Source organism: Scyliorhinus torazame, chromosome 28, assembly GCF_047496885.1.
Source record: "Scyliorhinus torazame isolate Kashiwa2021f chromosome 28, sScyTor2.1, whole genome shotgun sequence".
Classification (NCBI taxonomy): Eukaryota; Metazoa; Chordata; class Chondrichthyes; order Carcharhiniformes; family Scyliorhinidae; genus Scyliorhinus; species Scyliorhinus torazame.
This window is the reverse complement of record NC_092734.1, coordinates 31,178,908-31,727,412: the sequence shown is the minus strand read 5'-3', so window position 1 is coordinate 31,727,412 and position 548,505 is coordinate 31,178,908. Positions and strand designations below refer to the sequence as shown.

Genomic DNA, 548,505 nt, shown 5'->3' with positions numbered 1-548,505 from the left:
TGGAGCAAGATCCTAATACACAATTGTACAGCACAATTGTATGTTTATCTGGCACCTGCTTCTGGTTGCTCGTGTAATATGTCTGTCTTGATAAATATAATCATAAATGCACACTCATCCGCCCTTTTTCTATCTCCGCCTAGTAACGTTGCAAGCTTAAGTTGCAACATGTTTGGGTAATTAATAGCACCAGTCGCCTTTTTAAAAAAAATATTTTTTATTCTCTTTCACATTTTCTCCTAAATTTACACCCAACAATAATCAGTAACAAATGTAATGTCAATCCCCATATCAATAACAACAATTCCATCCTCCCACCAAACCCCAGACATTGGCCCGCATGTTAACATAAACAAATGACAAAAAGGAATCTGGAATCACCCATCGTCACCATTAACACATACAGTCCCCCCTCCCCCCAATCCTCCCACCCCCCCACTAATGTTCGATGTGATCCAATTCTCGAAAGTGCATAATGAATAATGCCCATGAATTGTAGAACCCCTCTATCCTTCCCCTCCGTTCAAATTTGACCTTTTCAAGCATTCCCCCCCCCCCCAAACCACGCCAGGGCACAGGGTGGAGAGGGTGATCTCCACCCTAACAGGATCCGCCTTCGAGCGATCAACGAGGCGAAGGCTACAACACCTGCCTCCGCGCCAGTTTCCAACCCCGGCTGTTCCGACACCCGAACATGGCCTCCCGAGGGCCGGGTCCAGTTTCACGTGCACCACTTTAGAGATTATCCTAAACACCTCCTTCCAGAAATCCTCCAGCTTTGGACAAGACCAAAACATATGAACGTGGTTTGCGGGACCGCCCCCCCCCCCCCCCCCCCCCCCCCCCCCAACCAGTCGCCTATCTGAACTTTTTTTAAAATTGCTATTTGTACAGCATTTTAACTTCCATGGGATGTCCCAAGTATTACACGGCTGTTGAATTAATTGCTTCTGCCATGTACTGCAGCAAAGCCCCACAGAGATAACTGCATCTAATGTTTGTTAAAAGAGGAATGTTGGCCAAGACGGGGAAAGACCTCTTCCAGTCATGCTATGGGGTCTCTAATGTCCGCTTAACCAACCAGTGACAGGCAATCTTGTCCTCTGTTTAACATCTCAATGGAAAAGATTATATCTTTGGCAATGTAGCACACACTCGCTACTGAACTCTGTTTAACCCGCAGCCTTCTGACTCCAGGGCCTGTGTGTAATTGCAACAGATTTTCTCGTATTTAATCACATCCCGTGAACGATTTTCTTTTACAAACAGTTTCTTGTTCCTCCAGTTGTTTTTGCTAACCCCTATTACCTGAGCCAAGCTATCCCCGCTTTTACATTTTAAAATAACTTGGTGTTTCCTGTTTTTTTCCCAGGTTGTGTAAGACAGTAATTGAGCCTTTGTTTTAGTGCTTCAGCTTCTGTCTATTCCGAGTGAAGACGGAACTTGTACTCTTGTGGCTGAGACTCAAACTAGGAAAGCAACTTTGAGGAAGGAGCAAATGAATTTTGAGAACCCTAAACCGCAAGGAAATTGTGGCAGGCCTGGATTTTACCCCTTCTCGTGTACTTGCGGTGTTGTTGACTTGTCAGTTGGGTCTACATCTGATCACCGACAGGATTAGTGCATTGTTTGATTGTTTTATTTAAATTTAGAGTACCCAATTCATTTTTTCCAATTAAGGGGTAATTTAGCGTGGCCAATCCACCTAACCTGCTCATCTTTGGGTTGTGGGGGTGAGGCCCACCAGACACGGGGAGAATGTGCAAACTCTACACTGTGACCCGGCCCCGGGTCCTCAGCACCATGAGGCTGCAGTGCTAACCACTGCGGCACCGTGCCGCCCCTTAGTGCATTATGTTTAAATCGTCCTTTTAGATTTAAAAATAAATTACATTAATTTTGATGATTCCAAATACTGGGACATGGAGAAGATGCTATTCCTGACGGATTTATGACAGCGGGAGCATGTCCCATCTTTTAAAGTCCCCTTCCATTTGTTCCACCAGCCGAGTCAGATCGAGCTTGTGCAACAAATCCCACTTCCGGGCCACCTGTATACCCAGGTAGCGAAAGCTCTTCTCTACCCTCCTCAGCGGCAACTCCCTCAGTCTCTTCTCCTGTCTTTTAGCCTGGATCACAAACAACCCGCTCTTCCCCACGTTCAATTTATACCCCGAGAAACTGCCAAATTCCCTTAAGATCCGCATGACCTCCCCCATCCCCTCCAATGGGTCCGAAATATACAGGAGGAGATCATCCGTATAGAGCGAGAACCAATGCTCCACTCCTCCTCCCCTCTCTCTCTCTCTCTTCTTCCCCCCCCCCCCCCCCCCCCCCCCCCCCCCCCCCCCCCCCCCCCCGGGGCATCATAGCAATATTTAAAAGCCTCCGCACATTAGCATTAAGTTGCCTGCCCTTAACAAATTCCGTCTGGTCTTCCCCTATCACCCCCGGGACACTATCCTCATGGCCAAGATCTTAGCCAATAGCTTGCCATCCACATTTAGCAACGAGATTGGCCTGTAAGACCCACACTGATCAGGGTCCTTATCCCGTTTCAGAATGAGTGTGATCGAGGCCTGTGACATTGTAGGGGGGGAGGATTCCCTTCTCTCTCGCCTCATTAAAGGACCTCATCAATAGTGGGCTCAACACCTCTGAAAATGCTTTTTTAAATTCCACCGGGAAGCCATCCGGCCCGGAGCTTTGCCCGACTGCATGCCCTCCAGCCCCTTAATAATTTCTTCTATCTCGATCAGTGCCCCCAGACCCTCCTCCACCCTCGGGAACTTCAACTGGTCCAGAAATTGCCTCATCCTTTCCGCACCCGCCAGGGGTTCCGACTCATATAGTTTGCTGTAGAATTCCTTAAAAACTTCATTCACCCCCTCCGGGTCTGAGACCAAGTTGCCCTCCTTATTCTTTACTCCCGCAATCTCCCTGGCCGCCTCTCTCTTCCTAAGCTAGTGCGCCAACATCCTGCTCGCCTTCTCACCATATTCATACACCGCACCCCTAGCCTTCCTCAACTGTTCTACCGCTTTCCCCTGTGGTCAACAATTCGAACTCCGCCTGAAGCTCAGGAGTCCCGTGTCCGGGGCCTCCGCATATTTCCTATCCACCCGGAGTAACTCCTCCACCAATCTCTCCCTCTCCGCCCTTTCCCTCTTTTCTCTATGGGACTGGATCGATATAAGTTCCCCTCTAATAACTGCCTTCAGGGCTTCCCAGACTGTCGCTGCCGAAACCTCTCCCGTGAAAGGTTGGAAGAAGCAGACTCAATTGCAACAGGGAATCTGGTCACTTGAAAAGGAGACATGGCACAGACAACACAGAAGGTCCATTGTGTATGGTTGTGATTCATTGGGGAATAAAGAGGAGGATGTGCTGCTGCACTGCCTCGCTTCTGCTACTGATAGCCTAATTTAGCACACGGACTGTATCACCTTGATGTAGATTTTACGTGTCCTGTCTAAATAATTTTGTACTTTGGATCCTGACCTGGGGAGTCTATAAAAAGCCTTGACATTTCTAACCAGTCTGGAAATGCTAATTTTCCAATGCTAGAGAATGTTAATGGGCTGCCATGTACCTAGAACACCACAGAATGCTAAACTCCAATAACCTCTCTGCACAGCAGCTCTTCATTGTGTATTTTAATGTTCAACATCTATTTTTCCTGCCTAATTTGACAGACTTAGTAGCACACATTTCAAATCCAATTTTTCTATATCCTTCATAATGTACTAAAAACATTGTTCTGAACTGCACTGGTCTAACTCCTCACTGTTGATGTCCCAATTTTCTTTTTGGCTTGAAGTGCAATGTTTAGGACCAATGGGTGGATTGAGTGCCAATGTACACTCTACTCCTCTAATCCCATACAACAAGGGGTGTTCAGGAGATGAACAATTAATTCCCTTGTGACTTGCTGTGTGGTGTTCTGTCCATCCGTCCTCCCCAGTTGTCCCCTGATCTGCTGTGCCTGAAGTAAGATTCCTGCCACTTTCCATATTCTCTGTTCTATTACTTGGTCTGGAAACTTTACCGCCCCCCCCCCCCCCCCCCCCCCCATGAAGACTGTCCCATCGGAGCAGCTCAGTGCTGGCGCCAATGTCCCATGACTTCAAACTTATTTCTCCGACACCAACTTTTGAGAAACACATTTACCTCTTTAATCGTATTGACTCTGTGCCAATTTGCTCATGGCTCTGGTAGTAATCCAGACATTATTACCTTTTTAGTTCTGTTTTAATTTAGCCCCTAGCTGCTCATATTCCTTCAGCCGAACCTCGATCCTTGTTCTACCTATGTCCTTGGTACCTATGTGGACCACGACAACTGGATCTTTACCCTCCCACTCCAAAGTTCCTCTGCAGTCCAGATAAGATATCCCGAGCCTGAGCACCATGGCATGATAGCACAGTGGTTAGCACTGTTGATTCACAGCGCCAGGGACCCGGGTTCGATTCCCGGCTTGGGTCACTGTGTGTGCAGAGTCTGCATGTTCTCCCCATGTCCGTGTGGGTTTCCTCCGGGTGCTCCGGCTTCCTCCCGCAAGCCTCCAAAGACGTGCTTGTTAGGTGAATTGGACATTCTGAATTCTCCCTCTGTCTACCCAAACAGGCGCGGAATGTGGCGACTAGGGGATTTTCACAGTAACTTCATTGCAGTGTTAATGTAAGCCTACTTGTGACACTAATAAAGATTATTACCAGGTAGGCAACAAAATCTTCGGGATTCTCGATCCTGGTTACAGAGAACAGCGTCTATGCCCCCAGCTGTACTATCCCTGATTATGGCTACATTTCTTTTCTCTCTCCTCCCCCCACCCCACTTCAATGGCTCCCGGTACCATGTTGCAGTGGTCAGTATTCTCATCCTCCCCATCGTCCCAGCTCTCATCCACACAGGGAGCAAGAATCTCAAACCATTGGGCAAGGACTGAGGCTCCTGCAACCCTACCTCCTGGATCCCTTTACCTACCTCATGCCTTAATTGGGCAGCACGGTAGCACACGTGGCTAGCACTGTGGTTTCACAGCGCCAGGGTCCCAGGTTCGATTCCCCGTTGGGTCACTGTCTGTGCGGAGTCTGCACGTTCTTCCCGTATCTGTGTGGGTTTCCTCCGGGTGCTCCGGTTTCCTCCCACAGTCCAAAGACGTGCAGGTTAAGTGGATTGGCCATGTAAATTGCCCTTAGTGACCAAAATGTTTAGGAGGGGTTATGGGGATAGAGTGGAAGTGAGGGCTTAAGTGGGTCGGTGCAGACTCGATGGCCCAAGTGGCCTCCTTCTACACTGTATGTTCTATGTATGTAGTCACATCCTCCTGTGCCTGACCACTGGCCGAATTCAAGATAGGTAGTCTAAGGGGTGTGCTTGCCTCTTGAAGCACTGTGTCCAGGTAACTCCTCCCCCTCCCTGATGTGTCGCCGCGTCCGAAGCTCAGACTCCAGCTCATCAACTCTGAGCCAGAGTTCCTCGAGCAACCAACACTTACCACATTGTGTTCACTGGGAACCACAATAAGGTCCACCGGCTCCACATCGATGATCCAAACTGAATTAATTGAGATTGTTATAGTTAGCCTCAGGCTAATGAGGGGAGGACTTGGGGATGATTCTGTCTCTTTTCAGCAATTCCAATTGGAAAGAATGTGGATTAAGGACAGGATTAAGCTCTGCTTAATTTATTATTTTTTCACCTCCTGGGGGAGATACGGTGTCTATCATGGTACAGTTGTAGGTGTTAGTTTCTTAGAGTCACCACCTTCATTTTGGAGTTTGGGAACGCGCTGCCTTTGGAACGGAGTTATTCACCTATGAAAACAATGTTCACAACTATAGTTTCATGAATTCTTAGCAATTAGAAGGCAATGTCATTTTCCTTTAGTTGTCAAACCTTGTGTGAGATTTTATTGGTCTTTGGGAAGCTGCTTCAGGCTACGTAGTGAGTTTGTTTCCCTGCCCTTTCCATCAAAATAACACTTGCAGGATCACTTCATAATCCCCTTCCTGATCATATCTTGTGTCTATGCTGTATGTTCCATGTGATGTCTCCTTGTCACAGGAGATCTGTTGTTGGTCAATTACAAATCTTGTGCACAGCACACGGTTGCTGTCGCATTTCAATGTTCTATCAGATGCTCCATTAACCGGCCTTTGGAGATCTGGTATTCTATCAACACTTGTTTCAAAAACTGCTATTGTCCCAAAAAATCACCCATTTTCTCAATGAAGTGAAGAATTACGGGCCTATATTCTTAAGGTGTGTGTTAACACCATTAATAATAAAATGCGGTAATCATTCCCCACCCCATAACTTTAAAATTGGACACTTGCTCAAAGCTAAAGAATGTCAATGTTTCCCACGACAGTGCTTTGTAAAATGGGTTCTGATGGTAAATGTTGATACCTATAGTTCAATTTGTGTTCAATTCCTAGAATTTCTAAAACTGAAAATCAGGCAGAATTGTAGTTTTCCAAAGGTCAGAGGGTTATCAGTATCGGAGGGTTATCAGACTGGGGTTATCAACGTTTGTGCAGTTGTTCCAATAAGTGTTGCATTACGCATGATCAATCTGTGGTGTATGGACCCATGGGTTTCTGGTTTATTATTTGATTGTGTTTGCCCTCATGCCAACACTGCCTCCATGCTACGCTGCGCCCCCTGACTCATGCCCGTCATAAGGCCAGTGAGATAACACTGAAAATCCATACACAGCTGTGTCTACCTTTGATCGGAGCATATTCGGGGGAAGAGAGAGACTTTCGATCACCATCGCTGATGAAACTGATCCCGAGCTGTGCACATCCAGGGCTGCTGTTGACTTAACAGAAATCTCCAACTCTAGACAAAAGATTCTTAACCAACCCCAGCCTAGAGTTTTGATGTTTAAAAAACCTCTGACTATTTCCCATTGATTGTGCTTCAGGTCTCTGGCACTGGTGCAACTGGGCTTTTGGTAATGCTGAAAGAGCAAATCACTGTGCATTAAATGTTCTCTTTTAAGGAAGTACAAATGGATGCTGAGAGAACTGCTTGTTCTGCCCGACATAAAAAGACCTCCCTGAGCGCCTTTGAAGTTAATGCTAATTCTAAGTAGCAACGGGAGTAGTGAGCGATCGGCCTCCTGCTTATAGAGTCTGATGGTGAGCTGGCGGGGCTCCGCACGTGAAGTGCCTGCCAAACGTTGACTCAACAAATGTGCAGCAGTTTCCTGATCTTTAAAAGTCATGTCAGCACCCTGCCTTCGTTTACAAGGTCTTATTTAACTAGTGGAATGAGTCTTTGTTGATTGTAGCTACTGATTTTTAATTTGGTTTAATAAATTATCAAGTCCAGTCTCTTGCTATCAAATGCTCTTTATGTGAACAAAAAAAGTGACCAATCTGTTTCAGCATTTCTGATCGCACGTTTAGCTATCACTTTGAATTATGCAACTGTTGATGGGGATCTGCTGTTAGTGAAAAATATTATGGTTCAGTGAGTTTACTTGGTTTGGAGAATGTACTTGTCATGGGCTGGGGTGTCCTTGTGGCCTATTGAGCTGCGTGGTTCCTGAAACCTTGCAGTTATTTGATACAGAAGTCCGAGAACACGCACAAACAGACTCAAAAACAGCTTCCCCGCTGTTACCAGACTCCTAAATGACCCTCTTATGGACTGAGCTCATTAACACTAACCCCTGTATGCGTCATCCGATGCCGGTGCTTATGTAGTTACATTGTATACCTTGTGTCGCCCTATTATGTATTTTCTTTTATTTCCTTTTCATTTCATGTACTTAATGATCTATCGAGCTGCTCGCAGAAAAATACTTTTTACTGTATCTTGGTACACGTGACAATAAACAAATCCAGTCCAATCCAACTGAAATTGATCCCAATCAGCCTGTCCCTTTTGTGGTTGAAGTAACTGTTCATGGAACCTGACCATACACGCTTGGCTTGACCTTTTATGGACTTCAGCGGCATTACATTATTTTCAATGAACTGTGCTGCCCTGCTCCAACCCCTCGCTAAGCTCTGCCTGGTGTCCACTGTCACCTCATGACCCATGGAATTTGGTTTGAAAATCAACCCCCTTGTTTAAGCCCCCCTCATCGACCTACTCTGGCAGCCATTTCGCCATCAATTCCTGGAATTTTCTTCCCAAACCCCTGCCACATATTCAAATCATACTAAAACCAACTTGGCCGCACCTCCAGTTGTGTCCCCCAGCTACTCTGCCCAGCTGGGCCGGATCTCTATTTTTCCAAGGGCTTTGAAAGGCCTTGCTGAGTTGAAGAATGCGTTTTGAAGTATACTTCAAAAAAGTCTAAATTTGCACATCATGCAAGCTTGTTTGAATGTTCGGCCTCAATCTAGAATGTCTTGTTTTGCAGAATCCTGAATATGGTCACGAGGCAGGGAGCTCTTTGGGCCAACACTCTTGGTTCCTTAGGTAAGAGGTTGCATTTGTTTTTATTGATTAGAATGATTCACCATGTCTGAAATGACTAAAAATTGCTTTGTAATTTTTTGATAATTCTGTACTGTAAGGATGCAAATAGAATTCAATCTGGAGAAGTGTGAGGTAATATATTGGAGAGGGTAAGCCAGGGCAAGAGAGTACCCAATGAATGGTAGGATACTGAGTTGTGTAGAGGAAGATGGACCTTGGAGCGCATACCGATCCCTGAAGGTAGCCGGACAGGTAGATCAAGTGTTTACCGTGGCATGCAGGGTACCTCATTAGCCTAGGCATGGAATGTAAGAGTGGGGTGGTTATGCTAAAGCTGTATAGATCACTATAGACTGAAGCTGGACTACTGCATGCAGTCAGGTTGGTCACTGCATTACAGAATAAGATGTGATTGCACTAAAGTAGGAGGAGCTTTATGAGGATGTTACCATGAATGGAGCATTCTAGCTCATGGAAGACTGGATAAGATTGGGTGTGTTTTCTTTGAAACCAAGGAGATTTTGGGGAGTGAGAGGAGATTTAAATGATGCGTATACAGTTCAGGGGCCTAGATTAGAGTGGTTAGGAAGTTTCCATTTCCCTTGGTCGAAAGATCAACAAGAACCAGAGGGCATAGGTTTAAAGTCGTTGCTAGAAGGGTGAGAGGGTAGTTGAGAAATGTTTTCACCCAGAGGGTAGTGGGAGTCTGGAATTCACTGCCTAAATGGGAGAGGCAGAAATAATCGCTTTTAAGAAAATACTTGGCTATGTACTTGAAAGCCTGTGGATTAGAAACCAAGAGCTAGAAAATGGAGTTTGGTTGGATAACCTCTTGGCCGGCACAGACACTGTTGGCTAAATGCCTCCTCTGTCATAGATTTTCTGTTTTCTTGCCTCAGCTTAGATTAGGTAGGGTGCTCTTTCAAAAGAGCCGGTGCAGACTCGATGGGCCGAATGGCCTCCTTCTGCACTGTAAATTCTATGATATGATTAGCTAACAGTGTGGGAGGTTGAATCTGGGACCTTCCCGGTGAGCATGACTGACGGCTGGTATCTACCTCCAAGCAATCGGTGTAGTTCTTCATCTTTTCTCCTGTACCTATTTTGACATTGACCTCACCGTTTTTTTTTTCAATTTCTTATCCTTTCCTTCCTCTACTGCTGACCTGTAATTCAGTTTTGCTGGCAGCCTATAGGGCACATCGCGCAAATCGATATTCTTAAGTGTTGACCTGGGAGGTTTTCCCAGCTTGACCTGATCCATCCCTCGCGCAATGTCTACCAGGCAGTTTTCAGTGGGTTTACTGGATTGTAATCTGGTGCAAGAGCTGTGACTTTCCCTTCACAGTCACACAAGGGCAAATGTAACACCTCAACTCTCCAAATAGGCACATGTCAGGAAATAAATGTATGACCTGGAGTATGTGGTTCTTTACCTCCTGAGATATTTAGGGGAACAAATTCTGATCTCCTTATGTAGGCATACCGTGGTCTTCCTCTTCGCGGCCACAAAGCAGAACAGCTGAGATTGGGAAGGTTTGTGAATCTATAGTTTTGAAGCTACATGCTATCAATCATTGCTCTGGCAGATCAGTACAACACTCTGCTGCTGCATTTGTGTTTCTCGATCTGATTGTCTGCCTGCCTTTCTACTGTAAATGTTTGACTCGAGATTTTCAAATCCATTCTCAGGATGTGGGCAACATTGACCAGGCCAATATCCTCAAAGCGGAGTGCGGTGCTGGAGCATTTCAGAGGCCATGTTAATAGTCAACAAATGCAGTGGGACTGAAGTCACATATAGGCCAGTTTAGGCCAGCATGTTTCCTTTCCGAAAGGACACTAAATCATAGAATTCCTAGAGTGCAGAAGGAGGCCATTCAGTCGATCAAGTCTGTACCATCCCTCTGAAAGAGCACCGTACCACTCCCCCCACTCTAGCAGCACGGTAGCATTGTGGATAGCACAATTGCTTCACAGCTCCAGGGTCCCAGGTTCGATTCCGGCTTGGGTCACTGTCTGTGCGGAGTCTGCACATCCTCCCTGTGTGTGCGTGGGTTTCCTCCGGGTGCTCCGGTTTCCTCCCACAGTCCAAAGATGTGCAGGTTAGGTGGATTGGCCATGATAAATTGCCCTTAGTGTCCAAAATTGCCCTTAGTGTTGGGTGGGGTTACTGGGTTATGGGGATAGGGTGGAGGTGTTGACCTTGGGTAGGATGCTCTTTCCAAGAGCCGGTGCAGACTCGATGGGCCGAATGGCCTCCTTCTGCACTGTAAATCCTATGATAGGTCGCGCATTCGGCAGCTCCCGTCTGGAGCCGACTCTCAGACCTTTTTCAGGAGTTTTCATAGACTTTTTGGGGCAGACTGGTGAAGCAAACACTGCCAACTTCTATGAAACGGACCAGAAGTGTAACGGCCAAAGGAGCGGCACTGGAGCAACGGAAGAAGCGAGGGAAAGAAAACAAAATGGCGGCGGCCAGGGACAAAGGGGAGCTGCAGGAGTTCATCAAGCACTGCTTCGAGGAGCAGCGCGAGGAGATGCGCAAAGAGATGTTGGCGCCTATGCTTTCGGCAATTGAAGGACTCGGGATCACGCAGAAGGCCCACGAAGCTAAGATCCAGGAGGTACAGAAAAGAGTCCGTCAGAACGAGGACGAGCTTGTGGGCCTGGCGGTGAGAGTGGAGCAGAACGAGGCGCAACACGAGGTGGGCGGGAAGACTCGAAGACCTGGAGAACAGGTCGAGGAGAAAGAATCTGCGAATCCTGGGTCTCCCTGAGGGAGTGGAGGGGGCTGATGCCGGGGCATACGCGAGCACGATGCTCGAGGCGATGATGGGCACGAAGGCCCCTTCGAGGCCGCTGGAGTTGCATGGGGCACATCGGGTGCTGGCGAAGAAGCCCCAGGCAAATGAGTCGCCAAGGGCGATGGTGGTGAGGTTCCACCGGTTCACGGACAGAGAGTGGGTCCTGAGATGGGCCAAGAAGGAGCGGAGCAGTCAGTGGGACAATGCAGAGATCCGATTATACCCGGACTGGAGCACGGAGGTTGCAAAGCGGAGAGCGAGCTTCAACCGGGCCAAAGCGGCGTTGTACCGGAAAGAAGTGAAATTCGGAATGCTGCAGCCAGCGCGACTGTGGGTCACATACAAGGGCCAACACTATTACTTCGAAACGCCCGAAGAGGCATGGACCTTTGTACAAGCCGAAAAGTTGGACTCTAACTGAGGGTTTGTGAGGGTGGGGGGGATGTTTTGGGGTTTGATGTGTGATGGTTGTTGTATATAGGGGGTCAATCTCGCGCAGGAAATGTTACATGGGCTGGGGGAGAGAGACAAGGCCGAGACAGGAGCTGCGCCAGAGGGGGCGGAGCGGGCTTTGGAAAGCGCGGGGTTTTTTCCCCGCACGCGGGAAGAAAGGCGGAAAGGGGAACGAAGGAATGCATATGGATTGGGAGACTCCCACGCGGGGAGGTCAATGGGACGGCGGGGGAAGCCGGGGTCAGCAGGCGTCAGCTGACTTACGGGAGTGACATGGGGGGAGCAAAAAAGCTAGACGGGTCTAGTGGGGGGGGGGGGGTTGCTGCTGCACTGGCCGAAAGGGAATGGGACACAGAAGAGGTGGTCGGGACGGGGGTCCCCCCCTCTGGGGGACTGGAGGGTGAGGTAGGTGTGGACACGGGACTGGCTCAGAAAAGGAGATGGCTAGTCGGTGGGGCTTGGGGGTGTTGAGAGCCCCTCCAATCCGGCTGATAACGTGGAATATGAGGGGCCTGAATGGGCCGGTGAAGAGGGCTCGAGTGTTCGCGCACTTAAAAAATAAAAAAAGGAATTGAACCTGGGTCCCTGGCGCTGTGAGGCAGCAGTGCTAACCACTGTCCCACATGCCGCCCGAAGAATTGAGTTTGACTGTTAAGGGCAATCTGGTCACTTTTTCTAATCTGCTTTCTCATCCCAAATTCTTATTTATTTTATTTTTTTTGAGCTGCATTTGAATTCTTAAATTGACATGGGATATAGTGCTTTGCCTGAGAATTCTCATTCTTTTTTAATTTATTAGCCCAGGCCTCTGTTTATGTCAGCACCATAATTACTGCAGTGCTGTATCTATGTGTAGTGCATATACTGCTTCATATTTTCATTGTCTGTGTGTTCATACGTGAAGAATAAACCATGTACTGTTTTGAAGGGAACAGTACTGTCTGGCTGTAACACTCCTCTGTCTTTACGCAGCTCTCCTGTACAGCACGTTCGGTGTTGTCATCGAAAAGGTTCGAGGTGCCGAGGATGACCTCAACACAGTGGCAGCGGGGTCCTTGACTGGCCTCCTCTACAAATCCACAGGTAAACCTGCGTTGGCATCCGCAGTCTCAATCTGGGGCTCCGCTTGCTCACTCTCTGCTGGTTAGCGTCCCAATTCTGTATGTTGGAATAAAGGTGATATCTGCCAGTTTGTGGCAAAGGAGTACTCCTCAAATCTGCAAATTGTTGCAGTATTTTTGGTTTGGAAAATAACTCCACCAACACAAATCAGAATTCCGAAATGGTGTAAAAAGAAACAATTTGAGATCCTTCATAGTGTTGACTGTCAGGGGCTCCAAAATCTCATTGTTCATTGATTCCAGCTATCAAGAGTGTTTTCAAACATGCCTCATGTGTTGTGTAATATTTATTTGGTAATGTTTAGCTATTGTCATTATGCTGCTGTTTAAAAAGAGGTAATAAAAAATTGAACACAATCGGTAGCTGATCAAGGCCTAATCTCAAACTGAAATGAAGTTTTTTGTAATCCAGGAAATGTATTAGCTTGGCAAAATCCCTTCTCTTGGGTGCAGTCTGATAATTGTGTACTTATTGAGTCTTTAAAGGGGCCTGCAGACATTAGGGGCTGTTCAGCACGGGGCTAAATCGCTGGCTTTGAAAGCAGACCAAGGCAGGCCAGCAGCACGGTTCAATTCCCGTACCAACCTCCCCGAACAGGAATGTGGTGACTAGGGGCTTTTCACAGTAACTTCATTTGAAGCCTACTTGTGACAATAAGCGATTTTCATTTTCATTTCAAATTGAGCTGATAACCCATATTGGCGGCATTTACATGGATATTCTTTTTTTTTTAACATTCAGAGTACCCAATTCTTTCTCTTCCCCCCCCCCAATTAAGGGGCAATTTAGCGTGGCCAATCCACCTACCCTGCACTTCTTTGGGTTGTGGAGGTGAGACCCACGCAGACACTGGAGGAATTTGCAAACTCCGCACGGATAGTGACCAGGTGCCGGGATCAACCCGGGTCATCGGTGCCGTGAGGCAGCAGTGCTAACCACTGCACCACCGTGCTGCCCTATTTATATGGATATCCAGCCAGTGTGTATATTGGATCATCTTTGAGGTTTTCGGCTGCAGAATTTGAAACTGGCGCACGCTTCAAAATTTATGCACCGCTTTTGTACGTCAAAAAAGGCTAATGGATAAGTGATATCACCGGACAATGATAAATGTGTTTTTTATCATCGATATTACAGCCTTGGTGGCACAGTGATTAGCACCAGGGACCCGGGTTCAGTTCTGACCTTTGGGTGACACTGTGTATGGAGTTTGCACGTTCTCCCCGTGACTGCGTGGGTTTCCTCCGGGTGCTCCGGTTTCTACTGGGATGGGGCAGTGGATTGGGCGTACGTAGAGTGCTCTTTCAGAGGCTCAGTGCTGACTCTATGGGCTGGATGGCCTCGTTTTGCACTAGGAATTCTGTGAATACAGTGCCCAGTGCTGGTGCTAGCTGCCACCTGTCCTAGTCCAAATGTTTGTTCAGGGAACTTTCTCAAATGAACTTGAGTGTTTACTTCTCCTTCTCTTGTGAAATAATCAAATACTGTGTCATGTGAGGAACTGATGAAAAGCCGCTTGTGATATTAAAACCAAAGAAAGCTGCTCACTTTTTGATCAATATTTTGCTCACAGGACAATTTACTGTAGGTTAGGGATAGTCTAGATGGCTGCAAAATTGTTTTATCTGCTGGTTGGGGTGTGGGGTCGGGGATGTGGCTGGTGGTGGTGGAATGGAATACAGCCCGTAAAGGGTGACTCTTGTACGTGGCTCAAGATAGCTGGTCTGTTTGGGCTCTGACATGAGAATAATGATTCATTGCTGTTTCTGTCCTTGTGTCACTATCAGCCCCTCACGCCAGCTCCCCCATTCACTTTACATCTTGACTGATTTGTTTTTTGATAACCATCTGCCTGCCTTGATTCCATAATGATTAACGTGGCATTGCAGTAATGTCAGTGGAGCGGTAATCCCGAGGCCCAGGCTCATGCTCTGCGGTTCAAATCTCACCACAGCAGATGATGGAATATAAATTAAATTAATAATCAATAAAGCTGGTCTAGGTAATGGGGACCATGAAATTGGTGTTGATTGTCCATAAAAACTCATCTGGTTCATTAATGCCCTTGAAACCTGCTGTCCTTATCTAGTCTCCGCCTTTTTGTGACCCACAGAAATGTGGTTAAATCTTAAACAGCCTCTGAAATGGTGTGACAGGCTCACTGGGGAGGAGGCTCCACAAATATCCCCATTCTCAATGATGGGAGAGCCAAGCACATCACTGCAAAAATGAGGTGGAGGCATTTGCTGCCATTTTCGGCGAAGATGTGCCAAGTGGATGATCCATCTTGGAGGTCCCCAGCATCCCAGTTGCCAGTCTTCAGCCAATTCGATTCACTCCACGTGATATCACTGGATACTGTGGGCCCTGACAATATTCCAGCAATAGAACTGAAGACTTGTGCTCTGGACCTTGCTGTGCCCCTAGCAAAGCTGTTGCAATACAGCTACAACATTGGCATTTATCCAGCAATGTACACAAAAAGAAAGGACAAATCCAACCCGGCCAATTAGCGCCCCATCAGCCTACTCTCTATCAATAGAGTGGTGGAAGGGGTCGTCAACTGTGCAATCAAGCAGCACTTACTCAGCAATAACCTGCTCACTAACACTTTGTATGGGCTTCACCAGGCCACTCTGCTCCTAACTTCATTACAACATTGGTTAAACATGGACAAAAGAGCTGAACTCCAGTGGTGAGGTGAGAGTGACTGCCCTTTATATCAAGGCAGAATTTAACTGAGTGTGGCATCAAGGAGTCTGAGCAAAACTGGGTCAGTGGGAATCGGGGGTAAATCTAGGACAAAGCAGCTCACTTTTTTTTTAATTTAGAGTACCCAATTAATTTTTTCCAATTAAGGGGCAATTTAGTATGGCCAATCCACCTAGCCTGCACTTCTTTTGGGTTGTGTGATGAAACCCACGTAAACACGGGGAGAATGTGCAAACTCTACACGGACAGTGACCCAGAGCCAGGATCAAACCTGGGACCTCGGTACCATGAGGCAGCAGGGCTAACCACTGTGCCACTGTGCTACCCTCAAAGCAGCTCACTTGATTGGCACCCCCTCCGCAAACATTCGCTCCGTCCACCAAGAACACACAATGGCAACAGGTATAAGAACTACAAGATGCACTACAGTAACTCACCAAGGCTCCTGAGACAGCACCGTCCAAACCCACAATCACTAGCATCTAGAAGGACACGGGCAGCAGACACATGAGAACACCACCTGCAAGTTCCCCTGCAAGTCACTCACCATCCTGACTTGGAAATATATTGGTGTGCCCTCACTGTCACTGAGTCAAAATCCTGGAACTCCCTCCCTAACAGCACTGGGGATGTACCTACACCACATGGACTCAGCAGTTGAAGGCAGCTCACCACCACCTTCCCAGGCAATTAGGGATAGGCAATGAATGGTGGCCTAGCCAGCGACATCCACATTACATGAAAGAATAAATAAAAAGGAATTCTCAAGCCATTTTCGGACTTTAGCCCAATTTTGAGTATTATTTTGAGTTGGGACTAACCTTTTCTAAATCGGATAGCTCTCAACCAGGTTCCCTGCCTTTCAGCAGATTGTTGTGAGGAAGCCTTTTGATGCATTGAGGATCAACAATGAAATTCACATTGAGGATCAACAATGAAATTCACATTGAGGATCAACAATGAAATAAATCTCTTATCGGATGAGATAATGAGTACTTTCATATTGCATAGATCCACAATACTTTGAGCGTTTCCCTATAATAATAATAACCATTTATTGTCACAAGTGTTAAGTTACTGTGAAAAGCCCCTAGTCGCCACATTCCGGCGCCTGTTCGAGTAAGCTGGTACGGGAAATGAACCCGTGTTGTTGGTCTTGTTCTACCTCCCAAGCTGCATGTGGAACCGCGTCTTGGCCATGTTACAGTAGAGCAGTTTGTCAACACGTTCGGGGTTCTTTCTGCTGGGCTAGCGGATCTCAGTCAGTGCGGCAAAGCGGTTGCTACAATTTATTTTCAGACTTTAGGGATAGGCGAGGGGGTTTCTGCTCCTGATTACTATCCTGCTGTGGATTGTTTGTGTGGCTATCTGAGTCGGGAAGGCACCCCCATTGAGGTGTGCTGCATCCGTGCCCTTGCCTGCCGCTGCTCGCAATGTCACCATCAGATAAACTGCAACATTTTGTATGGTGCCAGGATAACTGTTGTGAAACTCATGGACCAACAGCTGTGTGTACGATCTATCAACACTGCACACCAAGCTGCTGACCTTGCTGACTGAGCTCTTGACAGGCTGACTACGTGCACAACACAGAGGCTTGTTTTGTGCCTGATTACATATCAGTAATGGACACAGAGAGAGGGGCCAAGGGTGAAGAAGATGTGTTCTTTTACATTGACATTTTAAACTTGTTTCTACCTTTTTTGCTCCTGGAAGTGTACATCACCATAAAAGTACAAATTTAGAGGTCGTGAATGGATTGCACTCTGTGGTCATGTTCAGAATTTACCAGTTACCCTGAATGTTTCTGTGGCAAAGCTTTTTTTTTCCATTTGAAAATTATTGTGTGTATGTCCCCCCCCCCCTTCCTGTTTTCAGTCGACGTCCCATTGCTGAGAGGGCTTCCAGTCTGCACCTAAATAGTCTGAGATGGAACTACATCATACGTGACCCATCCCCATTTTTCCACCCCTCTCTTTGAAGCTAGGGAGGGAGGGAAGTGATCAACCTCCCAAGTAGGGTCTTTCTGTATGATGTAACTAGAACCAGGGCACCACTTGGCACTACTGTGCGTATCTTCTAGGAGACTACGGTAGATTTAGGTGGGGGGGAGTTGAAGGAAACGCAGACATGGTGGGAAAGTGGAATTCCTGTAAATGGTCAGCATGATTGTGTTCAATGGCTGAGCCTGTTTGATTTGTCTTTCTCACCGATTCCTGTTTCTGTTCTTAGTGCACAGTGGTTAGCACTGCTTCCTCCCAGGGACCTGGGTTCAATTCTAGCCTTGGGCGGCTATCTGTGTGGAGTTTGCACGTTCTCCCCGTGTCTGTGTGGGTTTCCTTGTGCAGGTTAGGGGGATTGGCCATGCTAAAATTGTGCCCAGTGTCCAAAGATGTGCAGGTTAGGAGAGGTTACGGGGATAGGCAGGGGCAGTGGACTTAGGTAGGGTCCTTTTTCAAAGGTTCGACTCAATGGACCGAATGGCGGCCTCCTGCACTATAGGGTTCTATGATTTACTTTCATCTTGGCAGTGCCCTGAAAACATGTTTGTTTGGCTGATGTCTCCTGATCTGAAACTTGCTGTTGCACAATCCACTCTCGCCCTCCAGTACTGTACATGGTATTTTATATGTATGTCACTAGGCTAGAAATTTTAAAAATTCATTTACAAGATGTGTGTCGCTCGTTCGGCTTGCATTTATTGCCCATCCCTAGGTGCCATTCAGAAGGTGGTGGTGAGCTGCTGCCTTGAACTGCTGCAGTCCCCGAGGTGTAGGTACACCCATGGTGCTGTTAGGGAGGGAGTTCCAGGATTTTAACCCAGTTGACCGTGACGGAACAGTGATGTATTGCCAAGTCACGGTGTTAAGTGACTTGGAGGGGAGCATCACAGCTGGCCCTGTCCTCCTGCCACTCATGGCTGCCAATCTCACAGAGATTGCCGGCCGGTGGTGGGAAGCAGGATTCCTGGTTGTACTTTGCCGTCTACGAATGATGAATGGTATGATCAGAGGATACCAGACCAAATTGCCAGTCACTCCTGGGCCCTGAGCCCAAGAGAGGGGTAGGGAGAGTTTGCTCCAGCAGACTGGAGATATTAATGCCATGTGGGGCGTGAGGAACATGATACTGGCTGCAACCTTCATACCAGCAAACCCAATGACAAAGGGTCCCACACACCAAGCCTAAGCTACACCTAATTTTGAAGGATGAAAATCAAATCTTCACCCTGTATGGTAGAGTGTGGAAAAATGACCATATTTATGTGCGTGGGATAGACAGAGGCTTGGGTGCACGGCACGAAAAACTGGTTGAATACTTGATACTGCTCTGATAATAGGGAGTTGGATTGGATTTATTTATTGTCACGTGTACCGAGGTACAGTGAAAAGTATTGTTCTGCGAGCAGCTCAACAGATCATTAAGTACATGGGAAGAAAAGAAAATACATAATAGGGCAACACAAGGTATACAATGTAACTACATAAGCATCGGATGAAGCATAAAGTGTGTAATCTTAATGAGGTCAGTCCATAAGAGGGTCATTTAGGAGTCTGGTTACTGCGGGGAAGAGTCTGTTCGTGCGTGTTCTCAGACTTCTGTATATCCTGCCCGATGGAAGAAGTTGGAAGAGTGAGTAAGCCGGGTGGGAGGGGTCTTTGATCATGCTGCCCGTTTTTCCCAGGCATCGGGAGGTGTAAATGGAGTCAGTGGATGGGAGGCAGGTTCGTGTGATGGACTGGGCGGTGTTAACGACTCTCTGAAGTTTCTTGCAGTCCTGGGCCGAGCAGTTGCCATACCAGGCTGTGATGCAGCCCGATAGGATGCTTTCTATGGTGCATCTGTAAAAGTTGGTAAGGGTTAATGTGGACATGCCGAATTTCCTTCGTTTCCTGAGGAAGTATAGGCGCTGTTGTGCTTTCTTGGTGGTAGCGTCGATGTGGGTGGACCAGGACAGATTTTTGGAGATGTGCACCCCTAGGAATTTGAAACTGCTAACCATCTCCACCTCGGCCCCGTTGATGCTGACAGGGGTGTGTACAGTACTTTGCTTCCGGAAGTCAATGACCAGCTCTTTAGTTTTGCTGGCATTGAGGGAGAGATTGTTGTCGCTGCACCACTCCACTAGGTTCTCAATCTCCCTCCTGTATTCGGACTCGTCGTTATTCGAGATCCGGCCCACTATGGTCGTATCGTCAGCAAACTTGTTTGCCTTGTCTGCTGCTATCAGCTGTTTGACAGATGGAAGTGAAACTACTGGAAGTGCAGACACTGGAGCTGTGCTTGCAGGGTCACTACAGTTTGTTCCTGTTTCTTTTTGCCCCTGTGCTTTGGGAGATCAGTGAAGTGACTGTCCATGGATTGTGCTGGAATGCTGTTTAAACAGAAAGTGAGAAGTATACTCATTCCACAGTGATAATCTCTTGTGTTTTGACCTGGTATGTGGGGCCAACATTACTGTCTGGCAGACTGAAGAAAGATGGAATGTAGAATGGAAAAAAAGGTTCACAGCTTGGGAAAAAGCCAGTCAGCCCATTGTAACTCTGCTGGCTCTCTGCAACAGCAACGTAGCAAGAGGAAGTGACATAGGTTTGAGTTCCTGTGCCATCCGTACACTTTCCAGTACTTGCAAACAAAATGCTTTTGCACTGGGACACAAACTTGTGGTCATTCGTGATCCTCTTCCCGACCAACTAATTTTGTGGTTGTATAAAAATGCCAAAAATACAAAGATTGGAGGGATCCCCGCCTAATGTAGTAACGGGGACTGTCATTTACAAGGTAGCGCACTCTTGCCTCAATTAGTGCTGGGTTAGAAGGCAACATGGGAGTGACTCCAGTATATGCTAAATAACTGCACAAGCAGGCACCTGGAGTCCAGGGTTGATGATGGGGGCACAAAATTGGGCACTTTCTAGTTGTACCCAAAGATGGGTTACTACCGGCAAAAGACAATTCACCAGACAGTGGGATTGCACCTGGGACAGTGCTTCCAACTGCAGCTCATTGCGTGCTGTTTGAGGCCTAGCCAATTCAGCTTATAGGGGCTGGTTTAGCACAGTGGGCTAAATAGCTGGCTTGTAATGTAGAACAGGGCAGCAGCGCGGGTTCAATTCCCGTACCAGCCTCCCCGAACAGGGGCCGGAATGTGGAGCCTAGGGGCTTTTCACAGTAACGTCATTGAAGCTTACTTGTGACAATAAGCGAGTATTATTATTATTACATTAACTCCACGGGGGACCACAGACCTACCTTGCTGGAGTTGTGTTGAAGAAGGGTGCATCTGAAAGCAATGCAATGGCCGCGCGCTCACATCCAGTGAAACTTTCTGTTTTCCTTTACCTCAGCTGGACTTCGTGGAGCGGCACGGGGAGGATTCGCTGGCTTTGTACTGACTGGACTCTACGCTCTCTACAACAACTGGGACCACATAAAGGGTGTGTCGGTGCGTCATTCCCTCTGACGCTGCAGTGTGGGAAGAAGCATCGGGAACATTTTGAATAGGTGTGTTGTACAGTGAATGAGACCTAAACCCAGAGTCGCATCTGAATTTTTAAAAATAATCTTTACTACCACTTTATCCCTAAATTTGGTGATGATTTGCCAATGTCGCAGTGCTGGTTGACATTAGACGCAGCTGAGCAGAGGTTGGAGATGCCATTAGTTGCACGTGTGAGGTCAGCAGCAATTCTATGTCTAGTGCAGAATAAACCAGAGATTGTGCTGGAGCAGTTGGTAACTAGCCACAACCTCCATTAGCAGAACTGAATTGCAGTAACATTGAATGGAGCAGTGCAGTCAGATTTTAGATTGGATTCCACAGGCTGTTTCCACAAAACCATATGGGTTAAAGTCCTCGATTAAATATTTTAAGTGGCTAATATTGTTCTCAATTCTTAAATTCTGTAAGTCTGAACTGGTGGTAACACACCATGAGCTGCCATTGCCATCTATTGTATATTAAATTCTGATGGGGCAATATCTCCACCTCCGTTAGGGCCTACACTGCGTTCTCCCCTCTCCACCCCGAGACGGGTGTCCCTGATTTGTCCATCCGTGTGCAACAACCTTGTGAATCGGACTGGTTGCGCATGCTCTGCTGGTCTCTAATACGGAAAGCTATATTTTCATTTAACTGATCTGGCAAGTGATTAGGAGCTGATCAGATGTACTGAATGGTTTCCTCTCATTCCCTGATACACTTGCTGAGAATTAAATGGCTAACCTCATGAGTTGTGCAATAAAATCCAGCACTTCCCCAGCCAGTGAGTGGATTGTTTGATGCCGTGATCGGTGTCTGTAATTGTATCCTTGAGGGTTGGCGGGGCGTGGGGGAGGTTGCTGGTCCCGACCTGCTTGTTTAATTTGTGATCATCACTCATCTCCTCCAAGATCATCAAATTCTTTCCAGTAAAGGTGAGAAAGGCCGCCTTGCCACCTGTTTTACTGATGTACTTCCCTTTTATGACGATAGAGCTGTTATGAACACTGAAACATAGCTATGTACATGTCGTCTTGCATTGAAGAAAGGAATGAAACCGCGATCTGAGGTGCGAGGAGCGAGCTTGAGAGCTGAACTCGGAAAGATGTTGAGATTGGGGCGCTGGGCAGATTCCCCCAGTGCAGACCCCACAGCTGACCTGAGCTGAGAGTGCTTAATATTGCAGGAGTGCCCGGAAAAGGCATACAAACCATGGGTACAGAAAAGAACATGTTAACTGGCGCTCTGAATGCGACCGGATTATTTAGACCGAAACGCACGGTCCTTTAACCATGTCATGTTTTTATGAAGTTTTGTCTTTTTTCCCCAAGTTATCTTGTTACAAGAATCTGGTCACAAACTGTATGGACAAGCACAGCACAAAATAAAGAAATGCTATTTATTGTTTAATAAACTGATGTTCTAAATTTTCTGAACAGACTGTTGCATGTGTTCGGAGCTTAATAAAGGCCACTTCATACTTACAGGGTTCGAAGAATTATTCATTTTAGCATCCGGTTTAGCCGTCCCCCAGTACATCTTTATTGGGGATGATGACTATTGTATCGGCAAGGTTCCACTAACAGCAATGAAATGAATGAGTTATTAGGTGTTAATTTTGGTGAGGATACTGGGAGAATGCCCTGCCACCGTCATCTACATATTTTGATGGGCTATTTAACATTGACTTGCCTCCTGCTGCCTAGACTCTAAACTATAACAGCGGCTTATAATCTTGAAGTGAGCTACCATCTTGGCAGGAGCCGCAAGAAAATAAAGAAATGGGGAATGTTTCTGTTACATCTGAGTTTGCCGCAAAGAGAAACGGTATGGAGGAGCCCACACTCTGGATTCTTACAAACACAGAGGTTTTATGAAGAGGTGTTGCTGATATAATCTGAGGTGGAGAACTGAAGCCCACGCAAACACACATGCTCCTGATGTCACTACATATAATGTGACACTTCACCAGCAGGGATGTATTCTCTGATACATAACACCCCCTTCTTTAGTACAACGACTTAACATTTATACAACAGACCCACTTATCCATTATCTCTAATACACAACAAATCTCTCAGATGGACATCTATTCCATTTGGGTTGTACTCGACGTTCTGAAACCTGGCTAGTTGAGACCTTTGGTCGTGTCTGCTTTTACTTCAGTAGATGGTACTTCCTGGGGATTACTCTAGTGTCTATCTCTATCTAAATTGGAAAGTCTTCAGAATCTGAGCTTGTCTGAATTTGGTCTCTGTTCTGAAGTATCGCTGTCTAAATTTTCTAATCAGAGAGGTGGAACGCCACAACATCGGTCTTCTCCTCTCCATGAGCTCCGGCTTCTCTGAAACCCTAGATATCGCCACCAAAGGGTCCGGGTCTTCCGCCTCCACTATCCTGGCTAAGACCGCAAACAGTCCTGCCCAGAATGTTCCCAATTTTTCACAACCCCAAAATACGTGCGCGTGCGCCTCCATCTCTCACACTCATCTGCTACCCCCTGAAAGAACCTACTCATTCTCGCCTGAATCATATGCACCCTGTGCACCAGCTTAAACTGACAGGCTCATCCTTGCACAGGAGGAGGTCCCGTGTACCCTACGCAGTCCCTCACCCCGCTTCCAATGTTCTAAGTGTCATTTAAATAACTCAGAATTTGAGCCATGGACCTCTCAAAAGGAAGTCTTCTGTACTGAAACAGACCTGTGTTTGTCACACTACTGAGCAGCGGCTGTGATTCTGCAGTCACAATCATTTGTAAATACGCCTGGGAAAGATCAATTATACAGAATTTCTATCCTCCAGAAAGTTCAGCAAACAAGTCTTCAGAAGCAGTGGATAGTGATCTGTGCACAATACCAGGTTAATAGTTTTAAAATCTCCACATATTCTCACTGAGTCTTCGTTTCACTATAAGGACTATAGTGCTGCCCAACCACTTGTAGCAACTGGTTCGATAAGACCTGTTTGGGCTAGCTGTTCTAGTTCTTCGACTTTTGGCTTGATGATGTCTGGTACATTTCTAGCTTTGAGACATTTGGGTGTACTATTTGGCTTGATTTTAGCTGCACTTCAACTCCAGTCACTTGAGCCATGTGAATCTTCGAATACCTTACCGGAAGTTGTTGTAAGTTGCTCTTTGAATCCACTAGTTGATTCACTGCTCCCCAGTTGAGTTTAATCTTTGCCAACCATGTTCTACCAAATGAAGCAGGAAAGGTTCCATGGACAACATGAAGAGGCATCTCTGCCGTCTGTCCATTTTCTTCAACTTTCACCAAAATGCATCCTTTTAATGGTACAATCTCTTCTGTGTACATCCTTAGGATCATGTTTGACTATTCTAAAGGCAGATGTTTCAACTGTTGATTATAAATTGTGTCTGGTATTAAAGCTATGCCTGTATCCACTTCTATTTTGATTTGGTGACCCTTTAGTTTTAGATTGCCATGTACCGACAAGACAGCTAGTTTCACCTGAAGTTGCTCGGGTACACTGCCTTCTGCGTGATCTTGAACTTTGTCTACTAATTTATAGACACGGCTAGTCTGCTTAATGTTTTTTTTTCTTGCACATCCTTGGTGTTGCGGAGATGTCTTCTGAGCCCAACACATGACCCTTTTTGCCAGAATTCTTCCACTTATTTATCTACTCCAGCAATTGCCCTGCTGAGTATCCAACCTGTGTACATCAATTACATAGTTGTCCCCTTACAGCCTCGTTTCTAACGGTCTCTGTTTTGTGGCTCTCACTCCAGTCCCTATCTGTGAAGCTTCTTTTGTTGCTAGCTCCATACGCGTGGCAGATTAGAGAGTTAAATCGCTTACAGTAAGCAGCTTCCTCTAAATAGCTTCACTGTGGAGACCACGAACTAGCCTATCATGAAGAGTTTCATCAATGTTGCACCTAACTTTCTTAGTCGCTACAAAATTTAAAATGCTGGCACCTTCTTCCTGATTACAGTGGTGTATCAGAAACCTTTCTGCAATTAACAATGGTCTTGAGTGAGAAATGACCTTCTAAAATCTTCAATCTTCTTCTAAAAGTTCAATTATAGGTCATCCGTGTCCCCCCCCCCCCCCCCCCCCCCCCGGTTTTGCTGGATAAACTACATTTTTCAGCCGCATAAATGTTTTGCCCATGTCCCTGAAAAGATAGGTTGGTAGATGTGAGATTGACACCATGGTCACAAAATGTGGTGCCACACACGCAATCTAGTAATATATGATGTATCCTAATGCTGGTGTGAAGGGGCGTTTGTTTCTAGAGGGTGAAAGTGCCCATTCAACGATGGCTGGAGTGTCATGGCACTAAAGTGTGTTATTAATTAATAATGTAAATGCCAATCGGTCAATAATCTAATCAAGCCAAGGATGGAACAGCCAAACCCTTATACAACCAGAGTAATGACCAGTGTGAATAGGGAGAGCAGGACTCAGCTGTCCTGGAAACCTATCAGTTCAATGGCAGCAAAACAATACAGAGGCAGTTGGAGGCCATAATTTGCAGATCAGCATGAACTTGCAAGGAAACAGTTACATGGTTGAAGTAATACGGATTCATCAGCTTGGGCAGCAGACTTTGTTTAAAAACTTATTGCACATAGGATAGTTCTTTAGTCTTGAAAGAATTTGCAGATAACAAAGCTGGGTGCGAGGATGCAGAGATCCTTCAATGAGATTTGGCCACGTTGAGTGACTGGGCAAGTGACAGCTGCAGTATAATGTGGATAAAGGGGAGGTTATCCCTTTGGCAGCAAAAACGGGAAGGCAGATTATGATCTGAATGGCCATAAATTGGGAGAGGGGAATGTGTAACGAGACCCAGGCATCTTCGTACACCAGTCTCTGAAGCATGCAGGTGCAAGTGTTAAAGAAAGCAAATGGCATGTTGGCTTTCATAGTGAGGATTAGAGTGCAGGAGCAGGAATGTCGCTGCAATTATACAGAGCCTTAGTAAGGCCACACCTGGAATATTGTGTGCAGTTTTGGTCTCATTCTTGCTCCAGAGGGAGTGCAGAGGTTTACAGACTGATTCCTGGGATGACAGGACTGACGTGAGAGGGGGAGAACTCTCATAAAACCCTATAAAATTCTAACACGACCAGGCATGGTAGATGCAGGGAAATGTTCCCGATCGTGGGTGTGTCTAGAACCGGGGTCACAGTCTGAGAATATGGGTAGACCATTTAGGACTGAGATGAGAAGACATTTCTTCACCCTGTAAGGTTTTCGGGCAATTCGGCCCTTTTTGGACTGTTCAAGAGTAAAACCCAGAGACTGGAACATAACCAAATTTCCCAGCAGGCTTGGCCTGCTGAGCTGGGTAGGTGTATGGATACTTCCAACCCCCCCCCCCCTCCCCCCCCCAGGAGCTACAAGGAAGAAGGAGCCAGACAACTAGATAAGATTATAACACAGACAAAGGGGCCTGCCTGCAAGCAGGACAATGGGATGGTCATAGCCCCATGCAGATGTCAATGATGTTGCCTCCACCAGAGCAGAATCCAATCAACATAGCGAGGTGAGAATAGCAGCGATCTCCAGACCAGATGGAAGACATTGAAAATCTTCACAAGGGAGCTCAACTTCGTTATCTCAAAGAGCAGACTGTCTGGGCTTAGTATATTGCGCTGGAAAAGCCCCTTGAAGATAAACTGTAGAAAAAAACAAGTTGGAGGCGGACCTGGGGGAGGTACTCCAATCTTGACAGAAGCCACCGGCAGAAACTCACTGGGTGGAGGGGGCGGAGTCGGCGCCAAATTCAAATCGGGACAGGTCTGCCTGGCTGGAAGGAGCGGACCTGCGAGGAGAACCCGGAAGTCAACAGGTCTGACCGGCTCAAAGGGGGCGGGACCAGCGGGAACTTTAAACTTGGACCGATACAACGCAAAGGGGAGGAAAACCCGGAAGTCGACAGGTCTGACTGGCTCAAAGGGGGTGGGACCAGCGGGAACTTTAAAACCTTACCAATTCAATGCAAAAGGGGCTGGCCGAACACAGGAAAAAGCCAGGTAAAACAATATAAAAGGGGCTGTGTTTCGATTGAGGGTCTGTTGGCTTGACCTCTCCACCTTCGACTTGACCTCCCGCTCGAGCCGCAGCCTGTGACCATAAGTACCCTGCAGCAGCTTGCGAAACTCCCTTGACTTTGATAGTGGTTGAGGCTTTGGGGCAGGGGGCTTGATTTGTGTTTTGTGCCATTGCTAAAATTGTGTAACAATAAGATTTTACGTTGTGTCCGTTATAGTACTTCCTGAATCGACTTAGTTCGTGTTAGAGCTTACGATTTTATTATAATTTCTTCTGTTTGATGATTTTGACCTGGGTTTTGCAATAAACCTCGATTTGCTGATAATTGGAGTCGTTTAAATTCTTCAATCTCTCACCAGCGATCTCTGACCAAGTCATTGTTAAGATATTCCTCACCTTAATTCCGGGGTCGAGAATCTAGGGTCATCTTGAACGATTCGAACCCGTTCACTCAGGACAGGCTGCTGGTTAGGTAATAAACAGCAGTGTCCTATTCTCTCTCTTGGGAAAGCTACTCCAGCGAAGTAGGAACCGGGTGGGTGTTGTACCACCGGCAAGAGAGAATCACCTGGGCATTGGTGGGGGTCTGGATATCTGTGTGATATAAGCCTCAGGCTTCCAGTTAGGGATAAACGGCAGGCTTGATTCAGTGCTCTCTCCCGTGGAGGTGTCCCAGTGCGGCATCCCCTGGCCTCTGAAGTTTCAGTGCCAGCTGGAGAGAGACACACACAGATACTCAAACCCCAGATATCGGCCCAGTAGTGGAGTAGCAGAGATGGAACCCTCTACAACCCAGAGTGGTCGGCCTGTGGAATTCACTACCAGAGAAAGCAGTTAAGGCCAGAACATAGCATGTTTTCAAGAAGCAGTTACATATATAACTTGGGGAAAAGATGATCAAAGGATACGGGGCGGGGGGGGGAGGAAAGAGAGAGATCAGGCTATTGAGTTGGATGATCAACCAAGATGATAATGAATGGCAGAGTAGACTTGAAGGGACAAATAGCCTCCTCTTATTTTGTGTTTCTAAGCACCTTTTTATTTGTTCAAGCAATGTTGGCAAACCAACATTTATTGCCCATCCCCAAATGCTTTTGAAATAGTGGTGGTGTGTTGACTTGACAATGCAGGCCATGTGCACCCACAGTATGGTTAGGGAATTCCATGTACCTGCTGCCCTTTTCCACCTAGACAGTAACAGGCACAGATTTGGAAGGTGCCAAGGAGTCTTGGTCAGTTCCTGCAATTCATCTTGTAGATGGTACACATTGCTGCTGTGTGTTGGTGGTGGAGGGAGTGAATGAGGTGCCGATCAAGGGGGCTGCTTTGTCCTGGATGGTGTTTGCTTTGTTGGAGCTGCACTCATCCAAGTATTCCATCACACAGACTGTGGACAGGCTTGAGGAAACGAGTTACTCACGGCATGCTTCCCAGCCTTTGACCTGCTCTTGTAGCCACAGTATCTAAACTGCTAGTCCAATTCTGCTTCTAACCACCAGTAACCCCCAGGCTGTCAAATAGGGATTCAGCGATGGTAATGCCATTGACTGTCAAAGGGTGATGGTTGAATTCTCTCATCGGGAGATGGTACAAACATTACTCCCACTTGTCAGTCTAAACCTAGCTATTGCCCAGGTCTTACTACATTTCGACATGAACTATTCCAGTATCTGAGGAATCGTGCTGCATGTTTTGCAATCATCAGCGAACATCCCCACTTCTAAACCTTACAATGGAAGGTCGTTGAAGCAGCTGGAGATGGTTGGGCCTGAGGAACTCCTGCAGTGATATTTTTGGGGTTGAGGGGACTGACCTCCAACAGCAACCACCTTCCTTTGTGCCAAGGAGGATTCCAACCAGCAGTTTCCCAGATCCCCATTTGACTGGTTTTGCTTGGGCTGTTTGATGACACACTCAGGGTCAAACGCAGCCTTGATGTCAATGGCTGTCACTCTCATTGTGCCCAGAGCCCCGTGAAGTTACAAAGCAGGTTGGAGGGATAAAAGATTTAAAATATACCTGGGAATTTGAAGTTTAGCTGGTAAAAGCATAGAGCTCTGAACTACAGCTTTTAACTTTCTGGTGAAAACTCACAAGACTGCCCTCCGTGCCCAATTAGTCAGTTATTTGCACGTCTGGTGTGAATGTCATGACCATCATTTTTTTGGGGGGGAAATTATACACCCAAAACAGATGCATCGTTGAAGGTGAGGGGGTATGAATAGGTTATTGTGGAAGGTGAGAGACAAGACTAGGTCGTTGCTAGGGGAAAGGAATCAAAATTGAGAGATGGAAATACTATTTTAACCCTAACCCTTATTTTTTTTCCCATTAACATCCCATCCAACGTATACTCGGGTCATGATGAGGTGCAACTTTGAATGAGCTGCTTTGTAGAAAATTAGCTTGTATAATATATTCACCAACAGTAGAAGAGAATTTTGCTGCAATTTATTGAGACGATTACATGTTTTTAAGGTCACCATCAAAAACAATATCCATAAATAAAGGATAATTAAAGGAAGCAATGTCCTGGTAGATTTTTAATTCACGATAGCTTCCATTTACTTTTGATTACAAAATAGAAGCAGTAGTGGCTACATCAATGAAACAGATTAGAGCCAAGAGCTTATATAGGTTCATGTTGCACCAGAAGGACTTGTGTAACACCACCATAAAGTCCTCAAAACACAATTTGATCAACGAAGAACAGATGTGGGAAGGGTAAAAGAAAGAAGTCTTCACCTCTATATTGAAATTGGCAAAAGAAAAATCATATTGGTCAATATCTGGAGGGTAAGAAGCTGCTGCAACCTGTACAAAGTAACAGTACGGTGACTCCCGTCATCTTTGGTCACTGCCAGGCTTAGCGGTCCTTGGGATCTACAGGATATCGAGACAGTCCCAGAACTGAAGAGCTCAGGTCAAGAGGAGAATGAAAAAGGTCACACTTGAGCTGGTGTTAACTACTGTTGCAGCATGACCCAACATGTAGAGAGCTATAGCTCAGTATCATCTTCCACATTCAGCAAAAGTGACGGAAGAGACTGACACAAACTGGCAGGTTTCCAACATGGAGATTCTTCCTCCCATGGTCAATTACATATTTAGAATCACATCACTGATAACAAGCTTCTTCTACTCAAAATAAAGCCCAGGATGTGATACTATGGGAATTGCTAGATAAAATGTTTTTGCTGTAATTGTTACATTCCAATTACTGTATCGAAACAAAATTGACCTCAAAACATCATCCCCTGGCTCAAGGATCAACTGATGCACTTTCAAATGGATCATCCCATTAGGGTCAATAGTTATCAAGATAGGACTAAAACAAAGCTTCAGTTAAGGATTAAACTGAAAGGTTAACAATAAAGTTGGGTTGTCAATCCATCCCAAAGAAACTGCTCTGGTTAACCACCCTGGATTCTTCTCTTGCACACACACTATTTGCTGGTGACTGGTTTGGATGGGTAAGTAGCTTCCTTCAGGGAGAAAAAAAAATGATTTTTGGTTTGTAAGGAAATCAAATCCTGAAGCACTGGAATTTCAGCAATCCAAAATTAAAATGTTCTGTTCCAAAACCCAACATTGGCACACAAACTGCATGAAGATAACCGGCAAGGTGCGTGGTGTTATATTGGAAGGTAAACAACTCCACCCCCTCCCCAACCCGGGAATACTGGAAGCTTCACAAGAAGCACACCAAGATTAGAACAGAGTTGCTCATTTGCTCTGGCTTCTATTGCAGCAGTTTTCAGGGTTCAGTCACTGGACTGGATTATCTCTCGTGGGTGAGGCATGGCTATATTGCACACCAAGGGACATTTTGTTGGCATTCTGCTGAGCCACCTCAGCAAGTATTTTGTACTTGGGCCCATCAATACAAAGGCTGGTACACACCCATGTTCTTCCACAAACTGTTTATTCATATGCCTAGTACCCCAGGAGGCAACTGGAGACACGTACACTGTTCCATAGCAGCAAATACCACCGAAGAAGCAGCTCATTAATGAGCCAGTCTCATCCTCTTGCATTTTGGACCTCCCTGTTCTAACAGTGTAATTAACATGGGGGGGGGGAAAACAGTGGCTAGCGCTGCTGTCTTACATCAACCGGGACCCTGTTCAATTCTGGCCTTGGGTGCCTGGAGTTTGCACGTTCTCCCCATCTGCGTGGGTTTCTTCCGGGTGCTCCGGTTTCCTCCCAGAGTCGTGCAGGTTAGGTGGATTGGCCACGATAACTGCACATTTGAGAGGCAATTTAAGTGAGTTTACAGGGATAGGGTTGGGGAGTGGGCCTAGGTAGGGTGCTCTTTCAGGAGGGTCGCTGCACACTCAATGGGCCGAATGGCCTCCTTCTGTTCTGTAGGGATTCTATGATTACGGTGAATAAAAGTCAACTAACAGTAGGTTTGACCACATAACCCAACTCAATTTCACACATCCTACCCTGGAGAGAGTTAGCTGTGGGATAAGCTACATATAACACAAGATGAAAATGATTGTTTTTAGAGGGAGGAGGAAAGGCTGTTCTGATTACATAGATTTCCCTATTGTGATGACCCTACCCAGTTTCACAGGACAATTCACACACACACAAAAGAATTTGAACACCGTAGTCTTCAAGGCAGAAGCAAGAAATTGATTCAACAGAATCGCAGAGGGGATGAGTGTGTGTTTAATGCAGTTCCAGGATAAAGGCAAGTCAGCCAATTCATAGTCAGCGCTGGTGGTTCAAAGCTGCAAAGAGAAAAAAAAATGTTGAACATCATTCATCAGATGCAAGATTCTCTTCTATTTCCAGGGTGAGGGTCCAGTATCCTTCCCTTCACAAGAACTGATCTCAACCCCAATGTAGTTACCTTCACAATGCGTCAACAGCTCCACAATGGGACATTTGTTCAGAACTAAGTGGCAATTTTACAGTAACTGATATTAAAAGCAGGTTGAGGCAAGACAGTTGCAACCAGAGACTGCTGTGTACAACGTTTGCCCAAGCACAATGTGTTTGCATGAATATTAGACCCTACACCGGTTTAGAAAATGGCAGGCGCCATTGTTCAGCAATGGAACCAAGTCAAGCAAATTTGGGGACTGTCAATAAACTCTGGAATGCCAGATAATTCTTCTAGGCAAACACAAGATCTGGTGCTCAGCAGATTACAGAACCACAAGACAGAAATTGAGATAGGCATGTACAAAGAAAGATTCTGCAAATCAGATTAAAATCGATAAATCCGATGCAGGATATGACCTGCAAACGATATGGAACACAAACAACTAAGTGAAAATATTTAAAAGGAAGATGGAGAATTTGACGATTTCTTACTTCAGCTGAAAAGAAAGATATTTTGTACAAAGATATTTAAGTAACATGCAAGCCCTCCCCCAGGTGTTCAGTCATTCAAATTCTTCACCTTCCCCCTTCAGATATGGACAAATAGGAAGCATGAGCGAATAACACCATAGTCTCCCTCCATCCCTCAACTGCGTGAAAGCAACCTCACAGTAGGGGAGGTTACTGGTCTCAGTCACAATACGGTGTCTGTGTCGCAACACAGGTGCATTTTGCCACAAAAATATAAAGTACAACAAAAAAAGGTATAAATGGTCACGGTTCCAATTCCTATCTTTTGCTCTAATACCAGGAATACTAATGCACAAGACTCCCATTGCAACGCTGCAAATGGCCAAAACCTTCTGCTTCACCAACTTTTATTATAGAGAAATAGTGTCCGTGTTACTAACCTAATTTGAGGGTTCTTGCCCAATCGCTTCTGATCAACAGACTCCACTGATCTTTGGGATATAGGCTCCTCGTGGACCTTGTTCAATCTACATGAAAAGACACAGGTTATTGGGGCAGGATTAAGTCAGACGGGTTACCAGAGACACAGCTATGTCAGGCAGCCCTCAAGCCTTCCCACAGTTCATGTCGATCATGGCTGTTCCATACTCACATTTATCCAGCCAGGCTCTACATACCCTTGACCATCAAAAATCTTAAACCCAAATGTTTAAATGGCTCAGTTGGGATATTTCCTCAACATGCCAGAAATTTCCCCAATATGTCTTAATTTTGGCTATACTGAATCATGCTCTTCACATAGAGGTTACACGTGGTCACTGCACAAACTCCTCCGCTGTGCCTGGACAGATCAGTTTCCATTTCCACCTCAGACAAAGCAGCAGAATACGGACACCTGTGTGATGTCGATAATCCTGTATGCGTGGGAAATGCTTTCATGTGCACGTCACCCCATTTCACCCTCCCCAAGTCGGTTTAAATTACAACACTGACCCGACGAGGTCCTTTGTACAGCCACTTCTCTGGGTCAAAGGGCTCCTTAAAGTGAGCAAACAGATTGCCAAACGATACGGATTGCTCCTACAGTGGGAAAAGGAAATAATTAATGGATCAGTGATTTGACAGCAGTCCAAAAGTGCTGCAAATATTTATGCATCAAGTGCCCAATTCTCCCCCCACTCCCCCAGTTAAGGGACAATTTAGCGTGCCCAATCCACCTACCCTGCACATCTTTGGGTTGTGGGGGTGAGATCCACGTAGACACCGGGAATGTGCAAACTCCACACGGACAGTGATCCGGGGCCAAGATCGAACCCGGGTGCTCAGTGCAGTGAGGCAGCAGTGCTAACCACTGTGCTGCACAGCATCACAGCCAATCTTAACACGACACAAAAAAAAAATCAGGAGTGGGGAACAGCTCAACAACCTTTGACCTCCCTCCGTCAAGATCAATTTCTGGTGGTCCACCAGTTGAACTCCCACCGGAATCAACCTGCTTCTTCCCTACTCAGTACAGCTCCATCCCATATCAACCTTGCTTTCACTTGAAAATGTAACAAACTGATCTCCCCGATTAGTCTAATCTTTTGACTCTCCAAGTAAAATAATTTACAGTCAAAACAGAGATGGGTGGGAGGTTGTGGAATTGGCATGACACAGAATCAGCCCAGTCCAGGCTGGTATCAAATCCAAACAATAATATTCTCATGTACTTTTTCCACTGCCCTCAGTAAATGTTTGGTCATGTGAATGTCAATGAAGCCATCCCACTCAAATCTAATGCATCTATACCACTGCATAAATTAATAAAAATGCCAGTGATCCCTGCTGCGAGTAGATTTGTGGACAAGGCAGATTTGGAACCAAACATGTTGGAAAAGGCTTTCAGTGACAGATTAGCTGCACAGCAAACATCTTACCCATACAGTACAGTCAGATAGCCTGTTTATACTGGCAAAGCCACACTGCACAGATACTGACCTTTGCAGGAAGCTGCTCTCGATCAACCGCGAGGTTCAGGTTAGAGAACAGACTGGACACTTCGGGTATACCACTCAATTCCTAAGCACAAACACAGACACTTAAATGCTTTGGGAAACAAAGATTGCAGATGTTGAAATTTGTAAGTAATTCCCACTTTGTCACTAAGACTGCACTGCACTAGCCTCAGCGGAGTTCAGAGAAATCGGCAATGCTCTACAATAAAGGTTTTTGCCCATAAGCGACCATGTGGAATTGTGAAAACATCTGCTGCTGCAAAACAAAGGCACAACAATTGGCGACACCTAAATAGATGTCTTCTGTATTTTAAGAGCTGGGAAATGAGTCAGTCATAGCCAAGACCAACTCTCAATTACTGAGCAATTAACTGATACGTGCCAGAAAACCCAGGGCTCAAAGTCAGAGTAAGCTTCCATCGCCACATTCAATTTTCAAGGCTCCCAATACTAGATTCAAGGAATCCAAGTGAACAGTTGAGTTAACCTTGTATTGGATAAGTTAACAAAAATGCATACACGCCATGGCGACCTGCAAGCCCCTTCAGCATATCCGATTCAACTCTCCATGTGACCGTTGCCCTAGGTCCTATTCTTTGGCACAGTGAATGTGTTCAAGAGAAAACTCTTAAACTATTCTAAGCCTCCCAGAGAAAAACAAACAGACGTACACAAATAGCTCTTTTAAAAACAAAACCTACTCTACGATCAATGCCATCTGCTAACAACCATCTGGGGTTCGCGGAATGCTCTTTTTGGGATGTGCATAATGTGTCTTGAGAACGTCAATATTTAAATGCACATCCTCAAAATGTTGTGCGAGTGGGATGTAAAGTGATTAACCAGATGCTCAAAACTTCTGTGCAGTAATAGATTTCATGGGTTAAATGTAGATCAAAGTCGGAGGTAAATTCTATCCAATAACAAATGGGCAAGAACAGAATAATTTGTAACCATGGCTTTTGGAAAAGGTTAACATTAAGCAACTGGAAAGGAGAGGGGTTAAATCTGAAGAGCATGACCTTGAATATCTGGTTGTTTGCTTAGAACCAGGTGAAAGCACTACTTTCTAAATCGCTGACCTAATAAAACCTTTGGACTCGTTACTAAAGGGACTTTTACCAATTTAAATGATTTTGAAGCAATCTCCACATGGCTAATGAGCTATAAAGCCTTCCTACTGCTCACAAATGAAAGATTAAGCTGTATATTAACAGTGCATAGATAACACACAAAACAGGGGTAAAACTGTAAACCAGTGAATCACTGCTGGGAATTGTCTCAGACACATTATTTCAGTGGCTTAGAAAGCAGAGTGTAGTAGGGCCTGACCAAAAACAAAAATAAGTATTTGTGCCCCTTTAACTCCCCAGCAAGGATGTTTATAGCCACAAGTGTTTTGAAATTTGTCTCTCTCCAGTTGGGAATGCTCAACGGGTGAAAGAAACATCTGCACCCTGGGAAGCGAAGCAAATATTCCTTCTGAGAAATTGGGGGAATGGAGTTTGTTCATTATTTGACATTAATCAATGACAAAAATATGAACCAATGCACCTTGTTTTTTTAAGATTTAGAGTACCCGATTATTTTTTTTCCCAATTAAGGGACAATTTAGCGTAGCCAATCCACCTACCCTGCATATCTTTGGGTTGTGGGGGTGAAACCCACGCAGGCACGGGGAGAATGTGCAAACTCCATACAGACCGTGACCCGGGGCTGGGATCAAACCGGTGTCCTCAGTGCTGTAGGCAGCAGTGCTAACCACCATGCCAAAATGCACCTTAATATGCCAAGCAACAGAATTAAAAGTACAGTTTTGGGGGGGGAAGAGGTGCAGATTCTTACATGTGCTTTCTTGCGCAACAAAATTTTATTCTCAATTTCGTGCTCTGCTCCTTTCTCGTTGCCCTCAGGTGTGGTGTCGACTGCAATTTTTAACTTCAGGCATTCATGCGACTTTACAGGATTGTCGAGGGAGAATTCTGCCTCTTTTATGAGCTTTGATCGGGGATGTAGGTACTGGTCTAAATCGGATTTCTGCTGCTCCGCACTGCGTTTGCTGGGCTGGCCTGTCTGCACACCATTCTTGTCTCTCCCTGCATGCTTGAGTAGCCACTCGTTGACTGCCTCCTTTTCACAACTCCGGCCGCACACGCACTCCGAGAAGCTGCTGCACTGCTCGTTGGCTTTACACACGTCCGCCACCCGGATTGGCAATGGCGGTGGAAGGCAGCGGGAGCTGTTTGTCGAAGCAGGCAACGGCTTCTTGGCACTATGGTGCTCGTTCAGGCACTTCAGCTTGCCAAGGTTTTCGATCTCTATGGCTTTTGTCTGCACGCCACGGCAACTACTACAGGATTCAGACTTGCTTGGCTTCAAAAGCCACTCACTGGTGCTATACTTCTCTTTGAAAGGTTGAGTTATGGATTTCCATTTGTCTTCATTGACGTCACCACCACTTGATTTTTCAGAAAGGGTGTTCTTCACATCAGTGAAGCTGATTTTTCCAGATGGGCTAACTTCACCCACTTCTTGGTCCACTACCTCCATGTCAAATTCATCTATTAGCTCAAAGGTGGAAGAACTATCAGATGACTCACTCCGCTGGCGTGGAGGAGTATCCTTGGTGGGACTGGTTTTCTGCTTCTCGGAAAGCAGCCAGTGCTCAAGACCCTGACGCTGACCCCAGGCTTGCAATTTGTAGTAATTCAGGTCAGTTGGATCCTCCTTAGTGGCTCTAGGGCTTTGCTGTAAAGCGGCCTTCTCAGTTACGTCAACATCCGGTTTGCTGGTAAGCAGCCAGTGCTCAAGGCCCTGTCGATGACCCCAGGCCTGCATTCTGTAGTAGTCTGGCTCTTTTGGGTTCAGGTTACAGCTAGTGATGGTTTGGGTGTATTGTTGAACAGCAGTGTTCTCAGCTGGGTAATTACTTCGCTTGTTGGGAAGCAGCCAGTTCTCAAGGCCCTGTTGATGCCCCCAGGCCGACAATTTGTAGGGATCCAAATCCTTTGCACTGGCAGTTGGTGGTGATCCCTGTGGAAAAATTCAATATTGCGGTTAGTTTCAGTTATCTCCGGTTAGTTTGTTATCTCCATTGCAGAATACCATCCAGACCTCAGCACTGAATCCCAACATTAATCTACTCCAGAGAACCATGCACATGAAGCAAGCATAGAACTCACTACCGTTATATTACCCATGACCCATTTCCGATGTATCCCAGGGGTTGCCTCCTTAAACAGGCTTATAGCCCCAGTTAGGCAGAGCTCATTACAGGTCTATATGAACATCTACTCAGCTTCAAGGAAGAGGCACAACATGGATCAATAGAAACCTGCATAACTAGCTAATAACATGCAGTTATTCTGGTGTTACAGTAGCCATTCTGCAGTAAAATCAGGGACAATTCACCTCCCAGAACATTCAACAGAGGATGAGTATTAATACTCAGTTACATAGACCCACCTCCCAAACCCCCAATTTATCAGAGAGTGAAATATTGTCGCCCAATTGTAGAATCAACAGTAGCTTAATCATGGTTTTATGCCATTTATCAGCACTGTATTTAGTTTTTAACACTACCATTAACACCCTTTGTTGTGTGTCCATGACATCTTCATCAAATCTCTTCTGCCCCGATATCCAACCGCTCTCTGACCGTCTATTTTGCTCCACCTCTCCAACTACATAATCCATCACATTTCTACCGCTCTTCAACTCTGAAGTCATACAGACTCCAATGTTAACTCTGTTCCTCTCCACAGATGCCGTCAGACCCAAAGTTTTTATCCCAGCAGTGTTTAAATACACATTTTGTAATTAGTTTATAACGATTTAATGGCTTGATAAATTGCCACTAATTAATGATTAGATGGATCAAGAGTTCAAAACTGTATCACTTATCAGCACTTAATTAAAACCTCGAGTAAGCAAAAACAGTTGCATAATAATGTACTTTAACATCTGCAGCTCTAGCCTCAACAGTACATGCACGAAGGACATTAACTGATGGTTCTCAGCACTTCTACTTTAATCACTAGTTACATCTGATCTCAAACGAGTCAGCTTTTTAGGTTAACCCCTGGATTTGAAGCAATATAAAAACTTCCTTGTGCCTTCAAACATTCTTTCACCCTCTTAACTTTATAGTCTTAATGTGGGAGAGTGGGAGAAGCACTGAACTGCAGTCATTAAGCACATCCAATCAAATTTGGCCTTCAGCAAACCTTTGGGTAATTGGTGACAGTGGTTAGCACTGCAGCCTCATGCCACCAAGGACCCAGGTTCGATCCCGGCCCTGGGTCACTGTCCATGTGGAGCTTGCACATCCTCCAGTGTTTGTGTGAGTCACATCTCCACAATCCAAAGATGTGCAGGGCAGGCAAGTTGGCCACGTTAAATTGCCCCTTAATTGGGTACTTTAACTTTAAAAAATTTTGGGCAATTGATCAAGAGCTACACATTACATTTTCACTGATGCTGTGAAACAGCTCTGCATTGCCCCCCCCCCCCCCCCCCCACTGAAAATGTACACTCTAGGACAGAAATGCAAATGGAGTCTTTCACACAACCTTGAAGTAAGAAATGAGCCATCTGTAACACAATTGCTCGAGAGTGTGGATTATGTAGAATTTGAGGGAAAAAAGGAAAGCATGCAAATACCACCCTTCACAGACCTCTTAATACAAACAGTTTGACAAATGTCACATCATACAAGGTTCAGGATGCTGCCTGCACATACCGCTAAATCAATCTTTATCTGCGACAGGAGGGGGAGGCAAACTCATTTCAATACTACACAAAGCTCTTAATTTATCATCTCAACTTTTTCCTAGCAATGACTGACAGGTGATAAGCAGTAGTAGCGAGCTATTTAGTAATGGGAGAACATTAATCCACCTCCTCATGCCAAGTGGGGAACCTCCCCCTAAATGGGGAACTATAATCATCCGTACCCATAATTGACAGTTACAGTTAGTCTACCGATACCCACCTGGCTGGACTGTTTCAGCAGACACTCTTGCAAGTTCACGATTGGCATTCGTGCAGGAGGAGGACTACGCAGCCAGTCAGCAAGTGGGCATTCCTTCCCATTAGAGAATGGTTTCTGAAAGAATAAATGCTACTGCATTAAGGATACAAAGTTAGACGGCAGCAGAGCACAACATAGTTTGTGGATGGCCCACCGCCCCTGGTTGACACATCTGCAGCATGCTGTACAAATGCAGAGGGAGAAAAAAAGCTCAAGGCCCAACACAACAGTGGACGGGACATCAAGATCTCTGGTCATTTACCACGAGCAGAATAGAAGCTCACTACTTCTCTCAAGCAGAGACCCACAACCAAGTGATTGAAATGTACAATATACCTACCCATTATGAAACAAGCCCCACAATATACTCAAATGTGCCCAAGAACTCATTATAGTCCTACGGTTAAAGCGGAATATTACTGCTGCATAGTTCTATAATGCCACAAATCTTCCATGCATGCTTGAATGTACAACGCCATAATTCAATTGTGAAAGCGCTCACACATTCTGCTTTGTGCAACATCAGCTGAAATACAAAGCAGTAATACTGTACACATCATTAAGGCCAATGAGCTTCAAAGAGCTGACACTTTGGTATTTCAAAGATCAAAATCACAACTAAAAAAAGAAAGGGGCTTTTGACATGAAAGCAAGCAAATAAATTCATAGTTCAGATAATGAACATGCTTGCTATGAACTATTATAAAGCAGCTGAAACTTCAAAAAAATCTGCTAGACCTGGATTTAAACTGGCACATTGAACCTTCCACACATCCAGCAACAGGACAGGTAATGAAAGCTTAAAGTGTGGCCCTTTGGGAGCTACAGATTGCAGGAAGATTGAAACGTCCTTTCAATTGTTGAAACCACAAACCAGCATTGCTTGATTTTATACTCATATCCTGCTGGAACTTCTCTACAATTCATATTATTTCTCTCAATGCTGTGTGTGGTCTTCATGCAACAATTGGCACCATTACTAGCTTGTACGCATATTCCAGGGAGTGGTGAATAACAGTACATCAGGTTGAACAAAACCAGACATTTTGAACTGCAAGGGACGTTTTAAAAGTCTCACCTTTGTCAGCAGTGGTACCAAGCAATAATCCAAATTAGCTGCCATAGTGCAAGGGCTCTTGTACTCGGTCTCCAAAACCTACACAAACCAGAAATAACTTTATTCCTGTAGACATGCAGTCAACATACACAAAGAGTCCTAAGCATTTACCAAACGACATAATCACACTGTGAAACTCATCTGTAGTCTCAGTTTACTACATTAGTCATCTTGTCCCTTTATTTAAAAAAGCAGGAGCTCAAATTTAGCCCAGAAACAAGAGGACGACTTTTCCAGGGGAGAAGCAGTTATTTCTAATTAGATTTAGAATCTGATGCAATTTCCAACCCCCCCCCCACCCAATCAATCATAGAATCCCTACACTCTACAGTGCAGAAGGAGGCCATTCGGTCCATCGAGTCTGAATCTACTCACCGAAAGAGCACCCTACCTAGGCCTGCTCCCCAGTAATCCCATCAGCCTTTTGGACAGTAAGGGACAATTTAGCATGGCCAATCTTTGGACTGGGAGGAAACCAGAGCACCTGGAGAAGACCCACGCAAACACTGGGAAAGTGCAAACTCCACACAGACAGTCACCAAAGGCCGGAATTGAACCCAGGTCCCTGGCGCTGTGATGCAGCAGTGCTAAGCACCATGCCGCCCCAAACCCCGCACCTCCCTAGGCAATAAGGGAAATGGTGACTCTGCTAAACAAGCTTTCCTGGAACATCGAAGAACCCATTCAGTTAGCTGCTTTACTGAAGGAGCACAGTTAGGAATAATCACTTATTGAAACAATAAGAGCAATGGAGAGCAGAGTCTTTGAAGGAATATCAGAACAGAACTGCACGATCTGAAGCTGCAAAGTTAAACCATTGATTACTCAAGATTGTTAGATTAAATCTAAGGCCCCACCTGGACAGTTACACCAGCTATCAATAGTGAATCAACCTTCATAAAAAGGCCACAAGGGAAACTGGTCAATGCAGAGAATTACCATGTTCTAAATTAAATATCTTACTCATTCAGCATATTAAAAAAAAAAAATGCATTTTCTCAATGCAATATAAGCCTTCCGCTGATTAAACAACTTCAATTGCCACAAATTCTTATGAAAGATAAACCCCCGTTGAACTAAAAGATTAGCGAAGATTCTTACCGGCGAATTGATGGTCCCAAAGCTTGTAATGGCTTGGCGGAGTGTTGGGACATCGGCCTCGAAGTTCAGGGACGGCGATTCTTCTGGTTTCAGAGTCAGGCTCTTCAATCTGGAATGGGACATGTGCTTAATCAATAATAAGTGGTGTTGCTTTCCTATTTTAAGTGTTGGGGAAAGCGGTGTAAACATCATTTGACAAGGCAGCTATTCTATATGAAAGAAAAACCCACTGTGGATGCTGGAAATCTAAAACAAGTATAGAAAATGCTGGAAATACTCAAGTCAGGCAGCGGAGGAGAAACACGAGTTAACTTTTCAAGTCGACCCTTCATCAGAACTAGAAACAGTAAAGATGTAGCTGGTGTTAAGCAAGTACATACAAAGGTAGGGGGGAAAAAAAGTATGTGACACCAGGAAAAAAAGATGGCAAGAGGCAAGAGATTAAAATGATTTGCAAAAAGGTGATGGTGCAAGGCAAAAGGAGATGGTATAGGACAACCCAAGATACTAGATCTTGAGGCAGTCTAACTGGCAATAGCAGAGTCGTTACCAACTAAGGGAAAGAATGAGAGAGGGCGAGGGAGATGTTGCTGGAGGTTTATCGTCTTTCCCTCAGGACAAAGTTGCAAATATACCAAATCTCAGAACCTGGCCTGATGAGTGTAAGACCAAAAACTTCGACAGCATGTCTTTTTGCAGCAATACTCAAGTTCTGTACTAGCAAGTGGCCATTTTGTGCTCTCTTCAATGGGAAAGGCTTTTGTTTACATGAGGATCATTACAGGTTGGGATACTGGCAGCTATCCCAATTTCCCTATAACGCGATTTTGGTAACACTGCTCTTCTTTCTTTCTATCAGAATCCCAATCATAACTCCAAGTATCTTTAATAGGGGTGGGGCATTATTTAATGCTGAAGCAGACATTCCCACACAGCTATGCACGGAACAAAGCGGGTCTACTAATTACAACCCAAGAGCCGTATATTACAGATAGAGTACCCTTTATCCACAAAGCCGCACTCAATCTTGTGTGGCAACTCTCACCTCTCCAGACAAGTGATGATCTGGTCAGTTGGAAGATTACTCTGGGGATGTTCCAATTGATGAATAAGGCAGTTGAACTGACTGAGCAGCTGAGGGAAAATAAAAATTGCATTAATACTTTTATCAGGGCACGCCTCAATTTTTGTACAATTCAATTATCCTAGTGGCCAAAAATGGCAGCCATTCTGCACGAGCACATCCTACATACAACAATATCAAAAAAAAGGTGCTGCACAGTCAAAGACTGAAAAACCTATTTAGTTGCCAAGTGTTTGCAGATATTAGACCATGGGAGGATCTGAAAATGAGAATAAGGATCCAAAGTTATGCACTTTTAAAAAAAAATGTAAAGTATCCAATTAAGGGGCAATTTAGCCTACCCTGCACATCTTTTTGGGTTGTGGGGGGTAAGACCCACGCAAACACAGGAAGATTGTGCAAACTCCACACAGGCAGTGACCCGGGGCCAGGATAGAACCCGGGTCCTCAGCGCCATGAGGCAGCAGTGCTAATCCCTGCACCACCTTGCTGCCCTCAAAGTTACGCATTTGAGGGTGAGGAATTGGGACTTGGTGTAGGTCAAGGATGATGAGAAAATAGGACCTACTACAGGACAGGAAATGCACAGCAGTTTTGGGCGGCAGTGGCATAAGGGATGATAATAAAAAATCAAGTCTGGACATCTATGAAAGCAAATATGAAGAATTTTAGCATCAGAGGTAGGTTGACAGCAGACAATGCTGGGCAAATAGAATAGGCAATGAAGCCAAAATGCTGGTTGTTTAAGTCCAGAGTTACATTAGCTCAAAAGGCATTATTTTATACATTGGGAAGGTGCACTTGCAAGCAGGGATCTTCCAAAACCTATTCACAAAAATCTCACCACAAACAAATGTTGCAGTTTTTTTTTTTTTTTTTTTATAAATGAAACGCACAGCCAAAGATCTTAACATGTTGCTCTTCTATTTTAAGACCAACCTCTAGAATTGTTACTCTACAACCATTCCCTTACCCAGTAGAGTTGCTGAATCTGCTGCTGCAGGGCTTCTTCCTTCAGCTGTTGCACAAGGTCGATCTGCTCCAAGAGGTAAACCTCCCTACTCCGCAGGCACTCCAAGTGACGGCTGATGCAGCTGTGAATTTGAAATTTTACCTAAAAAAAGACCAAAGAAACTAATCAATGGCATTCCTGATGCAGGAAGCTTTATGCAGCGAATAAAATCCACAGGCCGCAGTATTAACAATCTTAGTTGTACTGCAAATCGGCCCGAGTGTTTTCACCAGACACGCAATATGGTCCAAGCAAAGCTCACCTCTTTACTATTTGCTTTGATCTCCTGTTCGGCTTTCATGATGCTGCTAATGGCGGTCTCCAACTCTCGTTTGGCCTGCGTACAATTAGTTATCAAATCCTTTGGTTGGCAGTTTGCACTTCCCCCACCCTGGGTGTGTGTTGGATTCATCTTGGTCTCTGTTGAAAAAGTTTTAAGATAAGCACAACCATGGACTGTCAATGCAAGATTAGCAATAATCGCAAAAGCCCAATAAATGCCAACAATTTAAAAAGCAGCTCAATGTAAAGAACACCAAATACTGACCATTCAAACTCTGACCAATTTTACATTAGTCCATTTAGCAACCTGACCTCTCACCAGCATATCAGAGCAAAAAGCACATGGCTCTTCCACCACCTATGCCAGGAGATTTTATTTTTAAACTATAGCAGAACTCCTGTGGCGTTGCGCATGTTGACTCAGAGGTTGTGTATTTGCAGAGGAGGGAGAACTGAAGTTGGGGCTGGGGAAGGAAGGAAAGTAGAATAGAAACAAACTATATATTTAAGCAAAACATACTGGCAATCAAGTATGGTTAAAATTTTCCTCCAAAACTTGAATTCCAGGTTTTTGATGGCTCATTTTCCGGCCGATGCAGACACGATGGGTCAAGTGGCCTCTGCGGGGTAAACTTTATGATTCCATGAATAAAACACAGACATAGAATTTTACAGTGCAAGAGGCCTTTCGGCTCATCGAGTCTGCACCGGCACTTGTAAAGAGCCCCTTACTCGTAATCCAGCAACCCCCCCACCCCCCCCAACCCTTTTGGACATGAAGGACAATTTAGCATGGCCAATCACCTAACCTGCACATCTTTGGACTGTGGGAGGAAACCGGAGCACCCGGAGGAAAACCACGCACACACGGGGAGGATGTGCAGACTCTGCACAAACAGTGACACAAGCCAGGAATCAAACCAGAGACCCTGGAACTGTGATGTGACAGTGCTAACCACTGTGCTACCGTGCCACCCAGGAATGTTCCAACTATTTTAGCTTCACTTATTGCAAATCCTTCATTGTTTTCAGGAAAATGAGCAGTTGAGCTTGATGTTTGCAAGATCAATCATTTTAAAACGGATATTATGCAAACAATGATCAGTTTAGCAGAGGAACGAAAAATGGCAGTTAAAAGAATTTTGCTTCTTTGGTCAATTTCTCTTCCCCCCCCCCCCCCTGTACCGGTCATGATACCAACCTTTGCCAAAACCCTCAGCACTTCCTTGTCCCTCTATACCCATCTTATCCCAGTTTTTGTCAAGATGCCTTTTAAGTGTCATTAATGTATCTGCTTCCACAACCTCCCCTGGCAACATGTTCCAGGCACTCGCCACCCTCTGCCCTGCCGTGTACATCTCCTCTAAACTTTGCCCCGCAGACCTGAAACCTATGCACTCTGGTGACTGACCCCTCCACAATGGGAAAGAGTGCCTGCTCATCCACTATCCATGCCCCTCATAATCCTGTAGACCTCAGGTCATTCCTCAACCTCAGTCTTTCTGATGAAAACAGTCAGAGCCTATTCAGCCTCTCCACATAGCTACTGCCCTGGCAACAGGTAGCTTTACAATTTTTATTTTGGTATTCCTTTTCTTTTGAGGCGAACACCAATTTAGATCTCACGCAAAAACAATTGGAGCATTTCCCCGAGAAATGGAACTCAAATCTTAGGGCAGTCATTGAGATGGAGGTGGACTTACAGCTGCAGGAAGGGAAAAAGTGGGCCACAGTACCAGACATTTAATAAACAGCTGAATTTACACTGGGAAGATGATGTGGCTATTATTCTGAAAGACAAGAGCTAAAGCACCGAAGCAGGTTTTTCACAGCCATTTAGCAGTGTCATTTTATGTGACGTGTTTTTCTAAATAATGGAAAGTCAGAAATTGTGTCCGCAGGAAAAGCTGTGATTTACCATTCCAAACAAATACCTTAAATTTTGCCCATGTGTATGTCTGGAATGAAGTACATAAAAAACAGCCACATAAACTTAAATAATCAGATCACTGTAGGTAAAGTCTTCCTCGTTTAGAATGAGGCTAAAGTTAAACATGTAAATTACAAGGTTAATGCGAGGTGAGCACTATTGCTCCAGCAAGTAAAATAAAATGAATTCAAGCATTTCCTGGTTTAGCCAGTTCATCTCAAAATGGTAGATGACTTACTGTAAGCAAAGTCTTCCTTATTATGTGAACAGTATTTAAACAGGGTATACAAATTTCAAGTTTTAAATCTTAATGCATAAAGTCCTGTATAAGTGGAGGATAAATTAATAGGTTTAGATACAGGTATATTCTTTTTAAAAATCTATATGTTGGTTTAAGTTTCGACTCTAAAGATTAATATATTGAGAGGAATTACAATTGTGTATTCAAGATTAAAACCTCTCTAGGGTTCACAGCGAATAAAACTTGAAGCATAAAAGCTACTCCTATTAGAGGGGTAAGCACACAACACAGATTGACTGGTTAACAGTGCAATGTGGCCTAATGTCTACAATTCACCCAACTGGTCCTTTTGTGATATGATCATCCACAGGTTAGCAGTATGAAGACAAACATCATAGTACTGAAACTAAAGGTCTTTTCCATAGAATGTGTAAACCAGCTGTTGGAGGGGGGGTGGATTGGCCACTCTTTGGAGGTCAACCAAAGTAAAAAGGAAAACAGAGGGACAAAGCAAAAAGGATCACTCCGGTTAGGGAAATGTAACAAAAGATCAACAGAAACCTAAAGACATTAAAGGAGAGCGCAACTAAAGAAGCCAATAAGGCACTTCAACCCCTGCTAGCCTCCACTAGGCAAATTGCCCCTCAATCAGGAAGGGGCAGCCCGGTGGTTCAATGCCAGCCCCGGGTCATCGCCCGTGTGAAGTTTGCACATTCTCCCAGTGTCTGAACAAACAATACAGGCCATTCGGCCCTCCAAACCTGTACCAGTCATGATGCCAACCTTGGCCGAAACCCTCAGCACTTCCTTGCCGCCGTGTCCCTCTACACCCATCCTAGCCATGGCTCTCACCCCCATGACACAAAAGGATGTGCTGGGTAGGTGGATCGGCCGTGTTAGAGAGAGAGAGAGAGAGAGAGAATTTGGTACTGTACAATTCATTTTAATTGGAGAATCTGGCAGCCACTTTCTCAGGATGGGCTGGCTGGGCCCCGTCATCGTTAATTCGATAAAGGGGGAGGGGGCTCGTCCAGTGAGCGGGGGATGCCAGCGGGTCACCAAAGCAAACATCTGGGCAGTGGCGCTCTCACACCACCCCCCCCCCGGGGTGAATCCACACCGCCCCCGCTGCCATTTTGTACCGAATCCACCCTCCCCAAGGTGCCTCCTCAGGCCTGTGCGCAGCAATGGCGGCCGGGCCGCCGCCATCATCATCCCCTGCGCGTCGGCGCCTCCCCTCACACACTCGATCGGACAACCGCCGCAGTCACTAAGCGCGCCCCCACTCACACGCCGAGAATTGTACCTCTTGTGGCGGATGTTGGTTATTTTCCCCCTTTTCCTACCCACCTCCTCCTCGCCACAACACCACTCCGGCTTCCTCCGACTGCCCCGCCGCTCTCCGCCTCGCTCCTTTATATAGCCCCCGGCCACGTCACCGCCTCCACCATCCTGCGCGCTGACGTCTCCCGCGCACCGGAACTGACGTTACGTCAACAGTCCGCCACGAGCACCTTGTCCGGCCGCACGTACACCTGGAGGGGGGCCGTCTGGGAGGGAGGGGGTTTGAGACAGGTAACAGCTGCAGGCATTCATTACCCAGCTAGGGCTCTGCCAGGGGGCTTTGCAACAGGCAACTGCTGCAGGCATTCATTACCCTGCTGGGGGGGGGGGGGGGGGATGCAACAGGCAATTGCTGCAAGCACAGATTCATGAAGCACAGTGGTTAGCACTGCTGCCTCACAACGCCAGGGACCCGGGTTCAATTCCGACCTTGGGTGACTGTCCGGAGTTTGCATGTTCGCCCCGTGTCTGCGTGGGTTTCCTCCGGGTGCTCCGGTTTCCTCCCACAGTCCAAAGATGTGCAGGTTAGGTGGATTGGCCACGCTAAATTGCCCCTTAGTGTCCAAAGGTGAGGTGGGGTTATTGGATTACGGGTTTAGGGTGGGGATGGGACTAGGTAGGGTGCGCTTTCAGATGGTCGATGGGCCGAATGGCCTCCTTCTGCACTGCAGGGATTCTGATTACCCAACTAGGGGGTCTGCCAGCAAGGAACAGCCATTTGCTCCAGCATTCATTACCCAGGTGGGGGTATCCCCAAATAGGGATATTCCAGGCGGGGGCGGGGGAGAGTGAGGCAAGGGCACAACTCAAGTGGGACAGCATTAAGGCCAAAGCTGACAAATTTCCCAAAGTATGAAAAACCTGTCAAACTCCGTAACTCCATTTTGAAGCATGCATGATTTAAACCCAGCCATTAGCCAAAAAACTACTTGATTAAATTCCCATCTCCTACATCACCTTTACCAGCATAATCTGGTAAAACAGCCATCCAATTTTGTTTCTCTCCAAAAAAAAATCAAATGAATAATTTGCTGAGTAGATGGCATTCTTTCCTGAGTCAGAAGGTTCCGATTTTCCCCCACCCCCAGGACTTGACCCCTTGATCTAGGCTGGCAATTAAATACAATGTCGCATTGTCAGTGATGCCAAGCCAATGACTTTGTTACCTGTTACCTGTAAATCAAATATGGAATGAACGGAATGGGCGTGATTACTATTAGCCATTAACAATTTCAGAAAGTAATGCAGAGTCGTGAACACCGCCCAGTCCATCACACAAACCTGCCTCCCATCCATTGACTCCATCTACACCCCCCGCTGCCTGGGGAAAGCGGGCAGTATAATCAAAGATCCCTCCCACCCGGCTTACTCACTCTTCCAACTTCTTCCATCGGGCAGGAGCTACAGATGTCGGAGAACACGCACGAACAGACTCAAAAACAGCTTCTTCCCCACTGTCACCAGACTCCTAAATGACCCTCTTATGGACTGACCTCATTAACACTACACCCTGTATGCTTCATCCGATGCCAGTGCTTATGTAGTTACATTGTATATGTTGTGTTGCCCTATTATGTATTTTCTTTTATTCCCTTTTATTCCCTTTTCTTCTCTTGTACTTAATGATCAGTTGAGCTGCTCACAGAAAAATACTTTTCACTGTACCTCGGTACACGTGACAATAAACCAATCCAGTCCAATCCAATCCAATCCAATCACGTCATCTTTCACTAGGTCAAACTAGGTCAGAAGTGCCTTAAGGTAACAACCCCCCCCCCTTGAGTATTTACTGATAACAAGGCAAAAATTAATAAGGATCATCACAAGGTATTAAAATAGTCTTTCAACGTCACAATTGATTCTGAGCAGGATGGAGATATTCTTCTGCAATGTAGCTCCCAGGCCCAGCTGTAGCAACATAAGATGCTCTGCTAACAGGAATTAAAACCTGTGCAGCAAAACTCAAATGCTTAGCCATCGGCCAAACCAGCTATGCTGCCTTCTGCGAGCATCTTTACTGTAATGCTGGCAAAATCGTTCACGCACACATACATACTCTCAGAATATTAATTAGGAGGCAAATCAAACAATTTCATTACCAGAGGGATTAAAATTAATGTCATTGCTAAAAGAACCAGAGAACTGGTTAATAGTATCATCATTGTGTAATAATGCTCTCATAGTGCTGAAACCAGAATCCATAAACAGGGGATTGGATAATAAAGAATTGAAAAAGAAAAAAATTGAGGGGGCTTGGGGAAAGGGCAGGAAGATTGAGAATTGTAGCATAGTTCCTCCTGGACAATATTCATCCCTCAATATCAAACAACAGATTACTCAGTCACGATAGCATTGCTGTTTACGGGTCTGTCATGCAAAAAATGGCCTGCCGCATTTCCTACTTTCCAATAGAGACAGTAGTTCAAATGTACTTCAGCCAGTGCTTTGGGATGTCCAGAAAGGTGCTATATAAATGCAATTCTTCCTTTCTCCTTTTGTGCTGCAAGGTTCCATAAAAACAATTTGCATTTATAATGCACCTTTAAAGTAGTAAAACAAAGTAGTAAAACATAGGGGCTGGTTTAGCACACTGGGCTAAATCGCTGGCTTTGAAAGCAGACCAAGGCAGGTCAGCAGCACGGTTCAATTCCCGTACCAGCCTCCCCGAACAGGCGCCGGAATGTGGCGACTAGGGGCTTCATTTGAAACCTACTTGTGACAATAAGCGATTTTCATTTCATCCTAAGGTGCTCCACAGTAGCATTATCAAACTAAAGCTTTATCACATGGGTAGATGGTCCACTAGTTTTGGGCCTGTCCGAAGCTGGAGGCATTCTGGCGGGGGGTTCGTTGACATGCTGAGGGTGAAGGTGGCCCCGAGTTCAGAAGTGGCAATTTGTGGAGTGTCGGAAGACCCAGGAGTCCAGGGGGTGAGAGAGGCCGACATTTCGGCCTTTGCCTCCCTAATAGCCCGGAGACGGGATCTTGTAGAGATGGAGGAATCGGGCCTCCGAACCGGATTCCCCAGGTTGGGAAAAATCAAGTTCGCCTTGAGAGGGTCTGTGCAGCCATTTGCCCGGAGATGGAAACCGTTTATCGATTTCCTCCAGGATAGTTAAGAAAGCAGAGGGAAGGGGGGACTTTGGGGTTAAAAAAGGAGGGTAACAGCACCACAGAAAAAACAACTGCTGGGCAGCTTTAACATTGCACTTAAATTGCATCACAGGATAGGTCTCAACAAACAGGTTTGTACAAAACCCAACTATGTGGGGAATATAATACCCAAGCTGTACCCAACATCTTTCTGCCCTGGAGATCCGAGTTTGTGGGAGTCAACCCAGCCACCGCCATGTGCAGTAACTGATATTTCCAGCGCGCAAATAAAGCTTTCCCTCAATATGAAAGCAGCGTTGAGTTTGTACTAATATACTGCTGCTCAACTCACTGTCAAATATGAGCAATGCGAGTGTACATAAGGCTGTCCTTAATGAACATCGCTCCAAAGTATTATTCCATGTCCTTCCATCTAAAATTCCATTCCCAATCTACTTGGCTCCTCTGAAGTAACACTAGGCATTAAAGTGAATCCCAGCAGGCTGTTTCAGGCCTACCAGTAGTCTGTGCAAGGGTTTCCCTTACACTATTCTGCACAACTACAGGATAATATGCAACGCTCTCTGAAGTCATGGTGGGAACTGTTGGGCTAAACTTGGCACTCCCAGTCATGATGTCACATAAGGAAATGATTCGAACTAATGTTTCTTTAAAACTCATTTACGGGATGTGGACGTCGCTGGTTAGGCCAGCATTTAATTGCCCATCCCTAGTTGCCCTTCAGAAGGTGGTGGCAAGTTGCCTTCTTGAACCGCTGCAGTACTTGAGGTGGAGGTACACCCACTGTGCTGTTAAGGTGTTCCAGGATATTGTCCTAGCGACAGTGTAGGAGGGCTGATATATTTCCAAGTCAGGGTGGTGAGGGATTTGGAGGGGAACCTCCAGATGGTGGGTTCCCAGGTATCTGCTGCTCTTGTCCTTCTAGATGGTAGTGGTCGTGGGTTTGGAAGGTGTTGTCTAAGGAACTTTGGTGAGTTCCTGCTGTGCATCTGGTAGACGGTACACACAACTACGGAAGGAGGAGCAATCAAGCGAGGCTGCTTTGTCCTGGATGGTGTTGAGCTTCTCGAGTGTTGTTGGAGCTGCACTCATCCAGGCAAGTGGAGAGCATTCTATTACACTCCTGACTTGTGCCTTGTAGATGGTGGACAGACTTTTTTTGGGGGGTACAGGAGAGGCTTTGAGGAGTCAGGGGTCAAGCCACTCCACATTTATTACGAGCAATCTTGTCATTTCAAAGCAGGATATCTTCCGGATCCGTCGGAACACAATGCCAAATGCATCTTTCTCCCAAAAAAAGCCTTTGCCTCTCCAAGGCTCGAACCTCCTGCAAACTGCTGCATTAATCACATCAATGACTGCGTCCTGGAGAGGACACTCTAGCTTTGTGACTTACATTGGGCCAACACCATTCAACTGTGTCATCTATGGAAAGGGCCGCCATGCATAAATCATTCTCGAGAGCCGCAACAGACGACGTCCAATCCCAGGCGCAGTACGTCATCTCCCGAGATGGATGGATATCACTGAATGGACAGCAAACAGGCCATTCGGCCCAACCATTCTCAGCTCGTGTTTGATGGGTGGCATTGGAGCACAATGGTTAGCACCGTTGCTTCACAGCGCCAGCCAGGGACCCGGGTTCCATTCCCGGCTTGGGTCACTGTCTGTGCGGAGTCTGCACGTTCTCCCCGTGTCTGCGTGGGTTTCCTCCGGGCGCTCCGGTTTCCTCCCACAAGTCCAGAAAGACGTGCCTGTTAGGTGAATTGGATATTCTGAATTCTCCCTCAGTGTACCCGAACAGGCGCTGGAATGTGGCGACTAGGGGCTTTTCACAGTAACTTCATTTCAGTGTTAATTTAAGCCTACTTGTGACACTAATAAAGATTATGATCCACATGGGCCTCCTTCTTCTCTGCATCATTACACACTATCAGTATGTCCTTCTGTTCTTTTCGCATTCATGTTCTTATCTGGCTTTCCCTTAAATGCATCTGTGCTAGTCACTGCAACCACACCAAATAGCAGCATGTTCCACATTCTACACTAAAGTCCTTATTGGATCTATTAGTGACTTATCTCATAATTGACTAATAAACCCCTTGAGAGTTCTAAAGACCAGCAATAGGTCACACCTCAGTCTACTTGGAACAGCACACCAGTCTCTCCTGAATACAACTGTATTGCGTTCTTGCATTCTCATGTTTTACAAGATGCAAGTAAATGTTGACCACCCAACGGGTAATCCCTCTCCTCTTTAGCTACCAAGTTCTTCCTTTTTTTGGGCAGGCGCATCATCAATCCTTCTCAGTTCCTGCACCCTTCCACCATTATCTGTAACTTTGCTCTTGAATACGATCAAATATTCATCCCCTGCCCTGACCCTTTACCTCGGTTTCCCAACAGAAGCAGGTTACGTGACTTTAATTCAGTGACTATCACAAGGTACACAATACTTTACACCCACCTCCTAAGAGGTAAAGGTTTCTTTCCTTTTTATTAAAAAAAAGCACAGCTCAGCAAACTGCTTGGATTTTGGCCTCATGTCATTAAATAATTAGGTTTACAAGTTAATATTCTACAAAGCAAGCACTGTTGTTGGTGACATATTTTAACCTTTGCGAAGAAGGGCACCAACACAAGCTCCAAAAAGACATGGAGGCGATCGCTTCTCGGTCTTTTGGCAAAGATGAGCGTGAGATCAGGTGTAACGCCTGGATCTGGTACGTCTCTCTTGTGAGGACCATGAATTGGATTCAATTTGAATTGTTTTTTGGAGCAGGCGAGGAGCTGGATTAGGGGTTTGCCCCGTCCACACTCTGAGCTCTGGCTTTGTAACTCTGATAAAGTAATTTTCAAAAAAGACATGGGGCGAAATTCTCCCGAAACGGCGCGATGTCCGCCGACTGGCGCCCAAAACGGCATCGCGCCGCCCCAAAGGTGCGGAATGCTCCGCATCTTTGGGAGCCGAGCCCCAACATTGAGGGGCTAGGCCGACGCCGGACGAATTTCCACCCCGCCAGCTGGCGGAAACGGCCTTTGTTGCCCCGCCAGCTGGCGCGGAAATGACATGTCGGGGAGCGTTAGCGGCCGCTGACAGTTTCCCACGCATGCGCAGTGGAGGGAGTCTCTTCCGCCTCCGCCATAGTGGAGACCGTGGCGGAGGCGGAAGGGAAAGAGTGCCCCCACGGCACAGGCCCGCCCGCGGATCGGTGGGCCCCGATCGCAGGCCAGGCCACCGTGGGGGCACCCCCCGGGTTCAGATCGCCCCGCGCCCCATCCAGGACCCCGGAGCCCGCCCGCGCCGCCTTGTCCCGCCGGTAAATAGGTGCTTTAATTTACGCCGGCGGGACAGGCAATTTATCGGCGGGACTTCGGCCCATCTGGGCCGGAGAATCGAGCGGGGGGGCCCGCCAACCGGCGCGGCCCGATTCCCGCCCCCGCCGAATCTCCGGTGCCGGAAACTTCGGCAACCGGCGGGGGCGGTATTCACGCCAGCCCCCGGCGATTCTCCGACCCGGCAGGGGGGGGGGTCGGAGAATGATGCCCCTGGAGAGAAAAAAAGATACAAATAACTTTGCTATAAAAACTGAATTATCAGGAAATTTAAACAAAACAAGTTTAAATTAAGGCTAGATAAATACAAGAATATTCTTGCAGATGAAGTACCAAAGGGTTAAATACCATCGCTCAGCACACATCGAGTGCATCAGAGGTTTTGGATTGTGGTTCAGATAATGGTAAAAGCTCAATGTACAACTCAGATAGAAGGCTGTGGAAACAATGTCACATATTTTCTTTAGACAGAAATCTAATGCAATCGAGCCAGGTGAGCTACCAAGCTCTTTCCCTTACTCAAATTGCCCCTTCATTGTGGGAAAAATTGGGTATTCTTAAATTAAAAAGAGTGAATATTTCAGGTGCATAATCTTTGTCAGAAGAGATTCGGATGAAGTGCACCTGAAGGGGCTGAAGGCGGATGTGGTCATGCTCCAGGAGACACACCTGAAGGTGGCAGACCAGGTAAGATTGAGGAAAGGGTGGGTAGGTCAGGTGTTTCATTCGGGGCTGGATGCCAAAAATCGAGGGGTGGCGATCTTGGTGGGAAAGAAGGTGTCGTTTGAGGCGTCGAGCATTGTGGCAGACAATGGCGGTAGGTACGTAATGGTAAGTGGTAAGCTGCAGGGAGAGAGGGTGGAACTGGTCAATATGTATGCCCCGAACTGGGACGATGCGGGTTTTATGCGGCGCATGTTGGGTCAGGTCCCAGATTTGGAAGTGGGGGGGGGCTGATAATGGGGGGAGACTTTAGCACGGTGTTGGATCCGGCACTGGATCGCTCCAGGTCTAGGACGGGTAGGAAGCCGGCGGCAGCTAAGGTGCTGAGGGGGTTTATGGACTAGATGGGAGGGGTGGACCCTTGGTGATTTGCAAGGCTGGGGGCTAGGGAATTTTCATTCTTCTCGCATGTCCACAGCAACTCGGGGGGGGGGGGGTTATTTTATTTTGTTTATTTACACTGGGGGATCTGAGGGGGTGTATATATTTGTTCTGTTTGCTTTGTGTTAAGTCGGGGTGTTAATTTATTATTTATGTACAGGGGGGAGGGGGGTATGAAGGTTTTTTTTTACTGTGTTTTGTATTTAACCCTGTTGGGTTCATTTTTCATTTTTGTTATTGATATTCTGCGAAAACCTGAATAAAAGTTTTTTATTTTTTTAAAAAGCACGCTTGTATCAGGGTGAAAACTGCACGATGTGAGCAAGTGTGCGGAGCACGGCAGCCACTTCAAACCGAAGTATCGCCTGTATTATCCTGGTCTTCCCCCTCCTCAGCAGGGAAACCAGTATCCTTTTACCAAGCAAAATGTAAAAGGAGACGATTAGAGAACCAGAATTTAACATGCTTTTATCTTGGTGTAAGTGCACTGTTTGAGCTGCTGTTCTTAGACAGCTAGCAAGAAACTCCGGGATAAAGTTACCCCATTTGCTGAACTTGCCAACTGGGAAGACCTTCTTCGTCACTATCCTGCAGCTAAATTTATTATTTTGTGCCAACCTTACCTCAGGTTTGACACTGGTTGCTTTCAGAACTGACAGCAAAACAATGGCAGCATAAAGCCTATCTTCCTCTGTCCTGCACAAAAAACAAACCTCGCTCCCCCAGGCCAGGGTGCATCAGCTAATGTAAATATTCTACTGTGCTGATTTTCAATCACACCTATCACCAGAGCAGCCCCAGATCCAGTATGAGAAAAGCTATCCACAGTGCAGTCATTTTCAAAGTCAGGGTCGCGACCTGCGGGGTCATCAGTCGCGGCATTCCCGATCGCGGGACAAAGTGTCCAAAGGCCGTGACCGGCTATCAGAAAGCTGGACTTCCCATGGATTAATTGTGCTAATGCAAATCAGGATGCAAAGCACATGTGTGTTATATGAAGGGAAGTACTGTCAAATTAAAGTTTAAAACCCTTAAAACTTCAAAGACATGGTGAGTTCAAGAACAAACCTCTTGATCTTTTCCAACAGATGCAGTGAGATCTGAAGTCCTTAGCTGAAATGTAACATTGAATAACAAAGCAAGTGGGATCGTGAGGACCAAGCAGGCTCATCTGTCACATTGAACGCAAGCAGAAATGGTGGGTGGCGACGGTCGGCCGACGTGTGACCCCAGGGTTCGCCGACCTGGGTCCTGAAATTCAGCTGGCGTGGGTCGCAACGGTCGGCCGGCATGGGTCCCGAGTTTCGGCCGGCGTGGGTCCCGAGGGTCGGCCGGCGTGGGTCCCGAAGGACGGCCGATTGGTAAGAATGGGTCCAGGGCAAAAATGTTCAAAAAACACTGCCGTAGTCGGTGCTCATAACCTGTGAACTACCCTGATATGCTCCTGTTGGTAAGACGCACATGTTAACCTTGCCAAACCAGCTTCTCCCAATAGTCGACACACACATCATCGCAAGTGGATATCTGTGGTGCTGCTCAAAGGGTGGTTGTGCTTGCAGTCAACCTTGGGTCAGGGCTGGAAGGTGGCATTAAACCCGTGGTGGAGTTAGTCAGCTGCAAAGCAATAATGTGCTGTAATAACAGCTCTTTATTACGTGTACCAAATATCAGGCACAAAGGTGGAGGCAAAGGCCTCTCGCTCCAGAAGAGAACAGGTTTCAAGCTCAGAGATGGCAGGAAAGAGGGGGCTATACCTGGCACAAGGATGATTGCGATTGCTGGAGGAAAGTCATCTAAACCCCACTCACTTCAAAGTCTTCCACCTAAATGGCCATGACTGGAGTGGAAGTATGAACAAGTTAAATATCAGTGAGCAGTATAGAGGCCACATCTCGATTGTCCTTCTGCGGCATCCTTGCTTAAATGTAAATTCACAGCGGCACGTGGCGCAGTGGTTAGCACCGGGACTGCGGCGCTGAGGACCCGGGTTCGAATCCCGGCCCTGGGTCACTGTCCGTGTGGAGTTTGCACATTCTCCTCGTGTCTGCGTGAGTTTCACCCCCACAACCCAAAGATGTGCTGGTTAGGTCAGGTTAGGATTGGCCAGGCTAAATTGCCCCGTAATTGGAAAAAAAAAAAATTGGGTACTCTAATGACACACAATCTGATGACGCCAATAAGCGAGTTAATCTTGCTTGTCCGGGTAGTCATTTTAGAAATGCATAATCATTTTGGAAATCTAGAATTCACCCAAGATCAGGACGTTAGTTCGTCAAAAACATGGGACTCCCTAGACTGTGTTTGAAGAGGTTAATGATCTTATTAATTTTCGATATCTGCAGGTGCGGGACTTTCTGCGTAGACAGGTACCAACCTTCCCACTCCTGCTGCTAAGGGGGATTCAGGATAGGGTGGTTTCTAGAGGATGGATAGGGGAGGGGAGCGTTTCTGACATTTATAAGGAGCTTATGGGATCAGAGGAGACGCAGACCGAGGAGCTGAAGCGAAAGTGGGAGGAGGAGCTGGGGGACGAGATAGAGGAGGGGCTTGGGGCGGACGGGTTGAGTAGAGGCAATGCGACCGCAACATGTGCCAGACTCAGCCTGATTCAATTCAAGGTCGTGCACCAGGCTCACATGACAGTGGCCCGGATGAGCAGATTCTTTGGGGTGGAGGATAGGTGCGCAAAATGTGCGGGAGGACCAGCGAACCATGTCCACATGTTCTGGGCATGTCCAAAGCTGAGGGGATTTTGGCAGGGGTTTGCTGACGTCAAGTCCAAGGTATTAAATACAAGGGTGGCGCCGAGTCCAGAGGTGGCGATTTTCGGGGTGTCGCAGGATCCGGGAATCCAGGGGAAGAGGCAGATGTTCTGGCCTTTGCTTCCCTCGTAGCCTGGAGGCGGATATTATTAGCATGGAGGGACTCAAGGCCCCCGAAGTCGGAGACCTGGCTATCGGACATGGCTGGCTTTCTCTGCCTGGAGAAAATTAAGTTGGCCATGAGAGGGTCACTGTTAGGGTTCGCCTGGAGGTGACAACCATTGATCGACTTTGTCGCAGAGAATTAATCGTCAGCAGAAAGGGGGGGGGGGGTTAGGTTAGCTTTAATTAGGGGGTTAATTAATGGTGGGACCTGTGGGGGAGGGAGGTGGTATTTGCACTATGTTTATATTTTTATGTACATTGTTTATTTTGCTGCTGTTACAATGCCAAAAAAAACCTCAATAAAATGTTTATTAAAAAAAAAAGATCTTATTAATAATCTCAATAAGAATGGCAGCTTCTAGTTTTCACTCAGTAAGTCTCAAGACAAATCCTCTGGCAGCTAACGGTGCTGCTAACTGTGCAGCTAGGGCAGAATCATTTTACAGTTAGACCACAATCGCTGGACAGCCTCCAACTTGTTTGTCCAATTCTCAGGAGCCAGAATGACCAGTGCATGAAAGTCAAACAAGATGTTTAGATAGTTATTAGAGGCACGGAAACCTTTCACTGGACTAAATGGCCCATGAAGGAAAAACTCCACTAGTGACGCCACAACTGCAATTGTTGAAACGCTGTAATTCCACAGAGGTTCACTCCAGCTTATAGTCAAACACTCAACAGAGGCTGAAATTCACAAACTGTTCACTGCAAACTCTCACCCAAATAATTTCCAGTAGTTCTATATTCCAATGGATTAAAAGCATTAAAGGTTTAACTAGCAACCAGGCTGTACAAAGTGTTGGTGGCTGCCAGACTGATTTCATTTCGCTTTTAAGATAATTTGGCCAGCTAACGTTTCACTTACTCCCATTATAAATTTTTAATAGACGGGAAATGGGGATTATAAAAACTGGTCAGAAAAGTGAGATCTCATGGGATACAGGGGAAGATGTCACGTTGGATTCAAAATCGACTCAGTAACAGGAAACAAAGGATAATGGTCGATGGATGTTTTGCGAATGGAAAATAATTTCCAGTGGTGTTCCACAGAGCTCACTTACTGATGTTCCACAGATCTCACTCACTGATGTTCCACAGATCTCACTCACTGATGTGCCAGAGATCTCACTCACTGATGTTCCACAGATCTCACTCACTGATGTGCCACAGAGCTCACTCACTGATGTTCCACAGATCTCACTCACTGATGTTCCACAGATCTCACTCACTGATGTGCCACAGATCTCACTCACTGATGTTCCACAGGGCTCACTCAGTGCAGGGCTCACTCGCTGGTGTTCCCCAGGGCTCATTTAGCATTGGGGCCCTTGCAGTTTGTTGCGTATGTTAATGATTTAGAATTAAATGTGGGTGACATGATTGAGAAATGTGTGGGTGACATGATTGAGAAATGTGCAGATGACACAAACATTGGCCATAGTGAAGAGGGAAGCTGTCAACTCCAAAATGATACAAATGGTTTGGTCAATTTGGCAAAGAAATGGCAAATGAAATTCAATCTGGAAAAATGTGAGGAAATGCATTTGAGGAGGGCAAGCAAACAGAGGGAACACTCAATAAACAGGAAGATATTGAGAGGGGCTGAGGAAGTGAGACACATTGGAGTGCATGTTCACAGGGGCAGGACAGGTGGACAAGGTGACTAAGAAAGCATTTGGAATGATTTCCTTTATTGGGCAAGGAATTGGAATACTAAAGCAGGTATGTACCGATGGAACTGGATAAAATGCTGGTAAGGCCACAACTGCAATTGTGTGTACTGTTCTGGTCACCACTTCACAGGAAAGGCATCATTGCTCTGGAGAGAGTGCAGCGGAGATTTACAAGAATGTTCCGTGGGCTTGAGATTTACAGCTACGAGGACAGATTGGATAGACTAGTGTTGTTTTCCTTAGAACAGGGGAGGCTAAGGGGTGGCCTAATTGAAGGCCAAAAAATTATGAGGAGCCTAGACCAGGTAGAGCGTAAAAAACTTGTTTTCTGAGCTGAAGGAATCAATTACTAGAGGGCACAGATTTAAGGTGATTGGTAGAAGGATTAGAGGGGACATGAGGAAAACTTTTCTCCCAGAGGGTAGGTGGACATTTAGGATTTGCAGTCTAACTTGGTGTTTGAGGCGGAAACACTCAACTCATTTAAAAGGTACCTGGACCTGCATCTGAAGTGCTGGAACCTGCAAGGCCAAGGACCAGGTGCTGGAAATGGGATTAAAATGAGCGACTGGTTTCTTTTTCCTCTTTTATGGCCTGCACAGACACGATGGGCTGAATGGCCTCTGACTGATTCAATGGAAGTAGCTGCCACTTGGTACTATTGCCCAATTCAAACAATGAGTTATACTAGATTATAAGGGAACATTGTTACACATGGAATACAGACAATATTCCTGCAAAAAGACAACTTTAATTTGCATTTTGTTCTAAATTTTGAGTAGGATTGTCTTCAAGACACAGACTTCCACTGATTGACAGCAGCACATAGGGCCTGAAGCAGATAGCTTCAATGCGTGATTGTAGCCCCTCAGCCAAGTTCCAAAGTAAGTTAAACCCAAGCCACAATATAAAAACTGCATTGTAGCAAGTGTAAACATCTCCAACTCCAATGCCGAGGCCTTGGAGAGATGTTGATCTCCCTTATCGGGGTCAGTGACATGACCTGAGTTACGGCCCATGGTGTCTACAAATTGTCTTGGAGATAGAAGAGTCTAGACTATAAACAGACTCTGATCCCCATGAAACTAATATTAGCCTGGATCGGCAGACCTCAATATTTCACGTCACCACAGGAATGAGGAAAAGCACTCCTTGATTCAATTACCAGCTGGGAACTCCAGGGTGAGTTGACGAGGGTTCAGGTTATTACATCAAATGCGCAATACACGAATAGTTCATTCAGGACAACCAGCTCACATCGGCTTTTATGCTCCACCCGAGCCTCCTCGCTTCCCACATAATGGTGGTAAATGACACGCCAGACATAAAAGCAGATTTTACACTGGGATTTGTGGGGTCTTAAAAATTTAGGCCCCTGAAAGGTGATGCTGATGGAGCATCACTCCACCTCCAGATTAAGTAAGGTCAATGGTTGGCAACACCTACCTGTTGAATACCATTTATTTTGTGTGTATGTGTAAATACGACAGCGGTGTGTACATTTGAAGGCATTCACAGGGCCTAGACCAATCTTTCCTTCTCCTTAATGAACATCTATGGGACGTTGCTGTGCCTAAATTGACTGCCATGTTTCCCTACATCAGCGAGTACACTTCAAAAGTCATTGGTTCTAAGGTGCGACATAAGTGCAAGTTATTTCTTTCTATCTACATCTCTAGCAATGGCCCAAAGACTGACGCAATTGAAATGTCTTTCCATCTGAGGTTGCTGGGTGTGGCGGTGCCAGTTTTTCTAATTGTCAAAAATTAACATCAATAAATTCACACGCAATAGTCAGTCCCCTGGCGATTGTCACATACAAATTAGGCTGGCTGGCTGGCTGAATTCTCCAATAATGGTTTGCAGTCTAAACAAGTTGAAACACTTACGTGACATGCAAAGTGCTTAACCCGGACGTAGAAACTAAAAATGAAACGGTCAACTCTAAAGATAGAGAGACTCCTGGCAATATCTTTCAATTAAACAGAATCGCGCTCAATCCTTCAGAAAGATTTAGCTTAGTGACAAAGAAGTTATTCTAGAAATCGAATATTCCAAATAATTCCAATTTCTTGGGACTGGTGTGTTTACATTAGATTTAATGGGATGCTCACGACATCACTGTGACACACGAGAATATGCGTTGTATCATTCTGTTATTCTAGAAGAATTCTAACCACACTGGGAAAAGCAGTCTCTCACAAATTCTGCATTGCATTTGTTAGTGATTGTAGCCACCTGGGTTGGCCACTTCCCGACTTAAAATGGAGATCCGCAAAGACTACAGGGAAATTCAGCCAACACAGGCAAGTGCAAAAATCCTGTGTATTAGAACTTGCAAAAGCCCAGACAGCACTGAAACTCACAGCCATCTGCATACTAATGAGCGATCCCCGGGAACAATGGAAACATTTAAGGTGAATAAGGCCAAGCCAGACTCCTCGGCGCCAGCAGGAGCCAAGACAAAGGAAGGCCAACGGACACTCAGGAACCGCCCAGCGATCAGGGAACAGCTCCAGTATTGGAGAAATCGATCCAAGTGATCGGAACGCAGTCCAAAAGGGGCGGGAAGCCCCTGGGGACTATAAAATAGAGTCCCCAAGTTCAAATCGGTCTTCTTGGCAGGGTCACTCAGCAACTCGAATCAACCCTTGAGTGTGAACTGTCTAAGCTGCCGCATCAACCAAGTAAGTCTCCAGTCAACGCACGCTACGAGGTAGGCGCTCCTAGCTACCAGTCCATGCCAGCTTTTGAATCCTGCAGACTCAGATAGAACGAAAGGCCATTTGTTCCCCTGACCTGGTGGGCCAATTCCGAAGCTAAGTATAGGCCTTTTAATGTTAGAGAATAGTCTATAAAGTAGAGTTTATGCATGAGTAGTGATTTACTGTGTATAATAAATGTGTTTTGATTTGAATCTTACTAATTGGTGTGTTAAGTTATTGATCAGCACTTGAACCTGAACCTCGTGGCGGTATCATAAAGATACCTGGCGACTCTAGAGCAAAGGTTATAGAAACAGAGCAAATTCAGTAAAGACCCAACGGGCAATGAATTAAGAGCCAACCAAAGTTAGCAACATGATTATCTTATATGCATCTCTCTCAAGTTTATTTTTGGCTTCTAAGACTCAGGACAAACCAGAAATACAGGAGCGAAGGAAAATCAAGCCTCTGCAGTCAGTGACCAAGGTTCAGAGATTGAGATTATCGGGGGTGCGGGTGTGTGGAAAAGAGACCATATTCCAAGCTTGACCCAGCCCAGTCAACATATAAGAATTAGGATCAGGCCATTCAGCCCCTCAAGCCCGTTCTTGCCGTTGGATAAGGTCATGGAGTTGCCAGTTTTCGACAAGGTCTCACATAGCAGATCAATTTGTAAAGTTAAAGCGTGTGGGATTACGGGTAGTGTCTTGAGATGGATAGAAATCTGTTTAGCAGACAGGAAGCAAAAAGTTGGAATAAATTGACTTTTTTCTGATTGGCAGGCAGTGACTAGCGGGGTACCGCAGGGATCTGTGCTCGGACCCCAACTGTTCACATTATATATTAATGATTTAGACGAGGGAACTAAATGTATTATCTCCAAATTTGTAGATGATACAAAGTTGGGTGGGAGGGCAAGACATGAGGAGGGCACAGAGATGCTTCAGCGAGATTTGGACAGGCTGAGTGAGTGGGCACATGCATGGCAAATGCAGTATAATGTGGGTAAATCTCAGGTTATCCGCATCGGTAGCAAAAAATTGGAAGGTAGATTATTATTTGAATGGGTGTAAATTGAGAGAGGTGAATACCCAGCGAGACCTTGGTGACTTCGTGTATCAGTCGGTGAAAGTAAGCAGGTACAGCAGGCGGTAAAGGCAAATGGTATGTTAGCCTTCATAGCGAGAGGATTTGAGTATCGGAACAGAGATATTTTACTGCAATTGTATCGGGCATTGGTGAGGCCACACCTGGAGTATTGTGGGCAGTTTTGGTGTCCTTATCCAAGGAAGGATGTTCTTGCGATGGAGGGAGAGCAGCGAAGGTTTACCAGGTTTACCATCCTGGGATGCCGGGACTGTCGTAGGAGAGACTAAATCAGTTAGGATTATGTTCATTGGAGTTTAGAAGGGGAAGGGGAGGGGAGGGAGGGGGGAAGGGGGGAGGGGGAGGGAGGGGGGAGGGGGAGGGAGGGGGGAGGGAGGGGGGGGAGAGGGATGGAGGGGGAGGGGGAGGGGGGAGGAGAGGGGAGGGGGGAGGGGAGGGGAGAGGGGGAGAGGGGAGGGGGGTGGAGGGGGGAGAGGGGGAGGGGGGTGGGAGGGGGAGGGGGAGGGAGAGGGCAGAGGGGGAGGGAGGGGGAAGGAGGGGGACGGGGAGGGGAGGGGGAGGAGAGGGGGGAGGGGGGAAGGGGGGAGAGGGGGGAGGGGGAGGGAGGGGGGATGGGGAGGGGCGGGTGGAGGGTGGAGGGTGGAGGGGAGGGGGAGGGGAGGGGGGAGAGGGGGAGGGGAGGGGGGAGAGGGGGAGGGGAGGGGGGAGAGGGGAGGGGGGAGAGGGGAGGGGGAGGGGCAGGGTAGGGGGAGGGGAGGGGCAGGGGAGGGGAGGGGAGGGGAGGGGAGGGGAGGGGGGAGGGGAGGGGAGGGGGAGGGGGAGGGGAGGGGGAGGGGGAGGGAGGGGGAGGGGGAGGGAGGGGGAGGGGAGGGGGAGGGAGGGAGGGAGGGGGGGGAGGAAGGAGTGAGGGAGGGGGAGGAAGGAGTGAGGGAGCGGGGAGGAAGGAGTGAGGGAGGGGGGAGGAAGGAGTGAGGGAGGGGGGAGGAAGGAGTGAGGTAGGGGAGGAGGGAGGGGGAGGAAGGAGGGGGAGGGGGAGGAAGGAGTGAGGGAGGGGGAGGAAGGAATGAGGGAGGGGGAGGAAGGAGTGAGGGAAGAGGGGTGGAAGGAGTGAGGGAGGGGGAGGAAGGAGTGAGGGAGAGAGGGGGGGTTGGGGGGAGGGGAGGGGGAGGGGGAGGAAGGAGTGAGGGGGGAGGAAGGAGTGAGGGAGGGGGAGGAAGGAGTGAGGGAGGGGGGATGAAGGTGTGAGGCAGGGGGAGGAGAGAGGGGGAAGAAGGAGTGAGGGAGGGGGAGGAAGGAGTGAGGAAGGGGGAGGAAGGAGTGAGGGAGGGGGAGGAAGGAGTGAGGGAGGGGGAGGAGGGAGGGGGAAGAAGGAGTGAGGGAGGGGGAGGAAGGAGTGAGGGAGGGGAGGGGGAGGGGAGGGGGGAGGGGGAGGTAGGGGGAGGCGGGAGGGTGGAGGGGGAGGGGGAGGGGGGAGGGAGGCAGGGGAGGGGGAGGGGAGGCGGGGGAGGGAAGGGGAGGGAGGGGAGGCGGAGGGAGAGTGAGGGAGGGGGAGGGGAGGGAGAGGAGGGAGGGAGAGGAAGGAGTGAGGGAGGGAGAAGAAGGAGGGAGGGAGAGGAGGGAGGGAGAGGAAGGAGTGAGGGAGGGAGAAGAAGGAGGGAGAGAGGAAGGAGTGAGGGAGGGAGGGAGAGGAAGGATTGAGGGAGGGAGAGGAAGGAGGGAGGGAGAGGAGGGAGGGAGAGGAAGGAGTGAGGGAGTGAGAAGAAGGAGTGAGAGAGGTAGGAGGGAGGGAGTGAGAGGAAGGAGTGAGGGAGGGAGGGAGAGGAAGGATTGAGGGAGGGAGAGGAAGGAGGGAATGAGGGAGGGGAAGGAGTGAGGAAGAGGAAGGAGTGAGGGAGAGGAGTGAGGGAGAGTGAGGATGCAGTGAAGGAGGGAGAGGAAGGAATGAGGGAGAGAGAAAGGAGTGTGGAAGGAGTGAGGGAAGGTGAGAATGGAGGGAAGAAGGAATGAGGAAGAGGAAGGAGTGACGGAGGGAGAGGACTGAGTGAAGAAGAGGAAGGAGTGAGAGAGAGGAAGGAGTGAGGGATGGAGAGGAAGGAGTGAGGGAGGGAGAGGACTGAGTGAAGAAGAGGAAGGAGTGAGGGAGAGGAAGGAGTGAGGGATGGAGAGGAAGGAGTGAGGGAGGGGGAGGAAGGAGTGAGGGAGGGAGAGGAAGGAGTGAGGGAGGGAGAGGAAGGAGTAAGGGAATGGATGAAGCGAGGAAGAAGGTAGGATGTGATGGAGGAGAAAAAGTGAGAGATGAGAGGGAGGGAGGGAGTGAAGGAATGGGATGAAGTGAGATTGGGAAGGGAAGGATTAATGGGGAGGAATGATTGAGGGAGGGGATGAAGCGAGGGAGTGAGTGATGGAGGAGGGATGATTGTGGAGCGGGTGTGGTCATGGAAGCGGGGCTGTTTCGCACACGGCTAAATCGCTGGCTTTGAAAGCAGACCAAGGCAGGCCAGCAGCACGGTTCAATTCCCGTACCAGCCTCCCCGAACAGGCGCCGGAATGTGGCGACTAGGGGCTTTTCACAATAACTTCATTGAAGCCGACTTGTGACAATAAGCGATTTTCATTTCAAGAGGGAGTGAAAGAAGGGACTGTTGAAGTTCAGGAAGAAGGCCTACCACCACCACTCTCAGGGGCAACTAATGATGGCCAATAAATCTTGGCTTTGCCAATGCTGCCCATATCCCAAGAATGTATAAAAATGGGAAGTGAGTTACTAAGAAAGGAGATTCAAGGAACTGTAAAATTGTAATATTGTGAGGTGAAATCTCAACCTTGTTTTTTTGTGTGTGCAATAAACCGGGCCGACGGGGTGGGAATGCTTGCGGAGTACGAGCTCCCCCACTAGAGGTGGGGTATCTTGATTAGCCCGAATATATAAGGTCTAAGTACCCGGTAGGGGTCTACCAGGGAGTGTAAATATACTATTTGTAAATAAAATTTTGTTCTTACTTTCACTTGGTTTGGACTCCCACGACCTTATCAAAGTGTGTACCTTCATTTAGCTGAACAGGGGGCTTTGGAAGGAAGAAGGGGTTCTACTTCTGGACTGAAAGATCCCTGGACATTCCACAAGGATTGAAAGTTATACTGTAAATTGAAACAATTAGCCACCAGGTGACAGAACAGATCCCAATTTGTCCAGCACTCTTCTTTTAATAAATTTAGAGTACCCAATTAATTTTTTCCAATTAAGGGGCAATTTAATCGACCTAGCCTGCACATCTTTGGGTTGTGGGGGTGAAACCCACACAAACACAGGGAGAATGTGCAAACTCCACACAGACAGCGACCCAGAGCCGGGATTGAACCTGGGACCTCGGCGCCGTGAGACTGCAGTGCTAACCACTGCGCCACCGTGCTGCCATCCAGGCACTCTTTTTAATTTTGTTCTTGCAGAGTAGGTAGGGAAAACTCTGTTCCCACTGGTGGAAGAATCCAGAAACAAACTGTCACAGCTTTAAGGTCATTGATGAAAGAAGTCTTGGAGACGTGAGAAACCTTTTCATGGAGCGATCCCTTAAAATATGGAACGTGCTGCCTGAGAGTGTGGTGGAGGCAGGTTTAATCGAGGCATTCAAGAGGGAATTGGATTATTATCTGAAAAGGAAGAACGTGGAGGGCTACGGGGAGAAAGATTCTTGTAAAATCTGTTATAGATTTCAGTTCCACCATGTCCTGGTAAGGCGTTCCATGTCTTAGAATCAGAGATTCCCGACAGTGCAGAAGGAGGCCATTCGGCCCATCGAGTCTGCACTGACACTCTGAAAGAGCACCCTACTTAGACCCACGCCCCCATCCTAACCCTATGACCCCACCTAACCTTTTAGATTCTAAGGGGCATGGTCAATCTACCTCACCCGCACATCTTTGGACTGTGGGAGGAAACCGGAGCACCCGGAGGAAATCCACGCAGACACGTGGAGAACGTACAAATTCTACACAGAGAGTCACCCAAGGCTGGAATTGAACCCGGGTCCCTGACGCTGTGAGGCAACAGTGCTGACCATTATGCCACCATGCCTCCCTACAAGCCTTTGGGTAAATAAATTTCTTCCACCATATCCATGAATTCAACTCCCACCAGTATAGGCTGCAACACTGAATCTGATCATCTGCTTTGCGGGTTGACAGACAACTGACCATGGAAACGGCCGGATTGGATGAGATGTTACACTGAGTCCCCGTCTACCCTCTCGGGTGGAAGCAGAGTCTTTCAAGGCAGAGCGAGATAGATTATTGATCAACAAGGGTGTGGAAGGTTATCGGAGGGGAGTTCTCCCTTTTGCTCTGAACAATATTTAGCCTTCAACCGACACTTAAAACTAGATTATGTGGTCATTATCATGCTGGTTGTGGGAGCCTCCTGTGCTCAAAATGGCTGTCACATTACAGTAGTGACTACGGGCAGCACGGTGGCGCTGTGGGTTAGCCCTGCTGCCTCACAGCGCCGAGGTCCCAGGTTCGATTTTGGGTCACTGTCCGTGTGGAGTTTGCACATTCTCCCCGTGTTTGGGTGGGTTTCACTCCCACACCCCAAAGATGTGCAGGGTGGGTGGATTGGCCACGCTAAATTGCCCCTTAATTGGAAAAAATTAATTGGGTGCTCTAAATTTTTTTTTTTTTTAAAACAGTGACTACACTCCAAAATTATTTTACTGGCCATCAGTCGCTCTTGGACATCTTGAACGTGTGAAAGGCGCTATATCAATGCAAGAATTCCTTTAATGTTCTTCAGGGAACCCCTGAAATCCCGGCCTTGTCCAGTCGTCATGTGACTCAATGGGTGTGAAGTTCATCTCAACAAGATTTACACACGGTCCGATTCTGTTCTCCAAACAAGTCTGGACAGGGTGCGAAGTAGACTGCTGATGTGCCTGTCTTGCGTTGCCGCCTAGTGGAATTTCACGCTAAATTTCTCCTGCTATTACTGCAACTCGGGATGGGCCTTGTCAGCGTTAAACATATGCTGAGAATAGATTTAAAGCAATGACGGCCTGTATTTATCTGTGAAGTAACACCTAAAAAACACTGATTAATCTGGCCACTTACCTCATTGCTGTCTCTGGGGCTTGGTTAAGTACAAATGCGTTTGGTTTTCAAAACATTATGATGCTGACTGTATTTCACAGGAAATATTTTATTGTCTGTAAACCACTTTGGAACTCCTTGCGGTTGATCATCGAATCCCTACAGTGCAGAAGGAGGCCATTCAGCCCATTGAGTCTGCACTGGCCCTCCGAAAGAGCACCCTTTCATGGGGCCGGTACGGACTCGATGGGCCAAATGGCGTCCTTCTGCACTGTAGATTCTATGATTCTACCTAGACCCACTCTCCCACCCTATCCCTGCAACCTTTTTTTTTTTAAATTTAGAGTACCCAATTCTTTTTTCAAATTAAGGGGAAATTACCGTGGCCAATTCATTCTCCCTGCACATCTTTTTGGGCCCCACGCAGACATGGGAAGCATATGCAAACGCCACACGGACAGTGACCAAGGGCCGGGATCGAACCCAGGCCCTCTGCGCCGTCAGGCAGCAGTGTTAACCACTGCACCACCGTGCCGCCCTCCTTGCCCCGTAACCCCACCTGACCCGCACATCTTTGGACCGCGTGAGGAAACCGGAGCACCCGGAGAAAAACCCACGCAGACACGGGGAGGATGTCCGCATAGACAGACAGGAATTGAACCCAGGATCCTGGCACGTGAGGCAGCAGTGCTAACCACTGTGCCACCATTGTCAGAGCTGCTTTTTGTTCCGCCCTCTGCTATTTCAATTGAAGGGAAGACTCTCCCTCGTCTGATGGAGACATGCGCCTGCTGCACCTGACCTCCATGTTGCCATTCTATCCATGAAAAGGCTTGCCAGCTGTTTCGTTGTCAGCCTTTCATTGGAATTGAGTAAATCTGGCTGGGTTGAGACGACAGCTGTTTTCTCCAATGTGCGGGCATCTGCACGCATAGTTTTAATTATAAACATTTTCGAAGATTCCTTCATGTCTCAAATGGGGAGTTGTGAAGGTAAGATTTGACTCACATTTCCTCATCTCTTGTTCCTATTTTTAGAAATCTTGTTAAACCGTGTTTGGTGCGATGGGTTTAACCACAAAGGGAATTGGCTGAAGAACTCCCAAGTTGGTGCGACTTAGGAACTTTACAGTCCGAGGAGAAAGCAGACTTTCACCACTGCAGGCCGGACTCCGTTCAAAGCCACATTGCTGAAGTCATGTTTTTACCGAGGCTACTTCGGTCAAATTTTGGGAGACAGGCATCCATTTGCTGGGTCCCAATGCTGATACAACTAAATCCAGCTCCATTCGCCTGATGGGGAGGAAAGAAAGTTGGGTCTGGGTTTCATCTGCTGGGGCAAGGGAGCGGGATCCACTAAACAAAAAAAAAACTTACGCTCGTATAATGTCTTCTACACCCTCAGGACACCCAAAAGCACTTCACAGATAACGAATAAATAAAAGCAAAATACTGCAGCTGTTGGAAATCTGAAATAAAAACAGAAAATGCTGGATAAACTCAGCAGGGTCTGGCAGCATCTGTGGAGAGAGAAACAGAGTTAATGTTTCGAGTCCGTAAGACCTTTCTACCGATAATTAAGTTTGACGTGTAGTCAGCTTCGTAAGGTGGAAGGCACGGCAGCTGATTTATGCACAGCAAGACCCCACAAACGGCAATAAGCTAAATGACCAAGTAGTCTGTGTTTTTTTTAAAATGATATTGGTTGAGGGATATATGTTGACCGGGATGGTAGGGAGACCGCCCCCCGTCGCATTCGAAGAGTGCTAAGGTATCTTTCATATCCACCCAAGAGAGCGGACAGGGCCTCGCTTCAAAGTCACATCTGAAGGACGGTGCATCGCTCCTACAGTCAGCCTAGATTTTGTGCTCAGGTTCCTGGAGTGGATCTTGGATCCTGAGCCCTCCGCTCCCAGAGGCAAGAGTGCTGCTGGGCTGGGGCTAAGGCCACACCTGTAGGACAATCACTGGGAGCCAATTTATTGTCCAACTAAACCCAAATGTCGCATATGGACCAGATGTATGTGACTGTGATGCCTTCACAGATGAATAGCATCCACATTCGCTGCCTGAGCAAACAAGTAAGGGCTGGACCACGTGTTGGAAAATGAGGATTAGGATTAGAGAGAGGGAGGGTCACGTGATGTGAGTGTGGGAGCAGTCGTATTGGATTGCGGAGGAGGTGTAATGGGCTGAATGGCTTACTTCGGTCCCTATGTATCGGATGATGGTGTTCTTCGACTTTACACATTATGATTTTAACATCAGTGACTTGATCTCTAATTTCTCTTGCACGTCGAACATTATGCTAAGGACAATACAGGCTCGGCACAAGGCTCTACATATAACTATCTCTCTCCATCCTCTGTTGCATGTCTTTAGGATTGGTGGCTAGAAACTGGCCTGCCACTTCTGAGACTGCTAGATGGTAATTGCGTTTCCTGGCTTCTCTGGGTCTGGGCAATTATACGTTTGTCGTGCTTTGATTGTGCTTTCTGTGTATTTGGCTGAATGCCCCCATCACCTACCTTGGCCCTATATTAACCTATGATACCTCAGCGAACTTCCCAATTGTCTATGATTTATCTCTTCTCCGTAAACATTCACACTTGATTATTATCAAAACTGCTTTTCTTATTTGCCAAAGAGTCATCGGACTCGAAACGTTAGCTCTTTTCTCTCCCTACAGATGCTGCCAGACTTGCTGAGATTTTTCAGCATTTTCTCTTTCGTTTCAGATTCCAGCATCCGCAGTAATTTGCTTTTACGCCTTTCTTATTTGTTGCCGGGAGTGACGCATACCAATTGAGACCTTTTGAATACTGTCTACTACTGCCTCCAGGCAGATTCATGACATGTAAACATATTAGGTTCAGGATGGATCTCAAGTAGAGGTGACAGCTTCCAATAACTCTGTCTTGAAGAATCTAACAATTTAAATTATGTTGAGATACATAGAAGCATACACAGAAAATAGAAGCAGGAGGAGGCAATTAGGCCTTTGAGCCTGTTCTGCCAGTCATTGGCTGATTATCAAGTTCAATACTCTGATCCTGCCTCCCCCCCCATATCCCTTGATCCCTTTAGCCCCAGGAGCTGTATCTAATTCCTTTTTGAAACTGTACCGCTACATACTACCACAGAAACTACACAACGTTTTGGCCTCAACTACTTTCTGTGGTAGTGAATTCCACAGATTCCCCACTCTCTGGGTGAAGAAATTTCTCCTCACCTCAGTCCTAAAAGGTTTACCCCTTATCCTCAAACTCTCACCCCCTACTTCTGGGCTCCCCCACCATCGGGAACATTCTTTCTGAATCTACCCCGTGTAATCCTGTTAGAATTTTGTAAGTTTCTATGAGATCCCCTCTCACTCTTCTAAACTCCAATGAATATAATCCTAACTGATTTAGTCTCTCCTCATATGACAGTCCCGCCATCCCAGGAATCAGTCTGGTAAACCTTCGCTGGACTCCCTCCATAGCAAGAACATCCTTCCTCAGATAAAGACACCAAAACTGCTCGCAATACTCCAGATGTAGCCTCACCAATGCCCTATACAATTACAGTAAAATATCCCAATTCCTATACTCAAACGCTCTCACTATGAAGGCCAACGTACCATCTGCCTTCTTTACTACCTGCTGTATCTGCGAGCTTACTTTCAGCAACTGATGCATGAGGACAAAGGTCTAGCTGAGTATCCACCTCTCTCAATTTACATCAAATAATAATCTGCCTTCCTATTTTTGCTACCGAAGCGGATAACTTCACATTTATCCACATTATACTGCATCTGCCATGCATGTGCCCACTCCCACAGCCTGTCCAAATCCCTCTGAAGCATCTCTGCATCCTCCTCACAGCTCACCCTCCCACCCAACTTTGTATCTGCAAATTTGGAGAAAATGCCCTCATTTAGTTCCCTTGTCCAAATCTTTAATGTATAATGTGAACAGTTGGGGTCCTGGCACAGACCCCTGCGGTACCCCACTAGTCACTACCTGCCAATCGGAAAAAAGCCCATTTATTCTAACTTTTTGCTTTCTGTCTGCTAACCAGCTTTCTACCCAAAACCACTAGCTGCAACTAAAGATATTTATAATGCATTTTTTGGTGTTGTATAATTTAAAGGTGGAAGATGGTCATTTGTTTGATAATAGACCACCCCTAAATATTATCCCATATACGGTGTGAAAACCCTATTGTAATTGGGTTGCGCACTCAAATTTAAAAAAATTTACAGTACCCAATTATTTTTTTCCAATTAAGGAGCAATTTAGTGTGGTCAATCCACCTACTCTGCACATCTTTGGGTTGTGGGGGTGAGACCTGTTGTGTTTGCTGTTCGATATCTAGCAAGGAATCTACCAAACGACTTGTGATTTGTCCTAACCATGATCTTTATTAAATCACATGTGGTAAGTGAACGATCTGTTACAGAGCACGTTATCATGGAGTTTCTTTGTACTCCCCTGGAACTACATCTAACATGACTGTCCACTTGTACGTCTTATAACCATTTCCCGATCACCGGATGTGCCTGCTCTTATAGCTGAGTGCTTTGTCACATGACCCCCGTCTGGAGACCGCATGGTGGGTCTCTACCGTCACCTGCTGGTTGGAGGTTGCACCACCAGCTATCTACAATATTGCTAACAGGCCTATCACCACATTCCCCTCCCTTAGAAAACATTAATGTTTGTTTACAACTATTATTAGTATTTGAACTTTATACATTTGTGATATGTTTAAACAATGTGAACAAGTTTAACTAGGGTGTCCATAAACTTGATATGCCTGGTCAGTGTCTGTCTCTTTCACTCAGGTCATTGTTCCTCCCTCACGGGATAACCCCTGTGATAATGTGGGCTGTTGCCAGCCTTTTCGAAGACTGGGTTACATACCGGCCACTTACTTCGTCTCCTCTTTACTCTGTGCCTTTCAAAGGTCTTTGTCGTGTTATTCACCCTGGGGTAACACGGACTGCAAACTTGGATGCAGTTGTACTGGAAAGCAGACACCAAACTTAGACGTTGGTTCAATACGATTTATTGAACTTCTGTAACAGTGCACACAGCTGGCTGTGGGTTGACACTCTACGACTCTAAGTGTGCTAACTCTAACTAACTAGACCAGACTAGCTCTGAGCCACGTGTAGAAGGTGCTAACTGATATATACACCCTGACTGTCACTACAGTTGTCACCAGTGGAAAGAGGCGGAGTGCTGATGCCTCGTGTGTTTTATAGTGGGAAACCCCCCTCTAGTGTTTTGTCTGGTGATTGGTTGTGTTCTGTCCTGTGTGTTGATTGGCTATGTGCATGAGTGCATATCATGACAGTCTACATCCGCGATTGCCAGGCGTGCGTCACCAGCCTCTTTCTTTTCCGTTTCTTGCCACGGCGCCTGTTTGCTGCTTCTCTGTCTGTTTTCTATCCCTTCTGTCTCTGGCTTGTCAGTCACAACCTCGCCTTCTTCTTTTTGACTTTTGTCAGTGGGATGAGCTAGCTCTCCTAGTCTTCTCCTCTTCCTCCTTCTTGTTTTGACAATTGGTTTGCGAATTCTTTTGTGTTTAAGTTGAGGTTTGGCAGCCCCTGGTGTGGTGCTGGCCTGCACCCTGTGCTCAGAAGCCTGTGGATTTTCAGGTGGATCCATAGGCGCTGGGTTGTGTGACCACGCCCACTTCTGTGGTATCAATGGAACGTTGGGGCATCTTGCTTTCTGGTGCCTGGGTGGAGGTTCGATCCAAGGCATCAGATGCCGCCTCTTCTTAGCTCACCGGAGCATCGCACAATGGCTCCTCTTCACTCGAAATAACAATGCTGACACGCTTTTTGACAGTGAAAGAACAGTGATATATTTGCAAGTCAGAATCGTAAGTCATTTGGAAGGTGTTTTGGAGGTGATGGTGTTCCCAAGCTCAGAACTGATGAATTACGGGCAGCACGGTGGCGGAGTGGTTAGCACTGCTGCCTCACGGCACTGAGGTCCCAGGTTTGATCCCGGCTTTGGGTCACTGTCCATGTGGAGTTTGACCATTCTCCCATGTTTGCGTGGGTTTCACCCACACAACCCAAAGATGTGCAGGGTAGGTGGTTTAGCACAGTGGGCTAAACAGCAGGCTTGTAATGCAGAACAAGACCAGCAGCGCGGGTTCAATTCCCGTACCGGCCTCCCCGAACAGGCGCTGGAATGTGGCAACGAGGGGCTTTTCACAGTAACATCATTGAAGCCTACTTGTGACAATAAGCGATTCTTATTATTATTATTAGGTGGATTGGCCACGCTAAATTGCCCCTTAATTGGAAAAAAAATGATTGGGTACTCTAAATTGATTTAAAAAAACAACCTCCCTCATCTATGGACGGCACAGTGGTTAGCACTGCTGCCTCACAGTGACAGGGACCCGGATTCAATTCCAGCCTTGGGTGACTGTGAGGAATTTGTTCGTTCCCCCCCGTGTACGTTCACCCCGTGTCTGTGTGGGTTTTCTCCGGTTTTCCTCCCACAGTCCACAGATATGCGGGTTAGGTGGATTGGCCATGGTAAATTGCCCCTGAGTGTCAGAGAAGCTGTAGCCACCTAAAATGGCTGATTCCCGATTAATTTGGCCAAAACCCGATTTAAAATGGCTAACCGAAAAGACTGATGGGAAAAGCAGCCAACAGGTCACAAACGGACAGCTGCAGACAGAATAGCGTATTCGGCTCTGGGGAAGTCGGCCCAGATCGATACTCAAGACTATTAGCAGCACATCAACCCAGACATCTGCAGTTTAATTGTCCATCCCCGGGAACAATTGCAACATATTAGCAATTGAATGCCGGGCCAGACCTGTCGGCGCCTGCAGTGGCCGAAACAAAGACAGGTGAACGACCACCCCCTGATCGAGGAATCGCCCCATTATTGGACATATCGAACCCAGTGATTGGGAACAAGTCCAATCACTTGGGACTCAGGGTCAAGGGCCGCCCCGAGAGGCGGGAAGCCCCTGGGCCCTATAAATTGAGGGGCCAAGTTCAGATCGCACTCTCTCCCTTCTTCTCCTGCTCGCAACCTTCGCAAGAACATCGACCAGAAACAGTAAGTCTGACTCCAGCAATCGCTACCCGATAAAGACTCCTAGCCATCGATCCATATCAGCCTTTTGAATCCCGCGGGCCAGATCCAATTCGATAAACCATTTGTTTCCCTGACCTGGTGGGCCATCTCCTAAAGTTAAGTATTGGCCAGTAGTGGTAGGTTTTGATATAGATAGTAGGATTATTGTGTAAGTATTGATTGCTGTACATAATAAATGACCGTTGATTTCAATCTTACTAAGCGGTGTATTGACTTATCAATCATAATTCGAGCTTGAACCATGTGGCGGTATCAGAAAGATACCTGGCGACTCGTGAGCAAAGGTGACATAATCAGAGCAAATAAAACTAAGGCTAAAAAGAGCAACAAAGCGCTGGTTAGGGTATGAGGTTACGGAGACAGGGCAGGGCGGATGGGAGACTGGACAGGTGCAGAGTGCGCACTCAAAAGGTCAGTGCAGTCCCGAATGGCCTCCTTCCGCACTGCAGGGATTCTATGTTTCTATAATTTGCTTGTGATCCACTGGCCAGGAATAATGATTTTGTAAAATGTCCTTTGTTAATATCCTTGAATATCTCCTGAGTCAACTGCAAGCCAAGTGTAAAGAAATTACACTCAAGTTATCTTGGCAAGGAAGGCACGGTGGCGCAGTGGTTAGCACTGCTGCCTCACTTCGCTGAGGACCTAGGTTCAATCCTGGCCCCGGGCCACTCACTGTCCACATGGAGTTTGCACATTCTCCCCATGTTTGCGTGGGTCTCACCCCCACAACTCAAAGATTATCATAGATTATCATAGAATTTACAGTGCAGAAGGAGGCCATTCGGCCCATCGAGTCTGCACCGGCTCTTGGAAAGAGCACCCTACCCAAGGTCAACACCGCCACCCTATCCCCATAACCCAGTAACCCCACCCAACACTAAGGGCAATTTTGGACACTAAGGGTAATTTATCATGGCCAATCCACCTAACCTGCACATCTTTGGACTGTGGGAGGAAACTGGAGCACCCGGAGGAAACCCACGCACACACGGGGAGGATGTGCAGACTCCGCACAGACAGTGACCCAAGCTGGAATCGAACCTGGGACCCTGGAGCTGTGAAGCAATTGTGCTATCCACAAGGCTACCGTGCTGCCCACAAATGATATAACAGATATGCAGGTTAGGTGGATTGGCCATGCTAAATTGCCCCTTAATTGTAAAAAAAAATAATTGGGTACTCTAAATTTAATTGTTTTCAAAAAAAGGAAGAAAAAAAATGATCTTGGCAAAAATATTTCTGATGCTGATTAGCAAGGAGTTCCATTTGGCCTGAGCATTGGTTTTTTCCAATTCCACGCATGTTGTACTCCAGTGCCCCGAGTTTTCAGCTTCCTGTGCCTCAGAGGAATGAACTTCAGAGGCTGCAAGTTGCATTTTAGTTTCAGAGCACAACCGTGTGAAATAACGCAAGGGGACAATAGAGAGAAGTAAACTTCACAGCTGGAGAGCCCAGAACCAATGCAGATCATTTACTCCTTTTCTATCCAGAAGGGACTTCCTCTTACTGGGAGAGGACTCGAGGGATCCTGCCTACCCCCTGCTCCCTCGTCCAACTGATTGGCCTTCATATGGTGAACCCTGACCTTTAGCGACAGCATAAAATGGGAAACAAAGCACCAATCGCCATTGTTTTCTGTTAGGCGATGCTGATCCAGGACGCGCCGAACTACGGCGAAGCCATTGCGCTACTTAAAAAAGATTACGCCCAGCGGACGAACACGCTCTTCGCCAGGCACGCACTCGCCACTCGCTCTCAGCTCCCTGGTGAGTTCATAGAAGGCTTCTGGCGGGCCCTAATCCCACTAGTCCGGGACTGTGACTGTCAGGCTGTTACGGCCACTGAACATTCTAACCTTATGCGGGACGCTTTTGCTACGGGGATTGGGTCGGACCTCATACGCCAGCGACTTTTAGAAGGGGCCACGCTCGATCTCGCAGAGACAAAGAAGCTAGCGCTCTCTATGACGGTCGCCTCGCGCAATATCCAGGCCTACGCCCCCAGCCGTGTGGCCCACCCCTCCTACGCATCGTGGACCCCACAGACGGCCGCCCCAGCGGGGGCCATACCCAGCCAATACGCCTGCGCCACACGCCAGCCAGCTAACCCCGGGGGTCCTCGATGTTACTTTTGCGGCCAGCAAAAAACCCCCCCGCCAACGTTGCCCGGCCCGCGCTGCCCTTTGTAAGGCTTGCGGTAAGAAGGGGCACTTCGCCGCGGTGTGCCAGCCCGCGCAGTCGCAGTCGCCGCTATCGCCCCCCTCGAATACGCACAATGGGCGCCGCCATCTTCTCCCCCTCAGATCACACGCGGCCAGTGGGCGCTTGCCATCTTCTTCCCCTCATACCAAGCGTGGCCAGTGGGCGCCGCCATCTTGTTCAACCCCTGCCACGTGCGGCCCATGGGCATTTTGTCCTCTCCAAGATCTCCCCCATGGCACATGGGCACCACCAGCGTTCCAGGACCCGTGCCCCCCGGGCACCCCATCATCCGACACCAGCGACGACCAACCACGACTCGCCTCAGTGACCATCGACCAGTCTCGTCCGCACAACCTGACCACCGCATTGACCAGCGTTAAAATCAACGGACACGTGAACTCTTGCCTGCTGGACTCCGGGAGCACCGAAAGCTTCATCCACCTGGATACGGTAAGGCGCTGCTCCCTCGCGGTACACCCCGCCAATCAAACAATCTCCCTGGCCTCCAGATCCCATTCCGTGGTGATCCGGGGGTACTGTACGGTCACACTCACGGTCCAGGGCGTAGAATTCAACGGTTACCGCCTCTGCGTCCTCCCTAACCTCTGCGTTGCCCCTACTCGGCCTGGACTTCCAGTGTAACCTCCAGAGCCTAACCCTGAATTTTGGCGGGCCCCTACCACCCCTTACTGTGTGTGGCCTCGCGACCCTAAAGGTCGATCCACCTTCCCTCTTCGCAAATCTAACCCCGGATTGCAAACCCGTCGCCACCAGGAGCAGACGGTACAGCACCCAGGACAGGACCTTTATCAGGTTTGAAGTCCAGCGGCTGCTTTGGGAAGGCATCATCGAGGCCAGCAACAGCCCCTGGAGAGCCCAAGTGGAGAAGTTAAAACTGGGGAGAAACACAGAATGGTCGTGGACTACAGCCAGACCATCAATCGGTACACGCAGCTCGACGCGTACCCACTCCCGCGCATATCTGATATGGTCAATCAGATTGCACAGTACCGGGTCTATAACCCCCGGGGACGCGGACAGGTAGAGAGGGAGAACTGGACAGTCTGGAGGGCCGTCCAACTGGCCCTATGGTCCAGGAACCTCCTGCTGGCAGGAGGTCCTCCCTGATGCACTACACTCCATTCAGTCACTACTGTGCACCGCCACTAACAACACACCCCATGAGCATCTCTTTGCCTTCCCCAGCAAGTCCACATCTGGGGTGTTGCTCCTGACTTGGCTCGCAGCTCCAGGACTCGTCCTTCTCCGTAGGCACATCCGACTCCACAAGGCGGACCCGTTGGTGGAGAGGGTGCAGTTGCTCCATGCGAACCCCCAGTATGCCTACGTGGCGTACCCCGACCCTGACAGGATACTGTCTCCCTCAGGGACCTGGCACCAGCTGGTTCCCCACACACCCCTCCGCCCCGGCGCCACCCACCCCTCCCCTGGTGCACCCAGCCGCAACCCCCGCTCCAGGACAATCCGTCCTCCCCCTGCCCACGCCCAAGGATGAAGAGGATTTTGACACGCTCCCGGAGTCACCAAAGACCAGACCAGCATCAGCATTGCCGCCACCACTGCGTCGCGCCCAGCAGCACATCAAGGCCCCGGACCAGTTAAACCTCTAACTGGTTCACTGGACTTCAAAATAATTTTTTTTTCCCCCGCAAATATTGTGTATGTAAATTCAATTGCTGTATATAGTTCTTTACCACCCCTGCCAGACTCAATTTTAACAGGGGGTGAATGTGGTAAACCACTGTTGCGCCTATATTAGGTGATATACGGTAGGACCTGTATTACAAGTACGGCGGTAGTCCCTGCCTGCTGGCCCCGCCCAGTAGGCGGAGTATAAATATGTGTGTCCTCCGTGCAGCAGCCATTTTGCCAGCTGCTGTGGGAGGCCACACATCTTAGAGCAATAAAGCCTCAGTTGGATTCAACTCTCGGCTTTGTCCAAGTGATCGTGCATCACGTTACAATAAATCTATTTGGAGAAAATGAAGAAGAAGAAAAATTCACAATCGAAGGGGCCATTGATTTTCTTCTCCCAATGCCCTGGAAATTCATCTTAAATTCCTGGAGATTCCAGGACAGTTTTGGAAGGTTGGTAACGCTATCGTTCATATCAACACTGACTTTTCTTTTACCGTCTCCAACTAAATAATACATTGCCGCCATTATTCTATCCAAGATATCCACAGGGGAAGATTGATTAGGCTGAACCGCTTTTCTGTGGGGAAAAAAACCAGGGGCGCTATTATCCCCCCCCACGCCAGGTGGGAGAATCACCGGGGCACCGCGCGAGTCACGCCCCGACCCCCACACACGATTCTCCCACCCCCCAGAAACCAGAGGCGTGCGATTCGACCGGGCCATTCGGAGAACCGGCGAGCGGCGATTCTCCGGCCCGAATGGGCCGAGCGGCCGCTACGACACGACAGGTTCCCGCCGGTGCCGTCCACCCCTGGTCGCTGCCGGCGGGAACCCTGCTGGGGGGGGGGGGCGGCCTGTGGGGGAGGGAGGGGGGCTCCTTCATCGGGGTGGCCTCCGATGGGGTCTGGCCCGCGATCGGGGCCCACCGATCGGAGGGCCGGCCTCTTTCCCCCCCCCCCCCCCCCCCTGGGCCTACTTCCTTCCGCGCGCGGCCCCAGAACACCGGCCCCATGTTGGTGAGAGGCCGGCGTGCGTAAGACGTTCCCCGCGCATGCGCAGGATGGCGTGGCCCAACTGCGCATGCACAGGATTGGACTGCCCCAACTGCGCATGCGCGGGTTGGCGCGGCATGAAACGCGACGGCGTTCACAACGGCGCGAACACTTGGCCTCCATATCGGAGAATCACCCCCTAGGAGTCTAAGGGATGACCTGATCGTGGGTCTTCAAGATTACGAAAGGGACTTTTTACAGGGCAGGCATCAAGGTGGTCCCATCTTCGGGCAAGACCAGAACGAGTGGCCGTAAAGATAATGTCGTCATCAATTGAACCAATAGGGAATGCGAGAGACACTTCTTCGCCAGAATGTGGATCTCACTATTACAACAACAACTAGCATTTATACAACGTTTTTAATATAGTTGAAAGGTTCCAGCATGTTTCGCAAGAGCACGTCTCAAAAGAAAATTTAACATTCGACCACAAGACGTGGGAACAGAAGTAGACCATTCGGCGCATTGAGTCTGTTCAATATGGAGCCGCATGAGGCGGTATTAGGACAGTCACCCAACACTTTTTGGTTAAAAGGGCAGGGTTTGAGTAGAGTCCCGAAGGAGGAAACAGAGGCTTAGTGTGGTAATTTCAGAACTTAAGGCCTCGGCAACTCAAAGCACGGCCGCCAATGCTAGAGTGCTTAAAATTGGGGTCGCTCAAAAGTCCAGAGTTGGAGGAGCACAGATATCCCTGGGGGCTCTGAGGCTGGAGGAGATTGAAGAGATTGGAAGGGTCAAGGACATGGATGGATTTGAAAACAAACAAGGGATGAGAATTTTAAAATCAAGGTGTTGTTTGACCGGGGGGGGGGGGAAACTAGATAAGAACATGAGGGCGAGCAAGGAATAGGAGGATATATTGATGAGGTTTGCTGAAAAGGAGTGAGGAGACCCACTTGGAACATAAGCACCAATGTTAATCTGTTGCACCTAATGATTTGTTACTGTTCTGTAAATAATTTGTAATATCTTGTATTCCTACATCAGATCGCAATGTATCCCCCAGTAACAGACTTCCCATTCCCAGAAATTGTTCACATGAGAGCGACGGGGTGATCTGTCTGGTGTTGACCGGGGATGCGGTACTAACAAAACTATCCAGTATCAAATTGATCGAGTGCAACAGAAACTCATCTAAGTCATTACTTTTTAAAAGAAATTCCTTGATATAACAATGGTTTTCAAAAGGAGAGAATAAATCAAACTAGGATAAGGAAAACTGCCGAACCTAACCTAGGCCCAGTTAGGGCTGCAATGTTCAGAGGCGCCCATATTACCGTGGTAACATATGCCCCAAGTCTGTTCAATATAACCCCATGCAAAGAACTTGACACGGTGTTCATTAATACAGGAAATAGCTGTTACAATCAATAACACAAGCATTTTTTTAATGTCATTTTGCTGATGGGTTGCCTTGATACACGCATTGTTCTGTGGCTGCCTTTCAGAATGGAGACTGGCATCGTGACGCTCAGTACAAATCTGGAGAATGTGAAAATAATGGGAGTTAGACAGATGTCAACAACTGATTTGTAGTCAAGTTTTTTCCCCTCTCCCCTCCTATCTTCAAAGCACTGACCGATGTCGGCGTCCAAAATGCCCTCTGCTACCTCATCCTAAAATGTGACCGCACTGAGAATTGGCAGGCTGATTAACTATGAGCGCCTCACAGTTGGGCTTGATCCTGTTAATATATTCCAACCTGATCTTGCCCTTGTCCAATATCCATTCAGATGTTGCATGCACATACCACCATCCAAAAAACTAACATGCATATACCGGTACACACACGTGTGAATGCACATATACATTCATATATCTGTATATCTATGCATGCACACGCACACACTTATATTGGCATGTACGTGCTCACACAAATGTACTTACGGAAGAATACACACAGACATGTCTATACACGTGCACACATGTACAAATGTGTATCCCTGTGTGTGCACACAAATGTACCTACACAACCTACAGAGGTTATTCATGAAGGCCCCACCTTCTCAACCTCGCCCTCGCCTGAGGTGTGGTGACCCTCAGGCTAAATCACCACCAGTCAGCTCTCCCCCCTCAAAGGGGGAAGCAGCCTATAGTTATCTGGGACTATGGCGACTTTACCTTACCTTTTACCTACACATGCGCACACAAACATACATACATATACCTGTGCTTGTACATATACACATAAATATATCTGCGTGTGTGCACAGGTTCATACCTGTGTGGCAGGAGTTGCTGCTGTCAATGGCCAGCCAACTCAGCCCAAATTGGGGATGGAGTTTTTGGCACTTCAGGTGTCGAACCAGAAATTTCAATGCTGCTCAGGGATCAGGGCAAATGAAGGGTCGCGCCTTTGGAAAATGTCACACTGACGGCTCCAAGCCCAGCCTTGGTGCAGGAGGATTGCATTGAATCAGCATTTGCGAAGGGAGATTGTAGCATAGTGATAATGTCACTCGACCAATAATCCAGAGTTCCTGGGCCAGGCTAATACCTGGAGACATTTGTTTTTTTCCAATTAATGGGCAATTTAGCATGGCCAATCCACCAAACCTGCACATCTTTGGGTTGTAGGGGTGAAACCCACGCAGACATGGGAAGAATGTGCAAACTCCACACGGCCAGTGACCCAGGGCCGGGATTCGAACCCAGGTCCTCAGCGCCGCAGTCCCAGTGCTAAGCACTGTGCCGCATGCCACCCCAATACCTGGAGACATGAGGACAATTCCCACTGTAAGAGTCCTTCCTATTTATTCCCTAATTTCCCCTTTCTTTTATTTTGCTGCTCTTATTTTGATCCATGGATGATTAATGGACATGCCTCTTTAAGGCAAGCAACCAGTATCTTTAATTCAAGTGGAAGAATCCAGGGGTTACAGGAGAGATCACTTTGCTAGTCTGTGCTGGTCTAAACAGAAGCTGCAGACTTGTCGGCATGAGAGAGAGCGATGGCGTGGGACTTGGTTTGACGGATTGACTGGTGGCCAATGAATTGGCCCAAAAGGCCGTACTCTGCTTGGTGACAGGATCCTATCCCAGTGGAATGCTTTTCAGAGTCATAAGGAGCTTCAGCTTTGATTCTGGCATCCCAGGGGCAAGAGTGCCTCCTCTCTCTCCATAAAATCTGCTGTGAGTGCTGTATCTCTGAACTTGCAGAGAGACCATCACTGCAAAATTTAAGACTCGAGACCTGCTATCCCTCTCCAGAAAGTCCATGAGTGTTGTACTGCTATCTTTCTCCAGACAAGCTGTGAATACTGCATTTCTAAACCACAGGAGAACCTGAATGAATGAATCTACAGAGAAGGCCAGTAGAGATTGCACACAGAGACTTTAACCTACAAACCTGCTGCGAAGGAAGCGGTGCTAAAAATAATCATCTGAAACATTACTTATGATTTTTACCCCTTTCCGCCCCTTTGTGTTTGTATGACCTGTGTGTGTGTGTGTGCGTGCGCACATAGAGGGTGAGGGCAAGTTAAAGTGGGGAGTTAGGTATTAGTTAACAGTTAACAAGTTGTATTTGCTGCATATTTCATAAATAAACAGTAATTGTGTTTACATTTACAAATCTGGTGACTGTAATTATTGGGCAGCCAAGGGCCAAAGACTTCGCGTATTTTTCTAAGAATTATTGGTTAATTCACTTGTGTTGTGACTCTGGGTCAAATGGGGCTGGAATTGACCGTGCGCAGGCCCAGGGGGTTCATAACACCATCACGGCAGCTGGTGGAACTTAAATTAAATTGATAAAATCTGTAATTGAAAGCTAGTCTCGGTAATGGTGACCATGGAACTACCATTGATTGTCTTTTTAAAAATCCATCTGGTTCACTAATGCTCTTTAGGGAAGGAAATCTGCCGTCCTTGCCTGGTCTGGCCTACATGTGACTCCAGACCTTCAGCAAGCAATGTGGTTGACCATCTGAAATAGCCCAGCGAGCCACTCAGTTCAAGGGCAATTAGGGATGGGCAACAAATGTTGGCTTTGTCAGCAACGCCCCCCATCTCAAAAAAAAGAATACATTTTAAAAATGAATGAAATGAAATGAAAATCGCTTATTGTCACGAGTAGACTTCAATGAAGTTACTGTGAAAAGCCTCTAGTCGCCACATTCCGGCGCCTGTTTCAACAAAGAGGTATATGAAAAAAAAGGGGGTTTTTTGGCCAAAAGCTCAGATGTTGACATTTGCACAAGACTATTACTTGAATATATAAAAAAGGCATATAAATACGAATTTGGATTCAAACGGCCCCTAGTGGACACGGGGCCCAAAATACAAACCAAATAAGGGTAACCAATAAGTCTGATGAGTGAAAGGGAAAAGTGTGACTCTTCGGAAATTTGGGGGCAAAACTAATTCATCAAGACTGAGTGGCGGGCAGATGATTCTGGCTAACCAATGTAGCGCCTGACCTGCCAGTGCTTTGATACTGATCCTTGGGCGCCTGAAATGGGAACGTCTCCCAGCGCTAACGGCCCTCGGCTCCACGGGAGCAAAGTTCACTCATATCAAAGGAAAGGGAGTTACTCCACAAACTGCATTCACCATTCTCGAAGATGTCCATAGTCGGAGCACCCAGCTGAAGGGGGGGGTTTGATGCCTCGATAAATCTGAGCAGGGCAGATACTTCGGCGTCCAAGTGGTTGACCGTTCGTTCTATATTCTGAAGTAAGCAAGAGAGGGAGAGGAAGAAAGAAATCAAATTAAACATCATCTGCGATAGATAAACAAGAGAAAAGATCCTGCATTTATAACAGTGCTTTTCACAATCTCAGGATGCCCCAAAGTGCTTTCTGGCCAATGAAGTAATTCTGGAATGTAGGGAACAAGACAGCCAATTTGTGCACAGCAAGATTCCACAACACAGCAATGAAATAATAACTAGATTTAAAAAAAAAAATTTAGAGTATCCAATTCTTTCCGCCCCCCCCCCCCCACAATTTAGGGGCAATTTTGCATGGCCAATCTACCTACCCTGCACATCTTTGGGTTATGGGGGTGAGACCCACACAGACATGGGGAGAATGTGCAAACTCCACACGGACAGTGACCTGGGGTCGGGATTGAACCCGGGCCCTCGGCGGTGTGGGGCAGCAGTGCTAACCACTGCGCCACGTGCCGCCCGAAATAATAACTAGGTGTAATTCCCATTGCCATTTGCCTTGACATTTAATTAGTCCTGCCTTCCATCATGCCACAGATCTTCACTTTTGTTCTTTACTCTCCTCTCATGTCCTCTGTACTTTCCCCAAACCTCTAACTGTTTCTAATTCTGACAAAAGGCCATCAACCTGAAATATATAACTTTTTTAAAAGGGTCAATTTAGCATGGCCATTCCACCAACCAATCTGGGTTGTGGGGGTGAGACGCTGAGTCAAACGAGACACTTGGTGGCACGGTAGCGCAGTGCTTCACGGCTCCAGGTTCGATTCCCGGCTTGGGTCACTGTCTGTGCAGAGTCTGCACGTTCTCCCTGTGTCTGCGTGGGTTTCCTCCGGGTGCTCCGGTTTCCTCCCACTGTCCAAAGATGTGCAGCTAAGGTGGATTGGCCATGCTAAATTGCCCTTAATGTCCAAAAACTTAGGTGGGGTTACTAGGTTACAGGGATAGGGTGGAGGTGTGGGCTTAAGTGGGGTGCTCTTTCCAAGAGCTGGTAAAGACTCGATGGGCTGAATGGCCTCCTTCTGCACTGTAAAGCCTATGATTCTATGAATTCTATACGTAAAACATTAACTTGGTTTCTCTCCCAACAGATGCAACCAGAGCCGCTGGGTTTTTCTAGCATTTTCTGGTTTTATTTCAAACTTCCAGCAGCACTTTGCTGGTATATTAGGCAAAAAGGGTTGGATGGAGGCTCTTGTGGAACATGAAATTCCAGCGTAGACCAACTGGGCTGAATATTTACCACAAATGTAAATTCTCTGCAATCATCCATTGTAGCATCTCTTATGCATACCGTAACCTCGCATTGCTACACTCAAAAACAGGGAATGGGCTTTTGTTACCTTTTCTACAATATCCAACCGTTTGTGGAGCGTCTTATCATGTTCGCACCAGTGTGTGTCATCCCTCTGTTGGACTGTTTCTGAAATGAGTAGGTCATCAGTCAATCAATACATTCTCTCTCTCTGTCCGCACTCTACCTGACTCACTCATTCTCCCTCTTTCCCGCAGTTCAGGTAGTAAACAGTAGCAGAATTAACTAAAGATCACATCACTATATGTGAAAATGGCCCATCGGGTCTGTACCGGCCACCCTACCTAGGCCTAATCCCCCACCCTATTCCTGCAACTCCAACCTCAGGGGCAACTTAGCTTGGCCAATCCACCTAACCTGCACATCTTGGAGTATGTATTAAAGACTAAAGCAGATGTTAATAGCGGAATAAAGATCAGTGCTGTCGGAAAGCAAAATTTGTGCATAAGATACAGCTTGGGGGGGGGGGGGGGGGGGGGAAACAAAATGGAGGCCAGAGTTCATAGTTTGAAGTTATTGAACTCTAAAGTTGAGTCCAAAAGACTTTAAAGTCTATCAGAAGATGAGGTGCTTTTCCTCCAGCTTTCGTTGGGTTTTACTGGAACATTATTTTCATAGAATTTACAGTGCAGAGGGAGGCCATTCGGCCCATCGAGTCTGCACCGGCTCTTGGAAAGAGCACCCTACCCAAGGTCAACATCTCCACCCTATCCCCATAACCCAGTAACCCCACCCAACACTAAGGGCAATTTTGGACACTAAGGGCAATTTATCATGGCCAATCCACCTAACCTGCACATCTTTGGACTGTGGGATGAAACCGGAGCACCCGGAGGAAACCCGCGCACACACGGGGAGAACGTGCAGACTCCGCACAGACAGTGACCCAAGCCGGAATCGAACCTGGGACCCTGGAGCTGTGAAGCAATTGTGCTATCCACAAGGCTACCGTGCTGCCCATTATATAGGCCAAGGACAGAAATGTGAGCATGAGAGCAAGATGTTGAATTGAAATGGTAAAGCGACAGGAAGGTTGGGGTCATGATTGCGGATTGAGCGAAGGTGTTCCCCAAAGCGATCACCCAATTTGATAATGCGGTCAAGCAACCTGAAAAATCCTTCCAATACGCCAGTGGCAGGCGGTAAAAGGAGGAGAGACACTGGTCAGTTATGCTTGGTGTGGAGTGGCCCCCCTCAAGCTATAAGCCTCTGGCAACAGACTAGCGACCTGTCCTAGGAATAACTAGCTATGGGAACAGACAGAAAGTCTGCCTTAGTGCATCAGTAGGTGTGGGAAGAGAACTAAGATGCTGTCTTTTAACCTCCAATTACCAGTGCTGGCACTAATACATATTGTTACAGCAGGAACATTTTTTGGTATATTGTTTTATTTCATAGTTATCTTACCAATAATTCTCCACATTAATGCCAATAGGAGCTCATCCAGTTGGGACAGTACCCCAATCCTATCTCCTTATAAGGGATCCAAGTGCACAAACCTTTTACATAATTTCCATAGCAACAGAAACAACATGTTGTATGGTTAACATACCAACAGAGGTCATCAAAAAGGCCAGTCAACTAATGTCAGTGATGGAGAAATTTTTCAATAAACCACAGAAACATTGATTGGCACTTGGGAAAAAAAATGGGTTAATAAACAAAGTTGTTAAAGGCAAATTGTGTTCGGCTAACTTGATTCAGTAACAGAGGAGTTGCCGAGGGCAGTTTGACGGATGTGCCTTGGGCTTTCCAAAGCCACAACCTCTACCATCTCGAAGGACAAGGGCAGCAGGCTCGAGGGAACACCATCACCTGCTTGCTCACCTCCGAGCCACACAGCATTCTGACTTAGACCTAATTTTTTAAATATAAATTTAGAGTACCCAATTCAATTTTTCCAATTAAGGGGCAATTTAACGTGGCCAATCCACCTACCCTGCGCATCTTTGGGTTGTGGGGTGAAACCCACGCAAACACGGGGAGAATGTGCAAACTCAACACAGACAGTGACCCAGAGCCGGGACCGAACCTGGGACCTCGGCGCCGTGAGGCTGCAGGGCTAACTCACTGCGCCACTGCTGCCCTTGACTTGGAACTATAATCGCTGTTCCTTCACTGCCAATGTGTCAAAATCTTGGATCCCACAATGAGATCTCCTACATCTGCCTGAGAGGCAGGGGCCTTGGTTTAATATCTTATCCAATTGATAACACCGCCTTGATACCGTACTGGAACATCAGTATTGTTTGATTTGCTCAGGTCCTTGAGTGGGACTCGAACCCACAACTTCTATGGTTCAAAGGCAAAATGGCCACCAGCTGCAGCTTTATCATAGAATCCGTAAGGTGCAGAAGGTCATTTGGCCCATCGAGTCTGCATTGAGCCTCTTAAAGAGCATCCAACTAGGCCCACTCCCACACAAACCCATAACCCCATCTAACCTTTGGACACGAAGGGGCAATTTAGCATGGCCAATCATAATAATAATAATCTTTATTATCACAAGTAGGCTTACATTAACATTGCAATGAAGTTACTGGGAAAAGCCCCTAGTTGCCACATTCCGACACCTGTTCGGGTACACAGAGGGAGAATTCAGAATGTCCAATTCACCAAACAAGTCATTCAGGGCTTGTGGGAGGAAAACGGAGCACCCGGAGGAAACCCACACAGACACGGGGAGAACGTGCAGACTCCACACAGACAGTGACCCAAGCGGGAGTTGAACCTGGCACCCAGGTGCCGTGAAACAACAGTGCTAACTACTGTGCTGCCCACCTAACCTGCACATCTTTGGACTATGGGAGGAAACCGGAGCACCCGGAGGAAACCCACGCAGACACGGGGAGAACGTGCAAACCCCACATTGACAGTCACCCGAGGCCGGAATCGAACCCGGGGCCCTGGCGCTGTGAAGCAGCAGTGCTAAACATTGTGCTACCGTGATCTTGGTTTAGGCATACGGGGACTAATTTCAAAGTTTGCAGATGATACAGTAGACAAAGAATAACAACAGATTTAAGGTGAAATCGACAGACAGGTGGTAGACTAAATTTAATATGGAGAAGTGTGAAGTAATTCACTTTGACAGGAAGAATGAGATGAAGCAATAATATTAAATGGTAAGGGACACAAGGGCAGAGGGAGCGGGAATGTATGCACACAAAACTGTTTGCAAAAAGACGTAAAAACAGAAAATGCTGGTTAAACTCAATAGGACTGGCAGCATCTGGGAGGAGAGAAACAGAGTTCACGTTTCGAGCCCGCATGACTCTACTTCAGAGCTGAAGACGGGTAAATATGTGATGGATTATAGGGGAAGTGGGGTGTGGAGGAGCTGGGGCAGAATAGAAGGTCAGGGCAACCTCGGAGCTAAGGACAGATCGACAAAGATGTCAGGGACACAAGACAAATGGAGTGTTGATGGCGACATTCAGGGAAACGCCAAGAGGAAAATGGAAAGCAACAAAGGTGAACATGGTGAAAGAGACAAAAGGAAATCCCGTCGGAGAGGAGTGCAGCACTTCCTCAAGGAAGCCATTCCTGGAAGAGAAGCGGCAGTGAAAGAGACACTGGGAACCCTTGACTTTATAGATAGAGGAATATTGTTCAAAAGGAAGAAAGCTATGCTCAACTTTTATGCAGCATTGGTCAGGCCAGAGGTGGAGTATTGTGGCTAGTTCTGGGCACCACATTCTCGGACGAATGTCAAGGCCATGGAGAGGGTGCAAAGAAAACTAGTTTCTCAGTGGGTTAATTCACCGGGTGGTATGGTATTGCCAAGCAAATCCCAACGTAGATCCAATCTAGGCAGAACAATGATGTCCAATTAGGCTTTTAAATCTAAATTAATTTTAAAAACTTTTTTTTAATGTGTATATTAATATCAACTGCAAGATGGTCTGAAATAGGATTACTCTTAAAAGACCTTTGGACAAAGCAAAGGATGTTCGCAAGTTTAGTGCTATGCACTGGTCCTAACATCAGAGGGCTCCCTCCACCAAAGGAAGTAAGACCAGAGACACGGACCAGCCCGAAGTACGAGAGCTGAGATTAGGGCAGGCCATGGGGTAATTAACAGAAATGCTTAAAATGCAAACAAGAGACATTTTGGCACAGATTCAGACTCTTTCCGAGTTATCATAAAAAATTAGGCTAGTGTCAGTAAAGCAATGTAACCAGAAAGACTTTGCAATGAGAAGCAAGCTGAAAATGGGCAAGTTAGAATGGTGGAATGCAACAAGGGCGAAATAATAAAAGCATCTACTAATTTGTTTATTGCAATGCTGATTATAGGTTTGAATTCATTATTAATTGGTGTAAGAAAAACAGGTTACAATGAGGGGGTGTGCCCATTGCAATGAGGTGACATTATAATTAAGGTGCTGTAGCGGGCTCCACCTTATAATTAATGTGGATTGTAATAAAGGTTCGAGACTCGGAAACTGGCTTTGCAGTCCTGGGCTGCACTAAGAGTTTAGAATTCTTTGTTTATTCCCTAAGTTCCGAGGCACTTAGAGACTTGCTTTGCTGCATCCCACTAAGCTGAACTGACACATATTGGTCACTGAGACCACTGTCTCTCATAGTCACCCCTGGAGTAAACAGAGGAACTGGGGTCAGACTGTTCCCTATAGTCACCCCTGGAACTGGGGTCAGACTGTTCCCTATAGTCACCCCTGGAACTGGGGCCAGGCTGTTCCCTATAGTGACCCCGGGGGTACATTGAGGACTGAGATCACTATCTCCCATTGTCACCACTGAAAGTCTGGGGATACTATTTCCCATACTCATTCTTGGGGTGCATTGAGAAATTGGGCATACTTGTCTCCCATAACTTTGGGCAGCAAGGTGGCACAGTGGTTAACACGGCTGCCTCACAGCACCACGGACCCTGGTTTGATTCCAGTTTTGGGTGATTGTGCGGAGTTTGCACGTTCTCCCCATGTCTGCGTGGGTTTCCTCCGAGTGCTCCGGTTTCCTCCCACAGTTCAAAGATTTAAAAAAAAAAAAATTTTTTAGAGTATCCAATTCATTTTTTCCAAGTAAGGGGCAATTTAGCGTGGCCAATCCACCTACCCTGCACATCTTTGGGTTGTGGGGGCAAAATCCAAGCAAACACGGGGAGAGTGTGCAAACTCCACATAGACAGTGGCCCAGAGCCGGGATCGAACCTGGGACCTCGGCGCCGTGAGGCAGCAGGGCTAACCCACTACGCCACCGTGCTGCCCTCTCAGTTCAAAGATATGCAGGTGAAGTGGATTGACCATGATCAATGCCCAGGGTTACAGGATAGGGTGGGGGAGCGGGCTTAGGTGGAGTGCTCTTTCGGCGGGTCGGTACATACTCGATGGGCCAAATGCCCTCCTTCTGAACTGTAGGGATTCTATATTGGGTAGGGTGCTCTTTCCAGGAGCCGGTGCAGACTCAATGGGCCGAATGGCCTCCTTCTGCACTGTAAATTCAATGATAATCTATGATTAATCTAGGACAAAGGTTCAGCACAACATCGTGGGCCGAAGGGCCTGTTCTGTGCTGTATTTTTCTATGTTCTATGGGTTCATAGTCATACTTAGCATACACTGAGGAACTGGGGCACTTAATAATAATAATCTTTATTGTCACAAGTAGGCTTACATTAACACTGTAATGAAGTTACTGTGAAAAGCCCCTAATCGCCACATTCTGCCGCCTGTTCGGGTACACAGAGGGAGAATTCAGAATGTCCAATTCACCTAACAGCACTCATCTCCCACAGTCACTCCTGAGGTCTCCAAAGCAGCTGTTTGGCACATTGGGACCCCTTGGGATAATGGATTAGGGAGGTGGTGGCATAGTGGTATTGTCACTGGGCTAGCAACCAAAGACACAGAGTAATGCTCTGGGGGCCCAGGTTCAAATCCCGGCACTGCAGATGCTGAAACTTGAATTCAGTAAAGAAAATCTGGAATTAAAAGTCTAACGGTGACCATGACACCATTGTCGATTGTCGTAAAAACCCATCTGGTTCACCAACATCCTTTAGGGAAGGAAATCTGCCGTCCTTACCCGGTCTGACCGACACGCGACTCCAGACCCACAGCAATGACACAGTGTGACTCTTAACTGCCCTCAGAAGGGCAATTAGGGATGGTCAATAAATGCTGGCACAGGGCAGCACAGTGGGTTAGCCCTGCGGCCTCACGGCGCCGAGGTCCCAGGTTCGATCCCGGCTCTGGGTCACTGTCCGTGTGGAGTTTGCACATTCTCCCCGCGTCTGCGTGGGTTTCGCCCCCACAACCCAAAGATGTGCAGAGTAGGTGGATTGGCCACGCTAAATCGCCCCTTAACTGGAAAAAATTAATTGGGCACTCTAAATTTAAAAAATAAATAAATGCTGGCACAGCTTGAGACGCCCGCGTCCCATAAACAAATAAAAAAGAGTCGAGAAAACACTCCTACCAAATCTATTTTCTCCCTCTTACCTCCCTTAACTTAAAGTTGCATTCTCTCTCAACCAAACACGTTTATCTTTCAATGTTCTGAACCTTTCTGCGCCTTCAAATTCCCAACACTCTGCCTTATTTCATTCTCAAACAATTTAGTATATTGAAACTTTTCTCTGTTCATCATTAGACCCCAACTGTAAATCCAACAATAAAAATGAATTAAGTTCACCCCCCACCCATATTAAAAAAAAATAGGAACGCAAGTAGAAAATAACAATAGGGGCGGGGATAATGTTTATTTCATCACCGGGCTGGTTAAATAGATACACCCCAAACTGCGAGAGACGCTTTACAGAGCCGAGCTACCCACAGAGTGACTCGTGAGTGTCACCTACCAGTCGCGGCCAGTCCCAAGAGCAGCAGGGTGGCAGATAGAGCCCACACTTCCCGCATGGTGAGGACTCAGCCTCTTTCAATCCCCCCCTCTCCTGTCTTCAGAACCTGGCAGGGACAGAGAGAGAGAGAAAAATACTTGTGCGGGATATCTTCCAGGTTCCAGCTCCAAACTGCGCCCTTCCCGTTTGTATAGCTTGGCTGTGGCGATTGAAATCATTGACCACTCCCACCCTGGGAGTGCTCTGTGACTTCCTCACAGCCTCTTGTTTAAATTGCAGCTGTTCTGGAAACTATTGCTAAGAGCTCCAGTGAGATTGAAGTGTTTATATTTTGATCAGCCAAGAATCCCATTGATAAGAGTTTCTAGCGGGGGAGAGAGAGGAGGGGGTTCATGCTGGGGCAACACAGCCCTCTTTTTGCCCACACGGGTAAAATGTGAAAGATCCCATGGCACTGTTCGAAGAAAAACAGGGGGGGGGGGTGTTCTCCCCAGCGCCAGGGCGGCACAGTGGCAAGTACTGCCACCTCTCGGCGCCGAGGACCCGGGTTCGATCCCGGCCCCGGGTCACTGTCCGCATGGGGTTTGCACATTCTCCCCGTGTCTGCGTGGGTTTCACTCCCACAACTCAAAGATGTGCAGGTTAGGTGAGTTGGCCATGCTAAATTGCCCCTTAATTGGGAGAAGAAAAAATTGGGTACTCTAAATTTATAAAAAGAAACAGAGTTTTTTAAATTATGAAGCGTTTCGACAGGTTTCATAGGGAAAGACCGATTGGGAAGTCAGTGATGAGGCATCATCAGTTAAAATTCCAATAAAGAATGGACTGTGAATGGGCGTTACGGTGGCGCAGAGGTTAGTACTGCTGCCTCACAATGCCGAGGTCCCAGGTTCGATCCCGGCCCCGGGTCGCTGTCCGTGTGGAGTTTGCACATTCTCCCCGTGTCTGCGTCGGTTTCACCCCCACAATTCCAAAAAGAGATTTATCGGGTAGGTGAATTGACCAAGTTAAATTGCCCCTTAATAGGAAAATAAATTGGGTACTCTACATTTTTTTAAAAATGAGTTCTCCCCCATGTCCATGGACAATTTGTACCCTTCAACCAATGCCCGAAAAAGGTTCAAATGATCATTATCTCATGGATGTTTGTGGGATCTTGCTCTGCGCAAATTAGCTGCTACGTGACAACAGCACTCTGAATGTATGACTCTGCCCATCAGGGCAGTCACAGCTGAGCCCTAATGCTTCCACCAGAGGTAGGTCATAGATCATAGAATTTACATTGCAGAAGGAGCCCATTCAGGCCAGTGGGTCTGCACCAGTCCTTGGAAAGAGCACCTTACGCCTTCACCCTATCCCCATAACCCAGTAAGCACACCTAACCTTTTGGACACAAAGGGGCAATTTAACATGGCCAATCCACCTAACTTGCACATCTTTGGACCTAGTGTCCAGGAATGCGCAGGATAGGGTGGGGGAATGGGCCTCGGTAGGGTGCTCTTTCAGAGGGTCGGTGCAGACTCAATGGGCCAAATGGCCTCCTTCTGCGCTGTAGGAGTTCTATGATTTGGAGAGGACTCCAATGACATGTCCTTACCTGTTGCTGCTAACTCTACACTGCTGACCTGAGCTCGAGGTCAGGTGCTTTCTTACATCACTGGTGGGCGGTACTGTACTCAGCCCCAAGTTAACCCTTAATGTATCAGGTCCTTCTCTACTACAATCCCGAGGAGCATGAAGGTGCTATATAAATGCAAGTCTTTATTTCTGCCATTAATCAGAAGTAAACATTCAGTTTGGTTTTGAATCAGAACTAGCGATTTTCATCTCACAGAATGCATTTGGGGTATATTTTGGAATTTGTGGACTATTTTGGACAGAGTCTCTTCACCCTGATGCAATGAAGAGTGATTGGAGAAGGGTAACAATAATCTTTAAAAAAAAAAAATGTTTTATTGAAATTTTTTCCCCAAACAACAATTTTTCCCCTCTTACAAAGCAAACGCAACAATAACAATACAGAAATTTTTAACAATACTCAAGTAACAAAACCCCTTTATCTTTGACCTAAACTAAACTAAACCCCCCCCCCCCCTTCCCCCTGGGTTGCTGCTGCTGGTCATCTGTCTTCCCTCTAACGTTCCCCTAGGTAGTCGAGAAATGGCTGCCACCGCCTGGTGAACCCTTGAGCCGATCCTCTCAGGGTAAACTTTATCTGCTCCAGTTTAATGAACCCCGCCATATCATTTACCCAGGCCTCCAGTCCGGGGGGTTTCGCCTCCTTCCACATGAGTAGGATCCTGCGCCGGGCTACTAGGGACGCAAAGGCCACAACGTCGGCCTCTTTCGCCTCCTGCACTCCCGGCTCTTCCGCAACTCCAAATAGAGCTAACCCCCAGCCTGGTTTGACCCGGGCCTTCACCACCCGCGAAATCACTCCCGTCACTCCCTTCCAATACCCTTCCAGTGCCGGGCACGCCCAAAACATATGTGCGTGGTTTGCCGGGCTCCCGCCACACCTCCCACATTTGTCCTCCACTCCAAAGAACCTGCTCAATCTTGCTCCCGTTATGTGTGCTCTCTGTAGCACCTTAAATTGAATCAGGCTAAGCCTGGCGCATGAGGAAGAGGAATTTACCCTGCTTAGGGCATCAGCCCACATACCCTCCTCTATTTCCTCCCCTAGTTCTTCTTCCCACTTTCCTTTTAGTTCGCCCAACGACTCCTCCCCCTCTTCCCTCATCTCTCGGTAAATCTCTGACACCTTGCCCTCTCCGACCCACACCCCTGAAAGCACCCTGTCCTGTATCCCCTGTGTCGGGAGCAACGGAAATTCCCTCACCTGTTGTCTAGTAAACGCCCTCACCTGCATATATCTCAAGAAATTTCCCCGGGGCAACTTATACTTTTCCTCCAATGCTCCCAAGCTCGCAAAAGTCCCATCTATAAATAAATCTCCCACCCTCCTAATTCCCAACTGGTACCAGCTCTGAAATCCTCCATCCATTCTTCCTGGGGCGAACCTATGGTTGTTCCTGATTGGGGACCCCACCAGGGCTCCCCGCACCCCTCTCTGTCGCCTCCACTGTCCCCAGATATTCAATGTTGCCGCCACCACCGGGTTCGTGGTAAACTTTTTAGGTGAGATCGGTAGCGGCGCCGTCACCAGCGCCTCTAAACTCGTCCCTTTACAGGACTTTCTCTCCAGTCTTTTCCACGCCGCTCCCTCACCCTCCATCATCCATTTACGTATCATTGCCACATTGGCGGCCCAATAGTAATCGCCCAGGTTCGGTAGTGCCAATCCTCCTCTGTCCCTACTACGCTGAAGGAACCCCCTCCTTACTCTCGGAACTTTCCCTGCCCACACGAAGCTCGTGATGCTCCTGTCTATTTTATTAAAAAAGGTCTTGGTGATTAGTATAGGGAGGCAATGACATACAAATAAGAACCTCGGGAGGACCATCATCTTAATTGCTTGCACCCTGCCCGCCAGCGATAGAGGCTGCATGTCCCACCTCTTGAAGTCCTCCTCCATTTGTTCTACCAACCGTGTCAGATTAAGTCTGTGCAAGGTTCCCCAGCTCCTAGCGATCTGAATCCCCAGGTATCGGAAGTTTCTTTCCACTTTCCTTAGAGGCAAGCCTTCTATCTCTCTACTCTGGTCCCCTGGATGTATCACAAATAATTCACTCTTCCCCATGTTTAGCCTATACCCCGAGAAATCCCCGAACCCCCTCAAAATTTGCATAACCTCTATCATCCCCCCTGCTGGGTCCGACACATATAACAATAGGTCATCCGCGTATAACGAGACTCGGTGTTCTTCTCCCCCTCTAATCACCCCTCTCCATTTCCTGGAGTCTCTCAACGCCATGGCCAGAGGTTCAATTGCCAACGCGAACAACAATGGAGACAGCGGGCATCCCTGTCTTGTTCCCCTATATAGTCGGAAATACTCCGATCTATGTCGACCTGTAACTATGCTTGCCGTTGGAGCCCCATAAAACAATAATCTTTTGATACCCAAAGATCTGAGCCTCAAGTGCCTTGGGGCACTCACAAGGTGTTAAATAAATGCAGTTGTTGTTGCTGTTGTTGAACTGATCGGAAAGGTCAGAGAGCTGAAATTCTCCCCTAACTGTAATGAATTTGACGATTTCACCATAAAGGCCATTAAAATGATGAGCAGAGTGAGTTAACACGGTAGCACAGTGGTTAGCACTGCTGCTTCACAGCGCCTGGGTCCCCGGTTCGATTCCCGGCTTGGGTCACTGTCTGTGTGGAGTCTGCACGTTCTGCCCGTGTCTGCGTGGGTTTCCTCCGCGTGCTCCGGTTTCCTCCCAGAAGTCCCGAAAGACGTACTTTAGGTGAATTGGACATTCTGAATTCTCCCTCTGTGTACCCGAACAGGCGCCGGAGTGTGGCGACTATGGGCTTTTCACAGTAACTTCATTGCAGTGTTAATGTAAGCCTACCTTGTGACAATAATAAAGATTATTATTAATATAGCTGTAAACGTCCTGTTAACAACGGAACCAAAGGAGTAATTAGTACGCAGCATTCCTTCAGCAAGACTACAAATTGGTTAATCCTTTTAAAAAGGAACATGGTTTAAAAATTGGGATTCGAGGTTTGTCAATCCGGTCCTTTGTTTATTTCTGTGCATTCCATGGAGAAACAAAGAGTAATTAATATTCAAGACGCAAAACACTGTTGTTTCATTCAGCAACTGAACAACTGGCTATTCATTAGCGATAGTTGGTCATTGAAGTGTTGTGGGAAAAATCAACCACTTCAAGAGTCAGACTTGCTCTGATCAGATAAATGCAGTTTTATTGTTACACAAAGCTTCGGGAGAAAGCGTACGTACCCCGCGGTACAGTCGCCAGCCTTTCTCCCGGTTTGAATGGCAGTCATTCATTTTATACTTTGGGTTCACAATGAGCCCAGATACAAAACAATTATCATCTTGTTATCTTTAAACATTTTATAGATTGTACATCGCTATTTGTAAGCGTTTTGCCATTTACACATGGCCACAGTCAAAGAGGTTGAGCAGGTTACAGGCAGTAGCAGGAAGGTAGTATTGATTGTCCCTTTGTTTTAGGAAATGGCCCAAGACATTCGTATTAGCATATCATTGTGTACACCTTGGCTGAAGTCAGCTTTATTCAAGTGGTGTCCCGCATTTATGTATTTCTTAATCTTCCTGTCTGGCTCCCTTTGTCCTGGATCTGTTCCTATCTGTCCCACTGGCACCCCGCTGGGCTCCAGGCATCAGTTATGGCTGCTTTATTCTCTGTGTCTCCATCTTGTGTGTCAGGCAGCCATCTTCTGTGCCAAGTGCCCTTTTGAACCATTTCCCACTTCAGAAGAATATGACAAGTGTAGTGGTTATGTTACTGTACCAGTAATCCCAGATATTCAAACCCCACTCCAGAGAGTCGAGTACATCTCCAGGCCGACAGTTAAAGCAGTACTGAGGCAGTTCTGCGCTGTTTGAAAATTAAAATCGTGAAAATGAAAATCGCTTATTGTCACAAGTAGGCTTCAAATGAAGTTACTGTGAAAAGCCCCTAGTCGCCACATTCTGGCGCCTGTTGGGGGAGGCTGTTACGGGAATTGAACCGTGCTGCTGGCCTGCCTTGGTCTGCTTTCAAAGCCAGCGATTTAGCCCTGTGCTAAACAGCCCCTTTTGGAAGGTGGTGGGTGGGCCGGTCGGAGGTAGCGGTGGCTTGCGTACGACTGGGCGAGCAGGGGTCTGGGAGGCGGCGGAGTGATCCCAACATGGCAGCCCCCATGGGTCATGCGTGGCGGGTGGCATCGAAGGCAGCGTCAACGATGGTGGCCCCCATGGGGCGCGCGTGGCGGGTGAAATCAAAGATGGCGGCCCGCACATGGCAGGTGGCAGTGAAGATGGCGGCTCCCACAGGTCGCACATGGCGTGTGGCAGCGAAGATGGCGGTGCCTGCGGGTCGCACATAGACATAGAACAGTACAGCACAGAACAGGCCCTTCGGCCCTCGATGTTGTGCCGAGCCTTGTCCGAAACCAAGATCAAGCTATCCCACTCCCTGTCATTCTGGTGTGCTCCATGTGCCTATCCAATAATCGCTTGAAAGTTCCGAAAGTGTCCGACTCCACTATCAGAGCAGGCAGTCCATTCCACACCCTAACCACCCTCTGAGCAAAGAACCTACCTCGGACATCCCTCCTATATCTTCCACCATGAACCTTATAGTTATGCCCCCTTGTAACAGCTACATCCACCCGAGGAAATAGTCTCTGAACGTCCACTCTATCTATCCCCCTCATCATCTTATAAACCTCTGTTAAGTCGCCTCTCATCCTCCTCCGCTCAAAGAGAAAAGCCCTAGTTCCCTCAACCTTTCCTCAAACCAGGCAGCATCCTGGTAAATCTCCTCTGCACCCTTTCCAATGCTTCCACATCCTTCCTATAATGAGGTGACCAGAACTGCACACAATACTCCAAATGTGGTCTCACCAACATGGCGGGTGGCAGTGAAGATGGCGGCAGCTGGGGGCGGCCCCGACAGGCGCTGCTGGGCCTAGGAACTTTAGGGGCAGGTTGGGCCTGGCAGACTTTGGTGAAGTGGCCCTTCCTCCCACACCCGTTGCAAATCGCGTTCCGTGCAGGGCAGCGTGCCTGGGCTCCTTAATCTGGCCGCAAAAGTAGCACTTCGGGCTTCCGGCGTTGGCGGGCTGCTGCGCGGCACAGGCTTGCGCTGCACTCAAGTCGGATGATGGCGGCGCCCACGAGATCCACGAGGGTGCCGCGCGGTCGGAGGTGTAGGCCTCCATGTTCTGGAAGGCCACCTCCAGCGAGCTTGAGAGCTGCACTGTCTCTGGGAGGCCGAGTGTACCCCCTTCTAGCAAGCCTTGGTGGATGTAATTGGATTTAATGCCCCCGACATAGGCGTCCCTGATCAGCTGCTCCATGTGCTGGACAGCCGATACCGCCTGGCACACACAGTTCCGGCCGAATACCCGCAATGCATGCAGGAATTCGGCTTGTGATTCTCCGGGGCGTTGTCGCCTCGTGGCAAGGAGGTGCCTGGCGTACACCTCGTTTACTGCCTTTACGTACTGTCCCTTCAGCAGCATTACCGCCTCCAGCTGCTGATCCCGGCGGCCGCTGGGCACCACGGGATCCGCGCAGTGGCACCAGTGCCAACGCGCACATGCGCAGTGGCTTCCTTCAACGCGCCGGCCCCCGACGCAACATGGCGCAGGGCTGCAGGGGCCGGCGTGGAGGAGAGGAGGCCCCCAGCCAGAGAGGCCGGCCCGCCAATCGGTGGGCCCCGATTGCGGGCCAGGCCATATCGGAGGCCCCCCCTCGGGGTCGGACCGGACATGGTTAGCAATGTCCTCACAGGGCACGATGCCTACAGAGCGAGTGAGAGTATTCGTACGTGGCAAAGCAGCGTGTGGATATAAACAGAGACTTTAGCACTGCTTCTTCGAGGAGCTCTTCCTACAGAGTGATCGTAAATCTCTGCAGCTTTAACTGTAGTGCACAGTAAGGAGGTCAATAATAACTAATCTTAGCATTGCCTAAATTGACAGAGACAGCTTGACAGGTGGACTAATCCCTTTAAACAGCAGCTGCAGTAGTCCCACTCTCACTCGCTGCTGAGTGAGCGAGGAGAGCCGTTCACCTCAGCAACAGTTGATGGTGCTGAACACAGAACTCGATTCATGCGCGGCTCTTTGTCATTTCACAAACCGCTTCGAGGGAACAACAATATTCTGGAGTCGGGCCCTTCTGCTGTGCGATATCACCAGTGGCCTCATCACCCTGGGGCAACATGCATCTTGCAGCCCAGTTTCTGTTCTCGAAGTCCAGGAGCAACAAGTCTCCCAAGAAGATCTCCTCAGAAGATGAAGAATATGATCCCTTCTGGAGAAGGTTGGGTTGAACTTGTTTTTTTTTAGGAATAGCCGACCTTTCAAAGTCCTTCTCTGCCCCTCAGAACTTGTGGTTTGTGTGGAGAAGCGACATGTTAGGGTCAAAGGTTCATGGCCTGTGCCAGGTTGAATCCGTCTTGGGGCCTTCGCCTCTTTCTCCTTCCTCCCCTCCTCACTATGGTCTTGTTGGAATTCTGCTTCGCCTCTTTACTTTTGCAGTTGGCCTTTTAATTAGGTAATGATTCTAGTTGCTTGGCATGATTTGGCAGCAATTGTAGGGTCCAGAACAAAAGGAGACAGATAAAAGATGAAATGAAAGTGATTTAACGCAGAGAGATGGAGAACTTTCTTACGCAAAGAGATGAGATGTTGTGGAGTGCACCACTGGAGTTAACACCTTAATTCATGGATTATATAGGTGTGTTAAAAGGAACGGGGATAAAGGGATAAGGGAGCAGGATAAAAACATGGGATTAGGATATTGCTCATGTCGAAGATAAACTGCAACACCCACTGTTTGAGTTGAATGACCTTTCTGCCTTGGCTATAATGCCTATGTATTTCTAGTGGCTTTCAAATTAACTTCATGGGACCAACACCTTCCTTTGGACCATCAGTAGTTTTAAACAGGGCCTGATTGGGCCTTACAGATTGTAACAGACCTTCTCATTGGAGCTTGCAAGTGTTTGTTGGAGCTTAGGAAGCCACAAAAGTTTTCGTAATAAATGGCACGCGCTACAGAGGGATTGCAGTGTGGAGAGGATTATTTTTGTGAAGGAATTCTGGCAGGATTGTCAGAAAGTGAAAATAAAGCACAAATACTGATTTTCAATTCGGACCTCCTGGGGGCGATTCTCCAATATGGAGACCAAGCGTTCGCGGCGTCGTGATCGCCGTCGCGTTTCACGACGGCGCGAACCGGGCCCGGGTACGACCGATTCTGGCCCCTACAGAGGGCCAGTACGGCGCTGGAGCGTTTCACGCCGCTCCAGCCTCCTTTCGCGGTGCCAAATAGACGCCGCGCCAACCCGCGCATGCGCGGGGGACTGCTTTAGCGCGCCGGCCCCGACTCAACATGGCCTCGGTGTTCAGGGTTCAGCCGTGCTGGAAAGTAGGCCCGGGTGGGGGGTGAGGCCGGCCTGCTGATCGGTGGGCCCCAATCGTGGGCCAGACCCCATCGGAGGCCCCCTCCGGTGAAGGAGCCCCCCTGCCACCCCCTCCCCCCCAAGGCCGCCCCCCCGACCGTTCACGCAGCGTTCCCGTCGGCAGCGACCAGGGGTGAACGGCGCCGGCGGGACTCTGTCGTATCGGAGCGGCCTCTTGGCCCATTCGGGCCGGAGAATCAGCGGCCACGCCGATTCCAGCAGCCCGTGGCTGGCGCCAAACGCGCCGGCGCAAATGGCGCCGATTCTCTGCACCACGGAGAATCGCGCGCCGACGTCGGGGCGCGGTTGCGGCGATTCTCCGGTCCGCTGCGGGGCTCGGTGAATGGCCCCCCCTGTATTTGCAGTTTTCATTTATTCTACTCCCACTTCCTCACCTTTCGCTTTTTTTGTCTATCTTGCCAATGTCGTTTCACTCTCTTAAATATTTGCATCACCTGCTCTTCTTTCAATATCTTTCCATTGCTTCATCGAAATAACCTTTTACCTCACCTGAAGGTTTATGATTAAGCAATTTTGACCCATTAATTCTCTATTACTGCAGTCTCTCTTACTTCCTGCACTCTACATTGCTAAAATCTTTGCTGACCTCTCAGTTTACGATTCTGATGAAAGATTTATTTACACCTGAAAGACTGACCTGTCCTTTTACCCAGCAACAGACCTGCTCCATAGTTCCAGCAGAATGTGCTTATCATAACCCAAGTTTTGTAATAGAGTTTTAGCAGGTGGTGGACAGATAGGCCGTGACAGGCCTTTTGCCAAATTTCTCCGTGAACCCCGTTGAATTCTCACCCGCGTTCTGGCTGGAGATTGAATTACCCCCAGGAATTCAAATCCATATGGGCGGCACGGTGGTTAGCACTGCTGTCTCACGGTGCCGAGGCCCCGGGTTCGATCCCGGCTCTGGGTCACTGTCAGTGTGGAGTTTGCACATTCTCCCCGCGTCTGCGTGGGTCTCACCCCCATAACCCAAAGATGTGCAGGGTGGGTGGATTGGCCAGGCTAAATTGCCCCTTAATTGGAAAAAAATAATTGGGTACGCTAAATTTATAACAAAACAAAAGGATTGAAAGCTGGAGACCTTTGTAATAGTAAAGCGCGATAAAGACAGCATCGTAACGGGAGCCATCAATGACAGGATTTATACTGGCGGACTCTGACGAAAGGTCATCGACCTGAAATAGTGGAGGCTCAATTTTAACTCAGGACCAATACAAAATAAGCCACAGTAACTTTCTTTCTTGAGTGAAGTGTTTAAGACCCTGAACAGTCTTGACAAGGTGGATGTGGAAAGGATGTTACCTCTTGTGGACGAGTCCAGAACTAGGGGCCTTGTTTTATAAATTAAGTGGTCGCCGTTTTAGCACAGAGACGAGGGAGAAAGTGCAACTTTAGAATTCTCTGCTTCAGAAGGCGGTGGAGGAGGAGTCACTGAATACTTTTAAGGCGGGGGTAGAGAGATTCTTATCAGGCAAGGCAATCAAAGGTTATCGGCGACAAATGAGAATGCAGAACTTGAAACACAGACAGGTCAGCCGTGATCTTTTTGAATGGTGGAGCAGGCTCGAGGGGCTGAATGGCCTATTTGTATGTTAATATGTCCACATGCACTGCCAGCATTGAGTACTTCCAGCATCTTCTGTTTAAATTTAGATATCCAGTACCTGCAGCATTTACCTTTAATACCAATAGGATTGGGCAGCCAGCTGGCACAGTGGTTAGCACTGCTGCCTCACAGCTCCAGAGTTCCAGGTTCAGTTCCAGCCTCGGGTGACTCTCTGTGAGGGGTTTGCACTTTCTCCCCGTGTCTGTTTGGGTTTCCTCCGGGTGCTCCGGTTTCCTCCCACAGTCCAAAGATGTGCAGGTTAGGTGGATTGGTCATGATAAATTGCCCCTCAGTCTCCAAAAGGTTAGGTGGGGTTACTGGGTTACAGGGATAGGGTGCTCTTTCCAAGGGCCGGTGCAGACTCGATGGGTTGAATGGCCTCCTTCTGCACTGTAAATTCTATGATTCTATAATTGACTGAAATTGGATTGTCAAATGATACTGAGTGAGGTATTTTCCAACCAATGCTGTTTGTTAGGTCGGGGGAACCAGGAAGACGGTATAGGGTGAAGGGGAGGACGAGGCCTAGTCTCTCCTCAAATTACCCTTTAACTTAATAAAGACTGATTTCTATCGAATCTCACAGCACAGACAACCTAGCTCCCTTTTTGAAAGGGAGCCTCCACCTCCCTTTCAGATCGATGATTCCATGGTAGAGCAGCTCTGTGTAAAATTAATCTCTGAAAGCTCTCACCTCTGAAACAATGTTTTAACGATCCACAAATCAATTCTAATGGAGAAAGACTTCTATTATAATAGCACCTTTCACATCCAGACATGTATATGCTACAGCTAATGAAGTGCTTAGAAGTCACTGTTGGAAAAACAGCAGCCAACTTTTGCACAGCGGGGCAGCACGGTGACGCAGTGGGTTAGCACTGCGGCCTCACGGCGCCAAGGTCCCAGGTTCGATCCCGGCTCTGGGTCACTGTCAGTGTGGAGTTTGCACATTCCCCCCGTGTTCGCATGGGTTTCGCCCCCACAACCCAAAAATGTGCAAGCTAGATAGATTGAACATGCTAAATTGCCCCTGAATTGGAAAGATTAATTGGGTACTCTAAATTTACAAAAAAACAAAGAAAAACTTTTGCACAGTGAACAGTTGTGACGGCAACCAGATTGGATTGGATTTGTTTATTGTCACGTGTACCGAGGTACAGTGAAAAGTATTTATCTGCGAGCAGCTCAACAGATCATTAAGTACATGAAAAGAAAAGGGAATAAAAGAAAATACATAATAGGGCAACACAACGTATGCAATGTAACTACATAAGCACCGGCATCGGATGAAGCATACAGGGTGTAGTGTTAATGAGGTCAGTCCATAAGAGGGTCATTTCGGAGTCTGGTGACAGTGGGGAAGAAGCTGTTTTTGAGTCTGTTCGTGCGTGTTCTCAGACTTCTGTATCTCCTGCCCGATGGAAGAAGTTGGAAGAGTGAGTAAGCCGGGTGGGAGGGATCTTTGATTATGCTGCCCGCTTTCCCCAGGCAACGGGAGGCGTAGATGGAGTCAATGGATGGGAGGCAGGTTCATGAGATGGACTGGGCGGTGTTCATGACTCTCTGAAGTTTCTTGCGGTCCTGGGCTGAGCAGTTGCCATACCAGGCTGTGATGCAGCCAGATAGGATGCTTTCGATGGTGCATCTGTAAAAGTTGGTAAGATAACCTGTTTTTGCGATGTTGGATGCTAATTTTTCTTTCTTTCTGTTCCAATTCCTGCCCTAAATCTCTCTCTGCTGCGCTCCCTCCATTACACACTCCACTAACAAGCATCTGGTCACCTGTCCTAATCTCTCTTTATGTGGCTAGGTGCCCAATCTTGTTTAGAAATGCCCCTATGACGCACCTGGGGAAGCTTTAGGTGCTATAAAAATGCAAGCTGCTGTTACGAACTGCAATTTATGAGGACGTCCTCGTGTCATTTCTCCTCAGAGTTAAGACAGTCCCAGTTTTGGGACTGTCTTCCAGGGCTTTGGTCAAGGGCCTGCTCTTCGTTGTGAGAGCAGGGCCTGCCTGTAGTTGGGCCTGTAGCTACTCCTCATGACTTCAGATGTGGGAACGTCTGAGCCAGTGGTCACTCTGTCCGGATGTGAGCCCCTCGCTGGCTGTCAACCTAATATTTAGAGACCAGGGGCTGGAATTTCCCCTCTGGAAGCGGGAAACAGGGGTCGGGACTGTTTCCAGATCATGGCCCCGTCCCGCAGAGAAAAACAATCACTCATTGTGTTCTTCCCCACGGTAACCAATTAATGGCTGGATGTGGGGAGGCAGGTTCGGCATCCAATTAAAGACAGTGGGCGGGCTCTTTTGCTGCTGGAGGACAAATCTGAGGCCTTCCAGTTTGAAAAGAGTAGCAGCCTGCATTGGACGGTAAGTAAGAGAGAGGTTACTTCAAGATGGAGGTCCTCTCTCTCCAACTTTTTTCAAATCTTCAATAGAGAAATAGATTCAGCAGCCAAACTGTACGGGGTGGGGGTGGAATGAACCCCGATTTAGGGGTGAGCTAAGATTACACCCACAGCCAGACATGCTGGAAGAGTCTCTCGGCTTTCCTGAAATACTCCCCCTCTCCCCAATCCTGATGCAGTATGCCCAACCCCAGGCACCTAAAGTAGGCCCTGCCGCCCGTGTCGGAACCTGGAAGCTGATTTGAAAATTCTATTTGGCCTCTTATTGAGCTACTCTCTATGGGGCTATTTTTAGTACTTCTCCGCCTCCAATCCTGGCCCCGGTGGGGACTGACAATCATACCCCATATTCAAGGCATGGTAGCACAGTGGTTAGCACTGTTGCTCCACAGTGCCAGGGTCCCAGGATCGATTCCCGTTTGGGTCACTGTCTGTGCGGAGTCTGCACGTTCTCCCCGTGTCTGCGTGGGTTTCCTCCGGGTGCTCCGGTTTCCTCCCACAAGTCCTGAAAGACGTGCTTGTTAGGTAATTTGGACATTCTGAATTCTCCCTCTGTGTACCCGACCAGGCGACGGGGTGTGGCGACTAGTGGATTTTCACAGTAACTTAATTGCAGAGTTAATGTAAGCCTACTTGTGACAATAAAGATTATTATTATTATTAGTCTCTACTTTTCCTGGTGCTGTCTAGAACACTGCTTAATACCTTCTCCATCTCACTCAAAGGCGGGAATACAATAAATCTAATAACTTAGAATCTCTGCAGTGCAGAAGGAGTCCATTCAGCCCATCAAGTCTGCACCAATCCTCCGAAAGAGCACAATGCCTCGGCCTATACACCCACTCTCTCCCTGTAACCCCAACTAACCTACACATCCCTGGACACTAAGGGAAATTCTTCAGCATGACTAATCCACCTAACCGGCACTACTTTGGACTGTGGGAGTAAACCGGAGCACCCGGAGGAAACCCACGCAGACACGGGGAGAAAGTGCAAACTCCACACAGGCAGTGACCCAAGGCCGGAATTGAACTCGGGTTCCTGGTGGTGTGAGGCAGCAGTGCTAACCACTGAGCCAAACTTCCTACACTCTGTATGAACATTTCTATAGAGCACATTCTATCTGTTTGCGATCTGATTATGGCTGACGTAGATGGAACTGGGTGGTTGGAGGATAATTTGCTCATGCACAAGATCAGGTTAGCTCATAAGCTCCTTCTACCTTGTGAATAGTTAAATGTGTCTCTAATTATTCTGTACTGTCTTATGTTCAACTGCTCCTAATTGGCTTTATTTTATTGCAGCTTTGTTGAGCGCGTATGTGGAGACAAGTAGGTTCAAAGAGAGATTAATCTACTTATTGTATTCAAACAGATTAAAGGTCAAGTGACAAGGTTGGTAGTTTTCATTGACGTAACTTGACCTCCCACCCTCCCCAGTACTCTCTCCTAGTCCTGGTGACCACTCCTTAGGTTTGAGGAGGCTCGGACAATGGAGACGTTAGAACAAAACCAAACCCGGCCCTTACCTGATGTTTGGGTGCACGCTCACGCCATCAAAGCAAAGACCAGCAACAAGAATTGCATCTACATGGCGCCTTTAATGTCGGAAAAAGTCCCAAGGCGGCTTCACAGGGGTGTGATCAAACAAAAATTGACTCCGATCCAATGAGGATCGTTGATTGAAAGCTTCGTCGAAGAGGAGACACTTAATGATAGTAATAATAATCTTTATTAGTGTCACAAGTAGGCTTACATTAACACTGCAATGAAGTTACTGTGAAAATCCCCTAATCGCCACATTCCGGCACCTGTTTGGGTACACTGAGGGAGAACTCAGAATGTCCTAACTACCGGTTGGAAGTTCAATGTTTTCTGTTCAAGAATATGAGATATCCGGGAACCACGCGGTGAGCTCATACTCTCCAACCGGAGTTAGAGTGTGGGATCCTCGTTAAATGCCAACCGTGCGTAAAGAGCTTCTTTATTCTATTGGTGCGCTCAGGGATCTGTTAGTTCCTCATCACTCCTCTTCACAGTGCCCTCTCAGCCTGCTTCCTGCAGATCCTTCTCCCAGCCTCAAGAACCATTCCCAGAAGGAGGAGCGCCAGGAAAGTGGTAAATGGCAGGTGGGAGGGAAGGGAGAATCTGACAACGTATTAAGCAATTTTTCAACGTGACACATGTCGAGATAGAGAACGCCGGGATTTTCTGCTCCCGCCAGCAGGGGGCATCGCCGCGGGCAGGATGGGAGAATTTGGACAGCAGCCAAAAGTCAGTTGATGACTCCCACCGCTGGCGGGGACAGGAATATCCCACGGGACAGGAATATCCCACCCTAAAAGAAGGAAAAAGAGATGGAGAGGCAGCCGGGGATTGAATCTGGAATCTTCCTGTCTGCGTGACTAGGTTCAAAGCTTGCACTGGGCGAACCCCACTTAGTTCTATTGTGATTTAACTCAACGTTCCCATCGGAGTTGACATAGGAGTGGTAAATATGAACAAGAAAACAGGATGTTATGTTTATATATTGTACCCAGCATGGCTTCCAGATACCCCAAAGTGTTTCAAAGTTAACACTTTTCAAGGGTGGGAGCTGTTTTGTAAGCAAATGTGACAACCAAATTATGCACGGTAAGATCCCATGCTCCAAGATGTTGTTTGAGGAATAAATATTGGCCAGGTCAATGGGAGAACTCCTCATTGGGAATGGTAATGAAAGAAATGGCCTGTAGAAACTTAACAAAAACAGGGCGTAGTGACAGGCCAACACACGTTGGAAAATTTAAAGCAATTACGTAGAACATACAGTGCAGAAGGAGGCCATTCGGCCCATTGAGTCTGCACCGACCCACTTAAGTCCTCACTTCCACCCTATCCCCTTAATCCAATAACCCCATCTAATTGATGATTACTATTTCTTTTAAAAAGCCAAGAACAGTGTCAGCCAGAATATTGACAAGTACCGAGCTTTATTTATCAGGCCAGTGTCAGGACTCCTACATGTTGGCTTCCAAGCATCATAGAGGATGAATTGCCCAAGTCACTACATGCGGCGATATTGGTAGTATGTTGGAATAAATTTCCTCGGCCCATGTTCCTAGAAAAATCGAATCAGATGTTTGTAGATTTAAGACCTGCTCAGGTGACTCGAGCTCTTATTCCAGGCTGTCAGTGCAGCGCTAAGGGAGTGTAGCACTGCTGGAGGAACCACCTTTTCGAGATGAAGACCTTTTAAAGCAAGCCTGCTCGGATTGACATGAGCCCATGTCACCATTTAAAGAACGGAAAATTAATAACACCCAAATGAATGCTACAAGTTAAAGCACCATTCAATTCCAACATACCTCAGGGTGTCCTTAGATCGAACCATGACCTTCCCGGGACATGTCCAGAAACAACACCCAGCTGAATGCGACCGTGTGTCTTATTACTGGAACACTACACTCACAACACCACTCCCGTGGCTCCCTGTCCTGGTAAACATCACTCCTTCACATATCTGCCGATTTGCAACAGCCCACAAAATGATTGAAAAAGTTTGCAATGCACCCCCCCACCACTTCATGCTGATCTATTCAGCCCAGCCAAGGTACCTCTTCCATTTCGTAGGCCGATCTGGAAAAGCCCTCCCACTCAGGGCTTTAACGCAAATTCCACCTGGACCAACGAATGGGAATCGTTTGACACGACAAACAAGTAACTTGGTCTCAAACCCAACCCAGCAGCCTCCTGGTTTCAACCGACCCAGGAAAGAGATGTGCGCCCTTAACAGGTCACGGTCCCCGCATAGCCAACCTTCACAAGTGCCAGCCCCCCGAGGGGCCTGTGGGAAAGAGCAAACTCTGCATCACATCACAGGAGAATGTCCAAAGCACAGACTGAGTGGAGGCCGACCCACATTCAACACAGCAAGACTGAATGAAAGAAGGGCAAGGGGGTTCTCTCAGAGACCTGACCAATATTTATTCCTCTACCAAAGTCAATGAAACAGATTGCCTAGTCATCACCACATGGCTGTTTTGTGGATCTTGCTGTGCATGACTTGGTTATTGCATTTGCCTACAAAACAGCACCTAACTTTCAAAAGTGCTTAATTTTGAAACATCCAAAGGATGTGATGGTAAGTGCCGCAGTGGTTAGCACTGTTGCTTCACAGCGCCAGGGTCCCAGGTTCGATTCCCGGCTTGGGTCACTGTCCGTGCGGAGTCTGCACGTTCTCCCCGTGTCTGCCTGGGTTTCCTCCGGGTGCTCCCGTTTCCTCCCACAAGTCCCGAAAGACGTGCTTGTTAGTGAATTGGAGATTCTGAATTCTCCCTCCGTGTACCCGAACGGGCGCCGGAATGTGACAACTAGGGGATTTTCACAGTAACTTCATTGCAATGTTAATATAAGCCTACTTGTGACATTAATAAAGATTATTATTACCATCGCAATTCGGAGACCCAGGCTACTGCTCTAGATGGGTTCAAATCTCACCATGGCTGCTGATGAAATTTAAATTCAATTCATAAATCTGGAATAGAAAGCTAGACGCAGTGACCATAAGACATAGGAGCAGAATTAGGCCATTCGGCCCATTGAGTCTGCTCCGCCATTCAATGATGGCTGATATGATATGTTTCTCATCACCATTCTCCTGCCTTCTCCCCATAACCCCTGATTCCCCTATTAATCAAGAACCAATCTTCCCCATAACCCCTGATTCCCCTATTAATCAAGAACCAATCTATCTCTGTCTTAAAGCCACTCAGTGATTTGGCCGCCACAGCCTTCTGCGGCAATGAGTTCCACAGATTCAGTGGTGACCATGAAACTATTGTTGATTGGCGTAAAAATCTACTTGGTTCATTAACGTCCTTTAGGGAAGGAAATCCACCATCCTTACCCAGTCTGGCCTACATGTGACTCCAGACACACAGCAATGTGGTTGACTCTTAACTGCCCTTGAAATGGCTGAGCAAGACACTCAGTTCAAGGGTTATTGGGCGTCACGGTAGCACAGTGGTTAGCACTGTTGCTTCACAGCTCCAGGGTCCCAGGTTCGATTCCTGGCTTGGGTCACTGTCTGTGCCGAGTCTGCACATTCTCCCCATGTCTAGGATTCATAGAATTTACAGTGCAGAAGGAGGTCATTCGGCCCATCAAGTCTGCACCGGCTCTTGGAAAGAGCACCCTTCCCAACTGCACACCTCCACCCTATCCCCATAACCCAGTTACCCCACCTAACACGAAGGGCAATTTTGGACACTAAGGGCAATTTAACATGGCCAGTCCCCCTAACCTGCACATCTTTGGACTGTGGGAGGAAACCGGAGCACCGGGAGGAAACCCACGCACACACGGGGAGAACGTGCAGACTCCGCACAGACAGTGACCCAAGCCGGGAACCGAACCTGGAACCCTGGAGCTGCGAAGCAATTGTGCTAATCACTATGCTACCGTGCTGCCCACTAATTCTATGATTAGAGATGGGTATCAAATGCTGGGCCTTGCCAACGACACCCACATCCCGTGAAAGAGTAAAGGAAAAAAACCCCACAAAATCACAGAGAAAAGTATTATTTTAAGAATGGAAAACCTTGTGACTTGACAATGATTGCAGCGAAGAATAACATTATTAGTTATAACAAGGTGACAATATTTTAGGAATGTGTGCATGATGTGACAGGACCCAGAGCATGAATGTGGTGGATATTAACTGTACAGTAGAGAATGAATATGCATGCTTTATTTCAGTTGGTTCAAATTGTGATCAAGTACATTCAGGGAAGAGTTACCCACTCAGAGTTTAGTCAGCGTTGAATCCGGAATAATCCTTTCTGGGACTATTCCGGATTTGGCGTACTCCTCGGATAATCATTCTCACTTATGGTTGAGAAAGACAAGCCCCCATGGGTCTGAAGAACTGATAAAAAACACAGAAAATAGAAGCAGGAAGAGGCCATTCGGCCCTTCGAACCTGCCCCTCCATTCATTATGATCATGGCTGATCATCAAGTTCAATACCCTGGTTCTGCCTTCCCCCTCCCCCCCCCATATTCCCTGATCCATTTAGCCCCAAGAGCTAAATTAATTCCTTCTTGAAATGACGCAACGTTTTGCCATCAACTACTTTCCGTGGTAGCGAATTCCACAGGTTCACCACTCTCTGGGTGAAGAAATTTCTCCTCACCTCAGTCCTAAAAGGTTTACCCCTTATCCTCAAACTATGACCCCTAGTTTCGGACTCCCCCACCATCGGGAACATTCTTTCTGAATCTAACTCTCCCCAAAGGAAAGAACGATCAGAGAATATTGGCATCCTGCAGAGAGCCATTTTAACATGTTTTTAGCCAGACTGTAACAACCCGGATATTATAAGGGGTATCCTCAACAATGTACCACTCCACTGAAGAGTGTGTGGAGATGGGTTTTTGAGTTTGGATACAGAAGACTATATGAGACAATATAACATTTAACTCTTAACCAAACTTTACTCCTATCTCTTTAAGATGTTCACTGTCAAATTTTGTTTGAAAACAGCTACACACTAAGAGTACAATATAAGTTGTTGCATGGTTAACCTCATTGAGATGTGGAGCTTGCTGCCTGTCTTTCTGCGTGGGGTAGGTTTTATCGTCTAACTTCCACTTTGGAACCTCGAAGGGAAGTAAAACCCTGCACTTCTGCCCCTCACCAACATGTCTTCATTTGTTGTTCTGCACAGTGGCGAGGAAGGAGGTCAACAGGTTCGCCAGGGTCCATCCGTGAACCATGATGCCTGTCACCGCAGGGATGGAGCCATCGGGAACAGATGCCCCGTGCTTCCGCCCAGGGCGATAACCCCGGAGAGGCTCCAGGATTTTGGGGAGGATGAGTACCTGGAAAAAGACGTCAAGACTTGGGAAGTGACGGTGACGGGTCACCCGGACACAGTGCTGAGCAATGCCTCGAATGTGACAGAGCACAAGATAAACAGGACCCTTGAATCCAGCAGCGGACAAGTGCGATTTGAGGACATCAGTGCAGCTGCCTTTAAAATACAGAATGGAGTCCAAAAGACCCCCTGTACGGTATGTTGATAGCTTAATTTTTCAGTGCGTGTTCTTTCTGTGAATGTTGGGCCTACACCGATAGAGGCTGCAATAGAAGGCTAGGAATTGACATCTCCATACCCCAGCAATATTTCCAGCTTTATTGGGTGGCATGGTGGTTAGCACTGCTGCCTCACAGTGCCAGGGTCCAGGGTTCAATTCCAGCCTTGGGTGACTATCTGTGTGGAGTTTGCACATTCTCCCCTTGTCTGCGTGGGTTTCCTCCGGGTGCCCCGGTTTCCTCCCACAGTCCAAAGATGTGCAGGTTAGGTGGATTGACTATGCTAAGTTACCCCTTAGTATCCAAAAATGTACAGGTTAGGTGGGATTACGGGGATAGGACGGGGAAGTGGACACAGGTAGGGATGCTCTATCAGAAGGTCAATGCAGACTCGATGGGCCAAATGGTAGCATCCTCCTGCACGTTAGGGTCCTATGGATTCAATGCAGTCCAATTGGATGTGGTGGGAGTCCCTCAAAGCAAAAATAGGAAGACTTGCATTCACATAGTGCCTTTCACAACCATAGGACATTCCAAAGTGCATTACAACCAACGAAGTGTAGTCACCATTGTTGTAATGTGGGAACTCCAGCAGCCAATTTGTGCATAGCAAGCTCCCACCATCCCCACCATACAGAAATGTGACAACAACCAGATAGTCTGTTTGTTTTGTGATGTTGATTGAAGGGTAAGTATTGGCCAGGGCACCAGGGATAACTCGCCTTCGATTCTTCAAAATAGCACCACGGTACATTCACCTGAGAGGGCAGACGAGGCTTCAGTTTAACATCGCATCCAAATGAAGGCACCTCCGACAGTGTAGCATCCCCCAACGCTACACTGGAACATCCGCGTGGATTGGAGTGGTACTTGAATATGTTGGGATGGTTTTGGTTACAGAATGATTACAGCTAACCACTGTGCCACCGTGCGGTCCTAAGAGGTTGTCCATTTTGGTAGGAATAACAGCAAAAGGGATTATTATCTAAATGATAAAATATTAAAACATGCTGCTGTGCAGAGGGTGTCCTAGTGCGCAAGTCGTAAAAAGTTGGTTTACAGGTACAACAGGTGATTAAGAAGGCAAATAGAGTTTTGTCCTTCATTGCTAGAAGGGTGTAATTTAAGACTAGGGAGGTTATGCTGCAATTGTATAAGGTGTTAGTAAGGCCACACCTGGAGTATTGTGTTCAGTTTTGGTCTCCTTACCTGAGAAAGGATGTACTGGCACTGGAGGGTGCGCAGAGGAGATTCACTAGGTTAATCCCAGAGTTGAGGGGGTTGGATTACGAGGAGGGGTTGAGTAGATTGGGACTGTACTCGGAATTTAGAAGGATGCAGGGGTGGGATCTTATAGAAACATAAAAAATTATGAAGGGAATAGATAGGATAGATGCAGGGAGGTTGTTTCCACTGGCGGGTGAAAGCAGAACTAGGGGGCATAGCCTCAAAATAAGGGAAAGTAGATTTAGGACTGATTTTAGGAGGAACTTCTTCTCCCAAAGGGCTGTGAATCTATGGAATTCCCTGCTCAGTGAAGCAGTTGAGCCTCCTTCATTAGTTTTTCGAAGAATAAAGGAATAAAGGGTTATGGTGTTCAGGTGGGAAAGTGGAGCTGAGTCCACAAAAGATCAGCCATGATCTCATTGAATGGCGGAGCAGGCTTGAAGGGCCAGATGGCCTACTCCTGCTCAGAGTTCTTATGTTCTAGGACCTCAGACGCAACACCAAGCTCATGGCCTACAGAGCAGTACGCCCTCCTATATGGCTCAGAGACGTGGACTATGTACAGCAGGCACCTCAAAACCCTGGTGAAGTACCACCAGCGCTGCCTCCGTAAGATCCTGCAAATCCATTGGCAGGAGAGGCGACCAACATCAGTGTTCTCACTCAGACCAACATCCCAGCGTCGAATCATTGAGCACGCTCGGTCAGCTCCACGACATCGTCCACACGCCTGACAGGGGAGCTGCGAAACGAGCACTCCACTCGGAGCTTTGGCACGGCCAGCTAGCCCCAGGAGGGCAGAGGAAACACTTCAAGGACATTCTCAAAGCCTCCTTGTAAGAGAGCAACACCTGGGAATGCCTGGCCCAAGACTGCTCGAATTGGCGGAAAAGCATTTGGGAAGGAGCTGAACGCCTTGAGTTTCAATGCCAGGAGCAAGCTGAAGATAAGTGTGAATAGTGAAAGGATATCTTGGCAATCCGGGAACCCCAGGCACCGACTGCCCCATTTGTGACAAAGACGCAGTGGGCTGAGAACTCATTTTTAGTATGGAAGCAAGTCATCCTCGACAGTAAAGGGTTGCCTAAGATGAAAGGCAGGACTCGGGGAGCCCAACAAATCACGCCCACATGTTCTGGACATGCCCGGCGCTGGAGGGGCTTTGCGAGGACTATGTCTAAAGTGGTGAACACCCGGGTCAAGCCGAGCTGGGGGATAGATTTATATGGGGTATCGGACGAGCCGGGAGTGCAGGAGCCGAAAGAGGCCGGAGTTCTGGCCTTTGCGTCCCTGGTAGCCCGGCGAAGGATCCTATTAATTTGGAGGGATGCGAAGCCCCCAAGCGTGGAAGATTGGATTAACGATATGGCAGGGTTCATCAAGCTGGAAAGGATAAAGTTTGCCTTGCGAGGGTCTGTGCAGGGGTTCTCCAGGCGGTGGCAACCGTTCCTAGACTTTCTCGCGGAACGTTAGGTGGAGGTCAACAGCAGCAGCAGCAACCCGGGGGGGAGGTTTGGTTTTTCTGTTTTGTTTAGGTTAGAGTGGGGTGTTTTTCCTTACCGGCGTGTTTATTTGTTAAATGGGGGTTATGGTATTTTGTTGGAAATCTCATGTATAATTTTTGCTTGTTTTGTGCTTTATCCTTTTTTTTTCTGGTTGGAATGTTTTGATGGAAATCGTTGAAAATTCGAATAAATATATTTTTTAAAGAAAGATGAAAGGCAGGAGATGAAAAGTTGCGCAAAGAAGTTGATCTTAAGGACTGACCCTCCGACAGTGTAGTATTCCCTCAGTACTGACCCTCCGACAGTGCGGCACTCCCTCAGTACTGACCCTCCGACAGTGCGGCACTCCCTCAGTACTGACCCTCCGACAGTGCGGCACTCCCTCAGTACTGACCCTCCGACAGTGCGGCACTCCCTCAGTACTGACCCTCCGACAGTGCGGCACTCCCTCAGTACTGACCCTCCGACAGTGCGGCACTCCCTCAGTGCTGACCCTCCGACAGTGCGGCACTCCCTCAGTACTGACCCTCTGACAGTGCGGCACTCCCTCAGTGCTGACCCTCTGACAGTGCAGCACTCCCTCAGAGATGTTGGGGATGGAAATTCTAGCGTTTCGGGCCTGGGCAACTGAAGGTGTGCCCATCAATAGTGGGGTAATTAAAATGGAGGATGTGTAAGAAACCAGACTTGGGAGAAACTCAAATATCTCATCGAGTTGTCGGGCTGAGGAGATTACAGAAATGGGGAAGGAAGGGCTAAAGCATCGAGGAATTTCAAAATAGGGGTGAGAATTTTAAAATCAAGGAGTTGCTTAATCGGGAGCCAATGTAGATCAGCAAACACAGGGGTGCTGAGTGAATGGGACATGGGTGTTGAGTTAGGATATAGGCATGCAGCTTTAGCCGTCCTCAAACTCAGTGCCAATCCGTGTCCATATGCAGCAAGTCCTGGACATCATTCAGGTTTAGACTGCTAAGTGGCGTGTAACATTCGTGCCACACCAGTGCCAGATAATGACCATCTCCAGCGAGAGAGATTTCAAGCACATTCTCTTGACACTCAATGATACCGCCAGCGCAGAACCCCTCGCTATCAACATCTAGAGGGTTACCAATGGCCAGAAACGGAACTGGACCAGCCATATAAATCCTGTGGCTTTCAGAGCAGGTCAGAGTCATTAATCTTTTCCATTATATCCTTTTCACAGAAATAAATCATACGGCAGATTTCCTGGACATTCCCATGGCAACAAAGTACTTTTGAATTGTAGTCACTGATGTGATGCAACAATATTTGCCTCGAACAAGATCCTGTAGACAGCAATGAGTGAATGGCCAGTTAATCTGATTTAGGAGGATAAATATTGGCCAGGACGACAAGGGAACACACCCGCTCTCTTTTGAATAATATGCCAAGGGAATCTTTTTACAACACCTGAGAGGGCAGGTGGAGCTGCAGTTCACCATGGGCCGGCACCGTAGCCCAGTGATTAGCACTGTTGCCTCACAGCGCTGGGGACTCCGGTTCAATTCCCGCCTTGGGTCACTGTCTGTGTGGAGCTTGCACGTTCTCCCCGTGTCTGCGTGGGTTTCCTCCAGGTGCTCCGGTTTCTTCCCACAGTCCAAAGGTTAGGTGGGGCTATTGGGGTTATGGGGATAGGGCGGGTTGTGGGCCTAGGTAGGGGGTTCTTTGAGAGGGTCGGTGCAGACACGATGGGCTGAATGGCCTCCTTCTGCACTGTAGTAATTCTGTGATTCTATTCTATGGACATCCAAAAGATGGTAGATGGGATTTTTAGGTCCCATTCTAAAGTGTTTTCTTTCCCCAGAGGCGGCACGCCATTGGCTGGTTACGCCGATACCTTTGGAGTTTTGCGTGCCCCATAACCTCCACCGCCGAGGGGGGGTGGGGGGGTCACCATTAGCGGGACCAGAAGATCCGGCTGGCGGGAAACCGCTGGCCGGTAATTCCGTCCGTCAGTGCAGCACTTCTTTCTCACTGCCCAGATGTGTAACGCCAGATTATGTGACAAAAACCTCTGGAATGGGACTTACGCACATGCTCTTCTGACGCAGAGGCAAACACGATACCTGTTGATTCAGGTGACTGACACCAAATAATCAGACATTTTTCTACTGCTTTGTGACTCATGGTCAGAGGTGCGTCTCTCATTCTCCCAGAAATGCTTGCTAAAATGTCTTTTTATATTTAGTTATTCTCTCAGGGGATGTGGGTGTCGCTGGCAATGACGCCATTTGTTACCCATCTCTAATTGCCCCTTGAACTGACTGCTCGGGCCATTTCAGAGGGCAGTTAAGGGTCGACCACATTGCTGTGGGTCTGGAGTCACATGTAGGCTAGACCGGGGCAAGGGTGGCAGGTGGCTGGTTTAGCTCAGTGGGCTAGACAGCTGGTTTGTGATGCAGAACAAGGCCAGCAGCGCGGGTTCAATTCCCGTACCAGCTTACCCAAACAGGCGCCAGAATGTGGCGACGAGGGACTTTTCACAGTAACTTCATACTTGTGACAATGAAAGGTTATTATTATTATTATTAGATTCCCTTCCCAAAAGGGCATTAGTGGACCAGGTGGGTTTTTAACAACGATCGATGACTAGTGTTATGGTCACTTTGGAGACTAGCTTTCGATTCCAGATTTTATTAATGGAATTTCAAATTCCATCAACTGGTGTGGCGGGATTTGCTCCCATGTCCCCAGAGCATTAGCCTGGGCCCTCTGGTTTACTAGTCCCAGTGACAATGATGGGTGTGTGCAGCTTGTCGGCAGCTTGAGCAAAGCCAACAACCTTCAACCTCGCTTACGTAGCAAGTATGCTTTATTCCCAGTATTCCAGGCTCTCGAAGCAATACGGGATGGACCTTTACTTGAAGAAGGAGTATCTGCACTACACTGGCAGTGTGAAAGAGCGAGGAGTGTGGTACTTGTTGACATCACTATCGCAGGTACGGAAAGTAAAAGCCACCATTTCAGCTCACTTGTCCGTCCTCCCCAATAGGAAGGGAACACAGCACTGCAAATCTCAAATGGAAACCCCAAAAAGTTGAGAATGGGCAGTGACCATCCAGCTTCGATGAAGAAAAAAAAATGGCCAATTAATGCTATGGGTGTAGTAGACCTTCCATCAGAAGGTCATTTTATCAAAGTTGGAACAGTAGAATGACAGTGGAGAGGGGGAAAACAACAAATACTAGAGTCACATCGGTGGGGTTAATGGGTTGAACCTTTTTGCCCACGAACCATGTTTCTGTGGCAAAGGGCCGTCTACCAGTTGTACCCTACCTGCTCTCACTTACCACCACATTAAAACATCAGAATTAACGGAAACTAAAAATATTTCACTTCTTTTCCGCTACAAAATGTAATAAATGTGGACTATTTTTTATTAAATATCATATGTAAATTATTCATTTATACCAGAAATAAAGTATCGACATTTTGATATTAGGAACATATAGAATTGCAGAATTGTTACAGTGCAGAAGGAGGCTGTTTGGCTCATCATGGCTTAGTACCATTCACTTGCATTTTCCCCGTATCCCTGCACATTGTTTCTATTCAAATGGTGGGGGGGGGGGTTCTCCACCGACCACCTTTGGTAGTGGAGTTCCTGATGCTGTGGAAAATCTTGTGAATGGAAAAACGGGATCATGGTCAGGCATTGGTCCCTTTGTGATGCTCCCATATCAGAGAACCCCCATATTGGAGAACCCCCCATAGCAGATAACTCTTCTCCCCATATCAAAGACGCCTCATAACAGAGGCCTCCCCCCATAACAGAGACCCATCCAAACCACACCAACAGTCACCTCTACCTCCAAGCTAAGGATCAGTTCAGGTAGAAACAGTGAAAAGAATCACTACTTTTTCACTCATCTGACCTTTACACCCGCTACCTCAGATGGCTAGAAAGCAGTAGCTATTACTTCATTGAAAGCCAAAATCACATCACAAGGCTTTAAACCCCCTCAGATCCGTTGATCTACAAGACATTGATTCACTTTCAAAGAGAAAAGGCTTTTAGTAGGCTGTAATTGACAGCTTCCAGACAGCCAGGTGTCTGGATTGTTTATTTTAATTTCCCTTCACGCTTGAATGCATCTCAAGTAACCTGCTTTGAATCTATCCACAATGTTTCTAAACATCTAGGAGTTAAGTGCTTTCACTTTGTTCTCTGCAGAAACCCACCACTGCCGAGGTGGGTTTTGAACCCAAGTCCCCTGGCCTTTACATTACTTATGCAGTGATATTATCACCACAACACTGACTCCCCAGCCTACACTGACTATCTAGCATTCCTTTGAAAATGGGACTTACTGGATCGTTCTTTCAAAGTCACTTTAAATGCCGTCTGCAGCCCTTTAACAACTGCTGGTCCAGACACTCTCCTCCCATTGGTGACCTCCCAGCAGGTGGTCCAACCCAGCACATTTATTAAATGAGGACCAACCCCAAAGGTTCTTGTAAATTGGTCATTTGTAATAGAATCACATGTTATCGGGGGGTGAATGGGAATGTAGAACTTGAAACACAAACAGATCAGGCTTCAGGTTGCAGTGACTATTTCCAATGGAATCAGCAAAAAAGGAAATGTGGTGGTGTATTTAGTCTAGTGCCCACTCTACTTCCCTATCAGGAAGGATTCATCCCAACCCTGTTTAGGCAGGGTTTGAAAACAGAGGTCGGAGGCGCTGCATTTAGGTAATTACTAATGCTATGGGGGGTGAGAGTGTGGAAAACGGGACAAATTGGATCTTTCAAAGTGCCATCGCAAACATGATGGACTGAATGGCCTCTGTCTGCGCTGTATGATTCTACGAGCTGACCTGTTCCATTTTTGCAGGAACAGCAGAGAAAGGGCGTGATCTTGGCGTCGGACAACAACTTTTCCAAGGCTGTGGCCTACCACGCCACGGAGCTCCACATCCCTGTCTTCATTATCGTGCCTAGCAACACTTCGCCGACCAAGGTGAAAACATGCCGCGAGTACGGCGCCATGGTGATTACCTACGGAAGTAGTGCGCAGGATTCGCAGAGCCACGCAAGAAAACTGGCCAGTGAGAACGGTTACCTCTATCTGCAGGAGTGAGTTACTAAATTCTCCTTCCTTCCTCTCAGTAACAAGGTTCAAGCCCCATTACCCAGGATCTGAGCTCAAAAAACAAAATCAAGGCTGACACCCCGGTACAGTACTGGGAGAGTGCGACACTGTCAAAGGTGCCATCTTTCGGAGGATATATTCACCCGAGGTCCTATCTGCCTGGTTGGGGGGACTGTAAAAGATCCTGTGGCACCATTTCAAAGAAGTCCATGGGAGTTCTCTTGGAGTCTTGGCCAATATTCTTCCCTCAATCAATGTCCCAAAAACAGATCAGGTCATTATCACATTGCTGTGTGCGGGAGCATGCTGTCCGCAAATTGGCTGCCACATTTTGTACATTACAACAATGACTACACTTAGGGCAGCATGGTGGCGCAGTGGGTTAGCCCTGCTACTTCACGGCACCGAGGTCCCAGGTTCAATCCCGGCTCTGGGTCACCGTCCGTGTGGAGTTTGCACATTCTCCCCGTGTTTACGTGGGTTTCTCCCCCACAACCCAAAGATGTGCAGAGTAGGTGGATTAGCCATGCTAAATTGCCCCTTAATTGGAAAAAATGAATTGGGTACTCTAAATTTATTTTTAAAAAACAATGACTACACTTCAAATGTACTTTCTTGACTGTAAAGCACTTTAATTTTGTGAAAAAAAGTGCTACACAATGCAGAAATGGGCCATTCATACTAGTCATACTTCCCCTTAAACCTTCTTTACCCAAGTCTTTCCTTCTTATTGACAGACCTGAGGAAAGAGCACAGTTACCAAAGTCAGGCTGTCTCACCGTCCCATTGGAAAGGGGAAAATCAATCATTTGACAAGAGAACACTCTACAAAATATTATCACAGTGATTCCTGCCAATGCAAGATGGCCACTGCCACCTGTCTGCACATATGAACTTGTCCACGTATGCGCACAAAACCATTGGCATCATTGGGCAGGTTTAAGCTTAAGTCTGGTGTTCTTTCCAAGGGCCGGTGCAGACTCGATGGGCCGAATGGCCTCCTTCTGCACTGTAAGTTCTATTATTCTGTGAACTTAGAAGAAAGTCCCTTACACAAAGGATGGAGCAAAGATGGAACGACGGACAGGTTAAAGCAGAGAGCGTAAACAAGTTTAAGGCAAATATGAGGGAGAAGGGAACTGGGAGATATGAGGGAAGAAGGAATTAGATTGGAAGGAGGCTCCCATCTAGCTTAACGTCAGCATGGACCAGTTGGGCAGAATGGCCCGTTTCTGCATTGTGGATTGCTGGCGCTCTTGTGACACATGTTGTGCAGTATTGGTTAGCAAATCTTCCAGTGGGTGTGGTTACTGGCCCTCACCAAACAGGAATTTTAGAGACTAAATGCTTTGAGTCTTGATCAATGGGTCAAATGCTGCTTCCAGGATCTCAAGGTAAATCACAGAGCATATCATTTTCCCCAGGGTGGGAGTGGGGAGGAGGGGGGTGGGGGGTTTACACAGTGCGACCAGGAACTTCTCCCTGACATGGAATAAACATCCAGGTATAAAATTATTCGCAAACCCTCTTTACCCGAAGAGAAAAGATTGCAGAAATAGCCACGATATGGAGCAATTGAAGCAAATGCATACACGCATTTAAGGGAAAGCTGGACAAACCTATGAGGGAGAAGGCAATAGTGGGTTATGATTGTAGATTTAGAAGAGGAAAGATAGCGAAAGCTGGAGTGGGACACAATCCTTGGCATGGCCGGAAGGTCCTGTTTATGTACTCAATATCGTGGAGTCATAGCATTTTACAGCCCATCGTGCCTGCGCCATACTTTAGTTATATTGCAAGAGGGAAGGTAAGTGTGAGGATAACACAAAGAGTCTACAGGGTGATATAGGCAGGTTAGGTGAGTGGGCAAAAACTTGGCAGATGGAATATAATGCAGGAAATTGTGAAGTTATGCACTTTGGTAGGAACAATAAAGAAGCTGGATAATGTTTACATGGAGAAAGACTGCAGAAAGCTGCAGCACAGAGGGATCTGGGGGTCCTCGTGCATAAATCACAAACAGCGAGCGTGCAAGTTCAGCAGGTAATTGGGAAGGCAAATGGAATGTTGGCCTTTATTTCAAAGGGAATGGAGTGTAAAATTGGGAAGTCTTGCTGAAACTATACAAGGCACGAGTTAGGCCACAACTGGAATACTGTGAACAGTTTTGGTCTCCTTATCTAAGCATAGGTAAAATGGCACTCGGTTGATCCCGGGTATGGAGGGATTTTATCTGAGGAGAGGTTGAGTAGGTTGGGCCTGTGCTCACTGGAGTTTAGAAGAATGAGAGGCGACCTTATTGAGACATATCGGATTCTCAGGGGGTTTGACAGGGTCGATGCTGAGAGGTTGTTTCCTCTTGTGGGAGAGTCTAGGACCAGAGGGCAGCATCTCAGAGTAAGGGGGTCACCCATTTAAGACAGAGATGAGGAGGAATTTCTTCTCTCAGAGGGGAGTGAATCTGTGGAATTCTTTACCGCTGCGAGCTGCAGAGGCTGGGCCGTTAAGTATGTTCAAGGCTGAGATAGACAGGTTTTTAATCAGTAAGCGAATGGAGGATTATGGGGATAAGGCAGGAAAGTGGAGTTGAGAGTAATCACATCAGATCAGTCACGATTTTATTGAATGGCGGAGCAGACTCGATGAACTGCGTGGCCTTCTTCTTCTCCTACGTCTTATCCGGAAGAAAGAATGTTGACTGTATGGCAGCTCTGGTTGACGTGACCATGTTGTGTGTCTTTCTGACAGGGAGGACAGTGCGCCTTACCTGGCAGGACTGGGGACCATGGGACTCGAGCTTTACGAGCAGGTAGCCAAGCTGGATGCCGTGATCCTGCCCGCGGGAGGAGAATGTAACCTCTTGGCGGGAGCTGCCGCCCCCATCAAACATCTCAATCCGGGAATTACTGTGATCGTAAGTTCAAGCAGACTGGCACCCTTCCATTCAATTCAAGAGGAGAGTTTGGGAGGAACTTAACATAACCTAGGGTGTGGTGAGAGGAAGTGATAGATGAATTTGAAGATAATTGATTCAAAGAGTTTGAGAGTTGCAGGGGTTGGAATCAGAAATGGGCATTGATGCAACAAAGGGGGATTTCATATTGTGTTTTATCATATTTTAACTCTTTCCTGAAAATGAAATGAAATGAAAATCGCTTATTGTCACGAGTAGGCTTCAATGAAGTTACTGTGAAAAGCCCCTAGTCGCCACATTCCGGCGCCTGTTTGGGGAGGCTGGTACGGGAATTCAACCGTGCTGCTGGCCTGCCTTGGTCTGCTTTCAAAGCCAGCGATTTAGCCCAGTGAGCTAAACCAGCCCCTTCCTGGTGAAGTTGGGAGATATCAGGGTGTCCCTCCCAGCTCCGAATTAAATCCACAGGCTATTGCCAATCACCATTGTCTAGCAGATCCCCCCTCCCCCTTCCCCAACTCTTGACCATCGAGTTCCCAACTTTAGACTGAAGATAGATTTATAATCTAGACTCGTACTCCCCGGGATAGGGGAGGTTCACGGGAGATTTGATTCAGGATTTTAGAATTTCGAAAGGATAGATGGGAACATTTTTCGCTGCTGGGGTGTTTGGGACAAAGGGCAGATAGCCAACGCCAAGATATTCAGATGGGACGTTAGAGAACAGTCCTTTACACAGAAGGTGGTAGTGGTGTGGAACACTCTCTGATGAAATGCCGTTGAAGCTAATCTAAAACAATTTCAAATCTGACAGTGTTGGACGTTTGCTAGCAAAGGATACTAAGAGACAATATAAAATTGTCAAGGACTCGGATTTGATTCCCACCTCGGGTGGCTGTGTGTGTGGAGTTTGCATATTCTCCCCGTGTCTGCGTGGATTTCCTCCAGGTGCTCGGTTTCCTCCCACAGTCCAAAGATGTGCAAGTTAGGTGGATTGGCCGTGCTAAATTGCCCCTTAGTGTCCAAAGGTTAGGTGGGGTTACAGGTACAGGAGAGGGGATTGGGCCTAGGCAAGGTGCTCGGAGGATCGGTGCAGACGTGATGGACCGAATGGCCTCTTCTGCACTGCAGGAATTCTATGATTCTATTGTCATCGGAGAAGAACTAACCACACAAGAGGGTCTAATCCTGTCTGGTAAACGATTTGTTATTCCACCTGCCCTCCAGTGATACTACAGTCAACAGTTGCACCAAGAGCACCCTGGGTTGGAAGCAATTAAAGCCAGGGCGAAAGAATCACTGTATTGGCCCTCTATGTACACTGGTATAGAGTGGGAAGTCTCAAGATGCTCACCTTGCAATGTGCTAAAGCCGCACACAAATCATGACGAACAATGCTCGACAATGCGACTCTGCGGAGTTTCGGAATTTTGCACTCTCCTGGGACTTGGAGCACGTCACAAGCAGCCACATCCACTCAGAGTCAAACGGGATGGCAGAACGAGCGGTACACTCAGCTAAACACCTCTTGGAAAAATATGCACAGGATCACACTGATTACTATGCTGAACTACGTAGTCAGTGGAATCTTCCATGACAGAGTCTGCCCTGGTCAGCACAACGACATTTCTCCAGGCACATTAGGACCATGATTCCCATGGCCAAAGCTCTGTTGCAGCCCCAAGCTTGGATGTAATGTACAAGGTACACTGTTGCAATGCAGACTGAGCAACAAGGCACATTATGGTGAACATGCTCACAGCCTCAGCCCCCTAGCGCCAGGCTAACTGATCTGGATCCAGATCACATGTGGCCATGACAGTGGTCAACAGCAAGGCCCTGCAACCCAAAAGCCACGTATGCCGTTGCCGTCACCTCTCCCGAGTATCAGAGCTATCACGGACAGCGGACCCTGCAACTGAACCGTCTTGCCTTGACCGCAGGCCCTCCACACCCACGTTCATGCAGACCCCATCGGAGTTTGATGCAGCAGGTTCAACATCTGTACAACACACACACACGCACGTGTCTCGTGAGTCCCATAAAATGGACACAAGCCATTGAACAATCTCCCCTCCACCTGTTAGCGTTATCAGACGCTCTAGATGTCTGACCAGACCCAACACAAGATATCGAGACTTTGTCACCATGTAGACTGTTTGGATTGAGGAACATTGTTTTGGTTTGTCTTCTCTGTTGTTCCCCGCACCACATGCTGAAAGAAGGGGAGACAAAGGGCTATGCACCAAGTTGCAAGAGTCCAATATGTGTTCCATTGTTCACACAAACCATTGTACAATAGGGGCTGGTTTAGCACACTGGGCTAAATAGCTGGCTTGTAATGCAGGACACGGCAGCAGCGCAGGTTCAATTCCCGTACCAGCCTCCCTGAACAGGCGCAGGAATGTGGCGACTAGGGGCTTTTCACAGTAACTTCATTAAAGCCTACTTGTGACAATAAGTGATTATTATTATTATTACTGTTGTATAACTAATTGCGTTTGTACACACATGTCTGTATATATTTTCTATGGCGTACACTGTTACACCTCACTGTTACACTGGGAGCCCAAACTAATCAGGGCGGATGTTGACCAGGTGGTCACGTGACTATGTGATGCCGTGGTCACGTCGAGCGTCACGTGGCGAGATTTCCCCCAGGACCTCGGGCAGAGCGCAGGTGTTTCTTACAGCTGCAGAGCTGGTTAAATAAACTTATTGTTATTACAGTCCTTGTAGCAGTCAGCGTTACAACTAACCACAGAAAATTGCAGTGGTTAATGGATGTTTTTCGGGCTGGAGGCAGGTTTGTAGTGGAGTTTCCCAGGGGTCTGTGATTGGGACCCTTGCTTTTCCTGATATATATTAATGACCTTGGTGTGCGGGACACAATTTCAAAACTTGCAACTGATACGAAACTTGGAAACATTGTGAACCTGCGAGGAGAGCATAGAACTTCAAAAGGACATGGCATTTTGGAGGAATGGACAGACAGGTAACAGATGACGTTCAATGCAGAGAAGAGTGGGGTGATTCATTTTGGTAGAAAGGGCTTGGAGAGACAATATAAAACAAAGAGTAAACTCAAAAGGGGGGGCGGGATCAGAGAGTCCTGGGTGTATATGTGTATTGAGGTTGGCAGGATAGTTTGAGAGAGCAGTTAAAAAACCTTACAGTACCCTGCGCTTTACTAATAGGGGCATTGAGTGCAAGAACAATGAGGCTATGTTGAATTTATTTACACAAGACACTAGCTCAACCTCAGCTGGGGTATTATGTCCAGTTCTGGGAAAGATGTGAAGGCATTGAAGAGAATGCGAAAAAGATTCATGAGCATGGTTCCAGTTCCAAGGATAAGGATCTTCAGTTACGAAGGTAGATTGGAGGAGTTGTGACTGTTCATTCGAGAAAAGAAGGCTGAGAGGAGGTTTGATAGAAGTGTTCCAAATCATGAGGGATCTGGGTAGAGTAGACAAGGAGAAAGTGTTCCCACTTGTGAAAGATCGAGAACGAGGGGGCACAAATTTCAGTTCAATTGCAAAAGCGATATGAGGAAAAACGTTTTCACACAGCGAGTGGTTAAGGTCTGGAATGCACTGCCTGAACGTGTGGTGGAGGCAGGTTCAATTGAAGCTTGCCAAAGGGAATTACACTGTTACTTGAAAAGGAGAACATGCGGGGTTATGGGTGTGGTGATGTGCATATGCATAACAATGTATATAGTTGGATGTACAACCTCCGACCAGCAGGTGGGGACGGTGATCCACCACATGACTCCACAGATCGGCCAGTTGGTAGTAAGCTGTACTAGAGGACAGTCGCATTAGAAGTAGCTCCAGGAGAATTCACTAATTTGTTACCGTTTGTGTTATAGATCATTAGTTATCTCTCCACATGTTAATAAACTATCTTACTAGTCAAAGAACTAGATGTGCATCTTTACCACGACCACAGAACATAACAATGGGGAGAAGGCAGGAGAATGGCACCAAGTAAATTGCTCATTCAGAGGGCAGGTGCATATATGATGGGCCGAATGGCTTCCTTCTATGAAGTCTTTGTAACCAGAGCAGTGAAAGTAATTAGAAGGGAAATAATTGACAGGTAGACAGACTGTTCATATCTATAAAGGTTGTAACTGATAGGGACAGCACAGTGGTTAGCATTGCTGCCAACAGCGCGGAGGACCTGGGTTCGAATCCCGGCCCGGGGTCATTGGCGGTGTGGAGTTTGCACGTTTTCCTCGTGTCTGCGTGGGTCTCACCCCCACAACCCAAAGATGTGCAGGGTAGGTGGATTGGCCACGCTGAATTGCCCCTTAATTGGAAAAAAATAATCGGGTACTCTAAATTAATTTTTTTAAAAGGTTGTAACTGATATCGATTTGTTCCAATGTGTGTGTGTTTCTGGGGTCTAATCTCTGTCAGTGACTGCTGGTTCTGTCTCCTTTACCCACAGGGTGTGGAGCCCGAGAGTCATCCAGCACTTCATCAATCCCTCAAGATGGGCCAGCCTCCAGTAGCCTCAGCCCACACCAACCACAGATTATACAGAGGTAAATTATTGGAGAGCTTGACTGAGAGCCAGACTGCATGATGGATCGATCCTTCCCCTCAATTAGTCAGAAATTGGATTATGTAGCGGTCACAATATTTGGAATGAAAGGACTCACCACCCTGACTGGGAAATATATCGGCCGTTCCTTCACTGTCGCTGGGTCAAAATCCTGGAACTCCCTCCCTAAAAAGCTGAGGGTGTACCTGGACCACATGGACTGCAGCGGTTCAAGAAGGCAGGTCATCAGCACTTTCTCAAGGCCAGTTAGGAAATAGATGTTGGCCTAGGCAGTGACGCCCACATCCCATAAATTTTGAAAGTCTGCATCACCTTCACAACGAAGCTTGGCAGTTAGGCACTTGGGCCTATGATAAAGAGCTTCAGTGTTCTGGGATGAACTGGGAGAGCCTGTGACTTTGCTGACCCGGAAATAAACCTTTTACAAGGTACAGGCTAGCTTCAGATTCTTTCTCTGCAATTATTAGAATCAACATAAATTGATGATGATTAAAGGAATCGATTGTGTTTAAGTAGATTGTTTATAGGACTCAGTGGGCCAAATGCCCTCTGAGGCACTGTGTTAGATAGTTAGGTATCAAATCTCCAGTTGTGTAAAGGCAAAACTTAATGGATCAGGAGGGTGTTTCTATTCCCAGAAGATAGTGAACCTGCCGATTTGTGTGGTAAACCCTAATTATTTTAAAAAAAAATTTAGAATACCCAATAATTTTTTCCAATTATGGGGCAATTTAACGTGGCCAATCCACCTACCCTGCACATCTTTGGGTTGTGGGGTGAAACCCACGCAAACACGGGGAGAACGTGCAAACTCCACACGGACAGTGACCCAGGGCCGGTATTCAAACCCGGGTCCTCAGCGCCGTAGGCAGCAATGCTAACCACTGCGCCACCGTGCTACCCTTGATAAACCCTAATATGCCGAATCCCTTCGAGTAAGGACAGGGCCTGATCAGGCTGAGCTGGGAACCAGTTCATACAAGTGTTATGGCATTAATCGAGACCAGAGTGCTCCCCCAGACTAGTTTTGATTGCCAGGAGAGAGTGGAGAGGAATTTAGGCCTAGTTTTTAATGTTTTGCTGTCCCATCGAACATGGGACCCTGGCGCTGTGAAGCAACAGTGCTAACCACTGCCGCCCATCGCTCCACCACAGGCAGTGTCTTCAGTGTCCCTGTCATGCTGGGTAGGGAGTGTATATAATGTTTATAATCAGCTTGAAAAATAAACCGTTACCCTTATACCAGTTTACGAATTTAAGATTCTCATCCTTGTTTTCCAATCTCTATGGTCCTGCCTTCCCACTCTCTCTCTCTATAACTCGCTACAACCCTCCAAAATCTGTGTTTCTCCAACTCTTTTTTTGAATAAATTTAAAGTACCCAAGTAATTTTTTCCAATAAAGGGGCAATTTAGCCTGGCCAATCCACCTACCCTGCACATCTTTGGGTTGTGGGGGCGAGACTCTCGCAAACACGGGGAGAAAGTGCAAACTCCACACGGACAGTGACCCAGAGCCGGGATCGAACCGGGGACCCGCTAACCACTGTGCCACCGTGCTGCCCTTGTTTCTCCAACTCTGACCTCTTGTGCATCTCTGACTTATAATAATAATAATCTTTGTCGCAAGTAGGCTTACATTAACACTGCAATGAAGTCACTGAGAAAATCCCCTAGTCACCACACTCCGGCGCCTGTTCAGGTACACAGAGGGAGAATTCAGAATGTCCAATTCGCCTAACAGCGCGTCTTTCGGGACTTGTGGGAGGAAACCCACGCAGAAACCGGGAGAACGTGCAGATTCCACACAGACAGTGACCCAAGCCGGGTATCGAACCTGGGATCCTGGCGCTGTGAAGCAACAGTGCTAACCACTGCGCTACCGTGCCGGCAATCGCTCCACCATAGGCACAGTGTCTTCAGCTGCCTGGCCCCAAGGAATTCCCTCCCTAAATCTCTTTGCTGTGCTCTCTCCTCCTTTAAGATGCTCGTTAAACCCTATTTCTTTGATCAGGTTTATAGCCGACTGGCAAAATGTTGGCTTAGTTAGAGTTGCCAACCTTCAGGGTTGGCCTGAAGTCCCCAGGAATTGAAGATCAATCTCCAGGACACTGCTGTGTGCGACCGCGGAGAAAAATCGGCAGGACATTAAAAACATTTTTTTTGTTTCTATGAACATTTCTCTTTACCAGTTATGAAAATAGGGCTGACAGTCGCGTATACCCAATTGGTTAATGAGTCTTTTTGCTTTCCGATTGGTCTAGGAAGGCAGAGGGTCGCAATGATGGGTGCTAAGGCCGACTAATGGCTGGAATGTGGGGACAAATCACGTGATGAAATCTCCAGGAATACAACTAATCACAGTTAGCAACTTTAGGCTTGTGCTGAATTTGATTGAGAACAATCCTGTGAAGTACTTAGGAATGGTTTACAATGTTAAAGGCCTATTTTTATTCAATCAAGGTGTGTCTCCTTTTATTGGCTAGGCCCAGCATTTTTTTGTCATACCTAATTGCCCTTGAAAAGGTGGTGAGCTGCCTTCTTGAACCACTGCAAATCATGTGGTGTGGTATACCCACAGTGCTGTGAGGGAGAGAGTTCAGGTGATCCAGCGATAGTGGAGGAACGGTGGTATATTTTCAAGTCAGGATGGTGGGTGACTTGGAGGGAAACTTCCAGGTGGTGGTGTTCCCATGTATCTGCTGCCCTTGTCCTTTTAGATGGTTAGCGGTCGTGGAATGTGCTGTCGAAGGAGCCTTTGTGAGTTCCTGCAGTGCGTCCTGTAGATGGTACACACGGTTGCCAGTGTGTGTCGGTGATGGAGGAAGTAATATTTATGGGTGGGATGCCAATTGGGGTTGCTATATCCTGGATGGTGTCCAGCTTCTTGAGTGTTGTTGGAGCTGCACTCATCCAGGCAAGGGGAGAGCATTCCATCACACTCCTAACTTGTGCTTTGTAGATTGTGGACAGGATTTTGGGGAGTTAGTAGCTGAGTTATTTGCCACAGGATTCCTAGCCTCTGACCTGCTCTTGTAGATAGTGTTTATATAGCTCGTCCAGTTGAACATCTGGTCAATGGTAACCCCCCAAAATGTTTTTTAAAAAATTTTGAGTACCCAATTTTTTCCCAATTAAGGGGCAATTTGGCGTGGCCAATCCACCTTCCCTGCACATATTTGGATTGTGGGGGTGAAACCCGTGCAAACACGGGGAGAATGTGCAAACTCCACACAGAAAGTGACCCAGAGCCGAGATCAAACCTGGGACCTCGGCGGCGTGAGGCAGCAGTGCTAACCACTACGCCACTGTGCTGCCTCAACCCCCCCCAGAATGTTGATAATGGAAGATTCACCAAGAGTAAATCTATTGAATGTCAAAGGGCAATGGACAGCTTTTCTCCTGTTGGAGATGGTGCTACCCAAATGCAAATTCTTGTTGCTGCGATAGACAACATTTAGCTGTTACCAAACCTGGGATTTGTATATCAAAAGTTCAAAACTGTCTCTTTATTTCACAGAATTGATGAGCTCTTCTTTTGGCAGCAATGCTTTTCAGATGACTAAGAAACTAATCGATAAAGTCGTTACTGTTAAGTAAGTAGCATTTATTTCTTAGGAATAGTCTTTATAATGGTTTAGGTCCAGAGTACCCAAAATGCCATCTCATTGGGTGTTGTAATGTACCCCCATAATGCCATTCCAATTACACCCACTAATTGGCACACTGTGACTATGCTCATCTTATTGGTACAACGAATCATAGAATCCTTACAGTGCAGAAGGAGGCCATTCGGCTCACCGAGTCTGCACCGAACCTCTGAAAGGGCAGCCGAACCCTAACCCTAATTAGGGTCAGGCCCCACCCTATCCCCGTAACCCCACCTAACCTTTTGGGTGCTGCGGGGCAATTTAGCATGGCCAATAACGGAACCTGCATATCTTTGGACTGTGGGAGGAAACCGGAGCACCCGGAGGAAACCCACGCAGACACGGGGAGAATGTGCAGACTCCTCAGTCACCCGAGGCCGGAATCGAACCCGGGTCCCTGGGGCTGTGAGGCAGCAGTGCTAACCACTGTGCCACCGTGCCGCCCCCTTAGTTTTGCAGTTCTACAGCATCTTTCATGAACTTAGGATGTCCCAAAGCACTTTGCAACCAATGAAGCACTTCCACAATCACTATAATAATGTTGGAAACACAGCAGCCAATTTGCGCACAGCAAGCTCCCACACACAGCAATGAAATAAATTACTAAGTAATCTTCTTTGGTGATGTTGGTTTGATGATAAATATTGACGAGGGCACAGGGACAATTCTATTGTGCTTCGAAATAGTGCCACAGGATCTTTTACACCTGAAGGGGCAGATGGGGAGCGGTGGTCTCAGTTTAGCGTTGCACGAGTGACCACTTTCCCAAAGTGCCAGGGGGCTGCTGCACCTGTGGGACTTTGCTGGGAAAGGCGTCAAGAGCTTCTGGGAGAGCAGAGAAGAAAATGAAGGAGTGAGAACTTTAAAAAAAATTGCTCGAGAGTTTGTCTCCTCCTCGTTCTATGAGAAGCTGGTGTCTATTGTAAGATGTCTCTGTGATTCAGGGAGGAGGACATCCTACTCGCCATCCTTCGCCTCATGGAGTACGAGAGGGCTATAGTGGACGCCGAGGGAGCTCTGGGCCTTGCTGCTGTGGTTGCCGGGAAACTACCGGAACTCAAAGGCAAACGGTAGGAGTTTCCTCAACACCATGGCATCGTTTCAGCCGGTGCCCTGTATTACACATTGTTCTTGAAGGTTTTTTCAGAAAGCAGGTACAATTTCAGAATTGCTGTTGGAAAATTCGATCCAAATCTCCTGCATAATCTTGCCCAATGCAATCAGAGCACAGAACGAAGCTATTGCCCCCATTGAACCGCTACCACTCTTTGAAAGAGCTCTTCAAATAGTTCCAGCCCCAGTGTCTTTCCCTGGCACCATTTTTGCCTTTATTATAATAATAATAATACTCGCTTATTGTCACAAGTAGGCTTCAATGAAGTTACTGTGAAAAGCCCCTAGTCGCCACATTCCGTCGCCTGTTCGGGGAGGCCGGTACGGGAATTGAACCCGCGCTGCTGGCATTGTTCTGCATTACAAGCCAGCTGTTTAGCCCACTGTGCTAAACCAGCCCCTAGGTACCTTCAAGTGAAAGTTGCCAAAGTCCCAGAAGGCCTCAGGCTGCTCTCCCCCATTTGAAGGATCTGGAGGTGATTTGACCTGAGGGTCACCACACCTCCGGCGAGGGGCAAGGTTGAGAAGGTGGGGCCTTCATGAATAATCTCAGCCGGTACGGGGAATTGAACCTGGGCCATTGACACCGCTTCGCATCACAAACCAGCTGTCCGGCCAACAGAGCTATCCGACCACCAACCCCACCCCCTGTGACATTGCTGAGTGCAAGTTCCTTTTGGAAGAGAGGGGTCCTGCTCCCTTGATGATTCTGTTGTTAAAATTGGCTCATTATTGAGACACTAGACTGACGATCATCGCTACCATTCCAATTTCAGTTCATTTGCTGTCATAGGTTTTCAAAACGTTTTTTTTAACACTTCATTTTCTCGAATGGCATCTCATACTCGAGAGAGTGCTCTGAATATGGAAATCACTGCCGCAAATAGTTTTTAAAAAAATGTTTATTAAACGTTTTTAAACAAAATTTTCAACCATACAAACAAACCCCCCCCCCCCCCCCCCCGCCCCCCGTAACAACAAAGAAAGAATGCTCGCATAGCCAGACATGAACATGGCAAATCAACGATACAGAACTTTGTACATTGGATTCCTCCCGTACATGTCAGTTTTCCGGATCGTTCATGTGGTTTCTTGCTCAAATGCCCCCCAGAAACCGCCCCCCCCCCCACGGTTGCTGCTGCTGCTGTCCGACCTTCATCTAACGCTCCGCGAGACGGTCTAGGAACGGTTGCCACCGCCTGTAGAACCCCTGCGCAGATCCTCTCAAGGCAAACTTTATCCTCTCCAACTTGATAAACCCTGCCATATCATTTATCCAGGCTTGCACACTGGGGGGCTTCGCCTCTTTCCACATCAACAAGATCCTTCGCCGGGCTACTTGGGACGCAAAGGCCAGAATGCCGGCCTCTTTCGCCTCCTGCACTCCTGGCTCGTCCACTACTCCAAATAGTGCTAGCCCCCAGCTTGGCTTGACCCGGACTATCACCACCTTAGAAACTATTCCCGCAACGCCCCTCCAGTGCCGGGCATGACCAAAACATATGGACATGGTTCGCCGGACTTCCTGAACACCTCCCACATCTGTCCTCCACTCCAAAGAACCTACTCAGCCTCGCCCCCATCATATGCGCTCTGTGCACTACCTTAAACTGTATCAGGCTGAGCCTGGCATACGAGGAAGAGGAATTAACCCTACTTAGGGCATCAGCCCACAGCTCCTCCTCAATCTCCTCCCCCAGCTCCTCTACCAAAGCCTCCTCCTCTTCTTTCATCTCCTGGTAGATCGCCGACACCTTGCCCTCCCCGACCCATACGCCCGCAATCACCCTGTCTTGAATCCAATGTGCCGGGAGCAGCGGGAATTCCCTCACCTGCCGCCTCACAAACGTCCTCACTTGCATGTACCTGAAGGCATTTCCCGGGGGTAGACCAAATTTCTCCTCCAGCGCCCCTAAGCTCGCAAACGTCCCATCGATGAACAGGTCCCCCATTCTTCTAATCCCTGCCCCATGCCAGCTCTGGAACCCCCCCCGTCCATCCTTCGTGGGACAAACCGATGGTTATTCCTAATCGGGGACCACAACGAGGCTCCCAGCGCTCCCCTGTGGCGTCTCCACTGCCCCCAGATCTTTAGCGTTGCCGCCACCACCGGGCCCGTGGTGTACCTTGTCGGCGAGAGTAGCAGTGGTGCCGTCACCAGCGCCCCCAGGCTCGTTCCTTTGCAGGACGCCATCCCCAACCTCTTCCACGCCGCCCTCTCTCCCTCCATCACCCACTTACGGATCATCGCCACGTCGGCTGCCCAGTAGTAGCCACCCAAATTCGGCAACGCCAACCCTCCTCTATCCCTGCTACGCTCCAGGAACCCCCTCCTTACCCTCGGGGTCTTGCTCGCCCACACAAAACTCATAATGCTCCTGCCTACCCTCTTAAAAAAGGCCTTGGTGATCATGATTGGAAGGCACTGGAACACAAAAAGAAACTTTGGGAGGACCACCATTTTAATTGACTGTACCCTACCCGCCAGCGAGAGTGGCAACATGTCCCACCTTTTAAAATCCTCCTCCATCTGTTCTACCAGCTGCGTCAAATTAAGTTTGTGCAGTGTCCCCCAGCTCCTAGCTACCTGAATCCCCAAGTATCGAAAGCTCCTTTCCGCCCTCCTCAACGGTAGGTCATCTATCCCTCTTCCCTGATCCCCCGGATGCACCACAAAGAGCTCACTCTTTCCCACGTTGAGCTTATAGCCCGAAAAATCTCCAAACTCCCTTAAGATCTGCATGACATCAACCATCCCCTCCACTGGATCCGCCACATACAGCAACAGGTCGTCTGCGTACATCGACAATCGATGTTCCTCTCCCCCTCGGACCACCCCCTTCCATTTCCCCGACTCCCTAAACGCCATGGTCAAAGGTTCAATTGCCAATGCAAACAGCAGAGGGGACAGGGGGCACCCCTGCCTTGTCCCGCGATACAGCCGGAAATACTCCGACCTCCGCCGGTTCGTGACCACACTCGCCACCGGGGCTCTATACAGGAGCTTGATCCAACTAATAAACCCTCCCCTGAACCCAAACCTCCTCAACACTTCCCAGAGATACTCCCACTCTACTCGGTCAAAGGCCTTCTCCGCGCCTATGGCTGCCACTATCTTCGCCTCTCCCTCCACCGATGGCATCATTATCACATTTAGGAGCCTTCGCACATTGGTGTTTAGCTGCCTACCCTTTACGAATTCCGTCTGGTCCTCGTGAATCACCCCCGGGACACAGTCCTCAATCCTCAGCCAACATTTTTGCCAGCAACTTAGCATCTACGTTAAGGAGTGAGATCGGTCTATGTGACCCACATTGCAATGGGTCCTTATCCCGCTTCAAGATCAAAGAGATCGTCGCCTCCGACATTGTCGGGGGCAGGGATCCCCCTCCCTGCTTCATTGAAGGTCCTTACCAGCAACGGGGCTAACAGGTCTACAAACTTCCTATAAAACGCCATCGGGAACGCATCCGGCCCCGAGGCCTTCCCTGCCTGCATGCTCCCCAGTCCTTTAACCAGCTCCTCCACCTCAATTGGCGCCCCCAAACCAGCCACCTCCTGCTTCTCCGCCCTCGGGAACCTCAGTTGGTCCAAGAATCGTCGCATCCCCTCTTTTCCCCCTGGGGGCTGGGACCTATACAGCTCCTCGTAAAAGGCCTTGAATGCCTCATTCACTTTCACCGCACTCCGCACCGTAGTTCCCCTGCCATCCTTGATTCCACCCATTTCCCTCGCTGCCATCCTCTTACGGAGCTGATGTGCCACCATCCGACTCGCCTTCTCCCCCCATTCATATATCGCCCCCTGTGCCTTCCTCCACTGTGCCTCTGCCTTCCTTGTGGTCAACAGGTCGAACTCCGTCTGGAGACGTCGTCTCTCCCTGAGTAGTCCCTCATCAGAAGCCTCTGCATATCTCCTGTCCACCCTTAAAATCTTCCCCACTAACCTCTCCCTTTCCCTGCCCTCTCTCTTCACCCTGTGAGCCCTGATGGAGATTAACTCTCCCCTGACCACCGCCTTCAGCGCCTCCCATACTACTCCCACCTGCACCTCCCCGTTGTCGTTGGCCTCCAGATACCTTTCGATGCACTCTCGCACCCTCCACCACACTTCCTCGTCTGCCAGCAGTCCCGCATCCAACTGCCACAGCGGGCATTGGTCCCTCTCCTCCCCCAGCTCTAGCTCCACCCAATGCAGGGTATGGTCTGAAATGGCTATGGCCGAATACTCCGTTCCCTCCACTTTCGGGATCAATGCCCTGCCCAGAACAAAAAAATCTATCTGGGAGTAGGCCTTATGCACGTGGGAGAAAAAAGAAAATTCTCTGGCCAAAGGCCTGGCAAATCTCCACGGATCTACTCCCTCCATCTGATCCATAAACCCTCTAAGCACCTTGGCCGCAGCCGGCCTCTTCCCCGTCCTCGACCTGGAGCGATCTAATGCTGGGTCCAGCACCGTGTGAAAATCCCCACCCATTATCAAGCTCCCTACCTCCAAGTCTGAAATACGCCCCAACATCCGTTTCATGAATCCAGCATCGTCCCAGTTCGGGGCATATACATTCACCAGTACCACCTCCGCTCCCTGCAACCTACCGCTAACCATCACGAATCGGCCTCCATTGTCCGATACTATGTTCTTGGCCTCAAACGACACCTGCTTCCCCACCAATATTGCCACCCCTCTATTCTTCGCATCCAGCCCTGAATGGAACACCTGTCCTACCCATCCCTTCCTTAACCTAGCACTCTTGCTCCCCCCATATTACTTCCGTGAGTCAGCTGACTTCTGCTGACCCCGGCTTCCCCCGCCTTCCTGTTGATCTCCCCGTGTGGGAGTCCCTCTTCCTCCTCACCTTCCTCCTTCCCCCCCCCAGCGCGGGAAAAAGCCCGCGCTTTCCTGAGCCAGCCCAGCCCCCTGTGGCGCAGCTCCTGTTGCGGCCATTTTCCCAGTTCCCCCATCCCCGAGTCTCACCTCCCTCCAGCACCGACGCCCACATTCCCCACCATCTCGTCTACAGAGAAAGAAAGAGAAAAAAAAAAAGAATTTTAACCAGAACTCTACCCACATCCCCATCCATCATCCCACCCATGAAATATTCTTTACCCATATTTACAACCCCGTATACAACCAACATCCGCCCCCCACGACCACAGCCCCTCAGTTCGAGTCCAATTTTTCCGTTTGGATAAAGGTCCAAGCCTCTTCTGGCGTTTCAAAATAATGGTGTCGGTCCTGATAAGTGACCCACAGTCGCGCAGGCTGCAGCATGCCGAACCTGACTCTTTTTTTATGCAGCACCGCCTTGGCCCGGTTGAAGCCAGCTCTCCGCCTTGCCACCTCCGCGCTCCAATCCTGGTAGACTCGGATCACTGCAGTCTCCCATCTACTGCTCCGCACCTTCTTGGCCCATCTCAGAACACTTTCTTTGTCCGCGAAGCGATGGAACCTTGCCACTATCGCCCTTGGCGGCTCATCAGCCTTGGGTCTTCTCGCCAGGACCCGGTGAGCCCCTTCCAGCTCCAGGGGGGTCGGAGAGGCCTCCGCACCCATCAGCGACTGGAGCATCGTACTCACATACGCCCCGGCATCTGCTCCCTCCACTCCTTCGGGGAGACCCAGAATCCAGAGATTCTTCCTCCTCGACCTGTTCTCCAGGACCTCGAGTCTCTCGGCCCAGCTCCTGTGCACCGCCTCGTGCGCCTCCATTTTTACCGCCAGGCCCAGGATCTCGTCCTCGTTCTCATCCGTTTTATCCCTCACCTCACGAAGCTCCACCGCCTGGGCCTTCTGGGTCTCCTTCAGCCCCTCGATCGCCAACAGCATTGGCGCCAGCACCTCCTTTTTAAGCTCCTCCACGCAGCGCCTGAGGAATTCCTGCTCGTCCGGCCCCCATGCTGCTCGATCTCCGCCGTCCGCCATCTTGTTTTTTCCCCCTCGTTTTTGCTGCTGCTCCAGAGCCTCTTTCTCCAACGCTCCACCGCCAATTTCCGCCATACAGCGTAAGGGGGGGGACCTTACTTCACCTTCCCACACGGGATTAAATCAAAAAAATTCAGTTGGGGCTCCTCTGGAGAGCCCAAAAGTCCGTGATAGCGGGAGCTGCCGAAATGTGCGGCTTAGCTCCGCATCGCCGCAACCGGAAGTCGCCGCAAATAGTTGAGTGAAGAGCGTGGATGTATTTAAAGAGAGGCTAGGAAGCATGTGAGGGAGAAGGGAATACAATAGATTATGTGCTGATAGGGTTAGATGAAGAAGCGGTGGGGGGAGGTTTGTGCAGGGCCACCTTTTGCTTTCTCTGTGGCGAGTTTAGAGGTGGGTAGGGCATTTGTTTGGACGGGAAGGTGGGGAGCCAGAAGCTGCCACCTTTCCTCCTTCACCAGAATAACGTTTTGGGTGAGAAGGCCCACGGTCAAACTTCGCACCCCGCTGACAGACTGCGGCACTTAAGTGGCAAATTAATGACCAGTGCCTGATCGAGGGACTTGACCATGGCAGCTGAATTTAAATTCAATTAATAAAATCTGTGATTTGAAATTTGACCACCGCCATCAGTCGTTGTTTAAAATCACTGATGCCCCTGCAGGGGAGGAAATCTGCTGTCCTTACCCGGTCTGGCCTACATGGGACTCCAGACCACAGCGATGTGTGCGACTTTTAACGGCCCTCTGAAATGGTTGAGCGAATCATTCCGTTCAAGGGCAATTAGGGTTGGCAACAAGTGCTGGCCTTTCCCGCGTGCCTTGAAAGAATAGTAAAAGAAAGACTCGGGTCTCGATCTGAGTTTTGCTCTTATAGTTTAATAGACTCTCAGTTTGATTTCCACCCTGTTTATGCAGCACAGGATCAGGCCTTTCTACCCATCAGATCTATGCCAGCCGTAACAGCCTCCCCAAACAGGCGCCGGAATGTGGCGACTAGGGGCTTTTCACAGTAACTTCATTGAAGCCTACTCGTGACAATAAGCGATTTTCATTTCATTTAAGCCTCCTCCCTTACCTCTTTACCTAACCCCGTCAGTGTATCCTTCCGTTCCTTTATCCCTCATGTGCTTCGTGATCTTCCCCTTGAATGTATCCGTGCTGGGCGGCATGTGGCGCAGTGATTAGCACTGGGACTGCGGCGCTGAGGTCCCCGGTTCGAATCCCGGCCCTGGGTCACTGTCCGTGTGGAGTTTGCACGCTCTCCTCGTGTTTGCGTGGGTTTCACCCCCCAATCCAAAGATGTGCCGGTTAGGTGGATTGGCCACGCTAAATGACCCCTAAAATTGGAAATAAATAAATAAATAATTGGGTAGTTAAAATTTTTTTACAAATGCATCCGTGCTGTTCTACGCCAAATCTCATGAACGAATTAAAAGGCAATTTTCCTTAACCAGTCCCTGTGGTAGCGAATTTCACATTCTAACCAATCCCTGGGCGCTTCTCCCGAATTCTCAATTGGACTTATCTGTGACTGTCTGGTTTTTACGGTCCCTAGGGTTGAATTTCACATCTGGCGGGTCGCAGGTATCCCGACGCCATCGTGCACTCACGCGATATTTCGGTTGGCCAGCACAGATCAGCAGCGCCAACAATTATGCTCCTTATTGAGGGAATTACGTCCCAATTGACCAAGATTTACCCTGCTCCCTGCACGCCGCCTTTTGAGCTTCAAGGTGGGCCGTCATTGGACACGGCACACACACTGTGCACCCACCCCCTCTGACCTAATGTGACCACGATTTACGTTGGTTGGTGATTGTAGTATCCTCAATAACGTCACAAGAGTGTGGAATGGTAAATGAGGGCTTTAATAAGCAGAGAACTAGCCAGCTACAGAGACGTGTGCTTACTGAGTGCCGCCTACAGGACGTCACCTTATATACGGCTCCCTGGTGGGCGGAGCCGGAGGCGGAGTCCCCCAGGGTTCCAAACCCGGTCTTAAAGGGGCATCACCTACATGGTGTTAAGGGTACAGTAACCATTCATCACAGTGATATAGAATTTGGAGTGCAGAAGGAGGCCATTCGACCCATCGAGTCTGCACAGGCCCCTGGAAACAGCACCCCACTTAACCCCACACCTCCACCCTATCCCCGTAACCCAACCTAACCTTTTCCTTTGGACATCCTAACCACATCCGGAGCACCCGGAGGAAACCCACGCAGACACGGGTAGAGCGTGCAGACTCCGCACGTGACCCAAGCCGGGAATTGAACTTGGGATCCTGGAGCTGTGAAGCAACAGTGCTCGACACTGTGCTACCGTGCTGACCACGAATATCACTATTCTCAACTGATCTCGGCCGGGATTGGGAATCGCAGCCGCCTCTGATTCTGCCCACATAACATGCATGCCGTGCAGGAAATTCTGTCCCTGTTATCAGCAAGTATAAATCTCCTCTGCACTTCTGCCCTATCAAACTCCCCTATAATCAGAATGACATCACTCCCTCAGCCTCCTATTTTCTAGAGAAAACAGCCGAGCCTGTTCAATCTTTTCTGATGCGTACGATCTCTCAGTTCTGACATTGTTCCAGTAAATCATTCTTTGCACCTTCCCCAGTGCCTCTTTTCATAATACGGACACCAGAACAGTCCACAGTACTCTCAAGAGTGGTCGAAGCAAGGATTTATCGACCCAAGTTTCGTTTCACTTCGACAAATGAATCTCAGCGCTTGTTTGCTTTTCCTAATGGCCTTTTTAGCTTTCGTAATCTGTGTATCTGCACCTCTCTATGCCTCTCTCTTCCAACCCCTTTTAGGCACTTATTTTTCGCACACTGTCTCCTTATTCTTCTCCATGTGTACTCCCTGAGGTTTATCTATAATGAGGCTCATTTGGCATTTAAACGGCCATTCTGCAAGTTTATTGATGTCTTCCTGTGTTTTATCACAATTCCTCGCTGTATTAACTGCAACATGACCTCCTTTTTGGAATCCGAGGGCAGTGAAATTCACTACACTGTCTATAATTTCAAGGTCTGGAGAGTTTTGAGATTTGCATTAACCCTTCGTAGAATTTGTACCTAAATGTTTGTGTCTTCTTTGCCAATTTCTGCTCCTCCAGGGGTGGTGTTAGTTTCTCCAGTCTTGCCAGGGTCAGAGTTGGGATTGCCAACAGTGATTAAATGTACTCCTGGGAGGTTCCATCGTATGACTTGCCCTCCAGCCATCAGTTGGCCAACGCACCCAGCCTTGTGACGCTCGGCCTTCCGACTCCAACTGGAAAGCAGTTCTCTTCTTTACTGTCCCAGTGATTTTTCTCCAGAGTTGCACACAGCAGAATCCTGGAGATTGTTTTTCAATTCCTGGAGACTCCAGGCCAATTCTGGAGGGTTGGTAACCCGGCCTACCTCTTGTGGTGATGTACATCAATGTAAATGCATGTAGGCTAGCTAGACAATAGATGGAGCACCAGAAACATCACACACACACACACACTCAACCAATAGATCAAGTAGATAGGACACGACCAATAGACATTCACGATACACAAGGAGGTGACACGACCACAGGGGGGCATTACACCAACCCATATATAAAGGACATCACACACATGATCTGCCTCTTTCCAGTGGAGACAGTCCTGCCTCTTTCCAGTGGAGACAGTCAGTGAGAACAGACACAGGGTTGATTCAATATTACACCCACCACGTGGATTGCAGCAACTGGTTAGTCAGTCTGGGTAGCTATAGTAGGATTAGCAGTAGTGTCGAACCCGAGTAATAGAAGTGTAAATAGTTTAATAAACGTGTCGAAGTTATCTCCACGTCAGAACCTTCCTTTGTCAAGTGCACCACAAGGAAGCCACTTATGTTACACCTACAACATAACAAATCATGGTACCAGGACTGAACAGTTTCAATCCATATAGCCATACCTCAGCGTACAGTGACAACCAGCAACGATACCCAGGCAAGATGTTCGAGATCCAGGTTCCGCAGCAGCTCCAGTGCTATGGCGATCTCCGCGAAAACTGGCGGGTATTCTGGCAAAGGTTTGAAATCTTCCCGGTGGCAGCCGAACTAGAAGAAGTGGCCGATCCTGAAATAACAGAGCTTCTCCTCACCATCACCGGTGCCAGAGCAGAAGAAACCTTTAAAAAATTCAAGTTCTCCAAGGGGCAAAACAGGAGCGACTTCCAGGCAGCCCTGGACAAATTTGGCAAATACTGTGAGGAAAACAAACTCCAACCAGCAAGAAAAGGTAAGAGAAGAGCTAGTACTCACCACGATGCTGAGATCCCGGAGCAGAGAACAGTTTTGATCGGCGGCCATCTTTCTAAAAGGTCTGCACTTGCACAGTTGCGCGAGAAGTGTGCAGAACGGGAAGGTCTGTTTGCGTATGTGCAAGACGCCGCACATGCGCAGTCACTAAAATGGCCATCAGTAAAGGAACAGCGATCTGCGCGTGCGCAATCGCTTCCTACGCACTACGTCACATGCGTCATGACGTGAGAGGCCCCGTACCACGCCCATTTAAAGGGGAAATGTCCCAAATCAAACAAAAAATGTTTTAAAGCCGTAAAACCTTCCTTCACCTGGAATGACAGCACAATGCCTCAAATTGAACCAGAAAATGAAATTAACCTCCGAAGAACCCTGCAACAAGCAGTTACCTACGCCCAAACTGATGATTCCGACCTTGAATACTTCGATACCAACCTTTACATTTTCTCTGGACCTCGCGAGCCCAATGCCTGCTCCGACGCAAACAGTGATGACATGGTCCTAGAAGACTTCGACTCGGACGAACCTTTCACCTTGGGAGGCTACCCCAGTACCAAATCCGAACCGCAACTAGACGTGTTGCACATTGGCGACCCCCGTATTGAATCCAACGCAGACGCGGATTCGTTCTTCGGATTTGAGGATCTTCAACCCAGCAGATATAACATCCCAACTCGTGAGTGCAGGATGATGCTGCAGCCGGAAACCAAGAGGCAGAGAGTGGTACAAGCCCACAGAGAGCGGCCTGCTGTCACACAGAGCGTGTTCCATGCACCACTCAGGGATCCCGACTCTACGAAAGAAGACATGCAAGACTCCACACCGCAGTCCTTGCATGAACAAGAAGTGACTCCAGTGTCACAAGCCTCTGCAGCGACGCAAGACTCCGACGTGCAGTCCTTGCAGGAACAAGACCACGAGGGTCTAGCAACCTCCTCTGACCAACTAGCGGCAGACGATGCAAATCTGCCATGCTCAAGTAAACAGCAAGAAGACTATGAAAGTCTACCACGCTCCAGTGCACAGCAGGATGACCATGACGGTCTATCATGCTACAGTGAAGAACAAAGCGATGATGACAGTCCAAGCCCAAATGAAGGACAACAGCAAGACAATGACAGTTGACCCACATTGTTTGCACCACCAGATGAAGACTCTGACAGTTTACCCAACCCAAGTGAACAGCAAACAGCTACTGAGGATCTACCCACGGTATGTGAAACAAGTGACGACAGCATCCCACTTCCCATGCAAGATGTGCAAAGTGACAGACCTCAGCTAGTGTGTACAGAGGCACTCGACGATCACTGTGAGACCACTGGTGACTCCGGTGACACCACGATACTTCCACCCTCATTCGCTCGAACCTCTCCACAAGTCAATGCATTCCTGCACGTTCCAACTCCAGACGTGCAGCTTCAAGAAATCTCAGCTGACTCCAGTGAACCTGCTAAGATTCCAGACGGGGAGCATCAACAAACCAACACTGACTCAGTTAAAACAGACCAGACTCCAGATGGGGAGCAACCAAACGCCGACTCTGATTCACATAAGCCGGACTTTACTCCACACAGGGAGTGCCGCACCCTCAGTGATGGCACGCTCAGGGTGACAGCAGATGCCACAATGACAGGAGATGGATCACTTAACAATTACACTGGGTCAGTAATAACAAGCAGTGGCTACAGTCCAGGAGGAATACACCAATATTCACCACAGCTCTATCCACACATTTTTTCCACACCAGCAGTGCAGCCAAGGACAGCTCATGCTGGACAAACCCAGTATTCAGGCATGCAGCAGCCAGCAGTCTATGCCGCATATTCTCAAACAAGCCAGCACTACGGATTGCCCACTAATGGAATCAAGACCGAAGGAGGACTACCGCCAGCGCAATCTGCACTACAGACTGGATGCCTTAGTTACTGCCCAGGATTTGCTGCAACCCAGCCTGGCCTGACGGCATATTCCTATCAGATGCAAGGTTCTAGTTTCACACCATCAACAGGTATTTATGCGAGCAGCAATTCTGTTCCCACTTCGACAAGCTTCAACGGTTCTCAGCAGGATCACCCTTCCCGCACAGCATGTGGCCAGAACCAGTATGCACAGTCTTATCCAACTTCAACATATGGCACATCCATGACCTTGAATGATACTGTTGATGGTACCTCTTCAACGTCAACACATCAACAGCTACAAGATGCCATCCGACAGCACCATCACAAACATCGAAAAAAGAAAGGGACTCCAAATCAGACAGCAAAGTGATTTGACCACTTCTTGGTTCCTGTGGCACAGGGACGTTGATGGCGTTCATAACCAAGAGAGACATTTGACCATGATGATTGATGGTTTATGGACTCGCACGAATGATTTGGCCTTACTGTTTAATCACTGTTCCCATGACTTGTATATACCTTACCTTATCTACCTGTTCTTTATTCAATTTTCTCAAGTGTACAGAAAATATGTAACATAAAAAAGGGGGGATGTGGGTGCATCAATGTAAATGCACGTAGGCTAGCTAGACACTAGATGGAGCACTAGAAACATCACACACACACACTCAACCAATAGGTCAAGTAGATAGGACACGACCAATAGACATTCACGATACACAAGGAGGTGACACGACCACAGGGGCATTACACCAACCCATATATAAAGGACACCACACACATGATCTGCCTCTTTCCAGTGGAGACAGTCAGTGAGAACAGACACAGGGTTGATACAATATTGCACCCACCACGTGGATTGCAGCAACTGGTTAGTCAGTCTGGGTAGCTATAGTAGGATTAGCAGTAGTGTCGAACCCGAGTAATAGAAGTGTAAATAGTTTAATAAACGTGTTGAAGTTATCTCCACGTCAGAACCTTCCTTTGTGCACCACAAGGAAGCCGCTTATGTTACACCTACAACATAACAAATCACCTCTGTGCTTGCGTCCACGCTGTGATCTTCAGAACGTTATATTCTTTTCAGTGCCAGAGTCCTTGATGTGACCAGTATGGGCGGCACAATAGCACAGTGGGGTTAGCACTGTTGCTTCACAGCGCCAGGGTCCCAGGTTGATTCCCGGCTTGTGTGACTGTCTGTGCGGAGTCTGCACGTTCTCCCCGTGTCTGCGTGGGTTTCCTCCGGGCGCTCTGGTTTCCTCCCACAAGTCCCGAAAGACGTGCTTGTTAGGTGAATTGGACATTCTGAATTCTCCCCCACTGTACCCGAACAGGCGCCGGAGTGTGGTGACTAGGGGATTTTCACAGTAACTTCATGGCAAATGAAAATTTTATTTTCTCAAGTCTGAGGAACCCAGTGTTGCTAATTGTGTTCTCTCTTAATTTGGCTCTGTTTAATTACGTTTGCGCAAGAGTCGCCAGCTATCTTTCGATACCGCCACAAGGTTCAGAACCGAATACTGATCAAAGACTTGATACACCAGTTAGTAAGTTCAAAATCAATGCTCATTTACTTACACACACAGTCAAATATACTGATGCATAAAACTCTACAACCTAATCTATCAGTACTACTAAAAGCCAATACTTGGTGCCCACTCAGTCAGAGGAACAATGGCCGTTGCTCGGTTCTGAGGCTTCTGAGTTGAGCTGTTTGCAGGATAGCAACTAGGAGCATCTATCTCGTAGCGTGCGTTGACTTGGAACTTACTTGGTCTGGAGCAGCTTTGGCGGGTCTCTCCTCGCCAAGGCCAAGAGAGCGATTCTCTCTTGGGGTCCTTTTTATACTCTAAAGGACTTTGCGCGCTTTTGGGCGGGCCTTGAACTTGGCCCCAATTAATTGGGCCGTTTCCCAATCGTTCTTATCGATTTTCCTCCAATAGAGGGGTGGGTTCCCTGCTTGCTGGGCGTGTCCTAGGTGGCCGTTGGTCTGCTTTGTTTTAGTCTCCTCTGGCGCCGGGGTGTCTGTCTTAGCATTGTTTACCTAAATGTTACCCTTTAGTCCCCGGAGATGGCTCATTAGTATGTAGATGGTTCTGCAGTCTCGGTCTTATCTGGAAGGTATAGCTCCAATCAACAGACAAACCTTGCATCTGCTTGTTTTCTCAGTATTGTCCAATTTTCCCTGCATTCTTTGCAAAGTGTCCATTTTGTAATCGGGATGTGGCCATCCCAGATGGCTACACCAGCCATGGCACTAACCCAAACCCCTGATTTTGGGGGCTTCGATTCCCTCTGTGGTGATATGCATCACTGTAAATACACAAGGGGTTAACATAAAGACACTACACCTAGATAGACACTAGAGGGAGCACCAGAGACACCATGACACACAGACATTCAACCAATAGGACAGGAACAATGGGCAGTCACGACACTCCCAGACGTGACACTACCACAGGGGGGCAGTACACTAACCCATATAAAAGGACACAGCACACATGCTCAGTCTCTTTCCAGTGGAGACACTTAGTGAGTAAAGACAGGGTTGATTGAAACACATCGCACCCACCACGTGGATTGTAGCAGACTGGTTAGTTAGTCTGAGTAGCTATAGCAGGATTAACAGGAGAGTCAAATCCAAGTAGGAGAATTGTTAAACATTTAATAAATCTGTTAAAGCTATCTCCAAGTCTGAACCTTCCTTTGTCAGAGTGTACAACAAAGAAGCAGCTTATGCGACATGAAGAGCATAACAAAACACCCTCCACGCTAATAAGATCCATCTCCGGGCTACCAAGGAGGCAAAGGCCAAAACGTCAGCCTCTCTCGCCCCCTGGACTCCCGGATCTTCCGACACTCCGAAAATCGCCACCTCTGGACTCCGCGCCACCCTTGTTTTTAGAACCGTGGACATGACATCCACAAATCGCTGCCAGTATCTCCTCAGCTTCGGGCATGCCCAAACCATATGGTCATTGTTTGCTGGCCCTCCCGCACACCTCACACACTTGTCCTCTATCCCAAAGAATTTGCTCATCAGGGCCACCGTCATGTGTGCCTGGTGAACCATAACATGAGCCTGGCACATGTTGAGGACGTGTTGCCTCTGCTCAGAGCATCCTCCCACAGACCCGCCTCTACCTCCGCCCCCAGCTCATCTTCCCATTTCCGCTTCACCTCACCTATCTGAGTTTCCTCCCACTCCATGAGTTTGTTTGAACTTATTAACCGTCTCACTTTTGCCATCTCTTCGCCTCAAAGAATGGAATGATTGTTTGGATTTGTGGTAGAATTCCTGTCTAGAAGAAGGCTCGTTTCAGGGTGGAGACCTGAACTCCAGCTCGCCTGGATTGACAGGCAAGAGAGCAATCACATCAGGAAGGGTGTAGGTGCGTCCGACTTCCCCTCATCATCAGAGTGTGTGTGCACATGAAACCCTCCTGCCATACAGGCCTAACCAGTTCACTGTAGTTTTATCCATCCCATTCCTATCTCTAATCATCCATGGCAGATTTCTCCATTACTTGAATGATTCTTAATTGACCGTAAGGTGATATATTGCCAGCTCATTGCAGGATGCTTTGCCTGTTCTCGGGGTTCCTTGAAGGGACGAGGGCAGCTGCTGGGAGACCACCTGCAGGACTAGTCTTCCTCTGGCTGAGTGTTCCGACACCTCAAGCTGCTGCAGGGGAAGCACGTTTGGCCCAGATGTTTGCTAACAGGTCTCCGGCTATCTATTTCAGAGTGGCCATCGTTTTGTGCAGCGGAAATATGGAGGTCTCCCTGATGCGCCAGTGTCTGGACAGGGCCTTGGTGCTGGACAGCAAGCTGTGCAAGTTCTCCCTCCAACTGGCCGACTGCGCGGCAGATGTCGCGAAACTACTCGAGATATTTGCCCGTGAAGAAGCACGGTGAGTGCGGAGAGACCATCGGCTCTTTATGTTTTATCGTTCCTGGAAATCCAGAAATTGGGACTAAAAATCCAGTGAATCCGAGTTCCGATCCGACTGTATCTAGAAATAACAAGCTGGTATCAGTAACTGTGACTATAGAGTTGTCAGATTGTCACACAAACCCATTCACTCTGTCCTTCAGGGAGGGAAGGCAGTCACCCTCACCCGGTTTGGCTTAACTTTGACGCCAGTCCTTCAACCATCTCTTCACCGTCTACCATCCAAGTCACCCGGCTCACTGCACCCAGCACGATCTGGATCTCACCCTCACTGGGCAACATCCAGAACCGCATATTTAAATGAGCTGTATGGCCTCACCAGGGCGCCGTTTAGTACAAACGTGGACCAGTCATAACGGTACCTGGAAGGGCCTCCCAGGCCATTGGAGCCCCCTGGGTTGTCAGGGGCACCCTTGCACTCCACCTGGCACCTTGGCATTGCCAGACTGGCACCCTGTCAGGGGAGCATAGGGACGGCGCAGCCAGTCAAAATGGCTCCCCGATCTGCGAGGAACCTCCTTCTAAGTGTGGCCTCAGCAGAGAGAATCTCCCCGAGGTTAAAAAAAAACCCAGCAAAGTGCCATTGAGCACCCCTTTAAATGTGCCGTTCAGGGGACTTTAACTTGAGTCTGTATCACCGTTCCTTCACTGTCGTTGGGTCAAAATCCTGGAACTCCCTCCCTAACAGCACTGTGGGTGTACCTACACCACGGGGACTGCAGCGGTTTAAGACGGCAGCTCACCACTCCGTTCTCATGGGCAATTAGGGATGGGCAATAAATGCTGCCCCAGCCAGCAACACCCACATCCCATAAATGAATTCTAAAAAAATGTCTAATCATTGGCGAACATCCCCACATCTGACCTTATGACGGAAGGAAGGTCACTGATGAAGCAGCTGAAGATGGTTGTGCCTAGGAGACAACAGGCATCGTCCCCAATGGTTTAAAATGGGGGATGCGTAAGATGCCTAAATTGGAGGGGTGCAAATATCTCCGTCTTATAAAGCTGGGAGGAGCCATGGAAGGATTTGAGAATTTTAAAATTCGGACATTGTTTGACCAGGAGCCAAAGCAGTTCGGGGATCAGAGCAATGACGGGCGGAGAAAGAGGTATGGTGACCCTAACCGACTGACCTTTAACACACCACCACATTGCCACATTGTTGCCCATTCAAGCTCCCTTCATTCAGCAACGATTACCAAGCGTGAAGCTGGAGTCACTCGTAGGCCAGACCAGGTAAGTATGGCAGATTTCCTCCCCTAAAGGGTATGGGCGAACCAGATGGGTTTGTGCAACAATCAATGATAGTTTCATGGTTACCATCAATGATTGCGAACTTTTAATTCCAGATTTCTGAATTGAATTAAAATTCTACCAGCAAGGGGCAGCACGGTGGCGCAGTGGTTGGCACTGCTGCCTCACGGAGCCAAGGACCCGGGTTCGATCCCGGCCCCGGATCACTGTCCGTGTGGCGTTTGCACATTCTCCCAGTGTCTGCGTGGGTTTCACCCCCACAACCCAAAGATGCGCAGGGTAGGTGGATTGGCAACGCTAAATTGCCCCTTAATTGGAACAAAAGAGAATTGGGTACTCTAAATTTATAAAAGAACGTTTTTTTTAAAAATCCCACCAGCAGCCATGGTGAGATTTGAAACCATGACCCCAGGACATTAGAAAAGACCGCTGGATTACCTGTCAAATTGTAGGAGTTATAGAATCCCTACTGTGCAGAAAGAAGCCATTCGGCCCATTGAGTCTGCACCGACCCTGCGGAAGAGCACCCTACCTGAGCCCAATGCCCCGCCCTTTTCCCCGTAACCCCATCTAACCTTTTGGACACCAAGGGGTAATTTAGCGCGGCCAATTCACCTAACCTGCACACCTTTGGACTGTGGGAGGAAAACGGAGCACCCGGAGGAAACCCATGCAAGACAGGGGGAGAACGTGCAGACTCCACACAGTCACCCGAGGCTGGAATTGAACCCGGGTCCCTGGCGCTGTGAGGCAGCAGTGCTAATCATTGTGCCACCGTGCCAAATGAAATGACAATGTCACCATCTCCCTCTAAATATCTACCAGCAAATAATTTTTTAATATGTTAGATGTCCTTAGTGTTGGGTGGGGTTACTGGGTTATGGGGATAGGGTGGCGGTGTTGACCTTGGGTAGGGTGCTCTTTCCAAGAGCCGGTGCAGACTCGATGGGCTGAATGGCCTCCTTCTGCTCTGTAAATTCTATGAAATCTATGTAGGAATGTATGCATTCTGTTTTGTGTTTTGTTTCCTTATATATAAAAAATCTTATTTTGTTAACAGCCACCTCCTGGACTATTTTAGGCAAGAATAATTCTTGTTGTCAACACTGGGCCAATGATTTTTTTATAAATAAATTAAGAGTACCCAGGGGCGACCTGATCGAGGTGTATAAGATTATGAGGGGCGTGATAGGGAGCGGCTGTTCCCCTTCGTTTTTTTTAAATTTAGAGTACCCAATTTATTTTTTCCAATTAAGGGACAATTTAGCGTGGCCAATCCACCTACCCTGCACATCTTTGTGTTGTGGGGGCGAAACCCGCGCAGACACAGGGAGAATGTGCAAACTCCACACGGACAGTGACCCGGGGCCGGGATCGAACTTGGGACCCTCGGCGCCGTGAGACTTCAGTGCTAACCACTGTGCCACCGTGCTGCCCACACTGGGCCAATGGTGACTATCTCTGAACATGGCTAAAATGACATCCTGTACAATGAACACATGCAAAAAGCTGATGTCTGATGCCAGTTCCCGAAGCACCCATAATTCCCAAATTTCATTGTACCTGGTCTAACCCCTGCTTTCTGCCAATACTTCGTAACAATCCTTTATTTTCAACAACTTATTTCCTTTCAAGAACATAATTAAACTCTGACTCTCTTTCTGTCGCTGCCTTCAGTTCACTCCATCTTCTCTCACTCCTTCTTGCCTTAGGGTGTTGGATATCTCTCAGGAACGAGCATTTGTCACCTCCGATATCTTCAGTGTTAAGGTAAGAGAGCATTGGAAGTTGAGGTCGACTGAGTTTGGTGTTGCTATTTTGTTGTCAAACATACTGTCATTTGTTGTTCCAACCGGGAGGATGGGCTGCACAATGGAGTTAAGATTCAAATTCAGCAGCGATTGGACAGAATGAATGGTGATTCTCCCGTTGTGCAATGGGTAATGTGCAGGTACCACCTACGAACAGTGTTTGCAGTGTACCATCTATAAGATGCTCTGCAGGAACTCACCAAGGCTCCTTAGCAGCACCTTCCAAACCTGCGTCCACTACCATCTAGAAGGACAAGGGCAGCAGATACATGGAAACCCCACCACCTGGAGGTTCCCCTCCAAACCATTCACCACCCTGACTTGGAAATAGATTGGCCGTTCCTTCACTGTCGCTGGGTCAAAATCCTAGAACTCCCTTCCCTAACAGCACCATGGGTGCACCTACACCTTGGGGACTGCAGCAGTTCATAAAGGCAGCTCACCGCCACCTTCTCAAGGGCAACTAAGGATGGGCAATAAATGCTGGACTAGCCAGCAATGCCCACATCCCATAAATGAATTTTTAAAAATTCCATTCTTCCCCAGGACCAAATGAACTCAAACCGGAGGAGATTTCTCTGGGGTAGAATCTCGGTCAAGGTTGTTGGGGATTCAGAAACTTATTTGGAATCTAGGACTATTGGATTGTCGGTAAACCCTTCATTTTTATCATCCAGAACATCCCAATAAATTAAGTGTGGACAGAGGTAGTTTTATATGATTATATGCGGGCAGTGGTTCAGTGTTTGTTGGGTGAGGGTATGAGGGGATTTGTATCTTTGTTGGGTAGATGGATGTGAAATACAGATTAACCTTGATCAAGTAGAGTGGCAAAGCAAATTCAAGGGGCACAGTTGTGCCCTGTTGAATTCAGGGTGGACACCAAGAAAACCAGGACAATTTGAAAGCTCGGTCAACATGAATCTAGCTCAGATATTGTTTCTACAAGGACTGTTTCTACAAAGAGCTCAGGTAATTGATTCCCAGCAGTTCTGGGTAATATATTCTCAGATACTAGAACAAAGAACAAAGAAAAGTACAGCACAGGAACAGGTCCTTCGGCCCGCTGTTTAGCACAGGGCTAAATCGCTGGCTTTGAAAGCAGACCAAGGCAGGCCAGCAGCTCGGTTCAATTCCCGTACTAGTCTCCCCGAACAGGCACTGGGTCAGCAGGGGGTGCTTTTGGGGGGGGGCAGTGCACTCTCTTGTTCATCTCTGCACCACACCATTGAACACTCTGCCTGGGCTCCTCACACTGAGATTTCCTTCTTTAACCTTTCTGCCTCTCTGTCTGCCTCTCCTCCGTTAAAATCCCCTTGAAACAACCCCTTTGACTAAGCTTTCAGTCACCCCCTCCTAGCATCGCCTTCAGCGAAGGTGTTTTGCTAATCTAATAGATGTTTGGGCTCTCAGCCAAGCATAGATAATGAGGTTTGGTTGAGGGGCCAGACATCAGTATGTTTATTGAAACAGCTGCTCCACAGAGAAAACATTGTTTGATTGACAGCTCAGGCTTTCTGGTCTCTGCTGTCAATTTCACAATATTTTTTACACCAGTTTAGTGGTTTTCAGTTTTTGTTATTGATAGTTCAAAGCATTTGAATGATTGACACATTTACTGGCTTATAGTGAACTTTTTGTAAGGAGAAAGTTATGAATGAATTACTATTTTTAAAGCTTTTTTTTACACATTCCACTATACACTTTAGGATTAATTGGTTTAAAGTAGTATATAGTGGTTAAATGGGCATGGAATTGTCATAGACATGCTTAGAGGGCAAAAGGGAGGATAGATGGAAATGTCACAGGTTGGCACGGGGTGTTAGGGGCTGTAGGAGGTATGTGAAAGGGCAGAATGAGGGGTGTTGTATTGTGAGGCCAGCAACAAGGCAGTGTTTAATCACAACAGTACAGAACTGTACAACTACTACATGGGTCTTGTTCCCACAACAGCCAGACTAACTCTGACCAAACTCCAACAGCCAGATCTGCACCTAAACAAGCGATAGGCATACGTTCGCTTGCTCTGTCCCCCATGGCTCAGGGCCTGTCACATGGCCTGCAAAATATTGCCTCTTAAAGGGACCACACTACCACAATGGGCCATAAGGGATGGATTGAAGGGTGGAGTTTGGCCCAGGGAGCATAAGAGGCCATAGGGATGGATGGGGTTTGAAACCTGCATAGAGGCCATGAGCCACGACTCTTCAAAAACCTGAGCTGATTCCATGAAAATTGCAGAGTAGGAGATGCCCATCTCCACAGTGGTGTCAGCCAGGTTCGGGACTGCCGGACGAAGGCCTTTGACAGGAACCAGCCCGCACCATTAAAAAAGGCACTTCCAAAATTCAACAGCTTGGCTATGGGGGTCAGGAATCCTGGAATCAGGAACCGCCCGTCATCTTGAAAGCGATCCTGAGAAATTCACTGAAAACCGAGGCCACAGTGGCTGCACTGACCGCCTACATATTGACCTATCGCAACTCACACTCACCACACCCCAGTCACCACTCTCTGGTAAACTGTTCACAGGACTGTCGCCATCATTGCTGGATTAAACCCCAAGTCAGAACACCATGATAACTGTTCGAATCAGCAGCTGAGACCTCGATCAATGGCAACGAGGATTTAAACTTTACGATCTCCTCTCGATAATGTAAGGTGCACGCCAACAGAGATACCGCTGCCATTGTACACCTTGGGGGACTGGCGGTAGAGACCTATTATCCAATGGGTGGTCATGTTCTGTGGGGCCTCTCAGTTAGGAGTATTGTTTGGAATATTAGGCCCGAGAAAAATAAAGGAAAAATACTCTGCGCATTGATCCCAAAAGGAAAATGGACACTCATCACAGTCAGGGAGATAATCAAAATCCAGGATCATTTCGACGGTTCTCCCGTGGTTCATCCATTCGACTCAGTGACGCTACCATTCTGGTCATCCAAGCTGAATGTGGCCTGCTTAGAGGTTTATGTGAGGGCCGACTAACGATGTAGCTGTTTGAGATACAAGCACAGCTGATGTTTAAAGGAAATGGCGGAAATATGAGCTATACTGAAAGGATCTATTCCAGGGTTGATGAACAAACACTTCCCGACCCCCATATCGGGCAGTCTCAGGGGCAAAATCTCCTAGACTGGTCTGCATCTGGTCTGTTCAGTCTAGTTCCTTCAAACGATTTTACATCTACCCTGCCAGATCTGTGTGTAGTCTGACGTAGTGCAATGGGCCCTCTGGCCCTCATTCAGTGGACACACTAAATTTACTGATCTGTGATTTCACATAAACATGAGGAAGCCTGAGGCCTACAGCCAAAGCAAACATTCCCATCTCTCCCCAGAGCTTAATGCTGTTTTTCTGACAGGCCTTTCTGCTGCACAAGCCGAGTGTTCCTAAACTCTTCAATCTCATGTACCATATGTTCAGAATCAAAAGAGAGAGAATTGTCAGTGGAAATATACCAGAAATGCGCAGCTTTTCAAGTTAATCCCGGCTAGTATTTGGGTTGTGAACCTTCAAGTGAGGCTGGTTTATTGTTTGGGACTCGGTCTCCCCTGAATGACATGGACAATAACCACCTCCAGCCAAATCCTAAAGGGACACATTGGATCATGTCATGAAAGGCGGTTCTGATTACAAACTGCCTTTGTATTCCCACCATCTGGGGGGAGCAGAGTTAGGCTTCTTTAGATCAGATCTCCATTCCACGTGGACAATGAAATCACAGCAGATGGACATGGGATGATAGATAACAGATGCTGTCCATGGTGGTTTTCAGCTCTGCCAGAGCAATGGGTAACGAATGATGATCATTTGCTGCAGACAGGGCAGAGTGGCATTTATGGGGAGCCACGTTCGTCAAACGAATGTGAGAATGCAGAGCTAATGGATTAGATCCATGTTCCAGATTATTGACAGTGTGTGACTGACTGCCACACTCACAGGGTCAGTCATGGACTAATGTACTCACCGAGCTACAGACAGGGATAGTCATAAACTAAGACGTTCACTGAGACACTAATGCACTTAGTTTCATTGTGGGGTTCGTAACAGGACGAACAGGGCCCGGATAGCTCAGTCGAGGGCCCGGATAGCTCAGTCGGTAGAGCGTAAGACTTTTAATCTGAGGGTCCAGGGTTCAAGTCCCTGTTCAGGCGATGCATTTTGGGACAGCACGGTAGCACAAGGGGCTAGCACTGTGGCTTCACAGCGCCAGGATCCCAGGTTCGATTCCCCGCTGGGTCACTGTCTGCGCGGAGTCTGCACGTTCTCCCCGTGTCTGCGTGGGTTTCCTCCGGGTGCTCCGGTTTCCTCCCACAGTCCAAAGACGTGCAGGTTAGGTGGATTGGCCATGATAAATTGCCCTTAGTGACCAAAAAGGTTAGTGAGGGGTTATTAGGTTACGGGGATAGAGTGGAAGTGAGGGTTTAAGTGGGTCGGTGCAGACTCGATGGGCCAAATGGCCTCCTTCTGCACTGTATGTTCTATGTAACACGCTTTGAAGGGGCTGTTTAGCACAGGGCTAAATCGCTGGCTTTGAAAGCAGACCAAGGCAGGCCAGCAGCACGGTTCAATTCCCGTACCAGCCTCCCCGAACAGGCGCCGGAATGTGGCGACTAGGGGCTTTTCACAGTAACTTCATTTGAAGCCAACTTGTGACAATAAGCGATTTTCATTTCATTTCATTTTTTTCATTTCGTACATCAGTCAAATCGCGAGGCGTAACTTTTGCGCGAGTTTTGCTAAAGATCAGACAGGCAGAACCCGATGATCTTGGGAACCACAATTTGAAAAACTATGATGTGGAGGCAGACACATTTCCCAGCGGGATTTTATTATCTGCTCACTTGTGGAACCTTGCACTCTAACGACATTCCTTTTGCTTTTGGCACGTTACTGTTCTCCCCAGTTCTATTTTTGGTGTTTTTGAACGTTGGATTGCTGCAGTTTTGCGATACCCAGAGGGTTCAATGTGGAGTGGCCCAGGCTTATGTTTCCCATCTGGCTGACCCGAATTTGGCCGTCACTCACTCACTTTCCAACGACGCACAACACTGGCGCGTTCTCGCATTGTTATTGGTCACAGACAGGATTATAATGTTAGTATCTGAAGTTGGAATGATCCACAGCTTCAGTGCCAATATTCCACCGGTAGCTGGCCACCATTTTATGAAACCTTTCTGAGAAAAGTGAACCACCGCTCTGATGCTTTGCTTCCACCATTTTGAGACTCCTGCAGGTTCTTTAAACTACTTCATCAAACTATGTACCAGGAACCTGTTAACCACATTCAACCTAATGTTATTCCTGATGAGGGAATTGTGAGCCTATATGTGGCAATCTATATTACTGATATGTTGTAGCAGGGACCTTGTGTACCGTAGCACAGTGAATAGCATTGTTGCTTCACAGCGCCAGGGTCAAAGGTTCGATTCCCGGCTTGGGTGACTGTCTGTGCGGAGTCTGCACGTTCTCCCCGTGTCTGCGTGGGTTTCCTCCGGGTGCTCCGGTTTCCTCCCACACGTCCCGAAAGACGTGCTTGTTAGGTAGATTGGACATTCTGAATTCTCCCTCGCTGTACCTGAACAGGCACCGGAATGTGGCGACTAGGGGCTTTTCACAGTAACTTCATTTGCAGTGTTAATCTAAGCCTACTTGTGACAATAAAGATTATTAAATTAAATTAATTTGCAAGTGGTGTAGCTGTGTGCTCTGAATAGTCCCCTTGTATTGTCAAATTATGTAATTGAAGAATTGAACAGGTCAGAGTCCAGAAATCCTGTGGTGAGTAACTTACTTCCTGACTTCCCAAAGCCTGTCCACCAAAGGCACAAGTCAGGAGTGTGATGGAATACTTTCCACTTGCCTGGATGAGTGCAGCTTCAGCAACATTCAAGAAGCTCGACGCCAATCAGGACAAAGTAGCCTGCTTATTGGCACCCCATCCACAAACATTCACCCCGTCCACCACTGGTGTACAGTGGTAGCCATGAGTATTATCTGGAAGATGCATTTCAGGAACTCCCCAAGACTCCCAATGATAGCACCTTCCAAACCCTCAACCTCTACCATCTAAAGAAAGACAAAGGCAGCAGATGCATGGGAACACCATCACCTGCAAGTTCGTCTCCAAGTCACTCACCATCCTGACTTGTAATATTACCATTCCTTCACTGTCGCTGGGCCCCTCCCTAACAGCACTGTGGGTGTACCTACACAACATGGACTGCAGCAATTTTAGAGTACCGGCAATTTAGTGTGGCCAATCTACCTAACCTGCACATCTTTAGATTGTGCGGGTGAAACCCACGCAGACATGGGGAGAATGTGCAAACTCCACACGGACAGTGACCCAGAGCAGGGATTCGAACTCGGGTCCTCAGTGCTGCAGTCCCAGTGCTATCCACTGCGCCGCATGCCGCCCTCTTGAAACTTTTTTAATGTTAATAATTAACAGTAGCTTAAACAATTCAATTAGACCACTCTTTAATCTTCTATACTCCTAGAAATACAAATTAGACCACGACGGCAGTTCACCGCCATGTTTGAAGAGTAATTAGGGTTGTACAATAAATGCTGGCCTAGCTAGTAACACCCACATCCTATAAGTGAACAAATAAGAAACAAATCTCAGTAAGAGTATTGGAGAGTGACGGTATTCCACTCTGAATTCTCTAAAAGGTCAGATTTTGTTCCAAAAGGCGACAAGCTTACGTTATGTGTTACTCTGGAGAAGTAGAGCGATCTCTATACAGAAATCAATAAAATGTCCGGGTACATGGGTTAATTAAAGAGGCAAAAGGAATAATGACCTTTATATCACAAAAGCTGGTGGAAGTTAGTCGACAGTTAGATAAAGCTCTGTTTAGACCCCCTCTGGAGTACAAGCTCTGGGCACTGCACCCCAGGAAGAGCAAACACTCCTTGGAGATGCATTGGAATTATTTACCAGCTATAAGGGTTCAATTATGTTGCGTTTGCACAGACTAAGTTTGTATTTCTAGGCGTATAGAAGATTAAAGAGTGGTCTAATTGAGTTGTTTAAGCTACTGTTAATTATTAACATTAAAAGAGTTTCAAGAGGGCAGCATGTGGCGCAGTGGATAGCACTGGGACTGCGGCGCTGAGAACCTGGGTTCAAACCCCGGCCCTGGGTCACTGTCCGTGTGGAGTTTGCACATTCTCCCAATGTCTGCGTGGGTTTCACCCCCACAACCCAAAGATGTGCAGGTTAGGTAGATTGGCCACGCTAAATTGCCCCTTAATTGGGAAAAAAAAATAATTGGGGACTCTAAAATTTAAAAAAAAAGTTTCAAATGATAATTAAAAATCACAAATGTAAGATGAACAAAAAAGTTAACAAGCTATTTGGCAGCAAGTTTCCCAGGTTATCATTTATTGAAGGGGGAATTGGATGCAAAAGTAGGAAGGTTAAGTTTCAATTGTGGCATTGGTGAATCTCATTTAAGGATGTAACTTGTTAGAAACAGTTCAGAGGTTTACCAGGAATGGAATGGGCAGGTTATTTTATGAGGAAAGGATGGTCAGGCGAGGCTTGTAACCACTGGAGTTTAGGAGAGTAAGAAGCAACTTGAATAAAATGTATAAAGTCCTGAGGAGTATGGACAGGGTGGATGCTGCGTGGGTTTCCTCCGGGTGCTCCGGTTTCCTCCCATAGTCCAAAGATGTGCAGGTTAGATGAATTGGCCATGCTAAATTTCCCCTTAGTGTCTAAAAGGTGAGGTGGGGCTACTGGGTTAAGGGGATAGGGTGGAGGCATGGGTTTAAGTAGGTTGCTCTTTCCAAGGGCCGGTGCAGACTCGATGGGCAGAATGGCCTCCTTCTGCACTGTAAATTCTATGATCTATGTGGAGAGGATATTTTCTCTTCTGGGAGAATCTAGAACTTGGGTCGCTGTTTAAAAATAAGGGGTTACCCATTAAGAGATGAGAGAATTTCTTTCTCTGAAGATCGCGAGACTCTGGAACTTTCTTCTTCAAAAGGCAGTGGAAGCAGAGTTTTTGAATATTTTTAATGCGAGAGCTAAATAGTGTTGAGAAACTAATAGTCGGTTGTGGGACCACATTGAAAGTGGCACCAAGGACCTGGGTTCGATTCCCGGCTTGGGTGACTGTCTGTGCGGAGTCAGCACATTCTCCCCGTGTCTGGTGGGTTTCCTCCAGGTGCTCCGGTTTCCTCCCACAAGTCCCGAAAGGCGTGCTTGTTGGTGAATTGGACATTCTGAATTCTCCCTCAGTGTACCCGAACAGGTGCCGGGGTGTGGCGACGAGGGGATTTTCACAGTAATTTAATGGACCAGAGAGAGAAAAACTATTTCCACTGGTGGGAGAGTCTAGAACTCTTAAAATTAGACTGAGCCGGTTCAAGGTGGAGGTTAGGAAACACTTCTTCACACCAATGTTCTGGAAAATCTGGAACTTTCTCCCCCAAAATTCAAACTGAGATTGATAGGTTTTTATTTAGGTACCGATATTAAGAGATATGGAACCAAAGCAGTTCTGATGCATTTCAGCCATGATCTAAATGACCAGTGGAACAGGTTTGAGGGTCAGAATGGCCTCCTCCTGTTCCAATGCTCTCAAGGTGAGCGGGCGGAGAGATTTAGAGGGTTACAGGCATCAATATCCAGGCCAATTTAATGGCTGATGTGCTAACATTTCTGAGCAGCTCAATTCTGATCCTCCCATGTCGCACTCAAGGGGAGATGGTGGTGTAGTAGGAATGTCGCTGGACTAGCAATCCAGCTGGAGTACTGTGTGCAATTCTGGTCGCCACATTATAGGAAGGATGTGATTGCACTTGAGGGGGAGCAGAGGCGATTCACCAGGATGTTGCCTGGGATGGAACATTTTAAGTTATGAAGAGAGATTGGATTTAAGTTATGAAGACAGGCACTGAGTTGTTTTCGATGGAGCAGAGAAGATGGAGGGGAGACCTGATCGAGGTGTATATGATTATGAGGGGCATGGACAGGGTGGATAGGGAGCGGCTGTTCCCCTTCATTTTTTAAAAATTTAGAGTACCCAATTCATTTTTTCCAATTAAGGGGCAATTTAGCGTGGCCAATGCACCTAACCTGCACATCTTTGGGCTGTGGGGGCAAAACCCACACAAACACGGGGAGAATGTGCAAACTCCACACAGACAGTGACCCAGAGCCGGGGTCGAACCTGGGACCTCGGCGGCGTGAGGCTGCAGGGCGAACTGTTCCCCTTAGTTGAAGGGTCAGTTATGAGGGGGACACAAGTTCAAGGTCAGGAAGTTTAGGGGGGGATTTGAGGAAAAACATTTTTTACCCAGAGGTTTGTGACGGTCTGGAACGCACTGCCTGGGAGGGTGGTAGAGGCGGGTTGCCTCACATCCTTTAAGAAGTACCTGGATGAGCTCTTGGCATGGCGTCTGGACATTCAAGGCTATGGGCCAAGTGCTGAAAAATGGGGTTAGGCAGGTTAGGTGTTTTTCATGTGTCAGCACAGAGTCGATGGGCCAAATTACCGTACCCTGTGATTCTGATTCTGAATCAAGTCTGCTTCTATTTCACTGGGAGGCGATGGCGTAGTGGTATTGTCACTGGATTAGTAATCCAGAGACCCAGTGTGATCCTCTGGGGACTCTGGTTCAAATCCCACCACTGCAGATGGGTGAATTTCAATCCAATAAAAGGCTGGAATGGAAAATCTAATGATGACTATTATCATGTAGCAGTATGGTGGCACAGTGGTTAGCCCACAGTCCAAAGATGTGCAGGTTAGGCGGATTGGCCATGCTTAGTGTCCAAAGGTTAGATGGGGTATACAGGTTTGCGTGGGAGTGGGCACTCTTTCAGAGGGTTCGTGCAGACTCAATGGGCCGAATGGCCTCCTCTGCACTGTGGGATTCTATGGTTGTTGTAAAAATCGATCTGGTTCACTAAATGCCCTTTAGGGAAAGAAATCTGCCATTGTTACCTGGTCTGGCCTACGTGTGACTCCAGACAGCTACCCTCTGAAATGGCTGAGCAAGCCACGCAATACAAGGGCTATTGGGGATGGGCAACAAATGCTGGCCCAACCATTGACGCCCACAAAGAGAATGTTGTACGGTATTAAGTTTTATGTACAATTATGCTCCCGTGAATATATACAATATATAAATAAATGTTGCAGAATGATGTCCTTGATTGATTGATTTTTCAGGTTACCTGTATGATCGAGGTCCGAGACAGGACACAAGCTCTACAGTTGCAGAGAACTCTGAGCGAGCGCTACGCCACATTCACCTGGCTGGAACGATAAGAAGAATGGAGCAGATAAAGGGAGATGGGTTTCATTGGAAGAGCTCAACAGGGGAAGGACATCATGGAGCGCACGTTACATTTTGAAGTAGTTTAGGCAGCAGGTATATGGTTCTCCCGTGGCCAATCACCTGTGAGGAGTTGTTCAGAGTGGGCCATCAAGACAGTCATACCGGGGATCTTGCCACTCGGCCCTAGTATTCAGGCTGGTGCCTGATGAATTCACTACTGAGGGAGTGCCGCACAATCGGACATGCTGTTTTTAATTTTGAGGCATTAAACTATGACTTTGTCTACCCTCTCATTTGGATATAGTTTGAAAAATAATCAAACATCACAATTTTGGGGAAGAACAGGCAAAGTTCTGTCTGGTGGCTTGGCTAAATCCCATTATCACGTTACTGTTCTTGGGACGCCAAGCTGGAGCACATAAATCGGAATATTTGGGGTAAGAATCACTCTTTGCTTTATGTATAATGAACTGGACACAAGAACTAGTTTTAGACACCACAGTTTAGCAGTGCTACATTGACCTTGGAGAGTTTAGTGTCAATTTGCCAAAATTATATCTTGTGGAGGGGTGGGGGCCTTAGAGACAGAGGAGGGGGGGGGGGAGCCCTCAGAAGTAGAGAGTGAGAATTTCTTTTTAAAAAGTGTATCAGTTCAGCTGCCTGATTTCCAGCTTCCCTGCCTGCTTTTCCCATGGGTGGAACGCCTGCCCAGATTGCAACGCAGCCATAAGCCAAGTCAGGCCACGAAAACAGCAATTTATCAGCATTTTTTCAGCGGCGATGGCATTTTGCTGGAGACGGACCAGATCTCCGCTGTGTCTGCAGCTCGAGAGCACAGCAGGTGGTCAGAATACCGTGAGGAGACTCCACGGAGCTACCTCAAAACGAGCAAACCCCTTTCATTCAGCAAATACACAAGCAAGTACTTTCAATTGGATGCTTTTCACCTGTAGACAGATCCACCTGACAGTATTCTGGCAAGTAGTATTTGGATACCGATTCCACCAGCATACCGCCCTCTTGTGGCACTTCTCCCTCACCATATAGACACTCATACACCTATAAAGAGTTTGGTTTGACCATCAGCATCAGGAAGACAAATGGCATGCTCCAGGATGTTGCCATACCATAATCAATTGGCATTGACAATGTAATACTGGAAGTTGTTGATAGCTTCACATATCTAGGCTCCACAGTCAACAACAATCTGTCACTTGCTACAGAAATCAACATGCACATTGTAAATGCTCAGCTGTTACACACAAGCTGAGTAAGAGTGTGTGGAACAATAACAATCTGACTGAGAACATCAAACTTCAAGGCTACCAAACTGTGTCTTCAGTGCATTTCTCTACAATGTCGAGACCTGGACAACATATACTTGGCAGGAGAAAAGGCTCAACAGTTTCACCTTCACCATCTTGGATGTATTCTCTGCATCGCTTGGCAGGTCAAGGTCACCAACTCCTGGAGCAATGTCCGCGCCACATTCATTAGATGGTTGACGGCTGTGTACTCAAAGACCTTCTGTAGGGTGAACTGGCCACTGGGTTACGACCTGCTGGATGCCCATGTCTCAGCTACAACCTGCAAATGAGACATGAAGATGGCGGATATTGACACTGACAGCTGGGAATCCAATCACCAATGGCTGTGATCTCCGTATCCTGACTGGAAGGTCATCGGAAGAGGATAGGAGAAGCAAAAGTACAGCTGAATGAGGAGAGACCAGCGAAAACAGAGGCTAGAGAATCCTGTACCTTCTCAACCCACTGTACAGCAAATGTCTCAAAAGACTTGCCATGTCAGATTGGCATTCCTGAGGTACACCACACGATGTTTGACACACAGTTGGCCATTACAGCGCAAATCATCACCTCACAAGACAGAATGTTGGCTGGGTCAGTGGTGCAAGAGATGTGAACTAGCATCCCGCTGTACATCACGCTTGAATTTGCTTTCCATTGAGATAATGGATGTGTAATGTGTGACTGATGTGTAACTGTGTTACACCACTGGCCAAAGTTACAATTATCCTCAATAGCGTTATAGAGATCATTTACACATGAAGGAAGGGCAGCGAAAGGGAACATTACAGCACGGTAACACGTAACCAAATTAACATGTGTCTAAACACTGGGATTATACATAGATACGTAGAAGATAGGAGCAGGAGGAGGCCTTTTGTCCTTTCGAGCCTGCTCCGCCATTTATCACGATCATGGCTGATCATCCAACTCAATTGCCTAATCCTGCTTTCTCCCCATAGCCTTTGATCCCATTCTCCCCAAGTGTATATCCAGGCGCCTCTTGAATATATTCAATGTTTTAGCATCAACTACTTCCTGCGGTAATGAATTCCACAGGCTCACCACTCTTTGGGGGAAGAAATTAGTTTGTTGCACGGGGGGGTGGGGGAGGAAGCTTTGACGTGCAACTACTTCACATCAAGGTCACCTGTCTCTCGCTTGTGTGGGGTTTCAATGTCAAAAAGGATCTCAGTTGCAAAAACACCCCCACAATATCACAAAAGCTGGAAACGTGAACCCAAAACAGAGCATTTAATAGGTCCAACAGCTTCTGCAAAAAAGAAGAGAATCCATGAATGATTCTGGCGCCATCGGTTTCAAGAAAGAAAAGAATTTCATTTGTATAGTGACTTTCACAACCTCGGGAGGTCCAAAGGCCCATGGTACTTTTGAAGTGTAGTCCCTGTTGTAATGTAGGAACATGGCAGCCAAGGTCCCACAAGTAGCAATGAGACAATAGCCAACCTGTTTTCCGAAGCTGGGTGAAGGAGACTGTCGAACCTTCCCACTGGCCTTTCCACCGGAGAGGGCATTAGGGCCTCAGTTAGACACCCCATTTCGAAAGACAGTGGCAGGGCAGCATTCCCTCAATTCTATGCTGGAGTGTGAGCTTGGATTAATTGTCAGGAATGGGATGTGAACTCCCAACATTCACTCAAGCGACGAGCTCGATACCAATCATCCAAGACTAAAACCTCGCTGAGGAGGTTCCGCTGAAAAGGTTATTCCTTTCTCCACAGAGGCTGCCAAATGTGCTGAGCGTTTCCTGAACTTTCTGTTTCTCCTCTGCGGTCTGTTATCATAAGACTCCAGCCAGGTAGATTCTCAGGTTACTTATATTAAGTTTCAAGCTCAAGTTGATACTCCAGGGCGGCTGTAGTTGCCCCTTAATACAGTCCCATTAACTAGCAATGCTGAGCGATGATGTCACCAGTATTTCCTGTTTAAAGAACACTCTAACAGACTAATGGAAAAAGAAAATTAAAAACAGACCTTTCAAACTGAGGGAATGGTAATCAGCATGAATAAACCCTTGGCCAAGTGTGGAATTTGAAGCCAAATTGGCTCGGGATCCAGGGGCCATCTTCGGCCTCCAGAAGTTTTGGCGTTGTCACAAATACTTCTCTTGTTCTGTTGTACACAAAATAAGCCCGTAAGGTGAAAACTAAAAATATGTCCATGTACATTGCGGACAAAGATAATTGTTTGGAAATAAGGGTGACTTGGAAGGGTCTCGGAAAGTACTTTCATTAACTGAAAGGTTACTTGTTGGTAACCCTCTCTCTTCAGGCCTTCAAAGTAGCCAGAAAACTGAGCAATAAAATGGCTTTTGACTCACTGTAAAGGGTAATTGTCAACCATGCGTTGAAAACAGGCACAACACGGGCACTAGCTAGGGTGCCCCAGTATTACTTCCTGAGTTTCATGGCGTGACCTTCCACCTCCAACTACCTGCCCCTACATGGCTGCCATTGATTCACAAGATATAGGAGCAGAATTAGGCCATTCAACCCATCCAGACTGCTCCGCCTTTCTATCATGGATGATATGTTCCTCATCTGTTACCTGCAGTGCTACAGACCAAGAGCTGGATTGCAAAATCAGCCAGAGCATCTCCTCCCTAGAACACATGACCTCGGAGCGTGAGTAGGCAAGTTAGTCTCCCGAGCCTAAACACCCCCAATGTGATCATGGCTGATCCCATCGTTTTTTAAATTTTAAATTTAGAGCACCCAATTCATTTTTTCAAATCATGGGGCAATTTAGCGTGGCCAATCCACCTACCCAGCACATCTTTGGGTTGTGGGGGCGAAACCCACGTAAACACGGGGAGAATGTGCAAACTCCACACAGACAGTGACCCAGAGCCGGGATCGAACCTGGGACCTTGGTGCCGTGAGGCAGCAGGGCTAACCCACTGTGCCACCGTGCTGCCCTCGGCTGATCCCATCATGGCCTCAACTCCACCGTCCTGCCCGTTCTCCATAACCCTTCAACCCATTACCAATTAAAAATCTGACTAATTCCTTCTTAAATTTACTCACTGCACTCTGGGGTAGCGAATTCCAGATTCATAACCCTTTGGGGGAAGTGGTTTCTCAAGTCGGTTTTAAATTTGCTACCTCTTTATTCTAAGATTATGACTTCTCGGTTTAGAATGCCCCACAAGAGGAAGCATCTGCTCCACGTCTACTTTATCCATACCTTTTAGCATCTTGTATACCTTGATTTGATCTCCTCATATTCTTCTAAACTCTAGTCACGTGATAGTAAAGTCACCATAGTTCCCGAGGACCATAGGCGAGGGGCAAGGTTGAGAAGGTGGGGCCTTCATGAATAACCTCAGCCAGTACGGGAATTGAAGCCACGCTGTTGGCCTCACTTTGCTTCACGAACAATGAGTTAAACAGGCCCCCCTGGGTCACATGATATATCCTTCCCGTCAGTGCACTGTTGTTCCCGTGGTGATTGAAAACCAAGACAGACTCTTTCAATTGGATGATTCCTGACATCAGTCAAACAGCCTTTCCCTCCCTCCCATCTCCAATATTTTTACAACGAATGAGCACAAACATTCAAAGAAAATTCTTTTAAAAACGCACATCTTATTTAATGCCCGAGATTATTTTTCAATTCTAAGTCAACCCTGAAGGGTCAGGACACCAAACTGGTAATCCAGTAGCGGACAAAGATCAAATTGTAATGAAGGAGCCTATCAGTCTAACTTTATAATTGGAAGAAATAAAGTGAATCAATCTATAATCAAAACTCTATAATTTCATTTGAACTAGAATTGTGAAGTAAAATGGTTCATGATCATCACCAATTTCTATTTTGATGGGATACAGAGCTATTTTCTCCAACTTAATGATTTCTGAATGAATGAGCATGACCGCAATCTGTATAAAAGTTGTAGCACTAACAGCAGGAGGCAATCGTCATATTCTAGAACGTTCTAGGTCAAAAGCCCCTCTTATGTGGCCATCTTAGAGGGGATAATGATGAATCTTTCATGTTTTAGTTCATTGCTATCATTCGCAAAACTCCAGTAGTGTCCCCACAGATGGCTCCATACCTGTCGGGACAGGCCTGACTGTCGATCTTATCAAATTAGGCCCCTGGGTGCCTCAAGTGTATAACCTGTCACAGCAGGGAGTCTCACAGAACTGTAAGTCTTTCATCTGGATCTGTGTCGAGTAGAGAGGGGAAACATTTTTTTTTTTTAATTTAAGGAGTACCCAATTCATTTTTTCCAATTAAGGGGCAATTTAGCGTGGCCAATGCACCAACCCTGCGCATCTTTGGGTTGTGGGGCGAAACCCACGCAAACACGGGGAGAATCTTCAAACTCCACACAGACAGTGACCCAGAGCCGGGATCGAACCTGGGACCTTGACGCCGTGAGGCAGCAGTTCTAACTACTGTCCCACTGTGCTTGCCATAGAGAGGGTAAACTCAACAAAGCTTCTTAATCAGGACTGCTATTCAGTGCCCCTGGCAAATGTATATATGGGCATTGGGTGGGGACCACAACGATCGTTGAGTGGAGGCAAGAGACCCTTTCCTCTCTGGGAGACAATTAATTCCCTTAAAACATGGCTCAATGTTCTGGAGTGAGGCAAAAAAGTCTCTGTTAATGATAGTGGAAAATTGTCTTTGTGGGCCACGTATTAAGTTTAAATCCTGATCCCTATTCATTTATATCAATAGCACAACTCCTGATACCAACAAAGCTCAGTGTCCTGATTTAGGGTTCTGTACTGATGAGGCAACAGCACGAGGAACAGCCATTCCAAATCTTCAAACGCACAAAATGGGGGAAACCTAACCCCTGATATCAACGCACACAGGAATGAGTTGCCTGGGCTTCAAGAGCTGGATCAGGTTCAGGAGCAGTCCATTGGTCCAACAGCTCTGTTCAAAAGTAGCGTTTATTAGAAATTATTGCATCTATGAAGAGGTGGTTTTTATTCTAAAGGATTATCTTTCCTCATGTAAAGGCAACAAGTCTGTGTAACTCTGACAGATATTGTATTAGATAATAAATGTTCACACTGAATACATGTTAATGGTGTCCTTTTGAGGCTTGGGGTCTGGATTCTTGCGGAGACTAGACTAGCGGTCTGGGTGTCTCCTCAATGGGCTGTGGAGATTGTGTGAGGTGGTTTTCAACAGTGTCGATATGGTTCCTCATGGATTTAAGCCCACAGTGCATGAGTGCTTATTGATAATGCCTTATGAACGGGCTTCCCTCTTTCAAGGTACAAATATCACTTTTACCAAAATAATTTCACTGACATTCAATTCCATTTGACGCTTTGCCCATTTCACCATCTTATTAACGTTCCTTTGCAGTTTCCAGTGTTAATTAATTACTAGGTATCATGTTTTGGTACTACTCCCTCTAGCCCTCGATCCTGATCATTAATGCCCACTGCAAACAAAAATGGTCCCATAACAGCACCCAATGATCACTTTGGGGATCCACTGGAAGATGGCAATAGTATCCTGAGTGAGATCTTGTCAAAGGTTTTCTGAATGTCTCTGTACACCACATCCAACGCATTCCTCACCCCCACTAGGTTTCGCAGGAGTGATCTTCCTTTCTTAAATCCGTGTTGGCTGCTACTGATTGCAAACATGGATGAGAAAAATTAGTCATTCCAACTTCAAAGATTGCCACAGTTCCCAGCCGCTGTTAAACTGATTGGCCTCCGATTACCTGGATGAGTTCGGTCTCTGTTACATCGGTCATCTCTACTTTCCCGGCACACACCGATACTCACTTATACAACGCTTAGATTCCTTGTGTCTTGTTACTTTTTCATCCTTAAATATAACTTCCCCCATACTTTAATTTATAACATCTCTCACTTGCCTATACCTCTTACTCAGTCTCCTTCTCTTTAGTAAACATACCGTTAAAATAAAAAAGTATTTGGCGGTCTGAAGAAATATAAATATAAAAGGTCCAAAACTATTTTGCAGGTTGAGAACATGGCTTACCACTCTGATCTAACTAAAGTCAACCCTCCCCCTATCAGATGAGACTGTGATTCCTCTTTAAGATGATGAATGCAACATACACTGAAAGAGCTAGTCCTTGAAGAAGACATTTCTTCTGCTTGACAACGAGCTCCTAATCTTCAGATTCCCGTATCTCTGCAGAAAACCAGTGGCAAAGCTTTACATACCGGATCTTCCTCCTGAAACACTTGCCTCATCCACCCACTCCCCATCCCCAGAAAAGCCCATTGGCGAAGATTCATTCTTTACTTTGTATAAAATGCAATTAAAAGGAACATTTACTGGTTTAACCCACATTATATGGTTTATATTATATTGGGGCTGCCTCCATCAATGTCTTGGTCAAGCACTTGGCTTTGGACCTTAAGTGAGAATTGGCAGCACGGTAGCATAGTGGTTAGCACAATTGCTTCACAGCTCCAGGGTCCCAGGTTCGATTCCCGGCTTGGGTCACTGTCTGTGTGGAGTCTGCACGTTCTCCCCGTGTGTGCATGGGTTTCCTCCGGGTGCTCAGGTTTCCTCCCAGTCCAAAGATGTGCAGGTTAGGTGGATTGGCCATGCTAAATTGCGCTTAGTGTCCAAAATTGCCCTTAATGTTGGGTGGGGTTACTGGGTTATGGGGATAGGGTGGAGGTGTGGGTTTTGGTAGGGTGCTCTTTCTAAGAGCCAGAGCAGATTCGATGGGCCGAATGGCCTCCTTCTGCACTGTAAAGTCTATGAAACTATGGTTAGATTTGAATGAGTCTCTATTGAACTGAATAGCTGTTGACACAGAGACCTAGATTTTAATCCACAGTACCACCAGCATTAAAATAACACCGATTGAAAAATCTAGACTCTACTGTAGGCTCCTCCATGAATAATTCCCATTTAGTTAAGATACTGGACAATGCATGGGGCATGTACCCAAGCATTAATCACACCTTGAGGATTAGAAGGAAAAGTGGCACAAGGTTAGCACTGCTGCCTCACAGCTCCAGGGACCCGGGTTCAATTCTAGCCTCAGGTGACCGCATGGAGTTTTCACTGTCTCCCCGTGTCTGCGCGAGTTTCCTCCGGGTGTCCCGGTTTCCTCCCACAGTCGAAAGATGTGCAGGTTAGGTGTCCAAAGGTTAAGTGGGGTTACTGGGTTCGGGGATAGGGTGGAGGCGTGAGCTTAAGTAGCGTGCTCTTTCAAGGGCCGGTGTAGATTCGATATGCCGAATGGATCCTTCTGCACTGTAAATTCTGTGATTCTAAGTGGCTCTGAGTGAATGATCACGGTAAAATCGTATGTAAAGTTCAAAGACACGTTAACAATTTTAAGGAGCTCCAGCAATAATAATGACAGTGAAGAGAACTCCAAATTCAATCATCTACAAGGTTAGCCAAAATTCTACACAATCTGGCTGACTGGGTGACAGCAGTAATGTATAACTAACCTGTGCTCCATGCTTGGAGATGAAATCAGCAATGGTCCCCACCCTGACCTCTTTGCAGGGTTCTCTTTTGGGTCAGGATCAGGTTTGGATGTTGTAATGTTCCCCCAATGAGAAATGCAGCAAGGCAATGTTTGAAATCCACTCGAGTAAAATTCCCGTGTATGCATTTTGCTGATCTTTGACGCGATACAAGTTGTCACCATGAACATCAGCAACTTGTAGACAGGTGCAGATAGGATAGCAGCACAGTATAAGCACATAATTATAACTTGAAAAAGTGACAATGCTTTCATATAATATAGCACTTCTACCAGATTGGAAGAGAAATAAGCAAGACTTAGAGTACATGTGCATAAATTTTTATTTTAAGAAAGGGCTAAAGAGACACAAGAGAAGGTTCAAAGAAGATTCACAATAATGATAGTGGAACTGAGAGTTTCTAAGCAGGAATCTCTCTCACTCTTACTGAAAATGAAAATCGCTTATTGTCACAAGTAGGCTTCAATGAAGTTACTGTGAAAAGCCCCTAGTCGCCATATTCCGGCGCCTGTTCGGGGAGGCTGGTACGGGAATTGAACCCGCGCTGCTGGCCTTGGTCTGCTTTAAAAGCCAGCGATTTAGCAGAGTGTGCGCCTGCCACCGGGCATATTGGAAGGATTTAGAGGCTGATAACCAACCTGTTTGGCTATGTTAGGAACACACCTTCCCTGATCATCAAGTCGTGAAGTGGGACTTGAACTGGGAGCTTCTGGCCCAGAGGTAGGGATGCCACCATTGCTCCACAAGACCTCCCTCATTAATATAAAATAATCATCGATAAATCCAATAGGGAATTCAGGAGAAACGTGTCTACCCAGAGAGTGGGTAGAATGTCGAATATGCTGCCACATGGAGCAGTTGAGGTGATTAATATTGGTGCATTTAGTGGGAAGCGAGTGAAAACACATGAATAACCCCCATGAAGGGGTTATTCATGAAGGCCCCGCCTTCTCAACCTTGTCTCTCACCTGTGGAGTGGTGACCCTCAGGTTAAATCACCACCAGTCAGCGCTCTCCCTCAAGAACGGGGAGAGCAGCCTATGGTCTGTCCTCTGGGATTTTGGCAACTTAAAAAAAACTCAAAACACATGAGGAAGAAAGATATGCTGATGTGATCAGGTGACATGGGTGAGGTCATATGGAACAGAAAGACCAGCGTAGATGGGATGCAGTGAATAGCCCATTTCTGTGCTGGGCATTCTAAGCAATTCCTATTAAGGTTTTACATAGATGTCTCATTACTTATTGGCTTTTATATTCTGTATCTCGTGATAAAACCCATACATTCATTAGTTTTTTTAAACATATTTTATGAACCCTTTTATTAACTTCCTGTGATTCAGTAACCCAAATCCCTCTGTTCTTCCCCAGCACCAAGTCTACTTCTATTCAGATCATAATTCCGACTGTTTCTTTTTCCACCAAAATGTGTCATTTCCCAATGTTTCATGATGTTGCAGCAATCCCTTGATAGGAGGACCCACGATGCCCATGCTGAAATGGTGCCACCGTTTTAGGATGAGGAAGGTGCCTCTGTTATTTATTCACTTTTTCTTCCGCCCTGGTTCGTAGGACAACAGGTACCAGAGGGAGGTGATGCCAAACAAAAATGTCTGAAACGCCCACTTGGATTGGACGCTTACGTTTGTGATGCCTTTGTCACTGTGTAGGTTGAGACAGAAAAGGCAAAGTTAGTGACCAGCAACCCCCAATAAATGAGTCTCAGCATTACTACTTCTGACATCCTAGAAGATCTCGGTTGGAACTGCTCCGAGAGAGGCCCTGGTTACATGGTTATAATGGGGTTGCTGAGATATCTTGACTGGAAGGGAATCGGAAAGAAGTTTGTAACAGATATCCTGGGATGGAGACAATAAACTATCTATGTAGTGACCAGTTGATGCAAGGCAAAGTGTTTTACTTACCCATTGCATGTAGACAAATAAATTTGATGAGCCCACGTACCACAGTTAAATAAATAAACCCTCCCCCAACCTGTCTCCCATTTTACAGTGGGCACTGTTAACCCGCCCGCTCTTGGGCCTATTGAGGCCTTGCCATGGAGTCCGGCTCTTTCATCAGACAGAGAGTTAGGAGAAACCCACAGTATAACACTGACCATTATTACAACAAAAATGCGACTGACCACGCTGTGCCCAACTCCATTGTGGGCCCATTATCGGGAGCCAGGTTGCTGGCTGTTGTGTTTCGGGTTTAGCAATATTTAGCAGGGTATTGCAAACAGCCAGAGCAGAGATCGCGATAAAGATAATAATGCCTTCAAATATTTACTTGAACACAATTTACACTGGGAACACAGCCACTGAAATACCGGCTGGTAGTTCCTCCATGCATTATATTCATCCCATGGGGAGAGGTTAGGCCATAGCCTGCACTTGACTCCAGGCTAGATGTTATTCTTGGAGGGATTGCTATCGTAGCACTAGCCTCAGCTTATGTGACCCCCTTCAATGGAAGATTTTACACCGACTTCCTGTTCCAGTGGCCGTTACAGTGGCTCTGTTATGTTCGTACATCGCACTCTCCACCTTGGAGCAGGACCCAGTCCAGACGGGCCAAGCAGGAACACGCTCACTTGCTCCTCCAGGGGGTAGAGCCACAGATTTGCATGAAGGAATTGAGGAGGTGGACTGAGTGTTTTCCACTTTCGGAATTCTACGCATGAAAGAGGGAACACGGATATTTCTGTATAGAAGGAAACTTGTTACACACTAACCCTGTGTGTCGGCAGTAATTAAGTCAAGGTTGTAGTTATAACAATTTGCAACTTGAGTATATTGAAACTTCCCAAAGTGCTTCACGAGAGTGTTAACAAGGTTTTACACCAATTTTCCACATGAGGAGGTCAGACAATGAATGAAAGGCTTGGCCAAAGAAGAAGGTTTTCAAGGACGAAACAGAGAGAGAGAGAGAGAGAGAGAGAGAGGTGTTTGGAAGAAATCCCAGAGCAGGACTGAAGGCACAGTTGCCAATGGTACAACGATTGAAACTGAGGCTGCTCAAGAGGCCGGGATTTAATGAGTGAATGCAGGTCTCTCAGACAGTGGTGGGGGCTGGAAGAAATAGTGAGGCGGATATGGACAGAGTTGAAAACAAGGGTGAGAGTTTTAAAATTGAGGCGTTACCTGGCCGGAAGCCAATGTAGGTTAGTGAGCACAGGGTTGATTTGAAACTCTAGGGTCACACTGATAAACAAAGAACAAAAAACAAAGAAATATACAGCACAGGAACAGGCCCTTCGGCCCTCCAAGCCCGTGCCGACCTTGCTGCCTGACTAAACTACAATCTTCTACACTTCCTGGGTCCGTATCCCTCTATTCCCATCCTATTCATGTATTTGTCAAGATGCCCCTTAAATGTCACTATCGTCCCTGCTTCCACCACCTCCTCCGGTAGCGAGTTCCAGGTACCCACTACCCTCTGTGTAAAAAACTTGCCTCGTACATCTACTCTAAACCTTGCCCCTCTCACCTTAAACCTATGCCCCTAGTAATTGACCCCTCTACCCTGGGGAAAAGCCTCTGACTATCCACTCTGTCTATGCCCCTCATAATTTTGTATACCTCTATCAGGTCTCCCCTCAACCTCCTTCGTTCCAGTGAGAACAAACCGAGTTTATTCAACCGCTCCTCATAGCTAATGCCCTCCATACCAGGCAACATTCTGGTAAATCTCTTCTGCACCCTCTCTAAAGCCTCCACATCCTTATGGTAGTGTGGCGACCAGAATTGAACACTGTACTCCAAGTGTGGCCTAACTAAGATTCTATACAGCTGCAACATGACTTGCCAATTCTTATACTCAATGCCCCGGCCAATGAAGGCAAGCATGCCGTATGCCTTCTTGACTACCTTCTCCACCTGTGTTGCCCCTTTCAATGACCTGTGGACCTGTACTCCTAAATCTCTTTGACTTTCAATACTCTTGAGGGTTCTACCATTCACTGTATATTCCCTACCTGCATTAGACCTTCCAAAATGCATTACCTCACATTTGTCCGGATTAAACTCCATCTGCCATCTCTCCGCCCAAGTCTCCAAACAATCTAAATTCTGCTGTATCCTCTGACAGTCCTCATCGCTATCCGCAATTCCACCAACCTTTGTGTCGTCTGCAAACTTACTAATCAGACCAGTTACATTTTCCTCCAAATCATTTATATATACTACAAACAGCAAAGGTCCCAGCACTGATCCCTGTGGAACACCACTGGTCACAGCCCTCCAATTAGAAAAGCATCCTTCCATTGCTACTCTCTGCCTTCTATGACCTAGCCAGTTCTGTATCCACCTTGCCAGCTCACCCCTGATCCCGTGATCTCCACTACTTGAGCCTTATTCTGTCATTTTTGTCCCCCTTGGTGTTCTTTTTATGGGGTATAGTTCCAAGGGTGTGGCCTATCGTCCACTAGCTCAGAGGGCTATACTACCCTGAAAGGAGTCACGTAGCAAGTCTTATGCAATGTTCAGACATAGTCACTTCCAGCTGGACGACAGGAGCAGGAACCCACGCTGACTTCTCCTCCTTTAACCGAGGACCGGCTGGGCCCACTGTAGCACAGCTATTGCAGCCCAGGGAAAATTACCAGCACAGGACAGTTTGGGAAAGTAATTTAACTAAAATGTTCAACACACAGCTTTCTTGGAAATGGATTCCATCTGGCAGTTCATCCAAGCATTATATTCATCCCATGGGGGCAGATTAGGCCAGAGCAGAATCTTTACAAGATCATCTGGCAGCTTTACACAATCAGTTTTTTGACGCCACTAAATACCAGATCTATTCTATTCAACTGCGGAAATGAGCCAATGGTAGGATTTGAACTCCTAACCTCCAAGTCGCTCCTGGAATACCATCATCGACTTCAGAAAATCCAACACCATCAATCAGCCCAGCTCAGGAAAAGTCATTGGTGAATTGTCACAGCGTAAGATCAAATTTAATGAATGACTTTTAAAATCTCATTTGTAAATCATCTAGAGGAGCGCTGGTAAAAGTCCCTAACAAAGGGAAGGTTCGGGAAATTCTGGTCTTTGTCGATTCTGTCTCACGTTAATCATGCAGGAATCCCAGGAGAGATCCATCTGCTTCAAATCATCGGTCTCGCTGGAGTTTACAATGAGGTTAGTGGGAGGTGTAACGTTCCTGATCTTATTTTGATTTTAATGCCGCCAGGTCACATTACAGAGCCACACCACCTTTCCATTCTTGTGGGGAAACAAAATCTCTGTCACGGCAATTTGAGAAGATAAGGAACTTGCATTTGTCTAGCCTCAGAAATTCCCAAAGTACTTTCCCGCCAATAAAGTATTCTTTATGTATTGTAATAGAGGAAGCACAATAGCCAATGTTCTTGTGGGTATAGTATCCCATCTTAACCTGCGTTAGTAACAAAATATTTAGGCTGTAAAATATGTTTGACCTGGGTTTTTGTTAGGGAAGGGTCACCAACTTGATGGATAAATGGAGTTGAGATACAGATCAGCATCGATCTAACTGAAGTGTGGCCTATTTCATCAGTTATGCCAATGCCTTACTCCTGTTGCTACGGTCCCCAATCTAGATATGCACCATTTATCCAACAATGGCTTTCTCTAGAAGTAATCCTAACTTCCTATCTTTTAAACTTGAGCTCCTCCAGCACATCACCATCATGTGCAATTTCCTTAACTTACAGGGCAGCACTAATTATGGATACTCACTTGCTTGGCGGAAAGTTGCCCGAGGTGGAGTACTCCTCCAATAGTCAATGCTCAAATCCTGTGCCTGGGATAGCTGAACTCAATGCATAGCGAAGGGACATGGCTACGCACATTTCATCTTACATGTGGTAACTGACAAGGGGACACACATCCAGAGTTGCCTGTACATGCTTTCTCGTGATCATACTTTAATGGGTATCGCCACTAATCAGCAGCAAGTCCGTCTGCCCTGTTCACTGAGGCAGTGTGCAGCAAGAGGCCAGGCTCAAAAGCAAAGGGCCTCTGGGATCTTGGTCCAAATACAGCCCAGTTTAAGGATAACATGTCTCCTCCAGCCCCTCGATATTGGATTCCCATGTGAAATACTTTTGCCAGTCACAATGCAAAATTGCCCTGATGCACAAATTGGCATTCTCACTTAGAAAAGCCACAGGAGTGAGAGATGGAAAAGTTAATAGAGCAGTAACTCTCTGCTGAGAATGGGGTTGATTAAATCAAATGTGCATGCATATTTTAATTTACCTCCGGCTACTGACTATCGATATTTTGCCCCCAGAATGGGAAACGTCCCAGTCTATAGTGGTTCTCCTTCAGCTCCAGAAGTACCAAATTTACAGCTTAAATACAGAATGATAGAGTTGGGTTAATCAGGAGGTATTGTTAATTGTACATTAATTGTGTTGAATTGTACGCAGGTGGTGAGGATTCACTTGCGTATAAATAGATGCAGACTAAAACTGTGATTGATGGGTTTGGAGATGCATGCTTGTATTCTGTAAATAAAGGTGCGTGTAAAGATTGACTCCAGTTCAATGCTTCACCAATTGACTCTCTGGAATAGAACAGTTACAAATCATCCTCACCTGCAGAGTTTGATGCTGTACAGTGCCTCAGCAAGGTGAAGAGCCCATGCCATCCAGTATCTGTAAAAGATTGGAAATAAACACACCCACTCACTAACTTTATCTGAAAACACGATGAGATTAGACTAGTTCAGTGTTTCCATTCACACTCTCCTGCCTCCTGAAGATCATGAGCCAACTGCACAGGTCAGCCCACTCGTGTGGCTGAACCTCGGACCCACTTCTGGCAGCGAGGGCCTGTACAACTCTCTTCATCAGTTCAAGATGAAAAAGCCGAATTGGCTTCAACACCCACTCCGTGTCACCTGATGCACCGTGGCTACAGTGTGTGTATTATCCTACAGGATGCATTGCACCGATTCGCCAAGGCTTCATCAACAGCAACTCCCAATCTCCATGGCCTAGAAGAACCATGGGCAGCAGGCGCATGGGAACAACACCACCGAACAGCACTGTGGATGTACCCTTACCACGCAGACTGGTCACCACCATAGCCTCTCAGGGAGGTCACATGACCATGTTTCCAGGCAATGTTGTTACTCGCTTCAAACCTTTTTAATGGCACATCATTCCATGCAAGTCTCTTTGTCTACAAAGCCAGGAAAGTTCCTGGCATGTGTCCACATGTGTGGAGGATTCCAGGAATAAGGAGAAAAAAAAGCACCTGGAGTCACCGTTTGGGTTGCGTGTGCCGTACAGGCCCAAGGAGCCTGGATAGGGGCAACTGGGGCAAAACTGAAATTACAATCCTTGCTCCTGTTAATTCCCATTTAATTCAGGTTGTTGATCCCGATAGATCTCTCGGCAATCTGATTCAGGGATTTATCCACCATAAATGCAACAGCTCCAAGAGCAGCCCCTTGCCCAACCTCTAATTCCACAAGATGCACTTAGCACAGAGAGTGAGGTACAAGACATGAACACAAAGAGAACCAAGGGGGACCCAGGCTTCAAGAGCCAGCCTGTCAGAGGCTCAGGGTTTCTGGGGTGGGAAAGGGAGGGGGTGGTGGGGAGGGTTGTGGGGAGGCAGAGGGCACAGCAGCATACATCAAGGACCTACCCGATGTACAATTGGGGGTGATAGTGGTCCACCAGGTACTTGGAGAAGCTGCCCCAGGGTCCCAGACTCTTGTATGGTACACTCTGCGGCCAAAACATCAGCAACTGCGAAGAAAAACAAAATCCCATGAGGAATTACAGAAGAATGCCGTTATACAGCCAGTGCTAAGAAGATGTAACTTGTTACCACAAGGAAGAGTTGAGGCAAAGGACATAGATGCATTTAAGGTAGAGCTAGATAAGCACTTGGAGAAGATGGAGACAAAAGAATAATAAGTGTCAGAGGAGGGTCATGTGCAACACTTGCATGGACCAGTTAAGCTGAATGGCCGGTGTCTGTGATGCATAAGATTATTTGCGGTTTCACAAATACAAACAGCAATTGTGGGGGCAACTTCCTAGAGAAGGCCTCATTGTGCATGTCTATTCAGGACCTGGAGCTGCCATCTCTCTAATTCCTCTACGTTCTGACAGTGGAAGCATTTTAGGCCAAACCTCAAATTAATGATTAGTTTAAACAACCCCTGTCTGTTAGATTAAACCCCATTCCCTGGCCTTACCTTTTGAGCTCTGGGAAAGACCTGGATGTAGATTTTCTCTCAAATCTGGCTTCACATATTTGGAGTTCTCGGTGTATCAAGGCCACTTTTCTGTGCTGGTTTGGAATACATCATAAGGATGAGCTTCCGACTGCTCCTTACTCTGACAGCTGTGAAAAATACCTGGACGAAATCTAGACCTAGACCTCCTCTGAAACTTGACTTCAAATTCCTGGGCTCGAAAGGGCATGGCAGACAACTGGTTAGCCATCGAACATCAGATCTGGCTGGAAATCACAAAGTAACTTCAGGCCCTTCGCCCGTCTGTTCAAACTGCTCACATTCCAGAATCAACCCAGATTGCAAACACAGTCCCTGGCTTCTTTTAGAACTGCAAGCCCTCTTCTTAAACCCCTCTCCCGCACCCTCATCTCACCTTATTGAATGAGCAGAAATTTCCTCCAATCAAAGATTGGGAAGGCTGAAGGCGTTGTCTTCCATCCGCACTCCAAACTCCATTCCCTGGCTCCCGACTCATGCCTCTCCCTGGCAACCACCCAAGATTGTTGGAAACCTCGGTGTCATGTTTGACCTGGAAATGAGCTTCTAGCTGCATATCTGTGCCCCGACTAAAACTTCCTCCTTTCACCTTCACCACACTGACTGACTTCATCCTTGCCTTATCTTATCTGGTGATGAACAAACATGTAACCATTGTCGATTGTCGTAAAAACCCATCTGGTTGAACAACACAGCACAGGAACAGGCCCTCCAAGCTTGTACCAGTCATGATACCACCCTTGGCCAAAACTCTAAAGAACAAAGAACAATACAGCACAGGAACAAAATGATGCCTCTGTTAACTCCAGACTTGACCATTCCGACACCCTTCTGACTTGCCTCTCACTATCGACTCTGTCTTAATCGGAGGTCGACCCAAATTCTGCAGCCCCTTTTCCCTGCTCCCACAAAGTCCCGTTCACCCATCTGTGCTCGCTGACCTACACTAGCTCCTGGTTAAGCAATGCCCCGATTTTAAAATTCTCACCTTCGACTTCAATCCTTCCATGGCCTCACCTCTTCCTATCTCTGAAACTCCCTCCGAGACATCTACACGCCTCTATTTCAGGCCTCCTGCGCATCTTTGATTTTAATCGCTGAACCATTGGAGACCTAGCCTTCAACTATCTCGGCACTAAGCTCAGGGATGTCCTTCCTATGCCTCCTTTCCTACCTTGTCATTCAAGACACTCCTTAAAACGGTCCTTAGTCTTCGACTAAGCTTTGGGTCGCCAGCCCTAATATTTTTAAAATAAATTTAGAGTACCCAATTAATTTCTTCCAATTAAGGGGCAATTTAGCGTGGCCAATCTATTTACCCTGCACATCTTTGGATTGTGGAGGCAAAACCCACGCAAACACGGGGAGAATGTGCAAACTCCACACGGACAGTGACCCAGAGCTGGGATCAAACCTGGGACCACTGTGCTGCCCTCTAATTTAAAAAAAAAATGTGTTCATGGGCGTAGGTGTCGCAGGCTGTGCCAGCATTTATTGCCCATCCCTAATGGCCCTTGAGGGGCAGTTAATAGTCACCACATTGCTGTGGGTCTGGAGTCACATATCGGCCAGACCAGGTAAGCACGGCAGGTTTCCTTCCCTAAAGGGCATTAGTGAACCAGATGGGTTTTTACGTTTTTATTGAAGTCACCGTATATGCCTTAAGGGTTGTATTTTGCTATACAAGGCTTCCTCATGAAGTACCTGAAGGCATTTTTAAAATTTCAGTTGTTGTGGCGGATGAATCTTCATTTGAGCGAGGAGTAAAAATGGTGGAACCAGCAGTAGAACTAAATCCAGCAACAACATTAGAATATGGGTCTGGGGGTTGGGGCTACAGTGAAAGAACATTGAATCTTAGCCACAGCTATGCCCCCCCCCCCCCCCCCCCACCCCCATAACCTTTCCCCTCATTAATTGGCAAGGAGAGCGGGGGCATGGTCTGCCACCCGCCACCCACTCCCTTACATGCTCTGCCAACCCCAAATACATATCTTGGTCACCTCACGCTGCCTGACCCGGTCATCGGAATCCCTCCTAACTTGGAGAATGTTGCCCGTATTGCCTGCCACTTGTTTGAACAGAGCAAGAGACGATCTCGGATTAATTTATTTTCTTGTCGCCCGCAAGACCTCCCACCTCTGATTCAGGGTTGGGGTCAATGCGTGCAAAGGCATGCAAATTTTTACCCCACTTCTAACAGACCGCTGCACCTAACCCGCTGTCCCCATCAGAGAAATGCTGCAAAGCAGGGCATCAGCATTTCCAAACAGACGTACAGTGAAGTACCCAAAGGATCCAGTGATGACAGCCATCCAGAAGAGGCTGGTCCTCCGAAAGTAAGTACTCCCGGAGCCTGTATCTGGCATCTTTCCGCAGAGCTCTCACCAGCTGCTCCCCTTCCGAACAACTACTGAATGTTTCATTGTTCGAAGGGTCAAAGGTCACTTGTTCAATGGCACTTCCTGTTTGGCATCTTAAAGGCAGACTATTCCATGGAACATATAAGATCTATAGACTAAAATGGCTCTGGTGGAAGGGGACGTTAGCTCGCATGTCGTAATAAAGTTTTTCAATACAGCTGAGCCAAACCTTTTGGATTTGGCCTCATTTTGCAGGCTGGGGTGACCAACTCTCCCCCAAGTCCCTGATCGGATAGATGGGCAGCACGGTAGCATTGTGGATAGCACAATTGCTTCACAGCTCCAGGGTCCCAGGTTCGATTCCGGCCTGGGTCACTGTCTGTGCGGAGTCTGCACATCCTCCCCATGTGTGCGTGGGTTTCCTCCGGGTGCTCCGCTTTCCTCCCACAGTCCAAAGACTGTCCAAAGTTAGGTGGATTGGCCTTGATAAATTGCCCTTAGTGTACAAAATTGCCCGTAGTGTTGGGTGGGGTTACTGGGTTATGGGGATAGGGTGGAGATGTAGAACTTCGGTAGGGTGCTCTTTCCAAGAGCCAGTGCATACTCGATGGGCCGAATGGCCTCCTTCTGCACTGTACATTCTATGAAATCTATGAAAATCTATGAGAAGACATGGGATCTGCGGGGAGGTGTGTGGGGCTGGTACATGGGTAAGGCTTTTGTATTGACTGTGGCATTGCCCACATTTAGTTTACGAGCTTTTTTATATATCCGGTCTTGCTCACTCACTCAGGTCAATTTGTTGGGTCCCATTCCAATTTTCTTGCTATAAATGGGCAATACATAGATTTAGACATTTTTGAATAATAATCTATTTTAGTGTCACAAGTAGGCTTACATTAACACTACAATGAAGTTATTGCGAAAATTGTAACATCAGGGTTATTTATATAGAAGGAAGAATTGACGTTAGTCCACAATGTATATATACACTTTAAATTTAGAGTACCCAATTCTTTTTTTCCCCAATTTAGCGTGGCCATTCCACCCACCATGCACATCTTTAGGTTGTGGGGGTGAGACCCATGCAAACACTGTCCACACGGACAGCGGGTCCTCGGTGCCATGAGGCAACAGTGCTAACCACTGCACCATCCTATTACACAATATATTATATAAATATGTAATTACACAATATATTATATAAATATGTAATAATTTATAAACTTATGATAATAAAAATATTTAAGTTCCGTAGATTGGAACAGGAACCCAGATTCCCTGCTTGCTCTGTGGTAATGGAGTATCTGTAGGGTATGCCATTAGACTAGGCAAGTTCTTGAAAAATTGGGCAGAAGTGACTTTGGTTATTACCTATGACATATTTGATGAGTGATGGAGGAAGATAGGCCTGTATCAAAATAGGGGCTGGATAACAGGGAATGTGTCATTGGTCAGTGAGTGGAAAGGTACAGTCCCCTCCCTAGCCAATAGATGCTACTGAAGGATGCTGGATGAGAACCTAACTATTTTTACTTTGTAAAACTGTGGGGAAATGTTACTGTACCACAGCAGTGATAATACTGACCAATAGGTATGTTAAAACAAACTTTAATTGAAACATAGAATTAACCACATGAGCAACAAAGAATCAACTTTACAACAGTTACAAGAATAACAGTTACAACAGCTCTAAGTAAAAAGAAAATATTCAACTTACTCCCTACATCTACCACTATATATTCCAAATAAGCAAGCCGATATAGTTCAAATGCCACTTATAAATAAAGTTTAAAAAAAATTTTTTTTTTAAATTCTCCTCCTTTTTCACGTTTTCTCCCACATTTACACCCATCAACAATTTTTTTTTTTTAATAAATATTTTATTGAAAATTTTTGGTCAACCAACACATTACATTGTGCATCCTTTACACAACATTATAACAATACAGATAATAATGACCTTTTTTATTTAAACAAGAACAAAAAAAAACCAAAAAAAAAAAAACAACAACAAATAAATAAATATTAAATAACAAAAATAAAAACTAGCCCTAATTGGCAACTGCCTTGTCTCAGGCCACCCCCCCCCCCACCCCCCCCCCCACCCCCCACCCCCCCACCCCCGCCCCCCCCATCCCTCCCCCCCCCCCCCAAGTCCTGGGCTGCTGCTGCTGCCTTCTTTTTCCCCCATCTATCTTTCCGCAAGATATTCGACGAACGGTTGCCACCGCCTGGTGAACCCTTGAGCCGACCCCCTTAGGACGAACTTAATCCGCTCTAGCTTTATAAACCCCGCCATATCATTTATCCAGGTCTCCACCCCCGGGGGCTAGGCTTCTTTCCACGTTAGCAATATCCTGCGCCGGGCTACTAGGGACGCAAAGGCCAAAACATCGGCCTCTCTCGCCTCCTGCACTCCCGGCTCTTGTGCAACCCCAAATATAGCCAACCCCCAGCTTGGTTCGACCCGGACTCCTACTACTTTCGAAAGCACCTTTGTCACCCCCATCCAAAACCCCTGTAGTGCCGGGCATGACCAAAACATATGCGTATGATTCGCTGGGCTTCTCGAGCACCTCGCACACCTATCCTCCACCCCAAAAAATTTACTGAGCCGTGTTCCAGTCATATGTGCCCTGTGTAGTACCTTAAACTGAATCAGGCTTAGCCTGGCGCACGAGGACGACGAGTTTACCCTGTTTAGGGCATCTGCCCACAGCCCCTCCTCGATCTCCTCCCCTAGCTCTTCTTCCCATTTCCCTTTTAGTTCGTCCACCATAGTCTCCCCTTCGTCCCTCATTTCCCTATATATATCCGACACCTTACCATCCCCCACCCATTTCTTTGAGATGACTCTGTCCTGCATCTCTTGTGTCGGGAGCTGCGGGAATTCCCTCACCTGTTGCCTCGCAAAAGCCCTCAATTGCATGTACCTGAATGCATTCCCTTGGGGCAACCCATATTTCTCGGTCAGCGCTCCCAGACTCGCAAACTTCCCATCCACAAATAGATCTTTCAATTGCGTTATTCCTGCTCTTTGCCACATTCCATATCCCCCATCCATTCCCCCCGGGGCAAACCTGTGGTTGTTTCTTATCGGGGACCCCCCCAATACTCCGGTCTTTCCCCTATGTCGTCTCCACTGTCCCCAAATCTTCAGTGTAGCTACCACCACCGGACTCGTGGTATAGTTCCTTGGTGAGAACGGCAATGGGGCTGTCACCATAGCCTGCAGGCTGGTCCCCCTACAGGACGCCCTCTCTAATCTCTTCCACGCCGCTCCTTCCTCCTCTCCCATCCACTTACTCACCATTGAAATATTAGCGGCCCAATAATACTCACTTAGGCGCGGTAGCGCCAGCCCCCCCCTATCCCTACTACGCTGTAAGAATCCCTTCCTCACTCTCGGAGTCTTCCCGGCCCAAACAAAACCCATGATACTCTTTTCTATCCTTTTGAAAAAAGCCTTCGTGATCACCACCGGGAGGCACTGAAACACAAAGAGGAATCTCGGGAGGACCACCATCTTAACCGCCTGCACCCTCCCTGCCATTGACAATGCTACCATATCCCATCTCTTGAAATCTTCCTCCATCTGTTCCACCAACCGCGTCAAATTTAGCCTGTGCAATGTGCCCCAATTCTTAGCTATCTGAATCCCCAGGTAACGAAAGTCTCTTGTTACCTTCCTCAACGGTAGGTCTTCTATTTCTCTACTCTGCTCCCCTGGATGCACCACAAACAGCTCACTCTTCCCCATGTTCAATTTATACCCTGAAAAATCCCCAAACTCCCCAAGTATCCGCATTATTTCTGGCATCCCCTCCGCTGGATCCGCCACATATAGTAGCAGATCATCCGCATATAAAGATACCCGGTGTTCTTCTCCTCCCCTCAGTATTCCCCTCCATCTCTTGGAACCTCTCAGCGCTATCGCCAGGGGCTCAATCGCCAGTGCAAACAGTAATGGGGACAGAGGACATCCCTGCCTTGTCCCTCTATGGAGCCGAAAATATGCCGATCCCCGTCCATTTGTGACCACACTCGCCACTGGGGCCCTATACAACAGCTGCACCCATCTAACATACCCCTCTCCAAAACCAAATCTCCTCAACACCTCCCACAGATAATCCCATTCCACTCTGTCAAATGCTTTCTCGGCATCCATCGCCACTACTATCTCCGTTTCACCCTCTGGTGGGGCCATCATCATTACCCCTAACAGCCTCCGTATATTCGTGTTCAGCTGTCTCCCCTTCACAAACCCAGTTTGGTCCTCGTGGACCACCCCCGGGACACATTCCTCTATTCTCATTGCCATTACCTTGGCCAGGACCTTGGCATCCACATTTAGGAGGGAAATTGGTCTGTAGGACCCGCATTGTAGCGGATCATTTTCCTTCTTTAAGAGAAGCGATATCGTTGCTTCTGACATAGTCGGGGGCAGTTGTCCCCTTTCCTTTGCCTCGTTAAAGGTCCTCGTCAGTAGCGGGGCGAGCAAGTCCAAATATTTTCTGTAAAATTCAACTGGGAATCCGTCCGGTCCCGGGGCCTTTCCCGTCTGCATGTTCCTAATTCCTTTCACCACTTCTTCTACCGTGATCTGTGCTCCCAGTCCCACCCTTTCCTGCTCTTCCACCTTGGGAATTTCCAGCCGATCCAAAAAATCCATCATTCTCTCCCTCCCATCCGGGGGTTGAGCTTCATACAATTTTTTATAAAATGTCTTGAACACTTCATTCACTCTCTCCGCTCCCCGCTCCGTCTCTCCTTCCTCGTCCCTCACCCCCCCTATTTCCCTCGCTGCTCCCCTTTTCCTCAATTGGTGTGCCAGCAATCTGCTCGCCTTCTCTCCATATTCATACTGTACACCCTGCGCCTTCCTCCATTGTGCCTCTGCAGTGCCTGTAGTCAGCAAGTCAAATTCCACATGCAGCCTTTGCCTTTCCCTGTACAGTCCCTCCTCCGGTGCTTCCGCATATTGTCTGTCCACCCTCAAAAGTTCTTGCAGCAACCGCTCCCGTTCCTTACTCTCCTGCTTCCCTTTATGTGCCCTTATTGATATCAGCTCCCCCCTCACCACCGCCTTCAACGCCTCCCAGACCACTCCCACCTGAACCTCCCCATTGTCATTGAGTTCCAAGTACTTTTCAATGCATCCCCTCACCCTTAGGCACACCCCCTCATCTGCCATTAGTCTCATGTCCATTCTCCAGGGTGGGCGCCCTCTTGTTTCCTCCCCTATCTCCAAGTCTACCCAGTGTGGGGCATGATCCGAAATGGCTATAGCCGTATATTCCGTTCCCCTCACCCTCGGGATCAATGCCCTACCCAACACAAAAAAGTCTATGCGTGAATAGACTTTATGGACATAGGAGAAAAACGAGAACTCCTTACTCCTAGGTCTACTGAATCTCCACGGGTCCACCCCTCCCATCTGCTCCATAAAATCCTTAAGCACCTTGGCTGCTGCCGGCCTCCTACCAGTCCTGGACTTCGACCTATCCAGCCTTGGTTCCAACACCGTGTTAAAGTCTCCCCCCATTATCAGCTTTCCAGTCTCTAGGTCCGGGATGCGTCCTAGCATTCGCCTCATAAAGTTGGCATCGTCCCAGTTCGGGGCATACACGTTTACCAGAACCACCATCTCTCCCTGTAATTTGCCACTCACCATCACGTATCTGCCCCCGTTATCCACCACTATAGTCTTTGCCTCGAACATTACCCGCTTCCCCACTAATATAGCCACCCCCCTGTTTTTCGCATCCAGCCCCGAATGGAACACCTGCCCCACCCATCCTTTGCGCAGCCTAACCTGGTCTATCAGTTTCAGGTGCGTTTCCTGTAACATAACCACATCTGCTTTAAGTTTCTTAAGGTGTGCGAGTACTCGTGCCCTCTTTATCGGCCCGTTAAGCCCCCTCACGTTCCACGTGATCAGCCGAGTTGGGGGGCTTCCCACCCACCCCCCCCCCCCCCTTGCCGGTTAGCCATCATCTTTTTCCAGCTTCTCACCCAGTTCCCACGCAGCTGTATCTCTCCCAGGCGGTGCCCCCCCGCCCATCCTTTCCCGTACCCACTCCCCCCTTTCCCCAGCAGCAGCAACCCAGTAATTCCCCCCTCCCCCCCCCCCCCGCTAGACCCCCCGCTAGCGTAATTACTCCCCCCATGTTGCTCCCAGAAGTCAGCAAACTCTGGCTGACCTCGGCTTCCCCCCGTGATCACGGCTCGCACCGTGCGACGCCCCCTCCTTCCTGCTTCTCTATTCCCGCCATAATTATCATAGCGCGGGAACCAAGCCCGCGCCTCTCCCTCGGCCCCGCCTCCCATGGCCAACGCCCCATCTCCTCTCCCTCCCCACCTCCCCCCATCACCACCTGTGGGAGAAAGAAAAGTTACCATACCGCAGGATTAAAACATAAAACCCCTCTTCGCCCCCCCCCATTCGCCCCACCACTTTGTCCAAACGTTCATTTTCATAATCCACTCATTCCAATTTTTCTTCTACAATAAAAGTCCACGCTTCATCCGCCGTCTCAAAGTAGTGGTGCCTCCCTTGATATGTGACCCACAGTCTTGCCGGTTGCAGCATTCCAAATTTTATCTTCTTTTTGTGAAGTACCGCTTTGGCCCGATTAAAGCTCGCCCTCCTTCTCGCCACCTCCGCACTCCAATCTTGATAAACGCGGATCACCGCGTTCTCCCATTTACTGCACCGAGTTTTCTTCGCCCATCTAAGGACCATTTCTCTATCCTTAAAACGGAGGAATCTCACCACTATGGCTCTGGGAGTTTCTCCTGCTCTCGATCCTCGCACCATAACTCGGTATGCTCCCTCCACCTCCAACGGACCCGTCGGGGCCTCCGCTCCCATTAACGAGTGCAGCATCGTGCTCACATATGCCCCGACGTCCGCCCCCTCCACACCTTCAGGAAGGCCAAGAATCCTCAAGTTGTTCCTCCTTGCGTTGTTTTCCAGTGCCTCCATCCTCTCCACACATCGTTTCTGGTGTGCCTCCTGTATCTCCGACTTCACCACCAGGCCCTGTATATCGTTCTCATTCTCTGCTGCTTTCGCCTTCACGACCCGAAGCTCCTGCTCCTGGGTCTTCTGTTCCTCTTTCAGCCCTTCAATCGCCTGTAATATTGGGGCCAACAACTCTTTCTTCATTTCCTTTTTTATCTCCTCCACGCAGCGTTTCAAGAACTCTTGTTGTTCAGGGCCCCATGTTAAACTGCCACCTTCCGCCGCCATCTTGGTTTCTGCTTGCCTTCCTTGCCGTTGTTCCAAAGGATCCGCTGAAATCCGGCCACTTTCCTCTCCTTTTTCCATCCGTGTCCAGGGGGAACACCCTTCTGGCTTACCGCACGGTGTTTTTAGCCGTTAAAATTGCCGTTGGGGCTCCTATCAAGAGCCCAAAAGTCCGTTCCACCGGGAGCTGCCGAAACGTGCGACTTAGCTGGTCATCGCCGCACCCGGAACCACACCCATCAACAATAAACAATAATCAACAAGATATGTCAATCCCCATAATAACAACGATCCCATCCACCCACCAACCCCCAAACCTCAACCCGCCTGTTTACATAAACAAATGACAAAAAGGAATCAGGGATTACCCGTAGTCACCCTGAATCTACACGGCTCTCCACCCCCCCCAACCCCCCCCCCCCCCCAACCAATGCCATCCAGCCCCTAAGAGAGTACCGTACATGATACCCCAAAGTTGTACCCGCCCCCCCCCCCCCAAGTCTCCAGCTCCTCCCGTCCAATGCCTCTTGTAAAACTCCTCCTCCCAACCTCGGTTCCCTCCCCCAACCTCGGTTCCCTCCCCCCAACTTTCCACCCTGGCTAGACCCATCGGACCCTGTTCTGTCAGGCTCCGATGGCCGCAGCCCCTCCCCCCCACCTCACTCCCGTTCACTGGCCGGCTTAAACCGGCCAGTGTGGAGTCCCCCGCCCGGGTCCCTTTCCCCCTTGCCCGGCTCTAGGAAAGCCCAAAGATCCCCTTTTAGCACACAAACCCCGCATATCCACCTACACCCCAAAGAGCCCTCCTTTAGAGTGAAAGTCCCTTCCCCTCCCTTGTCCAAATATATGCAACATTGGCTCCTTTAGCCTCTACACCCGCGCGCAGTGATACAAAAAAAAAGAAGAAAATACAGTCGTGAGGTTACATCGGCACATGACCATTCCTCAATTTGTCAGTTCTGCCACAGTCCTTCTGCCTTCGCAAACTCCTCCGCTGCTTCTGCCATTCCAAAATAAAAGTCCCTGAGCTTGTAAGTCACCCTCAGCTTCGCTGGATATACAATGCCGCACTGCACCTTGCCAATGTACAGTGCCCTCTTAACCCGGTTGAAGGCAGCCCGGCTCCTCGCCAGCTCCACCGTAAAGTCCTGGTATACACGTATACCAGCTCCAGCCCACTGCACCACCCGCTTCTGCTTGGCCCAGCTCAGGACCTTCTCCTTCACACTGTACCTACGGAAGCACAGTCACTGCCCTTGGCGGCTCACTCGCCTTCGGTACAGGCCTCCACGACCGATGAGCCCGATCCAGTTCATATCGGGAGGGGTCCTCCCCCTCCCCCAGTAGTTTTGCCAGCATCGCGGCAAAATACTCAGTCGGCTTCGGTCCTTCAACTCCTTCAGGCAGCCCCACAACCCTCAAATTCTATCGCCTGGATCTGTTTTCCAGATCTTCCATTTTTCCTCTCAGATTCTTGTTCGTGTCCATCACCTTCCGCATCTCCTTCCCCATCGAGGCAAGTTGATCACCGTGCTGCAATACCGTCTCCTCCACTTCCTTCAGCGCCTCCCCTTGCTCTCGCACGTCCGCCACTGCGCTCGCCACCGCCGTCTTCACCGGGGAAACCGCCTCCTCCACCAGCACATTCAAAACCTCCCTCATCTCCTTCCTCACCATCTCCATACATTTCTCAATCTGCGCCAACTGCTTTTGGAATTCCGCAGCCATCACCTTAGTTAGTTCTTCAGCCGTAAGCACTGCGGCCTCCCCTGGTGCTCCAGCCTCCATTTTCTTTGTTGACCCCACGGTGACCTTTCCCCTCTCCAACGGACTTTCAGCCGCTTTTTCCCCGGCCGTTTTTTTGGTGATTTTCGACATCCTTCTTCTCCTTGCGCTATCCCCCGACTTTTACTGCCGTCGCTGGCCCTAGGACCGGGTGTTACTCCGCGAAAATGCCGTTCCCGAACGGGAGCCCTCCAATGTGCGGCTGCCTCCCGCCCGCCGTCACCGGAAGTCCTTATAAATAAAGTTAACAATCAGGTTTACTTGCTTTTGTCTGTGGAAGAGAACCTTTCAGGAGCAAACTGAAAAACACTTCTTGGCTAACTAAAATCCTATTGCAAAGAAACTACATACAGACTTGGCTCTTCCTCTTAATTGCACATTCTACACCAAAAGCATAAGGCATTCTTCTGCTTTCTCCCACAACATATCCCATGACCTGGTTACCCAGGACCAAATACAATACCTCTCATAAATTATCTACACCCAGGGACCTCCAAACCAAAACAATATTCCATTAGCCACCTATCTGTAAGCAAGTAAATGTTTCTCAAATCTATCAGCAGAACATTCTGAAAAATCAAGGATTACCTCACTTTTATGACCTCATAAGCACAGCTTTAGCAGACATACTGGCTGTGCACATCTTTAATAGCATTACTGCAACAAATATAAAATATAACAATTTCTCACATTCATCACTTACACATGATGGAAAATATGTTATTGATAAGGGACTAAAGGGATATAGTCTTATCAAGCAGTGAGTGCAGAGTAACAGACCTCTATCTGATTAAATGGACCAAAAGTCTGAAAATTTTTATAAGAATGGTTCCAGGGATGAGGGAGCTGTTACTTGGATAGTTGGAGAATCTGCATTTTTTTCTCCTTTGTGAAGAGTAGGTGGAGAGAAGGTTTGCTAGAGGTATTCAAAATCATGAGGGGTCTGGACAGAAGAGATGTAGAGAAACTATTCCCATTGATGGAATGATGGAGAGCCAGAGGACACCAATAGTTGACTGGCAAAAGAAGCAATGACAACGTGAAAAAAAATCTTACTCAGCAAGTGGTTGGGATCTGGAGTACGCAGCGTGAGAGATAGGGGACAAAAGCACCCGCTTTGACAAAGCACCTGCTTTGACAAAGGGTCATCTGGACTCGAAACGTTAGCTCTTTTCTCTCCTTACAGATGCTGCCAGACCTGCTGAGATTTTCCAGCATTTTCTCCTTTGGAGTCAATAAACTCCCTGAATAAAGAAAAGCTCTGTGTCTTGGACAACGCCCAGCTGAGAGCCTCACTCGACGGGAGTGCATGTTGGAGAATCGTGTCAGGAGATCAGTTTGCCAGATTCCCAGTGCTCTGGATTTTCAATTGATCAATTTTGTTGGCTTGAAAATCAGGAATGCTGTGAATCCCCATGTCCAATTCTGCGCAGCTGTCAAGAGACACTTTCTGCTGGAAGCAGAACCTCACAACAATTCCCAATCCTTAAATGGTCCGAAATGTAAAGTCCAGCTTTCAAGCTACTGAGCCCTTTTATTCATCCTGAATCGCTTCACTGAAAAATTGAATAATTTTAGTGCCCTCTGGTGACTGAGAGAGCAACAACCCACTGACATCCTTTCTCAACAGCTATACCTTCAGTCTTTGCGCCAGGGGACATGCTGCCAATGTAACAAGAAAGAATTAAGAAATACCATTCAGTATTATTTCTGTTGGAAGCAAAATGCCTAAACCCATGAACACAAAGCAGCACAAAGCTTTTGAGTGGGAGATATCTAAAACTTCGCATTTGCCACTCTCCAAAGACTTAAAATTCCACCGGCACTGGTATCTCTGATGTCCTAAGTGGCCACCTTTCATAATTTCAGGACATCCCACAGAAACAGAATGGTGATAGCACTGGAGGAGGCCATTCGGTCCATCTTGTCTGTGCTAGCTCTCTTTAATGAACAATCCACACAATGCCTTTCTCCTGCTTTCTCCCCGCAACCCTGCAATTCTTCCATTTTAGATAACAGTCTAATTCCCTTTCGAACACAGTGATCGAACCTGCCTCCATTACGCTCTCAGGAAGTGCCACTCACCACAGGAAAATGTTTTCCTCATGCCGCTTTACTTCAGCCTGGGCCCGAGATGGTCGGCCTGAGCCTGGGTCTCTTTGATCGCAAAGCGATTCAGAACCTATTAAGCATTTTGGAAGTGTGGTCAACATTGTAATGTAGGAGGCCCAGCAGCCACACTCCACGCAGCAAGCTTCCTCAAACAGTAACGGGGAAAGGGCCAGTTAGCGGCAATGTTGATCGAGAGAAAAATATTGGACAGGAGACCGAGGATAACTCCCCTGCTCCTCTTCAAAATAGTGGCACAGGACTTTTTAATGCCCATCTTTGAGAGGGGAAGGATTGCTTCAGCACTGGACTGAGGATCAGGCTAGATTATGGAGTTTAAGGCCGGAATTTTCCAACCTCCCCCGCGGGAAGGATCTTCCAGTCAACGGTCATTGGAGGTTCTCACAAGGGCGGCACGGGGGCGCAGTGGGTTAGCCCTGCTGCCTCACGGCGCCGAGGTCCCAGGTTCGATCCCGGCTCTGGGTCACTGACCGTGTGGAGTTTGCACATTCTCCCCGTGTCTGCGTGGGTTTCGCCCCCGCAACCCAAAGGTGTGCCGGGTAGGTGGATTGGCCACGCTAAATCGCCCCTTAATTGGAAAATGATTAAAAATAAATTGTGTGGCTGGCCGGGAGACGGCCTTTGGCGGGACTGGAAAATCTGGAGCCACAGGTCACAACTAGGAGGTTAACATCTGAAACCCCCATCCTCTCTGCACTGCTCAGCATTGCTGAGAGAGTTCCTCAGTCAGGGATTACCACTGCCTGGCAACGCCTCTAATGGCGGGGCCAGTGCTCAGTAGGCGATGGGCGGGGCGAGGGCTGTGGGCGGGGCCAGCGCGCGGTGGGCAGGGACCGTGCTCAGTAGGCGATGGGCGGGGCGAGTGCTGTGGGCGGTGCCAGCGCGTGGTGGGCGGGGTCAGCGCGCGGTGGGCAGGGACCGTGCTCAGTCGGCGATGGGCGGGGCGAGTGCTGTGGGCGGTGCCAGCGCGTGGTGGGCGGGGCCAGCGCGCGGGGGGCAGGGACAGTGCTCAGTAGGCGGGGGCCAGTGCTCAGTGGGCGAGGTCAGTGCGCGATGGGCGGGGCGAGTGCTGTGGGCTTGGCCAGTGGGCGGGGTCAGTGTGCGGTGGGCCCGAGGTCAGTGTGCGGTGCACGGGGTCAGTGCTCGCCGGGCGAGGCCAATGCGCGGTGGGCGTGGTCCGTGCTCACAGGGCGGGGCCAGTGCGTGTGGGCGGGGCCAGTGCGCGGTGGGCGGGGCCATTGTTCACTGGGCGGGACCAATGCGCCGTGGGCGGGTGTCAGTGCTCACTGGGCGGGGCCAATGCGCGATGGGCGGGTTCAGTGCTCGGTGGGCGGGTTCAGTGCTCGGTGGGCGGGGTCATGTCAGTGCCCATGCGCACAGCCCGGGACCGGTTGAAGATCAGGCGGCGGCAGCGGTGTCCTGTTCGGTTTAAGTAAGTAATGGCAATATGAGACCTCTGGGACTGCCTCTGGCACTGGTTCTTCCTCTGGCACTGATTCTTCCTCTGGCACTGGCATTGGCTCTGGTTCTGGCACTGGTCCTGCCTCTGGCACTGGCTCTTCCTCTGGCATGGGTTCTGCCTCTGGCTCTACCTCTGCCTCGGGCTCTGGGACTGGCGCTGCCTCGGGCTCTGGGACTGCCTCGGGCTCTGGGACTGGCGCTGCCTCGGGCTCTGAGACTGGCGCTGCCTCGGGCTCTGGGACTGGCGCTGCCTCGGGCTCTGAGACTGGCGCTGCCTCGGGCTCTGAGACTGGCGCTGCCTCGGGCTCTGAGACTGGCGCTGCCTTGGGCTCTGGGACTGGCGCTGCCTCGGGCTCTGGGACTGGCGCTGCCTCGGGCTCTGAGACTGGCGCTGCCTCGGGCTCTGGGACTGGCGCTGCCTCGGGCTCTGAGACTGGCGCTGCCTCGGGCTCTGGGACTGGCGCTGCCTCGGGCTCTGGGACTGGCGCTGCCTCGGGCTCTGGGACTGGCGCTGCCTCGGGCTCTGAGACTGGCGCTGCCTCGGGCTCTGGGACTGGCGCTGCCTCGGGCTCTGAGACTGGCGCTGCCTCGGGCTCTGGGACTGGCGCTGCCTCGGGCTCTGGGACTGCCTCTGCCTCGGGCTCTGGGACTGGCGCTGCCTCGGGCTCTGGGACTGCCTCTGCCTCGGGCTCTGGGACTGGCGCTGCCTCGGGCTCTGGGACTGGCGCTGCCTCGGGCTCTGGGACTGGCGCTGCCTCGGGCTCTGGGTCTGGCGCTGCCTCGGGCTCTGGGACTGGCGCTGCCTCGGGCTCTGGGACTGGCGCTGCCTCGGGCTCTGGGTCTGGCGCTGCCTCGGGCTCTGGGACTGGCGCTGCCTCGGGCTCTGGGACTGGCGCTGCCTCGGGCTCTGGGACTGGCGCTGCCTCGGGCTCTGGGTCTGGCGCTGCCTCGGGCTCTGGGACTGCCTCTGCCTCGGGCTCTGGGACTGGAGCTGCCTCGGGCTCTGGGTCTGGCGCTGCCTCGGGCTCTGGGACTGCCTCTGCCTCGGGCTCTGGGACTGGCGCTGCCTCGGGCTCTGGGACTGGCTCTGCCTCGGGCTCTGGGACTGGCGCTGCCTCGGGCTCTGGGACTGGCGCTGCCTCGGGCTCTGGGACTGGCGCTGCCTCGGGCTCTGGGACTGGCGCTGCCTCGGGCTCTGGGACTGGCTCGGCCACGGGCTCTGGGACTGGCGCTGCCTCGGGCTCTGGGACTGGCGCTGCCTCGGGCTCTGGGACTGGCGCTGCCTCGGGCTCTGGGACTGGCGCTGCCTCGGGCTCTGGGACTGGCGCTTCCTCTCTGAATGGGAGGGTGGTTTCACTGACCGACAGCGAGCTCGATACCGACGACAGTGTAAAGCCGCTGGAATATCTCTGCCCCCTCCCACCCGTCTGGCTCATTTTTGAAGAAAGACTTGCATTTCAGTAGCGTCCTTCCCATCCTGGGGAGGTCCCCAAGCACTTCACAGTCAATGGTGGTGCAGTCAGTGCTGTATTGAGGCCACTAGATGGTACATAGGAAGATCCCACAAACAGCAATGGGTTTGCGACAGCTCTTGTGATGGTAGTGGGGCAAATATTTGCCCAGATGCTGGTTAGAGCTTCGCTGCTCTTTGAAATAGAGCCATTGGATCTTTTACACACACCCTAGAAGGCAGAATGGGACTCAATTTAGTCTCTCCCCTCTTACAATGCTACACTCCCTCTGTGCTGCACTGGAGTGTCAGTTTGAATGTTTCAGTTCAGGCCTCTGGTGTGGCACTCGAACTTGCAACTGTCTGGCTCCCAAGCTGGTGGAGAGAAAGAGAGAGAACTAAGATTTTTGGGCGTGTCCTTTGGTGATGCGAATTCAGAATCAGCTTCCACACCAAAGGGTTCGCCATGAGCGAACCACCAAAGGGTGATGATAGACGTGACAGAAGAATGGCAGCCAATGCCCTGTAGGGGAGAAAGCTTGTGGAATACCAGTGCCTCACCAGCCTGATGCACACTCCTCCACGGACACTCCTGGAGATCCGCAACACTGTCATCTAGCAGTAGGGTTGGTGACCAGAGGATACAAATTTAAATAATTGCTGAAAGAACAAGAAATGCAACAGATGCAAGGGGTTCAGTGACCTCCTGGCTGTATGATTTTATGAAATGAATAAGGTAGACCTTAAGACTGCAATGATGGATGTGCAAACACAATTGATAATTTAGCGGGGCTGGGCACATCTGTCATTAAGTGGCAGTGTTTAATACACGACTGGGGTGGTTCCTCTAATGTATGCTCATTGCTCCTATATGAACTTCGACGGCTGGTTATGTTATTCATCATAGAGAAATTGGAAGCTAAACCGATCGTTACTAAACTATGCAGGATCGTCGTTCTGCGTCTCATTGCATGGAAAAGCTGGAGAATCCTCTGTAACAACGTGCATATGTTGCATTCATGTAGCACTTGGCAGCGAATGAAGTGTAGCCACTGTTGTAATGTAGCAACCCACGGGAGCCAATATAAACACAACAAAGACACCACAACGTCAGTGTGATAATGACCAGATAATCTGTTTTATTTTGTGTGATGTAGATTGAGGGATAAGTATTGGGAGAACGGCCCCCTTAGCCAGGGGACCTTCTACAAAACATCTTGGTACTGTCATGTGAGTGTCCCTTTGAGAAAGGTTTAGTCTCTTATCGTGTGACCTGTAGCACATTGGGCTGTGAGGTGAGGGGGGTTTCAGTTCAACTGCTTTGGACTGCAGAAGGAGAAAGTGTTTTCACTGTTTTTAGAGTACAGTGTGCCGGGCCACGCACTTGAAAAGGGGTTTTGGTTTAATTGGATTTTGTTATTGAATTGGAACAGCTAAGGGGGAATTCATTAAGTGTTATGTACATAGATTACTGTAGATGTGTGGTGTCGTTATGTTTAGAATTGATAATTCTTGCTGTTTATATAACTACATTCTTAGGATAAACCTTGTTTTGATTAAAATGTCAAGGAACTCTGATGAAACACACTGTAGTGAAAGCTTTTGTGCTCATCCTAGCTAAGTTCAACATAAAAAGTTATAGTACGAAGTCTTACAACACCAGGTTAAAGTCCAACAGGTTTGTTTCGATGTCACTAGCTTTCGGAGCGCTGCTCCTTCCTCAGGTGAATGAAGAGGTATGTTCCAGAAACACATATATAGACAAATTCAAAGATGCCAGACAATGCTTGGAATGCGACCATTAGCAGGTGATTCAATCTTTACAGATCCAGAGATGGGGTAACCCCAGGTTAAAGAGGTGTGAATTGTGTCAAGCCAGGACAGTTGGTAGGATTTCGCAGGCCAGATGGTGGGGGATGAATGTAATGCGACATGAATCCCAGGTCCCGGTTGAAGCCGCACTCATGTGTGCGGAACTTGGCTATAAGTTTCTGCTCGGCGATTCTGCTTTGCGCGTCCTGAAGGCCGCCTTGGAGAACGCTTACCCGGAGATCAGAGGCTGAATGCCCTTGACTGCTGAAGTGTTCCCCGACTGGAAGGGAACTGAGGCAACCTCAGTACTCAACACCGACAACTGCCAATCTCCAGACGCAATTCTGCAACTCATCCGCTTCATTCTGGATCACAACGTCTTCACCTTCGACAACAAGTTCTTCATCCAGACGCACGGAACAGCCATGGGGACCAAATTCGCACCCCAATACGCCAACATCTTCATGCACAAGTTTGAACAGGACCTACTCACCGCACAGGACCTTCAACCGACGTTATACACCAGATACATTGATGACATTTTTTTCCTTTGGACCCACGGCGAAGAATCACTGAAACGACTACACAATGACGTTAATAAGTTCCATCCAACCATCAGACTCACCATGGACTACTCTCCAAAATCAGTTGCATTCTTGGACACACTCGTCTCCATCAAGGACGGTCACCTCAGCACTTCGCTTTACCGCAAACCCACGGATAACCTCACGATGCTCCACTTCTCCAGCTTCCACCCTAAACACATTAAAGAAGCCATCCCCTATGGACAAGCTCTCCGTATACACAGGATCTGCTCAGACGAGGAGGAGCGTAACAGACATCTACAGACGCTGAAAGGTGCCCTCGTACGAACGGGATATGGCGCTCGACTCATCGATCGACAGTTCCAACGCGCCACAGCAAAAAACCGCACCGACCTCCTCAGAAGACAAACACGGGACACAACCGACAGAGTACCCTTCGTCATCCAGTACTTTCCCGGAGCGGAGAAACTACGACATCTTCTTCGCAGCCTTCAACACGTCATCGATGAAGATGAACATCTTGCCAAGGTCATCCCCACACCCCCACTACTTGCCTTCAAACAACCGCGCAACCTCAAACAAACCATTGTTTGCAGCAAACTACCCAGTCTTCAGAACAGTGACCACGACACCACACAACCCTGTCATGGCAATTTCTGCAAGATGTGCCAGATCATCGACATGGATACCACTATTACACGTGAGAACACCACCCACCAGGTCTGCGGTACATACTCGTGCGACTCGGCCAACGTTGTCTACCTCATACGCTGCAGGAAAGGATGTCCCGAAGCGTGGTACATTGGCGAGACCATGCAGACGCTGCGACAACGAATGAACGGACATTGCGCGACAATCACCAGGCAGGAATGTTCCCTTCCAGTCGGGGAACACTTCAGCAGTCGAGGGCATTCAGCCTCTGATCTCCGGGTAAGCGTTCTCCAAGGCAGCCTTCAGGACGCGCGACAACGCAGAATCGCCGAGCAGAAACTTATAGCCAAGTTCCGCACACATGAATGCCGCCTCAACCGGGACCTGGGATTCATGTCGCATTACATTCATCCCCCACCATCTGGCCTGCGAAATCCTACCAACTGTCCTGGCTTGACACAATTCGCACCCCTTTAACCTGGGGTTACCCCATCTCTGGATCTGTAAAGATTGAATCACCTGCTAATGGTCGCATTCCAAGCATTGTTTGGCATCTTTGAATTTGTCTATATATGTGTTTCTGGAACAGACCTCTTCATTCACCTGAGGAAGGAGCAGTGCTCCGAAAGCTAGTGACATCGAAACAAACCTGTTGGACTTTAACCTGGTGTTGTGAGACGACTTCCTGTGCTTGCCCCAGTTCAACGCCGGCATCTCCACATCATAAAAGTTACAGGTCAGGTGAACTTCATAATACACTTTGGAGTTTCTAAGCCCTGACCCATAACAGTACGATGACAGCACCTCCGGGGAGGGTTAACCTTGATTTTTGTACTGAAGCCCAGCCACGGGACTCAAAACGCAGAACTTTGTGATTCAGAAGCAAAAATGTTACCAACTAAGCCACCTCTGACTGAAGAAATTGAAGGAGGAATTGAAATCTTTAAAGCCTGTAGATGAGGAAGGCATCCTTATGTTTAAAAATGGCCACATAATTTACAAGTGGACAAGGCCTCAACAGCGGGGAGAAGGGGGAGGGGACAAACGTGTGGGATTGAGAGCTGTCCCATTGTTATTTCTGAGACACAGGTGCTAGCTGAATGAACCCTGGCTCTTTTCCAGCCTGACACCATCAGATGTAGCGGCAGAAGTAGGCCATTCGGCCCATCGAGTCTGCTCTGCCATTCAATGAGATCGTGACTGATCTGATGTGATAATCCTCAACTCCACTTTCCCGCCGTATCCCCATAACCCTTGATATCCTCAGATTAAAAATCTATCTCCGCCTTGAACATACTTAATGAAAAATGGACCTAATTCCAGTGACCTGCGATTGTTTGCGCATTGCAGTTATTTTTTATAAGAAGTAAATTGAGCCTGTGTCAGTCTGCTGCCAGCAATCTGATTGGTGGACCAGGTGACTTAATGTATTATCCAGCAAGTGGTTACCGGAGACCAATCAGATGTGAGTACTCTGCTGCCCGCTCATATTCCCCTGTAAGAAATCAACCGAAGTAATAAATCTGAAACAGAGTAGGAACTACTCATTGATTAACTGGAGTAGGATTGATTATCTGGGGGGGGGGGGATGGTAATGTCACTGGATCAGTCATCTGGACAAGACATATGCTTTGGAGATGTGGGCATCTGGTTGAATTTGTATTCCATAAATCTGGAATATTAGGGCGACACGGTGGCACAGTGGTTAGCACTGCTGCCTCACAGCACCAGGGACCTGGGTTCAATCCCAGACTTGGGTGGACTGTGTGGAGTTTACATGTTCTCCCCGTGTCTTTGTGGGTTTCCTCCGGGTGCTCCGATTTCTTCCCGTAGTCCAAAGATGTGCGGGTTAGGTGGATTGGCTGTGCTAAAATTGCCCCTTAGTAGCCAAAAGGTTAGGTGGATTGGTTGTGATAAATTGCCTCTTTACTGTCCAAAGGTTGGGTGGGGTTGTGGGGATAGGGCTGGGGTGCTCTTCCCATGGGCTGGTGCAGACTCTATGGGCTGAATGGCCTCCTTCTGCACTGTAGGGATTCTGTGATTCTCCAATTCTGTTAACTACCCTGGAGAGAAACCATCGGGACATTTAAAAAGTATATTTTTTTGTAATTTTATTTCAACGGTTCTCTTTACCAGACATAAAAATGTTGGAAGTGACGAAGAAAAGGCTGATTGGCTAATAGTGAAACATCATCCCATTGATTAATGAGTGTTTTTGCTTCCCATTGGCTTAGGAAGGCATGGAGATGTTGGCCAAGTAATGGCAAGAGCAAGGGGGCAAATCATGTGACAAAACCTCCAGGAATATATTTATTCACAGTTGGCAGCCTTATCAACATATATTGCCCCCACCTTGGGGTAATTGCACAACAACAACTTGTATTTATTTAGTCCTCCTTTAACATACAACATCCTGAGGCCTTTCACAAGAACATCAGAGTAGGGCACTGAGCCACATGGGAGATATTAGGTCAGAGAGAGAGAGATTTTGGGGTGCGTCTTAATGGTTTAAAGAGAGGTTGAACGGTTTAGGGAAGGGGTCTAAACCGCTCAACCTCTGTTTCATCCATTAAGACGCACCTCAAAATCTCTCTCTTTCCCACAGACCCAGCTCCTTCACCCCAACGTGGCATTGGAATCTATTTCTCGTCCTGGGTAATCTTACTCCAGGGTGCCAACCAGTCACCGCTGACAGACCCACAAGTCAGGAGTGTGATAAAATACTCTCCACTTGCCTGGGTGAGTGCAGCTCCAACAACACTCGAGAAGCTCAACACCATCCAGGACAAAGCTTGATTGCTCCCCTTCCACAAACACTCAATCCCTCGACTGACGAACAGCAGCAGCCATGTGCACCATTTACAAGATGCACTGTAGTAACTCACAAAGGTTCCTTAGGCAGCACCTTGCAGACCCACGATCATTACCATCTCGAACAAGGGCAGCATATACCTGGGAACCCCACCACCTGGAGGTTCTCCTCCAAGTCACTCATCATCCTGACTTTTATATGTCGCCGCTCCTTCACTGTCGCTGGGTCAAAATCCTGGAATCCTGCCTACACTTCAGGGACTGCAGCAGTTCATGAAGGCAGCTCACCGCCACTTTCTGAAGGGCAACTAGGGATGGGCAATAAATGCTGGGCCTAACCAGCAACACCCACATCCCGTAAATGAATTTAAAAGAGAGTGACAAGAAGAACATCACTTTAGCGATGGCGATTTGCATTAAAATGGGGGCTCCTGTGGTTTTAACCATATCATTTTCAGTGTGAAACCATTGACAGGCCTTCTTTCTGCAGGTGGGACCTTGTTACCTTTGTCAGTACCATGGCGTTGGAGAAAATTATTCAAGACTCTCTGTTCCAGTTTGTTCACTTGCACGTCCCCGACGCTGACCTCAGGTGGGTGATAAAGGAACAAACCTTCATTTATCTAGCACCTTTCACAACCTTGGGCAATGTCCTTCTGAAGTGTAGTTACGGTTGCAAATTAGGGGGACACAGAGCAGCCAATTCACACGCAGCAGGGTCCCACAAGCATCAATGAGAATGACCAGATGATGTTTTTCAAGTCATGTGAGTGAAGACGTCGGGGGGTAAGGATAACTCCTCTGCTCTTCGAAAAGTGCCATGGGCATTTTTTTGGGACAGCGATCTAACAGGGAGGACAGGGCCTGGGTTTAGCGTCTCGTGAAGGACGTCACCTGTGACAGTGCAGCACTCCATCAATACTGCACGGGTGTCAGCTTGAGCCATGTGTGCAAACCCCCAATTGGAGCTTGAACCTGTGATCTTTTGACTCGAGTCAAGTGTCGTTTAGTTTCAGTTGACGATTTGTACCTGTTGACTGGCTAATTGCTATTGTTGAACATGGTGTTTACTGTGGTTCACACTGAGTTGCTGCAACAACATGCGTGTCGCAATATGGCACTATGGATGGTGATGGTAGAGACTTCAACTATCTTCCAATCACATGGCTGACCGCTCTTTTTTTGTATTTGTTCATGGGACGTGGGCGTCGCAGGCTGTGCCCGCATTTATTGCCCATCCCTAATTGCCCCTTGAGGGGACAGTTAAGAGTCAACCACATTGCAGTGTGGATCTGGAGTCACATGTAGGCCAGACCGGGGAAGGATGGCAGATTTCCTCCCCTGAAGGACTTTAGTGAACCAGATGGGTTTTTACGACAATCGACAATGATTTCATGGTCATCATTAGATTTTAATTTGGAGACTTCAGTTCCTGGAGCGGGCCACAGACTGCAGGGTTGTTGGGAGAGGTGAGTGCATATTTAAAAGTGCTTGGTTTACAGGTCGAGTGGCAGTTGGAGACTTCAGTTCCTGGAGCGGGCCTATTGGCTCATTGGAAATCAGGCAGGGTACAAAAGGTGTGGCAGGAGTGCCTTTAGACACGAGTGCTGATTGGAACAGAGTGCATCTGAGTTTAGGTGAGTGACTGAGTGCTGATTGGAACAGAGTGCATCTGAGTTTAGGTGAGTGACTGAGTTCGGGTGAGTGGCGAGAGAGGGCTGTGTTTTTGTTGGTGTTCGGGTTTATCCTTGAGGTTCTATTAAAAAAAAAAAATTATTTAAATTAATTAACTAGTTGAATAAGGTGATGTGCTGTTGCTGTATGATGATGGAACTGGTGGATCCCATTGAGACCGTCAGTGACCACATCTGCAGCAAGTGTTGGCTGCTCGAGGAACTTCGGCTCAGAATTGATGAGCTGGAGACAGAGCTGCACACACTGCGGCACATCAGGGAGGGGGAAAATTACCTGGACGCTTTGTTTCAGGAGGCAGTCACACCCGGTAGAATAGGTACTGTTAATTCGGACAGTGGTCAGGGACAGAGTGGTTTGACTGCAAGGGAGGCAGGTAGGGGGATCCTGAGTTTAGGAGTGGAGGAGCCTCAGCCCTTGACCTTGTCCAACAGGTATGAGGTACTTGCTCCCTGTGTGGATGAGGAAGAGGACTGTAGGGAGGATGCGTTGACTGACCACTGCACCGTGGTACAGGAAGCCATTCAAGAGGGGGGAGCAAAAAGACAAGTGGTAGTTGTAGGGGATTCTATAATTAGGGGGATTGATGGCATCCTTTGTAAGCCAGATCGTGAGTCCCGCATGGTATGTTGCCTGCCCGGTGCCAGGGTGAGGGACATCTCTGATCGGCTTGAAAGGATTTTGGAGAGGGAGGGGGAGGATCCAGTTGTTGTGGTCCACGTTGGGACTAACAACATAGGTAAGACTAGGAAAGAGGACCTGTTTGGGGATTATCAAACACTAGGGACTAAATTAAAGAACAGATCCTCTAGGGTTATAATCTCTGGATTACTACCCGAGCCACGTGCCAATTGGCACAGGGTTGAGAAAATTAGGGAAGTTAACACGTGGCTAAAGGAGTAGTGCAGGAAAGAGGGATTCCATTTTCATGGGGCATTGGCATCAGTACTGGGGCAGGAGGGACCTGTACCGTTGGGACGGTCTTCACCTGAACCATTCTGGGACCAGTGTTCTAGCGAATAGGATAAATAGGTTGGTCACAAGGACTTTAAACTAGCAAGTTGGGGGGAAGGGAAGTGTAAAGCTATGGACAGTGTAATGGTTAATGGAGAGCAAGGCAGCAGGTTACGTGACAGGTTATTATGTAGAGATATGGGTTCAAAGACAAGGAAAATTAGGAGAAAGAGCAAGAGGAAAAATAATTTGCAAAAAGTTACTGATCAAGGTGTTAGGATTCATAACCAAGACATAAAAAACAGCATAAGTGTACTTTACCTGAATGCTCGTAGTATACGGATAAGGTGAATGAGTTGATGGTGCAAATCATCGTGAATGACTATGATTTAGTGGCCATTACTGAAACATGGTTAAAAGATGGTCATGACTGGGAGTTAAATATCCAAGGATATCAAACTATACGAAAGGATAGAATGGACGGTAAGGGCGGTGGTGTAGCTTTGTTGTTTAAGGATGGCATCCGGGCAATAGTAAGGGATGATATTGGTGCTATGGAGGACAAGGTTGAATCAATTTGGGTGGAAATCAGGAATAGTAAGGCGAAAAGGTCACTGATAGGAGTAGTCTATAGGCCACCAAATAGTAACAGGATGGTAGGGCAGGCAATAAGCAAAGAAATAACGGATGCATGTAGAAATGGTACAGCGGTTATCATGGGAGATTTTAATCTGCATGTCGATTGGTTTAACCAAGTTGGTAAAGGCAGCCTTGAGGAGGAGTTTATAGAATGTGTCCGGGATAATTTCCTGGAACAGTATGTAATGGAACCTACAAGGGAACAAGCGGTCCTGGATCTGGTCCTGTATAATGAGGCAGGATTGATTAATGATCTCATAGTTCGGGATCCTCTTGGAAGGAGCGACCACAATATGGTGGAATTTAAAATACAGTTGGAGGATGACAAGGTAAAATCAAACACTAGTGCTTTGTGCTTAAACAAAGGCGATTACAATGGGATGAGATAAGAACTAGCTAAGGTAGACTGGGAGCAAAGACTTCATGGTGAAGCAGTTGAGGAACAGTGGAGAACCTTCCGAGCGATCTTTCACAGTGTTCAGAAAAGGTTCATACCGACAAAAAAGAAAGACGGTAGAAAGGGGAAAAATCGACCGTGGATATCTAAGGAGGTGAGGGAGAGTATCAAATTGAAGGAAAAAACATACAAAGTGGCAAAAATTAGTGGGAGACTAGAGGACTGGGAAGTCTTTAGGGGACAACAGAAAGCTACTAAAAAAGCTATAAAGAAGAGTAAGGTAGATTATGAAAGTAAACTGGCTCAGAACATAAAAGCAGACAGTAAAAGCTTCTACAAATATATAAGACAAAAAAGAGTGGCTAAGGTAAATATTGGTCCTTTGGAAGATGAGAAGGGAGATTTAATAATAGGAGATGGGGAAATGGCTGAGGAGCTGAACAGATTTTTTGGGTCAGTCTTCACAGTGGAAGACACAAATAACATGCCAGCGACTGATGGAAATAAAGATATGATGGGTGAGGACCTTGAGATGATTGTAATCACTAAGGAGGCAAATTGGGCAAGCTAATGGGGCTAAAGGTAGACATGTCTCCTGGCCCTAATGGGATGCATCCCAGAGTGTTAAAAGAGATGGCTAGGGAAATTGTAAATGCACTAGTGATAATTTATCAAAATTCACTAGACTCTGGGGTGGTCCCAGAGGATTGGAAAGTAGCAAACGTGACACCACTGTTTAAAAAAGGAGGTCGGCAGAAAGCGGGTAATTATAGGTCGGTAAGCTTAACTTCGGTTGTAGGGAAAATGCTGGAATCTATCATTAAGGAGGAAATAGCGGGGCACCTGGAGGGAAATTGTCCCATTGGGCAGACGCAGCATGGGTTCATAAAGGGTAGGTCGTGTCTGACTAATTTGGTAGAATTTTTTGAGGACGTTACCAGTGCAGTAGATAACGGGGAGCCAATGGATGTGGTATATCTGGATTTCCAGAAAGCTTTTGACAAGGTGCCACGCAAAAGGTTGCTGCATAAACTAAAGATGCATGGCATTGAGGGTAAAGTGGTAGCATGGGTAGAGGATTGGTTAACTAACAGAAAGCAGAGAGTGGGGATAAATGGGTGTTTCTCTGGTTGGCAACCTGTACCTAGTGGGGTCCCTCAAGGATCCCTTGGGCCCGCAGTTGTTCACAATTTACATAGACGATTTGGAGTTGGGGACCAAGTGCAATGTGTCAAAGTTTGCAGACGACACCAAGATGAGTGGTAAAGCAAAAAGTGCAGAGGATACCGGAAGTCTGCAGAAGGATTTGGATAGGTTAGGTGAATGGGCTAGGGTCTGGCAGATGGAATTCAATGTTGCCAAGTGTGAGGCTATCCATTTTGGGAGGAATAACAGCAGAATGGATTATTATTTAAACGGTAAGATGTTAAAACATGCTGCTGTGCAGAGGGACCTGGGTGTGCTGGTGCACGAGTCGCAAAATGTTGGTGTGCAGGTGCAACAGGTGATTAAGAAGGCTAATCGAGTTTTGTCTTTCATTGCTAGAGGGATGGAGTTCAAGACTAGGGAGGTTATGCTGCAATTGTATAAGGTGTTGGTGAGGCCACATCTGGAGTATTGTGTTCCGTTTTGGTCTCCTTACCTGAGAAAGGACATATTGGCACTGGAGGGAGTGCAGAGGAGATTCACTAGGTTGATCCCAGAGTTGAGGGGATTGGATTATGACAAGAGGTTGAATAGACTGGGACTGTACTCATTGGAGTTTAGAAGGATGCGGGGGGATCTTATTGAAACATATAAAATTATGAAGGGAATAGATAGGATAGATGCGGGCAGGTTGTTTCCACTGGTCGGGGAAAGCAGAACTAGGGGGCATAGCCTCAAAATAAGGGGAAGTAGATTTAGGACCGAGTTTAGGAGGAACTTCTTCACCCAAAGGGTTGTGAATCTCTGGAATTCCTTGCCCAATGAAGCAGTTGAGGCTCCTTCTTTAAACGTTTTTACGAAAAAGATAGATACCTTTCTAAAGAATAAAGGGATTCGGGGATATGGTGTACGGGCCGGAGAGTGGAGCTGAGTCCACAAAGATCAGCCATGATCTCATTAAATGGCGGAGCAGGCTTGAGGGGCCAGATGGCCTACTCCTGTTCCTAGTTCTTATGTTCTTAATTCCAGATTTTTTATTGAATTCAAATTTCCATGCGTCGGTGGGGAAGGGAGTGAATGTTAAAGGTGGTGGGTGGGGTGCCGATCAAGTGGCCTGCTTGGTCCTGGAGTTTTTGATTGCAGACACTGAATGAGGGTAGGAGAATTCTTTGCTGTGATATCCTCCAGATTTGAATGGTTTTCCATTTTCCAGGGAGGTCCCGAGATCAAATCCCGGCCCTGGGTCACTGTCCGTGTAGGTTTTGCACATTCTCCCTGTGTGTCTGCGTGGGTTTCACACCCACAACCCAAAGATGTGCAGGTTAGGTGGATTGGCCACGCTAAATTGACCCTTAATTGGGGAAAAAAAATGTTTTAAAACTATAAACCTGTGTAAGAAATAATTTAGCTTCAAGTGTGAGGGAATCAATGGCTGTTGGTGAATTTTACAATCTCAGAATTAAGTTAGTGTCTGAAAGACTTTGGACATTTGTACTTTATAATCAAGGTGAGGGTATTCAAATGATCTGACAGAACAACACTGTTAAGTTACTGCAAAATAGCTTGTATATTCAATTATCCACAATGTTTTGGACTTCCCGTTGTGCCATGGTAGGACAATTCTGTCAATGTCGTGTTGCTGCCCCTACAGTGTGATGGATGAGGTGATACTTTCCTATATCACCGGTGTACTGGAGGAACTTGGATCTTCAGACTCGTCTGAGGAGAACTTCGACGTGGAAATGTTTGTGGAGATGATGGCGGCCTACATCCCAGGCTTTGCAGAGATAAGCAGGTGGGAAGTCTCTTGCACTTGCAGGTAGTTGGGTGATGTGCTAAAAATGCTGGCATTTGGGAGGAATCCTGTCGAACCTCTTTTTTTTAAAAACAAAATAATTTACGGGATGGGAGTGTCGCTGGTTTGGCCAATGTTTATTGCCCATCCATAATTGCCCTTGCGAAAAGGTGGTGATGGGCCGCCGCCTTAAATCGCTGCAGTCCCTGAGATGTAGGTACACTCACAGTGCTGTTAGGGAGGGAGTTCCAGGATTTTGACCTAGCGACAGTGAAGGATATATTTCCAAGTCAGGATGGTGAGTGACTTGGAGGGCGACCTCCAGGTGTTGGTGTTCCCAGGTATCTGCTGCCCTTTTCCTTCTCGATGGTAGTAGTATTAATGGGATGAAAAGCTGAATTGTCTAATATTTCATACCGAGAAGATCTCGGGGATGTAAAGCAACGATGTCTGTGTTAACGTTTTGACATTTGGAACAAGCGTGCTGATTCTTCATATGCTAGCAGCACGTTTTGGCAACTTATCCTCACAGCCAAAACCATTCCGTGGACAGGCATTTTCCAATGGCCGCTCTTTTAGACAGGGATGCATTTATTTTTCCCCTGCACTGTCCACTGGCTGGAATGATGAACTCGTCATGAAAAAAAGATGCAACTGTTTACCTTCTGATACGTTTACCCCCGTACCAGAAGAGATAGTGCCTTTGTCCACCAATCTGTGAGGGAAGCATTAAGAATGTACAGCACCCTTGCCTCAGAAATAGTGGATCAATATTGAAAACAGACAGCAAGTTCGTACCTGTAAATTATAAGCCCGGCAGTTTGACTTCAGTTATAGGCATGTAACTAGAATGGATCATTGGGAGATATTCCCAATGTATGACCATAAGACATAGGAGCAGAATTAGGTCACTCGGCCCATCGAGTCTGCTCCGCCATTCAATCATGGCTGATATTTTCTCATCCCCATGCTCCTGCCTTCTCCCCATAACCCCTGATCCCCTTATTAATGAAGAACCTATCTATCTCTGTCTTAAAGACACTCGGTGAATTGGCCTCCACAGCCTTCTGCGGCAAAGAGTTCCACAGATTCACCACCCTCTGGCTGAAAAAATTCCTCCTCATCTTTGTTTTAAAGGATCGTCCCTTTAATCTGAGATGGTGTCCTCTGGTTCTAGTTTTTCCTACAAGTGGAAACATCCTCTCAACTTACACTCTATCCAGGCCTCGCAGTATCTTGTGCGTTTCAATAAGATCCTCTCTCATCCTTCTAAACTCCAACGAGTACAGACCCAGAGTCCTCAAACGTTCCTCATACGACAAGTTCTTCATTCCAGGGATCATTCTTGTGAACCTCCTCTGGGCCCTTTCCAAGGCCAGCACATCCTTCCTTAGATATGGGGCCCAAAATTGCTCACAATAATCCAAATGGGGTCTGACCAGAGCCTTATACAGCCTCAGAAGTACATCCCTGCTCTTGTATTCTAGCCCTCTCGACATGAATGCTAACATTGCATTTGCCTTCTTCACTGCTGACTGAACCTGCATATTAACCTTAAGAGAATCGTGAACAAGGACTCCCAAGTCCCTTAGTGCTTCTGCTTTCTGAAGCATTTCCCCATTTAGAAAATAGTCCATGCCTAGATTCCTCCTTCCAAAGTGCATGACCTCTCATTTCCCACATTGTATTTCATTTGCCACTTCATTGCCCACTCGCCTAGCTTGTCCAAGTCCTTCTGCAGCCCCCTTGTTTCCTCAATACTACCTGTCCCTTTACAGATCTTTGAATCATCTGCAAACTTAGCAACAGTGCCTTCAGTACCTTCTTCCAGATCATTAATGTATATTGTGAAAAGTTGTGGTCCCAGCACAGACCCCTGAGGCACACCACTAGTCACCGGCTGCCATCCTGAAAAAGAGCCCTTTATCCCCACTCTTTGCCTTCTGCCTGTCAGCCAATCCTCTATCCATGCCAGGATCTTACCCTGAACACCATGGGCTTTTAACTTATTTAACAGTCTCCTATGCGGCACCTTGTCAAAGCCCTTCTGGAAATCTAAATAAATAACATCCATTGATTCTCCTTTGTCTAACTTGCTTGTTACCTCCTCAAAGAACTCTAACAGATTTATCAGAAAAGACCCCCTTTGACAAAGCCGTGCTGACTCAGTCCTATTTTATCATACACTTCCAAGTGCTTCGCGATCTCATCTTTAATAACAGACTCTAAAATCTTACCAATGACCGAAGTCAGGCTAACCGGCCTATAATTTGCTGTCTTCTGCCTCCCTCCCTTCTTAAACAGTGGTGTTACATTCGCCACCTTCCAGTCCTCTGGGACCCTTCCTGCCTCCAGTGATTCCTGAAAGATCATCACTAATGCCTCGACAATTTCCTCAGCTATCTCCTTTAGGTCCCTGGGGTGTAGTCCATCTGGTCCAGGATGGACAACCCAAACAGGGAAGGGGTTATAAAACACCCTTTAACACGGCTCCCAAAAAAGACAGCCACGTCTCTTGAACCTGGTGGACTTTTGTGAGAAAATGACTAGCTTTGTGGATAGCGTTAGTCCAGTTCCCCACACCTAATGAGAGAGAGAGAGAGGGTGCCCAGTGAAATTGAGAGAAATACCTTATGGCAAATGAAGAATGGGTGACTGCCATGCAGAAAGAAGATTGCAATTAATAATCTTTATTGTCACAAGTAGGCTTACATTAACACTGCAATGAAGTTACTGTGAAAATCCCCTAGTCGCCACCTTCTGGCGCCTGTTCGGGTACACACAGGGAGAATTCAGAATGTCCAATTCACCTGACAAGCGCGTCTTTCGGGACTTGTGGGAGGAAACCGGAGCACCCGGAAGAAACCCACGGAGACACGGGGAGAATGTGCAGACTCCGCACAGACAGTGACCCAAGCCGGGAATTGAACGTGAAACTCTGGCACTGTGAAGCAACAGTGCTAACCGCTGTGCGACGGTGCCGCCCAATTAATAGCGGTGTGGTGTCATTTAGGGATGATTGTTACTCACAATTTATTCATGATCAAATCAAAGGTATTGGTGGGAACTGTTCACATATTCAGGATGACATAAAGTCTGTGATTGGGTGAGATGAAAAGCAACTACGTCCTATCCAGACGTGATGGGGAATGGTTCCAGATCTAATAGGTCTCACCGAGAGCATGTATTCATCCTACAGAGCACCAAATTCCGCTGTCTTTGTACAAGATGTCGTCTTGGCTTCATCTGGAAGATTGATCTCAATTTTAGTCCCTTTGCCTAGCAGATGAATGAAATGAAAATCGCTTATTCTCACAAGTAGGCTTCAATGAAGTTACTGTGAAAAGCCCCTAGTCACCACATTCCGGTGCCTGTTCGGGGAGGCTGGTACGGGACGATATAGAGCAACCACTACTGTCTCCTAGCAACACCAAGTTTTTCCATTACAATTTGTCTCACTCGCCCTCCTTTTTGGCACCTGTCAGTCAGGATGCTCATCGGTTCCTGGTTTCCCAGTGGAGTTGGTTGCTACCCCACTCTGAGTTGGTACACCTGCACACCTTGTCTATACTGGCTTATTCTGTGACGTTTATTGATACCTGACTGTCATTAGGGGCTGGTTTAGCACACTGGGCTAAATCGCTGGCTTTGAAAGCAGACCAAGGCAGGCCAGCAGCACGGTTCGATTCCCGTACCAGCCTCCCGAACAGGCGGCGGAATGTGGCGACTAGGGGCTTTTCACAGTAACTTCATTTGAAGCCTACTTGTGACAATAAGCGATTTTCATTTTCATTTCATTATCTGCACAGCGATCAAACTGGGAGGCTTGCTGCTCTGTGTAGCTCAGCCACTTGGATGATAAATGTGATCACCGGGCAAGTGGTTCACAAAGAAGAATTAGTACCTTTCTGAACAGACGGCAGATTAAAAAGGACCCGTTTATTTTTCAGTGTCACTATCTGCGAGATGATGTTTGATTTGGCAGCGCGTTTGATAGAAGCTCGTAACAAAGGTAAGACAAGGGTGTCGGCTGGGGTTGCCATAGAAACGTGACAGTACAGGTTGGGATTGTTCCCTGCGGGGGGGCGGCGAGGGGGGAAGGAGTGCTGAACAGAGTGGGGGGGGGTGGGGGGGAGTGCTGAACAGAGTGGACAGGGGGAAACGGTTCCCGCCCGGAAAAGGATCAACAACGCGAGGGCGCAAAGTGAATTGCAAAAGAAGCAAATGTGACGTGAGGAAAAGGGGTTTTCACACAGCGAGTGGCTGGGGTCTGGGATGTGCGGCCTGGGAGTGTGGTGGATGCGGGTTCGATCGAGGCGTTCAGGAGCGAGCGAGGAGATTACTCGAATGTGCAGAGGTTTGAGGAAAAGGCAGGAGAATGGCAGCAAGTTGATGCTCATTTGGAGAGCTGGCGCAGACATGGTGGGCCGAATGGCCTCCTGCATCTCACAAATTCTGTGATACAGGTTAAGTTCAGCAGGCCAGAAGCTCAAAATTTCAATCCCTGGACTGGGCTGATTCAGCTCATCGTGACAAGGTGTCATTATTACACCTGTGCCTCTGCTGGAGAATGGGAGATGTTATATTCTGGATCCCATTCCTGTAAGGGCAGGTGCTTTGCGTGCGTGCAGAGAGGGTGGGGGAGGAGAAGAGAGGGTGGGGGAGGAGAAGCAGACAGAAAGGCTGTGGTAAATATGGTTTATACGCAGGGGTGTAAACACCAACAGTAATTACTCAAAGCAGTTTTACCATCAATCATGTTTATGGCCATTTTATCACATGAATGGATTTGTATGGAAGCGAGAGTATGGTGACATTTAAAATGAATGCTTTTCCTGTGACAACAAAAATGAAAGGAATGTTTATGAAGCCAAATGTGGGAGTATTCAAAAGGCTGCATTTTTGAAATCCCCGTTACTCACGACTTAACAATCTTGTAAGTTCTGGGTGACCTACATTCTGCAATGCCTACATGACCAAGTTTTACATCAACATGTGGGTTTAAACACAGAGCTAATTTGTGTGTGACAATTACATCAAATTGAGTAAAGGTGTTTTTGTATATAATGGATACTATTTAGAAAGTTGACGTCAGACTGCTCTCCACATCGGCAAAGGAACTCTCCACTAGAACCGGATGGCTGGTCAGTAACCTCATGATTGTTCATGGGACCCTCTGCACAAATTGACCAGCACAGAACCAACAAAACCACAGCTTGCTGACAGTAACGGGAATGCGTGGACAATGGGAGAGATGGTAACTACCCTCTCCCTTGGGAGCATTGGCTGTTGCTCGCCTGCCTATTGCTCAGAAGGGAATAGGAGGGCTATAATTCTCCTCTCTTCCTCCTTTATATCTTCCCCTATACCGCGTCAACCTTCAGGAGGATGGAGAAAGGGCTATTGATAGGTAATGTTCATTCACTGGACATGGGCATCACTGGCTAGGCCCAACATTTATTGCCCAGCCCTGACTGTCCTTGAGGAGGTAAGCCACGTTCTCGAACCGCTGAGGCCCATGTGGTGTAGGTACACCCATTGTGCTGTGAGGGAGAGTGTTCCAGGATTTTGACCCAGGAACAGTGAAGTAGCGGCTGATATATTTCCAAGTCTGAATGACGTGTGATTCGGAGGGGAACTTGCAGCTGTTAGCGGTGTTCCCACGCATCTGCTGCCCTTGTCCTCCTACATGATACACGTTGCGGGATTGGAAGGTGCTGTCAAAAGATCATTGGTGAATTCCTGCAGATGGTACACACGGCTGCCACTTTCCGTCGGTGGTGGAGGGAGTTGATGTTTGTGGATGGGGTGCCAATCAAGCGGGGCTGCTTTGCCCTGGATGGTGTTGAGCTTCTTGAGTGTTGTTGGAGCTGCACTCATCCAGGCAAGTGGGGAGCATTCCATCACACTCCTGACTTGTGCCTTGTAGATGGTGGGCAGGTTTTGGGGAGTCAGGAGGTGAGTTACTCACCCCAGGATTCCCAGCCTCTGCTCTTGTAGCCACAGTATTTATATGGCTGGGTCCAGCTCAGTTTCTGATCAATGGTATCCCCCAGGATGTTGACAGTGGGGCATTCAGCGATGGTCATGCCATTGACTATAAACGGGCGATGGTTAGATTCTCTCTTGAATCACAGGCGTTTAACCTACGAGAGTGAGCAACTGAAACCCAGTATTCCCACCCAGTAGCGGACCAGGCATTGTCATTTTCTACAAGAGCACGGCCGTTGTGAACTCTCCTGGGATGTCTGTCATCAATGCACAACGTTGTGTGAAGTGACCACTCACTAGCTGCCGTGAATTATGGAAGTTCTGGTCTTGATTCTAGGTTCTTTTTGAGTGATTTGAGAGGAAGCAGAGGTCAGGAAGTACAGTGACCACTCAATACGAACCCCAGCCAAGATCAAACCTGAGATTTTCACAGTAAACGTTAGTCTAGATCACAGTTCTGCCCCTCTACTTAGTGATTTATTTAAATCCAAATTATTACTGGCCGGTATTTATTCATTAACATTCTTATAGAGCTGGGAGTATCACAGATTGTCCACCTATATTGGTAGGGGTGGTGCACAGTGTGAGACCTGAAGACTAAAGGAACTGGAGCAGCCAAGTGCAGTTGAAGGCCATGTTGAAATTACTGTGTTGCTTTGGTAGCAACGGGTTGGGGTTGGAGTGGGCCAGGATGGTGTGTTGGTTCCAGTCACCCAGAATTCGAGTTCAAATCCATCTTGCTGCAGAGAAGCTTTAAAATTGGATTCTATAAAATCTGGTCAGTTGTGAAGGAGGAAATTAAATTGGCTGTGAAATCTGTCAATCTTGTCCTAATTCATCCAAGAACGCCCTTCAGGGAAGGGAGCCCTCCTGGTCTGGCCTACATGTGACTTCAGTCCCACACAACACTGTTGGCTTTAAATGTTTTGAAATTTGTTCGTGGGATATGTGGGTCGCTCGTGAGGCCAGCATTTATTGCTCATTCTTTTTTTAAAATAAATGTTTTTATTCTCCATTTACACCCCACCAACAGGCAGCAAACGGTAACAAATACAAAGTCAATACTCTTAACATCAACAATGATCCCATCCCCCCACCACCCCACCCAACTGTCAATATCTGCCTCAAATAAAACAAACCCTCCCACGGTGGAAAAAAAAAACAAAGGCGAAAAAGAGAAAGGAGTCCGGAATCGCCCAAGGCCACCATTAACCTATAGAGTCTCCCCCCCCCCCCCCCCCCCCCCCCCCCCCCCATGATGACACTCAATGCCATCCAGCCTCCAAAAGAGTACCGTAAATGACACCCAAGAGCTGTAAAACCCCCTCCCCAACTCCACCCCTCCACTTCCTCGTGCAAAACTCTTCCCCCCAACCTTGCTTCCTCCCCCCCCCCCCCCCCCCCCCCACCCAACTTTCCACCCCGGCTAGACCCCTCGGACCCTGTTCTGCCAGGCTCTGATGGCTGCAGCCCCCCCCCCCCCCCCACCTCACCCCCGTTCACTGGCCTGCTTAAACTGGCCAGTGTGGAGGCCCCTGCCCGGGTCTCTTTCCCCCTTGCCCGGCCCGGGACACAAACCCCGCACACACATACACACCCCAAAGAACCCTCATTCTGACTGAAAGTCCCATCCCTTCCCTTGTCCAAATATACACAACGTTGGCTCCTGTAACCCATACTCCAGCACGCAGTGAAACAAAAAAGAAAAAAATACAGTCATGAGGCTACATCGGTACATGACCATTTCTCAATTCTGCCACAGTCCTTCTGCCTTCGCAAACTCCTCCGCTGCTTCCGCCGTCCCAAAATAAAAGTCTTTGAACTTGTAGGTCACCCTCAATACAATGCCGCACCGCACCTTGCTAATGTACAGTGCCCTCTTCACCCGGTTGAAGGCAGCCCGCCTCCTCGCCAGCTCCACCGTAAAGTCCTGGTATACACGTATACCAGCTCCAGCCCACTGCACCACCCGCTTCTGCTTGGCCCAGCTCAGGACCACCTTCACACTGTACCTACGGAAGCACAGAGTCACTGCCCTTGGCGGCTCACTCGCCTTTGGTACAGGCCTCCACGACCGATGAGCCCGATCCAGTTCATATCGGGAGGGATCCTCCCCCAATAGTTCCGCCAGCATCGCGGCAAAATACTCAGTCGGCCTCGGTCCTTCCACGCCTTCGGGCAGCCCCACAATCCTCAAATTCTGTCGCCTGGATCTCTTTTCCAGGTCTTCTATTTTTCCTCGCAGATCCTTGTTAATGTCCATCACCTTCCGCATCTCCTTCCCCATCGAGGCAAGTTGATCACCGTGCTGCAATACCGTCTCCTCCACTTCCTTCAGCGCCTCCCCTTGCTCTCGCACCTCCGCCACTGCGCTCACCACCGCTGTCAACACCGGGGAAATCGCCTCCTCCACCAGCACACTCAAAACCTCCCTCATTGTCTCCATGTATTTTGTAAACTGCCTTTCGAATTCCGCAGCCATCACTGTAGTTATTTCTTCAGCCGTAAGCAATGCGGCCTCCCCTGGTGCTCCAGCCTCCATTTTCTTTACTGACCCCGCGGTGACCTTTCCACTCCCCGACGGGCTTTCAGCTGCTTTTTTCACGGACGTTTTTTTTTTTTTTGCTGGTCTTCGACGTTTCCCTTCTTTGTGCTGTCTCCCGACTTTCACTGCCTTCGCTGGCCCTAGGACCGGGCGTTAACCCCCGACAATGCCGTTCCCGAACGGGAGCCCTCCAACGTGCGGCTGCCTCCCGCCCGCCGTCACCGGAAGTCGTTTATTGCTCATTCTTAATTGCCCTTGAGGCAGTGGTGAGCTACTTTATTGAACCGCTGCAGTCCATCTGGTGTAGTGAGGGAGCTGCAGGGTTTTGGCCCGGGTTTGAAAGCGGCCTATTGCTACCACCCGGAACGCCTTTTCTCAGTAACTAGGATGGGCGATCAGTGTGGAACTTGACAGTGGCGTTCATATGCCGCGAAAGTTTGAAGTGGGACGCTGGAATATCCCTGCTCTTGTGGCTGAGTGGAAATGTGTCCTCAGAGAGACACTGGGACTACCTGAGGAAAAGGGGGATTGTCTGGAGTCCAGATAGCACGGGGCAAGAGGCGAAGGGGGAAAGATGTCTTTCATCGCTCAGGACAGTCTGAAGGATCAAAGGAAAGGTCAAGGCTGTTGTTTAGTTTGGTCTTAACGATAGTAAGTCACCCACATTGAATAACTATTAAAATACACACTGGCAATCTGAAATAAATCGTGTTGAAAATACCCAATACAGTCGCCATCCGGAAGAGAGAGAGAGACTGTTCAACATTTGGGCTGAGCTGGTTGCCCTCAAGTTGGTTACCGTGGAGATTCTAAATCGGGGCTGACACATTAGCTGTCTCAGTATTGTGCTGAAAAATGCTACCTTATTCCATCATGAAGACTAAACTCGCTCTGAATGTTAGAATGGTGGACTCGCGTTGAATATGCTTATTGATTCATTTTGCTTTTTGAAAAGGTTACCTGATTTGCAATCTTCAGTGTTGTCGTTTTAAAAAATATATATTTTATTCAAGATTTTTGGCCAAACATAACAGTACGTAGTGTTTCTTTTACACAACAATAAAGCAATATAAATAACAGTGGCCAGTTTTAAACAATTAAATAAATAATATATAAACAAAAACAAAACTGAATGGCAACTGCCTTGTCCAAAATAAATACTCTCCAAAAATACAATCCAACAATCCAATATACAATTACCTATAACAAATACGTATACATATACAGTAACATCCCTGAGAGTCCGTCTGATTCCTCCTCCCCCCCCCCCCACCCCCCTTCCCCCCCTCCCCCCTCCCCCCTGGGTTGCTGCTGTTGTCTACTTCTTTTCCATTCCCTCTATCTATCTGTGAGGTAATCGACGAACGGTTGCCACCGCCTGGTGTACCCTTGAGCCGAACCCCTTAACACGAACTTAATCCGTTCTAACTTTATAAACCCTGCCATGTCGTTTATCCAGGTCTCCACACCCGGAGGTTTGGCTTCCTTCCACATTAACAATATCCTGCGCCGGGCTACTAGGGACGCAAAGGCCAACACGTCAGCCTCTCTCGCCTCCTGCACTCCCGGCTCTTCTGCAACCCCAAATATAGCCAACCCGTCAGCTTGGTTCGACCCGGACCCCCACCACCTTCGAAAGCACCTTTGCCACCCCCACCCAGAACCCCTGTAGTGCCGGGCATGACCAGAACATGTGGGTGTGATTCGCTGGGCTTCTCGAGCATCTCCCACACCTATCCTCTACCCCAAAAAATTTACTGAGCCGTGCTCCAGTCATATGCGCCCTGTGTAGAACCTTGAATTGTATCAGGCTTAGCCTGGCACACGAGGATGATGAGTTTACCCTACGTAGGGCATCAGCCCACAGCCCCTCCTCAATCTCCTCCCCCAGTTCTTCTTCCCATTTCCCTTTCAGCTCATCTACCATGATCTCCCCCTCGTCCCTCATTTCCCTGTATATGTCCGACACCTTACCATCCCCCACCCATGTCTCTGAGATCACTCTATCCTGCACCTCCTGCGTCGGGAGCTGCGGGAATTCCCTCACCTGTTGCCTCGCAAAAGCCCTCAATTGCATGTACCGAAATGCATTCCCTTGGGGTAACCCATATTTTTCCGTCAGCGCTCCCAGACTCGCAAACGTCCCATCTACAAACAGATCTCTCAGTTGTACTACCCCAGCTCTTTGCCATGCTCCAAATCCCCCATCCATTCTCCCCGGAACGAACCTATGAATTGTTTCTTATCGGGGACCGCACCGAGGCTCCCGTCTTTCCCCTATGCCGTCTCCACTGCCCCCAAATTTTCAATGTGGCCACCACCACTGGGCTTGTGGTGTATTTCTTTGGTGAGAACGGCAACGGTGCCGTCACCATTGCTTGTAGGCTAGTCCCCCTGCAGGACGCCCTCTCCAATCTCTTCCACGCCGCTCCCTCCCCTTCTCCCATCCACTTACACACCATTGAAACATTGGCGGCCCAGTAGTACTCACTTAGGCTCGGTAGTGCCAGCCCCGCCCCTGTCCCTACTACGCTGCAAGAATCCCCTCCTCACTCTCGGGGTCTTCCCAGCCCACACAAAACTCATAATACTCTTCTCGATTCTTTTGAAAAAAGCCTTCGTGATCACCACCGGGAGGCACTGAAACACAAAAAGGAATCTCGGGAGGACCACCATTTTAACCGCCTGCACCCTACCTGCCAATGACAGGGACACCATGTCCCATCTCTTAAAGTCCTCCTCCATCTGTTCCACCAACCGCGTTAAATTAAGCCTGTGTAATGTACCCCAATTCTTGGCTATCTGGATCCCCAAGAACCGGAAGTCCCTTGTTACCTTCCTCAACGGTAAATCCTCTATCTCTCTGCTCTGCTCCCCTGGATGCACCACAAACAACTCACTTTTCCCCAAGTTCAGTTTATACCCTGAAAAATCCCCAAATTCCCCAAGTATCCGCATTATCTCTGGCATCCCCTCCGCCGGGTCCGCCACATATAGCAACAAATCATCCGCATACAGAGATACCCGGTGTTCCCCCCCCCCCCCCCCCCCCCCCTCCCCCGAGTACTCCCCTCCACTTCCTGGAACCCCTCAATGCTATGGCCAGGGGTTCAGTCGCCAGTGCAAACAATAACTGGGACAGAGGACATCCCTGCCTCATCCCTCTATGGAGCCGAAAATAGTCAGACCCCCGTCCATTCGTGACCACGCTCGCCATCGGGGCCCTATACAGCAACTGTACCCACCTGATACACCCATCCCCAAAGCCAAATCTCCTCAGCACCTCTCACAAATAATCCCACTCCACTCTATCAAATGCTTTCTCGGCATCCATCGCCACCACTATCTCCGCTTCCCCCTCTGGTGGGGGCATCATCATTACCCCTAGCAGCCTCCGTATATTTGATTTCAGCTGTCTCCCCTTCACAAACCCAGTTTGGTCCTCATGAACCACCCCCGGGACACAATCCTCTATCCTCATTGCCATTACCTTGGCCAGAATCTTAGCGTCCACATTCAGGAGGGAAATGGGCCTGTAGGACCCGCATTGCAGCGGGTCTTTTTCCTTCTTTAGGAGGAGCGATATCGTTGCCTCTGACATAGTCGGGGGCAGCTGCCCCCTTTCCCGCGCCTCATTAAAGGTTCTCATCAGTAGCGGGGCCAGCAAGTCCATATATTTCCTATAGAATTCAACTGGGAATCCGTCTGGTCCCGGGGCCTTCCCCGCCTGCATGCTCCCAATCCCTTTCACTACTTCCTCCGTCTCAATCTGTGCTCCCAGTCCCGCCCTCTCCTGCTCCTCCACCTTAGGAAATTCCAGCTGATCCAGAAAGCACATCATTCTCTCCTTCCCATCCGGGGGCTGAGCTTCATATAATCTTTCATAAAATGCCTTGAACACTCCATTCACTCTCTCCGCTCCCCGCTCCATCTCTCCCTCCTCATCTCTCACCCCCCCCCCCATCTCCCTCGCTGCTCTCCTTTTCCTCAGTTGGTGGGCCAGCAACCTGCTCGCCTTCTCCCCGTATTCGTACTGTACACCCTGTGCCTTCCTCCATTGTGCCTCTGCATTACCCGTAGTCAACAAGTCAAATTCTACATGTAGCCTTTGCCTTTCCCTGTACAGTCCCTCCTCCGGTGCCTCCGCATATTGTCTGTCCACCCTCAGAAGTTCTTTCAACAACCGCTCCCTTTCCCTACCCTCCTGCTTTCCTTTATGTGCCCTAATAGATATCAGCTCCCCTCTAACCACTGCCTTCAGCGCCTCCCAGACCACTCCCACCTGTACCTCCCCATTATCATTGAGTTCCAAGTTCCTTTCAATACACCCCCTCACCCTTAAACACACCCCCTCATCTGCCAATAATCCCATGTCCATTCTCCAGGGTGGACGCTGTTGTTTTTCTTCCCCTATCTCCAGGTCCACCCAATGTGGAGCATGATCCGAAATGGCTATAGCTGTGTACTCTGTCCCCATCACCTTTGGGATCAGTGCCCTTCCCAAAACAAAAAAATCTATTTGTGAATAAACTTTGTGGACATAGGAGAAAAACGAAAACTCCTTACTCCTAGGTCTACTAAATCTCCAGGGGTCTACTCCTCCCATCTGCTCCATAAAGTCCTTAAGCACCCGAGCTGCAGCCGGACTCCTTCCAGTCCTGGACCTCGATCTGTCCAGCCCTGGGTCCAGCACCGTATTAAAATCTCCACCCATTACCAACTTCCCCACTTCTAGGTCCGGGATTCGTCCTAACATACGCCTCATAAAGTTGGCATCATCCCAGTTCGGGGCATACACGTTCACTAATACCACCGCCTCCCCTTGCAATTTGCCACTCACCATCACGTATCTGCCCCCACTATCCGCCACTATAGTCTTTGCCTCAAACATTACCCGCTTCCCCACTAGTATGGCCACCCCCCTGTTTTTTGCGTCTAGCCCCGAATGAAACACCTGCCCCACCCATCCTTTGCGTAGTCTGACCTGGTCTGTCAGCTTCAGATGCGTCTCCTGAAGCATAACCATATCTGCCTTAAGTTTCTTTAGGTGTGCGAGTACCCGTGCCCTCTTAATCGGCCCGTTCAGCCCTCTCACATTCCACGTGATCAACCGGGTTGGGGGGCTCTTTACCCCCCCCTCCCCCTTGACGACTAGCCATCTCCTTTTTCAATCCAGCTCCTCACCCGGTTCCCACGTAGCTGTATCTCCCCCAAGCGGCCCCCCGCCCACCCCCCCCCCCCCATACCAGCTCCCCCTTCTCCCCAGCAGCAGCAACCCAGTTAACCCCCCCCCCCCGTTAGATCCCAAACTAGCGTAATTGCACCCCCCATGTTGCTCCCAGAAGTCAGCAAACTCTGGCCGACCTCGGCTTCCCTCCCCGTGACCTCGGCTCACACTGTGCGAGGCCCCCTCCTTCCTGCTTCCCTGTTACCATAGCGCGGGAACAAAGCCCGTGCTTCCCTTTTGGCCCTGCCCCCAATGGCCGGCGCCCCCAGCTCCTCATCCCCCCCCCCCCCCCCCACCCCCCTCCCCCACGACATGGGGAAGAGAGAAAAGTTACAGGGTCGCAGGATTAACAACTTGGGAAGTCATCTCTTCCCTCTTTTCCCCCCCTTCATCCCACATATTCACCCCCCCACTTTGTCCCAAACGTTCTTTTTCTGGCCCGCTCACTCCAGTTTCTCCTCGACAATAAATGTCCACGCCTCATCTGCCGTTTCGAAGTAGTGGTGTTTCCCTTGATGTGTGACCCACAGTCTTGCCGGTTGCAGCATTCCAAATTTAATCTTCCTTTTGTGCAGCACCGCCTTGGCCCGATTAAAGCTTGCCCTCCTTCTCGCCACCTCCGCACTCCAATCTTGATATATGCGGATCACCGCGTTCTCCCACCTACTGCTCCGAGTTTTCTTTGCCCATCTGAGGACCATCTCTCTGTCCTTATATCGGAGAAATCTCACCACTATGGCTCGAGGAATTTCTCCAGCCCTCGGTCTTCGCGCCATAACTCGATAGGCTCCCTCCACCTCCAGCGGACCCGTTGGGGCCTCCGCTCCCATTAACGAGTGCAGCATCGTGCTCACATATGCCCCGACGTCCGCCCCTTCTACACCTTCGGGAAGACCAAGAATCCTTAAATTCTTCCTCCTCGCATTATTCTCCAGCACCTCCAGCCTTTCCACACACCTTTTGTGTTGTGCCTCGTGCATCTCCGTTTTCACCACCAGGCCCTGTATGTCGTCCTCATTCTCAGCAACCTTTGCCTTCATGACCCGAAGCTCCTGTTCCTGGGTCTTTTGCTCCTCCTTTAGCCCCTCAATCGCTTGTAATATCGGGGCCAACAGCTCCTTCTTCATCTCCTTTTTGAGTTCTTCCATGCAACGCCGCAGGAACTCTTGTTGGTCAGGGCCCCATATTAAACTGCCTCCTTCCGACGCCATCTTGCTTTGTGCCTGCCTTCCTGGCCACTGCTCTAGAGGATCCACCGCAATCCGGCCACTTTCCTCTCTTTTTTCCATCCGTGTCCAGGGGGGATTCCCTTCTGGATTACCACACAGTGTTTTTTGCCGTTAAAATTGCCGTTGGGGCTCCTATTAAGAGCCCAAAAGTCCGTTCCACCGGGAGCTGCCGAAACGTGCGACTTAGCTGGTTGTCGCCGCACCCGGAAGTCGTCGTTTATAGTCTTAACATGGTATTCCCCACACAGGAATGTGGTATTCCCCACACAGGAATGTGGTATTCTCCACACAGGAACATGGTATTCCCCACGCAGGAACGTGGTATTCCCCACGCAGGAACGTGGTATTCCCCACGCAGGAACGTGGTATTCCCCACGCAAAAACAGGCCATGTCACTCAGCAAGTCTATCCCTTTTATTATTCTGTCAGGAATTGTTGGCATCGCTGGCTGTGCCAGCATTTATTGTCCATCCTTAATTTCCCTTGAGGGGGAAGTTAAGAGTCAACCACATTGCTGTGGTCTGGATTCACATATAGGCCAGACCAGGTAAGGACGGCAGATTTCCTTCCCTAAAGGACATTAGTGAACCAGGTATTTATTACGACAATCATTTTATTGTTGGACTTTTAATTCCATATTTTTAAAAATTGAATTCAAATTTCACCATCTGCTGCGGTGTGATTCGAACATGGGTCCCAGAGCATTATTCTGAGTCTCTAAATTACTAGTCCAGTGACTGTACTGGCATTTATGCTGTACACAAGCTTCCTCCCACCCTACGTCATCTCACTCTATCAATATACCCTTGTAGTGCTTTCTCTCTCGGGTATTTACCCAGCTTCTGTATCTTTGCTATTCACCTCAACTACCCCTTGTGGTATGCTGTTTGCAAATTGCTTATCGGGCGGCGCGGTAGTACAGTGGTTAGTACTGCCAGGGTCCCAGGTTCGATTCCCGGCTTGGGTCACTATCTGTGCGGAGTCTGCCCGTTCTCCGTGTGTCTGCGTGGGTTTCCTCCGGGTGCTCTGGTTTCCTCCCACAAGTCCCCGAATGACATGCTTGTTAGGTGAATTGGACATTCTGAATTCTCCCTCTTGTACCCGAACAGGCGCCGGAGTGTGGCGACAAGGGGCTTTTCACAGTAACTTCATTGCAGTGTTAATGTAAGCCTACATGTGGCACTAATATTATTATTATTATTACTACTGCGTGTCCTACATCCCATCAGTGACTCCGCTTCAAATGTAATTAAATGGCTTTCAAGGACTTTAGCAAGTCCGAGGATCGTGAAAGGCGCTATATAAATGCAAGTATTTTTACTGTCTTTAATGTTGAGATTCTGAGAGTGTCAAAGGCCAGCCCCTAGCTTCTGGTTAAATGCCGGAGTGCTTCTGTGCTAACTCCTCGGGACGATGTCAGTGTCGAGGTGGCTACTCCTACAAATAAGTTCCAACCACAGAAAGATAGAGGGAATGGAAAAGAAGAAGACAGCAGCAGCAACCCAGGGGGTGGGGGGGGGGGGGGGAACCAGAAGGACTCTCAGGGATGTTAGTGTATATGTATAATTTGCATAGGTTGTTGTTATAGGTAATTGTATATTGGACTGCTGAATTGTATTTTTGGAGAGTATTTATTTGGGACAAGGCAGTTGCCATTTAGTTTTGTTTTTTAAATTTGATGTTGTTTATATATTATTTATTTCTTGTTTAAAACTGGCCATTGTTATTTATATTGTTATATTACTGTGTAAAGGATACACAATGTACTGTCATGGTTGGCCAAAAATTTTGAATAAAATATATATTTTTAAAAATAATAAGTTCCAACGATTTTATTGGTCGGCTTTGTGATGTTTGCTGCTCAGGGATTGGTAGTTTCCCTGCCTGTTGTGTTTGTGGCATTCACTGTAGCCAATAAGATGTAGCTGTGAGGGAGTGGGCCAGTGAGGCTGATCCTAGTTCACACCCCTGATTACGTGTGGAAACGAAAGGCTTAAATAGGTGGGCGGATGGGCAGCACGGCGACCCAGTGGTTAGCACTGCAACCTCACGGCGCCGAGGTCTCCGGTTCGATCCCGGCTCTGGGTCACTGTCCGTGTGGAGTTTGCACGTTTTCCCCGTGTTTGCGTGGGTTTCACCCGCACAACCCAAACATGTGCAGGATAGGTGGATTGGCCACGCTAAATTGCCCCTTAATTGGAAAAAATAAGACCATAAGACATAGGAGCAGAATTAGGCCACTCCGCCCATCGGGTCTGCTCCACCATTCAATCATGGCTGATATTTTACTCATTCCCATTCTCCTGCCGTCTCCCCATAACCCCTGATCCCCTTATTGATCAAAAACCTATCTATCTCTGTTTTAAAGAATGAATTGGGTACTCGAAATTTAAAAAAAAAAAAAAAAAATTGGTGGACGGATGGATGATACCATCTCATTACACTTTTCTTTGCATCTTTTCAGAAAATCTTCCTTCTCTGGCCTCCTCTCAAACCAGCAAGCCGCAGTCGTCGGAGGAGGAGGAGCAGGGAAGCGACCAGGTGGAGCCGGAATCAACAGAGCAGGAAAAGAATTCGGTGGCAGGAGAGGGAGCCAGAGCAAAGGTTAGGCCGCTCTCCAGATTATGAAAGGAGCTTGTTGTATTGACCCAAGCCAATTACCACCACTGCTGAGAGATTCAAATACCGGCGAGGGGGGGCTACATTTAATATCCGCAAGACGAGAGGGTGAAGAGATACAACGGGGCATTTGTCTCCAAGGGGTAACTGCTGCAGGAGACCACCAAAGCAGATGGTGTAAAGAACGAACAAAATGGTCAGAGTCATGGGTCGGACGACAGGACTGTGTGAAGAGCTGGTGTCACCAAGGCTGAAACCTTAAAAATAGATCTGACAGAGTCACGGGGGTGGGGGGGACACGATGACGATGACGACACAGAAGATTAGCGGAGACGGGATCTGGGAAACATCTGGCCCTGGGATTGTTTGCCACTGAATTATTTCTTTTTTTCGAAGACTGTGATAAAGCAACCAATTAGAGATGCTGCTTCTGTGATTAGATGTTAGCTTCATGTCAAGAGAGCTAGGATACAAGGGCAGGGGGTGTACTTCTGAGGCTGCATAAGGCTCTGGTCAGACCCCATTTGGAGCATTGTGAGCAGTTTTGGGCCCCGTATCTAAGGAAGGATGTGCTGGCCTTGGAACGGGTCCAGAGGAGATTCACAAGAATGATCCCTGGAATGAAGAACTTGTCGTATGAGGAACGGTTGAGGTCTCTGGGTTTGTGACGATGGAGTTGAGAAGGATGAGAGAGGATCTTATTGAAACCTACAGCATACTGAGAGGCCTGGATAGAGTGGACGTGGATAGGATGTTTCCACTGATAGTCTGAGATTGGGTCCTCTGGTTCTAGTCTCTCCTAACGGGATGATCCTTTAAAACAGAGATGAGGAGGAATTTCTTCAGCCAGAGGGTGGTGAATCTGTGGAACTCTTTGCCGCAGAAGGCTGTGGAGGCCAATTCACCGAGTGTCTTTAAGACAGCGATAGATAGGTTCTTGATCAATAAGGGGATCAGGGGTTATGGGGAGAAGGCAGGAGAATGGGGATGGGAAACGTATCAGCCATAATTGAATGGCGGAGCAGACTCGATGGGCTGAGTGGCCTAATTCTGCTCCTCTGTCTTATGGTCTTGGATGAGTTGAATTGAACAAGCACTAGCTCCAGCCCGGCATTGATGTTGAACCCGAGCTTATTGCCCTTCGATGACCCTGTAGCACTAAAAATATCCAGCTTTTCACATGGCAACAGCTGCACTCCTGACTTATAAATAACCTCTGCAAAACTGTATCTGGTATGTTTGTGCCCCATGTATAACCTGAATAATACACTTAGCGAAGAGGATCAGTGGATTTTTTTTAACAGGATGTTATGATGAGATGCTTCTAGTTATTTTTTAATTCTTTTTTTTCCAACTAAGGGGCAATGTAGCGTGGCCAATCCACCTACCCTGTGCATCTTTGGGTTGTGGGGGTGAGACCCACGCAGACACTGGGAGAATGTGCAAACTCCTTATGGACAGTGACCCGGGGCGGGGATCGAACCTGGGTCCTCGGCCGTGTTAACCACTGCGCCACTGTGCTGCCCCCTCGATTCTTATTATAAGGTGGTTCAAGAAGGAGATAGTCAAAGACAGACAGTGCAAATTTTCCTCTTAAAGGGGCAGGCATCCTTATTCCTGAAAGCACTTGATGGGGATAGAGTCCCTCCGATTTTTCTGACTCCTGTATCTCTTGCCTTACCCATGCTATATATGGACTCTGCTCAAACAATGATGATTGCAGCTTGCTCTGTTGATCAGGTCTCAGCACTCCTGGTTGGAGTATTTCTGTCATTCTAAACATTATAAACGACCTGGCCTGACTATGTTGCAGTGTGATTAATGCCAGCGTTTAGAGAATGCAACCGAACCCAACTGATTCACATAGCTGGAGCTGAGTCAGGATCTTGTAACAGGCAGAATAAGCATCCCCTTCAGAGGAAGTTCCATTAGCCATTCAAATGCATTTCACGTAGCCGCCGTCTGTTGGCATTCTGGTCAACTGAGGGCATTATAGCTGAGCCCGGTCCTCCCTTTATGTTCACACATCTTCCAGCCAGAGTTACTGGTTGTTAGCAAAACCAGAAAATGCTGGAAACACTCAGCAGATCTGGCAACATCTGTGGAGAGTGGAACAGAGTTAACATTCCAGGTTGATGCAAATTCATCGACGTGAAACCCTGGGCGCGATTCTCCGAAATGGAGAAAAAGTCGCGACGCCGGAGTGAAAACCGGAGTGTTTTACTCCGGCGTTGGAGCCCCCTCCCAGCCCCCTATTTTCCCATCCCCGGGGGCTAGGAGCGGCGTCGCGTATTTTACGCGCGCTGGACCTTGGCACCGCGTAAAAAGCGCCGCCGCGTCAATGCCGTCCTCCCCGAGGCCGCCCCGCAAGAAGATGGCGGATGGATCTTGCGGGGCGGCGGAGGAAAGGAGGTCCTCCTTCAGAGAGGCCGGCCCGCCGATTGGTGGGCACCGATCGTGGGCCAGATCCCATCGGAGGCCCCCCCCCCCCGGTGCAGGAACCCCCCTTCCACAGGCCACCCCCCCTCGCGTTCGCGCGCAGTTCCCGCCGGCAGCGACCAGGTGTGGACGGCGCCGGCGGGAACCTGTCGTGTTGGGGCGGCCGCTCGGCCCATCCGGGCCGGAGAATCGCCGCCCACCTTTGCAAATGGCGATTCTCCGAGCAGCCAGGCGTGGTTCCCGCGGCGCTGGTTTGGGGGGGTGGGAGGGGGGGGGAATCGCGTGCGGGTGTCGTGGCGGTGTGGTGGGACGCCCCCGGCGATTCTCCCACCCGGCGTGGAGGGGGAGAATTCCGCCCCCTAAAGCTGTGCCACTCTCCACAGCTGCAGCCAGGTCTGCTGAGTGATTCCAGCATCTTCTATGTTTATTTCAACCGGCATCAGCAGCATTTTACTTTTGGGTCCCTGGTTCATAATCCGGAATCGGCGATCTGGCTATTGTTACCTTGGCTTTTCATGGAACTGCAAGGGAAGCAGGGAGAATGCTCTTTGGGAAAGTGTGTGCCTGTGTTTATTTATCACACACAAATGTTTTTTTTAAATGTGATGTTCCACAGAATTTCTACAGTGCAGAAGGAGGCCATTCGGCCCACCGACCCTCCGAAAGAGCACCCTACCTAGGCCCACTCCCCCCACCCTATCCCCGTAACCCCACTTAACCTGCACATCTTTGGACACTAAGGCGCAGTTTATCATGGCAAACCCATAACCTGCACATATTTAGACTGTAGGAGGAAACCGGAGCACCCGGAGGAATCCCACGCAGACACGGGGAGAAAGTTGGTGTTTTTACTTCGGCATCACTATGCCAGCAGGTGGAGCTATTGAACCACAAAACTATCTCATCACAGGTTCGCCTAGTGCGACACAGTGGTTAGCACGGCTGCCCCACAGCGTCAGAGACCCGGGTTCGATTCCATATTCCAGCATTGCTGGCCCATGACTTCAGCTGCTAGGGCCCAAAGCTCAGGAATTCTCTGCATAATTCTCTCTCCTGGGTTGGATAGGGTGGACAGTGAGAGCCTTCTCCCGCGGATGGATATGGCTGGCACGAGGGGACATAACTTTAAACTGAGGGGTAATAGATATAGGACAGAGGTCAGAGGTAGGTTCTTTACGCAAAGAGTAGTGAGGCCGTGGAATGCCCTACCTGCTACAGTAGTGAACTCGCCAACATTGAGGGCATTTAAAAGTTTATGGGATAAACATATGGATGATAATGGCATAGTGTAGGTTAGATGGCTTTTGTTTTGGTGCAACATCGTGGGCCGAAGGGCCTGTACTGCGCTGTATTGTTCTATGTTCTATGTTCTAAAGTGCAAACTCCACACAGACAGTCGCCTGAGGCTGGAATCGAACCCGGGTCTCTGACGCTGTGGGGCAGCCGTGCTAACCACTGTGTCGCACTAGGCGAACCTGTGATGAGATAGTTTTGTGGTTCAATAGCTCCACCTGCTGGCATAGTGATGCCGAAGTAAAAACACCAACTGGCTGCATTTATGGAGCACCTCTCAACATAGTAACATTCCTGGGTAGCAAAACGGGACGTTTTATCGAACGGAATTTAACATCAAGCCGCATGAGGAGATTTATGGACAAATTACTCAGGCGGGCTTTAAGAAGTTTCTTAAAGCAGGAGAGAGAATTATGCAGAGAATTCCTGAGCTTTGAGCCCTAGCAGCTGAAGTCATGGGCCAGCAATGTTGGAATATGGCAATTGGGGATGTGTAAGAAGCCAGAATTTTTGGAGCGCTTGAGATTGAAGAGAGAAGGAGGGATGGGTCAATGAGCAGATTTGAGAACAAGGAGGAGAATTTTACAATTGAGCCATTGCTTAACTGCGAGCGAATGTAGGTCAGCGAGAACTGATGGCCTGGATATGTGATTGGGACTGATTTTGAAATGAAAATGAAATGAAAATCGCTTATTGTCACAAGTAGGCTTCAAATGAAGTTACTGTGAAAAGCCCCTAGTCGCCACATTCCGGCACCGGTTCGGGGATTTTCAGGACAGGTGTGACACCAGGGTTGCAAACAGTCTTGTTCAGCCAGAGAGGGGAATGGATTTGGTGGATAAGGAGCAGAATTTGTGGCAGGGGGTCCGAGATGGTGGCTTTTATTTTCCCAATTTTTAGTTGGAGGAAATTATGTCAGTCATGCACTCTGACGATTTATAGTCCAACAAAGGAACATTTCGTAAATGTCGGCCCCATCAAAACGAGCGTGTGTTTCCTACCACCCCGGGTTACCATTAGCTGTAAGAAGCTCAAATTGAGCAAATGGCAATTACGTTGTTCTGTAAATTGGAATTGAATCTTTTGTCACTAAAGAGTTTTGAGTTGAATAATGCTTGATCTATTTTTGGTATTGTCACGAGGCTATGCCCCTTCGTCTTTGAAAAAACTGACGAGTAATTTTACAAATTGAAATGTGACCGAACAAACTAAGGCTACCTTACAAAGTGAAGGTAAAAAAACAAACTCATCACCCTCGTGGGGAGTGAAGAGAGAGCCATTTGCTATTATTCAGAGACTAGTCAGAATGTGTTACTGTCTAAAGAATGCAAAGTGCTGGATATTAAAACAATGGCTGCCCCAGACCGACGCATCCCGAACCCCCTTGGAAATACACAATAGGTGAATTACAACAGGCCAGGCAGCAGCCACTGCAGAGATATTGCAAGAAAGTTTTCGGCAGAAGCACCAGGCTGAAAGCTGGGCTCTCTCCCTCTTTTGAAATAAGTGTATTAAATCGGGTCGGAAGCAAACTTTGTGAGAAATCTGCCAGTGAACCGAGATCTCACAATAATTGCAACATCTACATACGACCACACTCCAGAATCCAGCTAATCCAAATCGGCTGCAACGTATAAAATTCTGAACCACCAGGACAATCAAAGGACACTTAACCTGTGGTATTATCATACATGAAGGTGATGCAAGGGTTAATGAAATGGCTACAGACAGCCACTAGAGGGAGCTAGTCCCATAACTATATAAGGGATGATGCTGAGCCTTGTGGGACAGAAGGTTGGAGAAGGTGGTAGCAACAGGAGTGAGGAGTTAGCTAAAGAGACTGAAGATAGAGAGAGATAGATAATAGTTTAATCTGGTAGTGAGTTAGATGTAGAGAAGAATAGTTTGTGTTATTAATCAACTGTTTGTTTCTTGGGGATAATAGTGTTACTAAAATAGTTTTGTTTGTCAACAAGCCTTGTTCTTTGGATCAACACTACGGATCAAACCATGAGGGTAAAGTAAAGCAGAGAACAATACATATATGTTCTTTTAACTTTTATTAATTTTCCCTCTGGTTTAATGATTAATAAATTTGCTCCTGAACTCAGAGCATTGTTTGATTGGTTCCTTCTTGCTGAAACACATTCTGATTTGGAAAAGGCATATTCTCTCTTAACAGATTGATACTTGGATTAGGAACCGCAGGAATTAAATTCAAATGAAGTTACATACGCTAAACAATGGAAAACTTTGTGTTGATACTGAAAATAATAATTGCCATTTATTTTGTTCTTTGCTTAACGGTTATTCTGCTTGGGCTGTGGATAAAGTTGTGCGATCCCCTCAAGATGTTCAAGGTAGATTCCTGACTGACCTAGCTATTGGACTCCAAGCTTCACCATTGGTTCAGGTGCCACGGGGTGGTGGAGTATAAAAGTAAAGAAGTATTGTTGCAATTGTACAGGGTTGTTGGTGAGACCACATCTGGAGTATTGTGTCCAGTTCTGGTCTCCTTATTTGAGGAAGGATGTGGTGGCATTGGAGGCAGTTCAGAGGAGGTTCACCAGATTGATTCTGGGGATGAAGGGATTGACGTATGAGGAGAGATTATACTCGCTGGAGCTTAGAAGGATGAGAGGGGATCTGATCGAGGTGTATAAAATACTAAAAGGGATTACTAAAGTAAATGTAGACCAAATGTTCCCCCTTGTGGGGAAATCTAGAACGAGAGGTCACAGATATAGGTTGTGAGGCGGTAGATTTAGAACTGAGATGAGGAGGAACTACTTCTCGCAGAGGGTGGTGAATTTCTGGAACTCGCTGCTCCATTGTGTGGTGGGATCTGAATCATTAAATGGTTTCAAGAGGGAGATAGATATATTTCTGATTTTTAAAAATGGGTTTAAGGGATACAGGGAACAGGTGGGGAGATGGTTTTGAGACCAGGACGAGATGCAGCCATGATCTGATTGGGCGGAGCAGGCTCGAGGGGCTGAATTGCCGACTTCTGCTCCTAATTCCTATGCCATTCGATCGTTTAGATCCCCCTCGGCAGTCGGGCAAGTTTAATTTCTCATTAGAAAGGCAGCTCTTCCCTCAGTACTACAAGTGCCAGCCTCGATTACTCGCTGAATTCTTGCAATCAGAGCCCACCACCTTCTGACCTTCCTACCTATATCGTTTAGGTAACCTAACGTTTAAGTGTGGTGACCCAGTCACTCAGTGGAGCTCACCCCTATCCAGATTCTATTATCGGGAATGATTTCTTTTTTGTTGGTATTTGATGTTTTTTTTTTGAGGAATGTCTTGGCCAATATTCCTGAGCTACATCTGTTCTGGATCTAACATTGCGGTGCTTCGCTTGGCTTTTTCTGTTGTTTTTAGGTAGGTTTTGCCACGGAGGAGGATGGAGTCCAGCTGCTTGTCGAGATGTTTCCCTCCTGCAGTCTAGTGGTGGTGCGCCAGGTTCTGTCTGTGACTAAAGGCAACTTGGATTACGCTGTGCAGTTAATAATGGAGGGGGCAGTACAACAACACGACACTGCGATTCCGGAGGTAAGTCCAGGCGTTAGAGCAAGAGATCAAAGCAATGAATAGTCTGTGCTGGTTTATTCTAATTCATGTTGAATTACCATTTTAGTCATTGTTCCCAATGTTTTTACAATGCTTTCAACTGGAAATGGTCTCACCGATCTGCATATCTGATAATGACAGTGCAGTGGTGAGGGAGCGCTGCACTGCAGCAAGGGGCAGTACTGAGGGAGCGCTGCACTGCACCAAGGGGCAGTACTGAGGGAGCTCTGCACTGCACCAAGGGGCAGTACTGAGGGAGCACTGCACTGCAGCAAGGGGCAGTACTGAGGGAGCTCTGCACTGCACCAAGGGGCAGTACTGAGGGAGCTCTGCACTGCAGCAAGGGGCAGTACTGAGGGAGCGCTGCACTGCACCAAGGGGCAGTACTGAGGGAGCTCTGCACTGCAGCAAGGGGCAGTACTGAGGGAGCTCTGCACTGCAACAAGGGGCAGTACTGAGGGAGCTCTGCACTGCAGCAAGGGGCAGTACTGAGGGAGCGCTGCACTGCATGAAGGGGCAGTACTGTGGGAGCTCTACACTGCAGCAAGGGACACTACTGAGGGAGCGCTGCACTGCAGAAAGGGGCAGTACCGAGGGAAAGCTGCACTGCACCAAGGGACACTACCGAGGGAGCGCTGCACTCCACCATGGGGCAGTACTGAGGGAGTGCTGCACACCACCATGGGGCAGTACTGAGGGAGCGCTGCACTGCATGAAGGGGCAGTACCGAGGGAAAGCTGCAATGCACCAAGGGACACTACCAAGGGAGCGCTGCACTGCACCAAGGGACACTACCAAGGGAGCGCTGCACTCCACCATGGGGCAGTACTGAGGGAGTGCTGCCATTGGGGATGTAACCTAAATGTCCATTGACTTTCAGCGGGACTGCAAGATCCCGGCTGAAGACGAGACTGGAAAATTGTGACAACCAAGTCTGCCCAAACCCCCTTGAAACGCTTTGCATCTTCCTCACAACACACATTCCCACCCAGCTTTGTGTCATCCTCGAACTTGGAAATATTATGTTTGGGCCCCACATCCAAATCATTGATGTTTATATTGTGACTGTTGGGAACTTCCAAACCACCGCCAGCTGCCCTATCAAAAGGTCATCATTGACTCGGAGATCCAACACCGGATCAGCTGCCCTATCGCCGTCTTCTGTGAACTACAGCAGCGGGCGTTTGACAACAAGGACCCACACAAGTCAACAAAAGCCTGAACGCACAGACTGCTTGTTATCACAACAATGTACTGCATTGAGACTTGGACTGAACATTAGCGACACATAAGGGCGCTAGGGCAATTCCTCGTGCCGCATCCTTTGCATTCAATGGGCGGGCCATCGAACAAAGGCTAGTGTACTTCCCGAAGCTAGTTCCACAGACAAAACTCCTGCAAGATCAACTTTGATGGACTGGACATGGTGCCCGGACGGCCGGAAGCTATCTCCCTCGCCAAGTCCCGTTTCCGGAATCTCAAATGACCACCGTTCCAGGGGAGGATGAAGGAAGCGCTTCAGAGATGCTCTGAATCTCTGTTTGAAGCACAGCAGCATTGACATTGATAACTGGGAGGAGCTTGCTGCCAATCGTTCAGACGGGTGACAACTTGTCCATCAAACCGCGTCACACCTTGAGTCACAGCGTCTTAATGCTGAGGCAGATCCGCAGCAAAGAGGAGGAAGTGAATTCTGTACTCTTGAATTCCAAGGATCTGCAGGTCGAGGATCGTCCTGCTCAGTCACCTGATCCCTCGCAGAAACCCGCAACTCTAAACGTCACCTCAAATTGAGGGACAGCCATCAACCTGAATATCCGGCCGCTATTTGTCCTACACTTGGAGTGGTGAATGACGGTTCTCCATAAGTAGGTGGGGTTACTGGGATAGGGTGGAGGTGTGGGCTTAAGTGGGATGCTCTTTCCAAGGGCTGGTGCAGACTCGATGGGCCAAATGGCCTCCGTTTGCGCTGTAAATTCTCTGATTCATAAGTTCAACTTCAGCGCTGTATTTATCAGTGACGTGGAAACTTTGACCCAATAACATAGTTGATATTTGGGTCATGTTTTGTTTGCCTGGGTGCTGTCTATATGTGTTTGCGAACGGGGGATATTTGGTTGTTTCTTTCTTGACCACCATGTTTCTTAATGCAGCGAGGCCTGTGCCGTGGTTTAAAACTGAGCCAAGTGACTGGTCCTGCTTTGTGTCCAGGTGTACGGCCGCGATCTACCCCCCCCCAAATCCCCTCCACCTCACCTGTCGCACCATGCCCACACTCACAATTCTGAGTGATGGTGCCGGGGTTTAGATATTTCAGTAAGCTCAGGGAAGGTGGTAAAAGAAGGGGAGGGGTGACATTGTTAGTCAAGGACAGTATTACGGTGGCAGAAAGGACGTTTGATGAGGACTCGTCTACTGAGGTAGTATGAGCTGAGGTTAGAAACAGGAAAGGAGAGGTAACCCTGTTAGGGGTTTTCTATAGGCCTCCGAAAAGTTCCAGAGATGTAGAGGAAAGGATTGCAAAGATGATTCTGGATAGGAGCAAAAGCAACAGGGTAGTTGTTATGGGGGACTTTAACTTTCCAAATATTGACTGGAAACGCTATAGTTCGAGTACTTTAGATGGGTCCGTTTTTGTCCAATGTGTGCAGGAGGGTTTCCTGACACAGTATGTAGATAGGCCAACGAGAGGCAAGGCCGTATTGGATTTGGTACTGGGTAATGAACCAGGACAGGTGTTAGATTTGGAGGTAGGTGAGCACTTTGGTGATAGTGACCACAATTTGATTACGTTTACTTTAGTGATGGAAAGGGATAGGTATATACCGCAGGGCAAGAGTTATATCTGGGGGAAAGGCAATTATGATGCGATGAGGCAAGACTTAGGATGCATCGGATGGAGAGGAAAACTGCAGGGCATGGGCACAATGGAAATGTGGAGCTTGTTCAAGGAACAGCTACTGCGTGTCCTTGATAAGTATGTACCTGTCAGGCAGGGAGGAAGTGGTCGAGCAAGGGAACCGTGGTTTACTAAAGCAGTCAAAACACTTGTCAAGAGGAAGAAGGAGGCTTATGTAAAGATGAGATATGAAGGTTCAGTTAGGGTGCTCGAGAGTTACAAGTTAGCTAGGAAGGACCTAAAGAGAGAGCTAAGAAGAGCCAGGAGGGGACATGAGAAGTCTTTGGCAGGTAGGATCAAGGATAACCCTAATGCTTTCTATAGATATGTCAGGAATAAAAGAATGACTAGGGTAAGAGTAGGGCCAGTCAAGGATAGTAGTGGGAAGTTGTGCTTGGAGTCCGAGGAGATAGGAGAGGTGCTAAATGAATATTTTTCGTCATATTCACACAGGAAAAAGACCATGTTGTCGAGGAGAATACTGAGATTCAGGCTACTAGACTAGAAGGGTTTGAGGTTCATAAGGAGGAGGTGTTAACAATTCTGGAAAGTGTGAAAATAGATAAGTCCCCTGGGCCGGATGGGATTTATCCTAGGATTCTCTGGGAAGCTAGGGAGGAGGTTGCTGAGCCTTTGGCTTTGATTTTTAAGTCATCTTTGTCTACAGGAATAGTGCCAGAAGACTGGAGTAGAGCAAATGTTGTCCCCTTGTTCAAGAAGGGGAGTAGAGACAACCCCGGTAACTATAGACCAGTCAGCCTTACTTCTGTTGTGGGCAAAATCTTGGAAAGGTTTATAAGAGTAGGGTGTATAATCATCTGGAAAGGAATAATTTGATTAGAAATAGTCAACACGGTATTGTGAAGGGTAGGTCGTGCCTCACAAACCTTATTGAGTTCTTTGATAAGGTGACCAAACAGGTGGATGAGGGTAAAGCAGTTGATGTGGTGTATATGGATTTCAGTAAAGCATTTGAAAAGGTTCCCCATGGTAGGCTACTGCAGAAAATACAGAAGCATTGGATTCAGGGAGAATTAGCAGTTTGGATCAGAAATTGGCTAGCTGGAAGAAGACAAAGGGTGGTGGTTGATTGGAAGTGTTCAGACTGGAGTCCAGTTACTAATGGTGTGCCACAAGGATCTGTTTTGGGGCCACTGCTGTTTGTCATTTTTATAAATGACCTGGAGGAGGGCGTAGAAGGATGGGTGAGTAAATTTGCAGATGACACTAAAGTCGGTGGCGTTGTGGACAGTGCGGAAGGATGTTACAAGTTACAGAGGGACATAGATAAGCTGCAGCGCTGGGCTGAGAGGTGGCAAATGGAGTTTAATGCAGAAAAGTGTGAGGTGATTCATTTTGGAAGGGATAACAGGAAGACTGAGTACTGGGCTAATGGTAAGATTCTTGGTAGTGTGGATGAGCAGAGAGATCTCTGTGTCCATGTACATAGATCCCTGAAAGTTGCCACTCAGGTTGAGAGGGTTGTTAAGAAGGCGTACGGTGTGTTAGCTTTTATTGGTAGGGGGATTGAGTTTCGGAGCCATGAGGTCATGTTGCAGCTGTACAAAGCTCTGGTGCGGCTGCATTTGGAGTACTGCGTGCAATTCTGGTCGCCGCATTATAGGAAGGATGTGGAAGCATTGGAAAGGGTGCAGAGGAGATTTACCAGAATGTTGCCTGGTATGGAGGAAAGATCTTAATAGGAAAGGCTGAGGGACTTGAGGGTTTTCGTTAGAGAGAAGAAGGTTAAGAGGTGACTTAATTGAGGCATACAAGATGATCAGAGGATTGGATAGGGTGGACAGTGAGAGCCTTTTTCCTCGGATGGTGATGTCTAGCACGAGGGGACATAGCTTTAAATTGAGGGGAGATAGATATAAGACAGATGTCAGAGGTAGGTTCTTTACTCAGAGAGTAGTAAGGGCGTGGAATGGCCTGCCTGCAACAGTAGTGGACTCGCCAACACTAAGGGCATTCAAATGGTCATTGGATAGACATATGGACGATAAGGGAATAGTGTAGATGGGCTTTAGAGTGGTTTCACAGGTCGGCGCAACATCGAGGGTCAAAGGGCCTGAACTGCGCTGTAATGTTCTATGTTAATGTCCCTGACTGCCTCGGTACTGAGGCAATCTAAGCAGACTAAGTAACCCACGACTCCGGAATCACTGACAACGATCCTTTAGCTGCTTCGCTCTGGCCCCAGATAAGCCATTAGTCAATGTAAACAATGGGTAGATTAAGAACAATGCTGCAAACTCCATTCACCTGTACGATGCTTTGCGTTTGCTTTTCAGGAAGCTCATCCAAAAACGGATAAGAAAATCAAAGCCAGCATCTTGGAGAAGTGAGTATTCCGACTGCGGACAGCTCACAAAGCCTTTCTTTGGCTGGGGAGGAAGGGAACATGCGACCGATCACGTTTCTGTAGCGTTTCACGTGTACAAAGCCACGTCTTGAAACCATTTATAGGTCACAGGGAAAACATTTATGCCAAGCTGGAGCGGGAAAAGCAAAGACACAGCGAGCAAGGTTTAGAAGAAATCTTTTTAGAACTAGGGAGGGAGATACTTATTTCCAGAGGACAGTGACTGACAGGTCAAACACCGTTGTTGGACTGGGGAACACGCTGTGACATGGGCCGGGGACACGCTGTAACGTGGGCCGGGGAACACGCTGTGACATGGGCCGGGGAACACGCTGTGACATGGGCCGGGGACACGCTGTCACATGGGCCGGGGAACACACTGTAACATGGGCCGGGGAACACTCTGTCACATGGTCCGGGGAACACGCTGTCACAGGGGCCGGGGAACACGCTGTCACAGGGGCCGGGGAACACGCTGTCACAGGGGCCGGGGAACACGCTGTCACAGGGGCCGGGGAACACGCTGTCACAGGGGCCGGGGAACACGCTGTCACAGGGGCCGGGGAACACGCTGTCACAGGGGCCGGGGAACACGCTGTCACAGGGGCCGGGGAACACGCTGTCACAGGGGCCGGGGAACACGCTGTCACAGGGGCCGGGGAACACGCTGTCACAGGGGCCGGGGAACACGCTGTCACAGGGGCCGGGGAACACGCTGTCACAGGGGCCGGGGAACACGCTGTCACAGGGGCCGGGGAACACGCTGTCACAGGGGCCGGGGAACACGCTGTCACAGGGGCCGGGGAACACGCTGTCACAGGGGCCGGGGAACACGCTGTCACAGGGGCCGGGGAACACGCTGTCACAGGGGCCGGGGAACACGCTGTACCATGTTACAGCAACAGAGCGGGTTAGGGTGGGATTTAAAAAAAAACACAATTATTAGTCATGAGCGACACTGGCAAAGCCAGCGTTTGTTGCCCATCCCTAATTGCCCTTTTGTAGCAATTTCTAGTTTTACGATTTCCAGTGTTAGTTTGCAAGAATAAATTAAACCCCTCCCATGCTTCTGAACTTGTTTCTCCAGGGCATGAAGAAGTGTCTCCAATTGAATTGACAGCTGCGACCCAATTTCAGGATTCTTGTCATCCCAACGTGCTCCAAGTTTACTCTTGCAGTTTAGTATCTGAGCCCAGTTGATGGAGACGGCTCGAATATCCGAGCTCTTTTCTAATTCTGTGGTTAGCACTGCTGCCTCACAGCGCCAGAGGCCTGGGTTCAATTTCAACCTTGTGTGACCGTCTGTGCGGAGTCTGCACGTTCTCCCCGTGTCTGCGTGGGTTTCCTCCGGGTGCTCCAGTTTCCTCCCACAGTCCAAAGATGTGCAGGTTAGGTGGATTGGCCATGATAAATTACCCCTTAGTTTGCAGGTTAGGTGGGGTTACGGGGTTAGGGTGGGGGAATGGGCATGGGTGGGGTGCTCTTTCAGAGGGTCGGTGCAGACCTGATGGGCCGAATGGCCTCCTTCTACACTAGAAATTCTATATTTGTTACTATTTAACCAGGCATTTGATGTGGAAAATGTTATTTTGTATTTAGTTTAGAAAATACACGCTACCAAATCAAACAAATCCTGTTTCAAATATCTTGCCTAGACTGCTGCAGACTGTGATAATCTTCCGGTTTAAAAAAATGCTTTTTACTGTGATATTCCAGATATATGATGGTGGATAATGAGGACGATGTCAAAACGCACAAGCCTATTGCACCCAAAGAGGTAAGAAGCTATCTGGAATATAAATATTGTATCGGAACTTAATTGGCAACACTGCCCACGTTGAGCTTTATTACCCCCCCCTTCGCCCACCTGATGTATCTTTCAAAATCCGTCGATGACCCCACTCCATCTTCCTAAAGTGCAGGCGGAGGCCATTCAACCCATCTTGCCCGTGTTAGCTCAACTTGTCTGGCCCTCCCACGCCCCCACAGATTTATTCTTTTCAAGTATATACTGAATTCCCTTTTTGAAGGTTGCAATTGAATGTTCCGAATGCCTTTTCAGGCAGTGTAGCTCCAATTCTCCCCCCCCCCGAAAGACGTGCTGTTAGGTGAATTGGACATTCTGAATTCTCCCTCTGTGCACCCGACGAGGGGATTTCCACAGTAACGCCATTGCAGTGTTAATGTAAGCTCTATTCAAGAACAAGGAAGTTATAATATGCCTTTAGTGTATTGAGTATACTTTTAGGCTGCACACTTTAGGTTTAATGTCGAGGCCTCGGAGAGGGTGCAGAGAAAGATTACCTGGGTTGAGGAGCTTCAGTTATGTGGAGTTTTGGGAAGCTGGGGCAATGGGCACAGGTACAATTGGCCTCCTTGGGTGCTGTTTGTTAGGAATAATCCAAATGATAATGTGTGTGAGGAGAGACAGAGAATGGGGAGCTCTCTTCAGACCCGGTTAATCTCTCTACTGTGTCAGAGTCCTTCCTATTATTTCCTTTGTTCCCATTTATTGAATTACTTTTGGTCCATGGATGCATAATTGGAGTGTGCCTTTAAGAGTGGACTTGAGCTCAGGCAGCCTGCTAGTCAGGGACAGTGTGCTCCAGGTTTTAATTTTTGGAAAGGAGAAACAGACTTGTGCAGCGCCTAGGGAATTTTTAAAACCAGCTTTGGAGGAAGTTGGTTCGATTGGCTGGCTGACAACCTGTGGGTTGGCCAGAGACCGTTTTCTAGCTGACCACAGTCCGTGATTGGTTCCTGCGTGATGCCTCTGAGTGAGCTAGGCAGAAGTGGTGGAAGGAGGAACTCTCTCTCTCTCTCTCTGCTGAAGGGGCAGCATGGTGGTTAACACTGCTTCCTCAAAAAGGGCAGCACGGTGGTGCATTGGGGTTAGCCTCACGTCGCCGAGGTCCTAGGTTCAATCCCGGCTCTGGGTCACTGTCTCTTTGGAGTTTGCATATTCTTCCCGTGTTTGCGTGGATCTCGCCCCCACAACCTAAAAAATGTGCAAGGTAAGTGAATTGGCCACGCTAAATTGCCCCTTAATTGGATAAAATGAATTGGGTAATCTAAATGTATATTTTTTAAAAAGCACTGCTGCCTCAGTGCCAGGGCCCTGGGTTCAATTTTGGCCTTGGGTAACTGTTTGTGTGGACTTTGCACATTTTCCCATGTCTGCGTCGGTTTCCTCCCACAATCCAAAGATGTGCAGGTGAGGTGGATTGGCCAGTGCTAAATTGCCCTTAGTGTCCAGGGGCATACAGGTTAGGTGGGGTTATGGGGCTCTTTCAGAGGGTCGCTGCCTTCCCAATGGGCCTCCTGCACTGTAGAGATTCTATGATTCGAAGTGCTTTATTGGCACATCTTTACTATATATTTGAAATGATCTTGAAACTACAGAGAAAGTAGACGCCTTGCCAGGGGAAACTATCTCAAGCCTAGAAGGAATAAGTATCGAAACAAAAGCATGAACTCCTGAAAGACATTAACTGGAAGCCAATCTAGTGTGATATATATTATATATTTATATATTGAGTGGGCGACTTGGAAAAGGGGTTAAGTTGGTAAAGGGGTTTTAAGTAGTTGGTTACATTTTTGTTAGTTTAATTATAATAGTTAATTAATAAAAGGTTACAAACCTGGTTACTGCAGCCAAGGTGCTCGGGTATTTTAAAATAACTTCTAATTTCACTTGCATTGCGAAACTGGATCAAGTGGGGTTGGAATTGATCGCGCACTAGCCCAGGTTGTCGTACCAACTGGCTCGCTGCTCCAAAATCAGAGCATGCCAGGGCTTCCTGCAGGGGCATTCCTCTCTGCTGTCCAACTGGGGGGGGGGTTGCTGAAGAGACGGGGTCAGCCAGTACTAGATATCAGCCGTGATCGCCCTTTCTGAAATGTCAAAGGTAGCCAGCCTTCTCACGAGAAGGTGAGGCCTGGCAAATGGCGCAGCAGGAGTCGCTCCACAATCCAGGTTCAGAGATCATGAGTGCTCCCACTGCGCTGTAACGGGTACCCTTTCACATTTGGTTAATCTGGCATGTTGGTACTTTTTCCCGTGCCTGATGTAACATGGCCAGATCTGCACAGTGTGAAATACGAAGCTCGAGTGCAGTTAACAGACCGATGCTACTTGTATCCATTAAGCATCATTAGCTTGGGGTGACATCTGTCTGATACAATATGCCTTGCTTCCTCCATGTTCAATAAGGACCCCAACCACAGTACCAGTTCTTTATTTCTCACTGAGCTTGGTCCTCTAGATAGCATTATGCGCCTTTCTGGTTTGTACCCACATGAAATGATCTGATATCACTAAGGACATCTGTAGTGGGCGGCACGGTAGCACAAGTTGTTGTGTTGCCTCATATCGCCAGGGTCCCAGGTTCAATTCCCGGCTTGGGTCACTATCTGTGCGGAGTCTGCATGTTCTCCCTGTGCCTGTGTGGGTTTACTCTGGGTGCTCCGGTTTCCTCCCACAAGTCCCGAAAGATGTGCTGTTAATTGGACATTCTGAATTCAATCTGTGTACCCGAACAGGCGCCAGAATGTGGCGACTAGGGGCTTTTCACAGTAACTTCATTGCAGCGTTAATGTAAGCCTACTTGTGACACTAATAAAGATTATTATTATAGTCCGTAACAAGACCCACATCTTAATCTGGACTGAATTCAAACTTGGACAGTGGTCCAAATTACTGAATGAGCAGTCTCTTAACGATGATGTGAAAGTTATACGAGCAGTTATCTTTGTCTGTGACTAGTAACAGTCAATAATTTCACAATCTTCCTGCTATGCTTCTTTTATTCAGCTATGCAAACCTGAGGTCTTAGCGGGCCCACCCCAGATTCTGCACTGAAGGTGGTCGGGTAACATTAACCAGCTTTATTTTTTTCCTGCTAGGTCTAGTTTGAGCAGGAAGGGTACATAGAACATACAGTGCAGAAGGAGGCCATTCGGCCCATTGAGTCTGCACCGACCTACATTAAGCCCTCACTTCCACCCTATCCCCGTAACCCAGTAACCCCTCCTAACCTTTTTTGGACACTAAGGGCAATTTAGCATGGCCAACCTGCACGTCTTTGGACTGTAGGAGGAAACCAGAGCACCCGGAGTAAACCCACGCAGACACGGGGAGAGCGTGCAGACTCCGCAGACAGTGACCCAGCGGGGAATCAAACCTGGGACCCTGGCGCTGTGAAGCCACAGTGCTATCCACTTGTGCTGCCCAAATAGACAATGGATGTGAATGGGATTTATTACCAAGCCAGCCAAGTTGAAGATTCACCTTTGCCCCACCAAGCACACACTCTAGACATGCCGGCTTACACTAAAGGTAAAATAACGCTGGCTCTCGTCTCGACCCTAGATTCAGTCTTGCTCACAGCCTCAACACCCCAAATTCACCCGTGTAAATTTCCCATCGCCGACAATTGCCCGGTGTTAGGTGGTGATAAATGGGCACAATCAGATTGACTTATGATTGATGGAACTGTGTCCTCTGCTCCCTACCAGGCTCCCAAGAAGCTTATCCGATACATAGACAACCAGGTGGTGAGCACAAAGGGCGAGCGGTACACTGAAGTGAAGAAAACGGAAAGCGATGAGATTAAGAAAACCTACATCAATCTGAAACCTTCCAGAAAATGCAGGTTCCACTGAGACACTGATTGGGCGCTTCACGGGTCAATCCATGGGCCCCGGTATCGGGGAACTTCGATTCACCCGCCACCCAACACAGCTCAAGGATAAACACGTCCCTTTCCTTCCTGAACCGGACACTCGTGCGGTCGTGAGAGTTCAAAGCACATGTTCGTACCCTATCCTGATGATGAAAGGGGTTTAGCTACCACTGTAAACCATGAATTGAATGGCCCCCCTAGCAATATTATTTTTCCATTTATGTATTGTTAGCCGGTAGCACTGAGCTGTTGCAGTCTGTAGGCACTGCATCTTGTAGCATCCACTATGCAGTAATATTGTACAGCTCAATTCACTGACGTGCTTCAGAACAACATTATCTAAATGTGGTCTTGATGTTAACCTCTCGGCCTTTTGGCTAAGATCAAGCCCAGGGTGAGGTGCGATGCCTTTTCTTGTCATTTAGATCTTGTGTGTGTCTCTTGTGGAGACCATGAATTGGATTCCATTTCAATATTTTTTTGGAGCCAGCAATGAGATGGATTAAGGGCTTTGCGCGCTGGCTTTGTGATTATAATAGAATAAAAATTCAGTAGTCTGTTTTTGATTCCCAGCTTCGTCTTTTTTTTCTATTTTTTAAACATAAATTTAGAATACCCAATTCATGTTTTCCAATTAAGGGGCAATTTAGCGTGGCCAATCCTCCTACACTGCACATCTTTGGGTTGTGGGGGCGAAACCCACGCAAACACGGGGAGAATGTGCAAACTCCACGTGGACAGTGACCCAGAGCCGGGATCGAACCTAGGACCTTGGCGCCGTGAGGCAGCAGTGCTAACCACCGCAGCGTAATCACTGTCCGTGCGGAGTCTGCACATTCTCCCCGTGTTGGCGTGGGTTTCCTCCCACAGTCCAAAGATGTGCAGGTTAGGTGGATTGGCCACGCTAATTTGTCCTTCAGTGTCTAAAAGGTGGAGTTACAGGGATAAGGTGGAGGTGGGCTTAAGTAGGGTGCTCTTTCCAAGGGCCGGATGGCCTCCTGCACTGTAAATTGTACAATTCTCCTCCCACCACTCCGAGTTCCATAAATATAAAGTGTTTTTTATTCCTCTAGCGCGAGTTTGAACTGTAAGTACTTTTTAAAATATAGATTGTCCCTCTCGAAGTCTACACGCTGGTCGAGCAGGAGACACATCGCCAGACCACTTAATGTAAATAACATTTTTCAGTGGGTCTACTGAATATAGTCTGTGCACTGACAGCGTCCTCCGATATCACAAAGGGAAATCACCGCCATTTTATAATATTGCCTCAAGTTGAAACTGTGTACATACGTGGTCACTTTGAGCTTTCTTTGAGTTGGCTCAAACAGGATTAATTATTTGCCGCATCGCGTTTAAAGACTGGATTTCTACTTTGCAATCAGGAAAAAAAATAAAAATTACCGGGTGGAATTTTCTAGCCATTTTAAATTATTTTATTTTGTATTAATAGAGCTAAAGTTTGGTTTGTTACTAGACTTGTAACGATCAAATAATGGTAGCAAGGAAGTTTGAATATATTGTTAGCCTCCCAACCGATGCACGAGCTAACAAGGATGAAAGCTTCCTCCGTAAATGTGGCTCGCCTAACTCCTGGGTTGTCCATCACCAGCTGAAATTTGGTTAATATATGCTATTAAATGACGTGGCACGTGATGATTGATAAGATCAAGTGCACAATGTTGAACTTCAGGGGGATGAGTTGAAGCCTGAAATAAGGTCTTTTTTTAAAATCACTGTACTTGTCTGTGAAATAATTTAAGCAATCTGTAATGTAAACTAACCGTCCTTGTTTTTATAATAGTCTGTTCCCTGCTGTTTGCAATGTGCGTGAGATATTGTGTCCTGTGATACTACTGTTTACATTTGGTAAATTTGCTGCGTTGCTTCTGAACAATAAAATGGGTTTTCATATTTTTGCTGTTTGTTGTTCGAAATGTTTGACGTTCATCAAGCGAAAGAGCCTTCCCAGTGTGGCGTAACATGTTTCTCCAGGCCCCGGCTCTCTGTTGACTCAGTGTCTTCCAACGTAGCCCGGTAGCAAGCCACATGAGTCTGCAAACAGTAAGCAGAAAAGACACCCAGTGGCCTTGATGCTATCACTCCATCTGAGAACACCATAACCGGTTTAAATCTGCGCCCTTGATCGGGAAAGGTGTTGGCAAGTAGTTCTAAACGCTGCTTAATTATTCAGGCACGAAAATAAAAACTTTACACCTCTTTCATTTTCCCATTATTCCAAAGCAATTCATAGCCAACTACACTTTTATTCGAATCAATCATTTATTGGCAAACAAAGCAGCCAATTTGTACACATCAGTGTTCCTTCGATGACCAGTTAACCAGCTTTGAGGAACGAAGGTGGGCCAGATCACCTGAAGACTCTTCCTACCCATATTGGTTAGGAGGCCTGGGGTAGTGTTCCTACTCTTTTGAAATAGGATCTTTTACGTCCACCAGATCACGTCTCAGGTTAACATCTCATCTGAAAGGCAGCATCACTGACCGTGTAGCACCCCTTCAATATTGCACTGAGGTTCCAGCCTCGATAGTCCTTCTAAGTACTGGAACGGCGTTTGGACCCACAACCTCCTGTGTGGAGACGGAAAACTGAGAGAAATAAAATAAATAGGTTTGTGCGCTTGAGTGTTTAAAATAACTCGGCAATACGCCTGATAAGCTGGGGGACAGGCCTAGCAAAGTCACTGCATGTACATCTGCCAGTCAGAGCTCTGTCTTCCACTGAGGGTGGGGTGGAAGGTTTGCAAGAATGATATCAGAGATGAAGGTCTTTACTGGTGTAGAGAGACTAGAGAAGCTGGGATTGTTCTCCAAGCAGATGGGATTAGGGGAGATTTCATTCAAAATTGCGAGGTCATCAAAGAGTAAATGTGAAATTATTAATAGTAACTAGAGGACACAGATTGGAGATAATTAACCTAAAGAACCAGGAAGGAGATTAAGAAGCATTTCTCTTTTTTTTTACATGATCTCGAAAACACTGCCTGAAGGGGTGCTGGGTGTAGATTCAACAGCAATTTTCAAAAGGGAATTGGATATATGTTTGTAAAAGAAGAATTCAGGACAGTGAGTTCAGGAGCATGTGAGAGTGCCACTAATTCTTTCAATTGGGCCAGTATACATACAATGAGCCGAATGGCAGCCTCCTGTATAGATTCTCGGAGGACATTCAAAGAATTGCTAACAAAAATTGATCTTGGGAGTTGCTTGGTGTTGTATCTGCATAATTCCTGAGCTAAGCCAACGTTGGGAGTGGCTGTGTATCTCGAAACGGTGACCCCAGAGAAGGTACAGTGTGGATTTAATAGATTACCCGGGATCAGTTCTTACAAACTTAAAACTAAGTTTAAATAGCAAAATATTTCTCAATTCTGGTTAATTCGGGATTAATATTCAAAGTATAAAGGGCCGGATCAAAATAATTTCTCTATGAAAAGGTATAGACAATGCTTTGTTTCAAGTGGCTGCTGAAACTCCTCTCTCTGTTCTAACCTTGACAGCAAACCTGTTGCTAAAAGGCAGGAAGACAAGCTCCCTGATTGTCACAGCTACCTGGATTATACCCTACTCTGTGAAGACGCCTCTCTGTTAGCTTCCAAACCAGAAAGACTTGGATGTATCTGAATACAGCTGTGGAACTCTTTGCCAACTCTTAAATGGAATAAACACCCGGAATTGTACAGTCCGTTGATTTACCACTAATGTTCATGCTATCACAGTTCAGTGGGTACACGATCGTAACACTGCCTCGCCCCCACCACTGCACAGCATAGCCACTCATCACCTCACAGTATCAAATACCATTTACAAAGGGACTCTGCCTGGGCTATAGGTTACTGGTCTTGATTCATTCCAATATCGCTATGAATGATTGCAAGTTTGACAAAGTATCAGCAGTTTGCTGCTGAAGTATTATACCATCTACTTTAATCTAAGTTTACATAAGCACCATAAGTGTCGTGTGCGTGTGGGGGGTTGGGGGAGAATCGGTTCACCCAAAGAGCCCTGTTCAAATCTGGAGGTTGATAAATGGAGCAAAGCCCACGACATCCTGCAGGAGGACAAGTGCTCGCTGGAGGGGCGGCTGCACGTCAATATCCACTCCCTTCTTGCGCAGAGCCTCCAAACTCCCTTCAGTGATGTTGTGACAGTGATTCACTTTCAGCGAGTGCAGCTTCGTGCAATATTCTGCCACTGTCCTGGAAAACACAAGAGAGTCGCAAGTTCTTTTTCTCGTGCACAGTCCACCGCGTCGCCGACATGAACTACAAACCGCTAATAAAAAGGCTGGCACTGAGATTCTTCTGAAACGCAGTCACTGCTGTAACAAAGAGACATAGGAAAAGTCTTTCCCATATCTAAGTGCGAGTCATTTGCAAACACTTCTGTCTTTTACTGGATCCTGAAAACATTGAATAAATGTCACGAGGAAACATCTGTCTTGTCTTCATTTATGCAGGATCAGGAGTGACATGTGATGCTACACAATTCCCATGGGACTGGAATCCCTAAACACTGCGATCGGGCCTGATACTACCCAGGAGCCATTTCCACTGGGAGTTACTGGGTAACTTTCTGCATCAATGGGACCTTTTCTCTTTTTGCTCTCCAGACCCAGGGCCAAGAACTATTTAATCACTTTAATTGTTCTTTGGGGAGAGGGGTAAGGCAAGGCAAAACACCTGGAAAAACATGCACAAGGAAGAGCCAAGGTGGTGTGGATGGATAATGGCACAACGTGGACTGGCCTCTCTATGGGAGAGGCAGTGAGGGCAACAGGGAATAGGAATCAGTGGAGAAAAATAGTTCACAGTGCAGCCCACCCTCGGAATGAGGGCGGATGAAGGACAAGACAAACAATGAATTATTTCACATACATTATAAGGAGATCTATCATTGCCCCATACAGGCTGACACCATCGGATCAAGCCTGGATTCTCCCCACTCCGAGCGCCTTAATACCACGTGACATTCATCCTGAACCTATTGTGCAGGCCGAGCTTCATTTCAAAATAAATGATGGGGTTTCCAAGCTAGCTTGACTGGGAAAGTAGTGGTTTAACACAGCCGAGTGGCTTGTTGGCCATTTTAGAGAGCAGTTGAGAGTCAACGACACTGGTGTGGGACTAGAGTGACATGGTGGCACGGTGGTTAGCACTGTTGCTTCACAGCTCCAGGGTCCCAGCTTGTGTCACTGTCTGTGTGTAGTCTGCACATTCTCCCCGTGTCTGCGTGGGTTTGCTCCGGGTGCCGGATTCCTGTTTCCTCCCGCAAGTCCCGAAAGACGTGCTTGTTAGGTGAATTGGACATTCTGAATTCTCCGTGTACCCGAACAGGTGCCGGAATGTGGCGACGAGGGGATTTTCACAGTAACTTCATTACAGTGTTAATGTAAGCCTACTTGTGACAATGAAGATTATTGGGCAGCACGGTGGTGGTGGGTTAGCACTGCTGCCTCACGGCGCCGAGGTCCCAGGTTCGATCCCGGCTCTGGGTCATTGTCTGTGTGGAGTTTGCACATTCTCCCCGTGTGGGTTTCGCCCCCACAATCCAAAGATGAGCAGGGTAGGTGGATTGGCCACACTAAATTGCCCCTTAATTGGAAAAAACGAATTGGGCACTCTAAATTATTTAAAAAAAGACAATGAAGATTATTATTATTATACATGTAGATCAGACCGGATAAAAATGGCAGATTGCCTCCCCTGAGGGACAATAGTGAACGAGTTTGATTTTTACGGCAATGTAACAGCTTCACAGGTCACTCTGTATTGACACAATTTCCAAATTGTTTTAAACTCGTTTGGGATGGCCAAAACAGGATTTGAACTAATTTCTCCTGATTATGAATCCAGTGTGCGAGATATCCATTCCAGTAACTTAACCACTACATCACCATCTCCAGCAGATGTGTCCTGCTGCCCTAAACCGTTTATAAGCGACAGGTTTTTCAAACAAAAAGGGGGCAGGAATATTTGACAGTCGAGGCCCTTTGCTCTTTACCTCATGCACTCGTTCCTGAGGCGGAGACAGCCGGTCAGATCCAAGTGTTCGAGCTCAGCGCACTGTCTCGCCACCTCCTGCACTGAGCTGTCGCTGAGGTTTGCGTTGACCGCCAGGGAAAGTGACTGGATCCTTCGGCACTTGCGGACCAGGTAACAGATGGCTTCGTCGTTCAGCTGCTTGCAGGCGGTCAGGTCGACTGACAGCAGCCGGCCACAGCGGTCCGCCAGGCTGCGCAGGGACAGGGGATCCACCCAGTCGCACTGCCTGAGGGAGAGGTGCTGCAGGTTGGCGCAGCTGAGCGACAAGGCCACCAGCGACTGTCGGCTCAGGCCTCGGCAGCCTGTGATGTCAACCTTCTCCAGGTGATGGTTTTGGCCAATCACCGGCAAGAGCTCGTTGTCCGTCAGCCAATCGGAGCAGCTCCCTACGAGCAGGTGGTGCAGCACCGTGTTCCCTCTCAGCATTCGGCAGAAGGCGTGTTGCGGGACGACAGCTCCAACCTGAAATCAAATCAGAGGAGGAAAGAAAATGAGTTCACATCTCCAATGCTTGAACTTCTCACCTCCCTGTCTCGATGGAGCATTCCATTCTTGCCCAAACCCCGCCAGTTAGCCACGGTGATGTATATGTGATCAATGCTAGCATTCAAAGACCATATGAGCCCCCTCCTCCCACACCACTAAACCTCACCCGATCGGTATATCCTGTTTACTCCCTCGTGTACGCACCCAGTTTCCCCTCGAATGGCCAAAGATTCCCTCCCCCACCTTTTGCCTCATCTGCAGTACCGGCAAAACCCAGGACCCCCCCCCGGTGCCACACAGAATCCACAATTGGCAGCCTTTTTATACAAAAGAACAAAGAAAGGTACAGCACAGGAACCGGCCCTTCGGCCCTCCAAGCCGGTGCCGAACCTGCTGCCCGTCTAAACTAAAATCTTCTACACCTCCTGGGACCGTATCCCTCTATTCCCATCCTATTCATGTATTTGTCAAGATGCCCCTTAAATGTCACTATCGTCCCTGCTTCCACCACCTCCTCCGGCAGCGAGTTCCAGGCACCCACTACCCTCTGTGTAAAAAAACTTGCCTCGTACATCTACTCTAAACCTATGCCCCCTAGTAATTGACCCCTCTACCCTGGGGAAAAGCCTCTGACTACCCACACAGCACCCTCCACCTGCTCCCATCTACAACTAGCCGTGGAAAGCAGAGACTCAGAATCATTTTTTAACAGTTAAAGCTGCAAGTTCCAAATAACATTGGTATTCACAAGGGTTAACGTGCGCTGTTTCATCTCGGTAAGATGCAAAACACTAGGCTGCCTTGGTAAGGCTGCCACCCCATCGTGCAAGAGAATTAACAGACAAGCACAGGGCGGCACAGTGATTAGCACTGCTGCCTCACATCGCCAGGGACCCGGGTTCAATTCCAGCTTTGGTTGACTGCGTGGAGTTTGCACGTTCTCCCAGTGTCTGTGTGGGTTTCCTCCGGGTGCTTCGGTTTCCTCCTACAGTCCAAAGATGTGCAGGTTAGGTGGATTTGTCATGATAAATTGTCCCTCAGTGTCCAAAGATGTGTAATAATAATAATCTTTATTATTGTCACAAGTAGGCTTACATTAACACTGCAATGAAGTTACCGTGAAAATCCCCTAGTGGGTACACGGAGGGAGAATTCAGAATGTCCAATTCACCTAACAGCACGTCTTTCGGGACTTGTGGGAGGAAATCGTGGCACCCGGAGGAAACTCACGCAGACACGGGGAGAATGTGCAGAGTCCGCACAGACAGTGACCCAAGCCGGGAATCAAACCCAGGTCCTTGGCGCTGTGAAGCAACAGTGCTAACCACTGTGCGACTGTGCTGCCTATTGATTAGGTTAAGAGGGTATTGGGATCAAACGGGGGATGGGCCTGAGTAGAGTGCTCTTTCAGAGGGTTGGTGCAGACTCGATGGACCGAATGGCCTCCTTCTGCACTGTAGTGATTTCTGTGATTCAAATGCCAGTTCTTAAGTGTATACATTTCCCTGTGTTTCTGTTATTTCTATTAATTACTTTGCAATTCTTTCAACCTCTGGACTCCGACTGTTATCATTTGCAGTTACAGTGCTCTTGGGTTGGGCAGCACAATGGTTTGGATGTTGACTGTTCCGCTCCACTCATTGCCCAGTCAGTCCCACAGGAGGGGCTGTCGTCTCTCACAATAATCCCCGGCTAGCTGAGATTGACGGAACATCCTGCGGTGTTCTCCGGAGTGGGAAAGTGTGCCTGTCAAAACATCTCTCACTATTCCCTCGCTCCAAAGGAAACCTAACAACAGAGGCGACTCTCGCCCTCACATGGACCTTGACAGAGGCAGACTCTCACCCTGTGAACTCTAACCCTTGACCCCCCCCCCCCCCCCCCCCCCCCCGACTCCAATCGACCGGAGGACTAAAATTGTCACCAGGCACCAAAGAGCTGATGACCGGGGACAAGAAAAGCCCGACTTGCCTTCAAGTGAGAATATCCCACACTTCGCAAGTAGCGCAGGCCTGGTTATGAAATCGGTGAGCCTTACAGCAACAAAAGGAGACGATTCGGCCCATTGTACCCGTGCTAGCTCTGTGAAACAGCCAACCAGACAGTCGCACACTACTCCGTGCCATGGTCCCGCCAGGTTTTTGTTCCCTTTTCAGTTCCTTTTTGAAAATTATGACTGATTTTGCTTCTGCCCACCCCTCCCCCCGAAGGAGTCATGTGTTGTGGAGGGAGGCCTGATGGCCCCCTGGCGAGTTACCTGCGAGGTGTCCAGAGTGTGGCAGTTGGCCAGGTAGAGCTGGATCAATGTGTGGAACTGTTTGCTGACCCGCTGTAGGCCGACCAGCTGGCACAGTGGGAGGTGGCATAGGATGTGGGGAACCAGAACATCCTCCCAGGGCAGCTCCAGAAGCTGGCACCTAGGGTGAAAGAAAGAGAAGCTGAAGAGCGAAAACAGGCAGAGGGTGGGAGGGGGGGGGGGGGGGGGGGGGGGGGGGCAGACTGAGGCTCGGGTTCCTGGCTGGAATCCAATCGAGGAAGCACTTACATTCATGTACAGCATGTCCATGGGACGGCTCAAAGGCCTTCACGACCGATTAATTACTGCTTCAAAAGTCCAGTCACAGCAGCCAACATTACACTCAGCAAGATCCCACAAACAACAATGAGACAATTCCCCCGGTTTATCTGCTTTATAAGTTGAGCTGATTAAGAGGGAGGAGGTTGCCCAGGACAGTAGCATGGGATGTTTGAGAAAGCTGGAAGGGCTTTAGTTTAACATCTCGATAGTTACGCTGGGACATGCTGGCGTAGTGGTAATGTCACTGGACTATAGTAATCCAGCGGCCCAGGCTAACCTCTGGGGACGCTGGTTCTTGTCCCTCCATGGCAGCTGGTGGAATTTAAATTCAGTTATTAAAATCTTGAATGTGGAGCTAGTCTCAATAATGGCGACCGTGAAACTATCATCGATTTTTGTAAAATCCATCTGGTTCACTAATGTCCCTGTAGGGAAGGAAATCTACCGTCCTTACCTGGTCTGGCCTACATGTGACTCCAGATGCACAGCAATTCCAAGACTCTGACCTGCTCTCAAGGGTAATTAGGAATGGGCGACAAAGCTCGCCTCTCCAGTAATGGCCACATACCATGAACAAATGAAAAACAAATGTTTAACTATTTGTTTAAAATAAATTTAGAGTGCCCAATTATTTATTTTTCCAATTTAGTGGTAATTTAGCCTGACCAATCCACCCAACTTAAACATCTTTGGGTTGTGGAGGTGAAACCCAGGCAGACACGGGGAAAATGTGCAAACTCCACACAGACAGTGAACCAGGGCCGGGATTTGAACCCGGGTCCTCCGCGCCTTAGTCCCAGTGCTAACCACTGCGCCGCCCTACATATGTGGAACTATGTTGAGGCAAAGGCTGGAATCTAAACAATGGTTCTACACAATCTCAGAACCTTATTTCGTCTACACACCAGCTGGGCTCCTATATCCTGCCCAAAGAATGCACGAGTGTGTCGCTAGCCTGATCAACCATGGGAGGAATCACAGCTTTTCAAGCAATTGGCCTCAGAACTGTGGGTGGGGGTGGGCAAGCTATCCACTCCTTATTAAATTAAAACTGGGCAGGTCAACTCCGATTGGTCAAGGCTAGGAAAACTCTTGCCCAATGAGAGTCCAGTTTGAATTTGAACAAAGCTGGGCAGTTAACTGTTCCATGCTGCATTCTCCACGGCAGCACCTCCACTGACCAGAGTCCACTCGACAACCATTCAGCACTCTCCTCATCCGCAGTATGTTGTTCCCACGTTACGACTGGAATATCCTTGTGAGCTGTCCTGATGAGTACAAGGTGAGAACCTTTGATAGGATGTGGATTTTCCCCCAGCAATACTAAGTTCTGTGTAACCAAACGACGATGAAGTAAATTGAGAAAAACGATTTTCGCTGGTCGGTGAGTGGGAAGCTAAAGGACATGAATCTCAGGTTAAAAGAAGAGAGAACTCAGGGAGGATTTGGTGGTGTTAGGACACGGGTTGCCCTCCTGAATAACTGTTAAACAGGAAAAGGGAGAAAGGATTTGAAAAATAAAGGATTTTAAAGAATTTGAGGTGGGGGAGGGGAGAAGGGAAATTTTTCTTTTAGTTATCATGCGCTGTGTAGCACCAGATGCATCACATCATTCCCACCATGGGATAAATGGAGACTTTCCATTGTAAAATTTCCATTACTTGGCGGAGGTCACCTGACAACAAGTGCTTAATCCCATCAGACGCAAAAACACCAGACTGCTTTCTAACACGGTTGCCACCTGGTGACGTACTGGAAGTGCAGGTTCATGATCAGTGTCTCCGGAAATCATAAAATATAGATCAGATATCAAAAGTCCAATTCTCTCCACACGATTTGCAAACATTCGTTGTTCACACGTTCGGTTTATTTTCATCGGTGACAATCTTAGTCCCCACCCCGACCACAGAATCTTCGTTTGTCTGTGGCCCAAAATCAATATCACGTTTATCTCTCTCTTCAGCTCTGAAGACGTCACGCGAGCCCGGAACCTTCACTCCTGTTTCTCTCTCCACAGACGCTGCCAGAGTTCTTTTCAGATTCCTGGCTTCCGCAGTCATTTACTTTTACCACGTTGGAGAAGGTGTTTAACCCTGGCACTCGTGCGAGGAGCCTGCTTAAAATCTTCACTTTTTAAAAATAAATTTTGAGTACCCAATTAATTTTTCCAATTAAAGGGCAATTTAGTGTGGCCAATCCACCTACCTTGCACATCTTTGGGTTGTGGGGGCGAAACCCACGGAAACACGGGCAGAATGTGCAAATTCCACATGGACAGTGACCCAGAGCCGGGATCGAACCTGGGACCTCGGCGCCGTGAGACTGCAGTGCTACCACTGCGCCACCGTGCTGCCCTCAAAATCTTCACTTTTAACATCTCTCACGCGTGAAATGCGAGGAGAGTTTTACGGAGGCGCGACGCCCCCCCACAACCTCGCCCCTTCTCCCTGTTGCTCATGTACTTACACCTTGTCCAGGCTACCTGGTTCCAGGAAGGGGGAGGTGGAGGAGGAAGGGTAGAAATGTCTGGATTACGGTACCCTGCCACCATGAGAGTAGGCAGCTCGATGAATCAATGGGTCTTTTGCCTATCCCTATTACCCACAAATAAAAAGGGCCGACATGACGGCAGGTGACCAGAGTGACACACCCCTACTGCTGATAATTAGTGAACGGAGAGAAAGTTCCGAAACTGCAGTGTGTGCATCAGGAATGAGATAGACTCACGTCTGCGCTCTTGTGTTAGAAATTGGGCCGATACCCCTTCTCTGCAGATGTTGGCCTATCTGCTGTGTCCTTTCTAGCATTTGCTGTTGGATTTCAGATGTGCAGTTCACTCCCTCCCGAACTCCACCCTTTCTGTTAATCAGTTAATCATAGCAATAGGGAGATTCCCATTTAAAGGGCGTTATCCATTCAAACGTTAGTCCTTTCCAGAAATAGACAGCGCAGGCAGAGAAACAGAAGGGCTGTGAACACGCACGAGGGAGGAGGAACAGATGGGGCACTTCCCCTCTCCGCCCTGCCCATGAGGGGCACTCTCTCCCCCTCTCAGCCCTGCCCATGAGGGGCACTCTCTCCCCCCCCCCCCCCCCCCCCCAGGGCAAAGGTGGAATGCCCCTCAGCAAGAGGAAATAATGGGGTGGGGCTCCCCATTCAAGGGGGAGGAAGGGTTGGACGTGCCCCAAAGTGGGTCAGGAATAGGGGTTGGATAGCTCATGTGGGGGTGGGGGAGGAACCCCCTTGCCCCCCCCTCCCCAGGGGGAGGGTTTAAGGGGTGTGACACCTCCCCAGGGGTAGGGTTTAGAAGGTGGGCAACTCCACCAAGGGAGGGTTTAGGGGGTGGGGCACCTCCACCAGGGGAGGGTTTAGGGGGTGGCACACCTCCTCCCACTCAAGCCCAGTCCTGTCAGCTTCTCCTCACCTGCTGCTCTCACCTGTCTCCATGACACTCACCCTCGCCACCACTTCCGCCCGGTGTCACCGCGCCCCTGCATCACTTCCGCCCGGTGTCACCGCTCCCCTCGGCACCACTTCCGCCCGGGGCACCGCGTCCCGGCATCACTTCCGCCTGGTGTAACCGCGCCCCCGGTCCCCCGGCATCACTTCCGCCCGGTACCACCGCGCCCCCGGTCCCCCGGCATCACTTCCGCCCGGTGCCACCGCGCCCCCGACATCACTTCCGCCCGGTGCCACCGCGCCCCCGGCACCACTTCCGTCCGGTGTCACCGCTCTCAGCTTCCCCCCCCCCCCCGGCTCCCCTGGAGGGTCGGCGCGCTCTCTGGTGGCGGAACAGCCGCAGCTCCGAGTCTGAGCGCCAAGGACCGCCCTGTGTGTGTGGCCCAGGTCTGAAGGGGGAAATCTGTCACCCAAATCACCTCTCACCCTGCTGCCCCACAGTGCCAGGGTCGATTCCCCGCTGGGTCACTGTCTGTGCGGAGTCTGCACGTTCTCCCCGTGTGTGCGTGGGTTTCCTCCGGGTGCTCCAGTTTCCCCCCACAGTCCAAAGATGTGCGGGTTATGTGAATTGGCCGTGATAAATTGCCCTTAGTGTCCAAACAAAACGGTTAGACAGGGTTACGGGGATAGAGCGGGGAAGTGGGCCTAGGTAGGGTGCTCTTTCAGAGGGTCAGTGCAGACTTGATGGGCTGAATGGCCTCCTTCTGCACTGTAGGGATTCTATGTTCTCTTCTCCACGGTAAACAGTCCCAACTTCTCCACTCACATACATAACCAAAGGTCTTCATCCCTGTAATCATTCCCATGAATCTTCTCTGCACTCTCTTCCAACCTGAGGAAGGAGCAGTGCTCCGAAAGCGAGTGATTCGAAACAAAACAGTTGGACTTTAACCTGGTGTTGTAAGACTTCTTACTGTGCTCTCTTCTCATGCCTTCACATCTTTGTAAAGGCATGCATGGTGCCCGGAGCTGGCATGGAATACACCAGTTAAGGCTGAACCAGTATTTTGTACCAACTTAACGTAGTCTCCTCGCTCTTGCGTTCAACCAACATTCATGCCCTTCAACCAGCACCACCAAAGTCAGATCGCTACTTGTGGAGTCTTGCTGTGCGCAGGCAGGCTGTCCCATTGCCTACGTTTCGACGGTTTCAGAAGTACCTCCTTGGCAGTACTCAAAACACACACATCGGAACTCCCCTGGCCGTCTACAGAATAGAGGGCACGGGATCTTATATGCACGCCCCAATGGACAGACGGGGCCCCGGGTTTAACATTGTTATGACCTCCCAATGGAGGTCCAAGAATCGACCATACAATTTCCCATGACCGCCCTGGAATATGAACTGGCCCTTTGGCAGGCAGGACTTCCTGTTTAGGGGGGTGGGGTTCCCCCTTTACCAGGAGAGCCCCAGTTGTATAAAAATCCCGGCCTAGCTGCAGGTCAGGGACGGAGACCCTTAGGGGAGTGGAGGAGTATTGGAATAAACCTGTTCTTTAATTTCGGCCATCGACTATGCGTTCTGCTTATTGCGGATTCAACAAACATCTTATCCAAAAAGCAGCACCTTTAGCACTCCCTCAGTACTGCGCACCTCTGCGCAAGACTCCGGAGTGGGATCTGAACTCACAACAGGGGTAGCAATGCTACCAGGTGGCATGTTGTTGGTTAGAACATTGGGATAGAGGACAAGCACAGCTAATGAGTAAAATGAATGCCAACTGACAGATTGTGCTGAGCGAGCTGCAGAGAGAAAGTCCAAGGCAGCAGTTTCTATGAACAAAGGAGCAGGAATATTCTGGGACATGCTGTGAGTTGACATCGATAGTTGATTTCAGAGACACATATGTGTACCAGAAGCAGCAAACTCAGCAGGAAACGTGTGCACGAGCTTCACAAACTATCAAATTCCAGGTTTTATTGTCCCAAACTGCAAATCCTGACTCGGGTAAGTAGAATAGCTTCCATTGGCAGAAACAGGACTGGGGGCAAACTTGCGTTTACAATGATTTTTTTTGGTTTAAACAAGATGAATTGATTCCAAAACCCATCAGCAGCTTATTGTCCACGAGGAGGTCAGTGGTTTGCCATTTCGGTGCCTTTCTCATAAGTGAAGAGGGTCTTTGTTCGTCCACAATCTTAATAGTTGACTATTGAAAATAAACTCAAAGTCACTCCCGTTTTGGAGGGTTCCCAACTCTGATTCTTTGCAGGGGATTTATTCCCGTCAATTAACTGCCTGTTGCTTCAGCCAAGTAGCCATTCCCCACTGTGAGCCATTGAATGTTTACAGGCTATTTGACCTGGAGGGGATTCAAGTCGGGCAGCAACGCCACCCTCGCATTGATGACTCTGACAACAAAGGTCATGCACCGGGTGAATGTTGACCCTTAGACATGCATCCATCAAGAACGCCGCCTTGCCAGATTTGGGTTGTGCCCTCTCTGGCTGTTGCAATGGATGGTAAAGGGTGCCGTGGCATTGTTTGAAGAAGTGCTGAGAGTTCTCTCGTCGCTGCCAACTCTTCCCCCTCGAGCAACATCAGCAAGACCGAACTGGCTTCTCTCATTCACCTTCTTGCAGATGGCGGCTGATATTGCACACAATCCGCCTGCTACAGTTACTGACATACCAGCAGTGTTTGCATTTCAAAGTAGCTCATTGGACGTGGTACAGGCTTTGGCTATTTCCAAGATGTGCTTTGGGAATGTTGTATTCATTTATGGGATGTGGGTGTCGCTGGCGAGGTCAGCATTTACTGCCCATCTCTAAATGCCCTTGAGAAGGTGGTGGTGAGCTGAATTCTTTTTTAAAATATTAATTTAGAGTAGCCAATTCATTTTTCCCAATTAGGGGGCACTTTAGCGTGGCCAATTCACCTACCCTGCTCATCTTTTGGGTTGTGGGGGCTGAAGTGTTGGGTGCTCTGCTACACAGACGAACCAACACGGTTGCGAATGGTACAACTCAGTTTTATTTCAAACATCTATTTACAGTTGTATACTGTTTACTGAAGTTCGATCATGACCCTTGAATCTGTGGACCTATTTCTAATTCTATCTTGTAGTGGCACTCAGCACATGGTGGATGTCTGAGTGGCTTGCTATGAGCTCTGTGCCCTGAGCTGTCTCATCCTCGAGTGCCCAGGAAGTGTCATGTTCCCTGTTTTGCACTGTGTATGCTCTTGCCTGTGATTGGCTGTCGTGTTGTGTGTGTGTTGATTGGTCCGTTGATCTGTCCATCAGTATGTATGTATGTATGTGCAATGATGTTCACCTGGATATCATGACATCCCTCCTTTTTTACAAGAACATGTGCCTATGTGGTCATAAATAGAGATGTGTACTGAGTGTAGCTAAATGTGTGTGTGTGCAATATCTACAGCATGTACATGGGGCTAAACTATATACAAGGGGCGATGTCGGGTGCGACATAACAACGAGATTGTACCATAAACAAAGAACGGGGAAATGTAGAACGACTTCCTGTAACGATAAGAACAGAAACATATTAACACAGTGGTAGTATGAGTTCAATGTACAAACAGTCTCATAAGTCCAGTCTAGTAGGTGGGCGACGAATTCGGGTTGATCGCCTCAAGGGTGGGTCTGGAACCACCGGCTGAGGAATGGGCCTGGCCACGGGCGACGACGGAATGGGCATGGTGGCAGGAAGCTCCACAAAGTCGATATCAGGAACAACAGGAGGGCGCGGTGTCGGTGTAAGTTCCCATAGCGAGCGTGGAAGTAGGCAAAGAGCCCGGCGATTGCGCCTACGAATGGATCCATCAGGCATGCGAACCAGGAACGAGCGGGGAGCCACGCGTCGGAGAACTTCGGCAGGTGCTGACCAGCCACCTTCTGGTAGGTGGATGCGGACTTCGTCTCCAGGGGCCAGGGCGGGAAGATCAGTTGCCTGTGTGTCATATGCCCTCTTCTGGCGAACGCGCTGCTGTTGCATTCTGTGTAGTACCGGAGCATGGTTGGTTGTGGGGACCAGAATGGATGGCACAGTGGTCCTGAGGGCGCGGCCCATTAACAGCTGGGCTGGTGAGAGGCCAGTGGCAAGTGGGGCCGAGCGATAGGCCAGCAGGGCGAGGCAGAAATCCGATCCGGCAGCAGCAGCCTTGCAGAGGAGCCGCTTGACGATGTGAACGCCCTTCTCCGCCTTTCCATTGGACTGGGGATGCAGAGGGCTGGACGTCACCTGTGTGAAACCATATGAGGCAGCAAAGGATGATCATTCCTGGCTGGCGAAACAGGGCCCATTGTCCGACATGACAGTCATCGGAATGCCATGGCGAGCAAAGGTGTCTTTGCAGGCCCTTATGATAGCGGACAATGTCAAATTGTGCAGGCGTATGATCTCTGGATAGTTGGAATAGTAGTCAATGACGATTACATAGTCCCTGCCGAGCACGTGAAAGATGTCCACACCCACCTTCGCCCAGGGGGACATCACCAGCTCATGGGGCAGAAGCGTTTCAGGAGGTTGCGCCGGTTGAAACCTTTGGCAGGTGGGGCAGTTGAGCACCATATTGGCAATGTCATCACTGATGCCCGGCCAGTACACCGCCTCTCGGGCCCTCCGTCTGCACTTCTCGACCCCCAGATGGTCTTCGTGTAGTTGGTCGAGGACCAGCTTGTGCATGCTGTGCGGAATCACAATCCGGTCCAGCTTTAGAAGGACACCATCAATAACGGCCAAGTCGTCTCGGATATTGTAGAACTGCGGGCACTGCCCTTTGAGCCACCCTCCCGTCATGTGGCGCATCACCCGTTGTAGAAGGGGGTCAGCCGCAGTCTCTCGGCGAATACGGGCCAGACTGGAGTCGTCAGCTGGCAGATTTGCCGATGTGAAAGCCACCTGCGCCTCGACCTGACAGACGAACCCCTCCGAATCTGGCGGCGTGCTCACTGCTCTAGATAGGGCATCCGCAATGATAAGGTCCTTACCCGGGGTGTAGACCAGTTGGAAGTAGGATGCGCTGGAGGCGAGGGGTCAGCTCGTTCAGGTCCTTATTTATGATGCTGACCAGGGGGCGGTGGTCAGTCTCAACGGTAAACCGGGGAAGACCATACACATAATCATGGAACTTGTCTATCCCGGTTAGCAAGCCCAGGCACTCCTTTTCGATCTGCGCGTAGCGCTGTTCTGTGGGGGGTCATGGCCCGCGAGGCATAGGCGACCGGGGCCCATGACGCAGTGTCGCCCCGCTGTAGGAGTACCGCCCCAATGCCGGACAGTCAAAATTTTGGTGTCACGCGATGTGTCGAAATACGCCAATACCAGTGCTGTGGTGAGCTTAATTTTGAGCTCCTCCCATTCTTCTGGTGTGCGGGCAGCCACTGGAACTCCGTGGACTTCTTCACTAGGTGGCGCAGAGCCGTCGTGTGGGAGGCAAGGTTGGGAATGAACTTCCCGAGGAAGTTGTCCATGCCCAGGAAGCGTAGCACTGCTTTCTTGTCTGCCGACTGCGGCATGGATGTAATGGCGCTCACCTTGTCTGCATCCGGACGGACTCCTGACCGGGAAATGTGGTCCCCCAGGAACTTCAGCTCGGTTTGGCCGAAAGAACACTTGGCTCGGTGGAGGCGCAGGCCGTTTTCCCGTATGCGCGCAAAGACACGCTGGAGATGATTGATGTGCTCCTGTGGTGTGGTGGACCAGATAATGACGTCGTCCACGTAGATGCGCACCCCTTCGATGCCCTCCATCATCTGCTCCATGATCCTGTGGAAGACCTCGGATGCTGAGATGATGCCAAATGGCATTCTGTTGTAGCAGAACCTGCCGAAAGGGGTGTTGAAGGTGCACAGCTTTCGGCTGGACTGATCCAGTTGGATCTGCCAAAAACCCTTTTAGGCATCCAGTTTTGTGAAGATTTTAGCCCAGGCCATTTCGCTCGTTATCTCTTCCTGTTTGGGTATGGGGTAGTGTTCCCTCATTATGTTGTTGTTGAGGTCTTTTGGATCAATGCAGATCCGGAGCTCGCCGGAGGGCTTCTCAACACACACCATGGAGCTGACCCATGGCGTGGGCTCCGTGACCTGGGATAGCACCCCTTGGTCCTGGAGATCCTGCAGCTGCTGCTTGAGGCGGTCTTTGAATGGCGCTGAGACCCTGCGAGGTGCGTGAATGACCGGGGTGGTGTTCGGTTTGAGCCGAATTCTGTAGGTGTATGGCAGTGTTCCAATGCCCTCGAATGCCTCCTGGTTGTGGGCGAGGAGCGATTGGAGCTGTGCCCTGAACTCTGCATCCGGGAAGTCGGATGTGCCTTCTGGAGACAGAGTGTGGACTTGTTGCACGAGGTGGAGAACCTTGCATGCTTGTGCGCCTAGCAGGGAGTCCTTCGATGATCCGACTATCTCGAATGAGAGTGTGGCCGTATGTGTGTGGTGTGTCACCTGGAGCTGGCAGGATCCCATAGCCGGGATAACGTTCCCATTGTAGTCGACCATCTTGCAACGGGATGGCCGAATTGGTGGTCTGACCTTCATGGCGTAGAAGGCTGACCATGCTATGAGATTGGCGGAGGCGCCAGTGTCCAGACGGAATGTTATCGGTGATCAGTTGACCGTTAGGGTGGCACACCATTCATCACCCGGATTGACAGTGTTGACTTGCATCGGCTGGTGGGTCCTGGCTGGAGACATTCGGTTCCCATCAATGACCGCAACACGGAAGGCGTCCCGGTCGTCTGTGTCACTGGTCTGGCTATCGTCTGGGTACGACTCGTAGTAAGGAAGCTGAATGGTTCGCACGTCCCTGCGAGGTTGTCAGAATTGGGGAGTATTGGCAGGTTGAGCTGCTCGACAGCAGGCAGCGTAGTGGCCCATCTTGCCACAGCGGAGGCATTGTCGGGTTCTTGCGGGACATTGCCGCTTTAAATGTGCGGCTCCACAGTTGCCGCACATCGTGACGTCATGGCGTTCGTTGCGCCACCGCGCATGCGTAGTTCGGTCTTGCGTCGAGCACGCCTGCGCATCACGCTCCTCAGTGTTGCCGTTGTTTTTGCCGCGCACAAGCGCGGGAGGCCCCGAAAAGCGCACGAAATGGCCGCCCTCGTCCGGGCCGCGGGCCGGGAGGAACTCGATCGCCTGGACCAGTTCGGCCTCGTAGGACCCCTGCCGCGCCGATTCGGCCGCCTGAAACTGGGTATAGCGGCTAGTCGCGTTTTCGTGCAGGACACAGGCTTCGATTGTGGAGGCTAAGGTGAGGCCTTTTATTTTTAATAGCTGCTGGCGTAGGGTGCCCGAGGTGACCCCAAAAACGATCTGGTCCCGAATCATTGAATCGGAGGTGGTGTCGTAACCGCAGGACTGCGCGAGGATACGGAGATGCATACGGAATGACTGAAAGGGCTCATCCTTACCCTGCAGGCGCTGCTGGAAGAGATACCTCTTGAAGCTCTCGTTGACCTTGACATTGAATTGTTGGTCGAGCTTGAGAAGGGCCGTCTTGTACTTGGTCTTGTCTTCACCTTCCGCGAACACCAGGGAGTTGTAGACATGGATGGCGTGTTGACCTGCCGTGGAGAGGAGGATGGCGATCTTTCTGGTGTCCGAAGCGCCCTCCTTTTTGTTGGCTTCCAGGAAGAGCTGGAAGTGCTGTTTGCACAGCTTCCAATTAACGCCGAGGTTTCCAGCGACTTGCAGCGGCTGCGGTGTGCTGACGGTGTCCATGGCACAGGATGGCAGATTCCGGAGGATTTGTAGGTAGGTACCACAGTTACTCCTGGTACTATGAAGTGTTTACTGAGGTTCGATCATGACCCTTGAATCTGTGGACCTATTCCTAATTCTATCTTGTAGTGGCACGCAGCACATGGTGGATGTCTGAGTGGCTTGTAATGAGCTCTGTGCCCTGAGCCGTCTCCTGCTCGAGTGCCCAGGAAGTGTTGTGTTCCCTGTTTTGTACTGTGTATGCTCTTGCCTGTGATTGGCTGTCGTGTTGTGTGTGTGTTGATTGGTCCGTTGATCGGCCCATCAGTATGTATGTATGTATGTGCAATGATGTTCACCTGGATATCATGACAGGGGCGAAACCCACGCAAACACGGGGAGAATGTGCACGGACAGTGACCCAGAGCCGGGATCGAACCTGGGACCTCAGCACCGTGAGGCAGCAGTGCTAACCACTGCACCACCGTGCTGCCCGAGCTGAATTCTTGAGCCGCTGCAGTCCTTGAGGTGTAGATACACCCACAGTGCTGTTAGGGAGGGAGTTCCAGGATTTTGACCCAGCGACAGTGGTAACAGACGATATATTTCCAAGACAAGGTGGTGAGTGACTTGGAGGGGAACCTCCAGGTGGTGGGATTCCCAGGTATCTGCTACCCTTGACCTTCTAGATTTTAGCGGCGGTGGGTTTGGAAGGTGCTGTCTCATGGACCTTTGTGAGTTACTGCAGTGCATCTTGTAGATGGTCCATACGGCTGCCACTGTTCTTTGGAGATGGAGGGAGTTGATGTTTGTGGAAGGGGGAGCAATCAAGCGGGGCTGCTTTGTCCTGGATGGTGTCGAGCCTCTTGAGTGTTGTTGGAGCTGCACTCACCCAGGCAAGTGGAGAGTATTCCATCACACTCCTGACTTGTGCCTTGTGGATGGTGGGCTGGCTTTGAGGAGTCAAGAGGTGAGTTACCTACCACAGGATTCCTAGCCTCTAACCTGCAAGCCCCTCACTGTGTTTTTCTTTCCCTCTCTTTGATGAATCTCTCTCTTCCCGACTCGCATAAATAGGTTTATACAAGATCCAAAGATTGTTCATTGAAGTGTACACATCTGACAGAGTGATGAGTGTGCAGGAAGCCCAGTCAATCACAACACAATAGCAGATCTATGGAGGCACTGAGGCAGAATAACCAGACGCTGGCGAAGTGGGGGATGGTGGTCCAGGAGGGGGCAGGGAACAGGAGCGGGAGGGAGAGAGAGACAGAAACGTCCGGGGAGTCATTCTTACTGCTGATGATGTCTCTGTTGGACGTTTCTCTGCCGCTTTCCGTCCAGGAAGCACCAGCTGATTCGGTGCATGATTTTACAGTGAGGACGCTGGATGGGACACCCCTGTCTCTGCGGCAGTATCGGGGGAAGATTCTGCTGGTCACCAACGTGGCCGCATTTTGAGGGTCAACGATACCGCAGGTAAGGAACATCTCCAATGGTCAGTCTTGAGGATCATTACTTCAATAGAACGTGGAGTCAGAGTTCGGGAATAAAGCTACATTCTGAGGTTTCAGAATCCATACAGCAGAAAAGGAGGCCATTCAGCCCATCATTCCTGTACTATCTCTCCAAGTGAGCATCTCTCTTAGTGAATCCAAACACCGAATGTTATTTTTGATTCTTTTATGCGAAGCCTAGCGTTTGTTACCGATCCTTTACTGCCCTTGAACTGAGAGGCTTGTTCGATCATTTAAGGGTGGCAGATTTCCTTCCCTAAATATCAGAGAACCAGGTAAGTTTTATTTTCCTGATAGTTTCATGGTCGCCATTACTGACACTAGCTTTATATTCCAGGTTTATTGAGTCAATTTAAATTCCGCCAACTGCCGTGGTGGGGTTTGACCCCATGTCCCCAGGGCGTTAGCCTGGGTCTTTGGGTCACTAGCCCAGTGACAGCGGGCGGCACGGCGGTTAACACTCACAGCGGCAGGCACTCGGGTTCAATTCCGGCCTTGGGTGTCGGTCTGTGTGGAGGTTGCACATCCTCCCCGTGTGTGCGTGGGTTTCCTCCGGGTGCTCCGGTTTCCTCCCACAGTCCAAAGATGTGCAGCTTAGTGGATTGGCCACGCTAAATTGTCCCTTAAGTGTCCAAAGGTTAGGTGGGGCAACAGAGATAGGGTGAGGGAGTGGGCCTGGGTAGGGTGCTCTTTTGGTGGGTCGCTATAGACTCGATGGGCCGAATGGCCTTCTGCACTGTAGAGATTCTATGACATTAACACTACACAACTGTCTACACTTCAAACTATTTGGCACTAAGAGAATGTCCTCACCTGCTAAGTAATGTTTGGATGAGTGATACACAGATGAGCATACAGCTAGATCTAGGACTATTATGGCATCAAGGCAATAGTTTTGGTCTATTTTATCTGGATAGGATTGGACAAGTTCTAACTCCTGATTATATTCCTCTTCCTCTTTATTCAACAGTTCCACAAACTGAATGCCCTGATGGAGAAACTCTGCCATTCTTCATTCACTGTTTTAGCTTTCCCCTGTAACCAGTTTGGACAACAGGATCCAGGTAAGAAGGAAAGCACATTCTCCAATACCACGTCGGCCCAACGTCCGTGTAATTATTTGTGAATTGCCGATGTCTCTGCCAGCAGTCGGCTCAATCTGAGGTTCAAGCTGGCGACTGAGCTGCCAGGAAGGTATCTGGCAACTTGCGCCGAAATACTACCAAAGTGGTCAGAGCCTGCGGCCATATTGTGACTGTTGACATAGGAAAGTGGAATGGTAAATTTCAGCACAGAAACACAGCTAAATATAACAGCAGGTAATAACGTTTTAGAATAGGTAGCATGCATTGGCAACTTGGTGGTTAATAAAGGTTGAGACACCTGTGCAGTACTGAGGGAGTACCGCACTGTCGGAGGGTCAGTACTGAGGGAGTGCTGCACTGTCAGAGGGTCAGTACTGAGGAAGTGCCGCACTGTCAGAGGGTCAGTACGGAGGGAGTGCCGCACTGTCAGAGGGTCAGTATTGAGGGAGTGCCGCACTGTCGGAGAGTCAGTACTGAGGGAGTGCCGCACTGTCAGACGGTCAGTACTGAGGGAGTGCCGGACTGTCGGAGGGTCAGTACTGAGGGAGTGCCGGACTGTCGGAGGGTCAGTACTGAGGGAGTGCTGCAGTGTCGGAGGGTCAGTACTGAGGGAGTGCCGCACTGTCGGAGGGTCAGTACTGAGGGAGTGCCGGACTGTCGGAGGGTCAGTACTGAGGGAGTACCGCACTGTCGGAGGGTCAGTACTGAGGGAGTGCCGCACTGTCAGAGGGTCAGTGCTGAGGGAGCGCCGCACTGTCGGAGAGTCAGTACTGAGGGAGTGCCGCACTGTCAGAGGGTCAGTACTGAGGGAGTGCCGCACTGTCAGAGGGTCAGTACTGAGGGAGTGCCGCACTGTCAGAGGGTCAGTACTGAGGGAGGGCCACACTGTCAGAGGGTCAGTACTGAGGGAGTGCCGCACTGTCAGAGGGTCAGTACTGAGGGAGTGCCGCACTGTCAGAGGGTCAGTACTGAGGGAGTGCTGCACTGTCAGAGGGTCAGTACTGAGGGAGTGCTACACTGTCAGAGGGTCAGTACTGAGGAAGTGCCGCACTGTCAGAGGGTCAGTACTGAGGGAGTGCCGCACTGTCAGAGGGTCAGTATTGAGGGAGTGCTGCACTGTCGGAGGGTCAGTACTGAGGGAGCGCCGCACTGTCGAAGGGTCAGTACGGAGGGCGTGCCACACTGTCAGAGGGTCAGTACTGAGGGAGTGCCGCACTGTCAGAGGGTCAGTACTTAGAGAGTGCCGCACTGTCAGAGGGTCAGTACTGAGGGAGTGCCGCACTGTCAGAGAGTCAGTACTGAGGGAGCGCTGCACTGTCAGAGGGTCAGTACTGAGGGAGTGCCGCACTGTCAGAGAGTCAGTACTGAGGGAGCGCTGCACTGTCAGATGGTCAGTACTGAGGGAGTGCCGCACTGTCGGAGATCAGTGCTGCGGGAGTGCCGCACTGTCAGAGGGTCAGGACTGAGGGAGTGCTGCACTGTCAGAGGGTGAGTACTGAGAGAGTGCCGCACTGTCAGAGGGTCAGTACTGATGGAGTGCCGCACTGTCAGAGGGTCAGTACTGAGGGAGGGCCGCACTGTCAGAGGGTCAGTACTGAGGGAGTGCCGCACTGTCAGAGGGTCAGTACTGAGGGAGTGCCGCACTGTCAGAGGGTCAGTACTGAGGGAGTACAGCACTGTCGGAGGGTCAGTACTGAGGGAGTACTGCACTGTCGGAGGGTCAATACTGAGGGAGTACTGCACTGTCGGAGGGTCAGTACTGAGGGAGTACTGCACTGTCGGAGGGTCAGTACTGAGGGAGTACCGCACTGTTGGAGGGTCAGTACTGAGGGAGTACTGCACTGTCGGAGGGTCAGTACTGAGGGAGTACCGCACTGTCAGAGGGTCAGTACTGTGGGAGTGCTGCAGTGTCAGAGGGTCAGTACTGAGGAAGTGCCGCACTGTCAGAGGGTCAGTACTGAGGGAGTACCGCACTGTTGGAGGGTCAGTACTGAGGGAGTACCGCACTATCGAAGGGTCAGTACTGAGGGAGTGCCGCAGTGTCGGAGGGTCAGTACTGCACTGTCAGAGGGTCAGTACTGAGGGAGTGCCGCACTGTCAGAGGGTCAATACTGAGGGAGTTCCGCACTGTCAGAGGGTCAGTACTGAGGGAGTGCTGCACTATCGGAGGGTCAGTACTGAGGGAGTACCGCACTGTCTGAGGGTCAGTACTGAGGGAGTGCCGCACTGTCAGAGGGTCAGTACTGAGGGAGTGCCGCACTGTCAGAGGGTCAGTACTGAGGGAGTGCTGCACTGTCGGAGGGTCACTACTGAGGGAGTGCCGCACTGTCAGAGGGTCAGTATTGAGGGAGTGCCGCACTGTCGGAGAGTCAGTACTGAGGGAGTGCCGCACTGTCAGAGGGTCAGTACTGAGGGAGTGCTGCACTGTCGGAGGGTCAGTACTGAGGGAGTGCCGGACTGTCGGAGGGTCAGTACTGAGGGAGTGCTGCAGTGTCGGAGGGTCAGTACTGAGGGAGTGCCGCACTGTCGGAGGGTCAGTACTGAGGGAGTGCCGGACTGTCGGAGGGTCAGTACTGAGGGAGTACCGCACTGTCGGAGGGTCAGTACTGAGGGAGTGCCGCACTGTCAGAGGGTCAGTGCTGAGGGAGCGCCGCACTGTCGGAGAGTCAGTACTGAGGGAGTGCCGCACTGTCAGAGGGTCAGTACTGAGGGAGTGCCGCACTGTCAGAGGGTCAGTACTGAGGGAGTGCCGCACTGTCAGAGGGTCAGTACTGAGGGAGGGCCGCACTGTCAGAGGGTCAGTACTGAGGGAGTGCCGCACTGTCAGAGGGTCAGTACTGAGGGAGTGCCGCACTGTCAGAGGGTCAGTACTGAGGGAGTGCTGCACTGTCAGAGGGTCAGTACTGAGGGAGTGCTACACTGTCAGAGGGTCAGTACTGAGGAAGTGCCGCACTGTCAGAGGGTCAGTACTGAGGGAGTGCCGCACTGTCAGAGGGTCAGTATTGAGGGAGTGCTGCACTGTCGGAGGGTCAGTACTGAGGGAGCGCCGCACTGTCGAAGGGTCAGTACGGAGGGCGTGCCACACTGTCAGAGGGTCAGTACTGAGGGAGTGCCGCACTGTCAGAGGGTCAGTACTTAGAGAGTGCCGCACTGTCAGAGGGTCAGTACTGAGGGAGTGCCGCACTGTCAGAGAGTCAGTACTGAGGGAGCGCTGCACTGTCAGAGGGTCAGTACTGAGGGAGTGCCGCACTGACAGAGAGTCAGTACTGAGGGAGCGCTGCACTGTCAGATGGTCAGTACTGAGGGAGTGCCGCACTGTCGGAGATCAGTGCTGAGGGAGTGCCGCACTGTCAGAGGGTCAGTACTGAGGGAGTGCTGCACTGTCAGAGGGTCAGTACTGAGAGAGTGCCGCACTGTCAGAGGGTCAGTACTGATGGAGTGCCGCACTGTCAGAGGGTCAGTACTGAGGGAGTGCCGCACTGTCAGAGGGTCAGTACTGAGGGAGTGCCGCACTGTCAGAGGGTCAGTACTGAGGGAGTACAGCACTGTCGGAGGGTCAGTACTGAGGGAGTACTGCACTGTCGGAGGGTCAATACTGAGGGAGTACTGCACTGTCGGAGGGTCAGTACTGAGGGAGTACTGCACTGTCGGAGGGTCAGTACTGAGGGAGTACCGCACTGTTGGAGGGTCAGTACTGAGGGAGTACTGCACTGTCGGAGGGTCAGTACTGAGGGAGTACCGCACTGTCAGAGGGTCAGTACTGTGGGAGTGCTGCAGTGTCAGAGGGTCAGTACTGAGGAAGTGCCGCACTGTCAGAGGGTCAGTACTGAGGGAGTACTGCACTGTTGGAGGGTCAGTACTGAGGGAGTACCGCACTATCGGAGGGTCAGTACTGAGGGAGTGCCGCAGTGTCGGAGGGTCAGTACTGAGGGAGTACTGCACTGTCAGAGGGTCAGTACTGAGGGAGTGCCGCACTGTCAGAGGGTCAATACTGAGGGAGTTCCGCACTGTCAGAGGGTCAGTACTGAGGGAGTGCTGCACTATCGGAGGGTCAGTACTGAGGGAGTACCGCACTGTCTGAGGGTCAGTACTGAGGGAGTGCCGCACTGTCAGAGGGTCAGTACTGAGGGAGTGCCGCACTGTCAGAGGGTCAGTACTGAGGGAGTGCTGCACTGTCGGAGGGTCAGTACTGAGGGAGTGCCGCACTGTCAGAGGGTCAGTACTGAGGGAGTGCCGGACTGTCGGAGGGTCAGTACATAGAACATAGAAAATACAGCACAGAACAGGCCTTTCGGCCCACGATGTTGTGCCAAACCTTTGTCCTAGATTAATCATAGATTATCATTGAATTTATAGTGCAGAAGGAGGCCATTCGGCCCTTTGAGTCTGCACCGGCTCTTGTAAAGAGCACCCTACCCAAACTCAACACCTCCACCCAACACCAAGGGCAATTTTGGACACTAAGGGCAATTTATCATGGCCAATCCACCTAACCTGCACATCTTTGGACTATGGGAGGAAACCGGAGCACCCGGAGGAAACCCACGCACACACGGGGAGGATGTGCAGACTCTGCACAGACAGTGACCCAAGCCGGAATCGAACCTGGGACCCTGGAGCTGTGAAGCAATTGTGCTATCCACAATGCTACCGTGCTGCCCTTAAGAACAAATAAATCTACACTATATCATTTTACCATAATCCATGTACCTATCCAATAGCTGCTTGAAGGTCCCTAATGTTTCCGACTCAACTACTTCCACAGGCAGTGCATTCCATGCCCCCACTACTCTCTGGGTAAAGAACTTACCTCTGACATCCCTCCTATATCTTCCACCTTTCACCTCAAATTTAAGTCCCCTTGTAATGGTTTGTTCCACCCGGGGAAAAAGTCTCTGACTGTCTACTCTATCTATTCCCCTAATCATCTTATAAACCTCTATCAAGTCACCCCTCATCATTCTCCGTTCTAATGAGAAAAGGCCGAGCACCCTCAACCTTTCTTCGTAAGACCTACTCTACATTCCAGGCAACATCCTGGTGAATCTCCTTTGCACCTTTTCCAAAGCTTCCACATCCTTCCTAAAATGAGGCGACCAGAACTGTACACAGTACTCCAAATGTGGCCTTACCAAAGTTTTGTACAGCTGCATCATCACCTCACGGCTCTTAAATTCAATCCCTCTGTTAATGAACGTGAGCACACCATAGGCCTTCTTCACAGCTCTATCCACTTGAGCGGCAACTTTCAAAGATGTATGAACATAGACCCCAAGATCTCTCTGCTCCTCCACATTGCCAAGAACTCTACCGTTAACCCGGTATTCCGCATTCATAATTGTCCTTCCAAAATGGACAACCTCACACTTTTCAGGGTTAAACTCCATCTGCCACTTCTCAGCCCAGCTCTGCATCCTATCTATGTCTCTTTGCAGCCGACAACAGCCCTCCTTACTATCCACAACTCCCACCAATCTTCATATCGTCTGCAAATTTACTGACCCACCCTTCAACTCCCTCATCCAAGCCATTAATGAAAATCACAAACAGCAGAGGACCCAGAACTGATCCCTGCGGTACGCCACTGGTAACTGGGATCCAGGCTGAATATTTGCCATCCACCACCACTCTCTGACTTCTATCGGTTAGCCAGTTCGTTATCCAACTGGCCAAATTTCCCACTATCCCATGCCTCCTTACTTTCTGCAGAAGCCTACCATGGGGAACATTATCAAATGCCTTACTAAAATCCATGTACACTACATCCACTGCTTTACCTTCATCCACATGCTTGGTCACCTCCTCAAAGAATTCAATAAGACTTGTAAGGTAAGACCTACCCCTCACAAATCCATGCTGACTATCCCTAATCAAGCAGTGTCTTTCCAGATGCTCAGAAATCCTATCCTTCAGTACCCTTTCCATTACTTTGCCTACCACCGAAGTAAGACTAACTGGTCTGTAATTCCCAGGGTTATCCCTAGTCCCTTTTTTGAACAAGGGCACGACATTCGCCACTCTCCAATCCCCTGGTACCACCCCTGTTGACAGTGAGGACGAAAAGATCATTGCCAACGGCTCTGCAATTTCATCTCTTGCTTCCCATAGCATCCTTGGATATATCCCGTCAGGCCCAGGGGACTTGTCTATCCTCAAGTTTCTCAAAATGCCCAACACATCTTCCTTCCTAACAAGTATTTCCTCGAGCTTACCAATCTGATTCACACTGTCCTCTCCAACAATATGGCCCCTCTCATTTGTAAATACACAAGAAAAGTACTCGTTCAAGACCTCTCCTATCTCTTCAGACTCAATAAACAATCTCCCGCTACTGTCCTTGATCGGACCTACACTCGCTCTAGTCATTCTCATATTTCTCACATATGTGTAAAAGGCCTTGGGGTTTTCCTTGATCCTACCCGCCAAAGATTGTTCATGCCCTCTCTTAGCTCTCCTAATCCCTTTCTTCAATTCCCTCCTGGCTATCTTGTATCCCTCCAACGCCCTGTCTGAACCTTGTTTCCTCAGCCTTACATAAGTCTCCTTTTTCCTCTTAACAAGACATTCAACCTCTCTTGTCAACCATGGTTCCCTCACTCGACCATCTCTTCCCTGCCTGACAGGGACATACATATCAAGGACACGTAGTACCTGTTCCTTGAACAAGTTCCACATTTCACTTGTGTCCTTCCCTGACAGCCTATGTTCCCAACTTATGCACTTCAATTCTTGTCTGACAACATCGTATTTACCCTTCCCCCAATTGTAAACCTTGCCCTGTTGCACGCACCTATCCTTCTCCATTACTAAAGTGAAAGTTACAGAATTGTGGTCACTATCTCCAAAATGCTCCCCCACTAACAAATCTATCACTTGCCCTGGTTCATTACCAAGTACTAAATCCAATATTGCCCCTCCTCTGGTCGGACAATCTACATACTGTGTTAGAAAAGCTTCCTGGACACACTGCACAAACACCACCCCATCCAAACTATTTGATCTAAAGAGTTTCCACTCAATATTTGGGAAGTTAAAGTCACCCATGACTACTTCCCTGTGACTTCTGCACCTTTCCAAAATCTGTTTCCCAATCTGTTCCTCCACATCTCTGATACTATTGGGGGGCCTATAGAAAACTCCTAACAAGGTGACTGCTCCTTTCCTATTTCTGACTTCAACTCATACTACCTCAGTAGGGTGATACTCCATGAACTGCCTTTCTGCAGCTGTTATACTATCTCTAATTAACAATGCCACCCCCCCCCCCACCTCTTTTACCCCCCTCCCTAATCTTATTGAAACATCTATAACCAGGGACCTCCAACAACCATTTCTGCCCCTCGTCTATCCAAGTTTCCGTGATGGCCACCACATCGTAGTCCCAAGTACCGATCCATGCCTTAAGTTCACCCACCTTATTCCTGATGCTTCTTGCGTTGAAGTATACACACTTCAACCCATCTCCGTGCCTGCAAGTACTCTCCTTTGTCAGTGTTCCCTTCCCCACTGCCTCATTACACGCTTTGGCATCCTGAATATCGGGTACCTTAGTTGCTGGACTACAAATCCGGTACCCATTCCCCTGCCAAATTAGTTTAAACCCTCCCGAAGAGGACTAGAAAACCTCCCTCCCAGGATATTGGTGCCCCTCTGGTTCAGATGCAAACCATCCTGCTTGTACAGGTCCCACCTTTCCCAGAATGCGCTCCAATTATCCAAATACCTGAAGCCCTCCCTCCTACACCATTCCTGCAGCCACGTGTTCAACTGCACTCTCTCCCTATTCCTAGCCTCGCTATCACGTGGCACCGGCAACAAACCAGAGATGACAACTCTGTCTGTCCTGGCTTTTAACTTCCAGCCTAACTCCCTAAACGTGTGTATTACCTCCACACCCCTTTTCCTACCTATGTCGTTGGTACCAATGTGCACCACGACTTCTGGCTGCTCCCCCTCCCCCTTAAGGATCCTGAAGACACGATCCGAGACATCCCTGGCCCTGGCACGCGGGAGGCAACATACCTTTCGGGAGTCTCGCTCGCGACCACAGAATCTCCTATCTACTCCCCTGACCATTGAGTCTCCTACAACTATTCCTTTTCTATTCTCCCCCCTTCCCTTCTGAGCCCCAGAGCCAGACTCAGTGCCAGAGACCTGGCCGCTAGGGCCGTCCCCCGGTACTGAGGGAGTGCCGCACTGTCAGAGGGTCAGTACTGAGGGAGTGCCGCACTGTCAGAGGGTCAGTACTGAGGGAGCGCTGCACTGTCATAGAGTCAGTACTGAGGGAGTGCCGCACTGTCAGTGGGTCAGTACTGAGGGAGTGCCGCACTGTCAGAGGGTCAGTACTGAGGGAGTGCCGCACTGTCAGAGGGTCAGTACTGAGGGAGTACTGCACTGTCAGAGGGTCAGTACTGAGGGAGTACTGCACTGCCGGAGGGTCAGTACTGAGGGAGTGCCGCACTGTCAGAGGGTCAGTACTGAGGGAGTACTGCACTGTCGGAGGGTCAGTACTGAGGGAGTGCCGCACTGTCAGAGGGTCAGTACTGAGGGAGTGCTGCACTGTCAGAGGGTCAGTACTGAGGGAGTGCCGCACTGTCAGAGAGTCAGTACTGAGGGAGTGCGGCACTGTCAGAGAGTCAGTACTGAGGGAGTGCCGCACTGTCAGAGGGTCAGTACTGAGGGAGTGCCGCACTGTCAGAGGGTCAGTACTGAGGGAGTGCCGCACTGTCAGAGAGTCAGTACTGAGGGAGTGCCGCACTGTCAGTGGGTCAGTACTGAGGGAGTGCCGCACTGTCAGAGGGTCAGTACTGAGGGAGTGCCGCACTGTCAGAGGGTCAGTACTGAGGGAGTACTGCACTGTCAGAGGGTCAGTACTGAGGGAGTACTGCACTGCCGGAGGGTCAGTACTGAGGGAGTGCCGCACTGTCAGAGGGTCAGTACTGAGGGAGTACTGCACTGTCGGAGGGTCAGTACTGAGGGAGTGCCGCACTGTCAGAGGGTCAGTACTGAGGGAGTGCTGCACTGTCAGAGGGTCAGTACTGAGGGAGTGCCGCACTGTCAGAGAGTCAGTACTGAGGGAGTGCGGCACTGTCAGAGAGTCAGTACTGAGGGAGTGCCGCACTGTCAGAGGGTCAGTACTGAGGGAGTGCCGCACTGTCAGAGGGTCAGTACTGAGGGAGTGCCGCACTGTCAGAGAGTCAGTACTGAGGGAGTGCTGCACTGTCAGAGAATCAGTACTGAGGGAGTGCCGCACTGTCAGAGGGTCAGTACTGAGGGAGTACTGCACTGTCAGAGAGTCAGTACTGAGGGAGTGCTGCAGTGTCAGAGAGTCAGTACTGAGGGAGTGCTGCACTGTCAGAGAATCAGTACTGAGGGAGTGCTGCAGTGTCAGAGGGTCAGTACTGAGGGAATGCTACACTGTCGGAGGTGCTGCCTTTTCATTGAGAAGTTAAATTGAGACCCCCATCTGCCTACCACGGGCGATGTGAAAGACCCCCTGGTACTATTTTGAAGACGAGCAGGGGAGTGGTCACTGATGTCCGGGCCAACATTCATCCCTGAGTCCACACCACAAAAGCAGATGATCTGGTCATTATCACAATTGTGATCACATCAATATCACAATTATCACAGTTGTGGGATCTCGCTGTGCGCAAATTGGCTGTCGCTTTTTTAGTATTACAACAACTACACTTGCGAAGCATCTAATTGGCTGCGATGCAGTTGGAGATGTCCAATTGTTAGGTGCTACATAAATGCAAATCTTTTTTTTAATGTTGTTGGACATGTCATACAGTGAATTAGTTCAGTCTCGTATGTGCCATTTGAGAAACTGAATTGTGTTTTGAACAAATATATTCCCAGTAAGAGCAACCATGAAGCAATCAGATTGTGGCATAAATCTAAAATCAAGCTGGAATCTGGGACAAGAACGCTGGAAAATTCCGGCATGTCCGGCTGCACCTAACCGGAGAGAAAAACCAGGGTCAAAAGATAATTTTCCTCCATCTTAAACCGCCCCCCCCCCTCTTTACTTTACTTTTTAACATTCCATCCATGTACTGGGACGTCACGGTGGCACAGTGGTTAGCACTGCTGCCTCACAGCGCCAGGGTCCCAGGTTCGATTCCGACCTCGGGTCACTGTCTGTGCGGAGTCTGCACGTTCTCCCCGTGTCTGCGTGGGTTTCCTCCGGGTGCTCCGGTTTCCTCCCGCAGTCCAAAGATGTGCGGGTGAGGCGGATTGGCCGTGTAAAAATTGCCCCTCGAGTGTCCAAAAGCTAGGTGGGGGTCACGGGGATAGGGCGGGGGAATGGGCCGGGGTAGAGCGTTCTTTCGGAAGAACCCCCCCCCACTCCCCCACCCCCTTGGCCTTACCCAGACTGGCCGATATGTGACTCCAGTCCCCCATCGACGGGGCTGACTCGTAACTGCCCTCTGAAATGGCCGATTAAGTCACTCATCTGCATCTAAGCTGTAATCGTGGGGTCTTGTGCACAATGAGACTGGACAGAGCACCGCCCCACAAAATGAGGTAAGAAAGTCATGACCCAGAGCCCAGGGGTCAGAGATGTGCAAAGACCTGGGTTGGAGTTAACCTCATGCCCTCTATCGTTTATATGTGTATAGTTATGAGTTGTTCATTAAGACTTGCTGTTAACATACTCAAGACATCATTGCCCTCCGGAAAAAGTTTGGCGCCTTCTCGGGCTACAAACTCAACATGAGCAAAAGCGAGATCTTCCCGGTACACCCACAAGTAGGGGGGCAGCACTAACGGGACTGCCGCTTAAACAAGCCCGACACAAATTCTGCTACCTGGGGATCCAAATAGCCCACACCTGGAAAGGGATCCACAAATGGAACCTCACCAGTCTGACGGAGGAAGTAAAAAAGGACCTGCAAAGATGGAACACACTCCCACTCTCCCTCGCGGGGAGAGTCCAGTCGATCAAAATGAACGTGCTGCCCAGGTACCTCTTCCTATTCAGATCCATCCCGATCTACATCCCCAAGGCCCTTTTCAAAGCATTAGACAAACTAATCATGGCGTTCGTATGGGGGGGAAGAATGCTAGGATCCCAAAGAAGGTCTTACAAAAAAACAAAATCCAGGGGGGGGGGGCTAGCCCTCCCAAATCTACAATTCTACCACTGGGCGGCGACGGCCGAGCGAATAAGGGGATGGGTCAAGGAGCCAGAAGCCGAGTGGGTGGGCGCGGAAGAGGCCTCCTGCATGGGGACCTCCCTCCGGGCCCTTGCCACGGTGGCACTCCCATCTTCACCCAAAAAACACTCCAGCAGCCCGGTGGTGATAGCCACCGTCCAGTCCTGGAACCAACTACGGCAACAATTTGGCCTGACCAGAATGTCGAATAAAGCTCCCATCTGTAACAACCATAGGTTCACACCAGCGCTGACTGACGCCACCTTCAAAAGGTGGGGACAGGACAGAGGGACTGACAGTCAGGGACCTATACACGGACGGCAGGACCGCAGGAACTGACAGAGAAATCCCAGCTAGCCAGGGGGAACGAGCTAAAGTACCTGCAACTAAAAAACTTCCTACGAAAGGAGACAGGGACATACCCACAACCACCACGACAGACACTACTGGAAGAGTTACTGGACGCAAGCATACTAGATAAAGGAAATTGTAGTGACATGTATGACCGACTGGTACAAGGGGCCGACACCGTACTGGATGCAACAAGAATGAAGTGGGAGGAGGACCTGGGGATCAAAATAGGGTGGGGACTCTGGAGCAAAGCATTGCATAGGGTCAACTCCACCTCCACGTGCGCAAGGCTCAGCCTGACGCAACTCAAAGTGGTACATAGAGCCCACTTAACAAGAACCCGTATGAGTAGGTTCTCCCCGGAGGTGGAGGACAGATGTGACCGGTGCCAAGGAGGCCCGGCCAACCACGCCCACATGGTCTGGTCCCTGGGCTGCGTGGCACCCTGTCGCGGCAGCCCCCCAGACTTTCCCGCTAACCCCGCAGGCCTGCGCCGCTAGACGGCCCGTTTTCACCGCCGGCCAACGCTGCTGCTTCTGTGGCCAAGCGAATCATCCCCGCGCACGCTGCCCGGCCCGCACCGCCACCTGCAAAGGGTGCAGCAAGAAAGGCCACTATGTCGCGGTCTGCCAGGCCCGCGCCGTGGCCGCGGTCTCCAGCGACTATCAGCAGCCTTTGTTCCAAGTCCAGGCCGTCGAAGGCCCACCGCCGCCCTCCTACCCCCAGGCAACTTGCGACCCACGTTGCCCCCCGGCCACCACGCTGGATGGGTGGGCGCCGCCATTTTGTCCCTCGCCGATGCCATCTTCTGTATCCCCGGACTCCATGTGCGATCCGTGGCTGACGCCATCTTGGATGGGGCCTCAAGCCCCCAGCGCTGTCGACTCCAGGCTGCCTGACCAGAACTCCTCCTTGCTACAGCTGGCCTCTGTTACCTGGGACCGGCCTCAGGCCCCCAGCACTGCCGACTCCACGCTGCCTGACCAGAACTCACCCTTGCTGCAGCTGGCCTCCGTTACCTGGGACCGGCCTCAGGCCCCCAGCACTGCCGACTCCACGCTGCCTGACCAGAACTCCCCCTTGCTGCAGCTGGCCTCCGTGACCCTGGACTAGAGTCGGCCCCGGACGCTAGCGAAAGCCACCACAACGATCGCCATCAACGGCCACGTGACGTCGTGCCTGATCGACTCCGGGAGCACGGAAAGCTTCGTCCACCCCAACACGGTAAGGCGCTGTTCCCTTGTCACCCATCCCGTAAACCAACGGATCTCCCTGGCCTCCGGGTCACACGCAGTGGCGATAAAGGGGTTCTGCCTAGCGAACCTCACTGTCCAAGGCAGGGAATTCCGCAATTTTCGCCTGTACATTCTGCCGCACCTCTGCGCAGCCACCCTCCTTGGGCTGGATTTCCAGTGCCACCTACAAAGCCTGACCTTTAAATTTGGCGGCCCTATACCCCCCCTTACTGTCTGCGGCCTCGCGACCGTTAAGGTCGACCCGCCTTCCCTGTTTGCGAACCTCACCCTGGATTGCAAACCCGTCGCCACCAGCAGCAGAGACGGTACAGTGCCCAGGACCGGACCTTCATCAGGTCAGAGGTCCAAAGGCTGCTGAAGGAAGGGGTCATCGAAGCAAGCAGCAGCCTCTGGAGGGCTCAAGTAGTGGTGGTAAAGACCGGGGAGAAACATAGGATGGTCATCGACTATAGCCAGACCATCAACCTGTTTACACAGCTGGATGCGTACCCCCTCCCCCGTATTGCCGACCTGGTAAACAGGATTGCGCAATACAAGGTCTTCTCCACGGTGGATCTCAAGTCTGCCTACCACCAGCTGCCCCTCCGTCATGGGGACCGCCAGTACACTGCCTTCGAAGCAGATGGGCGGCTCTATCACTTTTTAAGGGTTTCACGAACGGGGTCTCGGTCTTCCAGCGTGAGATGGACCGAATGGTTGCCCGGTACGGCTTACGCGCAACGTTCCCGTATCTGGATAACGTCACCATCGGCGGCCATGACCAGCAGGACCACGACACCAACCTCCGAAAATTTCTCCAGACCACGAACCTCCTTAATCTGACCTACAATAAGGAGAAATGCGTGTTTAGCACCGACCGTCTAGCCATCCTAGGCTACGTAGTGCGAAATGGAGTCATAGGCCCCGACCCTGAACGCATGCATCCCCTCATGGAGTTCCCCCTCCCTCCCCCAAGGCCCTAAAGCGCTGCCTCGGCTTCTTTAGCTGATTAAATTGATGCACAATCAATTACTCGTGAGACAAGGAGAGTCATAACTAATCGGCTTTAATCAGCTAGAACTGTACCCAGCAGCTTCGATACAGAAAGTGAAGGCTGCTGGGACGGCATTGGATCTTATACCCCACCTCTCAGGGTGGAGCTATGTACGTTGGCCAATGGTAGACTCCTAGGTCTAGCCAATGGGCATCCACCTCTCAGGTACTGCAATACCTGGTATTACCACAGTGCGCAGAAGCGGAACGAGCCGACAACGGCAGAGAACTCCGTCTGGGAGAAGCAAGGGACGACAACACCACAAACAGATGCCTACTTATGTGTGTAAACCATTTTGCCAAATGTACAGAGCTGCTGCTGTTGAGCGGGGGCATAATACCGTCCGATGGCTTCTCAGGGAGAATTAAAACGTCAGCAGCAGCAGAGACCCGTAGGGGAGTGGGGGTGAGGGCTCCGTTGGGAGGGTGTGGGAAGACTGAGGCGCGTGGGGTCACGTCTAGTCAATTGCTATTGTATATTCTCTTTTTGCACTATGTTAATGTTCACTCTATTTTGCTGTGTTAGGATTATTACTATTTATTATGAAAAACTTTGCAAAACTTTAATTACATTTAAAAAAAAAACACACTCCAGTCTACAAGGTGCACTAAAAATCACTTTCAGTGGTTCAAGGTGTCCCAACACCTTCCCAGGGTAACTAGGGATGGGTAATAAATGCCAGCAATGGCCTCATCCCAACAGGGAATTGAAAAGGCAGTAAATACTCCACACAACATTTTCAAATACTTGGATGTGCAGTATTGTAAAGGTTACGTGGCAGGCAAATTCATTTCAGTCCATTGCAAGACAGTCTTAAAGGCCGGAATTCTCTGTTCCCGACGGCAGTGGACCCCCGTGTGGGGTGGCTTCAAAGGGAAATCCGGGAGTAGAGAATCCCGCCTCTGGCGCTACCGAGAAATACGCGGCTGGTGTAACCGGAGAATCCAGCCCATAATTCCTGGGTGCTTCCCACCGCCAGATGAGAATATTCTAATCCGCAATGTCTATCACAATTCATCTCTGAATGACCCGAGCTCATTTAACAATTAGTCTCTTAGTCTTACAGTTCCGTTCCAGCAACGATAATGCATTGTGCTCAACATTATTGGCTTTATAATGAGCAGCTTGGTGAGGTAAGAGACTCTGAGCACTCAAAGTAAGTACTGCTTAGCCCAGCCCAGTACCGGAATCACATTTCAGCTTCTAACCAAGGTGTCTTGTACTTTGAACACATACTTTTAACACATCATCGTATCGGTCATTGAAAGCCTTTGCCTTGAGCTGTTCATGTTCGACTTAAAGCATCACCTCTGTGCTGAAATATTTCTCCTTAGAGAAAGACCATGAAACTCTGAATGTCCTCAAGTTTGTCCGTCCAGGCGGGGACTTTGTCCCTCGATTTCCTGTATTTGGCAAGATCGAAGTGAATGGGGAAACAGAGCATCCTCTCTACACATTTCTGAAGGTCAGTCTGATCGAGACTTCGCGTCGGAGTTAGGAACAGTCGGCCTTTTCTGATCGTCAGTATCATTGACCATGCACCCTGTATGTTACTGATGATCAGTGTTGCTTCCGCTCAACGTTTGGCGATCAGCCTCTCTCTGTGAGCATGTTTTCTACGTGTTAAAATGTACATTAATGACAGGCAGGAATGGGACGGCACGGTGGTGCAGTGGTTAGCACTGCTGCGTCATGGCGCTGAGGACCCGGGTTCGATTCCGACCCCAGCTCACTGTCCGTGTGGAGTTTGCACATTCTCCCCGTGTCTGTGTGGGCCTCACCCCCACAATCCAAAAAGATGTGCAGGGTGGGTGGATTGGGACGGGGGAAATGGGACGGCGTTATCGGAAGGGACTCTTGTGTTTCATCTTCTTTAATTGGGTACTCTAAATTTATTTTTTTTAAATGAGAGGCAGGAATAGACTAGTTGGCCCATCAAGCCATGACGGAACATGAGATTGAAGCACATGGACTGTACAAAACTTGGAAATGTGTTAGTTCTGTGGGTACTAAAGCCGTATCAATCCTCAAGGGAGAGTGTAACTCCAGGAAACAAACTATTTACAAAGAATATTCACTGCCAATACTGCAGACATCTCTCCTACTCGGCAGTCTTCACAACCTCCGCAACCTTGTCATCTGCCAAGGAGGGGCGGCTAACAAGGAAACAGAAGATGAAACACAGAGTCCCTTCCGATAACATTTCCCCCATCTTCACTGATATCGGCTCCCTGTCAAACAAGCTCTCGATAGGGCAGCACGGTGGCACAGTGGTTAGCATTGCTGCCTACGGTGCTGAGGACCCGGGTTCGATCCCGGCTCTGGGCCACTGTCCGTGTGGAGTTTGCACATTCTCCCCGTGTCTGCGTGGGTTTCGCCCCCACAACCCAAAATATGTGCAGGAGAGGTGGATTGGCCGCGCTAAATTGCCCCTAGACTGGACAAAAATAATAGATAAAATAATTGGCTACTCTAAATTTATTTAAAAAAAACACTCTCGATTTTTAAATTCTCATCCGTGTTATAAAATCCCTCCATGGCCTCGTCCCTCCCTATCTCTGTGATCTCCTCCAGACCCACGGACCACTGCCTCCCTCGAATTCTGGCCTTACGAGAGCCAATTTTAGTGAGACCAGAGATCAATAATCCAGAGGCCCGGGTTAAGGCTCTGGAGACATGGGCTGAAATCTCACCACAGAGGGCAGCTGGGGGAATTTAAATTAAATTAGTTAAAAAAATTAAAAAAAAATCGGGGTATGAAGCTAACCTCGCAAATCTATCATCGATTGTCAAACTCACTGGCAACAGCTGTCCCACGAGAGAGAGACAAAGACACCACGCCCCGTAAAGGAATACATTAAAAACCACCTCACTGCTGGTCACCGTTCACTTCTTGTTTTCCTGCTTTAAGATGCATCTTAAAACCTACGTCTTTGACCAAACGTTTGCGCTTACTCTCCAATATTGCCCAGTAGGGCGTCGGCGTCAGATCTTGCTCTGTAATATTCCTGTCAAAAGCCTTGGGGCCTTTAAGGGTCCATGTAAATAAAAGTTGTTGTTGCTGAGTCACACAGGGTCAGGAAATATGGAACCATTTCCTGAAGGTTACTCTCAGGGTTTTCTCAGTGATGGTCGATGCCATGTTGTGGATAATTAATGACACATCAAGAGTCATAGGATAGAATCGTGGGATCCCTACAGTGCAGAAGGAGGCCATTCAGCCCATCGAATCTCCACCAACCCTCTGAAATAGCACCCTACCTTGGTCACTCCCCTGCCCTATCCCCGTAACCCCACCTAACCTGCACATCGCTGGTCGCTCAGGGGAAATTGATCTTGGCCAATCCACCTAACCTGCATATTTTTGGACTGTGGGAGGAAACTGGAGCACCCGGAGGAAACCCACGCAGGAGAATGTGCAAACTCCACACAGACGGTCACCCAAGGCCTGAATCGACCCCGGGACCCTGGCGCTGTGAGGCAGCAGTGCTGACCACTGTGTCACCGTGACACCCCATGTTCAGGATCACTAATGATCGGGGTCTCTCTCCTTGTTGCAGTCCCGCCGTTCTGTCTGAATGGTGCTCACGTTGTGCCTCTATTCACTCCCCCATGCGTACTGTGAGGATGGCGTCAGTCAGGAGGAAAGTCTCTCCCTAAACTCACTCCACAGGCAGCCCGTGACCTGTCGGGGTCCTTGCCAAGTGTACAGAATCGTGCATGTTTGTGCTACGGCCATGCAAATGCATCCTACATTGGGATGCCAAGATAATGTGACACAAAGCCACCTTGTAGCAAAGCAGCTCACAGAGGCTCTCTTTCGGAGGTGTAGAGTGGGCCATGATTCCCTCAGTTACTTACAACATTGCACCCTTTCAAACTCTCCCCACACATGGCCAGGAAATTCCCACTCAGTCCTAATTCGCTGCCGAGAAACACTTAACTGAATGCCCCGGAAGCAAATCATGACCCCTTTCCCTCCACGGCTGAGTGGGGAACACAGGGTCAGAAGGTGGGGAGTTCAAGTCCCGGGTCCAGGGACACAGAATCTAGGCTGACACGTCAGCGTTGTACTGAGGGAGTGCTGCACGGTCAGGGGTGCCTTCTTCCGAATGAGACATTAAAACTGACTGCACTGTCTGCCCTCTCAGGAGGACTAAATGATCCCCCGGAGCTCTCCTGAAGGAGAGGAGGGGAGTTCTCCTCAGTGTCTTGTTCCTCCCTCGATCAGCATCATTAAACTGACCGTTACCTCATTGATGTTAGTGGGAGCTTGCTTTGCACAAGTTGACCCTCCTACATCACAGCAGTGACTACCTATCAGAAGTGCTCCATTGGTTGCAAAGCAAGTGGGCACATCCTGAGATTGAGAAAGATGCACACTCACACACACTCACTCACTCACTTACACTCTCACTCATTCACTCATTTACACATACACTCACTCTCTCACACACTCTCACGCACACACACACACACACACTCTCACACACAGTGTCAAAATGGAACTTCTCTCTTTTTTGTTTAAACAGGTTTCATGCCCCTTTGTGAACCCGGTGATTGGGGACGGAACGAGGTTGCACTGGTCTCCCTTGAAAGTGAGTGATGTTCGCTGGAACTTTGAGAAGTTCTTGGTTGATGTGGATGGACAACCATTGAGAAGGTAAAGCACACAAGTTAGTGTCAGTGGGAAACGGAGATATTTTACACTTAGTCTAACTGCTGGAGTAACAGAGCCAACACACCACACGGTGGCACAGTGGTTAGCACTGCTGCCTCACAGTTCCAGGGTCCCAGATTCAATTCCGGCCTTGGGTCACTGTCTGTGCGGAGTCTGCACGTTCTCCCCGTGTGTGCGTGGGTTTCCTCCGGGTGCTCCGGTTTCTTCCCACAATCCAAAGATGTGCAGATTAGGTAGATCGGTCATGCTACATTGCCCCTTAGCGTGCAAAGGTTGGGTGGGGTGGCGGGGGATTGGCCTTAATTAGGGTGCCCTTTCAGAGGGTCGGTGCAGTCGATGGGCCAAATGGCCTCCTTCTGCACTGTAGGAACTCTATGCAATTCCATGAACTCCATTTCTGTGAAAAGAAAAATCAGGGATCAAAATGTATTCCATTTTTAAAAAAAATTTAGAGTACCCAATTCTTTTTTTCCAATTAAGGGGCAATTTAGCGTGGCCAATCCACCTACCCTGCACACCTTTGGGTTGTGGGGGTGAGACCCACGCAGACATGGGGAGAATATGCAAACTCCACACGGACAGTGACCCGGGGTGGGGATCGAACCTGGGACCTCGGCGCCGTGAGGCAGCAGTGCTAACCATTGCGCCACCCGAAAAATCTGTTCAATGTACAAGTGCCTCTTAGAACTTGAAGTAGACCATTCGGTCCTCTGACCTATTCTGTCATTCAGTACGATCATGGCAGATCTCCAGCTCAACTCCACCTTCCCGCCAGATCTCCATGTTCCTTATATCCCTCATTGTCCTAAGATCCATCGATCTCGTCCTTCAACAAACTCACCGCCTGGGCTTCCATGCCCTCTTGAGGTGGAGAATTCCAAAGTTTCACAAACCCTCCACGTGACAATTTTTCTCATAAAGATGGCTGAGCCCTTCACTTGACGGATGGTCCGATGGGAACCGAGAGAGAGTGATCGCCCCAGAATGTGGAGCCCTCTCTCAGACAGAATGTGGAGCCCTCTCTCAGACAGAATACCTACCCTGCCAAGCCCTTAAGAATTTCAATATATTTCCACAAGATTGCCTCTCATTCTTCCAAACTCAAGACAAGAAGTGTACTCAATCTCTCCTCATGGGACAATTCCCTCCTCCGAGGAATCAATCCAGTGACTATTGTTGCACTCCTTCACAGACAAATATATTCCTCCTTGGAAAAGGACACTAAAACTATTGACAGTATTCCAGGTCAGGTCTCTAAATCCTTTCCTCTTATAGCCAATCCCTTTGCATTGATGCATGTAATAAGGGAATATCGGTGATCATAGGTGATTTTAATCTTCACATAGATTGGGCAAATCAAATTAGCCACAATGCCGTGGAGGAGGAATTCCTGAAGTGTATCCAGGATGGTTTTCTTAACCAATATGTGGAGGAACTAACTAGAGAGCAGGCCATCTTAGACTGGGCACTGTGTAATGAGAAGGGAATCATTGCCAATCTGGCTGCACGAGACCCCTTGGGGATGAGCGACCATAACATGATAGAATTTTTTATCAAGATGGAGAGTGAAGTATTGATTCGGAGACTTGGGTGCTGAATCTTAATGAAAGGAACTATGAGGATATGAGGTGTGAGTTGGCCTTGATAGATTGGGGAGAGTTACTTAAAGGGATGACAGTGGATAGACAATGGCAAACATTCAAGGAATGCATGGAGGAACTACAGCAACTGTTCATTCCTGTCTGGCACAAAAGCAAAGGGGGTAAGAGGGCCAATCCATGGCTTACAAAGGAAATTAGAAATAGTATCCGATACAAGGAAGAAGCATACATATTGGCCAAGAAAAATAATAGGTCTGAGGATTGGGAGCAGTTTAGAATTCAGCAAAGAAGGACGAAGGGACTGATTAAGAAGAGGAAAGTATAGTATGAAAGGAAGCTTGCAGGGAACATAAAGACTGACACTAAGAGTTTTTACAGATATGTGAAGAGAACGAGATTGGTAAAGAGAAATGTAGGCCCACTGCAGACAGAAGCAGGGGAATGCATAATAAGGGACAAAGAAATAGCTGAGCAATTGAATATATACTTTGGTTCTGTCTTCACAAATGAGGACACAAATCAGATCCCAGAAATGTTGGAGAATGAAAGGATTAGTGATCCCCAGGGCCTGAGAATCTGCATCCCAGAGAGCTTAAGGAGGTGACTCTGGAAACAGTGGATGCATTGGTGGTCATCTTCCGGGATTCTATAGACTCTGGAACTGTCCCTGCAGATTGGAGGGTAGCTCACGTCACTCCGATATTCAAAAAGGGAGATAGAGAGAAAGCAGGGAATTATAGACCAGTAAGCCTAACATCGGTAGTGGGGAAAATGCTTGAATCCCATTATCAAGGACTTTATAGCGGAACATTTAGAAAGCAGTGGCAGGATCAGTCAGAGTCAGCATGGATTTATGAAGGGAAAATCATACTTGACAAATCTGTTGGAATTCTTTGAAGAGGTAAACAGTACAGTCGACAAGGGGGAGCCAGTCGATGTGGTATATTTGGACTTTCAGGAGGCGTTTGACAAAGTCCCGCATAAGAGATTATTGTGCAAAATTAAAGCGCATGGGATTGGGGGAAATGTATTGAAGTGGATAGAAAACTGGTTGGCAGAGAGGAAACAAAGAGTAGGGATTAATGGGTCCTTTTCAAATTGGCAGGCAGTAACCAGTGGGGTACCACAGGGATCGGTGCTGGGACCCCAGCTATTCACAATGTATATTAATGATTTGGATGAGGAAACAAAACGTAACATCTCAAAGTTTGCAGATGATACCAAATTAGGTGGGAGGGTGAATTGTGACGAGGATGCAGGGATCCTACAGCAATATCTGGGCAGGTTGGGCGAGTGGGCAAACCAATGGCAGATGCAGTATAATTTGGATAAGTGTGAGGTTATTCATTTTGGAAGTAAAAACAGGAAGGCAGATTACTACCTGAATGGTTGTAAATTGGGAGAGGGGAGTGTGCAGCGGGACCTGGGTGTCCTTGTGCACCATTCGCTGAAGGTAAGCATGCAGGTGCAACAGGCAGTAAAGAAGGCTAATGGAATGTTGGCCTTCATTGCAAGAGGTTTCGAGTATAGAAGCAGGGATGTGTTGCTGCAATTGAACAGGGCCTTGGTGAGGCCACACTTGGAGTATTGTGTGCAGTTTAGGTCTCCTTCTCTGAGGAAGGATGTCCTTGCTCTCGAGGGACTGCAGCGAAGGTTTACCAGACTGATTCCTGGGATGGCGGGACTGTCATATGAGGAGAGATTGACTAGGTTAGGATTGTTCTCGCTGGAGTTCAGAAGAATGAGGAGGGAATCTCATAGAGACTTATAAAATTCTAACAGGGCTCGACAGGGTAGATGCAGGGAAGATGTTACCAATGATGGGTGTGTCCAGAACCAGTGGTCACAGCCTGAGGATTCAGGGTAAACCATTTCGGACAGAGATAAGGAGACACTTCACACAAAGAGGGTGAGCCTGTGGAATTCATTACCACAGGAAGTAGTTGATGCTAAAACTTTGAATATATTCAAGAGGCGGCTGGATATAGCACTTGGGGAGAATGGGATCAAAGGCTGTGGGGAGAAAGCAGGATTAGGTTATTGAGTTGGACGATCAGCCATGATTGTGATGAATGGCGGAGCAGGCTCGAAGGGCCAAAAGGCCTCCTCCTGCTCCTATCTTCTATGTATCCATGCATTGATAGCTGACATGTCATTTTCCTCCCTAATTGCTCGTTGTGCCTGCATGTACAAGAGGTACTCAGGGCCCGCGGAATACCAAATTCTCCACTCAGCCACCATTAGAAAATACTCTACTTGTTCGCCCAAAGTGGATCACTTCATATTTCTCCACATTAAATTCCATCTGCCATGTTCTTGGCCATTCAAACTGTCCACGTTTTCTTACGGCCTCTCTCTCTTCCTTTTCATTTTTGAGTACCCAATTCATTTTTTCCAATTAAGGGACAATTTAGCGTGGCCAATCCACCTACCCTGCACATCTTTGGGTTGTGGGAGCAAAACCCACGCAAACACGGGGAGAATGTGCAAACTCCACACGGACAGTGACCCAGAGCCGGGATCGAACCCGGGTCCTCAGCACCGTGAGGCAGCAGTGCTAACCCACTGTGCCACCGTGCTGCCCTGGCCAGCACTTTTTGCCCATCCCCAATTGCCCTTCAGAAGGTGGTGGTGAGCTGCCTTCTTGAACTGCTGCAGCCCCTGAGATGGAGGTAGACCCACGGCACTGCCATTGTTTGATGGTGGTGGAGGGATTGAATGTTTGTGGATCGGGTGACGATCAAGCGGGGCTGCTTTGCCCTGGATGATGTCGAGTTCTTGAGTGTTGTTGGAGCTGCGCTCATCCAGGCAAGTGGAGAGTATTCTATCACACTCCTGACCTGTGCCTTGTAGATGGTGGACCAGACTTTGGGGGGTCAGGAAGTGAGTTGCTCACTATAGGATTCCTAGCCTTTGACCCACCCTGGTAGCCACAGTATTAACATGGCTAGCACAGTTCAGTTTCTGATCAATGGTAACCCTCATGTTGTTGATTGTGGGGGATTCAGTGATGGTAATGCCCTTGAATGTCAAGGGGCGGTGGTTATATCCTCCCTTGTAGGAGGAGATGGTCATTGCCTGGCACTGGTGTGCCGCGAATGTAACTTGCCAACTCAGCCCCAGACTCACAGTCTCTCTGTCTCCCCCCCCCCCCCCCCTGTCTCTCTGTCTCTCCCTCACAGTCTCTCTGTCTCCCCCTCACAGTCTCTGCCTCCCCCTCTCAGTCTCCCTGTTATAACCTGCCTACTTACCATTGGCTGGGGACTAATGACTATCCCACAATGAGGGGGGCAGAGAAACCACTAGTTAACTCCTAGTATAAATAAGCTGGCCAGTTCAGGAACCAGGAGGAAGGAGTATGTAGCAAAGGAAGTTACTGCTACTGTTATGTATATATGTTATAGTAAATAAATGTTATTACTTTGTATCCTTAAAACTCGTGCTAGATTCTTCGTGGCCCTTACAAAACTGGCGACGAAGGTTAAAGTGAATAGCCGTCTACACTGCTGAAGCCACCTCCCTGGATTTTTGTTGGATACAGGTTGGAAGTTGTTTTCTATTACACCATGCCTCTGTACGGACGTTTGGATGTTTTTGATGCTGCGCTGGAAAGCTGGAACCAGTACACACAACGGATGCGTTACTATTTCCGGGCAAACAATATCACTGAAAACGAGCGCCAGGTGGTCATATTGCTCACCGCCTGTGGCCCGCATACAATTGGGGTGATTAGGAGCCTTACGTACCCAGCTGCGCCGGACACCAAAACGTTTGATGAACTTGTGAATATAGTGGGGCAACATTTTAACCCAACCCCATCCACGATAGTCCAGCGTTACCGGTTTAATACCGCTGAGAGGACCCCTGGAGAATCCCTTGCCGATTTTCTATCCAGGCTACGCAGGATTGCGGAGTACTGTGACTATGGTGAGACCTTGTCAGAAATGTTACGCGACCGTTTGGTTTACAGTATTAACAATGCGGCCACTCAGAGAAAGTTGTTAGCGGAGCCAACATTGACTTTTCAACAGGCCATTCAAATAGTATTGTCCCGAGAGAGCGCAGAGCGAGGAGTACAGGAGCTACAGGGAATGGAAGTGCATGCCTTGGGGCGCAACCCCTTCCGTCCGAAAACGTCCCCCCGCACTCCTGCGGTACCTTGGGCGAGGCAACGTCCGGACCGACGCCAGTGGCCATCGGACATTCCTCCCCGAAAGGAGCTTTCTCCAGAGCCAATGGATGAGGAGCCATGTCCGTGTCAGACTTGTAGGCGCCGACCCCGTCGCGGACGGCGGTCCTGGGGGCGCCAGAGGCGCCGTCGTTCCGACCGAAACTGGGACCAGCCCAGGGGCCGTAACTGGGACCAGCCCAGAGGCCGTACATTCCATGTGGATGAACCTGCGGCTACTGCTTCTGAGGACGTGGAGACGGAGGACGACTGCCTGCAGCTGCATTGTGTGGCAGCTCCCCGTGTGGCCCCCATTAAGGAGACAGTACGGGTCAATGGCCACCTGCTTGAGGTGGAGCTGGATACTGGTGCAGCGGTCTCCGTGGTCGCCCAGAGGACATTCGACCGCATCAAGCAGGGTATACGGACCCTTACATTAACCGACTCACAGACAGGTTGGCCACCTACACTGGGGAACCATTGGACATTGCAGGAACTACAATGACCCCTGTTGTCTATGGACGCCAGGAGGGGCGTTTCCCACTTATCGTGGTGCGCGGCCATGGGCCCAGCCTGTTGGGTCGGGACTGGTTGCGCCATTTGCGGTTGCAATGGCAGCACATCCTCCAAATAGTTTCTGAAGGGTTGACTGAGGTGCTAGGACGATACCCAGATGTATTCCAGTCTGGTTTGGGGAAAATAAAAGGGGCCATAGCCCGTATCCAAGTTGAACCAGGAGCCATGCCGCGCTATTTCCGGGCGCGCCCAGTGCCTTACGCCTTGCTCGAGAAGGTAGAAGGGGAGCTCACTCATTTGGAGAGTTTGGGTATTATCTGGCCCGTCCGTTTTGCTGACTGGGCAGCACCAATTGTACCTGTAATGAAGCCAGATGCCACAGTTCGCTTGTGTGGCGACTACAAACTTACAGTGAATACGGTTTCCCGACTCGACCGATATCCAATGCCTCGCATAGAGGATCTCTACGCGAAACATGCAGGTGGACTCTCGTTCACAAAATTAGATATGAGTCACGCCTACCTGCAGTTGGAGCTGGACCCTGCCTCCCGACCATATGTAACGATTAATACACACCGGGGTCTGTATGAATATACACGGTTGCCCTTTGGAGTATCCTCTGCCTGTGCAATTTTTCAACGTGTTATGGAGGGCATTTTGAGAGGTTTACCACGTGTGGCTGTCTACCTAGATAATGTTTTGATTACAGGGACGTCGGAGCAGGAACATTTGGAAAATCTAGAGGCTGTCCTTAGACGCCTTTCAGAGGCTGGAGTCCGTTTACGTTGCACAAAGTGCGTATTTCAGGCAAAGGAAGTAGTCTACCTAGGTTATCGAGAAGGTGTGTGCGATTCAACAGGCCCCCGCCCCGATTGACACTTCGCATCTTCATTCTTTTCTCGGTCTCGTAAACTATTACGGGAAGTTCCTCCCCAATCTGGCAACTACGCTGGCCCCTTTGCACCTTCTGCTAAAGAAAAATCACACCTGGGTTTGGGGTCAGCCGCAAGAAACCGCTTTCCGGCGGGTAAAGCAACAATTGTCGTCGTCTGGGTTACTAACCCACTATGATCCTGGAAAGCCTTTCCTCGTCACATGTGATGCATCCCCGTATGGTATTGGGGCCGTCCTGTCCCACAAGCTGGAGAACGGGGCCGAACGACCGATAGCTTTCGCCTCCCGCACATTGACTGCAGCGGAGAAAAAGTACGCACAGATCGAGAAGGAGGGCCTGGCAGTGGATTTTGCGGTGAAACGCTTCCACCAGTACGTGTACGGCCGCCATTTCACTATCGTGACTGATCATAAGCCCCTGCTGGGACTTTTCAGAGAGGATAAGCCAATACCGCCCATTGCTTCTGCACGGATCCAGCGCTGGGCTTTGTTGCTTGCTGCATACGAGTATTCTCTGGAGCACAAACCAGGTTCGCAGATAGCAAATGCCGGCGCACTGAGCCGATTGCCTTTATCGACCGGCCCCATGTCGACCCCCACGACCGGTGAGGTGGTTGCAACCCTAAATTTTATGGACACCTTGCCTGTCATGGCATCACAGATCCGTGAGTGGACCCAGACGGAGCCAGTCCTGTCAAAGGTTCGGCACATAGGTGGGCAGCATAGACAGCTCCCAGGCGAGTTGCGGGCATTTTCCTCCAAGCTGTCAGAATTCAGCGTGGAAAACGGCATCCACGCATGTGATTGTCCCGGAAAAAGGCCAGGAGCTGATACTAACAGACTTGCACAATGGGCATCCAGGCGTGACCAAAATGAAAATGTTGGCCCGGAGTTATGTCTGGTGGCCAGGCCTCGACACCGACATTGAGAAGGTGGCCTAAAACTGCTCCATTTGTCAGGAGCATCAGAAGCTTCTGCCGGCCGCGCCCCTACATCACTGGGAATGGCCAGGGCGGCCTTGGGCACGCTTACATGCAGATTTTGCAGGCCCTTTTCAAGGATCCATGTTCCTTCTACTAATTGACGCCCAGTCCAAATGGCTGGAGGTGCATAAGATGCAGGGGACAACGTCCTGCGCAACAATTGAAAAGGTGCGTTTGTCGTTTAGTACGCATGGCCTCCCCGAGGTGCTGGTCACGGATAATGGCACTCCATTCACGAGTGAGGAGTTTGCTAGGTTCACAAAGATGAACGGCATCCGCCATATCCGCACTGCCCCTTACCACTCGGCTTCAAATGGGTTGGCAGAGCGCGCAGTGCAGACATTCAAAAGAGGCCTAAAGAAGGTCTTCCGGATCAATGGACACGAGACTGGCTCACTTTATGTTTACGTACAGGACCACCCCCCATGCGGTGACTGGAGTAGCTCCCGCAGAACTCCGAATGGGCCGGAGACTTCGCACCCGCCTTAGTATGGTTTTTCCGGACATTGGCGCAAACGTACGCCGCACGCAAGAACGGCAGGGACAGGGTTTGTCTCGGCATCGTCCGATTCGGCAGTTTGCGCCCGGTGACCCAGTGTTCGTTCGGAATTTTGCTGGTGGTGCCCAATGGGTTCCTGGTGTAATCTTTCGCCAAACGGGCCCTATATCTTCCCAAGTGCAAGCCCAGGGTCGTCTCCAGCGAAAACATGTAGACCACGTTCGGTCCAGAAGATCATCCCCTCAAAAGATTCCCCACCCCGGAGCTCATTTCAACAGCCGCAGAGACCAGAGACAAGGGAAGGTAGTCCTCACAATCTTCCACTGGTGCCTCACTCGAAGCCTGCGCAGGTCGTTACGGGACCGAATGGAGATAGAGACGCTGACATGACGGAGGCAGCAGACTCTGACTCCGAGATGGAGACACAGGATGCATCAGAGGGGGAATCCTCGGGTCCACGGGCCGCGGATGTACAACCGCGCCGTTCACCACGGAAGCGCCGGTCTCCGTCTCGTTACACGCCGCCTGATCCAGCGCCGTGTGCAAATGGTGTCCGGCCTGCGGCCAAACGAGTCCGACGCCCTCCTTCGCTAGGGTCTTCGGTGGATTCCTTGGACTTTGGGGGGGGAGGAATGATATAACCTGCCTACTTACCATTGGCTGGGGACTAATGACTATCCCACAATCCTGTGGGAGTATGAGCTTCCCCAATGAGGGGGCGGAGAAACCACTAGTTAACTCCTAGTATAAATAAGCTGGCCAGTTCAGGAACCAGGAGGAAGGAGTATGTAGCAAGGGAAGTTACTGTTATGTATATATGTTATAGTAAATAAATGTTATTACTTTGTATCCTTAAAACTCGTGCTAGATTCTTCGTGGCCCTTACAAAACTCCCCCTCAGTCTCTGCCTCCCCCTCAGTCTGTCTCCCCCTCACAGCCTCTGTTCCCCCACAGCCTCTCTGTCTCCCCCAGTCTCTCTGTCTCCCCCACAGTCTTCTCTGTCTCCCCCTCACAGACTCTGTCTCCCCCTCAGTCTCTGTCTGCCCCTCACAGTCTCTCTGACTCCCCCTCGCTGTCTCTCTCTCTCCCCCTCAGCTTAGCTTTCCCACCTAACTTTGTATTGTCACCAAACCTGGATGCATTACATAAGGTCCCCTCATTGAAGTAACTAATAGAGACCGTAAATCAGTGTAGGACCGGCGTGGAGCTGGGCAGAATGCAAATTTGCACGTTGGATTTCGAGGGCTGGATTCTCCGCCCCGCCACATTCCTGTTTCACCCGGCTGGTGGGATGCTCCGTTCCGCCGGCTGGTCGATGGTGTTTCCCATTGTGAGGCAGCCCCACATCGTCGGGAGACCCCCGGGCTGCCGGCAAAACCGAGCATCCCGCCGGTGGAGAATACAGCCCCCGATCTGAGCTGACTCATCTGGTATCAGTGGACACAAATAAACTGGCCCCTGTTCCCTGAAACAGTAGAGGGAAAATTAAAATCGACCAGGTCTCTCGCTCAGGGTCACTGTGTGATACTCACTGCTGGGGGGTACAGAGACACCTCCGGTGCAGTACCGAGGCAGCGTCCCACCTGTCCTCTCAGACCCCATGGCACGAAGAGTTCGTCCTAGTGCCCAGACCAACAAACCACCCCTCAACCCAACATAATCCGAAAAATACAGCCGATCTGGACGGAATCACGTGGCTGTGTGTGGGATCCTGCTGTGTACAAATTGGCCACTGCGTTTCCTGCATCGCAACGGTGGCTAAACTTCAGAATTGGCTGGAAAATACTTAGGGGGTAACCTGTGCTCATGAACGGCGCTATATAAATGCACGTTCTTTCTCTTTAAACGGATGTTAGTTCAGAAAGGGAGGTCAATCTCAGCCCTGATGCTTACCCATCTGCAATTGAACATTGTCTCTCTATTTCCTTCTCTCACTCACTGTCCAGACTGATATCTGTGACACGGTCACTCGGTGGCGCCATTTACCAGCATGAATTGTCACAGGGTTTTCAGAAAGGAATCCTCGGTGTTGGCAAATTGTAAGAGTTCGGCTAATCTTACCTGTCTTATTGGTCATTTCATTTTCCATTACTCCTTCAGAATTCAAGCCACTTACTTATGATTATATTGTGATGCATTTCCTAGGCAGGAGGAAGCCATTCACCCCCTTGAGTCTATGTCACCATTCAATTAGATCATGGCTGGTTTGCATAATTCCTAATATTAGACCCTAATATCAACATCCTGGGGGTTGCCATTGATCAGAAACTGAAGTGGACCCAGCCCCATTAATACTGGGGCTACCAGAGCAGGTCAGAGGCTGGGAATCCTGCAGTGAATAACTCACTTCCTGACTCCCCAAAACCTGTCCACCATCTACAAAGCACAAGTCAGGAGTGTGATGGAATACTCTCCACTTGCCTGGATGAGTGCAGCTCCAACAACACTCAAAAAGCTCGACACCATCCAGGACAACCCAGCCCGCTTGATTCACGCTCCTTCCACAAACATTCAAACCCTCCATCGCCAATGCACAGTGGCAGCCGTGTGTACCATCTACAAGATGCCCTGCAGGAACTCACCAAAATTCCTCAGACAGCACCTTCTGAACCCACTGTAAATCAATCCTGGTGATTTAAAACTAATAACAGTAGTGACTTTAACCTGATGTGCTTCTGGTAAAAGGTGTTTTAAGTCTTATGGATGTTAAAAGGAAAACTTAAAGGTTTACTTAGTGTTGTATTCTTTGGGGGTTGTATTTGAATTAATGGGTGCTAGGATGTTCACTGTATGTTTTAAAAAGGTTAACTTGAGTTCATAGAATAAACATCGTTTTGCTTTAAAAAATATGTTGCCATTTCTGCTGTACCACACCTGTAGAGTGGGCCGTGTGCTCCCCATACCACAATCTATTAAAAGTTGTGGGTCAGGTGAACTCCATGATACACTTTGGGGTTCTCGAAACCCTGGCCCATATCACTATTAAGGCAAATCATTATTTTCGGAGAGTGAGATAAAGGCTCCAATCCCACGACCCAAAACTCCTAACAGTAAAACACACGCTCAGCCCCAGGATTCTCGTGCTCCGGTCACATGACCCTCGGAGACCCTGCCCCCCCCCCCCGCCCTTAAAGGGGCACGCTACCACACTTAACCCAACAACCTCAGTTTTGAACACCCATTGTCAACCAGTTTCTCTGTGGGGGTGGGTAGAGGTTCCAGATTTCCACTGAATTTTGTGCGACCAGCTTGGTTTTTAATTTTCTTGTTCTGGTCTCCCAGTTACCAATCACCCTTTCGGTCTCTTGTGTGTAGATACGACCTTGATACACCGTTCGATACGATTGAAAATGATATTTCGACGCTGCAGCGCCTCAAGGGCTGAGCTCAGCTGATGTAAAAAAAAGGAATTCTCCACTGATGGGAGCTGTTTGAGAACGTGAAACTTTATTTCCTGACGGAGACAGAATGAAGAATGTTGAGGAAATGACTGATTCAGTCGCTCAATTGTTCCGATTGCAGTGGGGGAGTGTGAAACACTCTGGATTTAGTGTCTTCGACCAGGATGTGCTCCCTCACCGGTTTCCGGGAAAGTTTCTAACACAATAAAGGCTCTTCCAAAAGACAGTCTCCAATTTCTTTAGCAAATGTGCGATACATTAGGATTGTTCCGATTTTTAAGCATCTGGTCTGTAGTACGTCCACATTCTGCGCTGACCGCAATGAAAACAGTAAATGCCGGATAAACTCAGCAGGTCTGGCAACATGTGTGGAGAGAGGAACAGAGTTAACGCTTCAAGTCGAAGATGGCTCTTCTTCCGAAGTGAAGATGGGTAGAAATATGATGGGTCTTTATGCTGTTGAAAAATGTGGAGGGGCAGGTAAGACAAAAGGGAAAGTGTTATAACCTGACTACTTACCATTGGCTGGGGACTAATGACAATCCCACAATCCTGTGGGAGTATGAGCTTCCCCAATGAGGGGGACGGAGAAACCACTAGTAAACTCCTAGTATAAATAAGCTGGCCAGTTCAGGAACCAGGAGGAAGGAGTATGTAGCAAGGGAAGTTACTGCTACTGTTATGTATATATGTTATAGTAAATAAATGTTATTACTTTGTATCCTTAAAACTCGTGCTGGATTCTTCGTGGCCCTTACAAAAGAAAGTCAGGGCGACACAGGGGTCGGTTAGCGCTGCCGCATCATGGCACCAGGGACCTGAATTCAATGCCGGCCTTGGGTGACCTGGCTGTTTGGAGTTTGTACTCTCCCCTTGTCTGCGTGGGTTTCCCCTCACAGTCCAAAGATGTGCAGGTTAAGTGGATTGGTCGTGCTAAATTGCCCCTTAATGTCCAAAGGTACAGGTTAGGTGGATTGGCCATGATCAATCCACGGGATTACGGGGAAAAGATAGGGGAGTGGCTCTTTCTGTGCAGACCCGATGGACTGAATGGCCTCCTTCTGCAGTGTCGGGATTCTACGGATAGGTTAGAGTACGAGACTTGTTAAATGGCAAAGATGCCATGGAACAAAAGTCCAATATGACTCTCCCTCAGAACTGACTGACTCGCTGCCCAATGGTTGTAGCAAAGACTAAGTGTTAATGGCAGAATAAAGGATTGTCTGGAAGAATAAACATGAAAGCCAGATGCAGACAAGCACTTGGCAAAAAAAAACCCCAATCAAACTAGTGAGAAAGCCCAGGGTTTGAGTCCGGGAGATTGTAAAATGCCTAATTGGAAGGTGATATGCCTTTATTACAGAATTACAGTGACTTATGTATCAGCTGAATTTTGCATGAAGGCCCAGCACCAGTCAGCTCTCCCCCTCAAAGTGGAAAGCAGCCAATGGTCATCTGGGACTATGGCCACTTCACTTCCTGTGCCTTTATCACAAGACTTTCCTTCCAAAACAGCCAAAAATAAATTATAGGGGGTGACTGAGAGCTTGGTTAAAGAGTTCATTTTTCTGAGTGTTTTTAAAAGGCGGAGAGGAAGAGATCTAGGGATTGCCACATATTCTGGGCTTTCCTTTCGTCGTCTAATAAAAGCAAAATATTGCAGATGCTGTAAATCAGTCATCCATTGTCCACCCAGAACTCACCCCGACTGTGGCACTACTCTCTGAACATGCTCCTCAAATCCCTCAGCCTCTTCACTTCAGGAAGATACATGGCCTCCTTCTGCACTGTATGTTCTATGTTCACTCTTCTCTGAAATTCTCCCCTGGAAAGGCCTCTTTGACCAAGTTCGCAGCCCACCTATCCCGAACATTCCCCCACTCTTGGCCTGTTGGCTGTTTCAATCTGGGAAAGGTTGGATGAAGCTTGGATGTGTTCCAGGCAGCAGGAGGTTGCCAACCCTCAGTGTATTCGGGAATGAAAGAATCTCCAGGAACGAGCAAACCCCCGAGCCAAAAACAAGGTGGACGTTAAATTGGGCCATATTTTTATTTGCATTTTGTTTGAACATTTATCAATGTTTTAAAATGTCCAGTTGGGCAAATAAAAAATGAAATGAATATTGCTTATTGTCACAAGTAGACTTCAAATGAAGTTACTGTGAAAAGCCCCTAGTCACCACATTCCGGCACCTGTTCGGGGAGGCTGTTACGGGAATCGAACCGTGCTGCTGGCCTGCTTTCAAAGCCAGCGATTTAGCCCTGTGCTAAAGAGTCTCTGCTTTCCGATTGTCTGTGGGAAGGCACTATGAAGATGGACAGATCTGGTGACCAATGGTAGAAGTGAGGAGGCAGGCTGGGAGTAAGCTCCAGGGATACATCCAATCAGAGTTGGCAACCCACCTCCAAAGTGCTATAATTCACACATGAAGGGTGACACGGTGTCTCAGTGGTTAACCCTGCTGCCTCACTGTGCGAGGTCCCAGGTTCGATCCCGGCTCTGGGTCACTGTCCGTGTGGGGTTTGCACATTCTCCCCGTGTTTGCGTGGGTTTCGCCCCTACAACCCAAAGATGTGCGGGGTAAGGTGGATTGACCATGCTAAATTGCCCCTTAATTGGAAATATTAAAACATAAATAATCCATACACACAGGCTACTTAGCAGTCACCGCTTCCCCTGGGAGCATGGATTTGAAAGTTGCAATCTGAGCTGTGAGTATAACATTCGGAGAACTGTACCTGAGCGAATTGGAAGTAAAGAGTGTGGAAGAGGCAGGTCCTTACCCCTGGATGAAGCTCCCCACTGAGAAAGTGAAGTAACGTTAGATCACAGACAGCAGGGGCAGCACGGTGGCGCAGTGGGTTAGCCCTGCTGCCTCACGGCGCCGAGGTCCCAGGTTCGATCCCGGCTCTGGGTCACTGTCCGTGGGGAGTTTGCACATTCTCCCATGTTTGCGTGGGTTTCATCCCCACAACCCAAAGGTGTGCAGGGTAGGTGGATTGGCCACGCTAAGTTGCCCTTTAATTGGAAAAAATTAATTGGGTACACAAAATTTATATAAAATAATCACAGACAGCGATGTCAAAAGAGGCGGCTTTGCACATGATTCGAAGTGTGGCCTGGTTATAAGAAACACAGCACGTACGCACATGATAGTATTGCACAGGAAAACCAGTTATGCAAATTTGCCTCAAGCTCTGATCTTGCCTATCTCTCCTCATCGCCTTTTGAACATTTCGTCCTCATTAACAATTTGTATTTGGATGGTACAACGGCTGTTAAGAGACAAAAGAATTGACGCCAAGCCAAGGTGACAGGTGAGGTTGGCCAAGGAGAATCTTAAAAAAGGGTCTGAATTCCAGAACTTAGGAGCTCGGGGGTGGGTTGCGCAATGCCCCGTCCCTTTAGGGAAGGACATTTGCCGTCCTTACCTGGACTACATGAGACTCCAAACCCACAACCTCCCCAAGATCAGTACATGGGCAATTAGGGATGGGCAACAATTCCTGGCCCGCTGGTGACGCCTACAACCCATGAAAGGATAGAACTGGAATCTGAGTGAACAGTAACACACCCACACACAGCACCATCACTGTTGTCTAACGTTAGACACTTTCAACCAATTTATACGAAAACCCGTTTACACAGGTGCACTCACTCATGAGGCAAACAAAGGACAAGAGTCGAATCGAGGGTCAACCCGATTTTAAAGAACCTTATTATCAACTCGATTAAAAAAACTCTTAACCGTTAATCAAACTTAGCAACACTGTGCTGTCTATCTGAGACTACTCGTGCAGTTAATCTTGGCCAGGCTGCCCCCCCCCCCCCCCCCCAAACAGGGTACGACTCTTTGTCTTCGCTGAGTTCTTGCCGATTACGATGATCCTGTCTCTAAACTCGGGGTCTTCTTCGCGAGAGTTGGTCTTGCAGGCCCTTTTCCATCATTGTTGTGTCTTTGCTAGGTAGTCGAGTCTTCGCTTGGGGTGGCCTCAGGTGCACAGAGTAGCCCTTTCCATATATGGCATCTGAGGTGCCAGTGAGTCTGCCCGATACTGGCAAGTAAACAAAAGAAATACACAAACTTATTTGGTCAAGGTCGAGCACCTCCGCTCCCAGCTTCCAGCGCAAGACCAGGCTTGACCTTGCTCACCCCTGACCAGCGTCTAGTGTTTAAACTCTGCCTGTCCGAATTCCCATCAGGCCTGGCTGCTCAAGCTGTTGCCCGCTGCTAAATTTAGATTGTTCAATTCTGTATCTGGCCTAGCTTATCAGGCTATTGGCCCCAACTCAACATATTCACCGACCGAGCCAAAGGGATCCCATCCCATAAAATGAAGGGACATTGTCGCAAGCACTTTAAATGAGAGGAAAGCATCTCATCACTTCTAATCTTATTGCCTTTATTGCTGACGCAGCATTTTAGCAAAGGTATATTGATGTATGTTTGATGTACATTTATTTACTGCTCCTTTGAGCTTCAACCTTAAAAATTTGCTGCATGCTGAGCTTTCACCTTTCGAGTTGTCGGTGCTGAAAGCGTATTTTCTTTTGTATGGGCTTTGCCTTTCTGAGATCAGTTTACATGTGGTAAGATGCGGTTTGTCAGCTCATTTTCAGCTCGGTTGCTGTGGAGGCCAAATCACTAAGTGTCTTTAAGACAGAGATAGACAGGTTCTTGATCAATAAGGGGGTCAGGGGTTATGGGAAGAAGGCAGGAGAATGGGGGTGAGAAACATATCAGCCATGATTGAATGGCGGAGCAGACTCGATGGGCCGAGTGGCCTAATTCTGCTCCTATATCTTATGGCCTGTCAGCCCTTCCCTTACATCGTGGCTATTCCTCCTGCCCCCTCACTCCTTTGCCGAACTCATCACCCCCCCCCCCCCCCGCCCCCGTTTAAAAAAATATAAATTTAGAGTACCCAATTATTTTTTTTCCAATTAAGGGGCAATTTAGCGCGGCCAATCCACCTACCCTGCATATCTCTCTAGGTTGTGGGGGTGAGACCCACGCAGATACGGGGAGAATGTGCAAACTACCCACGGACAGTGACCCAAGGCTGGAATCGAACCCGGGTCCTGAGCACCGTGAGGCAGCAATGCTAACCACTGCACCACCCGTGCCCCCCCCCGCCCCCCCCCCCCCCCCCCCAAGCCCCTTCATTGCAAAAAGGTTTCAAATTTGGACATCTTTTTTAAAAAAGGAAAACAAAATCACAAACTGGAATGGGGTGGATTGGAATTGTTACCTCCCAGTCTTGTCCGAGATCAGGTAGCTTAGCTTAGCACGTAGCTTAAACTTAGGGGCTGGTTTAGCACAGGGCTAAATATCTGGCTTTTAAAGCAGACCAAGGCAGGCCAGCAGCATGGTTCAATTCCCGTACCAGCCTCCCCGAACAGGCGCCGGAATGTGGCGACTAGGGGCTTTTCACAGTAACTTCATTTGAAGCCTACTTGTGACAATAAGCGATTTTCATTTCATTTTGTTTCACTTTTTTCACGGGGCTGGCATTCTGACCCAGCTGCGGGGCGGGGGGGGGCCTGAGGATTTTAACAATGAAAACATTCACCCAGATCCCATCAACAGCCAATATTGACTTTCAATGTTTTATGTTTCAGACAATTTAACAGAATTACAGCAGAACAGCAGGGTTTAAAAAAAAGAGTTGAATTAGAACAGGTATTTAAATTATACACATCAGTACATATATCAGAAGATAATTGTCATTTTTAGGCTTGTGGAATATGTTTGCGGGTGGAGGGAGAAGAGGGGAATGAACAAATTAGTTCTAAACCCTTCCGAGAGACTCCTTTAGAATCAATGCAAGTTACTGATCACAGTCAGTCTTCAATGTGAAAAATAGAAGCGCTTCAATCCGACACTTCCTCGAGCAGAAGTTTAAAGAAATAAATTCCAGAGAAGGCTTGTGATAAATGGGATGGCGAGTACATTTTGTCGTTCCAATGGCCTGTATTCGGGACACATTTCTACGGGGATACAATTCTTCGAGGACGTTTGACGGCAGCAGGAAGCCTGGGAAAGGTGCCTGAGAAAGGGATACCAGCGATGTAGAGTCCAAGGATTGATCCCATCTCCCGGAAACACCCGCCAAGTGTGCGGTTGGAGATGGAGCTCCTGAATTGCAAGGAGACACAGAGCCCGTGACCAGTAACATGGAGCTTCTTCTGGTGGACAATCTTACTCATTAGCAAGCGATCGCCATGGAGGAGTAACTAGTCCAGAAATCTAGTATCATCCTTTGTACAAAGGGAAGGGGGGGGGGGGGGGGGGGGGAGTGACTCTCACGCTATTAGGTTGTCGTGCGTACTGAGTGAGGGAGCACATGTGAGGGACGCAAGTGTGTCTGGGGCAGGGTGTGTCAGAGTCTTACGGCGAAGGGTTTGTCACCGAGGAACCTCTTCAGCTACATTTCCGATCAACGTGAAGTGCAATAGGTAGCGGCTGAAGTTAATTAGAGGTCATCATTTTAACAGTCACACTTCAGAAAATAAATCTTTTGATAAACCGTTCCTTCCTGTCCTTATCTCACTTCGAGACCCAATCCAGAGTCCATATTGTTTAAAAGAAATGTTGTGCTGAAAATGGAGAATCGCAAGTATCACCTGGGTCGAAATACGGTCCCCTGTTTATCACTTGCAGGGGTTTAAATAGTAAACACAAATAGCCATGCATGAAAATCAGGGACCAGCAAATTTCACCCACAGAAGAACATAATACAAAGCTTTACCAACTCAAAAACCTCGAGCGGGCAAACTATCCAGTCCACACCTGTTTCAGCACTGTGCCAGAGACGGTTTGAGATATTTTCTTGACCATGCTCTCTCCCTCCCCCTCAATGGCACTGCCCTGCTCTTTGACCAGGCGGCGTGCCGACATTTAATTTGCTGGTGTGGGGCGGTTAAAGGAAAAATGCTGCTGCTGGTTTCTGATGGGATGGGAAAGAAACTCCTGCCGTGTAACGCTGCGTATCGGCGCTCCGCGGAGGAAAATCCGGGGGGGGGGGGGGGGGGGGGGCAGGGAGAGAACAGGGTCTCAAACTCAGAGAGGGCCATTGCTTGGCGTATTCCTGATCACTGAATCATGTCGAATGAACAGCCAACTGGTCTAGACCTCTCTGGAGGAGCTTCCTCCCACCCTTCACGATTCTTCTATTCCTTTGTACCTCATGTACTTCTCTCTAGCTTCCCTTTAAAATGCATTCCTGCGCATTGGGTAATTTTCCCCCAAATTCCTTTTCAGATTTATTCATGATTACCTGCCCTTTATAACCTTCTAGTTTTTTTTTGTGGTCTTCCCCACAGATGGAGACATCATCTCTACGTCCACCTTTGCAAACCTTTTGGTAATTTTGAATATCTCTTTGGGGGTCACTCTTTCAGCCTTCTCCTGGCTGGAGGATACTCCCGGCTTGCTCAGCGATAGCTGCACAGGTCTGATGGCATCCTTTTGTGGATTCAGAAGTTGAAAAATTTAAAATCAATGCACGAATCGCCTCAACTACTGGTCTGGCACCCCCACCCACTGCCCGTCGCACTTGTTACAAATCCCCACCGTTCCAAGTCATATTCCAGCCTTCAGCCACTTCTGGCATGAACTTCAAAGTAAGAAGTCTTCCAACACCAGGTTAAATTCTAACAGGTTTGTTTGGAATCACTAGCTTTTGGAGCACAGCTCCTTCCTCAAGGAAGACTTCTTACTGTGCCCACCCCAGTACAACGCCGGCATCTCCACATCATGAACTTCAACGATTACTTAACAAGGCCACACGATGTTTATTTGGTTTCCGATTATACAGAATATACACACAAGAGCAGCACTTAGACCCCCTCCTACTGTGCCACCTCGAGAGGAATGTCCACATCATATATTCTGTCTTTCAGACAGTGTGGCAACGGATGAACGGACATCGTGCGACAATCGCCAGGCAGGAATGTTCCCCTCCAATCGAGGAACACTTCAGCAGTCAAGGGCATTCAGCCTCTGATCTTCGGGTAAGAGTTCGCCAAGGCAGCTTTCAGATCGCGCGACAACGCAGAATCGCCGAGCAGAAATTTATAGCCAAGTTCTGCATACACGAGTGCGGCCTCAACCGGGACCTGGGATTCATGTCGCATTACATTCACCCCCCACCATCTGGCCTGGGCTTGCGAATTCCTACCAACTGTCCTGGCTTGAGACAATTCACACCTCTTTAACCTGGGGTTACCCCACTCTCCAGTTGCTCCGCCTGGAGCTGTAAAGACTTAATTACCTGCAAAGTCACACATTCAAAGTATCGTCTTGCATCTTTGACTTTGTCTATATGTATGTTTGTGGAACCCACCTCTTCATTCACCTGAGGAAGGAGCTGTGCTCCGAAAGCTAGTGATTCGAAACAAACCTGTTGGACTTTAATCTGGTGTTGTAAGACTTCTTACTGTCTTTTAAAGAGTTAACATTCGGCCTGTGCGTATGGTTAACTTGGAGTCGGCTGGATGTTGAGGTGAGCGATCATTAATCTTTTTATTCCACGACCAATTTCTTTGGTGATAGAGAAGTAAATGGCCTCCAGCTCCCTTATTGGGGCAGTAAACATGGATAGTGAAGGCTATGCAGGCGGCACATGAGCAAAAAGATTAGGTTTCAGGCAGTCCCTCACTAATTCCACTGTGGCTAAGAGCGTGTCTTTCCTTCAGCAGACTGGATAAGTTGGGTTCGGGTGAGCAGGAAGTGCTGAATGTCTGTGGTTTGGGTGGATCGCGAGTTAGATTGTCTCCTCGTCAAAGAATAGGAGATGGGAAGGGAAGAAGGTTACTACACATACAGGTAAAAGAACAGAAGAGGTGTTTTTGGTGTATCAGAGCCAGTCTGGCCTGTTCTCTCCACAGATCTTCTCTAATCTGCTGAGTGTTTCCAGTGTTTTTTGTGTTTGGATCAGATTTCCAACATCGATCGACAGTGTTTTGCTTTTTATTTGGTTTTAAGCTAATTCAGGTGGGAACGCTAAAGCAGACGATCTAATATTTAGGTTTCACTCAGTTTACAGTCAGACTGTTTCTGGGGTGGAGCAGACATCGTGACGCACGGGGTCATATTAATTCCCCACCGGTCACTACAAGCGGCACTGAAAATAATGATTTTGTAGAAAGTCTCCGATTGAAATGGAAGATGTATTTTCACAAGCTATATCTAGAGTCAGATAGTGGAGTGGGGGAACAGAGAGAGAGCATGAATGAGGGAGAGACAGATAGAGACAGACAGGTGGAGAGGCAGATAGATAGACGGAGAAAGAGAGGCAGACAGATAGACAGAGGAAGAGAGAGAGACAGATGGAGAGAGAGACAGATGGAGAGAGAGACAGATGGAGAGAGAGACAGATGGAGAGAGACAGACAGATGAAGAGAGAGACACAGACAGAGAGATGGAGACAGACAGGTGGAGAGAGAGACAGATAGATGGAGTGAGAGACACAGAGACAGATGGGGTGAGAGAGAGATGGAGAGACAGACAGATGGAGAGAGGCAGACAGATGGAGTGAGTGACAGACAGATGGAGTGAGTGAGACACAGGCAGATAGAGAGTGACAGACAGATGGAGAGATTACAGATTGAGTGAGATAGACAGATGGAGTGAGAGATAGACAGATGGAGAGACAGATGGAGAGAGAGACAGACAGATGGAGTGAGAGACACAGAGACAGATGGAGAAACAGACAGATGGAGAGGCAGACAGATGGAGTGAGTGACAGACAGATGGAGTGAGTGAGACACAGACAGATAGAGAGTGACAGACAGATGGAGAGATTAAAGAGGCATAGAATGAGAGGTGGAGAGAGACAGACAAACAGGTTGGAGTGCTCCAAAAATTAAATAAAATAAGTGCATGCTAAAGTTCCTAAAGTGGTTCCAATCACTGTACAAACCCTCAAAATCACAATACGATTATTTTGGGTAACAGAACAATAATCAACATTGCAATATCAATATCAGGGGCTGGTTTAGCATAATGGGCTAAACAGCTGGCTTGTAATGCAGAAGACGACCAGCAGCGCGGGTTCAATTCCCGTACCAGCCTCCCCGAACAGGTGCCGGAATGTGGCGGCTAGGGGCTTTTCACAGTAACTTCATTGAAGCCTACTTGTGACAATAAGTGATTATTATTATTACATCACTAGAGCACAGACTGGCACTCTGATCACGGGGGCACAGACTGGCGCTCTGATCACGGGGCACAGACTGGCACTGAGCACAAGGGCACAGACTGGCGCTCTGAGCACGAGGGAACAGACTGGCACTCTGATCACAGGGGCACAGACTGGCACTCTGATCACGAGGGCACGAGACTGGCACTCTGAGCACGAGGGCACAGACTGGCGCTCTGAGCACGAGGGCACAGACTGGCGCTCTGAGCACGGGGGCACAGACTGGCACTCTGATCACAGGGGCACAGACTGGCACTCTGATCACGGGGGCACAGACTGGCACTCTGAGCACAGGGGCACAGACTGGCACTCTGAGCACAGGGGCACAGACTTGCACTCTGAGCACAGGGGCACAGACTGGCACTCTGAGCAGCACTGAGCACAGGGGCACAGACTGGCACTCTGATCACGAGAGCACAGACTGGCACTATGATCACGTGAGCACAGACTGGCACTCTGATCACGAGGGCATAGACTGGCACTCTGCTCACGAGGGCACAGACTGGCACTCTGATCACGAGAGCACAGACTGGCACTCTGATCACGAGAGCACAGACTGGCACTCTGATCACGAGAGCACAGACTGGCACTCTGATCACGAGGGCACAGACTGGCACTCTGATCACGAGGGCACAGACTGGCACTCTGATCACGAGAGCATAGACTGGCACTCTGATCACGAGAGCACAGACTGGCACTCTGATCACGAGATCACAGACTGGCACTCTGATCACGAGAGCACAGACTGGCACTCTGATCACGAGGGCTCAGACTGGCACTCTGCTCTGGACCAAAAGCACTTGATAAATGTCCAGCGCATAAAAAGTCTGAGACTTTCACTCTGACATTTCGGAAAGATACATCCTCAAGTCGGTTAATATTTCAAACCAAGTATTCTAAGACACGAGTGTCAGTCACAGGAATTCATCTCAAATTATAAGGTATTAAAATCAAAGATAGCCAATTATTAAGCCGAACCATGGAGGTGCCGAGTGGTAATGTTGACATTCCGTGCAAGGAACCCAAGTGTTCAGCACAATATTGCCATCCCAGCAGCATTAACACAATACTGCCATCCCAGCAGCATTAACACAATACTGCCACCCCAGCAGCATTAACACAATACTGCCACCCCAGCAGCATTAACACAATACTGCCACCCCAGCAGCATTAACACAATACTGCCACCCCAGCAGCATTAACACAATACTGCCACCCCAGCAGCATTAACACAATACTGCCACCCCAGCAGCATTCGCACAATACTGCCACCCCAGCAGCATTAACACAATACTGCCACCCCAGCAGCATTAACACAATACTGCCACCCCAGCAGCATTAACACAATACTGCCACCCCACCAGCATTCGCACAATACTGCCACCCCAGCAGCATTTAGCACAATACTGCCACCCCAGCAGCATTTAGCACAATACTGCCACCCCAGCAACATTTAGCACAATACTGCCACCCCAGCAGCATTAACACAATACTGCCACCCCAGCAGCATTCGCACAATACAGCCACCCCAGCAGCATTAACACAATACTGCCACCCCACCAGCATTTAGCACAATACAGCCACCCCAGCTGCATTAGCACAATACTGCCACCCCAGCAACATTTAGCACAATACAGCCACCCCAGCAGCATTAACACAATACTGCCACCCCAGCAGCATTAACACAATACTGCCACCCCAGCAGCATTAACACAATACTGCCACCCCAGCTGCATTAGTACAATGACTCATTTGTTTTCATTTCAAAAAGAAACATAGAGCTGCATAAGTTGGTGGAAAGTGGTCTACATACACACTCAGTGCTATAATGTTTTCAGGGCAATGTGCCAACCACTTGGTATCAGGCGTCGGGTGTCAGTCTTCTGTCTGACAGGCACACAGATGGCAGATATAAAAATTCACTTCAATGATCAACGGCAGCCAACTTTGAACAAGTGGAAGAGTTCCTGCGTTGTCGGTAAAGTCCAGGCATGTAATACTCGTCGTACATTATGCTCAGTCCGGCACCATTAACTCCAAGCACGTGTCTATGAACAGTCCGCACCGCGGCGGTTAATCGTATCGACCTTTAATCATCGTGTTTAATAATGGCCCAACCTAGCCGAGAAGGAAATAAAGAGTTAGCTTTAGTATGCTGCCCAAGTAAACAGGAAGCTGTGGATTATCCGGGAGCGGGAGGAGCAGAAGGTGCAGGTGGGGAGGGAAGTGAGTGAGGCGAGAGAAGAAACCTACGTCATCACTGTCACCAGTTAAATCGGCGTTATATTTCAATTATTCAACCTGTGTAATTAAGGTTGAGAACCGTATCCCAATCAACGACGGAACAATAAATATGCCGACCCAACACTTGACATGGCAATATAGATTTGAAAACAAACTTACCAGCAACACCGAATACATAACGTTATGCATTCGGTGTTTGTTGCTGATAAAGTTTGTTTTCAAATCTATATTGTCATGTCAAGTGTTGGGTAGGTATATTTATTGTTCCATCGTTGATTCCTGCATTTATTCTGTTCAATAGGCTAAGCACAAAAGGTGATACTTTAGCGGTTCACAGTCGCATCATTGGGACGTTAATGGTTCTCGTTTCCCAGTCGACAGTGACAGCTTTTTTCACAGCTTTCTGCTGACTGAAGATCTTGATCAGGTTTTCCATACTTATCCGTTTAGCTGGTACTGTAGAGTCGGCCAAGAAGTGTGCTAGATAAGGAATTCGGGCTTTAATGTTATGGGTGCAATGTGATGTATGATCGTTATTTTAAATCACTCTGTGATATTCCTCCTGACTTTATCTTATTCAACCATAATTCTTTCACTTGATTAGTGATTGCTCAGATTATGTTTGTTAAAGATGGAACATAACTGCAAGGCTCGACAGTTAAGTTTGGCTACAAGTTCAAAGATGCGCCGGTTAGGGGCGGCACGGTAGCACAGTGGTTAGCACTGTGGCTTCACAGCTCCAGGGTCCCAGGTTCGATTCCCCGCTGGACCACTGTCTGTGTGGAGTCTGCACGTTCTCCCCGTGTCTGCGTGGGTTTCCTCCGGGTGCTCCGGTTTCCTCCCACAGTCCTAAGATGGGCAGGTTAGGTGGACTGGCCGGGATAAATTGCCCTTAATGTCCAAAAGAATGGTTGGGTGGAGTTACTGGGTTACCAGGATAGGGTGGGGTGCTTTCCAGGGGCCGGTGCAGACTCGATGGGCCGAATGGCCTCCTTCTGCACTGTAAATTCTATGAGGTGGATCGGCCAGGCCAATAGTGCCCCTTAGGTTCCAAAAGCTAGGTGGGGTTCTGGGGGTATGGTGGGGGAGTGGGCCTGGGTTCGGGTGCTCTTTTAGTGGGTCGGTGCAGGCTCAATGGGCCGAATGGCCGCCTTCAGCGCTGTCGGGATTCTACAAAGTTAAAAGATGTGGAAAGTTGTCCTCCAAGCTGTTATTTAGCTCAGTGGGCTGGACAGCGAGATGCAGAGCGAGGCCAACAGCGCGGGTTCAATTCCCAGCTCTGACAGAGAGCCATCCACTCGGGACGTTAGCTCCCTTCTCTCTCCACAGATGCTGTTAGACCTGCTGGGATTGATCCTAGGCAGGGTGTTCTTTCGGAGGGGTCGGTGCAGACCCGATGGGCTGAAAGGCCTCCTTCTGAAATGAAATGAAAATCGCTTATTGTCACAAGTAGGCTTCAAATTAAGCTACTGTGAAAAGCCCCTAGTCGCCACATTCCGGCGCCTGTTCGGGGAGGCTGCACTGTAATATTCTTCCTGTGCTTATCTTGATGAACTGCAGGATAATAGCACCGTCTATGTTGCTTGGAAAGGCCAAGGCCATGATAGGATCATCGAACAACCCTCAGGGCCTCTCAAAGGTTCTATTCAAGGTTCCACCACACCAGTAAGTAAGCATGACGGTTAGGTTTGGCTACAAGTCAAAAGATGTGGAAAGTTGTCCTGTTATTATCAGATGTAAAATTACAAGCTGCACGAGCAAGGCCTGCCTCTACCTGTCCGCCTCACAGTCTTGCATTCCCTCTTTCACACACTCCTTAAAATCTACCTCTTCGATCAAGCTTTTGTGTCACTATCTTCTGATTTCTTCTAGCTAGAAGGGCTGTTTGCGAGTTTGGAGGAGTTGATGGAGAAGGTTGTGATTCCACGGTGGGGGTGGGGGGCCTTTAGATATATGCAGGTGCGGGACTTTGCAAAGAAGGTTTTCTGACTTTTTTTCATGGCGCCGCCTTCCTCATTGTTGGAGGAGGCGTTGACAGCCTGGGGAGAGAGAGGGGGGTGGGTGTCACCATGGCGATTTATGGGAGGATGTTGGAAGAGAATAGGGTGTTGTTGGAGGGGGTCAAGGCCAAGAGGGAGGAGGAGCTGGGGATAGCGCTGGAGGAGGGGTTGTGGTGTAAGACGCTGCGGAGGGTGAACGCCTCAACCTCGTGAGCGAGGCTGGGCTGGTCCAGCTATAGGATGCACCTGTCGAGGATGATCCGGTTGTTTGAGGGGTTGGAGGACACTTACGAGCGATGTGGGAGGAGGCCCAACTAATCACGCACATGTGTTCTGCCTCTCCTCAAAGTTGGAGAGATTTTGGAAGTCATTTTTTAAGCGCGTCAGCGGTCTTGCACGTGGATTTGGAACCCAGTCCCCTGGAGACCATATCTGGGGTGTCGGACTTGCTGGAGCTGCAGACAGGAGTGGGGGCAGATGTTTTAATCTTTGCCTCGCTGATTGCTGACAGGTGGGTCCTGTAAGGGTGGAGGTCAGCCTCTCCGCCCTGTGTCTCGGTGTGGCTGGGGGATCTGATGGGGGTTCCTGCATTTGGAGAAAGTCAAATTTATTTTGAGGGGTGTGCGTGAGGGGTTCTGCAAGAAATGGGGTTTGTGACTTCCGGGTGCGGCTATGCAGAGCTAGGTCGCATATTCGGCAGCTCCTGCTCGGAACGGACTTTTGGGCTCTTTTACAGGGCCCCCACGGCATTTGTTTGACATTTCCCGGTGTGGGAAGAAGGCTGCAATATTCCCCCGACAGTGTCCCCCAGGAAGGGTATGTCTCTTGGTTGCCAGACACACGCAGAAACAGTAAAAGATTTGGCTGCAACTGCAGGATAAACAGGGCCTCTTCCAGCATGCAGGCGGGGGAAGGGCAAGCTTAAAGCTGCAAGCTGACCTGAGGGCCTGTATCAAAAGTGAATTCTAGCAGCAGAGGGAACAACTGTGAAAAGACCTCATCAAGGCCACTGAAGGGACTTCCGGTTGCGGTGATGCCTTGCTAGCCGCACGCTTCGGCGGCTCCAGCTCCGACGGACCTTCGGGCTCTTTTAAGAGCCTCAACGGGGAATTTTTCGACGACGCAACCCGGTGTGGGGCGTGTGAGGAGGGAGTCCCCCCCAAACGAAGGAGGAAAAAACCGGCGGCGGCGGCTGCAGCGCGAGGAATCGTCGACCAAAGGGTCAGAAAGAGAGAAGTACAAGATGGCGGCGGAGAAAGCGCAGGCGACATGGGGGCCTGAGCATGAAATTGTGAGACGGTGCGTGGAGCTGCTGAAGAGGGAGGTGCTGACCCCGTTGCTACAGGCAATTGAGGGGCTCAAGGAGACATTAAAGACCCAGGAGACAGAGCTCCGTGTGGTGGAGCAGAAGGTGACAGATATTGAGGACGAGATCCTGGGCCTGGCGGTTAAGACACAGACGCACGAGGCACTTCATAAAAAGTGTACTGAAAGGATCGAAGCCCTAGAAAATGGAGCGCGAAGGAAGAACCTTCGGATACTGGGTCTCCCTGAGGGTGTGGAAGGAGTGGACTGTGGAGCGTACGCAAGTACGATGCTGAGCTCACTGATGGGTGCTGAGGCCCCTACGGGCCCCTTGGAGGTGGAGTGGGCAAATCGGATTCCGGCGAGAAGACCAAAAGCGGGAGAACCACCCAGGGCGATAATCGTGCGATTTTACCGCCTTAAGGATAGAGAAGAGGTCCTGAGATGGGCTAAAAAGGTGCGGAGTAGCAGATGGGAGAATGCAGTGGTACGGGTATACCAGGATTGGAGTGCGGAGGTGGCGAGAAGGAGGGCGAGCTTCAACCGAGCCAAAGAGGTGTTGCATAAAAGGAAGGTGAAGTTCGGGATGCTGCAGCCGGCAAGACTATGGGTCACGTATCAGGAGAGACACCATTATTTCGAGACGGCGGAGGAAGCATGGACCTTCATCAAAGAAGAGAAATTGGATCGGAACTGAGGGACTGATGCTGCAGGAAATGTTATTGTTAATGTTACGGTGGAAGTTAATTGAGAAGTAAACAGGGAAGGGGGGAGACATTGGGGAAATGTGGGCGCCGGTGAGGGGGGAAAGACGGGACATAGTTGGAGAATGGGGAAGGGGAGGGGGAGGGGAAAGGGAGCTGCGCCATAAGAGGCGGGTCAGGTAAAGGGATGTTCCCGCACCATAAAGAATAAGGCGGGAAGACAGGCGCAAGGCGGATGGGGGGGGTCGAGGAGTGAGCAGGAGTAGCCGGGGTCAGTTGAAGTCAGCTGACTTACGGAAGTAATATGGGGGGAGCAATCATGCTAGAAAGAGATCTAGCGGGGAGGGGGGGGGGAGGGAGGGGGAGGGGGGGGGGGGAACAACTGGGTTGCTGCTGCAGAAATCCAAAAGGAAATGGCTAAAGAGTGGGTGGGCGGGGATGGTGTGCGACGCTGGGGGAGCGAGCGGGAGCGCGGAGGCGGGATATGGGACTGGCCTAGAGAAGGTAATGGCTAGTCGACACGGGAGGGGGGCAGGTAGCCCCCTAGTGAGGCTGATCACGTGGAACATGAGAGGCCTGAACGGACCGATAAAAAGGGCCAGAGTGCTCGCGCATTTGAAAGGACTAAGGGCAGACGTGGTTATGCTCCAAGAGACGCACCTAAAGGTGGCGGACCAAGTTAGGCTAAGGAAAGGATGGGTGGGACAGGTGTTCCACTCAGGACTGGACGCAAAGAATAGAGGGGTGGCCATTTTGGTGGGGAAACAGGTCGCATTTGAAGCAAAGAACATCGTAGCAGATAGCGGAGGTAGATATGTAATGGTGAGTGGCAGGCTGGAGGGAATGGAGGTCGTGTTGGTTAACGTGTATGCCCCAAACTGGGACGATGCGGGATTTATGAGACGGATGCTGGGGCGTATACCGGACCTGGAGGTAGGAAACTTGATTTTAGGCGGGGACTTTAATACGGTGCTGGACCCGGGGCTAGATAGATCCAGCTCAAGGACCGGAAGAAGGCCGGCAGCGGCCAAGGTACTTAAGGGGTTTATGGACCAAATGGGGGGAGTGGATCCATGGCGATTTCTTAGACCTAGGGCTAGGGAGTTTTCCTTCTTCTCCCATGTCCATAAAGTGTACTCCCAGATAGATTTTTTTGTTTTGGGAAGGTCGTTGATCTCTAGGGTGGAAGAAGCTGAGTACTCAGCCATAGCGGTTTCGGATCATGCCCCACATTGGGTGGACCTGGAATTAGGAGAGGAAAGGGAGCAGAGAACACTCTGGCGATTAGATGTGGGACTGATGGCGGATGAGGGAGTGTGTGCAAGAGTGCGGGGGTGTATTGAGAGATATCTGGAGGTCAATGACGACGGCGAGGTCCCTGTGGGAGTGGTATGGGAAGCACTAAAAGCGGTGGTCAGAGGAGAGCTGATCTCCATTGGGGCCCACAAAAGGAAAACAGAGGCCAAGGAAAGGGAAAGATTACTGGGGGAGATTTTAAGGGTGGATAGGGAATTTGCAGAGACCCCGGAGGAGGAATTGTACAGGGAGAGGAGACGACTCCAGACGGAATTTGACCTTCTGACCACCAGAAAGGTGGAGGTACTGTGGAGGAAGGCACAGGGGAGGAGGTATGAATATGGGGAAAAGGCGAGTCGCCTGTTGGCTCATCAATTGCGAAAGAGGGCAGCAGCGAGGGAGATAGGAGGAATTAGAGACGAAAGGGGAGACACGGTGCGAAGGGCAGGAAAGATAAATGAGGTGTTCAAGACCTTCTATGAGGAACTGTATAGGTCTCAACCCCCAGAGGGAGAGGAGGGGATGCGGCAGTTCCTGGACCAATTGAGGTTCCCGAAAGTGGAGGAGCGGGGGGTGGTAGGCCTGGGGGCACCGATTGGGGTGGACGAGGTTATTAAGGGACTGGGAAGCATGCAAGCAGGGAAGGCCCCAGGACCAGACGGGTTCCCGGTGGAGTATTACAGAAAATATGTGGACTTGTTGGCCCCGTTGATGGTGAGGACGTTCAATGAGGCCAGGAAAGGGGGGACTCTACCCCCGACGATGTCGGAGGCGACGATATCATTAATTTTGAAGAGGGATAAAGATCCGTTGCAGTGCGGGTCCTATAGACCCATTTCATTGTTGAACGTGGACGCCAAATTGTTGGCAAAGGTACTGGCATCGAGGATAGAGGACTGTGTCCCGGGGGTGGTGCACGAAGACCAGACAGGGTTCGTAAAAGGGAGACAACTGAATGTTAACATGCGACGACTATTAGGGGTGATAATGATGCCCCCAGTGGAGGGGGAGGCAGAGATAGTGGCGGCAATGGACGCAGAGAAGGCATTTGATAGGGTGGAGTGGGAGTATTTATGGGAAGTGTTAAGGAGGTTTGGGTTTGGGAACGGGTTTATTAGCTGGGTTAGACTTCTTTATGGGGCTCCAACGGCAAGCGTAGTTACAGGTCGACATAGATCGGAGTATTTCCGACTATATAGGGGAACAAGACAGGGATGCCCGCTGTCTCCATTGTTGTTCGCGTTGGCAATTGAACCTCTGGCCATGGCGTTGAGAGACTCCAGGAAATGGAGAGGGGTGATTAGAGGGGGAGAAGAACACCGAGTCTCGTTATATGCGGATGACCTATTGTTATACGTGTCGGACCCAGCGGGGGGAATGATAGAGGTTATGCGAATTTTGAGGGGGTTCGGGGATTTCTCGGGGTATAGGCTAAACATGGGGAAGAGTGAATTATTTGTGATACATCCAGGGGACCAGAGTAGAGAGATAGAAGGCTTGCCTCTAAGGAAAGTGGAAAGAAACTTCCGATACCTGGGGATTCAGATCGCTAGGAGCTGGGGAACCTTGCACAGACTTAATCTGACACGGTTGGTAGAACAAATGGAGGAGGACTTCAAGAGGTGGGACATGCAGCCTCTATCGCTGGCGGGCAGGGTGCAAGCAATTAAGATGATGGTCCTCCCGAGGTTCTTATTTGTATTTCAATGTCTCCCTATACTAATCACCAAGACCTTTTTTAATAAAATAGACAGGAGCATCACGAGCTTCGTGTGGGCAGGGAAAGTTCCGAGAGTAAGGAGGGGGTTCCTTCAGCGTAGTAGGGACAGAGGAGGATTGGCACTACCGAACTTGGGAGATTATTATTGGGTCGCCAATGTGGCAATGATACGTAAATGGATGATGGAGGGTGAGGGAGCGGCGTGGGAAAGACTGGAGAGAAAGTCCTGTAAAGGGACGAGTCTAGAGGCGCTGGTGACGGCGCCGCTACCGCTCTCACCTAAAAAGTTTACCACGAACCCGGTGGTGGCGGCAACATTGAATATCTGGGGACAGTGGAGGCGACAGAGAGGGGTGCGGGGAGCCCTGGTGGGGTCCCCAATCAGGAACAACCATAGGTTCGCCCCAGGAAGAATGGATGGAGGATTTCAGAGCTGGTTCCAGTTGGGAATTAGGAGGGTGGGAGATTTATTTATAGATGGGACTTTTGCGAGCTTGGGAGCATTGGAGGAAAAGTATAAGTTGCCCCGGGGAAATTTCTTGAGATATATGCAGGTGAGGGCATTTACTAGACAACAGGTGAGGGAATTTCCGTTGCTCCCGACACAGGGGATACAGGACAGGGTGCTTTCAGGGGTGTGGGTCGGAGAGGGCAAGGTGTCAGAGATTTACCGAGAGATGAGGGAAGAGGGGGAGGAGTCGGTGGGCGAACTAAAAGGAAAGTGGGAAGAAGAACTAGGGGAGGAGATAGAGGAGGGTATGTGGGCTGATGCCCTAAGCAGGGTAAATTCCTCTTCCTCATGCGCCAGGCTTAGCCTGATTCAATTTAAGGTGCTACATAGAGCACACATAACGGGAGCAAGATTGAGCAGGTTCTTTGGAGTGGAGGACAAATGTGGGAGGTGTGGCGGGAGCCCGGCAAACCACGCACATATGTTTTGGGCATGCCCGGCACTGGAAGGGTATTGGAAGGGAGTGACGGGAGTGATTTCGCGGGTGGTGAAGGCCCGGGTCAAACCAGGCTGGGGGTTAGCTCTATTTGGAGTTGCGGAAGAGCCGGGAGTGCAGGAGGCGAAAGAGGCCGACGTTGTGGCCTTTGCGTCCCTAGTAGCCCGGCGCAGGATCCTCCTCATGTGGAAGGAGGCGAAACCCCCCGGACTGGAGGCCTGGGTAAATGATATGGCGGGGTTCATTAAACTGGAGCAGATAAAGTTTGCCCTGAGAGGATCGGCTCAAGGGTTCACCAGGCGGTGGCAGCCATTTCTCGACTACCTAGGGGAACGTTAGAGGGAAGACAGATGACCAGCAGCAGCAACCCAGGGGGAGGGGGGGGGGGGGGGTTTAGTTTAGGTCAAAGATAAAGGGGTTTTGTTACTTGTGTATTGTTTAAAATTTCTGTATTGTTATTGTTGCCTTTGCTTTGTAAGAGGGGAAAAATTGTTGTTTGGGAAAAAATTTTCAATAAAACATTTATTAAAAAAAAGAAAAAAAAAAAGAAATGGGGTTTGTTTCTGGTACATTTTATAGAGTTGGTTCCTGTCAGCTTTTGGGTGGGGGGGGGGGGGTGTTGGGGCCGGTGCATTTTTTGTGGTTTTGTTCGGTTGTATGCTTAAAACGTTAAAAATCGAATAAAACTATTTTCAAAAAAAAAAAATTCTAATTTGATATCTTCTAATGTGTCTCATTTTCTTTTGCAGTGCTCCCATGAAGCACTTTGGCATGCTTTACTCCATTAAAGGCGCTAAAAAAAAAAAATTGGGTCGCTGTTCGTAATTCAAAGGACAGGACTAATGGTCTGGAGACGTGACTTCAATTCCCACCACTTTAGCTGGGAGATGTCAGGTAAGTGAGTAAAATAAATCTGGAATGAAAGCTAGTATCTGCAGTGGCGACCCTGAACTGTAAGAAGAATCCACCTCGTGAAGGAAATCTGCCGTCCTTACCCGGTCTGACCTACATGTGACTCCAGACGCAGAGCAATGCGGTTGACACTTAACAGAAATGGCCGAGCAAGCCATTCAGGTGTATTCAACCAGGTGGGTCACCAAGTCTCAAGGGAAATTGGATATGGGCAACAAATTCTGGTCTTGTCGGTGATACTCATATATCCTGTGAGTGAGTGGCTGCTTTCTGTTAAAAACAGAACCCCACTATCTACTTCTCACAGTTACTACACACCAGGTAGATCTGCTAGGTTGTGACGCACGTCTTACGCTAACTGTGTTTAATGTTGCCTGCTGCTATTCAGCATTGAAGAATATCCGTGGAGTAACTGAGATTTGGAATGGCTTTTACCTCCTGTGGTTCCCCGAGAGCCTCTCCCAGCATTTTTTCTATATTCCTCATAATTGCGACCTTCTGATGGGATTTCAATGGGTACTCGATCCTCTTTGGAGTTGGTGCACCCTTAAGATAAACAGGAACATTATCAGCAATTGTGCAACTCCACCGCACTGCCGTTTGAAAATCTATTCAAGACATGTCTGTGAAACATTGGGAGTCTTTTGACTTCCAAATATTACAGGAACACTGCATGTGTGTGGATTTATCAGGCACATTTGAGAATAATCTAACCCATTCCACTCTGGGAAGAAACAATTTCAGTTATACATTAAGTTATGAAAAAAAACACTTTGTCCAAACAGAATTTTCAAATGGTTGACACCAACCAGCACCTAAAAAATTGCTGGTTTCAACTGGAGGCCAACTGAGGTGTTAATTGCACCCTGCTCTTCTACAACTGAAAAACCATTCGTGTCACAAATAGGCTTACATTAACACTGCAATGAAGTTACTGTGAAAAGCCTCTAGTCGCCACTCTCCGGCGCCTGTTCGGGTACATGGCGGGAGAATTCAGAATGTCCAATTCACCCAACAGCACGTCTTTCGGGACTTGTGGGAGGAAACCGGAGCACCCGGAGGAAACCCACGCAGACACGGGGAGAACGTGCAGACTCCGCACAGACAGTCGCCCAAGCCGGGGATCAAAGTTGGGACCCTGGCGCTGTGAAGCAGCAGTGCTAACCACTGTGCTACCGTGCCATCCCAATTACCAATTATTACTGGTGTTTCTCTTTGAACACTAACGGATTATATTTATATAGCACCTTCAGCACACTGGAAGCAAGTGAAAACAGTACCACCCAGCTGGACGGCAGCTTAGGAGGCGGATGCTGCGGTCAACCATGCCAAAAAGTAAAGACGAGAAGAACCAGGAAGGGAAGTTAACCTTCCTCACAATCACATTGGGCGACATTTATGACTTTGATATTGTGGCAGTATTATGTTTCGGTATTGGACAGATTGAAGGGACTGAAACATGGAGATCCTGGAAAGATGGGCATGGATTTGGGAGGTGACAACATATTCAAGGGCTTGCTGGAAACAGTTGAACGTAACAATGCGAATTGGTCTCTTGCTGCACTTACCTTGTACCAGAAGTTGACAGTAATAGTGATTCCTCCATTAAGCAATGACTCAATATGATGCCACCTGGAATTAATTTAAATTATTACTATGGGGGCACTGATGTGGAACACATTTTCAGAGACTACCAGCAGGGACATATTGTTAAAATTCTACAACCATTATTATTAGCTTCCTGTTCATCCTAACCCAATGTTGCGTGAAACCTATTTACTTGCTACTTGTGTTTGAAAAATCAGTGCGTTCTATTGCTGCAAGCCGAGATGCCAGGTAGTAACACGGTCACAGATGGACTCCAGACAAAGTCGGAATCATTATCTTGACTGACATGCAGGAGTATTGCAGCTTCACCAAACTTAACAGCGGCCGTGAGGTGGGGTCAGAGGCGGAGGGGCGTGGTGTTGCTAATGCTGGGAAGCAATTCACTTTCCTCTTGTAGTGCCTGCCATAAATGCCTGGTACAGATCCCTAGACTTTACTGCACCTCACTTTCTTGGTAAGCACGTGTAAAACAAGCAGTTCATGTCCAAATAAAACACTGGGCGGCATGGTTAGCACGGCTGCCTCACAGCACCAGGGACCCGGGTTCAATTCCGGCCTTAGGTGACTGTGGGTTTCTTCCGGGTGCTCCAGTTTCCTGCCATAGGCCAAAGATGTGCAGGTTAGGTGGATTGGCCATGCACAATTGCCCCTTAGTGTCCAAAAGGTAAGCTGGGGTTACTGGGATAGGGTGGGGGCCTATGCAGGGTGCTTTTTCAGAGGGTCGGTGTAGACTTGATGCGCTGCATGGCCTCTTTCTGCACTGTAGGGATTCTAAGACATGGACAATATCCTGGGAATTACCACTGATCAGAAACTCAGCTGGACTAGCTATGTAAATACTGTGGCTCCAAGAGCTGGGTGGAGGCTAGGGATCCTGCAGCGAGTAACTCACCTCCCGACTCCCCAAATCCTGCACACCATCGACAAGGCAGTCAGGAGTGTGATGGAATATCCTCCACTTGCCTGGATGAGTGCTGCTCCAACAATAATCAAGAAGCTCAACACAATTCAGGAATAAGCAACCCCACTCGATTGGCATTGCTTCCCTGCCTCCACCACAGTGGCAGCCGTGTGTACCGTCTACAAGATGCACTGCAGGAACTCATCAAGACTGTTTAGGCAGCAGCATTCAAACCCACAACCATTACCATCGAGAAGGACAAGGGCTGCCGATGCATGGGAACACCACCGCCTGGGAGCTCCCCTCCGAACCGGCACGGTGGCACAGTGGTTAGCACTGCTGCCTCACAGCGCCAGGGACCCGGGCTCCATTCCGGCCTTGGGTGACTGTGTGGAGTTTACACATTCTCCCTGTGTGTGCGTGGGTTTCCTCCGTTTTCCTCCCACAGTCCAAAGATGTGCAGGTTAGGTGGATCGGCCGTGCTAAATTGTCCCGAAGTGCCCAGGGATGTGCAGGTTAGGGATGGGTTACGGGTATAGGGCGAGAGAATGGGCCTGCATAAAGTGTACTTTCGGAGGGTCGGTGAAAACTCGATAGGCTGAATGGTCTCCTTCTGCATTGCAGTGATTCTATTCTAAGCCACTCATCGACCTGACTTGGAAATATATCGCCGTTCCTTCACTGTCGCTGGGTCAAAGTCCTGGAATTCCCTGCCTACATCATGGTGGGTGTACCGACACAACAGGGACTGCAGCAGTTCAAGAAAGCAGCTCAACCCCAAATTCTCGAGGGCAATTAGGGAAGGGCAATGAATGTTACTGGGCTCACTGGGCTAAAGCGCTGGCTTTTAAAGCAGACCAAGGCAGGCCAGCAGCACGGTTCAATTCCCGTACCAGCCTCCCCGAACAGGTGCCGGAATGTGGCGACTAGGGGCTTTACACAGTAACTTCATTTGAAGCCTACTCGTGACAATAAGTGATTTTCATTTCATTTTTTAATTTTCATTAGGGGCCCCGATTTGAAATGAAAATCGCTTATTGTCACAAGTCGGCTTCAAATGAAGTTACTGTGAAAAGCCCCTAGTCGCCACATTCCGGCGCCTGTTCGGGGAGGCTGTTACGGGAAGGGCTGGAGGAGCTGGCCAAAGGAATAGGGAGCATGCAGGCGGGGAAGGCACCGGGGCCGGACGGTTTCCCGGTCGAATTTTACAAGAGATATGTGGACCTGTTGCTGGTTTGGACCTTCAATGAGGCAAGGGAGGGGGTGGGGGGGGGGGGGGGGGGGGGGGGGGGGGGGGGGGGGGGGGGGGGGGGGGGGGGGGCCTTGCCCCCGACGATGTCCCGGGCACTGATCTCCTTGACCCTGAAGCGGGACAAGGACCCCCTGCAGTGTGGGTCTTACAGGCCGATTTTGTTGTTAAATGTAGATGCCAAGGTGCTGGCGAAGGTCTTAGCCACGAGAATTAGGTTAGGCAGTTGTATGAGGTCCCGATGGCGAGTGTGGCCACGAACAAAGAACAACAAAGAACAAAGAAATGTACAGCACAGGAACAGGCCCTTCGGCCCTCCAAGCCCGTGCCGACCATACTGCCCGACTAAACTACAATCTTCTACACTCCCTGGGTCCGTATCCTTCTATTCCCATCCTATTCATATATTTGTCAAGATGCCCCTTAAATGTCCCTATCGTCCCTGCTTCCACTACCTCCTAAGGTAGCGAGTTCCAGGTACCCACTACCCTCTGCGTAAAAAACTTGCCTCGTACATCTACTCTAAACCTTGCCCCTCTCACCTTAAACCTATGCCCCCTAGTAATTGACCCCTCTACCCTGGGGAAAAGCCTCTGACTATCCACTCTGTCTATGCCCCTCATAATTTTGTATACCTCTATCAGGTCGCCCCTCAACCTCCTTCGTTCCAGTCAGAACAAACCGAGTTTATTCAACCGCTCCTCATAGCTTATGCCCTCCATACCAGGCAACATTCTGGTAAATCTCTTCTGCACCCTCTCTAAAGCCTCCACATCCTTCTGGTAGTGTGGCAACCAGAATTGAACACTATACTCCAAGTGTGGCCTAACTAAGGTTCTATACGGCTGCAACATGACTTGCCAATTCTTATACTCAATGCCCCGGCCAATGAAGGCAAGCATGCCGTATGCCTTCTTGACTACCTTCTCCACCTGTGTTGCCCCTTTCAATGACCTGTGGACCTGTACTCCTAGATCTCTTTGACTTTCAATACTCTTGAGGGTTCTACCATTCACTGTATATTCCCTACCTGCATTAGACCTTCCAAAATGCATTACCTCACATTTGTCCGGATTAAACTCCATCTGCCATCTCTCCGCCCAAGTCTCCAGACAATCTAAATCCTGCTGTATCCTCCGACAGTCCTCATCGCTATCCGCAATTCCACCAACCTTTGTGTCGTCTGCAAACTTACTAATCAGACCAGTTACATTTTCCTCCAAATCATTTATATATACTACAAAGAGCAAAGGTCCCAGCACTGATCCCTGTGGAACACCACTGGTCACAGCCCTCCAATTAGAAAAGTATCCTTCCATTGCTACCCTCTGCCTTCTATGGCCTAGCCAGTTCTGTATCCACCTTGCCAGTTCACCCCTGATCCCGTGTGACTTCACCTTTTGTGCTAGTCTACCATGAGGGACCTTGTCAAAGGCCTTACTGAAGTCCATATAGACAACATCTACTGCCCTACCTGCATCAATCATCTTAGTGACCTCCTCGAAAAACTCTATCAAGTTAGTGAGACACGACCTCCCCTTCACAAAACCGTGCTGCCTCTCACTAATACGTCCATTTGCTTCCAAATGGGAGTAGATCCTGTCTCTAAGAATTCTCTCCAGTAATTTCCCTACCACTGACGTAAGGCTCACCGGCCTGTAGTTCCCGGGATTATCCTTGCTACCCATCTTAAACAGAGGAACAACATTGGCTATTCTCCAGTCCTCCGGGACATCCCCTGAAGACAGCGAGGATCCAAAGATTTCTGTCAAGGCCTCAGCAATTTCCTCTCCAGCCTCCTTCAGTATTCTGGGGTAGATCCCATCAGGCCCTGGGGACTTATCTACCTTAATATTTTTTAAGACACCCAACACCTCGTCTTTTTGGATCACAATGTGACCCAGGCTATCTACACCCCCTTCTCCAGACTCAACATCTACCAATTCCTTCTCTTTGGTGAATACTGATGCAAAGTATTCATTTAGTACCTCGCCCATTTCCTCTGGCTCCACACATAGACTCCCTTGCCTATCCTTCAGTGGGCCAACCCTTTCCCTGGCTACCCTCTTGCTTTTTATGTACGTGTAAAAAGCCTTGGGATTTTCCTTAACCCTATTTGCTAATGACTTTTCGTGACCCCTTCTAGCCCTCCTGACTCCTTGCTTAAGTTCCTTCCTACTTTCCTTATATGCCACACAGGCTTCGTCTGTTCCCAACCTTTTAGCCCTGACAAATGCCTCCTTTTTCTTTTTGACGAGGCCTACAATATCACTCGTCATCCAAGGTTCCCGAAAATTGCCGTATTTATCTTTCTTCCTCACAGGAACATGCCGGTCCTGTATTCCTTTCAACTGACACTTGAAAGCCTCCCACATGTCAGATGTTGATTTGCCCTCAAACATCCGCCCCCAATCTATGTTCTTCAGTTCCCGCCTAATATTGTTATAATTAGCCTTCCCCCAATTTAGCACATTCATCCTCGGACCACTCTTATCCTTGTCCACCAGTACTTTAAAACTTACTGAATTGTGGTCACTGTTACCGAAATGCTCCCCTACTGAAACATCTACCACCTGGCCGGGCTCATTCCCCAATACCAGGTCCAGTACCGCCCCTTCCCTAGTTGGACTGTTTACATATTGTTTTAAGAAGCCCTCCTGGATGCTCCTTACAAACTCCACCCCGTCTAAGCCCCTGGCACTAAGTGAGTCCCAGTCAATATTGGGGAAGTTGAAGTCTCCCATCACCACAACCCTGTTGTTTTTACTCTTTTCCAAAATCTGTCTACCTATCTGCTCCTCTATCTCCCGCTGGCTGTTGGGAGGCCTGTAGTATACCCCCAACATTGTGACTGCACCCTTCTTATTCCTGATCTCTACCCATATAGCCTCACTGCCCTCTGAGGTGTCCTCTCGCAGTATAGCTGTGATATTCTCCCGAACAAGTAGCGCAACTCCACCTCCCCTTTTACATCCCCCTCTATCCCGCCTGAAACATCTAAATCCTGGAACGTTTAGCTGCCAATCCTGCCCTTCCCTCAACCAGGTCTCTGTAATGGCAACAACATCATAGTTCCAAGTAGTAATCCAAGCTCTAAGTTCATCTGCCTTACCCGTAATGCTCCTTGCATTAAAACATATGCACTTCAGGCCACCAGACCCGCTGTGTTCAGCAACTTCTCCCCGTCTGCTCTGCCTCAGAGCCACACTGTCCCTATTCCCTAGTTCTCCCTCAATGCTCTCACCTTCTGACCTATTGCTCCCGTGCCCACCCCCCTGCCATACTAGTTTAAACCCTCCCGTGTGACACTAGCAAACCTCGCGGCCAGGATATTTATGCCTCTCCGGTTTAGATGCCGGAGGAGGAGGAGGAGGTCTGAGTACTTTCGGTTCCATTGAGGGACGAGGCAGGGGTGTCCCCTGTCCCCCCTGCTCTTTGCACTGGCGATTGAACCCCTGGCTATGGCACTGAGGGAGTCGAGGAACTGGAGGGGGTTGGTGCGGGGTGGGAAGGAGCATAGGGTGTTGCTCTATGCGGTCGACTTGCTGCTATATGTGGCGGAACCGGTGGGGGGAATGCCGGAGGTAATGAGGATCCTCAGGGAGTTCGGGGATTTCTCAGGGTACAAGCTCAACATGGGGAAGAGCGAGTTGTTTGTGGTTCACCCAGGGGACCAGGAGGGGGATTGGCGAGCTCCCACTAAAAAGGGCGGAGAGGAGCTTCAGGTATTTGGGGGTCCAGGTGGCCAGGAGTTGGGGGGCCAGCATAGACTTAATTTCATGAGGCTGGTGGAGCAAATGGAGGAGGAGTTCAAGAGGTGGGACGCGTTGCCGCTGTCCCTGGCGGGTAGGGTGCAGTCAGTCAAGATGACGGTGCTCCCAAGGTTTTTGTTCCTGTTCCAGTGCCTCCCCATTCTTATCCCAAAGGCCTTCTTTAGGCGGGTCAACAGGAGCATAACAGGGTTTGTGTGGGCGCGAGGGACTCCTAGAGGGTGAGAAGGGTGTTCCTGGAGCGGAGTAGGGATTGGACGGGGCTGGCGCTGCCCAACCTCTGCGGGTACTACTGGGCCGCCAATGCGGCGATGGTGCGCAAGTGGGTGATGGAGGGGGAGGGGGCGGAATGGAAGAGGCTTGAGATGGCGTCTTGTGAGGGTACGAGTCTGGAGGCGCTGGCAATGGCGCCGCTGCCGCTCCCTCCAATGAGGTATACCACGAGCCCGGTGGTGGCGGCTACCCTCAAAATCTGGGGGCAATGGAGGCGGCACAGGGGGGGAAGTGGGGGCCTCAGTGTGGACCCCGATACGGGGGAGCCACCCGTTTGTCCCAGGGAGAATAGATGGAGGGAGTTCGGGGTGGCACAGGGCAGGGATAAGAAGGTTGGGGGACCTGTTTGTGGACGGGATGTTCGCGAGCCTGGGTGAGCTGGAGAAGTACGGGCTCCCCCCAGGAAACACCTTTAGGTATCTACAGGTAAGGGCATTTGCCAGGCGGCAGGTGGTGGAATTCCCGCGGCTGCTGCCACACACAGTACAGGACAGGGTGCTCACGGGCTGTGCGTTGGAGAGGGGACGATCTCGGCAACATGCCAGGTGATGCAGGAGGAGGAGGCCTCGGTGGTGGAGTTGAAAGGTAAGTGGGAGGAGGAGTTGGGGGAAGAGTTCGAGGAGGGGACGATGGCAGATGCCCTAGGGAGGGTGAACTATTCCTCTTCGTGCGCAAGGCTCAGCCTCATCCAGTTTAAGGTTCTGCACAGGGCACACATGACCGGGCCAAGGATGAGCCGGTTATTTGGGGGCAGGTGTGTTAGGTGCTCAGGGAGCCCAGCAAATCACACCCATATGTTCTGGGCATGCCAAGCGTTGGAGGAATTTTGGAAAGGTGTAGCGAGGAGGGTGTCGAGGGTGGTAGGATCCAGGGTCAAACCGGGCTGGGGGCTCGCAATATTTGGGGTTGCAGAGGAGCCGGGAGTGCAGGAGGCGAAAGAGGCCGGTATTCTGGCCTTTGCGTCCCTGGTAGCCCGGCGAAGGATTCTTCTCCAGTGGAAAGATGCGAGGCCCCCAAGCGTGGAATCCTGGATCAATGATATGGCGGGGTTTATTAAATTGGAGAGGGTGAAATTTGCCTTAAGGGGATCGGTTCAAGGATTTTTCAGGCGGTGGCAACCGTTCTTAGACTTCTTGGCAGAACGGTAGACAATGGTCAGCAGCAGCAGCAGCCCGGGGGGGGGGGGTTCGATTTTATTTTTGTTTATTTACCCTGGGGGATCTGAGGGGGTGTATATATTTGCTATGTTTGCTATGTGTTTCGGCGGGTGTTAATTTATTATTTATGCATAGCAGGGAGGGGGGCACGGGGTTGTTTTGTTTTGTTTGGTATTAAATTCTATTGGGTTCCTTTTACATTTTGTTGTTGATATTTTGTGAAAACGTTAATAAAAATTATTAAATGAAAAAAAAGCTCAAAGTCGTGGAAAGAAAATTTCAGGTGCATTACTGCAATTCTAGTGAAACATCCCGGAAGCAGCGGGGCAATTAAAATAGCTGAACGGATGCAGTCGTTGGAAAGCCGAGTTTAAAACAGAGCTGGTCACTTCGGGGGCCTCGGAGATTGGGACACTATTTGAAATGAAAATGAAACAAAATGAAAATCGCTTATTGTCACAAGTCGGCTTCAAATGAAGTTACTGTGAAAAGCCCCTAGTCGCCACATTCCGGCGCCTGTTCGGGGAGGCTGGTACGGGAATTGAACCCGCGCTGCTGGTCTGCCTGGGTCTGCTTTAAAAGCCAGCTATTTAGCCCTGTGCTAAACCAGCCCCTATTTAAAAATGGCATCCCGACCGCTCGCTACACTGGGGAGTTATGGCGAATGGAGCTCCTCACTGTACAAAACGGGGCTATGTGCCACCAAGCCGCGCGTCCCACGGCGAGCGAGCACCGGGAATCACGTGGCTAAACGTGCCCGCTATGGGAGTTTGTTCTCTTTTGAGAGAATCGCACCCTAAATCAGAATTAGTTTTGAAACTCTAGTTATCCACCAAGTGCTGACGGGGTTAAAATTCTTCTGTATTGATCTGTACTGAAGTATCAGCTGCAGGAAACCACCAAGGACACATCTAGCTGGTGATGGGGCCCCAGGAAGGACAAGCAACGGCTGGTCATTATCAAGGATGGCAATGGACAATGTGTGAATGTTCACCATTTGCTCTGGTGCCAGGTTGTCTGGCAGGAGACCGAAAGGGAGGCATAAACACAAACAAACTGTTTATTGCCGTAACACTTTTACTTTGGGAAATGGGCATTATAAATTAAAGGAGTCACACAAGCAGGTGATTGATACCCACAGTGCTGATAATGAGGAACCGGTGATAAATATTAAGAGACAGCATGTACATGTCTTTGTACTGGTGGGATATTATAATTAAGTACACGTGCACTTGTTGTAATTGGTTAATTGTTCTCGTATACTATGCATGATGTAAACCTAATCGAGAGTCAGAATTAGACACAGATAACTAGTAACAAATGATTGGTATATGTTAATTTCTTGGAACTGAATCTGAAATATATTTGCCTGTACAATCCATGAATAGGTTTTTCTGGCATGCCGGCTTGGAATAGCCCGTGCTATACCTCGCAATTCAGGCCTCTTTTATAACTCCTATAGTCTTCACCTGGTTTCTCGTGAATGGGAGAGTAAAGTACACTAAAGCCGAATAGCTGTACTCTGCAACAAGGGTAAACCAATTGGTCTCCTTGTGTGCTGCAATAATGTTGGTCTCTTGGATTCTTTCAAATGGTGTGTTTTGTGAAGCAACTGAAACAAAATGCGGAAGTGGGTTCAATCAAGTGATCGTCCCACTCCCGTTCCTCTATTTCTCACCCTGAATATGCAGACCAGGATTGCTTCAGATAATGAGCTGTAACATGCCCTTCGCAATCCGCGCAGTTTTCTCAAAACCAGATTTACTGCAGATAATCTTGCTCCAGAATAAAGTTCTTTTCACGCCTCCACTTTTGATAAAGCTACCGCTGACAGTCAGTGAAGAGTAAATTGTCCTATTGCTCTGACAATCTTGTCCCACTTACTGTACAAGCATCATGAGCATGAAATGCTGTCCGTGTTCAGATATAGAATGAAAAGTGCATTATTCTAATGCTCCGCATGGGTTTCTCCAACCACGCCTACCCACACTATAGGTAAATGGGGAAAATGTAAACTCTTCCATATCAAACACAGCTATCCCAGTGCAATTGGTATATTACATGTTACATCAGAGAATGCCACCCCTTTGTACATGATACATGAAAATACATCCTCATTGTGTTTCGCTTTTGTTCCCAGTAATTTAATCTGCTTCCCCACACTGAATCTCTTTCATTTGCTGCTGGGAGAGTGACCAACATGCATTTTTGAACCAAAATGTGCTGCGATAGTTTGTAACAAGTGCTGTTAAGTTTGGTGTTTTATCGTGGGGGAGGGGGGGGGAGGGAGGATGGGGAGCTGGGGGCGCCGGCCATTGGGGGCGGGGCCAAATGGGAAGCGCGGGCTTTGTTCCCGCGCTATGGTAATCATGGCAGGAACAGGGAAGCAGGAAGGAGGGGGCCTCGCACAGTGGGGGCCGAGGTCACGGGGGGAAGCCGAGGTCGGCCAGAGTTTGCTGACTTCTGGGAGCAACATGGGGGGTGCAATTACGCTAGAAAGGGATCTAGCCGGGGGGGGGGGTTAACTGGGTTGCTGCTGCTGGGGAGAAGGGGGAGCTGGTATGGGGTGGGGTGGTCGGGGCGGGAGGGCGCCGTTGTGGGGAGATACGGCTACGTGGGAACCGGGAGAGGAGCTGGATTGAAAAAGGAGATGGCTAGTCGACAAGGGGGGGGGGGGTAAAGAGCCCCCCAACCCGGCTGATCACGTGGAACGTGAGAGGGCTGAACGGGCCGATTAAGAGGGCACGGGTACTCGCACACCTAAAAAAACTGAAGGCAGATGTGGTTATGCTGCAGGAGACGCATCTGAAACTGATAGACCAGGTCAGACTTCGCAAAGGTTGGGTAGGGCAGGTGTTTCATTCGGGGCTAGACGCAAAAAACAGGGGGGTGGCCATACTAGTGGGGAAGCGGGCAATGTTTGAGGCAAAGACCATAGTGGCGGATAGTGGGGGCAGATACGTGATGGTGAGTGGCAGATTGCAAGGGGAGGCGGTGGTTTTAGTGAACGTATATGCCCCGAACTGGGATGATGCCAATTTTATGAGGCGTATGTTGGGACGCATCCCGGACCGAGAGGCGGGAAAGTTGGTAATGGGTGGAGATTTTAATACGGTGCTGGACCCAGGGCTGGACAGATCGAGGTCCAGGACCGGGAGGAGGCCGGCTGCAGCTAGGGTGCTCAAGGACTTTATGGAGCAGATGGGAGGAGTAGACCCCTGGAGATTTAGTAGACCTAGGAGTAAGGAGTTTTCATTTTTCTCCTATGTCCACAAAGTCTATTCACGGATAGACTTTTTTGTTTTGGGAAGGGCACTGATCCCGAAGGTGACGGGGACGGAGTACACGGCTATAGCTATTCCGGACCACGCTCCACATTGGGTGGACCTGGAGATAGGGGAGGAAAAAGAACAGCACCCACCCTGGAGAATGGACATGGGATTATTGGCAGATGAGGGGGTGTGTTTAAGGGTGAGGGGGTGTATTGAAAGGTACTTGGAACTCAATGACAATGGGGAGGTTCAGGTGGGAGTGGTCTGGGAGGCGTTGAAGGCTGTGGTTAGAGGGGAGCTGATATCTATCAGGGCACATAAAGGAAAGCAGGAGGGTAGGGAAAGGGAGCGGTTGTTGAAAGAACTTTTGAGGGTGGACAGACAATATGCGGAGGCACCGGAGGAGGGACTGTACAGGGAAAGGCAAAGGCTACATGTAGAATTTGACTTGTTGACTACGGGTAATGCAGAGGCACAATAGAGGAAGGCACAGGGGGTACAGTACGAATATGGGGAGAAGGCGAGCAGGTTGCTGGCCCACCAACTGAGGAAAAGGAGAGCAGCGAGGGAGATAGGGGGAGGGTGAGAGATGAGGAGGGAGAGATGGAGCGGGGAGCGGAGAGAGTGAATGGAGTGTTCAAGGCATTTTATGAAAGATTATATGAAGCTCAGCCCCCGGAAGGGAAGGAGAGAATGATGTGCTTTCTGGATCAGCTGGAATTTCCTAAGGTGGAGGAGCAGGAGAGGGCGGGACTGGGAGCACAGATTGAGACGGAGGAAGTAGTGAAAGGAATTGGAAGCATGCAGGCGGGGAATGCCCCGGGACCAGACGGATTCCCAGTGAAATTCTACAGGAAATATGTGGACTTGCTGGCCCCGCTACTGATGAGAACCTTTAATGAGGCTAGGGAAAGGGGGCAGCTGCCCCTGACTATGTCAGAGGCAACGATATCGCTCCTCCTAAAGAAGGAAAAAGACCCGCTGCAATGCGGGTCCTATAGGCCCATTTCCCTCCTGAATGTGGATGCTAAGATTCTGGCTAAGGTAATGGCAACGAGGATAGAGGATTGTGTCCCGGGGGTGGTTCATGAGGACCAAACTGGGTTTGTGAAGGGGAGACAGCTGAACACAAATATACAGAGGCTGCTAAGGGTAATGATGATGCCCCCACCAGAGGGGGAAGCGGAGATAGTGGTGGCGATGGATGCCGAGAAAGCATTTGAGAGAGTGGAGTGGGATTATTTGTGGGAGGTGCTGAGGAGATTTGGCTTTGGAGATGGGTATATCAGATGGGTACAGTTGCTGTATAGGGCCCCGATGGCGAGCGTGGTCACGAATGGACGGGGGTCTGATTATTTTCGGCTCCATAGAGGGACGAGGCAGGGATGTCCTCTGTCCCTGTTATTGTTTGCATTGGCGATTGAGCCCCTGGCCATAGCATTGAGGGGTTCCAGGAAGTGGAGGGGAGTACTCAGGGGAGGAGAAGAACACCGGGTATCTCTGTATGCGGATGATTTGTTGTTCTATGTGGCGGACCCGGTGGAGGTGATGCCAGAGATAATGCGGATACTTGGGGAGTTTGGGGATTTTTCAGGGTATAAATTGAACATGGGGAAAAGTGAGTTGTTCGTGGTGCATCCAGGGTAGCAGAGCAGGGAAATAGAGGATTTACCGTTGAGGAAGGTAACAAGGGACTTCCGGTACTTGGGGATCCAGATAGCCAAGAATTGGGGTACATTACACAGGCTTAATTTAACGCGGTTGGTGGAACAGATGGAGGAGGACTTTAAGAGATGGGACATTGTGTCCCTGTCACTGGCAGGTAGGGTGCAGGCGGTTAAAATGGTGGTTCTCCCGAAGATTCCTTTTTGTGTTTCAGTGCCTCCCGGTGGTGGTCACAAAGGCTTTTTTCAAGAGAATCGAGAAGAGTATTATGAGTTTTGTGTGGGCCGGGAAGACCCCGAGAGTGAGGAGGGGATTTTTGCAGCGTAGTAGGGACAGGGGGGGGGTTGGCACTACCGAGCCTAAACGACTATTACTGGGCCGCTAATGTTTCAATGGTGTGTAAGTGGATGGGAGAAGGGGAGGGAGCGGCGTGGAAGAGATTGGAGAGGGCGACTAGCCTACAAGCAATGGTGACGGCACCGTTGCCGTTCTCACCGAAGAAATACACCAAAAGCCCGGTGGTGGTGGCTACATTGAAAATTTGGGGGAGTGGAGACGGCATAGGGGAAAGACGGGAGCCTCGGTGCGGTCCCCGATAAGAAATAACCATAGGTTTGTTCCGGGGAGAATGGATGGGGGATTTGGAGCATGGCAAAGAGCTGGGGTAGTACAATTGAGAGATCTGTTCGTGGATGGGACGTTTGCGAGTCTGGGTGCGCTGACGGAAAAATATGGGCTGCCCCAAGGGAATGCATTTCGGTAAATGCAACTGAGGGCTTTCGCGAGGCAACAGGTGAGGGAATTCCCGCAGCTCCTGACGCAGGATAGAGTGATCTCAGAGACATGGGTGGGGGATGGTAAGGTGTTGGACATATATAGGGAAATGAGGGACGAGGGGGAGATCATGGTAGATGAGCTGGAAGGGAAATGGGAAGAAGAGCTGGGGGAGGAGATTGAGGAGGGGCTGTGGGCTGACGCCCTACGTAGGGTATACTCATCGTCCTCGTGTGCCAGGCTAAGCCTGATACAATTCAAGGTTCTACACAGGGCGCATATGACTGGAGCACGGCTCAGTAAATTTTTTTGGGTAGAGGATAGGTGTGGGAGATGCTCGAGAAGCCCAGCGAATCACACCCACATGTTCTGGTCATGCCCGGCACTACAGGGGTTCTGGGTGGGGGTGGCAAAGGTGCTTTCGAAGGTGGTGGGGGTCCGGGTCGAACCAAGCTGGGGGTTGGCTATATTCGGGGTTGCAGAAGAGCCGGGAGTGCAGGAGGCGAGAGAGGCTGATGTTTTGGCCTTTGCGTCCCCAGTAGCCCGGCGCAGGATATTGTTAATGTGGAAGGAAGCCAAACCCCCGGGTGTGGAGACCTGGATAAACGACATGGCAAGGTTTATAAAGTTAGAACGGATCAAGTTCGTATTAAGGGGTTCGGCTCAAGGGTTCACCAGGCGGTGGCAACCGTTCGTCGACTACCTCACAGAAAGATAGAGGGAATGGAAAAGAAGAAGACAACAGCAGCAACCCAGGGGGGAGGGGGAAGAGAGAGAGGAACCGTACGGTCTCTCAGGGATGTCATTGTATATGTATAGACACTTGTTATAGGTAATGTATATTGGACTGTTGGATTGTATCTTTGGAGAGTAACTATTTTTGACAAGGCAGTTGCCACTCAGTTTTGTTTTTGTTTATATATTATTTATTTATTTGTTTAAAATTGGCCACGGTTATTTATATTGCTTTGTTGTTGTTCAAAAGAAAAGCTATGTACTGTTATGTTTGGCCACAAAATTTTGAATAAAATATATATTTTTAAAAAAAGTTTGGTGTTTTACCTACCAGTACATAGGGATGTACAAAACATCTCCAGGCCCAACCACTGTTTCATATCCTACAACGTTCCTGAAGTTGGGAAATCTTTCATAATCTGGGTTTTCAAAATCCACCTGGATGGATGATAGAAGAGAAAAACCGTTTCAAAAACCAAGGTTAAAATCAATCGCTTTCTCCCAAAGAGGCCTTCACCGATGGAGTTACCTACCTCGTCAGAAATTTAGGCAAGCAAACGTTCAAGGTCCACTCCCTCCTTCGGTTGGTCTCGCCCAAACCAAACACTTTTCTTTTTTCCCCCCCAGTGCCGCTTTGTTCAGGAAACGTTTTTACGTGAACGGGTTTTTGCAACTTCCCAAAACTCCTTCTCTTCTCTCGTTTCTCGCTCTATTTCTCTGCTTTTATGTCACTCTTGTTTCTTAAGCTTTCTCACTTCCAATTTGACATTTACCCTTTCGGCTTCCATTTCCTCCTGCTGCCCCAGAACCCGAATATAAAAAAATAAACGCGCGTACAAAAGACAACCCGAGACTATGGGTTTCCTCCCACAGTCTAAAGATGTGCCGGTTAGGTGAATCGGCCATGCCAAATTACCCCTTAGTGTCCAAAGATGTGAAGGTGAGGTGGGGTTATGGGGATAGAGTAGGGGGTTGGGCCTGGATAGAGTACTCTTTCCGAGGGTCGGTACAGACCCGATGGGCCGAATGGCCTCTTCCTCCACTGTAAGGATCATTGTCAGCGTTTTCCACATATTATAGCTTTCTGATAAGTGTGCAGGCAGCCAGTCCTTCCTGCATCAATAGTTGACTGCTCACCCAATCTTCTAGAATACGGGAATTGTGAGGAAGAGTTGGGCTATAGTAAACCTCAAACCTGGCCTCAGGACGGTATCACTGTGGTATTTATTGTAGCCACCTGGGTTGGCCACTTCCCAACTTAAAATGGAGATCCGCAAAGACTACAGGGAAATTCAGTCAACACAGGCAAAAACTAGCAAGTACAAAAATCCTGTGTATTAGAACTTGCAAAAGCCCAGACAGCACTGAAACTCACAGCCATCTGCATACTAATGAGCGATCCCCGGGTACAATTGAAACATGTAAGGTGAATAAGGCCAAGCCAGACTCCTCGGCGCCAGCAGGAGCCAAGACAAAGGAAGGCCAACGGACACTCGGGGACCGCCCAGCGATCAGGGAACAACTCCAGTATTGGAGAAATCGATCCAAGTGATCGGAACGTAGTCCAATCACTTGGAACCAGATACGCCGTCCACCCCGAACGGCGTGAAGCCCCTGGGGACGATAAAGTAGAGTCCCCAAGTTCAATTCGTCCTTCTTGGCAGGGTCACTCAGCAGCTCGAAACAACCCTTGACAGTGAACTGCCTAGCTGCCGCATCAACCAAGTAAGTCTCCAGTCAACGCACGCTTCGAGATAGGCCCTCCTAGCTACCAGTCTATACCAGCTTCGAATCCTGCAGACTCAGAATCGAACAAAAGGCCATTTGTTCCCCTGACCTGGTGGGCCAGTTCCAAGCTAAGTATAGGCCTTTTAGTGATAGAGATAGCCTAGTAAGTAGAGTTTTATGCATGAGTAGTGATTTACTGTGTATAATAAATGTGTTTTGATTTGAATCTTACTAATTGGTGTGTCGAGTTATTGATCAGTACTTGAACTTGAACCTCGTGGCGGTATCATAAAGATACCTGGTGACTCTAGAGCAAAGGTTATAGAAACAGAGCAAATTAAGTAAAGATACAACGGGCAACATTTAAGAGTCAACCAAAAGTTAGCAACATTATATTCCCCTATCGTTCCCATCCTTAAGCTGAGCTCTTCAAATCAGCACTGAAAAGGGCGGGTTATTGTCCTATGTTTCTGCTGATTGAGGAATGGGTCAAGGCCCCCTGAACTCTGAAGTAAAGGTGACTTTGACCTTTTTCGGAAGAGTTAGTCCCACAGAATGGTGTGATGTTGCTGAACTCCCATCGCGTCACTGCTGATGTCGGAAAGCTCAGAACGGATGGCTGCCTTCACGAACAAACAGGTCACATCAGATTAGATCAGTACTGACCACGGCCTGAGGGGTCAGTACTGACCACGGCCTGAGGGCAGGTTATCTGCATTCACAGTGGAACCAAGGAAACCAGTTTGAAAATCTTCAGAAAAAGAAAGAAATAGAGGAAAATACATGAGGTGATCTATGACCAAGTGCAAGGAGTTCAAGGTGTCCTTTTCCCAACAACTTAATCGTGCCTTCAACATGACAAAATGCCCCAAGGGGTTTTCACAGGCCTGTTAGCAAACAAAATGTGACACTGAGTCATAGGAAGGTATTAGGACATTTGACTAAAGGCATGACCAAAGAGGCAGATTTCAAGGATTACCTTAACGGAGGAAAGTTAGAGAGGCCGAAAGATTTAGGGAGGGAATTTTAGAGACTGGGGCTCAGGACGGGCACTAATGGTGGAGCGATTAAAACGGGAGATGCTCAACAGTCCAGCATTGGAGGAGTGCAGATATCTCAGAGGGGTGTGGGAGTTAACAGAGATAGAGAGGAGAGGGGTGAGGCCACGGAAGGATTTGTAGTAAACAACAGCGAGAATATTAAACTGAACTTTTACTTAACCAGAAGCCAATGTAGGGCAGTGAGACTGGGAGTGACATTGTGCTCAGCAACAGAATTTTGGATGACCTCAAGCTTACAAAGGGTAGAACATGGGAGGCTGGACCAGAGAACATAGACCAGGTCAGCACAGACCAGGCCCTTCGGCCCTCGATGTTGTGCCGAGCCTTGTCCGAAACCAAGATCAAGCTATCCCACTCCCTGTCATTCTGGTCTGCTCCATGTGCCTATCCAATAATCGCTTGAAAGTTCCGAAAGTGTCCGACTCCACTATCACAGCAGGCAGTCCATTCCACACCCTCACCACTCTCTGAGCAAAGAACCTACCTCGGACATCCCTCCTAGATCTCCCACCCTGAACCTTATAGTTATGCCCCCTTGTAACAGCTACATCCACCCGAGGAAATAGTCTCTGAACGTCCACTCTATCTATCCCCCTCATCATTTTATAAACCTCTATTAAGTCGCCTCTCGTCCTCCTCCGCTCCAAAGAGAAAAGCCCTAGCTCCCTCAACCTTTCCTCGTAAGACCTACCCTCCAAACCAGGCAGCATCCTGGTAAATCTCCTTTGCACCCTTTCCAATGCTTCACATCCTTCCTATAGTAAGGTGACCAGAACTGCACACAATACTCCAAATGTGGTCTCACCAGGGTCATGTACAGTTGCAGCATAACCCCACGGCTCTTAAACCCAAGCCCTCTGTTAATAAAATGTTGGAATAATCAGGTTAAGAGGTAACCCATGCATGAGGGAGCTGGTGGGGTGGAGGTGGGCGACGTGATGGAGGTGGAAATAGGAGATCTTCGCGATGGCACAGCTATGTGGTCAGAGCAACACCTTTGGGTCAAATATGGGCGCCAAGCTTGTGAACAGACAAGTTCAGTCTCAGGCAGTCTCCTGAGAGACGGATGGCATAGATGGTAGGCAACATGGCGGGATCTGAAAACAATTCCTTTGGCCTACCGAATATGTAGGAGAGAATTTCTGCGCCTTTCCAGGACTGGACTTTGGTGAAACGGCCAAACAATTTAGAGGTTGTTCTTTTTAATATAAATTTAGAGTACCCAATTCTTTTTTTCCAACTAAGGGGCCATTCAACGTGGCCAATCCACCTACCCTGCACATCTTTGGGTTGTGGGGGCGAGACCCACACAAACACGGGGAGAATGTGCAAACTCCACACGGACAGCGACCCAGAGCCGGGATCGAACCTGGGACCTCGGCGCCGTGAGGCAGCAGGGCTAACCCACTGCGCCACCGTGCTGGCCAAATTTAGAGGTTGTTGAGGGGTCGAGAGAGATGGTGAGGAATTGGAACTGGGGTGTCCTCAGCATTTGTGGATATGCTGCCGCCGTGCTTCAGAATGCACAGTGGTTAGCACTGTTGCTTCACAGAACCAGGGTCCCAGGTTCAATTCCCAGCTTGGATCACTTGTCTGTGCGGAGTCTGCACGTTCTTCCAGTGTCTGCGTGGGTTTCATCCGGTTTCCTCCCACAAGTCCCGAAAGACATGATTGTTGGGAATTTGGACATTCTGAATTCTTCCTCAGTGTACCAGAACAAGCGCCGGAATGTGGCGACTAGGGGCTTTTCACTGTAACTTCATTGTAATTTTAAAAAAAATTTAGAGTACCCAATTAATTTTTTTCCAATTAAGGGGCAATTTAGCGTGGCCAATCCATCTACCCTGTACATCTTTGGGTTGTGGGGGCAAGGGGAAAATGTGCAAACTCCACACGGACAGTGACCCAGAGCCGGGATCGAATCCGGGGCCTCGGCGCCATGAGGCAGCAGTGCTAACCATTGTGCCACTGCGCTGCCCCTTTATTGCAATGTTAATGTAAGCCTACTTGTGACAATAATAAAGATTATTATTAATGCGTCCCTGAGGAGCAGTATTCAGATGAGAACAGCTTACTTTGGAAAATGAATGCCACTTTCAGGCGATTATTGGAAGTCGGATTATTGATTAAAGGATGCCTTACCTGGCTCTGTCTGTCACACGGGTGATGAACTGGGTATGGATATAGACAATCAAACTGATCAGGTGGGAAGAGAATACAGCGTTTGTAACCCTTAATTTGTGCAAAGAAGTTCTGCTGTTCATCATAGTGTGCCGGTGTGACATTTCCTAGAAAAAGGCAAAGAATGCAATGCAGTAGCAATTTAAATCGATATTAGAAATTGCAACCATTTCACCAGAAAGTACACCTCACATGGACTGCAGCGGCTCAAGAAGGCAGCTCGTCACCACCTTCTCAAGGGCAATTAGGGATGGGCAATAAATGCTGGTTAGTCCCTGAATAAATGTTTTTTTTTAGTTTTAATCAAGTGAATCATCAGGAGCAGACCAATCAGCAATGGACTTTTGTTTGGATTGTCATAGCTCCTTCAGGTGAGGTAAATCTTCTCTTCAAAGATCAGGAGATACAGGTAAGCAAAGGCCATTTGAAGGTCAACCCCATTTCAACTGATCGATCCAGAAAGATCCTCCCTGCCTAGTTGCCCCTTGCAGCATCCAATTGATTCTTAAATAGTCTGAGAGTTTTCATCTCCACTGCTCCGCTTAGATGGCCATTCCATGGGTTGACCACAATGTACAAAGACCTTCCTAACATTATTGTACATCTACCTGCTTAACCCTGCATCCCCTTATTATAGCCACACAATTTAGTTTGAAGTAATATGCTGGATAATCTTTCCTATATAATTTATAATCTTACATATACAGCTACAAAGTAACTGCAGACCTTCCTGCACAGCGTTCGAATGGTTCCTTTGTGGCTTGGGTGACCAGGAATAACAGTATTGACCAGATGATTGTATAGTTTGCTCCAGAGTTCCTCGTGCATGTCTTCTACTCTTGTTGTCATATAGGATTCTAGAATATTCCAGCACAGGTGACCACTATTCAGCCCATCACCAGTTCTCCGAAAGAGCCAGCCACCTAATCGCTTGCCCTCACTCAAAAACCTTTTGAATTTTTCTTCCAAATATTTATCCACTTGCCAGTAAAAAGTCAACATGGATTCCATCACCTTCTTATAGGGGAACCAATGTCCTAAAAGTCCTCGACAAATTCTAATCTCCCACCTTGATTGTTCTTGACGACCTTACTTCTGGTTACTGACTCACTGACCGGTGGAAACAGTTTCTGCTTCTTGATCGTGATCAAAACCTCCCTCAAATATCTACGATTCTATGATCTTGGACTCTCAAATATATTTTTTGCCTCCATTATCTATTGTGGGAACTCCACCTCACTGAATGGCAAGTATAACCTGCTGCTCCCTTTGGAATTTGGCATTCTTGGGTCTGTCCTGATGAGTGCAAGGCAAAAAGCTTTGACAGTATGTGTATTTTTTTCAAGAATATGCAAATAGAGAAATATTAACATTCCCACTCCTTCTAAATTGTTAAATTATTTAATTATTGGTAAGACCTCCATCGGGACAGCTGAAATGTCAATGAATCAGCTTGAAGATTTACTTTTAGAAATCTGAAAAGTGATAGGTTAAGAATACGAGGATGAAGGACCCTAGAAAAAGAGTGACTACTGACCTTCCATCCCTACCAGCAGCAGATTGGATGTGAGCTGTCCCCAGTTTCGCTTAGTCTGTTGCTTGTTAATCCAGTTCCAGTTAAAACCCAGGAAATCCATGACAATCTTCTTCCCTACTGTATCATTCAGTGTTTGTTGTAAGTAATACCTGCAATGAAAGGGCGAAGAAACAATTTATTGTAACGTAGGACCTGCTGCAAGAACTTTGAAAGAAAATTAAGACAAGGGGATAAATGTGCATCAAATAATGGACAGCTGGGAAAGAGTTGTGTGCGGACTGTGATCTCTCCCTCGCCCATGCATGGGATGGAATTTCACGTTGGTGGGAATTTACGATCCCTCGTGTAACTTTCTGGGTTGCTGAGAGTAAAGGAGACAAGAGTTCTGCTTCTGCACGAAACACCTTTATTTCTTTGATCCAACTTCACATACAGACCTCCAACAAATAGTGTTGCCTGTATTCCCTTTATATATCAGTGACTTCTATTGGACAATTGATATCAAATTAGTACTTAATTGGAAGGTCTGTAAACCCATTCCTAACACTGCTGAAATCAATGGGCTTTTGAACGACTCGGCGCATTTTACAGCCCCTTCCCCACCGCGACGGGGGTCTAAGATTCTGCTATTTACTCTGCATCTCCCTCACGCACATAAGGCTTAGAACATAGAACATTACAGCTTGACGGAGAATTTACAGCGCTGAAACAGGCCACTTGCCCCAATCGGTCTATACTTTAAAAAAAATAAATTTAGAGTACCCAATTCATTTTGTTCCAATTAAGGGGCAATTTAGCATGGCCAATCCACCTAACCTGCATGTCACTGCAAGTATTGCAGTGTGGTCTAATCAAGCTACGGTAAACGTCAGGCATTACACTGGTGGAGGAGAATAGTACCTGGAGAAAGGTTTACCAATAACCGCTTCCATATCTAGCAAAGTAGAATTTGCCCAGGACTGTAAGGAGGTTTGTTGAAGGCCCAGAATAAGCATTGTAATTACTGCTGTGTACAGACCAGCAACATAGGGAAATCACTGCTGCCTTCTGTACCACGCACTAATGAGATACTTCTCCAGCATACAGTTAGCACTGCTGCTTCACAGTGCCAGGTTCGATTCCGACCTCGGGTGACTGTCTGTGCGGAGTCTGCACGTTCTCCCCGTGTCGGCGTGGGTTTCCTCCGGGTGCTCCAGTTTCCTCCCACAGTCCAATGATATGTAGGTTAGGTGGATTGGCTGTGCTAAATTGCCCCTTAGTGTTCCAAGGTTACGTGGGGTTACTAGGTTATGGGGATAGGTAGGGTGATCTTTCAGAGGGCTGGTGCAGACTCGATGGGCTGAACGGCCTCCTTCTACACTGCAGGGATTCTATGATTCTAATTTTTCCCGCCATTTATATAAACTTAACTCCGACACCAAGTAGGTACCTCAATGGATGTGCTTTCTGAGGCCCTGAATTCATGAAAATTTGACGCTGGTCTCCTTGCTCCTGATAGCGTTCGACGTCAGTCTAAGCTGGAAACCTCAGATGGTGCCCAACTTCAGCTAAACCAAGCATTAAATCCCATAACTGGTGCCGCTTTCTACCTCTGCAATATTGCCCATCTCGGTCTCTACTTTCATCACCCCGAGCTTTCATTTTTTGGCAGGTCTTCCCAACAACAAACAACTCCCAAACGTACACTCCAGTGCCGGGGATGGTGGTGGACCTGTCGCTTTACTGAACACAATCCAGAGAACGCGAGTGCAAATCCCACTATCGCCGTTTGCGAATTTGTATTGAAACCCTGGAAGCAAAAATGTTGGTCATCAGGCTGAGTGACCAACCCGTTCACTAGCGTGCTTTTAACGACCCACTTGCGGCTCCAGCCCCAATACCAATGTGGTGCACTATCAATTGCCCTCTGAAGAGGCCAACACTTCAAAGTTAGGGCAGGAAATAAATGTTGCTTTGCCAGTGACTCCCGCAACCCAAGAATGTGATGAAAAAGTAGAGTACTCTTTGATTAAAGCACCAGCCCAAACTCTTTTATTTGAGAAATGAACTTCGAGTGCCCCAAAGGCTCCATCAATACTTCTGGCAGGGCAGATCTTGAAACAAACTGGAGCAGATCTTGTTTGTTGCTGAGGCTTCTGGGCTGATGTGGAATGTAACGAGACATTCCTCCATTGGCTAGGGGTGAGTTCCACTCATAGATCATAGAATTTAATGTGCAGAAGGAGGCCATTCGGCCCATCGAGTCTGCACCGGCCCTTGGAAAGGGCACCCTACTTAACCCCACACTTTGGACACTAAGGGCAATTTGTCATGGCCAGTCCACCTAACCTACACATCTTTGGACTGTGGGAGGAAACCGGAGCACCCGGAGGAAATCCATGCAGACACGGGGAGGACGTGCAGACTCCGCACATGCAGTGATCCAGCCGGGAATTGAACCTGGGACCCTAGAGCTGTGAAGCAACTGTGCTAACCGCTGTGCTACCGTTCTGCCCTCCTCACCACCCCTACATTATTGGGTAGTGGAGATCACTGGCAAGGCCGACATTTATTTCCCATCCTTACTGGTCTGACTGATTGGCTTCCTCGGCCAGTTCAGAGGGCGTTTAACAGTGCGTCAGATGAGTGAGGAGCTGGAATGACAACTAGGACACCAGAAGGACATTAGCGAGCCAGCTTTGCTGTCACTTTGATTGGTAATCTTTTTGTTTTCAGATTTTTAAAAGTGAATTCGTTTCTCAAACTGAGATAGTGGGACAAGCAATCAGCGTCTCTGGATTAAGTCACGTGATCAGGCAACCATATTTTCAATATGCTTTTAAAAAATCCCAAGAAGCTGTTCTGCAGAAAGATTTCCAACAGAAAGCCATCAACTAACCAGCTGCATGTTACTCAAACAGCCAAAGTAAGAAACTGCAATACCATGAAAGTGAAAGGTCCTCAGGACTTCCTCCAACCTTTTCCAACTTTCAGTTCACTTGGGAACTAACTTTCTGGAAGGTCGAAACCTCGCAGTTTAAAAAAAAAAAATTTTAGAGTACCCAATTCATTTTTTCCAATTAAGGGCCAATTTAACGTGGCCAATCCACCTACCCTGCACATCTTTGGGTTGTGGGGGCGAAACCCACGCAAACACGGGGAGAATGTTCAAACTAAACATGGACAGCGGCCCAGAGCTGGGTTTGAACCTGGGACCTCGGCGTCGTGAGACAGTAGTGCTAACCACTCCGCCACCGTATTGCCCAGAAACCCCTCAGTTTATTGAGAATCCTATTTTACAAGATCTTTACTTCAACGAAAACCTTGAATCATCGAAGAAATTACAGGTCTGCCATGAGTAAGACTGAAATAACTACAAGTTATAATTAGATTGTTTTACTTTCATCCATATCCATTCTTTGTGTGCGATAAGTGTGTGTGAGATGGCGTATTGAAACATCCAGGGCAAGTGTATGGTAACAATTAACCTTGTTTATTTTAAAACTCACGGAGAACTTGCTGCTGAATTAATTTAATTGGGACATCGCTCTGAGCGCAAGAAAATACACACCCCTTACAGACAAACATATTGACCATAGGTAATAAAAGGGAAAACTCAAATCCTATCCGCGACAAGTTATATCATCCGAACAAAGTTACCCCAGATATGTGCACAACATCTTCAAATAAAACTCTTGCTTATGGGTAGCTCAGGATTAGGGTAATGCCAGAGCAGTTTAAAAAAACTAAACAAAGTAAACCAACATTTAGAACATAGAACATACAGTGCAGAAGGAGGCCATTCGGCCCATCGGGTCTGCACTGACCCACTTAGGCCTTCAGATCCACCCTATTCCCGTAACCCAATAACCCCTCCTAATCGTTTTGGTCACTAAGGGCAATTGATCATGGCCAATCCACCTAACCTGCACGTCTTTGGACTGTGGGAGGAAACCGGAGCACCCGGAGGAAACCCACGCAGACATGGGGGGAACGTGCAGACTCCGCACAGACAGTGACCCAGCGGGGAATCGAACCTGGGACCCTGGCGTTGTGAAGCTACAGTGCTATCCACTTGTGCTACTAATTTCTTCCAAGAAAATTTGCTGCTCTGAACTATAGTGTATGCAGCGCAGAAACTGTTGAATCGACCCAACTAGTCTGCGTTGCCCTTTATTCTCCAGACAAGTGTACTCCCAGTCCACCTACCTTGTCTCATATTTAATCATATCTTTTCAGTACATCTTTACATTCGCTTTTCTCTCATTAAGGGGCAATTTTAGCATGGCCAATCCACCTAACCGGCACGTCTTTGGACTGTGGGAGGAAAGCGGAGCACCCGGAGGAAACCCACGCACACACGGGGAGAACGTGCAGACTCCACACAGAGAGTCACCCAAGGCCGGAATTGAACCCACTTCCCTGGTGCTGCGATGCAGCAGTGCTAACCACTGTGCTACCGTGCCGCCCATTCTCTCATACTTGACAGGTCTGACGGTGTCTGTGGCAAGAGTTAAAGTTTCGGCTTAATTACTCAGTTCTGATGACAGGTTGTTAATCTGAAACATTAACTCTATTTCCCTCTCTCGGATTGCTGCCAGACCTGCTGAGTAGTTACAGCATTTTCTATTCCCGTTTCAGACGTAGTGAAGCTATATTAAACTGGTTCAGGACCCTGCTGCTGTACACAATCCTAGCCTCCATATGATAAAAAGCATATCGAAGTACTGGCAAAAGTGCAGAAACGATCAGATATGAGTGGCTACAGCTATCAGAAAAGATCGAACGGGTTGTGGGGGGTTTTTTTGGTTTCGAAATGACAGGGCCGAAAGGTGATCTGATCGAGCTCTTTGAAATTATGAATGGACAGGATAGATGTGGAAAGAATGTTTCCACGTATAGGGAGGAACCAAAGCTAGTATCAGGAATACAAGTCCATGAGTAATAAATACAATGAGGAGAAATCTATTTACTCAGTGGTTAGACTATGCAATTAGCTACCACAGGAAGAGATTGAGGCGAACGAGTAGAGGCTCTCAAAAGGAAACTAGAGAAGCATATGAGAGAAAAGCGAATGTAAAGATGTACTGAAAAGATATGATTAAATATGAGACATAGAACATTAGCGTCCGAAGATGTGCAGGTTGGGTGGGGATCCGGGGGAGTGGGCTAAGATAGGGGGCTCTTTCAGAGGGTCGGTGCAGACTTGTTGGGCTGAATAATCTCCTTCTGCACTGTAGTGATTCTATGATAAGTATTTCCAACATTTTATGCTTTTCAGGTTTACAATATTAATAGTAATAATAATCTTGATTGTCACAAGTAGGCTTACATCGCAATGAAGTTTACTGTGAAAAGCCCCTGGTCGCCACACTCCGGCGCCTGTTAGGGTACACTGAGGGAGAATTCAGAATGTTCAAATTACCTAACAAGCACGTCTTTCGAGGCTTGTGGGAGGAAACCGGAACACCCGGAAGAAACCCACGCAGACACAGGGAGAACAGACAGTGACCCAGCCGGGAATCGAACTTGGGACCCTGGCGTTGTGAAGCCACAGTGCTAACCACTGTGCTACCCGAATATCTGCAGTATTTTGCATTTTATTACTTTTGAATTAAATACGCCTGGAAACAAATCTCAATTTTGTTAACACATTTATGCATTATACTCAACTGTAATTCAGTTTGTTACTTTCCATGGCAGGGTTTTTCAAAGCGTGGGCTGCGGGTGGGTGTTGGGGAGGGTGGCGGAGTGATCGCTCGCAGCATTCCCGCACTGGCCCCGATCGCGGGAGAAGAGCCCAATGGCTGCTGCCAGCATTTTCATTGAGAATGGCGGCCACACACTGGGACGGGACTGGCCAAGCCCAGTGGGCAGGGCCCGGAGTTATGAGGATGACGGATAGGAAGGGTCGGTTGGGGCTGTGGGGTCGGCGGTATTGCTGTCTTGGGTTACACTGTTTACGGATTGATTGTGAATTTTTGTTTTTTACCTGGAATGTACGTGCAGATGTTTTGGTCTGTATATTGAGCGGGGTGCGTTTTTTTTGTCTGGGGGATTGTTATTGTATTTGTTTGTTTTTTTCTTTAGTTTACTGATGAAAACGTTGAAAATGAGGAGAATAAAAAGATTTATTTAAAAAAAAAGAGAATGGCAGCCAATGCCGCCTTTTAAATAAGAAAGAAATGAGGCTGTGTGCACTCTCCTGGCCAGAAGAGGCAGTAGTGAGCAGGCCACACTCCCTGCACTTGACGCCAAGCGCCCAGTATATACGTGCTTTTGGCCCGAAATCAGAGATGAGCTTCTTCCATTTTCTAGCTGCTGGCAAGCAAGGCAAGAGGGCTGAGAAGATGAATTATTTTCTTACAAGTAAAGAGACGGCCAGAGAAACAAATGGGCAGTGAACTTACTGGCCAGGGTCTTACATCTGAATCTGCTGCAGAGAGCTGCTCAGGAGCCCAGCACAGGTCAGAGCAGTACCAGTTTTTCTGTGCAGTCTCTGGTTAACAGCCGACAAAGAACAAACTCAACTTGCGAACAAAGCAGCATGACGATGATTTCTTGAAATATGGTTTTGTCAATTGTGCCAATGCAAATAAGGATGCAAAGCCCATGTGTGTTACATGCAGGGAAGTATTGGCAAATGATAGAAGTAGTTTCAGATTTTGAAAGTGAAATGGTGGGTGATAAATTCCCTTTGAGGTTGAGACCCCAGAGTCAGTTATTAACTTACAGCTGTCTCCAAATGAAAAGACTATGCTGCTGCTCCTGACCTCTGATACCACATTAAAAACATGCCAAAAGCCCATGAGGCTGTCATAGCATCTCCCAGAAGTATCCAGTGCTGAGTAAAACAAGCATTTTGTTGCTGTTGCCTTTCATGACAACCTATACGTGTCAGGTTGGATTTTCCGTTCTCATAAAGATGAAGATGGCACAAAGGAACTGGCTGAAGTCTGCACCTGATGTGTGCATTGCTCTCTCTTCCTGTGAACCCGATTGGAGTGAGATTGGAAGGACCAAGCAGGCTCTTTCACATTGAATGTAAGTGAACTTGCGTGTGTTGCAAAGGTCAGCCGGCATGTGTTGTGAAGGTTGGCCAGTGTGTGTCACGACGGTCATCAGGCGTGGGTCCCAAATGTTGGCTGGTTGGAAAAAGTGGGTCTCAGGGAAAAAGTTTGAAAAACATTGTTCAATGGCGTTTGATGTTTCCAATTTTCCAATCAAAGTGCATCAGCTCACATTTATCTGTATTAAAGCCACTTCGCTGCCAAATCTACAAGTTTTCTATGTTTTCTTGAACTATGCTGCATTCTTCCTCAACATTAGCTATATTATCTGTCAATTTAAATATTGAGTTACAGTGCTTGTTCTTAAGCCCAAATGTAAATTATGGGACCATTTCTCAAGAGACACCTTCGAACTGGACGGCATGAAGAGGCATCGCAGGTAAGCCCGATCCCATCACAAGCACACACATTTTCAGAAAAGGCCTTCAGATAGTAGTGATTAGGGTCTGGAACCCTCACCGACGTCTGCCTCCCTCCCCTGATCTTTTGGAGGGACACATGTCAATTGCAGCAACCGCTGTGACTACAGGAAGCCATACGCCCTTTTTACTCACTTAATGTGTTTCCAGTGTTGTTTGATGAAAAGCAACTTGAACAATAGGGCTACTATTTCACTTCAAAAAATATAGCGTGCGCACATTATGGAACATTATCCAGATTCACAGTCTGCTTTTGGGGCAGCACAGTAGCACAGTGGATAGCACAGTTGCTTCACAGCTCCAGGGTCCCAGGTTAGACTCCCAGCTTGGGTCACTGTCTGTGCGGAGTCTGCACAACTCCCCGTGTCTGCGTGGGTTTCCTCCGGGTGCTCCGGTTTCCTCCCACAGTCCAAAGACTTGCAGGTTAGGTGGATTGGCCATGCTAAATTGCCTTCAGTGTCCAAAAAAAGGTTAGGTGGGGTTACTGGGATAGGGTGGAGGCATGGCCTTTAGTAGAGTGCTCTTTCCAAGGGCTGGTGCAGACTCAATGGGCCGAATGGCCCCCTCCTGCACTGTAAATTCTATGATTCTACGCTTCACACCAAGGAGTTTCTAAATGGCTGGCTAGCATTACTGTGTCAACGCTGAAATGAAGGAAACACGTGGGTAGCCAAATGCAGAAGAGAATGTTTCTTTTTGAGTGTGGTGATACGGTCCAACGATGAGAGAGAACTGAAATCCCTTTTCCCTTCCCTTACTGTCTGTAATCAGCGGTTTTCAGAAATGAAGGTGTGTGTGTTTCTTAACCCGAGTAACAAAAATAGCAGCAAGTTTTTTGCGGGTTTAAACAAAGAGGATTGCTTATTCACGTGTTCACCCCAAAGATTTAACACACACAAATAGACTCTTGAAAAATACAGTCAATGAGAATAGTGCACTTTTCTAAGTTATAAACAAACGGGCGACATGGTAGCACAGTGGTTAGCACTGCTGCTTCACAGCGGCAGGGACCCGGATTCGCTTCCCGGCTTGAGTCACTGTCTGTGCAGAGTCGGCACGTTCTCCCCGTGTCTGCGTCGGTTTCCTCCGGGTGCTCCAGTTTCCTCCCACAGTGCAAAGATGTGCGGGATAGGAGGATTTGTCACGCTAAATTGCCCCATAGTGTCTAAGCGTTAGGTGGGGTTGCTGGGTTGGGGGATGGGGTGGAGGTGTGGGCTTGGATTGGGTGCTCTTTCTGGGGCTGGTGTAGACTCGATAGGCCGGATGGCCTCCTTCTGCACTGTAAATTCTGTGATTCAATGAATAGTTCCTAATTCACATGACTTGCTCGTCTTGGAAAACACATGGTGCAGGCTTGATCAATAACTTTTCACTCTTGAAGTGTGATTAGATGAATTCAATAGCCACAGTCGAAAATCCAGAGGATTATCTCAAAGTCATGGACTTTCTGCAGGTCATGATTTTAGTGACTTGCAGTTTTGTTACCGCGAGGTCGGTTTGCTGCACTGCTGGACTTGAAAAAGAACAGGTTTGGAGATCTTACCATGTTACATGTCTCCATTAATTAATGCTACTGTTCCTGCAGTCGTTGCCTCGCTGTGGCTTTTTGCAGACATTGTTTAAAAATAAATAGCAAGGCCAACATGGCTCCCTTACCATGTGGATTCTCTCAGTCCCCCGTCCAAATATGGTGTTGGGCTTAAGTCGATTAGTCAGAAACTGGATCATCCGTTGATGTCATTCACCCTGGGAAGGTTTGAGACAATCTTGGTTTCAAATCGATCCATTCTTGTCAGAAAATATCTTTTCGGGTGGTTTCAGGAGATGGGTAGTGACACCTAGAGTCCTTTCGCCCTTTCAAGACAGTGCGGCAGTTTTTTAATCCACAGGCCAGGTCAGATGACTCTTGGTGGCCACCAGTGGTCGGCTCAACATTGAGGGCCGAAGGGCCTGTACTGCGCTGTAATGTTCTATGTTCTATGTTCTAAAAGTTTCCACACTGGATACAGTTTATGTTTCAAAGGTATGAACGTGACATGCTTTTACAGTGCATGACAGTGGGGAGGCCATAACTTCAACTTCACTTTGTTAAATCGCAGGTTTTAATCAAGCCACTGTGTGACAACTGAAGGAACGGTTACCTTCAGCTAATTATTGATGAAATAAAACCATCCTTAATGCAGCACACAGTCACAAGTATTGCAGTAGATGGGGCGAACTAACAGTTAATTCTCTGGCAAACACATGCATGAATATTAAAGAACATTTTTCACTATAAAACTCGACACTGTTGTTTTCTGATAGGTGGGGGGGGCAGCATGTGGCGCAGTGGTTAGCTCTGGGACTGCGGCGCTGAGGACCCGGGTTCAAACCCCAGCCCTGGGTCACTGTCCGCGTGGAGTTTGCACATTCTCCCTTGTGTGTGTATGGGTTTCACCCCCACAACTCAAAGATGTGCAGGTTAGGTGGATTGGCCACACTGAATTGCCCCTTAATTGGCAAAAAAGGTAATTGGGTGCACTAAATGCATATTAAAAAAAAAAGAAACATTCTGATAGGGGACAATAAACATGCCACAGTGATTCAATAATAGCAACAACCACAAGATAATTAGATTTTTTTCCTCGCATGGCAGGGTAAGACCATACGCCATAGGTACAGGAGGCCATTCGGCCCATCGAGTTATCTCCGCCATTCAATGAGATCAGGCAATAAGCAGTTATAGATCAACGCCAAGGTCAACAATTCATTCAACAGCATCAGCTAACACAGCGAATGCTCTGATGCCATCATGTGGGTCTCTTGCAGCAGGCGTTCAGCACATGATTTGACCTGGAGCTGGGTAGTCACAATTTGAGCTGCCTGGCCTGCCCTCAAGCAGACGTGGGTTGCCCGGATTTTACGTGGAAGGTTGAAACCCGGGACTTCACCTCGGATCAGCTGTAAGATTGCAGTTGGTGATGTTTCCAGTCAAACTGGGGCCATCGAGTTCTTGTTGTCAGTTCCTGTTGGGAGTGGAGTGCGTTCCAATTGGGACAACAGGATTTCAGACAAATGGGTGGGTTTTTCATTTTGAGGAGAGCTTTGTTTGCTGTCAGCCGGTGGTGTTCGTTGAGGAGGATGTTTCTCCTGTGGATATCAGGAGGTTCAATGGGTGTGAGCGCAGGGAAGCCACTCGAATTCTGTTGGCTTCAACGTTCCAGAGACAATTCCCATGACTTCCTGGAAGCAGATATATCTGCCAGATTTGTGCGGCAGCTCCTGAATCAGGTTGAGCAACGGAACTCTGCAGTTGGATGGATCAGGACGAGAGAATCAATGCAGTGTCTTGACTCTGCTGCCCCAGGTGGTACCTGCCAGTTTCTGAATGAGATTCACTCATGTCTTGACCTTGGCTCCAGTGTTCTGGAGGTGTTGCCGCTAGCCAACAGTAATGCCAAAGTAATGCCTCACGGCACCAGAGACCCCAGGTTGAATTCCGGCCTTGGGTGTAGTGTGTGTGGAGTTTGCACATTCTATGCGTGACTGCCTGCGTTTTACAGTCCAGAAATGTGCAGGTTAGGTGGACTGGCCATGCTAAATTGTCCCTTAAGTGTCCATGGATGAGCGGGTTACGGGGATAGGGTGAGGGATTGGGCCTAGACAGGATGCTCTTTTGGAGGGTCAATGCAGGCTCGATGGACTGAATGGCCTCCTTCTGAACTTTAGGGATGCTATTCTATTTTGGCGCCTGTGTATGGGTGAATGGTTGACTCACAAGGGGTTCTTCCCTGGCCTTCGATTGGTTCAGGTGGACAGCTGAAACGACAGTCTTGACAGTGTTTATTCACAGTCTTCATTTTCGAAAGTAGATTTGCTGGCAGGGATACAGCAAGCTTCACGTGGTCCTCCTGTTAAAAGTTACTTTTCCTACATGAAAACCTGGCAACTAATGCTGTCAAGAAGGTGACTGAAAGCCAGCCAAAGGGCTCCCAGCTCAAGCAGTAAGAGCCCATGGGAAGGTGAAATTCCAGATCCAATGGTGTTGAGTGATAGAATGACCTCAGATAGGGTAGAAGGGTTTGAAAAACCCAATGAAATGTGAACTCGAGGTGTTAGTAAGGCAGTTTGACAGCAGACGAGGAAGACTAAACTCAGCTGTGATGCCTCAATTAGTCAAATAGCCTGCTGATATTCTTTATCTGGGCTCAGAGCTGAGCTTTGAGGAATGGATTAGAAAACCTGTTGCTGCCCATGGGACACACTTCATGATGGGTAAAATATTTTGAGGAGAGGGGGGAAATGTTAAAAAATAAACACATGGTACAGTAAGTATCCATCTATTTCTCAGATGAAATTTTAAACCTAATCGTCTCTCTCAAGTGGATGCAAACGAGTGTATGGCGCTATTCGAAGCACAGCAGGGGTCATGACTAAAATTTACCCTTATCCAACATCACTAAACTGGTCATCCTCACTGCTTGCTCCTCTAGCCTAGATCAGTGCCCACACTGAGGCACCCTCCAGTCCCAAATGCTGCCTCCACTGCCCCCACACCCTTAAGGCCGACACCACCACTGGGCTCACGGAATATCTGGCGCTGACTGTAAGGCCCTCAAAATCGTTCTCCTACACGATGCCGCATTCCATCCGATCTCACGCCGACCCCATCTCACCCCCTCAACCCATTTCCTAACCATGGCGATGTTCGCTGCCCAGTAGTAGTTCATCATGTTTGGCAGCGCCAGCCACCCCCCCCCCCCCCCCAAACAAACCCAGGGGGTCTTCCCCACCCACACAAACCAAAAAAGATGCTGCACTTTTACCTTATCCCTTATCATAGAATCCCTAGTGCAGAAGGCTGCCATTTGGCCCATCAAATCTGGACCGGCCCTCTGAAAGGGCACCCTACCTAGATCCACTTCCCCGCAATGCTCCCGTACATTGATCATGGCCAATCCACCTAACCTGCACATCTTTGGAATGCAGACACGGGGAGAAGGTGCAAAACTCCACACAGTCACTCGAGACCGGAATTGAACCCGGCTCCCTGGCGCTGTGAGGCAGCAGTGCTAACCACTGTGCCACCACCAGACAAGGCCCCCGAAAGTGAAACAGTAATTTCCTTGTACTTTTTTCAATTGCATTCACTGCTCACAATGTGGTTGTTTCTTCATAACGCAGACTGGGGAACCGCTTTGCCGAACATCTCTATTTAGTCCTCAATCATGACCCCAAGCTTCTAGTTGCTTGCCATTTTAATCCTCTACCTTGCTCCCACTCTCTGACCTTTCTGTCCTCAGTCTCCTGCTATGGTCCAACGAAGATCAAACCAAGCTCAAGGAACAGCACGCCAAGTTTCGAATGGCCACTTTACAGCCATCTGAATTCAACATTGAGTTCAACAATGCTCAATCTTAACCCAGGCCCCTCTTTCATTTCCCTTCCCTTTGCTGGTTTATGTTTTTCTCTCTTTTTCCCCTTTACTTTACCACAGCAGCTGTCCATGATTCTGCCATTCCCAGCCCCTCTGGGCAGATGTTTTGTTTCTTTGCTTGTCCCATTACCGTGGCCTTGCGCCATGAACTCTGTTAACAATAATAATCATTATTAGTGTCACACGTAGGCTTACATTAACACTGCAATGAAGTTACTGTGAAAATCCCCTAGTCGCCACATTCCGGCGCCTGTTCGGGTACACGGAGGGAGAATTCAGAATGTCCGATTCACCTAAGCACGTCTTTCGGGACTATTGGGAGGAAACCGGAGCACCCGGAGGAAACCCACGCAGACACAAGCAGAACGTGCAGACTGGGCAGCTCGGTAGCACAAGTGGCTAGCACTGTGGTTCACAGCGGGTCCCAGGTTCGATCCCGGCTCTGGGTCACTGTCTGTGAGGAGTCTGCACGTTGTCCCCGTGTCTGCGTGGGTTTCCTCCGGGTGCTCCGGTTTCCTCCCGCAGTCCAAAGACGTGCAGGTTAGATGGATTGGCCATGATAAATTGCCCTTAGTGACCAAAAAGGTTAGGTGGGGTTATTGGATTACGGGGATAGGGTGGAAGTGAGGGCTTGAGTGGTCAGTGCAGACTCGATGGGCCGAATGGCCTCCTTCTGCACTGTAAGTTCTATGTCTATGTCCTCACAGACAGTGACCCAAGCCGGGAATCCAACCCGGATCCTTGGGGCTGTGAAGCAACAGTGCTAAACTTTGAATCTCTCCTTTTTCTCCCTGTCCTTCCACCATCCCCTTTCACTTACTTAAAACTTAGTAAATCCCAAACTTCCGATGAAAGGTCATCAGGCTGATACATAGGGGGAACGTTCCTGAGAGTGGCCAGAAAATGAAATGAATGAAATGAAAATCGCTTATTGTCAGAAGTAGGCTTCAAATGAAGTTACTGTGAAAAGCCCCTAGTCGCCACATTCCGGCGCCTGTTCGAGGAGGCTGGTACGGGAATTGAACCGTGCTGCTGGCCTGCCTTGGTCTGCTTTAAAAGACAGCTATCTAGCCCAGTGTGCTAAACCAGCCCCAATCCCACTCTGCCTCTCTCTGAACAGATGCTGCCAGATCCGCAGAGAATTAGCGCAGCATGGTGGCGCAGTAGTAGCACTGCAGCCTCACGGCGCTGAGGTCCCAGGTTCGATCCCGGCTCTGGGTCAGTGTCCGTGTGGAGTTTGCACATTCTCCCCGTGTTTGCGTGGGTTTCACCCCCACAACCCAAAGATGTGCAGGCTAGGTGGATTGATCATGCTAAATTGCCACTTAATTGGAAAAATGAATTGGGTACTCAAAAAAAGATCTGCAGAGAATTTCCAGCATTTTCTGTCGCCGTTTACAGGACATTATTATGTGCAAATTGGTTACCAATTTTCCTACATTACTAAAGTATCTAGATTTCAAAAGTACCTCATTGGCTGCAAAGCACTTTTGAGCATCCTGAGGTTTGGGAAAGGTACTAAATAAATCCAAGTTGCTTTTTCCCTATAGTCCAGGATCAAACAGCATTTTCATGTAAGGCTAAGTGCTTTAGCTGCGTAGTACAAGGTCTGGTGTTCATGTTTTACCTGCTGTCGCCTTGCTCGATTTTACCAAGCTTTTCCGCAAACTCACTGAATTTCATCTCAGCCCGCCTAGACTTTGGCTTGAAGTTCTTGAAGTTAACCATTTTCTTTTCATCATAGTACAAGAATTTGTGTGTTTTGGCAACATAAACAGAAAAGTCCCCATCGCCAATGTTCTCCTGCAAGTACTCCAGGTCCCATTTCATGGCTGGGTACACCAGGTTGGTGTCAGTCAACACGACTGGCTCCTGGAATGCAAAAAGAGAAAACGTAACGTAGATTTCACTGAAGCGTTGTGCACAAGTGTACACTTATTAACTTTCTTCCCAATTCTGCAGCATCGCCTCATAACAGGCAGATTGAGGAAGTATTCACTGATTCCAGGGATGGCGGGACTGTCATATGAGGAGAGATTGACTAGGTTGGGATTGTTTTCGCTGGAGTTGAGAACAATGAGGAGGGATCTCATAGAGACTTATAAAATTCTAATGGGACTAAACAGGGTGGATGCAGGGGAGATGTTACTAATGATGGGTGTGTCCAGAACCAGGTGTCACAGTCTGAGGATTCAGGGTAAACCATTTCGGACAGAGATAAGGAGACATTTCTTCACCCAAAGAGTGGTGAGCCTGTGGAATTCATTATCACAGGAAGTAGTTGATGCTAAAACATTGAATATATTCAAGAGGCGGCTGGATATAGCACTTGGGGAGAGTGGGATCAAAGGCTCTGGGGAGAAGGCAGGATTAGGCTATTGAGTTGGATGATCAGCCGTGATCTTAATCAATGGTGGAGCAAAGGGCAGCACGATGGCGCAGTGGTAGCCCTGCAGCCTCACGGCGCTGAGGTCCCAGGTTCGATCCCGGCTCTGGGTCACTGTCCGTCTGGAGTTTGCCCATTCTCCCCGTGTCTGCGTGGGTTTCGCCCCCACAACCGAAAGATGTGCATGGTAGGTGGATTTAACACGCTAAATTGCCCCTTACTTGGAAAAAATGAATTGGGTACTCTAAATTTATAAAACAAAATGAATGGCGGAGCAGGCTCGAAGGGCCAAAAGGCCTCCGCCTGCTCCTATCTTTTATGTATGTATCCCTATGCTATCCCAATTGCATAGGTGTTGCCTGTTTGTAACAATCTGTGCCAATTTATTTCCCTGTATTTTCTAAAACATATCATCTTATAACACATGTCGTGACACCACAGCAAAACGGGACAAAAGTTTACATCAAGATGAATTTCCTTCAATATTACAACGAATGCCACAAGGGCAGCGAAGGTGATGTGGATGATGAAAACACGACTGAACAGCTAGCCATAACTACAGCGATATATAGGAAATGATATGTGACACACTGCATGCGCAGGCTCACAGCAAATCACCCCTCCTTCCCTGATCCTGCCATCTCTTGCTGGCACAGCTTCCAAACGTGCTGGCAGCGCCCACGGCCCTCTTCAGGTTCCAGCGGAGACTGTTAATATCGGCAAGCTAATCAGCTGTGAAGGCATCACAGGACTGCTCAATCCACAGCTATGGTGCTGGTTTAGCACAGTGGGCTAAACAGCTGGCTTGTAATGCAGAACAAAGCAGCAGCGCGGGTTCAATTCCTGTACCGGCCTCCCCGAACAGGTGCTAGAATGTGGCGACTAGGGCCTTTTCACAGTAACTTCATTGAAGCCTACTTGTGACAATAAGCGATTATTATTATCATGGTGTATGTCTGGGCAGCGAAAGAGAGCATGCTTGTGGTCGGAGCAGAAAACTGCAGTTTACATGGATAACTGGAGGGAGATATCAGAATAGGGTGATCAAAATTGTGAAAGCCTTAGGCACCCTGCTTCATTTCCAGCCTTTGTTTTTTTAATATCAATGTAGAGTACTCAATTTTTTTTTTTCCCAATTAAGGGGCAATTTAGCGTGGCCAATCCACCTAACCTGCACATCTTTGGGTTGTGGGGGTGAAACCCATGCAGACAATGGGAGAATGTGCAAACTCCACACGGACAGTGACCCAGGGCCGGGATCGAAACCAGGTCCTCAGCGCCGTGGGCAGCAGTGCTACCAACAGCTCCACCGTGCCGGCCCATGTCTGATTAGTTAGCCTGTTGGTTTACATGGACTGTGTACTCACCAAGAACAAACTTGTGTCATGTGAGAGTACCTTTAAGAAATGGGTGTTTACTACTGCAGTGATGTCAGAGAGTGGGCGGAGCTGGGCTGTCTGTCAGCTTTTTACTTTCGTTTTTGAGCAGGCTGCAGGGTGTGCTTTAGTTTTGTTTTCAGTGTTGGAGCTGAAGCCAGACTACTGCTGTTCTCTCTGCCATCAAAAGACTATCTCTCGATCATTTGGTGAATTCAGATTTATAAATGTTTTCAGTAGTGACTTTAACCTGATGTGCTTCTGATAAAGGTTTTGTTTTTAAGTCGTATGGATCTTAAAAACGGAAAGCTTAAAGGTTTACTTAGTGTTGTATTCTTTGGGGGTTGTATTTGAATTAATGGTTGCCAAGATGTTCACTGTACGTTTTAAAAAGGTTAACTTGAGTTCATAGAATAAACATTGTTTTGCTTTAAAAAATGTTTCCATTGCTGCTGTACCACACCTGTAGAGTGGGCCGTGTGCTCCCCATACCACAACCTAGTAAATGTTGTGGGTCAGGTAAACTCCATGATACACTTTGGGGTTCTCTAAACCCTGGCCCATAACACTTGTGTTATCCTTAAAAGTCTGTGAGGTTATAGAAGGGTGAAGGAGTATTGTGTCACTATCAAATCTATTCATGTTTAATAAAGGTTTCATTCTTTTGTTTAAAGTTAATTGGCAGTCCTCTGACTATTCATCTATGTCTCTAAACAAATAGTGAAAGTCATGGAGTATTGAGGCAGGTTTCCATTCTGGGACCTGACTGTCCAGGACTAACATCAGCTTGGGATCGGAACAAAAGCATGATAAAACACTCTTTTCTGTCCTCTGAATTCTTGATATCTTCATACGAGACCATGTATTCCTGGAGCGGTCATCACAAACCCCTGCCTCTAAATGTCCAGCCCTCCAATCTCCTGCCACTGGTTAACCAACATGTCAATCTTTCTGATGCTCTTTCTCAATGCAATCAGATGTGAAATAGAAGCAAACTTCTGCAGATGCCGGAAATCTGAAATAAAAAGCGAAAGTGCTGGAAACACTCAGCACCTGTGATTAGAGAAACAGAGTTTATGAAATGAAAATCGCTTATTGTCACAAGTAGGCTTCAAATGAAGTTACTGTGAAAAGCCCCTAGTAGCCACATTCCGGCGCCTGTTCGGGGAGGCTGGTACGGGAATTGAACCGTGCTGCTTTCAAAGCCAGCGATTTAGCCCTGTGCTAAACAGCCCCTGAACAGCTCTGTCCAAAAGCAAAACCGTGAAAAACAACTTTTAGATTGGCGGCAAACAAAAATAAACATGGGGGGGGGGGGGGGGAGCCTGCGGGCTGAAATTGTTGAATGCAATGTTGAGTCCGGAAGACTGTGAAGTGCCTAACTGGAAGATGAGGTGTTGCTCCTCAAGCTTGCATTGAGCTTCACCGGAACACTGAGGACATGAATGTGAGGGTGGGAGCGAGTTGGTGCATTGAAATGGCAGGCGACCGGAGGCTCGGGGTTATGCTTGCAGACTGAGTGGAGGTGTTCCACAAAGTGATCACCCAGCCTGTCTTTGGTTTTCCCAATACGCAGGAGACCACAGTGTGAGCAGCCAATATTGTGAATTTCCTCTTCCTCCCCTTCCAATGGTATGAAGTTCATCACATTTCTACCATCCTTTAGTATAAAAAATAATTTATTTATGGGATGTGGATGTCACTGGCAAGGCCAGCATTCATCTCCCATCCCTAATTGCCCTCGAAAAGGTGGTGGTGAGCTCCCTTCTTCAACCACTTGCAGCCCATGAGGTGTAGGTACATCCACAGTGCTGTGGAGTCCCAGCGGCACAGTGGTTAGCACGGCTGCCTGACAGTGCCAGGGACATAGGTTCAATTCATGAGTGTGGAGTTTGCATGTTCGCCCCGTGTCTGTCGTGGGTTTCCTCCCACAGTCCACAAATGTGGAGGTTAGGTGGATTGGGCATGCAAAATTGTCCCTTAGCGTTCCAAAGATGTGCAAGTTAGACGGGGTTACAAGGATAGGGCAGGGGAGTGGGCCTAGGTAGGCTGCTCTTTCAGAGGGTCAGTGCAGATTTTATGGATTTTAACACAGCGATAGTTACGGAAGGGTGGTATATTTCTAAGTCAGGATGGTGAGTGACTTGGAGGGGACGTCTAGGTAATGGTGTTCCCATGTGTCTGCTGCCCTTGTCCTTCGAAATGGCAGTAGACATGTGGGAACACCATTAGGGGTTGGAAGGTTCTAAAGACTCATATTCCACTCAAAACATTAAACTTCTCTCCCCACAGATGCTGCCAGGCCTGCTGAGTATTTTCAGCACTTATTACTTTATCAAAAAACGAATAAACTTTATACTTAAGTGGATTCTCAATGACTGTTCCCGCCCCATGTTTTGATATTGTTGTCACTAGCAAACTGATGTATTTTTTACAAATTCATTTTCCGGGACATGTGCGTTGGTGGTTGGACCAGCATTTATTGCCGGCCCTAAGTGCCTTCCATTTCAGAGAGCATTCCAGAGTCAACCATATTGCTGAGGGTCTGGAGTTTGGAATTCTGTGTGTGTAGGCCAGACCGGGGCAAGGACGGCAGATTTCCTATCCTTTTTTTAAAATCCCCCTCCCCCCTGAACACTGGGACCCTCTTTTCCCTCTGAACACTGGGATTCCCTCAACATTGGGATCCCATCTTTAATACTGGGAACCCCCCATAACTGGAATCCCCCATAAAACTGGACCCCCTCCCCATAGTCCCCCCCCCTCCCTCCCCCACAGCACTCGGATCCCCTCCCCCTTAACACCTAGATAAGCTCCAGTCCCTCTAACATGGATGTGGGCAATTTGCAATGTAAGGAGGTTTAAATCAAATCGAACCGATTTATGTGGGTTGGGGTGTTAGTTCCCCCCCCCCCGTACTGTTTATATCCCCCTCCCCCCCCCCGTGCTGTTAATATCCCCCTGTCTGGAGTGAGGGAGGGAGCGTGGGAGGTTTTGCATTCCTCTCAGTTTTCTCCCTCAGTCTGACTCCAGCCACTGCCCCACCCTCCCCCCTCTTTCTGCTTCAACTTTTCTAGGTCACGGCATCGGAATCTTGCAAAGAGGAACCGGCTGCGGGAGCTTTCCGCTTAACCACGTTGGTGATCGGCAGATCCCGCCAGCCGCCACCCCCTTGAATATTGCTGCTTGTGGGGAGGCGGGGGGTGGATGGGGTTCCATCCTCTGTCCTGCTCCATGTGATGTTGCTGGGCCCATGTATCGGGTGGAAGTCAGCACAGCGAGGCCACACTGAGCTAACCTGACTGCCCAGCCCAGACTGAGAGAGGAACCAGATTTCCTTTCCTAAAGGACATTACTGGAACAGATGGGTTTTTATGCCAATCGGCAATGGTTTTCATGGACATCGTTAGGCTTTTAATTCCAGACTTTTATTGAACTTGAATTGCACCATCTGCCAAGGCGCAATTCGAACCTGGATCTTGCTCTGGCTCTCTGGATTGCTAGTCCAGTGACAATACCACTGCCTCTCGCTTCTGTTAAAAAAGCAAAAGCTATTATCGCCTCTGCTAATTTCAGTGATGCCTGGAAATAAGGGGCGGCACAGTGGTTAGCACTGCTGTCTCACAGCTCCAGAGTCCCAGGTTCAATTCCGGCCTCAGGTGACTGCGTGGAGTTTGCAATTTCTCCCCGTGTCTGCGCGGGTTTCCTCCGGGTGCTCCGGTTTCCTCCCACAGTCCAAAGATGTGCGGGTTAGGTGGATTGGCCATGATAAATTACCCTTTAGTGCCAAAAGGTTTTGGTGGTGTTACTGGGTTACGGTTAGGGTGGAGGCGTGGGTGCTCTTTCAAAGGGCCGGTGCACTCGATGGGGTGAATAGCCTCTTTCTGCACTGTAAATTCTATGAGTTTGGAATTCTGTGTGTGGTGGGGGGTGAACTGGTGGTTGGCAAGTGCGAATGTGAAGCAGAGCTATTAAGTGGAGCCCAGTTTAGATGTTTTATTTGCGTTGGGACGTCTGGTTAGAGCTTAATTCTCCAGCTCACTACACACAGGGTTCAGCATTGAGTTTCCCGCTGTTATTGCAGCTCCTAAGACTGGGGTTCACAGACATAAAAACAAATGCAATGCAAAAAAAAAACAATTGCCTTGCAATTTACTGCCAGAGATCGGCAGAAGCTCAATCAGGGGGATGGGCTGCCGTTCCCCACACTCCGGCAATCACTGCCATCAAAGAGGATGCAACTGCTGAGCTGTCAATGGCATGCCTGCGCTTTCTGTTTAACACTCCGTGTGTTGCAATTGCGGCTGAGCCCAGTGAGGAAGTGGCAGCGAGAGCTTGCTGCAGCCGCGAGGTGCCGCTAGAACCGACACCGAGCAGCGCCCAGAGCCTACGTGACTGCAGCAACGTACACAGGGACATGGGGGAGGAGGCAAGCTGTGGCTGCAAGGCTAGCAAGAGGGAGGGAGGGAGAGAGAAAGACAAGGGGGGGGGGGGGGGGAGGGACAGAGAAAGACAAGGGGGGGGAGGGAGAGAGAAAGACAGGGAGAGAGAGACAGCCCAGTGTGGCACCACTTCAACACCATCCCAGTCCACAGATATACTTACACAACACTGCCAAATAGTCCAGCATCATCACCCCTCCCCAGGTACAGATATACACAAGGCAGCACCGCTAATAATCCAGCATCGCCCTGATTGCCAGGCACCACATCCGTCACCTTCAACATTCACCGCGCAATGTCAGCGGTGTGTACCGTCGACAGGACGCACTGCAAGCAACTCGCCAAGACCTCGCCAGCAGCTCCTTCCGAACCCGTGATCTCTGCCGCCCAGGCGGACAAGGGCGGCAGAGGGACGGGGAACACCGCCGCCTGCGCGTTCCGCTCCAAGTCACTCGCCATCCTGACTTGGAAATATATCGGCCGTTCCTTCACTGCCGCTGGATCAAAATCATGGGACTCCCTCCCTAACAGCATTGTGGGTGTATCTACAGATTGGAGGGAGGGGGGTGAAGGGAAAGTTCACCACCGCCTCCTTGAGGGGCAATTTAGGGATACACAGGCCAGCAACACTCGCACCCCAAAAAATAATTTTTTAAAATCTTCAGGTCCAACCCAGGGATACACCCGAAAATAAAAACAAAATACTGCGGGTGCTGGAAATCTGAAATAAAAACAGGAAATGCTGGATAAACTCAGCAGGTCCGGCAACTTCTGGAGGCAGAAACAGAGTCAACGCTTCCCGACATGTAACATTCTTTTATTAGTGTCACATGTAGGCTTACATTAACACTGCAATGATGTTACTATGAAAATCCCCTCGTCGCCACATTCCGGCACCTGTTCGGGTACACTGAATTCAGAATGTCCAATTCACCTAACAAGCACGTCTTTCGGGACTTATGGGAGGAAACCGGAGCAAACCCACGCAGACACGGGGAGAATGTGCAGACTCCGCACAGTTACTGCACCTCACCTCCAGAAAACTGCTCATAAGCGTCGAGATAATTTCCAGAACAGATGTGAAACTGTTTGACCTTCAACTCAAAGCCAAAATCACTGTAACTTCAGTCATCTGGATTTCAGTTTGTAGATGATGCTTGTGCATGTGCTCACTCAAACTGTGCTCAAGGTCACTTTTGACACCTTCTCAGCATAGGAAGAAATGGGCCTTTCATTAAACACCAGAAAACTAAGATCTTCTTCCAACCAGCTCCCACAGCACACCTCCCTCCGTCGATTTGGATCAATTGAAAGATCCAGGGAAACGTGATCATTTCCCACATCTTTGGAGCCGCCTCTCAACGAAGGCAGATATAGACGGTGAAGTTGTTTGCCACTTCCAATGTGCCACCTCAGCCTTCGGCCGACTGAGGAAGAGAGTTTTTGAGGTCCAGGATCCCATTCTATGGGATCTCAAACTCAAGACTTAAGTTTGTGGTTTGCATGGGAGCGCTGATCCCCGCGCTGCTATACACTTCGGAGACTTGGTCAGCCAATAGCAGTCACCTCAAAGCACTGGAGAAGTACCACCAGCGGTTCCTTCACAAGATCCTCCAAATCCGGTGGACCAACAGCAGCGTCCCCTCCCAAGACAATGTGCCCAGCATCAAAGTGCTAATCATTCAAAACCAGTTCCACTCGCATGCCAGATTCCCGAAAGCTACTCTCCATTTAGAACGCAATCGTGTCAGTAAACACCGAGGAGGACATCACTTTATGGATGTCCTCAAAGCACCCATGAAGCGGTCAATCCTCCCCACCGACTCATGGGGGTCCCTGCCCTGTGACTGGCCCAAATGGAGATGGTTCCTTTGGGAACATAGAGAACTTTCGCTGGGAGCATGCAGAGGTGAGGTTGAAGGTGTTGGAAAGAGCGCACAAACCTCTAAACAATTCTTTTACCCGACGGTCCAGGCACCCCCCCCGCCCCACAAATGCCAGAATCTACAGATTGCACATTGGACTCACCAGCCAGCACACAACCCATCAAACTGAAGTGGACGCAAGTCATCCACGACCCCGAGCGACTGCCAAAGAACTGAGACTTGCTTAAAAGCTGTCACATCTCTCGCGTTTCCTAGTCATGATGAAAGATTTTGAATGGGAATCATTAACACATTTTTTTCCTCTCCAGAGATGCTGCCTGACCAGCTGATCATTTTCTGTTTTTATTTTGGATTACTAGCATCTTCAGTATTTTGCTTTTATATACTCAGTGCAGCATTGTCAATAATTCAGCATTAACACCTTTAACCCAGAGATTAGACCCAATGCAGCAAAACTAATAGTTCAGCATTAGCAACCATTCCCAGCCTAGATTGAGTTACGGTGTTGCCAAAGAATTAGAGATGGATTTATGTTACTGCACTGCGGCAAACTGGTTTCACTTTTCGCCAACACTTCCAATACAGTTTAAATGCAGCTTAAATTCCCGACCTGACAGCGTACTGAGACTCCCTGGAGGAAGGAGTTTCACTCCACTTCCCACCAAGGTCAGACTCAACTTCTAAGCAAAATGCTCTTTGTACCGTCAGCTTCAGTGGTCGAGCTCCTGAAAGTAACATTGCCAAACATTTGCACATTAGCGCTACACCCTCACGAGGAGGCACTTAAAGTTGAATTGCCCAGTTATTACGTTTCAATGCAACAAGAGAGACAGATAACAATCTGGTCTCAACACAAATGCCACTGATTTAAGCCCTTCCCTATCTACAACCATCAACAGCTCTACAATCCTTCACAGGGCTACCTGATCCTTTGATTCTGAAACTTGTACACCCGCATTTTGCTTCAATCTAGATCCCATGGTCCAAACTCATCTCTCTTAAACTCTTCTGAACCTTCAGCTCGCTTTCCTTCTTTAAGATGCCACCATAAACCAACTTCTTCCATCAAGATTACAGCCTTCCCGCCTAACATCTCCCCCTTTGGCAGAATATCCATTTTTGCCTGATTACACCTCTGGGAACCTTCTTCTAAGTTAAAGGAAGTCGCTGCTATTGAGCTAGTGTCACAGTGAAAGGAAGAAAGAGAGACGATACTTTGACAGTACCATCAAAGGCTTCAGACTTAAAACAAACCTCAAAAGATAGAATGGCGAACATTTAAAAAGTAGTCCAGGTCCGTACTTCAGAGACACTGGGAATAAGCCTCAGAGACAAATCAGTAGCAAGCTGAGCCAAGCTTTTATGGCAGCTATTGAAAACAGCTCTGATTCTTCCCCTCACTTGTCTAAGGGTAGCGATAATAAAAACAGAGTGCTGCAAAATCTCAGCAGATTCGGCAGTCTCTGCGCAGGAACAAACAGCAAAGAACAATACAGCACAGGAACAGGCCCTTCGGCCCTCCAAGCCTGTACCGGTCATACCAACCTTGGCCAAAACCCTCAGCACTTCCTTGTGCCGTATCCCTCTATACCCATCCTATCCATGTATTTGTCAAGATGCCTTTTCAATGCCGTTAATTTATCTGCTTCCACAACCTCCCCTGGCAACGCGTTCCAGGCACTCACCACTCTCTGCGTAAAAAGACTTGCCTTGCGCATCTCCTCTAAACTTTGTCCCACGGACCTTAACCCTCTGCCCCCTGGTGACTGACCCCTCCACCCTGGGAAAGAGTGCCTGCCCATCCACTCTATCCATGCCCCTCATAATCTTGCAGACCTCTATCAGGTCACCCCTCAACCTCTGTTGTCCTAATGAAAACAGTCCGAGTCTATTCAGCCTCTCCGCATAGCGAACACCCTCCAGAGCAGGTAACATCCTGGTAAATCTCCTCTGCACCCTCTCCAAAACCTCCACACCCATCTGGTAGTGTGGCGACCAGAATTGTGCGCAATCCTCTCGGAGATGGATGTAAAATGTGTGGGAAGAAGGACATGGGGGGGAGGCTTGCCCTTCTAACTTGGCTAATATTGATTAAGTAACCAACAGCACGAAAATTGAGTCATCACATCGGTGATTGTGAGGCATTGCTACATAACCACTACACTTCCATAAGACGTAGGAGAAGTCGGCCATTCTGCCCATCTAGTCCGCCCCGCCATTCAATGTGATCATGACTGATCTGATGTGATAATCCTCACACCTTCCCACATTATCCACATAACCTTTGATTCACTTACTGATTAAAAATCTGTCCATTTTAAAAATAATAATACTTCTTACTGTGAAAGTCCCCTAGTCGCCACACTCCGGCGCCAGTTCGGGTACACAGAGGGAGAATTCAGAATGTCCAATTCACCTAACAAGCACGTCTTTCGGGACTTGTGGGAGGAAACCGGAGCGCCCGGAGGAAACCCACGCAGACACGGGGAGAATGTGCCGATACCACACAGTGACCCAAGCCGGGAATCGAACCTGGGACCCTCAGTACCTCATTGGCTGTAAAGCACTGTGGGATGTCTTGAGCTTGCAAAAGGCACCATGTAGATGCAGGTTCCTTTTCCACATGGTAAATAAAATTCATGAGTCAATGTTTTAGTTTAAAATGCCTGCGACCTGAAGGAACGAATACCACACTGGAAAAAGCAAACTGAAATCGATCAAAGCAAACCTAACTGTTGCCTATAATCTATAGCTGCCTGCCTGTATTGAGGTCCAAACTGAACAGCTCCGGCTAACAGATCAAACACACAAAACAAATTGTACCTTTGTTAATAATTCACGAAGCGGAGGCAAGAAGTGTAAGTTGCGCCGCAGCTGGCAACACATAAGGCATTCCTCAACAGTCAAAACTCAAACATGCATCAAAAGCTGTTATCATTCTTCAGGGGTTAGTGAGCTGAGCAACAGTGATGGCTCACGGATAACAGGAATTGGAGTTTGGGAAAAGTTTGAGGGGGCTTGGGGTGCGGTGGTGGTGGCGTTTGCTTTCTTTGGGAAAGGTTCGGAGGCGACTTAGTTAAAAATGCCAAGATTGCCAAGAGATCACCTCTCGAAATTGTTCGGCGGAGTGTTAAAAACCCCGGAGCGACAACCCAAAACTTAGGAGCAAGAAACGAAGGCGGGCAGAAAGTCAGAAGGGAGAAAACGTAAAAGTCAAAACAAGATTGTCCGAGCAAATTTCAAAGGGATGAAAAGAGGCCCGGCATAGGTAAACAACATGGGAATGTTGGGATGTAGTGTTCCAGACCAGTTGTGAGACAGGATGTACAGGTTACAGACTTCCTGACCAGGAGGAGCGAAAGGGTTGCGACGATAGCTGGAACTTTATGAGTGATTGGGGAGATTAGCAAAAAACATGATAACATTAATGCTTGCAACAAAAGTGTGTAAAACCAAAAATAATACCAAAAGCAGCCAGGAAGCAAAAATGGCACGTAGACGAGATAAGAGTATGAGAAAAGACTGATCAGCTCTGCAGGTAATAATAATAATCTCTATTGTCACAAGTAGGCTTACATTAACACTGCAATGAAGTTACTGTGAAACGCCCCTAGTCGCTACACTCCGGCGCCTGTTCGGGTACACGGAGGGAGAATTCAGAATGTCCAAATTACCTAACATCACATCTATCGGGACTTGCGGGAGGAAACCGGGGCACCCGGAGGTCTCCCCATGGTCTGCGTGGGTTTCTTCCGGGTGCTCCGGTTTCGTCCCACAAGTCCCTAAAGATGTGCTGTTAGGTAATTTGGACATTCTGAATTCTTCCTGTGTGCAATGAGTTCCACAGATCCACCACCCTCTGGCTGAAGAAATTCCTCTTCAGTTAGTAGATTCAAGCAGGACATCCGCGGCCTATTTTCATATTTAAATAAAGTTTATATCTGTTTCACACGGAATCTTTGATTTCCTGCCCGAAGCCCTATTGAAAGTATGAATGGCATGATCAGTTGGGACGGATGACTGCCAATTGTTATAATTGGTTATGCTTCGTCACCACCCCTGTCTGGGGTGTAACTGATATTATCATCCTCGTGCATTCTTTTTAACCGCAGCATTACATTTTATAGCACAGAAAGAGGCTAATTGGCCCAACCAGTCCATTGGTGACGTTTATGGTCCAGAAGAGCCTCCTTCTTCCCCTCACCCCATCAGTATATCCTTCTATTCCTTTCTCACTCATGTACTTGTCCAGCTTTCCCCTAATTGCATCTGTGCTTTTTACCTCAAATACTCCTTGTGGGAGCCACATTCTATCCCAGCGATGGGCAAACTAGGCCAGTGAGTGGGCCTCCTTTGTCTCACTGGGCCGCAAGATTGAAATTGGGCGTGTTCTCTAACTGTGATCCCATGAATAAGATTAAATATATTTACTGCACCCGAATTATTTCATAACAAGTTATGGAAAATGCTTCATCATTTGTATACAAGTGTAACTATCATCAATGTCAAATGGTGAAAGCAAACTAAGCACGGCTCTCACATTCAATGTTGTGAGCAATCATCACTTGTCCCTTGTTTTACGTGCGAATCACTTCAGTCATACCGGTAGGAAAAAAAACACGGATATCCGGACGTATATCCTACTCGTGGGCAACAGTCAACAAAATGTCCAGTGAACCCCACTCAGAACCCAGATAGGCCGCAAGTGGCCCCAGGCTGCCCACCACAGGCCTAACCCGCTCTGTGGGTAAAAAAGTCTATCTTAAATTCTTTACTGGTTTTAATAGTGACTATCTTATATCTATGGCCTCTAGATTCACTCTCCTCCCAGGGATGTGCAGGTTGGGTGGATTGGCTATGCTAAATTGCCCTTAAGTGTCCAAAAAGGTTGGGTGGGGTTACTGGGTTACAGGGATAGGGTGGGGGTGGGCTTGGGTAGAGTGCTCTTCCCAAGGGCCGGTGCAGACTCGATGGGCTGAATGGCCTCCTTCTGCACTGTAAATTCTATGATATGATATGATATTCTCTCCGTCTATCTTATCAAATCTCCTCAGGATTTCCATGGGTCGCCCCCTCAGCCGTTTTCCCAGTGAAAAGACCCCCAGCCATTTCTGATAGTTACACATTTTCTGTTCTGGTAGCATCCATATGTATTTCGTTTTATACCAGCTCCAGTTTCTCTAGAACCTTTTTAGAAGAAGAACAGTGCACAGGATCTAAGCATGCTTTATTTTTCCTTCAATTTGATAGATCTACTGTAAGGCATTGATTGAATCGTTATCTTTTGCTCAAATTATAATTCTGTTCTCTGCTGTGCACATACATCAATGGCTCCGAAGTGGAGATGGTCGATAGCTTTAAGTTCCTGGGGATCACCATCACCAACAGTCTGTCCTGGTCCACTCACGTTGATGCAACAGACAAGAAAGCCTAACACATCTCTACTTCCTACGGAAGCGAAAGAAATTTGGCATGTCTGCATCGACTCTCACAAACTTCTACAGATGTGCGATAGAGAGCATCCTATCCGGCTGCATCACAGCCTGGTATGGCAACTGCTCGGTTCAAGATCGCAAGAAGCTGCAGAGTGTGGTGAACTCAGCCCAATGCATCACACAAGCTTGCCACCCTCCCATTGATTCTGTCTACACCTCCCGCTGCCTCAGGAAGGCAGACAACATTGTCAGAGGCCCCTCCCACCCAGGCTTTGCCCTCTTCCAGACCCTTCCATTAGGCAGAAGATACAGAAGTCTGAAGACCCGCACATCCAGACAGGGGAACAGCTTTTCCCCCACAGCTACTAGACTCCTCAACGGCTCTCCCTCGGACTGATCTGTTCCCTGTAAGAACACTATTCACGACGCCCTATGCTGCTCTTGCTCATGTCGTATTTGCTTTGGCCCTTGTTCCGCACTGTAACCAATTACGTATTTGTCGATGTACTGTGTACTTCTTCTCATTCGCTGTAACTATCTATTATTCTTTTTAACTACTGTGTACGTACTGTGTACGTTCCCTTGGCTGCAGAAAAATACGTTTCACTGTACTTCGGCACATGTGACAATGAATGAATGAATCGATCAACCAATTTCACAATTCCACAAATCACTGACACCAATGGAAAGTACACCATATTAAAGTGAGTTTTGATAATTGACGTTATATCAAAGAGCAGAAAAATACATTGAGATAGATAGTGTGGACTGCAACATTGCCTTGGTGCACTGTGACCTATGTCCTTGGGAGAACAGAGCAGCATCCAAGCCTGGTGTTCACACAAGGCACACTTCGACTAAGAAACCTCTGAAAAGCGATCAGGACGGAGAAACCTGGCTGATTTGCCATAACACCCAAGCACGGAGCAGAGGATAATTGTACATTCCCGCTGCCACCACAGGCAGCTCGGAACAGAGTGGTATTATGATCCCGACCAGACCCCAACAGTGGCTAGGATACTGGACAGAAACCCCAATATCTTATTTTCATTTTGGAGGACTGTGAAGAAAGGATACCTTGCCCCAGGAGTGATTTCGCGTAAAATAGGGATCTGGTTTATTAAAACAAACTGTATTACTAACACAGTATTAAAATATCTTTAACAACACACAAGAAAATAGCTTACAATTACCCCTTAAACAATGCGAATCAATACAGTGACACACTAACCCTTAACTGCTAACTTTATTCCCACTCAAACAACAAAAAAAATCTCAGCTCTCAATCCACTTTCAAATACAGTGAGCACTCAGGAACACCTGCTCTACCGAGATGTTCTTTGACACTGTCTTAAAGGAAAGACCTGAATCCTGTCAGAACCATGCAGCAACTCTGGATGTATTCCTCCAGAAGCTGCGCCTCAGCTTGTTCATCTTACCTTCTAACCAGATTGAACTGCTTGAAAAGTAACTGCTAATCTGTCTACAGGCATAGCTTTAATTGAAGTGCAGTGAGGGCAGGTGCTTGACCTCTGCTCACATCTCAATCTAAAACCCAACTAAACTGCTTCTCTGCAAAATGCCTTAGCTCCTCCCATTAATTACATCAGCGCACCAAGGTGAACCACAAAGTATCTAACGCCACAGGGAACCCCCCTTAATCCAAACAAAACTCCATTAGACCCAAGCTTTTTCAATGCCCTAATTGCACCCCTGGCTCCCAAAATCTTTCAAACCAGGATTCTTTAAAAACACTACTGCAGCGGTCATACACACTAAACCCGGCTTTTAATTCTTACTGCGCCAGTTATGTATAACATACTTGAAATTCCTACATTCATCTGACTGGGTTAATGAACCTCGTTTGCTTAGCTGAACGAGTAAACAAACCAGTTGAGCGGCATATAATGCACCTTTCCTCGGCATTTTTATTCTGCTAATAAATCAATGTTTATGGTACAGACAGAATTTTTTTCCAGTCAAGGTTTTGATCAGGTGAGTAGTTTTTTTCTCAACATTTTCTTCTAATATATATTTGCACAGATGTGGGGACAGTTGAGGCAGAGACAGTTGCACCTGGGATAAATTTTAGAGGTGGAGGAAAACACATGGCTACAAGAGAAACTGGGAGCAGGACAATGACAGAGCGGCATGGTGGCACAGTGGTTAGCGCTGCTGCCTCACAGCGCTGGGTTCAATTCCAGCCTTGGGTGACTGTGCGGAGTTTGCACGTTCTCCCCGTCTCTGCGTGGGTTTCCTCCGGGTGCTCCGGTTTCCTCCCACAGTCCAAAGATGTACAGGTGAGGTGGATTGGCCACGCTAAATTGCCCCTTCGTGTCCAAAGGTAGATGGGGTCTCATGGATAGGGCAGGGGAGTGGGCCGATGGTCGGCAAAAATGGCCTCCGCTGCACTGTAGGGATTCTATGGATCGGGCGGCATGGCGGTGCAGTGGTTAGCACTGCTGCCTCACGCCGCCGAGGACCCGGGCTCGATCCCGGCCCCTGTCCGCATGTAGTTTGCACATTCACCCCGTGTCTGCGTGGGCCTCATCCCCCACAACCCTAAGATGTGCACGGAAGGTGGATCGGCCACGCTAAATTGCCCCTTAATTGGGAAACTTTAAAAAAAAGGGATTCTATGGATTCACTTTGGCACAGAAAGAATGGGCTGAATTGCCTCCTTCTGTGCAGTAAACCCTCTGTGGCAGGAACTGGAGGCCTGCAACCAAACCACCTCCTTCATTTCAATGTATAGGCACCACAGCCTACACTTTGATTGCGGCAATTGTGACAAATGAGGTTACCCATTTAAAATAACACCACCTGTTAAAGTGACTACCCAGGCCTCTATGTAACAATTGTTCATATTGAACAATGCAGGGTGGCTCCCCACGCACACGGTCTTATTGATGCCATTTCTATTATTGAGAGAAGCAGTTGCTGCAACAGTGATTTACAGCAGCACTTGCGCTACAGGTTTACTTTTGACCAAAAGTAGTTCCCGCTTTGCATCAATGCAAAACCTGTGCAGCATGAATCAGACGGTACGGTTAAAAACCCGACTCCATAGCAAGTGCTGAAAGGCCCATTCCTGCAGGGAGCATCAATCCCATTCGCTTTGGTGACAGATTAGGACCCGACGGTAGATTCCCGTCGAACACCTCAATTTATTATGGTCCTTTCACAGGTTCCGAGTACTTTTGAAATGTAAACTGTGACTAATCTGCACACGGCAAGGTCCACGAAACCGCAAAGTGATAAAATGACCAATGAGTCAGCTCTGCTGGTGTTGATTCAAGGGCGAATGTTGGCCGGGAAGCTGGGAAAACACGGCTATTATTCTGAAAAGTGTCAACGGATCTCGTCCGTTCACCCAAAAAAGCATATGTAGCCTTGGTTTGATGTCTGAGCTGAACAACAACAGTCGCTCGGCACTGCACTGTCTGTCCACCAAGATCCTGAGTTCAAACTCTTTGGCTCGAATGTGAGAGTCGTACCAGTAAACTAAGCAAAACCGCCTTGCACAAGTGCTGCTGTGGAGTCGCACTCTATGCTAACAGCAAGAGACAAGAACATTGTTCACCATGCAGTATTGAGCAGGGTCATAGGTTCTGATTATATCAATCCATAGAAAATTACCCAATTTTTTGAGGTTCAGTGGAAAGACTGATGAGTATTACCAGAATCACTGAAGTAACAATGTCATCATGTCACCTTAACATTCACTTCAACTAAAACAGGTGGAACTCGGAAGGTTAGCCCCTCCGGCGGACTATAAATAATACAGGCCAGGGTGAAGCATTTACAGAATACACAGCAAACTACACAAATATGAGAATCCCTGTCACTGTCTGTGGTTTCTACTTCAAGACGTATACGGTATAGCCCTGGAATAAGGGGCAAAGAGTGGCAACATGCCTCATGTTAACCAGCAACTAAGCTGTTGGTGGCGTCAGATTTGAGCCTTCTTATCTCCACAAGTCCTCAAATCAGAAATGAATAGGATCAATTGTTAGCACTTTGATCTGGAGTCAGCATCTGATTTATACGGCACAAGTTCAGCATGGACACAGAGCTCAAAGGGCTTCACGCTGACAATAAATCTGCAGTATAAACGCAGCATACATCACTGCTGCACATTACTGCTGCATGTTTCCCTCTTGCGAACTCTGGAAAAGCAAACTATTACAGAGAAATATACATAGGAAATAGAAGCAGGAGGAGGCCATTCAGCCCTTTTGAGCCTGCTCCGCCCTTCACTATGATCATGGCTGATCATCAAGTTCAATACCTTCATCCCGCCTTCCCCCCATATTCTTGATCCCTTTAGCCCCAAGAGCTATATCGATGTTAGGTGTCTATGTTAGGTAATTTTGACCTTCCGAATTCTCCCTCTGTGTACCCGAACAGGTGCCGGAATGTGGTGACTAGGAGCTTTTCACAGTAACTTCATTGCCGTGTTACTGTAAGCCTACTTGTGACAAGAAAGATTATTATATTATATCTAATTCCTTCTTGAAATTACACAACGTTTTGGTCTCTGCTACGTTCTGTGGGAGCGAATTCCACAGATTCCCCACTCTCTGGGTGAAGAAATTTCTCCTCACCTCAGTCCTAAAAGGTTTGCCCCTTATCCTCAAACTATGGCCCCTAGTTCTGGACACCCCCACCATCGGGAACATTATTTCTGAATCTACCCTGTCTAATCCTGTTAGAATTTTATAAGTTTCTATGAGATCCCCTCTCACTCTTCTAAACTCCAATGAATATAATCCTAACCGACTTAGTCTCTCCTCAAATGACAGTCCCACCATCCCAGGATTCAGCCTGGTAAACCTTCGCTGCACTCCCTCCATAGCAAGAACATCCTTCCTCAGATAAGGACACCAAAACTGCACACAATACTCCAGCTTTGGCCTCACTAATGCCCGATACAATTGCAGTAAAATATTTCTATTCCTATACTCAATTCCACTTGTTATGAAGGCCAACACACAATTTGCCTTCTTTACTACCTGCTGTACCTTCGCGCTTACTTTCAGCGACTGATGCACGAGGACACCAAGGTCTCGCTGAGTATCCGCCTCTCTGTTTACACCCTTTCAAATAATAATCTGCCTTCCTACTTCTGCTGAAGTGGATAACCTCAGATTTATCCCCATTATACTGCATTTGCCATGCATGTGCCCACTCACTCAGCCTGTCCAAATCCCTCTGAAGCATCTCTGCATCCTCCTCACAGCTCACCCTCCCACCCAACTTTGTATCATTTGCAAATTTGGAGATAGTACATTTAGTTCCCTCGCCCAAATCAAGATTGTAGTTTAGTCGGGCAGTATGGTCGGCACGGGCTTGGAGGGCCGAAGGGCCTGTTCCTGTGCTGTACATTTCTTTGTTCTTTGTTCTTTGCATAATGTGAACAGTTGGGGTCCTGGCACAGATCCCTGCGGTACCCCACTAGTCACTGCCTGCCAATCGGAAAAAGACCCATTTATTCCAACTTTTTGATTCCTGTCTGCTAACCAGCTTTCTATCCATCTCAAGACACTATCCGCAATCCCATGTGCTTTAACTTTACATAGCAATTCGCTATGTGAGAACTTGTTGAAAGCCTTGCGAAAGTCTAAATGAACCACATTCACCGGTTCCCCCTGGTGAACTCTATTAGTTACATCTTCAAAGCATTCCAGTTAATTTGCATCAAGCATGATTTCCCTTTCGTAAACCATGTTGACTTTGTCTGATTATACCACTGCTTTCCAAATACTGGGGTGGCACGGTAGCACCGTTGCTTCACAATAACTCTGCAATGAAGTTACTGTGAAAAGCCCCTAGTCGCCACACCGGCGCCTGTTCGGGTACACTGAGGGAAAATTCAGACTGTCCAATTCACCGAACAAGCACGTCTTTCGGGACTTGTGGGAGGAAACCGGAGCGCCCGGAGGAAACCCACGCAGACACGGGGAGAATGTGCAGACTCCACACAGACAGTGACCCAAGCCGGGAATCGAACCTGGGACCCTGCCGCTGTGAAGCAACATTGCTAACCACTGTGCTACCGTGCCGTCCTTTCACCCTGGGGTCACGTGAAGTCTGGGACTTTCAAAAGGAGTGACAAAAGGAATTTCATTCATTTCACTTCATTCACTATTTAACCCCTGACCAACATCACCAAAACAGATCATTTGACTGCTGCTTGTGGTACACAAGTTGACTGTCGCGTTTCCTACCTGACAACAGTGACTGCACTTCAAAAGTAATTTATTTGGTTGTAAATTTGGCTTTGAGATGGTCCTGAGGTTGCAAATGACGCTTTTGTTTAACCATAGCTCAGAGAAATCTACTTATGAAGCCAGAGTGCAAACTGAAATGGGCTCAGGTAAAGAGGTTACGAGCAAACAGAGACGGACATGTGGGGATGTTGAGGAGAGCAAGAGGTAAACATTGGGTCTATAATGCTTTTTTGCAATCAGCTCGACACCGCTCCAGAGGTAGAGAGTATATCCCTTGCTTTAGAAATGAGTAGGATTTTCCGACTCATTGGTGCTAAAATGGGTGTAAACAGAGGCAGGTTTTTCAATAACCTAAGTATTAATTGTTGCGTTAAATTACAATTCATCAGTGACTGATCACCAGGGTGGCACGATGGTTAGCACTGCTGCCTCACAGCTCTAGGGAACCGGGTTCAATTCCGGCCTCGGGTCACTGTCTGTGCAGAGTTTGCACATTCTCCCAGTGTCTGCGTGGGTTTCTTCCGGGTGCTCCGGCTTCCTCCCACAGTCCAAAGTGCAGGTTGGGTGGATTAGCCAGGCTAAATTGCCCCTTAAGTGTCCAACGGTTTAGGTGGGGTTACTGGATTAGGGTGGAGGCTTGGATGGGATGCTCTTTCCAAGGACCGGTGCAGACTCGCTTGGCCAAATGGCCTCCTTCTGCACTGTAGATTCTATGATTCTAATTGGAATGTAACTTTAATACCTTCCATTTGCTTTGTACCCCATACCCAAGTACTGAGACTGACTCGAGTGGCAGAACTTCTACATGTCGGAGCGTGGGGCTTGACTTCGCTGGCAGACCGCTCGCGTTTTAATCGAGCTGCCTCTCCATCTTCTCGGAATGATGGCCGCTGTAAATAATTCACTAATGTTACAGTCTGTTCCAATGAATTTCCTGCATTATTCTTTCTGTAGGGAGTGATACACACAGGCCTCTACCCTCAGCTCGTAAATTCACTGCGCGCACTCTCTCTCTCAATGGGGCACGACTATTTCTTCCAGTCTCTTTACATGAACGTATCAGCTTCTCCAATATTGTGTCTCCCAGGTTCCTATTTTATGGGGCTGTTGGTCTCTCTGTCCAGGGACCTTTTTGGCCTCCTCCAATATTCTCTTGCATTACCCTTCGGACGGAATGCCTGTGAGCCCGGCATTCTTTATGGGATGGTCTCTAAAAACTATTTGTATTGGAGAGGGAGCTTCAGATCGGTGCACAATCTTGCCCTTGCCACACATGCCCTCAAAAACAAATTCTGGTGGTGGTGCTGCATTTTTTGGGGGGGCAGGGATTGCAAACCAGAGCAGACACTTCAGCTGCAAGGATAACGTGGACAATTGCTCTGTCATTGATGAGAGCAGCTAACCCAACACATCCCACAAACTGGCTTGGCTTAATTCCATACAAGATATGGTGTCCTTAAAGCTGAGGAAACAGGGAAATCCAATATTTCTCTTTTACAAAATATGTAATGGGTCAGTTGTTCTCGTCCCATCTCATCATATGCTGACTGTCAAGTAAAGAGTTTCTCCAAGGTGGTCTGTACAGGGGTAATACCACGTCATCAATATTTAAGTATATATTTAAGTCTGGGGATGGGCAATAATTACTGGCCTGGGCAGTGACGGTCACATCCCGTAAATGATTTAAAAAATATATAGTTGCTTCCAGACTAAATTCTTATGCTGAGGATAACCTTAAATATAAAGTCTGATTTCTAGCACCTCACTGTATGGTATAATTCTTCTTCTGGGACTTCCGGTGGCGGCCATGGAGCGAGTCGGTGGCACACAGTGCAGCTCCGGCTCGAAGGCGTTGGTTTTGAAACGTTTTACCCCGTTAGTGGGGTCGTTTCGGCAGAAAAGCAGAGCGCAAGGTGTAGAGGAAGAGGTTGTCCCCAAGATTGGCATGTCTACTGGCTATCAGACCCGGCAGATGACAGTTAAGGACCTGGCTAAAGAGTTGGCAGAGACCTGTGGAGGGGGAAGGGTCGGAGTCAGTGGAAAAGCCCAGACCGAGCAGCTGATGAGCTTCATCCAGGAGGAAATTCGCCAGCAAAGGAAGGAGACGCAGAGCGACTGGTCGAAGGCGATTGAGGGAGGTGTGGCACCTCTGCCGGGATCGATGGATTGGGTGAAGAAGTGCCTCGAGGTGCAAGGGGCGACGATTCAAGAGGTGGAGAAGGTGTTGTCCGACCGGATTGTGTCTTTGGAGATGCAGGTGGGGATCATGGGGGATCTATGCAAGTTGCTGTGGGTGAAGGTGGAGGAGCAGGAAAACAGGTCCAGGCGGCAGAAAGTGCGGGTCTGCCAGAGGGTGTGGAAGGAATGAGCGCCACGGTAGCACAAGTGGGTAGCACTGTGGCTTCACAGCGCCAGGGTCCCGGGTTCGATTCCCCGCTGGGTTACTGTCTGTACGGAGTCTGCACGTTCTCCCCGTGTGTGCGTGGGTTTCCTCCGGGTGCTCCGGTTTCCTCCCACAGTCCAAAGATATGCAGGTTAAGTTGATTGGCCATGATCAATTGCCCTTAGTGTCCAAAAAGGTTAGGAGGGATTATTGGGTTACGGGGATAGGGTGGAAGTGAGGGCTTAAGTGGGTCGGTGCAGACTCAATGGGCCGAATGGCCTCATTCTGCACTGTATGTTCTACGTTCTAAGTACGTTTCGAAGATGCTGGCCGGGTTTGTGGAGGAGAAGGTGCTGGACAAGGACCCACAGGTACTTGAGGCAGAAGCCGAGAACGGGGGAGCCCGCCGCAGGCGGTGATTGTGCAGTTGCACAAGTTCGTGGACAAGGAGAAAATCCTGAGGTGGGCCTGGGCGAAGCGAGTCTGTGAATGGGAGGGTGATTGAGTCTGGATATACCAGGACATTGGCCCGGAGCTGGCAAAGATTCAACAAGGCCAAGGCTGTGTTGTAAAGATGGAAGATTCGTTTTGGAGTGATGTACTTTGGGTAACTTTGGACAGCCGGGAGTGCTATTTTGAGACGCCAGAGAAGGTGAATGCCTTTATAAGGGACCATAGGTTGGGGAGAACTGAGGGGTGATGTGGGATGGAGGGGTTAAGGCCACAAAAGTTGGACGTTATTGCTGTTTTGTGTTGCCGAAGGGGGAGAATTTCTGGGCAGTTGTAAGTTTGTACGGTGGGGGGCGATCACCCCGCCCCTCCCGCCTTTTGTCTTGTTTTTGGGAGGAGGTTATTTGAGAATTTGGGTGATTTCTTTTTTGTGTAAGGGGTGCATATGACAGGTACTTCGGGTGGTGTTGATGGTCTTGTTGGGACCGGTTGCGTAGGCCAAGGAGGAACTGGTGGGAGGAGGGTGTGCAAGGGGGGCCTTCAGGTGGGAGCTGCCACGCGAGCAAGCAATGCTGTGAACGGAGGGGAGGTGGGGGAGTTGGTCACGAGAGGTGGCCAGGTTGGGTGGGGGGTGGGGAGATAACGCAACGTGGCAGGATGGGAGGTTGAGCATGGTCATGGGTGGGATTAAGGGAGACAGTACTGGTGGGGGACGGTGGCGGAGGGAAATGAAGGCGTACGCCTCAGGTAAGAGTGGAACGTCCGGGGGCTGGATAGACCGGGCAAGAGGTCCCTGGTTTTTGCGCACCCGAGGGTTTGACAGCCGAGGTGATTTTTCTACAGGATACGCATCTCCGGGTGAAGGATCAAGTTAGGCTGAAGAAGGGATAGGTGGGGCAAGTATTTCATTCGGGGTTTGATTCCAAGTCAAGGAGGGTGTGGCCATTTTGTTGAACAAGAGGACGGGTTTTGGGGGGGGGGGCTGGGAAGTACGGGACGTGGGGGAAAGGTACGTGATAGGCTTAGTTCGGGGCAGGTGCTGGGATCATGGAGGAGGTTGGGTTCAGGCCTCTTGGCAGATAAGGCGTTTTGTAGCAAGGTGAGACTGCCGATTGGGAGCTGAATCAGAAATGGGCGGTGTCGGCGGCCATGTTTTGTGAAGCGTTGAAGGCGGTGGTTCGAGGAGAGATCATTTTGTTCAAGGCTCACAGGATTCTGCTGGACGAGATAGTTGAGGTGCATAGGAGATACTGGGGGAGGGGGGGCAGGAAGGAGTTGTAGAGGGAGAGGAAAAGGCTGCAGGGGCGGTTTGATAGCTTGACGATGGGCGAGGCGGTGGGGCAGCTGCGGATTCTCAAAGTTGTGGGTAACCTCCCTCACTCAATAATCACCAAAAACAGACTGATTGGCAATTTAACTCATTGCATGATCCTGCAAAATAATAATCTTTATTGTCACAAGTAGGCTTACATTAACACTGCAAAGAAGTCACTGTGAAAAGCCCCTAGTCGCCACACTCTGATAAGTTGGATGATCAGATGTTTGAATAGTTGAGCAAAATGCCACTAAGTTATTATTGGTGGCGTTAGTACGGTTATATTGAATTCCTTGCTCTCTTCGCAGCAACTTTAATGTCATATACTTGTGAAGTCTTTTGTTCCGCATGTGGTCCTTTCTAAATGTTTGGTGATTAACTTTTTCTTTGTACAGTGTTCAGCACCTGATGAATATAAACTTTGCTGGATCTCTCTCTGGGTCACACGGTGCCGGCTCTCTCTCTGGGACACACTGTGCCGGATCTCTCTCTGGGACACACTGTGCCGGATCTCTCTCTGGGACACACTGTGCCGGATCTCTCTCTGGGACACACTGTGCCGGATCTCTCTCTGGGACACACTGTGCCGGATCTCTCTCTGGGTCACACGGTGCCGGCTCTCTCTCTGGGACACATTGTGCTGGATCTCTCTCTGGGGCTCACTGAGCCGGTTCTCCCACTGGGACACACTGTGCTGGATCTCTCTCTCTGGGACACACTGTGCCGGATCTCTCTCTGGGTCACACTGTGCTGGATCTCTCTCTGGGACACACTGTGCCGGATCTCTCTTTGGGACGCACTGTGCCGGATCTCTCTCTGGGTCACACTGTGCTGGATCTCTCTCTGGGTCACACTGTGCCGGATCTCTTTGGGACACACTGTGCTGGATCTCTCTCTGGGGCTCACTGAGCCGGTTCTCCCTCTGGGACACACTGTGCTGGATCTCTCTCTGGGACACACTGTGCTGCATCTCTCTCTGGGACACACTGTGCTGGATCTCTCTCTGGGTCACACTGTGCTGCATCTCTCTCTGGGACACACTGTGCTGGATCTCTCTCTGGGTCACACTGTGCCGGATCTCTCTCTGGGTCACACTGTGCTGGATCTCTCTCTGGGACACACTGTGCTGGATCTCTCTCTGGGACACACTGTGCTGGATCTCTCTCTGGGACACACTGTGCTGGATCTCTCTCTGGGACACACTGTGCTGGATCTCTCTCTGGGACACACTGTGCCGGATCTCTCTCTGGTACACACTGTGCCGGATCGCTCTCTGGGTCACACTGTGCCGGATCTCTCTCTGGGTCGCACTGTGCTGGATCTCTCCCTGGGACGCACTGTGCTGGATCTCTCTCTGGGACACACTGTGCTGGATCTCCCTCTGGGACACACTGTGCTGGATCTCCCTCTGGGACACACTGTGCCGGATCTCCCTCTGGGACACACTGTGCCGGATCTCCCTCTGGGACACACTGTGCTGGATCTCTCTCTGGGTCGCACTGTGCTGGATCTCTTCCTGGGACGCACTGTGCTGGATCTCTCTCTGGGACACACTGTGCTGGATCTCCCTCTGGGACACACTGTGCCGGATCTCCCTCTGGGACACACTGTGCCGGATCTCTCTCTGGGACACACTGTGCTGGATCTCTCTCTTTGGGACACACTGTGCCGGATCTCTCTCTGGGACACACTGTGCCGGATCTCTCTCTGGGACACACTGTGCCGGATCTCTCAATGGGACACACTGTGCTGGATCTCTCTCTGGGACACACTGTGCTGGATCTCTCTCTGGGACACACTGTGCTGGATCTCTCTCTGGGACACACTGTGCTGGATCTCTCTCTGGGACACACTGTGCTGGATCTCTCTCTGGGACACACTGTGCTGGATCTCTCTTTGGGACGCACTGTGCCGGATCTCTCTCTGGGTCACACTGTGCTGGATCTCTCTCTGGGACACACTGTGCTGGATCTCTTTGGGACACACTGTGCTGGATCTCTCTCTGGGACACACTGTACTGGATCTCTCTCTGGGTCACACTGTGCTGCATCTCTCTCTGGGAAAAACTGTGCCGGATCTCTCTCTGGGACACACTGTGCTGGATCTCTCTCTGGGTCACACAGTGCTGCATCTCTCTCTGGGACACACTGTGCCGGATCTCTCTCTGGGTCACACTGTGCTGCATCTCTCTCTGGGTCACACTGTGCCGGATCTCTTTGGGACACACTGTGCTGGATCTCTCTCTGGGACACACTGTGCTGGATCTCTCTCTGGGTCACACTGTGCTGCATCTCTCTCTGGGTCAAACTGTGCCGGATCTCTCTCTGGAACACACTGTGCTGGATCTCTCTCTGGGTCACACAGTGCTGCATCTCTCTCTGGGACACACTGTGCCGGATCTCTCTCTGGGTCACACTGTGCTGCATCTCTCTCTGGGACACACTGTGCCGGATCTCTCTCTGGGACACACTGTGCTGGATCTCTCTCTGGGTCACACGGTGCCGGCTCTCTCTCTGGGGCTCACTGAGCCGGTTCTCCCTCTGGGACACCCTGTGCCGGATCTCTCTCTGGGACACACTGTGCTGGATCTCTCTCTTTGGGACACACTGTGCCGGATCTCTCTCTGGGACACACTGTGCCGGAACTCTCTCTGGGACACACTGTGCCGGATCTCTCAATGGGACACACTATGCTGGATCTCTCTCTGGGACACACTGTGCTGGATCTCTCTCTGGGACACACTGTGCTGGATCTCTCTCTGGGACACACTGTGCTGGATCTCTCTCTGGGACACACTGTGCTGGATCTCTCTCTGGGACACACTGTGCTGGATCTCTCTCTGGGATACACTGTGCCGGATCTCTCTCTGGGACACACTGTGCCGGATCTCTCTCTGGGACACACTGCGCTGGATCTCTCTCTGGGACACACTGTGCTGGATCTCTCTCTGGGACACACTGTGCCGGATCTCTCTCTGGGACAGTGCTGGATCTCTCTCTGGTACACACTGTGCTGGATCTCTCTCTGGGACACACTGTGCTGGATCTCTCTCTGGTACACACTGTGTTGGATCTCTCTCTGGGACACACTGTGCCGGATATCTCTCTGGGACACACTGTGCCGGATCTCTCTCTGGGACACACTGTGCTGGATCTCTCTCTGGGACACACTGTGCTGGATCTCTCTCTGGGACACACTGTGCTGGATCTCTCTTTGGGACGCACTGTGCCGGATCTCTCTCTGGGTCACACTGTGCCGGATCTCTTTGGGACACACTGTGCTGGATCTCTCTCTGGGACACACTGTACTGGATCTCTCTCTGGGTCACACTGTGCTGCATCTCTCTCTGGGAAAAACTGTGCCGGATCTCTCTCTGGGACACACTGTGCTGGATCTCTCTCTGGGTCACACAGTGCTGCATCTCTCTCTGGGACACACTGTGCCGGATCTCTCTCTGGGTCACACTGTGCTGCATCTCTCTCTGGGTCACACTGTGCCGGATCTCTTTGGGACACACTGTGCTGGATCTCTCTCTGGGACACACTGTGCTGGATCTCTCTCTGGGTCACACTGTGCTGCATCTCTCTCTGGGTCAAACTGTGCCGGATCTCTCTCTGGAACACACTGTGCTGGATCTCTCTCTGGGTCACACAGTGCTGCATCTCTCTCTGGGACACACTGTGCCGGATCTCTCTCTGGGTCACACTGTGCTGCATCTCTCTCTGGGACACACTGTGCTGGATCTCTCTCTGGGTCACAATGTGCCGGATCTCTCTCTGGGTCACACTGTGCTGGATCTCTCTCTGGGACACACTGTGCCGGATCTCTCTCTGGGACACACTGTGCCGGATCTCTCTCTGGGACACACTGTGCTGCATCTCGCTCTGGGACACACTGTGCTGGATCTCTCTCTGGGACACACTGTGCTGGATCTCTCTCTGGGTCACACTGTGCTGCATCTCTCTCTGGGTCAAACTGTGCCGGATCTCTCTCTGGAACACACTGTGCTGGATCTCTCTCTGGGTCACACAGTGCTGCATCTCTCTCTGGGACACACTGTGCCGGATCTCTCTCTGGGTCACACTGTGCTGCATCTCTCTCTGGGACACACTGTGCTGGATTTCTCTCTGGGTCACACTGTGCCGGATCTCTCTCTGGGTCACACTGTGCTGGATCTCTCTCTGGGACACACTGTGCCGGATCTCTCTCTGGGACACACTGTGCCGGATCTCTCTCTGGGACACACTGTGCTGCATCTCTCTCTGGGACACACTGTGCTGGATCTCTCTCTGGGACACACTGTGCTGGATCTCTCTCTGGGACACACTGTGCTGGATCTCTCTCTGGGACACACTGTGCTGGATCTCTCTCTGGGACACACTGTGCCGGATCTCTCTCTGGTACACACTGTGCCGGATCGCTCTCTGGGTCACACTGTGCCGGATCTCTCTCTGGGTCACACTGTGCTGGATCTCTCTCTGGGACTCACTGTGCTGGATCTCCCTCTGGGACACACTGTGCCGGATCTCTCCCTGGGACGCACTGTGCTGGATCTCTCTCTGGGACACACTGTGCTGGATCTCCCTCTGGGACACACTGTGCCGGATCTCCCTCTGGGACACACTGTGCCGGATCTCCCTCTGGGACACACTGTGCCGGATCTCTCTCTGGGACACACTGTGCTGGATCTCTCTCTGGGTCACACGGTGCCGGCTCTCTCTCTGGGGCTCACTGAGCCGGTTCTCCCTCTGGGACACCCTGTGCCGGATCTCTCTCTGGGACACACTGTGCTGGATCTCTCTCTTTGGGACACACTGTGCCGGATCTCTCTCTGGGACACACTGTGCCGGTTCTCTCTCTGGGACACACTGTGCCGGATCTCTCAATGGGACACACTGTGCTGGATCTCTCTCTGGGACACACTGTGCTGGATCTCTCTCTGGGACACACTGTGCTGGATCTCTCTCTGGGACACACTGTGCTGGATCTCTCTCTGGGACACACTGTGCTGGATCTCTCTCTGGGACACACTGTGCCGGATCTCTCTCTGGGACACACTGTGCCGGATCTCTCTCTGGGACACACTGCGCTGGATCTCTCTCTGGGACACACTGTGCTGGATATCTCTCTGGGACACACTGTGCTGGATCTCTCTCTGGGACACACTGTGCCGGATCTCTCTCTGGGACACACTGCGCTGGATCTGTCTCTGGGACACACTGCGCTGGATCTCTCTCTGGGACACACTGTGCCGGATCTCTCTCTGGGACAGTGCTGGATCTCTCTCTGGTACACACTGTGCTGATCTCTCTCTGGGACACACTGCGCCGGATCTCTCTCTGGGACACACTGTGCCGGTTCGCTCTCTGGGACACACTGTGCTGGATCTCTCTCTGGGACACGCAGTGCTGGATCTCTCTCTGGGACACACTGTGCTGGTTCTCTCTCTGGGACACACTGTGCCGGATCTCTCTCTGGGTCACACTGTGCCGGATCTCTCTCTGGGACACACTGTGCCGGATCTCTCTCTGGGACACACTGTGCTGGATCTCTCTCTGGGATTGTGCTGGATCTCTCTCTGGGACACACTGTGCTGGATCTCTCTATGGGAAACAATGTGCCGGATCTCTCTCTGGGTCACACAGTGCTGCATCTCTCTCTGGGACACACTGTGCCGGATCTCTCTCTGGGTCACACTGTGCTGCATCTCTCTCTGGGTCACACTGTGCCGGATCTCTTTGGGTCACACTGTGCCGGATCTCTCTCTGGGACACACTGTGCCGGATCTCTCTCTGGGACACACTGTGCTGGATCTCTCTCTGGGATTGTGCTGGATCTCTCTCTGGGACACACTGTGCTGGATCTCTCTATGGGAAACAATGTGCCGGATCTCTCTCTGGGACACACTGTGCTGGATCTCTCTCTGGGACACACTGTGCCGGATCTCACTCTGGGTCACACGGTGCCGGATTTCTGTCTGGGACACACTGTGCTGGATCTCTCTCTGGGATTGTGCCGGATCTCTCTCTGGGACACACTGTGCTGGATCTCTCTCTGGGACACACTGTGCGGGAACTCTCTCTGTGACACATTGTGCTGGATCTCTCTCTGGGACACACTGTGCTGGACCTCTCTCTGGGACTCACTGAGCCGGTTCTCTCTCTGGGACACACTGTGCTGGATCTCTCTCTGGGACACACTGTGCTGGATCTCTCTCTGGGTCACACTGCGCCGGATCTCTCTCTGCTACACACTGTGCTGGATCTCTCTCTGGGTCACACTGTGCTGGATCTCCCTCTGGGTCACACTGTGCTGGATCTCCCTCTGGGACACACTGTGCTGGATCTCTCTCTGGGTCACACTGTGCCGGATCTCTCTCTGGGACACACTGTGCCGGATCTCTCTCTGGGACACACTGTGCTGGATCTCTCTCTGGATCACACTGTGCCGGATCTCTGTCTGGGACACACTATGCTGGATCTCTCTCTGGGACACACTGTGCTGGATCTCTCTCTGGGACACACTGTGCGGGAACTCTCTCTGGGTCACACTGTGCTGGATCTCTCTCTGGGACACACTGTGCTGGGTCTCTCTCTGGATCACACTGTGCCGGATCTCTGTCTGGGACACACTGTGCTGGATCTCTCTCTGGGACACACTGTGCTGGATCTCTCTCTGGGACACACTGAGCTGGATCTCTCTCTGGGTCACACTGTGCCGGATCTCTGTCTGGGACACACTGTGCTGGATCTCTCTCTGGGACACACTGTGCTGGATCTCTCTCTGGGACACACTGAGCTGGATCTCTCTCTGGGACACACTGTGCTGGATCTCTCTCTGGGATTGTGCTGGATCTCTCTCTGGGACACACTGTGCTGGATCTCTCTATGGGAAACAATGTGCCGGATCTCTCTCTGGGACACACTGTGCTGGATCTCTCTCTGGGACACACTGTGCCGGATCTCACTCTGGGTCACACGGTGCCGGATTTCTGTCTGGGACACACTGTGCTGGATCTCTCTCTGGGATTGTGCCGGATCTCTCTCTGGGACACACTGTGCTGGATCTCTCTCTGGGACACACTGTGCGGGAACTCTCTCTGGGACACATTGTGCTGGATCTCTCTCTGGGACACACTGTGCTGGACCTCTCTCTGGGACTCACTGAGCCGGTTCTCTCTCTGGGACACACTGTGCTGGATCTCTCTCTGGGACACACTGTGCTGGATCTCTCTCTGGGTCACACTGCGCCGGATCTCTCTCTGCTACACACTGTGCTGGATCTCTCTCTGGGTCACACTGTGCTGGATCTCCCTCTGGGTCACACTGTGCTGGATCTCCCTCTGGGACACACTGTGCTGGATCTCTCTCTGGGTCACACTGTGCCGGATCTCTCTCTGGGACACACTGTGCCGGATCTCTCTCTGGGACACACTGTGCTGGATCTCTCTCTGGATCACACTGTGCCGGATCTCTGTCTGGGACACACTATGCTGGATCTCTCTCTGGGACACACTGTGCTGGATCTCTCTCTGGGACACACTGTGCGGGAACTCTCTCTGGGTCACACTGTGCTGGATCTCTCTCTGGGACACACTGTGCTGGGTCTCTCTCTGGATCACACTGTGCCGGATCTCTGTCTGGGACACACTGTGCTGGATCTCTCTCTGGGACACACTGTGCTGGATCTCTCTCTGGGACACACTGAGCTGGATCTCTCTCTGGGTCACACTGTGCTGGATCTCTCTCTGGGACACACTGTGCTGGATCTCTCTCTGGGGCACACTGTGCCGGATCTCTCTCTGGGAAACACTGTGGGGGAACTCTCTCTGGGACACACTGTGCTGGATCACTCTCTGGGACACACTGTGCTGGATCTCTCTCTGGGTCACACTGTGCTGGATCTCCCTCTGGGACACACTGTGCTGGATCTCTCTCTGGGATACACTGTGCCGGATCTCTCTCTGGGTCACACTGTGCTGGATCTCTCTCTGGGACACACTGTGCTGGATCTCTCTCTGGTACACACTGTGCCGGATCTCTCTCTGGGACACACTGTGCCGGATCTCTCAATGGGACACACTGTGCTGTATCTCTCTCTGGGACACACTGTGCTGGATCTCTCTCTGGGACACACTGTGCTGGATCTCTCTCTGGGACACACTGTGCTGGATCTCTCTCTGGGACACACTGTGCTGGATCTCTCTCTGGGACACACTGTGCTGGATCTCTCTCTGGGACACACTGTGCCGGATCTCTCTCTGGGACACACTGTGCCGGATCTCTCTCTGGGACACACTGCGCTGGATCTCTCTCTGGGACACACTGTGCTGGATCTCTCTCTGGGACACACTGTGCCGGATCTCTCTCTGGGACAGTGCTGGATCTCTCTCTGGTACACACTGTGCTGGATCTCTCTCTGGGACACACTGTGCTGGATCTCTCTCTGGTACACACTGTGTTGGATCTCTCTCTGGGACACACTGTGCCGGATCTCTCTCTGGGACACACTGTGCCGGATCTCTCTCTGGGACACACTGTGCCGGATCTCTCTCTGGGACACACTGTGCCGGATCTCTCTCTGGGACACACTGCGCCGGATCTCTCTCTGGGACACACTGTGCCGGTTCTCTCTCTGGGACACGCTGTGCTGGATCTCTCTCTGGGACACGCTGTGCTGGATCTCTCTCTGGGACACACTGTGCTGGATCTCTCTCTGGGACACACTGTGCCGGATCTCTCTCTGGGACACACTGTGCTGGATCTCTCTCTGGGATTGTGCTGGATCTCTCTCTGGGACACACTGTGCTGGATCTCTCTATGGGAAACACTGTGCCGGATCTCTCTCTGGGACACACTGTGCTGGATATCTCTCTGGGTCACACGGTGCCGGCTCTCTCTCTGGGACACACTGTGCTGGATCTCTCTCTTTGGGACACACTGTGCCGGATCTCTCTCTGGGACACACTGTGCCGGATCTCTCTCTGGGACACACTGTGCTGGATCTCTCAATGGGACACACTGTGCTGGATCTCTCTCTGGGACACACTGTGCTGGATCTCTCTCTGGGACACACTGTGCTGGATATCTCTCTGGGACACACTGTGCTGGATCTCTCTCTGGGACACACTGTGCCGGATCTCTCTCTGGGACACACTGCGCTGGATCTCTCTCTGGGACACACTGCGCTGGATCTCTCTCTGGGACACACTGTTCCGGATCCCTCTCTGGGACAGTGCTGGATCTCTCTCTGATACACACTGTGCTGATCTCTCTCTGGGACACACTGCGCCGGATCTCTCTCTGGGACACACTGTGCCGGTTCTCTCTCTGGGACACACTGTGCTGGATCTCTCTCTGGGACACGCAGTGCTGGATCTCTCTCTGGGACACACTGTGCTGGTTCTCTCTCTGGGACACACTGTGCCGGATCTCTCTCTGGGTCACACTGTGCCGGATCTCTCTCTGGGTCACACTGTGCCGGATCTCTCTCTGGGACACACTGTGCCGGATCTCTCTCTGGGACACACTGTGCTGGATCTCTCTCTGGGATTGTGCTGGATCTCTCTCTGGGACACACTGTGCTGGATCTCTCTATGGGAAACAATGTGCCGGATCTCTCTCTGGGACACACTGTGCTGGATCTCTCTCTGGGACACACTGTGCCGGATCTCACTCTGGGTCACACGGTGCCGGATTTCTGCCTGGGACACACTGTGCTGGATCTCTCTCTGGGATTGTGCCGGATCTCTCTCTGGGACACACTGTGCTGGATCTCTCTCTGGGACACACTGTGCGGGAACTCTCTCTGGGACACATTGTGCTGGATCTCTCTCTGGGACACACTGTGCTGGATCTCTCTCTGGGACACACTGTGCCGGATCTCTGTCTGGGACACACTGTGCTGGATCTCTCTCTGGGAAACACTGTGGGGGAACTCTCTCTGGGACACACTGTGCTGGATCACTCTCTGGGACACACTGTGCTGGATCTCTCTCTGGGTCACACTGTGCTGGATCTCCCTCTGGGATACACTGTGCTGGATCTCTCTCTGGGATACACTGTGCCGGATCTCTCTCTGGGTCACACTGTGCTGGATCTCTCTCTGGGACACACTGTGCTGGATCTCTCTCTGGGACACACTGTGCTGGATCTCTCTCTGGGTCACACTGTGCTGGATCTCTCTCTGGGACACACTGTGCCGGATCTCTCTCTGGGACTCACTGTGCTGGATCTCTCTCTGGGATTGTGCTGGATCTCTCTCTGGGTCACACTGTGCCGGATCTCTCTCTGGGACACACTGTGCTGGTTCTCTCTCTGGGACACACTGTGCTGGTTCTCTCTCTGGGACACACTGTGCTGGATCTCTCTCTGGGACACACTGTGCTGGGTCTCTCTCTGGGATTGTGCTGGATCTCTCTCTGGGTCACACTGTGCTGTATCTCTCTCTGGGACACACTGTGCTGGATCTCTCTCTGGGTCTCACACTGTGCTGGATCTCCCTCTGGGACACACTGTGCTGGGTCTCTCTCTGGATCACACTGTGCTGGATCTCTCTCTGGGACACACTGTGCTGGGTCTCTCTCTGGATCACACTGTGCCGGATCTCTGTCTGGGACACACTGTGCTGGATCTCTCTCTGGGACACACTGTGCTGGATCTCTCTCTGGGACACACTGAGCTGGATCTCTCTCTGGGTCACACTGTGCTGGATCTCTCTCTGGGACACACTGTGCTGGATCTCTCTCTGGGTCACACTGTGCTGGATCTCTCTCTGGGACACACTGAGCTGGATCTCTCTCTGGGTCACACTGTGCTGGATCTCTCTCTGGGACACACTGTGCCGGATCTCTCTCTGGGTCACACTGTGCCGGATCTCTCTCTGGGACACACTGTGCCGGATCTCTCTCTGGGACACACTGTGCTGGATCTCTCTCTGGGTAACACTGTGCTGGATCTCTCTCTGGGACACACTGTGCTGGATCTCTCTCTGGGACACACTGTGCAGGATCTCTCTGGGACACACTGTGCTGGATCTCTCTCTGGGACACACTGTGCTGGATCTCTCTCTGGGACACACTGTGCCGGATCTCTGTCTGGGACACACTGTGCTGGATCTCTCTCTGGGAAACACTGTGGGGGAACTCTCTCTGGGACACACTGTGCTGGATCACTCTCTGGGACACACTGTGCTGGATCTCTCTCTGGGTCACACTGTGCTGGATCTCCCTCTGGGACACACTGTGCTGGATCTCTCTCTGGGATACACTGTGCCGGATCTCTCTCTGGGTCACACTGTGCTGGATCTCTCTCTGGGACACACTGTGCTGGATCTCTCTCTGGTACACACTGTGCCGGATCTCTCTCTGGGACACACTGTGCCGGATCTCTCAATGGGACACACTGTGCTGTATCTCTCTCTGGGACACACTGTGCTGGATCTCTCTCTGGGACACACTGTGCTGGATCTCTCTCTGGGACACACTGTGCTGGATCTCTCTCTGGGACACACTGTGCTGGATCTCTCTCTGGGACACACTGTGCTGGATCTCTCTCTGGGACACACTGTGCCGGATCTCTCTCTGGGACACACTGTGCCGGATCTCTCTCTGGGACACACTGCGCTGGATCTCTCTCTGGGACACACTGTGCTGGATCTCTCTCTGGGACACACTGTGCCGGATCTCTCTCTGGGACAGTGCTGGATCTCTCTCTGGTACACACTGTGCTGGATCTCTCTCTGGGACACACTGTGCTGGATCTCTCTCTGGTACACACTGTGTTGGATCTCTCTCTGGGACACACTGTGCCGGATCTCTCTCTGGGACACACTGTGCCGGATCTCTCTCTGGGACACACTGTGCCGGATCTCTCTCTGGGACACACTGCGCCGGATCTCTCTCTGGGACACACTGTGCCGGTTCTCTCTCTGGGACACGCTGTGCTGGATCTCTCTCTGGGACACGCTGTGCTGGATCTCTCTCTGGGACACACTGTGCTGGATCTCTCTCTGGGACACACTGTGCCGGATCTCTCTCTGGGACACACTGTGCTGGATCTCTCTCTGGGATTGTGCTGGATCTCTCTCTGGGACACACTGTGCTGGATCTCTCTATGGGAAACACTGTGCCGGATCTCTCTCTGGGACACACTGTGCTGGATATCTCTCTGGGTCACATGGTGCCGGCTCTCTCTCTGGGACACACTGTGCTGGATCTCTCTCTTTGGGACACACTGTGCCGGATCTCTCTCTGGGACACACTGTGCCGGATCTCTCTCTGGGACACACTGTGCTGGATCTCTCAATGGGACACACTGTGCTGGATCTCTCTCTGGGACACACTGTGCTGGATCTCTCTCTGGGACACACTTTGCTGGATCTCTCTCTGGGACACACTGTGCTGGATATCTCTCTGGGACACACTGTGCTGGATCTCTCTCTGGGACACACTGTGCCGGATCTCTCTCTGGGACACACTGCGCTGGATCTCTCTCTGGGACACACTGCGCTGGATCTCTCTCTGGGACACACTGTTCCGGATCTCTCTCTGGGACAGTGCTGGATCTCTCTCTGATACACACTGTGCTGATCTCTCTCTGGGACACACTGCGCCGGATCTCTCTCTGGGACACACTGTGCCGGTTCTCTCTCTGGGACACACTGTGCTGGATCTCTCTCTGGGACACGCAGTGCTGGATCTCTCTCTGGGACACACTGTGCTGGTTCTCTCTCTGGGACACACTGTGCCGGATCTCTCTCTGGGTCACACTGTGCCGGATCTCTCTCTGGGACACACTGTGCCGGATCTCTCTCTGGGACACACTGTGCTGGATCTCTCTCTGGGATTGTGCTGGATCTCTCTCTGGGACACACTGTGCTGGATCTCTCTATGGGAAACAATGTGCCGGATCTCTCTCTGGGACACACTGTGCTGGATCTCTCTCTGGGACACACTGTGCCGGATCTCACTCTGGGTCACACGGTGCCGGATTTCTGCCTGGGACACACTGTGCTGGATCTCTCTCTGGGATTGTGCCGGATCTCTCTCTGGGACACACTGTCGTGGATCTCTCTCTGGGACACACTGTGCGGGAACTCTCTCTGGGACACATTGTGCTGGATCTCTCTCTGGGACACACTGTGCTGGACCTCTCTCTGGGACTCACTGAGCCGGTTCTCTCTCTGGGACACACTGTGCTGGATCTCTCTCTGGGACACACTGTACTGGATCTCTCTCTGGGTCACACTGCGCCGGATCTCTCTCTGCTACACACTGTGCTGGATCTCTCTCTGGGTCACACTGTGCTGGATCTCCCTCTGGGTCACACTGTGCTGGATCTCCCTCTGGGACACACTGTGCTGGATCTCTCTCTGGGTCACACTGTGCCGGATCTCTCTCTGGGACACACTGTGCCGGATCTCTCTCTGGGACACACTGTGCTGGGTCTCTCTCTGGATCACACTGTGCCGGATCTCTGTCTGGGACACACTATGCTGGATCTCTCTCTGGGACACACTGTGCTGGATCTCTCTCTGGGACACACTGTGCGGGAACTCTCTCTGGGTCACACTGTGCTGGATCTCTCTCTGGGACACACTGTGCTGGATCTCTCTCTGGATCACACTGTGCCGGATCTCTGTGTGGGACACACTGTGCTGGATCTCTCTCTGGGACACACTGTGCTGGATCTCTCTCTGGGACACACTGAGCTGGATCTCTCTCTGGGTCACACTGTGCTGGATCTCTCTCTGGGACACACTGTGCTGGATCTCTCTCTGGGGCACACTGTGCCGGATCTCTCTCTGGGTCACACTGTGCCGGATCTCTCTCTGGGACACACTGTGCCGGATCTCTCTCTGGGACACACTGTGCTGGATCTCTCTCTGGGTAACACTGTGCTGGATCTCTCTCTGGGACACACTGTGCTGGGTCTCTCTCTGGGACACACTGTGCAGGATCTCTCTGGGACACACTGTGCTGGATCTCTCTCTGGGACACACTGTGCTGGATCTCTCTCTGGGACACACTGTGCCGGATCTCTGTCTGGGACACACTGTGCTGGATCTCTCTCTGGGAAACACTGTGGGGGAACTCTCTCTGGGACACACTGTGCTGGATCACTCTCTGGGACACACTGTGCTGGATCTCTCTCTGGGTCACACTGTGCTGGATCTCCCTCTGGGATACACTGTGCTGGATCTCTCTCTGGGATACACTGTGCCGGATCTCTCTCTGGGTCACACTGTGCTGGATCTCTCTCTGGGACACACTGTGCTGGATCTCTCTCTGGGACACACTGTGCTGGATCTCTCTCTGGGTCACACTGTGCTGGATCTCTCTCTGGGACACACTGTGCCGGATCTCTCTCTGGGACTCACTGTGCTGGATCTCTCTCTGGGATTGTGCTGGATCTCTCTCTGGGTCACACTGTGCCGGATCTCTCTCTGGGACACACTGTGCTGGTTCTCTCTCTGGGACACACTGTGCTGGTTCTCTCTCTGGGACACACTGTGCTGGATCTCTCTCTGGGACACACTGTGCTGGGTCTCTCTCTGGGATTGTGCTGGATCTCTCTCTGGGTCACACTGTGCTGTATCTCTCTCTGGGACACACTGTGCTGGATCTCTCTCTGGGTCTCACACTGTGCTGGATCTCCCTCTGGGACACACTGTGCTGGATCTCTCTCTGGACACTCTGTGCTGGATCTCTCTCTGGGACTCACTGTGCTGGTTCTCTCTCTGGGACTCACTGTGCCGGATCTCTCTCTCGGACACACTGTGCTGGATCTCTCTCTGGGACACTCTGTGCTGGATCTCTCTCTGGGACTCACTGTGCCGGATCTCTCTCTGGGACACTCTGTGCTGGATCTCTCTCTGGGACACACTGTGCTGGATCTCTCACTGGGACGCACTGTGCTGGATCTCTCTCTGGGACACAGTGTGCTGGATCTCTCTCTGGGACACACTGTGCTGATCTCTCTCTGGGACACACTGCGCCGGATCTCTCTCTGGGACACACTGTGCCGGTTCTCTCTCTGGGACACACTGTGCTGGATCTCTCTCTGGGACACGCAGTGCTGGATCTCTCTCTGGGACACACTGTGCTGGTTCTCTCTCTGGGACACACTGTGCCGGATCTCTCTCTGGGTCACACTGTGCCGGATCTCTCTCTGGGACACACTGTGCCGGATCTCTCTCTGGGACACACTGTGCTGGATCTCTCTCTGGGATTGTGCTGGATCTCTCTCTGGGACACACTGTGCTGGATCTCTCTATGGGAAACAATGTGCCGGATCTCTCTCTGGGACACACTGTGCTGGATCTCTCTCTGGGACACACTGTGCCGGATCTCACTCTGGGTCACACGGTGCCGGATTTCTGTCTGGGACACACTGTGCTGGATCTCTCTCTGGGATTGTGCCGGATCTCTCTCTGGGACACACTGTGCTGGATCTCTCTCTGGGATACACTGTGCGGGAACTCTCTCTGGGACACATTGTGCTGGATCTCTCTCTGGGACACACTGTGCTGGACCTCTCTCTGGGACTCACTGAGCCGGTTCTCTCTCTGGGACACACTGTGCTGGATCTCTCTCTGGGTCACACTGTGCTGGATCTCCCTCTGGGACACACTGTGCTGGATCTCTCTCTGGGATACACTGTGCCGGATCTCTCTCTGGGTCACACTGTGCTGGATCTCTCTCTGGGACACACTGTGCTGGATCTCTCTCTGGTACACACTGTGCCGGATCTCTCTCTGGGACACACTGTGCCGGATCTCTCAATGGGACACACTGTGCTGTATCTCTCTCTGGGACACACTGTGCTGGATCTCTCTCTGGGACACACTGTGCTGGATCTCTCTCTGGGACACACTGTGCTGGATCTCTCTCTGGGACACACTGTGCTGGATCTCTCTCTGGGACACACTGTGCCGGATCTCTCTCTGGGACACACTGTGCCGGATCTCTCTCTGGGACACACTGCGCTGGATCTCTCTCTGGGACACACTGTGCTGGATCTCTCTCTGGGACACACTGTGCCGGATCTCTCTCTGGGACAGTGCTGGATCTCTCTCTGGTACACACTGTGCTGGATCTCTCTCTGGGACACACTGTGCTGGATCTCTCTCTGGTACACACTGTGTTGGATCTCTCTCTGGGACACACTGTGCCGGATCTCTCTCTGGGACACACTGTGCCGGATCTCTCTCTGGGAAACACTGTGCCGGATCTCTCTCTGGGACACACTGTGCCGGATCTCTCTCTGGGACACACTGCGCCGGATCTCTCTCTGGGACACACTGTGCCGGTTCTCTCTCTGGGACACGCTGTGCTGGATCTCTCTCTGGGACACGCTGTGCTGGATCTCTCTCTGGGACACACTGTGCTGGATCTCTCTCTGGGACACACTGTGCCGGATCTCTCTCTGGGACACACTGTGCTGGATCTCTCTCTGGGATTGTGCTGGATCTCTCTCTGGGACACACTGTGCTGGATCTCTCTATGGGAAACACTGTGCCGGATCTCTCTCTGGGACACACTGTGCTGGATATCTCTCTGGGTCACACGGTGCCGGCTCTCTCTCTGGGACACACTGTGCTGGATCTCTCTCTTTGGGACACACTGTGCCGGATCTCTCTCTGGGACACACTGTGCCGGATCTCTCTCTGGGACACACTGTGCTGGATCTCTCAATGGGACACACTGTGCTGGATCTCTCTCTGGGACACACTGTGCTGGATCTCTCTCTGGGACACACTTTGCTGGATCTCTCTCTGGGACACAGTGTGCTGGATATCTCTCTGGGACACACTGTGCTGGATCTCTCTCTGGGACACACTGTGCCGGATCTCTCTCTGGGACACACTGCGCTGGATCTCTCTCTGGGACACACTGCGCTGGATCTCTCTCTGGGACACACTGTGCCGGATCTCTCTCTGGGACAGTGCTGGATCTCTCTCTGATACACACTGTGCTGATCTCTCTCTGGGACACACTGCGCCGGATCTCTCTCTGGGACACACTGTGCCGGTTCTCTCTCTGGGACACACTGTGCTGGATCTCTCTCTGGGACACGCAGTGCTGGATCTCTCTCTGGGACACACTGTGCTGGTTCTCTCTCTGGGACACACTGTGCCGGATCTCTCTCTGGGACACACTGTGCTGGATCTCTCTCTGGGATACACTGTGCCGGATCTCTCTCTGGGTCACACTGTGCTGGATCTCTCTCTGGGACACTCTGTGCTGGATCTCTCTCTGGGACACACTGTGCTGGATCTCTCACTGGGACGCACTGTGCTGGATCTCTCTCTGGGACACACTGTGCTGGATCTCTCTCTGGGACACACTGTGCTGGATCTCTCTCTGGGACACACTGTGCTGATCTCTCTCTGGGACACACTGCGCCGGATCTCTCTCTGGGACACACTGTGCCGGTTCTCTCTCTGGGACACACTGTGCTGGATCTCTCTCTGGGACACGCAGTGCTGGATCTCTCTCTGGGACACACTGTGCTGGTTCTCTCTCTGGGACACACTGTGCCGGATCTCTCTCTGGGTCACACTGTGCCGGATCTCTCTCTGGGACACACTGTGCCGGATCTCTCTCTGGGACACACTGTGCTGGATCTCTCTCTGGGATTGTGCTGGATCTCTCTCTGGGACACACTGTGCTGGATCTCTCTATGGGAAACAATGTGCCGGATCTCTCTCTGGGACACACTGTGCTGGATCTCTCTCTGGGACACACTGTGCCGGATCTCACTCTGGGTCACACGGTGCCGGATTTCTGTCTGGGACACACTGTGCTGGATCTCTCTCTGGGATTGTGCCGGATCTCTCTCTGGGACACACTGTGCTGGATCTCTCTCTGGGACACACTGTGCGGGAACTCTCTCTGGGACACATTGTGCTGGATCTCTCTCTGGGACACACTGTGCTGGACCTCTCTCTGGGACTCACTGAGCCGGTTCTCTCTCTGGGACACACTGTGCTGGATCTCTCTCTGGGTCACACTGTGCTGGATCTCCCTCTGGGACACACTGTGCTGGATCTCTCTCTGGGATACACTGTGCCGGATCTCTCTCTGGGTCACACTGTGCTGGATCTCTCTCTGGGACACACTGTGCTGGATCTCTCTCTGGTACACACTGTGCCGGATCTCTCTCTGGGACACACTGTGCCGGATCTCTCAATGGGACACACTGTGCTGTATCTCTCTCTGGGACACACTGTGCTGGATCTCTCTCTGGGACACACTGTGCTGGATCTCTCTCTGGGACACACTGTGCTGGATCTCTCTCTGGGACACACTGTGCCGGATCTCTCTCTGGGACACACTGTGCCGGATCTCTCTCTGGGACACACTGCGCTGGATCTCTCTCTGGGACACACTGTGCTGGATCTCTCTCTGGGACACACTGTGCCGGATCTCTCTCTCTGGGACAGTGCTGGATCTCTCTCTGGTACACACTGTGCTGGATCTCTCTCTGGGACACACTGTGCTGGATCTCTCTCTGGTACACACTGTGTTGGATCTCTCTCTGGGACACACTGTGCCGGATCACTCTCTGGGACACACTGTGCCGGATCTCTCTCTGGGACACACTGTGCCGGATCTCTCTCTGGGACACACTGTGCCGGATCTCTCTCTGGGACACGCTGTGCTGGATCTCTCTCTGGGACACGCTGTGCTGGATCTCTCTCTGGGACACACTGTGCTGGATCTCTCTCTGGGACACACTGTGCCGGATCTCTCTCTGGGACACACTGTGCTGGATCTCTCTCTGGGATTGTGCTGGATATCTCTCTGGGACACACTGTGCTGGATCTCTCTATGGGAAACACTGTGCCGGATCTCTCTCTGGGACACACTGTGCTGGATATCTCTCTGGGTCACACGGTGCCGGCTCTCTCTCTGGGACACACTGTGCTGGATCTCTCTCTTTGGGACACACTGTGCCGGATCTCTCTCTGGGACACACTGTGCCGGATCTCTCTCTGGGACACACTGTGCTGGATCTCTCAATGGGACACACTGTGCTGGATCTCTCTCTGGGACACACTGTGCTGGATCTCTCTCTGGGACACACTTTGCTGGATCTCTCTCTGGGACACACTGTGCTGGATATCTCTCTGGGACACACTGTGCTGGATCTCTCTCTGGGACACACTGTGCCGGATCTCTCTCTGGGACACACTGCGCTGGATCTCTCTCTGGGACACACTGCGCTGGATCTCTCTCTGGGACACACTGTGCCGGATCTCTCTCTGGGACAGTGCTGGATCTCTCTCTGATACACACTGTGCTGATCTCTCTCTGGGACACACTGCGCCGGATCTCTCTCTGGGACACACTGTGCCGGTTCTCTCTCTGGGACACACTGTGCTGGATCTCTCTCTGGGACACGCAGTGCTGGATCTCTCTCTGGGACACACTGTGCTGGTTCTCTCTCTGGGACACACTGTGCCGGATCTCTCTCTGGGTCACACTGTGCCGGATCTCTCTCTGGGACACACTGTGCCGGATCTCTCTCTGGGACACACTGTGCTGGATCTCTCTCTGGGATTGTGCTGGATCTCTCTCTGGGACACACTGTGCTGGATCTCTCTATGGGAAACAATGTGCCGGATCTCTCTCTGGGACACACTGTGCTGGATCTCTCTCTGGGACACACTGTGCCGGATCTCACTCTGGGTCACACGGTGCCGGATTTCTGTCTGGGACACACTGTGCTGGATCTCTCTCTGGGATTGTGCCGGATCTCTCTCTGGGACACACTGTGCTGGATCTCTCTCTGGGACACACTGTGCGGGAACTCTCTCTGGGACACATTGTGCTGGATCTCTCTCTGGGACACACTGTGCTGGACCTCTCTCTGGGACTCACTGAGCCGGTTCTCTCTCTGGGACACACTGTGCTGGATCTCTCTCTGGGACACACTGTGCTGGATCTCTCTCTGGGTCACACTGCGCCGGATCTCTCTCTGCTACACACTGTGCTGGATCTCTCTCTGGGTCACACTGTGCTGGATCTCCCTCTGGGTCACACTGTGCTGGATCTCCCTCTGGGACACACTGTGCTGGAACTCTCTCTGGGTCACACTGTGCCGGATCTCTCTCTGGGACACACTGTGCCGGATCTCTCTCTGGGACACACTGTGCTGGGTCTCTCTCTGGATCACACTGTGCCGGATCTCTGTCTGGGACACACTATGCTGGATCTCTCTCTGGGACACACTGTGCTGGATCTCTCTCTGGGACACACTGTGCGGGAACTCTCTCTGGGTCACACTGTGCTGGATCTCTCTCTGGGACACACTGTGCTGGATCTCTCTCTGGATCACACTGTGCCGGATCTCTGTCTGGGACACACTGTGCTGGATCTCTCTCTGGGACACACTGTGCTGGATCTCTCTCTGGGACACACTGAGCTGGATCTCTCTCTGGGTCACACTGTGCTGGATCTCTCTCTGGGACACACTGTGCTGGATCTCTCTCTGGGGCACACTGTGCCGGTTCTCTCTCTGGGTCACACTGTGCCGGATCTCTCTCTGGGACACACTGTGCCGGATCTCTCTCTGGGACACACTGTGCTGGATCTCTCTCTGGGTAACACTGTGCTGGATCTCTCTCTGGGACACACTGTGCTGGATCTCTCTCTGGGACACACTGTGCAGGATCTCTCTGGGACACACTGTGCTGGATCTCTCTCTGGGACACACTGTGCTGGATCTCTCTCTGGGACACACTGTGCCGGATCTCTGTCTGGGACACACTGTGCTGGATCTCTCTCTGGGAAACACTGTGGGGGAACTCTCTCTGGGTCACACTGTGCTGGATCTCTCTCTGGGACACACTGTGCTGGATCTCTCTCTGGGACACACTGTGCTGGATCTCTCTCTGGGTCACACTGTGCTGGATCTCTCTCTGGGACACACTGTGCCGGATCTCTCTCTGGGACTCACTGTGCTGGCTCTCTCTCTGGGATTGTGCTGGATCTCTCTCTGGGTCACACTGTGCCAGATCTCTCTCTGGGACACACTGTGCTGGTTCTCTCTCTGGGACACACTGTGCTGGTTCTCTCTCTGGGACACACTGTGCTGGATCTCTCTCTGGGACACACTGTGCTGGGTCTCTCTCTGGGATTGTGCTGGATCTCTCTCTGGGTCACACTGTGCTGTATCTCTCTCTGGGACACACTGTGCTGGATCTCTCTCTGGGTCTCACACTGTGCTGGATCTCCCTCTGGGACACACTGTGCTGGATCTCTCTCTGGACACTCTGTGCTGGATCTCTCTCTGGGACTCACTGTGCTGGTTCTCTCTCTGGGACTCACTGTGCCGGATCTCTCTCTCGGACACACTGTGCTGGATCTCTCTCTGGGACACTCTGTGCTGGATCTCTCTCTGGGACTCACTGTGCCGGATCTCTCTCTGGGACACTCTGTGCTGGATCTCTCTCTGGGACTCACTGTGCCGGATCTCTCTCTGGGTCACACTGTGCTGGATCTCTCTCTGGGACACACTGTGCTGCATCTCTCACTGGGACGCACTGTGCTGGATCTCTCTCTGGGACACACTGTGCTGGATCTCTCTCTGGGACACACTGTGCTGGATCTCTCTCTGGGACACACTGTGCTGATCTCTCTCTGGGACACACTGCGCCGGATCTCTCTCTGGGACACACTGTGCCGGTTCTCTCTCTGGGACACACTGTGCTGGATCTCTCTCTGGGACACGCAGTGCTGGATCTCTCTCTGGGACACACTGTGCTGGTTCTCTCTCTGGGACACACTGTGCCGGATCTCTCTCTGGGTCACACTGTGCCGGATCTCTCTCTGGGACACACTGTGCCGGATCTCTCTCTGGGACACACTGTGCTGGATCTCTCTCTGGGATTGTGCTGGATCTCTCTCTGGGACACACTGTGCTGGATCTCTCTATGGGAAACAATGTGCCGGATCTCTCTCTGGGACACACTGTGCTCGATCTCTCTCTGGGACACACTGTGCCGGATCTCACTCTGGGTCACACGGTGCCGGATTTCTGTCTGGGACACACTGTGCTGGATCTCTCTCTGGGATTGTGCCGGATCTCTCTCTGGGACACACTGTGCTGGATCTCTCTCTGGGACACACTGTGCGGGAACTCTCTCTGGGACACATTGTGCTGGATCTCTCTCTGGGACACACTGTGCTGGACCTCTCTCTGGGACTCACTGAGCCGGTTCTCTCTCTGGGACACACTGTGCTGGATCTCTCTCTGGGACACACTGTGCTGGATCTCTCTCTGGGTCACACTGCGCCGGATCTCTCTCTGCTACACACTGTGCTGGATCTCTCTCTGGGTCACACTGTGCTGGATCTCCCTCTGGGTCACACTGTGCTGGATCTCCCTCTGGGACACACTGTGCTGGATCTCTCTCTGGGTCACACTGTGCCGGATCTCTCTCTGGGACACACTGTGCCGGATCTCTCTCTGGGACACACTGTGCTGGATCTCTCTCTGGATCACACTGTGCCGGATCTCTGTCTGGGACACACTATGCTGGATCTCTCTCTGGGACACACTGTGCTGGATCTCTCTCTGGGACACAATGTGCGGGAACTCTCTCTGGGTCACACTGTGCTGGATCTCTCTCTGGGACACACTGTGCTGGATCTCTCTCTGGATCACACTGTGCCGGATCTCTGTCTGGGACACACTGTGCTGGATCTCTCTCTGGGACACACTGTGCTGGATCACTCTCTGGGACACACTGAGCTGGATCTCTCTCTGGGTCACACTGTGCTGGATCTCTCTCTGGGACACACTGTGCTGGATCTCTCTCTGGGTCACACTGTGCTGGATCTCTCTCTGGGTCACACTGTGCCGGATCTCTCTCTGGGACACACTGTGCCGGATCTCTCTCTGGGACACACTGTGCTGGATCTCTCTCTGGGTAACACTGTGCTGGATCTCTCTCTGGGACACACTGTGCTGGATCTCTCTCTGGGACACACTGTGCAGGATCTCTCTGGGACACACTGTGCTGGATCTCTCTCTGGGACACACTGTGCTGGATCTCTCTCTGGGACACACTGTGCCGGATCTCTGTCTGGGACACACTGTGCTGGATCTCTCTCTGGGAAACACTGTGGGGGAACTCTCTCTGGGACACACTGTGCTGGATCACTCTCTGGGACACACTGTGCTGGATCTCTCTCTGGGTCACACTGTGCTGGATCTCCCTCTGGGACACACTGTGCTGGATCTCTCTCTGGGATACACTGTGCCGGATCTCTCTCTGGGTCACACTGTGCTGGATCTCTCTCTGGGACACACTGTGCTGGATCTCTCTCTGGGACACACTGTGCTGGATCTCTCTCTGGGTCACACTGTGCTGGATCTCTCTCTGGGACACACTGTGCCGGATCTCTCTCTGGGACTCACTGTGCTGGATCTCTCTCTGGGATTGTGCTGGATCTCTCTCTGGGTCACACTGTGCCGGATCTCTCTCTGGGACACACTGTGCTGGTTCTCTCTCTGGGACACACTGTGCTGGTTCTCTCTCTGGGACACACTGTGCTGGATCTCTCTCTGGGACACACTGTGCTGGGTCTCTCTCTGGGATTGTGCTGGATCTCTCTCTGGGTCACACTGTGCTGTATCTCTCTCTGGGACACACTGTGCTGGATCTCTCTCTGGGTCTCACACTGTGCTGGATCTCCCTCTGGGACACACTGTGCTGGTTCTCTCTCTGGACACTCTGTGCTGGATCTCTCTCTGGGACTCACTGTGCTGGTTCTCTCTCTGGGACTCACTGTGCCGGATCTCTCTCTCGGACACACTGTGCTGGATCTCTCTCTGGGACACTCTGTGCTGGATCTCTCTCTGGGACTCACTGTGCCGGATCTCTCTCTGGGACTCACTGTGCTGGATCTCTCTCTGGGATTGTGCTGGATCTCTCTCTGGGTCACACTGTGCCGGATCTCTCTCTGGGACACACTGTGCTGGTTCTCTCTCTGGGATTGTGCTGGATCTCTCTCTGGGTCACACTGTGCCGGATCTCTCTCTGGGACACACTGTGCTGGTTCTCTCTCTGGGACACACTGTGCTGGTTCTCTCTCTGGGACACACTGTGCTGGATCTCTCTCTGGGACACACTGTGCTGGGTCTCTCTCTGGGATTGTGCTGGATCTCTCTCTGGGTCACACTGTGCTGTATCTCTCTCTGGGACACACTGTGCTGGATCTCTCTCTGGGTCTCACACTGTGCTGGATCTCCCTCTGGGACACACTGTGCTGGATCTCTCTCTGGACACTCTGTGCTGGATCTCTCTCTGGGACTCACTGTGCTGGTTCTCTCTCTGGGACTCACTGTGCCGGATCTCTCTCTCGGACACACTGTGCTGGATCTCTCTCTGGGACACTCTGTGCTGGATCTCTCTCTGGGACTCACTGTGCCGGATCTCTCTCTGGGACACTCTGTGCGGGAACTCTCTCTGGGTCACACTGTGCTGGATCTCTCTCTGGGACACACTGTGCTGGATCTCTCTCTGGATCACACTGTGCCGGATCTCTGTCTGGGACACACTGTGCTGGATCTCTCTCTGGGACACACTGTGCTGGATCTCTCTCTGGGACACACTGAGCTGGATCTCTCTCTGGGTCACACTGTGCTGGATCTCTCTCTGGGACACACTGTGCTGGATCTCTCTCTGGGGCACACTGTGCCGGATCTCTCTCTGGGTCACACTGTGCCGGATCTCTCTCTGGGACACACTGTGCCGGATCTCTCTCTGGGACACACTGTGCTGGATCTCTCTCTGGGTAACACTGTGCTGGATCTCTCTCTGGGACACACTGTGCTGGATCTCTCTCTGGGACACACTGTGCAGGATCTCTCTGGGACACACTGTGCAGGATCTCTCTGGGACACACTGTGCTGGATCTCTCTCTGGGACACACTGTGCTGGATCTCTCTCTGGGACACACTGTGCCGGATCTCTGTCTGGGACACACTGTGCTGGATCTCTCTCTGGGAAACACTGTGGGGGAACTCTCTCTGGGACACACTGTGCTGGATCACTCTCTGGGACACACTGTGCTGGATCTCTCTCTGGGTCACACTGTGCTGGATCTCTCTCTGGGATACACTGTGCCGGATCTCTCTCTGGGTCACACTGTGCTGGATCTCTCTCTGGGACACACTGTGCTGGATCTCTCTCTGGGACACACTGTGCTGGATCTCTCTCTGGGTCACACTGTGCTGGATCTCTCTCTGGGACACACTGTGCCGGATCTCTCTCTGGGACTCACTGTGCTGGATCTCTCTCTGGGATTGTGCTGGATCTCTCTCTGGGTCACACTGTGCCGGATCTCTCTCTGGGACACACTGTGCTGGTTCTCTCTCTGGGACACACTGTGCTGGTTCTCTCTCTGGGACACACTGTGCTGGATCTCTCTCTGGGACACACTGTGCTGGGTCTCTCTCTGGGATTGTGCTGGATCTCTCTCTGGGTCACACTGTGCTGTATCTCTCTCTGGGACACACTGTGCTGGATCTCTCTCTGGGTCTCACACTGTGCTGGATCTCCCTCTGGGACACACTGTGCTGGATCTCTCTCTGGACACTCTGTGCTGGATCTCTCTCTGGGACTCACTGTGCCGGATCTCTCTCTCGGACACACTGTGCTGGATCTCTCTCTGGGACACTCTGTGCTGGATCTCTCTCTGGGACTCACTGTGCCGGATCTCTCTCTGGGACACTCTGTGCTGGATCTCTCTCTGGGACTCACTGTGCCGGATCTCTCTCTGGGTCACACTGTGCTGGATCTCTCTCTGGGACACACTGTGCTGGATCTCTCACTGGGACGCACTGTGCTGGATCTCTCTCTGGGACACACTGTGCTGGATCTCTCTCTGGGACACACTGTGCTGGATTTCTCTCTGGGACACACTGTGCGGATCTCTCTCTGGGACACACTGCGCCGGATCTCTCTCTGGGACACACTGTGCCGGATCTCTCTCTGGGACTCACTGTGCTGGATCTCTCTCTGGGATTGTGCTGGATCTCTCTCTGGGTCACACTGTGCCGGATCTCTCTCTGGGACACACTGTGCTGGTTCTCTCTCTGGGATTGTGCTGGATCTCTCTCTGGGTCACACTGTGCCGGATCTCTCTCTGGGACACACTGTGCTGGTTCTCTCTCTGGGACACACTGTGCTGGTTCTCTCTCTGGGACACACTGTGCTGGATCTCTCTCTGGGACACACTGTCTGGGTCTCTCTCTGGGATTGTGCTGGATCTCTCTCTGGGTCACACTGTGCTGTATTTCTCTCTGGGACACACTGTGCTGGATCTCTCTCTGGGTCTCACACTGTGCTGGATCTCCCTCTGGGACACACTGTGCTGGATCTCTCTCTGGACACTCTGTGCTGGATCTCTCTCTGGGACTCACTGTGCTGGTTCTCTCTCTGGGACTCACTGTGCCGGATCTCTCTCTCGGACACACTGTGCTGGATCTCTCTCTGGGACACTCTGTGCTGGATCTCTCTCTGGGACTCACTGTGCCGGATCTCTCTCTGGGACACTCTGTGCGGGAACTCTCTCTGGGTCACACTGTGCTGGATCTCTCTCTGGGACACACTGTGCTGGATCTCTCTCTGGATCACACTGTGCCGGATCTCTGTCTGGGACACACTGTGCTGGATCTCTGCGTGGGACACACTGTGCTGGATCTCTCTCTGGGACACACTGAGCTGGATCTCTCTCTGGGTCACACTGTGCTGGTTCTCTCTCTGGGACACACTGTGCTGGATCTCTCTCTGGGGCACACTGTGCCGGATCTCTCTCTGGGTCACACTGTGCCGGATCTCTCTCTGGGACACACTGTGCCGGATCTCTCTCTGGGACACACTGTGCTGGATCTCTCTCTGGGTAACACTGTGCTGGATCTCTCTCTGGGACACACTGTGCTGGATCTCTCTCTGGGACACACTGTGCAGGATCTCTCTGGGACACACTGTGCTGGATCTCTCTCTGGGACACACTGTGCTGGATCTCTCTCTGGGACACACTGTGCCGGATCTCTGTCTGGGACACACTGTGCTGGATCTCTCTCTGGGAAACACTGTGGGGGAACTCTCTCTGGGACACACTGTGCTGGATCACTCTCTGGGACACACTGTGCTGGATCTCTCTCTGGGTCACACTGTGCTGGATCTCCCTCTGGGACACACTGTGCTGGATCTCTCTCTGGGATACACTGTGCCGGATCTCTCTCTGGGTCACACTGTGCTGGATCTCTCTCTGGGACACACTGTGCTGGATCTCTCTCTGGGACACACTGTGCTGGATCTCTCTCTGGGTCACACTGTGCTGGATCTCTCTCTGGGACACACTGTGCCGGATCTCTCTCTGGGACTCACTGTGCTGGATCTCTCTCTGGGATTGTGCTGGATCTCTCTCTGGGTCACACTGTGCCGGATCTCTCTCTGGGACACACTGTGCTGGTTCTCTCTCTGGGACACACTGTGCTGGTTCTCTCTCTGGGACACACTGTGCTGGATCTCTCTCTGGGACACACTGTGCTGGGTCTCTCTCTGGGATTGTGCTGGATCTCTCTCTGGGTCACACTGTGCTGTATCTCTCTCTGGGACACACTGTGCTGGATCTCTCTCTGGGTCTCACACTGTGCTGGATCTCCCTCTGGGACACACTGTGCTGGATCTCTCTCTGGACACTCTGTGCTGGATCTCTCTCTGGGACTCACTGTGCTGGTTCTCTCTCTGGGACTCACTGTGCCGGATCTCTCTCTCGGACACACTGTGCTGGATCTCTCTCTGGGACACTCTGTGCTGGATCTCTCTCTGGGACTCACTGTGCCGGATCTCTCTCTGGGACTCACTGTGCTGGATCTCTCTCTGGGATTGTGCTGGATCTCTCTCTGGGTCACACTGTGCCGGATCTCTCTCTGGGACACACTGTGCTGGTTCTCTCTCTGGGATTGTGCTGGATCTCTCTCTGGGTCACACTGTGCCGGATCTCTCTCTGGGACACACTGTGCTGGTTCTCTCTCTGGGACACACTGTGCTGGTTCTCTCTCTGGGACACACTGTGCTGGATCTCTCTCTGGGACACACTGTGCTGGGTCTCTCTCTGGGATTGTGCTGGATCTCTCTCTGGGTCACACTGTGCTGTATCTCTCTCTGGGACACACTGTGCTGGATCTCTCTCTGGGTCTCACACTGTGCTGGATCTCCCTCTGGGACACACTGTGCTGGATCTCTCTCTGGACACTCTGTGCTGGATCTCTCTCTGGGACTCACTGTGCTGGTTCTCTCTCTGGGACTCACTGTGCCGGATCTCTCTCTCGGACACACTGTGCTGGATCTCTCTCTGGGACACTCTGTGCTGGATCTCTCTCTGGGACTCACTGTGCCGGATCTCTCTCTGGGACACTCTGTGCGGGAACTCTCTCTGGGTCACACTGTGCTGGATCTCTCTCTGGGACACACTGTGCTGGATCTCTCTCTGGATCACACTGTGCCGGATCTCTGTCTGGGACACACTGTGCTGGATCTCTCTCTGGGACACACTGTGCTGGATCTCTCTCTGGGACACACTGAGCTGGATCTCTCTCTGGGTCACACTGTGCTGGATCTCTCTCTGGGACACACTGTGCTGGATCTCTCTCTGGGGCACACTGTGCCGGATCTCTCTCTGGGTCACACTGTGCCGGATCTCTCTCTGGGACACCCTGTGCCGGATCTCTCTCTGGGACACACTGTGCTGGATCTCTCTCTGGGTAACACTGTGCTGGATCTCTCTCTGGGACACACTGTGCTGGATCTCTCTCTGGGACACACTGTGCAGGATCTCTCTGGGACACACTGTGCTGGATCTCTCTCTGGGACACACTGTGCTGGATCTCTCTCTGGGACACACTGTGCCGGATCTCTGTCTGGGACACACTGTGCTGGATCTCTCTCTGGGAAACACTGTGGGGGAACTCTCTCTGGGACACACTGTGCTGGATCACTCTCTGGGACACACTGTGCTGGATCTCTCTCTGGGTCACACTGTGCTGGATCTCCCTCTGGGACACACTGTGCTGGATCTCTCTCTGGGATACACTGTGCCGGATCTCTCTCTGGGTCACACTGTGCTGGATCTCTCTCTGGGACACACTGTGCTGGATCTCTCTCTGGGACACAGTGTGCTGGATCTCTCTCTGGGTCACACTGTGCTGGATCTCTCTCTGGGACACACTGTGCCGGATCTCTCTCTGGGACTCACTGTGCTGGATCTCTCTCTGGGATTGTGCTGGATCTCTCTCTGGGTCACACTGTGCCGGATCTCTCTCTGGGACACACTGTGCTGGTTCTCTCTCTGGGACACACTGTGCTGGTTCTCTCTCTGGGACACACTGTGCTGGATCTCTCTCTAGGACACACTGTGCTGGGTCTCTCTCTGGGATTGTGCTGGATCTCTCTCTGGGTCACACTGTGCTGTATCTCTCTCTGGGACACACTGTGCTGGATCTCTCTCTGGGTCTCACACTGTGCTGGATCTCCCTCTGGGACACACTGTGCTGGATCTCTCTCTGGACACTCTGTGCTGGATCTCTCTCTGGGACTCACTGTGCTGGTTCTCTCTCTGGGACTCACTGTGCTGGATCTCTCTCTGGGACTCACTGTGCCGGATCTCTCTCTGGGACACTCTGTGCTGGATCTCTCTCTGGGACTCACTGTGCCGCATCTCTCTCTGGGTCACACTGTGCTGGATCTCTCTCTGGGACACACTGTGCTGGATCTCTCACTGGGACGCACTGTGCTGGATCTCTCTCTGGGACACACTGTGCTGGATCTCTCTCTGGGACACACTGTGCTGGATCTCTCTCTGGGACACACTGTGCTGATCTCTCTCTGGGACACACTGCGCCGGATCTCTCTCTGGGACACACTGTGCCGGTTCTCTCTCTGGGACACACTGTGCTGGATCTCTCTCTGGGACACGCAGTGCTGGATCTCTCTCTGGGACACACTGTGCTGGTTCTCTCTCTGGGACACACTGTGCCGGATCTCTCTCTGGGTCACACTGTGCCGGATCTCTCTCTGGGACACACTGTGCCGGATCTCTCTCTGGGACACACTGTGCTGGATCTCTCTCTGGGATTGTGCTGGATCTCTCTCTGGGACACACTGTGCTGGATCTCTCTATGGGAAACAATGTGCCGGATCTCTCTCTGGGACACACTGTGCTGGATCTCTCTCTGGGACACACTGTGCCGGATCTCTCTCTGGGATTGTGCCGGATCTCTCTCTGGGACACACTGTGCTGGATCTCTCTCTGGATCACACTGTGCCGGATTTCTGTCTGTGACACACTGTGCTGGATCTCTCTCTGGGATTGTGCCGGATCTCTCTCTGGGACACACTGTGCTGGATCTCTCTCTGGGACACACTGTGCGGGAACTCTCTCTGGGACACATTGTGCTGGATCTCTCTCTGGGACACACTGTGCTGGATCTCTCTCTGGGTCACACTGTGCCGGATCTCTCTCTGGGACACACTGTGCCGGATCTCTCTCTGGGACACACTGTGCTGGATCTCTCTCTGGATCACACTGTGCCGGATCTCTGTCTGGGACACACTATGCTGGATCTCTCTCTGGGACACACTGTGCTGGATCTCTCTCTGGGACACACTGTGCGGGAACTCTCTCTGGGTCACACTGTGCTGGATCTCTCTCTGGGACACACTGTGCTGGATCTCTCTCTGGATCACACTGTGCCGGATCTCTGTCTGGGACACACTGTGCTGGATCTCTCTCTGGGACACACTGTGCTGGATCACTCTCTGGGACACACTGAGCTGGATCTCTCTCTGGGTCACACTGTGCTGGATCTCTCTCTGGGACACACTGTGCTGGATCTCTCTCTGGGGCACACTGTGCCGGATCTCTCTCTGGGTCACACTGTGCCGGATCTCTCTCTGGGACACACTGTGCCGGATCTCTCTCTGGGACACACTGTGCTGGATCTCTCTCTGGGTAACACTGTGCTGGATCTCTCTCTGGGACACACTGTGCTGGATCTCTCTCTGGGACACACTGTGCAGGATCTCTCTGGGACACACTGTGCTGGATCTCTCTCTGGGACACACTGTGCTGGATCTCTCTCTGGGACACACTGTGCCGGATCTCTGTCTGGGACACACTGTGCCGGATCTCTGTCTGGGACACACTGTGCTGGATCTCTCTCTGGGAAACACTGTGGGGGAACTCTCTCTGGGACACACTGTGCTGGATCACTCTCTGGGACACACTGTGCTGGATCTCTCTCTGGGTCACACTGTGCTGGATCTCCCTCTGGGACACACTGTGCTGGATCTCTCTCTGGGATACACTGTGCCGGATCTCTCTCTGGGTCACACTGTGCTGGATCTCTCTCTGGGACACACTGTGCTGGATCTCTCTCTGGGACACACTGTGCTGGATCTCTCTCTGGGTCACACTGTGCTGGATCTCTCTCTGGGACACACTGTGCCGGATCTCTCTCTGGGACTCACTGTGCTGGATCTCTCTCTGGGATTGTGCTGGATCTCTCTCTGGGTCACACTGTGCCGGATCTCTCTCTGGGACACACTGTGCTGGTTCTCTCTCTGGGACACACTGTGCTGGTTCTCTCTCTGGGACACACTGTGCTGGATCTCTCTCTGGGACACACTGTGCTGGGTCTCTCTCTGGGATTGTGCTGGATCTCTCATGGGTCACACTGTGCTGTATCTCTCTCTGGGACACACTGTGCTGGATCTCTCTCTGGGTCTCACACTGTGCTGGATCTCCCTCTGGGACACACTGTGCTGGATCTCTCTCTGGACACTCTGTGCTGGATCTCTCTCTGGGACTCACTGTGCTGGTTCTCTCTCTGGGACTCACTGTGCCGGATCTCTCTCTGGGACACACTGTGCTGGATCTCTCTCTGGGACACTCTGTGCTGGATCTCTCTCTGGGACTCACTGTGCCGGATCTCTCTCTGGGACACTCTGTGCTGGATCTCTCTCTGGGACTCACTGTGCCGGATCTCTCTCTGGGTCACACTGTGCTGGATCTCTCTCTGGGACACACTGTGCTGGATCTCTCACTGGGACGCACTGTGCTGGATCTCTCTCTGGGACACACTGTGCTGGATCTCTCTCTGGGACACACTGTGCTGGATCTCTCTCTGGGACACACTGTGCTGGATCTCTCTCTGGGACACACTGTGCCGGATCTCTCTCTGGGACACACTGTGCCGGATCTCTCTCTGGGACACACTGTGCTGGATCTCTCTCTGGGTCACACTGTGCTGGATCTCTCTCTGGGACACACTGTGCTGGATCTCTCTATGGGATTGTGCTGGATCTCTCTCTGGGTCACACTGTGCCGGATCTCTCTCTGGGACACACTGTGCTGGATCTATCTCTTGGACACACTGTGCTGGATCTATCTCTTGGACACACTGTGCCGGATCTCTCTCTGGGACACACTGTGCCGGATCTCTCTCTGGGACACACTGTGCCGGAACTCTCTCTGGGACAGTGCTGGATCTCTCTCTGGTACACACTGTGCTGGATCTCTCTCTGGGACACACTGTGCTGGATCTCTCTCTGGTACACACTGTGCCGGATCTCTCTCTGGGACACACTGTGCCGGATCTCTCTCTGGGACACACTGTGCCAGATCTCTCTCTGGGACACACTGTGCCGGATCTCTCTCTGGGACACACTGTGCCAGATCACTCTCTGGGTCACACTGTGCCGGTTCTCTCTCTGGGACACACTGTGCTGGATCTCTCTCTGGGACACACTGTGCCGGATCTCTCTCTGGGACACACTGTGCTGGATCTCTCTCTGGGACACACTGTGCTGGATCTCTCTGTGGGGCACACTGTGCTGGATCTCCCTCTGGGACACACTGTGCTGGATCTCCCTCTGGGACACACTGTGCTGGATCTCTCTCTGGGACACACTGTGCTGGATCTCTCTCTGGGTCACACTGTGCTGGATCTCTCTCTGGGTCACACTGTGCTGGATCTCTCTCTGGGACAATTGTGCTGGATCTCTCTCTGGGACACACTGTGCTGGATCTCTCTCTGGGACTCACTGTGCTGGATCTCTCTCTGGGACACACTGTGTCGGATCTCTCTCTGGGATTGTGCTGGATCTCTCTCTGGGATTGTGCTGGATCTCTCTCTGGGACACTCTGTGCTGGATCTCTCTCTGGGATTGTGCTGGATCTCTCTCTGGGACACTCTGTGCTGGATCTCTCTCTGGGACACACTGTGCTGGATCTCTCTCTGGGACACACTGTGCTGGATCTCTCTCTGGGTCACACTGTGCTGGATCTCTCTCTGGGTCACACTGTGCTGGATCTCTCTCTGGGACAACTGTGCTGGATCTCTCTCTGGGACACACTGTGCTGGATCTCTCTCTGGGTCACACTGTGCTGGATCTCTCTCTGGGACAACTGTGCTGGATCTCTCTCTGGGACACACTGTGCTGGATCTCTCTCTGGGACTCACTGTGCTGGATCTCTCTCTGGGACACACTGTGCCGGATCTCTCTCTGGGACACTCTGTGCTGGATCTCTCTCTGGGATTGTGCTGGATCTCTCTCTGGGACACTCTGTGCTGGATCTCTCTCTGGGACACACTGTGCTGGATCTCTCTCTGGGATTGTGCTGGATCTCTCTCTGGGACACTCTGTGCTGGATCTCTCTCTGGGACACTCTGTGCTGGAGCTCTCTCTGGGACACACTGTGCCGGATCTCTCTGGGACACTCTGTGCTGGATCTCTCTCTGGGACACACTGTGCTGGATCTCTCTCTGGGATTGTGCTGGATCTCTCTCTGGGACACTCTGTGCTGGATCTCTCTCTGGGACACTCTGTGCTGGAGCTCTCTCTGGGACACACTGTGCCGGATCTCTCTCTGGGACACACTGTGCTGGATCTCTCTCTGGGACTCACTGTGCTGGATCTCTCTCTGGGATTGTGCTGGATCTCTCTCTGGGACACACTGTGCTGGATCTCTCTCTGAGTCACACTGTGCTGGATCTCTCTCTGGGACTCACTGTGCTGGATCTCTCTCTGGGACACACTGTGCTGGATCTCTCTCTATGTCACACTGTGCTGCATCTCTCTCTGGGACACACTGTGCCGGATCTCTCTCTGGGACACACTGTGCCGGATCTCTCTCTGGGACACACTGTGCTGGATCTCTCTCTGGGACACACTGTGCTGGATCTCTCTCTGGGACTCACTGTGCTGGATCTCTCTCTGGGACACACTGTGCCGGATCTCTCTCTGGGACACACTGTGCTGGATCTCTCTCTGGGACACACTGTGCTGCATCTCTCTCTGGGACACACTGTGCCGGATCTCTCTGGGACACACTGTACTGGATCTCTCTCTGGGACACACTGTGCTGGATCTCTCTCTGGGACATACTGTGCTGGATCTCTCTGGGTCACACTGTGCTGTATCTCTCTCTGGGTCACACTGTGCTGGATCTCTCTCTGGGATTGTGCTGGATCTCTCTCTGGGACACTCTGTGCTGGATCTCTCTCTGGGATTGCGCTGGATCTCTCTCTGTGACACACTGTGCCGGATCTCTCTCTGGGACACACTGTGCCGGATCTCTCTCTGGGTCACACTGTGCCGGATCTCTCTCTTGGACACACTGTGCCGGATCTCTCTCTGGGACACACTGTGCCGGAACTCTCTCTGGGACAGTGCTGGATCTCTCTCTGGTACACACTTTGCTGGATCTCTCTCTGGGACACACTGTGCTGGATCTCTCTCTGGTACACACTGTGTTGGATCTCTCTCTGGGACACACTGTGCCGGATCTCTCTCTGGGACACACTGTGCCGGATCTCTCTCTGGGACACACTGTGCCGGATCTCTCTCTGGGACACACTGTGCCGGATCTCTCTCTGGGACACACTGTGCCAGATCTCTCTCTGGGTCACACTGTGCCGGTTCTCTCTCTGGGACACACTGTGCTGGATCTCTCTCTGGGACACACTGTGCTGGATCTCTCTCTGGGACACACTGTGCTGGATCTCTCTGTGGGGCACACTGTGCTGGATCTCCCTCTGGGACACACTGTGCTGGATCTCCATCTGGGACACACTGTGCTGGATCTCTCTCTGGGACACACTGTGCTGGATCTCTCTCTGGGTCACACTGTGCTGGATCTCTCTCTGGGTCACACTGTGCTGGATCTCTCTCTGGGACACACTGTGCTGGATCTCTCTCTGGGACTCACTGTGCTGGATCTCTCTCTGGGACACACTGTGCCGGATCTCTCTCTGGGACACTCTGTGCTGGATCTCTCTCTGGGATTGTGCTGGATCTCTCTCTGGGACACTCTGTGCTGGATCTCTCTCTGGGACACACTGTGCTGGATCTCTCTCTGGGATTGTGCTGGATCTCTCTCTGGGACACTCTGTGCTGGATCTCTCTCTGGGACACTCTGTGCTGGAGCTCTCTCTGGGACACACTGTGCCGGATCTCTCTGGGACACTCTGTGCTGGATCTCTCTCTGGGACACACTGTGCTGGATCTCTCTCTGGGATTGTGCTGGATCTCTCTCTGGGACACTCTGTGCTGGATCTCTCTCTGGGACATACTGTGCTGGATCTCTCTCTGGGACTCACTGTGCTGGATCTCTCTCTGGGATTGTGCTGGATCTCTCTCTGGGACACACTGTGCTGGATCTCTCTCTGAGTCACACTGTGCTGGATCTCTCTCTGGGACTCACTGTGCTGGATCTCTCTCTGGGACTCACTGTGCTGGATCTCTCTCTATGTCACACTGTGCTGCATCTCTCTCTGGGACACACTGTGCCGGATCTCTCTCTGGGACACACTGTGCCGGATCTCTCACTGGGACACACTGTGCCGGATCTCTCTCTGGGACACACTGTGCCGGATCTCTCTCTGGGTCACACTGTGCTGGATCTCTCTCTGGGACACACTGTGCTGGATCTCTCTCTGGGACTCACTGTGCTGGATCTCTCTCTGGGACACACTGTGCCGGATCTCTCTCTGGGACACACTGTGCCGGATCTCTCTCTGGGACACACTGTGCTGGATCTCTCTCTGGGACACACTGTGCTGCATCTCTCTCTGGGACACACTGTGCCGGATCTCTCTGGGACACACTGTACTGGATCTCTCTCTGGGACACACTGTGCTGGATCTCTCTCTGGGACACACTGTGCTGGATCTCTCTCTGGGTCACACTGTGCTGGATCTCTCTCTGGGTCACACTGTGCTGGATCTCTCTCTGGGATTGTGCTGGATCTCTCTCTGGGACACTCTGTGCTGGATCTCTCTCTGGGATTGCGCTGGATCTCTCTCTGTGACACACTGTGCCGGATCTCTCTCTGGGACACACTGTGCCGGATCTCTCTCTGGGTCACACTGTGCCGGATCTCTCTCTGGGACACACTGTGCCGGATCTCTCTCTGGGACACACTGTGCTGGATCTCTCTCTGGGTCACACTGTGCTGGATCTCTCTCTGGGACACACTGTGCTGCATCTCTCTCTGGGACACACTGTGCCGGATCTCTCTCTGGGACACACTGTGCCGGATCTCTCTGGGTCACACTGTGCCGGATCTCTCTCTGGGACACACTGTGCTGGTTCTCTCTCTGGGACACACTGTGCTGGTTCTCTCTCTGGGACACACTGTGCTGGATCTCTCTCTGGGACACACTGTGCTGGGTCTCTCTCTGGGATTGTGCTGGATCTCTCTCTGGGTCACACTGTGCTGTATCTCTCTCTGGGACACACTGTGCTGGATCTCTCTCTGGGTCTCACACTGTGCTGGATCTCCCTCTGGGACACACTGTGCTGGATCTCTCTCTGGACACTCTGTGCTGGATCTCTCTCTGGGACTCACTGTGCTGGTTCTCTCTCTGGGACTCACTGTGCCGGATCTCTCTCTCGGACACACTGTGCTGGATCTCTCTCTGGGACACTCTGTGCTGGATCTCTCTCTGGGACTCACTGTGCCGGATCTCTCTCTGGGACACTCTGTGCTGGATCTCTCTCTGGGACTCACTGTGCCGCATCTCTCTCTGGGTCACACTGTGCTGGATCTCTCTCTGGGACACACTGTGCTGGATCTCTCACTGGGACGCACTGTGCTGGATCTCTCTCTGGGACACACTGTGCTGGATCTCTCTCTGGGACACACTGTGCTGGATCTCTCTCTGGGACACACTGTGCTGATCTCTCTCTGGGACACACTGCGCCGGATCTCTCTCTGGGACACACTGTGCCGGTTCTCTCTCTGGGACACACTGTGCTGGATCTCTCTCTGGGACACGCAGTGCTGGATCTCTCTCTGGGACACACTGTGCTGGTTCTCTCTCTGGGACACACTGTGCCGGATCTCTCTCTGGGTCACACTGTGCCGGATCTCTCTCTGGGACACACTGTGCCGGATCTCTCTCTGGGACACACTGTGCTGGATCTCTCTCTGGGATTGTGCTGGATCTCTCTCTGGGACACACTGTGCTGGATCTCTCTATGGGAAACAATGTGCCGGATCTCTCTCTGGGACACACTGTGCTGGATCTCTCTCTGGGACACACTGTGCCGGATCTCTCTCTGGGATTGTGCCGGATCTCTCTCTGGGACACACTGTGCTGGATCTCTCTCTGGATCACACTGTGCCGGATTTCTGTCTGTGACACACTGTGCTGGATCTCTCTCTGGGATTGTGCCGGATCTCTCTCTGGGACACACTGTGCTGGATCTCTCTCTGGGACACACTGTGCGGGAACTCTCTCTGGGACACATTGTGCTGGATCTCTCTCTGGGACACACTGTGCTGGATCTCTCTCTGGGTCACACTGTGCCGGATCTCTCTCTGGGACACACTGTGCCGGATCTCTCTCTGGGACACACTGTGCTGGATCTCTCTCTGGATCACACTGTGCCGGATCTCTGTCTGGGACACACTATGCTGGATCTCTCTCTGGGACACACTGTGCTGGATCTCTCTCTGGGACACACTGTGCGGGAACTCTCTCTGGGTCACACTGTGCTGGATCTCTCTCTGGGACACACTGTGCTGGATCTCTCTCTGGATCACACTGTGCCGGATCTCTGTCTGGGACACACTGTGCTGGATCTCTCTCTGGGACACACTGTGCTGGATCACTCTCTGGGACACACTGAGCTGGATCTCTCTCTGGGTCACACTGTGCTGGATCTCTCTCTGGGACACACTGTGCTGGATCTCTCTCTGGGGCACACTGTGCCGGATCTCTCTCTGGGTCACACTGTGCCGGATCTCTCTCTGGGACACACTGTGCCGGATCTCTCTCTGGGACACACTGTGCTGGATCTCTCTCTGGGTAACACTGTGCTGGATCTCTCTCTGGGACACACTGTGCTGGATCTCTCTCTGGGACACACTGTGCAGGATCTCTCTGGGACACACTGTGCTGGATCTCTCTCTGGGACACACTGTGCTGGATCTCTCTCTGGGACACACTGTGCCGGATCTCTGTCTGGGACACACTGTGCCGGATCTCTGTCTGGGACACACTGTGCTGGATCTCTCTCTGGGAAACACTGTGGGGGAACTCTCTCTGGGACACACTGTGCTGGATCACTCTCTGGGACACACTGTGCTGGATCTCTCTCTGGGTCACACTGTGCTGGATCTCCCTCTGGGACACACTGTGCTGGATCTCTCTCTGGGATACACTGTGCCGGATCTCTCTCTGGGTCACACTGTGCTGGATCTCTCTCTGGGACACACTGTGCTGGATCTCTCTCTGGGACACACTGTGCTGGATCTCTCTCTGGGTCACACTGTGCTGGATCTCTCTCTGGGACACACTGTGCCGGATCTCTCTCTGGGACTCACTGTGCTGGATCTCTCTCTGGGATTGTGCTGGATCTCTCTCTGGGTCACACTGTGCCGGATCTCTCTCTGGGACACACTGTGCTGGTTCTCTCTCTGGGACACACTGTGCTGGTTCTCTCTCTGGGACACACTGTGCTGGATCTCTCTCTGGGACACACTGTGCTGGGTCTCTCTCTGGGATTGTGCTGGATCTCTCATGGGTCACACTGTGCTGTATCTCTCTCTGGGACACACTGTGCTGGATCTCTCTCTGGGTCTCACACTGTGCTGGATCTCCCTCTGGGACACACTGTGCTGGATCTCTCTCTGGACACTCTGTGCTGGATCTCTCTCTGGGACTCACTGTGCTGGTTCTCTCTCTGGGACTCACTGTGCCGGATCTCTCTCTGGGACACACTGTGCTGGATCTCTCTCTGGGACACTCTGTGCTGGATCTCTCTCTGGGACTCACTGTGCCGGATCTCTCTCTGGGACACTCTGTGCTGGATCTCTCTCTGGGACTCACTGTGCCGGATCTCTCTCTGGGTCACACTGTGCTGGATCTCTCTCTGGGACACACTGTGCTGGATCTCTCACTGGGACGCACTGTGCTGGATCTCTCTCTGGGACACACTGTGCTGGATCTCTCTCTGGGACACACTGTGCTGGATCTCTCTCTGGGACACACTGTGCTGGATCTCTCTCTGGGACACACTGTGCCGGATCTCTCTCTGGGACACACTGTGCCGGATCTCTCTCTGGGACACACTGTGCTGGATCTCTCTCTGGGTCACACTGTGCTGGATCTCTCTCTGGGACACACTGTGCCGGATCTCTCTCTGGGACTCACTGTGCTGGATCTCTCTATGGGATTGTGCTGGATCTCTCTCTGGGTCACACTGTGCCGGATCTCTCTCTGGGACACACTGTGCTGGATCTATCTCTTGGACACACTGTGCTGGATCTATCTCTTGGACACACTGTGCCGGATCTCTCTCTGGGACACACTGTGCCGGATCTCTCTCTGGGACACACTGTGCCGGAACTCTCTCTGGGACAGTGCTGGATCTCTCTCTGGTACACACTGTGCTGGATCTCTCTCTGGGACACACTGTGCTGGATCTCTCTCTGGTACACACTGTGCCGGATCTCTCTCTGGGACACACTGTGCCGGATCTCTCTCTGGGACACACTGTGCCAGATCTCTCTCTGGGACACACTGTGCCGGATCTCTCTCTGGGACACACTGTGCCAGATCACTCTCTGGGTCACACTGTGCCGGTTCTCTCTCTGGGACACACTGTGCTGGATCTCTCTCTGGGACACACTGTGCCGGATCTCTCTCTGGGACACACTGTGCTGGATCTCTCTCTGGGACACACTGTGCTGGATCTCTCTGTGGGGCACACTGTGCTGGATCTCCCTCTGGGACACACTGTGCTGGATCTCCCTCTGGGACACACTGTGCTGGATCTCTCTCTGGGACACACTGTGCTGGATCTCTCTCTGGGTCACACTGTGCTGGATCTCTCTCTGGGTCACACTGTGCTGGATCTCTCTCTGGGACAATTGTGCTGGATCTCTCTCTGGGACACACTGTGCTGGATCTCTCTCTGGGACTCACTGTGCTGGATCTCTCTCTGGGACACACTGTGTCGGATCTCTCTCTGGGATTGTGCTGGATCTCTCTCTGGGATTGTGCTGGATCTCTCTCTGGGACACTCTGTGCTGGATCTCTCTCTGGGATTGTGCTGGATCTCTCTCTGGGACACTCTGTGCTGGATCTCTCTCTGGGACACACTGTGCTGGATCTCTCTCTGGGACACACTGTGCTGGATCTCTCTCTGGGTCACACTGTGCTGGATCTCTCTCTGGGTCACACTGTGCTGGATCTCTCTCTGGGACAACTGTGCTGGATCTCTCTCTGGGACACACTGTGCTGGATCTCTCTCTGGGTCACACTGTGCTGGATCTCTCTCTGGGACAACTGTGCTGGATCTCTCTCTGGGACACACTGTGCTGGATCTCTCTCTGGGACTCACTGTGCTGGATCTCTCTCTGGGACACACTGTGCCGGATCTCTCTCTGGGACACACTGTGCTGGATCTATCTCTTGGACACACTGTGCTGGATCTATCTCTTGGACACACTGTGCCGGATCTCTCTCTGGGACACACTGTGCCGGATCTCTCTCTGGGACACACTGTGCCGGAACTCTCTCTGGGACAGTGCTGGATCTCTCTCTGGTACACACTGTGCTGGATCTCTCTCTGGGACACACTGTGCTGGATCTCTCTCTGGTACACACTGTGCCGGATCTCTCTCTGGGACACACTGTGCCGGATCTCTCTCTGGGACACACTGTGCCAGATCTCTCTCTGGGACACACTGTGCCGGATCTCTCTCTGGGACTCACTGTGCTGGATCTCTCTATGGGATTGTGCTGGATCTCTCTCTGGGTCACACTGTGCCGGATCTCTCTCTGGGACACACTGTGCTGGATCTATCTCTTGGACACACTGTGCTGGATCTATCTCTTGGACACACTGTGCCGGATCTCTCTCTGGGACACACTGTGCCGGATCTCTCTCTGGGACACACTGTGCCGGAACTCTCTCTGGGACAGTGCTGGATCTCTCTCTGGTACACACTGTGCTGGATCTCTCTCTGGGACACACTGTGCTGGATCTCTCTCTGGTACACACTGTGCCGGATCTCTCTCTGGGACACACTGTGCCGGATCTCTCTCTGGGACACACTGTGCCGGATCTCTCTCTGGGACTCACTGTGCTGGATCTCTCTATGGGATTGTGCTGGATCTCTCTCTGGGTCACACTGTGCCGGATCTCTCTCTGGGACACACTGTGCTGGATCTATCTCTTGGACACACTGTGCTGGATCTATCTCTTGGACACACTGTGCCGGATCTCTCTCTGGGACACACTGTGCCGGATCTCTCTCTGGGACACACTGTGCCGGAACTCTCTCTGGGACAGTGCTGGATCTCTCTCTGGTACACACTGTGCTGGATCTCTCTCTGGGACACACTGTGCTGGATCTCTCTCTGGTACACACTGTGCCGGATCTCTCTCTGGGACACACTGTGCCGGATCTCTCTCTGGGACACACTGTGCCAGATCTCTCTCTGGGACACACTGTGCCGGATCTCTCTCTGGGACACACTGTGCCAGATCACTCTCTGGGTCACACTGTGCCGGTTCTCTCTCTGGGACACACTGTGCTGGATCTCTCTCTGGGACACACTGTGCCGGATCTCTCTCTGGGACACACTGTGCTGGATCTCTCTCTGGGACACACTGTGCTGGATCTCTCTGTGGGGCACACTGTGCTGGATCTCCCTCTGGGACACACTGTGCTGGATCTCCCTCTGGGACACACTGTGCTGGATCTCTCTCTGGGACACACTGTGCTGGATCTCTCTCTGGGTCACACTGTGCTGGATCTCTCTCTGGGTCACACTGTGCTGGATCTCTCTCTGGGACAATTGTGCTGGATCTCTCTCTGGGACACACTGTGCTGGATCTCTCTCTGGGACTCACTGTGCTGGATCTCTCTCTGGGACACACTGTGTCGGATCTCTCTCTGGGATTGTGCTGGATCTCTCTCTGGGATTGTGCTGGATCTCTCTCTGGGACACTCTGTGCTGGATCTCTCTCTGGGATTGTGCTGGATCTCTCTCTGGGACACTCTGTGCTGGATCTCTCTCTGGGACACACTGTGCTGGATCTCTCTCTGGGACACACTGTGCTGGATCTCTCTCTGGGTCACACTGTGCTGGATCTCTCTCTGGGTCACACTGTGCTGGATCTCTCTCTGGGACAACTGTGCTGGATCTCTCTCTGGGACACACTGTGCTGGATCTCTCTCTGGGTCACACTGTGCTGGATCTCTCTCTGGGACAACTGTGCTGGATCTCTCTCTGGGACACACTGTGCTGGATCTCTCTCTGGGACTCACTGTGCTGGATCTCTCTCTGGGACACACTGTGCCGGATCTCTCTCTGGGACACTCTGTGCTGGATCTCTCTCTGGGATTGTGCTGGATCTCTCTCTGGGACACTCTGTGCTGGATCTCTCTCTGGGACACACTGTGCTGGATCTCTCTCTGGGATTGTGCTGGATCTCTCTCTGGGACACTCTGTGCTGGATCTCTCTCTGGGACACTCTGTGCTGGAGCTCTCTCTGGGACACACTGTGCCGGATCTCTCTGGGACACTCTGTGCTGGATCTCTCTCTGGGACACACTGTGCTGGATCTCTCTCTGGGATTGTGCTGGATCTCTCTCTGGGACACTCTGTGCTGGATCTCTCTCTGGGACACTCTGTGCTGGAGCTCTCTCTGGGACACACTGTGCCGGATCTCTCTCTGGGACACACTGTGCTGGATCTCTCTCTGGGACTCACTGTGCTGGATCTCTCTCTGGGATTGTGCTGGATCTCTCTCTGGGACACACTGTGCTGGATCTCTCTCTGAGTCACACTGTGCTGGATCTCTCTCTGGGACTCACTGTGCTGGATCTCTCTCTGGGACACACTGTGCTGGATCTCTCTCTATGTCACACTGTGCTGCATCTCTCTCTGGGACACACTGTGCCGGATCTCTCTCTGGGACACACTGTGCCGGATCTCTCTCTGGGACACACTGTGCTGGATCTCTCTCTGGGACACACTGTGCTGGATCTCTCTCTGGGACTCACTGTGCTGGATCTCTCTCTGGGACACACTGTGCCGGATCTCTCTCTGGGACACACTGTGCTGGATCTCTCTCTGGGACACACTGTGCTGCATCTCTCTCTGGGACACACTGTGCCGGATCTCTCTGGGACACACTGTACTGGATCTCTCTCTGGGACACACTGTGCTGGATCTCTCTCTGGGACATACTGTGCTGGATCTCTCTGGGTCACACTGTGCTGTATCTCTCTCTGGGTCACACTGTGCTGGATCTCTCTCTGGGATTGTGCTGGATCTCTCTCTGGGACACTCTGTGCTGGATCTCTCTCTGGGATTGCGCTGGATCTCTCTCTGTGACACACTGTGCCGGATCTCTCTCTGGGACACACTGTGCCGGATCTCTCTCTGGGTCACACTGTGCCGGATCTCTCTCTTGGACACACTGTGCCGGATCTCTCTCTGGGACACACTGTGCCGGAACTCTCTCTGGGACAGTGCTGGATCTCTCTCTGGTACACACTTTGCTGGATCTCTCTCTGGGACACACTGTGCTGGATCTCTCTCTGGTACACACTGTGTTGGATCTCTCTCTGGGACACACTGTGCCGGATCTCTCTCTGGGACACACTGTGCCGGATCTCTCTCTGGGACACACTGTGCCGGATCTCTCTCTGGGACACACTGTGCCGGATCTCTCTCTGGGACACACTGTGCCAGATCTCTCTCTGGGTCACACTGTGCCGGTTCTCTCTCTGGGACACACTGTGCTGGATCTCTCTCTGGGACACACTGTGCTGGATCTCTCTCTGGGACACACTGTGCTGGATCTCTCTGTGGGGCACACTGTGCTGGATCTCCCTCTGGGACACACTGTGCTGGATCTCCATCTGGGACACACTGTGCTGGATCTCTCTCTGGGACACACTGTGCTGGATCTCTCTCTGGGTCACACTGTGCTGGATCTCTCTCTGGGTCACACTGTGCTGGATCTCTCTCTGGGACACACTGTGCTGGATCTCTCTCTGGGACTCACTGTGCCGGATCTCTCTCTGGGACACTCTGTGCTGGATCTCTCTCTGGGATTGTGCTGGATCTCTCTCTGGGACACTCTGTGCTGGATCTCTCTCTGGGACACACTGTGCTGGATCTCTCTCTGGGATTGTGCTGGATCTCTCTCTGGGACACTCTGTGCTGGATCTCTCTCTGGGACACTCTGTGCTGGAGCTCTCTCTGGGACACACTGTGCCGGATCTCTCTGGGACACTCTGTGCTGGATCTCTCTCTGGGACACACTGTGCTGGATCTCTCTCTGGGATTGTGCTGGATCTCTCTCTGGGACACTCTGTGCTGGATCTCTCTCTGGGACATACTGTGCTGGATCTCTCTCTGGGACTCACTGTGCTGGATCTCTCTCTGGGATTGTGCTGGATCTCTCTCTGGGACACACTGTGCTGGATCTCTCTCTGAGTCACACTGTGCTGGATCTCTCTCTGGGACTCACTGTGCTGGATCTCTCTCTGGGACACACTGTGCTGGATCTCTCTCTATGTCACACTGTGCTGCATCTCTCTCTGGGACACACTGTGCCGGATCTCTCTCTGGGACACACTGTGCCGGATCTCTCACTGGGACACACTGTGCCGGATCTCTCTCTGGGACACACTGTGCCGGATCTCTCTCTGGGTCACACTGTGCTGGATCTCTCTCTGGGACACACTGTGCTGGATCTCTCTCTGGGACTCACTGTGCTGGATCTCTCTCTGGGACACACTGTGCCGGATCTCTCTCTGGGACACACTGTGCCGGATCTCTCTCTGGGACACACTGTGCTGGATCTCTCTCTGGGACACACTGTGCTGCATCTCTCTCTGGGACACACTGTGCCGGATCTCTCTGGGACACACTGTACTGGATCTCTCTCTGGGACACACTGTGCTGGATCTCTCTCTGGGACACACTGTGCTGGATCTCTCTCTGGGTCACACTGTGCTGGATCTCTCTCTGGGTCACACTGTGCTGGATCTCTCTCTGGGATTGTGCTGGATCTCTCTCTGGGACACTCTGTGCTGGATCTCTCTCTGGGATTGCGCTGGATCTCTCTCTGTGACACACTGTGCCGGATCTCTCTCTGGGACACACTGTGCCGGATCTCTCTCTGGGTCACACTGTGCCGGATCTCTCTCTGGGACACACTGTGCCGGATCTCTCTCTGGGACACACTGTGCTGGATCTCTCTCTGGGTCACACTGTGCTGGATCTCTCTCTGGGACACACTGTGCTGGATCTCTCTCTGGGACACACTGTGCAGGATCTCTCTGGGACACACTGTGCTGGATCTCTCTCTGGGACACAGTGTGCTGGATCTCTCTCTGGGACACACTGTGCCGGATCTCTGTCTGGGACACACTGTGCTGGATCTCTCTCTGGGACACACTGTGGGGGAACTCTCTCTGGGACACACTGTGCTGGATGACTCTCTGGGACACACTGTGCCGGATCTCTCTCTTGGACACACTGTGCCGGATCTCTCTCTGGGACACACTGTGCTGGATCTCCCTCTGGGACACACTGTGCCGGATCTCCCTCTGGGACACACTGTGCCGGATCTCTCTCTGGGACACACTGTGCTGGATCTCTCTCTGGGTCGCACTGTGCTGGATATCTTCCTGGGACGCACTGTGCTGCATCTCTCTCTGGGACACACTGTGCTGGATCTCCCTCTGGGACACACTGTGCCGGATCTCCCTCTGGGACACACTGTGCCGGATCTCTCTCTGGGACACACTGTGCTGGATCTCTCTCTTTGGGACACACTGTGCCGGATCTCTCTCTGGGACACACTGTGCCGGATCTCTCTCTGGGACACACTGTGCCGGATCTCTCAATGGGACACACTGTGCCGGATCTCTCAATGGGACACACTGTGCTGGATCTCTCTCTGGGACACACTGTGCTGGATCTCTCTCTGGGACACACTGTGCTGGATCTCTCTCTGGGACACACTGTGCTGGATCTCTCTGTGGGGCACACTGTGCTGGATCTCCCTCTGGGACACACTGTGCTGGATCTCCCTCTGGGACACACTGTGCTGGATCTCTCTCTGGGACACACTGTGCTGGATCTCTCTCTGGGTCACACTGTGCTGGATCTCTCTCTGGGTCACACTGTGCTGGATCTCTCTCTGGGACAATTGTGCTGGATCTCTCTCTGGGACACACTGTGCTGGATCTCTCTCTGGGACTCACTGTGCTGGATCTCTCTCTGGGACACACTGTGTCGGATCTCTCTCTGGGATTGTGCTGGATCTCTCTCTGGGATTGTGCTGGATCTCTCTCTGGGACACTCTGTGCTGGATCTCTCTCTGGGATTGTGCTGGATCTCTCTCTGGGACACTCTGTGCTGGATCTCTCTCTGGGACACACTGTGCTGGATCTCTCTCTGGGACACACTGTGCTGGATCTCTCTCTGGGTCACACTGTGCTGGATCTCTCTCTGGGTCACACTGTGCTGGATCTCTCTCTGGGACAACTGTGCTGGATCTCTCTCTGGGACACACTGTGCTGGATCTCTCTCTGGGTCACACTGTGCTGGATCTCTCTCTGGGACAACTGTGCTGGATCTCTCTCTGGGACACACTGTGCTGGATCTCTCTCTGGGACTCACTGTGCTGGATCTCTCTCTGGGACACACTGTGCCGGATCTCTCTCTGGGACACACTGTGCTGGATCTATCTCTTGGACACACTGTGCTGGATCTATCTCTTGGACACACTGTGCCGGATCTCTCTCTGGGACACACTGTGCCGGATCTCTCTCTGGGACACACTGTGCCGGAACTCTCTCTGGGACAGTGCTGGATCTCTCTCTGGTACACACTGTGCTGGATCTCTCTCTGGGACACACTGTGCTGGATCTCTCTCTGGGTCACACTGTGCTGGATCTCTCTCTGGGTCACACTGTGCTGGATCTCTCTCTGGGATTGTGCTGGATCTCTCTCTGGGACACTCTGTGCTGGATCTCTCTCTGGGATTGCGCTGGATCTCTCTCTGTGACACACTGTGCCGGATCTCTCTCTGGGACACACTGTGCCGGATCTCTCTCTGGGTCACACTGTGCCGGATCTCTCTCTGGGACACACTGTGCCGGATCTCTCTCTGGGACACACTGTGCTGGATCTCTCTCTGGGTCACACTGTGCTGGATCTCTCTCTGGGACACACTGTGCTGGATCTCTCTCTGGGACACACTGTGCAGGATCTCTCTGGGACACACTGTGCTGGATCTCTCTCTGGGACACAGTGTGCTGGATCTCTCTCTGGGACACACTGTGCCGGATCTCTGTCTGGGACACACTGTGCTGGATCTCTCTCTGGGACACACTGTGGGGGAACTCTCTCTGGGACACACTGTGCTGGATCACTCTCTGGGACACACTGTGCCGGATCTCTCTCTTGGACACACTGTGCCGGATCTCTCTCTGGGACACACTGTGCTGGATCTCCCTCTGGGACACACTGTGCCGGATCTCCCTCTGGGACACACTGTGCCGGATCTCTCTCTGGGACACACTGTGCTGGATCTCTCTCTGGGTCGCACTGTGCTGGATATCTTCCTGGGACGCACTGTGCTGCATCTCTCTCTGGGACACACTGTGCTGGATCTCCCTCTGGGACACACTGTGCCGGATCTCCCTCTGGGACACACTGTGCCGGATCTCTCTCTGGGACACACTGTGCTGGATCTCTCTCTTTGGGACACACTGTGCCGGATCTCTCTCTGGGACACACTGTGCCGGATCTCTCTCTGGGACACACTGTGCCGGATCTCTCAATGGGACACACTGTGCCGGATCTCTCAATGGGACACACTGTGCTGGATCTCTCTCTGGGACACACTGTGCTGGATCTCTCTCTGGGACACACTGTGCTGGATCTCTCTCTGGGACACACTGTGCTGGATCTCTCTGTGGGGCACACTGTGCTGGATCTCCCTCTGGGACACACTGTGCTGGATCTCCCTCTGGGACACACTGTGCTGGATCTCTCTCTGGGACACACTGTGCTGGATCTCTCTCTGGGTCACACTGTGCTGGATCTCTCTCTGGGTCACACTGTGCTGGATCTCTCTCTGGGACAATTGTGCTGGATCTCTCTCTGGGACACACTGTGCTGGATCTCTCTCTGGGACTCACTGTGCTGGATCTCTCTCTGGGACACACTGTGTCGGATCTCTCTCTGGGATTGTGCTGGATCTCTCTCTGGGATTGTGCTGGATCTCTCTCTGGGACACTCTGTGCTGGATCTCTCTCTGGGATTGTGCTGGATCTCTCTCTGGGACACTCTGTGCTGGATCTCTCTCTGGGACACACTGTGCTGGATCTCTCTCTGGGACACACTGTGCTGGATCTCTCTCTGGGTCACACTGTGCTGGATCTCTCTCTGGGTCACACTGTGCTGGATCTCTCTCTGGGACAACTGTGCTGGATCTCTCTCTGGGACACACTGTGCTGGATCTCTCTCTGGGTCACACTGTGCTGGATCTCTCTCTGGGACAACTGTGCTGGATCTCTCTCTGGGACACACTGTGCTGGATCTCTCTCTGGGACTCACTGTGCTGGATCTCTCTCTGGGACACACTGTGCCGGATCTCTCTCTGGGACACACTGTGCTGGATCTATCTCTTGGACACACTGTGCTGGATCTATCTCTTGGACACACTGTGCCGGATCTCTCTCTGGGACACACTGTGCCGGATCTCTCTCTGGGACACACTGTGCCGGAACTCTCTCTGGGACAGTGCTGGATCTCTCTCTGGTACACACTGTGCTGGATCTCTCTCTGGGACACACTGTGCTGGATCTCTCTCTGGGTCACACTGTGCTGGATCTCTCTCTGGGTCACACTGTGCTGGATCTCTCTCTGGGATTGTGCTGGATCTCTCTCTGGGACACTCTGTGCTGGATCTCTCTCTGGGATTGCGCTGGATCTCTCTCTGTGACACACTGTGCCGGATCTCTCTCTGGGACACACTGTGCCGGATCTCTCTCTGGGTCACACTGTGCCGGATCTCTCTCTGGGACACACTGTGCCGGATCTCTCTCTGGGACACACTGTGCTGGATCTCTCTCTGGGTCACACTGTGCTGGATCTCTCTCTGGGACACACTGTGCTGGATCTCTCTCTGGGACACACTGTGCAGGATCTCTCTGGGACACACTGTGCTGGATCTCTCTCTGGGACACAGTGTGCTGGATCTCTCTCTGGGACACACTGTGCCGGATCTCTGTCTGGGACACACTGTGCTGGATCTCTCTCTGGGACACACTGTGGGGGAACTCTCTCTGGGACACACTGTGCTGGATCACTCTCTGGGACACACTGTGCCGGATCTCTCTCTTGGACACACTGTGCCGGATCTCCCTCTGGGACACACTGTGCCGGATCTCCCTCTGGGACACACTGTGCCGGATCTCTCTCTGGGACACACTGTGCTGGATCTCTCTCTGGGTCACACGGTGCCGGCTCTCTCTCTGGGGCTCACTGAGCCGGTCCTCCCTCTGGGACACACTGTGCCGGATCTCTCTCTGGGACACACTGTGCTGGATCTCTCTCTTTGGGACACACTGTGCCGGATCTCTCTCTGGGACACACTGTGCCGGATCTCTCTCTGGGACACACTGTGCCGGATCTCTCAATGGGACACACTGTGCTGGATCTCTCTCTGGGACACACTGTGCTGGATCTCTCTCTGGGACACACTGTGCTGGATCTCTCTCTGGGACACACTGTGCCGGATCTCTCTCTGGGACACACTGTGTCGGATCTCTCTCTGGGACACACTGCGCTGGATCTCTCTCTGGGACACACTGTGCTGGATCTCTCTCTGGGACACACTGTGCCGGATCTCTCTCTGGGACAGTGCTGGATCTCTCTTTGGTACACACTGTGCTGGATCTCTCTCTGGGACACACTGTGCTGGATCTCTCTCTGGTACACACTGTGTTGGATCTCTCTCTGGGACACACTGTGCCGGATCTCTCTCTGGGACACACTGTGCCGGATCTCTCTCTGGGACACACTGTGCCGGATCTCTCTCTGGGACACACTGTGCCGGATCTCTCTCTGGGACACACTGCGCCGGATCTCTCTCTGGGACACACTGTGCCGGTTCTCTCTCTGGGACACGCTGTGCTGGATCTCTCTCTGGGACACGCTGTGCTGGATCTCTCTCTGGGACACACTGTGCTGGATCTCTCTCTGGGACACACTGTGCCGGATCTCTCTCTGGGTCACACTGTGCTGGATCTCTCTCTGGGACACACTGTGCCGGATCTCTCTCTGGGACACACTGTGCTGGATCTCTCTCTGGGATTGTGCTGGATCTCTCTCTGGGACACACTGTGCTGGATCTCTCTATGGGAAACACTGTGCCGGATCTCTCTCTGGGACACACTGTGCTGGATCTCTCTCTGGGTCACACGGTGCCGGCTCTCTCTCTGGGACACACTGTGCTGGATCTCTCTCTTTGGGACACACTGTGCCGGATCTCTCTCTGGGACACACTGTGCCGGATCTCTCTCTGGGACACACTGTGCTGGATCTCTCAATGGGACACACTGTGCTGGATCTCTCTCTGGGACACACTGTGCTGGATCTCTCTCTGGGACACACTTTGCTGGATCTCTCTCTGGGACACACTGTGCTGGATATCTCTCTGGGACACACTGTGCTGGATATCTCTCTGGGACACACTGTGCCGGATCTCTCTCTGGGACACACTGCGCCGGATCTCTCTCTGGGACACACTGCGCTGGATCTCTCTCTGGGACACACTGTGCCGGATCTCTCTCTGGGACAGTGCTGGATCTCTCTCTGGTACACACTGTGCTGATCTCTCTCTGGGACACACTGCGCCGGATCTCTCTCTGGGACACACTGTGCCGGTTCTCTCTCTGGGACACACTGTGCTGGATCTCTCTCTGGGACACGCAGTGCTGGATCTCTCTCTGGGACACACTGTGCTGGTTCTCTCTCTGGGACACACTGTGCCGGATCTCTCTCTGGGTCACACTGTGCCGGATCTCTCTCTGGGACACACTGTGCCGGATCTCTCTCTGGGACACACTGTGCTGGATCTCTCTCTGGGATTGTGCTGGATCTCTCTCTGGGACACACTGTGCTGGATCTCTCTATGGGAAACAATGTGCCGGATCTCTCTCTGGGACACACTGTGCTGGATCTCTCTCTGGGACACACTGTGCCGGATCTCACTCTGGGTCACACGGTGCCGGATTTCTGTCTGGGACACACTGTGCTGGATCTCTCTCTGGGATTGTGCCGGATCTCTCTCTGGGACACACTGTGCTGGATCTCTCTCTGGGACACACTGTGCGGGAACTCTCTCTGGGACACATTGTGCTGGATCTCTCTCTGGGACACACTGTGCTGGACCTCTCTCTGAGACTCACTGAGCCGGTTCTCTCTCTGGGACACACTGTGCTGGATCTCTCTCTGGGACACACTGTGCTGGATCTCTCTCTGGGTCACACTGCGCCGGATCTCTCTCTGCTACACACTGTGCTGGATCTCTCTCTGGGTCACACTGTGCTGGATCTCCCTCTGGGTCACACTGTGCTGGATCTCCCTCTGGGACACACTGTGCTGGATCTCTCTCTGGGTCACACTGTGCCGGATCTCTCTCTGGGACACACTGTGCCGGATCTCTCTCTGGGACACACTGTGCTGGATCCCTCTCTGGATCACACTGTGCCGGATCTCTGTCTGGGACACACTATGCTGGATCTCTCTCTGGGACACACTGTGCTGGATCTCTCTCTGGGACACACTGTGCGGGAACTCTCTCTGGGTCACACTGTGCTGGATCTCTCTCTGGGACACACTGTGCTGGATCTCTCTCTGGATCACACTGTGCCGGATCTCTGTCTGGGACACACTGTGCTGGATCTCTCTCTGGGACACACTGTGCTGGATCACTCTCTGGGACACACTGAGCTGGATCTCTCTCTGGGTCACACTGTGCTGGATCTCTCTCTGGGACACACTGTGATGGATATCTCTCTGGGGCACACTGTGCCGGATCTCTCTCTGGGTCACACTGTGCCGGATCTCTCTCTGGGACACACTGTGCCGGATCTCTCTCTGGGACACACTGTGCTGGATCTCTCTCTGGGTAACACTGTGCTGGATCTCTCTCTGGGACACACTGTGCTGGATCTCTCTCTGGGACACACTGTGCTGGATCTCTCTCTGGGACACACTGTGCTGGATCTCTCTCTGGGACACACTGTGCTGGATCTCTCTCTGGGACACACTGTGCCGGATCTCTGTCTGGGACACACTGTGCTGGATCTCTCTCTGGGAAACACTGTGGGGGAACTCTCTCTGGGACACACTGTGCTGGATCACTCTCTGGGACACACTGTGCTGGATCTCTCTCTGGGTCACACTGTGCTGGATCTCCCTCTGGGACACACTGTGCTGGATCTCTCTCTGGGATACACTGTGCCGGATCTCTCTCTGGGTCACACTGTGCTGGATCTCTCTCTGGGACACACTGTGCTGTATCTCTCTCTGGGACACACTGTGCTGGATCTCTCTCTGGGTCTCACACTGTGCTGGATCTCCCTCTGGGACACACTGTGCTGGATCTCTCTCTGGACACTCTGTGCTGGATCTCTCTCTGGGACTCACTGTGCTGGTTCTCTCTCTGGGACTCACTGTGCCGGATCTCTCTCTCGGACACACTGTGCTGGATCTCTCTCTGGGACACTCTGTGCTGGATCTCTCTCTGGGACTCACTGTGCCGGATCTCTCTCTGGGACACTCTGTGCTGGATCTCTCTCTGGAACTCACTGTGCCGGATCTCTCTCTGGGTCACACTGTGCTGGATCTCTCTCTGGGACACACTGTGCTGGATCTCTCACTGGGACGCACTGTGCTGGATCTCTCTCTGGGACACACTGTGCTGGATCTCTCTCTGGGACACACTGTGCTGGATCTCTCTCTGGGACACACTGTGCTGGATCTCTCTCTGGGACACACTGTGCCGGATTTCTCTCTGGGACACACTGTGCTGGATCTCTCTCTGGGTCACACTGTGCTGGATCTCTCTCTGGGACACACTGTGCCGGATCTCTCTCTGGGACTCACTGTGCTGGATCTCTCTCTGGGATTGTGCTGGATCTCTCTCTGGGTCACACTGTGCCGGATCTCTCTCTGGGACACACTGTGCTGGATCTATCTCTTGGACACACTGTGCTGGATCTCTCTCTGGGACACACTGTGCCGGATCTCTCTCTGGGACACACTGTGCCGGATCTCTCTCTGGGACACACTGTGCCGGAACTCTCTCTGGGACAGTGCTGGATCTCTCTCTGGTACACACTGTGCTGGATCTCTCTCTGGGACACACTGTGCTGGATCTCTCTCTGGTACACACTGTGCCGGATCTCTCTCTGGGACACACTGTGCCGGATCTCTCTCTGGGACACACTGTGCCAGATCTCTCTCTGGGACACACTGTGCCGGATCTCTCTCTGGGACACACTGTGCCAGATCTCTCTCTGGGTCACACTGTGCCGGTTCTCTCTCTGGGACACACTGTGCTGGATCTCTCTCTGGGACACACTGTGCCGGATCTCTCTCTGGGACACACTGTGCTGGATCTCTCTCTGGGACACACTGTGCTGGATCTCTCTGTGGGGCACACTGTGCTGGATCTCCCTCTGGGACACACTGTGCTGGATCTCCCTCTGGGACACACTGTGCTGGATCTCTCTCTGGGACACACTGTGCTGGATCTCTCTCTGGGTCACACTGTGCTGGATCTCTCTCTGGGTCACACTGTGCTGGATCTCTCTCTGGGACAACTGTGCTGGATCTCTCTCTGGGACACACTGTGCTGGATCTCTCTCTGGGACTCACTGTGCTGGATCTCTCTCTGGGACACACTGTGCCGGATCTCTCTCTGGGACACTCTGTGCTGGATCTCTCTCTGGGATTGTGCTGGATCTCTCTCTGGGACACTCTGAGCTGGATCTCTCTCTGGGATTGTGCTGGATCTCTCTCTGGGACACTCTGTGCTGGATCTCTCTCTGGGACACACTGTGCTGGATCTCTCTCTGGGACTCACTGTGCTGGATCTCTCTCTGGGACACACTGTGCCGGATCTCTCTCTGGGACACTCTGTGCTGGATCTCTCTCTGGGATTGTGCTGGATCTCTCTCTGGGACACTCTGTGCTGGATCTCTCTCTGGGACACACTGTGCTGGATCTCTCTCTGGGACACACTGTGCTGGATCTCTCTCTGGGATTGTGCTGGATCTCTCTCTGGGACACTCTGTGCTGGATCTCTCTCTGGGACACTCTGTGCTGGAGCTCTCTCTGGGACACACTGTGCCGGATCTCTCTGGGACACTCTGTGCTGGATCTCTCTCTGGGACACACTGTGCTGGATCTCTCTCTGGGATTGTGCTGGATCTCTCTCTGGGACACTCTGTGCTGGATCTCTCTCTGGGACACTCTGTGCTGGAGCTCTCTCTGGGACACACTGTGCCGGATCTCTCTCTGGGACACACTGTGCTGGATCTCTCTCTGGGACTCACTGTGCTGGATCTCTCTCTGGGATTGTGCTGGATCTCTCTCTGGGACACACTGTGCTGGATCTCTCTCTGAGTCACACTGTGCTGGATCTCTCTCTGGGACTCACTGTGCTGGATCTCTCTCTGGGACACACTGTGCTGGATCTCTCTCTATGTCACACTGTGCTGCATCTCTCTCTGGGACACACTGTGCCGGATCTCTCTCTGGGACACACTGTGCCGGATCTCTCACTGGGACACACTGTGCCGGATCTCTCTCTGGGACACACTGTGCCGGATCTCTCTCTGGGACACACTGTGCCGGATCTCTCTCTGGGACACACTGTGCCGGATCTCTCTCTGGGTCACACTGTGCTGGATCTCTCTCTGGGACACACTGTGCTGGATCTCTCTCTGGGACTCACTGTGCTGGATCTCTCTCTGGGACACACTGTGCCGGATCTCTCTCTGGGACACACTGTGCTGGATCTCTCTCTGGGACACACTGTGCTGGATCTCTCTCTGGGACACACTGTGCTGCATCTCTCTCTGGGACACACTGTGCCGGATCTCTCTGGGACACACTGTACTGGATCTCTCTCTGGGACACACTGTGCTGGATCTCTCTCTGGGACATACTGTGCTGGATCTCTCTGGGTCACACTGTGCTGGATCTCTCTCTGGGTCACACTGTGCTGGATCTCTCTCTGGGATTGTGCTGGATCTCTCTCTGGGACACTCTGTGCTGGATCTCTCTCTGGGATTGCGCTGGATCTCTCTCTGTGACACACTGTGCCGGATCTCTCTCTGAGACACACTGTGCCGGATCTCTCTCTGGGTCACACTGTGCCGGATCTCTCTCTGGGACACACTGTGCCGGATCTCTCTCTGGGACACACTGTGCTGGATCTCTCTCTGGGTCACACTGTGCTGGATCTCTCTCTGGGACACACTGTGCTGGATCTCTCTCTGGGACACACTGTGCAGGATCTCTCTGGGACACACTGTGCTGGATCTCTCTCTGGGACACACTGTGCTGGATCTCTCTCTGGGACACACTGTGCCGGATCTCTGTCTGGGACACACTGTGCTGGATCTCTCTCTGGGACACACTGTGGGGGAACTCTCTCTGGGACACACTGTGCTGGATCACTCTCTGGGACACACTGTGCCGGATCTCTCTCTTGGACACACTGTGCCGGATCTCTCTCTGGGACACACTGTGCCGGAACTCTCTCTGGGACAGTGCTGGATCTCTCTCTGGTACACACTGTGCTGGATCTCTCTCTGGGACACACTGTGCAGGATCTCTCTCTGGTACACACTGTGTTGGATCTCTCTCTGGGACACACTGTGCCGGATCTCTCTCTGGGACACACTGTGCCGGATCTCTCTCTGGGACACACTGTGCCGGATCTCTCTCTGGGACACACTGTGCCGGATCTCTCTCTGGGACACACTGTGCCGGATCTCTCTCTGGGACACACTGTGCCAGATCTCTCTCTGGGTCACACTGTGCCGGTTCTCTCTCTGGGACACACTGTGCTGGATCTCTCTCTGGGACACACTGTGCCGGATCTCTCTCTGGGACACACTGTGCTGGATCTCTCTCTGGGACACACTGTGCTGGATCTCTCTGTGGGGCACACTGTGCTGGATCTCCCTCTGGGACACACTGTGCTGGATCTCCCTCTGGGACACACTGTGCTGGATCTCTCTCTGGGACACACTGTGCTGGATCTCTCTCTGGGTCACACTGTGCTGGATCTCTCTCTGGGTCACACTGTGCTGGATCTCTCTCTGGGACAACTGTGCTGGATCTCTCTCTGGGACACACTGTGCTGGATCTCTCTCTGGGACTCACTGTGCTGGATCTCTCTCTGGGACACACTGTGCCGGATCTCTCTCTGGGACACTCTGTGCTGGATCTCTCTCTGGGATTGTGCTGGATCTCTCTCTGGGACACTCTGTGCTGGATCTCTATCTGGGATTGTGCTGGATCTCTCTCTAGGACACTCTGTGCTGGATCTCTCTCTGGGACACACTGTGCTGGATCTCTCTCTGGGACTCACTGTGCTGGATCTCTCTCTGGGACACACTGTGCTGGATCTCTCTCTGGGACACTCTGTGCTGGATCTCTCTCTGGGATTGTGCTGGATCTCTCTCTGGGACACTCTGTGCTGGAGCTCTCTCTGGGACACACTGTGCCGGATCTCTCTGGGACACTCTGTGCTGGATCTCTCTCTGGGACACACTGTGCTGGATCTCTCTCTGGGATTGTGCTGGATCTCTCTCTGGGACACTCTGTGCTGGATCTCTCTCTGGGACACTCTGTGCTGGAGCTCTCTCTGGGACACACTGTGCCGGATCTCTCTCTGGGACACACTGTGCTGGATCTCTCTCTGGGACTCACTGTGCTGGATCTCTCTCTGGGATTGTGCTGGATCTCTCTCTGGGACACACTGTGCTGGATCTCTCTCTGAGTCACACTGTGCTGGATCTCTCTCTGGGACTCACTGTGCTGGATCTCTCTCTGGGACACACTGTGCTGGATCTCTCTCTATGTCACACTGTGCTGCATCTCTCTCTGGGACACACTGTGCCGGATCTCTCTCTGGGACACACTGTGCCGGATCTCTCACTGGGACACACTGTGCCGGATCTCTCTCTGGGACACACTGTGCCGGATCTCTCTCTGGGTCACACTGTGCTGGATCTCTCTCTGGGACACACTGTGCTGGATCTCTCTCTGGGACACACTGTGCCGGATCTCTCTCTGGGACACACTGTGCCGGATCTCTCTCTGGGACACACTGTGCTGGATCTCTCTCTGGGACACACTGTGCTGCATCTCTCTCTGGGACACACTGTGCCGGATCTCTCTGGGACACACTGTACTGGATCTCTCTCTGGGACACACTGTGCTGGATCTCTCTCTGGGACACACTGTGCTGGATCTCTCTGGGTCACACTGTGCTGGATCTCTCTCTGGGTCACACTGTGCTGGATCTCTCTCTGGGATTGTGCTGGATCTCTCTCTGGGACACTCTGTGCTGGATCTCTCTCTGGGATTGCGCTGGATCTCTCTCTGTGACACAATGTGCCGGATCTCTCTCTGGGACACACTGTGCCGGATCTCTCTCTGGGTCACACTGTGCCGGATCTCTCTCTGGGACACACTGTGCCAGATCTCTCTCTGGGACACACTGTGCTGGATCTCTCTCTGGGTCACACTGTGCTGGATCTCTCTCTGGGACACACTGTGCTGGATCTCTCTCTGGGACACACTGTGCAGGATCTCTCTGGGACACACTGTGCTGGATCTCTCTCTGGGACACAGTGTGCTGTATCTCTCTCTGGGACACACTGTGCCGGATCTCTGTCTGGGACACACTGTGCTGGATCTCTCTCTGGGACACACTGTGGGGGAACTCTCTCTGGGACACACTGTGCTGGATCACTCTCTGGGACACACTGTGCTGGTTCTCTCTCTGGGACACACTGTGCTGGATCTCTCTCTGGGACACACTGTGCTGGGTCTCTCTCTGGGATTGTGCTGGATCTCTCTCTGGGTCACACTGTGCTGTATCTCTCTCTGGGACACACTGTGCTGGATCTCTCTCTGGGTCTCACACTGTGCTGGATCTCCCTCTGGGACACACTGTGCTGGATCTCTCTCTGGACACTCTGTGCTGGATCTCTCTCTGGGACTCACTGTGCTGGTTCTCTCTCTGGGACTCACTGTGCCGGATCTCACTCTGGGTCACACGGTGCCGGATTTCTGTCTGGGACACACTGTGCTGGATCTCTCTCTGGGATTGTGCCGGATCTCTCTCTGGGACACACTGTGCTGGATCTCTCTCTGGGACACACTGTGCGGGAACTCTCTCTGGGACACATTGTGCTGGATCTCTCTCTGGGACACACTGTGCTGGACCTCTCTCTGGGACTCACTGAGCCGGTTCTCTCTCTGGGACACACTGTGCTGGATCTCTCTCTGGGACACACTGTGCTGGATCTCTCTCTGGGTCACACTGCGCCGGATCTCTCTCTGCTACACACTGTGCTGGATCTCTCTCTGGGTCACACTGTGCTGGATCTCCCTCTGGGTCACACTGTGCTGGATCTCCCTCTGGGACACACTGTGCTGGATCTCTCTCTGGGTCACACTGTGCCGGATCTCTCTCTGGGACACACTGTGCCGGATCTCTCTCTGGGACACACTGTGCTGGATCCCTCTCTGGATCACACTGTGCCGGATCTCTGTCTGGGACACACTATGCTGGATCTCTCTCTGGGACACACTGTGCTGGATCTCTCTCTGGGACACACTGTGCGGGAACTCTCTCTGGGTCACACTGTGCTGGATCTCTCTCTGGGACACACTGTGCTGGATCTCTCTCTGGATCACACTGTGCCGGATCTCTGTCTGGGACACACTGTGCTGGATCTCTCTCTGGGACACACTGTGCTGGATCACTCTCTGGGACACACTGAGCTGGATCTCTCTCTGGGTCACACTGTGCTGGATCTCTCTCTGGGACACACTGTGCTGGATATCTCTCTGGGGCACACTGTGCCGGATCTCTCTCTGGGTCACACTGTGCCGGATCTCTCTCTGGGACACACTGTGCCGGATCTCTCTCTGGGACACACTGTGCTGGATCTCTCTCTGGGTAACACTGTGCTGGATCTCTCTCTGGGACACACTGTGCTGGATCTCTCTCTGGGACACACTGTGCTGGATCTCTCTCTGGGACACACTGTGCTGGATCTCTCTCTGGGACACACTGTGCTGGATCTCTCTCTGGGACACACTGTGCCGGATCTCTGTCTGGGACACACTGTGCTGGATCTCTCTCTGGGAAACACTGTGGGGGAACTCTCTCTGGGACACACTGTGCTGGATCACTCTCTGGGACACACTGTGCTGGATCTCTCTCTGGGTCACACTGTGCTGGATCTCCCTCTGGGACACACTGTGCTGGATCTCTCTCTGGGATACACTGTGCCGGATCTCTCTCTGGGTCACACTGTGCTGGATCTCTCTCTGGGACACACTGTGCTGTATCTCTCTCTGGGACACACTGTGCTGGATCTCTCTCTGGGTCTCACACTGTGCTGGATCTCCCTCTGGGACACACTGTGCTGGATCTCTCTCTGGACACTCTGTGCTGGATCTCTCTCTGGGACTCACTGTGCTGGTTCTCTCTCTGGGACTCACTGTGCCGGATCTCTCTCTCGGACACACTGTGCTGGATCTCTCTCTGGGACACTCTGTGCTGGATCTCTCTCTGGGACTCACTGTGCCGGATCTCTCTCTGGGACACTCTGTGCTGGATCTCTCTCTGGAACTCACTGTGCCGGATCTCTCTCTGGGTCACACTGTGCTGGATCTCTCTCTGGGACACACTGTGCTGGATCTCTCACTGGGACGCACTGTGCTGGATCTCTCTCTGGGACACACTGTGCTGGATCTCTCTCTGGGACACACTGTGCTGGATCTCTCTCTGGGACACACTGTGCTGGATCTCTCTCTGGGACACACTGTGCCGGATTTCTCTCTGGGACACACTGTGCTGGATCTCTCTCTGGGTCACACTGTGCTGGATCTCTCTCTGGGACACACTGTGCCGGATCTCTCTCTGGGACTCACTGTGCTGGATCTCTCTCTGGGATTGTGCTGGATCTCTCTCTGGGTCACACTGTGCCGGATCTCTCTCTGGGACACACTGTGCTGGATCTATCTCTTGGACACACTGTGCTGGATCTCTCTCTGGGACACACTGTGCCGGATCTCTCTCTGGGACACACTGTGCCGGATCTCTCTCTGGGACACACTGTGCCGGAACTCTCTCTGGGACAGTGCTGGATCTCTCTCTGGTACACACTGTGCTGGATCTCTCTCTGGGACACACTGTGCTGGATCTCTCTCTGGTACACACTGTGCCGGATCTCTCTCTGGGACACACTGTGCCGGATCTCTCTCTGGGACACACTGTGCCAGATCTCTCTCTGGGACACACTGTGCCGGATCTCTCTCTGGGACACGCTGTGCCAGATCTCTCTCTGGGTCACACTGTGCCGGTTCTCTCTCTGGGACACACTGTGCTGGATCTCTCTCTGGGACACACTGTGCCGGATCTCTCTCTGGGACACACTGTGCTGGATCTCTCTCTGGGACACACTGTGCTGGATCTCCCTCTGGGACACACTGTGCTGGATCTCCCTCTGGGACACACTGTGCTGGATCTCTCTCTGGGACACACTGTGCTGGATCTCTCTCTGGGTCACACTGTGCTGGATCTCTCTCTGGGTCACACTGTGCTGGATCTCTCTCTGGGACAACTGTGCTGGATCTCTCTCTGGGACACACTGTGCTGGATCTCTCTCTGGGACTCACTGTGCTGGATCTCTCTCTGGGACACACTGTGCCGGATCTCTCTCTGGGACACTCTGTGCTGGATCTCTCTCTGGGATTGTGCTGGATCTCTCTCTGGGACACTCTGTGCTGGATCTCTCTCTGGGATTGTGCTGGATCTCTCTCTGGGACACTCTGTGCTGGATCTCTCTCTGGGACACACTGTGCTGGATCTCTCTCTGGGACTCACTGTGCTGGATCTCTCTCTGGGACACACTGTGCCGGATCTCTCTCTGGGACACTCTGTGCTGGATCTCTCTCTGGGATTGTGCTGGATCTCTCTCTGGGACACTCTGTGCTGGATCTCTCTCTGGGACACACTGTGCTGGATCTCTCTCTGGGATTGTGCTGGATCTCTCTCTGGGACACTCTGTGCTGGATCTCTCTCTGGGACACTCTGTGCTGGATCTCTCTCTGGGACACTCTGTGCTGGAGCTCTCTCTGGGACACACTGTGCCGGATCTCTCTGGGACACTCTGTGCTGGATCTCTCTCTGGGACACACTGTGCTGGATCTCTCTCTGGGATTGTGCTGGATCTCTCTCTGGGACACTCTGTGCTGGATCTCTCTCTGGGACACTCTGTGCTGGAGCTCTCTCTGGGACACACTGTGCCGGATCTCTCTCTGGGACACACTGTGCTGGATCTCTCTCTGGGACTCACTGTGCTGGATCTCTCTCTGGGATTGTGCTGGATCTCTCTCTGGGACACACTGTGCTGGATCTCTCTCTATGTCACACTGTGCTGCATCTCTCTCTGGGACACACTGTGCCGGATCTCTCTCTGGGACACACTGTGCCGGATCTCTCACTGGGACACACTGTGCCGGATCTCTCTCTGGGACACACTGTGCCGGATCTCTCTCTGGGACACACTGTGCCGGATCTCTCTCTGGGTCACACTGTGCTGGATCTCTCTCTGGGACACACTGTGCTGGATCTCTCTCTGGGACTCACTGTGCTGGATCTCTCTCTGGGACACACTGTGCCGGATCTCTCTCTGGGACACACTGTGCTGGATCTCTCTCTGGGACACACTGCGCTGGTTCTCTCTCTGGGACACACTGTGCTGCATCTCTCTCTGAGACACACTGTGCCGGATCTCTCTGGGACACACTGTACTGGATCTCTCTCTGGGACACACTGTGCTGGATCTCTCTCTGGGACATACTGTGCTGGATCTCTCTGGGTCACACTGTGCTGGATCTCTCTCTGGGTCACACTGTGCTGGATCTCTCTCTGGGATTGTGCTGGATCTCTCTCTGGGACACTCTGTGCTGGATCTCTCTCTGGGATTGCGCTGGATCTCTCTCTGTGACACACTGTGCCGGATCTCTCTCTGAGACACACTGTGCCGGATCTCTCTCTGGGTCACACTGTGCCGGATCTCTCTCTGGGACACACTGTGCCGGATCTCTCTCTGGGACACTCTGTGCTGGATCTCTCTCTGGGTCACACTGTGCTGCATCTCTCTCTGGGACACACTGTGCTGGATCTCTCTCTGGGACACACTGTGCAGGATCTCTCTGGGACACACTGTGCTGGATCTCTCTCTGGGACACACTGTGCTGGATCTCTCTCTGGGGCTCACTGTGCTGGATCTCTCTCTGGGACACACTGTGCCGGATCTCTCTCTGGGACACTCTGTGCTGGATCTCTCTCTGGGATTGTGCTGGATCTCTCTCTGGGACACTCTGTGCTGGATCTCTCTCTGGGACACACTGTGCTGGATCTCTCTCTGGGATTGTGCTGGATCTCTCTCTGGGACACTCTGTGCTGGATCTCTCTCTGGGACACTCTGTGCTGGAGCTCTCTCTGGGACACACTGTGCCGGATCTCTCTGGGACACTCTGTGCTGGATCTCTCTCTGGGACACACTGTGCTGGATCTCTCTCTGGGATTGTGCTGGATCTCTCTCTGGGACACTCTGTGCTGGATCTCTCTCTGGGACACTCTGTGCTGGATCTCTCTCTGGGACACTCTGTGCTGGATCTCTCTCTGGGACACTCTGTGCTGGAGCTCTCTCTGGGACACACTGTGCCGGATCTCTCTCTGGGACACACTGTGCTGGATCTCTCTCTGGGACTCACTGTGCTGGATCTCTCTCTGGGATTGTGCTGGATCTCTCTCTGGGACACACTGTGCTGGATCTCTCTCTGAGTCACACTGTGCTGGATCTCTCTCTGGGACTCACTGTGCTGGATCTCTCTCTGGGACACACTGTGCTGGATCTCTCTCTATGTCACACTGTGCTGCATCTCTCTCTGGGACACACTGTGCCGGATCTCTCTCTGGGACACACTGTGCCGGATCTCTCACTGGGACACACTGTGCCGGATCTCTCTCTGGGACACACTGTGCCGGATCTCTCTCTGGGACACACTGTGCCGGATCTCTCTCTGGGTCACACTGTGCTGGATCTCTCTCTGGGACACACTGTGCTGGATCTCTCTCTGGGACTCACTGTGCTGGATCTCTCTCTGGGACACACTGTGCCGGATCTCTCTCTGGGACACACTGTGCTGGATCTCTCTCTGGGACACACTGTGCTGGATCTCTCTCTGGGACACACTGTGCTGCATCTCTCTCTGGGACACACTGTGCCGGATCTCTCTGGGACACACTGTACTGGATCTCTCTCTGGGACACACTGTGCTGGATCTCTCTCTGGGACATACTGTGCTGGATCTCTCTGGGTCACACTGTGCTGGATCTCTCTCTGGGTCACACTGTGCTGGATCTCTCTCTGGGATTGTGCTGGATCTCTCTCTGGGACACTCTGTGCTGGATCTCTCTCTGGGATTGCGCTGGATCTCTCTCTGTGACACACTGTGCCGGATCTCTCTCTGAGACACACTGTGCCGGATCTCTCTCTGGGTCACACTGTGCCGGATCTCTCTCTGGGACACACAGTGCCGGATCTCTCTCTGGGACACACTGTGCTGGATCTCTCTCTGGGTCACACTGTGCTGGATCTCTCTCTGGGACACACTGTGCTGGATCTCTCTCTGGGACACACTGTGCAGGATCTCTCTGGGACACACTGTGCTGGATCTCTCTCTGGGACACACTGTGCTGGATCTCTCTCTGGGACACACTGTGCCGGATCTCTGTCTGGGACACACTGTGCTGGATCTCTCTCTGGGACACACTGTGGGGGAACTCTCTCTGGGACACACTGTGCTGGATCACTCTCTGGGACACACTGTGCCGGATCTCTCTCTGGGACACACTGTGCCGGATCTCTCTCTGGGACACACTGTGCTGGATCTCTCTCTGGGACACACTGTGCTGCATCTCTCTCTGGGACACACTGTGCCGGATCTCTCTGGGACACACTGTACTGGATCTCTCTCTGGGACACACTGTGCTGGATCTCTCTCTGGGACACACTGTGCTGGATCTCTCTGGGTCACACTGTGCTGGATCTCTCTCTGGGTCACACTGTGCTGGATCTCTCTCTGGGATTGTGCTGGATCTCTCTCTGGGACACTCTGTGCTGGATCTCTCTCTGGGATTGCGCTGGATCTCTCTCTGTGACACAATGTGCCGGATCTCTCTCTGGGACACACTGTGCCGGATCTCTCTCTGGGTCACACTGTGCCGGATCTCTCTCTGGGACACACTGTGCCAGATCTCTCTCTGGGACACACTGTGCTGGATCTCTCTCTGGGTCACACTGTGCTGGATCTCTCTCTGGGACACACTGTGCTGGATCTCTCTCTGGGACACACTGTGCAGGATCTCTCTGGGACACACTGTGCTGGATCTCTCTCTGGGACACAGTGTGCTGTATCTCTCTCTGGGACACACTGTGCCGGATCTCTGTCTGGGACACACTGTGCTGGATCTCTCTCTGGGACACACTGTGGGGGAACTCTCTCTGGGACACACTGTGCTGGATCACTCTCTGGGACACACTGTGCTGGTTCTCTCTCTGGGACACACTGTGCTGGATCTCTCTCTGGGACACACTGTGCTGGGTCTCTCTCTGGGATTGTGCTGGATCTCTCTCTGGGTCACACTGTGCTGTATCTCTCTCTGGGACACACTGTGCTGGATCTCTCTCTGGGTCTCACACTGTGCTGGATCTCCCTCTGGGACACACTGTGCTGGATCTCTCTCTGGACACTCTGTGCTGGATCTCTCTCTGGGACTCACTGTGCTGGTTCTCTCTCTGGGACTCACTGTGCCGGATCTCTCTCTCGGACAAACTGTGCTGGATCTCTCTCTGGGACACTCTGTGCTGGATCTCTCTCTGGGACTCACTGTGCCGGATCTCTCTCTGGGACACTCTGTGCTGGATCTCTCTCTGGGACACACTGTGCTGGATCTCTCTCTGGGACACACTGTGCTGGATCTCTCTCTGGGTCACACTGTGCTGGATCTCTCTCTGGGACACACTGTGCCGGATCTCTCTCTGGGACTCACTGTGCTGGATCTCTCTCTGGGATTGTGCTGGATCTCTCTCTGGGTCACACTGTGCCGGATCTCTCTCTGGGACACACTGTGCTGGATCTATCTCTTGGACACACTGTGCTGGATCTATCTCTTGGACACACTGTGCCGGATCTCTGTCTGGGTCACACTGTGCTGGATCTCTGTCTGGGTCACACTGTGCTGGATCTCTCTCTTGGACACACTGTGCTGGATCTCTCTCTGGGACACACTGTGCCGGAACTCTCTCTGGGACAGTGCTGGATCTCTATCTGGTACACACTGTGCTGGATCTCTCTCTGGGACACACTGTGCTGGATCTCTCTCTGGTACACACTGTGTTGGATCTCTCTCTGGGACACACTGTGCCAGATCTCTCTCTGGGACACACTGTGCCGGATCTCTCTCTGGGACACACTGTGCCGGATCTCTCTCTGGGACACACTGTGCAGGATCTCTCTCTGGGACACACTGTGCCGGATCTCTCTCTGGGACACACTGTGCCAGATCTCTCTCTGGGTCACACTGTGCCGGTTCTCTCTCTGGGACACACTGTGCTGGATCTCTCTCTGGGACACACTGTGCCGGATCTCTCTCTGGGACACACTGTGCTGGATCTCTCTGTGGGGCACACTGTGCTGGATCTCCCTCTGGGACACACTGTGCTGGATCTCTCTCTGGGACACACTGTGCTGGATCTCTCTCTGGGTCACACTGTGCTGGATCTCTCTCTGGGTCACACTGTGCTGGATCTCTCTCTGGGACAACTGTGCTGGATCTCTCTCTGGGACACACTGTGCTGGATCTCTCTCTGGGACTCACTGTGCTGGATCTCTCTCTGGGACACACTGTGCCGGATCTCTCTCTGGGACACTCTGTGCTGGATCTCTCTCTGGGATTGTGCTGGATCTCTCTCTGGGACACTCTGTGCTGGATCTCTCTCTGGGATTGTGCTGGATCTCTCTCTGGGACACTCTGTGCTGGATCTCTCTCTGGGACACACTGTGCTGGATCTCTCTCTGGGACACACTGTGCTGGATCTCTCTCTGGGACACACTGTGCCGGATCTCTCTCTGGGACACACTGTGCCGGATCTCTTTCTGGGACACTCTGTGCTGGATCTCTCTCTGGGATTGTGCTGGATCTCTCTCTGGGACACTCTGTGCTGGATCTCTCTCTGGGACACACTGTGCTGGATCTCTCTCTGGGATTGTGCTGGATCTCTCTCTGGGACACTCTGTGCTGGATCTCTCTCTGGGACACTCTGTGCTGGAGCTCTCTCTGGGACACACTGTGCCGGATCTCTCTGGGACACTCTGTGCTGGATCTCTCTCTGGGACACACTGTGCTGGATCTCTCTCTGGGATTGTGCTGGATCTCTCTCTGGGACACTCTGTGCTGGATCTCTCTCTGGGACACTCTGTGCTGGAGCTCTCTCTGGGACACTCTGTGCTGGAGCTCTCTCTGGGACACTCTGTGCTGGAGCTCTCTCTGGGACACACTGTGCCGGATCTCTCTCTGGGACACACTGTGCTGGATCTCTCTCTGGGACTCACTGTGCTGGATCTCTCTCTGGGATTGTGCTGGATCTCTCTCTGGGACACGCTGTGCTGGATCTCTCTCTGAGTCACACTGTGCTGGATCTCTCTCTGGGACTCACTGTGCTGGATCTCTCTCTGGGACACACTGTGCTGGATCTCTCTCTGGGACTCACTGTGCTGGAGCTCTCTCTGGGACACACTGTGCTGGATCTCTCTCTGGGATTGTGCTGGAGCTCTCTCTGGGACACTCTGTGCTGGATCTCTCTCTGGGACACACTGTGCCGGATCTCTCTCTGGGACACACTGTGCTGGATCTCTCTCTGGGACTCACTGTGCTGGATCTCTCTCTGGGATTGTGCTGGATCTCTCTCTGGGACACACTGTGCTGGATCTCTCTCTGAGTCACACTGTGCTGGATCTCTCTCTGGGACTCACTGTGCTGGATCTCTCTCTGGGACACACTGTGCTGGATCTCTCTCTATGTCACACTGTGCTGGATCTCTCTCTGGGACACACTGTGCCGGATCTCTCTCTGGGACACACTGTGCCGGATCTCTCACTGGGACACACTGTGCCGGATCTCTCTCTGGACACTCTGTGCTGGATCTCTCTCTGGGACTCACTGTGCTGGTTCTCTCTCTGGGACTCACTGTGCCGGATCTCTCTCTCGGACACACTGTGCTGGATCTCTCTCTGGGACACTCTGTGCTGGATCTCTCTCTGGGACTCACTGTGCTGGTTCTCTCTCTGGGACTCACTGTGCCGGATCTCTCTCTCGGACACACTGTGCCGGATCTCTCTCTGGGACACTCTGTGCTGGATCTCTCTCTGGGACTCACTGTGCCGGATCTCTCTCTGGGACACTCTGTGCTGGATCTCTCTCTGGGACTCACTGTGCCGGATCTCTCTCTGGGTCACACTGTGCTGGATCTCTCTCTGGGACACACTGTGCTGGATCTCTCACTGGGACGCACTGTGCTGGATCTCTCTCTGGGACACACTGTGCTGGATCTCTCTCTGGGACACACTGTGCTGGATCTCTCTCTGGGTCACACTGTGCTGGATCTCTCTCTGGGACACACTGTGCCGGATCTCTCTCTGGGACTCACTGTGCCGGATCTCTCTCTGGGATTGTGCTGGATCTCTCTCTGGGTCACACTGTGCCGGATCTCTCTCTGGGACACACTGTGCTGGATCTATCTCTTGGACACACTGTGCTGGATCTATCTCTTGGACACACTGTGCTGGATCTATCTCTTGGACACACTGTGCCGGATCTCTGTCTGGGTCACACTGTGCTGGATCTCTGTCTGGGTCACACTGTGCTGGATCTCTCTCTGGGACACACTGTGCTGGATCTCTCTCTGGGACACACTGTGCCGGAACTCTCTCTGGGACAGTGCTGGATCTCTCTCTGGTACACACTGTGCTGGATCTCTCTCTGGGACACACTGTGCTGGATCTCTCTCTGGGACACACTGTGCTGGATCTCTCTCTGGGACTCACTGTGCTGGATCTCTCTCTGGGACACACTGTGCTGGATCTCTCTCTGGGACACTCTGTGCTGGATCTCTCTCTGGGATTGTGCTGGATCTCTCTCTGGGACACTCTGTGCTGGAGCTCTCTCTGGGACACACTGTGCCGGATCTCTCTGGGACACTCTGTGCTGGATCTCTCTCTGGGACACACTGTGCTGGATCTCTCTCTGGGATTGTGCTGGATCTCTCTCTGGGACACTCTGTGCTGGATCTCTCTCTGGGACACTCTGTGCTGGAGCTCTCTCTGGGACACACTGTGCCGGATCTCTCTCTGGGACACACTGTGCTGGATCTCTCTCTGGGACTCACTGTGCTGGATCTCTCTCTGGGATTGTGCTGGATCTCTCTCTGGGACACACTGTGCTGGATCTCTCTCTGAGTCACACTGTGCTGGATCTCTCTCTGGGACTCACTGTGCTGGATCTCTCTCTGGGACACACTGTGCTGGATCTCTCTCTATGTCACACTGTGCTGCATCTCTCTCTGGGACACACTGTGCTGGATCTCTCTCTGGGACACACTGTGCCGGATCTCTCACTGGGACACACTGTGCCGGATCTCTCTCTGGGACACACTGTGCCGGATCTCTCTCTGGGTCACACTGTGCTGGATCTCTCTCTGGGACACACTGTGCTGGATCTCTCTCTGGGACTCACTGTGCTGGATCTCTCTCTGGGACACACTGTGCCGGATCTCTCTCTGGGACACACTGTGCCGGATCTCTCTCTGGGACACACTGTGCTGGATCTCTCTCTGGGACACACTGTGCTGCATCTCTCTCTGGGACACACTGTGCCGGATCTCTCTGGGACACACTGTACTGGATCTCTCTCTGGGACACACTGTGCTGGATCTCTCTCTGGGACACACTGTGCTGGATCTCTCTGGGTCACACTGTGCTGGATCTCTCTCTGGGTCACACTGTGCTGGATCTCTCTCTGGGATTGTGCTGGATCTCTCTCTGGGACACTCTGTGCTGGATCTCTCTCTGGGATTGCGCTGGATCTCTCTCTGTGACACAATGTGCCGGATCTCTCTCTGGGACACACTGTGCCGGATCTCTCTCTGGGTCACACTGTGCCGGATCTCTCTCTGGGACACACTGTGCCAGATCTCTCTCTGGGACACACTGTGCTGGATCTCTCTCTGGGTCACACTGTGCTGGATCTCTCTCTGGGACACACTGTGCTGGATCTCTCTCTGGGACACACTGTGCAGGATCTCTCTGGGACACACTGTGCTGGATCTCTCTCTGGGACACAGTGTGCTGTATCTCTCTCTGGGACACACTGTGCCGGATCTCTGTCTGGGACACACTGTGCTGGATCTCTCTCTGGGACACACTGTGGGGGAACTCTCTCTGGGACACACTGTGCTGGATCACTCTCTGGGACACACTGTGCTGGTTCTCTCTCTGGGACACACTGTGCTGGATCTCTCTCTGGGACACACTGTGCTGGGTCTCTCTCTGGGATTGTGCTGGATCTCTCTCTGGGTCACACTGTGCTGTATCTCTCTCTGGGACACACTGTGCTGGATCTCTCTCTGGGTCTCACACTGTGCTGGATCTCCCTCTGGGACACACTGTGCTGGATCTCTCTCTGGACACTCTGTGCTGGATCTCTCTCTGGGACTCACTGTGCTGGTTCTCTCTCTGGGACTCACTGTGCCGGATCTCTCTCTCGGACAAACTGTGCGGGATCTCTCTCTGGGACACTCTGTGCTGGATCTCTCTCTGGGACTCACTGTGCCGGATCTCTCTCTGGGACACTCTGTGCTGGATCTCTCTCTGGGACACACTGTGCTGGATCTCTCTCTGGGACACACTGTGCTGGATCTCTCTCTGGGTCACACTGTGCTGGATCTCTCTCTGGGACACACTGTGCCGGATCTCTCTCTGGGACTCACTGTGCTGGATCTCTCTCTGGGATTGTGCTGGATCTCTCTCTGGGTCACACTGTGCCGGATCTCTCTCTGGGACACACTGTGCTGGATCTATCTCTTGGACACACTGTGCTGGATCTATCTCTTGGACACACTGTGCCGGATCTCTGTCTGGGTCACACTGTGCTGGATCTCTGTCTGGGTCACACTGTGCTGGATCTCTCTCTTGGACACACTGTGCTGGATCTCTCTCTGGGACACACTGTGCCGGAACTCTCTCTGGGACAGTGCTGGATCTCTATCTGGTACACACTGTGCTGGATCTCTCTCTGGGACACACTGTGCTGGATCTCTCTCTGGTACACACTGTGTTGGATCTCTCTCTGGGACACACTGTGCCAGATCTCTCTCTGGGACACACTGTGCCGGATCTCTCTCTGGGACACACTGTGCCGGATCTCTCTCTGGGACACACTGTGCAGGATCTCTCTCTGGGACACACTGTGCCGGATCTCTCTCTGGGACACACTGTGCCAGATCTCTCTCTGGGTCACACTGTGCCGGTTCTCTCTCTGGGACACACTGTGCTGGATCTCTCTCTGGGACACACTGTGCCGGATCTCTCTCTGGGACACACTGTGCCGGATCTCTCTCTGGGACACACTGTGCTGGATCTCTCTGTGGGGCACACTGTGCTGGATCTCCCTCTGGGACACACTGTGCTGGATCTCTCTCTGGGACACACTGTGCTGGATCTCTCTCTGGGTCACACTGTGCTGGATCTCTCTCTGGGTCACACTGTGCTGGATCTCTCTCTGGGACAACTGTGCTGGATCTCTCTCTGGGACACACTGTGCTGGATCTCTCTCTGGGACTCACTGTGCTGGATCTCTCTCTGGGACACACTGTGCCGGATCTCTCTCTGGGACACTCTGTGCTGGATCTCTCTCTGGGATTGTGCTGGATCTCTCTCTGGGACACTCTGTGCTGGATCTCTCTCTGGGATTGTGCTGGATCTCTCTCTGGGACACTCTGTGCTGGATCTCTCTCTGGGACACACTGTGCTGGATCTCTCTCTGGGACACACTGTGCTGGATCTCTCTCTGGGACACACTGTGCCGGATCTCTCTCTGGGACACACTGTGCCGGATCTCTCTCTGGGACACTCTGTGCTGGATCTCTCTCTGGGATTGTGCTGGATCTCTCTCTGGGACACTCTGTGCTGGATCTCTCTCTGGGACACACTGTGCTGGATCTCTCTCTGGGATTGTGCTGGATCTCTCTCTGGGACACTCTGTGCTGGATCTCTCTCTGGGACACTCTGTGCTGGAGCTCTCTCTGGGACACACTGTGCCGGATCTCTCTGGGACACTCTGTGCTGGATCTCTCTCTGGGACACACTGTGCTGGATCTCTCTCTGGGATTGTGCTGGATCTCTCTCTGGGACACTCTGTGCTGGATCTCTCTCTGGGACACTCTGTGCTGGAGCTCTCTCTGGGACACTCTGTGCTGGAGCTCTCTCTGGGACACACTGTGCCGGATCTCTCTCTGGGACACACTGTGCTGGATCTCTCTCTGGGACTCACTGTGCTGGATCTCTCTCTGGGATTGTGCTGGATCTCTCTCTGGGACACGCTGTGCTGGATCACTCTCTGAGTCACACTGTGCTGGATCTCTCTCTGGGACACACTGTGCTGGATCTCTCTCTATGTCACACTGTGCTGGATCTCTCTCTGGGACACACTGTGCCGGATCTCTCTCTGGGACACACTGTGCCGGATCTCTCACTGGGACACACTGTGCCGGATCTCTCTCTGGACACTCTGTGCTGGATCTCTCTCTGGGACTCACTGTGCTGGTTCTCTCTCTGGGACTCACTGTGCCGGATCTCTCTCTCGGACACACTGTGCTGGATCTCTCTCTGGGACACTCTGTGCTGGATCTCTCTCTGGGACTCACTGTGCTGGTTCTCTCTCTGGGACTCACTGTGCCGGATCTCTCTCTCGGACACACTGTGCCGGATCTCTCTCTGGACACTCTGTGCTGGATCTCTCTCTGGGACTCACTGTGCTGGAGCTCTCTCTGGGACACACTGTGCTGGATCTCTCTCTGGGATTGTGCTGGAGCTCTCTCTGGGACACTCTGTGCTGGATCTCTCTCTGGGACACACTGTGCCGGATCTCTCTCTGGGACACACTGTGCTGGATCTCTCTCTGGGACTCACTGTGCTGGATCTCTCTCTGGGATTGTGCTGGATCTCTCTCTGGGACACACTGTGCTGGATCTCTCTCTGAGTCACACTGTGCTGGATCTCTCTCTGGGACTCACTGTGCTGGATCTCTCTCTGGGACACACTGTGCTGGATCTCTCTCTATGTCACACTGTGCTGGATCTCTCTCTGGGACACACTGTGCCGGATCTCTCTCTGGGACACACTGTGCCGGATCTCTCACTGGGACACACTGTGCCGGATCTCTCTCTGGACACTCTGTGCTGGATCTCTCTCTGGGACTCACTGTGCTGGTTCTCTCTCTGGGACTCACTGTGCCGGATCTCTCTCTCGGACACACTGTGCTGGATCTCTCTCTGGGACACTCTGTGCTGGATCTCTCTCTGGGACTCACTGTGCTGGTTCTCTCTCTGGGACTCACTGTGCCGGATCTCTCTCTCGGACACACTGTGCCGGATCTCTCTCTGGGACACTCTGTGCTGGATCTCTCTCTGGGACTCACTGTGCCGGATCTCTCTCTGGGACACTCTGTGCTGGATCTCTCTCTGGGACTCACTGTGCCGGATCTCTCTCTGGGTCACACTGTGCTGGATCTCTCTCTGGGACACACTGTGCTGGATCTCTCACTGGGACGCACTGTGCTGGATCTCTCTCTGGGACACACTGTGCTGGATCTCTCTCTGGGACACACTGTGCTGGATCTCTCTCTGGGTCACACTGTGCTGGATCTCTCTCTGGGACACACTGTGCCGGATCTCTCTCTGGGACTCACTGTGCCGGATCTCTCTCTGGGATTGTGCTGGATCTCTCTCTGGGTCACACTGTGCCGGATCTCTCTCTGGGACACACTGTGCTGGATCTATCTCTTGGACACACTGTGCTGGATCTATCTCTTGGACACACTGTGCTGGATCTATCTCTTGGACACACTGTGCCGGATCTCTGTCTGGGTCACACTGTGCTGGATCTCTGTCTGGGTCACACTGTGCTGGATCTCTCTCTGGGACACACTGTGCTGGATCTCTCTCTGGGACACACTGTGCCGGAACTCTCTCTGGGACAGTGCTGGATCTCTCTCTGGTACACACTGTGCTGGATCTCTCTCTGGGACACACTGTGCTGGATCTCTCTCTGGTACACACTGTGTTGGATCTCTCTCTGGGACACACTGTGCCGGATCTCTCTCTGGGACAGACTGTGCCGGATCTCTCTCTGGGACACACTGTGCCGGATCTCTCTCTGGGACACACTGTGCCGGATCTCTCTCTGGGACACACTGTGCCGGATCTCTCTCTGGGACACACTGTGCCGGATCTCTCTCTGGGACACACTGTGCCAGATCTCTCTCTGGGTCACACTGTGCCGGTTCTCTCTCTGGGACACACTGTGCTGGATCTCTCTCTGGGACACACTGTGCCGGATCTCTCTCTGGGACACACTGTGCTGGATCTCTCTCTGGGACACACTGTGCTGGATCTCTCTGTGGGGCACACTGTGCTGGATCTCCCTCTGGGACACACTGTGCTGGATCTCTCTCTGGGACACACTGTGCAGCATCTCTCTCTGGGTCACACTGTGCTGGATCTCTCTCTGGGTCACACTGTGCTAGATCTCTCTCTGGGACAACTGTGCTGGATCTCTCTCTGGGACACACTGTGCTGGATCTCTCTCTGGGACTCACTGTGCTGGATCTCTCTCTGGGACACACTGTGCCGGATCTCTCTCTGGGACACTCTGTGCTGGATCTCTCTCTGGGATTGTGCTGGATCTCTCTCTGGGACACTCTGTGCTGGATCTCTCTCTGGGACACACTGTGCTGGATCTCTCTCTGGGACTCATTGTGCTGGATCTCTCTCTGGGACACACTGTGCCGGATCTCTCTCTGGGACACTCTGTGCTGGATCTCTCTCTGGGATTGTGCTGGATCTCTCTCTGGGACACTCTGTGCTGGATCTCTCTCTGGGACACACTGTGCTGGATCTCTCTCTGGGATTGTGCTGGATCTCTCTCTGGGACACTCTGTGCTGGATCTCTCTCTGGGACACTCTGTGCTGGAGCTCTCTCTGGGACACACTGTGCCGGATCTCTCTGGGACACTCTGTGCTGGATCTCTCTCTGGGACACACTGTGCTGGATCTCTCTCTGGGATTGTGCTGGATCTCTCTCTGGGACACTCTGTGCTGGATCTCTCTCTGGGACACACTGTGCCAGATCTCTCTCTGGGTCACACTGTGCCGGTTCTCTCTCTGGGACACACTGTGCTGGATCTCTCTCTGGGACACACTGTGCCGGATCTCTCTCTGGGACACACTGTGCCGGATCTCTCTCTGGGACACACTGTGCTGGATCTCTCTGTGGGGCACACTGTGCTGGATCTCCCTCTGGGACACACTGTGCTGGATCTCTCTCTGGGACACACTGTGCTGGATCTCTCTCTGGGTCACACTGTGCTGGATCTCTCTCTGGGTCACACTGTGCTGGATCTCTCTCTGGGACAACTGTGCTGGATCTCTCTCTGGGACACACTGTGCTGGATCTCTCTCTGGGACTCACTGTGCTGGATCTCTCTCTGGGACACACTGTGCCGGATCTCTCTCTGGGACACTCTGTGCTGGATCTCTCTCTGGGATTGTGCTGGATCTCTCTCTGGGACACTCTGTGCTGGATCTCTCTCTGGGATTGTGCTGGATCTCTCTCTGGGACACTCTGTGCTGGATCTCTCTCTGGGACACACTGTGCTGGATCTCTCTCTGGGACACACTGTGCTGGATCTCTCTCTGGGACACAATGTGCCGGATCTCTCTCTGGGACACACTGTGCCGGATCTCTCTCTGGGACACTCTGTGCTGGATCTCTCTCTGGGATTGTGCTGGATCTCTCTCTGGGACACTCTGTGCTGGATCTCTCTCTGGGACACACTGTGCTGGATCTCTCTCTGGGATTGTGCTGGATCTCTCTCTGGGACACTCTGTGCTGGATCTCTCTCTGGGACACTCTGTGCTGGAGCTCTCTCTGGGACACACTGTGCCGGATCTCTCTGGGACACTCTGTGCTGGTTCTCTCTCTGGGACACACTGTGCTGGATCTCTCTCTGGGATTGTGCTGGATCTCTCTCTGGGACACTCTGTGCTGGATCTCTCTCTGGGACACACTGTGCTGGATCTCTCTCTGGGACACACTGTGCTGGATCTCTCTTTGGGACGCACTGTGCCGGATCTCTCTCTGGGTCACACTGTGCTGGATCTCTCTCTGGGTCACACTGTGCCGGATCTCTTTGGGACACACTGTGCTGGATCTCTCTCTGGGACACACTGTACTGGATCTCTCTCTGGGTCACACTGTGCTGCATCTCTCTCTGGGTAAAACTGTGCCGGATCTCTCTCTGGGACACACTGTGCTGGATCTCTCTCTGGGTCACACAGTGCTGCATCTCTCTCTGGGACACACTGTGCTGGATCTCTCTCTGGGTCACACTGTGCCGGATCTCTCTCTGGGTCACACTGTGCTGCATCTCTCTCTGGGTCACACTGTGCCGGATCTCTTTGGGACACACTGTGCTGGATCTCTCTCTGGGACACACTGTGCTGGATCTCTCTCTGGGTCACACTGTGCTGCATCTCTCTCTGGGTCAAACTGTGCCGGATCTCTCTCTGGAACACACTGTGCTGGATCTCTCTCTGGGTCACACAGTGCTGCATCTCTCTCTGGGACACACTGTGCCGGATCTCTCTCTGGGTCACACTGTGCTGCATCTCTCTCTGGGACACACTGTGCTGGATCTCTCTCTGGGTCACACTGTGCCGGATCTCTCTCTGGGTCACACTGTGCTGGATCTCTCTCTGGGACACACTGTGCCGGATCTCTCTCTGGGACACACTGTGCCGGATCTCTCTCTGGGACACACTGTGCTGCATCTCTCTCTGGGACACACTGTGCTGGATCTCTCTCTGGGTCACACTGTGCTGCATCTCTCTCTGGGTCAAACTGTGCCGGATCTCTCTCTGGAACACACTGTGCTGGATCTCTCTCTGGGTCACACAGTGCTGCATCTCTCTCTGGGACACACTGTGCCGGATCTCTCTCTGGGTCACACTGTGCTGCATCTCTCTCTGGGACACACTGTGCTGGATCTCTCTCTCGGTCACACTGTGCCGGATCTCTCTCTGGGTCACACTGTGCGGGATCTCTCTCTGGGACACACTGTGCCGGATCTCTCTCTGGGACACACTGTGCCGGATCTCTCTCTGGGACACACTGTGCTGCATCTCTCTCTGGGACACACTGTGCTGGATCTCTCTCTGGGACACACTGTGCTGGATCTCTCTCTGGGACACACTGTGCTGGATCTCTCTCTGGGACACACTGTGCCGGATCTCTCTCTGGTACACACTGTGCCGGATCGCTCTCTGGGTCACACTGTGCCGGATCTCTCTCTGGGTCACACTGTGCTGGATCTCTCCCTGGGACGCACTGTGCTGGATCTCTCTCTGGGACACACTGTGCTGGATCTCCCTCTGGGACACACTGTGCCGGATCTCCCTCTGGGACACACTGTGCCGGATCTCCCTCTGGGTCACACTGTGCTGGATCTCTCCCTGGGACGCACTGTGCTGGATCTCTCTCTGGGACACACTGTGCTGGATCTCCCTCTGGGACACACTGTGCCGGATCTCCCTCTGGGACACACTGTGCCGGATCTCCCTCTGGGACACACTGTGCCGGATCTCCCTCTGGGACACACTGTGCCGGATCTCTCTCTGGGACACACTGTGCTGGATCTCTCTCTGGGTCACACGGTGCCGGCTCTCTCTCTGGGGCTCACTGAGCCGGTCCTCCCTCTGGGACACACTGTGCCGGATCTCTCTCTGGGACACACTGTGCTGGATCTCTCTCTTTGGGACACACTGTGCCGGATCTCTCTCTGGGACACACTGTGCCGGATCTCTCTCTGGGACACACTGTGCCGGATCTCTCAATGGGACACACTGTGCTGGATCTCTCTCTGGGACACACTGTGCTGGATCTCTCTCTGGGACACACTGTGCTGGATCTCTCTCTGGGACACACTGTGCCGGATCTCTCTCTGGGACACACTGTGTCGGATCTCTCTCTGGGACACACTGCGCTGGATCTCTCTCTGGGACACACTGTGCTGGATCTCTCTCTGGGACACACTGTGCCGGATCTCTCTCTGGGACAGTGCTGGATCTCTCTTTGGTACACACTGTGCTGGATCTCTCTCTGGGACACACTGTGCTGGATCTCTCTCTGGTACACACTGTGTTGGATCTCTCTCTGGGACACACTGTGCCGGATCTCTCTCTGGGACACACTGTGCCGGATCTCTCTCTGGGACACACTGTGCCGGATCTCTCTCTGGGACACACTGTGCCGGATCTCTCTCTGGGTCACACTGCGCCGGATCTCTCTCTGGGACACACTGTGCCGGTTCTCTCTCTGGGACACGCTGTGCTGGATCTCTCTCTGGGACACGCTGTGCTGGATCTCTCTCTGGGACACACTGTGCTGGATCTCTCTCTGGGACACACTGTGCCGGATCTCTCTCTGGGTCACACTGTGCTGGATCTCTCTCTGGGACACACTGTGCCGGATCTCTCTCTGGGACACACTGTGCTGGATCTCTCTCTGGGATTGTGCTGGATCTCTCTCTGGGACACACTGTGCTGGATCTCTCTATGGGAAACACTGTGCCGGATCTCTCTCTGGGACACACTGTGCTGGATCTCTCTCTGGGTCACACGGTGCCGGCTCTCTCTCTGGGACACACTGTGCTGGATCTCTCTCTTTGGGACACACTGTGCCGGATCTCTCTCTGGGACACACTGTGCCGGATCTCTCTCTGGGACACACTGTGCTGGATCTCTCAATGGGACACACTGTGCTGGATCTCTCTCTGGGACACACTGTGCTGGATCTCTCTCTGGGACACACTTTGCTGGATCTCTCTCTGGGACACACTGTGCTGGATATCTCTCTGGGACACACTGTGCTGGATATCTCTCTGGGACACACTGTGCCGGATCTCTCTCTGGGACACACTGCGCCGGATCTCTCTCTGGGACACACTGCGCTGGATCTCGCTCTGGGACACACTGTGCCGGATCTCTCTCTGGGACAGTGCTGGATCTCTCTCTGGTACACACTGTGCTGATCTCTCTCTGGGACACACTGCGCCGGATCTCTCTCTGGGACACACTGTGCCGGTTCTCTCTCTGGGACACACTGTGCTGGATCTCTCTCTGGGACACGCAGTGCTGGATCTCTCTCTGGGACACACTGTGCTGGTTCTCTCTCTGGGACACACTGTGCCGGATCTCTCTCTGGGTCACACTGTGCCGGATCTCTCTCTGGGACACACTGTGCCGGATCTCTCTCTGGGACACACTGTGCTGGATCTCTCTCTGGGATTGTGCTGGATCTCTCTCTGGGACACACTGTGCTGGATCTCTCTATGGGAAACAATGTGCCGGATCTCTCTCTGGGACACACTGTGCTGGATCTCTCTCTGGGACACACTGTGCCGGATCTCACTCTGGGTCACACGGTGCCGGATTTCTGTCTGGGACACACTGTGCTGGATCTCTCTCTGGGATTGTGCCGGATCTCTCTCTGGGACACACTGTGCTGGATCTCTCTCTGGGACACACTGTGCGGGAACTCTCTCTGGGACACATTGTGCTGGATCTCTCTCTGGGACACACTGTGCTGGACCTCTCTCTGGGACTCACTGAGCCGGTTCTCTCTCTGGGACACACTGTGCTGGATCTCTCTCTGGGACACACTGTGCTGGATCTCTCTCTGGGTCACACTGCGCCGGATCTCTCTCTGCTACACACTGTGCTGGATCTCTCTCTGGGTCACACTGTGCTGGATCTCCCTCTGGGTCACACTGTGCTGGATCTCCCTCTGGGACACACTGTGCTGGATCTCTCTCTGGGTCACACTGTGCCGGATCTCTCTCTGGGACACACTGTGCCGGATCTCTCTCTGGGACACACTGTGCTGGATCCCTCTCTGGATCACACTGTGCCGGATCTCTGTCTGGGACACACTATGCTGGATCTCTCTCTGGGACACACTGTGCTGGATCTCTCTCTGGGACACACTGTGCGGGAACTCTCTCTGGGTCACACTGTGCTGGATCTCTCTCTGGGACACACTGTGCTGGATCTCTCTCTGGATCACACTGTGCCGGATCTCTGTCTGGGACACACTGTGCTGGATCTCTCTCTGGGACACACTGTGCTGGATCACTCTCTGGGACACACTGAGCTGGATCTCTCTCTGGGTCACACTGTGCTGGATCTCTCTCTGGGACACACTGTGCTGGATATCTCTCTGGGGCACACTGTGCCGGATCTCTCTCTGGGTCACACTGTGCCGGATCTCTCTCTGGGACACACTGTGCCGGATCTCTCTCTGGGACACACTGTGCTGGATCTCTCTCTGGGTAACACTGTGCTGGATCTCTCTCTGGGACACACTGTGCTGGATCTCTCTCTGGGACACACTGTGCTGGATCTCTCTCTGGGACACACTGTGCTGGATCTCTCTCTGGGACACACTGTGCTGGATCTCTCTCTGGGACACACTGTGCCGGATCTCTGTCTGGGACACACTGTGCTGGATCTCTCTCTGGGAAACACTGTGGGGGAACTCTCTCTGGGACACACTGTGCTGGATCACTCTCTGGGACACACTGTGCTGGATCTCTCTCTGGGTCACACTGTGCTGGATCTCCCTCTGGGACACACTGTGCTGGATCTCTCTCTGGGATACACTGTGCCGGATCTCTCTCTGGGTCACACTGTGCTGGATCTCTCTCTGGGACACACTGTGCTGTATCTCTCTCTGGGACACACTGTGCTGGATCTCTCTCTGGGTCTCACACTGTGCTGGATCTCCCTCTGGGACACACTGTGCTGGATCTCTCTCTGGACACTCTGTGCTGGATCTCTCTCTGGGACTCACTGTGCTGGTTCTCTCTCTGGGACTCACTGTGCCGGATCTCTCTCTCGGACACACTGTGCTGGATCTCTCTCTGGGACACTCTGTGCTGGATCTCTCTCTGGGACTCACTGTGCCGGATCTCTCTCTGGGACACTCTGTGCTGGATCTCTCTCTGGAACTCACTGTGCCGGATCTCTCTCTGGGTCACACTGTGCTGGATCTCTCTCTGGGACACACTGTGCTGGATCTCTCACTGGGACGCACTGTGCTGGATCTCTCTCTGGGACACACTGTGCTGGATCTCTCTCTGGGACACACTGTGCTGGATCTCTCTCTGGGACACACTGTGCTGGATCTCTCTCTGGGACACACTGTGCCGGATTTCTCTCTGGGACACACTGTGCTGGATCTCTCTCTGGGTCACACTGTGCTGGATCTCTCTCTGGGACACACTGTGCCGGATCTCTCTCTGGGACTCACTGTGCTGGATCTCTCTCTGGGATTGTGCTGGATCTCTCTCTGGGTCACACTGTGCCGGATCTCTCTCTGGGACACACTGTGCTGGATCTATCTCTTGGACACACTGTGCTGGATCTCTCTCTGGGACACACTGTGCCGGATCTCTCTCTGGGACACACTGTGCCGGATCTCTCTCTGGGACACACTGTGCCGGAACTCTCTCTGGGACAGTGCTGGATCTCTCTCTGGTACACACTGTGCTGGATCTCTCTCTGGGACACACTGTGCTGGATCTCTCTCTGGTACACACTGTGCCGGATCTCTCTCTGGGACACACTGTGCCGGATCTCTCTCTGGGACACACTGTGCCAGATCTCTCTCTGGGACACACTGTGCCGGATCTCTCTCTGGGACACACTGTGCCAGATCTCTCTCTGGGTCACACTGTGCCGGTTCTCTCTCTGGGACACACTGTGCTGGATCTCTCTCTGGGACACACTGTGCCGGATCTCTCTCTGGGACACACTGTGCTGGATCTCTCTCTGGGACACACTGTGCTGGATCTCTCTGTGGGGCACACTGTGCTGGATCTCCCTCTGGGACACACTGTGCTGGATCTCCCTCTGGGACACACTGTGCTGGATCTCTCTCTGGGACACACTGTGCTGGATCTCTCTCTGGGTCACACTGTGCTGGATCTCTCTCTGGGTCACACTGTGCTGGATCTCTCTCTGGGACAACTGTGCTGGATCTCTCTCTGGGACACACTGTGCTGGATCTCTCTCTGGGACTCACTGTGCTGGATCTCTCTCTGGGACACACTGTGCCGGATCTCTCTCTGGGACACTCTGTGCTGGATCTCTCTCTGGGATTGTGCTGGATCTCTCTCTGGGACACTCTGTGCTGGATCTCTCTCTGGGATTGTGCTGGATCTCTCTCTGGGACACTCTGTGCTGGATCTCTCTCTGGGACACACTGTGCTGGATCTCTCTCTGGGACTCACTGTGCTGGATCTCTCTCTGGGACACACTGTGCCGGATCTCTCTCTGGGACACTCTGTGCTGGATCTCTCTCTGGGATTGTGCTGGATCTCTCTCTGGGACACTCTGTGCTGGATCTCTCTCTGGGACACACTGTGCTGGATCTCTCTCTGGGATTGTGCTGGATCTCTCTCTGGGACACTCTGTGCTGGATCTCTCTCTGGGACACTCTGTGCTGGATCTCTCTCAGGGACACTCTGTGCTGGAGCTCTCTCTGGGACACACTGTGCCGGATCTCTCTGGGACACTCTGTGCTGGATCTCTCTCTGGGACACACTGTGCTGGATCTCTCTCTGGGATTGTGCTGGATCTCTCTCTGGGACACTCTGTGCTGGATCTCTCTCTGGGACACTCTGTGCTGGAGCTCTCTCTGGGACACACTGTGCCGGATCTCTCTCTGGGACACACTGTGCTGGATCTCTCTCTGGGACTCACTGTGCTGGATCTCTCTCTGGGATTGTGCTGGATCTCTCTCTGGGACACACTGTGCTGGATCTCTCTCTATGTCACACTGTGCTGCATCTCTCTCTGGGACACACTGTGCCGGATCTCTCTCTGGGACACACTGTGCCGGATCTCTCACTGGGACACACTGTGCCGGATCTCTCTCTGGGACACACTGTGCCGGATCTCTCTCTGGGACACACTGTGCCGGATCTCTCTCTGGGTCACACTGTGCTGGATCTCTCTCTGGGACACACTGTGCTGGATCTCTCTCTGGGACTCACTGTGCTGGATCTCTCTCTGGGACACACTGTGCCGGATCTCTCTCTGGGACACACTGTGCTGGATCTCTCTCTGGGACACACTGTGCTGGTTCTCTCTCTGGGACACACTGTGCTGCATCTCTCTCTGGGACACACTGTGCCGGATCTCTCTGGGACACACTGTACTGGATCTCTCTCTGGGACACACTGTGCTGGATCTCTCTCTGGGACATACTGTGCTGGATCTCTCTGGGTCACACTGTGCTGGATCTCTCTCTGGGTCACACTGTGCTGGATCTCTCTCTGGGATTGTGCTGGATCTCTCTCTGGGACACTCTGTGCTGGATCTCTCTCTGGGATTGCGCTGGATCTCTCTCTGTGACACACTGTGCCGGATCTCTCTCTGAGACACACTGTGCCGGATCTCTCTCTGGGTCACACTGTGCCGGATCTCTCTCTGGGACACACTGTGCCGGATCTCTCTCTGGGACACTCTTTGCTGGATCTCTCTCTGGGTCACACTGTGCTGCATCTCTCTCTGGGACACACTGTGCTGGATCTCTCTCTGGGACACACTGTGCAGGATCTCTCTGGGACACACTGTGCTGGATCTCTCTCTGGGACACACTGTGCTGGATCTCTCTCTGGGGCTCACTGTGCTGGATCTCTCTCTGGGACACACTGTGCCGGATCTCTCTCTGGGACACTCTGTGCTGGATCTCTCTCTGGGATTGTGCTGGATCTCTCTCTGGGACACTCTGTGCTGGATCTCTCTCTGGGACACACTGTGCTGGATCTCTCTCTGGGATTGTGCTGGATCTCTCTCTGGGACACTCTGTGCTGGATCTCTCTCTGGGACACTCTGTGCTGGAGCTCTCTCTGGGACACACTGTGCCGGATCTCTCTGGGACACTCTGTGCTGGATCTCTCTCTGGGACACACTGTGCTGGATCTCTCTCTGGGATTGTGCTGGATCTCTCTCTGGGACACTCTGTGCTGGATCTCTCTCTGGGACACTCTGTGCTGGATCTCTCTCTGGGACACTCTGTGCTGGAGCTCTCTCTGGGACACACTGTGCCGGATCTCTCTCTGGGACACACTGTGCTGGATCTCTCTCTGGGACTCACTGTGCTGGATCTCTCTCTGGGATTGTGCTGGATCTCTCTCTGGGACACACTGTGCTGGATCTCTCTCTGAGTCACACTGTGCTGGATCTCTCTCTGGGACTCACTGTGCTGGATCTCTCTCTGGGACACACTGTGCTGGATCTCTCTCTATGTCACACTGTGCTGCATCTCTCTCTGGGACACACTGTGCCGGATCTCTCTCTGGGACACACTGTGCCGGATCTCTCACTGGGACACACTGTGCCGGATCTCTCTCTGGGACACACTGTGCCGGATCTCTCTCTGGGACACACTGTGCCGGATCTCTCTCTGGGTCACACTGTGCTGGATCTCTCTCTGGGACACACTGTGCTGGATCTCTCTCTGGGACTCACTGTGCTGGATCTCTCTCTGGGACACACTGTGCCGGATCTCTCTCTGGGACACACTGTGCTGGATCTCTCTCTGGGACACACTGTGCTGGATCTCTCTCTGGGACACACTGTGCTGCATCTCTCTCTGGGACACACTGTGCCGGATCTCTCTGGGACACACTGTACTGGATCTCTCTCTGGGACACACTGTGCTGGATCTCTCTCTGGGACATACTGTGCTGGATCTCTCTGGGTCACACTGTGCTGGATCTCTCTCTGGGTCACACTGTGCTGGATCTCTCTCTGGGATTGTGCTGGATCTCTCTCTGGGACACTCTGTGCTGGATCTCTCTCTGGGATTGCGCTGGATCTCTCTCTGTGACACACTGTGCCGGATCTCTCTCTGAGACACACTGTGCCGGATCTCTCTCTGGGTCACACTGTGCCGGATCTCTCTCTGGGACACACTGTGCCGGATCTCTCTCTGGGACACACTGTGCTGGATCTCTCTCTGGGTCACACTGTGCTGGATCTCTCTCTGGGACACACTGTGCTGGATCTCTCTCTGGGACACACTGTGCAGGATCTCTCTGGGACACACTGTGCTGGATCTCTCTCTGGGACACACTGTGCTGGATCTCTCTCTGGGACACACTGTGCCGGATCTCTGTCTGGGACACACTGTGCTGGATCTCTCTCTGGGACACACTGTGGGGGAACTCTCTCTGGGACACACTGTGCTGGATCACTCTCTGGGACACACTGTGCCGGATCTCTCTCTTGGACACACTGTGCCGGATCTCTCTCTGGGACAGTGCTGGATCTCTCTCTGGTACACACTGTGCTGGATCTCTCTCTGGGACACACTGTGCAGGATCTCTCTCTGGTACACACTGTGTTGGATCTCTCTCTGGGACACACTGTGCCGGATCTCTCTCTGGGACACACTGTGCCGGATCTCTCTCTGGGACACACTGTGCCGGATCTCTCTCTGGGACACACTGTGCCGGATCTCTCTCTGGGACACACTGTGCCAGATCTCTCTCTGGGTCACACTGTGCCGGTTCTCTCTCTGGGACACACTGTGCTGGATCTCTCTCTGGGACACACTGTGCCGGATCTCTCTCTGGGACACACTGTGCTGGATCTCTCTCTGGGACACACTGTGCTGGATCTCTCTGTGGGGCACACTGTGCTGGATCTCCCTCTGGGACACACTGTGCTGGATCTCCCTCTGGGACACACTGTGCTGGATCTCTCTCTGGGACACACTGTGCTGGATCTCTCTCTGGGTCACACTGTGCTGGATCTCTCTCTCGGTCACACTGTGCTGGATCTCTCTCTGGGACAACTGTGCTGGATCTCTCTCTGGGACACACTGTGCTGGATCTCTCTCTGGGACTCACTGTGCTGGATCTCTCTCTGGGACACACTGTGCCGGATCTCTCTCTGGGACACTCTGTGCTGGATCTCTCTCTGGGATTGTGCTGGATCTCTCTCTGGGACACTCTGTGCTGGATCTCTATCTGGGATTGTGCTGGATCTCTCTCTGGGACACTCTGTGCTGGATCTCTCTCTGGGACACACTGTGCTGGATCTCTCTCTGGGACTCACTGTGCTGGATCTCTCTCTGGGACACACTGTGCTGGATCTCTCTCTGGGACACTCTGTGCTGGATCTCTCTCTGGGATTGTGCTGGATCTCTCTCTGGGACACTCTGTGCTGGATCTCTCTCTGGGACACACTGTGCTGGATCTCTCTCTGGGACACACTGTGCCGGATCTCTCTCTGGGACACACTGTGTCGGATCTCTCTCTGGGACACACTGCGCTGGATCTCTCTCTGGGACACACTGTGCTGGATCTCTCTCTGGGACACACTGTGCCGGATCTCTCTCTGGGACAGTGCTGGATCTCTCTTTGGTACACACTGTGCTGGATCTCTCTCTGGGACACACTGTGCTGGATCTCTCTCTGGTACACACTGTGTTGGATCTCTCTCTGGGACACACTGTGCCGGATCTCTCTCTGGGACACACTGTGCCGGATCTCTCTCTGGGACACACTGTGCCGGATCTCTCTCTGGGACACACTGTGCCGGATCTCTCTCTGGGTCACACTGCGCCGGATCTCTCTCTGGGACACACTGTGCCGGTTCTCTCTCTGGGACACGCTGTGCTGGATCTCTCTCTGGGACACGCTGTGCTGGATCTCTCTCTGGGACACACTGTGCTGGATCTCTCTCTGGGACACACTGTGCCGGATCTCTCTCTGGGTCACACTGTGCTGGATCTCTCTCTGGGACACACTGTGCCGGATCTCTCTCTGGGACACACTGTGCTGGATCTCTCTCTGGGATTGTGCTGGATCTCTCTCTGGGACACACTGTGCTGGATCTCTCTATGGGAAACACTGTGCCGGATCTCTCTCTGGGACACACTGTGCTGGATCTCTCTCTGGGTCACACGGTGCCGGCTCTCTCTCTGGGACACACTGTGCTGGATCTCTCTCTTTGGGACACACTGTGCCGGATCTCTCTCTGGGACACACTGTGCCGGATCTCTCTCTGGGACACACTGTGCTGGATCTCTCAATGGGACACACTGTGCTGGATCTCTCTCTGGGACACACTGTGCTGGATCTCTCTCTGGGACACACTTTGCTGGATCTCTCTCTGGGACACACTGTGCTGGATATCTCTCTGGGACACACTGTGCTGGATATCTCTCTGGGACACACTGTGCCGGATCTCTCTCTGGGACACACTGCGCCGGATCTCTCTCTGGGACACACTGCGCTGGATCTCGCTCTGGGACACACTGTGCCGGATCTCTCTCTGGGACAGTGCTGGATCTCTCTCTGGTACACACTGTGCTGATCTCTCTCTGGGACACACTGCGCCGGATCTCTCTCTGGGACACACTGTGCCGGTTCTCTCTCTGGGACACACTGTGCTGGATCTCTCTCTGGGACACGCAGTGCTGGATCTCTCTCTGGGACACACTGTGCTGGTTCTCTCTCTGGGACACACTGTGCCGGATCTCTCTCTGGGTCACACTGTGCCGGATCTCTCTCTGGGACACACTGTGCCGGATCTCTCTCTGGGACACACTGTGCTGGATCTCTCTCTGGGATTGTGCTGGATCTCTCTCTGGGACACACTGTGCTGGATCTCTCTATGGGAAACAATGTGCCGGATCTCTCTCTGGGACACACTGTGCTGGATCTCTCTCTGGGACACACTGTGCCGGATCTCACTCTGGGTCACACGGTGCCGGATTTCTGTCTGGGACACACTGTGCTGGATCTCTCTCTGGGATTGTGCCGGATCTCTCTCTGGGACACACTGTGCTGGATCTCTCTCTGGGACACACTGTGCGGGAACTCTCTCTGGGACACATTGTGCTGGATCTCTCTCTGGGACACACTGTGCTGGACCTCTCTCTGGGACTCACTGAGCCGGTTCTCTCTCTGGGACACACTGTGCTGGATCTCTCTCTGGGACACACTGTGCTGGATCTCTCTCTGGGTCACACTGCGCCGGATCTCTCTCTGCTACACACTGTGCTGGATCTCTCTCTGGGTCACACTGTGCTGGATCTCCCTCTGGGTCACACTGTGCTGGATCTCCCTCTGGGACACACTGTGCTGGATCTCTCTCTGGGTCACACTGTGCCGGATCTCTCTCTGGGACACACTGTGCCGGATCTCTCTCTGGGACACACTGTGCTGGATCCCTCTCTGGATCACACTGTGCCGGATCTCTGTCTGGGACACACTATGCTGGATCTCTCTCTGGGACACACTGTGCTGGATCTCTCTCTGGGACACACTGTGCGGGAACTCTCTCTGGGTCACACTGTGCTGGATCTCTCTCTGGGACACACTGTGCTGGATCTCTCTCTGGATCACACTGTGCCGGATCTCTGTCTGGGACACACTGTGCTGGATCTCTCTCTGGGACACACTGTGCTGGATCACTCTCTGGGACACACTGAGCTGGATCTCTCTCTGGGTCACACTGTGCTGGATCTCTCTCTGGGACACACTGTGCTGGATATCTCTCTGGGGCACACTGTGCCGGATCTCTCTCTGGGTCACACTGTGCCGGATCTCTCTCTGGGACACACTGTGCCGGATCTCTCTCTGGGACACACTGTGCTGGATCTCTCTCTGGGTAACACTGTGCTGGATCTCTCTCTGGGACACACTGTGCTGGATCTCTCTCTGGGACACACTGTGCTGGATCTCTCTCTGGGACACACTGTGCTGGATCTCTCTCTGGGACACACTGTGCTGGATCTCTCTCTGGGACACACTGTGCCGGATCTCTGTCTGGGACACACTGTGCTGGATCTCTCTCTGGGAAACACTGTGGGGGAACTCTCTCTGGGACACACTGTGCTGGATCACTCTCTGGGACACACTGTGCTGGATCTCTCTCTGGGTCACACTGTGCTGGATCTCCCTCTGGGACACACTGTGCTGGATCTCTCTCTGGGATACACTGTGCCGGATCTCTCTCTGGGTCACACTGTGCTGGATCTCTCTCTGGGACACACTGTGCTGTATCTCTCTCTGGGACACACTGTGCTGGATCTCTCTCTGGGTCTCACACTGTGCTGGATCTCCCTCTGGGACACACTGTGCTGGATCTCTCTCTGGACACTCTGTGCTGGATCTCTCTCTGGGACTCACTGTGCTGGTTCTCTCTCTGGGACTCACTGTGCCGGATCTCTCTCTCGGACACACTGTGCTGGATCTCTCTCTGGGACACTCTGTGCTGGATCTCTCTCTGGGACTCACTGTGCCGGATCTCTCTCTGGGACACTCTGTGCTGGATCTCTCTCTGGAACTCACTGTGCCGGATCTCTCTCTGGGTCACACTGTGCTGGATCTCTCTCTGGGACACACTGTGCTGGATCTCTCACTGGGACGCACTGTGCTGGATCTCTCTCTGGGACACACTGTGCTGGATCTCTCTCTGGGACACACTGTGCTGGATCTCTCTCTGGGACACACTGTGCTGGATCTCTCTCTGGGACACACTGTGCCGGATTTCTCTCTGGGACACACTGTGCTGGATCTCTCTCTGGGTCACACTGTGCTGGATCTCTCTCTGGGACACACTGTGCCGGATCTCTCTCTGGGACTCACTGTGCTGGATCTCTCTCTGGGATTGTGCTGGATCTCTCTCTGGGTCACACTGTGCCGGATCTCTCTCTGGGACACACTGTGCTGGATCTATCTCTTGGACACACTGTGCTGGATCTCTCTCTGGGACACACTGTGCCGGATCTCTCTCTGGGACACACTGTGCCGGATCTCTCTCTGGGACACACTGTGCCGGAACTCTCTCTGGGACAGTGCTGGATCTCTCTCTGGTACACACTGTGCTGGATCTCTCTCTGGGACACACTGTGCTGGATCTCTCTCTGGTACACACTGTGCCGGATCTCTCTCTGGGACACACTGTGCCGGATCTCTCTCTGGGACACACTGTGCCAGATCTCTCTCTGGGACACACTGTGCCGGATCTCTCTCTGGGACACACTGTGCCAGATCTCTCTCTGGGTCACACTGTGCCGGTTCTCTCTCTGGGACACACTGTGCTGGATCTCTCTCTGGGACACACTGTGCCGGATCTCTCTCTGGGACACACTGTGCTGGATCTCTCTCTGGGACACACTGTGCTGGATCTCTCTGTGGGGCACACTGTGCTGGATCTCCCTCTGGGACACACTGTGCTGGATCTCCCTCTGGGACACACTGTGCTGGATCTCTCTCTGGGACACACTGTGCTGGATCTCTCTCTGGGTCACACTGTGCTGGATCTCTCTCTGGGTCACACTGTGCTGGATCTCTCTCTGGGACAACTGTGCTGGATCTCTCTCTGGGACACACTGTGCTGGATCTCTCTCTGGGACTCACTGTGCTGGATCTCTCTCTGGGACACACTGTGCCGGATCTCTCTCTGGGACACTCTGTGCTGGATCTCTCTCTGGGATTGTGCTGGATCTCTCTCTGGGACACTCTGTGCTGGATCTCTCTCTGGGATTGTGCTGGATCTCTCTCTGGGACACTCTGTGCTGGATCTCTCTCTGGGACACACTGTGCTGGATCTCTCTCTGGGACTCACTGTGCTGGATCTCTCTCTGGGACACACTGTGCCGGATCTCTCTCTGGGACACTCTGTGCTGGATCTCTCTCTGGGATTGTGCTGGATCTCTCTCTGGGACACTCTGTGCTGGATCTCTCTCTGGGACACACTGTGCTGGATCTCTCTCTGGGATTGTGCTGGATCTCTCTCTGGGACACTCTGTGCTGGATCTCTCTCTGGGACACTCTGTGCTGGATCTCTCTCAGGGACACTCTGTGCTGGAGCTCTCTCTGGGACACACTGTGCCGGATCTCTCTGGGACACTCTGTGCTGGATCTCTCTCTGGGACACACTGTGCTGGATCTCTCTCTGGGATTGTGCTGGATCTCTCTCTGGGACACTCTGTGCTGGATCTCTCTCTGGGACACTCTGTGCTGGAGCTCTCTCTGGGACACACTGTGCCGGATCTCTCTCTGGGACACACTGTGCTGGATCTCTCTCTGGGACTCACTGTGCTGGATCTCTCTCTGGGATTGTGCTGGATCTCTCTCTGGGACACACTGTGCTGGATCTCTCTCTATGTCACACTGTGCTGCATCTCTCTCTGGGACACACTGTGCCGGATCTCTCTCTGGGACACACTGTGCCGGATCTCTCACTGGGACACACTGTGCCGGATCTCTCTCTGGGACACACTGTGCCGGATCTCTCTCTGGGACACACTGTGCCGGATCTCTCTCTGGGTCACACTGTGCTGGATCTCTCTCTGGGACACACTGTGCTGGATCTCTCTCTGGGACTCACTGTGCTGGATCTCTCTCTGGGACACACTGTGCCGGATCTCTCTCTGGGACACACTGTGCTGGATCTCTCTCTGGGACACACTGTGCTGGTTCTCTCTCTGGGACACACTGTGCTGCATCTCTCTCTGGGACACACTGTGCCGGATCTCTCTGGGACACACTGTACTGGATCTCTCTCTGGGACACACTGTGCTGGATCTCTCTCTGGGACATACTGTGCTGGATCTCTCTGGGTCACACTGTGCTGGATCTCTCTCTGGGTCACACTGTGCTGGATCTCTCTCTGGGATTGTGCTGGATCTCTCTCTGGGACACTCTGTGCTGGATCTCTCTCTGGGATTGCGCTGGATCTCTCTCTGTGACACACTGTGCCGGATCTCTCTCTGAGACACACTGTGCCGGATCTCTCTCTGGGTCACACTGTGCCGGATCTCTCTCTGGGACACACTGTGCCGGATCTCTCTCTGGGACACTCTTTGCTGGATCTCTCTCTGGGTCACACTGTGCTGCATCTCTCTCTGGGACACACTGTGCTGGATCTCTCTCTGGGACACACTGTGCAGGATCTCTCTGGGACACACTGTGCTGGATCTCTCTCTGGGACACACTGTGCTGGATCTCTCTCTGGGGCTCACTGTGCTGGATCTCTCTCTGGGACACACTGTGCCGGATCTCTCTCTGGGACACTCTGTGCTGGATCTCTCTCTGGGATTGTGCTGGATCTCTCTCTGGGACACTCTGTGCTGGATCTCTCTCTGGGACACACTGTGCTGGATCTCTCTCTGGGATTGTGCTGGATCTCTCTCTGGGACACTCTGTGCTGGATCTCTCTCTGGGACACTCTGTGCTGGAGCTCTCTCTGGGACACACTGTGCCGGATCTCTCTGGGACACTCTGTGCTGGATCTCTCTCTGGGACACACTGTGCTGGATCTCTCTCTGGGATTGTGCTGGATCTCTCTCTGGGACACTCTGTGCTGGATCTCTCTCTGGGACACTCTGTGCTGGATCTCTCTCTGGGACACTCTGTGCTGGAGCTCTCTCTGGGACACACTGTGCCGGATCTCTCTCTGGGACACACTGTGCTGGATCTCTCTCTGGGACTCACTGTGCTGGATCTCTCTCTGGGATTGTGCTGGATCTCTCTCTGGGACACACTGTGCTGGATCTCTCTCTGAGTCACACTGTGCTGGATCTCTCTCTGGGACTCACTGTGCTGGATCTCTCTCTGGGACACACTGTGCTGGATCTCTCTCTATGTCACACTGTGCTGCATCTCTCTCTGGGACACACTGTGCCGGATCTCTCTCTGGGACACACTGTGCCGGATCTCTCACTGGGACACACTGTGCCGGATCTCTCTCTGGGACACACTGTGCCGGATCTCTCTCTGGGACACACTGTGCCGGATCTCTCTCTGGGTCACACTGTGCTGGATCTCTCTCTGGGACACACTGTGCTGGATCTCTCTCTGGGACTCACTGTGCTGGATCTCTCTCTGGGACACACTGTGCCGGATCTCTCTCTGGGACACACTGTGCTGGATCTCTCTCTGGGACACACTGTGCTGGATCTCTCTCTGGGACACACTGTGCTGCATCTCTCTCTGGGACACACTGTGCCGGATCTCTCTGGGACACACTGTACTGGATCTCTCTCTGGGACACACTGTGCTGGATCTCTCTCTGGGACATACTGTGCTGGATCTCTCTGGGTCACACTGTGCTGGATCTCTCTCTGGGTCACACTGTGCTGGATCTCTCTCTGGGATTGTGCTGGATCTCTCTCTGGGACACTCTGTGCTGGATCTCTCTCTGGGATTGCGCTGGATCTCTCTCTGTGACACACTGTGCCGGATCTCTCTCTGAGACACACTGTGCCGGATCTCTCTCTGGGTCACACTGTGCCGGATCTCTCTCTGGGACACACTGTGCCGGATCTCTCTCTGGGACACACTGTGCTGGATCTCTCTCTGGGTCACACTGTGCTGGATCTCTCTCTGGGACACACTGTGCTGGATCTCTCTCTGGGACACACTGTGCAGGATCTCTCTGGGACACACTGTGCTGGATCTCTCTCTGGGACACACTGTGCTGGATCTCTCTCTGGGACACACTGTGCCGGATCTCTGTCTGGGACACACTGTGCTGGATCTCTCTCTGGGACACACTGTGGGGGAACTCTCTCTGGGACACACTGTGCTGGATCACTCTCTGGGACACACTGTGCCGGATCTCTCTCTTGGACACACTGTGCCGGATCTCTCTCTGGGACAGTGCTGGATCTCTCTCTGGTACACACTGTGCTGGATCTCTCTCTGGGACACACTGTGCAGGATCTCTCTCTGGTACACACTGTGTTGGATCTCTCTCTGGGACACACTGTGCCGGATCTCTCTCTGGGACACACTGTGCCGGATCTCTCTCTGGGACACACTGTGCCGGATCTCTCTCTGGGACACACTGTGCCGGATCTCTCTCTGGGACACACTGTGCCAGATCTCTCTCTGGGTCACACTGTGCCGGTTCTCTCTCTGGGACACACTGTGCTGGATCTCTCTCTGGGACACACTGTGCCGGATCTCTCTCTGGGACACACTGTGCTGGATCTCTCTCTGGGACACACTGTGCTGGATCTCTCTGTGGGGCACACTGTGCTGGATCTCCCTCTGGGACACACTGTGCTGGATCTCCCTCTGGGACACACTGTGCTGGATCTCTCTCTGGGACACACTGTGCTGGATCTCTCTCTGGGTCACACTGTGCTGGATCTCTCTCTCGGTCACACTGTGCTGGATCTCTCTCTGGGACAACTGTGCTGGATCTCTCTCTGGGACACACTGTGCTGGATCTCTCTCTGGGACTCACTGTGCTGGATCTCTCTCTGGGACACACTGTGCCGGATCTCTCTCTGGGACACTCTGTGCTGGATCTCTCTCTGGGATTGTGCTGGATCTCTCTCTGGGACACTCTGTGCTGGATCTCTATCTGGGATTGTGCTGGATCTCTCTCTGGGACACTCTGTGCTGGATCTCTCTCTGGGACACACTGTGCTGGATCTCTCTCTGGGACTCACTGTGCTGGATCTCTCTCTGGGACACACTGTGCTGGATCTCTCTCTGGGACACTCTGTGCTGGATCTCTCTCTGGGATTGTGCTGGATCTCTCTCTGGGACACTCTGTGCTGGAGCTCTCTCTGGGACACTCTGTGCTGGAGCTCTCTCTGGGACACACTGTGCCGGATCTCTCTCTGGGACACACTGTGCTGGATCTCTCTCTGGGACTCACTGTGCTGGATCTCTCTCTGGGATTGTGCTGGATCTCTCTCTGGGACACACTGTGCTGGATCTCTCTCTGAGTCACACTGTGCTGGATCTCTCTCTGGGACTCACTGTGCTGGATCTCTCTCTGGGACACACTGTGCTGGATCTCTCTCTATGTCACACTGTGCTGCATCTCTCTCTGGGACACACTGTGCCGGATCTCTCTCTGGGACACACTGTGCCGGATCTCTCACTGGGACACACTGTGCCGGATCTCTCTCTGGGACACACTGTGCCGGATCTCTCTCTGGGTCACACTGTGCTGGATCTCTCTCTGGGACACACTGTGCTGGATCTCTCTCTGGGACTCACTGTGCTGGATCTCTCTCTGGGATTGTGCTGGATCTCTCTCTGGGACACACTGTGCTGGATCTCTCTCTGAGTCACACTGTGCTGGATCTCTCTCTGGGACTCACTGTGCTGGATCTCTCTCTGGGACACACTGTGCTGGATCTCTCTCTATGTCACACTGTGCTGCATCTCTCTCTGGGACACACTGTGCCGGATCTCTCTCTGGGACACACTGTGCCGGATCTCTCACTGGGACACACTGTGCCGGATCTCTCTCTGGGACACACTGTGCCGGATCTCTCTCTGGGACACACTGTGCCGGATCTCTCTCTGGGTCACACTGTGCTGGATCTCTCTCTGGGACACACTGTGCTGGATCTCTCTCTGGGACTCACTGTGCTGGATCTCTCTCTGGGACACACTGTGCCGGATCTCTCTCTGGGACACACTGTGCTGGATCTCTCTCTGGGACACACTGTGCTGGATCTCTCTCTGGGACACACTGTGCTGCATCTCTCTCTGGGACACACTGTGCCGGATCTCTCTGGGACACACTGTACTGGATCTCTCTCTGGGACACACTGTGCTGGATCTCTCTCTGGGACATACTGTGCTGGATCTCTCTGGGTCACACTGTGCTGGATCTCTCTCTGGGTCACACTGTGCTGGATCTCTCTCTGGGATTGTGCTGGATCTCTCTCTGGGACACTCTGTGCTGGATCTCTCTCTGGGATTGCGCTGGATCTCTCTCTGTGACACACTGTGCCGGATCTCTCTCTGAGACACACTGTGCCGGATCTCTCTCTGGGTCACACTGTGCCGGATCTCTCTCTGGGACACACTGTGCCGGATCTCTCTCTGGGACACACTGTGCTGGATCTCTCTCTGGGTCACACTGTGCTGGATCTCTCTCTGGGACACACTGTGCTGGATCTCTCTCTGGGACACACTGTGCAGGATCTCTCTGGGACACACTGTGCTGGATCTCTCTCTGGGACACACTGTGCTGGATCTCTCTCTGGGACACACTGTGCCGGATCTCTGTCTGGGACACACTGTGCTGGATCTCTCTCTGGGACACACTGTGGGGGAACTCTCTCTGGGACACACTGTGCTGGATCACTCTCTGGGACACACTGTGCCGGATCTCTCTCTTGGACACACTGTGCCGGATCTCTCTCTGGGACAGTGCTGGATCTCTCTCTGGTACACACTGTGCTGGATCTCTCTCTGGGACACACTGTGCAGGATCTCTCTCTGGTACACACTGTGTTGGATCTCTCTCTGGGACACACTGTGCCGGATCTCTCTCTGGGACACACTGTGCCGGATCTCTCTCTGGGACACACTGTGCCGGATCTCTCTCTGGGACACACTGTGCCGGATCTCTCTCTGGGACACACTGTGCCAGATCTCTCTCTGGGTCACACTGTGCCGGTTCTCTCTCTGGGACACACTGTGCTGGATCTCTCTCTGGGACACACTGTGCCGGATCTCTCTCTGGGACACACTGTGCTGGATCTCTCTCTGGGACACACTGTGCTGGATCTCTCTGTGGGGCACACTGTGCTGGATCTCCCTCTGGGACACACTGTGCTGGATCTCCCTCTGGGACACACTGTGCTGGATCTCTCTCTGGGACACACTGTGCTGGATCTCTCTCTGGGTCACACTGTGCTGGATCTCTCTCTGGGTCACACTGTGCTGGATCTCTCTCTGGGACAACTGTGCTGGATCTCTCTCTGGGACACACTGTGCTGGATCTCTCTCTGGGACTCACTGTGCTGGATCTCTCTCTGGGACACACTGTGCCGGATCTCTCTCTGGGACACTCTGTGCTGGATCTCTCTCTGGGATTGTGCTGGATCTCTCTCTGGGACACTCTGTGCTGGATCTCTATCTGGGATTGTGCTGGATCTCTCTCTGGGACACTCTGTGCTGGATCTCTCTCTGGGACACACTGTGCTGGATCTCTCTCTGGGACTCACTGTGCTGGATCTCTCTCTGGGACACACTGTGCTGGATCTCTCTCTGGGACACTCTGTGCTGGATCTCTCTCTGGGATTGTGCTGGATCTCTCTCTGGGACACTCTGTGCTGGAGCTCTCTCTGGGACACTCTGTGCTGGAGCTCTCTCTGGGACACACTGTGCCGGATCTCTCTCTGGGACACACTGTGCTGGATCTCTCTCTGGGACTCACTGTGCTGGATCTCTCTCTGGGATTGTGCTGGATCTCTCTCTGGGACACACTGTGCTGGATCTCTCTCTGAGTCACACTGTGCTGGATCTCTCTCTGGGACTCACTGTGCTGGATCTCTCTCTGGGACACACTGTGCTGGATCTCTCTCTATGTCACACTGTGCTGCATCTCTCTCTGGGACACACTGTGCCGGATCTCTCTCTGGGACACACTGTGCCGGATCTCTCACTGGGACACACTGTGCCGGATCTCTCTCTGGGACACACTGTGCCGGATCTCTCTCTGGGTCACACTGTGCTGGATCTCTCTCTGGGACACACTGTGCTGGATCTCTCTCTGGGACTCACTGTGCTGGATCTCTCTCTGGGACACACTGTGCCGGATCTCTCTCTGGGACACACTGTGCCGGATCTCTCTCTGGGACACACTGTGCTGGATCTCTCTCTGGGACACACTGTGCTGCATCTCTCTCTGGGACACACTGTGCCGGATCTCTCTGGGACACACTGTACTGGATCTCTCTCTGGGACACACTGTGCTGGATCTCTCTCTGGGACACACTGTGCTGGATCTCTCTGGGTCACACTGTGCTGGATCTCTCTCTGGGTCACACTGTGCTGGATCTCTCTCTGGGATTGTGCTGGATCTCTCTCTGGGACACTCTGTGCTGGATCTCTCTCTGGGATTGCGCTGGATCTCTCTCTGTGACACAATGTGCCGGATCTCTCTCTGGGACACACTGTGCCGGATCTCTCTCTGGGTCACACTGTGCCGGATCTCTCTCTGGGACACACTGTGCCAGATCTCTCTCTGGGACACACTGTGCTGGATCTCTCTCTGGGTCACACTGTGCTGGATCTCTCTCTGGGACACACTGTGCTGGATCTCTCTCTGGGACACACTGTGCAGGATCTCTCTGGGACACACTGTGCTGGATCTCTCTCTGGGACACAGTGTGCTGTATCTCTCTCTGGGACACACTGTGCCGGATCTCTGTCTGGGACACACTGTGCTGGATCTCTCTCTGGGACACACTGTGGGGGAACTCTCTCTGGGACACACTGTGCTGGATCACTCTCTGGGACACACTGTGCTGGGTCTCTCTCTGGGATTGTGCTGGATCTCTCTCTGGGTCACACTGTGCTGTATCTCTCTCTGGGACACACTGTGCTGGATCTCTCTCTGGGTCTCACACTGTGCTGGATCTCCCTCTGGGACACACTGTGCTGGATCTCTCTCTGGACACTCTGTGCTGGATCTCTCTCTGGGACACTCTGTGCTGGATCTCTCTCTGGGACTCACTGTGCCGGATCTCTCTCTGGGACACTCTGTGCTGGATCTCTCTCTGGGACACACTGTGCTGGATCTCTCTCTGGGACACACTGTGCTGGATCTCTCTCTGGGTCACACTGTGCTGGATCTCTCTCTGGGACACACTGTGCCGGATCTCTCTCTGGGACTCACTGTGCTGGATCTCTCTCTGGGATTGTGCTGGATCTCTCTCTGGGTCACACTGTGCCGGATCTCTCTCTGGGACACACTGTGCTGGATCTATCTCTTGGACACACTGTGCTGGATCTATCTCTTGGACACACTGTGCCGGATCTCTGTCTGGGTCACACTGTGCTGGATCTCTGTCTGGGTCACACTGTGCTGGATCTCTCTCTTGGACACACTGTGCTGGATCTCTCTCTGGGACACACTGTGCCGGAACTCTCTCTGGGACAGTGCTGGATCTCTATCTGGTACACACTGTGCTGGATCTCTCTCTGGGACACACTGTGCTGGATCTCTCTCTGGTACACACTGTGTTGGATCTCTCTCTGGGACACACTGTGCCAGATCTCTCTCTGGGACACACTGTGCCGGATCTCTCTCTGGGACACACTGTGCCGGATCTCTCTCTGGGACACACTGTGCAGGATCTCTCTCTGGGACACACTGTGCCGGATCTCTCTCTGGGACACACTGTGCCAGATCTCTCTCTGGGTCACACTGTGCCGGTTCTCTCTCTGGGACACACTGTGCTGGATCTCTCTCTGGGACACACTGTGCCGGATCTCTCTCTGGGACACACTGTGCCGGATCTCTCTCTGGGACACACTGTGCTGGATCTCTCTGTGGGGCACACTGTGCTGGATCTCCCTCTGGGACACACTGTGCTGGATCTCTCTCTGGGACACACTGTGCTGGATCTCTCTCTGGGTCACACTGTGCTGGATCTCTCTCTGGGTCACACTGTGCTGGATCTCTCTCTGGGACAACTGTGCTGGATCTCTCTCTGGGACACACTGTGCTGGATCTCTCTCTGGGACTCACTGTGCTGGATCTCTCTCTGGGACACACTGTGCCGGATCTCTCTCTGGGACACTCTGTGCTGGATCTCTCTCTGGGATTGTGCTGGATCTCTCTCTGGGACACTCTGTGCTGGATCTCTCTCTGGGATTGTGCTGGATCTCTCTCTGGGACACTCTGTGCTGGATCTCTCTCTGGGACACACTGTGCTGGATCTCTCTCTGGGACACACTGTGCTGGATCTCTCTCTGGGACACACTGTGCCGGATCTCTCTCTGGGACACACTGTGCCGGATCTCTCTCTGGGACACTCTGTGCTGGATCTCTCTCTGGGATTGTGCTGGATCTCTCTCTGGGACACTCTGTGCTGGATCTCTCTCTGGGACACACTGTGCTGGATCTCTCTCTGGGATTGTGCTGGATCTCTCTCTGGGACACTCTGTGCTGGATCTCTCTCTGGGACACTCTGTGCTGGAGCTCTCTCTGGGACACACTGTGCCGGATCTCTCTGGGACACTCTGTGCTGGATCTCTCTCTGGGACACACTGTGCTGGATCTCTCTCTGGGATTGTGCTGGATCTCTCTCTGGGACACTCTGTGCTGGATCTCTCTCTGGGACACTCTGTGCTGGAGCTCTCTCTGGGACACTCTGTGCTGGAGCTCTCTCTGGGACACACTGTGCCGGATCTCTCTCTGGGACACACTGTGCTGGATCTCTCTCTGGGACTCACTGTGCTGGATCTCTCTCTGGGATTGTGCTGGATCTCTCTCTGGGACACGCTGTGCTGGATCACTCTCTGAGTCACACTGTGCTGGATCTCTCTCTGGGACACACTGTGCTGGATCTCTCTCTATGTCACACTGTGCTGGATCTCTCTCTGGGACACACTGTGCCGGATCTCTCTCTGGGACACACTGTGCCGGATCTCTCACTGGGACACACTGTGCCGGATCTCTCTCTGGACACTCTGTGCTGGATCTCTCTCTGGGACTCACTGTGCTGGTTCTCTCTCTGGGACTCACTGTGCCGGATCTCTCTCTCGGACACACTGTGCTGGATCTCTCTCTGGGACACTCTGTGCTGGATCTCTCTCTGGGACTCACTGTGCTGGTTCTCTCTCTGGGACTCACTGTGCCGGATCTCTCTCTCGGACACACTGTGCCGGATCTCTCTCTGGACACTCTGTGCTGGATCTCTCTCTGGGACTCACTGTGCTGGAGCTCTCTCTGGGACACACTGTGCTGGATCTCTCTCTGGGATTGTGCTGGAGCTCTCTCTGGGACACTCTGTGCTGGATCTCTCTCTGGGACACACTGTGCCGGATCTCTCTCTGGGACACACTGTGCTGGATCTCTCTCTGGGACTCACTGTGCTGGATCTCTCTCTGGGATTGTGCTGGATCTCTCTCTGGGACACACTGTGCTGGATCTCTCTCTGAGTCACACTGTGCTGGATCTCTCTCTGGGACTCACTGTGCTGGATCTCTCTCTGGGACACACTGTGCTGGATCTCTCTCTATGTCGCACTGTGCTGGATCTCTCTCTGGGACACACTGTGCCGGATCTCTCTCTGGGACACACTGTGCCGGATCTCTCACTGGGACACACTGTGCCGGATCTCTCTCTGGACACTCTGTGCTGGATCTCTCTCTGGGACTCACTGTGCTGGTTCTCTCTCTGGGACTCACTGTGCCGGATCTCTCTCTCGGACACACTGTGCTGGATCTCTCTCTGGGACACTCTGTGCTGGATCTCTCTCTGGGACTCAATGTGCTGGTTCTCTCTCTGGGACTCACTGTGCCGGATCTCTCTCTCGGACACACTGTGCCGGATCTCTCTCTGGGACACTCTGTGCTGGATCTCTCTCTGGGACTCACTGTGCCGGATCTCTCTCTGGGACACTCTGTGCTGGATCTCTCTCTGGGACTCACTGTGCCGGATCTCTCTCTGGGTCACACTGTGCTGGATCTCTCTCTGGGACACACTGTGCTGGATCTCTCACTGGGACGCACTGTGCTGGATCTCTCTCTGGGACACACTGTGCTGGATCTCTCTCTGGGACACACTGTGCTGGATCTCTCTCTGGGTCACACTGTGCTGGATCTCTCTCTGGGACACACTGTGCCGGATCTCTCTCTGGGACTCACTGTGCCGGATCTCTCTCTGGGATTGTGCTGGATCTCTCTCTGGGTCACACTGTGCCGGATCTCTCTCTGGGACACACTGTGCTGGATCTATCTCTTGGACACACTGTGCTGGATCTATCTCTTGGACACACTGTGCTGGATCTATCTCTTGGACACACTGTGCCGGATCTCTGTCTGGGTCACACTGTGCTGGATCTCTGTCTGGGTCACACTGTGCTGGATCTCTCTCTGGGACACACTGTGCTGGATCTCTCTCTGGGACACACTGTGCCGGAACTCTCTCTGGGACAGTGCTGGATCTCTCTCTGGTACACACTGTGCTGGATCTCTCTCTGGGACACACTGTGCTGGATCTCTCTCTGGTACACACTGTGCTGGATCTCTCTCTGGTACACACTGTGTTGGATCTCTCTCTGGGACACACTGTGCCGGATCTCTCTCTGGGACAGACTGTGCCGGATCTCTCTCTGGGACACACTGTGCCGGATCTCTCTCTGGGACACACTGTGCCGGATCTCTCTCTGGGACACACTGTGCCGGATCTCTCTCTGGGACACACTGTGCCAGATCTCTCTCTGGGTCACACTGTGCCGGTTCTCTCTCTGGGACACACTGTGCTGGATCTCTCTCTGGGACACACTGTGCCGGATCTCTCTCTGGGACACACTGTGCTGGATCTCTCTCTGGGACACACTGTGCTGGATCTCTCTGTGGGGCACACTGTGCTGGATCTCCCTCTGGGACACACTGTGCTGGATCTCTCTCTGGGACACACTGTGCAGCATCTCTCTCTGGGTCACACTGTGCTGGATCTCTCTCTGGGTCACACTGTGCTAGATCTCTCTCTGGGACAACTGTGCTGGATCTCTCTCTGGGACACACTGTGCTGGATCTCTCTCTGGGACTCACTGTGCTGGATCTCTCTCTGGGACACACTGTGCCGGATCTCTCTCTGGGACACTCTGTGCTGGATCTCTCTCTGGGATTGTGCTGGATCTCTCTCTGGGACACTCTGTGCTGGATCTCTCTCTGGGACACACTGTGCTGGATCTCTCTCTGGGACTCATTGTGCTGGATCTCTCTCTGGGACACACTGTGCCGGATCTCTCTCTGGGACACTCTGTGCTGGATCTCTCTCTGGGATTGTGCTGGATCTCTCTCTGGGACACTCTGTGCTGGATCTCTCTCTGGGACACACTGTGCTGGATCTCTCTCTGGGATTGTGCTGGATCTCTCTCTGGGACACTCTGTGCTGGATCTCTCTCTGGGACACTCTGTGCTGGAGCTCTCTCTGGGACACACTGTGCCGGATCTCTCTGGGACACTCTGTGCTGGATCTCTCTCTGGGACACACTGTGCTGGATCTCTCTCTGGGATTGTGCTGGATCTCTCTCTGGGACACTCTGTGCTGGATCTCTCTCTGGGACACACTGTGCCAGATCTCTCTCTGGGTCACACTGTGCCGGTTCTCTCTCTGGGACACACTGTGCTGGATCTCTCTCTGGGACACACTGTGCCGGATCTCTCTCTGGGACACACTGTGCCGGATCTCTCTCTGGGACACACTGTGCTGGATCTCTCTGTGGGGCACACTGTGCTGGATCTCCCTCTGGGACACACTGTGCTGGATCTCTCTCTGGGACACACTGTGCTGGATCTCTCTCTGGGTCACACTGTGCTGGATCTCTCTCTGGGTCACACTGTGCTGGATCTCTCTCTGGGACAACTGTGCTGGATCTCTCTCTGGGACACACTGTGCTGGATCTCTCTCTGGGACTCACTGTGCTGGATCTCTCTCTGGGACACACTGTGCCGGATCTCTCTCTGGGACACTCTGTGCTGGATCTCTCTCTGGGATTGTGCTGGATCTCTCTCTGGGACACTCTGTGCTGGATCTCTCTCTGGGATTGTGCTGGATCTCTCTCTGGGACACTCTGTGCTGGATCTCTCTCTGGGACACACTGTGCTGGATCTCTCTCTGGGACACACTGTGCTGGATCTCTCTCTGGGACACAATGTGCCGGATCTCTCTCTGGGACACACTGTGCCGGATCTCTCTCTGGGACACTCTGTGCTGGATCTCTCTCTGGGATTGTGCTGGATCTCTCTCTGGGACACTCTGTGCTGGATCTCTCTCTGGGACACACTGTGCTGGATCTCTCTCTGGGATTGTGCTGGATCTCTCTCTGGGACACTCTGTGCTGGATCTCTCTCTGGGACACTCTGTGCTGGAGCTCTCTCTGGGACACACTGTGCCGGATCTCTCTGGGACACTCTGTGCTGGTTCTCTCTCTGGGACACACTGTGCTGGATCTCTCTCTGGGATTGTGCTGGATCTCTCTCTGGGACACTCTGTGCTGGATCTCTCTCTGGGACACTCTGTGCTGGAGCTCTCTCTGGGACACACTGTGCCGGATCTCTCTCTGGGACACACTGTGCTGGATCTCTCTCTGGGACTCACTGTGCTGGATCTCTCTCTGGGATTGTGCTGGATCTCTCTCTGGGACACACTGTGCTGGATCACTCTCGGAGTCACACTGTGCTGGATCTCTCTCTGGGACACACTGTGCTGGATCTCTCTCTATGTCACACTGTGCTGGATCTCTCTCTGGGACACACTGTGCCGGATCTCTCTCTGGGACACACTGTGCCGGATCTCTCACTGGGACACACTGTGCCGGATCTCTCTCTGGACACTCTGTGCTGGATCTCTCTCTGGGACTCACTGTGCTGGTTCTCTCTCTGGGACTCACTGTGCCGGATCTCTCTCTCGGACACACTGTGCTGGATCTCTCTCTGGGACACTCTGTGCTGGATCTCTCTCTGGGACTCACTGTGCTGGTTCTCTCTCTGGGACTCACTGTGCCGGATCTCTCTCTCGGACACACTGTGCCGGATCTCTCTCTGGACACTCTGTGCTGGATCTCTCTCTGGGACTCACTGTGCTGGAGCTCTCTCTGGGACACACTGTGCCGGATCTCTCTGGGACACTCTGTGCTGGATCTCTCTCTGGGACACACTGTGCTGGATCTCTCTCTGGGATTGTGCTGGATCTCTCTCTGGGACACTCTGTGCTGGATCTCTCTCTGGGACACTCTGTGCTGGATCTCTCTCTGGGACACTCTGTGCTGGAGCTCTCTCTGGGACACTCTGTGCTGGAGCTCTCTCTGGGACACACTGTGCCGGATCTCTCTCTGGGACACACTGTGCCGGATCTCTCTCTGGGACACACTGTGCCGGATCTCTCTCTGGGACTCACTGTGCTGGATCTCTCTCTGGGATTGTGCTGGATCTCTCTCTGGGACACACTGTGCTGGATCTCTCTCTGAGTCACACTGTGCTGGATCTCTCTCTGGGACTCACTGTGCTGGATCTCTCTCTGGGACACACTGTGCTGGATCTCTCTCTATGTCACACTGTGCTGGATCTCTCTCTGGGACACACTGTGCCGGATCTCTCTCTGGGACACACTGTGCCGGATCTCTCACTGGGACACACTGTGCCGGATCTCTCTCTGGACACTCTGTGCTGGATCTCTCTCTGGGACTCACTGTGCTGGTTCACTCTCTGGGACTCACTGTGCCGGATCTCTCTCTCGGACACACTGTGCTGGATCTCTCTCTGGGACACTCTGTGCTGGATCTCTCTCTGGGACTCACTGTGCTGGTTCTCTCTCTGGGACTCACTGTGCCGGATCTCTCTCTCGGACACACTGTGCCGGATCTCTCTCTGGGACACTCTGTGCTGGATCTCTCTCTGGGACTCACTGTGCCGGATCTCTCTCTGGGACACTCTGTGCTGGATCTCTCTCTGGGACTCACTGTGCCGGATCTCTCTCTGGGTCACACTGTGCTGGATCTCTCTCTGGGACACACTGTGCTGGATCTCTCACTGGGACGCACTGTGCTGGATCTCTCTCTGGGACACACTGTGCTGGATCTCTCTCTGGGACACACTGTGCTGGATCTCTCTCTGGGTCACACTGTGCTGGATCTCTCTCTGGGACACACTGTGCCGGATCTCTCTCTGGGACTCACTGTGCCGGATCTCTCTCTGGGATTGTGCTGGATCTCTCTCTGGGTCACACTGTGCCGGTTCTCTCTCTGGGACACACTGTGCTGGATCTCTCTCTGGGACACACTGTGCCGGATCTCTCTCTGGGACACACTGTGCTGGATCTCTCTCTGGGACACACTGTGCCGGATCTCTCTCTGGGACACACTGTGCTGGATCTCTCTGTGGGGCACACTGTGCTGGATCTCCCTCTGGGACACACTGTGCTGGATCTCTCTCTGGGACACACTGTGCTGGATCTCTCTCTGGGTCACACTGTGCTGGATCTCTCTCTGGGTCACACTGTGCTGGATCTCTCTCTGGGACAACTGTGCTGGATCTCTCTCTGGGACACACTGTGCTGGATCTCTCTCTGGGACTCACTGTGCTGGATCTCTCTCTGGGACACACTGTGCCGGATCTCTCTCTGGGACACTCTGTGCTGGATCTCTCTCTGGGATTGTGCTGGATCTCTCTCTGGGACACTCTGTGCTGGATCTCTCTCTGGGATTGTGCTGGATCTCTCTCTGGGACACTCTGTGCTGGATCTCTCTCTGGGACACACTGTGCTGGATCTCTCTCTGGGACACACTGTGCTGGATCTCTCTCTGGGACACAATGTGCCGGATCTCTCTCTGGGACACACTGTGCCGGATCTCTCTCTGGGACACTCTGTGCTGGATCTCTCTCTGGGATTGTGCTGGATCTCTCTCTGGGACACTCTGTGCTGGATCTCTCTCTGGGACACACTGTGCTGGATCTCTCTCTGGGATTGTGCTGGATCTCTCTCTGGGACACTCTGTGCTGGATCTCTCTCTGGGACACTCTGTGCTGGAGCTCTCTCTGGGACACACTGTGCCGGATCTCTCTGGGACACTCTGTGCTGGTTCTCTCTCTGGGACACACTGTGCTGGATCTCTCTCTGGGATTGTGCTGGATCTCTCTCTGGGACACTCTGTGCTGGATCTCTCTCTGGGACACTCTGTGCTGGAGCTCTCTCTGGGACACACTGTGCCGGATCTCTCTCTGGGACACACTGTGCTGGATCTCTCTCTGGGACTCACTGTGCTGGATCTCTCTCTGGGATTGTGCTGGATCTCTCTCTGGGACACACTGTGCTGGATCACTCTCGGAGTCACACTGTGCTGGATCTCTCTCTGGGACACACTGTGCTGGATCTCTCTCTATGTCACACTGTGCTGGATCTCTCTCTGGGACACACTGTGCCGGATCTCTCTCTGGGACACACTGTGCCGGATCTCTCACTGGGACACACTGTGCCGGATCTCTCTCTGGACACTCTGTGCTGGATCTCTCTCTGGGACTCACTGTGCTGGTTCTCTCTCTGGGACTCACTGTGCCGGATCTCTCTCTCGGACACACTGTGCTGGATCTCTCTCTGGGACACTCTGTGCTGGATCTCTCTCTGGGACTCACTGTGCTGGTTCTCTCTCTGGGACTCACTGTGCCGGATCTCTCTCTCGGACACACTGTGCCGGATCTCTCTCTGGACACTCTGTGCTGGATCTCTCTCTGGGACTCACTGTGCTGGAGCTCTCTCTGGGACACACTGTGCCGGATCTCTCTGGGACACTCTGTGCTGGATCTCTCTCTGGGACACACTGTGCTGGATCTCTCTCTGGGATTGTGCTGGATCTCTCTCTGGGACACTCTGTGCTGGATCTCTCTCTGGGACACTCTGTGCTGGATCTCTCTCTGGGACACTCTGTGCTGGAGCTCTCTCTGGGACACTCTGTGCTGGAGCTCTCTCTGGGACACACTGTGCCGGATCTCTCTCTGGGACACACTGTGCCGGATCTCTCTCTGGGACTCACTGTGCTGGATCTCTCTCTGGGATTGTGCTGGATCTCTCTCTGGGACACACTGTGCTGGATCTCTCTCTGAGTCACACTGTGCTGGATCTCTCTCTGGGACTCACTGTGCTGGATCTCTCTCTGGGACACACTGTGCTGGATCTCTCTCTATGTCACACTGTGCTGGATCTCTCTCTGGGACACACTGTGCCGGATCTCTCTCTGGGACACACTGTGCCGGATCTCTCACTGGGACACACTGTGCCGGATCTCTCTCTGGACACTCTGTGCTGGATCTCTCTCTGGGACTCACTGTGCTGGTTCACTCTCTGGGACTCACTGTGCCGGATCTCTCTCTCGGACACACTGTGCTGGATCTCTCTCTGGGACACTCTGTGCTGGATCTCTCTCTGGGACTCACTGTGCTGGTTCTCTCTCTGGGACTCACTGTGCCGGATCTCTCTCTCGGACACACTGTGCCGGATCTCTCTCTGGGACACTCTGTGCTGGATCTCTCTCTGGGACTCACTGTGCCGGATCTCTCTCTGGGACACTCTGTGCTGGATCTCTCTCTGGGACTCACTGTGCCGGATCTCTCTCTGGGTCACACTGTGCTGGATCTCTCTCTGGGACACACTGTGCTGGATCTCTCACTGGGACGCACTGTGCTGGATCTCTCTCTGGGACACACTGTGCTGGATCTCTCTCTGGGACACACTGTGCTGGATCTCTCTCTGGGTCACACTGTGCTGGATCTCTCTCTGGGACACACTGTGCCGGATCTCTCTCTGGGACTCACTGTGCCGGATCTCTCTCTGGGATTGTGCTGGATCTCTCTCTGGGTCACACTGTGCCGGTTCTCTCTCTGGGACACACTGTGCTGGATCTCTCTCTGGGACACACTGTGCCGGATCTCTCTCTGGGACACACTGTGCTGGATCTCTCTCTGGGACACACTGTGCTGGATCTCTCTGTGGGGCACACTGTGCTGGATCTCCCTCTGGGACACACTGTGCTGGATCTCTCTCTGGGACACACTGTGCAGCATCTCTCTCTGGGTCACACTGTGCTGGATCTCTCTCTGGGTCACACTGTGCTAGATCTCTCTCTGGGACAACTGTGCTGGATCTCTCTCTGGGACACACTGTGCTGGATCTCTCTCTGGGACTCACTGTGCTGGATCTCTCTCTGGGACACACTGTGCCGGATCTCTCTCTGGGACACTCTGTGCTGGATCTCTCTCTGGGATTGTGCTGGATCTCTCTCTGGGACACTCTGTGCTGGATCTCTCTCTGGGATTGTGCTGGATCTCTCTCTGGGACACTCTGTGCTGGATCTCTCTCTGGGAGACACTGTGCTGGATCTCTCTCTGGGACTCACTGTGCTGGATCTCTCTCTGGGACACACTGTGCCGGATCTCTCTCTGGGACACTCTGTGCTGGATCTCTCTCTGGGATTGTGCTGGATCTCTCTCTGGGACACTCTGTGCTGGATCTCTCTCTGGGACACACTGTGCTGGATCTCTCTCTGGGATTGTGCTGGATCTCTCTCTGGGACACTCTGTGCTGGATCTCTCTCTGGGACACTCTGTGCTGGAGCTCTCTCTGGGACACACTGTGCCGGATCTCTCTGGGACACACTGTGCTGGATCTCTCTCTGGGACACACTGTGCTGGATCTCTCTCTGGGATTGTGCTGGATCTCTCTCTGGGACACTCTGTGCTGGATCTCTCTCTGGGACACTCTGTGCTGGAGCTCTCTCTGGGACACACTGTGCCGGATCTCTCTCTGGGACACACTGTGCTGGATCTCTCTCTGGGACTCACTGTGCTGGATCTCTCTCTGGGATTGTGCTGGATCTCTCTCTGGGACACACTGTGCTGGATCTCTCTCTGAGTCACACTGTGCTGGATCTCTCTCTGGGACTCACTGTGCTGGATCTCTCTCTGGGACACACTGTGCTGGATCTCTCTCTATGTCACACTGTGCTGGATCTCTCTCTGGGACACACTGTGCCGGATCTCTCTCTGGGACACACTGTGCCGGATCTCTCACTGGGACACACTGTGCCGGATCTCTCTCTGGGACACACTGTGCCGGATCTCTCTCTGGGTCACACTGTGCTGGATCTCTCTCTGGGACACACTGTGCTGGATCTCTCTCTGGGACTCACTGTGCTGGATCTCTCTCTGGGACACACTGTGCCGGATCTCTCTCTGGGACACACTGTGCTGGATCTCTCTCTGGGACACACTGTGCTGCATCTCTCTCTGGGACACACTGTGCCGGATCTCTCTGGGACACACTGTGCCGGATCTCTCTGGGACACTCTGTGCTGGATCTCTCTCTGGGATTGCGCTGGGTCTCTCTCTGTGACACACTGTGCCGGATCTCTCTCTGGGTCACACTGTGCTGGATCTCTCTCTGGGACACACTGTGCTGGATCTCTCTCTGGGACTCACTGTGCTGGATCTCTCTCTGGGACACACTGTGCTGGTTCTCTCTCTGGGACACACTGTGCTGGATCTCTCTCTGGGACACACTGCTGGATCTCTCTCTGGGACACGCTGTGCTGGATCTCTCTCTGGGACACACTGTGCCGGATCTCTCTCTGGGATTGTGCTGGATCTCTCTCTGGGACACACTGTGCCGGATCTCTCTCTGGGACACACTGTGCTGGAACTCTCTCTGGGACACACTGTGCTGGATCTCTCTCTGGGACACACTGTGCTGGATCTCTCTCTGGGACACACTGTGCTGGATCTCTCTCTGGGACACACTGTGCTGCATCTCCCTCTGGGTCACACGGTGCCGGATCTCTGTCTGGGACACACTGTGCTGAATCTCTCTCTGGGACACACTGTGCTGGATCTCTCTCTGGGACACACTGTGCCGGAACTCTCTCTTGGACACACTGTGCCGGATCTCTCTCTGGGACACACTGTGCTGGTTCTCTCTCTGGGACACACTGTGCTGGATCTCTCTCTGGGACACACTGTGCTGGGTCTCTCTCTGGGATTGTGCTGGATCTCTCTCTGGGTCACACTGTGCTGTATCTCTCTCTGGGACACACTGTGCTGGATCTCTCTCTGGGTCTCACACTGTGCTGGATCTCCCTCTGGGACACACTGTGCTGGATCTCTCTCTGGACACTCTGTGCTGGATCTCTCTCTGGGACTCACTGTGCTGGTTCTCTCTCTGGGACTCACTGTGCCGGATCTCTCTCTCGGACACACTGTGCTGGATCTCTCTCTGGGACTCACTGTGCCGGATCTCTCTCTGGGACTCACTGTGCCGGATCTCTCTCTCGGACACACTGTGCTGGATCTCTCTCTGGGACACACTGTGCTGGATCTCTCTCTGGGACACTCTGTGCTGGATCTCTCTCTGGGACTCACTGTGCCGGATCTCTCTCTGGGACACTCTGTGCTGGATCTCTCTCTGGGACTCACTGTGCCGGATCTCTCTCTGGGTCACACTGTGCTGGATCTCTCTCTGGGACACACTGTGCTGGATCTCTCACTGGGACGCACTGTGCTGGATCTCTCTCTGGGACACACTGTGCTGGATCTCTCTCTGGGACATACTGTGCTGGATCTCTCTCTGGGACACTCTGTGCTGGATCTCTCTCTGGGACTCACTGTGCCGGATCTCTCTCTGGGACTGACTGTGCCGGATCTCTCTCTGGGACACACTGTGCTGGATCTCTCTCTGGGACACACTGTGCCGGATCTCTCTCTGGGACACACTGTGCCGGATCTCTCTCTGGGACACACTGTGCTGGATCTCTCTCTGGGACACACTGTGCTGGATCTCTCTCTGGGACACACTGTGCTGGATCTCTCTCTGGGACACACTGTGCTGGGTCTCTCTCTGGGTCACACTGTGCTGGGTCTCTCTCTGGGACACACTGTGCTGGATCTCTCTCTGGGACACACTGTGCTGGATCTCTCTCTGGGACACACTGTGCTGGATCTCTCTCTGGGACTCACTGTGCCGGATCTCTCTCTGGGACACACTGTGCTGGATCTCTCTCTGGGTCACACTGTGCGGGATCTCTCTCTGGGTCACACTGTGCCGGATCTCTGTCTGGGTCACACTGTGCCGGATCTCTCTCTGGGTCACACTGTGCTGGATCTCTCTCTGGGACACACTGTGCTGGATCTCTCTCTGGGTCACACTGTGCTGGATCTCTCTCTGGGATTGTGCTGGATCTCTCTCTGGGACACACTGTGCTGGATCTCTATCTGGGTCACACTGTGCTGGATCTCTCTCTGGGACACACTGTGCTGGATCTCTCTCTGGGTCACACTGTGCTGGATCTCTCTCTGGGATTGTGCTGGATCTCTCTCTGGGACACACTGTGCCGGATCTCTCTCTGGGACACACTGTGCTGGACCTCTCTCTGGGACACACTGTGCTGGACCTCTCTCTGGGACACACTGTGCTGGATCTCTCTCTGGGTCTCACACTGTGCTGGATCTCCCTCTGGGACACACTGTGCTGGATCTCTCTCTGGGACACACTGTGCTGGATCTCTCTCTGGGACACACTGTGCTGGATCTCTCTCTGGGACACACTGTGCTGGATCTCTCTCTGGGACACACTGTGCTGGATCTCTCTCTGGGACACACTGTGCTGGATCTCTCTCTGGGACACACTGTGCTGGATCTCTCTCTGGGTCACACTGTGCTGGATCTCTCTCTGGGACACACTGTGCCGGATCTCTCTCTGGGATTGGGCTGGGTCTCTCTCTGGGACACACTGTGCTGGATCTCTCTCTGGGACACACTGTGCCGGATCTCTCTGGGACACACTGTGCTGGATCTCTCTCTGGGTCACACTGTGCCAGATCTCTCTCTGGGACACACTGTGCTGGATCTCTCTCTGGGACACACTGTGCTGGATCTCTCTCTGTGACACACTGTGCTCGGCCTCTCTCTGGGACACACTGTGCTGGACTTCTCTCTGGGACACACTGTGCTGGATCTCTCTCTGGGACACACTGTGCCGGATCTCTCTCTGGGACACACTGTGCCGGATCTCTCTCTGGGACACACTGTGCTGGATCTCTCTCTGGGACACACTGTGCCGGATCTCTCTCTGGGACACACTGTGCTGGATCTCTCTCTGGGACACACTGTGCTGGATCTCTCTCTGGGACACACTGTGCTGGATCTCTCTCTGGGACACACTGTGCTGGATCTCTCTCTGGGACACACTGTGCCGGATATCTCTCTGGGACACACTGTGCTGGATCTCTCTCTGGGACACACTGTGCTGGATCTCTCTCTGGGACACACTGTGCTGGATCTCTCTCTGTGGGACACTGTGCTGGATCTCTCTCTGGGACACACTGTGCTGGATCTCTCTCTGGGTCACACTGTGCTGGATCTCTCTCTGGGACACACTGTGCCGGATCTCACTCTGGGATTGGGCTGGGTCTCTCTCTGGGACACACTGTGCTGGATCTCTCTCTGGGACACACTGTGCCGGATCTCTCTGGGACACACCGTGCCAGATCTCTCTCTGGGACACACTGTGCTGGATCTCTCTCTGGGACACACTGTGCTGGATCTCTCTCTGGGACTCACTGTGCCGGATCTCTCTCTGGGACACACTGTGCTGGATCTCTCTCTGGGTCACACTGTGCTGGATCTCTCTCTGGGTCACACTGTGCCGGATCTCTGTCTGGGTCACACTGTGCCGGATCTCTCTCTGGGACACACTGTGCTGGATATCTCTCTAGGTCACACTGTGCTGGATCTCTCTCTGGGATTGTGCTGGATCTCTCTCTGGGTCACACTGTGCCGGATCTCTCTCTATGTCACACTGTGCTGGATCTCTCTCTGGGACACACTGTGCCGGATCTCTCTCTGGGACACACTGTGCCGGATCTCTCACTGGGACACACTGTGCCGGATCTCTCTCTGGACACTCTGTGCTGGATCTCTCTCTGGGACTCACTGTGCTGGTTCACTCTCTGGGACTCACTGTGCCGGATCTCTCTCTCGGACACACTGTGCTGGATCTCTCTCTGGGACACTCTGTGCTGGATCTCTCTCTGGGACTCACTGTGCTGGTTCTCTCTCTGGGACTCACTGTGCCGGATCTCTCTCTCGGACACACTGTGCCGGATCTCTCTCTGGGACACTCTGTGCTGGATCTCTCTCTGGGACTCACTGTGCCGGATCTCTCTCTGGGACACTCTGTGCTGGATCTCTCTCTGGGACTCACTGTGCCGGATCTCTCTCTGGGTCACACTGTGCTGGATCTCTCTCTGGGACACACTGTGCTGGATCTCTCACTGGGACGCACTGTGCTGGATCTCTCTCTGGGACACACTGTGCTGGATCTCTCTCTGGGACACACTGTGCTGGATCTCTCTCTGGGTCACACTGTGCTGGATCTCTCTCTGGGACACACTGTGCCGGATCTCTCTCTGGGACTCACTGTGCCGGATCTCTCTCTGGGATTGTGCTGGATCTCTCTCTGGGTCACACTGTGCCGGTTCTCTCTCTGGGACACACTGTGCTGGATCTCTCTCTGGGACACACTGTGCCGGATCTCTCTCTGGGACACACTGTGCTGGATCTCTCTCTGGGACACACTGTGCTGGATCTCTCTGTGGGGCACACTGTGCTGGATCTCCCTCTGGGACACACTGTGCTGGATCTCTCTCTGGGACACACTGTGCAGCATCTCTCTCTGGGTCACACTGTGCTGGATCTCTCTCTGGGTCACACTGTGCTAGATCTCTCTCTGGGACAACTGTGCTGGATCTCTCTCTGGGACACACTGTGCTGGATCTCTCTCTGGGACTCACTGTGCTGGATCTCTCTCTGGGACACACTGTGCCGGATCTCTCTCTGGGACACTCTGTGCTGGATCTCTCTCTGGGATTGTGCTGGATCTCTCTCTGGGACACTCTGTGCTGGATCTCTCTCTGGGATTGTGCTGGATCTCTCTCTGGGACACTCTGTGCTGGATCTCTCTCTGGGAGACACTGTGCTGGATCTCTCTCTGGGACTCACTGTGCTGGATCTCTCTCTGGGACACACTGTGCCGGATCTCTCTCTGGGACACTCTGTGCTGGATCTCTCTCTGGGATTGTGCTGGATCTCTCTCTGGGACACTCTGTGCTGGATCTCTCTCTGGGACACACTGTGCTGGATCTCTCTCTGGGATTGTGCTGGATCTCTCTCTGGGACACTCTGTGCTGGATCTCTCTCTGGGACACTCTGTGCTGGAGCTCTCTCTGGGACACACTGTGCCGGATCTCTCTGGGACACACTGTGCTGGATCTCTCTCTGGGACACACTGTGCTGGATCTCTCTCTGGGATTGTGCTGGATCTCTCTCTGGGACACTCTGTGCTGGATCTCTCTCTGGGACACTCTGTGCTGGAGCTCTCTCTGGGACACACTGTGCCGGATCTCTCTCTGGGACACACTGTGCTGGATCTCTCTCTGGGACTCACTGTGCTGGATCTCTCTCTGGGATTGTGCTGGATCTCTCTCTGGGACACACTGTGCTGGATCTCTCTCTGAGTCACACTGTGCTGGATCTCTCTCTGGGACTCACTGTGCTGGATCTCTCTCTGGGACACACTGTGCTGGATCTCTCTCTATGTCACACTGTGCTGGATCTCTCTCTGGGACACACTGTGCCGGATCTCTCTCTGGGACACACTGTGCCGGATCTCTCACTGGGACACACTGTGCCGGATCTCTCTCTGGGACACACTGTGCCGGATCTCTCTCTGGGTCACACTGTGCTGGATCTCTCTCTGGGACACACTGTGCTGGATCTCTCTCTGGGACTCACTGTGCTGGATCTCTCTCTGGGACACACTGTGCCGGATCTCTCTCTGGGACACACTGTGCTGGATCTCTCTCTGGGACACACTGTGCTGCATCTCTCTCTGGGACACACTGTGCCGGATCTCTCTGGGACACACTGTGCCGGATCTCTCTGGGACACTCTGTGCTGGATCTCTCTCTGGGATTGCGCTGGGTCTCTCTCTGTGACACACTGTGCCGGATCTCTCTCTGGGTCACACTGTGCTGGATCTCTCTCTGGGACACACTGTGCTGGATCTCTCTCTGGGACTCACTGTGCTGGATCTCTCTCTGGGACACACTGTGCTGGTTCTCTCTCTGGGACACACTGTGCTGGATCTCTCTCTGGGACACACTGCTGGATCTCTCTCTGGGACACGCTGTGCTGGATCTCTCTCTGGGACACACTGTGCCGGATCTCTCTCTGGGATTGTGCTGGATCTCTCTCTGGGACACACTGTGCCGGATCTCTCTCTGGGACACACTGTGCTGGAACTCTCTCTGGGACACACTGTGCTGGATCTCTCTCTGGGACACACTGTGCTGGATCTCTCTCTGGGACACACTGTGCTGGATCTCTCTCTGGGACACACTGTGCTGCATCTCCCTCTGGGTCACACGGTGCCGGATCTCTGTCTGGGACACACTGTGCTGAATCTCTCTCTGGGACACACTGTGCTGGATCTCTCTCTGGGACACACTGTGCCGGAACTCTCTCTTGGACACACTGTGCCGGATCTCTCTCTGGGACACACTGTGCTGGTTCTCTCTCTGGGACACACTGTGCTGGATCTCTCTCTGGGACACACTGTGCTGGATCACTCTCTGGGATTGTGCTGGATCTCTCTCTGGGTCACACTGTGCTGTATCTCTCTCTGGGACACACTGTGCTGGATCTCTCTCTGGGTCTCACACTGTGCTGGATCTCCCTCTGGGACACACTGTGCTGGATCTCTCTCTGGACACTCTGTGCTGGATCTCTCTCTGGGACTCACTGTGCTGGTTCTCTCTCTGGGACTCACTGTGCCGGATCTCTCTCTCGGACACACTGTGCTGGATCTCTCTCTGGGACTCACTGTGCCGGATCTCTCTCTGGGACTCACTGTGCCGGATCTCTCTCTCGGACACACTGTGCTGGATCTCTCTCTGGGACACACTGTGCTGGATCTCTCTCTGGGACACTCTGTGCTGGATCTCTCTCTGGGACTCACTGTGCCGGATCTCTCTCTGGGACACTCTGTGCTGGATCTCTCTCTGGGACTCACTGTGCCGGATCTCTCTCTGGGTCACACTGTGCTGGATCTCTCTCTGGGACACACTGTGCTGGATCTCTCACTGGGACGCACTGTGCTGGATCTCTCTCTGGGACACACTGTGCTGGATCTCTCTCTGGGACATACTGTGCTGGATCTCTCTCTGGGACACTCTGTGCTGGATCTCTCTCTGGGACTCACTGTGCCGGATCAATCTCTGGGACTGACTGTGCCGGATCTCTCTCTGGGACACACTGTGCTGGATCTCTCTCTGGGACACACTGTGCCGGATCTCTCTCTGGGACACACTGTGCCGGATCTCTCTCTGGGACACACTGTGCTGGATCTCTCTCTGGGACACACTGTGCTGGATCTCTCTCTGGGACACACTGTGCTGGATCTCTCTCTGGGACACACTGTGCTGGGTCTCTCTCTGGGTCACACTGTGCGGGATCTCTCTCTGGGTCACACTGTGCCGGATCTCTGTCTGGGTCACACTGTGCCGGATCTCTCTCTGGGTCACACTGTGCTGGATCTCTCTCTGGGACACACTGTGCTGGATCTCTCTCTGGGTCACACTGTGCTGGATCTCTCTCTGGGATTGTGCTGGATCTCTCTCTGGGACACACTGTGCTGGATCTCTATCTGGGTCACACTGTGCTGGATCTCTCTCTGGGACACACTGTGCTGGATCTCTCTCTGGGTCACACTGTGCTGGATCTCTCTCTGGGATTGTGCTGGATCTCTCTCTGGGACACACTGTGCCGGATCTCTCTCTGGGACACACTGTGCTGGACCTCTCTCTGGGACACACTGTGCTGGACCTCTCTCTGGGACACACTGTGCTGGATCTCTCTCTGGGTCTCACACTGTGCTGGATCTCCCTCTGGGACACACTGTGCTGGATCTCTCTCTGGGACACACTGTGCTGGATCTCTCTCTGGGACACACTGTGCTGGATCTCTCTCTGGGACACACTGTGCTGGATCTCTCTCTGGGACACACTGTGCTGGATCTCTCTCTGGGACACACTGTGCTGGATCTCTCTCTGGGACACACTGTGCTGGATCTCTCTCTGGGTCACACTGTGCTGGATCTCTCTCTGGGACACACTGTGCCGGATCTCTCTCTGGGATTGGGCTGGGTCTCTCTCTGGGACACACTGTGCTGGATCTCTCTCTGGGACACACTGTGCCGGATCTCTCTGGGACACACTGTGCTGGATCTCTCTCTGGGTCACACTGTGCCAGATCTCTCTCTGGGACACACTGTGCTGGATCTCTCTCTGGGACACACTGTGCTGGATCTCTCTCTGTGACACACTGTGCTCGGCCTCTCTCTGGGACACACTGTGCTGGACTTCTCTCTGGGACACACTGTGCTGGATCTCTCTCTGGGACACACTGTGCCGGATCTCTCTCTGGGACACACTGTGCCGGATCTCTCTCTGGGACACACTGTGCTGGATCTCTCTCTGGGACACACTGTGCCGGATCTCTCTCTGGGACACACTGTGCTGGATCTCTCTCTGGGACACACTGTGCTGGATCTCTCTCTGGGACACACTGTGCTGGATCTCTCTCTGGGACACACTGTGCTGGATCTCTCTCTGGGACACACTGTGCCGGATATCTCTCTGGGACACACTGTGCTGGATCTCTCTCTGGGACACACTGTGCTGGATCTCTCTCTGGGACACACTGTGCTGGATCTCTCTCTGTGGGACACTGTGCTGGATCTCTCTCTGGGACACACTGTGCTGGATCTCTCTCTGGGTCACACTGTGCTGGATCTCTCTCTGGGACACACTGTGCCGGATCTCACTCTGGGATTGGGCTGGGTCTCTCTCTGGGACACACTGTGCTGGATCTCTCTCTGGGACACACTGTGCCGGATCTCTCTGGGACACACCGTGCCAGATCTCTCTCTGGGACACACTGTGCTGGATCTCTCTCTGGGACACACTGTGCTGGATCTCTCTCTGGGACTCACTGTGCCGGATCTCTCTCTGGGACACACTGTGCTGGATCTCTCTCTGGGTCACACTGTGCTGGATCTCTCTCTGGGTCACACTGTGCCGGATCTCTGTCTGGGTCACACTGTGCCGGATCTCTCTCTGGGACACACTGTGCTGGATATCTCTCTAGGTCACACTGTGCTGGATCTCTCTCTGGGATTGTGCTGGATCTCTCTCTGGGACACACTGTGCTGGATCTCTCTCTGGGTCACACTGTGCTGGATCTCTCTCTGGGACACACTGTGCTGGATCTCTCTCTGGGTCACACTGTGCTGGATCTCTCTCTGGGATTGTGCTGGATCTCTCTCTGGGACACACTGTGCCGGATCTCTCTCTGGGACACACTGTGCTGGACCTCTCTCTGGGACACACTGTGCTGGACCTCTCTCTGGGACACACTGTGCTGGATCTCTCTCTGGGTCTCACACTGTGCTGGATCGCCCTCTGGGACACACTGTGCTGGATCTCTCTCTGGGTCACACTGTGCTGGATCTCTCTCTGGGACACACTGTTCTGGATCTCTCTCTGGGACACACTGTGCTGGATCTCTCTCTGGGACACACTGTGCTGGATCTCTCTCTGGGACACACTGTGCTGGATCTCTCTCTGGGACACACTGTGCTGGATCTCTCTCTGGGTCACACTGTGCTGGATCTCTCTCTGGGACACACTGTGCCGGATCTCTCTCTGGGATTGGGCTGGGTCTCTCTCTGGGACACACTGTGCTGGATCTCTCTCTGGGACACACTGTGCCGGATCTCTCTGGGACACACTGTGCTGGATCTCTCTCTGGGTCACACTGTGCCAGATCTCTCTCTGGGACACACTGTGCTGGATCTCTCTCTGGGACACACTGTGCTGGATCTCTCTCTGGGACACACTGTGCTCGACCTCTCTCTGGGACACACTGTGCTGGACCTCTCTCTGGGGCACACTGTGCTGGATCTCTCTCTGGGACACACTGTGCCGGATCTCTCTCTGGGACACACTGTGCCGGATCTCTCTCTGGGACACACTGTGCTGGATCTCTCTCTGGGACACACTGTGCTGGATCTCTCTCTGGGACACACTGTGCTGGATCTCTCTCTGGGACACACTGTGCTGGATCTCTCTCTGGGACACACTGTGCTGGATCTCTCTCTGGGACACACTGTGCCGGTAATCTCTCTAGGACACACTGTGCTGGATCTCTCTCTGGGACACACTGTGCTGGATCTCTCTCTGGGACACACTGTGCTGGATCTCTCTCTGTGGGACACTGTGCTGGATCTCTCTCTGGGACACACTGTGCTGGATCTCTCTCTGGGTCACACTGTGCTGGATCTCTCTCTGGGACACACTGTGCCGGATCTCTCTCTGGGATTGGGCTGGGTCTCTCTCTGGGACACACTGTGCTGGATCTCTCTCTGGGACACACTGTGCCGGATCTCTCTGGGACACACTGTGCTGGATCTCTCTCTGGGTCACACCGTGCCAGATCTCTCTCTGGGACACACTGTGCTGGATCTCTCTCTGGGACACACTGTGCTGGATCTCTCTCTGGGACACACTGTGCTGGATCTCTCTCTGGGACACACTGTGCTGGACCTCTCTCTGGGACACACTGTGCTGGACCTCTCTCTGGGACACACTGTGCTGGATCTCTCTCTGGGTCACACTGTGCCGGATCTCTCTCTGGGACACACTGTGCTGGATCTCTCTCTGGGACACACTGTGCCGGATCTCTCTCTGGGACACACTGTGCTGGATCTCTCTCTGGGACACACTGTGCTGGATCTCTCTCTGGGACACACTGTGCCGGATCTCTCTCTGGGACACACTGTGCTGGATCTCTCTCTGGGACACACTGTGCTGGATCTCTCTCTGGGACACACTGTGCTGGATCTCTCTCTGGGTCACACTGTGCCGGATCTCTCTCTGGGACACACTGTGCCGCATCTCTCTCTGGGACACACTGTGCTGGATCTCTCTCTGGGACACACTGTGCCGGATCTCTCTCTGGGACACACTGTGCCGGATCTCTCTCTGGGACACACTGTGCCGGATCTCTCTCTGGGACACACTGTGCCGGATCTCTCTCTGGGACACACTGTGCCGGATCTCTCTCTGGGACACACTGTGCTGGATCTCTCTCTGGGACACACTGTGCTGGATCTCTCTCTGGGTCACACTGTGCCGGATCTCTCTCTGGGACACACTGTGCCAGATCTCTCTCTGGGACACACTGTGCTGGATCTCTCTCTGGGACACACTGTGCCGGATCTCTCTCTGGGACACACTGTGCCGGATCTCTCTCTGGGACACACTGTGCCGGATCTCTCTCTGGGACACACTGTGCTGGATCTCTCTCTGGGACACACTGTGCTGGATCTCTCTCTGGGACACACTGTGCTGGATCTCTCTCTGGGACACACTGTGCCGGATCTCTCTCTGGGACACACTGTGCCGGATCTCTCTCTGGGACACTCTGTGCCGGATCTCTCTCTGGGACACACTGTGCCGGATCTCTCTCTGGGTCACACTGTGCCGGATCTCTCTCTGGGACACATTGCGCCGGATCTCTCTCTGGGTCACACTGTGCTGGATCTCTCTCTGGGACACACTGTGCTGGATCTCTCTCTGGGTCACACTGTGCCGGATCTCTCTCTGGGACACACTGCGCCGGATTTCTCTCTGGGACACACTGTGCCGGATCGCTCTCTGGGACACACTGTGCTGGATCTCTCTCTGGGTCACACTGTGCTGGATCTCTCTCTGGGACACACTGTGCTGGATTTCTCTCTGGGACACACTGTGCCGGATCTCTCTCTGGGACACACTGTGCTGGATCTCTCTCTGGGACACACTGTGCCGGATCTCTCTGGGACACTCTGTGCTGGATCTCTCTCTGGGACACACTGTGCTGGATCTCTCTCTGGGACTCACTGTGCTGGATCTCTCTCTGGGATTGTGCTGGATCTCTCTCTGGGACACACTGTGCTGGATCTCTCTCTGAGTCACACTGTGCTGGATCTCTCTCTGGGACTCACTGTGCTGGATCTCTCTCTGGGACACACTGTGCTGGATCTCTCTCTATGTCACACTGTGCCGGATCTCTCTCTGGGACACACTGTGCCGGATCTCTCTCTGTGACACACTGTGCCGGATCTCTCACTGGGACACACTGTGCCGGATCTCTCTCTGGGACACACTGTGCCGGATCTCTCTCTGGGTCACACTGTGCTGGATCTCTCTCTGGGACACACTGTGCTGGATCTCTCTGGGACTCACTGTGCTGGATCTCTCTCTGGGACACACTGTGCTGGATCTCTCTCTGGGTCACACTGTGCCGGATCTCTCTCTGGGACACACTGCGCCGGATTTCTCTCTGGGACACACTGTGCCGGATCGCTCTCTGGGACACACTGTGCTGGATCTCTCTCTGGGTCACACTGTGCTGGATCTCTCTCTGGGACACACTGTGCTGGATTTCTCTCTGGGACACACTGTGCCGGATCTCTCTCTGGGACACACTGTGCTGGATCTCTCTCTGGGACACACTGTGCTGGATCTCTCTCTGGGACTCACTTTGCTGGATCTCTCTCTGGGATTGTGCTGGATCTCTCTCTGGGACACACTGTGCTGGATCTCTCTCTGAGTCACACTGTGCTGGATCTCTCTCTGGGACTCACTGTGCTGGATCTCTCTCTGGGACACACTGTGCTGGATCTCTCTCTATGTCACACTGTGCTGGATCTCTCTCTGGGACACACTGTGCCGGATCTCTCTCTGGGACACACTGTGCCGGATCTCTCACTGGGACACACTGTGCCGGATCTCTCACTGGGACACACTGTGCCGGATCTCTCTCTGGGTCACACTGTGCCGGATCTCTCTCTGGGACACACTGTGCTGGATCTCTCTCTGGGACTCACTGTGCTGGATCTCTCTCTGGGACACACTGTGCCGGATCTCTCTCTGGGACACACTGTGCTGGATCTCTCTCTGGGACACACTGTGCTGCATCTCTCTCTGGGACACACTGTGCCGGATCTCTCTGGTACACACTGTGCTGGATCTCTCTCTGGGACACACTGTGCTGGATCTCTGTCTGGGACTCACTGTGCTGGATCTCTCTCTGGGACACACTGTGCTGGATCTCGCTCTGGGACACACTGTGCTGGATCTCTCTCTGGGACACACTGTGCTGGATCTCTCTCTGGGACACACTGTGCTGGATCTCTCTCTGGGACACACTGTGCCGGATCTCTCTCTGGGATTGTGCTGGATCTCTCTCTGGGACACACTGTGCCGGATCTCTCTCTGGGACACACTGTGCTGGAACTCTCTCTGGGACACACTGTGCTGGATCTCTCTCTGGGACACACTGTGCTGGATCTCTCTCTGGGACACACTGTGCTGGATCTCTCTCTGGGACACACTGTGCTGGATCTCTCTCTGGGACACACTGTGCTGCATCTCTCTCTGGGACACACTGTGCTGCATCTCTCTCTGGGACACACTGTGCTGGATCTCTCTGGGACACACTGTGCTGGATCTCTCTCTGGGACACACTGTGCTGGATCTCTCTCTGGGTCACACTGTCCTGGATCTCTCTCTGGGTCACACTGTGCTGGATCTCTCTCTGGGACACACTGTGCTGGATCTCTCTCTGGGACACACTGTGCTGGATCTCTCTCTGGGACACACTGTGCTGCATCTCTCTCTGGGACACACTGTGCTGGATCTCTCTGGGACACACTGTGCTGGAACTCTCTCTGGGACACACTGTGCTGGATCTCTCTCTGGGACACACTGTGCTGCATCCCTCTCTGGGACACACTGTGCTGGATCTCTCTCTGGGACACACTGCGCTGGATCTCTCACTGGGTCACACTGTGCCGGTTCTCTCTCTGGGACACACTGTGCCGGATCGCTCTCTGGGACACTCTGTGCTGGATCTCCCTCTGGGCCACACTGTGCTGGATCTCTCTCTGGGCCACACTGTGCCAGATCTCTCTCTGGGACACACTGTGCTGGATCTCTCTCTGGGTCACACTGTGCTGGATCTCTCTCTGGGTCACACAGTGCTGGATCTCTCTCTGGGACACACTGTGCCGGATTTCTCTCTGGGACACACTGTGCCGGATCTCTCTCTGGGTCACACTGTGCTGGATCTCTCTCTGGGTCACACTGTGCCGGATCTCTGTCTGGGACACACTGTGCTGGATCTCCCTCTGGGACACACTGTGCCGGATCTCTCTCTGGGACACACTGTGCTGGATCTCTCTCTGGGACACACTGTGCTGGATCTCTCTCTGGGACACACTGTGCCGGATCTCTCTCTGGGACACACTGTGCCGGATCTCTCTCTGGGTCACTCTGTGCCGGATCTCTCTCTGGGACACACTGTGCCGGATCTCTCTCTGGGACACACTGTGCCGGATCTCTCTCTGGGACACACTGTGCTGGATCTCTCTCTGGGACACACTGTGCTGGATCTCTCACTGGGTCACACTGTGCAGGTTCTCTCTCTGGGACACACTGTGCCGGATCGCTCTCTGGGACACTCTGTGCTGGATCTCTCTCTGGGACACACTGTGCCGGATCTCTCTCTGGGACACACTGTGCTGGATCTCTCTCTGGGACACTCTGTGCTGGATCTCCCTCTGGGCCACACTGTGCTGGATCTCTCTCTGGGCCACACTGTGCCAGATCTCTCTCTGGGACACACTGTGCTGGATCTCTCTCTGGGTCACACTGTGCTGGATCTCTCTCTGGGTCACACTGTGCTGGATCTCTCTCTGGGTCACACAGTGCTGGATCTCTCTCTGGGACACACTGTGCCGGATTTCTCTCTGGGACACACTGTGCCGGATCTCTCTCTGGGTCACACTGTGCTGGATCTCTCTCTGGGTCACACTGTGCCGGATCTCTGTCTGGGACACACTGTGCTGGATCTCCCTCTGGGACACACGGTGCCGGATCTCCCTCTGGGTCACACGGTGCCGGATCTCTGTCTGGGACACACTGTGCTGAATCTCTCTCTGGGACACACTGTGCCGGATCTCTCTCTTGGACACACTGTGCCGGATCTCTCTCTGGGACACACTGTGCTGGATCTCTCTCTGGGACACACTGTGCTGGATCTCTCTCTGGGACACACTGTGCTGGGTCTCTCTCTGGGATTGTGCTGGATCTCTCTCTGGGTCACACTGTGCTGTATCTCTCTCTGGGACACACTGTGCTGGATCTCTCTCTGGGTCTCACACTGTGCTGGATCTCCCTCTGGGACACACTGTGCTGGATCTCTCTCTGGACACTCTGTGCTGGATCTCTCTCTGGGACACACTGTGCTGGATCTCTCTCTGGGACACACTGTGCTGCATCTCTCTCTGGGACACACTGTGCTGCATCTCTCTCTGGGACACACTGTGCTGGATCTCTCTGGGACACACTGTGCTGGATCTCTCTCTGGGACACACTGTGCTGGATCTCTCTCTGGGTCACACTGTCCTGGATCTCTCTCTGGGTCACACTGTGCTGGATCTCTCTCTGGGACACACTGTGCTGGATCTCTCTCTGGGACACACTGTGCTGGATCTCTCTCTGGGACACACTGTGCTGCATCTCTCTCTGGGACACACTGTGCTGGATCTCTCTGGGACACACTGTGCTGGATCTCTCTCTGGGACACACTGTGCTAGATCTCTCTCTGGGACACACTGTGCTAGATCTCTCTATGGGACACACTGTGCCGGATCTCTCTCTGGGACACACTGTGCCGGATCTCTCTCTGGGTCACTCTGTGCCGGATCTCTCTCTGGGACACACTGTGCCGGATCTCTCTCTGGGACACACTGTGCTGGATCTCTCTCTGGGACACACTGTGCTGGATCTCTCTCTGGGACACACTGCGCTGGATCTCTCACTGGGTCACACTGTGCCGGTTCTCTCTCTGGGACACACTGTGCCGGATCGCTCTCTGGGACACTCTGTGCTGGATCTCCCTCTGGGCCACACTGTGCTGGATCTCTCTCTGGGCCACACTGTGCCAGATCTCTCTCTGGGACACACTGTGCTGGATCTCTCTCTGGGTCACACTGTGCTGGATCTCTCTCTGGGTCACACAGTGCTGGATCTCTCTCTGGGACACACTGTGCCGGATTTCTCTCTGGGACACACTGTGCCGGATCTCTCTCTGGGTCACACTGTGCTGGATCTCTCTCTGGGTCACACTGTGCCGGATCTCTGTCTGGGACACACTGTGCTGGATCTCCCTCTGGGACACACTGTGCCGGATCTCTCTCTGGGACACACTGTGCTGGATCTCTCTCTGGGACACACTGTGCTGGATCTCTCTCTGGGACACACTGTGCTGGGTCTCTCTCTGGGATTGTGCTGGATCTCTCTCTGGGTCACACTGTGCTGTATCTCTCTCTGGGACACACTGTGCTGGATCTCTCTCTGGGTCTCACACTGTGCTGGATCTCCCTCTGGGACACACTGTGCTGGATCTCTCTCTGGACACTCTGTGCTGGATCTCTCTCTGGGACTCACTGTGCTGGTTCTCTCTCTGGGACTCACTGTGCCGGATCTCTCTCTCGGACACACTGTGCTGGATCTCTCTCTCGGACACACTGTGCTGGATCTCTCTCTGGGACACTCTGTGCTGGATCTCTCTCTGGGGGACACTGTGCTGGATCTCTCTCTGGGACTCACTGTGCCGGATCTCTCTCTGGGTCACACTGTGCTGGATCTCTCTCTGGGACACACTGTGCTGGATCTCTCTCTGGGACGCACTGTGCTGGATCTCTCTCTGGGACACACTGTGCTGGATCTCTCTCTGGGACACACTGTGCTGGATCTCTCTCTGGGACACTCTGTGCTGGATCTCTCTCTGGGACTCACTGTGCCGGATCTCTCTCTGGGACTCACTGTGCCGGATCTCTCTCTGGGACACACTGTGCTGGATCTCTCTCTGGGACACACTGTGCCGGATCTCTCTCTCTGGGACACACTGTGCTGGATCTCTCTCTGGGACACACTGTGCTGGATCTCTCTCTGGGACACACTGTGCTGGGTCTCTCTCTGGGTCACACTGTGCTGTATCTCTCTCTGGGACACACTGTGCTGGATCTCTCTCTGGGACACACTGTGCTGGATCTCTCTCTGGGACTCACTGTGCCGGATCTCTCTCTGGGACACACTGTGCTGGATCTCTCTCTGGGACACACTGTGCTGGATCTCTCTCTGGGTCACACTGTGCTGGATCTCTCTCTGGGATTGTGCTGGATCTCTCTCTGGGACACACTGTGCTGGATCTCTCACTGGGTCACACTGTGCTGGATCTCTCTCTGGGACACACTGTGCTGGATCTCTCTCTGGGTCACACTGTGCTGGATCTCTCTCTGGGATTGTGCTGGATCTCTCTCTGGGACACACTGTGCCGGATCTCTCTCTGGGACACACTGTGCTGGACCGCTCTCTGGGACACACTGTGCTGGACCTCTCTCTGGGACACACTGTGCTGGATCTCTCTCTGGGTCTCACACTGTGCTGGATCTCCCTCTGGGACACACTGTGCTGGATCTCTCTCTGGGTCACACTGTGCTGGATCTCTCTCTGGGACACACTGTGCTGGATCTCTCTCTGGGACACACTGTGCTGGATCTCTCTCTGGGACACACTGTGCTGGATCTCTCTCTGGGTCACACTGTGCTGGATCTCTCTCTGGGACACACTGTGCCGGATCTCTCTCTGGGATTGGGCTGGGTCTCTCTCTGGGACACACTGTGCTGGATCTCTCTCTGGGACACACTGTGCCGGATCTCTCTGGGACACACTGTGCTGGATCTCTCTCTGGGTCACACTGTGCCAGATCTCTCTCTGGGACACAATGTGCTGGATCTCTCTCTGGGACACACTGTGCTGGATCTCTCTCTGGGACACACTGTGCTGGATCTCTCTCTGGGACACACTGTGCTGGGTCTCTCTCTGGGTCACACTGTGCTGTATCTCTCTCTGGGACACACTGTGCTGGATCTCTCTCTGGGACACACTGTGCTGGATCTCTCTCTGGGACTCACTGTGCCGGATCTCTCTCTGGGACACACTGTGCTGGATCTCTCTCTGGGACACACTGTGCTGGATCTCTCTCTGGGTCACACTGTGCTGGATCTCTCTCTGGGATTGTGCTGGATCTCTCTCTGGGACACACTGTGCTGGATCTCTCTCTGGGTCACACTGTGCTGGATCTCTCTCTGGGACACACTGTGCTGGATCTCTCTCTGGGTCACACTGTGCTGGATCTCTCTCTGGGATTGTGCTGGATCTCTCTCTGGGACACACTGTGCCGGATCTCTCTCTGGGACACACTGTGCTGGACCGCTCTCTGGGACACACTGTGCTGGACCTCTCTCTGGGACACACTGTGCTGGATCTCTCTCTGGGTCTCACACTGTGCTGGATCTCCCTCTGGGACACACTGTGCTGGATCTCTCTCTGGGTCACACTGTGCTGGATCTCTCTCTGGGACACACTGTGCTGGATCTCTCTCTGGGACACACTGTGCTGGATCTCTCTCTGGGACACACTGTGCTGGATCTCTCTCTGGGTCACACTGTGCTGGATCTCTCTCTGGGACACACTGTGCCGGATCTCTCTCTGGGATTGGGCTGGGTCTCTCTCTGGGACACACTGAGCTGGATCTCTCTCTGGGACACACTGTGCCGGATCTCTCTGGGACACACTGTGCTGGATCTCTCTCTGGGTCACACTGTGCCAGATCTCTCTCTGGGACACAATGTGCTGGATCTCTCTCTGGGACACACTGTGCTGGATCTCTCTCTGGGACACACTGTGCTGGACCTCTCTCTGGGACACACTGTGCTGGACCTCTCTCTGGGACACACTGTGCTGGATCTCTCTCTGGGTCACATTGTGCCGGATCTCTCTCTGGGACACACTGTGCTGGATCTCTCTCTGGGACACACTGTGCCGGATCTCTCTCTGGGACACACTGTGCCGGATCTCTCTCTGGGACACACTGTGCCGGATCTCTCTCTGGGACACACTGTGCTGGATCTCTCTCTGGGACACACAGTGCCGGATCTCTCTCTGGGACACACTGTGCCGGATCTCTCTCTGGGACACACTGTGCCGGATCTCTCTCTGGGACACACTGTGCCGGATCTCTCTCTGGGACACACTGTGCCGGATCTGTCTCTGGGACACACTGTGCTGGATCTGTCTCTGGGACACACTGTGCTGGATCTCTCTCTGGGACACACTGTGCCGGATATCTCTCTGGGACACACTGTGCTGGATCTCTCTCTGGGACACACTGTGCTGGATCTCTCTCTGTGGGACACTGTGCTGGATCTCTCTCTGGGACACACTGTGCTGGATCTCTCTCTGGGTCACACTGTGCTGGATCTCTCTCTGGGACACACTGTGCCGGATCTCTCTCTGGGATTGGGCTGGGTCTCTCTCTGGGACACACTGTGCTGGATCTCTCTCTGGGACACACTCTGCCGGATCTCTCTGGGACACACTGTGCTGGATCTCTCTCTGGGACACACTGTGCTGGATCTCTCTCTGGGACACACTCTGCCGGATCTCTCTGGGTCACACTGTGCCGGATCTCTCTCTGGGACACACTGTGCTGGAGCTCCCTCTGGGACACACTGTGCCGGATCTCTCTCTGGGACACACTGTGCTGGATCTCCCTCTGGGACACACTGTGCCGGATCTCTCTCTGGGACACACTGTGCTGGATCTCTCTCTGGGTCACACTGTGCTGGATCTCTCTCTGGGACACACTGTGCCGGATCTCTCTCTGGGACACACTGTGCTGGATCTCTCTCTGGGTGACACTGTGCCGGATCTCTCTCTGGGACACACTGTGCCGGATCTCTCTCTGGGACACACTGTGCTGGATCTCTGTCTGGGACACACTGTGCCGGATCTCTCTCTGGGACACACTGTGCCGGATCTCTCTCTGGGACACACAGTGCTGGATCTCTCTCTGGGTCACACTGTGCCGGATCTCTGTCTGGGACACACTGTGCTGGATCTCTCTCTGGGACACACTGTGCTGGATCTCTCTCTGGGTCACACTGTGCCGGATCTCTGTCTGGGACACACTGTGCCGGATCTCTCTCTGGGATTGTGCTGGATCTCGCTCTGGGACACACTGTGCCGGATCTCTCTCTGGGACACACTGTGCTGGATCTCTCTCTGGGACACTCTGTGCTGGGTCTCTCTCTGGGACACACTGTGCCGGATCTCTCTCTGGGTCACACTGTGCCGGATCTCTGTCTGGGACACACTGTGCCGGATCTCTCTCTGGGACACACTGTGCCGGATCTCTCTCTGGGTCACACTGTGCCGGATCTCTCTCTGGGACACACTGTGCCGGATCTCTCTCTGGGACACACTGTGCCGGATCTCTCTCTGGGACACACTGTGCTGCATCTCTCTCTGGGACACACTGTGCCGGATCTCTCTCTGGGACACACTGTGCCGGATCTCTCTCTGGGACACACTGTGCTGGATCTCTCTCTGGGACACACTGTGCCGGATCTCTCTCTGGGACACACTGTGCTGGATCTCTCTCTGGGACACATTGTGCTGGATCTCTCTCTGGGACACTCTGTGCTGGATCTCTCTCTGGGACACACTGTGCCGGATCTCTCTCTGGGACACACTGTGCTGGATCTCTCTCTGGGACACACTGTGCCGGATCTCTCTCTGGGACACACTGTGCCGGATCTCTCTCTGGGACACATTGTGCTGGATCTCTCTCTGGGACACATTGTGCTGGATCTCTCTCTGGGACACATTGTGCTGGATCTCTCTCTGGGACACACTGTGCTGGATCTCTCTCTGGGACACACTGTGCTGGATCTCTCTCTATGTCACACTGTGCTGGATCTCCCTCTGGGACTCACTGTGCTGGATCTCTCTCTGGGACACATTGTGCTGGATCTCTCTCTGGGACACACTGTGCTGGATCTCTCTCTGGGTCACACTGTGCCGGATCTCTCTGGGACACACTGTGCTGGATCTCTCTCTGGGACACACTGTGCTGGATCTCTCTCTGGGACACACTGTGCCGGATCTCTCTGGGACACACTGTACTGGATCTCTCTCTGGTACACACTGTGCTGGATCTCTCTCTGGGTCACACTGTGCCGGATCTCTCTCTGGGACACACTGTGTTGGATCTCTCTCTGGGATTGGGCTGGATCTCTCTCTGGGATTGGCCCCCTCCCCACGCCCGGCCGGCTCTTTACCTCGTTGTCTATCAGCGCCTCGACCCGCGGATCGCTGTGGGACATCCTGGGGATGTCCTTGGTGGCGAAGGTGTAATTCCTCAGCTGGACTTCGCTCCACCGCCGCCTCTCATCCCCACTCGGCTCCGCCATGGCCCGTCTCTCGCCAGGGAGTCCGGCGAATCCCCCCCCAGCCGCCCCCCCCGCGCCGGGCCCGGCCGGCCCCTCACTGCAGCTCCGCCGGCAGCCAACTGAGTACGGCGGCCGAACTGGGCGGTCCTGGCGCGGCCGACACGGCCCGACCTCCAGGCTTGGCGCCCTCTCCGGTCGGGAGGACCGTATCGTCTCTGGCCAGCATCAGCTCCCACCGGAGCGTGAGTGCAGCGCCCCCTCCGGCCGGGAGGACCGCAACGTCTCTGGCGAGCATCAGCTCCCGCCGCTCAGCGCCCCCTCCGGCCCGGAGATCCGCAGCGCTCTCTGCAGCCCCAGCGCCCCCGCTGGCCCGGAGGACCCTATCGCGCTCTGCAGCTCCAGCTCCCAGCGGAGACGAGTCTCCCTGACCCTGCGGTGCACAATGCGCATGTAAATGCACATGTGCGCCCCTCTCCCCCTGCACCTGCGCAGTGAAGGTTCTCCTTTCCCTCTGCGCACGCGCAATGTAGGCCCCCTTTTCCCAGGCTGCTGCGCTTCTTCCCCCGCGGCTGCGCAGTGGGGCGAGGAGCAATGGCGCTGACAGGGCGCTGGCTTGGTTCTTTGGGCAGGAGGGTCAGCAAGAGCCTGCAGCCGGAGGGGATCTGGGCCAGTGTTAGGGCGGGTGAGTACTGGGGATTTCACCGGAGATTATAAACTGCGCTGCGGGGAGGTGGCAGCGCGGGAGTCAGTGTGAGTGCAGTCACCTTGGAGATGGGGCAGTAGGTTTAGGGGTCAGAGCCTGCTCTGTCCAACAGCTCTGGCTGCAAACCTGGGGAGATCTGATGTGTTGACCAGTGAGGGATTGCAAAGCTAAAATCCATTAGAATCCCTGCCGGGCAGCACGGTTGCACAGTGGTTAGCACAATTGCTTCACAGCTCCAGGGTCCCAGGTTCAATTCCTGGCTTGGGTCACTGTCCGTGCGGAGTCTGCACATCTTCCCTGTGTGTGCGTGGGTTTCCTCCGGGTGCTCCGGTTTCCTCCCACAGTCCAAAGATTTTTTTTTAAAAATATATTTATTAAAGTTTTTTAACACAATTTTTCATCCTTACAAACAATAACCCCCCCCCCCCCCCCCCCCCCGTAACACTGGCTCTCTCCCGCACGTGCCAGTTTCCCCGATCCTTCATGTTTTCTCTTGCTCATTCACCCTCCCAGGCAAGCCCCCATTTCCCCCCCCTCCCCTAGGTTGCTGCTGCTGCTGACCGACCTTCCTCTAACGCTCCGCGAGATAGTCTAGGAACAGTTGCCACCACCTGTAGAACCCCTGTGCAGACCCTCTCAAGGCGAACTTAATCCTCTCCAGCTTTATGAACCCAGCCATGTCGTTCATCCAGGCCTCCACGCTGGGCGGCTTCGCCTCCTTCCACATTAGCAAGCTCCTTCGCCGGGCTACGAGGGACGCAAAGGCCAGAATGCCAGCCTCTTTTGCCTCCTGCACTCCCGGCTCGTCCACTACTCCAAATATTGCTAGCCCCCAGCTTGGCTTGACCCGGACTTTCACCACCTGTGATATTGCTCCTGCCACTCCTCTCCAGAACCCCTCCAGTGCCGGGCATGACCAAAATATATGGACATGGTTCGCCGGGCTCCCTGAGCACCTTCGACATCTGTCCTCTACCCCAAAGAACCTACTCAACCTCGCCCCCGTCAAGTGCGCTCTGTGAACCATCTTAAATTGTATCAGGCTGAGCCTGGCACACGAGGAAGAGGAATTAACCCTACCTAGGGCATCAGCCCACAGACCTTCCTCAATCTCCTCCCCCAGCTCCTCCTCCCATTTACCCTTCAACTCCTCTACCAGCGCTTCCCCCTCTTCTTTCACCTCCTGGTATATTGCTGACACCTTGCCCTCCCCGACCCATACACCCGAGATCACCCTGTCTTGAATTTCTTGTGCCGGGAACAATGGGAATTCCCTCACCTGTCGCCTCACAAACGCCCTCACCTGCATATATCTAAAAGCATTTCCCGGGGGTATCTCAAACTTCTCCTCCAGTGCCCCTAGGCTCGCAAACGTCCCGTCAATGATCAGGTCCCCCATTCTTCTAATCCCCGCCCGATGCCGGCTCTGAAACCCCCCGTACATCCTCCCCGGCACAAACCGGTGGTTACCCCTGATCGGAGACCACACCGAGGCTCCCATTGCACCCCTGTGCTGTCTCCACTGGCCCCCGATCATTAAGTGTTGCCGCCACCACCGGGCTCGTGGTATACTTTGACGACGAGAGCGGCAGCGGTGCCGTCACCAAAGCCCCCAGGCTCGTTCATTTACAGGACGCCATCTTCATCCTCTTCCATGCCGCCCCCTCTCCCTCCATCACCCACTTGTGGATCATTGCCACATTTGCTGCCCAGTAGTAGCTCCCTAGGATTAGCAGCACCAACCGTCCTCGGTCCCTACTGCATTCCAGGAACCCTCTCCTTACCCTCGGGGTCCTATTCGCTCACACAAACCCCATAATGCTCCTGCCTACTCTCTTAAAAAAGGCCTTGGTGATCACGATGGGAAGGCACTGAAACACAAAGAGAAACCTCGGAAGGACCACCATTTTGACTGACTGCACTCTACCCGCTAGCGAGAGCGGTAACATGTCCCATCTTTTGAAGTCCTCCTCCATTTGCTCCACCAACCTCGTCAGATTCAGTTTATGTAGGGCCCCCCCAACTCCTGGCTATCTGGATCCCCAGGTACCGAAAGCTTCTCTCCGCCCTCCTTAGCGTTAGATCCCCTATCCCCCTTTCTTGGTCCCCTGCCTGTACTACAAAAAGCTCACTCTTCCCTACATTGAGCTTATAGCCCGAAAAATCCCCAAACTCCCTTAGAGTCTGCATGACCTCCACCATCCCCTCCGTTGGATCCGCCACGTACAGCAACAGGTCATCCGCATAGAGCGACACCCGATGCTCTTCTCCCCCGCGGACCACCCCCCTCCATTTATTAGACTCCCTCAGTGATATGGCCAAGGGTTCGATCGCCAATGCAAACAACAGGGGGGACAGGGGGCACCCCTGCCTCGTCCCTCGGTACAGCCGAAAGTACTCCGACCTCCGCCAGTTCGTCACTACACTCGCCACCGGGGTTCTGTAAAGGAGCTTAACCCAACTGATAAACGCTCCCCCGAACCCAAACCTACGCAGCACTTCCCAGAGGTACTCCCACTTTACTCGATCAAAGGCCTTCTCCGCATCCATAGCTGCCACTATCTCTGCCTCTCCCTCCTCCGATGGCATCATTATCACGTTTAAGAGCCGCCGCACATTTGTGTTTAGTTGCCTGCCCTTTACAAATCCCGTCTGGTCCTCGTGGATCACCCCCGGCACACAGTCCTCGGTCCTCGTAGCCAGCACTTTTGCCAGCAACTTAGCATCCACATTGAGGAGCGAGATCGGCCTGTACGATCCACATTGCAGTGGGTCCTTGTCCCGCCTTAGGATCAAATAAATCGTCGCCTCCGACATTGTCGGGGGCAGGGTCCCCTCCTCTCTTGCCTCATTAAAGGTCCTCACTAGTAGCGGGGCCAACAGGTCTACGTACTTCCTGTAGAACTCCACCGGGACCCCATCCGGTCCCGGGGCCTTCCCCGCCTGCATGCTCCCCAAACCCTTGCTCAGCTCCTCCAACCCAATTGGTGCCCCCAAACCAGCCACCTCTTGCTCCTCCACCCTCGGGAATCTCAGTTGGTCTAGAAATCCTCTCATCCCCTCTTCCCCCGCTGGGGGCTGGGATCTGTACAGCTCCTCATAGAAGGCCTTGAATACCTCGTTTATTTTCGTCGCACTCCGCACCGTGGCTCCCCTTCCATCCCTGACTCCCCCTATTTCCCTCGCTGCCATCCTCTTACGGAGCTGGTGTGCCAGCATCCGACTCGCCTTTTCCCCATACACATAGGTCGCCTGCTGCGCCATCCTCCACTGTGCCTCTGCCTTCCCTGTGGTCAACAGGCCAAACTCCGTCTGGAGACGTCGTCTTTCCCCAAGTAATCCCTCCTCAGGGGCCTCTGCGTATCTCCTGTCCACTCTTAAAATCTCCCCCACTAACCTCTCCCTTTCCATGCCCTCTGTCTTCTCCCTATGAGCCCTGATGGAGATTAGCTCTCCCCTGATCACTGCCTTCAACGCCTACCATACCACCCCCACCCGCACCTCCCCGTTGTTGTTGGCCTCCAAATACCTTTCGATACACCCCCTCACCTTCCCACACACCACCTCATCTGCCAGCAGTCCCACATCCAGCCGCCACAGCGGGCGTTGGTCCCTCTCCTCTCCCAGCTCCAGTTCCACCCAGTGCGGGGCATGATCCGAAACGGCTAAGGCCGAATACTCCGTTCCCTCCACCCTCAGGATGAGCGCCCTGCCCAGGACAAAGAAATCTATCCGGGAGTAGGCTTTGTGCACGTGGGAGAAAAAAGAAAATTCCCTGGCCTGCAGCCTAGCAAACCTCCATGGGTCCACTCCCCCCATCTGATCCATAAACCCCCTAAGCACCCTGGCTGCCGCCGGCCTCTTTCCAGTCCTTGATCTGGAGTGGTCCAGTGCTGGGTCCAACACCGTGTTGAAGTCCCCCCCCATTATCAGGCCTCCTACCTCCAGGTCCGGAATGCGCCCCAACATGCGCTTCATGAATCCAGCATCATCCCAGTTTGGGTCGTATACATTTACCAACACCACCCACGTCCCCTGCAACCTACCGCTCACCATCACATATCGCCCCCCGTTATCCACTACGATAGTCTTAGCCTCAAATGACACCCGCTTCCCCACCAATATTGCCACCCCTCTATTCTTCGCGTCCAGCCCCGAATGGAATACCTGTCCTACCCATCCCTTTCTTAACCTGACCTGGTCCGCCACCTTCAGATGTGTCTCTTGGAGCATGACCACGTCTGCCTTCAGTCCCTTTAAGTGCGCGAACACTCGGGCCCTCTTCACCGGCCCGTTCGGGCCCCTCACGTTCCACGTTATCAGCCGGATTGGAGGGGCTCTCACCCCCCCCACCCCGCCGCCGACTAGCCATCTCCTTTTCTAGGCCAGTCCTGTGTCCGCGCCGCCCTCACCCTCCAGTCCCCCAGCCGGGAGACCCCCGCCCCGACCACCTCTTCTGTGTCCCATTCCCTTTCGACCAGTGCAGCAGCAACCCCCCCCCCACTAGACCCCTGTCTAGCTTTTTTGCTCCCCCCCTATCACTCCCGTAAGTCAGCTGCCACCTGCTGACCCCGGCTTCCCCCGCCGTCCCATTGACCTCCCCGTGTGGGAGTGTCCCAATCTGTGTGCGTTCCTCCATTCGCCTTCCCGCCTTTCTTCCCTAGCGCGGGAAAAACCCCGCGCTTTCCGAAGCCAACCCGGCCCCCTCTGGCGCAGCTCCTGTCGCGGCCTTGTCTCTCTCCCCCAGCCCATATAACATTTCCTGCGCGTGGTTGACCCCCTATATACAACAAACATCACACATCAAACATCCCCCCCCCACCCTCACAAACCCTCAGTTTGAGTCCAACTTTTTGGGTTGTATGAAGGTCCACGCCTCTTCAGGCGTTTCAAAATAATAGTGTTGATCCTTGTGTGTGACCCACAGTCGCGCTGGCTGCAGCATTCCGAATCGCACTCCTTTCCGAAGCAGCACCGCCTTGGCCCGGTTGAAACCCGCTCTCCTCTTTGCAACCTCCGTGCTCCAGTCTGGGTATATTCGGATCTCTGCATTGTCCCATTTGCTGCTCTGCTCCTTCTTGGCCCATTTCAGGACTCTCTCTCTGTCCGTGAACCGGTGAAATCTCACCACCATCGCCCTTGGCGACTCGTTAGCCTTGGGCCTCCTCGCCAGCACCCGGTGTGCCCCATCCAGCTCCAGCGGCCTCGAAGGGGCCTCCGCGTCCATCATCGCCCCGAGCATCGTGCTCGCATATGCCCCGGCATCGGCCCCCTCCACTCCTTCAGGGAGACCCAGGAACCGCAGGTTCTTTCTCCTCGACCTGTTCTCCAAGTCTTCGAGTCTTCCCGCCCACCTCTTGTGCAGCGCCTCGTGCTCCTCCACTCTCACCGCCAGGCCCAAGATCTCGTCCTCATTCTCACTGACTCTTTTCTGTACCTCCTGGATCTTTACCTCGTGGGCCTTCTGGGTCATCCCCAGTCCTTCAATTGCCGGCAACGTAGGCGCCAGCATCTCCTTCCGCAGCTCCTCGAAGCAGCGCTTGATGAACTCCTGCAGCTCCGGCCCGCACTCCGCTTTGTCCCCGGCCGCCGCCATTTTGCTTTTCTTCCCTCGCTTCTCCCGCTGCTCCAGTGCCGCTTTTTTGGCCGTTTCACTTCTGGTCCAGTCCATAAAGGTTGAAGGGGAACCTCTCTCTTCCCTTCCCCACGGGTTGTCTTCACAAAAATTTCCGTTGGGGCTCCTCTAGCGAGCCCGAAAGTCCGTGATAGCGGGAGCTGCCAAATCGTGCGGCTTAGCTCCGCATAGCCGCAACCGGAAGTCCCCACAGTCCAAAGATGTGCGGGTTAGGTGGATTGGCCATGCTAAATTGCCCTTAGTGTCCAAAATTGCCCTTAGTGTTGGGTGGGGTTACTGGATTATGGGGATAGAGTGGAGGTGTGGGCTTGGGTAGGGTGCTCTTTCAAAGAGCCAGTGCAGACTCGATGGGCCGAATGGCCTCCTTCTGCACTGTAAATTCTATGAGATCATTCGGTCCATTGAGTCTGCACCATCCCTCTGAAAGAGCACCCTACCCAGGCCCAGCCCCAGCCCCCCCACCCCGTCCCTGTAACGCCGTGCATTGATCGTGGCCAATCCACATAACCTGCACATCTTTGGACTGGGTAGCACGGTGGCTAGCAATGTGGGTTCACAGTGCCAGGGTCCCAGGTTCGATTCCCCGCTGGGTCACTGTCTGTGCGGAGTCTGCACGTTCTCCCCGTGTCTGCGTGGGTTTCCTCCGGCTGCTCCGGTTTCCTCCCACAGTCCAAAGACGTGCAGGTTAGGTGGATTGGCCATGCTAAATTGCCCTTAGTGTCCAAAAAGGTTAGATTGGGTTATTGGGTTACGGGGATAGGGTGGAAGTGAGGGCTGAAGTGGGTCGATGCAGACTCGATGGGCAGAATGGCCTCCTTCTGCACTGTATGTTCTGACTGCGGGAGGAAACCGGAGCACCCGGATGAAACTCACGGAGAAAGTGCAAACTCTGCGCACACAGTCACCCGAGGCCGGAATTGAACTCGGATCCCTGGTACACCGTGAGGCAGCAGTGCTGTGCCAATGTGTTAATTGTCACTCGCTGAGTAGAACTCTCCGCTCAGTGAGGGGGTCAAGCATTTGTGTACCTAATACGGGCTAATACCTGTGGTGATATGCATCACTGTATAGACACAATGAGTTAATGTAATTACATTACAACTAAATAAACACTAGAGGGAGCAAGATTAGGAGAGTTGAACTCAAAGAGAACTGTGCTAACGGTTCAATAAATCACATTCAATTTACTTCAAAGTCTGGAGTATCTTTTGGTCAAAGCTGCATCGAGTTGCAGCCTGTGTTATCCCAGAGTACATAAGACATCAATACCTAAGTCTTTCGTGAAAGTTTGAAGATAAAAAGGAAAAGCCTGCCGATGCTGGGGATTTCAAATAAAAGCAAAACTTCTGAGAAAACTCTGCTGGTCTGCCAGTACATGAGGAGAGAGAAACAGCGATGTTTTGTGCCCAATATGCCCCTTCTGCAGGACTCTGCTTTGGACATCTGGTCTTAGGATGAGAGGTTAAAGTGAGTTACTGTCTATCTTTAATAATAATCTTTATTGTCACAATTAGGCTTACATTAGCACTGCAATGAATTTACTGTGGAAAGCCCCTAGTCGCCACATTCCGGCAATCAACCCTGTTCGGGTTCACAGAGGGAGAATTCAGAATGTCCAATTCACCTAACAGCACATCTTTTGGGACTTGTGGGAGGAAACCGGAGCGCCCGGAGGAAACCCACGCAGGCACGGGGAGAATGTGCAGACTCCGCACAGACAGTGACCCAAGCCGGGAATCGAACCTGGGACCCTGGGTTCAATTCCGGCTTGGGTAACTCTCTGTGGAGTTTGCTCTTTCTCCCATGTCTGAGTGGCTTTCCTCCCGCAGTCACAAAGATGTGCAGGTTAGGTGGATTGGCCATGATGCAAATTGTCCTTTAGTGTCCAGGAATGTGTAGGTTAGGTGGGATTGCGGGGTGAGGGTGTGGGCCTAGGTAGGCCTTTCAGAGGGTCAGTGCAGACTCAATGGGCTCAATTGCCTCCTTCTGCACTGTGAGGATTCTGTGATTCTACGGTAATGGTTAACTTGAAGTTTAGTGGGTGGAAGAAATAAGGTGGACAGGAGAATTTTGGGATAGTCTCATCTTGAGGTAAGGCTGAGGAGTTTAGCAGCAAGTGAGTGAGGTAGGGTTGGTGGATGGTTCTCTAGGTGTGTGTTGGAGTTCACTCAGATTCAGAGTTGAGTGGCAACATACACTTCGACATGCATGTCTGGAGCTATGGATAGTGATGGTAGAGGCTCCAATGTTCTTTCCATCACATGGCTGACCAGGAATCTCTGCCACTCTTACTGCCTGCTATTGGTGTATGTTTAAAAGTTGATATTCGACCTACCTAACTGCATTCTGAATGCACCTTGGTCATTAAGTCCTGGAGTAGGAATCAAACCTGGGTTTTCTGGCTCAGAAGCAGGGTTACGACCCATTGCCCCACCAGACCTCCGGTTATGTAGATGGAAGCAATCATGTTTTGTGATGCCGAGGATTTGAGGTAAAAAGCTCAGCCCGGAGTCGATCATGATACTGAGGTTTCAAACAGTTTGGTTCAGCCTCGGACTGTTGCGGGGCTGTGAATAGTCAGCCGTGGCCCTTCATCTAGGTTCCTTAACAAAATAAAGCCTGCTTTGACAAGGTATCCGAGGAGTATTGTTACAAACCACCCTGACGTTCAATGCGAGGATATCCTAAAACCCAGAAGAGTAGCGTGGAACACCGGTTTCAGGAGCTTTCCGACTGCGCTGTGATCTGCGCAGTACCACTGGTAACTCCGCCAACTCTTTTGATGTTTGATTTAGTTCCATTGAATGAGTGGGCGCAGGAGTAGATTGAGTATCTATGCACTAATGTCCCTCTCCTGAAGTAACGTCCACTGGAAGTCCTGGTACAACAGGAACTACTTCTTGTTGAATTCCCACAGCAACATTTCCTCCTATTGTGGTGTATGTGTTTTTTCTGGTATATTGTGAGGAACTCCATACCACCCAGTGAGAAATGGTCCAGTCGTTGTGTGAGCAAATAATAAAGAATGTTTATTAACTTTAAAGAAAAACTGGAAACTTGACCACAAAGAGGTAGTCAAAACGCATTGTGAAAGTTAATCTTTAATATACAAAATTACAAAGTTAAAATACATTGTCGCCAGGGTCCCAGGTTCGATTCCCGGCTTGGGTCACTGTCTGTGTGGAGTCTGCACGTTCTCCCCGTGTCTACGTGGGCCTCTGGGCGCTCCGGTTTCCTCCCACAGTCCTGAAAGTCGTGCTGTTAGATGAATTGGACATTCTGAATTCTCCCTCCGCGTACCCGAACAGGCGCCGGAATGTGGCAACTCGGGAATTTTCACAGTAACTTCATTGCAGTGTTAATGTAAGCCTACTTGCGACACTAAAAAACAGGAGCAGCTAGTTAAATGCCAAACTAAGAGGAATAGAATTAGAACTAACAGTTAAATTCAAATATACATAGGTAATAACTAATGACATCAACAATGGATTTAAATAAGATGCAAAATAGTAACACTCTATTTTTGTTCTTTATTCTTAAAACCTTTTCCCCCCCTTAAATTTTAATCCCTCCTAAAGACAGAAAACCAATGAAACTAATGCTGCAATCATACACCAAACTTTCAGGAGCTTTGCGACTACGCTGTGAACTGCGCAGTACCACTGTTGACTCTTAATTCTTCTGATGCGTGACTTAGTTCAGCTGAACTTGTGGGCGCAGGAGTAGATTCAGTATCTGAGCACAAGTGCTCCTCTCCTCTAAACAGGGGCTGTTTAGCACAGGGCTAAATCGCTGGCTTTGAAAGCAGACCAAGGCAGGCCAGCAGCACGGTTCGATTCCCGTAACAGCCTCCCAGAACAGGCGCCGGAATGTGGCGACTAGGGGCTTTTCACAGTAACTTCATTTGAAGCCTACTTGTGACAATAAGCGATTTTCATTTCATATCCTGACGTCCTGGTACAACAGGAACCACTTCTTGTTGAATTTCCACAGCCACATTTCCTTCTATTGTGTTATCTGGAACTTTTGCTATCTCAGAGTCATGGCTTAGATAAATCTGACCTTGATGCCTGCAGACAACTCTTCCATTGTTCAATTTCGCTGCCAAAGATACTGGACCACCGGTTAAGAATAATTCCAGGTAGCCACCGCTGGTTACTGCCAAAATTCCTGATGTAGGCCCAGAGATTTGGGTTAAAACGTCTCTCCTCGGCATGAGAATCATTCCTCTCCTTTTGCTTTTCTTGTCTCCTTCCCACTTTTGCTTTGACATCTGGATGTAGCAGATTCAGGCGAGATTTCGGTCTTCTACGCACCAATGATTCAGCTGGTGAGAGACCCGTGGTTGATTGCTGTGTGATACGATATCGGAATAAGAATCACGGGAGCTTGGTCCCTAAAGTATCACCTGCCATCCTCTTCAAACCTTCCTTCAATGTCTGAACAGCACGATCTACCAAACCATTTGAAGCTGGATGAAAAGGCACAGTACACACATGACATATTCCATCACTTCGCATAAACTCTTGGGACAGCTCGCTTGTAAATGTTGTACCGTTATCAGAAATGAGAGAATTTGGTAACCCAGAAGTTGCAAAGACTTGACGTAGCTCCTGTATGCTACTGGGAGCTGTAATGTGGCCCATGATGCCGCCTCTAACCACTCAGGATGTGCATCCGCAATGACATATGACCCATGAAGGGAACCTGCAAAATCCACATGAATTCTCAACCAAGGATGGAAAGGTGCTCGTCGCAACATCTTCTGGTTAGATTAACATGCAGATCAGGATTTCACTTTGTTCGGCAGCACGGGGGCGCAGTGGGTTAGCCCTGCTGCCTCACGGCGCCGAGGTCCAAGGTTCGATCCCGGCTCTGGGTCACTGTCCGTGTGGAGTTTGCACATTCTCCCCGTGTCTGCGTGGGTTCCACCCCCACAACCCAAAGATGTGCAGGGTAGGGGGATTGGCCACGCTCAATTGCCCCTTAATTGGAAAAAATGAAATGGGTACTGTAAATTTTTTTTTTTAAAAAGGATTTCATTTTGTTCTCCAAATCCTGCTCCGTCTTCGGCTACCAAACATACGATCTGGCGAGACTTACGATCTGGCTAGACGTTTCACTCGAGAGTCACCTGGATGAACCTCAGGAATTGCATCCATTCCTAGTAAACGACCAGGGGATGGAACGATCACTCTCGACCCCCACAATATGCAATCATCCTGCACAATCAACTCGTCTTTGCGCCCCACATAAGGCTTCAACCCACCATCTTCCATGATAAATGGCCATCCTTGCATCAGAAATCTTTTACCTTGTGACAGAATAGGATCTCTGCCCGTCCACTTGCTTTGCTGAGCACTCCCTGGAGATTGGGCAAGTCTCTCTAGTAAGAAAACAATTTTGGGGGATTGGCAAATCTGGTAAAGGGAGATGACTTAATATGCCTGCATTAGCATGCTCCTTCCCTGCCCTGTACACTGTGCTGACGATGTAAGTGCCCAGCGCTGTATTCTTGCTGAGGCCATTGGAGGAACACGTTTTGACTCGCTGAGAAGGCTCATCAATGTCTTGTGGTTGGTAGATATGGTGGACAAACGAACGACCATAGAGGTACTGATGGAATCTTTTTACTGCAAAAACGATAGCTAGACTTTCTTTGTCAAGCTGTGAATGCCCCTTTTCAGCGTTCTCGATGCAAAACCAATGCGTTTTTCGGACCCGTCCTCCATTACATGAGAAAGTACCGCCCCACACTAGGGCGAGACATCGCACGCCAGAATAGGTTCCCTGTCTGAATTAAAATGGGCTAGCAGATTTGTCGATTGCAGTAGCATTTTGACATTTTTTTTAACAAACATTTTATTCAGGCATTTATGGTTTTATAACAACAAAAGATACAAATACAAATGTATACATAATTCAGTGCGTAACACCCCCCCCCCCGCCTCCATCTCTACTCACTGTTCCCGCCTAAACTAGGCTAAACTAACCTAACTTCCCCCTGCCCCTTAATCTGCTAACAGTTCAGTTTTCCCCGAAGAAGTCGATAAACGGATGCCACGTCCGAACGAACCCTAACGTTGATCCTTTCGTGGCAAACTTAACCAAGCCTGAGAAACCCGGACATATCGCTAACCCATATCCCCAATTTCAGGTGCTCAGAGTCCCTCCACGCTAATAAGATCCGTCTCAGGGCTACAAAGGAGGCAAAGGCCAAAACGTCGGCCTCTCTCGCCCCCTGGACTCCCAGGTCTTCCGACACTCCAAAAACCGCCACCTCTGGACTCGGTGCCACCCTTGTTTTTAGTACCGTGGGCATGACATCCGCAAATCTCTGCAAGTATCCCCAAAGGTTCGGACATCCCCAAACGTGGACATGATTTGCGGGTCCTCTGCACACCTCGCACACCTGTCCTCCACCCCAAAAAACCTGCTCTTCCGGGCCACCGTCTTGTGTGCCTGGTGAACCACCTTGAATTGTATCAGGCTGAGGCGTTTTGACATCTTTGAAACCTTCTTTTCAGACTCCCACTTCCATTTGGTTTCCTTGTGCAGAAGTCGGTACAGTTATTACGATCCCAGACCCATCAGTGGCTAGGAAACTGGATGGAAACCCCAATATTTTAGTTTATTGCAAGACTGTGCGGAAAGAATGATTCGCTCCAACAGTGATTGCATGAGGAAATAGAGATTTGGTATTTTAAAAACAAAACTTTATTATGAATACAATATTAAACTTTTTAACTTTGCACCCGAAAATAACAGCTGACATTTTCCCCTTAAACACTACTACTCAATTCCTCATTAAACAACAAGAGAATAAACATACAGCTGTACAATCTATCTTAAAATCAGCATGGCATAGGATATTTGTTTCACAGTTCAGATCTGGCTCCTGTTAGAACCCCTTCAGATTCTGGCTGAATATCTTCCAAAAAGGTGGTTCACCTGGTTTGTTTCTGCTTCCTCGTCCTCCGACAAGACTGCTGTGCTATAAATAGTGTTACTCTTTTTTTAACTATCCTACTAGGATAGAAAACTATCTTTCATTTGTGGACTCTGTGGTAGCCAGATCAGACTTCACTTTTCTTCTCCCAAGCTTTCTCAAAATGTCTCTCTCAAACCCTTAACTTCACCCGGCAATGACATCATCTCCCCAAGCTAAAAAACAAATCGACTCTCCAGGACTGAAAGCACATTTACTCCCCGGGGACTTTCCCCAGTCAACCACAGTGCATTGGTCCAGACTGAAAAACACATTCCTCTGGTCAGTTTCACCTTCTGGCTCCTAAAGCTCCCAGGCCCTGCAAAAACAAACCCCTCTTTAAAACCATGACACTGCAGTGAAACAGACAGATCTGACCAAACCTACAAATGTCCTCAGATCGGCTACAATCCTGGGCTATGGAGCTTCCTTAATCACTCCAACTTTCTCTCCCACGAGAGATACGGCTTGTGCAGTGATTCTGTGGCCTAGATATTCCACGCTTGATGCCTGGAAAATGCACTTGCTCTGCTTCAGACAAAGTTCTGCATCTGAAAACCTTTTTAAAAACTCTATCCAGGTTGCTGAGCTGCTCTTCTTCAGTCTTACCCGTAATTAAAATGTCATTCAAGCATGACGAATGCCTTGTAACAGGTTGTCCATTGTCCTTTGGAATATCACCGAACTGGAGGATATCAAACTATTATACTTGAACAACCCTTTGTGTGTGTTGATGGTCACGTACTGCTTTGAATCTTCCTCTAGCAAGAGGTGTTGAAAGGCCTGGCTCATGGGCGGCACGGTAGCAACTCTCTTCTCCCAAGCTTTCTCAAAATGTCTCTCTCAAACTCTTAACTCCACCCAGCAATGACATCATCTCCCCAAGCTGGGGAGTGGTTAGCACTGATGTTTCACAGCGCCAGGGTCCCAGGTTCGATTCCCGACTTGGGTTACTGTCTCTGCGGAGTCTGCACGTTCGCCCCGTGTCTGCGTGGGTTTCCTCCGGGTGCTCCAGTTTCCTCCCACAAGTCCCGAAAGACGTGCTTATTAGGTGAATTGGACATTCTGAATTCTCCCTCAGTGTCCCCGAACAGGTGCCGGAATGTGGCGACTAGGGGCTTTTCACAGTAACTTCATTGCAGTGTTAATGTAAGCCTACTTGTGACACTAATAAAGATTATTATTATTACTATGTCCAGTTTTGAAAATGTCTTGCCTCCTGCATAGGTTGAAAACCATTCTTCTTCCTTGGCAATGGTTAAGCGTCCAGCTTGGAAACCTGATTAATGGTAAGTTTGTAATCCCCACAATTGGAGCTGCCCAACGTGAAAACTGAATGGGCTCAAATAATTCCTAGCATTTGCAGCCGCTCCAACCCCTCCAATTTGCCTTTCACGGCACAGGAGACTGTCCTTGGTTTGGAAAAGCAAGGAGATTCTACGAACGATTTAATTGTGGTGCCCCACAATGTACCCAGTTTGTCTTTGAAAACCTCAGGATATTTCTCAATGACTCCCTCTGTCACTTGAGTATTTTACCTCACCCCAATTCAGCTGAATTTCCCTGAGCCAGTCACGCCCCAGTAGACTATGCCCATCTCATTTTACTACCAGGAGCTGTGCTCTTGCTTCTTGGCTGTTACATGCAATGTCTACCTCGAATGCTGCAAGCAATGGAATGTGGGTCCAACAGTTGAGTTCTGTCTCAATGCGGGCTGGTGTCTGCTTGGAGCCCCAAATCTTCCTGAAGGTCTCCTCACGGGTATACCGATGCAGAGGCTCCCGTGTGCACCTCCATCTTAATATTCTGTCCGCCGACCTCCACTGTGGCATAAATAGGCTCTGCTCGTCTCTCACTCATATTGAACATGTCTGAACAGTGATCCTCTGCCTGGCCTGTGCTTCCCAAGCGATGCACCGCCAACTGAGGCGTCCATGCATTTTAAGTTCCCGGCTCAGCCTTCGACTTCCTCTTGACACCCCAGCATTTTTCGCTAAATGCTCCTCCTTGTTTGCACTGGTGAGCGTCCATAATCTTACTATGATTTGCATAGCGTGACCCTCCACGCCGAAACCACTTCACTGTCTCCACCTTTTTACTTGTTGTTTCTTTTTTTTACTTTTTCCGGTGCATCTGCCTGTGTACTGCCATTGGCCTTCTGAATATCTTTTGCTTTGTTGGCAGCCATTTCCATGCCCTGAGAAATTTCTAGAGCCTTAACCGTAATTGTGGCTTCTCCCAGCTGAATGCTATCCTTGTTAATGCCACAAACTAGTCTGTCCAGAAGATGTCTTCCAAAACTGCCCCAAATCTGCAATGTTCAGAGAGCTGCCTCAGTTCAGCAACACAGTTAGCGACAGACTGTCCTGTCTTCTGAAAATGACATTTGGAATTTGAAATGTACAATTACCGAGGGCTTAGAATTGTTGTGATTCTGGATGAGTGTAACTAAATCTGCAAATAAAATGCACCGCTCCCCCGGCTTCCATGGTATAACTAAATTTCTGAGGTGCTTGTAAGTCTTTGTCCCACTCGCTCAGCAGAACTGAGCACTTTCTAGCCTTGCCTGTGATCCCATTTGCCAAGAAAGAGTGGTCCAACCTTTCCACATACAGTCCAGTTCTCGTTCTCTTCCACAAACTCACTGATAGGCCCAAACAAGCCATCGTGCTGCTAACATGACTTCCATCGGTAAACTTAGCGAAACGTGGCGTGGAACTTGCTGAAACTCAAATTTTGTTATCCCATCCTCGTCAGCAAAAATATGTGATAACGTGACCACAAAAAGTAGTCAAAATGCATTGTGAAAGTTAACCTTTAATACAGAAAACTATCGAAGTTTAAAATACAGTATGGACTATGACATGACAGCACTTACTGATGACATCAGCAATAGATTTAAATAAAAAGATGCATATTAATAACACTGTATAACAAAAACACACACAAGAAGGACTATAATACAGCATGACACTTGAGTAACTGATGACTGTGCACATAATTTTAGATGAAACTATCCCTTGGTCCCCAAACCTACGTTACCTGACCTCTGAGGCACTCCTTTTCCCAAACAACATCCAATATTAAGTAACTTTACGACCTAAATCCAGCAAATAAATATAGCAAGCGGGTTAAGGTGGTCACGACTGAGGAATGGTCTTCAGATCCTGCAAAGGTGGAAAATGACTGCTTTCAGGAGAATCCGGGCTGGATTCTCTTGTCTCCCAGCTGTGTGTTTCTCAGCAGCATGTCGTTCGCTGGCAGTGGGATTCACTATTCCCGCTGCTTGTCAATGGGATTTAGTCGCATATTAGGGAAGCCACCCCATGCTGCCGGGAAACTCGGGGGCGGGGGGCGATGCCGGCAGGAACAGGGAATCGCAACGACCAGGGAATTCTGGCCTATATTTGCAACTTTTAAAAAAATTTAGAGTACCCAATTCATTTTTTCCAATTAAGGGGCAATTTAGCATGGCCAATCCACCTAACCTGCACATCTTTGGGTTGTGGGGGTGAAATCCACGCAAACACGGGGAGAATATGCAAACTCCACATGGACAGTGACCCAGAGCCGAGATCGAACCTGGGACCTCGGCGCCATGAGGCAGCAGTGCTAACCACTCCGCCACCGTGCTGTCCTCTATTTCTGCAACTTGATGCAGTTCTGAGGTTAGCTGTCTGTCTCACTTTCTTTATTAGTTCTGTAATTATTCTGTAATTTATTCCCTTTGATGTTATTCACCCTATGCAATTGGTTTTTGGTACGTATCCATTTCCTTATCTCTCCACTTTGAAGTTACCACCTCTGTAGCCCCATTATTTTCTCTAATCATATTTGCAAAATACTTTTTTCCCACTGATGGGCAAATTTGCATCTCATCATTCCTCCAGATGCCAGCCTCTAATCAGTTCCCTGTTTTCCTTTGTTTTTACCTTTTTGTTTAAATCCTTATTTTCCCCCTTAACAGTATGATGGACAGTACCAAGAAGTGTGGGCAGCTAGCTGTCGCCCTCCTGCTCCTGTGGCTCACTCTGCAATTGCTACAGTGTGTGCCACTGAACCATGCTCTGATTCTCAGGTAGTGCAAGGAACCTTTTAAAAAGAGGGTGAATGGTTAACTCCAGATTGTTTTTTTGCTGATGCTTTGGGTTTTGCTCTGCAGCCTCTGATATGTCTAAGGACATGCTGCCAGGTCCGTATCCCAGAACACCAGAGGAAAGAGAGAAGGCAGCAAAAAAGTACAATATGAGGGTGGAAGATTATGAGCCATATCCTGACGATGGAATGGGGTGAGTTTATTTTGGCAAAATGTGTTTAATTCTATGGGATAATAGAAATCAGAGGTGTGCCAAAATTTCACATGTTGATAGAAGAAAATCGAATCGAATTTAATAAAGTTTGGTTTCTGGCTTTAATTGTTTTGACGTGTTGCCATGAAATTTCTTCACCCAGCGAGCGGGCCGCCTGTGGAATTCACTACCATGTTACGTAGATGAGGCCAAAACATTGTATGATTTCAAGAAGCAGTTAGATATAGCACTTGTCGAAGGGATCGAAGGGGGGGGGGGGGGGGGAAGAGAGGTGGGATCAAGTATTGAGTTGGATGATCAGCTTCATGATCATAATGAATGGCGGAGCAGGCTTGAAGGGCCGAATGGCCTTCTCCTGCTCTTATTTTATATGTTCCGATGTCTTAGTGTAGTTTGTCTCATCCTATGAGTGACTTGAGATAATCAGTATCTAGTTTCTTCTTGAAGCTATTCATTAAGAAGTATTTACAAAGACATTGTGTAAGTTCATGTTCCTGGACACAGTCTGCTCTGCTCTCTTGGTCAACTGACTTTGATGTCATGCTTACATCATCATTACCAACATTGTCTCATTAATATAACCATTAACCCTCAACCTATGACTCCACATTAATTTTTTTTGTATTTATACATGGGGTGTGGATATCGCTGGCCAGGCCAGCATTTATTGCCCTTGAGATGGTGGCGGTGAGCCACATTCCTTCATTCAATTGAGTGGGTTGCTAGGAAATTTCAGAGGACACTTAAGGGACAACTACATTTCTGTGGGTCTGCAGTTAGCTAAGGGCCAGACCGGGTACGGATGGCAGTGTTCCTTCCCCGAGGGACATCGCTGAACCCCCGCGTTTTCTTTTTTTTTGGCAAACCAGTAGATGCATGTGAAATGCACGCAGGTGGAAAAGTGGGGAGGGAACATAACAGAAGAGGGAGGAAAGGAGAGGTTTGTCGAGAGAGGATCGGGAACAACTGCTAAAGCAGCGAGGAGAGAAGTGCGTGTGAGATGGCAAGAACACAACGGACAGAGTGAAAATCCAACAGAAAACCCGTCGAAGATGGAAGACGTTCTTGCAGGTTGGAAGAGATGCGAAAAAGATAGTGGGAGACAGTGATTATTGTCTGTTGCTAATGCCCAGAAATCAACCCAGACGTTTGAAAGAAAATGAATGGTGGTCAGTATCTGCAGTTCTCCTCACTTGCAGAGGACGTGTGCCAGCTTCACATGGAGTGCAATGTATAGTGAACTGAATAACAGTGTATCTCTGCACCAGATCAATATCATATTTAATTGGAGTTTGATCTGTTTCCTCTCTGTTTACACCCAAGGTGTCAGCAGAAAATGTTGGTGTGTAAAATAGAACAGAAAATCAGCAGACTTTCCAACTGAATATTTCGTAAAGGTCCGAATGACTGAAAAAATAATTTCTCTGGGAAAATAAGTTGTGTCGTTATTCGGTGCTGGACAATGCACCCGTCATTTCTTTATCTTCAACGCAGTGTTCATTTTCTCTTTTCTCTGATTTCTGGAGCCACACTGGGTTCTGGGATGTTAGAACCCGAGTAACTATTGTAGCTTCACTTGCAGGCCCTTGACAGCAAAGCTGAACGTTTGCTTTCCTCTAAACAGATTTGGTGACTACCCGAAACTACCGAACCTGTCGCAGCAAGAGCGGGATCCGTGGTACACCTGGGACGAGCCTGACCTGCGACGCAACTGGGGTGAACCGGTAAGCAGTGATGCCGAGGGCCTATGTAGCAGGCCTGACCAGGGGGCCCCACGTTTATTGTTCCTGGCTGAAGTATTGAAAACGCGCAAGGACCATTCTCTCTGATGTAAAATCATCTTCTGGTTAAAAAAAAAAAATGGGTTTCAAAAAATAAATCAAAATGCGCTTTCTGTCCCACTTCATAAGTGCATCCTAGTTAAAGCAAATCTAGATTCAGTATGGGCTTGTGCAGTTTGAAGCGAGATCATTGGACACCAATCCTGTTGTGGGAGCATGTTTGATACTTCTCTCCTTCATTTGTGGCACCAAGGTGATTGAAATATGTGATTGCCCTGCTTGAGGTCAGTTAAAGGGGTGGAAACTGGGAATCAAACCTGGGATCATTGTGGCTTTTTGGCTCCATATCTAAGGATGTGCATTTATCAAATGAACCACTGGAGCAAAAATCTTCTGATTCTTTTGTTTTTACTGATTTAGAAATTCTGAACAAGTTGTTAATGGTTAAAACGAAAGGAGGAAGGACAGATCTTGCATTTATAAAGCACCTTGATGTCCTCAGGATGCTCAGGCGTGTTACGTCCACAATCGTTTTGAGGTGTCAGTTTCTATTGCGTAGGCAAACATGACAGCCAATTTGCACAGAACAAAGGCAGCACGGTAGTACAGTGGTTTGCACAGATGCTTCACAGCTCCAGGGTCCCAGGTTCGATTCCTAGCTTGGGTCACTGTCTGTGCAGACTCTGCAAGTTCTCCCCGTGTCTGCGTGGGTTCCCTCCGGGTGCTCCGGTTTCCTCCCACAAGCCATGAAAGATGTGCAGGTTAGGTGGATTGACCATGCTAAATTGCCCTTAGTGTTCAAAAAAAGAAGGTTAGGGTTGGTTACGGGGATACGGTGTGAGGTGTGGGCTTAGGTAGAGTGCGCTTTCCAAGGGCCGGTGCAGACTCGATGGGCTGAATGGCCTCCTGCACTGTAAATTGTATGATAAGATTCCGCCAACAGCACTGAGAGGAGTGACAGCTAATCTGCTATTAGTGTCACAAGTAGGCTTACTGTGTTTACTGTGAAAATCCCCTCGTCGCCACACTCTGGCGCCTTTTCCGGTACACAGAGGAAGAATTCAGAATGTCCAATTCACCAAACCAGCACGTCTTTCGGGACTTGTGGGAGGAAACCGGAGCACCCGGAGGAAACCCACGCAGACAGGGAGAGAACGTGCAGACTCCGCCCAGACAGTGACCCAAGCCGGGAATCGAACCCGGGGTCCCTGGCGCTGTGAAGCAACAGTGCTAACCACTGTGCTATCGTGCCGCCCTAGGAATTGGTTGAGTGATAAATGTTGACGAGGTCTCCAGTTCTACATTGACAAGTTACCATGGATTACTTTACATCCACTTAAACAAACAGACCGGATCTCCGCTCACCATATTGTCCAAAAGATGGGCACCTTTGACGATGCAGCACTCCATCAGTCATGCACTGATTTGGTAGACGTAGATTATGTGCTCAAGTCCCAGAGGCGGGGTTTGAACTTGCGACCTTCCTGGTGTGCTACGGTGAGAAAAGCTGCACACAGCTGAAAGAACTTTTTTTGTGTGTCGTTCACAGTTTTGCTTCAGTTGGTAGCGCTTTGTCTCTTGGTCAGGTGTTGGTTTGAAGTCCCACATCAAACCTTGGCCAGGTGATCTATGTCAATAATGCAGAGTAGAAGTGTGGAAATGCCACACGCGAGATCCCATCTGCCTGTTCTGGACATAAAGATGCTGCCATGTTATTATAAGAAAACCTGGAAGATCTTTCCTGGCCAATGGACACTGGCAAACTAGCAGATTATAGTTACTGCGCTATAAGAAAATGTGGACTGCACAAGAGATTTACAAGCATGTTGCCCGATTGGAGAGTTTTAGTTACAAGGAGAGAGTTGAAGAGTTTTCCGGATTGAAGTGTATACAATTGAGAGGTCTAGGTGGAGTAGATGGATTATTTGAGGATGTCCATTTCTGGGAGCATGGGGCTAGGATAAGAGGTAGGAGGTGTAGAGGGGATTCAAGGGGCAATTGCTTCACCACAGGAGGATGGAGGTCTGGAACTCTGCCTGATAAGAGTGGTGGAAGCAAAAATCTTCATAATATATTTTTTTTAAATTTAGAGTACCCAATTCATTTTTTTCCTATTAAGGGGCAATTTAGTGTGGCCAATCCACCTACCGGCACATCTTTGGGTTGTGGGGGCGAAACCCACGCGTACACGGGGAGAATGTGCAAACTCCACACGGACAGTGACCCAGAGCCAGGATCGAACCTGGGACCTCGCTGGCGTGAGGAAGCAATGCTAACCACTGCGCCACCGTGCTACCCTGGATAATATTTAATAAACCCTTGAGTATGCACTTAAAAAGTGCTACAACCTACAAGGCCATAGACCACAAACTGGAAATTGAAATTAGGCCAGTTAGCTAGTTGTCGACAAGCATGGACATGATGGGCTGAATGGCCTCTCGTGCTGTAAATTTCTACGATTTGCTGTTCAGTCATCCAGTGGCTTAAAATGTCTTCAATATTTTACCCACCTAAATCGTCCTCTGCAAAGTATTCTTTTGAATGTGAAATTCAACAAGGTGCTATATAAATGTATGTTTTCTAAATACGGTTTTAAATGTCACTTAACATCTTTTAAAACTTTTTTTTCCAGATGCATTGGGACTTTGACATGTTCATTAGGAATCGTGTGGACACCTCCCCAACTCCTGTGGACTGGAATACTATGGTCAAAACCTTGGGTGGCTTTGTAGGTTTTATGTTGTTCATGTTCTACATTGGGGAGATATTTCCTTCATATCAGCCTGTGGTAAGCTGTAATTCTAAATTTCTGCCTAACTAATCTCTTATTTACTTACTCAATCCCGTCTGATTGATGCTACCATGGTCAGTGTCCCTTTGAACCTCCTTCCTATTCTTTTGAAACTACACTGCCCTAGATAAGTCTCCATTTCATGATACGCGTGTGATGTTGAACGCAGTACACCTCACCGTCACACACAAGCAAAATAACTGCAGATGCTGGAAATCTAATTTTAAAATGCCACAAATACTCAGCAGGTCAGGCAGCAGCTGTGGAAAAAGAAACAAGGTGAACGTTTTGGGTCGTTGACCTCCGTCAGAACTGGGAATGGTTTGAGATGTAGCAGGTTTTAAGCAAGTATAGAAGTAAGGGAAGGTCTATGGTGACAGGCAGAAGAAATTAAATCACAGAATTGTTGCAGTGGAGAAGGGAGGCCGTTTGGTCCATCGCGTCTGCACTGGCAAGTCACTAAGAGGTTTAATAATAATCTTTCTTGTCACAAGTAGGCTTGCATTAACACTGCAATGAAGTTACTGTGAAAAGCCCCGCGTCGCCACATTCCGGCGCCTGTTCGGGTACACGGAGGGAGAATTCAGAATGTCCAAATTGCCTAACAGCACGTCTTTCGGGACTTGTGGGAGGAATCCCACGCAGACACGGGGAGAACGTGCAGACTCCGCACAGACAGTGACTCAAGCCGGGAATCGAACCTGGGACCCTGGAGCTGTGACGCAACAGTGCCAACCACTGTGCTACTGTGCTGCCCTTGATGGTACAAGTCAAAAGGACGTGGTAATGGGACAAGTAAAGCAACAGAAGATCTGTCTGGAGGGGATATAAATGGCAACAGCAGAATTATCACCGATAAATGTTGTCTGAAAAAAGCTTATTAGGATTTAAGAGTGTTAAATTCAAAGTTGAGTCCCAGAGGGTTGAAGCGTGTTTCATTGAGGATACTCGGTCAGATTCTAAATACCCTGAGACACCCAGTTCTACTTTCCCACAAAGTGTTTCTGTCCTTCCAATGCCTCTCTGCTGCCAGATATTTGCTCCTTGGTGAGCTGGCCCCCCCACCCCCGGTCGCCGTCTCTCCAACTAGACTTTGCAACGGTGGCGTCAAGCTGAGATTCTCTCCTTGTGTCCTCTCGTCAACTAAGATTGCCCAATTGCACCTCCAGCCATCTGCCTGCCACCCCCCCCTCTTTCATCAAGCCCCACTCTCTAACCACCCGCTTCCTTGGTGTCCTATATAGCTTCCAACTTTCTAGTATGTCTGATTTTTAAAATGCTCATCCCCATGTTTAAATTGAGCCTTGGCCTTGGGCCTTGTCTCTCCCTATCTCTTTAACCTCCTACATTTCTGCACTCCTCCAAATTTGCAGGCCCTATTTCCAAGCTCCACAGTTGGCTACCATACATCTTGGAATTGCTTCGCCTAACACCTCCACTCCTGCAAATCCTTTAAGGTGTTCTGGTAAACCCCACATCTTGGACTCACCTCTCCCAATATCTCCTCCTTTGGCTGGGCACCATTTTTATGCTTCGGTGAATTGCTTTGGGAAATGGTCTGCATTGAAGGTGCTAAATAAATTCAAGTTGGTCTTACGTGGGAGCATTCCCTTATCTATATGTCTTCCCACTGGAAGTATATCTGTGTCGATCTTGAGTATGGCTGTGGTGCATAACATCCCTACCAGTTGAATACTTTACTGGCACCCACTGTTGAGGAGTTGGGGAAAGGAGCCAGAGGATGAATATATTCAGGAAGAGAGGGGAAAAATATTGAATGGTGGCGTTGGAGTGTGGTAAATTGTCTTGGCTGAAATGCCGATTCGGGGGAACCACAGATTTGAGCCAGGGAAGTGGGACGGAAATTTTCAGGAATGGGTGGAGATGGGGATTAAGACACTAAAAGATTTGTTTCTTGGGGGTCGGTTTGCAGGATTGAAGGAGCTGGGGGTGAAGTATGGGCTGGAGCAGGGGGAAATGTTTAGATACCTGCAGGTTCGAGATTTTGCCAGGAAGGAGATACAGAGCTTCCCGGTGGAGTCGGCCTCCACATTGCTGGAGGTGCTGACGACAGGGGGACTGGAGAAGGGGGTAGTGTCGGCGGTTTACGGGGCTATTTTGGAAGAGGAGAAGGCACCACTGGAAGGGATCAAAGCAAAGTGGGAGGAAGAGTTGGGAGAGGTTATTGTGGAGGGGTTCTGGTGTCAGGTGCTCCAGAGAGTGAACACCTCCATCTCGTGCGCGAGGTTGGGGCTGATACAGCTGAAGGTGATATATAGAGCAAACCTCACAAGGGCGAGGATGAGCTGGCTCTTTGAGGGGGCAGAAGATATGTGTGAACGTTGCGGGGGGGGGGGGGGGGGGGGGGGGGGGGGGCAAATCACGTTCATATGTTTTGGTCCTGTACAAAGCTGGAGGATTACTGGAAGGAGGTTTTTAGGGTGCTCTCCAAAGTGGTGCAAGTGAAACTGGACCCGGGCCCTCGGGGGCCATATTTGGGGTGTCGGATCAGCCGGGGTTGGAAACGGGTGCGGAGGCAGATGTTGCAGCCTTCGCCTCGTTGATCGCCCAAAGGCGGAACCAGTTGGGATGGAGAGCAAACCTCTAAAGATCGAAAGAGAGAGCTAAGACGAGCAAGGAGGGGACATGAGAAGTATTTGGCAGGAAGGATCAAGGAAAACCCAAAAGCTTTCTATATGTATGTCAGGAATAAGCGAATGACTAGGGAAAGAGTAGGACCAGTCAAGGACAGGGATGGGAAATTGTGTGTGGAGTCTGAAGAGATAGGCGAGATACTAAATGAATATTTTTCGTCAGTTTCACTCAGGAAAAAGATAATGTTGTGGAGGAGAATGCTGAGCCCCAGGCTAATAGAATAGATGGCATTGATGGTACGTAGGGAAGAGGTGTTGGCAATTCTGGACAGGCTGAAAATAGGTAAGTCCCCGGGACCTGATGGGATTTATCCTAGGATTCTCTGGGAGGCCAGGGAAGAGATTGCTGGACCTTTGGCTTTGATTTTTATGTCATCATTGGCTACAGGAATAGTGCCAGAGGACTGGAGGACAGCAAATGTGGTCCCTTTGTTCAAAAAGGGGAGCAGAGACAACCCCGGCAACTATAGACCGGTGAGCCTCACGTCTGTAGTGGGTAAAGTCTTGGAGGGGATTATAAGAGACAAGATTTATAATCATCTAGATAGGAATAATATGATCAGGGATAGTCAGCATGGCTTTGTGAAGGGTAGGTCATGCCTCACAAACCTTATTGAGTTCTTTGAGAAGGTGACTGAACAGGTAGACGAGGGTAGAGCAGTTGATGTGGTGTATATGGATTTCAGCAAAGCGTTTGATAAGGTTCCCCACGGTAGGCTATTGCAAAAAATACGGAGGCTGGGGATTGAGGGTGATTTAGAGATGTGGATCAGAAATTGGCTAGCTGAAAGAAGACAGAGGGTGGTGGTTGATGGGAAATGTTCAGAATGGAGTACAGTCACAAGTGGAGTACCACAAGGATCTGTTCTGGGGCCGTTGCTGTTTGTCATTTTTATCAATGACCTAGAGGAAGGCGCAGAAGGGTGGGTGAGTAAATTTGCAGACAATACTAAAGTCGGTGGTGTTGTCGATAGTGTGGAAGGATGTAGCAGGTTACAGAGAGATATAGATAAGCTGCAGAGCTGGGCTGAGAGGTGGCAAATGGAGTTTAATGTAGAGAAGTGTGAGGTGATTCACTTTGGAAGGAATAACAGGAATGCGGAATATTTGGCTAATGGTAAAGTTCTTGAAAGTGTGGATGAGCAGAGGGATCTAGGTGTCCATGTACATAGATCCCTGAAAGTTGCCACCCAGGTTGATAGGGTTGTGAAGAAGGCCTATGGAGTGTTGGCCTTTATTGGTAGAGGGATTGAGTTCCGGAGTCGGGAGGTCATGTTGCAGCTGTACAGAACTCTGGTACGGCCGCATTTGGAGTATTGCGTACAGTTCTGGTCACCGCATTATAGGAAGGACGTGGAGGCTTTGGAGCGGGTGCAGAGGAGATTTACCAGGATGTTGCCTGGTATGGAGGGAAAATCTTATGAGAAAAGGCTGATGGACTTGAGGTTGTTTTCGTTGGAGAGAAGAAGGTTAAGAGGAGACTTAATAGAGGCATACAAAATGATCAGGGGGTTGGATAGGGTGGACAGTGAGAGCCTTCTCCCGCGGATGGATATGGCTGGCACGAGGGGACATAACTTTAAACTGAGGGGTAATAGATATAGGACAGAGGTCAGAGGTAGGTTCTTTACGCAAAGAGTAGTGAGGCCGTGGAATGCCCTACCTGCTACAGTAGTGAACTCGCCAACATTGAGGGCATTTAAAAGTTTATTGGATAAACATATGGATGATAATGGCATAGTGTAGGTTAGATGGCTTTTGTTTCGGTGCAACATCGTGGGCCGAAGGGCCTGTACTGCGCTGTATTGTTCTATGTTCTATGTTCTCCACCCAGTGCCCTGATGTGACGGGGGGACCTGTTGGAATTCTTTTTTTTAATAAAAATTTAGAGTACCCAATTCATTTTTCCAATTAAGGGGCAATTTAGCGTGGCCAATCCACCTAGCCTGCACATCTTTGGGTTGTGGGGGCGGAACCCACGCAGACACGGGGAGTGTGTGCAAACTCCACAGAGACAGTGACCCAGAGCCGGGATCGAACCTGGGACCTCAGCGCCGTGAGGCTGCAGGGCTAACGCACATCAGCACTGTGCTGCCCGACCTGTTGGAATTCTTGAATCTTGAGAAGGTTAAGTTTGAACTGAGGGGATGGAGGGGTTCCACAATTCATGGGCATCATTCATTATCGAACATTAGTGCTGGGGGGAGGGGTACTGGATGTGTTAATGGTGGTTATGGGTGATTCCTGATTCCTTTTGTCATTTGTTTATGTTAACATCCGGGCTGTTTGGGGGTTTGTGGGAGGATGGGATTGTTGTTGTTGATATGGGAATTGACATTATATTTGTTACTGCTTATTTATTGTTGGTGGGTGTAAATTTAGGAGAAAATGTGAAAAAGGAAAATAAAATTTTTTTTTAAAAATTGTCTTGACTGATATTTCATGTTTAATTATCTTTTGTAGGGTCCTAAACAGTATCCCTACAATAACCTGTACCTGGAGAATGGAGGAGCACCTGACAAAGAGCAGACCGAAGTGCACAATTATAAAATCTGACCAGTGTTCCTTGTCTGATTGTAGGGTGCAGATCATTTTGGGAATGGTCTTTTATTCTGTACAGTCAATAATTTCTAATGTCTGAATAATAAATAGCTGAATATTAATCCCATTTATGGAAAATAAAAATGGACTATGTTTTTGGAGGATTACACCAAAAGATGGGCTGAATGGCCTCCTGCACTGTAAAATCTATGATCTGTGAGATGTAGTGGAGCAAAGAGATAGACAACACTATCCACTACATTCCCTTTTGAAGTTTAAGATGTCAACTAAAATCGATTTTGTAAAGGCTGCACTCAATGTTTGAGTGACGACCTCTATTAGCCACATTACTGGACACAAATGTGCCACCAAAGTTCCCACGTGAAGGACCACCGTATCTAATTTATTACAGATTGTCTTGCTTTATCAGAGGCAGTGTAACATTGTCTTCAGCTGCAGATTGCAACTGAATCTCCTGGTCAGAATGAAAAACTATTTGTGAAAGAAATAACATCACTTTGAATATTTTCAATCACTTGGGGGCTGGTTTAGCACACTGGGCTAACTAGCTGGCTTTTAAAGCAGACCAAGGCAGGCCAGCAGCACGGTTCAATTCCCGTACCAGCCTCCCCGAACAGGTGCCAGAATGTGGCGACTAGGGGCTTTTCACAGTAACTTCATTTGAAGCCTACTTGTGACGAGCAATTTTCATTTTCATTTCATTCACTTTATAGCTATGAAAAATTGTAAACCTCTTGAAGATGGGGTCTCACTTCCCTTGAAGGCCCGGGCTCTCTCCTAAGTATCAATGACACGAAACAAACTTTGCATGCATATTCCACCTTGTGGAAAACCGTTACTAACCTACGAAGCAGGGCGGCACAGTAGTGCAGTGGTTAGCACTGCTGCCTCAGCGTCAAGGACCCGGGTTTGATCCTGGACCTGGGTCACTGTTCGTGTGGAGTTTGCACTTTCTCCCCGTGTCTGTATGGGTCTCATTCCCACAAGCCAGAGTAGGTGGATTGGCCAGGCTAAATTGCCCCTTGGAAACATTTTTTTAAAGTAATAAACTTAAAATCAACCTACCGAACAATAGCAGAAACTGACAACACCAGTTGTTTAAGACCATAAGACATCGGAGCGGAAGTAAGGCCATTCGGCCCATCGAGTCCACTCCGCCATTCAATCATGGCTGATTTCAACTCCATTTACCCGCTCTCTCTCCATAGCCCTTAATTCCTCGAGAAATCAAGAATTTATCAACTTCTGTCTTAAAGACACTCAACGTCCCGGCCTCCACCGCCCTCTGTGGCAATGAATTCCACAGACCCACCACTCTCTGGCTGAAGAAATTTCTCCTCATCTCTGTTCTAAAGTGACTCCCTTTTATTCTAAGGCTGTGCCCCCGGGTCCTAGTCTCCCCTGCTAATGGAAACAACTTCCCTACATCCACCCTATCTAAGCCATTCATTATCTTGTAAGTTTCTATTAGATCTCCCCTCAACCTCCTAAACTCCAATGAATATAATCCCAGGATCCTCAGACGTTCATCGTATGTTAGGCCTACCATTCCTGGGATCATCCGTGTGAATCTCCGCTGGACCCGCTCCAGTGCCAGTATGTCCTTCCTGAGGTGTGGGGCCCAAAATTGCTCACAGTATTCTAAATGGGGCCTAACTAATGCTTTATAAAGCTTCAGAAGTACATCCCTGCTTTTATATTCCAAGCCTCTTGAGATGAATGACAACATTGCATTTGCTTTCCTAATTACGGAATCAACCTGCAGGTTTACCTTTAGAGAATCCTGGACTAGGACTCCCAAGTCCCTTTGCACTTCAGCATTATGAATTTTGTCACCGTTTAGAAAATAGTCCATGCCTCTATTTTTTCCAAAGTGCAAGACCTCGCACTTGCCCACGTTGAATTTCATAAGCCATTTCTTGGACCACTCTCCTAAACTGTCTAAATCTTTCTGCAGCCTCCCCACCTCCTCCATACTACCTGCCCCTCCACCTATCTTTGTATCATCGGCAAACTTAGCCAGAATGCCCCCAGTCCCGTCATCTAGATCGTTAATATATAAAGAGAACAGCTGTGGCCCCAACACTGAACCCTGCGGGACACCACTCGTCACCAGTTGCCATTACGAAAAAGAACCTTTTATCCCAACTCTCTGCCTTCTGCCTGACAGCCAATCGTCAATCCATGTTAGTACCTTGCCTCGAATACCATGGGCCCTTATTTTACTCAGCAGTCTCCCGTGAGGCACCTTATCAAAGGCCTTTTGGAAGTCAAGATAGATAACATCCAATGGCTCTCCTTGGTCTAACCTATTTGTTATCTCTTCAAAGAACTCTAACAGGTTTGTCAGGCACGATCTCCCCTTACTAAATCCATGCTGACTTGTCCTAATCCGACCCTGCACTTCCAAGAATTTAGAAATCTCATCCTTAACAATGGATTCTAGAATCTTGCCAACAACCGAGGTTAGGCTAATTGGCCTATAATTTTCCATCTTTTTCCTTGTTCCCTTCTTGAACAGGGGGGGTTACAACAGCGATTTTCCAATCCTCTTTAGTGAGACCCGCGGTGCTGGAACCTGTTCCTGGCTGCTCAGCCTGTTGAACAAATCCTTCGACACAACTTCCTGTGGGGTTTCAGTGCCTTAGCAACCCCACCGTGGCTGTGCAAGACCACCTTCTCTCGGCAGGAGTGGGTGTCTCCATGGACATATCGATAATCTGCTTTTGGATGAGGCGTAAAGAAAGCCATTTCCACACATCAGAGAGGCCGTTGTCCATGAGAGTTATTGGCGGCAGTGTTACTTGGTGCAATTAGCCTAGGCCACTACCTTAATGACATGTCCTGACATGTCTGTGGGTGTGCCCCTGTTCAGTTAAACTGTCTTTTATTTTAAAAAAAGCCAATGTGAGCTCCGGCAATAATGTCATCAGTCAAACTTCTCCCTTTGTCCTGATGATCTCACTGCGTGTTCCTGGCACCTGGTAAACTCCACACACAGGTCCACACCATAACTGGGTTAGATTTTACGAACAAGTAACAAATTAAAATGCTGCAGCATCCACCCTTAAGTGTATAACTTTACATACACACATTAGTACATTTGCGATTCTAATCCATTCACTATTCACTATGGGGCTGTTTAGCACAGGGCTAAATCACTGGCTTTGAAAGCAGACCAAGGTAGGCCAGCAGCACGGTTCAATTCCCGTAACAGCCTCCCCGAACAGGCGCCGGAATGTGGCGACTAGGGGCTTTTCACAGTAACTTAATTGAAGCCTACTAGTGACAATAAGCGATTTTCATTTCATTTCATTTCATTTCATTCCATCCCTCCTGTAATATTCACCAGCTCATGAGCATAAAGATTCGATAATACCTGTGTACTCTGCCCAACAGGTTAAGCCAGGGTAAACCAAAACATTCCACCCTGGATAGAACAGGTCAGATCCTGGTGTATGGTTGTAACACGATATTCCCCCTTTCCTTTGTATGCCTTTTATATTTCCTTTATGGGTGGCACAATGTCACAGTGGTTAGCTCTGCTGCCTCAGAACGGCAGGGACCCAGGTTCAATCCTGGCCTCAGGTGACTGTGTGGAGTTTGCACTTTCTCCCCGTGTAATAGAATCATAGAATGTACAGTGCAGAAGGAGGCCATTCGGCCCATCGAGTCTGCACCGGCTCTTGGAAAGAGCACCGTACCCAAGCCCACACCACCCTATCCCCATGACCCAGTAACCCCACTCAACCAACACTAAGGGCAAATTTTGACACGAAGGGCAATTTAGCATAGCCAATCCACCTAACCTGCACATCTTTGGACTGTGGGAGGAAACCCACGCACACACGGGGAGAACGTGCAGACTCCGCACAGACAGTGACCCAGCCGTGAATCGACCCTGGAGCTGTGAAGAAATTGTGCTAACCACTGTGCTACCGTGTCTGGGTGGGTTTCTTCCGGGTGCTCCGGTTTCTTCCCACAGTCCAAAGAAATGCGGGTTAGGTGGATCGGCCACACTAAATTTCCCCTTGGTGTCCAAAGGTTAGGTCGAGTTATGGGGATAGGATGGAGGTGTGGGCTTAAGTAGGATGGTCTTTCAAGGGCCAGTGCAGACTCGATTGACCGAATGGCCGCCTTCTGCACTGTAAATTCTATGCCACATGTGTCAGGAACTCTTTACCCTTGGTCGCAATAACCGTATAATTGGGCCCTTCCCGATCTGTAGTGAAGTCGGGCGTTGGTGCTCCATTTTCTGTTACATTCACATGGGCAAATAAAAGTATCCCCTCAGACAAACCAGGACTGTCCAAGTGATCCCATCCACTGGCCATTCTCGCCACTGGGATGTTCCAGCCCTCTAATTTTACAGACAGCAATGGTCAGTTGGTAAATTGACATAGCTGGGTCTTCCAGGAACCCAGGAGGGCAATCTCCCTTACGCAATCCATTGGGGATTCTCTCAGGCTGATTTCACCAATCAAGAACCATACATTATGCAACCATAATTCTCAGCAGCCCCCAACAGCCTCCCTGTAAAAGACTCCCCGAACAGGCGCCGGAATGTGGCGACTAGGGGCTTTTCACAGTACCTTCATTGAAGCCTACTTGTGACAATAAGCGATTTTCATTTTCATTTCATGGTTCGGGGCAGCATGGTGGCACAGTGATTAGCACTGCTGCTTCACAGCGCCAGTGACCAAGGTTCAATTCCAGCCTTGGGTGACTGTGGAGTTTGTACATTCTCCCCATGTCTACGTGGGTTTCCTCCGGGTGCTCCGGTTTCCTCCCACAGTCCAAAGATGGATTGGGTTAGGTGGATTGGCCGTGCTAAATTGCCCCTTAGTGTTCAACAGGTTATGATGTGGAGATGCTGGCGTTGGACTGGGGTGAGTACAGTAAGAAGTCTTACAACACCAGGTTAAAGTCCAACAAGTTTGTTTTGAATCACTAGCTTTCGGAGCGCAACTCCTTCCTCAGGTGAATGAAGAGGTGGGTTCCAGAAAGTGGGTTCAAAGTATTGTCTTGCATCATTGACTTTGTCTATATATATGTTTCTGGAACCCACCTCTTCATTCACCTGAGGAAGGAGCTGTGCTCTAAAAGCTAATGATTCAAAACAAACCTCTGGGACTTTAACCTGGTGTTGTAAGATGTCTTACTGTCCAACAGGTGAGGTGGGGTTATTGGGTTACAGGGATAGGGTGAGGGGATGGGCCTAAGTAGAGTGCACTTTCAGAGGGTTGGTGCAGATTTGATGGGCCGCATGGCCTCCTTCTGCACTGTAGTGATTCTACGACAAAAACATTTTTATCCCTAAGAACTTTATTGATGTGATGAGCATGCTTTTTCGATTCCACCACATTTTGCAAACGAACGGTCATAATCGGTGATCCTCCAATTCGTTCTGTTCCATGTTAGTTTAATATTGTCCTTAATCTATTTCTAACAGTATTTCCCACTTTGTCTAAATCTAAATTATTTACGAGTGACGTCCCAGAGTTAAATATAGTTGCAGCTTCTTATTCAAAGGCTACGTCTTATCCGACCATCGGGAAGGTTTTGTTAGATTCCCTGAACCCTTACACAGACAAATGTTCTCATCATCAATTGCAGTGCTGGTTCCTTCTCAAACTTCCCACAAAACTTGATGCAGCACTCGATTTTGCAATGCTTGGGTTGTGTGTTTGCACCACGGTGGTAGTCCCATATCTGCTGAATTAATCATCTCGCTCATGGTGCACATCACACTATAGTACCATACATGTATAACAGTCAGTCAGTTCTTTGGGCCTGGGGTATGCCTGTGGCATCTATTTGCGTGAGAACATAAGAACTAGGAGCAGGAGTTGGCCATCTGGCTCCTCGAGCCTGCTCCGCCATTCAATGAGATCATGGCTGATCTTTTGTGGACTCAGCTCCACTTTCCGACCCGAACACCATAACCCTTAATCCCTTTATCCTTCAAAAAACTATCTATCTTTATCTTAAAAACATTTATTGAAGGAGCCTCAGCTGCTTCACTGGGCAAGGAATTCCATAGATTCACAATCCTTTGGGTGAAAAAGTTCCTCGGAAACTCAGTCCTAAATCTACTTCCCCTTATTTTGAGGCTATGCTCCCTAGTTCTGCTTTCACTCGCCAGTGGAAACAACCTGTCCGTATCAATCCTATCTATTCCCTTTATAATTTAAATGTTTCTATAAGATCCCCCCTCATCCTTCTAAATTCCAACAAGTACAGTCCCAATCTACTCAACCTCTCCTCGTAATCCAACCCCCTCAGTTCTGGGATTAACCTAGTGAATCTCCTCTGCACACCCTCCAGCACCAGTACGTCCTTTCTCAGGTAAGAAGACCAAAACTGAACACAATACTCCAGGTGTGGCCTCACTAACACCTTATACAATTGCAGCATAACCTCCATAGTCTTAAACTCAATCCCTCTAGCAATGAAGGACAACATTTTATGTTGGGTGGGGTTGCTGGGTTATGGGGATGGGGTGGAGGTGTTGACCTTGGGTGGGATGCTCTTTCCAAGAGCTGGTGCAGACTCGATGGGCCGAACGGCCTCCTTCTGCACTGTAAATTCTATGAAAATTTCATTTGCCTTCTTAATCACCTGTAAACCAACTTTTTGCGACTCATGCACTAGCACACCCAGGTCTCTCTGCACAGCAGCATGTTTTAATATTTTATAATTTAAATAATAATCCCTTTTGCTGTTATTCCTACCAAAATGGATAACCTCACATTTGACAACATTGTATTCCATCTGCCAGACCCTAGCCCATTCACTTAGCCTATCCAAATCCCTCTGCAGACTTCCAGTATCCTCTGCACTTTTTGCTTTACCACTCATCGTAGTGTCGTCTGCAAACTTGGACACATTGCCCTTGGTCCCCAACTCCAAATCATCTATGTAAATTGTGAACAATTGTGGGCCCAACACTGATCCTTGAGGGACACCACTAGCTACTGATTGCCAACCAGAGAAACATCCATTAATCCCCACTCCTTGCTTCTGAGCTTCTGAGACAGTGTCACGTGGTTGCACAACACTCTGCTCATCAGCTACTTGAGCAGCATAGTTCCGGATCTTCATCCTCTTACACCTAGATGCGGATCCCTTGAGCTGCAAACTGCACCCAATGAAATGTCTTGTTGACTCGTCCGGTGTGGCCAATGCCTTTGAGAACCAGCAACAACTTGGACCTATATAGCACCTTTCATGTAGTCAAAAAGCACCAATGCACTCCACAGAAACAACAACAAACAAAATCTTTACAGAACTGTGGGCAGCTCGATAGCACAAGTGGTTAGCACTGGGGCTTCACAGCACCAGGGTCCCAGGTTCAATTCCCGGCTTGGGTCACTGTCTGTGCGGAGTCTGCACGCTCTCCCCGTGTCTGCGTGGGTTTCCTCCCACAGTCCAAAGACGTGCAGGTTAGGTGGATTGGCCAGTGACCAAAAAGGTTAGGAGGGGTTATTGGGTTACAGGTGGAAGTGAGGGCTTAAGTGGGTCAGTGCAGATTCGATGGGCCGAATGGGGTCCTTCTGCACTGTATGTTCTGTGTTCTAAGAACTAACCAACCAAGCAGATTGCTCAAACTGTTTTTCCAACAAACCCAAGGCCAGAATTGAATCCGGGTCCCTGGTATTTGTGCTGGGAAATTAAAATTTGGTGCATTTAATGATCGATGTTGACAGCTAGGATTACCATCCAAAGCTGTTGGAAAAACAGTTTGAGCAATCTGCTCATAGGATCTTCCCTCCATACCAGGCAACATTCTGGTAAATCTCCTCTGCACCCTTTCCAATGCTTCCACATCCTTCCCATAATGCGGTGACCAGAACTGTACGCAATACTCCAAATGCGGCCGCACCAGAGTTTTGTACAGCTGCAACATGACCTCATGGCTCCGAAACTCAATCCCTCTACCAATAAAAGCTAACACACCGTAAGCCTTCTTAACAACCCTCTCAACCTGAGTGGCAACTTTCAGGGATCTATGTACATGGACACCGAGATCTCTCTGCTCATCCACACTGCCAAGAATCTTACCATTAGCCCAGTACTCTGTCTTCCTGTTATTCCTTCCAAAATGAATCACCTCACACTTTTCTGCATTAAACTCCATTTGCCACCTCTCAGCCCAGCGCTGCAGCTTATCTATGTCCCTCTGTAACTTGTAACATCCGTCCGCACTGTCCACAACTCCACCGACTTTAGTGTCATCTGCAAATTTACTCACCCATCCTTCTCTGCCCTCCTCCAGGTCATTTATAAAAATGACAAACAACAGTGGCCCCAAAACAGATCCTTGTGGTACACCACTAGTAACTGGACTCCAGTCTGAACACTTCCCATCAACCACCACCCTTTGTCTTCTTCCAGCTAGCCAATTTCTGATCCAAACTGCTAAATCTCCCTGAATCCCATGCTTCCGTATTTTCTGCAGTAGCCTACCGTGGGGAACCTTATCAAACGCTTTACTGAAATCCATATTTATAACCTTTATTGTCACAAGTAGGCTTACATTAACACTAATGATGTGGAGATGCTGGCGTTGGACTGGGGTGAGCACAGTAACCTGAGTCCAATAGGTTGTTTCGAATCACTAGCTTTCGGAGCACTGCTCCTTCCTCAGATGAATGAAGAGGTGGATTCTAGAAACATATATATAGACAAAGTCAAAGATGCAAGACGATACTTTGAATGCGAGTCTTTGCAGCTAATTAAGTCTTTGCAGGTCCAAACGGGGCCTGGACCTGCAAATATGTTTCTGGAACCCACTTCTTCATTCACCTGAGGAAGGAGCTGTGCTCCGAAAGCTAGTGATTCAAAACAAATCTGTTGTACTTTAACCTGGTGTTGCAAGACTTCTTACTGTACATTAACACTGCAATGAAGTTACTGTGAAAAGCCCCTAGTCGCCACTACCCGACGCCTGTTCGGGTACACCGAGGGAGAATTCAGAATGTCCAATTCACCTAACAAGCACATCTTTCGGGACTTGTGGGAAGAAACCAAAGCACCCGGAGAAAACCCACGTAGACACGGGGAGAATGTGCAGACTCCACAGAGACGGCGACCCAAACCGGGAATCGAACCTGGGACCCTGCCGCTGTGAAGCAACAGTGCTAACCACTGTGCTACCGTGCTGCCCATGTGGTGGCACAGTGGTGAGTACTGCTGAGGACCCGGGTTCAATCCCGGCACCAGCTCACTATCTGTGTGGAGTTTGCATGTTCTCCCTGTGTCTGCTTGGTTTCACCGCAACAATCCAAAGATGTGCAGGTTA

The 548,505-nt window shown here is 50.3% G+C and overlaps 9 protein-coding genes and 1 non-coding gene across 19 annotated transcripts in view; 5 read left to right on the top strand and 5 right to left on the bottom strand.

Annotated features, from left to right (window-relative positions):
• The window catches only part of LOC140403661 (mitochondrial import inner membrane translocase subunit Tim23-like), a 49,459-nt gene extending 26,954 nt beyond the window's left edge, over positions 1 to 22,505 (top strand). The window contains exons 5-8 of one of the 2 annotated variants that reach the window (XM_072491815.1): positions 8,387 to 8,445; positions 12,678 to 12,788; positions 20,888 to 21,044; positions 22,015 to 22,505. In XM_072491815.1, coding sequence (XP_072347916.1) covers positions 8,387 to 8,445; positions 12,678 to 12,788; positions 20,888 to 21,003 — 286 coding nt within the window. In that variant the 3' untranslated portion in view covers positions 21,004 to 21,044; positions 22,015 to 22,505. Of the gene's footprint in view, positions 1 to 8,386; positions 8,446 to 12,677; positions 12,789 to 20,887 lie in introns of both variants that reach the window. The other variant, XM_072491814.1, reaches the window with a different exon arrangement.
• Positions 22,506 to 29,489: 6,984 nt separating this feature from the next.
• ncoa4 (nuclear receptor coactivator 4) lies at positions 29,490 to 47,636 on the bottom strand. 2 transcript variants are annotated; one of them, XM_072491813.1, is made up of 12 exons: positions 47,510 to 47,636; positions 43,969 to 44,126; positions 43,668 to 43,808; positions 42,656 to 42,744; positions 41,611 to 41,719; positions 40,471 to 40,548; positions 39,354 to 39,467; positions 36,206 to 37,393; positions 34,344 to 34,424; positions 33,357 to 33,443; positions 32,804 to 32,890; positions 29,490 to 31,795 (listed from the first exon to the last, which is right to left on the bottom strand). In XM_072491813.1, the coding sequence occupies exons 2-11, from the start codon at positions 44,116 to 44,118 to the stop codon at positions 32,837 to 32,839; spliced, it is 2,091 nt and encodes a 696-aa protein (XP_072347914.1). In that variant the 5' UTR covers positions 44,119 to 44,126; positions 47,510 to 47,636; the 3' UTR covers positions 29,490 to 31,795; positions 32,804 to 32,836. The 2 variants fall into 2 exon arrangements, with proteins under 2 accessions (XP_072347914.1, XP_072347913.1); XM_072491812.1 differs by having other exon boundaries at positions 47,466 to 47,594.
• Positions 47,637 to 80,927: 33,291 nt separating this feature from the next.
• Positions 80,928 to 93,607, bottom strand: LOC140403657 (placenta-specific protein 9-like). Its single transcript, XM_072491811.1, has 4 exons — positions 93,400 to 93,607; positions 86,602 to 86,681; positions 85,141 to 85,258; positions 80,928 to 82,068 (listed from the first exon to the last, which is right to left on the bottom strand). The coding sequence occupies exons 1-4, from the start codon at positions 93,455 to 93,457 to the stop codon at positions 82,058 to 82,060; spliced, it is 267 nt and encodes an 88-aa protein (XP_072347912.1). The 5' UTR covers positions 93,458 to 93,607; the 3' UTR covers positions 80,928 to 82,057.
• A 7,449-nt stretch (positions 93,608 to 101,056) lies between these two features.
• Positions 101,057 to 163,413, top strand: LOC140403663 (L-threonine ammonia-lyase). 3 transcript variants are annotated; one of them, XM_072491820.1, is made up of 12 exons: positions 101,057 to 101,332; positions 107,817 to 107,843; positions 113,221 to 113,566; positions 119,167 to 119,283; positions 121,182 to 121,423; positions 124,188 to 124,353; positions 128,809 to 128,905; positions 132,445 to 132,520; positions 133,519 to 133,644; positions 149,547 to 149,714; positions 152,725 to 152,782; positions 163,020 to 163,413. In XM_072491820.1, exons 1-12 carry the CDS (start codon positions 101,232 to 101,234, stop codon positions 163,116 to 163,118), a joined length of 1,623 nt encoding a protein of 540 aa, XP_072347921.1. In that variant the 5' UTR covers positions 101,057 to 101,231; the 3' UTR covers positions 163,119 to 163,413. The 3 variants fall into 3 exon arrangements, with proteins under 3 accessions (XP_072347921.1, XP_072347922.1, XP_072347920.1); XM_072491819.1 differs by lacking the exon at positions 101,057 to 101,332 and adding an exon at positions 101,380 to 101,566; XM_072491821.1 differs by lacking the exon at positions 107,817 to 107,843.
• Positions 156,908 to 156,980, top strand: trnak-uuu (transfer RNA lysine (anticodon UUU)). Its single transcript has one exon. It is a non-coding gene; the product is annotated as a tRNA-Lys (tRNA).
• An 8,816-nt stretch (positions 163,414 to 172,229) lies between the features above and the next one.
• Positions 172,230 to 182,599, bottom strand: tmem254 (transmembrane protein 254). 2 transcript variants are annotated; one of them, XM_072491809.1, is made up of 4 exons: positions 182,449 to 182,599; positions 179,572 to 179,675; positions 178,512 to 178,571; positions 172,230 to 173,587 (listed from the first exon to the last, which is right to left on the bottom strand). In XM_072491809.1, exons 1-4 carry the CDS (start codon positions 182,536 to 182,538, stop codon positions 173,470 to 173,472), a joined length of 372 nt encoding a protein of 123 aa, XP_072347910.1. In that variant the 5' UTR covers positions 182,539 to 182,599; the 3' UTR covers positions 172,230 to 173,469. The 2 variants fall into 2 exon arrangements, with proteins under 2 accessions (XP_072347910.1, XP_072347911.1); XM_072491810.1 differs by lacking the exon at positions 172,230 to 173,587 and having other exon boundaries at positions 178,508 to 178,571.
• A 12,443-nt stretch (positions 182,600 to 195,042) lies between these two features.
• On the top strand, positions 195,043 to 298,549 carry cuedc2 (CUE domain containing 2). 2 transcript variants are annotated; one of them, XM_072491806.1, is made up of 12 exons: positions 195,043 to 195,134; positions 202,923 to 203,024; positions 208,912 to 209,055; positions 213,006 to 213,067; positions 226,512 to 226,651; positions 233,786 to 233,956; positions 239,171 to 239,220; positions 240,958 to 241,018; positions 267,665 to 267,758; positions 282,919 to 283,049; positions 286,117 to 286,247; positions 298,242 to 298,549. In XM_072491806.1, exons 1-12 carry the CDS (start codon positions 195,061 to 195,063, stop codon positions 298,309 to 298,311), a joined length of 1,230 nt encoding a protein of 409 aa, XP_072347907.1. In that variant the 5' UTR covers positions 195,043 to 195,060; the 3' UTR covers positions 298,312 to 298,549. The 2 variants fall into 2 exon arrangements, with proteins under 2 accessions (XP_072347907.1, XP_072347906.1); XM_072491805.1 differs by lacking the exons at positions 267,665 to 267,758; positions 282,919 to 283,049; positions 286,117 to 286,247; positions 298,242 to 298,549 and adding an exon at positions 244,759 to 246,839 and having other exon boundaries at positions 208,876 to 209,055.
• fbxl15 (F-box and leucine-rich repeat protein 15) lies at positions 246,339 to 257,571 on the bottom strand. Of its 4 annotated transcripts, none has more exons than XR_011938374.1 (5): positions 257,511 to 257,564; positions 253,734 to 253,893; positions 250,950 to 251,452; positions 248,896 to 249,145; positions 246,339 to 246,980 (listed from the first exon to the last, which is right to left on the bottom strand). XR_011938374.1 is itself a non-coding variant. In XM_072491808.1 (4 exons), the coding sequence occupies exons 1-4, from the start codon at positions 257,499 to 257,501 to the stop codon at positions 248,956 to 248,958; spliced, it is 876 nt and encodes a 291-aa protein (XP_072347909.1). In that variant the 5' UTR covers positions 257,502 to 257,571; the 3' UTR covers positions 247,190 to 248,955. The 4 variants fall into 4 exon arrangements, 2 of the variants coding, with proteins under 2 accessions (XP_072347909.1, XP_072347908.1); XR_011938372.1 differs by lacking the exon at positions 246,339 to 246,980 and adding an exon at positions 247,190 to 247,517; XM_072491808.1 differs by lacking the exon at positions 246,339 to 246,980 and having other exon boundaries at positions 247,190 to 249,145; positions 257,479 to 257,571.
• A 5,363-nt stretch (positions 298,550 to 303,912) lies between the features above and the next one.
• On the bottom strand, positions 303,913 to 511,881 carry hif1an (hypoxia inducible factor 1 subunit alpha inhibitor). The gene is made up of 8 exons (XM_072491804.1): positions 511,667 to 511,881; positions 356,083 to 356,327; positions 341,572 to 341,720; positions 339,996 to 340,141; positions 335,396 to 335,502; positions 321,229 to 321,292; positions 320,096 to 320,206; positions 303,913 to 310,650 (listed from the first exon to the last, which is right to left on the bottom strand). The coding sequence occupies exons 1-8, from the start codon at positions 511,796 to 511,798 to the stop codon at positions 310,606 to 310,608; spliced, it is 999 nt and encodes a 332-aa protein (XP_072347905.1). The 5' UTR covers positions 511,799 to 511,881; the 3' UTR covers positions 303,913 to 310,605.
• A 436-nt stretch (positions 511,882 to 512,317) lies between these two features.
• On the top strand, positions 512,318 to 539,324 carry ndufb8 (NADH:ubiquinone oxidoreductase subunit B8). The gene is made up of 5 exons (XM_072491803.1): positions 512,318 to 512,459; positions 529,266 to 529,392; positions 531,038 to 531,137; positions 533,827 to 533,982; positions 539,103 to 539,324. Exons 1-5 carry the CDS (start codon positions 512,369 to 512,371, stop codon positions 539,193 to 539,195), a joined length of 567 nt encoding a protein of 188 aa, XP_072347904.1. The 5' UTR covers positions 512,318 to 512,368; the 3' UTR covers positions 539,196 to 539,324.
• The last annotated feature ends 9,181 nt before the right edge of the window (positions 539,325 to 548,505 follow it).

Bases quoted from the DNA above. Each gene is read 5' to 3' on its own strand.
- ncoa4 (XM_072491813.1), bottom strand. From the start codon at position 44,118: ATGAATCCAACACACACCCAGGGTGGGGGAAGTGCAAACTGCCAACCA. The intron at 37,394-39,353 runs GTGGGTATCGGT...ATTTTTCCACAG, and splicing joins TGCTGAAACAGTCCAGCCAG to GGATCACCACCAACTGCCAG. The intron at 33,444-34,343 runs GTCAGTATCTGT...TTCCCACTGTAG, and splicing joins GAGAGCAGCTTCCTGCAAAG to GAGCAATCCGTATCGTTTGG.
- LOC140403657 (XM_072491811.1), bottom strand. From the start codon at position 93,457: ATGCGGGAAGTGTGGGCTCTATCTGCCACCCTGCTGCTCTTGGGACTG. The intron at 86,682-93,399 runs GTAGGTGACACT...TACTCATTTCAG, and splicing joins CTTGGGACTGGCCGCGACTG to AAACAGTCCAACAGAGGGAT. The intron at 85,259-86,601 runs GTAACAAAAGCC...TGCTTACTTCAG, and splicing joins GGTTGGATATTGTAGAAAAG to AATATAGAACGAACGGTCAA.
- LOC140403663 (XM_072491819.1), top strand. From the start codon at position 101,424: ATGTTAGGGTCAAAGGTTCATGGCCTGTGCCAGGTTGAATCCGTCTTG. The intron at 101,567-107,816 runs GTAATGATTCTA...ATTTTATTGCAG, and splicing joins GCAGTTGGCCTTTTAATTAG to CTTTGTTGAGCGCGTATGTG. The intron at 113,567-119,166 runs GTATGTTGATAG...CTTTATTCCCAG, and splicing joins TCCAAAAGACCCCCTGTACG to TATTCCAGGCTCTCGAAGCA.
- tmem254 (XM_072491809.1), bottom strand. From the start codon at position 182,538: ATGCCAGATACAGGCTCCGGGAGTACTTACTTTCGGAGGACCAGCCTC. The intron at 178,572-179,571 runs GTAGGTCCTTGA...AATCTTTTACAG, and splicing joins CACCCCCAATTGTACATCGG to ATACTGGATGGCATGGGCTC. The intron at 173,588-178,511 runs GTGAGGATGATT...CAACCTACACAG, and splicing joins TACAGCATCAAACTCTGCAG to TGACAAAGGCATCACAAACG.
- cuedc2 (XM_072491806.1), top strand. From the start codon at position 195,061: ATGTCAGTGCCCATGCGCACAGCCCGGGACCGGTTGAAGATCAGGCGG. The intron at 239,221-240,957 runs GTGAGTATTCCG...GTGATATTCCAG, and splicing joins AAAGCCAGCATCTTGGAGAA to ATATATGATGGTGGATAATG. The intron at 241,019-267,664 runs GTAAGAAGCTAT...TTTATTCAACAG, and splicing joins AGCCTATTGCACCCAAAGAG to TTCCACAAACTGAATGCCCT.
- fbxl15 (XM_072491807.1), bottom strand. From the start codon at position 257,551: ATGCAGGGGCGCGGTGACACCGGGCGGAAGTGGTGGCGAGG. The intron at 253,894-257,510 runs GTGAGTGTCATG...CTTTCACCCTAG, and splicing joins GGGCGGAAGTGGTGGCGAGG to GTGCCAGCTTCTGGAGCTGC. The intron at 251,453-253,733 runs GTAACTCGCCAG...ATTTGATTTCAG, and splicing joins ACACTCTGGACACCTCGCAG to GTTGGAGCTGTCGTCCCGCA.
- hif1an (XM_072491804.1), bottom strand. From the start codon at position 511,798: ATGGCGGAGCCGAGTGGGGATGAGAGGCGGCGGTGGAGCGAAGTCCAG. The intron at 321,293-335,395 runs GTAGGTAAAACA...AATTAATTCCAG, and splicing joins TTGTACATCCCTATGTACTG to GTGGCATCATATTGAGTCAT. The intron at 320,207-321,228 runs GTAAGTGCAGCA...GTTTATCTTAAG, and splicing joins CTGTCAACTTCTGGTACAAG to GGTGCACCAACTCCAAAGAG.
- ndufb8 (XM_072491803.1), top strand. From the start codon at position 512,369: ATGGCGCTGACAGGGCGCTGGCTTGGTTCTTTGGGCAGGAGGGTCAGC. The intron at 512,460-529,265 runs GTGAGTACTGGG...TTTGCTCTGCAG, and splicing joins CTGGGCCAGTGTTAGGGCGG to CCTCTGATATGTCTAAGGAC. The intron at 533,983-539,102 runs GTAAGCTGTAAT...TATCTTTTGTAG, and splicing joins TTCCTTCATATCAGCCTGTG to GGTCCTAAACAGTATCCCTA.